We start from the raw sequence: 531951 nt of genomic DNA, 5'->3' as shown, positions 1-531951 counted from the left end.
GAGAGACAGGGAGAGAAAGAGAGAGAGGGTGCTTCAATGCCACCTAGTAACTGCATCCTAATTGCTAGAGAGAGACAGACAGAGAGAAAGAGAGGGAACTCCGATGCCATCTACTAGCTGAGCCCTAAGAACTTGCCGCTGAGCCACAGCAAATATCATTATCATTATTATGATTATCATCATCATTATTAATATTATTAAGAGCTTGCCAGGGAGAGACAGAGAAGGTGGGGAGCTCTGATGCCACCTAGTGGCAGTGCCCTAAACTACAGCCTAGATAGTATTTCATTCTTTCATAATAATTCATTCAATCGTATTTATTGAGCGCTTACTGTGTGCAGAGCACTGTACTAAGCGCTTGGGAAGTCCAAGTTGGCAACATATAGAGACGGTCCCTACCCAACAGGGTCCCTACCCAACAGGGGGCTCACAGTCTAGAAGATAATAATAATGGCATCTATTAAGCGCCTAGTACAGTGCTCTGCACACAGTAAGTGCTCAATAAATACAATTGAATGAATGAATGAATTAAGCGCTTACTATGTGCAAAGCACTGTTCTAAGCGCTGGGGAGGTTACAAGGTAATCAGGTTGTCCCATGGCGGGGGGCTCACAGTCTTCATCTCCATTTTACAGATGAGGGAACTGAGGCCAGAGAATAATAACAATAATAATAATGGAGCCCACTGTTGGGTAGGGACTGTCTCTCTATGTTGCCAGCTTGTACTTCCCAAGCGCTTAGTACAGTGCTTTGCACACAGTAAGTGCTCAATAAATACGATTGATTGATTGATTTGTCAAGTGCTTACTATGTGCAAAGCGCTGTTCTAAGTGCTGGGGAGGATATAAGGTGATCAGCTTGTCCCACGTGGGGCTCACAGTTCTTTAATCCCCATTTTACAAGTGAAGTAACTGAGGCCCAGCGAAGTGAAGTGACTTGCCCAAAGTCACACAGCGGACAAGTGGCAGAGCGGGGATTTGAACCCATGGCCTCTGACTCCAAAGCAAGGGCTCTTTCCACTGAGCCACGCTGCTTCTCTGCATTCATTCATTCATTCCATGCATTCATTCCATCGTATTTATTGAGCGCTTCCTGCGTGCAGAGCACTGTGCTAAGCGCTTGGGAAGTCCAAGTCGGCACCATGTAGAGACGGTCCCTACCCAACGACGGGCTCATAGTCTAGAAGGGGGAGAAGGACGACAAAACAAAAGAAGTGGACAGGTGTCAAAACCGTCAGAATAATCAATCAATCAATCGTATTTATTGAGCGCTTACTGTGTGCAGAGCACTGTACTAAGCGCTTGGGAAGTCCAAGTTGGCAACATATAGAGACGGTCCCTACCCAACAGTGGGCTCACAGTCTATAAGAATAGAATAGAATTATTCGTTTAATTATTTTATTTGTACATATTTATTCTATTTATTTTATTTTGTTAATATGTTTTGTTTTGTTGTGAAGCACAAGTTGGCACGTTGACCGTGTGGGGGAACCGTCAGTCAGCCCCTGCGCATGCGTAAAGGACGCACCGGGGGGGGGGGGGGGAATCGTCCGTCAGCCCCTGCGCATGCGTAGACGACGGTCTTCTGGACGGGGGGCGGGAAAAAAAGGTCCGTCAGCCCCGGCGCATGCGTAAACAACGGTCTTCTGAGGCGGGCGGGGGGGGAACCGTCAGTCAGCCTCGGCGCATGCGTAAACGAAGCTCTTCTGGACGGCGGGCGGGAAAAACCGTCCGTCAGCGCTTGCGCATGCGTGGACGACGCCCTTTTGGACGGGGGGCGGGAAAAGCCGTCCAGTCAGCCTCGGCGCATGCATAGACGACAGTTTTCTGGACAGGGGGGCGGGATAAACCGTCCGTCAGCCCCGGCGCATGCGTAAACAACGGTCTTCTGAGGTGGGCGGTGGGGGAACCGTCAGTCAGCCTCGGCGCATGGGTAAACGACGTTCTTCTGGACGGGAGGGCGGGAAAAACCGTCCGTCAGCGCTGGCGCATGCGTGGACGACGCCCTTCTGGACGGGGGGGGGGCGGGAAAAGCCGTCCAGTCAGCCTCGGCGCGTGCATAGACGACGCTCTTCTGGACGGGGTGGGGGGGCGGGGGAAACCGTCCGTCAGCCCCGGCGCATGCGTAAACGACGCCCTTTTGGATGGGGGCGGGAAAAACCGTCCGTCAGCCCCGACGCATGCGTAAACAACGGTTTTCTGCGGCGGGCGGAGAGGGAGAGCCGTCAGTCACTCCCGGCGCATGCGTAAACGACGCTCTTCTAGACGGGGGGGCGGGGAAAAAGTCCGTCAGCCCCGGCGCATGCGTAGACGACGCTCGGGGGGGGGGGGAGAAAAATCGTCCGTCAGCCCCAGCGCATGCGTAGACGACGGTCTTCTGAGGAGGACGGGGGGAACCGTCAGTCAGCCTCGGCGCATGCGTAAACGACGCTCTTCTGGACGGGGGGGCGGGAAAAAAGTCCGTCAGGCCCGGCGCATGCGTAGACCACGCGGGGGGGGGGGAAAAATCGTCCGTCAGCCCCAGCGCATGCGTAGAAGGCGGTCTTCTGAGGAGGGCGGGGGGGGAACCGTCAGTCAGCTTCGGCGCATGCGTAAACGATGCTCTTCTGGACGGAGGGCGGGAAAAAAGTCCGTCCGCGCCGGCGCATGCGTAAAGGCCGCCCTTGTGGAGCCGGCGGGGGAGTACTTCCGGGTCAGAGGTGGCGTGGCTGGGGCCATGTGGGAGCGGCGGTGAGGGGCCCACGAGGGGACCAGGTGAGAAGTCCGTCTTTCCTATGTACTACTACTACTATTAATAATAATAATAATAATAATGGCACTTATTAAGCACTTACCATGTGCAGAGCACTGTTCTAAGCGCTGGGGAGGTTACAAGGCGATCAAGTTGTCCCACAGGGGGCTCACAGTCTTAATCCCCATTTTGCAGGTGAGGTAACTGAGGCCCAGAGAATAATAATAATGACATTTGTTAAGCGCTCACTATGTGCAAAGCACTGTTCTAAGCGCTGGGAAGGTTACAAGGCGATCAGGTTGTCCCACGGGGGGCTCACAGTCTTAATCCCCATTTTGCAGATGAGGGAACTGAGGCCCAGAGAATAATAATAATAATAATAATAATAATGGCATTTGTTAAGCGCCTACTGTGTGCAAAGCACTGTTCTAAGCGCTGGGGAGGTTACAGGGCGATCAAGTTGTCCCACAGGGGGCTCACAGTCTTCATCCCCATTTTGCAGATGAGGTAACTGAGGCCCAGAGAATAATAATAATAGTAATAATGGCATTTGTTCAGCGCTTACTCTGTGCAAAGCACTGTTCTAAGCGCTGGGAAGGTTACAAGGTGATCTGGTTGTCTCACAGGGGCTCACTGCTTTAATCCCCGTTTTGCAGATGAGGTCACTGAGGTCCAGAGAATAATAATAATAATGGCATTTGTTAAGCGCTTATTAGGTGCAGAGCACTGTTCTAAGCGCTGGGGAGGTTACAAGGCGATCAGTTTGTCCCACGGGGGGCTCACAGTCTTCATCCCCATTTTACAGATGAGGGAACTGAGGCCCAGAGAAGCGAAGTGACTTGCCCAAAGTCACCCAGCTGACAAGCGGCGGAGCCGGGATTTGAACCCATATTATTACTCTATTTATTTATTTATTTTACTTGTACATATCTATTCTATTTATCTTATTTTGTTACTATGTTTGGTTTTGTTCTCTGTCTCCCCCTTCTAGACTGGGAGCCCACTGTCGGGTAGGGACTGTCTCTATATGTTTCCAACTTGGACTTCCCAAGCGCTTAGTACAGTGCTTAGCACACAGTAAGCGCTCAATAAATGCGATTGATTGATTGATTGACCTCTGACACCAAAGCCCGGGCTCTTTCCACTGAGCCACGCCGCACATGGGGCTCACAGCCTTCATCCCCACTTTACAGATGAGGTAACTGAGGCCCAGAGAAGGGAAGTGACTTGACCAAAGTCACCCAGCTGACAAGTGGCGGAGCCGGGATTTGAACCCACGACCTCTGACTCCAAAGCCCCTGCTCTTTCCACTAAGCCACGCTATTTCTCATGTACTGAGCGCCCACCGTGTGCAGGGCACTGGGCTAAGCGCTCGGGAGGCCCAAGGCAGCCCCACAACCTGTATATATGTATATCTGTTGGCACGTATTTATTACTCTATTTACTTATTTGTGCATATTTATTCTACTTATTTTATTTTGTTAATATGTTTGGTTTCGGCCGTCTCCCCCTTCTAGACTGTGAGCCCGTTGTTGGATAGGGACCGTCTCTATATGTTGCCAACTTGTGCTTCCCAAGTGCTTAGTACAGTGCTCTGCACACAGTAAGCGCTCAATAAATACGATTGAATGAATGGATATATGTTTGTACATATTTATTACTCGTGTATATTCTGTTTATTTTATTTTGTTAATATGCTTTGTTTTGCTGTCTGTCTCCCCTTTCTAGACTGTGAGCCCATTGTTGGGTAGGGACCGTCTCTAGATGTTGCCAACTTGTACTTCCCAAGCGCTTAGTCCAGTGCTCTGCACACAGTAAGCGCTCAATAAATACGATTGAATGAATGACTGTCTCTGTATGTTGCCAATTTGTACTTCCCAAGCGCTTAGTCCAGTGCTCTGCACACAGTAAGCGCTCAATAAATACGATTGAATGAATGAAAACAAGGTGATCAGGTTGTCCCATGTGGGGTTCACAGTCTTCACCCCCATTTTACAGATGAGGGAACTGAGGCCCAGAGAAGTGAAGTGACTTGCCCAAAGTCACACAGCTGACAAGTGGCGGAGGCAGGATTAGAACCCGTGACCCCTGACTCCCAAGCCCGGGCTCTTTCCACTGAGCCATGCTGCTGATTAGCTTGTATCTACCCCAGCGTTTAGAACAGTGCTCGGCACATAGAAAGCGCTTAACAAATACCATCATTACTGGGACAACCTGATGACCTTCTATCTCCTCCAGCGCTTAGAACAGTTCATGGCACATAGTAAGCGCTTAACAAATACCATCATTACTATTATTAAGACTGTGAGCTCCACGTGGGACAACCTGATTACCTTGTATCTTCCCCAGCGCTTAGAACAGTGCTCGGCACGTAGAAAGCGCTTATCAAATGCTATCATTATTATTATTATTATTAATTCTATTTATTATTATTCGCCGTAGTATTCTCCAAGTGTCTATCTAGGACCATCTTCCATACAGGTCCCAAAGTGACTTGACTTTGGGCAAGTCACTTCACTGGGCCTCAGTTTCCTCATCTGTAAAATGGGGATTAAGACTATGAGCCTCACGTGGGACAATCTGATTACCCTGTATCTACCCCAGCGCTTAGAACAGTGCTCAGCACATAGTAAGCGCTTAACAAATACCGTCATTAGGACAACCCGATTAGCTTGTATCTCCCCCAGGGATTAGAACAGTGCCCAGCACATAGTAAGCGCTGAGCAAATACCACCGTTATTATTATTAATTATGTTTATTATTATTCTCCAAGTGGCTGTCTAGGACCACCCTCCGCACAAGTCCCAAAGTGACTTGGCTTTGGGCAAGTCACTTCACTTCTCTGGGCCTCAGTTTCCTCATCTGTAAAAGGGGGATGAAGACCGAGCCCCACGCGGGACAACCTAAGCAGCGTGGCTCAATGGAAAGAGCCCGGGCTTTGGAGTCAGAGGTCATGGGTTCAAATCCCGGCTCCGCCAAGTGTCAGCTGAGTGACTTGGGGCATGTCACTTTGCTTCTCTGGGCCTCAGTGACCTCATCTGTAAAGTGGGGATTAAGACTGTGAGCCCCACGTGGGACAATCTGATCACCTTGTAACCTCCCCAGCGCTTAGAACAGTGCTTTGCACATAGTAAGCGCTTAATAAATGCCATCATTATTATCTACCCCAACACTTAGAATAGTGAGCGGCACATAGTAAGCGCTTAATAAGCACCACTAATATTATTATAAATTATATTAACAGCTATATTTGCTATTATTAGTTTCCTTGTAGTGTCCTTCTAGGACCACCCTCCGCACAAGTCCCAAATTGACTTGACAATGGGCAAGAAACTTCTCTGGGCCTCAGTTTCCTCATGTGGAAAGTGGGGGTTAAGATTGCAGCGTGGCTCAGTGGAAAAGAGCCCAGGCTTTGGAGTCAGAGGGCATGGGTTCAAACCCCGACTTCACCAATTGTCAGCTGTGTGACTTTGGGCGAGTCACTTCACTTCTCTGGGCCTCAGTTGCCTCCTCTGGAAAATGGGGATTAAGACTGTGAGCCTCCCATGGGACACCTGATCACCTTGTAACCTCCCCAGCGCTTAGAGCAGTGCTTTTGCACACAGTAAGCGCTTAATAAATGCCATCATTATTATTATTATTGTGAGCTCAACGTGGGTCCACCCCAATTAACCTTCTGTCTACCCCAGCGCAAAGTACAGTGCCTGGCGTGTCGTATGAGCTTAAATACCGTTATGATTATTATTATTGTGATCGGAGAGGGAGGTAGCAGTAAAGTGTGTCTGTAATCTCTCCTGGCTTCTGTGTTTGGTTTTTTGGGGTCAGGCGGTAGAAGAAGATGACGTCCTTAGCCCACCAGCTGAAGCGTCTCGCCGTCCCACAGAGCGATTCCAGCCTTTTTTCTCGACATGAAGTGGCCTCTCTGCTGTTCGAACCCAAGGAAGCCGCGGGCATCGACCGAGACACTTTCTTTGCCATCGGTAAGTAAGAGCCGCCGCCATTCCCGGTCTGACCAGCCCTTCTTCCCACCCGGGCTCATCTTCCCTGTCCGGCCGCGGCGACGGGATGGTTGCCGGGACCGGGTGGAAACCTCCCTCCTTGCCCGGCCTAAAATGGGGATTAAGGCCGTGAGCCCCTCCGTCGGATAACCGTGTAACCTCCCCAGCGCTTAGAACAGTGCTTTGCACATAGTGAGCGCTTAATAAATGCTATCATTATTATTATTATAGCTTGGATTCAGCTTGCAGGAGCGGTGGCTTCTTGGGGGGGGGGGAAAGGTTTCATTTTACACCGAAACATCCTTCCCCTCTGCCCCGACAGGCTGCAATGGCATAGAAGAGCTCGTCGGGATCGATTCTTCCTTTGAGCAGTTCGAGGCCACGCTGTTCAGCGAGGTGGCGAAGAGCTTGGAGCGCAGCGTTCAGACCCAGGCCGTGAACACCCAGCTGGATGAAACCATCGGCCTGTTCCTCATCCACCTGTCGCCTTATTTCATGCTAAAGCCGGCCCAGAAATGCCTGGAGTGGTTGATTCACAGGTAATAGCGCTCAGCGGCCCGATGCGAACTCCGGATTGCTCGATTTGTTTGCCCTAGGGAAGCCGCGCTCGCCCGGGGCGGCATGTGGATCTCGTCAGGGAGCGTCATCCTCGGTGGTATTTAGTGAGCGCTTGCTCTGTGCAGAGCACTGTACTGAGCGCTTGGGAGAGTCTAATACAACAGTGTCGGGAGACCCGGTCCCTGCCACACCGAGCTTACAGGGGCCTCAGTTACCTCATCTGCAAAACGGGTTGAGATCGTGAGCCCCAAGTGGGTCAGGGACTACATCCAACATCTACATCGAGTGCTCTGCACATAGTAAGCGCTCAATAAATACGATTGATGATGATCCAACTCGATTTGCTTGTATCCATCCCAGCGCTTAGTACAGTGCCTGCCACATAGTGAGCGCTTTACAAATGCCACAATTATTATTACAGTTCAGAGGGGGAGACAGGCATCAATATAAAGACATAATTCCAGCGCAGTCTAAGTAGGAGGGAGAACAGGGAGTGAATCCCCATTTTGCAAACTTCTAGACTGTGAGCCCACTGTTGGGTAGGGGCTGTCTCTATATGTTGCCAACTTGTACTTCCCAGGCACTTAGTACAGTGCTCTGCACACAGTAAGCGCTCAATAAATACGATCGATTGATTGATTTTTGCAGATGAGGGAACTGAGGCACAGAGAAGTGAAGGGACCTGCCTCGGGTTACACAGCAGAGCAGGGATTAAAAACCAGATCCTCTTAACTCCCGAGCCTGGGCTCTTTCCACTAGCCCTCAGTGCTGCTTCTCTTAACTGTGTGCAGAGCACTGTACTAGGCGCTTGGGAGAGTACAATGCAACCGAGTCGGTAGAGGCATCATCCCAGTGCTTGGCACATAGTAAGTGCTTAATAAATAATAAGAATAATAATGGTATTAAATGCTTACTACGTGCAAAGCACTGTTCTAAGCGCTGGGGAGGTTACAAGGTGATCAGGTGGTCCCATGTGGGGCTCACGGTCTTAATCCCCATTTTCCGGATGAGGTAACAGGCACAGAGAAGTGAAGTGACTTGCCCAAAGCCACACAGCTGGCAATTGGCGGAGCCGGCATTTGAACCCATGACCTCTGACTCCAAAGCCCGGGCTCTTTCCACTGAGCCGCGCTGCTTCTCATCATCATCATTGTCTCCCCCTTCTAGACTGTGAGCCCACTGTTGGGTAGGGGACCGTCTCTATATGTTGCCAGCTTGTACTTCCCAAGCGCTTAGTCCAGTGCTCTGCACATAGTAAGCGCTCAATAAATATGATTGAATGAATGAATCATAAATATCATTGTTGCAAAATAGGCCAGATCTTGCATTAATGGGGGCTGCAGAATTGCCCGCTGTTGGGTAGGGACCGTCTGTATGTGTTGCCAACTTGTACTTCCCGAGCGCTTAGTACAGTGCTCTGCACACAGTAAGCGCTCAGTAGATATGATTGAATGAATGAATTTAAAAAAAAAGAGTCATTGTAGCCAGATATGCCGCAGCTTTTCCCCTTTATTTTCTTGGTAGATTTCACATCCATCTTTACAACCAGGACAGCCTGATCGGCTGCGTTCTGCCCTACCACGAGACGAGAGTGTTTGTGCGGGTCATACAGCTCTTAAAAATCAGCAGCCCGACGCACAAATGGAACTGGATGGAGCCGGTCAAGGTAAGGTTATCAAGTCTTCCGCGCGAGCATCTGCGTGTAGCTCGTTGGGCAGAAGTTCTCTGAAGAAGAATAGCCTTTCCTTGGATCTCTGTTGCATTTTTGTGTGTTTTGTGTACATCTTTGTGCGGTCCTCACCGGCGTTTATAATGCAGGCAGCGGTATTTTAGGGGGGAAAGGAAATAGTTCGTGAACCTTTCCTCTCTCAACACCGTCGACTCTTCGTTTCCTCTTTGGCTCGGAGCCTGTCTTTGATGCCACCTCACGTCGTCGGGTGGGAGATGCGTATTTTGCCTGGGATGGTTTGATCCTGCGGAGACGCGATGATATTTATTCCTCCTCTTCTTCCATGGACAGAGTTCCGGAGTCCCCCTCGCCAAGGGGGCTTTAATTACCCACTGCTACAAAGATCTCGGGTTCATGGACTTCATCTGTAGCCTGGTGACCAAGTCTGTGAAGGTTCGTGCGTTATTTCGGGACGTTTCCGTGAGCGTCGGAGGGCTATTTTAAGGACGATATATGAAGTGATGGAGGGGGAGCTTTCTTTAAAGCCAGTTTCGGTAGGGTTTTGCCCCTTTTCTGGGAGATAAACAACTTTGATTTTGTTAATGATGCACATCTAGCTTTATTTCCATTTATTCTACCTATTTATTCTATTATTCTATATCTATTTATTCTGAAGACTTGACACCTGTCCACATAACAGTCGCATTTATTAAGCACTTACTATGTGCAAAGCACTGTTGTAAGCACTGGGGGGATACAGGGTGATGAGGTTGTCCCATGTGGGGCTCACAGTCTTCATCCCCATTTTACCGATGAGGTAACTGAGGCACAGAGAAGTGAAGTGACTTGCCCAAGGTCACACAGCTGACCTCTGACTGCAAAGCCCGGGCTCTTTCCACTGAGCCACGCTGCTTATCCACATTATCATGTATCCACATGAGTCCACATGTTTTGCTTTGTTGTCTGTCTCCTCCTCCTAGACTATTAGCCCGTTGTTGGGTAGGGACCGCCTGTATATGTGGCCAACTTGGACTTCCCAAGCGCTTAGTACAGTGCTCTGCACGCAGTAAGCGCTCAATAAATACGATTGAATGAATGAATGAAACACCCGATCTGTAAAAGTCAGCGTCAGGAAACAGATCTAAGCTGTAGTGAATCCGTTGGCTAGATCGGTCGTGGTGTTTGAGAAGAGAAAAAGGAAAGATGCAGAGGTGGGTGCCCACGGAAATCATCATCGTCACCATGAATCGTATTTATTGAGCGCTTACTATGTGCAGAGCACTGTACTAAGCGCTTGGGAAGTACAAGTTGGCAACATATAGGGACAGTCCCTACCAAACAGTGGGCTCACAGTCTAAAAGGGGGAGACAGAGAACAAAACCAAACATACTAACACAATAAAATAAATAGAATAGATATGTACAAGTAAAATAAATAAATAAATAGAGTAATAAATACGTACAAGCATATATACATATATACAGGTGCTGTGGGGAAGGGAAGGAGGTAAGATGGGGGGGATGGAGAGGGGGAGAGGATATGGAAATGGAGGGAACGCCTAAGCGACACCTCGTTACCGTGACAAGAAGGAGGCGGAAATGTTGGAACGTAACTTTGCTGCCCATAGAGTTTGTCGAGTTCGGAAATCGACGAACGGGGGGGCCCGCCAGCCCCGGATACGACCCCAGATTCAGAAACGGGTCAAGAGAACGGTTAAGCCCCAGCTCCGCCCCTTGTCTGCTGTGTGACCTCCAGGAAGTCACCCAACTTCTCTGGGCCTCAGTTACCTCGTCTGTAAAATGGGGCCGAAGACTGATCCTCACGCGGGACGTGGCCTGCGTTCAACCTGGTTATCCTGCGTCGACCCCACTCCCGTTCTAAATCTCCGTTTGACAGATGAGGTGACCGGGGCCCAGAGAATAATAATAATAATAATAATGGCATTTATTAAGCGCTTACTGTGTGCCAAGCACTGTTCTAAGCGCTGGGGAGGTTACAAGGTGATCAGGTTGTCCCACGGAGGGCTCACGGTCTTCATCCCCATTTTACAGATGAGGTAATTGAGGCCCAGTGAAGTGACTTGCCCAAAGCCACACAGCTGACAGTTGGCAGAGCCGGGATTTGAACCCACGACCTCTGACTCCAAAGCCCGGGCTCTTTCCAGTGAGCCACGCACTGACTTGCCCAAGATCACGTAGCGGACGAGCGGCGGAGCCGAGATTAGAACCCAGGCCCTCCTGACTCCCAGGCGTGGGATTCAATCAATCAATCAATCAATCGTATTTATTGAGCACTTACTGTGTGCAGAGCACTGTACTAAGCGCTTGAATCTACCCACTGAGCCACGCGACCACAAGCGAGAGGGAGAGCGCAAAAAGAGAGCGTCATGCGGAGCTGTGGGGAAGTTCCGGACCGGTTACGTATTTATTCCAATTAATGTCTATTTCAAGCGCTTAGTACAGTGCTCTGCAATCAATCAATCAATCAATCGTATTTATTGAGCGCTTACTATGTGCAGAGCACTGTACTAAGCGCTTGGGAAGTACAAATTGGCATCACATAGAGACAGTCCCTACCCAACAGTGGGCTCACAGTCTAAAAGGGGGAGACAGAGAACAGAACCAAACATACCAACAAAATCAAATAAGTAGGATAGAAATGTACAAGTAAAATAAATAAATAAATAAATAAATAGAGTAATAAATATGTACAACAGTAAGCGCTCAATAAATCCAGTTGAGTGATTGAATCTCCCCTCTAGATTCTCAGCTCCTCGTTGGCAGGGATTGTGTCTGCTAATTCTGTTGTATTGCCCTCTCCCAAGCGCTTAGTACAGTGCTCTGCACATAGGGATCAATAAATATGATTGATTTGGGCAGCGCCCTGCAGCGAGTTATTGTGGGCAGGGCTTGTGTTTATTATATGAAGAAAAGCAGCCTCGCCTGGGCTTCGGAGTCGAAAGGTAATGGGTTCTAATCCCGGCTCTGCCGCTTCATTCATTCATTCAGTCGTATTTATCGCCGTCATCATCAATCGTATTTATTGAGCCCTTACTGTGTGCAGAGCACTGGACTAAGCCGCTTGTCTGCTAGGTGACCTTGGGCAAGGTACCTCACTTCTGTGGGCCTCGGTTACCTCATCTGTGAAATGGGGATGGAAACTGTGAGCCCCATTTGTACATATTTATTACTCTATTTATTTTACTTGTACGTATCTATTCTATTTATTTTATTTTGTTAGTATGTTTGGTTTTCTTCTCTGTCTCCCCCTTTTAGACTGTGAGCCCACTGTTGGGTAGGGACCGTCTCTAGATGTTGCCAATTTGTACTTCCCAAGCGCTTAGTCCAGTGCTCTGCGCACAGTAAGCGCTCAATAAATACGATTGATGATATGGGCCAGGGACTGTGTCCAACTCGATTTGCTTGTATTCTATTTATTTTATTTTGTTAATATGTTTTGTTCTCTGTCTCCCCCTTCTAGCCTATGAGCCCACTGTTGGGTAGGGACCGCCTCTAGATGTTGCCAACTTGGACTTCCCAAGCGCTTAGTACAGTGCTCTGCACACAGTAAGCGCTCAATAAATGCGATTGAATGAATGAATGAATGGGCCTCAGTTACCTCATCTGTAAAATGGGGATGGAAACAGTGAGCCCCATGTGGGCCAGGGACTGTGTCCAACTCGATTGGCTTGTATTTATTCTATTTATTTTATTTTGTGAGTGTGTTTTGTTGTCTGTCTCCCCCTTCTAGACCGTGAGCCCGCTGTTGGGTAGGGACCGTCTCTAGATGTTGCCAACTTGGACTTCCCAAGCGCTTAGTACAGTGCTCTGCACACAGTAAGCGCTCAATAAATACGATTAAGTGAATGAATGAATGGGTCTGTTATCTGTAAAATGGGGATGGAAACAGTGAGCCCCATGTGGGCCAGAGACTGTGTCCAACTTGATTTGCTTGTATTTATTCTATTTATTTTGTTAATTTGTTTTGTTGCCTGTCTCCCCCTTCTAGACTGTGAGCCCACTGTTGGGTAGGGACCGTCTCTAGATGTTGCCAACTTGGGACTTCCCAAGCGCTTAGTACAGTGCTCTGCACACAGTAAGCGCTCAATAAATACTATTAAATGAATGAATGAATGGGCCTCAGTTACCTCATCTGTAAAATGGGGATGGAAACTGAGCCCCATGTGGGCCAGGGACCGTGTCCAACTCATCATCATCAATCGTATTTATTGAGCGCTTACTGTGTGCAGAGCACTGTACTAAGCGCTTGGGAAGTACAAATTGGCAACCTATAGGGACAGGCCCTACCCAACAGCGGGCTCAACTCGATTTGCTTGTGTCCACCGCAGCGCTTAGTACAGTGCCTGGCACGTAGTAAGTGCTCAACAAATACCATTATCATAAAGTAAAACGAAGTAAGCGCTCAGGAAATCCAGCTGACTGGCCGGCGCGCTCTGAATTTCAGGTGTTTGCGGGCGACCCCCGCCACGCGGCTCAGCTGCGGGTACTACTGGCCTTCTACGCGTCCACCATCGTGTCCGCCCTGGGGTCCGCCAGTTCGATATCCGACTCCACCGTCGCCAAGCTGCTCCCCTTCATCCAGAAGGTCGGCCTGGGGTTTCGAAATGACCCACCGCCGGGTTTTGAGGCGGCCTCCCTTACTTATCGAACGCCTACTTGGGGAGAGTGCCCAAGCGGAGCCGACCTAGTCGCCCGGGGGTGCGGGGAGGGGGTGGCCGCCCCGTCCTAAGCCCTCGGGTGGTCCGAGAGACGCGTGCCTTCGATTTGAGAAGCAGCGTGACTCAGTGGAAAGAGCCCGGGCTTCGGGGTCGCAGGTCATGGGTTCGAATCCCAGCTCCGCCCACTGTCAGCCCACTGTTGGGTAGGGACTGTCTCTATATGTTGCCAACTTGGACTTCCCAAGCGCTTAGTACAGTGCTCTGCACACAGTAAGCGCTCAATAAATACGATTGATGATTTGAGAAGCAGCGTGACTCAGTGGAAAGAGCCCGGGCTTTGGAGTTGCAGGTCATGGGTTCGAATCCTGTCTCCACCCACTGTGAGCCCACTGTTGGGTAGGGAGTGTCTCTATATGTTGCCAACTTGGACTTCCCAAGCGCATAGTACAGTGCTCTGCACACAGTAAGCGCTCAATAAATACGATTGATGATGATTTGAGAAGCAGCGTGACTCAGTGGAAAGAGCCCGGGCTTTGGAGTCGCAGGTCATGGGTTCGAATCCTGCCTCCGCCCACTGTCAGCCCACTGTTGGGTAGGGACTGTCTCTATATGTTGCCAACTTGGACTTCCCAAGCACATAGTACAGTGCTCTGCACACAGTAAGCGCTCAATAAATACGATTGATGATGATTTGAGAAGCAGCGTGACTCAGTGGAAAGAGCCCGGGCTTTGGAGTCGCAGGTCATGGGTTCAAATCCTGGCTCCGCCCACTGTTGGGTAGGGACTGTCTCTATATGTTGCCAACTTGTAGTTCCCAAGTGCTTAGTACAGTGCTGTGCACACAGTAAGCGCTCAATAAGTATGATTGATTGATTGATTTTCAGCTGTGTGACTTTGGGCAAGTAACTTCTCTGGGCATCAGTGACCTCATCTGGAAAATGGGGATGAAGACCGTGAGCCCCCCCTGGGACAACCTGATCACCTTGTAACCTCCCCAGCGCTTAGAGCAGTGCTTTGCACATAGTAAGCGCTTAATAAATGCCATCATTGTTATTATTATTTGGCTCAGCTTGGGCAAGTAGGTGAAGGCAGTCTCTAGACTAAGCTCACTGCGGTCATTGAACGTGTCTCCCAAGCACTTAGTACAGTGCTCTGCACACGGCGCTCAATAATAATAATAATAATTATGATGGCATTTGTTAAGTGCTTACTATGTGCAAAGCACTGTTCTAAGCGCCGGGGAGGTTACAAGGTGATCAGGTTGTCCCACGGGGGGCTCACAGTCATAATCCCCATTTTCCAGATGAGGTCACGGAGGCCCAGAGAATAATAATGGCATTTATTAAGCGCTTACTATGTGCAAAGCACTGTTCCAAGCACTGGGAAGGTTACAAGGTGATCAGGTTGTCCCACGGTGGGCTCACAGTCTTAATCCCCATTTGACAGATGAGGTAACAGGCACAGAGAAGTGAAGTGACTTGCCCAGAGTCACAGAGCTGGCAAGTGGCGGAGCCGGGATTTGAACCCACGACCTCCGACTCCAAAGCCCGGGCTCTTTTCCACTGAGCCACGCTGCTTCTCTAGAGAAGTGAGGTGACTTGCCCAAAGTCACCCAGCTGACCATTTGAACCCGTAGTCTTTCCACCGAGCCACGCTGCTTCTCCGCCGCTCAATAAATACGATCGGCTGGCGGTTTTGCCAACAAGTCCCGAAATGGGCCGGTAACCCGCCGGCGGGCCAGAGGCTCGGGCTGGGAAGGCGCCTTGCGTCCCGCCGTCCTCCTGCGCGGCGCGGAGACCGGGCGGCCCCGGGTGACGCGTTCGAATGCCGCCCGCCCCCTCCCTCCCGTCTCGCAGGGCTTGAAGTGGTCCGTCGCCGATTACAGAGCCGCCACCTACATGATCGTGTGCCAGCTGGCCGCCAAGGTGCCGATGGAGCCGGCCGTGGTGCAGTCCCTGGCCCTGCACGTCAGCAAGACCTTGGCCAAGATCCCCTCCCTCGTCAAGGACGGGCTCTGCTGCCTGGTGGTGTTGCTGCAGAGGCAGAGGACCCACGCGCTGGGGAAGAAGTGAGTACGGCCTCTCCCAGACCGGGAGCCCGCCGTCGGGCTCTGGGCGTTGCCAGCTTGTCCTGCCCGAGCGCTTAGTGCAGTGCTCTGCACGCAGGAAGCGCCCAATAAGTACGAATGAATGAGGAGGAGAAGCGGCGTGGCCTGCTGGTTAGAGCGCGGGCTCGGGAGTCGGAGGACTCTACTCCCGGCCCCGCCACTTGTCTGCTGTGTGGCAAGCCGCCTCATCATCAATCGTCAATCGTATTTATTGAGCGCTTACTGTGTGCAGAGCACTGTACTAAGCGCTTGGGAAGTCCAAATTGGCAACATCTAGAGACGGTCCCTACCCAACAGTGGGCTCACAGTCTAAAAGGGGGAGACAGAGAACAAAACGAAACATACTAACAAAATGAAATAAATAGAATAGATATGTACAAGTAAAATAAATAGAGTAACAAATCTGTACAAACATATATACATCTATACAGGTGCTGTGGGGAAGGGAAGGAGGTAAGATGGGGGGATGGAGAGGGGGACGAGGGGGAGAGGAAGGAAGGGGCTCAGTGTGGGAAGGCCTCCTGGAGGAGGTGAGCTCTCAGCAGGGCCTTGAAGGGAAGAAGAGAGCTAGCTTGGCGGATGGGCGGAGGGATTGGGGGCATTCCAGGCCTGGGGGATGACATGGGCCTCACTTCTGGGCCTCAGTTACCTCATCTGGAAAATGGGGATGAAGACTGTGAGCCCCAGTGGGACAACCTGATGATAATAATAATAATGACGGCATTTATTAAGCGCTTACTATGTGCAAAGCACTGTTCTAAGCGCTGGGGAGGTTACAAGGTGATCAGGTTGTCCCACGGGGGGCTCACAGTCTTCATCCCCGTTTTACAGTTGAGGAAACTGAGGCACAGAGAAGTGAAGGGACTTGCCCGAAGTCACACAGCTGACGAGTGGTGGAGCCGGGATTTGAATAATAATAATAATAATAATGACATTTATTAAGCACTTACTACGTGCAAAGCACTGTTCTAAGCGCTGGGGAGGTTACATGGTGATCAGGTTGTCCCATGGGGGGCTCACAGTCTTCATCCCCATTTTAAAGTTGAGGAAACTGAGGCACAGAGAAGTGAAGTGACTTGCCCAAAGTCACACAGATGACGAGTGGTGGAGCCGGGATTTTAATAATAATCATAATAATGACATTTATTAAGCACTTACTATGTGCAAAGCACTGTTCTAAGGGCTGGGGAGGTTACAAGGTGATCAGGTTGTCCCATGGGGGGCTCATAGTCTTCATCCCCATTTTACAGATGAGGTAACTGAGGCCCAGAGAAGTGAAGTGACTTGCCCAAAGTCACACTGCAGACGTGTGGCGGAGCCGGGATTTGAACCCATGACCTCTGACTCCAAAGCCTGGGCTCTTTCCACTGAGCCTAGAACAGTGCTCGGCACATAGTAAGCGCTTAACAAATACCATCGTTACCATTACTTCCTCAGTTCCCTCTGTTGACCTTGAGCAAGTCACCTCAGCTCCCTCGTGGGTAAAAGGAGACTGTGGGACAGGGACTCTAACCCGATGATCTTGTATCTGCCCCAGCGCTTAGAACAGTGCCTGGCACATAGTAAGCACTCAACAGATACCACAGTTGTTATTATTGCTAGCTTAGAGCAGCGCTTTGCACATAGTGAGCACTTAATAAATGCCATCATTATTACTATCACTAACAGCCCGTTGTTGGGTAGGGACCGTCTCTATATGTTGCCAACTTGGACTTCCCAAGCGCTTCGTTCAGTGCTCCTGTATATATGTATATATGTTTATCCTGTATATGTGTATATATGTTTGTACATATGTATTACTCTATTTATTTATATATTTTACTTGCACATATCTATTCTATATATTTTATTTTGTTAGTATGTTTGGTTTTGTTCTCTGTCTCCCCCTTTTAGACTGTGAGCCCACTGTTGGGTAGGGACTGTCTCTAGATATTGCCAACTTGGACTTCCCAAACGCTTAGTTCAGTGCTCCTGTATATATGTATATCCTGTATATATGTTTGTACATATTTATTACTCTATTTATTTATTTTACTTGTATATATCTATTCTATTTATTTTATTTAGTTAGTATGTTTGGTTTTGTTCTCTGTCTCCCCCTTCTAGACTCTGAGCCCACTGGTGGGTAGGGACCGTCTCTATATGTTGCCAACTTGGACTTCCCAAGCATTTAGTTCAGTGCTCCTGTATATATGTATATCCTGTATATATGTTTATCCTGTATATATGTGTGTACATATTACTCTATTTATTGATTTTACTTGTACATATCTATTCTATTTATTTTGTTAGTATGGTTGGTTTTGTTCTCTGTCTCCCCCTTTTAGACTGTGAGCCCACTGTTGGGTAGGGACTGTCTCTATATGTTCCAACTTGGACTTCCCAAGCGCTTAGTTCAGTGCTCCTGTATATATGTATATCCTGTATATATGTATATATGTTTATCCTGTATATATGTTTGTACATATTTATTACTCTATATATTTTACTTGTACATATCTATTCTATTTATTTTATTTTGTTAGTATGTTTGGTTTTGTTCTCTGTCTCCCCCTTTTAGACTGTGAGCCCACTGGTGGGTAGGGACTGTCTCTAGATGTTCCAACTTGGACTTCCCAAGCGCTTAGTTCAGTGCTCCTGTATATATGTATATCCTGTATATATGTATATATGTTTATCCTGTATATGTGTATATATGTTTGTACATATTTATTACTCTATATATTTTACTTGTACATATCTATTCTATTTATTTTATTTTGTTAGTATGTTTGGTTTTGTTCTCTGTCTCCCCCTTTTAGACTGTGAGCCCACTGGTGGGTAGGGACTGTCTCTAGATGTTGCCAACTTGGACTTCCCAAGCGCTTAGTTCAGTGCTCCTGTATATATGTATATCCTGTATATATGTTTGTACATATTTATTACTCTATTTATTTTACTTGTACATATCTATTCTATTTATTTTCTTTTGTTAGTATGTTTGGTTTTGTTCTCTGTCTCCCCCTTTTAGACTGTGAGCCCCCTGTTGGGTAGGGACTGTCTCTCTACGTTGCCAACTTGGACTTCCCAAGCGCTTAGTCCAGTGCTCTGCACACAGTAAGCGCTCAATAAATACGATTGATTGATTGATTGATCGCTCTGCGCACAGTAAGCGCTCAATAAATCCGAATGAATGACTGAGCAGTGCACTCTCTTCTTCCCGGCAGGCCTTTCAACTACCTGTGTGGCGTTCCCGACCTCATTCCCACCCTGCAGGAGATGGCGGCGACCTTCGACATCTCTCCTCTCCTGCGCTACACGCTGCCCCTCCTGATCGGCGCCGTCTACCGCCACGCTGCCGGTACGCCCCAACTTCCCCTAAGCCTCTTGGGCGGATCCCGAGCCCCCCTCGGGTGCCAAGCACTGCCCTTCGGGTAGGGACCGTCTCTCGATGTTGCCAACTTGGACTTCCCAAGCGCTTAGAGAAACAGCGTGGCTCAGTGGAAAGAGCGTGGGCTTTGGAGTCAGAGGTCATGGGTTCGAATCCCGACTCCGCCGCATATCAGCTGTGTGATCTTGGGCAAGTCGCTTAACTTCTCTGGGCCTCAGTTCCCTCATCTGTAAAATGGGGATTAAGACTGTGAGCCCCACGTGGGACAACCTGATCACCCTGTATCCTCCCCCAGCGCTTAGAACAGTGCTTTGCACATAGTAAGCGCTTAACAAATGCCCATTATTATTATCATTATTATTAGTACAGTGCTGTGCACACAGGAAGCGCTCAATAAATACGATTGAATGAATGAATGAATGGCCTTGGCCCTAGAGGGGCTCGCGATCCCCCGCCCGATTTATCCTCTGGTTTCCCCGTGAAGCACAACGCTGGGGTTTCAAAATAACCCGCCACGTGGGACTGGAAAGAAGGTGGCCTTCTGTTAATAGTAATAATGACGACGGCGTTTTACAGAGGAGGAAACTGAGGCTTTGGAGAGGTTGAGTGTGAGGTTTTAGACTGTGAGCCCACTGTTGGGTAGGGACCGTCTCTATATGTTGCCAGCTTGGACTTCCCAAGCGCTTAGTACAGTGCTCTGCACACAGTAAGCGCTCAATAAATACGATTGATCGATTGAGTGACTTTCCCGAGGTCGCAGAACCGGACGGCGTTTTACAGAGGAGGAAACTGAGGCTTTAGAGAGGTTGAGTGTGAGGTTTTAGACTGTGAGCCCACTGTTGGGTAGGGACCGTCTCTATATGTTGCCAACTTGGACTTCCCAAGCGCTTAGTACAGTGCTCTGCACACAGTAAGCGCTCAATAAATACGATTGATCGATTGAGTGACTTTCCCGAGGTCGCAGAACCGGACGGCGTTTTACAGAGGAGGAAACTGAGGCTTTAGAGAGGTTGAGTGTGAGGTTTTAGACTGTGAGCCCACTGTTGGGTAGGGACGGTCTCTATATGTTGCCAACTTGGACTTCCCAAGCGCTTAGTACAGTGCTCTGCACACAGTAAGCGCTCAATAAATACGATTGATTGAGTGAGTGACTTTCCTGAGGTTGCAGAACCAGATTCGAATCCAGGTCTGGGGGTTGGGAGTCTGGGGCCGGTGTTTTTTTCAGCCTGCCGTTTTGCACCACGATGCTACTGCGCTCTGACCTCTTCATTCATTCAGAGAAGCAGCGTGGCTCAGTGGAAAGAGCCCGGGCTTGGGAGTCAGAGGTCGTGGGTTCGAATCCCTGCTCCGCCACTTAATATAATATAATATAATGGCATTTATTCAGTGCTTACTACATGCAAAGCACTGTTCTAAGCACTGGGGAGGCTACAAGATCATCAGGTTGTCCCTCATGGGGCTCACAGTCTCAATCCCCATTTTACAGATGAGGGAACTGAGGCCCAGAGAAGTGAAGTGACTTGCCCAAAGTCACACAGCTGACAATTGGCGGAGCCGGGATTTGAACCCGTGACCTCTGACTCCAAAGCCCGGGCTCTTTCCTACTGAGCCACGCTGCTTCTCTCGTCACTTGTCAGCTGTGTGACCTTGGGCAAGCCACTTCACTTCTTTGTGCCTCAGTTCCCTCATCTGTAAAATGGGGATTAAGACTGTTGACTGTGAGCCCCATGCGGGACAACCTCATTACCTTATATTCCCCCCCAGCGCTTAGAACAGTGCTTTGCACATAGTAAGCGCTTAACAAATACCATTATTATTATCATCATTCATTCGGTCATATTTATTGAGCGCTTACTGTGCTTTCTTTTTAGACTGTGAGCCCACTGTTGGGTAGGGACTGTCTCTATGTGTTGCCAATTTGTACTTCCCGAGCGCTTAGTACAGTGCTCTGCACATAGTAAGCGCTCAATAAATACGATTGATTGATTCTTGGGTCAAAAACCAAAAAAACGACCCGCTTGGGTTTTCTTTCCATGTTCCGATTCGCTCCTTGTCACGCGGTTTGCAACTTTCTTAGGATGTGACATTTTCGAAGCGTGAGCACTTGAGCAGTAGCTGTTGGGGGGAGGTTCCCCACCCCCCCCAAAACTCACAATTGTGCGTTCTTGCGCGCTAAGGAGACGACTCCAAAGAGGCGGACGGCCAGAGGTACGCCCAGCATCTAGAAGCGGTACTGAAAGAAATCCCACTGGACAACAACTTGGACCGTTTATTAGCCAGGTAAGCTTCCCCGCGGGGTGAGCACTTTTCGGGACGTCCCGTGAGCGTGCCTTTGGACATCCAGTTCAGCCACCGGAGCCTTCGGGGGGGTAGGATGGGGCATTTTTTCCCCTTTTGCCCCTCAGCCACGACCCCGGCTTGACCTCGGTGGCCAACTTGGACTTCCCAAGCGCTTAGCACAGTGCTCTGCACACAGTAAGCGCTCAATAAGTACGATTGATCGATTGATTAGCACTGTTCGGGACGTCCCGTGAGCGTGCCTTCGGACATTCCAGTTCAGCCACCGGAGCCTTCGGGGGGGTAGGATGGGGCATTTTTTCCCCTTTTGCCCCTCAGCCACGACCCCGGCTTGACCTCGGTGGCCAACTTGGACTTCCCAAGCGCTTAGCACAGTGCTCTGCACACAGTAAGCGCTCAATAAGTACGATTGATCGATTGATTAGCACTGTTCGGGACGTCCCGTGAGCGTGCCTTCGGACATTCCAGTTCAGCCACCGGAGCCTTCAGGGGGGTAGGATGGGGCATTTTTTCCCCTTTTGCCCCTCAGCCACGACCCCGGCTTGACCTCGGTGGCCAACTTGGACTTCCCAAGCGCTTAGCACAGTGCTCTGCACACAGTAAGCGCTCAATAAGTACGATTGATTGATCGATTAGCACTGTTCGGGACGTCCCGTGAGCGTGCCTTCGGACATTCCAGTTCAGCCACCGGAGCCTTCGGGGGGGTAGGATGGGGCATTTTTTCCCCTTTTGCCCCTCAGCCACGACCCCGGCTTGACCTCGGTGGCCAACTTGGACTTCCCAAGCGCTTAGCACAGTGCTCTGCACACAGTAAGCGCTCAATAAGTACGATTGATCGATTGATTAGCACTGTTCGGGACGTCCCGTGAGCGTGCCTTCGGACATTCCAGTTCAGCCACCGGAGCCTTCGGGGGGTAGGATGGGGCATTTTTTCCCCTTTTGCCCCTCAGCCACGACCCCGGCTTGACCTCGGTGGCCAACTTGGACTTCCCAAGCGCTTAGCACAGTGCTCTGCACACAGTAGGCGCTCAGTAAGTACGATTGATTGATTGATTAAGACCTGGGTTCCCACCCCGGCTCCAGTGTGACCTCACGCGAGTCTCTTCACTTCTCTGGGCCTCAGTTCCCTCAGCTGGGAAATGGGGGTGCGAGACGGGGACTATATCCAGCCCCATTGCTCGTCTCCACCCTTGCGCGTTATACAGTGCCTGACATGTGGCATTACTCTGAATTATTTGACTTGTACCTATTTATTCTATTTATTTTATTCTGTTAATATGTTTCGCTTTGTTCCCTGATTCCCCCTTCTAGACTGTGAGCCCGCCGTTGGGTAGGGACCATCTCTAGATGTTGCCAACTTGGACTTCCCAAGCACTTAGTACAGTGCTCTGCACGCAGTAAGCGCTCAATAAATACGATTGAATGAATAAATGAAGTGGTAAGCGCCTAACAAATACCATTATTATCATCGTTACACGTGCAAGTAACAACGGGGGGCTCCAACGGGGTCACTTTGTACTTCCCAAGCGCTTAGTACAGTGCTCTGCACGCAGTAAGCGCTCAATAAATACGATTGAATGAATGAATGAACAGTAGGCACTCAATTAGTACGATTGATTGATTAAGACCTGGATTCCCACCCCGGCTCCCGTGTGACCTCACGCGAGTCTCTTCACTTCCCTGGGCCTCAGTTCCCTCAGCTGGAAAATGGGAGCTAAGACCGTGAGCCCCGTGCGAGACGGGGACTACATCCAGCCCGATTGCTCATCTCCACCCTTGCGCGTTATACAGTGCCTGACACGTACTATTACTCTGATTTATTTGACTTATACCTATTTATCCTATTTATTTTATTCTGTTAATATGTTTCGTTTTGTTCCCCGATCCCCCCTTCTAGACTGTGAGCCCGCCGTTGGGTAGGGACCGTCTCTAGATGTTGCCAACCTGTACTTCCCAAGCGCTTAGTACAGTGCTCTGCACGCAGTAAGCGCTCAATAAATACGATTGAATGAATGAATGAAGTGGTAAGCACCTAACAAATACCATTATTATCATCGTTACACGTGCAAGTAACAACTTCCCAAGCGCTTAGTACAGTGCTCTGCACGCAGTAAGCGCTCAATAAATGCGATTGAATGAATGAATGAAGTGGTAAGCGCCTAACAAATACCATTATTATCATCATTACACGTGCAAGTAACAACGGGGGAGCTCCAAAGGGGTCACTTTGTACTTCTCAAGCGCTTAGTACAGTGCTCTGCACGCAGTAAGCGCTCAATAAATACGATTGATTGAATGAATGAATGAAGTGGTAAGCGCCTAACAAATACCATTATTATCATCGTTACACGTGCAAGTAACAGCGGGGGAGCTCCAGCGGGGTCACTTTGTACTTCCCAAGCGCTTAGTACAGTGCTCTGCACACAGTAAGCGCTCAATAAATACGATTGATTGATTGATTATGTTCCAAATTCCCCGGAGAGACCCGGTGACCATGCAGAGAGTTTGGGGACCCAGTGGTCCGTCCCAGCAGGAGCCCATGGCGAGAGTCTCACGGTGCTGCGTTCTTTGAATTGTGTTTATTGAGCGCTTACTGTGTGCAAAGCACTGTACTAAGCACTTGGGAGAGTGCAATACAGCAACAGTCAGACCCATTCCCTGCCCGCAGCAAGCTCCCAGTCTAGAGCCGCATCCTAGCATTCCTTTCGGCTCCCGACCTCCCAAAGATGAGGCAGCAGTGAATTTTGGCCGTCCAGAGTTGGAGGTCCTGGTCAATCAATCAATCAATCGTATTTATTGAGCGCTTCCTGTGTGCAGAGCACTGCACTAAGCGCTTGGGAAGTACAAGTTGGCAACATTATAGAGATGGGCCCTACCCAACAGTGGGCTCACAGTCTAGAAGGGGGAGCCAGAAGTAATAATAATAATTGGGGTATTTATGAAACGCTTACTACGTGGCAGGCACTGTACTAAGCGCTGGGGTGGATACAAGCAAACCGGGTTGGAGGCCGTCCCTGTCCCACGTGGGGCTCACAGTTCAATCCCCGTTTTACAGATGAGGGAACTGAGGCCCAGAGAAGTGAAGCGACTTGCCCAAGGTCCCAAATCGGACAATAATAATAATAATGATGGCATTTATTAAGCGCTTACTATGTGCAAAGCACCGTTCTAAGCGCTGGGGAGGTTACAAGGTGATCAAGTTGTCCCACGGGGGGCTCACAGGCTTCATCCCCATTTTCCAGATGAGGTCACTGAGGCGCAGAGAAGTGAAGTGACTTGCCCAAAGTCACCCAGCTGACAAGTGGCAGAGCTGGGATTTGAACCCATGACCTCTGACTCCAAAGCCCGGGCTCCTTCCACCGAGCCACGCTGCTTCCCAAGCGGCGCGGCCGGGATTAGAACCCGTGACCTTCCGACTGCCGGGCCCGTGGGGGTTTTTCCTTTCCTCAAAGGAGTAAGGGGATTCGGTGGCTCGTCTCTAGACCAGAAGCTGGTTGCGGGCAGGGGACGCGGCTGCTATTTCTGCTGTAGTGTGCTCTCCCAAGAGCTTAGCGCAGTGCTCCGCGCGTAGTAGGCGTTCAGTCGATAGCATCGACGGAGGCCTTCCCAGACTGAGCCCCTTCCTTCCTCTCCCCCTCTCCATCCCCCCATCTTACCTCCTTCCCTTCCCCACAGCACCTGTATATATGTATATATGCTTGTACATATTTATTACTCTATTTATTTTACTTGTACCTATCTATTCTATTTATTTTATTTTGTGAGTATGTTTGGTTTTGTTGTCTGTCTCCCCCTTCTAGACTGTGAGCCCACCGTTGGGTAGGGACTGTCTCTATCATCAGCATCAGCATCAATCGTATTTATTGAGCGCTTACTGTGTGCAGAGCACTGGACTAAGCACTTGGGAAGTACAAATTGGCAACATAGACAGTCCCTACCCAACAGTGGGCTCACAGTCTAAAAGGGGGAGACAGAGAACAAAACCAAACATACTAACAAAATAAAATAAATAGAATAGCTATGTACAAGTAAAATAAATAAATAAAGTAATAAATATGTACAAACATATATGCATATATACAGGTGCTGTGGGGAAGGGAAGGAGGTAAGGTGGGGGGGATGGAGAGGGGGACGAGGGGGAGAGGAAGGAGTCCACCCCTCTCCCTATATGTTGCCAACTTGGACTTCCCAAGCGCTTAGTCCAGTGCTCTGCACACAGTAAGCGCTCAATAAATGCGATTGATGATGATGATGATCAGCGGCCAATGTCCTGATTTTTCTTTTGGCTTCTCCAGCACTCTTCTAGAAGAGTTCGTCTCCTACAGCTCCGAGAAAGTGAGGGGGGCAAAGAAAATAGCCTCGTTCGACCAACAACTTCTTCCTCTCGTCAGGCTCTTCGAAAGCAAGTAAGTTTCTTTCGCCCGACCTTTCTCTTCCTCCAGGGTGGGACCCCAACATCCCCCCCGGGTGTGGATCGCATGCTCTGGTCCTGCTCCCTCGGGGAAATCGAGGCAGCTCAGCCTAGAAGAGTCCAGACTTGGGAGTCCAAATAATAATAGTAATAACGTCGGTATCTGTAAAGCGCTTTCTAAATGCCAAGCACCGGGGTCAGCGTGGCTCAGTGGAAAGAGCCGGGGCTTAGGAGTCAGAGGTCGTGGGTTCAAATCCCGGCTCCGCCCCTTTGTCAGCTGGGTGGCTTCGGGCAAGTCACTTCACTTCTCTGGGCCTCAGTTCCCTCATCTGGAAAATGGGGATTAAGACTGTGAGCCCCACGTGGGACAACCCGATCACCTTGTATCCCCCCCCCCCCAGCGCTTAGAACGGTGCTTTGCATATAGTAAACACTTAATAAATACCATCGTTATTATCATGGGTTCAAATCCCAGCTCTGCCCTTGTCAGCTGTGTGACTTTGGGCAAGTCACTTCACTTCTCTGGGCCTCAGTTCCCTCATCTGGAAAATGGGGATTAAGACTGTGAGCCCCCCGTGGGACAACCCGATCACCTTGTATCCCCCCCAGCGCTTAGAACGGTGCTTTGCACATAGTAAGCGCTTAATAAATGCCATCGTTATTATTATGGGTTCAAATCCCAGCTCCGCCCCTTGTCAGCTGTGTGACTTCGGGCAAGTCACTTCTCTGTGCCTCTGTTACCTCATCTGTAAAAATGGGTATTGAATCCGTGAGCCCTCCATGGGACAACCTGATCACCTTGTGACCTCCCCAGCGCTTAGAATGGTGCTTGGCGCATAGTAAGCGCTTAATAAATGCCATCATGATTATTATTATTATTATAATACAAGGTGATCTTCTAGACTGTGAGCCCACCGTTGGGTCGGGCCCGTCTCTATATGTTGCCAACTTGGACTTCCCAAGCGCTTAGTCCAGCGCTCTGCGCACGGTAAGCGCTCAATAAATCCGATTGATTGATTGATTGAGGTCAGCGGCCTGGGACCGCGGCCGCAGAGAGCGCGGCGTGAGCGGCTTCTGGTTTCCGCAGGTACTCCGGGGCGCTGGACTGGGTCTTAGAGAAGCACCTGAAGGAGATGAGCGACGAGGCGAGCAAGCGCGTCCTCTTCCACCGCTTCATCTCGCTCTCCACCAGCGGCGGGAAATACCAGGTGAGGCCCGGGCGGGATCCGCGGCGTCCCCCGCGGCATCCTCCGGGCCGCTGACCTCGCGGGGAAACGGGCGTCCGGCGGGACGGCCCGCTGACCGGCGCTCCGCTCTCCAGATCCTGGCAGGCTCGGCCACCTCCCTGCTGCTCAGCCTGAACCATCCGTTGGCCACTGTGAGGCTGCTGGCCGTGCAGCATCTCCGGACCATCCCCAAGAAGTCCAAGGTCAGTGCCCGGCCGGACCCTCGGCGATCAATCAATCAATCATATTTATTGAGCGCTTACTGTGTGCAGAGCACTGGACTAAGCGCTTGGGAAGTCCAAGTTGGCAACATATAGGGACGGTCCCTACCCAACAGCGGGCTCCCTTGCGGGAGACTATAATCAATCATTCATTTGTTCAGTCGTATTTACTGAGCGCTTACTGTGTGCGGACACCGGACTAAGCGCTTGGGAAGTCCAAGTTGGCAACATATAGAGACGGTCCCTACCCAACAGTGGGCTCCCTTGCGGGAGACTATAATCAATCATTCATTCATTGTCGTATTTACTGAGCGCTTACTGTGTGCAGAGCACCGGACTAAGCACTTGGGAAGTCCAAGTTGGCAACATATAGAGACGGTCCCTACCCAACAGTGGGCTCCCTTGCGGGAGACTATAGTCAATCATTCATTCATTGTCGTATTTATTGAGCGCTTACTGTGTGCAGAGCACTGGACTAAGCGCTTGGGAAGTCCAAGTTGGCAATGTATAGAGACGGTCCGTACCCAACAGTGGGGTCCCTTGCGGGAGACTATAATCAATCATTCATTCATTGTCGTATTTATTGAGCTCTTACTGTGTGCGGAGCACTGGACTAAGCGCTTGGGAAGTCCAAGTTGGCAACATGTAGAGACGGTCCCTACCCAACGGTGGGCTCCCTTGCGGCAGACTATAATCAATCATTCATTCATTGTCGTATTTATTGAGCGCTTACTGTGTGCGGAGTACTGGACTAAGCGCTTGGGAAGTCCAAGTTGGCAACATATAGAGACGGTCCCTACCCAACAGCGGGCTCCCTTGCAGGAGACTATAATCAATCGTTCATTCATTGTCATATTTTTTGAGCACTTACTGTGTGCAGAGCACTGGACTAAGCGCTTGGGAAGTCCAAGTTGGCAACATATAGAGATGGTCCCTACCCAACAGTGGGCTCCCTTGCGGGAGACTATAATCAATCATTCATTCATTCAGTCGTATTTATTGAGCGCTTACTGTGTGCAGAGCACTGGACTAAGCGCTTGGGAAGTCCAAGTTGGCAACATATAGAGACAGTCCCTACCCAGCAGTGGGCTCCCTTGCGGGAGACTATAATCAATCATTCATTCATTGTCGTATTTATTGAGCGCTTACTGTGTGCAGAGCACTGGACTAAGCACTTGGGAAGTCCAAGTTGGCAACATATAGAGACGGTCCCTACCCAACAGCGGGCTCCCTTGCGGGAGACTATAATCAATCATTCATTCATTGTCATATTTATTGAGCGCTTACTGTGTGCAGAGCACTGGACTAAGCGCTTGGGAAGTCCAAGTTGGCAACATTGAGAGGCGGTCCCTACCCAACACAGGCTCACAGTCTAAAAGGGGGGGGACAGAGAACAAAACATATTAACAAAATAAAATAAATAGAATAAATATGTACAAATGAAGTAGAGTAATAAATACATACAAATAATAATAATGCCATTTATTAAGCGCTTATTACGTGCAAAGCACTGTTCTAAGCGCTGGGGGGATACAAGATGATCAGGCTGCCCCACTTGGGGCTCACAGTCTTAATAATAATGATACCATTTTATTAAGTGCTTACTATGTGCAAATCACTTTCCTAAGCGCTGGGAGGATACAAGGTGATCAGGCTGTCCCACTTGAAGCTCAAAGTCTTAGTAACAACAATAATAATAAGGATAGCATTTATTAAGCGCTTACTATGTGCAAAGCACTGTTCTAAGTGCTGGGGGGATACCGGCTGATCAGGCTGTCCCACTTGGGGCTCACAGTCTTAATAATAATAATGATGATAGCATTTATTAAGCGCTTACTATGTGCAAAGCACTGTTCTAAGCGCTGGGGGGATACAAGGTGATCAGGCTGTCCCACTTGGGGCTCACAGTTTTAATAATAATAATAATGATGGCATTTATTAAGCGCTTACTATGTGCAAAGCACTGTTCTAAGCGCTGGGGGGATACAAGGTGATCAGGCTGTCCCACTTGGGGCTCACAGTGTTAATAAGAATAATAATAATAATAATGGTAGCACTTATTAAGCGCTTACTCTGTGCAAAGCACTGTTCTAAGCACTGGGGAGGTTACAAGGTGATCAGGTTGTCCCACGGGGGGCTCACAGTCTTCATCCCCATTTTCCAGATGAGGGAACTGAGGCACAGAGAAGTGAAGTGACTTGCCCAGAGTCACACAGAAGTGGCATGGCCTAGTGGAGGCCTGGCGGAGGGGGGTGTCAGAAGGCCCTGGGTTCTAATTCCGGCTCTGCTGCTGGTCTGCTGGGTGACCTTGGGCAAGTCACTTCACTGCTCTGGGCCTCGGTTCCCTCCTCTGGAAAATAGGGATGAAGAATGAGCCTCGTTCATTCAATCGTACTGAGCGCTTACTGTGTGCAGAGCACTGTACTAAGCGCTTGGGAAGTACAGAGAAGCAGCGTGGCTCAGTGGAAAGAGCCCGGGCTTTGGAGTCAGAGGTCATGGGTTCAAATCCCGGCTCTGCCAATTGTCAGCTGGGTGACTTTGGGCAAGTCACTTCATTCATTCATTTATTTAATCATTGAGTGCTTACTGTGTGCAGAGCACTGTACTGAGCGCTTGGGAAGTACAGGTTGGCAACATATAGAGGCGGGCCTCAGTTTCCTCATCTGTAAAATGGGGATTAAGACTGTGAGCCCCATGTGGGACAACCCAATCACCTTGTAATCTCCCCAGCGCTTAGAACAGTGCTTTGCACATAGTAAGGGCTTAATAAATGCCATTATTATTATTATTACAAGGCGGCAACATACAGAGACGGTCTCTACCCAACAGCGGGCACTTGTATGTGCCTCAGCATTTAGTACAGTGCCTGGCACATAATAAGAACTTAACAGATACCGTATAAAAAACCAAAAACCTGGAGCAACTGTTCTCTCTTGCAACGATTTAAGTTGGCTCGGACTGATAGAAATGGAATCGCACTTTCCCCCCCCCATTTAATCATTCAATCAATCAATCGTATTTATTGAGTGCTTACTGTGTGCACAGCACTGTACTAAGCGCTTGGGAAGTACAAGTTGGCAACCTATAGAGACAGACTGTCAGTCCCTCGGGGGCAGGCAGTGTGTCTCCCCACTCCATCGTTTCGGACTCTCCCAAGCGCTTAGCACAGTGCTCCGCACCCAGTAAACAGCGTGGCTCAGCGGAAAGAGCCCGGGCTTTGGAGGCAGAGGTCATGGGTTCAAATCCCGGCCCCGCCAATTGTCCGCTGGGTGATTTGGGGCGAGTCACTTCACTTCTCCAGGCCTCAGTTCCCTCATCTGGAAAATGGGGATGAAGCCTGTGAGCCCCCCCGGGGGACAACCTTGTATCCCCCCCAGCGCTAAGAACGGTGCTTTGCACATAGTAAGCGCTTAATAAATGCCATTATTATTATTATAAACGCTGGACTGGAATGATCCATTCGCTTCCCGAGCGAGGGTGGGTGAAACTGCTGCCGTCGACGGAAGAGGGAACGTGTCCGTTGCTGGGCTGTACGCTCTGAAGCGCCTAGTACAGAGCTCAGTACACACAGAGTGCTCAGGAAACGCAACCGGCTGAAGAATCACCTTGTCCCCGGCCATTCAGGAGAGCATCGACGACTCCTTCATCAGAGAGGCCATCCTGGCCCGCCTCGGGGACGACAATTTAGAGGTGGTCCTGTCGGCTCTGAACGCCTTTAAGGTGAGCGAGCGGCTCGTCGGAAGGCGGGAGGTTGGGACTTCGGTCGTTTGTCGGGCCGGTGACGCGGTCAGAGCGAGTGAGTGGGGACCACGTAGCTGTAAACTGAGTCCTGAATCCTGGGATACAAGGTGATCAGGCTGTCCCACTTGAAGCTCACAGTCTTAGTAAGAATAATAATAATAATGATAGCATTTATTAAGCGCTTACTATGCGCAAGGCACTGTTCTAAGCGCTGGGGGGATACAAGGCGATCAGGCTGTCCCACTTGGGGCTCACGGTTTTAATAATAATAGTAATGATGGCATTTATTAAGCGCTTACTATGTGCAAAGCACTGTTCTAAGCGCTGGGGGGATACAAGGGGATCAGGCTGTCCCACTTGGGGCTCACGGTTTTAATAATAATAGTAATGATGGCATTTATTAAGCGCTTGCTATGTGCAAAGCACTGTTCTAAGCGCTGGGGGGATACAAGGTGATCAGGCTGTCCCACTTGGGGCTCACGGTTTTAATAATAATAGTAATGATGGCATTTATTAAGCGCTTGCTATGTGCAAGGCACTGTTCTAAGCGCTGGGGGGATACAAGGGGATCAGGCTGTCCCACTTGGGGCTCACGGTTTTAATAATAATAGTAATGATGGCATTTATTAAGCGCTTGCTATGTGCAAAGCACTGTTCTAAGCGCTGGGGGGGATACAAGGTGATCAGGCTGTCCCACTTGGGGCTCACGGTTTTAATAATAATAGTAATGATGGCATTTATTAAGCGCTTGCTATGTGCAAGGCACTGTTCTAAGCGCTGGGGGGATACAAGGGGATCAGGCTATCCCACTTGGGGCTCACAGTTTTAATAATAATAGTAATGATGGCATTTATTAAGCGCTTACTATGTGCAAGGCACTGTTCTAAGCGCTGGGGGGATACAAGGGGATCAGGCTGTCCCACTTGGGGCTCACAGTTTTAATAATAATAGTAATGATGGCATTTATTAAGCGCTTGCTATGTGCAAAGCACTGTTCTAAGCGCTCGGGGGATACAAGGTGATCAGGCTGTCCCACTTGGGGCTCACGGTTTTAATAATAATAGTAATGATGGCATTTATTAAGCGCTTCCTATGTGCAAAGCACTGTTCTAAGCACTGGGGGGATACAAGGTGATCAGGCTGTCCCACTTGGGGCTCACGGTTTTAATAATGATTGTAATGATGGCATTTATTAAGCGCTTGCTATGTGCAAAGCACTGTTCTAAGCGCTGGGGGGATACAAGGTGATCAGGCTGTCCCACTTGGGGCTCACGGTTTTAATAATAATTGTAATGATGGCATTTATTAAGCGCTTGCTATGTGCAAAGCACTGTTCTAAGCGCTGGGGGGATACAAGGTGATCAGGCTGTCCCACTTTGGGCTCACGGTTTTAATAATAATAGTAATGATGGCATTTATTAAGCGCTTGCTATGTGCAAGGCACTGTTCTAAGCGCTGGGGGGATACAAGGGGATCAGGCTGTCCCACTTTGGGCTCACGGTTTTAATAATAATAGTAATGATGGCATTTATTAAGCGCTTCCTATGTGCAAAGCACTGTTCTAAGCGCTGGGGGGATACAAGGTGATCAGGCTGTCCCACTTGGGGCTCACAGTTTTAATAATAATAATAATAATAATGGTAGCACTTATTAAGCGCTTACTCTGTGCAAAGCACTGTTCTAAGCGCTGGGGAGGTTACAAGGTGATCAGGCTGTCCCACGGGGGGCTCCCAGTTTAATCCCCATTTTCCAGATGAGGGAACTGAGGCACAGAGAAGTGAAGTGACTTGCCCAAAGTCACACAGAAGCGGCGCGGCGTAGTGGAGGGGCCACGACGACTCCCTCCCCTCACTTCAAAGCCTCATCGAAGACCCTTCTCCTCCAAGAGCCCTTCCTTTCCTCTTTTCCCACTCCCTTCCACGTCGCCCTGACTCTCTCTCCCTTTATTCATCCCCTCTCAGTCATTCATTCATTCAATCGTATTTATTGGGCGCTTACTGTGTGCAGAGCACTCAATCTGTCATTTATATCCACGTCTCTCGCCACCTCCAGACTGAGCATGTTGTGGGCCGGGAATGCGTTCGTTTATTGCTCTGTTGAACCCTCCCAAGCGCCCGGTGCGGTGCTGCGCACGTAGCAAGCGCTCAGTAAATACAACCGACGGGCAGAAGCGTCAGTTCTCGTGTGTTCTTTTCGGAAGCGGGCCGGCCGAGGCGGCTCTGCGATCGGGTGCGTTGAGCTTAGGTCCCGGGGAAAAGCGACCGAGGGGGGCGGGAAAGGCTTTGAAGCCGGCGCTGATTCTCCGCGGATCTTATTCGTAGGAATTTAAGGAGCTGTTCAGTCCGGAAGCCGCCGTCTCCAGCCTCCTGAGCCTCTTCCAGAGAGCGGAACAAGCGCCGGTCGGGGAATGGTATGTAGTCGCCGTTCATTTCCGCCCGCGGTCGGTCACGGCGTTTGTCGCGAGCTTCCTCCGGGCCGCCGGTGTCTTCCCCGCCCCGCGTGTGGTCCTGATCCCACTAGCAGCTCGGATCTTTCCCGTCCTCCGGGGCTCGACGTAAACCAGGATCCTCCCGCCTGAACCGGACTCTGTGTGAGGACGGAGTCCTGGCCGGGCTGATTCTGGGGCCTTTCTGCTCGGATGCTCTGTCGTGTGAGGGAGACGGATCGCGGGGGTAAGGGAGATAACCGCGGATCCGGCGGGCCGGGAAGCTTCCCAACCCCTGGACCCCGGAACTCCGCATCAGGTACGAGATCCTGGAGTTGGCCGGCAGCATTTTGGTCAAAGAGGAGATCCTGAGCAGAGACGCCCCGGCCCCCAACCTGGTGGCGGTCCGCCTGCTCCCGTTCATGATCCTCACCAGCGTGGACCCCGGCTCCCCGGAACGGAGGCTGGCCGTCCGGCTGGCCAAATCGGGCATCTGCTCCCTGCACCCCTTACTCAAAGGCTGGCAAGAAGGTCAGAAACCGAACCGCGTCATTCGTTCACTCAGTCGTATTTATTGAGCGCTTACTGTGTGCAGAGCACTGGACTAAGCGCTTGGGAAGTCCAAGTCGGCAGCGTCTAGAGACGGTCCCTACCCGACGGCGGGCTCACAGTCTAGAAGGGGGAGACAGACGACAAAACATATTAAAATAAATGGAATAAATATGTACAAGTAAAATAAATAAATAGAGTAATAAATACGTACCAACGTACATACAGGTGCTGCGGGGAGGGGAAGGAGGTAAGGCCCGGGGAATGGGCCGGAGAATAACCGAAGGCCTGATTCGACCTCAGATCCTAAACTGATCTGGGCAGAGGGGCAGAGACCGTGTTCTCAGCGTTTAATAATAATGATAGCATTTATTAAGCGCTCACTATGTGCAAAGCACTGTACTGAGCGCCGGGGAGGTTACAAGGTGATCAGGTTGTCCCACTGGGGGCTCACAGTCTTAATTCCCATTTTACAGATGAGGTAACTGAGGCCCAGAGAAGTGAAGTGACTTGCCCAAAGTCACACAGGGGGCAATTGGCAGAGCCGGGATTTGAACCCATGACCTCTGACTCCAAAGCCCGGGCTCTTTCCACTGAGCCACGCTGCTTCACGCTGTTTAGTACAGCGATGTGCCCCCACACTTAATAATCAATCATTAGTGGGTGTTGACCACGTGAGCAGCGCTGTACTAAATGCTTGGGAGAGTCCAGTACAACAGAGTCGGATAAGAGGCGTGGATAGAGCATAATAATAATAATAATGATGGCATTTATTAAGCGCTTATTATGTGCCAAGCACTGTTCTAAGCGCTGGGGAGGTTACAAGGTGATCAGGTTGTCCCACGGGGGACTCACAGTCTTAAGCGAGAGACAGCTCACAGAGAAGCAGCGTGGCTCAGCGGACAGAGCCCGGGCTTTGGAGTCAGAGGTCATGGGTTCAAATCCCGGCTCCGCCAATTGTCAGCTGTGTGACTTTGGGCAAGTCACTTCACTTCTCTAGGCCTCAGTTCCCTCATCTGTAAAATGGGGGTTAAGACTCAGCCCTCCGTGGGACAACCTGATCACCTTGTAACCTCCCCAGCGCTTAAAACAGTGCTTTACACATAGTAAGTGCTTAATAAATGCCATCATTATTATTATTATTATTAATCTCCATTTTACAGATGAGGTCACTGAGGCCCAGAGAAGCGAAGTGACACGCCCAGAGTCACCCAGCTGACAATTGGCGGAGCCGGGATTTGAACCCGTGACCTCTGACTCCCAAGCCCGGGCTCTTTCCACTGAGCCACGCTGCTTCCCAGCATGGGCCTGAGCGTCCAAAGGACCTGGGTTCTAATCCCTCCCCCTTGTCTGCTCTGATGTTGGGCAAGTCATTTCTGTGCCTCAATTACCACTTCCGTCCAATGACGATTAGGACTGTGAGCCCCGGACATGGGCTGTGTCCAACCTGATTAGCTTGGCTCTACCCCAGTGCTTAGTACAGTGCCTGGCACATAGTGAGCACTTAGTACCATCCAAAAAAAAAAAAGTTGGTAGACTCGAGCCCTGCCCATGAGGAGATTTCCGTCTGGAGGGGGAATAAATGCCGTTACTACCACCGCTTCCGGACGGTAACAGCAGGGTAGATGGGAGGCCCGGGATCGCTCCAACGTCCTTCCCTGAGGGGCTCTGACTCCCGAGAAGGGTCCCCGGCCATAACGGGAGAGTCCGCGAAAAAGCAAGAGGCCCGGAAATCCCCGGTGGCGTCTTTTTTGGCCTTTCCCCGCAGCTCTCGAGAATGTGATGAAGACCTCCAGGCCCACGGAATCAGTGGGTGCGGCCAACCAGAAAATGGTCCGGCTAATGGCCGGCAACATCAGCTCGGGAGACCCGTCTTGGATGCTGCAGCTGGTAAGTGCCCCTCCCTTCCCCTCCGTTTTCCGGAATGGGCGCTTCCCTCTGGGATCAATCAATCAGTCGTATTTATTGAGCGCTTACTGCGTGCAGAGCACTGTACTAAGCACTTGGGAAGTACAGAATCATTCATTCATAATAATAGCATTTATTAGGCAAGGGAAAGCAATGGCGTATGTGTTCCTTTCCCCCACCCCCTTCCCGAAAGCACCCCTCAGATGGAGGATGGATGTTGCCAACTTGTACTTCCCAAGCGCTTAGTACAGTGCTCTGCACACAGTAAGCGCTCAATAAACACGACTGAATGAATGAATGAAACTCATTTGGAAGCATCCTCTACGTGCTCGAAGATTTTGCGTTCAAAATCAAAGAGGAACAGTGCTTTGCACGTAGGAAGCGCTTAATAAATGCTGCCATTATTATTATTCTCTGGGCCTCAGTTCCCTCATCTGTCAAATGGGGAAGACTGTGAGCCCCCCAAGGGACAACGTGATCACCTGGTAACCTCCCCAGCGCCTTGCACATAGTAAGCGCTTAGTAAATGCCATCATCATTATTACTGTTATTATTCTCTGGGCCTCAGTTCCCTCATCTGTCAAATGGGGATGCAGACTGTGAGCCCCCCGTGGGACAGCCTGATCACCTTGTAACCTCCCCAGCGCTTTGCCCATAGTAAGCGCTTAGTAAATGCCGTCATCATTATTACTATTATTATTCTCTGGGCCTCCGTTCCCTCATCTGTCAAATGGGGATGAAGACTGAGCCCCCCGTGGGACAGCCTGATCACCTTGTAACCTCCCCAGCGCTTTGCCCATAGTAAGCGCTTAGTAAATGCCATCATCATTATTACTGTTATTGTTCTCTGGGCCTCAGTTCCCTCATCTGTCAAATGGGGATGAAGACTGTGAGCCCCCCGAGGGACAACCTGATCACCTTGTAACCTCCCCAGCGCTTTGCCCATAGTAAGCGCTTAGTAAATGCCATCATCATTATTACTATTATTATTCTCTGGGCCTCAGTTCCCTCATCTGCCAAATGGGGATGAAGACTGAGCCCCCCGTGGGACAGCCTGATCACCTTGTAACCTCCCCAGCGCTTTGCCCATAGTAAGCGCTTAGTAAATGCCATCATCATTATTACTGTTATTGTTCTCTGGGCCTCAGTTCCCTCATCTGTCAAATGGGGATGAAGACTGTGAGCCCCCCGAGGGACAACCTGATCACCTTGTAACCTCCCCAGCGCTTTGCCCATAGTAAGCGCTTAGTAAATGCCATCATCATTATTACTATTATTATTCTCTGGGCCTCAGTTCCCTCATCTGCCAAATGGGGATGAAGACTGAGCCCCCCGTGGGACAGCCTGATCACCTTGTAACCTCCCCAGCGCTTTGCCCATAGTAAGCGCTTAGTAAATGCCATCATCATTATTACTGTTATTATTCTCTGGGCCTCAGTTCCCTCATCTGTCAAATGGGGATGAAGACTGTGAGCCCCCCGAGGGACAACCTGATCACCTTGTAACCTCCCCAGCGCTTTGCCCATAGTAAGCGCTTAGTAAATGCCATCATCATTATTACTGTTATTATTCTCTGGGCCTCAGTTCCCTCATCTGTCAAATGGGGATGAAGACTGTGAGCCCCCCGAGGGACAACCTGATCACCTTGTAACCTCCCCAGTGCTTTGCACATAGTAAGCGCTTAATAAATGCCATCACGATTATTAACGAACGTACTTCCACCGTCTTCAGCTCAGGGACAGCGGGTCTTAGCGAGGCAGAGTGTGAACGGGCCCTTGTTTTGAAGGTGGAGGATTTAATCGGCGTCGGCGAGCAGGAGGTCTACACCGTGAAGCAGAAAATGACCTCAACCGTGGTCAGTTCGGTGCTGGTCAGCTGCTGCTGCTCTTCAAAAAAGGAAACCCACTTTCCCTTTGCCTGGAGAGTCTTCGGTCTGCTGGAGAGAAGAATGAGGCAGCTGGAAAACATAATGTCTACCCTGGTAAGTGCCGGGGACCCCGGAGGGCTCGGGATGTGCGTCTTTGGACACGTCGGGCTCTCCCAAGCGCTCAGTACCCAGTAAGAGCCCGGTAAATCCGGCGGCTCGCCACCCGCTCACGTTGCCGTTGCCTGAAATCCCGCCGGGGTCGGTTTCCGCTCCCGCCCGCGTCCGTCAGGAAATCCCCCACGAGTGGCACTCCGAGCTGACGTCCGACGGCCCGGTGCCGGCGGAGATATGGTCCGGCTACGTCGACAGGCTCCACGAGGGTCAGATGGTGGCGGTGGGAGACTCGGTGATGGTCCTGTTCATGCTGAGGAGCTTTGTGTTCGCCCTGAGGCCTCCGCTTTCGTTCCCCAGAGGTGAGGCGCGGGCGGCGGGGGCCGGGGGGAAGCGGGCCGTGCCCGGGGGAAGAGAGGGAGCGAAGAGGAGGGTGGGGAGAAAGCAGAGGGGTCTAGCGGGATGGCGCCCGGATCAGGGAGTGGGGAGACTGGGATCTAGACTGTAAGCCCGCTGTTGGGTAGGGACCGTCTCTATATGTTGCCAACTTGGACTTCCCAAGCGCTCGGTACAGTGCTCTGCACACAGTAAGCGCTCAATAAATACCATTGAATGAATGAGACGGTCCCTACCCAACAGCGGGCTCACAGTCTAGAAGGGGGAGACAGACAACAAAACAAAACATGGAGACAGGTGTCAAAATCATTCATTCAGTTGTATTTATTGAGCGCTTACTGTGTGCAGAGCACTGGACTAAGCACTTGGGAAGTCCAAGTTGGCAGCATCTAGAGACGGTCCCTACCCAACGGCGGGCTGAACAGTCTAGAAGGGGGAGACAGAGAACAAAACAAAACACGGAGACAGGTGTCAAAATCATTCATTCAGTTCATTCATTCAGTCGTATTTATTGAGCGCTTACTGGGTGCAGAGCTGGACTAAGCGCTTGGGAAGTCCAAGTTGGCAACATCTAGAGCTGGTCCCTACCCAACAGCGGGCGCTCAGTCTAGAAGGGGGAGACAGACAACAAAACAAAACACGGAGACAGGTGTCAAAATCATTCATTCAGTCGTATTTATTGAGCGCTTACTGTGTGCAGAGCACTGGACTAAGCGGTTGGGAAGTCCAAGTTGGCAACATCTAGAGACGGTCCCTACCCAGCAGCGGGCTCACAGTCTAGAAGGGGGAGACAGACAACAAAACCAAACACGGAGACAGGTGTCAAAATCATTCAGTTCATTCATTCGGTCGTATTTATTGAGCGCTTACTGTGTGCAGAGCACTGTACTAAGCGCTTGGGGAGTCCAAGTTGGCAACATCTAGAGACGGTCCCTACCCAGCAGCGGGCTCACAGTCTAGAATCCATCCCAGCGCTTAGTACAGTGCCTGGACTGTGAGCAGGCCGCCCCCAACTGTGACTATTCTAGACTGCGAGCCTGCCGTTGGGTAGGGACTGTCTCTAGATGTTGCCAGCTTGGACTTCCCAAGCGCTTAGTCCAGTGCTCTGCACCTAGTAAGCGCTCAATAAATACGATTGATTGATTAACAAATACCGTCATTATTAGAGGGGGAGACGGGCATTCATAGATATAGATATGGAGTCAGGGGGTTCCTCTCGCGTCCAATTCCCCCACCGAGACCTTTCCAGCGCTCGGCTTCTGGTGTTTCTCGACCGGGCCCCGTCCAGTCACGCCGTACCCCGTGCGTTTTCCCTTCTGTCCGGCGGGCATCGAAGCAGGCGAGCCGTGGTGGAATCCGGAGCGCCTGAGCGAAGACGGCCGAGACTACGTACGCCTGCTCGTGGGGCTGTTCGGAGTCCTGCTCGGAGGCGGCGACGCGTTCCACTTCCGACTTCTCATGCGCCTCTTCCTCCAGGTGATTGCCGGGCGACGGCTGTGGTGCCGAGCGGAGCCGGCCTCGGCGCCGCTTTATCCTGTCAATGACGCGCGTCTAGCTTCATTTCCATTTATTCTGACAATTTGACACCCGTCCACGGGTTTTGTTCTTTGGCCGTCTCCCCCTTCTAGACTGAGAGCCCGTTCAGTCATTGTCATATTTATTGAGCGCTTACGGTGTGCAGAGCACTGGGCTAAGCACTTGGGAAGTCCAAGTTGGCAACATCTAGAGACGGGCCCTACCCAACGGGGCTCACAGGCTAGAAGGGGGACACAGAGAACAAAACAGGACATGTTAACAAAATAAAATAAATAGAATAAATGTGTTCATTCATTCATTCAGTCATATTATTGAGCGCTTACTGTGTGCAGAGCACTGGACTAAGCACTTGGGAAGTCCAAGTTGACAACATATAGAGACGGTCCCTACCCAACAGCGGGCTCACAATCTAGAAGGGGGAGACGGAGAACTAAACAAGACATGTTGACAAAATACAATAAATAGAATAAATATGTTCATTCATTCATTTAATCGTATTTATTGAGCGCTTACTGTGTGCAGAGCACTGGGCTAAGCGCTTGGGAAGGCCAAGTTGGCAACATCTAGAGCCGGTCCCTACCCAACAGCGGGCTCACAGTCTAGAAGGGGGAGACAGAACAGAACAAGACATGTTAACAAAATAAAATAAATAGAATAAATATGTTCATTCATTCAGTCGTATTTATCGAGCGCTTACTGTGTTCAGAGCACTGTGCTAAGCACTTGGGAAGTCCAAGTTGGCAACATCTAGAGACGGTCCCTACCCAACAGTGGGCTCACAGTCCAGAAGAATAAATAAATTATAGTAGAAGCCCCTCCAGACCCCACCAGAACGCCCTATCCTTGAAGGCTGGGAACGAGGCTCTTGAGAGCTCGGTGCGAACGGTAATAACAATAGTAATAATAATCAATCAATCAGTCAATCAATCGTATTTATTGAGCGCTTACTGTGTGCAGAGCACTGGACTAAGCGCTTGGGAAGTACAAGTTGGCAGCATAGAGAGACAGTCCCTACCCAACAGTGGGCTCAGTGATATTTAAGGGATTACTTAAGGCGCCGTTCTGAGCGCTGGGGTATATACGAGATAATCGCATCTCGTAGAGAAGCAGCGTGGCTCAATGGAAAGAGCCCGGGCTTTGGAGTCGGAGGTCATGGGTTCAAATGCGGGCTCCGCCAACTGTCAGCTGTGTGGCTTTGCGCAAATCACTTCACTTCTCTGTGCCTCAGTTCCCTCATCTGTAAAATGGGGATGAAGACTGTGAGCCCCCCGTGGGACTAACTGATCACCTTGTAACCTCCCCAGCGCTTAGAACAGTGCTTTGCACGTAGTAAGTGCCTAGTAAATGCCATTATTATTATAATCGGGGGTTGGGCACGGTCCATTAGTCCCCCGGAAGCGCTCAATAAATACCACTTGTGGAGTCAGATTAGAGAGCTTAAAATATTGAATAAAAGAAGGCATGCATATGTGTGTGTCTGTCGAGGCTGGCGGTGTTCCGGTTTTTACGAGCCCGAAAAGGAGAAGCCTCACGGAAGGAGCACAACCCTGAAAATCAGGACTAGGGCCCTAATTCCGGTTCCGCTTGGCTGCTGTGTGACCTTAGGCGGGTCACTTCACTTCCAGGCCTCAGTTCCCCTGCCTGCAAAATGGGGGTTCAGTCCCCATTCTCCCTCCTACTGCGAGTCCCACACAGGCCCCAATGATCTAGTATCCCAGCGCTCAGCACAGTGCTTGGGTCAAAGGGCTTAACAAATACGGTTATTATAGTCACCTATCCGGGTTTCTGTCCGGCCTCTGTCGTCGAGCCACTCTGTCCGGGCGTCCTCCGCTCCCCCCGTCACCTTCTCTTTTCTTCGCAGGAGCACCTGGAGGACTCCGCCGAGCTGTTCAAGTTCTTCTCCGTCCTGTGGACCTACTGTTGCAGCGCCTCCGATCCTCTGCGCTGCTCCGTGAATGCGGTTCTACAGGTGCGGGCGCTGTACGTCGGGAGCGCCGTGCTGGCATCGCCGACGGCCCAGAGGAAAAAGCAGCTGGCGTCCGCCTCCTCTCCAGGTACCCCCTACCCCGACCCGTGGTTTCGGTCGGGGAACTTCTCCCGGAAGTTCTCCCGTTAGAGCGGCGGAAAAGAGAGCGGATTAAGCCGCGTGTTTTCATTCATTTCATTCATTCATATTTATTGAGCGTTTACTGTGTGCAGAGCACTGTACTAAGCGCTTGAAAAGCACAAGTTGGCAGCATCTAGAGACGGTCCCTACCCAACAGCGGGCTCACTGTCTAGAAGGGGGAGACAGACCACAAAACAAAACATGCGGACGGGTGTCAAGTTGTACAGTTATGGTTGTACTGTGTTCTCATTCATTCATTCATTCAATCGTATTGAGCGCTTACTGTGTGCAGAGCACTGTACGTCGGGAGCGCCGTGCTGGCATCGCCGACGGCCCAGAGGAAAAAGCAGCTGGCGTCCGCCTCCTCTCCAGGTACCCCCTACCCCGACCCGTGGTTTCGGTCGGGGAACTTCTCCCGGAAGTTCTCCCGTTAGAGCGGCGGAAAAGAGAGCGGATTAAGCCGCGTGTTTTCATTCATTTCATTCATTCATATTTATTGAGCGTTTACTGTGTGCAGAGCACTGTACTAAGCGCTTGAAAAGCACAAGTTGGCAGCATCTAGAGATGGTCCCTACCCAACAGCAGGCTCACTGTCTAGAAGGGGGAGACAGAGAACAAAACAAAACATGCGGACGGGTGTCAAGTTGTACAGTTATGGTTGTACTGTACTCTCCATTCAATCGTATTGAGCGCTTACTGCGTGCAGAGCACTGTACTAAGCGCTTGGGAAGTCCAAGTTGGCAACATCTAGAGACGGTCCCTACCCAACAGCGGGCTCACGGTCTAGAAGGGGGAGACAGAGAACAAAACAAAACATATTAACAAAATAGAATAAATAGAATAAATTGAGTCATACTTATTGAGTGCTCACTGTCCTAGGCACTTGGGAGAGTACAGTACAACCATAACCGTACAACTTGACACCCGTCCACATGTTTTGTTTTGTTGTCTGTCTCCCCCTTCTAGACTGTGAGCCCGCTGTCGGGTAGGGACCGTCTCTATATGTTTCCAGCTTGGACTTCCCAAGTGCTTAGTACAGTGCTCTGCACACAGTAAGCACTCAATAAATACAATTGAATGAATGAATGAGAATACAGTACAACCATAACCGTACAACTTGACACCCGTCCACATCTTTTGTTGTCTGTCTCCCCCTTCTAGACTGTGAGCCCACTGTCGGGTAGGGACCGTCTCCAGATGTTGCCGACTTGGACTTCCCAAGCGCTTAGTCCAGTGCTCTGCACACAGTAAGCGCTCAATAAATACGACTGAATGAATGAATGACGGTACAGTACAACCATAACTGCACAACTTGACACCCGTCCACATGTTTTGTTTTGTCGTCTGTCCCCCTTCTAGACTGTGAGCCCGCTGTCGGGTAGGGACCGGCTCTATAGGTTGCCAAGTTGGACTTCCCAAGCGCTTAGTACAGTGCTCTGCACACAGTAAGCGCTCAGTAATTACGATTGAGTGAATGAATGAATAAACAGACACATTCCCCGCCCCTAGAGAGGGGCCTTTTATGTCCGGCGCTTTCCTTTTGTCCGACGGCCAAACCTCAGGTATCTTCTTCTTTTCCCCTCAGCCTCCCTGCGAGGCAGGGAGGGTTCGGTCGTCTCAAACTGTTTCGTTTTCCAGGCGAGGGGCCCGAGGCCCAGAGCGGTGAAGAGACTCGGAGGCTTGGGATTAGAACCAAGGCCTTGGGATTCCCGGCTCCCTCCTTCGACCTCGCGATCCCGCTCTTCCCAGGACCCAGAGGGCGAGGAATCATCCCTCCCCTTTTGGGCCGGACGGGCTGCGGACAAGGCGCCCAGTGGGGATCCCTCCGGTTTGGGCCGGAGTGAAGGTTCCTCTCCCTCTGACTCTGTCTCTTTCTCCGTCAGTGGTAGTATCCTTGCTGATTAATTTGGGAAGCCCTATCAAAGAGGTGCGGAGGGCTGCCATCCGCTGCCTCGAGTCCCTCGATGGAGAGAAGGGGTTTCCATTGCACGCGGTCGTCCATCACGTGGTCCAGAAAGCGGAGGAGATCACCTCAGATGCCACCTACATCATCCAGGTCAACGCCGCGTCCTCCTCATGGCTTTCCTCCTCTTCCTCTCCGCCAACGGTCCCGGGCCTCTCTTATCGCGTCCAGTCATTTTGGCTAACACAGGGGTTTCCATTACGCGATTTCTAGCTAATAATAACAGTGATGGCATTTATTAAGCACTCACTACGTGCCAACCACTGTTCTAAGCACTGGGGAGGTCACAAGGTGATCAGGTGGTCCGACGGGGGGCTCGCAGTCTTCATCCCCGTTTTCCAGACGAGGGAACTGAGGCCCAGAGAAGTGAAGTGACTTGCCCGAAGTCACACAGCCGACAAGGGGCGGAGGCAGGATTGGAACCCACGACCTCTGACTCCAAAGCCCGGGCTCTTTCCACTGAGCCACGCTGCTTCTCTGGATAAGTCAGTAGAACTGCCGCCATCCCAGAGTTTTCAGTAGACAACTCGGATAGAAGATGAAGGAAGGATTTTTTTTTATTTAGTATTCCTTAAGCGCTTACTTAGTGCCAGACACCGTACTAAGCGCCGGGGTGGTTGGACATAATCCGTGTCATCTGTTCCACATGAAGATGACAGTCTAAGGAGAAGGGAGAACAGGTGTTATGTTTTTGGTAATGGTATTTTAAGTGCACAGAGAGTCTGCCCAGATCAAATATCTGTAGAAGCAGCATGGCTCTGGAGTCAGAGGTCGTGGGTTCAAGTCCCGCTCCGCCAACTGTCAGCTGTGTGACTTTGGGCAAGTCACTTCTCTGGGCCTCAGTTCCCTCATCTGGAAAATGGGGATGAAAACTGTGTGCTCCCCGTGGGACAACCTGATCACCTTGTAACCTCCCCAGCGCTTAGAACAGGGCTTTGCATATAGTAAGTGCTTAACAAGTACCATCATTATTATTATTATTAAATATCAGCCTTGGATCTATCCCAGCGCTTAGAACAGTGCGTGGCACATAGTGCTTAACAAACACCATCATATATCAATCTTGGATCTATCCCAGTGCTTAGAACAGTGCGTGGCATATAGTAAGTGCTTAACAAATACCATCATCATTCCTATTAAATATCAACCTTGGATCTATCCCAGCGCTTAGAACAGTGCGCGGCACATAGTAAGCACTTAACAAATACCATCATCATTCCTATTAAATATCAACCTTGGATCTATCCCAGCGCTTAGAACAGTGCGCGGCACATAGTAAGCGCTTAACAAATACCATCATCATTCCTATTAAATATCAACCTTGGATCTATCCCAGCGCTTAGAACAGTGCGCGGCACATAGTAAGCACTTAACAAATACCATCATCATTCCTATTAAATATCAACCTTGGATCTATCCCAGCGCTTAGAACAGTGCGCGGCACATAGTAAGCGCTTAACAAATACCATCATCATTCCTATTAAATATCAACCTTGGATCTATCCCAGCGCTTAGAACAGTGTGCGGCACATAGTAAGCGCTTAACAAATACCATCATCATTCCTATTAAATATCAACCTTGGATCTATCCCAGCGCTTAGAACAGTGCGCGGCACATAGTAAGCGCTTAACAAATACCATCATCATTACTATTAAATCTCAACCTTGGATCTATCCCAGCGCTTAGAACAGTGTGCGGCACATAGTAAGCGCTTAACAAATACCATCATCATTCCTATTAAATATCAACCTTGGATCTATCCCAGCGCTTAGAACAGTGCGCGGCACATAGTAAGCGCTTAACAAATACCATCATCATTCCTATTAAATATCAACCTTGGATCTATCCCAGCGCTTAGAACAGTGCGCGGCACATAGTAAGCGCTTAACAAATACCATCATCATTACTATTAAATATCAACCTTGGATCTATCCCAGCGCTTAGAACAGTGCGCGGCACATAGTAAGCGCTTAACAAATACCATCATCATTACTATTAAATCTCAACCTTGGATCTATCCCAGCGCTTAGAACAGTGTGCGGCACATAGTAAGCGCTTAACAAATACCATCATCATTCCTATTAAATATCAACCTTGGATCTATCCCAGCGCTTAGAACAGTGCGCGGCACATAGTAAGCGCTTAACAAATACCATCATCATTCCTATTAAATATCAACCTTGGATCTATCCCAGCGCTTAGAACAGTGCGCGGCACATAGTAAGCGCTTAACAAATACCATCATCATTCCTATTAAATCTCAACCTTGGATCTATCCCAGCGCTTAGAACAGTGCGCGGCACATAGTAAGCGCTTAACAAATACCATCATCATTCCTATTAAATATCAACCTTGGATCTATCCCAGCGCTTAGAACAGTGCGCGGCACATAGTAAGCGCTTAACAAATACCATCATCATTCCTATTAAATATCAACCTTGGATCTATCCCAGCGCTTAGAACAGTGCGCGGCACATAGTAAGCGCTTAACAAATACCATCATCATTCCTATTAAATATCAACCTTGGATCTATCCCAGCGCTTAGAACAGTGCGCGGCACATAGTAAGCGCTTAACAAATACCATCATCATTACTATTAAATCTCAACCTTGGATCTATCCCAGCGCTTAGAACAGTGTGCGGCACATAGTAAGCGCTTAACAAATACCATCATCATTACTATTAAATATCAACCTTGGATCTATCCCAGCGCTTAGAACAGTGCGCGGCACATAGTAAGCGCTTAACAAATACCATCATCATTCCTATTAAATATCAACCTTGGATCTATCCCAGCGCTTAGAACAGTGTGCGGCACATAGTAAGCGCTTAACAAATACCATCATCATTCCTATTAAATATCAACCTTGGATCTATCCCAGCGCTTAGAACAGTGCGCGGCACATAGTAAGCGCTTAACAAATACCATCATCATTACTATTAAATCTCAACCTTGGATCTATCCCAGCGCTTAGAACAGTGTGCGGCACATAGTAAGCGCTTAACAAATACCATCATCATTACTATTAAATATCAACCTTGGATCTATCCCAACGCTTAGAACAGCACGTGGCACACAGTAAGCGCTTAACAAATACCATCATCATTACTATTAAATATCAACCTTGGATCTATCCCAACGCTTAGAACAGCGCATGGCACATAGTAAGCGCTTAACAAATACCATCATCATTACTATTAAATATCAACCTTGGATCTATCCCAGCACTTAGAACAGTGCGTGGCACATAGTAAGTGCTTAACAAATGCTATCATTATTATTAAGTATCACCTTGGATCTGTCCCAGCACTTAGAACAGTGCGGATCCCCATAGATCCAGCGCTGGGATAGATTCAAGGTTGGTATTTAATAACAATAATAATAATAATGATGGTACTTGTTAAGCGCTTACTATGTGCGAAGCCCTGTTCTGAGCGCTGGGATAGATCCACATCCACAGTGCGCACATAGTAAGCGTTTAACAAATCCCCCCACCATCATCAAATACAAGGAAAGCTACGACAAAGGACCCGGAGATCAAGTCGGGTTGCGGTTTCGGTCGGTCCCGGAAATCACCCGGCGTCCGACCCTCGCGTCCCGAAAAAGCCTCCGGGCAACTGTCTTTTCTAACTTTTCGTCTCCTGGCTTTCCCAGGATCTGGACAGCTTCTTCGCAGAGCGGCCGGCGGAAAATCGGCAGAAATCTGCTCAGAAGGCGTCCGGGCCCCTCAGCCACCTGCTCTCCTGCGTCCACGCTCCCAGCTGTCCGTCCTACGTGGTCAAGAGTCTGTTGAAAGTCCTTCGGGGAGTCAACAGCGAGGTGCGTTGTGGACGATGATGTTGATGTTCATCCGTTCATTCATTCAATCGTATTTACTGAGCGCTTACTGGGTGCGGAGCGCTGGACTGAGCGCTTGGGAAGTCCAAGTTGGCAACATATAGAGACGGTCCCGACCCAACAGCGGGCTCACAGGCTAGAAGATGTTGTTGAGGCAGATGTTGATGCAGATGCTGATGTTGAGGCAGAGCGGCCCAACAGGTTTGCATTCATTCATTCAGTCGTATTTATTGAGCGCTTCCTGTGTGCCGAGCACTGTACTAAGCGCTTGGGGAGTCCAAGTTGGCACCATATAGAAACGGTCCCAACCCAACAGTGGGCTCACAGGCTAGAAGGTGTTGTTGAGGCAGATGTTGAGGCAGATGCTGATGTTGAGGCAGATGTTAATGCAGATGCTGATGTTGAGGCAGAGCGGCCCAACAGGTTTGTAGTCGTTCATTCATTCATTCATTCAATCGTATTTATTGAGCGCTTACTGTGTGCAGAGCACTGGACTAAGTGCTTGGGAAGTCCAAGTTGGCGACATCTAGAGATGGTCCCTACCCGACAGCGGGCTCACAGGCTAGAAGGGGAAGACAGACAACAAAACAAAACATGTGGACGGGTGTCAAGTTGTACAGTTATGGTTGTACTGTACTCTCGTTCATTCATTTGTTCAATCGTATTTATTGAGCGCTTACTGTGTGCAGAGCACTGGACTAAACTCTTGGGAAGTCCAAGTCGGCAACAAATAGAGACGGTCCTTACCCAACAGTGGGCTCACAGTCTAGAAGGGGGAGACAGACAACAAAACAAAACATGTGGACAGGTGTCAAGTTGTACGGTTATGGTTGTACTGTGCTCATTCATTCATTCAGTCGTATTTATTGAGCGCTTACTGTGTGCAGAGCTAGTCGGAGCAGTAGTGGGGAGTGACGTGGCCTAATGGATAGAGCCTGATCCTGGAAGTCATTAGGACCTGGGTTCTAATCCCGGCTCCGCCATTCATTCATTCATTCAATCGTATTTATTGAGCGCTTCCTGTGTGCAGAGCACTGGACTAAGCGCTTGGGACGTCCAAGTTGGCAGCATCTCGAGACGGTCCCTACCCAGCAGTGGGCTCACAGACTTGCCCAGAGTCACACAGCTGACCCGTGGCGGAGCCGGGCTTTGAACTCCAAAGCCCGGGCTCTTGGTCCAATGCTGTGCACCCAGTAGGTGCTCAACAAATCGGATTGACCGATGTTTGTGACCCCGGGCCCGCCCGCGGTCCCGGCCTTTCAGGCGATGCTGTGCCAACTGCTGCCCACCCTGGACCGGCTGCTGGAGAAGGCGCGGGCGGGGCCGGCCCCGATGCCGGCGGACGAGGCGGCCGTCCTGCAGCTGGCCCTGGCCCAGTTCAACGAGCACTCGGCCCCGCTGCTCCGCAAGGACCCGCGGAGCCTGGAGCTGTTCTTCAAGGCGGTGCAGACCCCCCAGGAGCCCCGCAAAGGGACGCCCGCCCCCCAGCTCGCCGCGCTGGCCCAGGTGGGTGCCGTCCCGCGCCCGGGGTCGGGGGGGTCTTCTCTACTCCCGGTTCTCTCTCACGGCGGGGGGGACGGTGGCCTTCTTCCACGCGGCGCTCCCCACCGCAGGTGACGAAGCCGTTCTTCGCCGCCGTGGCGGACGAGAGGATTCAGCAGAAGCTGTTGGGCCTCCTCTTCGATTTGCTGTTGAACTGCAAGAGCCCGGTGTGCGCGCAGACCATTGGCAACGTTTTCAAAGGGGTGAGTGCGGCCCGGGCGGGGGGCCTTCCCATCCCCGTTCCCCCCCATCGCCCGGGGGAGCGGCTGGGGGAGACGGTCACCCCCCCGAGAAGCAGCGTCTGCCGAGGGGCTGCGGCTTCTAATCCCGGCTTCTCCGCTGGGCCAGCCACACGACTTCTCTGGGCCTCGGTTGCCTCATCTGGCAAACGGGGATCAGTCAATCAATCAATCGTATTTATCGAGCGCTTACTGCGTGCAGAGCACTGTGCTGAGCACTTGCGAAATCCAAGTTGGCAACATATAGAGACAGTCGTCATCATCATCAATCGTATTTATTGAGCGCTAACTGCGTGCAGAGCACTGGACTGAGCGCTTGGGAAGTCCAAGTTGGCAACATATAGAGACAGTCATCATCATCATCAATCGTATTTATTGAGTGCTTACTGCGTGCAGAGCACTGGACTAAGCGCTTGGGAAGTCCAAGTTGGCAACATATACAGTCATCATCATCATCAGTCGTATTTATTGAGCGCTTACTGCGTGCAGAGCACTGGACCAAGCGCTGGGGAAGTCCAAGTTGGCAACATCTAGAGACAGTCATCATCATCATCAGTCGTATTTATTGAGCGCTTACTGCGTGCAGAGCACTGGACTAAGCACTTGGGAAGTACAAGTTGGCAACATATAGAGACAGTCCCTACCCAACAGTGGGCTCTGTCTAAAAGGTGGAGACAGAGAACAAAACCAAACATACTAACAAAATAAATAGAGTAATAAATCTGTACAAACATATATACATATATACAGGTGCTGTGGGGAAGGGAAGGAGGTAAGATGCGGGGGATGGAGAGGGTGACGAGGGGGAGAGGAAGGAAGGGGCTCAGTCTGGGAAGGCCTCCTGGAGGAGGTGAGCTCTCAGTAGGGCCTTGAAGGGAGGAAGAGAGCGAGCTTGGCGGATGGGCAGAGGGATTGGGGGCATTCCAGGCCTGGGGGATGAAGACTGAGCCCCAAATGGGATCACCTTGTGTCTCCCCCAGCGCTTCGACATTCATTCATTTAGTCGTATTTATTGAGCGCTTACTGTGTGCAGAGCACTGGGCTAGGCTCTTGGGAAGCACAAGTTGGCAACATCTGGAGATGGTCCCTACCCAAAAATGGGCTCACAGTCTAGAAGGGGGAGACAGACAACTAAACAAAGCATATTAACAAAATAAAATAAACAGAACATATACAACTAGAGTAATAGATATGTACAAACATATTCATTCATTCAATCATATTTATTGAGCGCTTACTGTGTGCAGAGCACTGGACTAAGCGCTTGGGAAGTCCAAGTTGGCAACATCTAGAGACGGTCCCTACCCAACAGCGGGCTCACGGTGTAGACGGGGGAGACAGACAACAAAACAAAGCATATTAACAAAATAAAATAAATAGAATAAATACGAACAGTGCTTGGCATGTAGTAAGCGCTTAACAAATACCGTCATTATTATCGTTATCTCCCTCGGGTCGACGCCCCGGAGGCCCCTTCTGACGACCCTGAGTCAGTCGCGTCATTGAGTGCTTACGGAGTGCTGAGCACTGTACTAAGCACTTGGGAGAGTGCACTGTAACGGACACATAATATTAACTGCCCTATCGGTTAAGCTCATAGCGCTTAACAAATGTCATAAAAATAAAAAAATAAATACGATTGAATGAGAGAATGAAAGTCACTTAACTTCACTGGGCCTCAGTGACCTCATCTGTAAAATGGAGATGAAGACTGTGAGCCCCCCGTGGGACAACCTGATCACCTTGTAACCTCCCCAGCGCATAGAACAGTGCTCTGCACACAGTAAGCGCTCAATAAATACGATTGAGTGAATGAATGATTGTGCCAGGCACTGTACTAAGCGCTGGGTTAGGTATAAGATAATCGGGTTGGACACAGTCCTTGTCCCACGTGGGGCTCACAGTCTCAGTCCCCATTTCCCAGATGAGGTAGCTGAGGCCCAGAGGAGTTAAGTGACTCGCCCATGGTCACACAGCAGACAAGGGCTGTCCATTAGGCCACGCTGCTTCGTTCCCATTCCCTGCCCACAGTGAGCTTGCAATCTAGGGGGGAAACAGACATTAATAGAACGTGGCTCAGTGGAAAGAGCCCGGGCTTGGGAGTCGGAGGTCATGGGTTCGAATCCTGACTCATCCACATGTCTGCTGTGTGACCTTGGGCAAGTCACTTCACTTCTCTGAGCCTCAGTTTCCTCATCTGCAAAATGGGGGTTAAGACTGTGAGCCCCACGTGGGGCAACATGATCACCTTGTATCCCCCCCAGCGCTTAGAACAGTGCTGCACATGGTAAGTGCTTAACAAATGCCATTATTATTATTCTTTGAGCCTCACTTTCCTCATCTGCAAAATGAGGATTAAGATTGTGAGCCCCACGTGGGGCAACGTGATCACCTTGTATCCCCCCCAGCGCTTAGAACAGTGCTGCACATAGCGCTTAACAAATGCCATCATTATTATTATTATTATTCTCTGAGCCTCAGTGACCTCATCTGTAAAAGTGGGGATTAAGACGTGGGACAACCTGATCACCTTGTATCCCTCCAGTGCTCGGAACAGTGCTTGGCACGTAGTAAGCGCTTAACAAATGCCATTTGTTATTATTATTATTATTATTATATGCAGATATGGACATAAGTGGTGTGGGGAGAAGGGAGATTGGGAGAAGAGGGCTTAGTCAAGGAAGACCTCTTGGAGGAGATGGGCCTTGAGTAAGGCTTCGAAGGAGGGGAGAGTCATTGTAATCGGGCGGGCCGGCTATTTTAACGAGGGACGGGGCCGTCTTTTCAGATTTCCGTCAACGCCAAGCAGATCCGGCTGGAGCTGGAGCTGCCGGAGAAGAGCAAGGCTCTGGGGACCGTCCAGCAGGCCAGGAGACAGAAGATGCAGCAAAAGTAAGAACTGGCCCAGTCCCCCGTATTTACTGAGCGCCTACCGCCTGCACGGCACCGTACTAAAAGCTCGGCAGAGTACGATAAAACCGCCGCATTCCCTGCCCACAACAAGCTTACGGTGTAGAAGGAACTCCCTGGCATTGCCTTATCCATCCATTCATTCATTCAGTCGTATTTATTGAGCGCTGACTGCGTGCAGAGCGCTGGACTAAGCGCTTGGGAAGTGCAAGTCGGCAACGTACAGGGACGGTCCCTACCCGACAACGGGCTCACAGCCTAGAAGGGGGCGACGGAGCAAAAAAAAAAATAGTAGACAGGTGTCCATACCGACAGAATAAATAGAATTATAGCTATATACACATCATTGATAAAACAGAGTAATAAGTCTGTACAAATAGACACAAGGGGGATGGGGGGCCGGAGGGGAGGGAAAAAAGGGGGCTCAGTGTGGGAAGGCCTCCTTGAGCAGCAGCGTAGCTCAGTGGAAAGAGCCCGGGCTTTGGAGTCAGAGGTCATGGGTTCAAATCCCGGCTCTGCCAATTGTCAGCTGGGTGACTTGGGGCAAGTCACTTCACTTCTCTGGACCTCAGTTACCTCATCTGGAAAATGGGGGTTAAGACTGTGAGCCCCCCATAGGACAACCTGATCACCTTGTAACCTCCCCAGTGCTTAGAACAGTGCTTTGCACATAGTAAGCGCTTAATAAATGCCGTCATTATTATTATTATTATTCTCTGGGCCTCAGTTACCTCATCGGGAAAATGGGGGTTAAGACTGTGAGCCCCCCGTGGGACAACCTGATCACCTCGTAACCTCCCCAGCGCTTAGAACAGTACTTTGCACATAGTAAGCGCTTAATAAATGCCATCATTATTATTATTCTCTGGGCCTCAGTTACCTCATCTGGAAAATGGGGGTTAAGACTGTGAGCCCCCCGCGGGACAACCTGATCACCTTGTAACCTCCCCAGCACTTAGAACAGTGCTTTGCACGTAGTAAGCGCTTAATAAATGCCATCATAATTATTATTCTCTGGGCCTCAGTTACCTCATCTGGAAAATGGGGGTTAAGACCGTGAGCCCCCCGTGGGACAACCTGAGAAGCAGCCTGGCTCAATGGAAAGAGCCCGGGCTTTGGAGTCAAAGGTCATGGGTTCGAATCCCGGCTCCACCACGTCAGCTGTGTGACCTTGGGCGAGTCACTTAACTTCTCTGAGCCCCAGTTCCCTCGTCTGTCAAATGGGGATGAAGACCGTGAGCCCCCCGTGGGACAACCTGATCACCTTGTATCCCCCCAGCACTTAGAACAGTGCTTTGCACATAGTAAGCGCTTAACAAATGTCTAAAAAAAAGGATCCGGGTTCTAATCCCGGCTCTGTCACTCACCTCCCGTGTGGGACCCTGGGCAAGTCGCTTCTCTGGGCCTCGGTTTCCTCATCTGTAAAACGGAGATTCCGTCCCCGTTCTCCCTCCTACGTAGACTGTGACTACTTAATCGGACCTAATTAACGGGTACCTACCCCGGCGCTTAGAGCGGCGTCTGACCCGTGGCAAGCGCTTGGGTCTCCGGCTACCGCGGAGAGGCTCTCACCCCTCTGCTCTGTGCGGCAGGAAGTCGCCGGACCCGGAGGGGGTCCAGGAGGTCGGCAGCGTCTCTTGGCAGAGGGTGACGCTGATCCTGGAGCTGCTGCAGCACAAGAAGAAGCTCCACAGTCCCCAGGCCCTGGTGCCGGCCCTCTTCAACCTCCTCTCCAGGTAACGGCCCCGCGGAGGCACGGTCGCGCCCGCGGGACGTCACGTCGGGAGCCCGTCCCCGCCCCCTCCACGCGGTCATCGCCCCCCATCATCATCAATCGTATTTATTGAGCGCTTACTGTGTGCAGAGCACTGGACTAAGCGCTTGGGAAGTACAAATTGGCAGCATATAGAGGCAGTCCCTGCCCAACAGTGCGCTCACAGTCGAAAAGGGGGAGACGGAGAACAAAACCAAACATACTAACAAAATAAAATAAATAGAATAGATATGTACAAGTAAAATAAATAAATAGAGTAATAAATATGTACAAACATATATACAGGTGCCGTGGGGAAGGGAAGGAGGTAAGATGGGGGGGATGGAGAAGGGGACGAGGGGGAGAGGAGGGAATGGGCTCAGTCTGTCGGGCCGGATCTCAGGCGGCGGTCAGCCCGGGGTGTGAGAAATCTCCTCTCCGTGGTGGCGGTGATTCATCTGTTGGGGTGGACGAGAGCAAATCCCACAGCTCTCTCAGTGGCACCTCGGACGGGTCACTTAATCCGCCCGGGCTTCGGTTTCCTCAGCTGTAAAACGGGGCTGTGAGCCGCAGGAGGGACAGGAGCTGTATCCCGGTTTCCTAACCTTCATCATCATCATCATCAGTCGTATTTATTGAGCGCTTACTGTGTGCAGAGCACTGTACTAAGCGCTTGGGAAGTCCAACTTGGCAACATATAGAGACAGTTCCTACCCAGCAGTGGGCCCACAGTCTAAAAGGGGGAGACAGAACAGAACCAAACATACTAACAAAATAAAATAAATAGAATAGATATGTACAAGTAAAATAAATAAGTAAATAAACAGAGTAACAAATATGTACAAATGTATATACAGGTGCAGTGGGGAAGGGAAGGAGGTAAGATGGGGGGGGATGGAGAGGGGGACAGGAAGGAAGGGGCTCAGTGATGATGAGGAGGTGAGCTCTCAGTAGGGCCTTGAATCGGCCCCCGGCGTTCAGCACATAGTGGCCCACGTGATATTCACGTGACCGTGTCCCGAGGGGCGCGTCCCTGGGCGGGCCAGCCAGGGCCGTTTCCCCACCCGGCCGGGCCGGCGGAAAGGCGGTGACAGAGGCCTTCTGCTCAGGTTGGCCCTGCTGAGAGCTCACCTCCTCCAGGAGGCCTTCCCAGACTGAGCCCCTTCCTTCCTCTCCCCCTCGTCCCCCTCTCCATCCCCCCATCTTACCTCCTTCCCTTCCCCACAGCACCTGTATATATGTATATAGGTTTGTACATATTCATTACTCTATTTTACTTGTACATATCTATCCTATTTATTTTATTTTGTGAGTATGTTTGGTTTTGTTCTCTGTCTCCCCCTTTTAGACTGTGAGCCCACTGTTGGGTAGGGACTGTCTCTATATGTTGCCAATTTGTACTTCCCAAGCGCTTAGTACAGTGCTCTGCACATAGTAAGCGCTCAATAAATACGATTGATGATGATGAAGTTCCCGCTTGCCTCATGTCTCTGACTTTGGCATCCATCAGCCAAGCCCTCATGCCCCCCAGGCTTCCCCGCCGAACCCCCCTAGAGAGCTCCCCCCCGAGAACCGGAGAGGAGGCGGGTGGACTTCAGCGGAAGCAGGAGAGCTTCTGGCCGTTCGTGAGGAAGAACTTTAGTTAAATGCATCAACAGGAGAAAATCCGGGCTGTCCGAGGGATGTGGTAGGGTAAGGGGAAGTGTGAGAGAACAGTCAGCGAGCGTCCTGGGAGATTATAAGCCTTTCCCCTGCATGGAGGCGGGGGACTGGCTCGCCTGACCTTTCCGATTCATTCATTTGTATTTATTGAGCGCCTACTGTGTACTGAGCACTTGGAGAGTCCAATTCGGCATAGATAGAGACCATCCCTACCCAACAACAGGCTCCGATTGGCTCCCAGGGCTGGACTCTAGGATTTTGAAATTATTTTCAGGCCCCTCGTGGGCGCTTCTTGCCTCAGACAAGAGCGGCGTTCTACATTAGGCCCTTCGGAGGACGGAGCCCGAGTTCCGAGTACACGCGGCGTGCCAGCTTTTTTTTTCTACTAGCTTAAAAGGCGTGTCGCCTGACCTCTCCGATTCATTCATTCATATTTATTGAGCGCCTACTGCGTACTGAGTGCTTGGAGAGTCCAATTCGGCAAACAGATAGAGACCATCCCTGCCCAACAACGGGCTCCGATTCTCTCCCAGGGCTGGACTTCAGGATTTTGAAATTATTTTCAGGCCCCTCGTGGGCGCTTCTTGCCTCAGACAAGAGCGGCGTTCTACATTAGGCCCTTCGGAGGACGGAGCCCGAGTTCTGAGTACACACGGCGTGCCAGGTTTTTTTTTTTCTACTAGCTTAAAAGGCGTGTCGCCTGACCTCTCCGATTCATTCCTTCATATTTATTGAGCGCCTGCTGCGTAGTGAGCGCTTGGAGAGTCCAATTCGGCAACAGATAGAGACCATCCCTACCCAACAACGGGCTCCGATTGGCTCCCAGGGCTGGACTCTGGGATTTTAAAATTATTTTCAGGCCCCTCGTGGGCGCTTCTTGCCTCAGACAAGAGCAGCGTTCTACATTAGGCCCTTCGGAGGACGGAGCCCGAGTTCCGAGTACACGTGGCGTGCCAGGTTTTTTTTTTTCTACTAGCTTAAAAGGCATGTGTCCCGTTCCCCCGTGGCCTAACACGAGGCTGTCCCGGCCCCACAGGTGCTTGGAACTCTTGCCGTCGGAGCAGAGAAACCTGGAGTACACGAAGCAGCTGATCCTGAGCTGCCTGCTGAGCATCTGTCAGAAGCTGTCCCCGGATGGGGCCCGGATCCCCAAAGGTAAAAGAGCCACGTCCGGCCCTTCGGCCGGGACCGGCGGACGGGGGGAACGGGAAGGGCCGTGCCTAGTAACCGGGGCCGGGGGGCCTCCCTCCCCTCAGACGTTCTCGACGAAGAGAAATTCAACGTGGAGCTGATTGTCCAGTGCGTGCGGCTGTCCGAGATGCCCCAGACGCACCACCACGCCCTCCTGCTCCTCGGGACCGCCGCCACCATTTTCCCCGTGAGTCCCGTCTCCGCAAGGGGGTCGCCGCCTCCGGGCCCGAGATCCCGGGAAGCGGCAGAAATACGGAATCTGCCACGGGGAGAACGAGAATGAGCTGCTTCATCTCAGGCTGTTCTGTCTCGCCGCGACGACCTCGTTCGTTCCCGGTTCAGAAATGGGCCGCCGTGGATCGGTCCTCCTTAAATTCACGCCCTCTGTTTCGGCTTTTTTTTCATTCATTCAGTCGTATTTATTGAGCGCTTACTGTGTGCAGAGCACTGGACTAAGCGCTTGGGAAGTACAAGTTGGCAGCATATAGAGACGGGCGGGCTCACAGTCTAGAAGCCTTTTTTTATTTTAATGGAACTCGTTAATCAATCGTATTTATTGAGCGCTTACTGTGTGCAGAGCACTGGACTAAGCGCTTGGGAAGTACAAGTTGGCAACATATAGAGACGGGCGGGGTCACAGTCTAGAAGCCTTTTTTTATTTTAATGGAACTTGTTAATCAATCAATCAGTCGTATTTATTGAGCGCTTACTGTGTGCAGAGCACTGGACTAAGCACTTGGGAAGTACAAGTTGGCAGCATATAGAGACGGGCAGGCTCACAGTCTAGAAGGCTTTTTTATTTTAATGGAACTCGTTAATCGTATTTATTGAGCGCTTACTGTGTGCAGAGCACTGGACTAAGCGCTTGGGAAGTACAAGTTGGCAGCATATAGAGTCGGGCGGGCTCACAGTCTAGAAGGCTTTTTTTATTTTAATGGTATTCATTAAGCCTTTACTATATGCCATACTATGCGCTGATGTGGGTAGAAAGGTAATTGGGTTGTCCTTGCGATGATGATGGTATCTGTTGAGCGCTTACTATGTGCCAAGCCTTGTTCTAATATGGGGCTTCACAGTCTTGATCCCCATTTTCCAGCCGTAGTAATTTAGGCCCAGAAAAGTGAAGCAACTTGACCGAGGTCACACGGCAGGCAAGCGGCAGAGCCGGGATTAGAAATAATAATAATAATAATGATGACTATGATAATAGCAGTATCATAATATTATATTATATATATGATAGTATATCATTATATTATAATGATGATAATAATGATTAATAATTTGTTACGCGCTTACTATGTGCCAAGCACTCTTCTAAGCACTGGGGTAGATACAAGGTCTCAGGTTGTCCCCTGTGGGGCTCACAGTCTTAATCCCCATTTTACAGATGAGGTAACTGAGACTCAGAGAAGTGACTTGCCCAAGGTCACACAGCAGGCATTATTATTATTAACCCAGGTCCTTTCGACTCCGAGGCCCTTCATCAATCGTATTTATTGAGCGCTTACTGTGTGCAGAGCACAGTACTAAGCGCTTAAGGCCCTTGCTCTTTCCATTACGCCACGCTGCTTCTCTAGAAGGAGGCGGCCGAGCTGGTGTAAGAACCCATGTCCCCCGTCTGTTCTGTCCACTAAATCGTACCGATCTGGAGACCGGTCTGCTACAGCAAACTCCCTACTCGTGTAGCTGTGGGTAATAATAATAACTGCGGTATTTGTTAAGCACTATGTGCCAAGCACTGCAGTAAATGCAAGGTAATCAGGTTGGACACAGTCCCTGTCCCACGCGGGGCTCACAGTCTTAATCCCCATTTTACAGCTGTCGTAACTGAGGCACAGAAAGAGAAGTGACCATTCATTCATTCATTCACCTTTATTGTTGATTGCACCCTGCCATTTGTTGACAATTAGGAATGTGGTTCAAGAAGATCGTAAGCTCGTCTTAGGCAGGGAACATGTCTAATCAATCAATCAATCGTATTTATTGTTGTCTTCCAACTCCATCATATCGTACTCTCCCACTCACTGCACACAGTAAACCTGGATTTTAATCCCGGCTCTGCCACTCGTCTGCCGTGCGACCTTGGGCAAGTCACTTCCACTGCTCTGGGCCTCGGTTACCGCGTCTAAAACAGGATTGAGAGCGTGAGCCCAAGTGTGCCAAGGTGCTGTCTCTATCCCAGTGCTAAGAACAGTGCCTGGCACATAGTAAGCGCTCAACAAATACCATTAAAAAAACCAATAATAATCCATCTGATTGAAGAAACTGGCGGTGGGACGAGATCCAGGTTGAACTGCCAAAAAGGGATGGTTTGGGGCCCAGAAGAGAGAATTGTCACGTCGCCCAGGGATTGAGCTGGAACAGAGGATTCAATCTCTTTTTTTTCCTACACTCACCTTTGGTTTACGTGCCAGAACCCTACGTTCACTTGTTCACTCATTCATTCAGTCGTATTTATTGAGCGCTTACTGTGTGCAGAGCACTGTACTAAGCGCTTTGGAAGTACAAATCGGCAATGTATAGAGACGGTCCCTACCCAACAGTGGGCTCACATCTAGAAGACTTATGTATCCCATGCGGAACAGGGACTGTGTCCAACCTAACTGACTTGCGTCTGTCCCAGTCTAGAAGGGGGAGACAGACAGCAGAACAGGTAGACAGGTGTCGGTACCATCAGAATAAATAGAATTATAGCTCTATACACGTCATTAATTAATTTAATAGAGTAATAAATATGCATAAATATTCCCAGGGTCACACGGCAGATAAGTGGCAGAGCCGGGATTAGAGCCCACGTCCTCCGACTCCAAAGCCCGTGTCCTTTCCCCTAGGCCACGGTGCTCATCTTAAGCCACATTTTCGCCTCTCTGTCTAATCGTGATACCTCCGTTCCTGGGATACCACGGGGAATTCCGGGCCCTGGATCTTGGCAAGGCCATTGCGGTGGAGGAAGAGATTCTAAGGGGAAATGACCAAAGGGAAGGGGCAGCTTCCGTACCGTGGTCTGTACAGAGACCATAATACAGTAAGCAGCATGGCCTGGGGAAGAGAGAACAGGCCTGGGAATCAGAGGACCTGGGTTCCAATCCCGACTTTTCTGAAGCTCTTACTATGTGCAAAACACTGTTCTAACTGCTGGGGAGGTTACAAGGTGATCAGGTTGTCCCACGGGGGGCTCGCACCCTTCATCCCCATCTTACAAATGAGGTAACTGAGGCAAAGAGAAGTTAAGTGGCTTGCCCAAAGTCACACAGCTGACGATTAGCAGAGTAGGGATGGCCTTGTATTCCCCCTAGCACTTAGGACAGGGCTTGGCACGTAGTAAGCGCTTAGCAAATGCCATCATTAGTATTATTCTAAGTGCTGGGACTGTGAGTCTGCTGTTGGGTAGGGACCGTCTCTGTAGTTGCCAACTCGTACTTCCCAAGTGCTTAGTACAGTGCTCTGCACACAGTAAGCGCTCAATAAATACGATTGAATGAATGAATGAAGCGGCGACTCAAACCCCAGTCGTGCCGTTGCCGTTGGGGTTTTTCCCCGTCCACCTCCGGATCCACACTGTGAACGGAAGCCCGAAACGGGGCCGGGTTTAGAAGTTTCCCCGTCCGTGACCCGCGAGCCAAAGCGCGGTCTTTGTGGTTTCTTCCAGGATAAAGTTCTGCACAACATCATGCCCATTTTCACCTTCATGGGAGCCAACGTCATGCGCCTCGACGATTCGTACAGCTTCCAGGTCATCAACAAAACGGTGCAGATGGTCATCCCGGCTCTCATTCAGGTAGGCCGGCTGGGCCGCGCGCCGTCTCCGAAGTGACGTAGGCGACGGGAAGCATCCCGACAGCCCCGGGAGCTCTCCACCCAGCCCGGCTGCTTTTCCGGGGCTGATTTCCCAACGGCGAGGCCATTCCAGGCTCCCGGCCTCAGGTTAGGGTGCGTGACGGGCATTGGCGGGCGGCTAGGCTGAGCTGCTGGGGGTGAAGAGATGAGAAAAGTCCACGGATTTCCGAGCCAGCCTTCTATTCCGGTCGTTTTGGAAAGTACTTTTTTTTAAAAAAATGGTAAGGAGGTAAAATTGGGTTCATGCTTGCGATTTATTCATTGTCGTATTTAATAATAATCATCATCATCAATCGTATTTATTGAGCGCTTACTGTGTGCAGAGCACTGTACTAAGCACTTGGGAAGTACAAGTTGGCAACAATAGTAATAATAATAATAATGGCATTTATTAAGTGCTTACTATGGGCAAAGCACTGTTCTAATAATAATAGTAATGTTGGTGTTTGTTAAGCGCTTACTATGTGCCAAGCACTGTTCTAAGCGCTGGGGTAGGTACAAGGTAATCAGTCTTCATCCCCATTTTACAGATGAGGTCACTGAGGCCCAGAGAAGTGAAGTGACTTGCCCAAGGTCACACAGCTGACAAGCGGCGGAGTCGGGATTAGAACCCGTGACCTCTGACTCCCAAGCCCGTGTTCTTTCCATTAAGCCACGCTGCTTCTAAGCGCTGGGGAGGTTACAAGGTGATCAGGTTGTCCCCCGAGGGGGCTCACAGTCTTAATTCCCATTTTACAGATGAGGGAACTGGGGCACAGAGAAGTGAAGTGACTTGCCCAAAGTCACACAGCTGACAATTGGCGGAGCCAAGATTCAAGCCCGTGACCTCTGACTCCAAAGCCCGGGCTCTTTCCACTGAGCCAACGCTGCTTCTCATTTAGTGAGTGCTTACTGTGTGCAGAGCACTGTCCTAAGCGCTTGGGAGAGTACACTACCACAATAAACAGTCACATTTCCTACCCACAACGAGATGTAGCACATAGACAGCTTGGAACAGAGCTTGAAGTATAATAATAATAATAATGGCATTTATTAAGCACTTACTATGTGCAAAGCTCTGTTCCAAGCGCCAGGGAGGTTACAAGGTGATGAGGTTGTCCCCCAGGGGGGCTCACAGTCTTAATCCCCATTTTACAGATGAGGGAACTGAGGCCCAGAGAAGTGAAGTGACTTGCCCCAAGTCACACAGCTGACAATTGATGGAGCCGGGATTCAAGCCCGTGACCTCTGACTCCAAAGCCCGGGCTCTTTCCACTGAGCCAACGCTGCTTCTCATTTAGTGAGTGCTTACTGTGTGCAGAGCACTGTCCTAAGCGCTTGGGAGAGTACACTACCACAATAAACAGTCACATTTCCTACCCACAATGAGATGTAGCACACAGACAGTTTGGAGCAGAGCTTGAAGTATAATAATAATAATAATATTGATGGCATTTATTAAGCACTTACTATGTGCAAAGCTCTGTTCCAAGCGCCAGGGAGGTTACAAGGTGATCAGGTGGTCCCACGGGGGAGCTCACAGTCTTAATCCCCATTTTCCAGATGAGGGAACTGAGGCCCAGAGAAGTGAAGTGACTTGCCCAAAGTCCCACAGCTGACAGTTGGCGGAACCGGGATTTGAACCTCTGACTCCAAAGCCTGGGCTCTTTCCACTGAGCCCCGCTGCTTCTCTTTGTTTAGAGGGTCCTACCATGGGAGGAGGCCCGTGGCCCAAACTGCTTGCAAAGGAGCCAACGTTTGGACCGAGTCCCGGCCCTCGGGGGGGCGGAGGGGGGACCAGGGGAGTGGGAGGTGTCTCCCAATTTAAGGAATTTAACCAAAAGTCACTGAGGTTGCTGTTTCCGGGGTGGAGACGCTTCTCCGATCCTCGAAGAGGCGGCAAGAGAGACGATTGTAGCAGGGCCCTCTATTGCAGCATTTTTCCCACAGTCCCAGGCCGGTGGCCCCTCACGTCCCCGGCCTCTCTCTCATTCATTCGTATTTAATTCATTCAGTCGTATTTATTGAGCGCTTACTGTGTGCAGAGCACTGTACTAAGCGCTTGGGAAGTCCAAGTTGGCAACATCTAGAGACGGTCCCTACCCAACAGCGGGCTCTCAGTCTAGAAGGGGGAGGCAGACCACAAAACAAAACATATTAACAAAAGAAAATAAATGTGGGCAAATAAAGTAGAGTAATAAATACGTACAAACATAAATACATATATACAGATGCTGTGGGGAGGGGGAGGAGGGATGGCTGGCTCGCTTTCCGCTCCCGACTCCTTTAACACGGTCGGAGACGCAGCGTGGGCGTAGGGGCTCGAGCCCGGGCCTCCGAGTCAGAGGACCTGGGTTCTAATCCCAGCTCCGCCTCGGACGAGTCGCCTCATTGTGCCTCAGTTCCCTCATCCGTAAAATGCGGATTAAGAGAAGCAGCGTGGCTCGGTGGAAAGAGCACGGGCTTGAGAGTCAGAGGCCATGGGTTCAGATGACCTCTCGGGGGGCCCCCGCCCCTAATAATACCGTCCTCGCCCAAGCCCTCAGCACAGTGCTGTGCACGTGGTAAGCCCTCAATAAATAAGAACGTGTGAATAATGGTTCCCCGTGGCCGCAGGCGGACAAGAGGGGCTCGGAAGCCGTCCAGGGGAACCTGGAGGAGATGGTGGTGAAGATCATGAACGTGTTTGTGGACGCCCTGCCCCACGTGCCCGAGCACCGACGCCTGCCCATCCTGGTGCAGCTGGTGAACACCCTGGGCGCGGACGACTTCCTCTGGGCCCTCCTCGGCCTGCTCTTCGAGCAGTACGTGACCAAGACCGTGCTGGTGGCCGCCGCCGGAGAGAAGGTGAGAGCCAGGACCAGCCCGGGAGCCGGAGGGCACGGCAGGATGTGTCCGTGGGGGGTTTTCCTCCCTCCGGGGAAAATGGCGGTCAAGGAGCCACCTGTTCCCCCTGTTCCCTTGGCCTTAAGCAGGACGCCGTCTTGGAGGCGGACACCGAATTCTGGATTTCGATCTGCTGTGAATTCGGGGCCCAGCAACAGTTCCGGAGTCTGCTGAAGATTCTCCAGTACCTCACGGGACTGCCCGAGAACAAAGAGGAAGGTAGGGAACCCAAACCGGGGGCCCGTGAGGAGAAGAGAAGGGAAGGAGAGGGGACAAGGGGGACGATTCGAGCAGAACCCGCCGCCCGAGTGCCGTCCATTCATTCATACGGTCGGCCAATCGTATTTATTGAGCGCTTACCATCATCATCATCATCAATCGTATTTATTGAGCGCTTACTATGTGCAGAGCACTGTACTAAGCGCTTGGGAAGTACAGATTGGCAACATATAGAGACAGTCCCTACGCAACAGTGGGCTCACAGTCTAAAAGGGGGAGACAGAGAACAAAACCAAACATACTAACAAAATAAAATGAATAGATATGTACAAGTAAAATCAATAGAGTAATAAATATGTACAAACATATATACAGGTGCTGTGGGGAAGGGAAGGAGGTAAGATGGTGGGGATGGAGGGGGGGCGAGGGGGAGAGGAAGGAAGGGGCTCAGTCTGGGAAGGCCTCCTGGAGGAGGTGAGCTCTCAGCAGGGCCTTGAAGGGAGGAAGAGAGCTAGCTTGGCGGAGGGGCAGAGGGATTGGGGGCATTCCGGGCCCTGGGAGTGACGTGGGCCGGGGGTCGACGGCGGGACAGGCGAGAACGAGGTACGGTGAGGAACGAGGTACCATGTGCAGAGCACTGTAATAAGCGCTTGGGAGAGGACAACCCGGCAATAAACAGAGACATTCCCTGCCCACAACGAGCTCACGGTCTAGGAGGAAGAGAAGATCGATCAAAACGAGGTTGTTGGCAGGAGGCCACTGGGAAGTCAAAGCACTAAACTGAGGCGGAGACAGGAAAGGGGCTGAAAATACCCCCAAATGCAACCTCCTGCCCGGGGACGAGGGCAGATCCAAACTGACTCATTCATTCAGTCGTATTTATTGAGCGCTTACTGTGTGCAGACTGGACTAAGCGCTTGGGAAGTCCAAGTTGGCAACATCTATAGAGCCGGTCCCTACCCAACAGCGGGCTCACAGGCTAGAAAGGGGAGACAGACGACAAAGCAAAACATGGACGGGTGTCAAGTTGTACAGTTATGCTTGTACTGTACTCTCATTCATTCATTCAGTCGCATTTATTGAGCGCTTACTGTGTGCAGAGCACTGTGCTAAGCATTCATCCAGTCGTATTTATTGAGCGCTTACTGTGTGCAGAGCACTGTATTAAGCGCTTGGGAAGTCCAGGTCGGCAACATCTAGAGACGGTCCCTACCAACGGGTTCACAGTCTAGAAGCGGGAGACGGGCAGCCAAACAAAACACGTAGACAGGTATCAAAACCGTCAGAATAAATAGAATTATAGCTATATCCGACATGTAAAAAAAGAAGAAAATCTCCACCGCCTTCAGAGCAGCAGCTCTGGACTTGGAGGAGGAAATGGAGAACAACCGTCTCTAGATGTTGCCAACTTGGACTTCCCAAGCGCTTAGTACAGTGCTCTGCACACAGTAAGCGCTCAATAAATACGATTGAATGAATGAATGAATATATGTTTGTACGTATTTATTACTCTATTTTACTTGTACATACTTTATTTTATTTTGTTAGTATGTTTTGTTTTGTTCTCTGTCTCCCCCTTCTAGACTGTGAGCCCACTGTTGGGTAGGGACTGTCTCTATATGTTGCCAACTTGGACTTCCCAAGCGCTTAGTACAGTGCTCTGCACCCAGTAAGCGCTCAATAAATACGATTGAATGAATGAATGAATATATGTTTGTACGTATTTATTACTCTATTTTACTTGTACATACTTTATTTTATTTTGTTAGTATGTTTTGTTTTGTTCTCTGTCTCCCCCTTCGAGACTGTGAGCCCACTGTTGGGTAGGGACCGTCTCTATATGTTGCCAACTTGGACTTCCCAAGCGCTTAGTACAGTGCTCTGCACCCAGTAAGCGCTCAATAAAGACGATTGAATGAATGAATGAATGAACATCTCACTGTATTTTTTTTTCCAGAGGAGCCCAAAAAGACAAGATTCCCCAAGGCCAAAAGTCAGACGCAGACGGTGCAGATCTTCGACGTGGGAACCCACACCAGCAAGCAGCTCCGCCACTTTAAATTCCTGTCGCTGTCCTTTATGACGCAGCTCCTCGCCTCCCGGGACTTCATCGCCAAGGTCCGAAGGATTTATTAATAATAATAATAATAATAATGACGATGGCATTTGTTAAGCGCTTACTATGTGTAAAGCACTCTTCTAAGCACTGGGGTGATACTAGGTGATCAGGTTGTCCCATGTGGGGCTCACAGTCTTAATCCCCATTTTACAGATGAAGTAACTGGGGCTCAGAGAAGTGAAGTGACTTGCCCGAGGTCACACAGCAGACGTGTGGCGGAGCTGGGATTCGAACCCATGACCTCTGACTCCAAAGCCGGGGCTCTTTCCACTGAGCCACGGCGTCGTGGTCTTCCCCAGAAGCCTCTCTGGAGAAGCAGCGGGCCCTAGCGGATAAAGCACGGACCCCCGGGACCCGAGTTCTAATCCTGGCCCCACCGCTTGCCTGCTGCACAGGGCTTGGGGCAGGTCGCTTCACTCCTCTGGGCCTCAGTTTCCCCAACTGCAAACAGGGGATTCGATGCCCGTCCTCCGTCCTGCTCAGTCTGTGAGTCCCAGGTGCGACAGGGACTTTTATCCCTGCTGATGTACTTACCTGCGTCCCAGCGCTCAGGACACTGCTTGACACATAGTAAGCGCTTAACGAATGCCACAGAAAATATAATAATATTAGTGGTATTTCTGGGGCCCACACACTGATGATAATAATAATAATAATGGTGGCATTTGTTTAGCGCTTACTATGGGCCAGGCACTCTTCTAACACTGGGGGAGATGAGATAATCAGGATGGACACAGTCCCTGTCCCACATAATAATAATAATAATAATGGCATTTATTAAGCACTTACTATGTGCAAAGCACTGTTCTAAGCGCTGGGGACGTTACAGGGTGATGAGGTTGCCCCGCGGGGGGCTCACAGTCTTCATCCCCATTTTACAGATGAGGTAACTGAGGGGCAGAGAAGTGAAGTGACTTGCCCAAGGTCACACAGCCGACAACCGGTGGAGCCGGGATTTGAACCCGTCTATGATGACATTTATTAAGCGCTTACTATGTGCCAAGCACTGTTCTAAGCGCTGGGGAGGTTACAAGGTGATGAGGTTGTCCCACGGGGGGCTCACAGTCTTCATCCCCATTTTACAGATGAGGGAACTGAGGGACATAGAAGTGAAGTGACTTGCCCAAAGTCACCCAGCTGACAATTGGCGGAGCCGGGATTTGAACCCATGACCTCTGGCTCCAAAGCCCGGGCTCTTTCCACTGAGCCACGCCGCACATGGGGCTCACGGTCTTAATCCCCATTTTACGGATGAGGGAACTGAGGCCCAGAGAAGCGAAGTGGCTCGCCCAGGGCCGCACAGCAGGCAGGTGGCAGAGCTGGGATTCGAACCCAGGTCCTGCTGACTCCCAGGCTCCATCTAATAAGCCAATATGTTGCCAATATGTTATATGTTGCCAACTTGTACTTCCCAAGCACTTAGTACAGTGCTCTGCACATAGTAAGCGCTCAGTAAATATGATTGATGATAATGAGCCACGAATAAGCGCCAAACGCTGTGCTGCACGCCAGCATGGCTCCCGGCGAGGTCGATCGGGCAGCCTTTTGTGGGTGGACGGTGGATGTTGAAAATAAAACCTCATTTGGGGACATGTGGGGTGGTGGGTCAACGGGCTGGATCTGGGGTCGTTCAGGTCGTTCCTGTATATATGTATGTATTTATTACTCTATTTTATTTGTACATATTTATTCCATTTATTTTATTTTGTTAATATGTTTTGTTCTCTGTCTCCCCCTTCTAGACTGTGAGCCCGTTGTTGGGTAGGGACCGTCTCTAGATGTTGCCACCTTGTACTTCCCAAGCGCTTAGTGCAGTGCTCTGCACCCAGTAAGCGCTCAATAAATACGATTGAATGAATGAATGAATGAATCTGAGGGGCAGGCGAGGACCCTCGTCTAGTTTAGCCCGCTGACCGGGCAATTTTCGTTCATTTTCTCCTCGAACCAGGTGGCCGAATCCAATAACACCAAACAATTAAAAAACCTCCAACAGAGGTAAGTCCGCTTTTCCCCGCTCTCCTTAACATCCTAAGTTTTCTCTCGGGCTCAAGGAAGAGGTTCCCTTGTGGGCGGGGATCGTCTCCATCTGTTGCCGAATTGAACTTTCCAAGCGCTTAGTACAGTGCTCTGCGCGCTGTAGCCGCTCAATAAATATGACGGAACGAATGAAAGGTCGAGGTGCTTTTTCTGGGCCTGGAGAAGCCAGCGTTGCTGTCCCGTGGAGTCGCGTGGGGAGAGGGGGTGTTTATTCCACCACCATCCCAACGGCCGAGCGTCTCCTCCCGGTTTCAGGTTCTTAGAAGAAGTCCTCTGTTACATCAACACGGTGGTCCGCTCCGTGGAGAACAACCAAGACAAGCTGACGGCCAAGTTTTGGCGGGCCCTGCTCAGCAAGGCCTACGACCTGTTGGACAAGGTGAGCCGCCTGCTTTTCCCCCCCCTCCCCCCCGCCTCCAGCCTTGGGAATCGCAAACATCCCAACCAAGGCACTCCGGAGCTGCCGCCGATCCCGGCGGGAACGGGCGTAACCCGGCCAGCTCCGCTCCGGGGAGGGAAATTTCCAGCTCACGGGCCGACAAACCAGCCCCCTCCGTACGTCCACTTACAGACCTCCCCTCTGCCCTCCGTCCTTCCCCTCCCCGCAGCACTCGTATGTATTTGTACAGATTTATTATTCTATTTTACCTGTATATATTTACTATTTTTATTTTATTAATGATGTGCATGCAGCTATAATTCTATTTATTCTGACGGTTTTGACACCTGTCCACATGCTTTGTTTTGTCGTCCGTCTCCCCCTTCTAGACCGTGAGCCCGCTGTTGGGTAGGAACTGTCTCTATATGTTATTTTATTTGGTTTATATGTTTTGTTCTCTGTCTCCCTCTTCTAGACTGTGAGCCCGCTGCTGGGTAGGGACTGTCTCTATATGTTATTTTATTTGGCTTATATGTCTTTTTGTCTGTCTCCCCCTTCTAGACTGTGAGGCCGCTGTTGGGTAGGGACTGTCTCTGTATGTTATTTTATTTGGTTTCTATGTTTTGTTGTCTCTCTCCCCCTTCTAGACTGTGAGCCCGCTGTTGGGTAGGGACTGTCTCTATATGTTATTTTATTTGGTTTAAATGTTTTGTTGTCTCCCCCTTCTAGACTGTGAGGTCACTGCTGGGTAGGGACTGTCTCTATATGTTATTTTATTTGGTTTATATGTTTTGTTGTCTGTCTCCCCCTTCTAGACTGTGAGGCCACTGTTGGGTAGGGACAGTCTCTATACGTTATTTTATTTGGTTTATATGTTTTGTTGTCTCTCTCCCCCTTCTATACTGTGAGGTCACTGTTGGGTAGGGATTGTCTCTATATGTTATTTTATTTGGTTTATATGTTTTGTTCTCTGTCTCCCCATTCTAGACTGTGAGCCCGCTGTTGGGTAGGGTCTGTCTCTCTATGTTATTTGGTTTATATGTTTTTCTGTCTGTCTCCCCCTTCTAGACTGCGAGCCCGCTGTTGGGTAGGGACTGTATCTATATGTTATTTTATCTGGTTTCTATGTTTTGTCGTCCGTCTCCCCCTTCTAGGCTGTGAGCCCGCTGTTTGGTAGGGACAGTCTCTATATGTTATTTTATTAGGTTTATATGTTTTGTTGTCTCTCTCCCCCTTCTAAACTGTGAGCCTGCTGTTGGGTTTGGGACCGTCTCTATATGTTATTTTATTTGGTTTATATGTTTTGTTGTCTGTCTCCCCCTTCTATACTGTGAGGTCACTGTTAGGTAGGGACTGTCTCTATATGTTATTTTATTTGGTTTATATGTTTTGTTGTCTGTCTCCCCCTTCTAGACTGTGAGCCTGCTGTTGGGTAGGGACTGTCTCTATATGTTATTTTATTTGGTTTATATGTTTTGTCATCCGTCTCCCCCTTCTAGGCTGTGAGCCCGCTGTTTGGTAGGGACAGTCTCTATATGTTATTTTATTAGGTTTATATGTTTTGTTGTCTCTCTCCCCCTTCTAAACTGTGAGCCTGCTGTTGGGTTTGGGACCGTCTCTATGTTATTTTATTTGGTTTATATGTTTTGTTGTCTGTCTCCCCCTTCTATACTGTGAGGTCACTGTTAGGTAGGGACTGTCTCTATATGTTATTTTATTTGGTTTATATGTTTTGTTGTCTGTCTCCCCCTTCTAGACTGTGAGCCTGCTGTTGGGTAGGGACTGTCTCTATATGTTATTTTATTTGGTTTATATGTTTTGTCGTCCGTCTCCCCCTTCTAGGCTGTGAGCCCGCTGTTTGGTAGGGACAGTCTCTATATGTTATTTTATTAGGTTTATATGTTTTGTTGTCTCTCTCCCCCTTCTAAACTGTGAGCCTGCTGTTGGGTTTGGGACCGTCTCTATATGTTATTTTATTTGGTTTATATGTTTTGTTGTCTGTCTCCCCCTTCTATACTGTGAGGTCACTGTTAGGTAGGGACTGTCTCTATATGTTATTTTATTTGGTTTATATGTTTTGTTGTCTGTCTCCCCCTTCTAGACTGTGAGCCCGCTGTTGGGTAGGGACTGTCTCTATATGTTATTTTATTTGGTTTATATGTTTTGTCATCCGTCTCCCCCTTCTAGGCTGTGAGCCCGCTGTTTGGTAGGGACAGTCTCTATATGTTATTTTATTAGGTTTATATGTTTTGTTGTCTCTCTCCCCCTTCTAAACTGTGAGCCTGCTGTTGGGTTTGGGACCGTCTCTATATGTTATTTTATTTGGTTTATATGTTTTGTTGTCTGTCTCCCCCTTCTATACTGTGAGGTCACTGTTAGGTAGGGACTGTCTCTATATGTTATTTTATTTGGTTTATATGTTTTGTTGTCTGTCTCCCCCTTCTAGACCGAGCCCGCTGTTGGGTAGGGACTGTCTCTATATGTTTTTTTATTTGGTTTATATGTTTTGTCGTCCATCTCCCCCTTCTAGACTGTGAGCCCGCTGTTGGGTAGGGGCTGTCTCTATATGTTATTTGGTTTATATGTTTTGTTGTCTCTCTCCCCCTTCTAGACTGTGAGGCCGCTGTTGGGTAGGGACTGTCTCTATATGTTATTTTATTTGGTTTATATGTTTTGTCGTCCATCTCCCCCTTCTAGACTGTGAGCCCGCTGTTGGGTAGGGACCGTCTCTATATGTTGCCAACTTGTACTTCCCAAGCGCTTAGTACAGTGCTCTGCACACAGTAAGGGCTCAATAAATACGATTGAATGAATGAATACGATTGAGTGAGTGAACCCTCCACCCTCCTCAGCCGGGCCGCGGGAGGACGACGGCTAACCCTGGTGGCCTTTCCCGCCCACAGGTCAACGCCCTGTTGCCGATGAAGACCTTCCTGCCCATGATCAAAGGGCTGATGGTCAACAAACTGCCTTCGGTGCGGCGAAAAGCGATGGAGCTCTTGAATAACCAGCTGCATCTGCGGCCCGAGTGGTCACGGGACCAGGTAATGCCGCGGGCGCTCCCCTTTCCGTCCCGCCCCGCGTCCGGTGGGAATCACGCGCGGCCCCCAGACCGGAGCCGTTATTTAAGAGCGGGCCGGCGGCGTTGTCCCCGCAAAGGTGGAGCTCCTGCTGAAAGTTGTCCCGGACCTCCTGGCCATCGCGGTGCGGAAGACCAAAGCGGAGGAGGAGGAGGAACAGGCCATCAACAGGCAGACGGCACTCTACAGCCTGAAGCTCCTCTGCCGGGGCCTCGGGCCCGAAAATCCCAAATCCTTCGTCCCCGTGCTGGCTGCCGTGGTCAGGCTGATCGCCCGGGAGGGGAAGGAAGAGAGGAACGTGCTGGGCAGCGCGCTGCTCTGCGCGGCCGAGGTCACCTGCGCCCTGGGCGCCCTGGCCATCCCGCAGCTCCCCAGGTACGCTCGCCGCAAGTCGCTCGGTTTGATTCCTTCATTCATTCAATCGTATTTATTGAGCGCTTACTGTGTGCAGAGCACTGGACTAAGCGCCTGGGAAGTCCAGTGGAGCGCTCACTGCGTGCAGAACGCTGGACCGATCGCTTGGGAGAGCACGGAAGAACAGACCCGCTCCCTGACCCCGGGGAGCTTTCAGTCAGGCGGTCGGATTGAGGGCTCACCGTGCGCAAAGCACCATACCAAAAGAAGCAGCGTGGCTCAGTGGAAAGAGCCCGGGCTTTGGAGTCGGAGGTCATGGGTTCAAATCCCGGCTCCACCAACCGTCAGCTGTGTGACTTGGGGCAAGTCACTTCACTTCTCTGGGCCTCAGTTACCCCATCTGGAAAATGGGGATTAAGACTGTGAGCCCCCAGTGGGACAACCTCATCACCTTGTAACCTCCCCAGCGCTTAGAGCAGTGCTTTGCGCATAGTAAGCGCTTAATAAATGCCATTATTACTATTACTGCAGTTGAGTGACAGAAAGAGACGTTCCCTGCCCACAACGAGCTTTCAGTCGTATTTATGGACAGAAAGACACATTCCCTGCCCACAACAAGTTTCAGTCGTATTTATGGACAGAAAAACACATTCCCTGCCCACAACAAGTTTCAGTCGTATTTATGGACAGAAAGGCACATTCCCTGCCCACAACGAGCTTTCAGTCGTATTTATGGACAGAGAGACACATTCCCTGCCCACAACGAGCTTTCAGTCGTATTTATGGACAGAGAGACACATTCCCTGCCCACAACGAGCTTTCAGTCGTATTTATGGACAGAAAGACACGTTCCCTGCCCACAACGAGCTTTCAGTGGTATTTATGGACAGAAAGACACATTCCCTGCCCACAACGAGCTTTCAGTCGTATTTATGGAGCGCCCGGTGTGTGGAAAGCACTGTACTAAGACCTTGGGAGAGGACAGTGGAACGGAAAACAGACGCGTTCCCTGCCCACAGTGAGCTTCCGATCTCAAGGGGAAGGCGGACATCAATAGAAATCAGTAAATGATTTAAGTATAGAACGGTAAACAGACGCTTTCCCTGCCCACACGAGCTCCCAATCTCAAGGGGGGAGGCGGACATCAATAGAAACCAATAAATGATTTAAGTAGGGGCTTCGGGATCATCATCATCATCATCAATCGTATTTATTGAGCGCTTACTATGTGCAGAGCACTGTACTAAGCTCTTGGGAAGTACAAATCATGGGTTCAAATCCCGGCTCTGCCAATTGTCAGCTGACATCAATAGAAATCAATAAATGATTTAAGTATAGAATGGTAAACAGATGCATTCCCTGCCCACAACGAGCTCCCAATCTCAAGGGGGAGGCGGACATCAATAGAAATCAATAAATGATTTAAGTAGGGGCTTCGGGATCATCGTCGTCATCAATCGTATTTATTGAGCGCTTACTATGTGCAGAGCACTGGACTAAGCGCTTGGGAAGTACAAATCATGGGTTCAAATCCCGGCTCTGCCAATTGTCAGCTGTGTGACTTTGGGCAAGTCACTTCACTTCTCCGTGCCTCAGTTACCTCATCTGTAAAATGGGGATGAAGACTGTGAGCCCCCCGTGGGACAAACCGATCACCTTGTAACCTTCCCAGCGCTTAGAACAGTGCTTTGCACAGAGTAAGCGCTTAATAAATGTCATTATTATTATTATTATTATTATTACAAATCGGCAACATATAGAGACAGTCCCTACCCAACAGTGGGCTCACGGTCTAAAAGGGGACGTGAGCCCGATGCCGGCGGGCACGGCCAGACTTGTTGCGGTTTCCCCAGCCTGATGCCCGCGCTGCTGAAGACCCTGGAGCGGTCCAAGGAGCTGGTCTCGAGCGAGGTGTACCTGCTGAGCGCCGTGACGGCCCTGCAGAAGGTCGTCGAGACCCTCCCGCACTTCCTCAGCCCCTACCTGCGCAGGATCCTCTTCCAGGTGAGCCTCCGGGAGCCGAGCCGGCCGGGGGGGAGGCCCGACCGTCACCGCTCCGGAGGGGGGTCGCGGGTGACGGGCGAGCAGGCCGCCGGTCCCGGCCCGGCGCCCGTGTGACGGCAGGAAGTTCTCTGCCGTCCCCACCCAGGTGGTGCGTGTGAAGAAGATCGCGGGGAGCCTGAGTCCGGCCTCCCAAGCCCACCAGCGCGTGCTGGCCCTGGAGGCGGCCCTGGCCACCACGCTGGCGCCCCGGGTCTTCCTGGCCGCCGTCACCGAGTGCTACGAGGAGCTGGAGCGGAAGCGCAAGGTTTGATCGGGGTGCCCCGTGGGGAGAGGGTATCGGGCCCCCGCGGCGCTCCTTAAACCCATCAACGCCCCGGCTCGAGCCGCCGGCCGGCAGGATTTGGACGGAGTGTCCGGCGGGTTGGTGGCTCGCCGTCCTGGGCCCATAAAGAAAGCCTTCCGGACTGTTAAGCTCATTCATTCATTCATTCATTCATTCATTCAATCCTCCTTCCCTTCCCCACAGCACCTGGATTTATTATGGATTTATTACTCTATTTTACGTGTACATAGCTATTCATTTTATTTGGTTGATGTGTTTTGTCCTCTGTCTCCCCCTCCTAGACTGTGTGAGCCCACCGTCGGGTAGGGACCGTCTCTAGATGTTGCCAACTGGGACTTCCCAAGCGCTTAGTACTGCCCACAGGAAGCGCTCAGTAAATGCGATTGATTGATTCAGTCGTATCTATTGAGCGCTTACTGTGTGCAGAGCCCTGTACTAAGCGCTTGGGAGGTACAAGTTGGCAACATCATAATAATGATGATGATGGTATTTTTTGGACTGTGAGCCCACTGTTGGGTAGGGACTGTCTCTGTATGTTGCCAATTTGGACTTCCCAAGCGCTTAGTACAGTGCTCTGCACATAGTAAGCGCTCAATAAATACAATTGATGATGATGATGATGATAAGCGCTGACTATGAGCCAAGCACTGGGGTAGATACAAGCTAATCAGATTGCCCCCCGTGGGGCTCACGGTCTTAATCCCCATTTTACAGGTGGGGTAGCTGAGGCCCAGAGAAGTGAAGTGGCTTGCCCGAGGTCACACAGCAGAGAAGTGGCAGAGCCAGGATTAGAACCCATGACCTCTGACTCCCACGGGCTCTTGCCACTAAGCCACGCTGCTTCGTTGTGGGCAGGGACTGTGTCTTTACATTGTATTCTTTCAAGCGCTCAGTACGTATGATTGAATGAAAATAATAATAATAAATAATGATGGTATTTGTTAAGTCCTTATTATGTGCCAAGCACTGCTCTAAGCACTGGGGGAGATACAAGGTAATCAGGTTGTCCCAAGTGGGGCTCACAGTCTTAATCCCCATTTTACAGATGAGGTCACTGAGGCCCAGGGAAGTGAAGTGGCTTGCCCGAAATCACCCAGCTGACAAGGTTCAGAGCCGGGATTAGAACCTGTGATTTTCCTCATCTGTAGAACGGGGATTAAAACTGTGAGCGCCCCGTGGGACAACCTGATCACCTTGTAACCTCCCCAGCGCTTAGAACAGTGCTTGGCACATAGTAAGCGCTTAACAAATACCATTATTATTATTCTGACTCCCAAGCCCGGGCTCTTTCCATTAAGCCACGCTGCTTCTCGACCCCCGCTCCCTGCCCTCGAGGGGCTCACGAAGCAGCGTGGCTCAGTGGAAAGAGCGGAAAGAGCCCGGGCTTTGGAGTCAGAGGTCGTGGGTTCAAATGCCAGCTCCGCCAGTTGCCAGCTGTGTGACTTGGGGCAAGTCACTTCACTTCTCTGGGCCTCAGTTACCTCATCTGTAAAAATGAGGATTAAGACTGTGAGCTCCCCCGTGGGACAACCTGATCACCGTGTAACCTCCCCAGCGCTTAGAACAGTGCTTCGCACATAGTAAGCGCTTAACAAATACCATCATTATTATTACTATTATTCTGACTCCCAAGCCCGCGCTCTTTCCATTAAGCCACGCTGCTTCTCGACCCCCGCTCCCTGCCCTCAAGGGGCTTACAAAGCAGCGTTGCACAGTGGAAAGAGCCCGGGCTTTGGAGTCAGAGGTCGTGGGTTCAAATCCCGGCTCTGCCAATTGCCAGCTGGGTGACTTTGGGCAAGTCACTTCACTTCTCTGGGCCTCAGTTCCCTCATCTGTAAAATGGGGATGAAGACTGTGAGCCCCCCCACCATGGGACAACCTGATCACCGTGTAACCTCCCGATTCATTCATTCAGTCATATTTATTGAGCGCTTACTGTGTGCAGAGCACTGTACTAAGCGCTTGGGAAGTCCAAGTTGGCAACATATAGAGACGGTCCCTACCCAACAGTGGGCTCCCCAGCACTTAGAACAGTGCTTTGCACATAGTAAGCGCTTGATAAATGCTATCGTTGTTATTGTTATTACGATCCGAGCGGGAAGATGGGCACGGACCACCCGCATAATCAATCGATCATATTTATTGAGCGCTTACTGTGTGCAGAGCACTGTACTAAGCGCTTGGGAAGTCCAAGTTGGCAACATATAGAGACGGTCCCTACCCAACAGTGGACTCCCCAGCGCTTAAAACAGTACTTTGCACGTAGTAAGCGCTTGATAAATGCTATCGTTGTTATTATTATTACGATCCGAGCGGGAAGATGGGCACGGACCACCCGCATAATCAATCATTCTTATTTATTGAGCGCTTACTGTGTGCAGAGCACTGTACTAAGCGCTTGGGAAGTCCAAGTTGGCAACATATAGAGTCAGTCCCTACCCAACAGTGGGCTCACAGTCTAGGCGGGACTGGCGAGGTGGACTGGTTTTGCGAGCCGGGCCGGGCCGGCCGCGGGCTTGTGTCTCCGCAGAGCGGCCTTGGCTCGCTGATGGGCACCCTGCAGGAGCACATCGCCGTCATGGAGAAGATCCAGCTCCATTCCCACCAGTCCCAGCTGACGGCCTTCTTCTTGAAAGCCCTGGACTTCCGCGCGGAGCACCCGGAGGTGGGGCGGCACGGCCGGGGGCTCGCTCTCGGGGGGCGGGCACCACCAACCTGTCTCGCTTGGGCAACGCTTGGGCGTTTCTCAGGCGGGGCACGGGGCTGGCACGGGAAGTGCGGCTCGGGCACCGCTCTCTCCCCCCGCCCCGGGCATCACGGCCTCTGTCGGTCGGCAGGATGACCTGGAGGAAGTGGGGAAAACGGAGGGGGAGATCATCAGCTGCCTCATCGCCATGGTCATCAAACTCTCCGAAGTCACCTTCCGGCCCCTCTTCTTCAAGGTAAGAACGTTGCTGCTTTGGTTAGTATTACTCTTAATTACTCTAATATTGTTACTCTATAATATTACATATTATTATTATTATTACTCTATTTTACTTGTACGTATTCTGTTTATTTTATTTTGTTAGTATGTTTTGTTTTGTTGTCTGTCTCCCCCTTCTAGACTGTGAGCCCACTGTCGGGTAGGGACCGTCTCTCTATGTTGCCAACTTGGACTTCCCAAGTGCATAGTACAGTGCTCTGCACACAGTGAGCGCTCAATAAATACAATTGAATGAATGAATGAATATATGTTTGTACATATTACTCTTATCTTACTTGTATATATTCTATTTATTTTGTTTTGTTGTCTGTCTCCCCCTTCTAGACTGTGAGCCCACTGTTGGGTAGGGACCGTCCCTAGATGTTGCCAACTTGGACTTCCCAAGCGCTTAGTACAGTGCTCTGCACACAGTAAGCGCTCAATAAATACGACTGAATGAGTGAATGAATATATGTTTGTACATATTACTCTATCTTGTATGTATTCTATTTATTTTATTTTGTTAGTATGTTTTGTTTTGTTGTCTGTCTCCCCCTTCTAGACTGTGAGCCCACTGTTGGGTAGGGACCATCTCTATATGTTGCCAACTTGGACTTCCCAAGTGCTTAGTACAGTGCTCTGCACGCAGTAAGCGCTCAATAAATACAATTGAATGAATGAATGAATATATATTTGTACATATTACTCTATTTTACTTGTATATATTCTATTTATTTTATTTTGTTAGTATGTTTTGTTGTCTGTCTCCCCCTTCTAGACTGTGAGCCCGCTGTTGGGTAGGGACCGTCTCTAGATGTTGCCAACTTGGACTTCCCAAGCGCTTAGTCCAGTGCTCTGCACACAGTCAGCGCTCAATAAATACGATTGAATGAGTGAATGAATATGTTGCCAACTTGTACTTCCCAAGCGCTTAGTACAGTGCTCTGCACACAGTAAGCACTCAATAAATATGAATGAATGAATGAATGAACCGTGTCTAAGTCTAAGAGGGAGGGAGAGCTGTGAGCCCGTTGTTGGGTAGGGACCATCTCTCTATGTTGCCGACTTGTCCTTCCCAAGCGCTTAGTCCAGCGCTCTGCACACAGTAAGCGCTCAGTAAATCAATCAATCAATCAATCAATCGATCAATCGTATTTATTGAGCGCTTACTATGTGCAGAGCACTGTACTAAGCGCTTGGGAAGTACAAATTGGCATCACATAGAGACAGTCCCTACCCAGCAGTGGGCTCACAGTCTAAATACGATCGAATGAATGAAAACACCCCGAAGACACCCACCCGGTCGCGTCCTCGTCCCCCGGGGCCGCCGTCCGGTCAGCAGCGTCCCCTCCGCCCGGCCCTGGCGGGTGAGGCCGGCTGCTAGTGGCGGAGGTGAACTGGACACCCCCCTCCCCGTCCCCCCCGTCTCTCGTCCAGCTGTTCGACTGGTCCAGGACGGCAGACGCCTCGAGGGAGCGGCTGCTGACCTTCTCGCGGCTGGCCGACTGCCTCGCCGACAGGCTCAAGGGGCTCTTCAACCTGTTCGCCGGCCACTTGGTCAAGCCGCTGGCCGACACGCTGAACCAAGTCAACCTCTCCAAGACAGGTGGGTTCGGCGCCCGGGATCGGGGCGAGGGGGGCCAGCCGCGCCGACGGGGAAGGGAACTCACGGCGGCCGCCTCTCCGCCCCGCTGCAGAGGAGGCGTTTTTTGACGGCCAGAACGAGCCCAAAAAGAGCTGCCTCTTGCTGCGGTACATCCTCGGCTGCCTGCACAAAATCTTCCTCTATGACACCCAGCACTTTGTGAGCAAAGAGCGGGCCGAGGCCCTGATGATGCCTCTCGTGGACCAGGTAAGCGCGAGGGCCCTCCGCCCTTCCTCCCACGCCCTCGCCCCCTTCTCATCCGGCCTCCCGCCCCGCGGGGAGAGGGTCCCGGACGTCCCGGGAATTGGGTGGGTCATCATCATCATCATCATCAATCGTATTTATTGAGCGCTTACTGTGTGCAGAGCACTGTACTAAGCACTTGGGAAGTACAAATTGGCAACGTACAGAGACAGTCCCTACATAACAGTGGGCTCACAGTCTAAAAGGGGGAGACAGAGAACAAAACTGTACTAAGCACTTGGGAAGTACAAATTGGCAACATATAGAGACAGTCCCTACATAACAGTGGGCTCACAGTCTAAAAGGGGGAGACGGAGAACAAAACTGTACTAAGCACTTGGGAAGTACAAATTGGCACCATATAGAGACAGTCAATCAATCAATCAATCAATCGTATTTATTGAGCGCTTACTATGTGCAGAGCACTGTACTAAGCGCTTGGGAAGTACAAATTGGCATCACATAGAGACAGTCCCTACCCAACAGTGGGCTCACAGTCTAAAAGGGGGAGACAGAGAACAGAACCAAACATACCAACAAAATAAAATAAGTAGGATAGAAATGTACAAGTAAAATAAATAAATAAATAGATAAATAGAGTAATAAATATGTACAACCATATATACATATATACAGGTGCTGTGGGGAAGGGAAGGAGGTAAGACGGGAGGATGGAGAGGGGGACGAGGGGGAGAGGAAAGAAGGGGCTCAGTCTGGGAAGGCCTCCTGGAGGAGGTGAGCTCTCAGCAGGGCCTTGAAGGGAGGAAGAGAGCGAGCTTGGCGGAGGGGCAGAGGGATTGGGGGCATTCCAGGCCCGGGGGATGACGTGGGCCGGGGGTCGACGGCGGGACAGGCGAGAACGAGGTACAGTGAGGAGATTAGTGGTGGAGGAGCGGAGGGTGCGGGCTGGGCAGTAGAAGGAGAGAAGGGAGGTGAGGTAGGAGGGGGCGAGGTGATGGACAGCCTTGAAGCCCAGGGTGAGGAGTTTCTGCTTGATGCGCAGATTGATCGGTAGCGATTGGAGGTTTTTGAGGAGGGGAGTAATATGTCCAGAGCGTTTCTGGACAAAGATAATCCGGGCAGCAGCATGAAGTATGGATTGAAGTGGAGAGAGACACGAGGATGGGAGATCAGAGAGAAGGCTAGTGCAGTAGTCCAGACGGGATAGGATGAGAGCTTGAATGAGCAGGGTAGCGGTTTGGATGGAGAGGAAAGGGCGGATCTTGGCAATGTTGCGGAGCTGAGACCGGCAGGTTTTGGTGACGGCTTGGATGTGAGGGGTGAATGAGAGAGCGGAGTCGAGGATGACACCAAGGTTGCGGGCTTGTGAGACGGGAAGGATGGTAGTGCCGTCAACAGAGATGGGAAAGTCAGGGAGAGGACAAGGTTTGGGAGGGAAGACAAGGAGCTCAGTCTTCGACATGTTGAGCTTTAGGTGGCGGGCGGACATCCAGATGGAGATGTCCTGAAGGCAGGAGGAGATGCGAGCCTGGAGGGAGGGGGAGAGAGCAGGGGCAGAGATGTAGATCTGGGTGTCATCAGCGTAGAGATGATAGTTGAAGCCGTGGGAGCGAATGAGGTCACCAAGGGAGTGAGTGTAGATTGAGAACAGAAGGGGACCAAGCACTGAACCTTGGGGAACCCCCACAGTAAGAGGATGGGAGGGGGAGGAGGAGCCTGCCAAAGAGACTGAGAAAGAACGACCGGAGAGATAAGAGGAGAACCAGGAGAACCAGTCCCTACATAACAGTGGGCTCACAGTCTAAAAGGGGGAGACGGAGAACAAAACTGTACTAAGCACATGGGAAGTACAAATTGGCACCATATAGAGACAGTCCCTACTTAACAGTGGGCTCACAGTCTAAAAGGGGGAGACGGAGAACAAAACTGTACTAAGCACTTGGGAAGTACAAATTGGCAACATATAGAGACAGTCCCTACATAACAGTGGGCTCACAGTCTAAAAGGGGGAGACGGAGAACAAAACTGTACTAAGCACTTGGGAAGTACAAATTGGCAACATATAGAGACAGTCCCTACATAACAGTGGGCTCACAGTCTAAGAGGGGAAGACAGAGAACAAAACTGTACTAAGCACTTGGGAAGTACAAATTGGCAACATATAGAGACAGTCTCTACATAACAGTGGGCTCACAGTCTAAAAGGGAGAGACAGAGAACAAAACCAAACATACTAACAAAATAAAATCAATAGAATAGATATGTACAAGTAAAATAGAGTAATAAGTATGTACAAACGTATAAACATATATACAGGTGCTGTGGGGAAGGGAAGGAGGTAAGATGGGGGGGATAGAGAGGGGGAGGAGGGGGAGAGGAAGGAAGGGGCTCAGTCTGGGAAGGCCTCCTGGAGTAGGTGAGCTCCCAGTAGGGCCCAGGTCTGTCTCTCCCACCAGCTCGAGAACCTGCTGGGAGGCGAAGAGGCGTTCCAGGAGAGGGTGACCACCCAGCTGATCCCCTGCCTCGCTCAGTTTGCCGTCGCCATGGCCGACGACTCGCTCTGGAAGCCCCTCAACTACCAGATCCTGCTGAAGATGCGGCACTCGGCCCCGAAGGTGAGCGCCGTCGGGGAGACGTCCCCCCCACCGGGCCGGCCGGCCGGTCCGTGACCTCCCCTCCCCCTTGACCGTAGGTGCGGTTTGCCGCCTTGTTGGCCGTCGTGGAGCTGGCCGAGAAGCTGCGGGAAAACTACGTGGTGCTGCTCCCCGAGTCCATCCCGTTCCTGGCCGAGCTCATGGAAGGTAACGGCCCCGGGCGCGGAGGGAGGGATGGCCATCCCTCTCCCCAGTCCCCGACTTCCTCCCTGCAGTCGGGGAGGGCGGTGAGGTGGCCCACACTAGCTCCCCTTCGCGTTCTCATTCGGTCATATTTATCGAGCGCTTACTGTGCGCGGAGCACTGGACTAGTGCTAATAATAATGATGGCATTTGTTAAGCGCTTACTATCATCATCAATCGTATTTATTGAGCGCTTACTATGTGCAGAGCACTGTACTAAGCGCTTGGGAAGTACAAATTGGCAACATATAGAGACAGTCCCTACCCAACAGTGGGCTCACAGTCTAAAAGCACTGTACTATGTGCAAAGCACTGTTCTAAGCGCTGAAGCACTCAACAGAGCCATCAGCAGACACATTCCCGTGCCCCCGGGGCCTAGCTTGGCCCACCACTGGCCGAAAGTGACGATGATCCAACCCTTTCCCACTCTGCTCCTCACACCCTTAGGCCCAACCTCTCTCGCCCTCCGACCTCGGTCCAACTGGTCGGGAAGGGGGCGGACCCTTCCCCGCTGCTTCAGCTGACCCATCAATTTTCCTCCCCCCACCCCGGGTAAACCGAGTTAATCGCTTTTTCCTCAGACGAGTGCGAAGAAGTAGAGCATCAGTGCCAGAAGACCATCCAGCAGTTGGAAATCATCTTGGGAGAGCCGCTGCAGAGCTACTTCTAGCCCCTGAAAGGCATCTTTAAAAAGCCCAGAAAACCAAAAAACACTTTCTCTGCTCGGGCTGGCGGCCTTGTCTTCCCCACCCGCGAAGGCCAGCGGGGAGGGAACGGCCCCGCGGAGCGGGACCGAGCGCGAGGGGACACCCGCCGTTTCCTCGAGTCGGCGGGAGGCTCGCCCGGCTGCGGCCAGGCCCTGGCACTCGCCCGCCGTCCGACGAGCGGGTCGCCGCGATGGGCCTGCCGGCCCCCTCGCTCCATCCGAGACCCTGGCCGCGTTGGCACGCAGAAGTTGGCTCCTTGGGAACGTGGTTCGGAGGGGTGGGGGATCACGTTTCCACCTGACGCCACATCGCGCCCCGTCCCCGGCAGACGTGAACGTTTCCCGGTTCCCTCCCGCGTCCCGGCCTCGCGGTACCCTACGGACTTGCGCTCTGGCAGGGCTCGGTCGGCCTTCAGGGATCTACGGGAAGACTGTGGCCGACACATAGGGCCTTCGCTAGAGGGTTGCCGTGTCTCCCATCCGCCCAAGACAGAGCTTTGCCCGATTTCAGGTCAGAGCGGCTTCGAAGGCAGGCCGAAAGCCCACCCCGTCCTGCAGTCTTTGCCGGGGCCGGGTTCCGGAAGAGGAGGAGAACTTTTCCCGACCGACAAGGCCACTACCGTCGAGACACCGTGCTCGCCCAGCCCTCTCCCCGTCCGCGATTCGAAGAACGGGTCCAAATGACAACCCTTAAGCAGACACTGCTTCCCTCCGCCTTTTAGCCTCGCTACTTTACATTCCTAAAGCCGGGTGTGGCGTTGAACCGACTGAGCCACCCCCTGAAGGAAGGACAATCGAGCCAATGCGATTTCTAGGAATTTATTTTTACAATAAGTGCTCCAGGAAGGGTTAGCGCTAGTACGTCTCCCTCGGACGGGATTCGTGGGATACTCAGCGTGCAAGCCAGCAGGGAGGGAGGAATAGGACAACGGAACGTGTCTGCACACGTCTTTTATACGGAAGGCCTCTGCTGTGCCGTTTTAGGCGCCGGCTTCTCGTCCTGCGGGGCCTCAGCGCCTGAACCCCTGCTTCCTCGACAAGCAAGCGGTTTTCTGCCGTCCCCAAGTGCGGGAGGCTGGGGGAGCTCAGCATCTTTGGGGGCATTAAAGAAAATTGTCACCGTCGACTGCTTCCCGTCTGGGTGAGCGGTGAAGGGCCGCCGTTCTCTCAGGCTGATCTTTTGGGGGCCTCCGCCGATTCCCCGACTCCGTCACAGGTCCGATCGGGCCCAGGGGTCCGGCCTCCACGCCTGGCTAGCAAGCGGAGGAGGCCCAGGCCGCCGTAGCCCCATCTCTGGCACGTGCGGCGGGCGGGATGGGGCGGGGAAGACTACCAGCTGGTGACGTCCCGCAGGCGGACGTCGCCCTGGACCTCGACGGTGTCGACCTTGGCGAGGTCCGTGAAGCGGTGCTTGTACTCCAGGATGTGCTCGCCGTTGATGGCCACCTTGTATTGCTGGGCCTCGCAGTAAATGAGCATCTACAGAGGGACGGGAGACGGCCCTTACCTTAGCCGGGGTCGCGGGGAGGGAGGCTCCCTCCCTGCCTGGCCCTCGGGGGCTCAACGACACTCCCGATGAATCGCTCGGGCCTTAGCGTTGGGGACGGAGACTGGGGGTCCGTCGGTCCCCAGGAGGGCCAGAGTTTGCCGTTCTGCGGGGGTGAATGGAGATGAGCCATCTCCAAGATGAGGGAAACCAAAGCCACCTCTGCCCGGAGGCTTGCCCTGATGACAGTAATAATGATGACGGTATTTGTTAAGCGCTTACTATGTGCAATGCACTGTTCTAAGCGCTTAGTATGTGCAATGCACTGTTCTAAGCGCTTACTATGTGCAATGCACTGTTCTAAGCACTTACTATGTGCAATGCACTGTTCTAAGCGCTTACTATGTGCAATGCACTGTTCTAAGCGCTTACTATGTGCAATGCACTGTTCTAAGCGCTGGGGAGGTCACAAGGCGATCCGGCTGTCCCACGGGGGGCTCAGAGTTTTTAATCCCCATTTTACAGATGAGGTGACAGGCACAGAGAAGTTAAGTGACTTGCCCCAAGGCGCAGAGCTGGCATTTGAACCCATGACCTTTGGACTCCAAAGCCCGGGCTCTTTCCACTGAGCCACACTGCTTCTCCATTTCCCCTTCTAATTAGAAGAATGATGGTATTTGTTAAGCTCTTACCACGTGCTAAGCACGGGGGTAGATACAGGGTAATGGGGTTGCCCCGCATGGGGCTGTCTTAATCCCCACTTTACAGGTGAGGTAATGGAGGCACAGATTTAAGTCGCACAGCTGACTTCTGCCTCTCTGCCCACCCCCGACCCTCCGCGGACTTGGCGTTTCCGGCCGGGCCTCCTCCCTCCCTGCCATCCGAGGTCCCGATGCCGCCCCACCTCAAAATACATCCCGGGGCTGAAGGGGAAGTCAGGGAGGCTCTTCTCCTCTTCTCCCCAGCTGTCACGGAGGAAGGAGTTCCTCACAAACGCGCTGCTCTTCAGGCGGGGGTTGAGGTGGAGGGCGATGTCTCGGGAGCCTCCGACTCTCAGGTTGACGCTGAAGCTCCTGCCACGGAGAGAGGGGAGAGGCGATCTCGCCGGGGCCGGGCACGGCGGGCAGGCACGAGGGGTGCCCGCGTTTCCCCACTCCTCAGGAACCTCCAGTAGTTGCCCGGCCACCTCCGCATCACATAGAAACTTCTCACCGTCAGCCTCGCCCTCTCCTCCAATCCAGCCCACAGCCTCTGCTCCTCTCATGCCAACCTCTCGCCCACATCCCTCCTCACATCCCACAGACAATTCCTCTCCTCCCACTTCAAAGCCTCATCGAAATCCCATCTCCGCCACGACCGCGCTCTCCTTTCCTCTTCCCCCCACTCCCTTCTACGACTTGCTCCCTTTATTAATAGTAATGGCATTTATTGAGCGCTTACTTTTAGACTGCGAACCCACTGTTGGGTAGGGACTGTCTCTATATGTTGCCAACTTGTACTTCCCGAGTGCTTAGTACAGTGCTTTGCACACAGTAAGCGCTCAATAAATACGATTGATTACTATGTGCAAAGCACTGTTCTAAGTGCTTTATTCATCCCCCCTCCCGGCCCCACGGCTCTTACGTCCGTATCCCATGTATTAATTGATGGAAACATCTGTCCCTCTAGACTGTAAGCTCGTTGGGAGCAGGGAATGTGTCTATTGTTGTATTGTGGTGTTGATGGCATTTATAAAGCGCTTACTCTGTGCAAAGCACTGTTCTAAGCGCTTAGTCCGGTGCCGATGAGGCGTGGACCCCCGGAGCCAGGCGGGTGGCTCTTCCGCATCCCTAAGCTCAGCCCCCTATGCCAGGCATGTGCTGGACACCGCCTCGCGGGTCGGGAGGAGGAAAGGGGCACCACTGGGATGCCCAAAAGCCCGTCGGAGACAGACGAGGGCGGGATGCTGCCGCTAACCCACCCTTTGGGATCTTTATCCACTTCTCCTCTGATGGCCACGGTCCGCCCGGGTGCCAGCGGCGAGCTCAAGCGGGCGTTGTAGGGAAGGACCTGGAACAAACACTGGGCCTCAGAGCCGGCGGGGCAGGAGAATGGCAGCTTTTCTCCGTCTCGCCCAACAATCGATGGCAGCGACCCCGTCACCCGTCGCTTTAGGTTTCCCGCGCCCCGGTGATCCGACGCGGTGCCAGTTTTGGGGGCACTCCGGGTGCCCGGCATTGCCTATCCGTACGGGATCACCAGGCGGAAGGCAGCCGCCGACCAACGTGGGGCTCCGAGTCTGAGGGAAGGCCCGAGCGGGGAATCTCGCACCCGTTTTACGGAGGAGGCGACTGAGGCTCGGCCGGGTGAAGGGGCGGAAGCCAGTCGAGGGCGGAGTTGGGCTGGAATCCGAAGTCGTGGCTCAGGATTCCTTCCCAAGCGCTCAATAAATACGATTGATGATGATGATGATGATCATCACCACCCAGCTTCCGGCCGGGATAATAATAATGGTATTTGTTGAGCACTTACTATGTGCTAGGCGCTCTTCTAAGCGCTGCGGTAGGTACGAGGTAATTGGGTTGTCCCATGTGAGGTTCACGGTCTTAACCCCCATTTCTCAGATGAGGCACAGAAAAGTGAAGTGCCCTGCCCAAGGTCACAGAGCGGAGAAGGGGCGGGGCGGAGATTAGAACCCACATCCTCTGATAATAATAATAATAATGGCATTTATTAAGCACTTACTATGTGCAAAGCACTTCTAAGCGCTGGGAAGGTTACAAGGTGATCAGGTTGTCCCACGGGGGGCTCACAGTCTTAATTCCCATTTTACAGATGAGGTAACTGGCACAGAGAAGTGAAGTGACTTGCCCAAAGTCACCCAGCTGACAATTGGCGGAGCTGGGGTTTGAACCCATGACTTCTGACTCCAAAGCCCAGGCTCTTTCCACTGGGCCACGCTGCTTCTCTAAAACGTTTGTCTGTGGGGTGTGATGAAACCAATCCAATAATCTGTTTTTAACGCCCAACTCCTCCTGTAAGTGCGAAGCGCTGTTCTAAGCGCTGGGGAGGTTAACAGGGTGATCAGGTTGTCCCACGGTGGGGGCTCACAGTCTTAATCCCCATTTTACAGATGAGGGAACTGAGGCCCAGAGAAGTGAAGTGACTTGCCCAAAGTCACACAGCTGGTCAGTGGCGGAGCTGGGATTTGAACCCATGACCTCCGACTCCAAAGCCCGGGCTCTTTTCCACTGAGCCACGCTGCTTCTCTGATCAAGCGCTTAGTCCAGTGCTCTGCAAAATGACCCACTGCTGGTTTTTGAGGCTGCCTCTCTTATATGTATATATGTATACACATACACATGTATATATATACATATATATATGTATATATGTTTGTACATATTTATTACTCTATTTTACTTGCACATATCTATTCTATTTATTTTATTTTGTTAGTATGTTTGGTTTTGTTCTCTGTCTCCCCCTTTTAGACTGAGCCCACTGTCGGGTAGGGACCGTCTCTATATGTTGCCAACTTGGACTTCCCAAGCGCTTAGTACAGCGCTCTGCACACAGTAAGCGCTCAATAAATACGAGTGAATGAATGAATGAGTTTATCGAACGCCTACTTGGGGAAAGTGCCCAAGTGGAGCCGACGTAGTCGCCCGGGGGTGCGCGGGGAGGGGATGGTCGCCCCGTCCTAAGCCCTCGGGTGGTCCTAGAGACTCGTGCCTTTGATTTGGGAAGCAGCGTGACTCAGTGGAAAGAGCCCGGGCTTTGGAGTCAGAGGTCATGGGTTCGAATTCCGGCTCCGCCAATTGTCAGCTGGGTGACTTTAGGCAAGTCACTTCAATCAGTCGTATTTATTGAGCGCTTACTGTGTGCAGAGCACTGTACTAAGCACTTGGGAAGTACAAGTTGGCAACATATAGAGACAGTCCCTACCCAACAGTGGGCTCACAGTCTAAAAGGGGGAGACAGAGAACAAAACCAAACATACTAACAAAATAAAATAAACAGAATAGATATGTACAAGTTAAATAAATAGAGTAATAAATCTGTACAAACATAGATACATATATACAGGTGCTGTGGGGAAGGGAAGGAGGTAAGGCGGGGGGGATGGAGAGGGGGACAAGGGGGAGAGGAAGGAAGGGGCTCAGTCTGGGAAGGCCTCCTGGAGGAGGTGAGCTCTCAGTGACCTCAGTCACTTCACTTCTCTGTGCCTCAGTGACCTCATCTGCAAAATGGGGATTAAGACTGTGATCCCCCCGTGGGACAACCCGATCACCTTGTAACCTCCCCAGCGCTTAGAACGGTGCTTGGCACATAGTAAGCGCTTAACAAATGCCATCCTTACTATTATTATTTTATGATTGTCTTCCCGCGGGGCCCGGGAAGGACGAGCGATGAGTTGTGATGCCCGCGTGGTGGGACACCGGCCTTGGGCGTCTCTCCTCCCCACTCCTCGCCTCCCGTTCTCTTCCCGGGGCGGGAAAATCAGGCGGCATCAGAGAGCCGAGGCGGCGGCCTTCCCTCGTTTCCCCGGGCCCGCGGACGCTGGGCGGACACCACGTGCCACCCCTACCCCCCGCGCTCCCAAATGAGGCTCAAACACTCACCAGCGGTGACGTGGCGGCCCTGGCATCCTGTCGGAGATGGGCAGAGATGAAAAGAAACACTTAGGACCCACCCTTCTTCCCCCACCGGCCCCCCGGCTACCATGGCGGGGGTCTTCTCCTGGTCCTCGGCCTCCCACCTCGATGGGAGGGACCGTCTCTATCTGTTGCCAACTTGTACTTCCCGAGCGCTTAGTACAGTGCTCTGCGCACAGTGAGCGCTCAATAAATACGATTGAATGAATGATGTGGGCAGGGCCCGTGTCTGCTACTTAATCATCATCATCATCATCATCAATCGTATTTATTGAGCGCTTACTGTGTGCACAGCACTGTACTAAGCGCTTGGGAAGTACAAGTTGGATATACAGGTGCTGTGGGGAAGGGAAGGAGGTAAGATAGGGGGATGGAGAGGGGGACGAGGGGGAAAGGAAGGAAGGGGCTCAGTCAGGGAAGGCCTCCTGGAGGAGGTGAGCTCTCAGTAGGGCCTTGAAGGGAGGAAGAGAGATAAATGCTATCATTATTATTATTATTATTATTATTTGTTTGCTAGGCACTTACCACGTGCCAGGCACCGTTCTAAGAGCCGGGGTGGAAGCCAGCAAATTGGGTTGGACCCTCTCCCTAGCCCATGGGGGCTCACAGTCTCCATCCCCATTCCGCAGGTGAGGGAACCGAGGCACAGAGGAGCTAAGTGACTCGCCCAAGGTCATGCAGCAGCCAAGTGGCAGCAATAATAATAATGGCATTTATTAAGTGCTTACTACGTGCAAAGCACTGTTCTGAGCGCTGGGGAGGTTACAAGGAGATCAGGCTGTCCCACGGGGGGCTCCCAGTCTTCATCCCCATTTTCCAGACGAGGGAACTGAGGCCCGGAGAATAATGATTAATAATAATAATAATAATGGCATTTGTTAAGCGCTTACTATGTGCAGAGCACTGTTCTAAGCGCTGGGGGGGATACAAGGTGATCAGGTTGTCCCACGTGGGGCTCACAGTCTTAATCCCCATTTTGCAGATGAGGTCACTGAGGCACGGAGAAGTGAAGATGACTTGCCCAAAGTCACACAGTTGATAACTGGTGGAGCCGGGATTAGAACCCGTGACCTCTGACTCCCAAGCCCGGGATCTTTCCATTGAGCCACGCTGCTTCTCATAATAATAATGGCATTTGTTAAGCGCTTACTATGTGCAGAGCACTGTTCTAAACGCTGGGAGGGGGGATACAAGGTGATCAAGTTGTCCCACGTGGGGCTCCCAGTCTTAATCCCCATTTTGCAGATGAGGGAACTGAGGCTCAGAGAAGTGACTTGCCCCAAGTCACCCAGCGGACTTGTGGCGGAGCCAGGATTCGAACCCCTGACCCTTGACTCCTAAGGCCGGGCTCTTTCCACTGAGCCACACTGCTTCTCTTACACGGGACTCTCCCAAGGTACGGTGCTCGCCGCACGGTAAGCGCTCCATAAATGCTGCGGATTGCTCGGGATCCCTACGGTGCCACCCGCGACCGCGGAGCGGATCCCGGGCGTCCCTCGCCTTTTCCCTCCCTCCACGGGCTCTCATTCCCGGCGTGCTCCCTGGCCAGGCGCAGGGATGGGGCAGAGGAGCCCTGCGGAGCGTGAAGCGCAGGGAGAGGAGGGAGTCAGGCCCCGCGACCCCCGCCGGGCACCCGGCTCGTGCCAACCCCATCCCCGGACGCCTACCGGATTGGGAAGGAAGCCGAAGGACTGGATGTGCACCTTGCCGGAGATGCCCACGGTGTCGACGAGCAGAGGATCCATCCTGTGGGCATACAGCAGGAAGTGCTTCCCGTTCACGGCCACCTGCGGGGCGGGAAGACCCCCATCAGCGCCCCCCGACCCCGGGCACGGCCTCCGACCTGGTGGGAAGACCGCTGGGGCGGCCCCGGCTTCCCCGGAAAACCGTCTCCGCGGGCAGCAGCGTGGCTCAGCGGAAAGAGCCCGGGCTTTGGAGTCGGGGGCCGTGGGTTCAAATCCCGCCTCCGCCACGTGTCACCTGGGTGACTTCCCTGGGCCTCAGTTCCCTCATCTGGAAAATGGGGGTGAAGACTGTGAGCCCCTCGTGGGACAACCTGATTACCTTGTATCTACCCCAGCACTTAGAACAGTGCTTTGCACATAGTAAGCGCTTAACAAATAGCAACATTATTATTATTATTATTATTAATCCCGGCTCGGCCACTTGTCCGCTGGGTGACCTTGGGCCAGTCACTTGGCTGCTCTGTGCCTCAGTTCCCTCATCTGTAAGCGCTTAGCACAGTGCTCTGCACATAGCGCTCAATAAATACGATTGATGATGATGTAAAATGGGGATGAAGGCCGGGACTGGGACCGTGTCCAGACTGACGACCTCATCTCTACCCCGGCGCTTGACACGGTGCCTGGTACACAGTGAGTGTTTAATAAATAGCACGATTATTATCATTATCCGTCAAGGGCCCAGGACGAGACGGGCTTCTGCGCCCGGCTCTCCGCCGGCTGGTCGGGGGCATCGGCGGAGGAATCCCGGGGCCGGTTTCCCGAGCGCGGGGGCCCCCCCCCGTCGTCGACGAGCCACGGGCCCGGCCAACCTGGAACTTGTCTTGGAGCACCATGACCACGATCCTGAAGGGCTTCCCCTTCTCGAAGGGCATCCGGTGGGTGACCTCCTCCCGGCCCCACTTCTCCCCGCGCAGGCTGTTGCAGACCACCCGGCCGGGCCGCCGGAAGCGCGGGTTGAAGTGGAAGGCGACGTCGGCCCGGGGCTTCACGCTGCTGCCGCACTGGAAGTCGATCTGAAACCTACTGGGCCCGCCCGGAACCCGGGGTCACTCCGCCTTCTCTCCGACCCCCAAAAATCAATCAATCGTATTTATTGAGCGCTTACCTCAAAAATCTCCAGTGGCTACCAATCAATCTGCGCATCAGGCAGAAACTCCTCACCCTGGGCTTCCAGGCTGTCCATCCATCCCCTCGCCCCCTCCTCCCTCACCTCCCTTCTGTCCTTCTCCAGCCCAGCCCGCACCCTCCGCTCCTCCGCCGCTAATCTCCTCACCGTTAGGCCTCGTTCTCGCCCGTCCCGCCATCGACCCCCGGCCCACGTCATCCCCCGGGCCCGGAATGCCCCCAATCCCTCTCCCCATCCGCCAAGCTCGCTCTCTTCCTCCCTTCAAGGCCCTACTGAGAGCTCACCTCCTCCAGGAGGCCTTCCCAGACTGAGCCCCTTCCTTCCTCTCCCCCTCATCCCCCTCTCCATCCCCCCATCTTACCTCCTTCCCTTCCCACAGCACCCGTATATATGGATATATGTTTGTACATATTTATTACTCTATTTATTATTTTACTTGTACATATCTATTCTATTTATTTTATTTTGTTAATATGTTTGGTTTTGTTCTCCGTCTCCCCCTTCTAGCCTGTGAGCCCGCTGTTGGGTAGGGACCGTCTCTAGATGTTGCCAACTTGGACTTCCCAAGCGCTCAGTCCAGTGCTCTGCACACAGTAAGTGCTCAATAAATACGATTGATTGATTGATTGATTGATTGATAACATTTAAAAGAAAAAAAACAAAGGCTTCCGTTCCCTCCCTGCTCCCCCATCCGGGTTTCTCCTCTCCCCCTCCCCCTCCCCCTTCCATCCCGCCAGCTCATTCACTCAAGTGTACTTATTGAGCGCTTACTGTGTACGGAGCACTGGACTAAGCGCTTGGGAAGTCCAAGTTGGCAACATATAGAGACGGTCCCGACCCAACGGCGGGCTCCCAGTCGAGGCTCGCCACCCGCGGGGCGCTTACCTGTCCGCGTCGTCGGGCACGTGCCCGTTCACAACCATCACCAGTCCCGGGACCAGCTCCTCGGCGAGCGTGCCGACGTACGGGATCACCTGCGGCCGGGGGGAGGCGAGGAGTAAGAACGTTGCTGCTTTGGTTATTATTACTCTTAATTACTCTAATAGTGTTACTCTATAATATATATTATTATTATTATTGGTTATTATTACTCTTAATTACTCTAATATTGTTCAAATTCCGGCTCCACCACCTATCAGCTGTGTGACCTTGGGCAAGTCACTTCACTTCTCTGGGCCTCAGTTCCCTCATCTGTAAAATGAGGATGAAGACTGTGAGCCCCTCGTGGGACAACCTGATCACCTTGTAAACTCCCCAGCACTTAGAACAGTGCTTTGCACATAGTAAGCGCTTAATAAATGCCATCATCATTATTATTATTATTATTATCAGTATTATTACCGGGTTGTGGACGGCGTTTTCTAGGCTGTCGGAGAACATCATCTTTCCCCTCTGTCGGACGAAGAGGGTCTCGCCCTGAGATCACCTGGGAGTCGAAAAAGGGTTAGTCTCTCCCTCCTCTCCTACCCAGAGTAAAGCGTGCTGGGCCCATAACCCTTCTTAATAATAATAATTATTATTATTATTATTATATATTATATAATAGAAGCAGCGTGACTCAGTGGAAAGAGCCCGGGCTTCGGAGTCAGAGTTCAAGCGTTCAAATCCCGGCTCCGCCAACTGTCAGCTGTGTGACTCTGGGCAAGTCACTTCACTTCCCTGTGCCTCAGTTCCCTCCTCTGTAAAATGTTGTTTTACATGTTTTCAATGTTGTTGCCAACTTGTACTTCCCAAGCGCTTAGTACAGTGCTCTATGAATGAATGAATGAATAAAATGGGGATGAAGACTGTGAGCCCCCCGTGGGACAACCTGATCACCTTGTAACCTTCCCAGCGCTTAGAACAGTGCTTTGCACATAGTAAGCGCTTAATGAAAATGCCATCATCATCATCAAAGCACTGTTCTAAGCGCTGGGGAGGTTACAAGGTAATAATAATAATAATAATTTTGGTATTTGTTAAGCGCTTACTATGTGCCAAGCACTGCTGTAAGCGCTGGGGAGGTTCCAAGGTGATCAGGTTGTCCCACGGGGGGCTCACAGTCTTAATCCCCATTTTCCAGATGAGGGAACTGAGGCCCAGAGAAGTGAAGTGACTTGCTCGAAGTCACACAGCTGACAAGTGGCAGAGCCGGGATTTGAACCCGTGACCTCTGACTCCCAAGGCCGGGCTCTTTCCACTGAGCCACGCGGCTCCAATTTAGAGCGCGAGCCAGCCGGGCAACCAGGCGGGCTCAGGGGCAACCAAGGCGACCCCCTTCCTCACCGTGAGCCCGTTGTTGGGTAGGGATTGTCTCTATCTGTTGGCGAACTATCCTTTCCAAGCGCTTAGTCCAGTGCTCTGCACACAGTACGCGCTCAATAAATACGATTGAATGAATGAAGGGAAATGAAGAGAAGCAGCGTGGCTCAGTGGAAAGAGCCCGGGCTTGGGAATCAGAGGTCGTGGGTTCAAATCCCAGCTCCGCCAACTGTCAGCTGGGTGACTTTGGGCAAGTCACTTCACTTCTCTGGGCCTCAGTTCCCTCATCTGTAAAATGGGGATTAGGACTGTGAAACCCCCGTGGGACAACCTGATCACCTTGTAACCTCCCCAGCGCTTAGAACAGTGCTTGGCACATAGTAAGTGCTTAATAAATGCCATTATTATTATTCTCTGGGCCTCAGTTCCCTCATCTGTAAAATGGGGATTAAGACTGTGAGCCCCACGTGGGACAACCTGATCATCCTGCATCTATCTCCCCCAGTGCTTAGAACAGTGCTTGGCATATAGCGCTTAACAAATACCATTATTATTATTATTATTATTATTAATCCCAGCTCTGCCATTTGTCAGCTGTGTGACCTTGGGCACGCCTCTTCACTTAGCGTGGCTCAGTGGAAAGAGCCCGGGCTTTGGAGTCAGAGGTCATGGGTTCAAATCCCGGCTCCGCCAACTGTCAGCTGTGGACTTGGGGCAAGTCACTTCACTGGGCCTCAGTTCCCTCACCTGTAAATTGGGGATTAAAACTGTGAGCCCTCCCTGGGACAACCTGATCACCATGTAAGCTCCCCAGCGTTTAGAACAGTGCTTTGCACATAGTAAGGGCTTAACAAATACCATCATTATCATGCTCTGGGCCTCAGTTCCCTCATCTGTCAAATGGGGATGAAGTCAGTGAGCCCCACAAGGGACAACCGATGACCTCGTATCTCCCCCAGCGCTTGGAACAAGCACTTAACAAATACCACAATAATAATAATAACCTTAATAAGCGACTTGCAAACTGGGCCGCACTTCCCGGTTTCCGGCTTTGCACTTCCCCCCGTTCTCCCCGGCATTCATTCACTCATTCAATCGTATTTATTGAGCGCTTACCGTGTGCAGGGCACTGTACTGAGCGCTTGGGAAGTCCAAGTCAGCAACATATGGAGTCGGTCCCTACCCAACAATGGGCTCCCGGTCTAGAAGAGGAAGACAGACGACAAAACAAAACATAGAGACAGGCGTCAAGTCGTCAGAACAAATAGAATTAAAGCTAGATAATAATAATAATAATAATAATAATAATAATAATAATAGCATTTATTAAGTACTTACTACGTGCAAAGCACTGCACATCCTAAACAAACTAAATAGAATAGTAAATACGGACAAGTAAAATAGAGTGGCGTCAAGTCATCAAAACAAATAGAATTAAAGCTAGATAATAATAATAATAATGGCATTTATTAAGCACTTACTATCAATCAATCAATCGTATTTATTGAGCGCTTACTGTGTGCAGAGCACTGTACTAAGCACTTGGGAATTACAAGTTGGCACGTAGTAAGCAACAAGCTGGCTTACTACGGGCAAAGCACTGCACATCCTTAACAAACTAAATAGAATAGTAAATACAGACAAGTAAAATAGAGTGGTGTCAAGTCGTCAGAACAAATAGAATTAAAGCTAGATAATAATAATAATATTAATAATGGCGTTTATTAAGCGCTTACTACGTGCAAAGCACTGCACATCCTTAACAAACTAAATAGAATAGTAAATACGGACAAGTAAAATAGAGTGGCGTCAAGTCGTCAGAACAAATAGAATTAAAGCTAGATAATAATAATAATAATAATAATAATGGCATTTATTAAGTGCTTACTACATGCAAAGCACTGCACATCCTTAACAAACTAAATCGAAGAATAGTAAATACGGAGAAGTAAAACAGAGTGACAGATGTGTATAAATGTAGATGACAGTGCAGTGGGGGGAGGATGGGGCGCTCACCTCCCGCTGCCCCCTGAAGGCCGCGCTCCCGACCCCCGGCACTCCCGCCAGCCGCCGCCAGGGCGCGCCCTGCAGCGTCGCCGCCGGGCCGGGGGGGCGGGCGGAGGACGGGGCGGGGAGAGCCCGGATTGGCGGAGCCGGGAAAAGGGGGCGGGGCCGGGGAGAAGGGCGGGGCCGTGGAGAGCCCGGATTGGCGGGGCCGGGAAAGGGGGCGGGGCCGGAGAGGGCGCCAGCCTGTGGGGGCGGGGCCGTCTCCGCTCCCATTTCCGGCTTTCTGGGCAGCGGGCTCGTGACGTCATCGCGCTCCTGCCCCGCCCGCGGCCTTCTGGCTCTCTCTCCCTCCTCCCCCTTCCTCTCTTTTCTCTCACTTCTCTCTTTCCACTCTTCTTTATCTCTCTCTTTTTTCTCTCTATTTTATAGCTTTTTCTCTCCTTCTCACTCTTTTCTCTCTCTCTCCTTTTCTCTATCTCTCTTTTTCTCTCTTTTGTCTCTCACTCTACCTTTCCCCCCTTTTCTCTGTCTCTCTTTTTCTCTTTCTCACCCTACTTTTCTCCTTCTTCTCTCTTCTCTTTCTCACTCTCCTTTATCTCTCTTTCTCTCTATTTATCTCTCTATATCTTTTTCTCTCTCTTTTTCTATTTCTCTCTATATATCTTTCTCTTTTTCTCTTTCTCACCCTACCTTTCTTCCTCCTTTCTTTTAGACTGTGAGCCCACTGTTGGGTAGGGACTGTCTCTATGTGTTGCCAATTTGTACTTCCCAAGCGCTTAGTACAGTGCTCTGCACATAGTAAGCGCTCAATAAATACGATTGATTGATTGATTGATTCTCTCTTCTCTCTTTCTCACTCTCCTTTATCTCTCTTTTTTCTCTCTATTTTATATCTTTTTCTCTCACTCAACCTTCCTCCCTCTTCACTCTCTCTCTCCTTTTCTCTATCTCTCTTTTACTCTTTTTTCTCTCACTACCTTTCTCCCCTTTTCTCTGTCTCTCACTCTTTTTTCTCTCCCTTTTTCTCTCTTTCTCACCCTACCTTTCTCTCTCTTTTCTCTCTTCTCTCTTTCTCACTCTCCTTTATCTCTCTCTCTCTCCATTTCTCTCTATATATCTTTCTTCTCTCTCTCTTTCTCACTCTACCTTCCTCCCTCTTTTCTCTCTCTCACTCTTTTCTCTATCTCTCTCTTTTTCTCTTTTTTCTCTCCACCTTCCCCCCTTTTCTCTCTTTCTCTCTCTCTCCTTTCCTCTCTTTCTCTCACTCTCCTTTTCTCTCTTTTTCTCTCTTTCTCACCCTACCTTTCTCCCTCATTTCTCTCTCTTCTCTCTTTCTCACACTCCTTTATCTCTCTTTTTCTCTCTATTTCTCTCTATATATCTTTTTTCTCTTTTTCTCTTTCTCACTCTACCTTCCTCCTGCTTTATTCTCTCTTCTCTCTTACTCTCCTTTATCTCTCTTTTTTCTCTCTATTTTATATCTTTTTCTCTCTTTCTCACTCTACCTTCCTCCCTCCTTTCTCTTCTCACTCTTCTTTTATCCATCTTTCTCTTTTCTTTCTCACTCTCCTTTTCTCTCTCTCTTTTCTCTTTTTTCCTCTTTCTTTCTCACTCTCCTTTTCTCTATCTCTGTTTTTCTCTCTTGTCTCTTTTTCTCTTTCTCACTCTCCTTTTCTCCTTTTCTCTCTCTCCTATTTCCCTCTGTGTCTCTCACTCTCCTTTTCTCTCTCCTTCTCTCTCTTTTCTCTTTTTTCCTCTTTGTCTTTCCCACTCTCCTTTTCACTATCTATTTTTCTCTTTCTCTTTCACTCTCCTTTTCTTTCTCTCTCCCTTTTTCTGTCTTCTCTGTCTCTCTCTCTCCTTTTCTCTTTTTCTCCTCTTTTTTCCTCTCTTTCTCTCTTTCATACTTTCTCTATCTCTCTTTTCTCTTTTTCTCCCTCTCTCTTTTCATCTCTTTCTCTCTTTATCTCTCTTTTTCTCTCTCTCTCTTTTTCTCTCTTTCTCACTCTTTTTCTCTCTCTCTTTTTCTTGCTTTTCTCTCTCTTTTTCTTTCTCTGTCTCTCACCCTCCTTTTTCTTTTCTTTTTTTTCTTTTTTTCCTCCCCCAAAGCTGCGGGAGAGTACACAGCCCACCAATATCTAACAGCCACATCCCCTGCCCACAGCGAGCTGGTTGGTGGCCAGAAAGATGAGCTCGAGATACAGTGAGTAGTTTGGCATTGGAGGAGCAAAGTGTGCCTGTCGGGTTGTATTCATTCATTCACTCATTCAATCATATTTATTGAGCACTTACTGTGTGCAGAACACTGTACTAAGCGCTTGGGTTGTAGTAATAATAAGAATGATGGTATTTTAAAGCCGAGGTAACTGAGGCCCAGAGGAGTGAAGTGACTCATCCAAGGTCACGCACCCCAGTAAGTGGCAGGGCCAGGATTAGAATAATAATAATCGTGGTATTTGTTAAGCGCTTACTACATATCAGGCACTGTACTAAGCGCTGGGGTGGGTACAAGCAAATCGGGCTGGACATAGTCTATGTCCCATGTGGGGCTCACAGTCTCAATCCCCGTTTTACGGATGAGGTCACTGAGGCCCAGAAAAGTGAAGTGACTTGCCCAAGGTCACCCAGCAGGCAAATGGCGGAGCTGAGATGTGAGCCCACTGTTGGGTAGGGACCGTGTCTATATGTTGCCAATTTGTACTTCCCAAGCACTTAGTACAGTGCTCTGCACACAGTAAGCGCCCAATAAATTAATTTATCTTAATGTAATTTCTTAGTTTAAGGCCAACGTTTGCTTGGTTCCTTCGTTCGTTCATTTATTGTCGTATTTACTAAGCACTTAACTGTGTGCAGAGCATTCTCGCCGCTTTTCCACGGGAGATGTGGAAGAAAGCCACGGCAAGAAAAGGTCCGGATTTAGGAGCCCCAGAGTGGGGAGATAATAATGATGGTATTTGTTAAGCGCTTACTCTGTGCCAAGCACTAATCTAAGCACTGGGGTAATAATAATAATAATAATGATGGCATTTATTAAGCACTTACTATGTGCAAAGCACTGTTCTAAGTGCTGGGGAAGTTACAGCGTGGTCCCACGGGAGGCTCACAGTCTTAATCCCCGTATTACAGATAAGGTAACTGAGGCCCAGAGAATAATAGTAATAATAATAATGATGGCATTTATTAAGCGCTAACTATGTGCAAAGCACTGTTCTAAGCGCTGGGGAGGTTACAAGGTGATCAGGTTGTCCCACGTGGGGCTCACAGACTTGATCGCCATTTTCCAGATGAGGTCACCGAGGCACAGAGAAGTGAAGTGACTTGCCCAGGGTCACACAGCTGATAAGGGGCGGAGCCGGGATTCGAACCCACACCCTCTGACTCCCAAACCATTCATTCATTCAATCGTATTTATCGAGTGCTTACTGTGTGCAGAGCACTGTACTAAGCGCTTGGGAAGTACAAGTTGGGGGTTCTTTAATAATAATCTTGGTATTTGTCAAGCACTGTTCTAAGCGCTGGGGTAGACACAAGGCAATCAGGTTGTCCCACGTGGGGCTTGCAAGTCTTCATCCCCACTTTACAGATGAGGGAACTGAGGCACAGAGAAGCCACAAAGCCGACAAGTGGCGGAGCCGGGATTTGAACCCACGACCTCTGACTCCAAAGCCCGGGCTCTTTCTGCTGAGGCCCAGGGACCAGCCCCTTCCCACAAAAGCTGGCAAGGATGTGTGTCATCCCAGGGCGTGACGGGGCCTCGTGAGGCGCTTGAGACATATGGTGGGATTGAGGAGTGACCGGTGATGAGCGGAGGGGCTTACGGGAGCCCCACTGTCGCCCGACGGATGGAGAAGGGAATGGGAAGAGGAGAGATTTAAAGGTGGAACTGGGCACCGTCAACACTCTTCCCACGGTACGGTGCCCTGCACACAGCGTGGGCAAGGCCCAGCGCCAGTTGGCACAGTAGGAGCTCTCTAAAGGCCTTTGAGGGCGACGTCCAGAGCGTTTACTTCTCCACCGTCAGCACGAGAATGGCTAAAAAAAAAATGCTCTTTATTCGTAAGTACAAAAAACCATGATCAGAGACCCCATACTAGGGCAGTAGAGCATACACCACAGAGGAAAAACAGCATAGAGACATACAGCGTCCGGGAGGGCCAAAGAGGGGACCCCGTCGTCAGCGGGAGGGGCGTCTCCGGGTGGGCTTGGGGATACCCACCCCCAAACTCGCGGAAAGCCAAGGAGGGAAAGGCAGCCCGCTCCGCGGCGACCGAATTCCCCGCCGAGTTCCACTCCGGGTCAGATGTCCGAGCTTCCGCTCCGGTGCCCACCGGCGAGGGGACGGGGAGAGAAGGGTCCTCGTATCTCCAGCCGACGCGGCCGCCAGGAATGAGCGCCCGGTGACCCGGAAGGGAAAGGAAAGGGTTCTCCCTGACGGGGGCCCACCCGCTCCGCTCATTCAACCCCAGCGCGGGGCTTCATCTCTGCCGCCAACTGACCCTCGATCCGCTCGGCGTCTACACCGACCCCAGTGGATCGTTTTCCCCCATCTGGCCCCTGGCCCGCCTGGCAGGAAGCGAAAACCGGACGAGACGGGAGCCGGGGTCAACCCAGGGCCCGGGAATCCCAGCGGGGACGGTAGCTTCCGAGCGGCCACACGCGGGAGACTCTGCCAACTGGGTTGGCGTCGATGCCAATGGGGGGGGAGAGAATCCAGACGTGCCTTGCTACGAAAAAGCATTGCCGACCTCTCCTGATGTCCCCAGACCTGAAGATCGAGTAGGGCGACAAGATGGAAGGGACTCTCGGGGTCATTTGGGGCATCCCCTTGCCTCCGGGACGGGGAAGCCCTCCACCACTCAGGGCAGGCGATTGCCTCTCCTTTCGGCGGGAAGGTCGCTCATTCCACAGTCCCCCTGGACTCCCATCCCTGAACCCCGTCGTCCTCACGGGGAAAACTCACGCACCCCGACAGTGGGATTCTCCAAGAGGCAGTAGCATACATGCAGGAAACCCCCAAACCGGGGCCGAGCTGTGGGGGCAAACGATGACCAGGAGGGAGAAGGGTGGGCAAGGACAATCAAAGGGAAAAGAAAGGCATTTTCTTCGGGACTGGGAGATTGGTTGCTGCCGAAATGGGTGAAAGACCCTGGTTTGCCTAGAGAGGGAAACAAGATTTTTTTTTTGTATTTAAGTGCTGACTATGGGCCAGGCCAGGGTAAGTACAGGCTAATCAGGTTGGACACAGTCCCTGTTCCCCACAGGGCTCACGGTCTTCATCCCCCAGTGGAAAGAGCCCGGGCTTTGGGGTCAGTGGTCATGGGTTCAAATCCCGGCTCCGCCACTTGTCAGCTGGGTGACTTCGGAGTTACCTCATCTGTCAAATGGGGATGAAGACTGTGAGCCCCCCGGGGGACAACCTGATCACCTTGTAGCCTCCCCGGCGCTTTGAACAGTGCTTTGCACATAGTAAGCGCTTAATAAATGCCATCATTACTATTATTATTTCCCGATGAGGTAACCGAGGCGCAGAGGCGACTGGAAGCGGGCGGGAGTAAGCCGTTCATTCAGGGGTCGTGGGAGGCGTTCTGGACGCGGGTCAGAGGGAAAGGGACGTGGTGGACGTTTGCCGTGGCAGGATAAAGGAGACTTTATCGCCTCGGTCACCACTGGGCTCCATCCATCGACCAATATGACGGTCAGAGGCGTAAAACGAACGGCAGAGACGGAGCCTTCTCCCCTCTACGTGGGCCCGGGGAGGAGGGGGGCTCTCCGGTCCCTCAGCGCTGACCCAAGTGGGAGGATTTCCCTTAGCTCTCTAGGATGACAGACTCCAGAGAGAAACTCAGAGGCAAAAGTGAATCTGTACTTCATCCTTCCAGGTGATAAGGGCGTAAATACACGATTCCCGACCCCGGGATGGACACAACGGCTGGGGAAATGAGCGTGCGCCGGGAGGGGGGCCGATGCTGGAAGATTCAACAGCTCTGGGCCTAGAAGGGCGTCTTAAGAACACACTTAGCGCTCTACACACCTTAAGTGCTCAATAAATATAATATGGCATTTGTTAAGCGCTTACTACAATAATAATAATAATAATGAGGGCATTTATTAAGCGCTTACTATGTGCCAAGCACTGTTCTAAGCGCTAGGGAGGTTACAAGGTGATCAGGTTGTCCCACGGGGGGGCTCACCATCTTCATCCCCATTTTCCAAATGAGGGAACTGAGGCACAGAGAAGTGAAGTGACTTGCCCAAAGTCACACAGCTAAGTGGCGAAGCCGGGATTTACTACGTGCAAAGCACTGTTCTAAGCGCCGGGCGGATGAAAGGACACATGGAAGAAAGCCATGTGGAGGCTCACAGAGTCGCCGAGCGTGTGGCTGGCGGCGGGGTGCCGACTCCTTTCTTCCCTGGCTCCGGGATTCCGCATCCCCGCCCCGGGCCTGGGGAATGTGGGCACCGCTTCCGAGCGGTGCCACCCTTGGAGGCATCCTCTGCCGGTTCTATACCAGACAGGGGTGGGACCGGCTGGACAACGGCCTGTCACCGGACGGATGACACCCTAGAGCAACCAAGGGCCATCGGGGCCCGAACGGCTGCAGATCTGAGAGAGGGCCTCAGCGTGGCCACTGTCTCCCGGCGAGCGACAGCCCCAGTAGCCAATGGGGCTGGCTCGGGGAAGCCTGTGGCCGACAGGATCTTTCCTCCCAGCGGGATCCGGCAACAGCCTGAATCCAGGCCAGAGTCCGGCGAGTGAGTGACCCCAACCTTGGCATTGTTGCAGAGTTGGTGGGAACGGGGGCGGGGAGAGGACGCCCACTCGAAAGATACCTGCCGCCGACCGGCGACGTGTCCGCGGGCAAGTCGCTTGGCCTCTCTGGGCCTCGGTTTCCTCGTCTGTAAGGTGGGGAGAAGACCCTGAGCCCCCTGTGGGACACGAATGCGTCCGCTCTGATGCCAATGGCCGGCACGTACTAAGCGCTCCATAAAGACCACGACAAAACCTACGGCGTTTCACCGTTTGACTCGATAACCCGCGTCCCTGAGACCCCAACCCTTCTTCGGGTCATTCCTAGCATCCTCGACGTCCTCCTCTGTGGGCACCGATGACTTCGGGAGAGTTTCTCGCCCCCTCAACTTCCAGGAGGACAGGTCAACTTTCCGCAGAGAAACTAGACGGCAGGGTTTAGTTAAGACTCCCAGAGACCATCTCTCTCTCTCTCTCCGTCTCTAACCGAGAGATTTCCCCCAATAAATACCAACCAGCTCTTCCTAAGTGCTTTATAGAACCAGCGACTATGCCAGCGAGACAAGAACTTTTTGTTCTGTTTCATTAGGCCCTTTGTAAACCCTTCTCCTGACGGAGCCAAACCCGGGTGACGGCTGGGGAGGGTTTTGTTTTTGGATCGGAGACCTTCCGCGTCCCCTCTGTGTTGTTTTCGGTTTATCTTTCCCTGTGCCCCTTGGCTGGCTGACCCTCGCCCACCAGCTATCTGGCCCCCATCCTTGGCTAAAGAGCCTCTAACTCCCGGCTAGCCATTCTCCACTCCTGGCTGGCCAACCCCGGCACCTAACTAGCCAGCCCCCACCCCTGGCTCGATAGCCTCCGCTCCTGGCTAGAGATAGCCTCCTCTCCCGGCTAGCCAACCCCACCTTCTAGCTTGCCAGCCCCCACTCCAGGCTACATAACCTCCTCCCCTGGCTAGCTGGCCCCCAGTCCTGACTAGCCATCCCCCACTTCTGGCTAGCCAATCCCAGCTCCTAATTAGCCAGGCCCCACTCCTGGCTAGCCATCCCCCGCTCCTAACTAGCCAGCTTCCACTCCTGGCTAGCCATCCCCCGCTCCTAACTAGCCAGCTTCCACTCCTGGCTAGCCATCTCCCACTCCTGGCTAGAAAGCTTCCTCTCCTAACTAGCCAGCTTCCACTCCCGGCTGGCCAAACCCCGCCACTAGCCGGACGGCCCCCGCTCCCAGCCTGGCATCCGTGTAACGTCGCGGGGCCTGGTTTAGGCAGCAGTTCGACAGGGGTACGGAGGGGTGGTCTCTGAATTCCCCTGGATTGGGGGAAGCGGGCCCACTCAAGTGCTCTGAAGCGGCAAGGCTGGACCACTTCCAGGTCATCCCGGGCCCCCTGGACGAGACCACCTACCCCCCAGCTTCTCCACAGCCCCCGAAACGACGGCGGTCAGGGAGGGGGCCCGGCTGAGCTCCGCAGCCTCCTTCTCTCACCGCACACTTCGAAAGGCGACAAAAGAAACGGGGAACAAAGGCCAGCGACCGACGTCGGGGTTCAGCCGGTCAGAGGCGGCATCGATGCTTGATAACAATAATAACGATGGCATTTGTTAAGCGCTTACTATGTACGAAGCACTGTTCTAAGCGCTGGGGGGGGGATACAAGGCGATCAGGTTGTCCCACATTGGGCTCACAGTCTTCTCCCCCATTTTACAGATGAGGTCACAGAGGCTCAGAGAAGTGAGTTAACCAAGGTCACCCCGCAGGCCCGTGGCGGAGCTGGGATTAGAACCCGCGACCTCTGACTCCCAAGCCCGGGATCTTTCCACTGAGGTCCGCCGCGCCGCCCACGCCCGGCGAGCAGAGCGGCGTTCACAGCGTGCGAGCTGAGCCGGGGCCTCCGACCGCGCCGTTCACCGTCACCGACGGGCCGGCCGGGGGTGCCGTGTTTCCCGGCACGCAGGGAACATGCCGTCGGAGCTGAGAAACAAGCGACCGTCCCAGCTTGGCGACGTCGGGGGCTCGCCGGGGATGAGGAGGGCGCCCGGCCAGGCTCTGGGGCTCCGTCCGACCCTCCCTCGGCCGCGGTGGCCCGGGTGACCTCTGACCCCGGCCCCCCGACGCCCGTTCCGTCGTCCCCAGGTGGTCCGGAGCGCCGGGGGTGAGGGACGGGGCGACGGGGCCGCCTAGAAGGGGAGCCTCTTGGGCCACTCGTCCTCCACCCACCTGAGCAGGACCTTCTCGACGTCGGCCCGGTGGTAGAGGCGGCAGAGGTCGACGAGCTGGCCCACGGTCCGCTGGCTGTTGCGGAGGAGGAACTCGAGCGTGGGGCTCTGCGGCCTCTGCTCCAGGAAGCACAGCTCGTCGTAGCCCATGCCCCACTTGCTGGCGAAGTTCCTCCAGTTCTTCACGGTCGGGTGGCACGGGTCCAGCTTGATGCGGATCACGTCCAGCAGGTCCTGGTCGTTCAGCAGGTCGCTGATGCGAGGGACGCGCGGGGAGCCGGGCGAGGGGTCCTTCCTGGGCTCTGCGGCGAGAGACCGGGGGCGTCGGAGGGGGCCGGACCCGCCAGAGCCCCGTCCCTCCCGCGGGGCCGCGCGTCAATCGTATTTAGTGAGCGCTTACTCTGGGCAGAACAACGAAATAATCATAATAATAACGATGGTATCCGCTAAGCACTGGGGGGATACAATAATAATAATAATAATGATAATGATGGCATTTGTTAAGCGCTTACTATGTGCAAAGCACTGTTCTAAGCGCTGGGGGAGATACAGTGTGATCAAGTTGTCCCACGTGGGGCTTACAGTCTTAATCCCCATTTTTACAGATGAGGTAACTGAGGCTCAGAGAAGTGAAGTGACTTGCCCAAGGTCACACAGCAGACTTGTGGTGGAGCCGGGATTCGAACCCGTGACCTCTGACTCCAAAGCCCGGGCTCTTTCCACTGAGCCACGCTGCTTCCCCTTACAGTCAATCAATACAATCAATCAGTCAATCGTGTTTATTGAGCGCTTACTGTGTGCAGAGCACTGGACTAAGCGCTTGGGAAGTACAAGTTGGCAACATGTAGAGACGGTCCCTACCCAACAGTGGGCTCACAGTCTAAAAGGATACGAGGTGATCAGCTTGTCCCACGGGGGGCTCACAGTCTTCATCCCCATTTCACAGATGAAGGAACTGAGGCCCAGAGAAGTGAAGTGACTCGCCCAGAGTCACACAGCTGACAACTGGCGGAGCCGGGATTTGAACCCCTGACCTCCGACTCCAAAGCCCGGGCTCTTTCCACTGAGCCACGCTGCTTCTCTGACGATGATAAGGATGGCATTTCTTAAGCGCTTACTACGTGCCGGGCACCGTGCTAAACGCTGGGGTAGATACAAGGGTCATGGGTTCAAATCCTGGCTCCGCCAACTGTCACCTGTGTGACTTTGGGCAAGCCACTTAACTTCTCTGTGCCTCAGTTACCTCATCTGTAAAATGGGGATTAAGACTGTGAGCCCCAAGTGGGACAACCTGATCACCTTGTAGCCCCCCCAGCGCTTAGAACAGTGCTTTGCACATAGTAAGCGCTTAACAAATACCACCATTATTATTATTATTATTATTATTAAATCCTGGCTCCGCCAACTGTCAGCTGTGTGACTTTGGGCAAGTCACTTAGCTTCTCTGTGCCTCAGTTACCTCATCTGTAAAATGGGGATTCAAACTGTGAGCCCCCCCGTGGGACAACCTGATCATCTTGTAACCTTCCCAGCACTTAGAACAGTGCTTTGCACATAGTAAGCGCTTAACAAATGCCATCATCATCATCATCATCATCATCGTTATTATTATACAGGCTAATCGGGTCGGACATGTAGAGCTCACGGTCTTCATCCCCGTTCGACGGATGAGGGGACCGAGGCCCAGAGGGGCAACAGCCCAGCCTTGGGAGTCAGAGGTCGTGGGTTCCAATCCCGCCTCCGCCACTCGTCAGCTGGGTGCCTTTGGGCAAGTCACTTCACCCCTCTGGGCCTCCGGGACCTCATCTGGGAAATGGGGATTGAAGGTGAGAGCCCCAAGTGGGACAACCTGATTGGGAAGCAGCGTGGCTCAGCGGAAAGAGCCCGGGCGTGGGAGTCGGAGGTTGTGGGTTCTAATCCCGGCTCCACCACATGTCTGCTGGGTGATCTTGGGCAAGTCACTTCTCTGTGCCTCAGTTATCTCGTCTGTAAAATGGGGGTGAAGACTGTGAGCCCCACATGGGACAACCTGATCACCTTGTATCCCCCCCAGCATTTAGAACGGTACTTCGCACATAGTAAGTGCTTAACAAATGCCATCATTATTATTACCCTGTATCTCCCCCAGTGCTTAGAATGGTGCTTGGCACATAAAAATAATAGTAATAATAATAATGGTATTTGTTAAGCGCTTACTATGAGCAAAGCACTGTTATAATAATAATAATGGCATTTATTAAGCACTTACTATGTGCAAAACACTGTTCTAAGCGCTGGGGAGGTTACAAGGTGATGAGGTTGTCCCATGGAGGGCTCACAGTCTTCAACCCCATTTTACAGATGAGGGAACTGAGGCCCAGAGAAGTGAAGTGACTCGCCCCAAGTCACCCAGCTGACAGTTGGCGGAGGTGGGATTTGATCCCATGACCTCTGACTCCAAAGCCCGTACTTTTTCCCCTGAGCCGCACTGCGCACTTAACCAATACCATCATCATCATCATTAGAGAAGCAGCGTGGCTCAGGGGAAAGAGCCCGGGCTTTGGAGCCAGAGGTCATGGGTTCAAATCCCGGCTCCGCCAAATGTCAGCTGTGTGACTTTGGGCAAGTCACTTCACTTCTCTGGGCCTCAGTTACCTCATCTGGAAAATGGGGATTAAGACTGTGAGCCCTCCATGGGACAAACTGATCACCTTGTAACCTCTCCAGCGCTTAGAATGGAACATGGCTCAGTGGGAAAGAGCCCGAGCTTTGGAGTCAGAGGTCATGGGTTCAAGTCCCGGCTCTGCCACTTGTCAGTTGTGTGACTTTGGGCAAGTCACTTCACTTCTCTGGGCCTCAGTTCCCTCATCTGTAAAATGGGGATGAAGACTGTGAGCCCCACGTGGGACAACCTGATCACCTTGTATTCCCCCCAGCGCTTAGAACAGTGCTTTGCACATAGTAAGCGCTTAATAAATGCCATCATTGTTATTATTATTAGAACAGTGCTTTGCACGTAGTAAGTGCTTAATAAATGCCATTATTATTATTATTATTATTATTATTATTATTATTATTATTATTATTATTATTATCATCCCCCGGAGGTCACAGCCGAGGCTCGGAGCCGACCCCGGGATGGGGACGTCCCGACCGACATTCCTCTGGGAGTTTCCTGGCTCCTTCCTCCCGCCGGGAGACGAAGCGGTTAATTGGGAGTTGGCACTGGAATTGAACCAGATTCAGAAATCCCAAAGGTCATTATTAGTTGCGCCTGGAGGACGGCTGTAGGCGGGAAGTTGGCCCGGGATCAGAGGGTGCGCTCGGATCGGAGAGGAACCTGCAGGTGAGGGGCCGTTTTATCTTGCACACGCTAGCGGCTGCAGAACCATTACCGCGGCTGGGTGTTGCCCAGAAATGTTGGGAGGCCTCAAACGTGAAACTCCGAGGGCTTAAAGGTGCCACTCTGGGCCACCAAATCCAAGGCCTAGGGAGACCCTTCCCCCCGGCAGCCTTCCGGGGTTGCTGGCGACAGGAAGACCCATCGGTTGCTTTTTCTAGACCGTGAGCCCGCTGTTGGGTAGGGACCGTCTCTCTATGTTGCCGACTTGGACTTCCCAAGCGCTTAGTCCAGTGCTCTGCACACAGGAAGCGCTCAATAAACATGATTGATTTAATAATAATACTAAGACTTTTTTTTTTAATGGCATTTGTTAAGCGCTTACTATGTGCGAAGCGCGGTTCTAAGCGCTGGGGAGGATACAAGGTGATTAAGTTGTCCCCCGTGGGGCTCACGGTCAATCCCCATTTTACAGATGAGGGAACTGAGGCTCGGAGAAGTTAAGTGACTTGCCCAAGGTCACACAGCAGACATTTGGCGGAGTCGGGGTTATTATGGTATTTGTTAAGCGCTTATTAGGTGCCAAGCACTGTTGTAGAGAAGCGGCATGGCTCAGTGGGAAGAGCCCGGGCTCTGGAGTCAGAGGTCAGGGGTTCAAATCCCGGCTCCGCCAACTGTCCGCTGGGTGACTTTGGGCAAGTCTCTGGGCCTCAATTCCCTCATCTGTAAAATGGGGATGAAAACTGTGAGCCCCCCGCGGGACAACCTGATCACCTTGTATCCTCCACAGCGCTTAGAACAGTGCTTTGCACATAGTAAGCACTTAGCAAATAACAAAATTATTATTATTATTATCACTTTGTATCCCCCCAGCACTTAGAACAGTGCTTTGTACATAGTAAGCACTTAATAAATGCCATCATCATTATTATTATTATTGTCACTTTGTATCCCCCCAGCACTTAGAACAGTGCTTTACACATAGTAAGCGCTTAAAAAATACCATTATTATTATTATTATTATTATTTTTCTAAGCACTGGGGTAAATACAAAGTAATCGGGTTGTCCCACGTGGGGCTCACAGTCTCAATCCCCATTTTACAGATGCGGTAACTGAGGTACAGAGAAGTTAAATGACTGGCCCGAGGTCACACAGCAGACACCCGCTGTCGGGTAGGGACTGTCTCTATCTGTTGCCGAATTGCAGTTTCCAAGCGCTTGATACAGTGCTCTGCACACAGTAAGCGCTCAATAAATACGATTGAAGGAATGAATGAATGACAAGTGACGGAGCGGGATTAGAACCCACAACCTCCGACTCCCAAGCCACTAGGCCACGCGATTTTCAAGCGATGGATGGTTTTCGCTGAGCGCCTACCATGTAGAGAGTGCTGTATTGAGCACCGGGGAGGACGCGTTCAAGTTAAGGGGGCCCATCCCTGACCTCGGCAGAATTTACAATCCAGTCCCAGATCTTCCATCGGGCAAGTCATTTCACCTCCGTGAGCCTCAGTTTCCCCACCTGTAAAATGGCTACTCTATCGAGACGTTTTGAGGTCAAAAGGCAGGTTGTTGATGTGAAAGCACTTGGGAAAAAATTCCAAATGCTGAAAAAGACGACCGCTACTACTACTAATCACCGTGGCGTCTGTTGAGGGGTTAATACGTGCCAAGCCCTGTGCTAAGCACCGGGGGGAAATAGACTACAATCAGTCTCTGTCTCTCATGGGGCTCTCAGTCTGGGTGGGAGAAGGAGGAAGGATTTTACGCCCATTTGCCGCTGAGAAAACTGAGGCTCAGAGAGGTTAATTAAGGAAGGTCACACAGCAGAGCAGAGGCCAGAGCTCTGGTCTTCTGTCTCCCCATCCCGGGTTCTTTCCACAAGACCCCGGCTTCCTCCCGAAATATAATCTGGAAACTTCAGGGCGCCCATCTTGTGAATCTCCTGCGTAAGAACGATTTTGGAGAATTGAGGCGGCCCCCTCAGTCGCCAGCTAAAAAGACGATTGTTTCCAGAAACTTCAGTCAGATGCTCTCGAGGGAAATTTTTCTCTAGGGCTATTTTCTGTGCGCCAGAGGGCTTCCAGTCATTGATCATTCCGCACCCCAAAAATAGAAAACAATAAACCCCTTCAGACGTAGAACGTTTTGGAAGAGAATCAGAATTGAGTTTCCATTAAGAAGACACCCAATCTCGGGCGTCTCCGCCGGGGGCCGGCGTCTCGGTTCGAGGCCGGACAGTGACCGTCCCCTTCCCGGACCGGGAACGCCTCTCCGTCGAGCTGCCCGGGCTCCGGCCGCTGGACAATTCGTCCAGAGCCCGGACGAGGCCTAGCCGTTGGGCCTCGCTTCGGAGAGGAGGAAGGGGAAGGGGGCACAACCACGGCCTGCACCGCGGCCCCTTTTTCGATGGGATCCGACTCTCGTGTTGGTTCTGGGGGTGGGGAGAGCCTGGGAAGAGCAGCAGAAGCAGCGTGGCTCAGTGGAAAGAGCCCGGGCTTTGGAGTCAGAGGTCATGGGTCCGAATCCTGGCTCCGCCACATGTCTGCTGTGTGACCTTGGGCAAGTTACTTAACTTCTCTGAGCCTCAGTTACCTCATCTGTAAAATGGGGATTAAGACTGTGAGCCCCACATGGGACAACCTGATCACTTTGTACCCCCCCAGCGCTTAGAACAGTGCTTTGCACATAGTAAGTGCTTAACAAATGCCAACATTATTATTATAGTTTGTGCTTTGCACATAGTAAGCACTTAATAAATGCTATCATTATTATTATTATTATAAGAGGGATGGGGAGGACGGGGGGACAGGGGCACCCCGCCTGCCACCCTCTGTGGGTTCCCGTCCGGCCCGGCCGAGGGAGAGCCCGCCGTCCAAGGCTGAGGGGCCATTTTTTAAGCCGCTCTTCCGTCTCCAGATCGGCCCTCCATGCGTTCCCCCTTCCTCTTCCTCCTGCGCTTGGTCCCCACCCTCCTTCCCTACCCCCTAACGAGGCCCGGGAGGGTCCCTGGCAAGAAGAAGCGATCTTTGGGGGGGTTTCCAGGCAAATATTCCGGGCCCTCTTCCCTCCATCCAGAGCGACACCGGTCACGGCCGCGGGCGAGGTCGGGACGACTTCGCGTGGGGAGCTTGAGGCGGGCGCTTGGGAAGTCGGGATTTGGGAGGGTAGAGAGCAAAGAGGGAGAAGGAGGAAAAAGGGGGCAGAGAAAGGAAAAGAGGGGAGGGGGCAGAGGAGAGGAAGGGGAAAGGGAGGAAATGAGACTGTGAGCCCACTGTTGGGTAGGGACCGTCTCTGTATGTTGCAAGCGCTTAGTACAGTGCTCTGCACACAGTAAGTGCTCAATAAATACGATTGAATGAAGGAATGAAATGGAGTCGGACTCCTAGGGAGAGGAATGATTTTATCACCTCCTCAGCCAGGCCCTTTCGAGGCTTTGCAGACAACTTCTGCCCTCATGGAGCTCCGGCAGGAAAGCCGGAGGCACGGAAGAGGGAGAACGTGTATACGGTGCTCTCCCAAACGCTTAGTCCAGTGCTCGGCATAGAGGAACCGCTCCGCACCCAGAAAGCGCTCAATAAACACCACGGACCGACTGAACGTTCAGCCGATTAAACAGTCATTACATCCCACGCTCTTTTTTTTTTATCAATGAACCCCAGCGGTGGGATCATTCCAGAGCTGAGAACAGCATCCAGCGCTGAGAATGTCGTCTGATAAACGGTAAGCGCTGGACAATACCGCAATAATAATAATCATTCGTGTTTTAGAGACCGTCGGAGTCTGTCGCTTACCTGAAAGGGGCTCTCCAGTACTATCAGGGTATCCATTTTCTTCCTGCTGCAAACAACAGCAACAACAAAATCCTTCATTAAAATCCCATCCCTCGTTTAGCCTGGCCCCTGCCCACCATGGCCAAGAGGCAGGAGTGAAGGGGCAGCAATCTCTCGAAAGTTTTTTGTTTGTTTGTTTGTTTAACGGCATTTGTTAAGTGCGTCCTATGTGACAGGCGGATAGCTGGGGTAGGAACAAGCTAATCGGGTTGGACACGGTCCCTGTCCCACACAGGGCTCACAGTCGTAATCCCTGTTTTACAGACGAGGAAACTGAGGCACAGAAAAGTGGAGCGACTTGCCCAAGGTCACCCGGCAGACATGTGGCCGAGCTGGAATTAGAACCCAGGTCCTCTGACCTGGTCCGTGCTCTGACAACTCGGCCACGCTGAGCGTGGGGCCCGACTTTATTTTTTAACTAGGCAAATATGTTATACTCTTATCCCTTTATCGGTAGCGCAATAAAAGTCCCAGGAGGGATGTTATTGCCTGTTTTATTTGCATCTTTGATCACTGCTTTTTTCGGGCCCCTTACCCTCTCACAAGGCTGATTGTCAGCTTGATCTTCGGTTGATTTATTTTAAAAGGATCCGCGGATCGAAGCAACGCGGCCCTGCGGAAAGACCCCAGTCCTGGGAGTCAGAGGAGTTGGGTTCTAATCCCGACTCTGCCATTTCCCTGCTTTATGGCCTCGGGCGAGTCGCTTAACTTCTCCGAGCCTCAGTTTCCTCAGCTGTAAAATGGGGATTTCAGTACCTGTTCGCCACCCTACTTAGATTGTGAGCCCCATGTGGGTCAGGGACTATGTCCTACCTGATTGTCTTGTATGTGTTTTGGGGCTCAGTACAGTGCTTGGCGCGTAGTAAGTAACAAATACCCCAGATACTACCCTGGACACATCTTCTAGCGGTACCCGACTCTCATCTCATCCCTCCCGCCTTCGTCCCTTTGTCACACTGTCTGTCCTTCTTTCGGGAACTCCCCACACCAAATCCACCAGTCTCCCCCTCTACAAAGCCCTCCTGAAATGCCACCTCCTCCAGGAAGCCTTCCCTAACGCCCCAAGTCGCACCTACTCACTTACTTGGCCCTTACGTATCTTATGTTGCCAACTTGTACTTCCCAAGCGCTTAATAAGTAACAGTAAGCACTCAATAAATGTGATTGAATATTCGTTCCCTAATCCTCCACACTTATGTAGTTGTTCAGCCAGCCGGTCGTATTTACTGAGCGCTTACTGTGTGCAGAGCGCAGCGTGGCTCGGTGGAAAGAGCCCGGGCTTGAGAGTCAGAGGCCCTGGGTTCAAATCCCAGCTCCGCCACTTGGCTGTGTGACTTTGGGCAAGTCACTTCACTTCTCTGGGCCTCAGCTTAGTACAGTGCTCTGCACACAGTAAGCGCTCAATAAATACGATTGATGATCTGTAAAATGGGGATTAAGATTGTAAGCCCCACATGGGACAACCTGATCACTTTGTATCCTCCCCAGTGCTTAGAACAGTGCTTCGCACATAGGAAGCGCTTAACAAATACCAAAATTATTATTATTATTATTACTAAGTGCTTGGGGAAGTACAATATAACAATAAACAGACCCGTTTCCTGCCCGCAACGAGCTTACAGGCTAGAGAAGCTGGAACTTGAACTCGGGTCCCAACCTTGGGCTCTTTCCATCAGTCTCCCCTGCATCCCCTGGTTTGCGGTCATCACGGCTCAAGGAAAACAGGGGAAGAAAGAAGCAGCGTGGCCTAGTGGCTAGAGCCCGGGCCTGGGACACAGAAGGACCCGGGTTCGAACTCCGGCTCCACCACTTGTGACCTCGGACAAGTCACTTAATGATAATAGTAATCATTTTGGTATTTATGAAGCACTTACTACGTGCAAAGCACTGTTGTAAGCGCCGGGGAGGTTACAAGGTGATCAGGTTGTCTCACGGGGGGCTCCCAGTCTTCATCCCCATTTTCCAGAAGAGGGAACTGAGGCCCAGAGAAGTGAAGTGCCTTGCCCAAAGTCACCCAGCTGACAATTTGAACCCACAACCCCCGACTCCAAAGCCCGCGTTCTTTCCACTGAGCCACGCTGCACTTCACCCCTCTGTGCCTCAGTTCCCCCATCTGTAAAGACTGGGAGCCCCATGTGGGGCAGGGACGGTGTCGAACCTTAGCTTGGCTCTACCCCGGTGCTTAGAACGGTGCTTGACGTATGATCAATCAATCAGTCGTATTTATTGAGCGCTCACTGTATGCAGAGCACTGGACTAAGCACTTGGGAAGTCAAAGCTGGCAACATGTAGAGACAGTCCCTACCCAACAGTGGGCTCACAGTCTAACAGACGAATGCTTGACGTATGATAAACGTTTCACAGATATTATGAAATAATAATATTTATTTAGAGCGTGTAATATTTATTTTAGACTGTGAGCCCACTGTTGGGTAGGGACTGTTTCTATATGTTGCCAGTTTGTACTTCCCAAGCGCTTAGTACAGTGCTCTGCACACAGTGAGTGCTCAATAAATACGATTGATTGATTGATCATACGTCAAGCACCGTTCTAAGCACCGGGGTAGAGCCAAGTACAGTGCTCTGCACATAGTAAGCGCTCAATACATACGATTGATGATGATGATATTATTTTGAGGGAGAAGAAAAGGCTTTCCCGTTGGACTTTTTCTTTTTGTGAACTGTGACACCCCACCCTCCGTATACACACACAACACTCCCCCACCCGTAGCTTCACGTTTGGGGGGACGCGATTCCACCAGGCCAAGTAGAGACCTGCCTTCTTCTCCCGGAGCCTCCAGACAGGACTGGGCAGGCAGGGAGGCAGTCAGAAAGGCGCTGGGCCTTCCTTCTCCTCCCATTAATAATAATAATAATGTTGGTATTTGTTAAGCGCTTACTATGTGCTAAGCACTTTCTCGGTCCCAACGTCACGCTCGCCGAGCGTGGCTTCACGCTCTTATTAATTAATTAATTGATGGCATTTATTAAGCGCACTTACTATGTGCAAAGCAATCAATCAATCAATCGTATTTATGGAGCGCTTACTATGTGCAAGCGCTTGGGAAGTACAAATTGGCAACACATAGAGACAGTCCCTACCCACCAGTGGGCTCACAGTCTAAAAGGGGGAGACAGAGAACAAAACCAAACGTACCAACAAAATAAAATAAATAGGATAGAAATGTACAAGTAAAATAAATAAATAAATAAATAGAGTAATAAATATGTAAATAAAGCACTGTTCTAAGCGCTGGGGAGGTTACAAGGTGATCAGGTTGTCCCACGGGGGGCTCAAAGTATTAATCCCCATTTTCCAGCTGAGGGAACTGAGGCCCAGAGAAGTGAAGTGATGGGTGGCTCGTGGAACTCGATGGGGACGTCAGGAAACCGAGGCCCGAGTCAGGCCCGAGCCGCCGATGGCCCGGGTTCGGGGGAGCATCCACGCAGGCGCTTAGTAAGTGGGAGGCAGCTCGGCTTAGGGGCAACAGCCCGGGCTTGGGAGTCAGAGGTGGTGGGTTCTAATCCCGGCTCCGCCACTCGTCAGCGGTGTGACTTTGGTCGAGCCGCTTCACTTCTCTGGCCTCAGTGACCTCATCTGGAAAATGGAGATTAAAAGTGGGAGCCCCACATGGGACAACCTGATTACCTTGTGTCCACCCCAGAGCTTGGAACAGCGCTTGGCACGGAGTAAGCGCTTAACAAATACCATGATTACCATTATTATTATTATTATTATTATTACCAAAACACTTCCTATACTTGGGAAGCGTTACGTTATTATTCCTATTCCCGTTGGTCTCCTGTCTGGACTGTAAACTCACTATGGGCAGGGACTGTGGCCACTGATTCTGTTGAACTGTACTCTCCCAAGCGCTTAGTACAGTGCTCTGCACAAAGTAAGTGCTCATTAGGTACAACTGATTGACACTTCCCTTTCTAGACTGTAAACTCACTGCGGGCAGGGAATGTGTCTGTTTATTGTTCTACTGTCCTCTCCCAAGCGCTTAGTACAGTGCTCTGCACAAAGTAAGTGCTCATTAAGTACGATTGATTGACACTTCCCTCTCTAGACTGTAAACTCACTGCGGGCAGGGAATGTGTTTATTGTTCTGCTGTCCTCTCCCAAGCGCTTAGTGCAGTGCTCTGCACAAAGTGCTCATTAAGTACGATTGATTGACACTTCCCTCTCTAGACTGTAAACTCACTGCGGGCAGGGAATGTGTCTGTTTATTGTTCTACTGTCCTCTCCCAAGCGCTTAGTACAGTGCTCTGCACAAAGTAAGTGCTCATTAAGTATGATTGATTGACACTTCCCTCTCTAGACTGTAAACTCATTGCGGGCAGGGAATGTGTCTGTTTATTGTTCTGTTGTCCTCTCCCAAGCGCTTAGTACAGTGCTCTGCACAAAGTGCTCATTAAATACGGTTGATTGACACTTCCCTCTGTAGACTATAAACTCACTGCGGGCAGGGAATGTGTCTGTTTATTGTTTTATTGTCCTCTCCCAAGCGCTTAGTACAGTGCTCTGCACAAACTAAGTGCTCATTAAATACAGTTGATTGACACTTCCCTCTCTATCAATCAATCAATCAATCGTATTTATTGAGCGCTTACTATGTGCAGAGCACTGTACTAAGCGCTTGGGAAGCACAAATTGGCATCACATAGAGACAGTCCCTACCCAACAGTGGGCTCACAGTCTAAAAGGGGGAGACAGAGAACAGAACCAAACATACCAACAAAATAAAATAAGTAGGATAGAAATGTACAAGTAAAATAAATAAATAAATAAATAGAGTAATAAATATGTTTATTTCTCTCTAGACTATAAACTCACTGTGGGCAGGGAATGTGTCTGTTTATTGTTCTGCTGTCCTCTCCCAAGCACTTAGTACAGTGCTCTGCACACCGTAAGGGCGCAATAGATACGACCGAATGAACGAATGAATCGATCGATCCGATCGATTGCTACTGTTCCAGCTTGGAAACTGGTGGGGTACTTGATTAGGAAATACCGGAAGTACTGTAATCCCGCCAATACCACAAATCCAGAAATCTGTCATAATAAAAATAATAATAATTGTGGAATTTGTTAAGCGCTCACTATGTGCCAGGCCACTGTACTAAACGCTGGGGTAGATGCAAGGTAATCAGGCTGGATAAAGTCTGTGTCCCACCTGGGGCTCACAGTCTTCATCCCCACTGTGCAACGGTCTGGGAATCAGAGGACCGAGGTTCTAATCCCGGCCCTGCCGCTCGTCTTCTGGATCCTCCTTGGGCAAGCCACTTCGCTTCTCCGTGCCTCAGTTCCCTCATCTGTAAGATGGGGCTTCAGTCCCCGTTATCCCTCTTACTTAGACTGGGAGCCCCACGTGGGACCCGGTGATCTTGATGAGGAGCAGCGGGGCTCAGTGGAAAGAGCCCGGGTTTTGGAGTCAGAGATCATGGGTTCAAATCCCGGCTCCGCCAGTTGTCAGCTATGTGACTTTGGGCAAGTCACTTCACTTCTCTGGCCCTCAGTTCCCTCATCTGTAAAATGGGGATTAAGACTGTGAGCCCCCCGTGGGACCACAAGATCACCTTGTAAGCTTCCCAGCGCTTAGAACAGTGCTTTGCACATAGTAAGCGCTTAATAAATGCCATCATTATTATTATCTTGTATCTAACCCCAGCGCTTAGTACGGGGCTTGGCACAGAGTAAGCGCTTAACAAATACAGAGAAGCAGCATGGCTCAGTGGAAAGAGCCCAGGCTTTGGAGTCAGAGGTCACGGGTTCAAATCCCGGCTCCGCCACTTGTCAGCTGGGTGACTTTGGGCAAGTCACTTCACTTCTCTGGGCCTCAGTTACCTCATCTATAAAATGGGGATTAAGACTGTGAGCCCCCCATGGGACAACCTGCTCACCTTGTAACCGCCCCAGTGCTTAGAACAGTGCTTTGTACATAGTAACCGCTTAATAAATGCCATCATTATTATTATTATTATCTTGTATCTAACCCCAGTGCTTAGTACAGGGTTTGGCACAGAGTAAGGGCTTAACAAATACAGAGAAGCAGCGTGGCTCAGTGGAAAGAGCCCGGGCTTTGGAGTCAGAGGTCACGGGTTCAAATCCCGACTCCGCCACTTGTCAGCTGGGTGACTTTGGGCAAGTCACTTCACTTCTCTGGCCCTCAGTTCCCTCATCTGGAAAATGGGGATTAAGACCGTGAGCCCCCCCGTGGGACAACCTGCTCACCTTGTAACCACCCCGGCACTTAGAACAGTGCTTTGTACATAGTAAGCGCTTAATAAATGCCATCATTATTATTATTATTATCTTTTATCTAACCCCAGCGCTTAGTATAGGGCTTGGCACCGTGTAAGCGCTTAACATATACCACAATTATTCTTCGTATCTCCCCCAGGCCCCATTGTGTCTCTCCTCATTCCCCGTCCCCCTCAACCAGGCCCTCACAAACGGGCATTTCTCTTTTCGTTTTCCTCGTCTCTATATGTTGCCGACTTGTACTTCCCACGCGCTTAGTACAGTGCTCTGCACACAGTAAGCGCTCAATAAATATGATTGATTGATTGATTGATTTCCACGCCACGCCAGACGGAGCTCGGCCGTGAGTGGACTGAGACCCCAACCCACCAAACGCAAACTCATGTCCGCGCCCCTCCTCCCGGCAGATGCCGTCATTATCATTATTATTATTATTATTCCCCCAACCCACCAAATGCCATCATTCTTATTATTATTCTTATATTATTATAGTCTTTTAGACTGTGAGCCCACTGTTGGGTAGGGACTGTCTCTATATGTTGCCAACTTGTACTTCCCAAGCGCTTAGTCCAGTGCTCTGCACCCAGTAAGCGCTCAATAAATACGATTGATTGATTGATTATTCCCCCAATCCGCCGGACGGCTGTGGCCGGATTCATTCTGGGAAAGATGGGGGGAGGCTCCTGAGGTCCTGCCAGAGGGCAGGGGGGTGGTGAGAGCTCACCTCCTCCAGGAGGCCTTCCCAGACTGAGCCCCTTCCTTCCTCTCCCCCTCATCCCCCTCTCCATCCCCCCCATCTTACCTCCTTCCCTTCCCCACAGCACCTGTATATATGTATAGATGTTTGTACATATTTTTTTACTCTATTTATTTATTTATTTATTTATTTTATTTGTACATGTCTATTCTATTTATTTTATTTTGTTAGTATGTTTGGTTTTGTTCTCTGTCTCCCCCTTTTAGACTGTGAGCCCACTGTTGGGTAGGGGCTGTCTCTATATGTTGCCAATTTGGACTTCCCAAGCGCTTAGTACAGTGCTCTGCACATAGTAAACGCGCAATAAATACGATTGATGATGAGGATGATGATGTTGGGTAGGGACTGTCTCTAAATGTTGCCAACTTGGACTTCTCAAGCGCTTAGTCCAGTGCCCTGCACACAGTAAGCGCTCAATAAATACGATTGATGATGGTGCCTCAGTCTAACCCAACTCCAGCCGAGCTCCTCAGGGCCCGGGGCTGGTGGGAGGTCAGGGGCCCCGGGCGCTGGGTGTAATTTCATAACTTTCCCTGCTGTTGCAAAGATGAAAGCAAGTGGGGCTTTCCCTCTTGGTAAATAATCTCGAAATTCAGTTTATTTTGGTTCCAAGGTACCCCAGATCACTTCACAGACGACTGCGGCCCGTACATGCCAGGGGGTGGGTGGGTATTACAGGGAAACAAGATACTCCATCTACAGTTTGCCCTGCTCCAAAAGGCTCTGGCAACATCTTATTAATTAATTAATTAATGATGGCATTGATTAAGCGCGCTTACTATGTGCAAAGCAATCAATCAATCAATCAATCGTATTTATTGAGCGCTTACTATGTGCAGAGCACTGTACCAAGCGCTTGGGAAGTACAAATTGGCAACACATAGAGACAGTCCCTACCCAACAGCGGGCTCACAGTCTAAAAGGGGGAGACGGAGAACAAAACCAAACATACCAACAAAATAAAATAAATAGGATAGAAATGTACAAGTAAAATAAATAAATAAATAAATAGAGTAATAAATATGTAAATAAAGCACTGTTCTAAGCGCTGGGGAGGTTACAAGGTGATCAGGTTGTCCCACGGGGGGCCCAAAGTATTAATCCCCATTTTCCAGCTGAGAGAACTGAGGCCCAGAGAAGTGAAGTGACTTGCCCAAAGTCACAAGCTGACAATTGGCAGAGCCGGGATTTGAACCCATGACCTCTGACTCCAAAGCCCGTGTTCTTTCCACTGAGCCATGCTATGGGCATTTTCTATAGTATAATAATAATAATGATGGCATTTCATGCCATTTAATATAAATGCCATCATTATTATTATTATTATTATTTATTAAGCGCTTACTACGTGCAGAGCACTGTTCTAAGCGCCGGGGGCGGGGGGGGATACAAGGTGATCAGGTTGTCCCACGGGGGGCTCACAGTCTTCACCCCCATTTTACAGATGAGGGAACTGAGGCTCAGAGAAGGGAAGTGACTTCACACAGCAGACGTGTGATGGAGCCGGGATTCGAACCCACGACCTCTGACTCCAAAGCCCGGGCTCTTTCCACTGTGTGTCTCTCTCTCACACACACAGATCTGCACACATCCGCAGTCACCCTCAGCCAGTCAAGCGGGCGCGGGTCTTCTAAAACGATCTCAAAAAAGTTGCCACCTCCAGGACGCCTTCCTTGATTGCCCCGACTAATAACTTCCCCTCCCCACTACCTTGGAAGCTCCTTGAAGGCAGTGACCGTGTCGCAGTCGCTTAGACTGTGAGCCCCGTTATTTTAGCTGTTTAAAAAAATGATATTTATTAATAATAATACTAATGCTAATGATGGTATTTGTTAAGGGCTTACTATGTGCGTTTTTTAGTTTTTAAATTGAGATTTATTCATCATAATAATGCTAATGATGGTATTTGTTAAGCGCTTACTATGTGCATTTTTTAGTTTTTTAAATGAGATGTATTCATCATAATAATGCTAAGGATGGTATTTGTTAAGCGCTTGCTATGTGCGTTTTTTAGTTTTTTAAATAAGATGTATTCATCATAATAATGCTAATGATGGTATTTGTTAAGCGCTTACTATGTGCGTTTTTTTGTTTTTTAACTTCCCCTCCCCACTACATTGGAAGCTCCTTGAAGGCAGTGACCGTGTCGCAGTCACTTAGACTGTGAGCCCTGTTATTTTAGCTTTTTTAAAAAATGATATTTATTAATAATAATACTAATGCTAATGATGGTATTTGTTAAGTGCTATGTGCATTTTTTAGTTTTTTAAATGAGATTTATTCATCATAATAATAATAATGATGGTATTTGTTAAGCGCTTACTATGTGCGTTTTTTAGTTTTTTAAATGAGATGTATTCTTCATAATAATCAATCAATCAATCGTATTGAGCACTTACTGTGTGCAGAGCACTGTACTAAGCGCTTGGGAAGTACAAATTGGCAGCATATAGAGACAGTCCTTACCCAACAGTGGGCTCACAATCGTGATAATGATGGTTCATCATAATAATGCTAATGATGGTATTTGTTAAGCGCTTACTATGTGCGTTTTTTAGTTTTTTAACTTCCCCTCCCCACTACATTGGAAGCTCCTTGAAGGCAGTGACCGTGTCACAGTCGCTTAGACGGTTTTTTCAGTTTTTTTTTTTTAAATGATATTTATTAATAATAATACGAATGATAATGATGGTATTTGTTAAACACTTACTAATGTGCTTTTTTTAAATGAGATTTATTCATCATAATAATGCTAATGATGGTATTTGTTAAGCGCTTACTATGTGCGTTTTTTAGTTTTTTAAATGAGATTTATTCATCATAATAATGCTAATGATGGTATTTGTTAAGCGCTTACTATGTGCGTTTTTTAGTTTTTTAACTTCCCCTCCCCACTACATTGGAAACTCCTTGAAGGCAGTGACCGTGTCGCAGTCGCTTGGACTGTGAGCTCCATTTTTTTAGTTTTTAAAGAAAATGATATTTATGAATAATAATACGAATGATAATGATGGTATTTGTTAAGCGCTTACTATGTGCACTTTTTAGTTTTTTTAATGATGTTTATTCATCATAATGCTAATGATGGTATTTGTTAAGCACTTACTATGTGCGTTTTTTAGTTTATTAAATGAGATTTATTCACCATAATAATGCTAATGATGGCATTTGTTAAGCGCTTACTATGTGCCCTTTTTAGTTTTTTAAATGATATTTATTCATCATAATAGACTAGACTACTAGACTGTGAGCCTGCTGTTGGGTAGGGGCCGTCTCTATATGTTGCCATCTTGAACTTCCCAAGCGCGTAGTCCAGTGCTCTGCACACAGTAAGCGCTCAATAAATACGACTGAATGAATGAATGAATGATGATAACGATGGTATTTGTTAAGCGCTTACTATGTGCATTTTTTTAGTTTTTTAAATGAGATTTATTCATAATAATAATGACAATGATGGTGTTTGGTAAGCGCTTACTATTCATTCAGTCGTATTTATTGAGCGCTTACTGTGTGCAGAGCACTGTACTAAGCGCTTGGGAAGTCCAAGTTGGCAACATATAGAGATGGGCCCTACCCAACTGCGGGCTCACAGTCTAGAAGGGGGAGACAGACAACGAAACAAGACATATTAACAAAATAAAATAAATAGAATAAATATGTACAAATAAAATTAATAAATAAATAGAGTAAAGTACTCATTCGTTAGTTCGCTCGCTCGCTCGTTCGTTCGGTTGTTCATTCATTCAATCGTATTTATTGAGCACTTACTGTGTGCAGAGCACTGTACTAAGCGCTTGGGAAGTACAAGTTGGCAACATATAGAGACGGGCCCTACCCAACAGTGGGCTTACAGTCTAGAAGCTTACTACATGTGAAGCACTGTTCTAAGCGCTGGGCGGGGATACAAGGTGATCAGGTTGCCCCACGTGGGGCTCACGCTCTTCATCCCCATTTTACAGATGAGGAAACTGAGGCACAGAGAAGGGAAGCGACCTGCCCAAGGGAAGCGGCGCGGCTTGACGAAAAGAGCACGGGCTTGGGAGTCGGGAGGACTTGGATTCTGATCTCCGGCTCCGCCACTCGCCTGCCGCGTGACCTTGGGCAAGTCGCTTCACTTCTCCAGGCCTCTGTTCCAGCATCTGCAAAAATGGGAATTCAATACCCGCGGGGTATTTTTATTTTTAATGGTATGCGTTCCGCCTTCACTATTTCCTGCACTCTTTAAGTAATAATGATGGTATCTGTTAAGCACTTACTATGTGCCAAGCACTGTTCTGAGCGTGCATTTCAACGCTTCGGGAAGGGCTGTGGGAGGAGAATGAATGAGAGAAGATGTGTTGGGAGAATGTATGGTAACAAGAAACCTTCTAGACTGTGAGCCCACTGGTGGGTAGGGACCGTCTCTATATGTTACCAACTTGTACTTCCCAAGCGCTTAGTACAGTGCTCTGCACACAGTAAGCGCTCAATAAATACGATTGATTGATTGATTGATTCTAGACTGTGAGCCCACTGTTGGGTAGGGACCGTCTCTAGATGTTGCCAACTTGGACTTCCCAAGCGCTCAGTACAGTGCTCTGCACGCAGTAAGCGCTCAATAAATACGATTGAATGAACGAATGTAAGGTCCCTGAAGGCAGGGATTGTGTGAATCTTTGCCATCGTACTCTCCCAAGCGCTTAATACAGTGCTCTGCGCACAGTAAATGCTCAGTATATACCACTGATTGACCGTAGGGTGAGCAGAATTTGGATAAACAAAAGCAAGGAGGACGGAGGAACTTGTTCAACAACACAGGAAATGAGCAAAAACTCATCAGACAACCTACTGAGTGCTTAATAAATGCCACAATAATGATGATAAGAATAATAACGATGATATTTGTTAAGTACTTACTACGTCCCGAGCACTGTCTAAGCACTGGGGTAGATACAAGCTACAGTCCCCGAAGCAGCGTGGCTCAGTGGAAAGAGCCCGGGCTTTGGAGCCAGAGGTCGTGGGTTCAAATCCTGGCTCTGCCACTTGTCAGCTTTGTGACCTTGGGCAAGTCACTTCACTTCTCTGGGCCTCAGTTCCGTCATCTGTAAAATGGGGATTCAGACTGTGAGCCCCCCGTGGGACAACCTGATCCCCTTGTAACCTCCCCAGCGCTTAGAACAGTGCTTTGCACGTAGTAAGCGCTTAATAAATGCCATCATCATCATCATCATCACATGGGGCTCACAGTCTTAATCCTCATTTTACAGATGAGGGAACTGAGGCCCAGAGAAGTGAAGCGACTCGCCCGCGGTCACACAGCGAGCAAGTGGCGGAGTCGGGATTAGAACCCAGGTCCATCCGACTCCCAGGCCCGGGCTCTATCCATTCATTCATTCATTCGATCGTATTTACTGAGCGTTTACTGTGTGCAGAGCACTGTCCTAAGCGCTTGGGAGAGTATAATCCAACAGAGTCGGTGGACACGATCGCTGCCCCCAACGAACTCGGAGTTTAGCCTTTCCGGCCGTTGCCTTCCCCAGCCCCTTTTCTAATACGCCCATCCTATTGCTGTCCCGTACTCTCCCAAGCGCTTAGTACAGTGCTCTGCACACCGTAAGCGCTCAATAAATATGATTGACTGAGACCCGGGTTTGGGGCCCAACTGTCGGCCGGGTCCCGGCGGGAATCGGCTGCCTGAGCCTCCGGCTACCCAGGAGAGGCCTCTTCTCCCTGGGTCGGGAGTAGGCCTCTGGGAACGCCGGGAACGCCGGGAACACGAGGCTTGAGGGACGCGGGTCTGGGCATGCCAGCGATCGCGCGGAAGAGATTCCCCGACCGCAAACAAGCGCCGGTTGACTCTGCCTCCCTATAATTACCCCTCCATAATTCCCCGTGGCCCGTCCACAGCCCCACCTCCCAGCGGGCCCCGGGGACCATCGGCCACTGGCCCTCCCCCCTCTCCCATCACCCCCCTCCACCTAATAATGACTAATTATGGTATTTATTAATAATAATAATAATAATTGGCATTTGTTAAGCGCTTACTATGTGCAAAGCACTGTTCTAAGCGCTGGGGAGGATACAGGGTGATCAGGTTGTCCCATGTGGGGCTCACAGTCTTAATCCCCATTTTACAGATGAGGTCACTGAGGCCCAGAGAAGTTAAGTGACTTGCCCAAGATCACACAGCAGACATGTGGTGGAGTCGGGATTCGAACCCATGACCTCTGACTCCAAAGCCCGTGCTCTTTCCACTGAGCCACGCTGCTATTAAGCGCTTACTATATGCCAGCCACTATACTAAGCGCTGGGTTGCATACGTGGCTCAGTGGAAAGAGCCCGGGCTTTGGAGTCAGAGGCCATGGGTTCAAATCCCGGCTCCGCCAATTGTCTGTGCCTCAGTTACCTCATCTGTAAAATGGGGATTAAGACTGTGAGCCCCCGGTGGGACAACCTGATCACCTTGGAACATCCCCAGTGCTTAGAACAGTGCTTTGCACATAGTAAGCGCTTAATAAAAACCATCATTATGAGCAAATTGGTTGGACACAGTCCTTGTCCCACGTGGGGCTCACGGCCTTAAGCGCCATTTTCAAGATGAGGTAACTGAGGCCCAGAGAGAATAATAATAATAATAATAATAATAATAATAATAATAATAATGGCATTTGTTAAGCACTTACTATGTGCAAAGCACTCTTCTAAGCGCTGGGGAGGTTACAAGGTGATCTAGTTGTCCCACTTGGGGCTCACAGTCTTAATCCCCATTTGACAGATGAGGGAACTGAGGCACAGAGGAGTTAAGTGACTTGCCCAAAGTCACACAGTTGACAAGAGGCGGAGCCGGGATTCGAACCCATGACCTCTGACTCCCAAGCCCGGGCTCTTTCCACTGAGCCACGCTGCTTCTCTACCAAGCACTGGGGTGGATACAAGCAAATGGGGTTGGACACAGTCCCCTGTCCCACGTGGGGCTCACAGTCTTAATCCCCATTTTACAGATGAGGGAACAGAAGCACAGAGGAGTTAAGTGACTTGCTCAGGGTCACACAGCAGACAACTGGCAGAGCCGGGATTAGAACCCAGATCCTTCTAACTCCCAGGCCCGGTTTCCTCTATGCCATGCTGCTTCTCACTAGCCTGGCCTGGTGGGATGGGATTTGGGAGAATCGGGCTCAAATTAGGAATTAGCGGCCCGGGAAGACTTCCTTGTTGTTCGTTTGTTTGTTGTATTTGCTAAAGCGCTTACTATGTGCCAGGCTCTGTTCTCAGCGCCGGGGTAGATACGAGCTAATCAGGTTGGAAACACTCCCCGTCTCCTCACGGTCTTCCTCCCCATTTGACAGATGAAGTAACCAAGGCGCATGAAGTTCACGCAGCAGATAAGTGCGCAATCAGGATTAGAACCCAGGTCTTTTGGACTCCTAGACATGCCGTTCTAACCTCTAGACACGTTGCTGCTTTGCCTAAAAGCCCCCCGAGTCCAGATTTTTGCACGATCCAGACTGTTTTCCTACGCCTTTAGGTAGTAAAACCCCCCTTTTAGACTGTGAGCCCACTGTTGGGTAGGGACTGTCTCTATATGTTGCCAATTTGTACTTCCCAAGCGCTTAGTACAGTGCTGTGCACACAGTAAGCGCTCAATAAATACGATTGATGATGATGATGATGACTATTTTAGCGGAACAACCGTCTGAGTTGAGGTTAACTTCATACCCAAAAGGGACCCAAGAAAATAATGGTTTTAGGACAGAAGCGTTGTTTTTCTTCTTTTTTTCCCTCTCACATTCCCCCCGGAGTGATTTTTTCTGTTCTAACTCCGTCACAATGGTGCTGCAGCTGTTGCCAAGATGGTTTCAAAGAATCTTTCTGGGAACCCAGCGATAAAACAAAACCCAACAAACTGTACTTTGTTCTCGCTCCGGAGGAGCCCGTTGGATTCCTGCTCGGACAACCGACTGGGATGTTTCACTGGATAAAAACGCCAGGAAGGCTTTACTCTTCTTACCAAGCCGACAGCGGAGTCTGTTTGCCGCCCTCCCTTCCGAGGGAAATTAACCGTTTCTCCAGCGCTGGGAGTCAGGAGAGCCGGGTTCTAATCCAACCTCTGCCCCCGGCCCGCTGCGTGACGTTGGGCGGTTCACCTCTCTGGGCCTCGATCTTCCCATCTGTATAATGTGATTCTTGCTCTTCCTCCCTCTTAGACTGTGAGCCCTTGGGTGACAGAGGGACTCCTTTAAAGCCCTCCCACCTCACCTCATTAGAGGCTTCGCTCCTCCATCGCCAACCTCCTCAATGTACTTTGATCTCCTCTATCTCTCCACCGACCTCTCGCCTTCCCTCTTCATATAATAATAATAATAAAGGCATTTATTAAGCGCTTACTATGTGCAAAGCACTGTTCTAAGCACTGGGGATATTACAAGGTTGTCCCACGGGGGGGCTCACCGTCTTAATCCCCATTTCACAGGTGAGGAGGCCCAGAGAAGTGAAGCGACTTGCCCAAAGTCACACAGCTGACAATTGGCAGAGTCGGGATTTGAACCCATGACCTCTGACTCCCAAGCGTGTGCTCTTTCCACTGAGCCACGCTGCTTCTCTGACAGACCATCACCCTCCCCCAACCTTCAAAGCCTCGTTGAAGTCACATCTCCTCCAGGAGGCCTTCCCTGACTAAGCACCGTAATAAATAATAATAATAATGATGACATTTATTAAGCGCTTACTATGTGCAAAGCACCGTTCTAAGCGCAGGGGAGGTCACAAGGTGATCAGGTTGTCCCACGGGGGGCTCAGAGCCTTCATCCCCATTTTACAGATGAGGGAACTGAGGCCCAGAGAAGTTAAGTGACTGAAGTCACACATCTGACAACTGGCAGAGCTGGGAATAAATGCTTGGGAGAGTACAACACAAAGAGTCGGGAGACACGTTCCCTGCCCACAAGGAGCTTACGGTCTAGAGGGGAAGACAGACATTAATATAAATAAACAAATTAAGAATGTGGACAAAAGCGCCGGGGGGCTGAGGGAGGGCGAAAGAAATGATTGCTGCACACAGTCTAATGGAGGAGTCAGACACAGAGTAATTTATGGTGAGAGAAAGAAGGGATGTAAGCAGCGTGGCTCAGTGGAAAGAGCACAGGCTTTGGAGTCAGAGGTCATGGGTTCGAATCCCAGCTCCACCACATGTCTGTTGTGTGACCTTGCGCAAGTCACTTAACTTCTCTGAGCCTCAATTACCTCATCTGTAAAATGGGGATTAAGACTGTGAGCCCCACGTGGGACAACTTAATCACCTTGTATCCCCCCCAGCGCTTAGAACAGTGCTTTGCACATAGTAAGCGCTTAACAAATGCCATTATTATTATTATTATTGTTCTAGTGTCATTCATTCATTCAATCGTATTTATTGAGCACTTACTGTGTGCAGAGCACTGGACTAAGCACTTGGGAAGTCCAAGTTGGCAACATCTAGAGACGGTCCCTACCCAACAGCAGGCTCACAGTCTAGCCGGAGGAGACAGAGAACAAAACCAAACATGTGGACAGGTGTCAAGTCAAACAGGAAAGTCAAGTTGTACGAAAGTACGCCGGAAGGTTGTACAAAAATCCTCCAAGAGATTGTAGTCATAATGATGGCATTTGTTAAGCGCTTACTATGTGCCGAGCACTGTTCAAAGTGCTGGGGGAGATCCAAAGTAATCAGGTTGCCCCACGCGGGGCTCACAGTCTTAATCCCCATTTTACAGATGAGGGAACTGAGGCACAGAGAAGTGAAGCGACTTGCCCAAAGTCGCACAGCTCTGGCTCAGTGGAAAAAGCCCGGGCTTTGGAGTCAGAGCTCATGGGTTCGAATCCCGGCTCCGCCACTCGTCAGCTGTGTGACTTTGGGCAAGTCACTTCACTTCTCTGTGCCTCAGTTACCTCCTCTGGAAAATGGGGATTAAGACTGGGAGCCCCACGTGGGACAACCTGATCACCTTGGTAACCTCCCCAGTGCTTAGAACAGTGCTTAGACTGTGAGCCCACTATTGGGTAGGGACTGTCTCTATATGTTGCCAACTTGTAATTCCCAAGCGCTTAGTACAGTGCTCTGCACACAGTAGGCGCTCAAAAAATACGATTGATGATGATAGTAAGCGCTTAATAAATGCCATCATCATCATAAGCGGCGGGGCTAGAATTAGAACCCATGACCTGTGACTCCCAAGCCCGGGATCTTGCCACTGAGCCACGCTGCTGTGAGATGGCGAGGGAATAATTGCGGAGATGGGAGTTTGATCAATCAATCATTGGTATTTGCGCACTTATACAGAGCGCTGTACTAAGCGCTTGGGAAAGAACAATATAACAGATTTAGTAGGCGTAGTCCCTTCCCACAAGGAGCTTACAGTCTAGAGGGGAATTGCAGGCTCGTTGTGGGCAGGGATTATGTCTGTTTATCATCATCATCAATCGTATTTATTGAGCGCTTACTGTGTGCAGAGCACTGTACTAAGCGCTTATCGTTTGTACTAAGCACTGTTTATCGTTACAGCGGACTCTCCCAAGCGCTTAGTACAGTGCTGTGCACACAGTAAATAAATACGACGACTGACTGAATTGAGTAGATGTGACTTGGGGGAAGAAAAATGGACTTGAAGGGGAAGGGAGAAGCAGAGTGGCCTAGTGGAAAGAACTTGGGTTTGGGAGTCAGAGGACCTGGATTCTAATGGATTATGGAGAAGCAGCGTGCACGGCTCAGTGGAAAGAGCCCGGGCTTTGGAGTCCAGGTCATGGGTTCAAATCCCACTCCGCCACTTGTCAGCTGCTTGACTTTGGGCAAGTCACTTCACTTCTCCGCGCCTCAGTGACCTCATCTGTCGAATGGGGATGAAGACTGTGAGCCCCCCGTGGAACAACCTGATCACCTTGTAACCTCCCCAGCACTTAGAACAGTGCTTTGCACATAGTAAGCGCTTAATAAATGCTATCATTATTATTATTATTAATCCCAGTTCCTCCCCTTGTGTGCTGTGAGACCTTGGGCAAGTCACTTCTCTGGGCCTCAGTTACCTCGCTTGTAAACTGGGCATTAAGATTCATTCATTCTTCAACCCTATTTACTGTGTGCAGAGCACTGTAGTAAGTGCTTGGAGAGTACAATACAACAATAAACAGTGATATTCCCTGCCCACAACAAGCTTAGAGCAGAGGGAGACAGCCATTAAAGCTTCCCCTTCCCTCCTCTCCCCCTCGTCCCCCTCTCCATCCCCCCATCTTACCTCCTTCCCTTCCCCACAGCACCTGTATATATGTATATATGTTTGTACATATTTATTACTCTATTTATTTATCTATTTATTTTACTTGTACATATCTATTCTATTTTATTTTGTTAGTATGTTTGGTTTTGTTCTCTGTCTCCCCCTTTTAGACTGTGAGCCCACTGTTGGGCAGGGACTGTCTCTATATGTTGCCAATTTGGACTTCCCAAGCGCTTAGTACAGTGCTCTGCACACAGTAAGCACTCAATAAATACGATTGATGATGATGATTAAAGCTGTAAGCCCCACATGGAGCAGAGATTGGATCCAACCTGATCCCAACTGTACCCCAGTGCTTAGTACAGTGCTGGCACACAGTAAGCGCTTAACAAATACCATTTAAAAAAAAAGAGAGAGATCCAGACAGGAGGAAGGGAGTGAGCAAGGAGTTAGAGACTACTAAAGAGATAAGTATTGTTACAACACTGAAAACTTGGTTATTTGCTCTACTGGACGAAAAGTCAAGCTATGCTCATTTAGGGAATGGTGTGACCTCAGGCGGGAATTTTTTTTTTTATGTTTTTTTTGAGCTTTTTAGCGATCCAGAAATGAACTGATCACCATCATATTCCATGTTCTTCAAACCAGGAGTACAGCAGTCAACGCCAGCAGAAACTCATTCAGCCGTAACTGCGGTGTCTTCTCCCCCACTATTGAAGTTAGGCATCTTGTCTACTACCTCTATTGTTCTCTCCCAAGAGCTTAGTACAGTGTTCTGCACACAGGAAGCGCTCAATCAATCCATCACTTGTATTTATTGAGCGCTTACTGTGTAGTAAGTGCTTGGGGGACATGTTTGTACATATTTATTACTCTTTTTATTTATATATTTATTTTACTTGTACATATCTATTCTATTTATTTTATTTTGTTAGTACGTTTGGTTTTGTTCTCTGTCTCCCCCCTTTTAGACTGGGAGCCCACTGTTGGGTAGGGACTGAGAAGCAGCGTGGCTCAGTGGAAAGAGCCCGGGCTTTGGAGTCAGAGGTCGTGGGTTCAAATCCCGGCTCCGCCACTTAGTTGTGTGGCTTTGGGCAAGTCACTTCACTTCTCTGGGCCTCAGTTACCTCTTCTGTAAAATGGGGATTAAGACTGTGAGCCCTCCGTGGGACAACCTGATCACCTTGTAACCATCCCAGCGCTTAGAACAGTGCTTTGCACATAGTAAGCACTTAATAAATGCCATTATTATCATTATTATTATATGTTGCCAACTTGTACTTTCCAAGCACTTAGTACAGTGCTCTGCACACAGTAAGTGCTCAATAAATACGATTGATTGATTGATTGACTGGGGAAGTACCGCACAATAGTACAACAGACACATTCCCTGCCCACATTGAGCTGACAGTCTAGAGGGGGAGACAGGCAATATTTAACTCCTCTTTGCCTCGGTTACCTATCTTAAAATGGGTATTAAGACTGTGAGCCCCATGCGGGACAACCTGATTACCTTCCATCTCCCCCCAGTGCTTAGAACAGTGTTTGGCACATAGCACTTAACAAATACTACCATTATTATTATAAACAAATAAATTACACCTATGGACGTAAGTGCTGTAAGGCTGAGGATAGTGGTGAATAAAGGGAGTAAATCAGGGCGACGCAGAAGGGGGTGGGAGATGAGGAAAAGTGGGGCTTAGTCTAGGAAGGCCTCTTGGAGGAGATGGGCCTTCGATAAGGCTTTGAAGGGGGGAGAGTAATTGTCAGTCAATCAATAAATACTGTCGATTGATTGATGATACACAGCCTCGTGGACCTTGGAAAATGAACTTGAGAAAAACCCCAAACAGATTCTCCCAGCTGAGAGATTTCCAGGGGCCACACTATCAGTAAGCTGAAATTTAAGGTCACCGGGTTTTATGGGTGTAATTTCTTATTTAACTAAACTCACACATCACCTGGTTTTATTACCAAACCGCCTTAGAATCTACCTGTTTTTAACAGGCAAGTTTTATTGCTTGTTAGCTCTTCCCAAAAATCAAGACTCAATAGAACAATAAATTTGTCTAGTTAGAAATTAATTTGGGGTTTACAGAAGGAGCAGGATGGACCAGCATCCTCTCAGGCAATGAATAGAGTTTCAGCGCTTGCAAGGCTTACCTAATTTCGCAAATGAGTTCTGAGTTGGGGAAAAGACATGGACGGCATGAATTACTAGCCCAAGCGCTTAGTACAGTGCTCCGCACACAGTAAGCACTCAGTAAATACCATTGATGACGATGATAATGAGTGGAACTGCAGTGCTGGGAGACCAAGGCCAATCTGGCCCAACCCCAATTCTCCCGGAATGCACTATGGTCGAACACAACGGTTGTTCATCTTCCCGAACCACCTCGACTTCCAAGCAGAGGAGCCTTTGGAGAACTTCTAAAACTAAGAACAGGAGAGGAAATTCTCCTTTAATGATGGGGCTGTGTTCCTGAAGAACCTCGAGTTGTGGGAAAATCATATTAAAGCACCTTTGGGGTTCAGTGGGAATCTGCGGGCTGAGGGGTAGAAGGTTTGAAGATAATCTCCCTGACTGACATTTTTGGATACAAATTCCTGCAGTGTTGTTCAGTCCACCATTGCGGAATGCTTTACCCCCTTGCCGCTCATTGCTATTTTACTGTATTAAATACTTTTAAGTTGAAACCATCACTCGATAACAATAATAATTATTATTATGTTATTTGTTACGTTGAAACCACCACACAATAGCAATAATAATTATTATTATGTTATTTGTTAAGCCCTCACTATGTGCCAAGAACTACTCTAAACGGCGGGCAGATACACATTAATCAGGATGGACACAGTCCCTGTCTCAAATGGGGCTCACATTCTTAACCCCATTTTACAGATGAGTTCACTGAGACCCAGAGAAGTGATTTACCCAAGGTCACACAGCACACAAATGAAGGAACAGGGATTAGAACCCAGGTCCTTCCGACTCCAAGGCCGGTGCTCTATCCACTAAGCCACACAAAGAAACACAAAGTTAGCTAACACAAAGTTAACATAGACACAGAGAAACAGTGTTGCCTAGTGGCTAGAGCCCGGGCCTGGGAATCAAGAGAAGCAGCGTGGCTCAGTGGAAAGAGCCCGGGCTTTGGAGTCAGCGGTCAGGGGTTCAAATCCCGGCTCCGCCAATTGTCAGCTGTGTGACTTTGGGCAAGTCACTTCACTTCTCTGGACCTCAGTTACCTCATCTGTAAAATGGGGATTGACTGTGAGCCCCCTGTGGGACAACCTGATGACCTTGTAACCTCCCTAGCACTTAGAACAGTGCTTTGCACATAGTAAGTGCTTAACAAATGCCATTACTATTATTATTATTATTATTATTATTATTATATACGCTACCCATCAGGCTGGAAAGCTCAGATGTGATAGGGTTTTTCCACTGGGACATATGCAGAGATCATTTCCAATCCCACAGCCCCAAAAGGCCGGGGGCTCTTGACAAGTTGGCGGAAAGCTTCTGTTGGGGGGAATCACTCATCATGTCGCTCAGTGACTTGTTCCAGGGGAATTAGGCAAATGTCAAAGTGGTTCATTTTGGCTAGGAGGAATCACCAAAGCTTTCCTTACCTGATGAATTATATCACTCGATGTTATACTTGGGGTTATCTTCAGGGTAATCTGGTCACAGTCGTGTACTAAAATAAACAAAACACATCCTTAAGTCCATGACCCTTAGGGACTCGCTTAGCTGAAATACATTCCCTCCTTTGGTATTTATTTATTTCTATTAATGTCTGTCTCCCCCTCTAGACTGTAAGCTTACTGTGGGCAGGGAATGTGTCTGGTTATGGTACTTGTTCCCAGACCTTAGTTCAGTGCTCCGCACATAGTAAGCGCTCGATAGACAGGACTGATTGACCGACTGACTGGCTTTGGTAAATTACTTTGAGGCAGCATGGTACATTGGAAAGAGCGTGGAATTAGAGGGCAGAAGACCTGGGTTCTAGTCCAGGCTCTGCCACTGGCCTGCTGTGTGACTCTGGGCGAGTCGCTGAACCTCTCTGGGCCTGTTTCCTCATCTATAAAATAGGGGTGAGATAGCAATTACATTGTGAGCCCCATGTGGGACAGGGACTGTGTCCATTCTGATTACTTTGCATCTGCCACAGGGTAATCAATCAATCACATGTATTGAGCGCTTACTCTGTGCACAGCACTGTACTAAGTGCTTGGGAGAGTACAATATAACAATAAATAGACACATTCCCTGCCCACAACAAGTGTACAGTCTAGAGCTGTATCTATCTCATCGCTGTGGCCATTCACTCTCAGTCTCCTTCGCGGCCTCCTCCTCTGCCTCCCTCCTCTTAACTGTGGGGGTCCCTCAAGGTTCAGTTCTGGGTCCCCTTCTAGTCTCATTCACTCATTCATTCAATCGTATTTATTGAGCGCTTACTGTATGCAGAGCACTGTACTAAGCGCTTGGGAAGTACAAGTTGGCAACATATAGAGACGGTCCCTACCCAACAGCGGGCTCACAGTCTAGAAGCCTCCAGTCTCCATCTCCACCCACTCCCTCGGAGAACTCATTCACTCCCACGGCTTCAACTATCATCTCTCTGTGGATGACACCTAAATGTACAACTCCGCCCTTGTACTTCCCAAGTGCTTAGTACAGTGCTGTGCACACAGTAAGCACTCAATAAATACGATTGATTGATTGATTGATTGGTCTCTCTCCCTCTCTGCAATCTCGCATTTCCTCTTGCCTTGAAGACGTCTCTGCTTGGATGTCCTCCCGGCAGCTCAAACTAAACACGTCCATATCAGAACGCCTTATCTTCCCACCCAAACCCTGTCCTCCCCTTGACTTTCCCATCACTGTAGACGCCACTACCATCCTTCCTGCCTCACAAGCCCATAACCTTGGTGTTGTCCTTGACTCCTCTCTCTCATTCAATCCACCTATTCAATCCATCATTAAATCCTGTCGGTCCCACCTTCACAATGTCAACAAGAACCGCCCTTTCCTCCCCATCCAAACTGCTACCATGTTAATAATAATAACAATGACACTTATTAAGCACTTACTAGGTGCAAAGCACCATTCTAAGCGCTGGGGAGGTTACAAGGTGATCAGGTTGTCCCACGGGGGGCTCACAGTCTTAATCCCCATTTTCCAGATGAGGTAAATGAGGGCCAGAGAAGTGAAGTGACTTGCCCAAAGTCACACAGCTGACAAGTGGCGGAGCCAGGATTGGAACCCGTGACCTCTAGACTCCCAAACCCGGGCTCTTTCCACTGAGCCATGCTGCTTCTCATTTGGGAGAGTCTAGTAGAGTCTGTCTCCCCGAGCTAACCCGTAAGCTCCTTGAAGGCAGGGATCATTTTTACTGACTCCTTTGAGCACTCCCAAGCTCCAAGAACAGTGCTTCGCACACGGTAGACACTCAATAAATACTCTGACCAAGTGACGGACTGTCGCAGCAGGACACGGCGTCTGAAGAAACGCAGCTTCGGACCTGGGGGTGAGGGCTGCAGAATGTGTTTTAACGCCCCCCTGTTCTAGAATTAGGGAGGAGGGGGTCTTCCCCCCGGTCCTTTAAACACCACTTACAGGGGTCAGGGCCTGAGTAGTCAAAGCCGCCTTGTTAATTACTTAACCGAACATAAGTTACCGGTGAAAGTTGGGCCTTACCTTTAGGGAGCTCTGTGTCTTGAACAGGGTACTTGTCTGACTGTAGGAAAACACAAGGGAAGGAGAGGGAGGTCATTGCCAAGGCATCAGAGTCCGATCGCAAGATTCGTTCAGTCAGTCGTATTTATTGAGCACTTACTGTGTGCAGAGCACTGTTCTAAGCGCTTGGGAAGTACAAGTCGGCGACACAAGATGAGACAGGCCCCGGAAACCCACAGGGCCTTGACGCTAAAACCCTCCGGGGTTTGGCCTGGGGAAGGCCTCCCCATTTGGACCTGGACCCCCGCCGACACATGGGCTCCATTGACGCCCATCCCCGGACGGTCCCAAGCCAGGGAATCCCGGTTCTGTAGGGGGCTGGCTAGTTACGCCACGGACTTGCCCTGGTTTCTCTGACTGTCAGAGCGATTAAAAGGTCCAGCACCCTACCCACCTCAACTTCCTGGCTGTGGGTAAGCGCTTAATAAATGCCATTATTAATGACTCAGACGTGACGTTGCCAATTTGTACTTCCCAAGCACTTAGTACAGTGCTCTGCACATAGTAAGCGCTCAATAAATACGATTGATAATGATGATGATGATGACGTCCATCCGTCGGTCAGTCAGTCGTATTTATTGAGCGCTTACTGGGGGCAGAGCACTGTACTAAGCGCTTGGGAGCACCATAATAGACACATCCCCTGCCCACAGCGAGCTTACGGACTTCATCACCGATCAATCGATAGTATTTATTGAGGGTTTACCCCACACGGACCACTGTATAATCGCTTGGGGAAGCGCAGCCGAATTAGCAGACACGATCCCGTGCATGCAAGGAGCGCTTACTATGTGCCAAGCGGTGTTCAAAGGACTGGGGTAGATATGAGTTACTTCTGTACATAGTGACCACTCTCTGGTGGCCCTTTCTAACCACTGACACCCACCTCCTGCCTCTGAGCTCCTTCTCCATTTCTTATTTCCCGTCCTTCACCAGTTCACACCTCACAGACGAACTCTTGTTCTCACGTCCAATTTTACTGATATATTTCTCTGCTATAAATATCAAGTGGTGGGCTCACTTATATGTACATATCCTGTATATATGTATATATGTTTGTACATATTTATTACTCTATTTATTTATTTATTTATTTTGCTTGTACATATCTATTCTATTTATTTTATTTTATGAATATGTTTGGTTTTGTTCTCTGTCTCCCCCTTCTAGACTGTGAGCCCACTGTTGGGTAGGCACTGTCTCTATATGTTGCCAACATGTACTTCCGAAGCACTTAGTACAGTGCTCCGCACACAGTAAGCGCTCAATAAATACGATTGATTGATTGATTGATTGATTATCCCTGCTTTTTTAAGGTTACCTCTGACTCAGAAAGGAAAGAGAGGGAAGGAAATGAAACGGGGAAAAATTAAATAGAGTGTGACATTAAAATCCCTAGTATTATTCAGTTGTATTTATTGAGCGCTTACTGTGTGCACAGCACTGTACTAAGCGCTTGGGAAGTACAAGTTGGCAACTTACAGAGACGGTCCCTACCCAACAGTGGGCTCACAGCCTAAAAGGGGGAGACAGAGAACAAAACCAAACATACTAACAAAATAAAATCAATAGAATAGATATGTACAAGTAAAATAAATAGAGTAATAAATATGTACAAACATATATCCATATATACAGGTGCTGTGGGGAAGGGAAGGAGGTAAGATGGGGGGGATGGAGAGGGGGACAAGGGGGAGAGGAAGGAAGGGGCTCAGTTTGGGAAGGGCTCCTGGAGGAGGTGAGCTCTCAGTAGGGCCTTGAAGGGAGGAAGAGAGATAAATGCTATCATTATTATTATTGTTATTATTTGTTTACTAGGCACTTACCACGTGCCAGGCACCATTCTAAGAGCTGGGGTGGAAACCAGCAAATTGGGTTGGACCCTCTCCCTAGCCCACGGGGGGCTCACACTCTCCATCCCCATTTTGCAGGTGAGGGAACTGAGGCACAGAGGAGTTGAGTGACTCGCCCAAGGTCATGCAGCAGACAAATGGCAGCAAACCTTGTGACTCCCAGGCCCGTGCCCTATCCCCATGCCATACTGCTTATCTATCGATGGTTATCGATTGATCTCTGGTATGTACTGAGCGCTCGCTTGCTTTGTGGAGAGCCCCGTACAAAATGCGCAAGAGTGTCCACTCCAACAGAGTTGGTAGATGGGACCCCTGCCCACAAGGAGTTCAGAGGAGGAGTTGGGCGTTAAAAACAGATTATTGGATTGGATTCATTACACCCCACAGACAAACGTCCCTAGGCAGCAGACAAATGGCAGCAAACCTCATGACGACTCCCAGGCCCGTGCCCTATCCCCATGCCATACTGCTTATCTATCGATGGTTATCGATTGATCTCTGGTACGTACTGAGCACTCGCTTGCTTTGTGGAGAGCCCCATACAAAACGCTCGGGAGGGTCCACTCCAACAGAGTTGGTAGATAGATGGGACCCCAGCCCACAAGGAGTTTAGAGGAGGAGTTGGGGGTTAAAAACAGATTATTGGATTGGTTTCATCACACCCCACAGACAAACGTCCCTATGCAGCAGACCAATGGCAGCAAACCTCGTGACTCCCAGGCCCGTGCCCTATCCCCATGCCATACTGCTTCTCTATCGATGGTTATCAATTGATCTCTGGTATGTACTGAGCGCTCGCTCGCTTTCTGGAGAGCCCCGTACAAAATGCTCGGGAGGGTGCACTCCAGCAGAGTCGGTAGATGGGACCCCTGCCCACAAGGAGTTTAGAGGAGGAGTTGGGCGTTCAAAACAGATTATTGCATTGGTTTCATCACACCCCACAAACAAAACGTCCCTATGCAGCAGACCAATGGCAGCAAACCTCGTGACTCCCAGGCCCGTGCCCTATCCCCATGCCATACTGCTTATCTAGCGATCGTTATCGATTGATCTCTGGTATGTACTGAGCGCTCGCTTGCTTCGTCGAGAGCCCCGTACAAAACACACAGGAGGGTACACTCCAACAGAGTTGGTAGATAGATGGGACCCCTGCCCACAAGGAGTTTAGAGGAGGAGTTGGGCATTAAAAACAGATTATTGGATTGGTTTCATCACACCCCACAGACAAACGTCCCTAGGCAGCAGACAAATGGCAGCAAACCTTGTGACTCCCAGGCCCGTGCCCCAACCCTATGCAGCAGACAAATGGCAGCAAACCTCGTGACTCCCAGGCCCCTGCCCTATCCCCATGCCATACTGCTTATCTATCCATGGTTATGGATTGATCTCTGGTATGTATTGAGGGCTCGCTTGCTTTGTGGAGAGCCCCGTACAAAACGCTTGGGAGGGTCCACTCCAACAGAGTCGGTAGATAGATGGGACCCCTGCCCACAAGGAGTTTAGAGGAGGAGTTGGGCATTAAAAACAGATTATTGGATTGGTTTTATCACACCCCACAGACAAACGTCCCTATGCAGCAGACAAATGGCAGCAAACCTCATGACTCCCAGGCCCGTACCCTATCCCCATGCCATACTGCTTATCTAGCGATGGTTATCGATTGATGCGCTCGCTTGCTTTGTGGAGAGCCCCGTGCAAAACGCTCGGGAGGGTACACTCCAACAGAGTCGGTAGATGGGACCACTGCCCACAAGGAGTTTAGAGGAGGAGTTGGGCGTTAAAAACAGATGATTGGATTGGTTTCATCACACCCCACAGACAAAACGTCCCTATGCAGCAGACCAATGGCAGCAAACCTCGTGACTCCCAGGCCCGTGTCCTATCCCCATGCCATACTGCTTCTCTATCGATGGTTATCGATTGATCTCTGGTATGTACTGAGCGCTCGCTTGCTTTGTGGAGAGCCCCGTGCAAAACGCGCAGGAGGGTACACTCCAACAGAGTTGGTAGATGGGACCTCTACCCATAAGGAGTTTAGAGGAGGAGTTGGGTGTTAAAAACAGATTATTGGATTGGTTTCATCACACCCCACAGACAAACGTCCCTATGCAGCAGACAAATGGCAGCAAACCTCGTGATTCCCAGGCCCGTGCCCTAACCCTATGCAGCAGCGGACAAATGGCAGCAAACCTTGTGAGTCCCAGGCCCGTGCCCTATCCCCGTGCCATACTGCTTATCTAGCGACGGTTACCGATTGATCTCTGGTATGTACTGAGCGTTCGCTTGCTTTGTGGAGAGCCCCGTGCAAAACGCTCAGGAGGGTCCACTCCACCAGAGTTGGTAGATGGGACCCCTGCCTACAAGGAGTTTAGAGGAGGAGTTGGGCGTTAAAACCGATGATTGGATTGGTTTCATCACAGCCCACAGACAAACGTCCCCATGCAGCAGACAAATGGCAGCAAACCTTGTGACTCCCAGGCCCCTGCCCTATCCCCATGCCATACTGCTTATCTATCGATGGTTATCGATTGATCTCTGGTATGTACTGAGCGCTCGCTTGCTTTGTGGAGAGCCCCATGCAAAACTCTCGGGAGGGTACACTCCAACAGAGTCAGTAGATGTGACCACTTACTACAAGGAGTTTAGAGGAGAAGTTGGGCTTTAAAAACAGATTATTGGACTGGTTTCATCACACCCCACAGACAAAACATCCCTATGCAGCAGACAAATGGCAGCAAAGCTTGTGACTCCCAGGCCCGTGCCCTATCCCCATGCCATACTGCTTATCTAGCGATGGTTATCGATTGATCTCTGGTATGTACTGAGCGCTCGCTTGCTTTGTGGAGAGCCCCGTACGAAACGCTCGGGAGGGTCCACTCCAACAGAGTTGGTAGATAGATGGGACCCCTGCCCACAAGGAGTTTAGAGGAGGAGTTGGGCGTTAAAAACAGATTATTGGGTTGGATCCATTACACCCCACAGACAAACGTCCCTATGCAGCAGACAAATGGCAGCAAACCTTGTGACTCCCAGGCCCAAGCTCTATCCCCATGCAATACTGCTTATCTATCGACAGTTATCAATTGATCTCTGGTGTGTACTGAGCGCTCGCTTGCTTTCTGGAGAGCCCCATACAAAACGCTCAGGAGGGTCCACTCCAACAGAGTTGGTAGATGGGACCCCTTCCCACAAGGAGTTTAGAGGAGGAGTTGGGCATTAAAAACAGATTATTGGATTGGTTTCATCACACCCCACAGACAAAACATCCCTATGCAGCAGACAAATGGCAGCAAAGCTCGTGACTCCCAGGCCTGTGCCCTATCCCCATGCCATACTGCTTATCTAGCGATGGTTATCGATTGATCTCTGGTATGTACTGAGCGCTCGCTTGCTTTGTGGAGAGCCCCGTACGAAACGCTCGGGAGGGTCCACTCCAACAGAGTTGGTAGATAGATGGGACCCCTGCCCACAAGGAGTTTAGAGGAGGAGTTGGGCGTTAAAAACAGATTATTGGGTTGGATTCATTACACCCCACAGACAAACGTCCCTATGCAGCAGACAAATGGCAGCAAACCTTGTGACTCCCAGGCCCAAGCTCTATCCCCATGCCATACTGCTTATCTATCGACAGTTATCAATTGATCTATGGTGTGTACTGAGCGCTCGCTTGCTTTCTGGAGAGCCCCATACAAAACGCTCAGGAGGGTCCACTCCAACAGAGTTGGTAGATGGGACCCCTTCCCACAAGGAGTTTAGAGGAGGAGTTGGGCATTAAAAACAGATTATTGGATTGGTTTCATCACATCCCACAGACAAACGTCCCTAGGCAGCAGACAAATGGCAGCAAACCTCGTGACTCCCAGGCCCGTGCCCTAACCCCATGCCATACTGCTTATCTATCCACGGTTATCGATTGATCTCTGGTATGTACTGAGCGCTCGCTCGCTTTGTGGAGAGCCCCGTACAAAATGCTCGGGAGGGTACACTCCAGCAGAGTCGGTAGATGGGACCCCTGCCCACAAGGAGTTTAGAGGAGGAGCTGGGCGTTCAAAACAGATTATTGGATTGGTTTCATCACACCCCACAGACAAACGTCCCTAGGCAGCAGACAAATGGCAGAAAACCTTGCGACTCCCAGGCCCGTGCCCTATCCCCATGCCATGCTGCTTATCTATCGATGGTTATCGATTGATCTCTGGTATGTACTTAGCGCTTGCGTGCTTTATGGAGAGCCCCGTGCAAAACGGTCGGGAGGGTACACTCCAACAGAGTCGGTAGATAGATGGGACCCCTGCCCACAAGGAGTTTAGAGGAGGATTTGGGCGTTCAAAACAGATTATTGGATTGGTTTCATCACACCCCACAGACAAACGTCCCTATGCAGCAGACAAATGGCAGCAAACCTTGTGACTCCCTGGCCCGTGCCCTAACACCATGCCATACTGCTTATCTAGCGATGGTTATCGATTGATCTCTGGTATGTACTGAGCGCTCGCTCGCTTTGTGGAGAGCCCCGTACAAAACGCTCAGGAGGGTCCACTCCAACAGAGTCGGTAGATAGATGGGACCCCTGCCCACAAAGAGTTTAGAGGAGGAGTTGGGCGTTAAAAACAGATTATTGGATTGGTTTCATCACACCCCACAGACAAAACGTCCCTATGCAGCAGACAAATGGCAGCAAAGCTTGTGACTCCCAGGCCCGTGCCCTATCCCCATGCCATACGGCTTATCTAGCGATGGTTATCGATTGATCTCTGGTATGTACTGAGCGCTCACTTGCTTTGTGGAGAGCCCCGTGCAAAACGCTAGGGAGGGTCCACTCCAACAGAGTCGGTAGATGGGACCCCTGCCCACAAGGAGTTTAGAGGAGGAGTTGGGTGTTAAAAACAGATTATTGGATTGGTTTCATCACACCCCACAGACAAACGTCCCTATGCAGCAGACAAATGGCAGCAAACCTCGTGATTCCCAGGCCCGTGCCCCAACCCCATGCAGCAGACAAATGGCAGCAAACCTTGTGACTCCCAGGCCCGTGCCCTCTCCCCATGCCACACTGCTTATCTAGCGATGGTTATCGATTGATCTCTGGTACGTACTGAGCGCTCGCTTGCTTTGTGGAGAGCCCCGCACAAAACGCTCGGGAGGGTACACTCCAACAGAGTCGATAGATGGGACCCCTGCCCACAAGGAGTTTAGAGGACGAGTTGGGCGTTAAAAACAGATGATTGGATTGGTTTCATCACACCCCACAGACAAACATCCCTATGCAGCAGACAAATGGCAGCAAACCTCGTGACTTCCAGACCCGTGTCCTATCCCCATGCCATACTGCTTATCTAGCAATGGTTATCGATTGATCTCTGGTATGTACTGAGCGCTCGCTTGCTTTGTGGAGAGCCCCGTGCAAAACGCTCGGGAGGGTCCACTCCAACAGAGTTGGTAGATAGATGGGACCCCTGCCCACAAGGAGTTTAGAGGAGGAGTTGAGTGTTAAAAACAGATTATTGGATTGGCTTCATCACACCCCACAGACAAACGTCCCTATGCAGCTGACAAATGGCAGCAAACCTTGTGACTCCCAGGCCCGTGCCCTATCCCCATGCCATACTGCTTATCTAGCGATGGTTATCAATTGATCTCTGGTATGTACTGAGCGATCGCTTGCTTTGTGGAGAGCCCCATGCAAAACGCTCGGGAGGGTACACTCCAACAGAGTCGGTAGATGGGACCCCTGCCCACAAGGAGTTTAGAGGAGGAGTTGGGCGTTAAAAACAGATTATTGGATTGGTTTCATCACACCCCGCAGACAAACGTCCCTAGGCAGCAGACAAATGGTAGCAAACCTCATGACTCCCCGTCCCGTGCCCTAACCCTATGCAGCAGACAAATGGCAGCAAACCTTGTGACTCCCAGGCCCGTGCCCTATCCCCATGCCATACTGCTTATCTAGCGATGGTTATTGATTGATCTCTGGTATGTACTGAGCGCTCGCTTGCTTCGTGGAGAGCCCCGTCCAAAATGCGCAGGAGGGTACGCTCCAACAGGGTTGGTAGATAGATGGGACCCCTGCCCACAAGAAGTTTAGAGGAGGAGTTGGGGGTTAAAAACAGATTATTGGATTGGTTTCATCACACCCCACAGACAAAACGTCCCTATGCAGCAGACAAATGGCAGCAAACCTTGTGCCTCCCAGGTCCGTGCCCTAACCCCATGCCATACTGCTTATCTGTCGATGGTTATCGATTGATCTCTGGTACGTACTGAGCGCTCGCTTGCTTTGTGGAGAGCCCCGTACAAAATGCTCGGGAGGGTCCACTCCAACAGAGTCGGTAGATAGATGGGACCCCTGCCCACAAGGAGTTTAGAGGACGAGTTGGGCGTTAAAAACAGATGATTGGATTGGTTTCATCACACCCCACAGACAAACGTCCCTATGCAGCAGACAAATGGCAGCAAACCTCGTGACTCCCAGGCCCGTGTCCTATCCCCATGCCATACTGCTTATCTAGCGATGGTTATCGATTGATCTCTGGTACGTACTGAGCGCTCGCTTGCTTTGTGGAGAGCCCCGTACAAAACGCTCGGGAGGGTACACTCCAACAGAGTTGGTAGATAGATGGGACCCCTGCCCACAAGGAGTTTAGAGGAGGAGTTGGGGGTTAAAAACAGATTATTGGATTGGTTTCATCACACCCCACTGACAAAACGTCCCTATGCAGCAGACAAATGGCAGCAAACTTGTGACTCCCAGGCCCGTGCCCTAAACCCATGCCATATTGCTTCTCTATCGATGGTTATCGATTGATCTCTGGTATGTACTGAGTGCTCGCTCGCTTTCTGGAGAGCCCCGTACAAAATGCTCGGGAGGGTGCACTCCAGCAGAGTCGGTAGATGGGACCCCTGCCCACAAGGAGTTTAGAGGAGGAGTTGGGCGTTCAAAACAGATTATTGCATTGGTTTCATCACACCCCACAGACAAAACGTCCCTATGCAGCAGACCAATGGCAGCAAACCTCGTGACTCCCAGGCCCGTGTCCTATCCCCATGCCATACTGCTTATCTGTCGATGGTTATCGATTGATCTCTGGTATGTACTGAGCGCTCGCTTGCTTTGTGGAGAGCCCCGTGCAAAACGCTTGGGAGGGTACACTCCAACAGAGTCGGTAGATGTGACCACTGCCCACAAGGAGTTTAGAGGAGGAGTTGGGTGTTAAAAACAGATTATTGGATTGGTTTCATCACACCCCACAGACAAACGTCCCTAGGCAGCAGACAAATGGCAGCAAACCTCATGACTCCCAGGCCCGTGCCCTAACCCCATGCCATACTGCTTATCTGTTGATGGTTATCAATTGATCTCTGGTACGTACTGAGCGCTCGCTTGCTTTCTGGAGAGCCCCGCACAAAACGCTCGGGAGGGTACACTCCAACAGAGTCGATAGATGGGACCCCTGCCCACAAGGAGTTTAGAGGACGAGTTGGGCGTTAAAAACAGATGATTGGATTGGTTTCATCACACCCCACAGACAAACGTCCCTATGCAGCAGACAAATGGCAGCAAACCTCGTGACTCCCAGGCCCGTGTCCTATCCCCATGCCATACTGCTTATCTAGCGATGGTTATCGATTGATCTCTGGTACGTACTGAGCGCTCGCTTGCTTTGTGGAGAGCCCCGTACAAAACGCTCGGAAGGGTACACTCCAACAGAGTTGGTAGATAGATGGGACCCCTGCCCACAAGGAGTTTAGAGGAGGAGTTGGGGGTTAAAAACAGATGATTGGATTGGTTTCATCACACCCCACAGACAAACGTCCCTATGCAGCAGACAAATGGCAGCAAACCTCGTGACTCCCAGGCCCGTGCCCTCTCCCCATGCCATACTGCTTATCTATCGATGGTTATCGATTGATCTCTGGTATGTACTGAGCGCTCGCTTGCTTTGTGGAGAGCCCCGTGCAAAACGCTCGGGAGGGTCCACTCCAGCAGAGTCGGTAGATAGATGGGACCCCTGCCCACAAGGAGTTTAGAGGAGGAGTTGAGTGTTAAAAACAGATTATTGGATTGGCTTCATCACACCCCACAGACAAACGTCCCTAGGCAGCTGACAAATGGCAGCAAACCTCGTGACTCCCAGGCCCGTGCCCTATCCCTATGCCATACTGCTTATCTAGCGATGGTTATCGATTGATCTCTGGTATGTACTGAGCGTTCGCTTGCTCTGTGGAGAGCCCCGTACCAAATGCTCGGGAGGGTACACTCCAACAGAGTCGGTAGATGGGACCCCTGCCCACAAGCAGTTTAGAGGAGGAGTTGGGAGTTAAAAACAGATTATTGGATTGGTTTCATCACACCCCACAGACAAACGTTTTTCAGTCAATGCCTGCCAATGACAAAGGAAGAAATCATCTTTAGGAGGCGTGAAGATGGAGCCGTCTAGTCTCGGCCTGCTACCGCTTCAGCAGAACCCTTTCATTTTGGCCTCATGCTGGCTTCTGCTTAGTTACTCCATTTTATGAAGAAAAATTGGAATTCGCACCGTTAGTATTAGGGAACCTCCAGCTCCTCAATTTTACTCGCTTTTGGCCCGCTACACATCCGCCATACACCCCCTGGCCTGGAATGCCCCCCCTCTGCCCATCCACCAAGCTAGCTCTCTTCCTCCCTTCAAGGCCCTACTGAGAGCTCACCTCCTCCAGGAGGCCTTCCCACACTCAGCCCCCTCCTTCCTCTCCCCCTACTCCCCCCTCTATCCCCCCATCTTACCTCCTTCCCTTCCCCACATCACCTGTATATGTTTGTACATATTTATTACTCTATTTATTTATTTTACTTGTACATATCTATTCTATTTATTTTATTTTGTTACTATGTTTGGTTTTGTTCCCTGTCACCCCCTTCTAGACTGTGAGCCCACTGTTGGGTAGGGACCGTCTCTATGTGTTGCCAACTTGGACTTCCCAAGCGCTTAGTACAGTGCTCTGCACACAGTAAGCGCTCAATAAATACGATTGATTGATTGGTTGATCTGGATAGGAGGCTTTGAAGAATTAGGACAACCTCTTCCCACAGGACCCATCTGATTAGAACACAGGCCAGTGAAGGAAGAATCAATCGATCGATCATATTTACTGAGTGCTTATTGTTTGCAGGGCACTGTACTAACCACTTGGGAGAGTCCAATTTTACAGAATGGGTACACACCTCCCCTGCCCACAATTTTCTGGGGTCCATCGTGCCTTAATTTCTCCTCAACAAGGGTTTCTTCAAGAACATGACTGCAATAACTGACTATTATTTACTCTTAAAGTTAAGGGTTTGGTTATTTCCTTTGGCTACCATTTTTCTCAGGTATAATGAGGTTATCCATCTGTGGGCTATTGATTCAGTTTAGCCCACAGACGATAATAAAAAAAAAATCTGCCACAAACTCTCAAAACAATGACCTCCAATGTATGCAAGGATGTGTAAGAAGCATGAATGTTAGGTTCTTATCTAAAATAAACATAGTCAGAGGTACATTGATGGTGTATCATGGAATATAGCATACTAAGAAGCCACCTTTATCACAAACGTATCATCTACGGGTTTTCTCATCCGCTTCACCTAGATGAGAAACGGAGTCAGTGATGAGTTTCTGTCCAGATGGAAAGTGAGGACGTACCATTTGAAAAGATAAAGTGCTTGGGTCTGTATCTTCGACCGGTTCTTTGGCAACGGGATCTGAAAGAAACAAATGGGAATTTAATTATTTTGCCTCTACCCCAAGACTTAGAATAGTGCGTGACGTAGGGTAGAGGGTAGACTCCTGGGAATCAGAAGGACCTGGGTTCTAATCCCGTCCCCACCACATGTCTGCTGTGTGGGCAAGTCACTCCACTTCTCTCGGCCTCAGTTACCTCATCTGGAATAGGGGGATTAAGACTAGGAGCCCGATGTGGAATAATAATAATAATGATGGTATTTTTTAAGCACTTACTATGTGCCAAGTACTGTTGTATAATAATAATAATAATGGCATTTATTAAGCACTTACTATGTGCAAAGCACTGTTCTAAGCACTGGGGAGGTTCCAAGGTGATCAGGTTGTCCCACGGGGGGCTCACAGTCTTCATCTCCCTTTTACAGATGAGGTAACTGAGGCTCAGAGAAGTGAAGTGACTTGCCCAAAATCACACAGCTGAGTGGGTCCAATCTGATTTGCTTGTATTCCCCCCCCCAGCGCTTAGTATAGTGCCTGTACTTAACAAATACCACCCTTATAATTATTATTATTAAAATGGGGATTAAGACCGCGAGGTCCCCGTGGGACAACCTGATCACCTTGTAACCTCCCCAGCGCTGAGAACAGTGCTTTGCACATAGTAAGTGCTTAATAAATGCTATTATCATTATTATTATTATTATTTATTAAGTGCTTACTATGTGCAAAGCACTGTTCTAAGCGCTGGGGAGGTTACAAGGTGATCAGGTTGTACCATGGGGGCTAACAGCCTGAATCCCCATTTTCCAGATGAGGGAACTGAGGCCCAGAGAAGTGAAGTGACTTGCCCAAAGGCACACAGCTGACAAGCGGCAGAGCCGGGATTTGAACCCATGACCTCTGACTCCAAAGCCCATGCTCTTTTCACTGAGCCACGCTGCTTCCCAAGAGTGGGAAGCGCTGGGGTATAAATAAGTTAATAATAATAATAATGATGATGGTATTTGTTAAGCGCTTACTATGTGCAAAGCACTGTTCTAAGCACTGGATAAGAATAATAATAACGGCATTTATTAAGCACTTACTATGTGCAAAGCACTGTTCTAAGCGCTGGGGAGGTTACAGGGTGATCAGGTTGTCCCACAGGGGGCTCACAGTCTTAATCCCCATTTAATAGATAATAATAATAATAATAATAATGGCATTTATTAAGCGCTTACTATGTGCCAAGCACTGTTCTAAGCACTGGGGAGGTTACAAGGTGATCAGGTTGTCCCACTGGGGGCTCACAGTCTTCATCCCCATTTTACAGATGAGGGAACTGAGGCACAGAGAAGTGAAGTGACTTGCCCACAGTCACACAGCTGACAATTGGCGGAGTCCGGATTTGAACCCATGACCTCTGACTCCAAAGCCCGGGCTCTTTTCCACTGAGCCACGCTGCTTCTCTAGCAGAGATGAGATAGATTCATTCATTCAATCGTATTTATTGAGCGCTTACTGTGTGCAGAGCATTGTACTAAGCGCTTGGGAAGTACAAGTTGGCGACAAAGTAACTAAGGCACAGAGAAGTTAAGTGACTTGCCCAAAGTCACACAAATGCTATCATTATTATCATTATTATTACCCCAGCACTTTTGTACGGTGCTTGGCCCTTAGGAAGCGCTTAAGAAATAGCATTAAATAAACCCAGTTTCCTCCTTATCTGTCTTGAACGCAAACAAAAGGAAACAAATTCGTGTGGACAAAACCACACGTCTGTTTCTGGGCTCCTGGTTTTACATCTGCCCTTCCCTCCGACTTCGCCTCGAGAGGCGAGCCAAGAGTGTTTCTTTTGCGAATCCGCAGGAGGACGCTTAGTCCATAGGGGCCTTCTCCATGCAGGGGACACTGGTTCTGATGGGATGGTGGGGTTGGGCGGACTTTGGGGTGGAGGCGGGAGGTGGGGAGGGGGCTCCACAAAGAGGGAAAGGTCTGAGAGCCTTGGAGGTAATCAATCAATCAATCAATCGTATTTATTGAGCGCTTACTGTGTGCAGAGCACTGTACTAGGCGCTTGGGAAGTCCAAGTCGGCAACATCTAGAGACGGTCCCTACCCAACAGTGGGCTCACAGTCTAGAAGGGGGAGACAGAGAACAAAACCAAACATATTAGAACAAAATGATGATTGTCCTCTAGACTGTGAGCTACGGGGGGCAGGAGATATGTCTGTTTATTGTTATATTGGACTCTCCCAAGCGCTTAGTACAGAGCTCTCCACACGGTGAGCTCTCAATAAAAATGACTGAGTGATTGACTGAATGAATGGAATTTGTTAAAGCGCTTACTAGGAGCCAAGCACTGTGCTAAGCTCTGGGGTTGACACGGGATCATCCTGGCCCCATATGGGGCTCACAGTCTAAGTAGGAAGGAGGAAGGGGATCGAATCCCCATTCTGTAAATGATGATGACGATGGTATTTGTTAAGAGCTTACTATGTGTCAAACACTGTTCTAAGCGCTTTTAGACCGTGAGCCCGCTGTTGGGTAGGGACTGTCTCTATATGTTGCCAACTTGGACTTCCCAAGCGCTTAGTACAGTGCTCTGCACACAGTAAGTGCTCAATAAATACGATTGAACGAATGAATGAATGAATGGCACGTAGTAAGCACTTAAAAAAACACCACAATTATTATTATTATCATCCTCAACAAGAGTCCCAAAAGAGCAAGCCGTCTTGGAGGTTGGGAGGGCGGGGGGATTAAGTGATAATTTGATTAATTAGCTGCAAGCACAAGACCCCAACGGCTCATCCTCTTGGAAGAAACCTCCACTAAGAGTTCGAGCCGAGAAACCCGGGCCCCGAGACAGCGAGCGTCCATTGGGTCACTAACACCGGCAGTAGTGACCCTGCATCCTTCCCCGAAACTCTTCCAAAGAGAAAACACAGCAGGGCACCTGGGCACAGGGTGGCATCGTCAGGCGGTTCCATTATCGCCGTTAGCCTAGATCGGAAGCTGGAAGCATCTGAAAGAAGCAAGACAGACGAGAAAAATGGACTCCTCGCAGCAGGTATCTGTCCTGCTAGCTCTCTTCCTCCCTTCAAGGCCCTACTGAGCGCTCACCTCCTCCAGGAGGCCTTCCCACACTGAGCCCCCTCCTTCCTCTCCCCCTACTCCCCCTCACCTTACCTCCTTCCCCTCCCCACAGCACCTGTGTATATGTTTGTACGGATTTATTACTCTATTTATTTGTACATATTTATTCTATTTATTTTCTTTTGTTAATATGTTTTGTTGTCTGTCTCCCCCTTCTAGACTGTGAGCCCACTGTTGGGTAGGGACCGTCTCTCTATGTTGCCAACTTGGACTTCCCAAGCGCTTAGTACAGTGCTCTGCACATAGTAAGTGCTCAATACATACGATTGAATGAATTAAGCATCTGGGGGAGTACAATTCAATAGAGCTGACAGACGTGATCCCTGCCCTCAAGGAGCTTAGAATCTAAGGCCATCTAACAATTCCAGTGCTCAGCGTTTAGAACAGTGCTCGGCACCTAGTAAGCGCTTAACAAGTATCGTCATTATTCTTAAGGATTATTGGTAGAAATTGGGCCACAGAGTTTCTGGAGCTGTGGAATTGGGCAGGGAGGTAGATAAATGATTCAGACACCTCTCCTTCCCCCCCAAACTCCTCTTTCCTAGCACATTCAAAGTTGAAATGTTATTAATGTCCATGCAGAACCAGTCAATGTCTACTAGCCGCCAGACACACGTCACATCCCGAATTATGCCAGACACACGATGTAATCTTACCTCCTTCCCTTCCCCACAGCACCTGTATATCTGTATATATGTTTGTACATATTTATTACTCTATTTATTTTACTTGTACATATCTATTCTATTTAATTTATTTTTTTAGTATGTTTGGTTTTGTTCTCTGTCTCCCCCTTTTAGACTGTGAGCCCACTGTTGGGTAGGGACTGTCTCTAGATGTTGCCAACTTGTACTTCCCAAGCACTTAGTACAGTGCTCTGCACACGGTAAGTGCTCAATAAATACGATTGATTGATTGATTGATTAATCCATACCCTAGACTGTCAGCTCGTTATGGGCAGGGACCACATCTCCTAAATCTGTTGTACTGTACAACAGAAGCAGCGTGGCTCAGTGGAAAGAGGACGGGCTTTGGAGTCAGAGGTCATGGGTTCAAATCCCGACTCCGCCCATTGTCAGCTGTGTGACTTTGGGCAGTCATTTCACTTCTCTGGGCCTCAATTACTTCATCTGTAAAATGGGGATTAAGACTGTGAGCCCCCTGTGGGACAACCTGATCACCTTGTATCCCTCCAGTGCTTAGAACAGTGCTTTGCACATAGTAAGTGCTTCACAAATACCATCATTATTATTATTACTCTCCGAAGAGCTTAGTACAGTGCTCTGCACGCAGTAAGTGCTCAATAAATGCAATTGATTGATTAGAAGAATTATAATTAATAACAGTCATGGTATTGGTTAAGCACTTACTATATGCCAGGGACTGTATTAAGCACTGGGGTGGATATAAGCAATTTGGGTTGGGGACAGTCCCTGTCCCACATGGGGCTCATAATAATAATAATAATAATAATAATAATAGTAGTATTTATTGAGTGCTTACTATGTGCAAAGCACTGTTCTAAGCGCTGGGGAGGTTACAAGGTGATCAGGTTGTCCCAAGGGGGCTCATAGTCTCAATCCGCATTCTACAGATGAGGGAACTGAGGCACAGAGAAGTGAAGTAATAATAATGATGATGATATTTGTTAAGTGCTTACTATGTGCAAAGCACTGTTCTAAGCAGGGGGTAGATACGAGGTTATCAGGCTGTCCCACGGGGGGCTCACAGTCTTCAACCCCATTTTACAGATGAGAGAACGGAGGCCCAGAGAACTGAAGTGACTTGCCCAAAATCACACAGCTGACAAGTGGTGGAGCTGGGATTAGAACCCACGACCTCTGACTCCAAAGCCCGGGCTCTTTCCACCGAGCCAAGCTGCTTGGTGGGGAAAGAGGGAAGGATGGGAATCAAGGAGGGGAAAGAGGGGAGCAAGGCAGGGAAAGAGGGAAGGAGGGGAGCAAAGTGGGGAAAGAGGGAAGGAAGGGATCAAGGTGGGGAAGGAGGGAAGGAGGGGAGCAAGGTGGGGAAAAAGGGAAGGAGGGTAATCAAGGCAGGGAAAGAGGGGAATCAAGGTGGGGAAAGAGGGAAGGAGGGGAGCAAGGTGGGGAAAGAGGGAAGGAGGGGAGCAAATCGGGGAAAGAGGGAAGGAGGGGAATCAAGGCAGGGAAAGAGGGGAATCAAGGTGGGGAAAGAGGGAGGGAGGGGAATCAAGGCAGGGAAAGAGGGGAATCAAGGGGGGGGAAAGAGGGAGGGAGGGGAGCAAGGTGGGGAAAGAGGGAAGGAGGGGAATCAAGGTAGGGAAAGAGGGGAATGAAGGAGGGGAAAGAGGGAGGGAGGGGAATCAAGGCAGGGAAAGAGGGAAGGAGGGGAATCAAGGTGGGGAAAGAGGGAAAGAGGATCAAGGTGGGGAAAGAGGGGAATCAGGGCAGAGAAAGAGGGAAGGAGAGGATCAAGGAGGAGAAGGAGGGAAAGAGAAGATCAAGGTGGGGAAAGGGGAATCAAGGAAGAGGGAAGGAGGGGAATCAAGGAGGGGAAAGAGGGAGGAAGGGGAATCAAGGCAGGGAAACAGGGAAGGAGGGGAATCAAGGTGGGGAAAGAGGGGAATCAGGGCAGAGAAAGAGGGAAGGAGGGGAATCAAGGTGGGGAAAGAGGGAAAGGGGATCAAGGTGGGGAAAGAGGGGAATCAGGGCAGGGGAAGAGGGAAGGAGAGGATCAAGGAGGAGAGGGAGGGAAAGAGAAGATCAAGGTGGGGAAAGAGGGGAATCAAGGCAGAGGGAGGAGAAGGGGGAGAGGGCGAGCAAGCCGTGGGGAGGAGGGGCACAAGGGGGGGTGATGAGGGCAATGGGTCCTGCCCCGGCCCAGAGGCCCTCGCAGGCCAGACAAAGCCTCCGGACCACAGGGTGGGGAGGGGGCAGGCCCAGGCCCAGGGGCTACCACCCCTACCCACCCACCCACCTCCAGCCCAGCCCCGGGGCCTTGGGAAAAAGGGCCAAGAGCCAGGCAAGGAGGGCATCAAGGTGGGAAGAGAGGGAAAGAGGGCGCGGGGGGGGCTTTGGGGCTCCACTCCGGCATGGGACCCCCTCTCCTTTCCCCTTCCCCTCCCAGGCCAGACCCGCTCCCCCCTCCTCCTCTCCCCTCTCCCCTTCCCAGGCCGGAGGGTCGGGCAGGTGGAGCCCCTGGGGAGGGGGAGATGGACCCCCCCAGTACCTGCAGGTGGAGGGTCCTCCGGAGAAGCCATGGGGCAGCGCAGGGGGCCAGAGACCCCAGGCCGGCACAGGAACCAAGGCCAGGGCCAGGGCCAGGGCCAGACCAAGGCCGGACCAGGGCCAGGGCCAGGGCCAGGTGTGTTGGGGAGGGGGGGGAAGAGGGAGAGGAGGGATGGAAACCCCTTCTTTTAACGATGCGATCAGCCGGGACCACCCCAACTCCAACCACCTCCTCCTCCTCCTCTCTTCCTTCCCTTCTTTCCCCCCTCCTCCTCCTCCTCCTCCTCCTCCTCACGGTGTCTTCTCTGGCTTCTTCCTTCTACTCACTTCCTGCTTGAGGGTTTAGCAAATTTAGCAAAGTGTGTGTGTGTGTGTGTGTGTGTGTGTGTGTGTGTGTTGTGTTTTCCTGCCCCAGCCCCCCCCCCCCACCACCCCCTTCCCGGTGGGGAGTTATTATCCTGGGTGTCTCAGGTAGCACTCAGAAGGGCAGCCAGGAGATTTCCCTATCTCTCTGGATGGTTAAAACCCCATGGGCTCATTTTGTGAGAAAGCATGACAAATCCCCCCACAACACACACACCCCACCACCAATTCAGCCCCCTATTTGGGCAGACACCAGCAATAAATGCACACACGCAAGCACACTCTCTTCCCTTGCTGTCTGTAGATGATTCAAACCCATGGGCTCATTTTGTGAGATAGCATGATTTGATCCCCCCCCCCCAAAAAAAATCATCCCCCTGTTTAGGCAGACACCAGCAGGAAATTCACACCCACCCCCCACCCCCCACCCCCCGTTGCCTTGTCCTAAGCCCCCTAACTCCCTGGCAGCCCACCCAACCATCTTACCTGCCTCCACATCATCGGTGATGCCAGTAATCTGATATTTCGGCAATTTCCTGATCTTCACGCAGGCATTATTCTGGTGCATGACGGGACACGCCGATCACTTCTATTTTGATTTTTCTTTCTCCGCTCATTAGTCATCTCAGGACCCCACCCTGTCCTCTCTGGCCCCTCTGCTCGCAAACGGGACAGCACAGAACATGTTAAAGAGAATTTCTCTTCAAGGGCCTGTAGCACACCTGCCCAGCTCAAGGCTTTACCAAGGCAGCTCAAAGAAGGGCTCCTGCAGACCTTGGATTCTGCAAGACTCTTGAGTGGGAGGAAGGTGGGAGAACAGAGGTTTTGAGGAACTGAGGTTGGGAATGAGGGTGCATTGGGGTCTGGGAGGGAAGAGTAAGCTCGTGGCTCATAGAGATCCCATTTGGGGGTCTTTGCGACCTTTCCGGAAGCTCTCAGCTCTTTTCAGAGACCTGTGACGGACAAGTCTCCGAGAATCGATAATTATAATAATTACGGTATTTGTTGGGTGCTTACTGTGTGCCAGGCACTGTGCACCAGATATACAAGCATATTGGATTGGACACAGTCCCCGTCCCACGCGGGGCTCACAATCTCAATCCCCATTTTACAGAAGAGGTATTCAGTTGTATTTCATTCATTCAATCGTATTTATTGAGCGCTTACTGTGTGCAGAGCACTGTACTAAGCGCTTGGGAAGTACAAGTTTGCAACGTATAGAGACAGTCCCTACCCAACAGCGGGCTCACAGTCTAGAAGGGGGAGACAGACAACAAAACAAACATATAAACCAAATAAAATAAATAGAATAAATATGTACAAGTGAAATAAATAGAGTAATAGATATGTACAAACATATATACATATATAAGGTGCTGTGGGGAGGGGAAGGAGGTAAGGCGGGGAGGATGGGGAGGGGGAGGAGGGCAAGAGGAAGGAGGCGGCTCAGTGTGGGAAGGCCTCCTGGAGGAGGTGAGCTCTCAGTAGGGCTTTGAAGGGAGGAAGAGAGCTAGCTTGGCGGATGGGCAGAGGGAAGGCATTCCAGGCCAGGGGGATGACATGGGCTGTGGGTTAATGGTGGGACAGGCGAGAATGAGGCACGGTGAGGAGATTGGCGGCAGAGGAGTGGAGGGTGCGGGCTGGGCCGGAGAAGGAGAGAAGGGAGGTGAGGTAGGAGGGGGCCAGGGGATGGACAGCCTTGAAGCCAAGGGTGAGGAGTTTTTGCCTGATGCATAGGTTGATTGGTAGCCACTGGAGATTTTTGAGGAGGGGAGTAACATGCCCAGAGTGTTTCTGCACAAAGACGATCCGGGCAGCAGCATGAAGTATGGATTGAAGTGGGGAGAGACAGGAGGATGGGAGAACGGAGAGGAGGCTGATGCAGTAATCCAGTCGGGATAAAATGAGAGATTGAACCAGCAGGGCAGCGGTTTGGATGGAGAGGAAAGGGCGGATCTTGGCGATGTTGCGGAGGTGAGATCGGCAGGATTTGTTGATGGATTGGATGTGAGGGGTGAACGAGAGAGCGGAGTCGAGGATGATACCAAGGTTGCGGGCCTGAGACGGGAAGGATGGTAGTGCCGTCAACAGTGATGGGAAAGTAAGGGAGAGAGCAGGGTTTGGGAGGGAAGACAAGGAGTTCAGTCTTGGACATGTTGAGTTTTAGATGGCGGGCAGACATCCAGATGGAGATGTCCTGAAGGCAGGAGGAGATACGAGCCTGGAGGGAGGGGGAGAGACCAGGGGCAGAGATGTAGATTTGGGTGTCATCAGCATAGAGATGATAGTTGAAGCCGTGGGGGCAAATGAGGTCACCAAGGGAGTGAGTGTAGATAGAGAACAGAAGGGGACCGAGAAGTGACCCTTGAAGAACGCCTACAGTAAGGGGGTGGGAGGGGGAGGAGGAGCCCGCAAAAGAAACTGAGAATGAATGGCCGGAGAGATAAGAGGAGAACCAGGAGAGGACGGAGTCTGTGAAGCCAAGGTATCTGAGAGGCGTAAAGTGACTTGCCGAAGGTCACACAGCAGACAAGTGGCAGAGCCGGGATCAGAACCCATGACCTTTTTACTCCCAGGCCTGTGCTGTAGCCACTACGCCGTGCCGCTTCTCAGCCATCTATCGATGGTATTTATTGAACGCTTACTCTGTGTCGGAGTAGCCATTCATTCATTTGATTGTATTTATTAAGTGCTCACCGTGTGCAAAGGACTGTAGTAAGCGCTTGGGAGAGTGCAATATAACAATAAACAGACATTTAGAACCCAGGTCGTTCTGCTTCCCAGGCCCACGCTCTCCACTGGGCCTCGCTGATTCTCTAGCAACTTGTTATATGTTGATGTCACAGGGTTTCTTTAAATGAATCCACATTCCATAATAATAATAATAATAATAATAATAATGGCATTTATTAAGTGCTTACTATGCGCAAAGCACTGTTCTAAGCACTGGGGAGGTTACAAGGTGATAAGGTTGTCTCCCAGGAGGCTCACGGTCTTAATTCCCACTTTACAGATGAGGTAACTGAGGCCCAGAGAAGTGAAGTGACTTGCCCAAAGTCACAAAGCTGAAAATTGGCGGAGCTGGGATTCAAGCCCATGACCTCTGACTCCAAAGCCAGGGCTCTTTCCACTGAGCCACGCTGCTTCTCTTTGGACATAAGTGTTGTGGGGCTGGGATGGGGGAATGAATAAAAGAGAAGCAGCATGGCTCAGTGGAAAAGAGCCCGGGCTTTGGAGTCAGAGGTCATGGGTTCAAATCCCGGATCACCAATTGTCAGCTGTGTGACTTTGGGCAAGTCACTTAACTTCTCTGGGCCTCAGATCCCTCACCTGTAAAATGGGGATGAAGACTGGGAGCCCCCCGTCAACCTGATCACCTTGTAACCTCCCCAGCGCTTAGAACAGTGCTTTGCACATAGTAAGCGCTTAATAAATGCCATCATTATTATTATTGTTATTAAAAGGAGCAAGTCAGGGCGACGCAGAAGGGAATGGGAGAAGAGGAAATGGGGGGCTTAGTCAGGGAAGGCTTCTTGGAGGAGATGGGCCTTCGATAAGGCTTTGAAGTGGGGGGACAGTCATGTCTATCGACTACGAGGACGAAGCTTCTTGTTTCCGCTTGTTGTATCGTACCCTCTCAAGCGCTTAGTACGGTGCTTTGCAAACAGGAAGCGCTCAGCAAATACGATTGAATGAATGAATGAGGGCATTCCAGAGGTTGGGCTGGGGAGACTAATTGTCCATTGGATTAGAAAATAACACCAGGCTCTGCAGGTGACCATCGCACCAGCGTAGCAAAGGTCAAGTTATTCGGGCAGATGGTTTGGGACAGACAGTGGAGCATACTGAGGTCTCGTCGGGGACACGGTCCCGCGTTCATTCATTCAATCGTATTTATTGAGCGCTTACTGTGTGCAGAGCACTGGACTAAGCCCTTGGAAAGTACAGTTTGGCAACAGAGAGAGACAATCCCTGCCCAACAACAGGCTCGTGAGCTTGCTGTTGGGTAGGGACCATCTCTATATGTTGCCAACTTGGACTTCCCAAGCGCTTAGTCCAGTACTCTGCACACAGTAAGCGCTCAATAAATACGATTGATTGATTGATTGATTGCACACAGTAAGCGCTCAATAAATACGATTGAATGAATGAACAGAAGGGGGAAGACAGACAACAAAACAAATAGGCATCAATAGCATCAAAATAAATAAATAGAATTATTCATTCATTCATTCAATCGCATTTATTGAGCGCTTACTGTGTGCAGAGCACTGTACTAAGCGCTTGGGAAGTCCAAGTAGGCAACATCTAGAGACGGGCCCTACCCAACAGTGGGCTTACAGTCTAGAAGAAGGGAGGTGAGGTAGGAGGGGGCGAGGGGATGGACGGCCTTGAAGCCGAGAGTGAGGAGTTTTTGCTTCCCGCGAAGGTTGATAGGCAAGGACTCGCTCTCCTCATCAGTCGCTTCATCGGAGCCAGCGGAAGGACGTCGTGGTAACGAAGAAAGAAAACTTTTGAGATTTTCACACCTGAGTAAATACACCAGAATCAGAGCCTCACAGGAACTGCCGCAGGAGGTTTTCCGTGGTATTTTGCCGACCTTACGGCCCGCCGCGGCTCTCATTTCTATTCTATTATTAGAATTATTATTATTATTCGATTCGATTCTTCTAGTAGAGAAGCAGCGTGGCTCAGTGGGGAGAGCCCGGGCTGGGGAGCCAGAGGTCGTGGGTTCTAATCCCGGCTCCGCCACTTGTCAGCTGTGTGACCTTGGACAAGTCACTTAGTCAATCAATCAATCAATCGTATTTATTGAGCGCTTACTGTGTGCAGAGCACTGTACTAAGTGCTTGGGAAGTACAAGTTGGCAACATAACTTCTCTGGGCCTCAGTTCCCTCATCTGTAAAATGGGGATTCATTCATTCATTCAATCGTATTTATTGAGCGCTTCCTGTGTGCAGAGCACTGTACTAAGTGCTTGGGAAGTACAAGTGGGCAACATAACAACTTCTCTGGGCCTCAGTTCCCTCATCCGTAAAATGGGAATTCATTCATTCATTCAATCGTATTTATTGAGCACTTCCTGTGTGCAGAGCACTGTACTAAGCGCTTGGAAAGTACAAGTGGGCAACATAACTTAACTTCTCTGGGCCTCAATTCCCTCATCCGTAAAATGGGGATTCATTCATTCATTCATTCAATCGTATTTATTGAGTGCTTCCTGTGTGCAGAGCACTGTACTAAGCGCTTGGGAAATACAAGTCACCAACATATAGAGACAGTCCCTATCCATGAAGACTGTGAGTCCCACGTGGGACAACCTGATTACCTTGCATCTACCCTAGTGCTTAGAACAGTGCTTGGCACATAGTAAGCGCTTAACAAGTCCAGCTTGTACTTCCCAAGCACTTAGTACAGTGCTCAATAAATACGATTGAATGAATGAACAAATACCAACATTATCAATCAATCAATCAATCATATTTATTGAGCGTTTATGCAGAACACTGTACTAAGCGCTTGGGAAGTACAAGTTGGCAACATATAGAGACAGTCCCTACCCAGCAGTGGGCTCACAGTCTAAAATAATAATAATAATAATTATTATTATTATTATTCCGTGCTTGCATCTGGATGGGATTTAATCACGGAGCGCAATCCAAAAGAGAACGAGCAATGAAACAGCTGCCCTAGAGGCTCGGGGGATTCAAAGAATGGGGCTCTGGTTCTTGTGAGAGGGGTCACAATTCCGTGGTTGGAGAGCTAAACACTTATGTGGCGCCTAAAAAGCCCCCAACCTCCATGTTCTTTCTTGGGGGAGAGGGGAGGGAAGAGGGGAGAGTGAGAGCTGTAAAAAAAAATACTTGCCCAAGGTCAGTGTGAGGTAAGTTCCAGGTCACCGCAATTTTTAAAAATCGAATAAATGGATAAATAAAATAAGCGTAGTGAGAAGTAGCATGGCGTAGTGAGAAGAAGCAAGGCATAGTCTCCCCCTTCTAGACCGTGAGCCCGTTGTTGGGTAGGGACTGTCTCTATATGTTGCCAATTTGGACTTCCCAAGCGGTTAGTACAGTGCTCTGCACACAGTAAGCGCTCACTAAATACGATTGAATGAATGACTGAATGAATGAATTCTAATCCTGCCTCCGCCACTTGTCCGTTGTGTGCCCTTGGACAAGTCACTTCACTTCTCTGTGCCTCAGTTGCCTCAGCTGGAAAATGAGGATTGAAGCTGTGAGCCCCACGTGGGGCAGGGACTGTGTCCAACCTGAATTACGTTTATCCACCCCCGTGTTTAGCACAGTGCCTGGCACATAGTAAGCGTTTATTAATAATAATAACAACAATAATAATAATGGCATTTATTAAGCGCTTACTAGGTGCAAAACACTGTTCTAAGCGCTGGGGAGGTTACAGGGTGATCAGGTTGTCCCACGGGGGGGGCTCACAGTCTTAATCCCCATTTTACAGATGAGGTCACAGCGTGGCTCAGTGGAAAGAGCCCGGGCTTTGGAGTCGCAGGTCGTGGGTTCGAATCCCTCTCTGCCAGTTGCCAGCTGCGTGACTTTGGACAAGCCACTTCACTTCTCTGGGCCTCAGTTCCCTCATCTGTAAAATGAGGATGAAGACTGTGAGCCCCCCGTGGGACAACCTGATCACCTGGTATTTATCCCAGCGCTTAGAACAGTGCTTGGCACATAGTAAGCGCTTAATAAATGCCATCATTACATAACCAAGCTTCAGAGGGAAGCCCAGTCCTTGTCTTCAGAGTAGCCCTTTCTATTTGATTTGATTTTTAATGGTATTTGTTAAGCGCTCACTGTGTGCCACGCACGGTACGAAGCACGGGGGTGGACACAAGACAGGTTGGACACGGTCCGTGTCCCACATGGGACTCACGGTTAATCCCCATTTTACAGATGAGGGAACTGAGGCACGGAGAAGTGAAGTGACTTGCCCAGGGTCACACAGCAGACAGGTGGCCGAGCCGGGATTAGAACCCAGGTCCTTCTGACTCCCGGGCTCCGGCTCTAGCCATTAGGCCACGCCGCCCTTGGGCTTCCTGCCTATCCTTTTCCCATCTGCAAACACAATAGTTTAAATACAATTTATTTCCCATTCCCAACTGGTTCATTAATCACGTTCAAAGGACTCTCAGAAGTCACAATCAACCGAGCTATTACATTTCTACCCAATTACCTCAACTTGTATAAAAACTGTAAATCATTGGTTTCTTATTTGATTAGAAGTGACAGGGCTACAAACCCGCAAAATTGGGGTGGGAAGACAATACCGTGCGCTTGATTGTATCGTGAAAATGTAAACACCAAGTGCAATTTTAGTCATTACTAAAATCAGGGAAGCAGTGTGGCTCAGTGGAAAGAGCCCAGGCTTCGGAGTCACGGGTCAGGGGTTCAAATCCCGGCTCCGCCGCTTGTCAGCTGGGTGACATGTATATATGTTTGTACATATTTATTACTCTATTTATTTATTTATTTTATTTGTACATATCTATTCTATTTATTTTATTTTGTTAGTATGTTTGGTTTTGTTCTCTGTCTCCCCCTTTTAGACTGTGAGCCCACTGTTGGGTAGGGACTGTCTCTATATGTTGCCAATTTGCACTTCCTAAGCGCTTAGTACAGTGCTCTGCACATAGTAAGCGCTCAATAAATACGATTGATGATGATGACTTTGGGCAAGTCACTTCACTTCTCTGGGCCTCAGTTCCCTCATCTGGAAAATGGGGATTAAGACCGCGAGCCCCCCCATGGGACAACCTGATCACCTTGTAACCTCCCCAGCGCTTAGAACGGTGCTTTGCACATAGTAAGCGCTTAATAAAGGCCATCGTTATTATTATTATTATTTGGAGTCAGAGATCATGGGTTCAAGTGCCGGCTCCGCCACTTGTCAGCTGGGTGACTTTGGGCAAGTCACTGCACTTCTCTGGGCCTCAGTTCCCTCATCTGGAAAATGGGGATTAAGACTGCGAGCCCCCCCATGGGACAACCTGATCACCTTGTAACCTCCCCAGCGCTTAGAGCGGTGCTTTGCATATAGTAAGCGCTTAATAAATGCCATTATTATTATTATTATTATTATTACCGCAGTGACTTAAGCAGTACTTTAGGTTAATCGAGGCCGTTTTCAGGCTAAAAAATAAGAGTAACAACCGCATGGTTGGCTACGGATTTCCTCGGTGGGCTACTAGTTCTGGTAATCTGCAGCAGAGCCAACCCCCAAAAGAAGCAGTGTGACTCAGTGGTTAGAGCCCGGGCTTGGGATTCGGAAGGACCTGGTTTCTAATCCCCTTGCCTGCCGCGTGACCTCGGGCGAGTCACTTCACTTCTCTGGGCCTCAGTCCCCTCATCTGTCAAATGGGGATGAAGACTGCGAGCCCCACGTGGGACGCGGATTGGGACCAGCCTGATGAGCTTATATCTACCCCGGCTCTTAGATTAGTGAAGGCTTAACAAATACCATTAAAAGAAAATGCTGACAGTTTAACAGTATTCTTATGTTTAAGAAGGTGTAATCCTTCTCCTTAATGAACACCTGCCAGCTTCATCCCTTTTATCTCCTTCCTTGCTTGAGGAAATGTTCTTCTCCAACCAGTCACGTCGCAACCCCGAAAAGAGGAATCTTTTGTAGGGCGTGGAGAGGGGGTTATAATGATAATAATAATAATAATGGCATTTATTAAGCGCTTACTATGAGCAAAGCGCCGTTCTAAGCTCTGGGGAGGTTACAAGGCAATCAGGTTGTCCCACGGGGGGGGGCTCACAGTCTTCATCCCCATTTTACAGATGAGGTCACTGAGGCGCAGAAGCAGCGTGGCTCAGTGGAAAAGAGCCCGGGCTTTGGAGTCAGGGGTCATGGGTTCGAATCCCGGCTCTGCCACTTGTCAGCTGGGTGACTTTGGGCAAGTCACCTCACTTCTCTGGGCCTCAGTTCCCTCATCTGTAAAATGGGGGTGAAGCCTGTGAGCCCCCAGAGGGACAACCTGATCACTTGTATCCCCCCAGCGCTTAGAACAGTGCTTTGCACAGAGTAAGGGCTTAACCAATACCAAAATTATTATTATTATTCTTTTAGACTGTGAGCCCACTGTTGGGTAGGGACTGTCTCTATATGTTGCCAACTTGTACTTCCCAAGCGCTTAGTACAGTGCTCTGCACACAGTAAGCGCTCAATAAATACGATTGATTGATTGATTGATTGATTGAAGTGACTTGCCCAGAGTCACCCAGCTGACAGAGCTGGGATTTGAACCCACGACCTCTGACTCCAAAGCCCGGGCTCTTTTCCACTGAGCCACGCTGCTTCTTAAATGGTTGGGGGAAACAGCCGACCAAGGTCAGAGTGTGATAGACACAGCCTTGCCCTAAGCTAGACTACTACTACTACTAATAATAATAATGGCATTTATTAAGCGCTTACTATGCACCAAGCACCGTTCTAAGCGCTGGGGAGGTTACAAGGTGATCAGGTTGTCCCACGTGGGGCTCACAGCCTCCATCCCCATTTGACAGATGAGGGAACCGAGGCCCAGAGAAGTGAAGTGACTTGCCCAAAGTCACCCAGCCGACAAGTGGTGGAGCCGGGATTTGAACCCGTGGCCTCCGACTCCAAATCCCGGGCTCTTTCCATTGAGCCACGCTGCTTCTCAGAGGGTAGATACAAGGTAATCAAGTTGTCCCACGTGGGGCTCACAGACATAGTAAGCACTTCCCCCTCGAGACTGTAAGCTTGTCGTGGGCAGGGAAATCGCTTATCGTTACATTGTACACTCCCAAGCGCTTAGTACAGTGCTCCGCACACAGTAAGCGCTCACTAAATACGATTGACTGAACGAATGAATGAATGTGTTCTGCACACAGTAAGCACTCAATACATACGATCGAGTGATTGACAGATACAGTAATTATTGATACGATCTTTTATATCTCAAAAAGAGAGCAGGGTGGTCAGCAGAGAAGCAGCATGGCTCAGTGGAAAGAGCCCGGGCTTTGGAGTCAGAAGTCGTGGGTTCAAATCCCGGCTCCGCCAATTGTCAGCTGGGTGACTTTGGGCAAGTCACTTCACTTCTCTGGGCCTCAGTTTCCTCATCTGCTAAATGGGGATGAAGACTGTGAGCCCCACGTGGGACAACCTGATCACCTTGTATCCAGCCCAGCGCTTAGAACAGTGCTTGGCGCATAGTAAGTGCTTAACAAATGCCATTATTACTAGAGAAGCAGCGTGGCTCAGTGGAAAGAGCATGAGCTGGGGAGCAAGAGATCATGGGTTCAAATCCCGGCTCTGCCACTTGTCTGTTGGGTGACCTTGGGCAAGTCACTTCACTTCTCTGGGCCTCAGTTTCCTCATCTGCTAAATGGGGATGAAGACTGTGAGCCCCACGTGGGGCAACCTGATCACCTTGTGTCTCCCCCAGCGCCTAGAACAGTGCCTTGCACATAGTAAGCGCTTAACAAATGCCATCATTGTTATTATTATTAACTTCTCTGCCTCAGTTATCATCTCATGAGCCAAATGGGGATGAAGTCTGTGAGCCCCCCCGTGGGACAACCTGATCACCTTGTGTGTCCCCCAGCGCTTAGAGCAGTGCTTGGCACATAGTAAGCGCTTAACAAATACCACCGGTATTATGATTATGATTATTAGTATGATGATGAGTATCACTAGCGCTTAGAACAGTGCCTGGCACATAGTAAGCGCTTAACAAATACCACCGGGATTATCATTATTAGTATGATGATGATTATCATTAGCAGTTAGAACAGTGTTGGCACATGGTAAGCGCTTAACCAATACCACCGGTATTATGATTATGATTATTAGTATGATGGTGATTATCACTAGTGCTTAGAACAGTGCTTGGCACACAGTAAGTGCTTAACAAATACCACCGGTATTATGATTATGATTATTAGTATGATGATTATCACTAGCGCTTAGAACAGTGCTTGGCACACAATAAGCACTTAACAAATACCACCGGTATTATGATTATGATTATTATTAGTATGATGATGATTATCACTAGCGGTTAGAACAGTGCTTGGCACATAGTAAGCGCTTAAATACCACCGGTATTATGATTATGATTATTATTAGTAGTATGATGATGATTATCACTAGCGCTTAGAACAGTGCTTGGCACATAGTAAGCACTTAACAAATACCACCGGTATTATGATTATTATTACTAGTATGATGATGATTATCACTAGCGCTTAGAACAGTGCTTGGCACATGGTAAGCTATTAATAAATGCCATTATGATGATGATGATGATGATTACTAGTAGAGCCCACCTCCTCCAGGAGGCCTTCCCACACTGAGCCCCTTCCTTCCTCTCCCCTTCGTCCCCCTCTCCGTCTCCCCATCTTACCTCCTTCCCTTCCCCACAGCACCTGTATATATGTCTATATGTTCGTACATATTTATCACTCTATTTATTTATTTTACTTGTACCTATTCTATTTATTTTATTTTGTTAGTATGTTTGGTTTTGTTCTCTGTCTCCCCCTTCTAGACTGTGAGCCCACTGTTGGGTAGGGACCGTCTCTAGATGTTGCCAGCTTGTACTTCCCAAGCGCTTAGTCCAGTGCTCTGCACGCAGTAAGCGCTCAATAAATACGATTGATTGATCGATTGATTGATTGATTAGTAGCCCCGCCCCTTGTTTTGGAGCCCCGCGTGGTGGCAGCTGATTGGCCGGCGCGGGGTCACGTGCCCCTGTGGGCGGCCCCGGCCCCGCCCCCTTCGAGGTCCGCGCGTCGCCGAGGCGGGAGCGGGGGAAACTACGGCTCCCGTGATGCCCCGCGCGGCGGCTCCCAAGCCCTGGGGACTACGACTCCCGTGATGCCCCGCGCGGCGGGCCGTTCAGAAGCCTCGGGGACCCCCCCACCCCCGGGGCTGGGGACTACAAGTCCCGTGATGCCTCGCCCGGCGGCTGGCTCCGAAGCCTTGGGCTTCGCCCCCCCCCGCCCTGGTTTGGGGGGGGACCAACCACGCCCCCCTCCCCCCTCGCTGGGGACTCCAAGTCCCATGATGCCCCGCGGCGCAGCGGGCGGGCCGCCCTGGGTGGGGACTCCAAGTCCCGTGATGCCCCGCGCGGCGGTTCCGAAGGCTCGGGGACCATCATCATCATCATCAATCGTATTTATTGAGCGCTTACTATGTGCAGAGCACTGTATTAAGCGCTTGGGAAGTCCAAGTTGGCAACATCTAGAGACGGTCCCTACCCAACAGTGGGCTCACAGTCTAAAAGGGGGAGACGGAACAAAACCAAACATACTAACAAAATAAAATAAATAGAATAGATAGGTACAAGTAAAATAAATAAATAAATAAATAGAGTACTCAATCAATCAATCAATCAATCGTATTTATTGAGCGCTTAAGCGCTTGGGAAGTACAAAGTGGCAACATCTAGAGACAGTCCCTACCCAACACTGGGCTCCCAGTCTAAAAGGACCAGCCACGCCCCCCTTTCCATCCCCGGCTGGGGACTCCAAGTCCCGTGATGCCCCGCGCGGCGGGCGGGCGGCCGTGGTGGCTGTGGACTCCAAGTCCCGTGATGCCCCGCGCGTCGGCGGGCGGTCCGAAGTGGCTGTGGACTCCAAGTCCCGTGGTGCCCCGCGGGTCGGCGGGCGGTCCGAAGTGGTTGTGGACTACGGGTCCCGTGATGCCCCGCGCGGCGGGGCGGGGCGGTGGCCGTGGGGGTGGCCGGTAGCCGGCCGGTTGCCCCGCGGGCTGACAGGTGCCGCGGAGGGGGGCTGTGCGAAGCGCTGCGCGCGGCCGGCATGGGCGGCACGGCCGGCCGACCGCCTCGGACCCTGCCCGTGCTGCTGCTGGCGGCGGCGGCGGCGCTCAGCTGCCTGGGTCCCGCGGGGGAGGCCCAGGTACGGGGGGGGATGGGATGGGATGGGGGGGGGGGGACCCCTCTTTGGGGGTGTGTGGGGGGGGGCACCACTGTTGTGGGGGGAGGTGGGGGGGGGTCTGACTCCTCCTGGGGGGGGGGATTGTGGGGGTCTGACCCCTCCTGGGGGGGGGGATTTTTGGGGTGTGTGACCCCTGCTGAGGGGGGATTGTAGGGGGGTGACCCCTGTTGGGGGGAGGGGGGGGATTGTGGGGGTCTGATCCCTCCTGGGGGGGGGGGCATGTGGGGGTCTGACCCCTCCTGGGGGGGGGAGGTGTGAGGGTCTGATCCCTTCCTAGGGGGGGATTTTTTGGGGTGTGTGACCCCTGCTGAGGGGGGATTGGGGGGGGTGACCCCTGTTGGGGGGGTGTGTGGGGGTGTGACCCCTTTTGGGGGGGGGGAGATGAGGGGTCTGACCTCTGCTGGGGGGGAGATGAGGGGTCCGACCTCTGCTGGGGGGGATTGTGGGGGGGGGGGGTGACCCCCTCCTGGGGAGGGGATTGTGGGGGGGAGTGACCCGTGTTGGGGGGGGGGTCTGATCCCTCCTGGGCGGGAGGTGTGGGGGTCTGACCCCTGTTGGGGGGGGGGGGAGATGAGGGGTCTGACCTCTGCTGGGGGGGATTGTGGGGGTGTGACCCCTGTTGGGGGGGATTGTGAGGGGGGGTGACCCCCTCCTGGGGAGGGGATTGTGGGGGGGAGTGACCCCTGTTGGGGGGGGGGGGTCTGATCCCTCCTGGGCGGGAGGTGTGGGGGTCTGACCCCTGTTGGGGGGGGGATTGTGGGGGCGTGACCCCTGTTGGGGGGGATTGTGGGGGGGGGTGACCCCCTCCTGGGGAGGGGATTGTGGGGGGGAGTGACCCCTGTTGGGGGGGGGGGGTCTGATCCCTCCTGGGCGGGGAGGTGTGGGGGTCTGACCCCTGTTGGGGGGGGGGGAGATGAGGGGTCTGACCTCTGCTGGTGGGGATTGTGGGGGCGTGACCCCTGTTGGGGGGGATTGTGGGGGGGGTGACCCCCTCCTGGGGAGGGGATTGTGGGGGGGAGTGACCCCTGTTGGGGGGGGGTCTGATCCCTCCTGGGCGGGAGGTGTGGGGGTCTGACCCCTGTTGGGGGGGGGGGAGATGAGGGGTCTGACCTCTGCTGGGGGGGATTGTGGGGGCGTGACCCCTGTTGGGGGGGATTGTGTGGGGGGTGACCCCCTCCTGGGGAGGGGATTGTGGGGGATGTGACCCCCCTGGGGGGGAGATGTGGGGGGTTTGACCCCTCCTGGGCGGGGGGGAGATGAGGGATCTGACTTCAGCTGGCGGGGGGGATGTGGGGGTCCGACCCCTGTTGGGGGCGGTGTGGGGGTCTGACCCCCTCCTGGGGGGGGGATTGTTTGTAGGGGATGTGACCCCTCCTGGGGGGGGAGGTGTGGGGGGGTCTGACCCCTGTTGGGGGGGGAGATGAGGGGTCTGACCTCTGCTGGGGGGGATGTGGGGGGGGTTGACCCCTCCTGGTGGGGGGGAGGGGGGATTGTGAGGGTGTGACCTCTGTTGGGGGGGGAGGTGTGGGGGTCTGACTCCTCCTGAGAGGGGGAGGTGGCTATCTGACCCTTCCGGGGGGGGGGTGTGACCCCTGTTTCAGTGGGAGATATGGGGGATGTGACCCCTGTTGAGGGGGGGAGATGTGGGGGGGCTGACCCCTCCGGGGGGGGGGGGGGGGGAGGAGGTGTGGGGTTCTGACCCCTCCTGGGGAGGGAGATGAGGGGTCTGATCTCTGCTGGGAGGGATGTGGGGCTGACCCCTCCTGGGGGTGGGGATTGTGGGGGTGTGACCCCTGTTGGGGTGTGTGTGGGGGTCTGACCCCTCTGGGGGGGGGAAAGGTGGGGGTCTGACCCCTCTTGGGGGGAAGGTTTGGGGGTCTGATCCTTCTGGGGGGGGGAAGGTGGGGGTCTGATCCCTTCTGGGGGAGGGGGAAGGTGGGGGTCTGACCCCTCCTGGGGGAGGTGGGGTCTTCTGACCTCTGCTGGAGGGGGGCACCGTGGGGTGTGACCCCAACTGGGGGGAGGCATGGGGGCTTCTGACCCCTGTTAGGGGACCGGGGCGGGGGGGGGAGATGTGGGGGTCTGACCCCGGCTGGGGGAGGGGGAGGGGGAGACGTGGGGCGTCTGATCCCTCCTGGGGGGGAAGGGAGGGACAGGGGGGCTTCTGACCCCTGCAGGGGGAGAGGGAGACTTGGGGGTCCGACTCCTGCTGGGGAGGAAGGACATGGAGGTCCCTCCCCCGAGGCGGGGGCTGAAGCTGTGGGAAAGGCCCGGGCCCCGCACCATTGGGGGGTAGCGGGGTGGGGGGGCGACACTTATAGGGGGTCAAATAAGGCCTGTCTCATGGTGGGGAGGGGGCTACATCTCTCCTGCAGGAGCCAGGCAGCCTGTTGTGGATTCCGTTTTGTGTGGCTGCAGGCCTTCGCCCTGGGGCCGAAACACAACTCCCTGGGTTGTGTGTGTGTGTTTGCGCACAGTGTCTGTGTATATGTTGTGGGATCTGTCAGGGAGGGGATGTTGGGATGCCCTTCCCTCCCCTCTCTCTCTTCCAGCTGCTGCCGGGCAAGAAGGACTCGAGCCAGGACTGTGATGACTACTATGAGAAGCAGCGTGGCTCAGTGGAAAGAGCCCGGGCTTTGGAGTCAGAGGTCATGGGTTCAAATCCCGGCTCCACCAACTGTCAGCTGTGTGACTTTGGGCGAGTCACTTCACTTCTCTGGGCCTCAGTTCCCTCATCTGTAAAATGGGGATTAAGACTGTGAGCCCCCCCGTGGGGCAACCTGATCACCTTGTATCCTCCCTGGCGCTTAGAACAGTGCTTTGCACAGAGTAAGCGCTTAATAAATGCCATTATTATTATTATTATTATTATTACTAATAATGATGGTGTTTGTTGAGCGCTCACTACTCGCCGAGCGCTTTTCCAAGCGCTGGGGTAGTTACAGAGTAGTCAGGTTGGCCCACGTGCGGCTTACGGTCTCCATTTCCATTTTCCAGATGAGGGAACTGAGGCCCAGAGAAGTGAAGCGGCTCGCCCAGGGTCACACAGCAGACAAGGCGGGGCGAGCCGGGACCCTCATCCTCTGATTTCTAGGCCCAGGCTGTTCCCACTAGGCCATGCTGCTTCTTTAGGGCTCCCCACCCGTACCCCTCAGTCGGTTGTCTTTATTGAGCGCTTACCGTCTGCAGGGAAGTGAAGTGACTTGCCCAAGGTCACACAGCAGGCGTGTGGCCGAGCTGGGATTCGAACCCGTGACCTCCGACTCCCAAGCCGGGGCTCTTTCCACCGAGCCACGCTGCTTAGTAGCGTGGGAAGGCTGTAATCAGAAACTCCTGCGTGTTTTCAAGAGTTTCCGACAGCCGGTGTTATTCCCCTCCATCCTGGGCCGGAGAGGGAGAATCCCGGGGCGAGGAGGAGAAGGAGAGGCGGAGAAATGGCTCTCTCCCTGACCCTCCCTCCTCCTCCTCACCCTTCAAGATGGATCTGGGCTTCTGCTTTCCTCTCCTGCAGGCCTAATCGCCACCCCCCTTTTTTATTTTCCTTGTGGTGCTTAGGCGCTCACTAGGTGTCAAGCACCGTTCCAAGCGTTGGGGTGGGTACAAGTGATTTTTTTGAAAAATCAAAAAATACTTTACTCGGTAAGCATCCCTAGAATATTCCTTCCCAGGCCCCAGCTCAACCGTCCCTGGATACCTTCGACACATTCCTTGGATACCCCGTACATATTTACTATTCTATTTATTTTGTTTTGTTAACATGTTTTGTTGTCTGTCTCCCCCTTCTAGACTGTGAGCCCGCTGTTGGGTAGGGACCGGCTCTAGATGTTGCCAACTTGGACTTCCCAAGCGTTTAGTACAGTGCTCTGCACACAGTAAGCGCTCAATAAATACGATTGAATGAATGATGGGATTCATTTATAACAGTAAATGTAGAGTGAGGACTTGTATACTCAATTTTCCTTTTTGGGGGCCTGTTTCTTAGTGGGGGTGAGGAGGTGTCACGGTTTCTTTTAAACAATACCACGTGTTCCATGTCCTCAACCCCGAAGCTTTGCTCGATCTCTTCGTATACCTGTGATCCGGCAGGGGAAACCGATGACCTCACGGACCGTTAATTAGCCGAGATCTAGACTTGAAGCTGGCTGTGGGCAGGGCTGTCGGAAACTCTTGAAAACACGCAGGAGTTTCAGATAACAGCCTTCCCGCGCTACTTAAATAGATAGAGAAAATTGTCAGAAGGAATAGATTTTTTTTTTCCTCTCTTTTGGGTGAACGTTTAGTTGCCCCACTCGCACCCATATCGCAGCAATAAAGTCACGCGGAGATCTAGACTTTAAGCTTGCTGCGGGCAGGGAATCTCTTTGTTGTATCGTTGTGTCACACCCAAGCGCTTCGCGCAGTGCTCTGCGCACGGTAGGCGCTCAGTAAATTGTTCAGGGATCCAACTGGGATGTGCTTGCGACCCGCCTTCAGAAGAATCGAAGCGGAGAGTTCAAAAAATTTCAAGAAGATGTAGAAACGCAGCTGAGCAACAAATACAGTGGCAAAGTGGGGCGTGAGAAAATAGAAAGTGAAACCAGTTAACCCAATTCCTTTTTTTTTCTGCGTTTCAGTTAATTTCTAGACCACAGCATTTTAAAAACCTTTTTAAAAAATATTCCCAGGTCCGATTAAGGGTAGAAAAATATTGCATAAACGATCTTCAAAATTTCCCTACCTCCCAGGGGATAGCAAACATCGAAAGCGCCTTCAGAGTCTTCCGTTCGTTTGCCGATCAATTAAACGTCGAAGCGCTCAAGCGGAATAAAGCAGCGTGGTTTTATGGTTCTGGTGGTCGTGGAAATAAACCAGCTTCTTAAACTTACCCCAAGAGTATCCCGGCTTGTAGGATACGGCTCAGACACCTCAAAAAAGAAATTCAACTGAAAAACTTCCTTGAAAAGAATGATATAATTTATCCTTCACCATTAAGCTTCCGGGGAGAAGGAAAGAAAACAGTGGAGGGGATACAACAGGTGGTTTTTTTTTTCTGGTGTTTTAAGATAAAGGCTTTTTTTAGGTGAGCAGTTATTAAACGTCATTCACTTCTGCTTTTTTTAGTAAGCTCCGTGGCTAACTTCCATGCGACGTTTTAGAGAGTGGAAAAACTAGCTGTCGATGTGAGGTGTCATGAGTTGCTCTTCCAATCAACCTGGGTATAAAAGACCCTTTTTTCACTTAGGTTGGTTAATGAATGGATCACTGAATTCAAAGAAAGCATTTCCTACTGATCTTCATTGTTGCTTAAACTAAACTGAAAGTGGATTTACTTTTCCCATTCCAGCTTTCGCGTTAGAGAACGAATTTGAGAGCGACCGTGCTGTCCACAGAAGAGTAATGGAAGCCACCTCTGGAGACAGGACAAACCCAATAATTAATAATAATGATAGTGGTATTGGTTAAGCGCTTACTATGTGCCAGGCACTTTACTCAGCGCTGGGGTGGATACCAGCAAATCGGGTTGGACACAATCCCTGTTCCACATGGGGCTCACAGTCTTAATCCCCCTTTTACAGATGAGGTCACTGAGGCCCAGAGAACTGAAGGGACTTGACCAAGGTCATACAGCAGATGAGCGGCGGAGCCGGGATTAGAACCCAGGTCCTTCTGGCTACCAGAGCTTGTGGAGTGAGGCCCACCCACGGAAGGGACCCCTCTGGGGCTTGTTTTGGCAGGAAAACCGGTGTCCCCACCCCGCCGGACCCCCAGTTCTCAGATAAAGCCACCAGCCAGGCAGTGGTGAATCGATCCGTCGCCCGTGTGAACCGATTACCCTCTTCCACCCACCCATTTTCCCGTGGTAATAAATTCCACGTGCTACTGCGTGGAATTGCTGGAATTGCTTTCTGTGGTTTGCTCTTGTTTCCTCTGAGCTTCTGTCGTTCAAGCTTCGGCGGGTGAATCCCGACGGGGCGAGGTTTGTTGAACAGCAATTCCGTGCTCGCCCTGTCCCCAGCCTATAGGAGCAACCCGGCTCTTCCCAGCAGTCACCTTCTCCACACTTTCCTAATCCTTTGGGATCGGAGAGGGCAGGTCCGGGAAGCTTCCCCTTTCTGGGAATCTCGTCCTGGGGTGGCACTGCCAGGTTTTGCCCGCCTCCCGGGCACCTTTCTGTGGGAGCTTTTTCAACCACCTCTCCTTCTCTTGGGGCGATCCCTCTATGCCTGGCTTCGGCCGGGGATCTCCGGTTGGAAAAAACGTGGGTGGCCGTGCAAACATCACGTCTACAGTCGACACCTGCGGTCCTGGGTTCTAATCCTGGCTCCGTCCCTTGTCTGCTGTGTGACCTTGTGCAAGTCACTTCTCTGGGCCTCATCTGTAAAATGGGGTTGGAGACTGTGAGCCCCACTTGGGACAACCTGATGACTTTGTATCCCCCCAGCGCTTAGAACAGTGCTTGGCACATAGAAAGCGCTTAACAAATATCATAACTATTATTATTATGATTATACGGGCAGGCACTGTTATTATTACTATACCAGCAGGAACCTGTGGGAATTTATCTGTCTTCATACCTGCCTGTCAGAGGAACTTTGCATTATCTCAGGTCTTCGTCCTCCCACCTGCTTTAGCTACGCAAAACAGAGCTACTTTCCATAGGGCTTGAGAAGCAGCGGGGCCCAGTGGCAAGAACCCGGGCTTTGGAGTCAGAGGTCATGGGTTCAAATCCCGGCTCCGCCAACTGTCAGCTGTGTGACTTTGGGCAAGTCACCTCCCTTCTCAGTGCCCCAAGTTCCCTCATCTGTAAAATGGAGATGAAGACTGTGAGCCCCCCGTGAGACAACCTGATCACCTCGTAATCTCCCCAGTGCTTAGAACAGTGCTTTGCCCATAGTAAGCGCTTAATAAATGCCATCATTTTAATATTATTATTAATATTAATTACTAGTTATTAATGCAATAATTAGTAGTTAATATTATTATGATTATCCGCCTTCTAGACGGTGAGCCCACTGTTGGGTAGGGACCGTCTCTATATGTTGCCAACTTGTATTTCCCAAGCGCTTAGTACAGTGCTCTACATACAGTAAGCGCTCAATAAATACTATTGAATGAATGAATTAATATTATAGGGCTTGGCCTGTCTTTTAAACTAGGAAATTACGCCCTCAAAACGAAGGTATGGTGGATCCCCTTGTGATCACAGGTTTTTTTAACTTAAACTGATTTTTAATCTTCACCCTCCTGGATAGACGCCCAACTGAAGAAGCCCCAGGGATCCCCGGGTCTGGTGCTCTGAACCTGGGAGCAGGTCTCCATTCTCCCATTCTATTTCTCCTCTAACCCTGGTTCTCCGAGGAGCCTTTGGGAAGTTATTTAACTTTCCCGGGTCTGACCGTAGCTGTATCTCCATTCCCCCACCAGAGAACGTTACGCGATCTGATCCGTGTGTGTAATCTTGCATGAAAGACACAACGGAAGCTCAAAATATGAGGACTGCCATTTCCTGAACCTTAGACCATCCCATCCGTCATTCCAGTGTTTTCTCCATATTGTTTTAGTCCTGTATTTCCCGGTTTTCCTTTTCATTCTTTTGCCCGTCAAGGAGTTTCTCCAAGCTCATCATTGCCATTGTCAGAGGCAGATGAGACGGGGTGGCCAGACCCCTGGCCTGTCCTATTAACGGTCGGCCCCCGATTCTTTTGAAAAACCAAGTGCCAGCGCTCAGACCAAATGCAAAGTCACCGGGCCGGCAAGATAATAGGGTTTGTGTCTTAAATTAAAGCCAGATAGGTCTGTTTTCCCCTTTCCGTAGGCAGGGCAAGAGACTCGTCATCTTCTTTAGCTGTCTAGCCTTCGAACGTAAAATCCACGGGCTACTCCAAAATCGCGTATCGATTGTGTCACTGTGGCAGATGACGTGAGTTGTGTCTGAGACGTCGCTGAACCTGTTGACTGTGTTATGTGCAAATGAGCAATTCCCAATCCGTTAGATGTAGCACAGAGCGTCTACATAACAAGTGCAGTCCTTGACCATATGGCCACTCATTTCAAAGCGGAAATGAGAAAGATATGGCTAATCCGGCTTTATTTTGTTTGTTTTTTGGGGGACCGAGTGGTGGTTTTTTGGTTTTTTTTTGAAATAGCGCAGTGAGAGGCTGGTGTGTGTGGATTGATTTTTAAATCCTCCTTCTTCCTCTATAAAGTTAAGCCGGTTGTTTGAGAAATGCCTCTGAGGTTTGACCCGTCGGAATCCTCACGAAGGTCCTAAACCGAAGCCGTCAGCTTTTTTGAGAAAAAAAGAAGCGTAACTGTCTCACTATCTCATTTTCAACTTAGGTTCAGTCAGAAAGAGACCAACAGATTCACCGTTCCTTTTCGTAGTTGGTGGTTTCAGTCCCTCCATCGTTCACGTACAGCCGAACGGCAACCAGGAGAAGCACAGTTAATAGTTAATCTCTGGAGCGTGGGGAGGGTCTGGCGGGCATATCTGATAGCAGTCCTTTTTTCCAGGTAGCTCACGAATCATTAACCTTTCCGGTATTAATTCTCCAAACAAGTGCCACCCGCTCCCGCTGTCTGTCGATCGCCGGGTTATGGGAACAAAGCGTTATCCGTGGTAGCCAGCTCCTCTTACTTCGTTGGGGTGAAACGTGGCCTTGTAGAAAGTGTTGTGTTGCAGGTTATTTGCGCTAGATCCCCAACTGGAGGAATGAGTGAAAAATGATGGTGGTCTGAAGGACGCCAATCTCTTTTTGGGGTCTGAGGTGGGCAGCCACCTCGGGCATTCCCAGAATGGCACCAGCTGATCTCTACAGCACTTAGTACAGTGCCCGGCACCTAGTAAGCACTTAAGTGCCACTAATTATTATTATTCTTGTTTTTATTCTGGGTCCAGAGGTGCAAAAAGTTACTTGTAGTAATAATCATAATAATAACTCTGATATATGTTTAGCGCTTACTGTGTCAAGCACTGTTCTACGCACTGGGGAAGCTACACAATCATCAGGTCAGACACAGTCCCTGTCCCAAACGGGGCTCACAGTCTAAGGAGGAGGGAGAACAGTTACAGATGCGGTAACTGAGGCCCAGAGAAGTGAAGTGACTTGCCCAGGGACACACGACAGACAAATGGCAGAGCCGGGATTAGAACTCATCTCATTACAACTCCCGGGCCCATGCTGTATCCATTGTGCCATGCCGCGTGGCCTCTGACGTTGAGTGAGGACACAACCTCCTATTAATCTTCCCTCTCTTTGTCCGTCCTGCCCTTCTGGGGGTCCAGGGGCAATTTATTTCTTGCCCCAGGGTAGCGGCAGTCCCTGTTTTCACTTCTGGAGTCAGGGGTGTCCTTTCCTTCCGTCTCTGACACTAAGAGAACTAAGACCTGCATCCTCACGGGGACAGCCCCGCAAGACCTGTTCCTCGGGCCCTGATTTTCCACTCCAGCAGGGCCATGCGAAGCGTGAAAGTCACCTACCACAATAGGAGCACCAGTAGAGTGTGAAAGAGAAGCAGCGGGTTCTTTCATCCTGCGCGTTCCTTGTGAGCAGGCTCAATGGGTGGATTCAAAAGGGTCTCAGAGGGATCCCGAGTGCTTAGTCCAGTGCTCTGCACCCAGTAAGCGCTCAATAAATACAATTGAATGAATAAGCCATTGATTGAATGAGTGAATGCCTGGCAAAAGCCCCCTCCCTCATCCAACCCGGGGAAAGATCCCCTTTTCCTCTCACAATTAAAGCTTCTAAAACGAGGAGAGGGGCTGGGGTCACCAGAGAGCTTTGGTTTGTTTTTCTTTTCTCTCCTTTTTCTTTAAAAAAAAAATCTGTCATCATTGGCAAAGTCAAGGAGAGCTCCCAGCGAGCCATTCATTCCCTCCTCTCCCAGACCTCATCCAGACCTCTGCCCCTGAACATCAGACTGTAGCAGTTCCCCTGACGGTCACCAGCGGCTTAGTTGAATGAACCAGACAAACTCCTGAGCCTTTTTTCCCTCCTGGCAGATGTGCCGCGCCTGTGATTCCATAGCTTTTCAATCCTCGAAAGGGGTTTTCGCGTCCGCCGTTATTAAGCCGTCTTACTTATTCTCTAGCTTGCTGGGGTCCTGGATGACTGCCTGTGCGATATAGAGAGCATCGACAGCTTCAATACCTACAAGATCTTTCCCAAGATGCAGAGGCTGCAAGAAAGAGACTATTTCCGCTATTACAAGGTAAGGAGGCCCTCCTCCAGGCAGTGGCCGAGAAGCGTGGAAAAGGATCTAATGGCCCGGATGGAGAGGATGTATAATTTATGCCTCTCCTGCCGAAACCCTCTCGGGTTCTCCCTGCGCAGTGCCCTTCATCCGTCTCTTTCCCTGGAGGTACAGCGTTAGGTAATAAGAGTAGCAGCAGCAGAAGTGATGCCCAGCTTGGTAGTTTTCGCTTGCATTATTAATTTTGGCCATGCCCCATAGACAGCCCGCAACCCTTAGCACTCCTGTGTATTTGGGGTTCTTTAGTCAATTTCGCAGCTCCTCACTTTTTCCCTTTTCTTTTTATTAGGTAGGTCCCTTCCTCTTTTCTTTCCGTTTGGCTACTGTTCGTTGCCCGTTTCCCATCTGAGATCGGAGGGTCCCCAAAGGAAATCGTGTTGTCAGTAACCTGTGATTTCCCCATGTTTCGCCCACAATAAGCTCTTAACAAGTACCACAAATATGAATAATGTCACCTTTAAAACAAAACAAAAAAACCCTCATTAGAAACATTAGGGTGAGGGCCTTCTCCGTGAGAAGGATCCGATCCTGGCTCAGGACACATCCCTCCCTCAGGAACCCACCGTTGTCAAGGAATCTGAAGCGATCCCTCTTTGACTCCAAGCCCATTTCTCTCCCTTCCTAGGCTGGGGAATATCACAGCTCTCCTTAAGTATGGAGTCTGCCTCTCGCAGTGGCCATCGCTGAAGGGTGCCCCTTCCGACTATCGATAAACTTCCTCCTGGAGGAAAACTCCCTTCCCAAGTGAATGGAAGTGTGTTCCACCTCAGCCGACTCGGAGTTGAAACTGGGCTCCTCAGTCTCGGTCATTGACTGTCAGTCAGTATGTGGAGGAGGTGTTAGGGTATCTGTGAGCCCCCCCGTGGGACAACCTGCTCACCTTGTAATCTCCCCAGCGCTTAGAACAGTGCTTTGCACATAGTAAGCGCTTAATAAATGTCATTATTATTATTATTCAACCAGAGGCAAGTGGCAGGCAAGCATCGCTGTGCATACAGTAAGTGCTCAATAAAAACAATTGATACCAAAGACACCTGAAAACGTTGGAAAATTGCCACTGAATATTGCCCGCAGACAATCCTCTGAGTCAAACGGGAAGACAGTTTCCTGGTTTTAGGAATCGGCCTGCAAGCGTTGAAGCAGTGGGCATTCAGCGAGCGCTAAGTGTGCTGGGCAGAACAATCGACGGGAGTCCGGAAGAACGTAAGCCATTTTTGGCCTCAGACCCACGGTCTTGTCCGATCACTGGTGAGGCCCCGACTGCTAGACTTCCCCGAGTCAGCTAGGCCGACCGTGAATCTGTGTGACAAAGCTCCTTAAGAGAAGCAGCGTGGCTCAGTGGAAAGAACCTGGGCTTTGGAGTCAAAGGTCATGGGTTCAAATCCTGGCTCCGCCAATTGTCAGCTGTGTGACTCTGGGCAAGTCACTTCACTTCTCCGGGCCTCAGTTACCTCATCTGGAAAGTGGGGATGAAGACTGTGAGCCCCACGTGGGACAACCTGATCACCTTGTAACCTCCTCAGCGCTTAGAACAGTGCTTTGCACATAGTAAGCGCTTAATAAATACCATTATTATTATTATTATTATGGGCTTAAATCCCAGCTCTGCCAGTTGTCAGCTGTGTGACTCTGGGCAAGTCACTTCACTTCTCTGGGCCTCAGTTACCTCATCTGTAAAATGGGGATGAAGACTGTGAGCCCCCCGTGGGACAACCTGATCACCTTGTAACCTCCCCAGCGCTTAGAACAGTGTGTTGCACATAGTAAGCGCTTAGTAAATACTATTATTATTATTATTATTAGGGAAGACAGGGTATCAAGAGGTATTTCCTTCTTCCAAGCCTGGGTGGAGGCCCTGCTGGCCAGCCCCTCTCATGCCCAAAGGGGAGAATTCAACTTCTCGCAAGAACTCTACTGTATGTGCCAACAAATCCATCCCGTCCCTAACAGTCCATTCCCCTTTTCATGCCCATCCTTGCCCTGCCAGCTCTAACCGAGGTAAATGCCCACTCTTTCGACAACATTTTTCACCACTTTTCAGTGTAGAATTCCTCCACCCTCACTGAGGGGACAGGTTTTCCATCCTTCTCCCGTCATCTTTGGCAAAGGGCTCCCAGCACGCATTTCCCTCCTCTTCCAGGTAACGGCTGGGCCTCAGACACCTTTCCCTCCCTACTGCCGTTACCAATTCTGGACCTTGCTAGTCCCAATTGTAACCAAAGGCCTTCGACAAGCGATATCTCCACGGTCCCTCGGAGAGCACCCTTCTCGGTAACTTTTAAAAAGCAGATTTTAGAAGCGTGTGAGATGAAATGGCTTCCGGGGGAAAAATCCCGCTGGGATTCCTTTTTGGATTCGAGTGACTCTCTTAATGCCCCGGGCTTCAGACTGGTCCCAAGGGAGCTATGATTTCAGAAGAGCTCAGAATCCGTAACCATGGGAGCTGGGGGATAGAGGAGGATTAAAATTCTGCAGTCTGAGAAAGGTCTAGCTGCCTATTTTCTCATGGATCGAACAGGCAGCTGAGGAAAAAGGATCAAAGGCAGGCGTGTAAAGCTTTGGCTCTTCTCCCTGGAAAGGGTCTTTCGAGTCCTATAACTCCCCTGCTAGACTGTAAGTTCCTTAAGGGCAGGAATAGTGTCTTCAAATTCTTCTCTCCTAAGTGCTTAATGCAGTGCTCTGTATACTGTGGGTACTCAGAAATTGACAGTAGATTGATAGTGTCCTTTGGGGGTGACTATGGAGAAAATTTCATTCACCTCTCTGTTCTTTAAACGTTAAATAACCTGTCTTCTGGACCACTTTCCTTACACACCTCCCTCCAGATAACGCCCCTAAGCCTAATTTAAAAAAATCAAAATTTTGTTTAATTGAGCCCTTTTGCCTCCCATTGCCATTGAAGGACAGTCATTAGCTTTGGGAGTTAGAGTAAGGGAAAGAAAAATAACCCCCTCACGGTAGAATAGATGCTCTAGGAAGTTAAGGCCCCGTGCTCATAGGAACAGCCTAAGGGCTGAAGATTGGCCAGGGGAGAAGGGTGTAACAGCAGTAGAAATGGTATTTATGAATGCCCGCTGACTTGAAAGTTCTCTGAGGACAAGAATCATGCCGACCCAACTGCATTGTCCTTTCCCGCGTGTGAAGTACAGTGTTATGCAAAAGGAAAGTGCTCAAGAGATACCCTTGAAAATACAAGACTCTGGCTAGTAGGGGGATAAGAAAACAAGAATAATGAAGTGCTTAATACACTGCTCTGCACACAGTAAGCCTTCAGTAAATATGATTGATTGAGTAATGGAGGCTTTGGCTGGCCACGTGTTGAAAGATCCATCCTGACCCAGTTTGACCAATGGTATTGAGCACTTTCTGTGTGCCGGGCACTGTAGTAAGCCCGCGGGAGAGTACAGTACAACAGAGTTAGTTGGTAGAGTCCCTGTTTCTCTTCCTTTAAGAAACTCACTCTGGGGTATGTGCCCAGTGTGCTTCTATCAATAACACTGTTCCTCGTGATCATCGTATTTATTTAAAGGCTCACCTGTTGGCACCAGCCCCTCTTTTTGCCTGCTACGTCCTTTTTGCTGGTTTTTTTCTTTTTAATCACTTGCTTTTTGCTCTCGCATTGCACTCTCCCAAGTGCTTAGTACAGTGCTGTGCACACAGTAAGCATTCAATAAATGCGATTGAGTGAATGAATGAATTCAGGTATTGCAGGACCGGCAAGGGAAATGAATCCCAGGTGAGTCCTGGTAGTTCATGATTTCCCCCTCCCGGGCTTGTTGGGAAACTCCAGGAAGGCTCCTATTCATGCATTAGGAGAACTGTTCCTCCTTTCTGCTTCGATTCCTGTACCCTGCTGAGGTGGCTGGCTAGTGAAATGCCATCCGTCTTTGGAAAAAGTTCCACTTTCACAGTTAAACCCACCTAGTTACCTGGAAACATACGTGTCTCGACATGGATCGGGTTTCAGTGATCTGATATTTTCATGCAGGGTTGTCGAGTTCAAAGGACTATAGCCATTTCACTCTTTGGATCAGATCAGCATCAGGGTTCATTTTGGTATTTTTGAGTTCAACGAATATTCACGTTCTCTGTATTCTTTTCCCCCCAAGGTTAATCTGAAGAGACCTTGTCCTTTCTGGGTAGATGATGGCCACTGTTCAATAAAAGACTGTCACGTGGAACCCTGCCCTGAGGTAAGAAGCAGGAGAGAAAGATTCTTTCCTATGAGAACAAATATTCTCTCCCTGGACTCTGTTCTTTGCATAAAACCACCTTTGTTTTCCCCAACTTCGAGCTGCCTATATCATCCTTGATACTACTCTCAAAGACCTGGGTTTTGTCTGTCTAGGCTTAACCACATATTGGAATTTCACGGACATCATTAGGCTTCAGTTATAAACAGCAGGGAGAGAGAGTCTTATCATAAAGTTATTGCCCTGATGTTACTAGCTATCGTTCTCCTCAACGATATCCCATTAGCGACCTATCTTGTGCAGAGCTTAGGCTCTAAGAGGGAGTCAGAGAGGGGAAAATACGGCTTTTTGCCCCTGAGGAGATTACAATCGGAGGGGAATACCAAAACACCTAAATTTAGATTCTCTCTCTCTCTCTGTCTCTCTCATTCACTCACTCACTCACTCACTCACTCTCTCTCACAAACTCCCTAAACCCTAGAAGGGTGCAATCAGCCTCTGTGAGTTTTTTGGCTTTAAGTTAGTTCGGTGTTCTTACTTGTTGGGGGGGGAAATGTTCTCAGCAGTCTTCACCAGCAGGTTTGATTGAATGCCTACAGTGTGGTGGGCTCTTGGGTGGTGAACAAGGTACTCCAGAAGAAGGATATATTGCCGTCTCCACCCTTGAGTTGTGTGGTGTGTGTGCTTGCCCTTGGGAGCATCTAATGCCAAGTGAAAATTTGCCGCTTAGTGTAGAAGAGTACCAAGTCCTCAAACGTCATGATTGGTGCATCTTAGATTCAGGGTTCATCTCATTTTGTGAAGCTTGTCTGATTCTAGATCGCTCATGCTAATGAATGATTGTGGTATTTCTTAAGCGCTTACTATGTGCCAGGCACTGTACTAGAAACAAGAAAATCATGTTGGATACAATCCCTCTCCCACAAGGGGCTCAGAGTCTCGATCCCCATTTTACAGATGAGGTAACCGAGGCCCAGAGAAGTGATGTGACTTACGCAAGATCACCCGGCTGACAAGTGGCCGAGCCAGGATTAGAACCCCTGACCTTCTGACTCCAGGCCCGTGGTCTATCCATTAAGCCACACTGCTTCTCACTGAGATTGGGAACACCACGTGTAAATTTTACATTCAGACATGTATCATTCAAAGATACTATAATCCACGCACATTATTATAGCCATTTTTCCGATTCCATTATCATAGCCATTATTCCAATGTTCACCTCTCTCAAGTCTTTGCAAGACTTGCTACCCATTAAACAACGCTTGACCGATTGGAGCCCGACAACTTTTCTCTTTGGCTTGACAGTCAGGAAAGCCTGAATGTCAGTTTGGGGATTGGTTCTACTAATGGTGACATTTGAACCAGAGGAAATAGCCATTTTAGAAGACACTGCAATCCATAATTCCCCAATCTCCTTTTCTCTTTTCAGAGCAAAGTTCCAGTTGGAATTAAAGCCGGGAGTTCTAATAAAGTGAGCACTATTGCCATTTTTCTTTCTGAATTTCTCATTTCTGACGTTGCAGGAGACGTTTGGCCAGTAGCCACCCCATTGTTATTTTTTATCAGGGTCTTTATTAAGCGCTTACTAGATTCCAAGCATCCTGAGAAGTGGAGTAGGTGCAAGAAAATCAGATCAGGCACAATCCCTGTCCTGCTTGGGACTCACAACCTAAGGAGGAAGGAGAGCAAGTATCTTATCCCACTTTTTTATGGGTTGAGGCCCAGAGAGGGTAAGTGACTTGCAGAAGGACACACAGCAAGCCAGAGAACCCAGGCCTCCTGACTTTTAGGCTCGCGGTCTTTCCTCGAGGTCAGTTCTCTTTCACAGAGTGAAGTTGCAATTTACCCGTCAGCCCCGGCGAGAGAAGCAGAGCCGTTCTGCTGCCCTTTCCTAAGCTCCAGCTCGGAGTTTAGAGGTGGAGGCGATATTCCCAGACCATCCAGGGCTGAATATGGAGGGGGCAGTTCAGGGCCTGGGATTCTCCCCACTCTCCTCCTGTCACCGCAGGCCTTAGATTTTATGGGAAGATCTGACCCGGCCAGCCTCTCGATCTGGCCCACTGACCAGCATAGATTTCCTGTAAGACTAGAAATCCCAGGAAAGGGGGATTAATGATTAGCGTTGGTAAATTTATCTGTGGATTCTTCCAGTATTCCAAAGCCGCAAATAACACCAAAGAAATGGAAGATTGTGAGCAGGCGAATAAGCTTGGAGCAGTTAACAGCACGTTAAGGCAAGTCATTTTTCAGTCATTTCAAGATGTGGTTCGTTTGCACCAGAAATGCCACTTTCTTCACGGTGTATTTATGCAAAAATCTGAAGCAAAAGCGTACAAACGGTTTTACAGCCACGTCTTTGAACCAGGGAACTGAAGAGAACCGAGACAGGAGGGAATGAAAGGCACTTAGTTGTTTACTTAGGAATCACCCAGTGCTTTTCCCCTTATTTATATTGGGACAGGTGTGTTTGTGAAGAAAAGTAACAATAAATGTGGTAATATAAATGGAAGGGTGTAGGCGGCAATGGAAGCAGACAAGCAATGCAGCTTGGGCAGGGGGTTCATTTTTACAGGAAATGAATTCCGTTTCTAGCCCCGACAGTAAGAACTCAGCTCTATAGCTTAATTTCCTTTTTTGTTTTTTTCTTATGGCATTTAAGCGCTTACTGCGTGCCAGGCACTGTACTAACCGCTAGAACAGATACATGCTTCTCAGGTTGAGACCAGTTCCTGTCCCACACGGGGCTCACAGTCTTCATCCCCATTTTACAGATGAGGGAACTGAGGCAGAGAGAAGTGAAGGGACTTACCCAAGGTCACACTGTAGACGTGCTTCTCGAGCATTTCAGTTAAAAACCAAATATATACAGATAAGTGGGTGTATAAATATATGTATTTATATATGTATGTCTGTGACCAATAAGTATGAATTTTTTTCTGTTTCTGAAGGCTTCCCTTACATTTGCCTTGTATATATGTATATATTAGCTCGGATTGGATAGTCAATGGAGCAAGTACTGAGAACTTGGCCCATAGTAAGTGCTTAACAAATACCGTCATCATCATGGAGCCCAGTCTGAAGGAACGGGGATTCCAAAGGTCCGGGTCTTCAGGCCTCCAGTGACCGCCAAGCCCCACGATCCTCTGCTGAAGACCTGTATGCCCTCCCCACGACCAAGTCCCTTCCCCTCCCATGTCGCCAGCGGCTCCTCTTGTGTGAGAGAAACCTCTAAAGTCCACAGAGTGCTACTGGAGTAACTATGGAGGCAGAAATAGACAGGAGTGTCCCAGGGATGGGCATCCCTTTTCCCATGATACTTCTCCCTGCCCGTGCCCTTCCACTCACTCTTCACCATGGGCCCCCCAGCTCCCCTGAAGTGACGCGAAACCCCCCGGGGCTACCCCTCGATCTGCCACCGTCCGTTTCCCATCGGGGCCGTGGTTGGACGGTGGCACTCGGACCCAGGCACCGCCCGGACACACTGGGAGAAGCCTTGCTTTATTTCCGGCTCCCACCAGCAATGCCCCTGGACCTTCCGAGAGAAACGTCCTTCCCAGCGACCATCTGTTGGGCTCCCGATTAAACGGATTATCGCTAGTAATCTTTTCGGCTTGTGTTTTTACCCGTTCACTACCTGAAGTGACTGCCCGCATAGCCCAGGATGGTGGTGGATTTTCATTTTCTGTAAGTTTTCCTCTGAATTCCAGGTTGCCGAAGGTAGCTGAGCTTTGGACCTCGTGACAGTAGGGGTTTCATAAACATTCTTGTTGGAGCAGGGGCCTAAAGGAAGAGTTTTGAATCATAAAAGAATGTTTTGCTGTGAAGGCAGTGATAGGGAAAACTGCAAATCCATTCCTAATTAAGTTATTTTTCCCATCCTCAGTAATCAGAGTAAAGAAGCCTTCATTGACTGGGCAAGATATGACGATTCCCAAGACCACTTCTGTGAACTGGACGGTAATGAAACAACTACGATATCATTTTTCAAAGTATAATTTTTGTTTTATGGGAGAGCATTGTTTTCAAAGCAGTGAGCAAAACCTTTTTTTGAAGAAGAACTTGAATCTTAAATGCTGGCCCTCCCACGGTGATGCTTAATTAATCCCCTTCAGGATATAAATGGGTCATTTATATCCAGCCAGGGAATCTGGATTTTGGGAAGACAGCTGAAGCGCCCCGTAAAGTGAGAGTCAGCGGTTTCAAGCCACAGGAGTGTGGTTGATGCTAAATGCCCTATTAACGATGGTGTTTGTTAAGCCACGCGCTGGGCTAAGTGATGGGGTAGATACAAGCTAAAATGCTCAGACCTCTACTGGAAATACAGTTAGTGTCAAGGGACTGGAGGAGAAATATGTAACTTATTCCTTCTGGACCTGTTGCCTAGGAACTGAGATTCCCCAGAAGCCAGTGGCCTACGTTTCCCTGGGTCCCTTGGGAATGGTAGCTAAGCAGCCTGTCAGGCACAGCCTTTAAATTCAGGAGAGGAAACCCTTGCTCTTCCAGCAGGAAGAGGGAAATTATCTGTTTGCAGAGCACTGTACTGAGCGCTTGGGATAGAATCGGTAGACAGGTTCCTTGCCCATAAAGAGCTTGCAGTCTAGGTAGCTAAGGCGATGGGGAAGCTTTTGGATCTGCCTTGGCTTTAATACAGATAATAGTTATTATCATGGTAGTTGTTAACTCTGTGCAAAGTGCTGCGGCAGGTAGAATGCACACATTAAATAAATAATAATAACCATGGTATTTGTTAGGCGCTTATTATGTGCCAAGCATTGTACTAACTGCTGGGAGAATACAAGCAAATTGAGTTGAACATAGTCCCTGTCCCATATCGGGCTCACAGTCTTAATCCCCATTTTACAAATTAGGTAACCGAGGCACAGAGAAGTGAAGTGGTTTGCCCATGACCACAGAGCAGACAAGTGGCAGAGCCAGGATCAGAACCCATGACCTTCTGATTCTCAGGCCCGGGCTCTATCCACTATGCCATGCTGCTTCTGTAAACAGCTGCAATCTGAGGGTTTTGAGAAAAGTCCTGAGGTCTCCAAGAATCTTTCCCCCGGCTCCTCCACCCTGTTAGGGCAGCTTAGACCGGTCGCGCTGTGGATAGCCATTGCGGTCTTGAGCCAAATCATATGAAATAACTTGGAATCCAATACCGAGGCAGATCTTAAGGCCGGCCTCTATCCACATTAGAGTTGGAGCCAAACCTAACTGGGACTCACCTGGGAGAGAGTGTGTCTGTTTCTCCTGGCAGCAGGATTCAGTCCCAAGATTGGGCAGATGTATTCCATGCCTCCGCTGTGGTTCAGGATGCCCCGGGGCCACCTGAGGCCTGCTAGAGACTGATCTGGACCCTTGAGGGCAACTTTGAGCAGGAACCCCTGCCTGGTGGAGGATTAAACTAGATGGGAGGACTCCAGGAGGCCCAGCCATATCAAATAATAATAGTAATTGTGGTATTTGTTAATAATAATAATAGTAATGGCATTTATTAAGTGCTTATTATGTGCAAGGCACTGTTCTAAGCTCTGTTAAGCGCTTACTATGTGCCAGGGACTGTGCCAAGCACTGGGGTAGATGCAAGCAAATCAGGTTAGACCCAGTCAGCCTATATGTCCGTCAGTTGTAATTTATTGAGCGCTCACCGTGTGCTGAGCAGTGTACTAAGCGCTGGGAGAGTGCAATAGAACAGACACATTCCCTGCCCACGGTGAGCCTACAATCTAGAGGGGGAGGCAGACATTAATAAAAATAAATTACAATTATGTACGTGTTGAGGGGATGAATGAAGGGAGCGAGTCCGGGCGACGCAGAAGGGAGAGGGAGAAGAGGAAAGGAGGGCCTAGGAAAGTCCTCTTGGAGGAAATGGGCCTTCAACAAGGCACATCAGAAGTTGGAAATAAGTGATTCCTAAATACTGTGAAAGATTGGAATCAATCCAGCCCGGGTCAGTGGAGGAAAGAACAGCATTTTAGTTTTGATCCTCCTATCAGGCTAGGGGGATCAGTCAGTGTCGATTTAATCCGAGGATTCTGATGAAGTGTCCAGTACATATAAACGTCAGACTATTTAAAATGTGGATGAAGTCGGGGCCCGGTGGATCTACTTGTTTCAATTAAAATTACTTTCTCATCCATCTCTCTTCAAGTGAGACACTGTTCTTTTCATCTGGGTATTCATGCGATGGGGAGAGTCAGGAAATCAAGTAGCACATATATTTGAAATATCGCTTTCCTAGTCCCATCTGGATTCAGGTTTGAATTGTTTGGCTATAAGATTGATCTATAAACTCAGGGAGTGAGTGACAGGAAGATTTATGATTTTTTTTTTCCAACTAACTCTTGTTCAGACCGGCACACGCTGAAGAGATAAAGTACACAAAACAGTGGAATGGAATTCTCTGTGACTTGAGGTGTTTTCAGTTCCATATCTTGCTGCTCAAATTTGGGAAATACATTTCTTGGCTCTCAAAAAAGTTTGGGAACAGTCCCCAATTAAGGGGAAGTTGTAAAGAGAGCCTTGAGGGCAGTGAGATTTTGTCCTCTTCTCATCCATATCAAGTTTCTTGACCAAACATAAAGAGATAACCATTCTACAGATTCTCATTTTGAATTCTGCCCAGTCTCAGCCTGGGCTTCTACACAGAGTTAGTCGGATATAAACGAGGTTGCAACTGGAATAATTTTAAATGCAGTTTTGGGGCCAGTGGCAAATCCGTCAATTGAGGGCATCATATTGAGTGCCGACAGCATAGGGCACTATACTGAGCACCTGGGAGAGGACAGAGTTAGCTTGGCACATGATATAATAATAGTAATGATTGTATTAAGCACTTACTATGTGCAAAGCACTGTTCTAAGCTCTGGGGGGGGAGGTTGCAGGGTGATCAGGTTGTCCCACGTGGGGCTCCCAGTCTTAATCCCTATTTTACAGATGAGGTAACTGAGTCCCAGAGAAGTTAAGTGACTTGCCCAAAGTCACACAGCCGATAAGTGGCGGAGCCGGGATTAGAACCCATGACCTCTAACTCTCAAGCCCACGCTCTGGCCACTGAGCCATGCTGCTTCTGTATGCACATAAGACTGTGAGCTCGTTGTGGGCAGGGAATTTGTCTGTTGTTATACTGTACTCTCCCAAGTGCTTAATACAGTTCTTTGCACACAATAAGCACTCAATAAATACGAGTGAAGAAGAACAAAGCACACCCCATTATTATTTGTAGTAGTAGTAGTAAGCATTCAATGAATAATATTGCTGGAATGGGTGTGTGCATATATATATATAGATAGATAGATAGATAGATAGATAGATATTTATATTCAACGCTTACATATATATGTATGTGTTTGTGTACTAATGAGGGATATAAATACATCTATGTATTTGCACGTATATACATAGGTATGTATAGATATGTAAGAGTGCTGAGGAGGGGTATAAATAAGTCCAAAAGTGGTAGAGCTGGCTGGGTGGGTTGAACACAGTTGAGTTTATTACAGCGCTCTGCACGCAGTAAGTGCTCAGTAAATACGACTGAGTGACTGAATGATTTGGGAGGCATGTTGGAATAGGTGGGATTTTAGGAGGGTTTTGAAGGTAGGCGATGGTTTGTCCTGTTGGACCCGGGGAAGGAGGGAGGAGGCTCTAGACTGTGGAAAGAGCGGGAGTGAGAAGGGGGAGGCGGGAGGGTCGAGGGAGAACCATACCAAGGTCGTCTCCCTTCCAGATGAAACGTCTCCGTCCGCCCAGTACGTAGACCTGCTGCTGAACCCCGAGCGCTATACTGGCTACAAAGGGTCCTCCGCCTGGAGAGTGTGGAACAGCATCTATGAGGAAAACTGTTTCAAGTAACTGGGGACGGGGAAGGGAAATGCTTTCCTACGGTCTGTGAAACACCAATCGCTCCTAAACCTATTTATCCCGATCGTCGTTTTCTAGGCCTCGGTCTGTCTATCGGCCTTTAAATCCACTGGCACCTAGCAGGGGTGAGTTTCTGCTTCATATGTGTACCTAAGACCTTGCTGAGACTTCTATAGAGTAATTTGGAGAGCTCACCAGAGTAGAGGCTCGCTTCAGATCCAAGATATTTATCGTTGCCCTTACAACGAGCTCTCTTCCAGAGTGGTTTGCGGGGCATTCAGTTCAGCATTGCCTCGCCCTGGACGAGAGCGTAAAACTGCGCAAATTCCCTCCCACCATCCAGTGAGAGTTGGGGAATAGAGGGGTCTTCAAGCTGGTGAGACAGACAGAAGTTGTTTACAAACACTGGCAAGCAGTGGCAAAGAGGCATGAACAGGAAATAGTGCGAATGTGTCAGGAGGAAATAGCTGATGAATAAATATACAAATAATTATACAGACACGTACAACATTAATTCTGGCTGTGGCTTAGTTGCTACGTAGTCAGGCATCAATTGTTGGGAGTCTTAACTCCCTGTCATATTATTTTTTTTCCCCTTGGCAACCCGTGGCAGTTTGTTCAGCTAAGAAGTAGGGCCATGTAAATATTTTATGCATCTGTGCTTCTGGTGAGCAGATAGGAGATCTTCAGTAACATAATGGCTGTTAGATGAGACTTAGATTTTACACCCAAATTTTCAGCATAACATAAAGATGTGCTCTCATTCTTGAACAGAAGTCTGTCAGATTGGAGAACTTGAAAGTGTCCCAACTGAATAATTTGTACCCTGTTTTCTCTTTCAGGGAAGGACGATGGTGAGTTGCTTTTGGTTTGTTTTATTTTTTGTTTTGTTTTGTTTTAATGGTACTTAAGCACTTACTACGTGCCTGGGACTATATTAAGCACTGGGGTAGATGCAAGATCATCAGATTGGACTCAGCCCCTGGTAGAGTGTTCTTATCCAATATTTTTCCTTTGATTCCATTTTCCCACATTAAAAATAAAGCAGTCGATAACTTGGTCAGGAGTTCATCATGGCAAGTGGAATGCAACCTAGCTCTTTTGGACTTCATTCCGTCGTGTTTACCGCTCGCTTACTGTGTGCAGAGCACTGTACTAAGCGCTTGGGAGAGTACAATACAATAATAAACAGGCACATTCTCTCCCCACGACGAGCTTTCAGTCTAGAGGGGGAGACAGACATTCGTAGAAATAAATAAATGACAGATACGGACGTGAGTGCTGTGGGGCTGGCGGCGGTTTGGGGGGATGAATGAAGCGAGCAAGTCAGGGCGATGTTGAAGGGAGTGGGAGAAGAGGAAAGGAGGGTTTAGTCCGGGAAGGTCTCTTGGACAGATTGGGGCCGGTCCCTGGGGGCCAATACTGATGTAGGAATAAACCCCCTCCGTTTTGGGAGACATGGGTCGATTCTGGGGCTCCCAGCCTGAGCCGCGTTTGCCGAACCGTAGCCCAGAGCCAGGGCCTCCAGTCCTCTCCCTGGAATTCAGAGGGGGCCGACAGGGGTAAGAAGGCTGAGGTAAGAAATGATTTATACCAGCCTGTCATAAATCTTGGTAAATAGTCTGTCAAAATATTAGGTCTGTTCACCCTGGGATATTTGTTGCTATCTCAAGGACTAAATTTCACTCATAAATTCCTGAATTCCCCAGCTCACGTGTCCCATCCCTAGAATTCCATTTTGGGGGTTGACTGGGGCAAGACTAAGCCTTTATTCTTAGAAAACATGAAGTCGTTCAATACGCTAATTGCTATTGAATGTACATATTCCTATTAAGTTATTTCTGGTGAATGAATCCTAATTGGACAGCTCTCTTTCCAAACATAGGCTACAATTATAATTTTGAATGCTAAGTTTGTGTTGCTGAAGTGAATAGTTCTCTCCAGAGATATTTGAACCATCTGGTTTTTCCCTTGAGCCCAGAAAAAAAAAAGATTTTGAAGATTTACAGCATATTTAGGCTAAATTAAATGTTTATTTCAAAATTGCCCATAAATTCCAAATGCCTCATTAACGTCCCCATTTTTGTATGCATCTAAATCATTTCTGGGCAAAGATATTTGTAAACTCTTTTTTTGTAATTCTCAAAAAAATATTCCCATCTGAAGAAAACCGACATCCTTAAATCTGTCTTACCCAGGGTCCCTGAAGACTTGAATTGGATTTGTGCAGTTGTACTTATTGTTCTAACTGATCTGTCTTTGTATTTTTAGGAGAATCCTTCTACACGTGGCTAGAAGGTAAATTTTGATTTTAATTCACCGGGTCTCCTGTTTATCACCTTCTGTTGAACACACTTTCACACTCATGTGGGAATGGACGTCATAAATGGGATTTTTCCCAGGTGGTGAGGAGTAGTTCTATGCCATCTCCCTGGTTCCCTGAGTCGATCCAGGAGGATAACGTTTTCCACGTCGTCATATCTAAATTCTTAAACTTGCGTCTTCAGGCACCGGATGAGATGGAGCCTGCATTTACCATAGGAAGCTCAGCAGTGCTGGCAAATTTGGGTCACGGTTCTAGTTGCCTCTAGCCAAACGGATGATTTTTATTGCATCTGGGGTAAATGCCTTATCTTGGGATTTGACAAGCATCAGAATCAAATGGCCCGAGTTACCATTTTAGCCCTACACGCACGCTCCTAGGTAAACTCCTTCTGGAAACACACCAGGTAGCATACTCAATTGGTTCCAAGACATGGAGTTCTACAAAAGAGCGCTAGTTGAAGTGTAATTTCCCGTAAAAGAGCACATAAATTCATCTGTTCAAAATGCAGAACAGTATAAATATGTTTCTCAAGTCATAAAAAAACCCACTTTACTGTTAGCACCATTTATTAACTTCCATTATCCAGTAGCAGTGTAAATATGTACCAGTAATAAAAGATTATGAATTTAAACAATCAAATGTTGACATAGGAACAGGCATAAAAAAAAACCCCCAAGAACTAATTATCCTTTCTGTTGACCCTATCGAATCAAAAGCTCTGTGTATATTGATTTGACTCACGTCAATCCAGCAGTTTGGAGAGTATTTAATTTGAAAATTGGTGGAGGATTCCTGGGCGAGATGAATATTTCCTTTCACTCGTCAGCAGCCAATCGCTCCACTTTTTGGAAGGGGAAGTGGACTGGATAATTAACCACGTCCCGTTTTGCGGCGCCAGTTTCAGAAGTCTGCCTCCTAGGAAACAGTGTCACAGCCCGGCGCTATCTCTTCCTGGAAAAAAATATTTGTATTAGTTCCCCTTTCTGTTACAGGCTTCTGTTGTTTGTATGGACTCACACCCCTCCCACCACTTGCTGAAAATATGTTTTCCTCTTGTGTCCTTCTTTTTGACTTGTCATTTGGGTGGCTTCTTTGGGCAATTTTTTGTGGAATATCTCCTATCTGGAGAACCCCGTGTGTCTTGCAGTTAAGCAGGACCCAACGTAATTTCTATAATGATTGCATTTTGTGATGAGCAGGTGATGTTTTCATTTTTTTAATGGCATTAGGAGTTTTTTGTTGTTAAGCGCTGGGGTAGATACTAGCTAATTGGTTTGGACACCGTCATTGTCCCACACGGGGCTCACCATCCTAATCCCCATTTTACAGATGAGGGAACTGTAAAAGAAAAATGTTGCCAATTTGTACTTCCCAAGCGCTTAGTACAGTGCCCTGCACATAGTAAGCGCTCAATAAATACGATTGATGAAAAGAAATGAGAAATGAATTCTCCAGAGAAATGAAAAGATTTGCCCAAGGTCACACGGCAGACAAGTGGTGGAGTGGGGATTAGAACCTAGGTCCTTCTGACTATCAGGCTGCTTCAAATTTCTTATTTTGTTGAGCAACTGGCTTTCAGGCATTTTGTTTGAATTGTGCCTTGAGCAAAAATGTAAATATCTTACACTAGTAAAGCCAGAACTGAACGATACTTTTTGGATATCCTTTTCATTAGTGAAGCCAGAACTGAACGATACTTTTCAGATATCCTCATCCGCCCCGCCACCCCCCCCCCCAAAAAAAAATAAAAGACAAGAGAGAAGCTCACGCATCTCTTTTCTTTCCAGTTTGCAGTCTGGCTACTAGTTTTGCCAATGAGGGTGACTCTGAGTTGTGTCTTTGAGACTATAATCAGTTTAGCCGCCTCCTACTCCGAAGCAAATGCTGCTATAATTCCACCAAGTCACAGTTTAAATGTCGAGTCAGTCAGATTGTGAGCCCCAAGCAGGACAAGGATTGCGTCTGACCTAATTAACTGATACCTACCATAGTGCTTAGAACAGTGTTTGACACATAGTAAGCGCTTAATAAATACCATAGAAAATCAATCAATTAATGGTTTCCATTGAGCACCTGCTGTGTGCTCTGCACCCGGGAGAGCACAATACAACAGAGGTGGTAGATATATTCCCTGCCCACAAGGAGCTTCCCATCTAGACGGAGAATTTCTCCATCTCCCCCAATCCTGAAGGCCTCGTGGATTCCCCTCTCACTGGAGTCTCCCCCCTTCCGCTCTCCCCCAGAGACACAGAGAAGAGCAGGCGTAATCACAAAATCACTTCAGAAGGGAATCCATTTGAGCGGGGTTCTTCTTTGACCTTGGGAGTCCAGCGGGGCAGATTGCGAACACCACGGATCGTGGCATTTTAAATTTAATTGAAAAACGCAATTTGGATGCTAAACCTCCTTTGCTCAGAATGTCGCTTTTCAACGTCTCTCCAAACAGGCTTGTGTCTCGAGAAAAGAGTCTTCTATAAACTCATCTCTGGACTTCATGCCAGCATTAATTTGCACCTGTGTGCAAATTACCTACTAGAAGGTAAAATAACAGCGTGGGGAGCGGGGTGGAAATGATATCTTGGGTCCCCATCGTGGGGAAAGGCAAGACTAGGGTCCCAAAATCTAATCCCATGTCTCTCTTATTCTCCCCATGCATGCCTTCCTCTACCCTCCTCTCTCTCTCTGTGTCTTTCCCCCTCGCTGTGTGTCTCTCCCTCTTTCTCGTTAGAAACCTGGGGAAAACCTAGCTGGGGACCAAACGTCAGAGAGTTTACGCGGCGCTTTGTGGACACGCAAGGGGAAGGTCCCAGGCGGCTGAAGAACCTCTACTTTCTGTACCTCATTGAGCTGCGCGCTCTGTCCAAGGTGGCCCCGTACTTCGAGCGATCGATCGTGGATCTGTACACAGGGAACGTGGAGGAGGACGCCCAAACGAAAACCCTCCTGCTGGATATCTTCCAAGACACCAAGTGAGCACCGAGCCCCACCAGTCTCATGGGGGGAGTTGGGCTCGAGATAACCGGGAGGTTAGCGTTGCGAGTCAGGAGGAAGGGGGTGGGAGGATAGAGGTAAGGGCAGAGAGGAGGGTGGAAAGATTCTAGGGCTCCCTGGTTGAAACGGTCTCTCCCTCTTCCTCGTCCTCCTCTTCCTCCTCTTCCTTGGGGTGGAGCGCTGGCACGTCAGTCAGTGGGTAATCAGGGCACCTCACCGGCCGAAGCGAAGACTCCGTCTCCTCGCGGGTTTCTCAGAGGAGAAGCCATTCCAGGAGCCTGCCCTGCCCTTACCCAAAAGAAAGCCTTGGGGAAAGGCTACTGATTGAGTACTTACTGTTGCAGAGCACTGTACTAAGCGCTTGTGAGAGTACAAAGGAACAGAGTTGGTAGACACGATCCCTGTCCACGGGAGCTGGCGATCTAGCTGGGGAGACAAACGTTACAAAATAAACAACAGATGGGGGAAGGGGCAGGATATAAGAACTCACCTCCTCCAGGAAGCCTTCCCAGACTGAGCCCCCTTTTTCCTCCCCTCCTCCCCATCCCCCCTTTTAGACTGTGAGCCCACTGTTGGGGAGGGACTGTCTCTATATGTTGCCAATTTGTACTTCCCAAGCGCTTAGTACAGTGCTCTGCACATAGTAAGCGCTCAATAAATACGATTGATGATGATGATGATGATGATCCCCCCCATCCTACCTCCTTCCCCTCCCCACAGCACCTGTATATATATTTGTACAGATTTATTATTATAATGATGGCATTTATTAAGCGCTTTCTATGTGCAAAGCACTGTTCTAAGCGCTGAGCACTGTTTTAAGTGCTGTTTATTACTCTATTACTTGTACATATTTACGATTTCTTTTGTTAATGATGTGCGTCTAGCTTTAATTCCTTTTGTTCTGATGATTTTGACACCTGTCCACATGTTTTGTTTTGTTGTCTGTCTCCCTCTTCTAGACTGTGAGCCCGTCATTGGGTAGGGACCGTCTCTAGATGTTACCGACTTGTACTTCCCAAGCGCATAGTACAGTGCTCTGCACACAGTAAGCGCTCAATAAATATGAATTAATGAATGAAGAAAGTGGATGTAAATATGCTGTGGGGCTGGGGCAGGGTGAGCATCAAAGTATTTGGGGGGTACAAGCCCCCAAGACCATGAGCTTTTATGGCAGGGTGGCTCAAAGGCAGAGGTCACGCATGCGTCCACCGCGTGTTGCATCCCTGCTCGGCCACCCGCCAGTTGCATCTGTGCCTCAGTGGGCACACGACGGGCAGGGGGGAGAGCTGGCAAGTGGCCCTGGATAATAATAATAATGGTGGCATTTGTTAAGCGCTTACTATGTGCCAGGCACTGTTCTAAGCGCTGGGGGAGATACAAGGGAATCAGGTTGTCCCACGTGGGGCTCACATTCTTAATCCCCGTTTTACAGATGAGGTAACTGAGGCACAGAGGAGTTGAGTGACTTGCCCAAAGTCACACAGCTGACAGGTGGCGGAGCTGGGATTAGAACCCACAGCCTCTGACTCCCAAGCCCGTGCTCTTTCCACTGAGCCACGCTGCTTCCCTGGATCAGACTCCAGCACTAATCTCAACTACCCAACGGGGTCCTCCCACCGAAGCCCCCCGTCTCCTTGCCCTTACGTTGGGCTTCGCACCCTTAATTCACCCCTTCTTCACCTCCACAGGACTTGGGTTTATTTCGGAGAAGCAGCGTGGCGTAGGGAATAGAGCCCAGGCCCAGGAGTTAGAAAGTCGTAGGTTCTAATCCCGGCTCCGCCACTTGTCTGCTGTGTGACCTTGGGCCAGTCACTTCACTTCTCTTCACTTAGAGAAGCAGCGTGGCTCAGTGGAAAGAGCCCGGGCTTTGGAGTCAGAGGTCATGGGTTCGAATCCCGGCTCCGCCACACGTCTGCTGGGTGACGTCGGGCAAGTCACTTAACTTCCCTGAGCCTCAGTTACCTCATCTGTAAAATGGGGATTGACTGTGAGCCCCCCATGGGACAATCTGATCACATTGTATCCCCCCCCAGCGCTTAGAACAGTGCTTTGCACATAGTAAGCGCTTAACAAATGCCATCATCATTATTATTATTCTCTGGGCCTCTGTGACCTCATCTGTAAAATGGGGATTGAGACTGGGAATCCCACTTGGGATAGGGACCGTGTCCAACCCGATTTCCTCATATCCACCCCAGGGCTTAGTACAGTGCCAGGCCCATAATAAGCACTTAACAAATACCACAGTTATCATATCTGTCATTTACTTATTTCTGTTCATTCATTCATTCATTCAGTTGTATTTATTGAGCGCTGTGTATTCATGTTCATTCGTTCATCCAGTCGTATTTATTGAGCGCTTGCTACTGTACTACCTGCTTGGGAAAGTACAGTGCAACAATAAACTGACATTCCCTGCCCATAACGAGCTTACAGTCTAGTCTGTCTTGCCTTCTCACTTTGGGCAGGGAACGTGTCTGTCAACTCTTTTATATTGTCCTCTCCCAAGTGCTCTTGGGGAAGCAGCGTGGCTCAGTGGAAAGAGCCCGGGCTTTGGAGTCAGAGGTCCTGGGTTCAAATCCCGTCTCCGCCACTTGTCAGCTGTGTGACTTTGGGCAAGTCACTTCACTTCTCTGGCCCTCAGTTCCCTCATCTGTAAAACGGGGATTAAGACTGTGAGCCGCCCGTGGGACAACCTGATCACCTTGTAAACTCCCCAGCGCTTAGAACAGTGCTTTGCACATAGTAAGCACTTAATAAATGCCATCATTATTATTATTATTATTAAGTGCTCTGCCCATAGTAAGCACTCACTAAATCTGATTGAGTCTTTGGTTTCTGCCCCCGGCTTCCAATTAATCTCCAATCAATCAATCAATCAGTTGAAGGCTTACTATGTGCAGAGCCCTGTACTAAGCACTTGGGAGAGCTAAACTCCATAAGGGTTGAGGAGGTACATTGGGGAGTGGCAGGGTATTTGGCATTTTTGCACATTTGATTACCTTTTTCTGAATCGAAGAGGACACATCATTACCCTCAGGTAATTGCAGACATTTTAAACACGTGCAGTTGCTACTGTTATGGTCACTGTTACTATCATCCTCATCAGCAGGAAGTATGTTTCACTCATGCAGGGAGTGTAAAACGCTCTTCCAGGCATCAGAACCCACTTCCCCAGAGCTCAGAGAGATTATAATCGAATAGGAAGGAAAGACAGATAAACAATCAACATAGAGGAGTATGCATGTGTACGTGTGCAAGCGTGTGTGAGTGCGAAGAAAATTACAAAAATGAGTTTAAGAGAGAGGAATGAGTCACTCCGGGGTGGAGGACGAAGGGTTAAAGGGTTATCATAGAATGCTTCCTGGAGGAGTACAGCCTTATATTGGCGGAAGAGGTCCAAGTCCCTGCCCACAAGCATTCAGCGCTTAGAACAGTGCTTTGCACATAGTAAGCGCTTAATAAATGCCATCATTATTATTATTATTATGAGTGCTTACTGTGTGCAGAGAACTGTATTAAGCGCTCGGGAGAGGGAAGCAGTGTGGCCTAGTGGCAGTGAGAACCTCGCCTGGGTTCTCATCCCGGCTCGGCCACATAACAATAATAATGATGGCATTTATTAAGCGCTTACTATGTGCAAAGCACTTTTCTAAGCACTGGGGAGGTTACAAGGTGATCAGGTTGTCCCCCTCTTAATCCCCATTTTACAGATGAGGGAACATGTCTGCTGTGTGACCTTGGGCAAGTCACTTCACTTCTCTGGGCCTCAGTTACCTCATCCATCAAATGGGGATTTTTGTTAATAATAATAATAATCGTGGTATTTGTTAAGCTCTTACTGTGTTCCAGACACTGGGCTAAGCACTGGGGTGGTTACAAGCAAGTTAGGTGGACACAGTCCCTGTCCCACACAGGGCTCACAGTCTCAATCCTCATTTTCCAGATGAGGTAACTGAGAAGTGAAGTGAATTTGCCCAAGTTCACACAGCAGACAAGTGGCGGAGCCGGGATTAGAACCCATGACCTTCCAACTCCCAGGCCCGGCCTCTAGCCACCACGCCTTGCTACTTCTCTTCAGAGTGTGAGCCCCGTGTGGGACAGGGACCGTGTCCGACCCGACTACCTCGTATCTATCCCAGTTTTTAGAAGAGCGCTTGGCACATAGTAAGCACATAAATAATTACAATTATTATTGCTTCTCAGCTCATTTCTGATGGGGAGATACCGGTGGGCTGCTAAGAGCAGGCCTGCCGGAGTCGGAGGAGTGAGCCTTGGCTGGGCTTTGCCACTGGCAGGGACAGGACCCTGCGGAAGGAGGATGGAGTAGGATGGGGGACGTGCGCAAAGAGGACTGTGGCAGTCCGGCCTGCAGAAGATTGGGTACCTGATAAAACAAGATAGAAATTTTCCCATTAATTCGCAAGAAAATTGTTCTTTTCCAGGTCCTTTCCTATGCACTTTGATGAAAAGTCCATGTTCGCCGGGGAGAAGAAAGGAGCCAAGTCCTTGAAGGTAAAGTCAGGAACGTTTCCCCAGGTTTTCAAATCCCGCTCGACGTAAAGAGGCTGAGACCTCTGGCGTCCCATAAGTGTAGCCCCCGTCCTCCCCCTCCCTGAGGGGCTCAGCACCAGTCTGGGCTCTGTAGGAAAGCAAGACAGGGGAAAGGAAGTCCCCTCCCCTGCCCGCCACCAGTTTACAGTGCCAATTGGAAGACATAAAGTCAAACGCTCCGTCCACGTGCAAGGGATTTTTTTTTAAATGACCCCTAGGCAGAGAGTAGCTAAGAGAGGTGCTTAATCTCAGAAAACATCCTTTACTCTTCACCTCCACACTCAGGAGGCTGCAGATGTGCAAGAGTTCCTCTGCCCCCCCCAAGAGAAGTCCCTTTTGTGGGGGACTCCGTGCGATTCGTCTGTCTCCCCCTTCTAGACTGTGAGCCCGCTGTAGGGTAGGGACCGTCTCTATATGTTGCCGACTTGGACTTCCCAAGCTCTTAGTACAGTGCTCGGCACATAGTAAGCGCTCAATAAATATGATTGAATGAATGAATGATTCACTCCGTGCCTCCAGGCTAGGAGTGGCTTCTGGGGTCCGAAAAGCGTGGGACTTGGGCTAGGGGTGCCTCACAGGGGCTGGGGATTATGGGGTTCAGGCTAAGAGTCGCTCAAGGGGGCTAGGGAGTTGGGGGGCTTAACCTTCGAAGTTTTGCCCCGAGTCCAGCTGGAGCAGGGGCCAAATGGTGACAGGCCCCAAACCGTCCTGTCCCCCAAGCACTGTCCTAAACGTTGGACTACATATAATACAGTCAGATCGGACACAGGCCGTGTCCCAAGCGGGGTGCAAAGTATGAACTCGTACTTAATCCCTATTTTATAGAGGAGGAAATTGAGGCACAGAGAAGTTAGGTGACTTGTCCAAGGTCCCCGAGCAGGAAAGTGGCAGAGCCAGGATTCAGAAAGGAGACTAACTTCTCCGCGCCTCAGTTCCCTCATCTGTAAAATGGAGAGAAACTGCGTACTCTCCCTTCCTCTTAGATTATCAGTCAAGCAGTGGTATTTACCGAGCTTACTGGGTGCGAGCATTTTGCTAAGTGCTCGGGAAAGTACAATACAGTAGAGTAATAATAATAATAACGATGGTGTTTAAGCACTTACTATGTGCAAAGCACTCTTCTAAGCGCCGGGGAGGTTACAAGGTGATCAGGTTGTCTCACGGGGGGCTCACAGTTTTAATCCCCATTTTACAGATGAGGTAACTGAGGCACAGAGAAGTTAAGTGACTTGCCCAAAGTCACACAGCTGACAGTTGGCGGAGCTGGGATTTGAACCCAGGACCTCTGACTCCAAAGCCCGGGCTCTTTCCACTGAGCCACTCTGATAGACACGGGTTAGTTTCAGGTTAAAAGATGAGATTCAGTTCCTGCCGATCCCTAAGCCTGAAAGGTTTGGAACCTGTCTAGATTCAGAGGCATTCCAGGTCGGAACTGTCTTTGAAAGACCTTTTTTGCCTCCCCTTTTGGAGTTGCCAACTTAGAAAACTCCTGCTGTTTATTTGGCAGCCAAGCGTGACCGATCGGAATTGTACAAAATGTGTCTTTCAGGAAGAGTTTCGGTTGCATTTCAAGAATATATCCCGTATAATGGACTGCGTGGGCTGTGACAAATGCAGGCTCTGGGGAAAATTGCAGGTACGTGCCATCTTGGATTCTGCCTCACTGCTCCTTTTCGATTCGTATCGTGCCTCTCTCCCAGTGGCTTCGGTAATAATTGTCGCAAAGGCGCTCGTTCGGCACTTACTATCATCGTCATCATCAATTGTATTTATTGAGCGCTTACTGTGTGCAGAGCACTGGACTAAGCGCTTGGGAAGTACAAGTTGGCAACATATAGAGACAGTCCCTACCCAACAGTGGGCTCACAGTCTAAAAGGCTTACTATATGCCAAGCTGGGGTAAATACAAGATAGATTGAACATATCTCCTGTTCCACACAGGGCTCTTAATCTCCGCCCTTGCCTCTCCGTCCAGACTGCTATCACATTAATACAATCACTCCTCCTCTCCCACCTTGACTACTGCATTCAGCCTCCTTGCTGACCTCCCTCCCTCTTGCTTCCCCTCTCCAGTCCAGACTTCGTTCCGCGGCCCTGATCGTTTTTCTACAAAAAGGTTCAGTCCACATCGCCCTAAGAGTTGTCCATCCACCTCCACGTCAAACAGGAACTCCTTACCAGTGGCTTGGAGACGCTAATCAGTTCTTTCCCTCCTACCTCATCTTGTTGAATACAACGGGGAAGCAGTGTGGCTCAGTGGAAAGAGCCCGGGCTTTGGAGTTAGATTTCATGGGTTCGAATCCCGGCTCTGCCAATTGTCAGCTGTGTGACTTTGAGCAAGTCACTTCACTTCTCTGGGCCTCAGTTACCTCATCTGTAAAATGGGGATTAAGATTGTGAGCCCCCCGTGGGACAACCTGATCACCTGGTAACCTCCCCAGCGCTTAGAACAGTGCCCTGCACATAATAAGCGCTTAATAAATGCTATTATTATTATTATTATTATTATTGACTCAGTGCGCACACGTCGCTCCTCTCATGCCAAACTACTCTCTGTATCTCATTTGTTCATTCATTCAATTGTATTTATTGAGCGCTAACTGTGCTCAGAGGAGTGTACCAAGCACTTAGGAAAGTGCAGTGCAACAGTAAACATTGATATTCCTTGCCCACAACAAGCTCACGGTCTAGAGAGGGGGAGACAGACATCAATACAAATAATTAAAATTACAGATCTATAACTAAGTGCTGTGGGGCTGGGAAAGGGGGGAAGAGCAAAGGGAGCAAGTGGATGACACAGATGGAAGTGGGAGATGAGGAAAAGCGGGGCTTAGTCTGGGAAGGCCTCGTGGAGGAAGGAGGGGAGAGTACCTCACTCTCGCCTATCTCACCTCCAATCCATCAGCCACATCTTCCCTCTGGCCTGGAACTCCCTCACCATAAGTGGTATTTATTGAGCACTTACTATATGCAGAGTACTGTAGTAAGTGCTTGGGAGATTACAGTGCAACAGTACACGGTCCCTGCCCACAACGAACTTACAGTTCCCGTCCAACTTCGTATCCCACAGATCATCACTCTCCCCACCTTCAAAACCCTTCTAAAATCACATCTCCTCCAAGAGACTTCCCCTGACTAAGCCCTCATTTCTTGTTCCCGTCCAACTTCGTATCCCACAGATCATCACTCTCCCCACCTTCCAAACCCTTCTAAAATCACATCTCCTCCAAGAGACTTCCCCTGACTAAGCCCTCATTTCTCCTACCTCCCCTCTGTATCGCCTGTGTACTTGGCTGTATACCCCTTAAACAATTTGATACTCACCTCTAGCACTTATGTACATATCCTTCTACTCCTCTCCACTATTCCCTCTCTGCAATTTGTTTTGCTGTCTGTCTTCCCTTGTAGACCACAGGCTCCTTGTGAGCAGGGACCGTATCTCCATTATATTGTACTTTCCCAAGCACTTAGCACAGTGCTCCACACACAGTAAATGCTCAGTAAATATCATCGATCGACTGATAATCTAAGAGGAAGGAAGAGCAGGCATTTTGTTTCCATTCTGTAGGTGAGGAAACCGAGGCATAGAGAAGTTGAGACTCATCTGAACTCACAAAACAAGCAAGCAGTAGAGCCATCCTTTTGCAAAGATAATCAATCAATCAATCAATCATATTTATTGAGTGCTTACTGTGTGCAGAGCACTGTACTAAGCGCTTGGGAAGTACAAGTTGATGATGATGATGATAGTATTTGTTAAGCATTTACTATGTGCCAAGCATTGTTCTAAGTTCCGGGGTAGATACAAGGTTATCAGGTTGTCCCACGTGGGGCTCACAGTCTTCATCCCCATTTTACAGTTGAAGTAACTGAGTTACAGAGAAGTTAAATGACTTTCCCAAAGTCACACAGCTGACAAGTGGTGGAGGCGGAATTAGAACTCATGACCTCTGTCTCCCAAGCTTGGGCACTCGCCACTAAACCACACTGCTTCAAAGATAATGGGATCTCTCTTCATGGTTCTCCTGTAAAATGCACAGGACTCTAGACTCCCCTCTAGACTGTAAGCTCGTTGTGGGCAGGGAACGTCTCCGTTATATTGTCGTTTTGTCCTCTACCAAGCGCTTAGTACAGTGCTCTGCACACAGCAAGCATTCAGTAAATGTGGCTGACTGACTGAACTCACCCATTTTGCAGGAGGTGAGTCTGCCAATGTTGAATATGCAGCATGGCCTAGTGGAAAGAGCACGGGCCTGGGAATCAGAGGGCCTGAGTTCTAATCCTGATTCCGCTAATTGTCTGCTCTGGGACCTTGAGCAACTCACTTCTCTGTGACTGTTATCTCTCTGTAAAATGGGATTAAGACTGTGAGGCCCATGGAGGTCATGGTCTGTGCCCAACCCAATTATCTTGTATCTCCCCCAGGGCTTAATACAATGCGTGGCACATAGTAAGCGCTTAACAAATACCATAGGAAAAAATAGCTTAGCTGTCAGTGGAAGTGGGGCAGGGGGGCGATCAACCTCCTTCTTATTAAAAGGACTCTTTTAAAGGACCCAGAAGACCCTCGCCCCAAATGCCGCCCGGAATATTGGACCCATCCCGGGAAGGCCGCCCCTTTATCTCCCCCAAGCTGGGAGCCCGGTCGCCTTCTCCACGGGCCCCAGTCCAGAGACAGCATCGGTCCGGATGGCTGCTGGGTTCACTCCTCCTGGAAAAAACGGAGAGGGGGGAGAAAAAAAAGTGAATAAAAATAGTTCCAAAAAGGGAACCAGAAACCTCCGTCCTCACCCGACCAGGGCCAGTAACCGCCCTGTTCACGTCACTTTCTAGAAGAGGCAAGAGTTGAGGACGCCCTTCCCAACCATCCAACCCGGAACTCCTGGAAAAGGGGGTTTCGGACGAGCTGGTCTTTTTTTTCCGTCCCCGTGAGAGGCTGTAGGGGAGAAGGGGGGCTTGACAGTGTACGAGGCTGGGCCTCATGGGTCCCCAAGCACCACTCCAGTGCCCCCTCCAAGCAGAGGAGGAGCACCAGACTCAGTAGTGAGGAGCATCCAGTGGCTGGCATCATCCCCAGGAAGGGAGCCGGCCCAGCGGACCTCTGCCACCGATTGGCCAAACACTTCAATCAGAGGGGCCTAATTGAGGTCTCAGATGCCAATTAGCCTGGAAATTCCCCTGCACTCCCTTGCAGGGCGGGAGTTAGCGAGTCTGTGTGGGTGGATGTGTGTGTGTGATGATGGGGAGGGAGGGGAGAACGTTCCTTCGACACAGATGGGAGAAGCAAAGTTAAAAATCTCTCTTCTCCTTGGCTCGGTTTCCTCGGTGCCGAGCTTCTGCGAAAGAACCGGCGTGTCCCTTCCCCCAGCCTCCGGCCCCTCCTTCCCTTCTCCTTCAGCCCTCCCCACCACCTGGCCTCACCCAGAGGGTCTCTGGGCTGTCCCACCCACCCCCAGCTCGGGGGTCAGGTTGGAAGTGCTGGCCCTGCCGAACTGCTCTATGGACAGGGGACTCCTTCCAGCTCGCCCGGGCCCCGGGCAGCAAAGCGAGAGCCGTATTGGGTTATGTTGGTTTCAGGGAATGCCAAGGCGTCACAGGCCCCACATGTGAGGAATTTCACCAGTGGGGGGGTTTTCATACCGGGATGACCATCCGGAGTTTGGCCGGCCAGTCCCGTGTCCAGGACAGACAGTGCACCCGAAGCCTTTATGCCCAATAATTGATTTTCATTGCCCAGCCTCCTGCCGCCGAGTCCCACGGCTCAGAATCAATCAATCAATCAATCAATCGTATTTATTGAGCGCTTACTGTGTGCAGAGCACTGTACTAAGCACTTGGGAAGTACAAGTTGGCAACATATAGAGACAGTCCCTACCCAACAGTGGGCTCACAGTCTAAAAGAAATGACACCTGGGTCCAGAGGGAGTCAGGAGGGCAACCCGACTCTTCTTTGTGGCCTTGAGTAAGTCGCTTAACTTCTCTGTGCCTCAGTCTCCTCATCTGTTAAATGGGGATTCATTACCTATTTTTCCTCCTGCTTAGATTGTGAGCCTCATATGGGACAGGGACTGTGTCTGATCTGATTATCTTGTAACTACCCCAGTGCTTAGGACAGTGCTTGGTACGTAGTAAACCCTGTCACAAACAACCGTTAGGATTATTAGAGCAAGTGGAGATTCTGGATTCTTTGGCCCCAGGCAGATGGCCACAAATTCTTCTCTATGCAGAGTAACACCCTTAACATCCCAGGCGTCTTGGTGTCCAGTACGTGTGAGGGCCCTCAGTGGACACCCTGTCTGAATCAGACTTGGAACCTCTTTGTCATCCAGCATGAGGCTGGTCTCTCTTTACAATTATACTTTTTTTATTTTCAAATTTAGCTCAAAAGATGCAGGCCATTTTTTAATGTTATTTGTTAAGAGCTTACCGGGTGCCAAACACTCTTCTAACCGCTGGGGCAGGTACAAGTTATTTAGGTCAGACACAGTCCTTCACCCTTAAGAGGCACACAGTCTAATTAAGAGGGAGGACAGGTATTTAATCCCCATTTTACAGTTGAAACCGAGGCACAGAGAAGTGAGGTGACTTGCCCAAGTTCACCCAGAAAGCAATCGGCAGAACCAGGATTAGAACCCAGGCCCTCTTACTCCCAGGCTCTAGCTCTTTGCACTGGGCCACGCTGCATCTCCATTATTACTGGGTGGGTTACATGGTTAAATTGAAATTAAAGCTTAATTTTCAAGGGCTCAGTTATCCCAGGCACTTGACATTTCTCCTCCTAAGAGTCCAGTCAGATGCCGTTCGGCGTTCACTAGGATGATCAGAATGCACTTGCGTTATTTCTTTTAGACCCAAGGCTTAGGAACGGCGCTAAAGATTTTGTTTTCTGAAAAAGAAATTCAGAAGCTTCCAGAGAACAGCCCGTCTAAAGGTTTCCAACTCACCCGACAAGAGATAGTCGCTCTCTTAAACGCATTTGGAAGGTAAGTGGTCTCCTGGTGGTGTCTCGTCTTTGTTTTTCCCTCCAAAGTGAATCTAATGAGAGAACCCAAACTATCCGAACAAGCACAGAGAGAACGGTTCCCTTTGCCTCGTTCAGGAGAGAGAAGAACAGTCCTTAAGCCGCTGCCTCCATCCATCAATCGGTGGGATTTATTGAGCGCTTACTATGTGCAGAGCACTGTACCAAGTGCTTGGGAGAGAACAGCAGACTAGCTCCCTGCCCATCACGACCTTCCAGTCTAGAGGGGAAAGATTGCTCGTGGACTGCTCCTAAGCTGTGCCAGTTTCTTTGTCATTTATAAAGGAGAACAGACGCAGACTTTCTTCTTCTTTTAGAGAAGACACTGTAGAGGAAACACCCCACCCCCCCAGCCGGCCCCGAAGTGGCAATTTCCTATTTCGGGAGTGCTGGTATTTTGAAATTGGATAATTGTCTTTTTGAAGCGACGAGCCAATTGTGGCTCATAAAACGACAAGGAAAAGTCATCTGAAATGCCAATGCCTCTCAGTCGCTGTACTAAAACCCATTGTTTTGTCTTCCAGACTCTCCACGAGCATAAGAGAACTGCAGAATTTTAAGGTTTTATTACAACACAGTAGGTAATAAAGACTCTCGCCCGCCTGGTTAGCGACGACCCTACAATGACTCCAGGAAGTCTTTGAACGTTCGGACATTCGGCAGGGAGAGACCAGTCTTCTAGGACTTGACTAACTTTGAACTCTTGCAGGGGAAATTCATGTTCCAACTTGAATATTTATGATCCTTACTAGAGGAAACGGATCCCGAGGAGAGGAGCTATTTATGAATGAAGTGTATAGTTTTTAAACCTGTAAACGACACCGTTCTGTTCAATTCCGTGCGCTTTCCCGCCTGTCCACCGCTCCGAATCAGTAGATTCTTCTTTTTCCTTGCTAATCTAAAATAACCCCATCTTCATCCCAGCACCGAGGCTCATCACCCGGAAAAGTAAGGTAGCTGCTTTCTGCTGGAAGGGCACAGAAACGACTTATCTACATGTTTCCTGGTGATGTCCCTCGACAGGGAATCCCGGTCGTAAAGGTCAGCTCGCACCCCTACTCCTGGATTGCAGAATGAAATGGGAAATCTGGCTGAGGCAAATGCTTGAGGGAGATCAGGAATCCATCATATTCGGCAGCCGTCCCGGGCTTGGTACCCGGGGTTACAACCCGAAAACCCTCTACCCACGACCCAGTGCCCAGACTCCTAAAATAGATGGTTTTCGTTCTCTCCCAGAACAGGCGGAGTCGTCCTCTGGAAGCAGCAGGATACGTCTTCCCAGGCAATTCATTTTTAACGAGCCTAAGATTTATGGCAAGAGAAAAAAAAAACACGCACAGAACTTGCATTCTTTAATTGAAACTAGGCCTTTTAAAGAAACGCTTGGTTCTTTTAAGACTTCTACCGTCTATGCAATCTCCACCCCTGCTAATACTTGCCCCCAAACCCTTAATCTTGCTTTCTTAGGTAGAATGTCGAGCGGGTAAATGAATTCAAGGGGTGCGGTTGGATCCTTCGTGGGGTCGGGGGGAATTCAGGACTGCCCACTGTGTTCAGTAAAGTAGCGGATGATGATTTTCTGAATTTCATACTGATTAACCTCCGACCAAGGAAAGCAGAAGCTGTACTCTTTTGATGATTGAAAAAGCCAGAGTGCTGGTCTTTAATGAGGGAGTTTGCCTCCGTTTGAGGAATAACAGGTAGAACCTACCAAAAAGTCTATATTTCGTAGCCACTTCAGTTTTTACAAAGCGAATGAAAAAGTGCTCTTAAACCATTGTTTCATCCTGTCAGAGTCCGAGCTGTGCTTGGAGTGGAGAGTTAAAAGGATCTGGTTCAACAAGTTTGAACATTAAAGGGCTCGTTCGACTCCTTGCAGGCTTTGGGCCAGCTTGTTCTGAAAAGTGACTAAGAAATCATTTTCCTGGTTTGTGTGCGTGTGTTTAGTTAGCACAATTAAGGTCTTGGTAAATCGCTATTTCAAGTCCACAATAGTTTGGAAATGATAGACAATTCGGGCTTACCCTTGCCGCCGATCATTTTTTAAATTCCGTTTTCTGTGGAAATTTTCTGTGCGTGCTTTCACGGTGCCCGTACTTTGACCATTTGAGGATTTAATGTACTAGGGGTGAGAACCATTGCTTCTTTCTGTTTGTTGCCCTGATTTCCGATGTGATTTTTTTCTTCCCCCTAACCTCGGAGAAAATAGTCCGCCAGAATGCTGTGGAGAAGGTGAGACAATTCAGAGTCCCTTATGTGTAAGACTGAATTGATTTGAACCAAAATGCTAATTTCCAAGAGAAGGGAAACCCAGTGTATCATTGGAGTGGGGACGGTTTTGAAGTGCAACTTGGTGACGCCTTCCTCGATCCCGGGTGCTGCGATATTTGGTGCATTTCCGAAATCAAGCCGCTCCCTCTGAGAGCTTCGGGGGCTCCTAGTGCATTGTTTCTGTCCACGCCGTTGTTTGGGTGTCAAGCGAGATCGGCAGAGCAGTTGGACCCCCGGAGGGTCCCTCTGGCCCCCTCCCTCATCGGCCTAAAATGACACAAATGATTGTAACAGCTGAGACGTAATAAAGACCTGCAGGGAAACCACTTCTCTTTCCTTCATTGACGTGAATTCCCTTTCCGAGCAACACCCTTATCGGGTCGTTGTGTGTTTCGGGTCCCGGGAGCGGGGGCCCTCTTTCTTGTCTCATCTCCAGAGGGGAGGTATTAATAGACCTTACCCAACGTCAAAGTCGAGTCATTTTGAGGGGCCGAGCACCGCCGTGACTCGTTCCCCCGTGTCCCGGTGGGATTAGTAGAGGAAGCACCGTGAAAATTTTTTCCCAACTTTGCTAGGGATAATTTATGGGAAGAGAAAAAAGGATTTCTATTACCCGGCCTCGAGGTCGAGAAAAGGGCTGGTTTTGAGAAACGCACTCTGCAGTGGTACGTCACCCGGTTACCGGCTCTGGGCCGTCCCTGGAATTATTTAGCAAGCTCAGGTCTCCGCCGCCGAACGGGCATTTCCGGCTATTCTCTGGAGTTGATGTCAATCGATATCATTGATTGATTTGGATTCTGAATGCGTCTTGGAACTACTTCTCTTTTGGCTCTGTTAAATGTGAATCGAAGCTCATGTTTTTGTAGCAAGATTGATTTCTTTGGTGTAGCATAAATGCTTTCTTTCATTAGGACTTCCCTCGCGTTGGAGATTCAATTGATTCAATATTTATTGGAGGCCAACTGTGGGCAAAACACAGTGCTAGACACCAGGTAAGAGTTGACGGTATGAGCGTTTGTTTCTGTTTTCCCTCTATTGTCCCCATATCTCTACTAGGCCCCAAAGAAGCCCTTATGTCCTCTTCTTGAGTAGCAACGTGGCCTAGCGGATAGAACACGGACCTGGGTTCTAATCCTGACTTCGCCACTTTTCTGCTGTACGACCTTGGGCAAGTCACTTCACTTCTCTGGACCTCGGCTATCTCACCTGTAAAATGGGGATGAAGACTATGAGTCTCATGAGGGACAGGGACTGTGTCCAACCCAGTTTGCTTGTATCCACCCCAGCGCTTAGTACAGCGCCTGGCACATGGCAAACGCTTAACAAATGCCACAGTTATTATCATTATTATCTTCCATTCCCTTCTGCACCACCTTTGCACTTGGAATTTCACCGTTTTCCACCCCTCCCTCAGCTCCACAGCGGCTTATGTATACTAGACTGTGAGCCCGTTATTGGGTAGGGACCGTCTCTATATGTTGCCAACTTGTACTTCCCAAGCGCTTAGTACAGTGCTCTGCACACAGTAAGCGCTCAATAAATACGATTGAACGAATGAATCCATAATTTATAATAATTCTGTCTTCCCCTCTAGCTCATTCTGGGCAGGGATTGTGTCTATCAACTCTCCCAAGCTCTTAATACAGTGCTCTGCGTACAATAAGTGTTCAGTAAATATGACTGATGGATCTCTAGGATGATATCCGTGTTTCCAGTGGCACGGGAAACTAATGGGGAGACGCTCTAAACTAGAGAGAGAAAGAGTAACCTCGGCCCCTCTGCTACATATCCCAAACAGCACCCAGGGACAGAATGAAGGGATTCCCGAGAGGATTTCTAGGAAGTGACATTCCAATACGGAAGATGGATTCTTAAGCAACTGCCTCCACCGTTTTTAAGTGTCCACTTCTCTGTGGAAAAATCAAGGCGTTTCCGAGTTCTGTCCCAAGGGTTGAGGCTAATCTTAGGAGCTTGGTAGGAACTGAGGTGTGCTTCCTGGGCATTGGTAATAATAATAATACTAATAATATTAAGCGCTTACTTATATATACTTAATTATTATACTTAATTATTATACTTAATTATATTAAGCGCTTACTATGTGCCAGGCACTGTACTAAGTGCTAGGGTAGAGACAAGTTAATCGGGTTGGACACAGTCCCAGCCCCATGTGGGGCTCCCAGTCTCAATCCGCATTTTACAGATGAGGTAACTGAGGCCCAGAGAAGTGAAGTGACTCACCCAAGGTCACAGCAGATGAGGGGAGGAGCAGAGATTCAAACCCATGACCCTCTGAGTCCCAGGCCTGTGTTCTGTTCACTACGCCACGCTGCTTCCAAGCACTTGGTAATATGGTAGGAAATGGAAAATCCACAAACATTCCCATGGTCCGGCACTGAAGAATAGTTTATATTTCTGCAGCTGGGGTAGGTTTGTTTTTTGAGGGGTTTTTTAATTTAATTTGGCTCGGGGCTGGCAGGGAGAGGTGCAGAGGGGCAGCTCTTTCCACTAGGCCATGCTGCTTACTATAATAATAATAATGATGGCATTTATTAAGCGCTTACCATGTGCAAAGCACTGTTCTAAGCGCTGATAATGGCATTTATTAAGCGCTTACTATGTGCAAAACACTGTTCTAAGCGCTGATAATAATGACATTTATTAAGCACTTACTGTGTGCAAAGCACTGTTCTAAGCGCTGGGGTGATTGCAAGGTGATCAGGTTGTCCCACGTGGGGCTCACAGTCTTCATCCCCATTTTACAGATGAGGGAACTGAGGCCCAGAGAAGTGAAGTGACTTGCCCAGAGTCACCCAGATGAGCCGGGATTCAAACCCATGACCTCTGACTCCAAAGCCCGGGCTCTTTCCACTGAGCCACGCTGCTTCATGGAGAACACTGCACCAAGCACTCAGGAAAGTAGTACAACAGAGTTGGTTGGGGCGACGCCTGCCAACGAGGAGCTTACAAATCTGCAAAATTCAAATTTCTCACACGGCATCATCTCAATGACTGAGGATTTTGATCCACTAAACCGATGCCCAAAATGCCAAGTCGTAGCCCCCAAATTCGACAGATCAGCCTTGTAGTCATTTTCTAGAACGAATACAGTACTCTGCACTCCACATGCGGTTCTGTACTTGTTGAGCAAGGTAAGAAAACGTTGGAAATACGATGCTTTCTAAATCAGCCAGGGGGATTTTAAAGGATAATTTGTGGTTTTAAGAGAAGCAGCGTGGCTCAGCGGGAAGAGCCCAGGCTTTGGAGTCGGAGGTCATGGGTTCAAATCCCGGCTCTGCCAATTGTCAGCTGGGTGACTTTGGGCAAGTCACTTCAGTTCTCGACCTCAGTGAACCTTCTAGACTGTGAGCCCCTTCTAGACTGTGAGCCCATTGTTGGGTAGGGGTCATCTCTATATGTTGCCAACTTGTACTTCCCAAGCGCTTAGTACAGTGCTCTGCACACAGTAAGCGCTCAATAAATACGATTGAATGAATGAATGAATGACCTTATCTGTAAAATGGGGATGAAGACTGTGAGCCCCCCATGGGACAACCTGATCACCTTGTAACCTCCCCAGCGCTTAGAACAGTGCTTTGCACAGAGTAAGCGCTTAATAAATATTATTATTATTTTTTAAAATTCCATGACTCGTATACTGAGATTCTCCATGTTCCTGCAAATAATGCAGGCAGGCACCTGGGCCCCCGCTTCAAAGCCTTATTGAAAGCCCATCTCCTCCAAGAGGCCTTCCCTGACTAAAACCCCCTTTCCTCTTCTCCCACTCCCTTCTGCCTTGCCCCGACTTGTTCCCTTTATTCATCCCGCATTCCCAGCCCCACACCACTTATGTCCATATCTGTCATTTATTTCTATTAATATCTGTCTCCCCCTCTGGACTGTGAGCTTGTCATGGGCAGGGAATGTGTCTGTTTATTGTCATATTGTATTCTTTGAAGCGCTTAGTATAGTACTCTGCACACAGTAAGCACTCTAAAAAAGAGACTGATTAGTACTTACTTAGCACTTAGTACAGTGCTCTGCACACAGTAAGTGCTCAATAAATACGATTGAATGAATGAATGAATGATTGCCCGACGACTATCCAGCGCTTAAAACAGTGCTTTGCACATAGTAAGCGCTTAACAAATACCATCATTATTATTATTATTATCTGTTGTTACGCAGTCTTTTGGGGATAAGGGTTAGTTTGTGATTTTCACTCAGATATGGTCAGCTGGATCCATGAGTTGGAAATCCTGCAAGCTTTCATTAAGATGATTATTCTTCTTATGGAAAAGCAATAGGTTTGGGATCTGAATATTTTTTCCAACCGCTAACAATGGAACCTGTAATTTCTGCTGGGGCTCCTTAGATTTCTAAGAACGAGTAGCTTTAATCAGTATAGCGAGGAGAGACTGCAGGATTTGGGTTGGAAGAAAAATTCAGCTTGCTTTTAGGTTAATCAATCAGGGACCCAAATGAAAATTGTGTTTTTCTTCCCACTCTTCTCCCCCACTCTCTCTGGAGAGGGAGGGAGGGATCATTTCCTAGTAGCCTGCCTTTTGTGTGCTTTCGCTGGGTGTTGCAAGCTTTAGGCTAATCTATTCATCAGCTGTGAATCTTATTTGCTTTTACTTGGAGAGTTTTGGAAACACAACTGAAACGGTCAGCGGGAATAAGGTTTTGTCCCCTCTCTAAACAAATAATTAATCCTAGTGAAATAGCCACATGTTGGGGAATGTTCTTTTGACAACACGCGCCTGACAAGATACGACACAATCATAGTGTTAAAAGCAGCGGAGTGTTGATGAGGATACACAGAGACCTTTCCCACCAGTTATTCAGTAGCAAAGAGAGCAAAGTATTGTTTTTCAAGGTTTAATCTTTAAAATCAGAGTAAACAAGTTTAAGGCAACATTCAGTGCAATCCTATTTCAGGGCACAAATGCCCTGAAAGATATAAAATTCTCTAAGTAAATCATCTTGAAGTGAATGCCCCAAAGTTAGTTATTTTGTTTCCCAAGTACAGTGAATTTAGCGGGGGTTATTTGAGATGCGAGTCTTCACTCTGGCTTTCATTCCTCGAAATCTTTGAAGGGAGTGGAGGGTAGACACCATGCCTTTGGTCCCAGAATGCTGCGTTGCGTTGGGATTTGCCTCTAAGATGAGCGCTGGCTTATCTTTGTTCACCTCTCGGCTAACCCTGTTGGCTAGAGAGCTGTGCGGCCCGTGGCCATGGCCGGGATGGATTGCTGGGCCGGGCAACCAGTCCAGTCCTTGGCAACTCTCTGAAAAAGGGGGCAGGCGGCTTGGGATCCGGGGTCGGTTCCGGGCCCTTTCCCGTGCCAAGGCCCGGGCAAGAAGGAGGATGAGGCTTTAACTTCCTGCTCCCATTTCGGACAAGCCGTGCCCTTGAAATTGCACTCACCCCCCGGCTCAGGTGGATGAACACCGGTCACAGGAATGTTGGGTCACACCTTTCCCGGCTCCGTTCTCTGGCTTCTCTGAGTTTCTGAGAGGCTTACGGGGGTCGGGCTGTAGGGTGGGCTCCGGCTTTCCAGCCCCGAAGGATGCCACACCAACCCAAGTCAGGGCTTGGTCAGTGAGGAGCCTCGTTAAAATCAGGTGCGATTGACACTGACCGATCAAGAAGCAGCAAAGCCACCCCTTCCAACTCCCTTTTGCGGGGGCTGGGGCTTTGCCCCGATTTGCTGCTCTTTGATCAGTGCAAAAATGGTGGCTTCCCCAGGGTACGTGCCCAGTGCAGAAGTAAATACAAGACAACCAACTTGGACCCAGTCTTGTCCCCCATGGGCCTCACTTGGGGGGCAGGGAGAAGCGATATTTTCCCCCCAGTTTACAGAAAAGGAAAGTGAGGCCCAGAGAGGCCGACTCACAAAATGTCACCCAGTAAGCAGAGGCAGAACTGGGCCAGGGCCGCATTCTCCCGCCTTCCACAGTCCTTTGCTCTCTCCACCTTGCTCCGTTGTCATCCCGTTGGAGGAAGCCTATTACTCTATTTATTTCACTTGTACATATTTATTCTATTTATTTTATTTTGTTAATATGTTTTGTTTTGTTGTCTGTCTCCCCATCTAGACTGTGAGCCCACTGTTGGGTAGGGACCGTCTCTAGATGTTGCCAACTTGGACTTCCCAAGCGCTTAGTCCAGTGTTCTGCACACAGTAAGTGCTCAATAAATACGATTGAATGAATGAAGCCAGAGCTTCTTGTCCTAGCTGAGGACCACCCTCACCGTATTTATTGAGCACTTACTGTGTGCAGAGCACTGGACTAAACGCTTGGGAAGTACAAGTTGGCAACATATGGAGACGATCCCTACCCAACAACGGGCTCCTGCTAATCACACATTCAGGGTCTCGCTGTGCAGGAAAAAGAAAAAAACATTTGGAAAGAGGGGATTTCCTTAGCAGAAATCCTGGAAATCTAAGCTGGAGACGAGGAGTTTTTTTTTTTTTAAGGGGCTGAGGAATGTCTGTCCCATGACCCTACGTGATTATATTAAACTGCATGACATAGAGTTTTAAAGTGAGTTATGCGTAAAAATTATTGTGCAAACTAAATACACAGCATCGACAAACCCTCGGAAAAGTAACGCTAGGCCCCTTTAGCACTATTATTACATTATTATGAAGTGTGCCCGTTTGTAAGGGTGCGTTTAAATTAGGCCCACTTGGAAGGTTGGCCTCGTCTCACCCTCCCGAGGCTGCAACCTTCAGTCTGAATTCGCATCTGATGCTCCCCGGAGCCGACGAGGTGGTGCGACGACGGGCCCGTCCTGGTGCCGGAGTCTCGTCGCTGCCCGCGGATCCGGAAACCTCCCTCCCCGGCCTCTCTTACGCGTGGCTCGGTTTCCCGGAATCCAAATCCGAGTCTTGCTGCAAAGACCCTATGTGCCCCGTGAAGCTGCTCGAAGGCTGACCCCAATCATAATAATCTGGAGCGAAGCTAAGGGAGGAAAAAAAAACCCGAGTCAATGAACCCAAAGCCTTTCGGACATCCTCCTCCCGCTTCTTCCATCTTCGGGTTTGATCGGGTGGCTGACGTCGTAACTGGAAGGGATGGTGAGGCCTACCAGTCTCCCGGACGATCCGACTAGTTATCGCTGCTGCAGCAGTATTGACTGGGCACCTACTGCTATTATTAATATTATTATGGCATTTGTTAAGCGCTTACTATGTGCAAAGCACTGTTCTAAGCGCTGAGCACTGAGCTGGGCCACCTGAGAGTATCGATGAATCAACGGCATTTCTTTTTTTTACATGGCATTTTTTTAAGTGCTTACTGTGTGCCATGTGTTTTTCTAAACTCTGGGGTCGATACAAGGTAATCCGGTTGGACACAGTCCCTGTCCCACGTGGGGCTCACGGTCTCACTCCCCATTTTCCAGATGAGGTAACTGAGGCACAAGGAAGTTAAGTGACTTGCCCAAGGTCATAAAGCAGACGGACGGCAGAGCCGGGATCAGAACCCAGGGCCTTCTGACTTGAACTCAATCTGCTTATAACCCATCAGTGTGGCTCAGTGGAAAGAGCCTGGGCTTTGGAGTCAGAGGTCATGGGTTCAAATCCCGGCCCCGCCGATTGTCAGCTGTGTGACTTTGGGCAAGTCACTTCACTTCTCTATGCCTCAGTTACCTCATCTGTGAAATGGGTATGAAGACTTCGAGCCACCCATGGGGCAACCCGATCACCTTGTAACCTCCCCAGTGCTTAGAACAGTGCTTTGCACATAGTAAGCGCTTAATAAATGTCATTATTATTGAGAAGCAGCGTGGCTCAGTGTAAAGAGCCCGGGCTTTGGAGTCAGATGTCATGGGTTCAAATCCCTGCTCCACCAATTGTCAGCCGTGTGACTTGGGGCAAGTCACTTCACTTCTCTGGGCCTCAGTTCCCTCATCTGTAAAATGGGGAAGAAGACTGTGAGCCCCCGTGGGACAACCTGATCATCTTGTAACCTCCCCAGCGCTTAGAACAGTGCTCTGCACATAGTAAGCGCTTAACAACTGCCATTATTACTGAGAAGCAGCGTGGCTCAGTGTAAAGAGCCCGGGCTTTGGAGTCAGAGGCCATGGGTTCAAATCCCCGCTCCGCCAATTGTCAGCTGGGTGACTTTGGGCAAGTCGCTTCACTTCTCTGTGCCCCAGTTCTATCATCTGTAAAATGGGGATGAAGACTGTGAGCCCCCGTGGGACAACCTGATCACCCTGTATCCTCCCCAGTGCTTAGAACAGTGCTCTGCACATAGTAAGCACTTAACAAATCCCATCATCATTATTATTATTGTATCCACCCCAGCACTTAGCACAGTGCCTGGCACACAGGAGGTGCTTACCAATTCAATTCAATCGTATTTATCGAGCGCTTACTGTGTGCAGAGCACTGTACTAAGCGCTTGGGAAGTCCAAGTTGGCAACATCTAGAGACGGTCCCTACCCAACAGCGGGCTCACAGTTTAGAAGAATACCAAATACCATTATTATTGCCCACCAACCCTCCCTCACCCCACCCCCTGCTTCCAGAAAACTGTGGGTCTCAGGAGCCGCGGTAACGCTCGGGAATAAACAGCCCTCCCGGGGGCTAGGGACTTTTCTCTCCCATCCACAGATCCTCCAAGGTCACGGGAAAGAGTGTCCATCTCATCTCACCTTCCCTGAAATCCCTGGGGGGCAACATTCCAGGCCAGGTTGTCATCGCTGTCGTACCTCCGAGGGTTGTCAAAGAAATAGGAGCGGGGGCTGAACGCGTGGCTGGGGACCCCTCTGGGGTTGCTCTGCAAGGATAGTGAGTGTCTTTAGACGTCTTACCCGAAGACGGCAGCCATCATCATCATCATCATCGTCAATCGTATTTATTGAGCGCTTACTGTGTGCAGAGCACTGTACTAAGCGCTTGGGAAGTACAAGTTGGCAACATATAAAGACAGTCCCTACCCAACAGTGGGCTCACAGTCTAAAAGGGGGAGACAAAACCAAACATACTAACAAAAGCCAGAACCCTCCCTCCGCCCACGGGGCCCGGGGTGGTGGGGAGAAGGTTCTGGTCCCCTGTTAGAACACTGCTTGGCACATAGTAAGTGCATAATAACAATAATAATAATAATAATAATAATAATAATAATGTCGGCATTTGTTAATTGCTTACTATGTGCAAAGCACTGTTCTAAGCGCTTGGGGGGATACAGAGTGATCAGGTTGTCCCACGTGGGGCTCACAGTCTTCATCCCCATTTTACAGATGAGGGAACTGAGGCTCAGAGAAGTGAAGTGACTTGCCCAAGGTCACACAGCAGACATGTGGCGGAGCCGGGATTCGAACCCATGACCTCGGACTCCAAAGCCCGGGCTCTTTCCACTGAGCCACGCTGCTTCTCTAATAAATGCCATTAAAAAAAAACTGAGGGGAAGGGAGTGGAGAATCCTCTGGGAATAGGAGGAAGCAGCATTGCCTAGTGGAGAGAGCACAGGCCTGGGTTCGAATCCCAGCTCCGCCACGTGTCTGCTGTGCAACCTTCAAAGCCCTACTGAGAGCTCACCTCCTCCAGGAGGCCTTCCCACACTGAGCCCCCTCCTTCCTCTCCCCCTACTCCCCCTCTCTTTACCTCCTTCCCCACAGCACCTGTATATATGTTTGTACAGATTTATTACTCTATTTTACTTGTACATATTTATTCTGTTTATTTCATTTGGTTTATATGTTTTGTTGTCTGTCTCCCCCTTCTAGACTGTGAGCCCGCTGTTGGGTAGGGACCGTCTCTCTATGTTGCCAACTTGGACTTCCCAAGTGCTTAGTCCAGTGCTCTGCACACAGTAAGCGCTCAATAAATACGACTGAATGAACGAATGAACCTTGGACAAGTCTCTGGGCCTCAATTCCCTCATCTGGAAAATGGGGATTGAGTCTGTGAGCCCCACGTGGGACAGGGACTAACTTGCAACGTGGGGCTCACGGTATTAATCCCCATTTTTCAGGTGAGGTAATTTCGGCCCAGAGAGGTGAAGTGACTTGCCCCAGGTCATACAGCCGACACGTGGCCGAGCAGAATTAGAACCCAGGTCCTTCCGACTCTCCAGCCTGTGCTCTATCCGCTAATTGGCCCCGAACTGTGACAGTCCAATCAATCAATCAATCAATCGTATTTATTGAGCGCTTACTGTGTGCAGAGCACTGTACTAAGCACTTGGGAAGTCCAAGTTGGCAACATATAGAGATGGTCCCTATCCAACAGTGGGCTCACAGTCTAAAAGGGGGAGACAAGACAACAAAACCAAACAGATTAACAAAATAAAATAAATAGAATAGATATGTACAAGTAAAATAAATAGAGTAATAAATCTGTACAAACATATATACATATATACAGGTGCTGGGGGGAAGGGAAGGAGGTAAGACGGGGGGGGATGGAGAGGGGGACGAGGGGGAGAGTCCAGGTCACAAAGTTAAGCCTGACCAGCTACTCTTCATTCAATCGTATTTACTGAGCGCTTACTGTGTGCAGAGCACTGTACTAAGCTCTTGAACTCTTGTTCTGAACTGTACTCTTGTTCCCTGCCAAAGCGTGGATGTCTGTTCCACGATGGAGCATGCTAAGTTTGTGATCAATGAAGATCCCAGAGCTCTGAGAGAGTTCTGGGACTCTTGGCCCCAACACGCTGCAGCACTCCGGGATGTGTAGCAGCATGGCTCAGTGGAAAGAGCCGGGCTTTGGAGTCACAGGTCATGGGTTCAAATCCCTGCTCCGCCAACTGTCAGCTGGGTGACTTTAGGCAAGTCACTTCGCTTCCCTGGGCCTCAGTTCCCTCATTTGTAAAATGGGAATTAAAACTGTGAGCCCCCCAGGGGACAACCTGATCCCCCTGTAATCTCCCCAGTGCTTAGAACAGTGCTCTGCACATAGAAAGCGCTTAATAAATGCCATTATTATTATTATTATTATTATTATTATTATTATTATTATTATTCTGTGGGCCTCAGTTCCCTCATTTGTAAAATGGGGATTAAAACTGTGAGCCCCCCGGGGGACAACCTGATCCCCCTGTAATCTCCCCAGCGCTTAGAACAGTGCTCTACACATAATAAGCGCTTAATAAATGCCATTATTATTACTATTATTATTATTATTCTCTGGGCCTCAGTTCCCTCATTTGTAAAATGGGGATTAAAACTGTGCAACCCCCCGGGGGACAACCTGATCCCCCTGTAATCTCCCCAGCGCTTAGAACAGTGCTCTGCACATAGTAAGCGCTTAATAAATGCCATTATTATTATTATTATTATTATTATTCTCTGGGCCTCAGTTCCCTCATTTGTAAAATGGGGATTAAAACTGTGAGCCCCCCGGGGGACAACCTGATCCCCCTGTAATCTCCCCAGCGCTTAGAACAGTGCTCTACACATAATAAGCGCTTAATAAATGCCATTATTATTACTATTATTATTATTATTCTCTGGGCCTCAGTTCCCTCATTTGTAAAATGGGGATTAAAACTGTGCAACCCCCCGGGGGACAACCTGATCCCCCTGTAATCTCCCCAGCGCTTAGAACAGTGCTCTGCACATAGTAAGCGCTTAATAAATGCCATTATTATTATTATTATTATTATTATTCTCTGGGCCTCAGTTCCCTCATTTGTAAAATGGGGATTAAAACTGTGAGCCCCCCGGGGGACAACCTGATCCCCCTGTAATCTCCCCAGCGCTTAGAACAGTGCTCTGCACATAGTAAGCGCTTAATAAATGCCATCATCATTATTATTATTATTCTTCTCTGGGCCTCAGTTCCCTCATTTGTAAAACGGGGATTAAAACTGTGAGCCCCCCCGGGGAACAACCTGATCCCCTTGTACTCTCCCCAGCGCTTAGAACAGTGCTCTGCACATAGTAAGCGCTTAATAAATGCCATCATCATTATTATTATTATTATTCTCTGGGCCTCAGTTCCCTCATTTGTAAAACGGGGATTAAAACTGTGAGCCCCCCGGGGGACAACCTGATCCCCCTGTAATCTCCCCAGCGCTTAGAACAGTGCTCTGCACATAGTAAGCGCTTAATAAATGCCATCATCATTATTATTATTATTATTCTCTGGGCCTCAGTTCCCTCATTTGTAAAACGGGGATTAAAACTGTGAGCCCCCCGGGGGACAACCTGATCCCCCTGTAATCTCCCCAGCGCTTAGAACAGTGCTCTGCACATAGTAAGCGCTTAACAAATATCACCATTATTATATTATTAGTGCCACAGCAGGCTGGGATCCTCTGACCCTCTCCTCCCTCCTGCTTCCTAGGAGAGGGGAAGGCGCGGGAGGCTGGGATCGTGTTGCGATGGCGGGATGGGACGGTGGTGGTGCGGCTTTCGACCACGACAGCGACGCACCCGCGTAGCGGGGAGCGACAAATCTCCCCCAGGTGCCGCCGCGTTCGCTCACCAGGTCCTTGATGGGGTTTCGCACCCGGAAGAAATAAACGACGAGGGAGGTGGGCAGGAGCTCCCACACGAAGAGGACCACCCCAAATACCACGTAACCGGCGTCCCCCAGCTGGCTCTTCAGATCGGCCTGTGGGGAGACGGAGGCGTGAGCGCTGAGCGGGAGGCAAGAGGAGGACCCCCCGTCCTCCCCGCAACACCGTTCATTCATTCAATCGTATTTACTGAGCACTTACTGTGGGCAGGGTATTGTACTAAGCGCTTGGAGGAGGACAATAGAACACAAACTGGAACAGAAAATCCCGGAGGGTCGGAGCCGCCTCCCAAGCTCGCAGGACAGACGATGACTCTCCCCGCCTTCAAAGCTTTATGAGGGCCCGTCTCCTCCAAGAAGCCTTCCCAGACTAAGCCCTTTCTTCCTCTTCTCCCACTCCCTTCTGCTTCGCCCTGACTTGCTCCCTTTGTTCATCCCCGCAGCACTTATATCCCGAACAGTGGAGCGTGGCTCAGTGGAAAGAGCCCGGGCTTTGGAGTCAGAAGTCATGGGCTCAAATCCCGGCTCCGCCGACTGTCAGCTGTGTGGCTTTGGGCAATAATAATAATAATATTAGCATTTATAAAGCGCTTACTATGTGCGAAGAACTGTTCTAAGCGCTGGGGGAGGTTACAAGGTGACCAGGTTGTCCCATGGGGGGCTCACAGTCTTAATCCCCATTTTACAGATGAGGGAACTGAGGCCCAGAGAAGTGAAGTGTAGAAGAGAAGTTTAGACTGTGAGCCCACTGTTGGGTAGGGACTGTCTCTATGTGTTGCCAATCTGTACTTCCCAAGCGCTTAGTACAGTGCTCTGCACATAGTAAGCGCTCAATAAATACGATTGATTGATTGATTGAAGTGACTTGCCCAATGTCACCCAGCTGACAATTGGCGGAGCCGGGATTTGAACCCATGAACTCTGACTCCAAAGCCCGGGCTCTTTCCACTGGGCCACGCTGCTTCCCCCAAGTCACTTCGCTTCTCTGCGCCTCAGTTCCCTCATCTGGAAAATGGGGATTAAGACTGTGAGCCTCCCGATATGGGACAACCTGATCACCTTGTAACCCCCTCAGCGCTTAGAACAGTGCTTTGCACATAGTAAGCACTTAATAAATGCCATTATTATTATTATTATCATTTATTTCTACTCAAGTCTGTCTCCCCGCCTCCTAGACTGTAAATTCCCTGTGGGCAAGGACTGTGTCTGTTTATTGCTGTATTGTACTCTCCCAAGCACTTGGTACAGTGTTCTGCACACAGTAAGCGCTCAATAAATATGACTGAATGAATCGTATAGGGCTCCGGGCTCAGTTTGGATGGAGTGATTGATGTAGGGGGGAGCCGGCTTCTCCCCCCCGGCTTTTGGGGGGTACCACTCGCCTGGTCCGACACATTGTACCAGTCGTAATCGAAGGAGCTTCCGTGCCGAGAGAAGGACAGCGTGAACAGGTTGTAGCAAGCCCTGGATGCGTACAGCAGGATCACCGTCACTCCGATGGCCGTCACCTGACACACGGAGGAGCCCTGAAAGGACAGCAGAAATAATAATAATAATGATAATGACGGTATTTGTTAAGCGCTTACTATGTGCAAAGCACTGTTTACTGAGTCTCAGTACTTAACTTCTCCTCAGAAATTCTGGAACAGGCCCGTCTGGTGGAGTGCGATCAGTCCCTGTGTGTTTTGTTTCTTCAAGCAACAGCCGCACCCACCCTGTGTTTAGTTTTGTGTTCATTGTTCTGCTGTGCTCTCCCCGGCGCTTAGTACAGCGCTCTGCACACAGTAAGTGATCGATAAATACGGTTGAATGACTAAGGAGGGCGGAGGATTTAATCCCTGTTTTACAGAGGGACAGAGAAGCGATTTGCCCGAGGTCACCGCAGCCATGTGGCGGATCTGGGGGATTCGAACCCAGCTCCTCTGCCCCCCAAGCCACGGCTGTTTCCACCGGGCAACACTGTTAGAAAGTGAGGTCACTCTATGAAACTGCTAGACTGTGAGCCCACTGTTGGGTAGGGACTGTCTCTAGATGTTGCCGGCTTGTGCTTCCCAAGCGCTTAGTACAGTGCTCTGCACACAGTAAGCGCTCAATTAATACGATTGAATGAATCCTCTAAAGGCTTGGGCCACTGGGCTTCCCAGGCAGGGAGCAGGACAGCAGAGAGACCACACTTGACCCTAGAGAAGCAGCAGGGCTTAGTGGCAAGAACCCGAGCTCGGGAGTCAGAGGTCGTGGGTTCTAATCCCGGCTCTGCCACTTGCCAGCTTCTCTTGTCACTTCTCGGCGCCTCAGTTCCCTCAGCTGGAAAATGGGGATGAAGACTGTGAGTCCCGTGTGGGACAACTGGATAATCTTGCGTCTCCCCCTGCGCCTCAGTTACCTCAGCTAGAAAATGGGGATGAAGCCTGTGAGCCCCGCGGGGGACAACCTGATCACCTTGTGTCTCCCCCGGCGCTTAGTAAGCACTTAAGAGAAGCAGTAAGCACCCTAGTAAGCACTTAGAGAAGCAGCGTGGCTCAGTGGAAAGAGCCCGGGCTTTGGAGTCAGAGGTCATGGGTTCGAATCCCAGCTCCGCCACATGTCTGCTGTGTGACCTTGGGCAAGTCACTTAACTTCTCTGAGCCTCAGTTCCCTCATCTGTAAAATGGGGATTAAGACCGTGAGTCTCACGTGGGACAACCTGATCACTTTGTATCCCCCCCAAGCGCTTAGAACACTGCTTTGTACATAGGAAGCGCTTAACAAATGCCAACATTATTATTATTACTTAAGAGAAGCAGTGTGGCTCAGTGGAAAGAGCCTGGGCTTTGGAGTCAGAGGTCATGGGTTCGAATCCCAGCTCCGCCACATGTCTGCTGTGTGACCTTGGGCAAGTCACTTAACTTCTCCGAGCCTGCTACCTCATCTGTAAAACGGGGATTGACTGTGAGCCCCCCGTGGGACAACCTGATCACCTTGTAACCCCCCCAGCGCTTAGAACAGTGCTTTGCACATAGTAAACGCTTAACAAATGCCATTATTATTATTATTACTTAACAAATACCACCATCAGCATTATTACCACTACTGTTACTACCTCAGGGAGAGACGCCTCCCCTTCCCTCAGACCCCTACCTTGGATTCCAAGTAGATGTTGGCCAGGGACATTTTGGAGATCTTGTAGAGGCAGACGGAGAGGGAGACGGCGCAGAGCACGAAGAGGGTGTCGTTGATGGCCACCCGCACCGAGACGACCACCTTCCTCTCCCAGGTCCCCGTCCTCACCAGCACGGCGCACGTCAGGTTGACCAGCAGGAAGAGGAGGCTGACAACCAGGGAGGCCAGGTACAGGGCCAGCCTGCGGCGACACGGGGAGACCGACCCGCACCTGAGGACGCCCCGGCGGGGCCTCTGGCCTCCGCTGGCCGGCGGGGGGTCGGGGGACGGCCCCTCACAGAGGCAGTGTCGCTAAGCAACTCTGTCCCCGGATCCCCCCACGAACTACAGACGAACGTCCAGCGGCTGACCGGCCTCGCCGAATCGGCCTGGCCTGGCGGGAACAGCCTGGGAGTTGGTGGGAAGCGGCTTATTATCATCATTATTTCCGACTGACATTAACCCGGCCGTCGCTCGGTGCGGGGACAGCGGGCGGGGGCGTCCCGGGAGACATCTTTTCAGCCCAATTCATTCACTCAATCGTATTTATCAATCAATCAATCAATCAATCAATCGTATTTATTGAGCGCTTACTATGTGCAGAGCACTGTACTAAGCGCTTGGGAAGTACAAATTGGCATCACATAGAGACAGTCCCTACCCAACAGTGGGCTCACAGTCTAAAAGGGGGAGGCAGAGAACAGAACCAAACATACCAACAAAATAAAATAAGTAGGATAGAAATGTACAGGTAAAATAAATAAATAAATAAATAAATAGAGTAATAAATATGTACAACCGTCATCATCATCATCAATCGTATTTATTGAGCGCTTACTGTGTGCAGAGCACTGTACTGAGCGCTTGGGAAGTATAAATTGGCAACATATAGAGACGGTCCCTACCCAACAGTGGGCTCACAGTCTAAAAGACTGCATTTATTTATTTATTTATTTATTTATTTATTTATTTATTTATCTATCTATTTATTTATTATTTATTTATTTATTTATTTATGTATTTATTGAGCGCTTACTGTGTGCAGGGCACTGTACTAAGCGCTTATGATTTCTGACCAGCGTGTTCAGGTGTTAAGTTTGGGGCTGAGGGAGGGAAAGGGTAATTGGATAGATGGGCCCATATGGGGCTTACAGTCAAACAGGGAGGGAGAAGGAGCATTCGGCTCCCATTTTACACAGGAGGAAATGGGCGCAGAGGGACGGTTTAATCAGTGACATCGGGGTGCTTACTGTGTACAGAGCCCGCATATAAGCCATACACAGAGAAGCAGCATCATCATCAATCGTATTTATTGAGCGCTTACTGTGTGCAGAGCACTGGACTAAGCGCTTGGGAAGTCCAAGTTGGCAACATATAGAGACAGTCCCTACCCACCAGTGGGCTCACAGTCTAAAAGGGGGAGACAGAGAACACAACCAAACATACTAACAAAATAAAATAAATAGAATAGATATGTACAAGTAAAATAAATAGAGTAACAAATATGTACAAACATATATACAGGTCATATATATATAGACAGCATTGTCTAGTGGTTAGAGCACAGGTCTGGACGTCGGAAGGACCTGGGTTCTAGGTGCCGGGCACCGTCCTAAGAGCTGGGGTGGATACAAGCAGATCGGGTCGGACACAATCCCTGTCTCACATGGGGCTCACCGTCTTAATCCCCGCTTTACAGATGAGGAAACTGAGGCACGGCAAAGTGAAGTGGCTTGCCCGAGGATCTCACAGCAGACGAGTGGCAGAGCTGGGATCAGAACCCAGGTAATTGTGGGGGAACACTGATCCCCACGGAGGGGGTTCCGCCGACCGGGGTCCGTCCGATTGATGAGTTTACCCCCAGCCTCACGAGACGCCCCCCACCACCCTGGGGACCCTTACCGGTATTTGAGCAGCTCAGGGGAGAACTTGGATTTGGCTTTGAAAATGACCTGTTAAAGAGAGGAGGAGAAAAGTTTAGGGGCGGGACTGACCGGCCTCAAGATAGTGCTGGCAGGATTAGGGCCGTTAAGTGGGAGCTTTTAGCCTCCAGCCTCTCTGGGCCCACTGAGGCAGCAAGGACCCTTTTCTGGGTCACTGGGCCTCTTACACAGCCAGTCAACAGGCGCAGTAGTGGTGACAGTCGGCACTGAACCATCCCCACCTCCCCACCCGGCCCTCTGTGTCTAGAGGCCTGCACCGCAAAGTGACTGGTGGGGTAGATTGTTTTTTAATGTTATCTGTTAAGCGCTTACTATATGAAAATAATAATGATAATGGCATTTATTAAGTGCTTACTATGTGCAAAGCACTGTTCTAAGCGCTGGGGAGGTTCTGTAAAGTCGGCTCAGGTATTACCGTGTCTGTTGTAGCCTAGGGGAAAGGGATGGAGCCCGGGAGACTGGCAGGCAGGAGTTCCACCTCTACCCCTGACCTGCTGTTCACTCTCGGGCAAATCGCTTACCCTCTCTGGGCCCTCAGTTTCCTCATCAGTGAAATGGGTGTAATGCACCTGCCTTCCCCGTAGGGTGATAAGTAATAATAATAATAATAATGATGGTGTTAAGCGCTTACTATGTGCCAAGCACTGCTCTAAGCTCTGGGGTAGATACAAGGTAATCAGGTTGTCCCATGTGGGGCTCACAGTCTTAATCCCCATTTTCCAGATGAGGTAACTGAGGCCCAGAGAAGTGAAGTGACTTGCCCAAGATCACCCAGGAGACAAGTGGTGGAGATGGGATTAATAATAATAATAATAATGGCATTTATTAAGCGCTTACTATGTGCAAAGCACCATTCTAAGCGATTAGAACCCATGACCTCTGTCCGATCTCTGACAAGGGGCTCACAGTCTTCATCCCCATTTCACAGATGAGGTAACCGAGGCCCAGAGAAGTGAAGTGACTGGCCCAAAGTCACCCAGCTGACAATTGGCGGAACCGGGATTGGAACCCATAACCTCTGACTCCAAAGCCCCTGCTCTTTCCACGGAGCCCCAGCAGACAAGTGGCAGAGCCAGGACCTTTCGACCGCCGGGCCCGTGCTCTATCCACTACACGCTGCTTCCCAAAGATTAATACTATGGCTTCATTGATGGGTCAGTCATTCAATCGTATTTACTGAGCGCTTATCGTGTGCAAAGCACTGTACTATGCGCTTGAGAGGGTACAGTCCCACACACTGCCGTTCCGAGCTGAATATCCTGGGGAGCCCCAGGAAGGATGGGGAAAGTTGTCCCTCCCAACCTGCCCTGTCCAGCCATGTGACCAGACTGTGAGCCCACTGTTGGGTAGGGACCGTCTCTATATGTTGCCAACCTGTACTTCCCAAGTGCTTAGTACAGTGCTCTGCACACAGTAAGCGCTCAATAAATACGATTGATTGATTGATTGATCCCGGGATTTCTCCCCACTGGTCCTCCCTCCTCGCACCCGCCGGTAGCCATTTGACCTCCGACACTCTTCCGGCCCAGCTGGGCCTTCGAGAGCTCAGGCCAATCGGGCGGAGATAATGATAATAATAATAATAATAATAATAATAATAATAATAATAATGATGGCATTTGTTAAGCGCTTACTATGTGCAAAGCACTGTTCTAAGCGCTGAGCACTGAGGGGCGAGGGTCCCGGACCCTGTCACAAGCCCCCGCCTCGCCCCCATTCATTTATTCATTCAATCGTATTTATTGAGCGCTTACTGTGCGCAGAGCACTGTAACCCCCGGCGACTCGCCCCGTCTCTTCCCCTTTCTGAGCTGCTTCTCTTACCGCAAGCTGAACCACAGAGGGTGGGTTCTCCAAACGCTCCTCACCGAGTTCCTCTATTAGCCACGTTGAAGGCACGCAAGTAGGACAGGGTCACTTCATCATCATCATCAATCGTATTTATTGAGCGCTTACTATGTGCACAGCACTGTACTAAGCGCTTGGGAAGTGCAAATTGGCAACATATAGAGACGGTCCCTACCCAACAGTGGGCTCGCAGTCACTTAAACCCTAACTCCAGAATCACGATCTTGGCTGCTTTTTATTTTCCCCCCAAGTGCTTAGTGGAAAGAGCCCGGGGTTGGGAGTCAGAGGTCATGGGTTCTAATTGCTTAGAACGGTGCTTTGCACATAGTAAGCGCTTAATAAATGCCATTATTATTATTATTATTATTATTATTATTATTAATCCCGTCTCCGCCACTTGTCTGCTGTCACTTTCCCTTCAAGGCCCTATTGAGAGCTCACCTCCTCCAGGAGGCCTTCCCAGACTGAGCCCCTTCCTTCCTCTCCCACTCGTCCCCCTCTCCATCCCCCCCTTCCCTTCCCCACAGCACCTGTATATATGTATATATGTTTGTACATATTTATTACTCTATTTATTTATTTTACTTGTACATATCTATTCTATTTATTTTATTTTGTTAGTATGTTTGGTTTTGTTCTCTGTCTCCCCCTTTTAGACTGTGAGCCCACTGTTGGGTAGGGACTGTCTCTAGATGTTGCCAATTTGTACTTCCCAAGCGCTTAGTACAGTGCTCTGCACATAGTAAGCGCTCAATAAATACGATTGATGATGATGATGATGATGATGATGCTGGGTGATCTTAGGCAAGTCACTTCACTTCTCTGGGCCTCAGTTCCCTCATCTGGAAAATGGGGATTAAGACTGTGAACCCCACGTGGGACAACCTGATTACCTTGTATCTACCCCAGAGCTTAGAGCAGTGCTTGGCACATAGTAAGCGCGTGGCTCAGTGGAAAGAGCATGGGCTTTGGAGTCAGAGGTCATGGGTTCAAATCCCGGCTCCGCCAACTGTCAGCTGGGTGACTTTGGGCATGTCACTTAACTTCTCTGTGCCTCGGTTACCACATCTGTAAAATGGGGATTGACTGTGAGCCCCAAGTGGGACAACCTGATCACCTTGTAACCTCCCCAGCGCTTAGAGCAGTGCTTTGCACATAGTAAGCGCTTGACAAATACCATCATTATTATTATTATTATTATTATTACTTATCTCCCTACGGGGAAGGCAGGTGCATTACACCCATTTCACTGATGAGGAAACTGAGGGCCCAGAGAGGGTAAGCGATTTGCACGAGGGTGAACAGCAGGTCAGGGGCAGAGGTGGAACTCCTGCCTGCCGGTCTCCCGGGCTCCATCCCTTTCTCCTAGGCTACAACAGACACGGTAATACCTGAGCCGACTTTACAGAAAAGGGAAGAAAAGTTCATCGTCCCTGGTCTAACCTTAAACTCTGCGGAAAAACAAGGCAAGAGTTTCAGAGCAAAAGCCTCTCTGAAAAAGCCAGAGCGGACGGAAGCCGCGTTCCCTCGGAAACGGACTCATATTTTCTAGAGCGGCGGGCTGGGGGAGACGCCAGGGGAAACTGGTGTCCATAGCGGCCTCCTCTCTAGCTGCAAAAGAAGAAATGTGGGTCACAAAGCGAAGTTTGGGCCCTCATATTAAAAAAAGCGCTCCGGCCGGCTTCTGCAAAAAATATCTTCCTTGAAATGAATCCCATTTCCTCCCTCTTCGACTTGGGATTTGAGGCCTCTCAGCCGTTTTAGGTCAAAAACTCACTGGAGCTTGAAGGGGGCAAGGTTGAAGTCAAACTGCGGGAAACCCGTCTCCCCTTAGACGGTGGGAAGCCCGGGGAATTTGTTCCCACAGGAAACTGGGAGAAAATGAACCTTGAGAAGAGTGTGGCCTAATGGATTCATTAATTCATTCAATCGTACTTATTGAGCGCTTACTGTGTGCAGGGCACTGGACTAAGCGCTTGGGAAGTACAAGCTGGCAACATCTAGGGACGGTCCCTACCCAACGGCGGGTTCACAGCCCTGGGAGTCAGAAGGACCTGGGTTCTAATCCCGGCTCCGCCACTTCTCTGCCGGGGGACCTTGGGCAAGTCACTTCACTTCTCTGGACCTCAGTTAGCTCATCTGTAGAATGGGGAAAGTGAACCCGATGTGGGACACGGACTGTGTCCAACCGGATTAGCTTGTACTTCCCCCGGCTTTTAGTATAGTGCTTGGCACATAGTAAGCGCCTACGAAATGCCACGTCTCTGGCTTCTCTGGACCTCAGTTACCTCATCTATAAAATGGGGCCAAGATGCCTGTTCTCCTTCCTTAGACGCCCTTGGACTCTGAGTCCCATGAGGGTCAGCAGCTGTTTCTGATCTGCTTATGTTGCATCAACCCCAGTGTTTAGTACAGTGCTTGGCACATAGAAAAAAATTAACGAGTACTACAATTATGATGATGATGTCTCTTTATTCGATTGTAGTCTTCCAAGCTCTCGGTACATAGTAATTACGACTGATGGACTCACGAGGCCAAAGCCCCGCATCCTTTCAGACAAAGTCTAGTGGCTAATTATCATTATTGCTAACAATAATAATAATAATTGTAGTATTTGTTAAGTGTTTACTGTGAACCAGGCACTGTACTAAACACTAGGGTAGATGCAAGCAAATCGGGTTGGACACAGTCCCTGCCCCAAGTGGGGCTCACAGTCTTCATCCCCATTGTCCAGATGAGGTAACTGAGGCCCAGAGAAGTGAAGTGACTCGCCCAAAGTCACACAGCAGACAAGTGGCAGAGCCGGGATTAGAACCCAGGTCCTTCGGACTCCCGGCCCGTGCGCTATCCACTAGGCCACGCTGCCTCTGCTCTGACTTGAAGACACCGGCCAAACAAACGCTCTGCCAATTCCCGCTGCGTCCGAGGGAACTCATTCATTCGTTCATTCATGCAACCGCATTTATTGAGCGCTTACTATGTGCAGAGCACTGGACTAAGCTCTTGGAAAGTACAATTCGGCAACAGAGACAATCCCTACCCAACAAAGGGCTCACAGTCTAGAAGGGGGGAGACAAACAACAAAACAAGTAAACAGGCATCAATACCATCAATATAAATAAATAGAAAGAATTATAAATATATACACATCATGAATAAAATCAATAGACTAATAAACATGTACACATATACACGAGTGCTTTGGAGCGGAGAGGGGGGTAGAGCAGAGGGAGCGAGTCGGGGCGATGGGGAGGGGAGGAGGAATAATAATAATAATAATAATAATGGCATTTATTAAGCGCTTACTGTGTGCAAAGCACTGTTCTAAGCGCTGGGGAGGTTACAAGGTGATCAGGTTGTCCCACGGGGGGCTCACAGTCTTCATCCCCATTTTCCACTTGAGGGAACTGAGGCGCAGAGAAGTGAAGTGATTTGCCCAAAGTCACACAGCCGGCAATTGGCGGAGGCAGGATTTGAACCCATGACCTCTGACTCCAAAGCCTGTGCTCTTTCCACTGAGCCACGCTGCAATCCGCAGTCAGGCATATAATAATAATGGTATTTGTTAAGTGCTTACAATGTGCAAAGCACTGTTCTAAGCGCTGGGGAGGTTACAAGGTGATCAGGTTGTCCCTTGGGGGGCTTACAGTTTTCATCCCCATTTTACAGATGAGGGAAAATTTCCCTCATCCTAAATTCCTAAAATTTCATCCCCTTTTTACAGATCATCATCATCATCATCAATCGTATTTACTGAGCGCTTACTATGTGCAGACCACTGTACTAAGCGCTTGGTAAGTACAAACTGGCAACATATAAAGACAGTCCCTACCCAACAGTGGGCTCACAGTCTAAAAGGGGGAGACAGAGAACAAAACCAAACATACTAACAAAATGAAATAAATAGGATAGATATGTACAAGTAAAATAGAGTAATAAATATGTACAACCATATATACAGATGCCCAGAGAAGTGAAATGACTTGCCCAAAGTCACCCAGCTGACAAGTGGCAGAGGCAGGATTTGAACCCATGACCTCTGACTCCAAAGCCTGGGCTCTTTCCACTGAGCCACGCTGCTCCTCCATCTACCCAACTAGGAAAATCACGGCCTCATTTACGGGTTTTCGTCTTTTTTAAATGAAGGAGAGAGAAAGAGGTCAACAAAGGCCTGGAGAATGAAGAGGAGAAGAAGGAGGAAGAGGAGCGGTGTCCATTCCACCTCAGGTGAGTCACCTGGCTCCAACCCCTCTACACCGAATTTTCCACCCCAAAGTGGCCCTGCCTCAGTTTCCTCAACGAGGAGGAGTTTGAGGCCGAGCGGGGACGGCTCTTCTTCTTGCACGTGACCGTTAGGAAGCAACGGTCCCGTGTTGCCTCTTCCTCATTTGTTTCCTCTTAAAAGACAAAGAAAAAAAGAAAAACCAGCGCTTAGTACAGTGCTCTTCTAGACTGTGAGCCCACTGTTGGGTAGGGACTGTCTCTCTACGTTGCCAACTTGTACTTCCCAAGCGCTTAGTACAGTGCTCTGCACACAGTAAGTGCTCAATAAATACGATTGAATGAATGAATGAACAGCACCATGGTAGTGAGTCACCTCATTTCTGCCACCACCAGCCACGACTCTGACGGGCTGTCAGTTAGTCAATCGTATCTACTGAGCACTTACTGTGTGCAGAGCACTGTACTAAGCGCTTGGGAGAGGGAGGCACCGAAGGGGGGCAGATTAATCCATCACTGGTATTTACAGAGTACGTATGGTGGGCAGGGGGCTAGATTGGGTTGCGCCCACCACAGGGGACGTGGCAGGGTATCAAAGGGGTAGAACCTGGGTTCTAATCCTGTCTCTGCCACTTATTTACAGTGTGACCTTGGACACAGTCTTCTAGGCTGTGAGCCCACTGTTGGGTAGGGACTGTCTCTGTATGTTGCCAACTTCTACTTCCCAAGCGCTTAGTACAGTGCTCTGCACACAGTAAGCGCTCAATAAATACGATTGAATGAATGAATGAATGAACAAATCTTTTTCCTCTCCTTTTCCCTCCCCATCCCCCCTGCCCTACCTCCTTCCCCTCCCCACAGCACCTGTATATATGTTTACACAGATTTATTACTCTATTTTACTTGTACATATTTACTATTGTATTTATTTTGTTAATGATGCGCATGTGAGCCCACTGTTGGGTAGGGACTGTCTGTATATGTTGCCAACTTGTACTTCCCAAGCGCTTAGTACAGTGCTCTGCACACAGTAAGCGCTCAATAAATACGATTGATTGATTTAGCTTTAATTCTATTTGTTCTGACGACTTGACGCCTGTCCACATGTTTTGTTTTGTTGTCCGTCTCCCCCTTCTAGACTGTGAGCCCGTTGTCGGGTAGGGACCATCTCTATATGTTGCCGACTTGTACTTCCCAAGCGCTTAGTACAGTGCTCTGCACACAGTAAGCCCTCAATAAATACGACTGAATGAATGAATGAAATCACTTCTCTTCTCTATGCCTCGGTTACCTCATCTGTAGAATGGGGATTCAGAGACAGTGAGCCCCATGTGGGATGGGGACTCCGTCCAACCTGATTAACTTTTATACTGCAGTGCATAGAATAGTGCTTGACACATAGCGAGCACTTCAGATTATTATTCTTTTTATTACTATTAATAATAAAGATTGTGGGCCCCATGTGGGACAGGGACTGGGCCCAACCCAATTTGTTTGTATCCGCCCTCGTCCTTAGTACGGTGCCTGGCGCTTCGTAAGTACATAAAAAATACCACAATTATTATTATTATTTACAAGACAATGAGATCAGACACAGATTCATTCATTCATTCATTCATTCAATCATATTTATTGAGCACTTACTGTGTGCAGAGCACTGTACTAAGCGCTTGGGAAGTCCAAGTTGGCAACATATAGAGACAGTCCCTACCCAACAGTGGGCTCACAGTCTAAAGGTGGGGGGAGACAGACATTAATATAAATAGATAAATTTAGAAGCAGCGGGGCTCAGTGGAAAGAGCACGGGCTTTGGAGTCAGAGGTCATAGGTTCAAATCCCGGCTCCGCCAATTGTCAGCTGTGTGACTTTGGGCAAGCCACTTCACTTCTCTGGGCCTCAGTTACCTCATCTGTAAAATGGGGATTAAATGTGAGCCCCGCAAGGGACAACCTAATCACCTTGTAACCTCCCCAGCGCTTTGAACGGTGCTTTGCACATAGTAAGCACTTAATAAATGCCCTTATTATTATTATTATTATTATTATTATAAATTATAGACATAGACAAAAAGGTCAGCCCGTCTCCCTGCCTTCCCAAGTGTCCCCTCCTTGCCTGTCTAACCTCCCTTCCTCCCCAGAAGTGGGCCCCGGGTTTTTCCCGACAGAAGACAGTTGCCATCAGGAGGGATTTAATGAGGAATGGGAGGGAGGAGGAGGGCTCCTCATAAATCTGAGCCCTCATTAAGCCTTTATAGAGCATCTCGCATCCGCAGACCATTTTACCACCCCTTTAACTAGCAAAAAGCAAGACTTTGGCCATTCCGGAATCCGGGCCGCCAAAGACCGTGCCCTGGACGGGTGGCCCCGGGGAGAGGGAGCCCATTAAAGCCTCTCGGGGAGGTTTTATGTCTGGGCCTCTCCCCAGAGCCTCCAGGATGGAGTTCGGAGATGCAAGGCCAAGGCCCTCCGGACAATCCCCGGGATCATCCTGCTCACTTTCCGGGAGTCAAAACTCCCCCCAGTCATGGTACTACCACCTCCCCGGGGGCCTGGGGCTCCCTGTCGGCTACCTTGGACAGCCAAGGTGGCCAGGAGGGGTTGAAGGGAAGGGAGCTGAAGTGGACAGGGTTGGTCTGGTCAGGAAGATCGGAAGCTCTCTGAGCACAGGGGCCGTCTTTTTACTTCTCTTGTACATTAACCGTGGTATTTGTCAAGCGCTTATTATGTGCCAAGCACTGACCGGGCAAGTCGCTTCACTTCTCCGGGCCTCAGTTCCCTCATCTGTAAAATGGGGACTAAGACTGTGAGCCCCAAGTGGGACAGAGACTGTGTCCAACCTGACTACTTGTACTTCCCAAGCGCTTAGTACAGTGCTCTGCACACAGTAAGCACTCAATAAATACGATTGATGATGATGATGATGATGATGACTAGCTTGTATCTACCCCAGTGCCTGACACTAAGTGCTTAACAAATGTCCCAATTATTATTATTAATATTTCTTCTAGACTGTGAGCCCGCTGCTGGGTAGGGACTGTCTCTATATGTTGCCAACTTGGACTTCCCAAGCGCTTAGTAAAGTGCTCTGCACACAGTAAGCGCTCAAGAAATACGATTGAATGAAGGAATGAATGAATATTACTATTACTCCTGTTAAGCATTGTGTCAGATACAAGAAACCTGGGGGCCAGTGTGCATTTCCTCTAGGCTTCATACAGTGACCTGTAGGCCACTGTGGGGCGCTCAGCACATTCATTTGATAGTAATAATAATAATAATGACGGCATTTATTAAGTGCTTACTATGTGCAAAGCACTGTTCTAAGCCCTGGGGAGGTTACAAGGTGATCAGCTTGTCCCATGGGGGGCTCACAGTCATAATCCCCATTTTCCAGATGAGGGAACTGAGGCCCAGAGAAGTGAAGTGACTTGCCCAAAGTCACCCACCTGACAAGTGGCAGAGCCAGGATTTGAACCCATGACCTCTGACTCCAAAGCCCATTCTCTTTCCACTGAGCCACGCTGCTTCTCAGCGTGTAGATGGTATTTATTGAGCACTTACTGTGTGCAGAGCATTGTACTAAGCGCTTGAGACTACAATATAACAATAAACAGACACATTCCCGACCCACAACGAGCAGACCACTCTGCCCACCGCCATAAAAAAAATATGGCATTTGTTAAACGCTTACTATGTGCTTGTTAATATGTTTTGTTTTATTCTCTGTCTCCCCCTTCTAGACTGTGAGCCCACTGTTGGGTAGGGACCGTCTCTCTATGTTGCCAACTTGGACTTCCCAAGCGCTTAGTACAGTGCTCTGCACACAGTAAGCGCTCAATAAATACGATTGAATGAATGAATGAATGAAATGCAAAGCACTGTTCTAAGCGCTGGGGAGGCTATAAGGTGATCAGGTTGTCCCATGGGGGGCTCACAGTCATAATCCCCATTTTACAGATGAGGGAACTGAGGCACAGAGAAGTAAAGTGACTTGCCCAAAGTCATAGTTAGTAATGCTCTGTGCTTACCACCGCAGTCAATGGGATTTATCGAGCATTAATGAGATGTGTTCTCAACGCTTAGGAGAGTTAGAAGGAATGATCTCAGCCCTCAAGGAGCTTACAATGTAGCAGTGCGGGACAGGGGAAGGGGGTCGCTCAGCACAGTGACCCTGCATGCCACGGCGAGGCACTCAGTATGATGCGGTCCCAAGATACAACCTAGGGAGGATGAATGAAGTAAGAGCTAAGGGAGAAACCTGAAATGTCCAAGTTTTGGCAGGTCCCAGAGCCAACATGCTGATTTTTCTCCTTCCTCAAACACCCAAACGCCATCCTCGTCCCCTCTTCCCACGCTCTGGTCCCCACCTAGGCCGGGCTGGGGTGGGAAGGTAACTGAATAATAATAATAGTATCTATTAATAACAATAATAATAATAATGATGGCATTTGTTAAGCACTTACTAGAATATTTTCCAAGAATATTCTCAAACATTTTAGCCAGAGCACAAAATTGTTTCTCAGGAACAACTTTAAAAGTCTTATTTTTTCAACCAATAATTTTAAAGCTTGGATTAATAACGGTATTAAGTGCTTACTGTCCGTTAAGCACTGTGCTAAAGTGCTAAGATTGAATAGACAAGGTATTTGATTCAGATACTATCCCTGGTCCACAAGGCATTTTATCCCCATTTTCCAGGGAAAGTGAGGCACAGGGAAGTGCTCAAGTATAGGTTCAGGAATATTTTCCAAGAATATTCTCAAACATTTTAGCCAGAGCACAAAATTGTTTCTCCAGAACAACTTTAAAAGTCTTATTTTTTTTAACCAATAATTTTAAAGCTTGGATTAATAACGGTGTTAAGTGCTTACTGTCCATTAAGCACTGTGCTAAAGTGCTAAGATTGAATAGACAAGGTATTTGATTCAGATACTATCCCTAGTCCACAAGGTATTTTTTCCCCATTTTCCAGGGAAAGTGAGGCACAGGGAAGTGCTCAAGTAGAGGTTCAGGAATGATTTCCAAGAATATTCTCAAACATTTTAGCCAGAGTACAAATTGTTTCTCCGGAACAACTTTAAGTCTTATTTTTTTTAACCAATAATTTTAAAGCTTGGATTAATAACGGTATTAAGTGCTTACTGTCTGTTAAGCACTGTGCTAAAGTGCTAAGTTTGAATAGACAAGGTATTACATTCAGATACTATCCCTAGTCCACAAGGTATTTTATCCCCATTTTCCAGGGAAAGTGAGGCACAGGGAAGTGCTTATTATTATCATTATTATTACTATTATTATAAGTCACTTCACTTCTCTGGGCCTCAGTGACCTCACCTGGAAAATGAGGATGAACAGTGAGGCATAGGGAAGTGCTCAAGTAGAGGTTCAGGAATATTTTCCAAGAATATTCTCAAACATTTTAGCCAGAGTACAAAATTGTTTCTCCGGAACAACTTTAAAAGTCTTATTTTTTTCAACCAATAATTTCAAAGCTTGGATTAATAACGGTATTAAGTGCTTACTGTCTGTTAAGCACTTTGCTAAAGTGCTAAGATTGAATAGACAAGGTATTTGATTCAGATACTATCCCTAGTCCACAAGGTATTTTATCCCCATTTTCCAGGGAAAGTGAGGCACAGGGAAGTGCTCAAGTAGAGGTTCAGGAATGATTTCCAAGAATATTCTCAAACATTTTAGCCAGAGTACAAAATTGTTTCTCCGGAACAACTTTAAAAGTCTTATTTTTTTTAACCAATAATTTTAAAGCTTGGATTAATAATGGTATTAAGTGCTTACTGTCTGTTAAGCACTGTGCTAAAGTGCTTAGATTGAATAGACAAGGTATTTGATTCAGATACTATCCCTAGTCCACAAGGTATTTTATCCCCATTTTCCAGGGAAAGTGAGGCACGGGGAAGTGCTCAAGTAGAGGTTCAGGAATGATTTCCAAGAATATTCTCAAACATTTTAGCCAGAGTACAAAATTGTTTCTCCGGAACAACTTTAAAAGTCCTATTTTTTTCAACCAATAATTTTAAAGCTTGGATTAATAACGGTATTAAGTGCTTACTGTCTGTTAAGCACTGTGCTAAAGTGTTAAGATTGAATAGACAAGGTATTTGATTCAGATACTATCCCTAGTCCACAAGGTATTTTATCCCCATTTTCCAGGGAAAGTGAGGCACAGGGAATTGCTCAAGTAGAGGTTCAGGAATGATTTCCAGGAATATTCTCAAACATTTTAGCCAGAGTACAAAATTGTTTCTCCGGAACAACTTTAAAAGTCTTATTTTTTTAACCAATAATTTTAAAGCTTGGATTAATAACGGTATTAAGTGCTTACTGTCTGTTAAACACTGTGTTAAAGTGCTAAGATTGAATAGACAAGGTATTTGATTCAGATACTATCCCTAGTCCACAAGCTATTTTATCCCCATTTACCAGGGAAAGTGAGGCACAGGGAAGTGCTCAAGTAGAGGTTCAGGAATATTTTCCAAGAATATTCTCAAACATTTTAGCCAGAGTACAAAATTGTTTCTCCGGAACAACTTTAAAAGTCTGATTTTTTCAACCAATAATTTTAAAGCTTGGATTAATAATGGTGTTAAGTGTTTACTGTCTGTTAAGCACTGTGCTAAAGTGCTAAGATTGAATAGACAAGGTATTTGATTCAGATACTATCCCTAGTCCACAAGGTATTTTATCCCCATTTTCCAGGGAAAGTGAGGCACAGGGAAGTGCTTACTATTATCATTATTATTACTATTATTATAAGTCACTTCACTTCTCTGGGCCTCAGTGACCTCACCTGGAAAACGGGGATGAAGACTGGGAGCCCACCGTGGGACACCTGAGCATCTTGTGACCTCCCCAGCGCTTAGAACAGTGCTTTGCACGTAGTAAGCTCTTAATAGATGTTATCATTATTATTATTATAAGTCACTTCACTTCTTTGGGTCTCAGTGACCTCACCTGGAAAACGGGGATGAATAATAATAGCAATTATTATTATTATTATCATTATAATTATTATTACTATTATTATAAGTCACTTCACTTCTCTGGCCCTCAGTGACCTCACCTGGAAAACGGGGATGAATAATAATAATTATTATTATTATCATTATCATTACTATTATTTATAGTCACTTCACTTCTCTGGGCCTCAGTAACCTCATCTGGAAAACGGGGATGAGTAATAATAATTATTATTATCATTATTATTACTATTATTATAAGCCACTTCACTCCTCTGGGCCTCAGTGACCTCACCTGGAAAACGTGGATGAAGACTTGGAACCACCCGTGGGACAACCTGAGCACTTTGTGACCTCCCCAGCAATTTGCACATAGTAAGTGCTTAATAAATGCTACCATTATTATTATTTATAGTCACTTCACTTCTCTGGGCCTTCAGTGACCTCACCTGGAAAACGGGGATGAAGACTGGGAGCCCCCGGTGGGACAACCTGATCACCTTGTATCCTCTCCAGCGCTTAGAACAGTACTTTGCACATAGTAAGCTCTTAATAAATGCTATTATTATTATTATAAGTCACTTCAAGTCACTTCACTTCTCTGGGCCTCAGTGACCTCACCTGGAAAACGGGGATGAAGACTGGGAGCCCCCCGTGGGACAACCTGAGCACCTTGTGACCTCCCCAGCGCTTTGCACATAGTAAGTGCTTAATAAATGCTACCATTATTATTATTTATAGTCACTTCACTTCTCTGGGCCTTCAGTGACCTCATCTGGAAAACGGGCATGAAGACTGGGAGCCCCCCATGGGACAACCTGAGCACCTTGTGACCTCCCCAGAGCTTTGCACATAGTAAGTGCTTAATAAATGCTATCATTATTATTATTTATAGTCACTTCACTTCTCTGGGCCTTAAGTGACCTCATCTGGAAAACGGGGATGAATAATAATAATTATCATCATCATCATCAATCGTATTTATTGAGCGCTTACTGTGTGCACAGCACTGTACTAAGCGCTTGGGAAGTACAAGTTGGCAACATCTAGAGACAGTCCCTACCCAACAGTGGGCTCACAGTCTAAAAGGGGGAGACAGAGAACAAAACCAAACCATACTAATAAAATAAATAGAATACATATGTACAAGTAAACTATTACTACTATTATTATAAGTCACTTCACTTCTCTGGGCCTCGGTGACCTCACCTGGAAAACGGGGATGAAGACTGGGAGCCCCCCGTGGGACAAACTGAGCACCTTGTCATCATCATCAATCGTATTTATTGCGCGCTTACTGTGTGCAGAGCACTGGACTGAGCGCTTGGGAAGTACAAATTGGCAGATTTGTGACCTCCCCGCGCTTAGAACAGTGCTAGTAAGTGCTTAATAATAATTCTTATTATTATCCCAGCCCCAGCATCCGTCTGAGACGGAGGTTTCAGGGCATCATCACCATCATCATCAATCGTACTTATTGAGCGCTTACTATGTGCAGAGCACTGTACTAAGCGCTTGGGAAGTCCAAATTGGCAAAATATAGAGACAGGGATGAATAATAATTATCATCACCATCAAGTCCAAGTTGGCAACATCGAGAAACAGTCCCTACCCAACATTGGGCTCACAGTCTAAAAGGGGGAGACAGAGACCAAAACCAAACATACTAACACAATAAAATAAACAGGTCCCAGCCCCCATATCTGGTTGAAGCAGGGGTCACAGGGGAGGGTGCCCTGCCCCTCTTGCCCCCCCTGGGCCCATCACCTGGCAGAAATAGAGGTTCATGAGGGTGAGAGTGAAGAACTGGAGGCAGACAGGGCAGCAGTAGAGCAGCCAGAAGGCGAAGGGCCCGAGCCTGTTGGCAGTGAGGAAGTCCCTGAAGTAGAAGGAGAAGAGGACGGTCCGGAGGGCGGCCCAGAGGAGGCAGAGGAAGAGGAAGACCGTCTGGTAGCTGAGCCGCTTGTGCCCGTGGTGGAGGACCAGCCAGAGCTGCGTGTAGACGAAGACGAACAGGAGCGAGTAGAAGCTGGTGTAGACCACGGTCAGCCCCAGCTTCACATAGGGGGGCACGGCCGGGGACAGAGTGGGGGACAGCGAGTCGTTGCCAAGGGGGATGCCCTCCACCAGCCGTTGCCAAGGGGGATGCCCTCCATGGGCAGAGGGGGGCACGGGGGTCCTCATGGGCTGCTGCGGCCCCCGCCGGCCTGGGCCATGGCAAGGGGGAGGGCAACCAGTCGCACCCCCTCGGTAGCCACGGGGATGGAGGAGGAGGAGGAGGAGGAAGAAGCCACATGATCCGGGCAGAGCAGGGTGACTCACTGGGGGGCTGGACCAGCCGGCGATTGGCCACCCCAATCGCCACCTCCTCATTCATTCAGTCCATCGGACTTAGTGAGCTCCGACTGTACGCAGAGCGCTGGACTAAGCGCCTGGGAAGCCCAAGTCGGCAGCATAATCGGGTGGTCATCATCATCAATCGTATTTATTGAGCGCTTACTAGGTGCAGAGCACTGGACTAAGCGCTTGGGAAGCCCAAATTGGCAACATCTAGAGACAGTCCCTACCCAACAGTGGGCTCACAGTCTAGAAGGGGGAGACAGAGAACAAAACCAAACATACAAACAAAATAAAATAAATAGAATAGATAGGTACAAGTAAAATAAATAGAGTAATAAATCTGTACAATCAATCAATCAATCGTATTTATTGAGCGCTTACTATGTGCAGAGCACTGGACTAAGCGCTTGGGAAGTCCAAATTGGCAACATCTAGAGACAGTCCCTACCCAACAGTGGGCTCCCAGTCTAAAAGGGGGAGACAGAGAACAAAACCAAACATACTAACAAAATAAAATAAAAGAATAGATAGGTACAAGTAAAATAAATAAATAAATAGATTAATAAATCTGTACAAACATATAGACATCTATACAGGTGCTGTGAGGAAGGGAAGGAGGTAAGATGGGGGGGATGGAGAGGGGGACGAGGGGGAGAGCAAGCAAGGGGCTCAGTGTGGGAAGGCCTCCTGGAGGAGGTGAGCTCTCAGCAGGGCCTTGAAGGGAGGAAGAGAACTAGCTTGGTGGATGGGCAGAGGGGTAGGGACTGTCTCTATATGTTGCCAATTTGTACTTCCCAAGCGCTTAGTACAGTGCTCTGCACATAGTAAGTGCTCAATAAATACGATTGATGATGATGATGATGATTGGGGGCATTCCAGGCCTGGGGGAGGACGTGGGCCGGGGGTCGATGGCGGGACAGGCGAGACAGGCGGGACAGGTCGGTTCTCCCCCCCCCCCCCCCCCCCCCCCCCCGGCCACACGATGCCACTCCCGGCAGTCGCATTGCATCAATCAATCAATCAATCAGTCGTGTTTATTGAGTGCTTCCTGCGTGCAGGGCACTGTACTAAGCGCTTGGGAAGTACAACACATAGAGACAGTCCCTACCCAACAGCGGGCTCACAGTCTAGAGTCATCATTGCACCGTCGTCACGTTTCACATTTCACAGTCACCATTTCATAGTGATAAGCGCTTTGTTAAGCGCTTACTAGGTGCCAATCAATCGTATTTATTGAGCGCTTACTGTGTGCAGAGCACTGTACTAAGCACTTGGGAAGTCCAAGTTGGCAACATATAGAGACAGTCCCTACCCAACAGTGGGCTCACAGTCTAAAAGAGGGAGAAAGAGAACAAAACCAACATACTAACAGAATAAAATAAATAGAATAGATATGTACAGGTAAAATAAATAAATAAATAAATAAATAGAGTAATAAATCTGTACAAACATATATCCATATATACAGGTGCTGTGGGGAAGAGAAAGAGGTAAGATGGGGGGATGGAGGGGGGATGAGGGGGAGAGGAAGGAAGGGGCTCAGTGTGGGAAGGCCTCCTGGAAGAGGTGAGCTCTCAGTAGGGCCTTGAAGGGAGGAAGAGAGCTAGCTTGGCAGATCTCTATGCAGCAGACAAATGGTAGCAAACCTTGTGACTCCCAGGCCCCTGCCCTATCAATCAATCAATCGTATTTATTGAGCGCTTACTGTGTGCGGAGCACTGTACTAAGCGCTTGGGAAGTACAAGTCGACAACATATAGAGACAGTCCCTACCCAACATATAGAGACAGTCCCTACCCAACAGTGGGCTTACAGTCTAAAAGGGGGAGACGGAGAACAAAACCAAACATACTAACAAAATAAAATAAATAAAATAGATATGTACAAGTAATAAATAAATAAATAGAATAATAAATATGTACAAACATATATACATATATACAGGTGCTGTGGGGAAGGGAAGGAGGTAAGATGGGGGATGGAGAGGGGGGCGAGGGGGAGAGGAAGGAAGGGGCTCAGTCTGGGAAGGCCTCCTGGAGGAGGTGAGCTCTCAGTAGGGCCTTGAAGGGAGGAAGAGAGCTAGCTTGGCGGATTCCTATGCAGCAGACAAATGGCAGCAAGTGACTCCCAGGCCCGTGCCCTATCAATCAATCAATCAATTAATCGTATTTATTGAGTGCTTACTGTGTGCAGAGCACTGTACTAAGCGCTTGGGAAGTACAAGTTGGCAACATATAGAGACAGTCATCATCATCATCATCAATCATATTTATTGAGCGCTTACTGTGTGCAGAGCACTGTACTAAGCGCTTGGGAAGTCCAAGTTGGCAACATCTAGAGACAGTCCCTACCCAACGGTGGGCTCACAGTCTAAAAGGGGGAGACAGAGAACAAAACCAAGCATACTAACAAAATAAAATAAATAGAATAGATATGTACAGGTAAAATAAACAGAGTAATAAATATGTACAAAGATATATACATATATACAGGTGCTGTGGGGAAGGGAAGGAGGTAAAATGGGGGGACAAGGGGGAGAGGAAGGAAGGGGCTCAGTCTGGGAAGGCCTCCTGGAGGAGGTGAGCTCTCAGTAGGGCTTTGAAGGGAGGAAGAGAGTGAGCTGGGCGGATCCCCATGCAGCCGACAAATGGCAGCAAAGCTTGTGACTCCCCATCCCGTGCCCTAATCAATCAATCAATCGTATTTATTGAGCGCTTACTGTGTGCAGAGCACTGTACTAAGCGCTTATGCAGCAGACAAATGGCAGCAAAGCTCGTGACTCCCAGGCCCGTGCCCTAACCCTATGCAGCAGGCAAATGGCAGCAAATCTCCTGACTCCCAGGCCCCTGCCCTAATCAATCAATCAATTGTATTTATTGAGCACTTACTGTGTGCAGAGCACTGTACTAAGCGCTTATGCAGCAGACAAATGGCAGCAAAGCTTGTGACTCCCAGGCCCGTGCCCTAACCCTATGCAGCAGGCAAATGGCAGCAAACCTCCTGACTCCCCGTCCCGTGCCCTAATCAATCAATCAATCGTATTTATTGAGCGCTTACTGTGTGCAGAGCACTGTACTAAGCGCTTATGCAGCAGACAAATGGCAGCAAACCTCCTGACTCCCAGACCCCTGCCCTAATCAATCAATCAATCGTATTTATTGAGCGCTGTTCTAAGCGCTGGGGGCCAAGTGATCAGGTTGTCCCTGCTCTCCTTAGACTGAAAGCCCCAAGTAACTTGTAATTATAAGAACACTAATGATGATGCACTTGTTAGGCGCTTACTATGTGCAAAGCCCTGTTCTAAGCACTAGGGGGGATACAAGGTGATCAGGTTGTCCCACATGGGGCTCACAGTCTTCGTCCCCATTTTACAGAAAAGGGAACTGAGGCCCGGAGAAGTTAAGTGACTTGCCTAAGGTCACACAGCTGACAAGTGGTGGAGCAGGGATTCGAACCCATGACCTCTGACTCCAAAGCCCGGGCTCTTTCCACTGAGCCACGCTGCTTCTCAAGCGCTTGTACTGCCCAAGCCCTTACTACATTCATTCATTCATTCAATCCTATTTATACATTCATTCATTCATTCATTCAATTGTATTTATTGAGCGCTTACTGTGTGCAGAGCACTGGACTAAGCGCTTGGGAAGTACAAGTTGGCAACATATAGAGACGGTCCCTACCCAACAGTGGGCTCATGTGTGCCCACACTAAGAGCTCAAGCAGCGTGGGTCAGTGGAAAGAGCCCGGGCTTGGGAGTCAGAGGTCATGGGTTCAAATCCCCGCTCCACCGCTTGTCAGCTGTATGACCTTGGGCAAGTCACTTAACTTCTCTGTGCCAAAGTTCCCTCATCTGTAAAATGGGATAAAGATTGTGAGTCCCACATGGGACAACCTGATCACCTTGTATCCTCCTCAGCGCTTAGAACAGCGCTTTGCACATAGTAAGCGCTTAACAAATACCAAAATTATTATTATTATTATTAATAATAAATACGCTTGCGTGAATGAATTAATGAACAGGGGCTATTCCCAATCAAATTATCTTCTATCTACCCCAGCACTTTATAAACACCGTCATTATTATTATTATTATTATGGTTATCGCTATTCTTCAAGACCCACCCCGTAATCGGTGTCCTTGCCCTCAAGAACGCCTTGTATTTGAGAGTCCTTTTATTTTTCTTAAGTGCTTTCACATCAATCATCTCATTTTCTCCCTGCGAGGCAAGAAGGGCAGGGATTGTGGTCCCCATTATTCAGATGGGAAACCAAGGCCCAGAGAGGTTAAGTGACTCACCCAAGGCCACCCAGCAGACTGGTGACCGAGCTGAAACTGGTTCCAGGGCCCAGACTGAGCCCCCACCTTACCTCCTTCCCATCCCCACAGCACCTGTATATATGTATATATGTTTGTACAGATTTATTACTCTATTTATTTATTTTACTTGTACATATTTATTCTATTTATTTTATTTTGTTAATATGTTTTGTTTTGTTGTCCGCCTCCCCCTTCTAGACTGTGAGCCCGCTGTTGGGTAGGGACCGTCTCTAGATGTTGCCAACTTGTACTTCCCAAGTGCTTAGTACAGTGCTCTGCATGCAGTAAGCGCTCAATAAATACGATTGAATGAATGCCCTGGTAAATTTTGGTTCAGGTAGATGAGAGCAACATGTGAGGGCAGGTTGGTGTCTGGAGCAGGGGAATTTTTAGGGAAAGGTGGGGCAGGAAGCCATCAGAGTAGAGGTCAGGAGGTGGGCGAAGCCAAAAGGAGTCTTTCCCAGAGATAATAAAAGGCTGCGCAATGGGTAGATTGAGAAGCAGCCAATCTTTCCTACCTCCTTCTGCTCCCAACCCTGCCCATCCAAAGATAATAATAATAATAATAATGTTGGCATCTGTTAAGCGCTTACTATGTGCAAAGCACTGTTCTAAGCGCTGGGGGGGATACAAAGTGATCAGGTTGTCCCATGTGGGGTTCACTGTCTTAATCCCCATTTTACAGATGAGGTAACTGAGGCTCAGAGAAGTTAAGTGACTTGCCCAAGGTCACACAGCAGACATGTGGTGGAGCTGGGATTCGAACCCATGACCTTTGACTCCAAAGCCCGGGCTCTTTCCACTGAGCCACACTGCTTCTCTCTGCTTCTCTTTCTCAAAGATCAGTCGAGATACTTCTTCGCTAAAGCAGAACAGAAGCAGCACCATGGCCTAGTGGATAGAAAATGACCCTGGGGGTCAGAAGGCCATAATAATAATAATTATGGCATTTATTAATAATAATAGTAATAGTAATGGCATGGATTAAGCGCTTACTATGTGCAAAGCACAGTTCTAAGCGCTGCGGGCGTTCCAAGGTGATCAGGTTGTCCCACGGGGGGCTCCCGATCTTCATCCCCATTTTCCAGATGAGGTCACTGAGGCCCAGAGAAGTGAAGTGACTTGCCCAAAGTCACCCAGCTGACAATTGGCGGAGCCGGGATTTGAACCCACGGCCTCTGACTCCAAAGGCCGGGCTCTTTCCAGTGTACTCTGTGCCGAGCACTGTTCTAAGCGCTGGAGTAGATAGAAGATAATCAGGTCGTGGGTTCTAATCCTGGCTCCGGCATTTGTCTGCTGTGGGACCTTGGGCAAGTCACTTTGCTTCTCTGAGCCTCCGTTACCTCATCTGTAAAATGGGGATCGAGGCTGTGAGCCCCACATGGGACAGGGACTGTGTTCAACTTGTTTTTCTTCTATCCACCCCAGTGCTTAGTACAGTGGCTTGCACGTAGTTAGCGCTTAACCCATACCACAATTATTATTATTAGTGGATAAAGCACCGGGCTGGGAATCAGAAGGACCTGGGTTCTAATCCTGCTCTGCCACTTGTCTGCTTGGATTTCATTCATTCATTCATTCATTCAGTCGTATTTATTGAGCGCTTACTGTGTGCAGAGGACTGTACTAAGCGCTGGGGAAGTACAAGTTGGCAACATATAGGATGGGGAGGGGGAGGAGGGGGCTCAGTCTGGGAAGGCCTCCTGGAGGAGGTGAGCTCTCAGGCTTTGAAGAGATGAGGTCACTGAGGCTCAGAGAAGTGAAGTGACTTGCCCAAGGTCACACAGCAGACAAGTGGCAGAAGCGGGATTAGAACCCATGACCTCCGACTCCCAAGCAAGGGCTTTTTCCACTGAGCCACTCTGCTTCTCAGGAGATCAGTGGTGTGAAAAGGCTAGGGAAAACTAAAGTTCTCGACGCTGTGAAGATTGTCTTGCGCACTCTGAAGAAGAACCGATTTGTGCTTAAATGGAAGATGAAATTCTCTCCTTGGGCTGAAAGATAAATGTGTTTTTTGGGAGAAAAATATAGGCTGTGGTGCCATCTTCTGGGCCTTAAAGTGGGGAGATAGCCACTATGATGTTCCCCCAAAAATCAAGACAGAAAATTCCCATTCAAATCTGCTGCCCGAGGGTTTGTCTCTTAAGGACTTCGATTCCCTTTCATTCCCCCATTTGGCTCCCAGGAATACCCAGAATCTGAGCCAATTTCACGTGAGGAAATAGTTATTATTAAACTGAGGCCCCAAGAGGTGGGGTCATTTGGGAGTCAGTTAATCACATTTATTGAGCGCTTTCTGTGTGCCCAGCACTTTACTAAGCGCTTGGGGGAGGACACTAGGATATTAAACAGACGCATTCCCTGCCCACAACAGTGCTTTGCACATAGTAAGCGCTTAATAAATGCCATCATTATTGTTATTAGAGAGAGCTGGGGCAGTACAGCTGAATGGAAAGAGCCCGGGAGACCTGGCTTTTCGTTCATTCATTCATTCAATCGTATTTATTGAGTGCTGAGCACTGTACTAAGCGCTTGGAAAGTACAGTTCCGCAACAGATAGAGACAATTCCTACCCAACAATAGGCTCACAATCTAGAAGGGGGAGACTGACAACAAAACAAAACAATAACATCAAAATAGAGAAATAGAATTATATACGCATCATTAATCAATCAATCAATCATATTTATTGAGCACTTACTGTGTGCAGAGCACTGTACTAAGCGCTTGGGAAGTACAAGTTGGCAACATATAGAGACAGTTCCTACCCAACAGTGGGCTCACAGTCTAGAAGGGGGAGATAGAGAACAAAACCAAACATACTAACAAAATAAAATAAATAGAATAGATATGTACAAGTAAGATAAATAAATAAATAAATAGAGTGATAAATATGTACAAACATATATACATATATACAAGTGCTGTGTAATCTCAACACTGGCACTGTCCCTCAGAAAACAAAACAAAAACAAAACCAAACATACTAACAAAATAAAATAAATAGAATAGATATGTACAAGTAAGATAAATAAATAAATAAATAGAGTGATAAATATGTACAAACATATATACATATATACAGGTGCTGTGTAATCTCAACACTGGCACTGTCCCTCAGAAAACAAAACAAAACAATAATATCAAAATAGATAAATAGGATTATATACACATCATTAATCTCACCTCTGGCACTGCCCCTCTCCCCTGCTGTGTGGTCTTGGCCAAATCACTTAACCTCTCTGAGAATCAATCAATCAGTTGTATTTATTGAGCACTTATGGTATACAGAGCACTTGGGAGAGTATAATACAACCTTGTCCTCTCTCGGATTATGAGCCGGATGAGTGACATGGATTGAGTCCGAGCCGATAAACCGGTTTCTACCTCAGCACTTAGCACAGTGCTTGGCACAGAGTGGAAGGAGCAAAACCCCCTTTATTTCCCCCTCATCGTGCCCCTCTTTTATCCAGCTCTGAGCAGTTCCTTATATGTTTTTTTGTCATTTTTCAGTGGTATTTGTCAAAGGCTTACTATGTGTCCATGTCCCACATAATAATAATAATATGGCATTTATTAAGCGCTTACTATGTGCCAAGCACTGTTCTAAGCGCTGAATCAATCAATCAATCAATCAATCATATTTATTGAGCGCTTACTGTGTGCAGAGCACTGTACTAAGCGCTTGGGAAGTCCAAGTTGGCAACATATAGAGACGGTCCCTACCCAACAGTGGGCTCACAGTCTAGAAGGGGGAGACAGAGAACCAAACCAAGCATATTAACAAAATGGGGCTCACAGTCTCAATCCTCTTTTTACAGTTGAGGCACAGAGAAGTTAAGTGAACCGCGAAACGTCACTCAGAAGACAAGTGGCGGAGCTGGGATTATTCATTCCTTCATTCGATCGTATTTATTGAGCGCTTACTGTGTGCAGAGCGCTGTACTAAGCGCTTGGGAAGTCCAAGTTGGCAACACAGAGAGACGGTCCCTACCCAAAAGCAGGCTCACAGTCTAGAAAGGGGAGACGGACAACAAAACAAAACATATAAACCAAATGAAATAAATAGAATAAATATGTACATGGAAAATAAATTAGGAGTAATAAATGTGTACAAACATATATAGACTGTGAGCCCACTGTTGGGTAGGGACTGTCTTTATATGTTGCCAATTTGTACTTCCCAAGCACTTAGTACAGTGCTCTGCACATAGTAAGCGCTCAATAAATACGATTGATGATGATATATACAGGATTAGAACCCAGGCTCTCCGATTCCCAGGCCCGGTCTCTTTCTACTAGGCCACGCTGCTTTTCCTAAGCTTGGAGTTTCCTCCGCTGCTCAAAAACCTCCCCGCTTCCTTCCGCTCCGGCTCACGGGACTTCCTGCTAAGAATTTCCAAGCCAGTCCATCCCTGATTCTCATTAGCGCCGTTAATTGTCTCAAGAGCACAAACGGCTGAATGAATCCCCAGCCTCGGCCGGTGGCGGAAATTGAGCTTTCCGAAAGCCGTCGTCGCTAAACGTGGCCAAAGCACCAGTCAAGGAACACGATCCCATACTAAGGAATGCCCTTTATTCATCACCAGAAGCAGGAAAGATCCTTGAAACTTTCCATTTTCTGACATCCTGCCTTCCAGGATATTGTACAATGGAGGGCGGCTATAAATATCCCCTGAAAAACACTAAGAAACTTTAGACGCGCAATCCAATTTTCATTAGCTGGACGAACCGAGGCGGGGCAGTGTTAGAAGCGACCTCTGAGGTTTGTCCAAATTAATTTGGATTTATTTAATGCTTTCCAAACCCCCGGGGCCTCCTCCGGCTAGAAAGATAGAATATCCTCGTTTACAGAAACTCAGAAATGGGGAATGAGTTGCAACTTTCCTACTGTAAGGGGATCCCTGAAAATCGGCATTAGGATTCATTCGTTCGTCCGATCGTATTTATTGAGCGCTCACTGGGTGCAGAGCACTGTACTAAGCGCTTGGGAGACGGGGCTAGAAGCGAGAGGCAGGGATCTCCCTATGTCAAATTTTCTTTTGTACTCAAAGACGTCAGTGATGGGTGGGTGGCGAGGGTTAAGGTGCTTAGAACAGTGCTTTGCACATAGTAAGCGCTTAATAAATGCCATCATTATTATTATTATTATTAAGGTATGTGGGGCAGAGAGGGCCAATGTTCATTCATTCATTCATTCAATCATATTTATTGAGCGCTTACTGTGTGCAGAGCACTGTACTAAGCGCTTGGGAAGAACAATTTGGCACATATAGAGACGGTCCCCACCCAACAATGGGCTCACAGTCTAGAACTGGGGAGACAGCCAACAGAACAAAACATATTAACGAAATAAAATAAATAGAAAGGCTCGTGATGGTGACCCTATAATCAATTGATCAGTCAATCAATTTATGGTAGTTACTGAGCACTAACTATCTGCAGAGCACTGTACTGGACTGTCCCAAGGGCTTAAATACAGTTCTTTGCACACAGTAAGCGCTCAATAAATACGATTGAATGAATGAATGAGTTAGTAGGTACGTTCCCTGCCAACAGTGAGCTTAGTCAGTCAGTCAGACGTATTTATTGAGTGCTTACCGTGTACAGAGCACTGTACTAAGCGCTTAGGAGAGTACAACAGAACAATAAACAGACACATCGATTCATTCAATCGTATTTATTGAGCGCTTACTGTGTGCAAAGAACTGTATTAAGCCCTTGGGGCAGTTCAGTACAGCAGAGTACTGCCCATAGTGAGCTTAGTCTGTCAGTCAAACGTATTTATTGAGCGCTTACTGTGTGGCGAGCACTGTACTAAGCGTTTGGAGAGTACAAAAGAACCATAAACAGACACATTCATTCATTCATTCATTCAATCATATTTATTGAGCGTTTACTGTGTCCAGAGCACTGTACTAAGTGCTTGGGAGAGTACAATAGAACCATAGACACATTCATTCCTTCATTCAATCATATTTATTGAGTGCTTACTGTGTGCAGAGCACTGTACTAAACGCTTGGGAGAGTACAGTCACCAGTGCTCTGCACACAGTAAGCGCTCAATAAAAAATAATAATAATGATGATGGCATTTGTTAAGCGCTTACTACGTGCCAAGCACTGTTCTAAGCCCTGGGGCGATACAAGGTGATTACCTTGGCACATAGTAGGCACTTAACAAATGCCATCATTATTATGATTATTTATTGAGCGCTTACTGTGTGCAGAGCACTGTTCTAAGCCCTGGGGAGATATAAGGTGATCAGGTTGTCCCACATGGGGCTCACAGTCTTCATCCCCATTTTCCAGATGAGGGAACTGAGGCCTAGAGAAGTGAAGTGACTTGCCCAATATCACACAGCAGACATAATAGGTGCTTAACAAATCAATCAATCAATCAGTCATATTTATTGAGCGCTTACTGTGTGCAGAGCACTGTACTTAGCGCTTGGGAAGTACAAGTTGGCAACATATAGAGACGGTCCTTACCCAACAGCAGGCTCACAGTCTAGAAGGGGGAGACAGAGAACAAAACAAAACATATTAACAAAATAAAATAAATAGAATAGCTATGTACAAGTAAAATAAATAAATAAATAAAGCCATCATCATTATTATTATTATATTTATTGAGCGCTTACTGTGTGCAGAGCACTGTTCTAAGCCATGGGGAGATACAAGGTGATCAGGTTGTCCCATGGGGGGCTCACAGTCGTCATCCCCATTTTACAGATGAGGTCACTGAGGCCTAGAGAAGTGCAGTGACTTCCCCAGTGTCACACAGCTGACACGTGGCGAAGCTGGGATTCAAACCCATGACCTCTGACTCCAAAGCCCGGGCTCTTTCCACTGAGCCACGCTACGAATGAATGAGCGAGTGAACGAATGAACGAGTATTTATTACTCTATTTGTTTATTTATTTTATTTGTACATATTTATTCTATTTATTTTATTTTGTTAATATGTCTTGTCTTGTTCTCTGTCTCCCCCTTCTAGACTGTGAGTCCGCTGTTGGGCAGGGACCGTCTCTATATGTTGCCAACTTGGACTTCCCAAGCGCTTAGTCCAGTGCTCTGCACACAGTAAGCGCTCAATAAATACGATTGAATGAATGAATGAATGAACATATTTTTTCTATTTATTTTATTTTGTGAATATGTCTTGTTTTGTTGTCTGTCTCCCCCTTCTAGCCTGTAAGCCCACTGTTGGGTAGGGACCGTCTCTATATGTTGCCAACTTGGACTTCCCAAGCGCTTAGTCCAGTGCTCTGCACACAGTAAGCGCTCAATAAATACGATTGAATGAATGAATGAACATATTTATTCTATTTATTTTATTTTGTTAATATGTCTTGTCTTCTTCTCTGTCTCCCCCTTTGAGACTGTGAGCCCGCTGTTGGGTAGGGACCGGCTCTAGATGTTGCCAACTTGGACTTCCCAAGCGCTTAGTACAGTGCTCTGCACCCAGTAAGCACTCAGTAGCCTTTTAGACTGTGAGCCCACTGTTGGGTAGGGACCGTCTCTATGTGTTGCCAACCTGTACTTCCCAAGCGCTTAGTCCAGTGCTCTGCACCCAGTAAGCGCTCAATAAATACGATTGATTGATTGATCGATTGATCAATAAATACGATTGAATGAATGAATGAATGAACATATTTATTCTATTTATTTTATTTTGGGTAGGGTTGGGTAGGGTAGGGACCGTCTCTAGATGTTGCCGACTTGTACTTCCCAAGCGCTTAGTCCAGTGCTCTGCACCCAGTAAGCGCTCAATAAATACGATTGATTGATTGATTGATTGATCAATAAATACAATGAATGAATGAATGAATGAATGGACATATTCATTCTATTTATTTTATTTTGGGTAGGGTTGGGTAGGGTAGGGACCGTCTCTAGATGTTGCCGACTTGTACTTCCCAAGCGCTTAGTCCAGTGCTCTGCACCCACTAAGCGCTCAGTAAATACGATTGATTGATTGATTGATCAATAAATACGATTGAATGAATGAATAAATGAACATATTTATTCTATTTATTTTATTTTGGGTAGGGTTGGGTAGGGTAGGGACCGTCTCTAGATGTTGCCGACTTGTACTTCCCAAGCGCTTAGTCCAGTGCTCTGCACCCAGTAAGCGCTCAATAAATACGATTGATTGATTGATCGATTGATCAATAAATACGATTAATGAATGAATGAATGAATGAACATATTCATTCTATTTATTTTATTTTGGGTAGGGTGGGGACCGTCTCTAGATGTTGCCGACTTGTACTTCCCAAGCGCTTAGTCCAGTGCTCTGCACCCAGGAAGCGCTCAATAAATACGATTGAATGAATGAACGAACGCGCGAACGAACGCACGAACGCACGAACGAACGAACGAACGAACGAACGAACGAACGAACGAACGAACGAACGAACGAACGAACGAACGAACGAACGAACGAACGAACGAACGAACGAACGAACGAACGAACGAACGAACGAACGAACGAACGAACGATCTCCCTCTGCTCCCTGCTGCCCCAGCAGCCCCCAGTGCCGGTCCCGGCCGCCAGGGGGCGCCGCTCCCCGCCCGCGCCTGGCCCCGCCCACTCCGCGCTGCCATTGGTCCGTCCCCTCCGGCGATGCCCGCTGATTGGCGGGGGCCTCCAGGCCACGCCCCCTCGGGAGTTTAAAGCCCGCGGCGTGGACGGGGAGAGCGGTCCTGCGGGGATGGAGGGGATGGGGATGGAGATGGAGAAGGGTCAGGGGTCACGGCCGCGGAGGCTTCTGGGACTCATGCTAGGGCTACTGCTGGACTTGTCCGGTCCGGGCCTGGGCCTCAGTCGGACTGGCCTCTTCCCCTACGGCCCCAACCAGGGCGACCTGCAGCTGCAGCCCGGCGACGACAGGGTGGCCCCACCTCTCCTACTCCGAAACCGACTCCACTTCTACCAACTGGACGCCCTGCACAACGTCTATGTGAGGGTCGGGGCCCGGGGAGAGGGACTGGCCCTCGGGGAGGGAGGCCCGAATGGACGGATCTTCGGCGGGGGGGAAAGGGCAACCCCTTCTATCAATCAATCAAGCGTATTTATTGAGCGCTTACTGTGTGCAGAGCACTGGACTAAGCGCTTGGGAAGTCCAAGTTGGCAACGTATAGACTGGGAGCCCGCTGTTGGGTAGGGACTGTCTCTAGATGTTGCCGACTTGAGCACACAGTAAGCGCTCAAGAAATACCATTGAATGAATGAGTGTTGCCGACTTGGACTTCCCAAGCGCTTAGTCCAGTGCTCTGCACGCAGTAAGCGCTCAGTAAATACCGTTGAATGAATGAATGTTGCCGACTTGGACTTCCCAAGCTCTTGGTCCAGTGCTCTGCACACAGTAAACGCTCAAGAAGTACCATTGAATGAATGAATGCTGCCGACTTGGACTTCCCAAGCTCTTAGTCCAGTGCTCTGCACGCAGTAGGCGCTCAATAAATACCGTTGAATGAATGAATGTTGCCGACTTGGACTTCCCAAGCGCTTAGTCCAGTGCTCTGCACGCAGTAAGCGCTCAAGAAATACCGTTGAATGAATGATTGTTGCCGATTTGGACTTCCCAAGCTCTTAGTCCAGTGCTCTGCACGCAGTAGGCGCTCAATAAATACCGTTGAATGAATGAATGTTGCCGACTTGGACTTCCCAAGCGCTTAGTCCAGTGCTCTGCACGCAGTAAGCGCTAAATAAATACCGTTGAATGAATGAATGTTGCCGACTTGGACTTCCCAAGCTCTTAGTACAGTGCTCTGCACACAGTAAGCGCTCAATAAATACCGTTGATTGAATGAATGTTGCCGACTTGGACTTCCCAAGCTCTCAGTACAGTGCTCTGCACGCAGTAAGCGCTCAAGAAATACCGTTGAATGAATGAATGTTGCCGACTTGGACTTCCCAAGCGCTTAGTCCAGTGCTCTGCACGCAGTAAGCGCTCAGTAAATACCGTTGAATGAATGAATGTTGCCGACTTGGACTTCCCAAGCTCTTAGTACAGTGCTCTGCACACAGTAAGCGCTCAATAAATACCGTTGATTGAATGAATGTTGCCGACTTGGACTTCCCAAGCTCTTAGTACAGTGCTCTGCACGCAGTAAGCGCTCAAGAAATACCGTTGAATGAATGAATGTTGCCGACTTGGACTTCCCAAGCGCTTAGTCCAGTGCTCTGCACGCAGTAAGCGCTCAGTAAATACCGTTGAATGAATGAATGTTGCCGACTTGGACTTCCCAAGCGCTTAGTCCAGTGCTCTGCACGCAGTAAGCGCTCAAGAAATACCGTTGAATGAATGATTGTTGCCGATTTGGACTTCCCAAGCGCTTAGTCCAGTGCTCTGCACACAGTAAGCGCTCGATTTTATTGTGTTAGTATGTTTGGTTTTGTTCTCTTGTCTCCCCCTTCTAGACTGTGAGCCCACCGTTGGGTAGGGACTGTCTCTATATGTTGCCAACTTGTACTTCCCAAGCGCTTGGTACAGTGCTCTGCACACAGTAAGCGCTCAATAAATACGATTGATTGATTGAATGAATGAATGAACCCCTCCACACCTCGGCCTCTTGGTCCCGAAATAATAATAATAATAATGGTATTTATTAAGCGCTTACTATGTGCAAAGCACTGTTCCAAGCGCTGGGGGGATACAAGGCGATCAGGTTGTCCTAGGGGGGGCTCACAGCCTTCATCCCCATTTTACAGATGAGGGAACTGAGGCCCAGAGAAGTGAAGTGACTTGCCCCAAGTCACACAGCTGACAATTGGCAGAGTCGGTATTTGAACCCCTGACCTCTGACTCCAAAGCCCGGGCTCTTTCCACGGAGCCGCGCTGCTTCTCCGTTGCTCCTGTTGCTTAACAAACACCAACGTTATTATTATTAATCCCGTCTCCGTCACGACTGCTGGGTGACCTGGGGCGAGTCGCTTCACTTCTCTGGGCCTCAGGTGGCTCATCTGGAAAATGGGGATGGAGGCCGTGAGCCCCACGTGGGGCAGCGTCCAATCCAATTTGCCTGTATCCGCCCCAGCGCTTAGTACAGTGCCTTATCAAATGCCGTCATTATTATTATTAGATTATTATTATTACTGTGGTATTTGTTAAGCGTGTACTCGGTGCCAGGCACTGTTCTAAGCACCGGGATAGATACAACTGTGAGCCCACTGTTGGGTAGGGACCGTCTCTATATGTTGCCAATTTGTACTTCCCAAGCACTTAGTACAGTGCTCTGGACACAGTAAGCGCTCAATAAATGCGATTGATGATGATGATGATGATGATATTATCGTTATTAATCCCACCTCTGCCACTTGTCTGCTGGGCGACCTTGGGGAAGTCGCTACTCTCAGCGTGGCTCGGTGGAAAGAGCCCAGGCTTGGGGGGTCAGAGGATGTGGGTTCTAATCCCGGCTCCACTACTTGTCTGCTGGGTGACCTTGGGCAAGCCCCTTAACCTCTCTGGGCCTCAGTTACCTCATCTGTAAAATGGGGATTGAGACTGTGAGCCCCACATGGGACAACCTTGTATTTCATTCATTCAATCGTATTTATTGAGCGCTTACTGTGTGCGTTGCACTGTACTAAGCGCTTGGGAAGTACAAACTGGCAACATATAGAGACGGTCCCTACCCAACAGCGGGCTCACAGTCGTATCTATCCCGGTGCTTAGAACAGTGCCTGGCACCGAGTACACGCTTAACAAATACCGCAATAATAATAATAATCTGATCCCGGGCCCCGGGTAGAAAACCAGTGTAAGCAGGGAATGTGTCCAGTTTGGTCGTCTCCCAAGCGCTTAGTGCAGTGCTGCACACCCAGTAAGCGCTCAATAAGTACGATTGGATGAGAAACCCCTTAAGGTGAGGGGTCGCTGGGCCCCGACCTCTGATTTGCGCAGCCCCCCAACCACCGGACAACTCTCCGGGAAGGGGAAGCAGGATTTGGCCTAGGACCAGCGGAACATGGGAACAGCTCCATGTCCTGTCCCGCTCCAGGCCCGGAGTTCAGCGCTGGAAGTGGGGGCTCTATTTTCCCCACCGATCTGGAATCCCTCCGTCAATCGATGGTATTTATTAAGCTCCTACTATGTGCAGAGAACTGTACTAAGCGCCGGGGAGACTCCAAAACATCAGAATTAGCCTTCCTATAATGAGGTGGAAGGAGGGATTCTAGCTTGGCTCAGTTTAGAGACCCCCCCCTCTTCCCCTGAACCTCCGTATCCCATTTCCTGTTGCATTGTTTTGTTCCCCCCCAGGACTTCCCAAAGCGGCCCGTTGTCCTCTGTCCTTTTCCGTTTTCCCGAGCCCGGAGTCCAGCCTGCCACTCAGCCGCTTCAGAGCGAGCCTTGCGTCGGAGAAAACCTTAAACTCCGCTGGCTTTTTTCCCATTTCCTCCCCCCCACGTTGAATAGTTAGCTTTGTCCCCCCCGAGGATTTTCCTTAGGACCCCATAAGTGGAAAACCCTCTTACCCTCAACAACAAGTTGTTGCCAACTTGTACTTCCCAAGCGCTTAGTACAGTGCTTTTAGACTGTGAGCCCACTGTTGGGTAGGGACTGTCTCTATATGTTGCCAATTTGTACTTCCCAAGCGCTTAGTACAGTGCTCTGCACATAGTAAGCGCTCAATAAATACGATTGATGATGATGATGAGTGCTCTGCACACAGTAAGTGCTCAATAAATACGATTGATTGATTGATTGCTTGAGAAGCAGCGTGGCTCAGTGGAAGGAGCCCGGGCTTTGGAGTCAGAGGCCGTGGGTTCAAATCCCGGCTCCACCAATTGTCGGCTGGGTGACTTTGGGCAAGTCGCTTCGCTTCTCTGTGCCTCAGTTACCTCATCTGTAAAATGGGGATGAAGATCGTGAGCCCCCCCCGGGGGACAACCTGATCACCTTGTAACCTCCCCAGCGCTTAGAACAGTGCTTTGCACATAGTAAGCGCTTAATAAATGCCATTATTATTATTGTTATTACTCCCCCCGGCCCCCCAAAAAGGCATTTGCAACTGAATTTTCTCCCACCCGGGGGCAGATTCCGCAGAGGACTCGAGGGAGAGCTGTTTGTGTCCACACTTCCTCCCTTCAAAGCCCTACTGAGTCTTCTAGACTGTGAGCCCACTGTTGGGTAGGGACCGTCTCTATACGTTGCCAACTTGTTCTTCCCAAGCGCTTAGTACAGTGCTCTGCACACAGTAAGCGTTCAATAAATACGATTGAATGAATGAATGAGTAGTGAGAGCTCGCCTCCTCCAAGAGGCCTTCCCATACTGAGCCCCCTTTTTCCTCTCCTCCTCATCACCCCCGCCCTACCTCCTTCCCCTCCCCACAGTACCTGTATATATGTTTGTACAGATTTATTACTCTATTTATTTTACTATTTACTGTTCTATTTTGTTAATGATGTGCATTCAGCTTTAATTTTTTTATGGCATTTATTAAGCGCTTACTATGTGCAGAGCACTGTTCTGAGCGCTGGGGAGGTTACAAGGCGATCAGGTCGTCCCACAGGGGCCTTTAATTCTATTTGTTCCGACGACTTGACACCCGTCCACATGTTTTGTTTTGTCGTCCGTCTCCCCCTTCTAGACTGTGAGCCCGTCGTCGGGTAGGGACCGTCTCTATATCAATCAATCAATCAATCGTATTTATTGAGCGCTTACTATGTGCAGAGCACTGTACTAAGCGCTTGGGAAGTACAAATTGGCAACACACAGAGACAGTCCCTACCCAACAGTGGGCTCACAGTCTAAAAGGGGGAGACAGAGAACAGAACCAAACATACCAACAAAATAGGTGGCGGGCGGACATCCAGATGGAACTCTATATGTTGCCAAGCGCTTAGTCCAGTGCTCTGCACACAGTAAGCGCTCAATAAATACGAATGAATGAATGAATGAATCAATCAATCAATCCATTCCTAGCAGAAGCCCAAGGGCCCAGGATCTTATATCCAGGAGCTTCTCCTCGTTGGCCAGGGAATGTGTCCGTGTGTTGTTGCAGTGGACTCTCCCAAGCGCTTAGCCCAGTGCTCTGCACCCGGTGAGTGCTCAATAAGCACACTTGAAGGGACGATTGAATGAAGTTTCTGCAAAGGAGAGAGGACTGCATCTCCCCCCGGTTGGACATCCTGTCCCCTCCTCCCACGGATCGAGCCGCAGTTGAGTTGTCCTGGCCTTCGCAGCTGTGTCCAGCTGTTGTCTGGACGCGGGCCAGCGGGCCGAGGGGAAGAGGTCACGTGCGGAGGAAAACCCTTTCGCCGCCAGATCGCATTCCGGGCCGGTCGGGCCCGGTGGGGGTGACCTTCCCCCCCTGGCCGGTTTCCTCCTGCCCAGAGGACCGGCTCAGAACGCCCCAAATGCTTGGGCCGCCATTCATTCAATCATATCAACGCTTTCTGTGTGCAGAACACTGTACTAAGCGCTTGGGAGAGTACAGTGCAACAGTAAACAGGCACAGTTCCTGCCCACAGCGAGCCCTACCTAGCCTCCTGGATAACAGGGAGGCGGTGTGGCTCAGTGGAAATAATAATAATAACAATAATGATGAGGGCATTTATTAAGCGCTTACTATGTGCAAAGCACCGTTCTAAGCGCTGGGGAGGTTACAAGGTGATCAGGTTGTCCCACGGGGAGCTCACATTTTACAGATGAGGGAACTGAGGCACAGTGAAGTGACTTGCCCAGAGTCACGCAGCTGACAGTCGGCGGAGCCGGGATTTGAACCCACGACCTCTGACTCCAAAGTCCGGGCTCTTTGTACCGAGCCACGCTGAAAGATAAATGACTTTGCCCGAAGTCTCCCTGCGGGCCAAGGGGCTGTGAGTTTTAACAATCAATCAATCGTTCGTATCTATTGAGCGCTTACTGTGTGCAGAGCACTGTACTAAGCGCTTGGGAAGTACAAGTTGGCAACATATAGAGACGGTCCCTACCCAACAGTGGGCTCACAGTCTAGAAGGGGGAGACAGAGAACAAAACAAAACATGTTAACAAAATAAAATAGAATAGATAGGTACAAATAAAATAAATAGAGTAATAAATAGAGTATCCCCCCGCCCCCTTAATCCTTAAATCCACCCAGATACTTCAACTGCTCTCCCTCTCTTTCCCCCAGCCCCTTCCCTAGTTCCCACCAACTCCCTGGAAAAGAGCAAATACAAAAAAAAAAAAAATGTCGTCCCAATGTCGTTAACCTCCCTGGGCCTCAGTTTCCTCATCCGTAAAATGGGAATGATGCTCGGGACCTCTTTCTGTCTCATGGGAGGCTACACCGAGGACACTGTGTGGCTGCGCTTTAGGAGAATAAAACCCCGGGGCAAAGTGGTTTTGGGCCCTTAGAATGACTGATCTCCTTGGCTTCTGTGTTTCAAAGAAGGGGGGTTTAATAGTGTTGGTATTTAAGCGCTTACTATGTGCAAAGCACTGTTCTAAGCGCCGCGGGGAACACAAGGAAATCAGGTTGTCCCACGTGGGGCTCACATGTTAAGCGCTTACTATGTGCAAAGCACTGTTCTAAGCGCCGGGGAGGTTACAAGGTGATCAGGTTGTCCCACTGGGGGCTCACAATTTTAATCCCCATTTTCCAGATGAGGGAACTGAGGCCCAGAGAAGTGAAGTGACTTGCCCAAAGCTGATGGTGGGGCCAGGATTTGAACCCATGACCTCTGACTCCAAAGCCCGGGCTCTTTCCACCGAGCCACCTGATTTCTTAGGAGGACAATGGAAAGAGATAAAGGAAAGGGTCATCTGTAAAAAAAAGAACTGGAATCAGCACTGATACCCATTGTTTACCCCCGGAGCGAAATCAATCAATCAATCGTATTTATTGAGCACTTACTGTGTGCAGAGCACTGTACTAAACGCCTGGGAAGTACAAGCTGGCAACATATAGAGACAGTGCCTACCCAACAGTGAGCTCACAGTCTAGAAGGGGGAGACAGAGAACAAAACAAAACATATTAACAAAATAGAATAGAAACATAGAATAGAAACACTGTACTGACCTCTTTTTTTTAATTTAATGGTATTCATTAAGCACTTACTCTGTCAAACACTGTTCTAAGCTTTGGGGTAGCTACAAGTGAATTAAGTTAGACATGGTCCCTGTCCCTCACGGGGCTCACAGTCTAAATAGGAGGGGCAACGGGGGGAACTGTGACTTGCCTAAGGTCACACAACAAGCATCTGGCGGAATTAGAACCCAGGTCCTCGGACTCCCAAGCCCACGCTCTTTGCACGAGGCCACGCTGCTTGAGAGCGTACACCGGCGGCTGGATGAGTGCTCCCTGCCCTCGGGAACCCACGTTCCAGAAGGCGTCCATAAAAGCGTTCTCATCATCATCATCATCATCAATCGTATTTATTGAGCGCTTACTATGTGCAGAGCACTGTACTAAGCGCTTGGGAAGTTCTGGATTCTGGGCTGGCTAGCCCGTGAGAGGGCATGGTACTGAGAGCCAAGTGGGCAAATCCCAGAAGAAGCCATGGGCAGCCGAATGACCAAGGGAGTCCACTACCACTCCCACCAGAGACGTGGGCGATGCCGTGGCCTGCTTATTCATTCATTCATTTATTGAGCGCTTACTGCTTATGCTTATTCATTCATTCAACCGCATTTATTGAGCGCTTACTGCTTATGCTTATTCATTCATTCACTCAACCGCATTTATTGAGCGCTTACTGCTTATGCTTATTCATTCATTCACTCACTCAACCGCATTTATTGAGCGCTTACTGCTTATGCTTATTCATTCATTCACTCAACCGCATTTATTGAGCGCTTACTGCTTATGCTTATTCATTCACTCAACCGCATTTATTGAGCGCTTACTGCTTATGCTTATTCATTCACTCAACCGCATTTATTGAGCGCTTACTGCTTATGCTTATTCATTCACTCACTCAACCGCATTTATTGAGCGCTTACTGCCTATGCTTATTCATTCATTCACTCAACCACATTTATTGAGCGCTTACTGCTTATGCTTATTCATTCACTCACTCAACCGCATTTATTGAGCACTTACTGCTTATGCTTATTCATCCATTCACTCACTCAACCGCATTTATTGAGCGCTTACTGCTTATGCTTATTCATTCATTCACTCAACCGCATTTATTGAGCGCTTACTGCTTCTGAGCAGCCACCAGAGCCGAGCCTCCATCGGTCGGTTTGGCGGGCGAACCGTCGTCCGATCGGGAAAGGAAAATTTTCCCCGGCCCCTTTGATTTCTCCCACAACTTTGGCTTCAGAAGAGACGGACGGACGGACGGAGCTCCCTGGGGTACCAGCTAATGAGCCACATCCTTTGAGTCCCCCGTGCCGCAAGGCTTAATTCTTTGGCATTTTGACAATTCGGGGGCCGGGCAGGGGGAGAGCCCCGTGGAGGCAGCCATGGAAGAGGGAACGGTGTTGGTTGGTTGAAGGAGTGCTGCTAAAAGGCCCCGGGCTTAGCGCTTTCTGCCCGTCCTTTCTTGGAAAGGGACTGTTAGGAAAGGTCTCCATCTGTGTTTCATTAGGATTTTTCAGTGCGGAGTCTTCTGGGGGAGGGGATGGAAGCCATCCTGTGTTTGTGTGTGAGAGAGGGAAAGAGATATGACCAGAAGCTTTGGCTTGAGGTGGGAGGTCAGAGTCCGTTGTTGCTGGAAAAACACCCCCTTTCCTACCCCTCTCAGCCAACACAGCCAGATTCCAGACTCTTGATCCCAACGGGACTCCCTTTTATCTCCAAAGGGGGTGGCCGGGTTGGGTGGGATTGTCCCGTAACTTGTTTCAAGCCTATCTGATGGAAAAAGATCCCCTGCCCCTACCGATCTGTCGTCCTATTTCTGTAAGACCGAACAGTATGTTTAATAATAATAACGATGGCATTTATTAAGTGCTTACTATTTGCAGAGCGCTCTTCTAAACCCTGGGGATTTTACAAGGTGATCAGGTTGGCCCACGGGGGGCTCACAGTCTTCAGCCCCATTTTACAGTTGAGGGAACTGAGGCCCAGAGAAGTGAAGTGCCCCAAGTCACCCAGCTGATGATTGGTGGAGCCGGGATTTGAACCCGTGACCTCTGACTCCAAAGCCCGGGCTCTTTCCACTGAGCCACGCTGCTTCTCCTATTTCCCAAAGCCAAGAGTCTGGGACAAAGCCAACAGATTTTTTAACCTTTCCCCAGGGCTTACTACAGTGCTGAGCTCCAACTAAGTAAGCATGCCCTCTCCATCCCCCCCATCTTACCTCCTTCCCTTCCCCACAACACCCGTATATATGTATATATGTTTATACATATTTATTACTCTATTTTAGTTGTACATATCTATTTTATTTTATTTTGTTAGTATGTTTGGTTTTGTTCTCTGTCTCCCCCTTTTAGACTGTGATCCCACTGTTGGGTAGGGACTGTCTCTAGATGTTGCCAACTTGTACTTCCCAAGCACTTAGTACAGTGCTCTGCACACAGTAAGCGCTCAATAAATACGATTGATTGATTGAGGCCCTAAATGTAATCAGTGATAACAGCTCAAAGCTAGTCCCACAATCAGCCTTGCGATTGTATGTAGGAACCCTGTCTTTGGGACCCAAATAAGATCCTTTTTGTGTCAGAGGGTTATCAGGGCTTTTAAAGTGTGGTTGGAAAAGCCAATTCCTTGGAGTTGGGCCCCACCCCCTGAAAAGTTTGATTCCTTGTTTTGACGTGGGCCCTTATTTAATCCAGTAATAATAATAATAATAATAATAATAATGACATTTGTTAAGCGCTTACTATGTGCAAAGCACTGTTCTAAGCGCTGGGGAGGATACACGTGGGGCTCCCAGTCTTCATCCCCATTTTACAGGTGAGGGAACTGAGGCGCAGAGAAGTGAAGCGACTCGCCCAAAGTCACACAGCTGATGAGTGGCAGAGCCGGGATTCGAACCCATGACCTCTGACTCCCAAGCCCGGGCTCTTTCCACTGAGCCACGTTCTGTTAATGTCTGTTTCCCCCCTAGATTGCAAGCTCACTGTGGGCAGGGAATGGGAACGAAGCAGCATGGCCTAATGGATAGCCCTTGTCTGCTGTGTGACCATGGGCAAGTCACTTAACTGCTCTGGGCCTCAGCTACCTCACCTGGGAAATGGGGATTAAGACTGTGAGCCCCATGTGGGACAAGGACTGTGTCCAACCCGATTATCTTATACCTAACCCAGCGCTTAGTACAGTGCCTGGCACATTCATTCATTCATTCAATCGTCTTTTTTGAGCGCTTACTGTGTGCAGAGCACTGTTCTAAGCACTGGGGAGGTTACAAGGTGATCAGGTTGTCCCTCGGGGGGCTCACACGTCTGGTGGCATGACAAAATGAAACGTTTCTCACACGCCCACGCACTCTCAATCAATCGTATTTATTGAGCGCTTACTGTGTGCAGAGCACTGTACTAAGCGCTTGGGAAGTACAAGTTGGCAACATATAGAGACAGTCCCTACCCAACAGTGGGCTCACAGTCTAAAAGTCTAAACTTTTAGACTTCTTAGTCTAAAAGTCTAAACTCTCGGGATATAATGCGACTCTGTGTATCGCCGGAAGGGATGCCAGCCTCAACTTCATCATCATCAATCATATTTATTGAGCGCTTACTGTGTGCAGAGCACTGTACTAAGCGCTTGGTAAGTACAAGTTGGCAACATATAACTTCCTCCCCCGGGGGTGCTCGCCGGAGCCGGGGTGCACTCGGGAAAGTCGTGGGGGCCGCTTGGATTGCAGTTGTGGCCTCCTCGCCTACGCCGGCTGAGAACGGACTGGTAAAATGGACCGGTTTTGAGTTTTCCTTCCTCCGTCCTGTTGTCTCCCCAACCCATCTTTGAGTGGGGGTGTCTAGCGGTGAGGCGGGGAGGAGAGAGGTGGCCAGCCCGGAACGATTCGGTCAGTCGTTCGTATTTTTCTGGGCGCCAGTTGTGGTATGTGGGAACGAACATTCTCCCATGGGAAGCAGCGTGGCTCAGTGGAAAGAGCCCGGGCTTTGGAGTCAGAGGCCGTGGGTTCAAATCAATCAATCAATCAATCGTATTTATTGAGCGCTTACTGTGTGCAGAGCACTGTACTAAGCACTTGGGAAGTCCAAGTTGGCAACATATAGAGACAGTCCCTACCCAACAGTGGGCTCACAGTCTAAAAGGGGGAGACGGAGAACAAAACCAAACGTACTAACAAAATAAAATAAATAGAATAGATATGTTCAAGTAAAATTAATAGAGTAATAAATATGTACAAACATATATGCACATATACAGGTGCTGTGGGGAAGGGAAGGAGGTAAGATGGGGGGGATGGAGAGGGGGACGAATCCCGGCCCCGCCCCTTGTCACCTGTGTGACTTCGGGCGAGTCACTTCACTTCTCTGGGCCTCAGTTCCCTCATCTGGAAAATGGGGTTGAAGACTGTGAGCCCCTCATGGGACAACCCGATTACCTTGTATCTACCCCAGCGCTTAGAACAGTGCTTTGCACATAGTAAGCGCTTAACAAATACCAACATTATTATTATTATTCACCGAGTATCATGAGCGTGGTCCTGCCCACGAAGAACATCCGATTTAATAGGGGGAGGCGGGCAGGTCCAGGGCGTTCATAAGCATCCACTTCGGTCTTCCGGCCGTACCCACGGGTAACAATCAATAAATCAATCGTATTGAGCGCTTACTGTGTGCAGAGCACTGTACTAAGCGCTTGGGAAGTCCAAGTTGGCAACATCTAGAGACGGTCCCTACCCAACAGCGGGCTCACAGTCTAGAAGGGGGAGACAGAGAACAAAACCAAACATAGTAACAAAATAAAATAAATAGAATAGATATGTACAAGTAAAATAAATAAATAAATAGGGCAATAAATAGGTACCAACATATATACATATATGCAGGTGCTGTGGGGAAGGGAAGGAGGTAAGGTGGGGGGGATGGAGAGGGGTAACAGGGTAAGGGAGAGAGAGTAACAGCCACGCCTGAGCAAAAATCGGGAAATCGATCAATAGTGGTGTTTATCAAGCACTTACAGCGTGCAGATCGCTGTGCTAATGGGGGACCCTTTCCCTGCTCATGGAATAAATTCATTCATTCATTCAATCGTATTTATTGAGTGCTTACTGTGTGCAGAGCACTGTACTACTACTACTAATAATAATAATAATGATGGCATTTGTTAAGCGCTTACTATGTGCAAAGCACTGTTCTAAGCACTGGAGGGGATAAAAGGTGATCAAGTTGTCCCACGTGGGGCTCACAGTCTTCATCCCCATTTTTACCGATGAGGTAACTGAGACTCAGAGAAGTTAAGTGACTTGGCCAAGGTCACACAGCAGGCTTGTGGTGGAGTCGGGATTTGAACCCATGACCCATGACCTCCGACTCCAAAACCCGTGCTCTTTCCACTGAGCCACGCTGCTTCTCTTTCTACTAACAAATAAGCGCTAAGGGTGACTGGGAAGGCCAGGGGAATGGGGATTCGGGAGGGCCTCCAGGAAAAGGGGGCTTGGAAGAAGGGGGATGGATGGGGTCTGGTGGACTGGAGGAGGGGGTGTTGTTCCCGGAGGAGAGGGAACAAAGAGTTCAAGCTGGGGTGCGGTGGGTGGAGGGAAGGAGCGGAAGAGGGGTGAAGTTCCGGGGAGCCTCCGCTTGCTCGGTCCATCGGCCCGAAGCATCCCGGCGGGAGAGAGCGAGACTTCACTCTTTCCGTCACCCCCGCCCGCCGGGCACCCAGGTCTCCACCAACGGGTACATCGCCACGAGCCAGCCGCCAGAAAAGGAAGTCCTTCCCGGGAAGTTCCCCCCGACGTTCGGCGCCATAGCCCCTTTCCTGGCGGACCTGGATACCACCGACGGCCGAGGGAAAGTGTTCTACCGGGAAGACTCCTCGCCCGCCGTCCTGCAGCTGGCTGCCGACTGCGTCCTCAGAGGGTTCCCCGACCTCCAGTTCCACCCCCTGAGCGCCGTGGTGGTCACCTGGGAATCCGTGGCCCCCCACCACGGGCCTGAGGGGATCGCGGCTCAGGAAGACAAGGTAAAACGCTCCCCTTCCCGCCGCCCCGGGGCCTGGTGGAGTCCTTTCGCTTTGGCTCCTCTTCCGGGGTGAGGGTGCCCCCGCGGAAGTCTGTCCGGATTTTTTGAGGTCCGGGGGGAAGCGGCACGGGATTCCCGGGTGAGTTCTCCTCGTTGGCTCCTTGGAACGGTCACGTGAAACTGTGCTCGGCCAAGTTGCAACTCCCAAAGGAAATTCTTGACAATTCCCTTAGGAAATTCTTGACAATTCCTTTGGGAAATTCTTGACAATTCCTTTAGGAAATTCCTGACAATTCCTTTAGGAAATTCCTGACAATTCCTTTAGGAAATTCTTGACAATTGCTTTAGGGAGTTCTTGACAATTGCTTTAGGGAGTTCTTGGCGATTCCTTTAGGGAGTTCTTGACGATTCCCTTAGGGAGTTCCTGACGATTCCTTTAGGGAGTTCCTGACGATTCCTTTAGGGAGTTCCTGACGATTCCTTTAGGGAGTTCCTGACGATTCCTTTAGGGAGTTCTTGACGATTCCTTTAGGGAGTTCTTGACGATTCCTTTAGGAAATTCTAAAGAACCCCAGAGAGCTCACTTTACCGAATCGCGGCCTCCGAGGCACGAACTTTGGGTGAAGCTCGCACCCATAGGTCAAGAAACAGCGTGGCATAGTAGATAGAGCATGGGCCTGGGTTCTAATTCCTGCTCCACTGTTTGTTTGCTGTGTGACCTTGGGCAAGTAATAATAATAATAATAATAATAATAATGATGCATTTATTAAGCACTTACTATGTGCAAAGCCCTGTTCTAAGCGCTGGGGAGGTTACAAGGTGATCAGGTTGTCCCACTGGGGGCTCACAATCTTAATCCCCATTTTACAGATGAGGGAACTGAGGCTCAGAGAAGTGAAGTGACTTGCCCAAAGTCACACAGCTGACAATGGTCACTTCACTTCTCTGTGCCTCAGCTACCTGAGCTGTAAAATGGGGATTGAGAAGGAGTCCCACATGGGACAGGGTCTGTGCCCGACCCGATTTGCTTGCATCCACCCCAGCACTTAGTACAGTGCCTGGCACACAGTAAGTGCTAAACAAATACCACAATGGTGATAATAATAATAATAATAATAATAATAATGGTTTTGTTAAGCACTTACTATACATGCCAAGCACTGTTCTACAAGGTAATCTGGTTGTCCCACTTGGGGCTCACAGTCTTAATCCCCGTTTGACAGATGAGGTAACCGAGGCCCAGAGCAGCTAAGTGACTTGCCCAAGGTCATACAGCTGACAAGTGGCGGAGCCGGAATTAGAACCCATGACCTCTGACTCTTTCATTCATTCATTCATTCAATCGTCTTTATTGAGCGCTTACCGTGTGCAGAGCACTGCACTAAGCTCTTGGGAAGTCCAAGTCGGCAACATCTAGAGACGGCCCCTACCCAACAACGGGCTCACGGTCTAGAAGGGGGAGACGGACGACAAAACGAAACACGTGGACAGGTGACAAAAGCTTGTAGACCCACTGAGCCACGCTGCTCCCGGCTCCAGCGGCTTCATCTTCGAACCAAAGGTGGCCACCACCTTTTCCGTTTAATCACCGTGACGTGAATCCGCTCTTTGTCACAGAGAAATACGTTCCAGGCGGTGCTGGCGTCCTCCGACTCCAGCTCCTATGCGGTGTTCCTCTATCCCGAAGACGGCCTGCAGTTCTACGGCACCCGCTCCAAGGACACCGGGGACCCGGTCTCCGCCACCGTCGGCTTCAGCCAGGGCTCTCAGGTTGGCCTCTTCTGGACCAGCGACGGCGCCTACAACATATTCGCCAACGACCGAGAGTCGCTCGAGAATTTGGCCAAGTACGCTCTGTCCCTTCTTGCCCCGGACCCGGTGATCGCCCTGGGTTTAAAGTCCGTTGGCGGCTTTGGGCGTGGGCAGCCATCTCAAATCCATCAATCAGTCGTATTTATTGAGCGCTTACTGTGTGCAGAGCACTGTACTAAGCGCTTGGGAAGTCCAAGTTGGCAACATCTAGAGACAATCCCTACCCAACAGTGGGATCACAGTCTAAAAGGGGGAGACAGAGAACAAAACCAAACATACTAACAAAATAAAATTGTCTGTGGAGGAAGGGAGCAGACCACCCAGCCTAGTCCATTGGCGCCTGCACGGAGCATTCTGGGTGAGATTTAGTAATAACGATGATAATTACGGTGGTATTCGGTAATAATAGTGCCATTTACTAAGCGCTTACTATGTGCAAAGCACTGTTCTAAGCGCTGGGGAGGTTACAAGTTTATTAGGTTGTCCCACGGGGGGCTCACAGTCTTCATCCCCGTTTTCCAGATGAGGTCACTGAGGCCCAGAGAAGTGAAGTGACTTGCCCAAAGCCACACGGCTGACAATTGGTGGAGCTGGGATTTGAACCCATGACCTCTGACTCCAAAGCCCGGGCTCTTTCCACTGAGCCACGCTGCTTCCCTGCGCTTACTATGTGTCGAGCGCTCTAGAGACAAGGGAATCATGTTGGACACTGTCCCTGCCCACACAGGGCTCACAATCTAAGTAGGAGGGAAGGCAGGTGTTCAGTCCCCATTTTACAGATGGGGAAACTGAGGCCCAGGGAATAATAATATTAATAACTGTGGTATTTAAGCGCCTAGTATGAGCCAGGCACTGCTATAAGAGCTGGGTTAGTTACAAGGTAATTGGGTTGGGCACAGTCCCTGTCCCACATGGGGCTCACGGTCTTAATCCCCATTTTACAGACGAGGGAACCGGGGCTCAGAGATGTGAAGTGACATGCCCAAGGTGCGGCGCCGGGATTAGAACCCAGGTCCTCCCGACTCCCAGGAGCAGGCTCTTTGTGCTAAGCGAAGCTGCTTCTCTGTGCCCCAGTTGCCTTTCCCAGCCATTCCCCGGTGTCGGGGAGGGAAATCGCGGTCGAGGGGGTCAGGTGGTTCGCCGGAATCAATCAATCGTATTTATTGAGCGCTTCCTGTGTGCAGAGCACTGTACTAAGCGCTTGGGAAGTCCAAGTTGGCAACATAGAGAGACAGTCCCTACCCAACAGTGGGCTCACGGTCGGAATCAATCAATCGTATTTATTGAGCGCTTCCTGTGTGCAGAGCACTGTACTAAGCACTTGGGAGGTCCAAGTTGGCAACATATAGAGACAGTCCCTACCCAACAGTGGGCTCACGGTCTAAAAGAAGAGGACTTCCCTTGGGGAGGGTCTCGCTGAGAGGACTGTCCCCTCCTCAGGAGCAGCAACTCCGGACAACAAGGCATCTGGGTGTTCGAGATCGGGAGCCCGGCCACGGCCAACGGCGTGGTGGCCGCCGACTTCGGCTCGGGGCCGGACGGCGCCGACTACGACGAGGACGACTTCGACTACGACGCGACGGTCGGGCCCCGGGCGGCCCCGGGCGGCGAGAGCCCCACCCGCGGCCCGGGTGAGGCCGCCACGGCCGGGGGGCCCCGGGGCCAGAGCCCGGCCCCGGCCGGTCCGGAGCGCCCCGAGGCCGAGGGCCCGTCCTCCTCCCCGGCCCCCGAGCTCTCCACCACCTGGACCCGGGCCTTCCGCTTCCGGGCCCGGAGCTTTCCTCAGCAGCCCCCGCAGGTCATCGACGTGGATGAAGTGGAAGAGACGGGGATCGGTAAGGTCCCTTGGCGACTGGGAGAGAGGAGGAGGAGGAGGAGGAGGAGAAGGCCCGGTGGACGGGTGGGACGGGCTCCCGGGCCGCTCACTCCCGGAGCTGGCCAAGAGCTTGGGTTGTTAACAACGATGGCACTCACCGATCATGATGGTATTTAAGCGCTTACTATGTGCAAAGCACTGTTCTAAGCGCTGGGGGGGATACAAGGCGCTTAGAACAGTGCTTTGCACATAGGAAGCGCTTAACAAATGCCATCATTATAAGGCGATAATAATAATGGCATTTGTTCAGCGCTTACTATGTGCAAATCAATCAATCAATCAATCGTATTTATTGAGCGCTTACTATGTGCAGAGCACTGTACTAAGCGCTTGGGAAGTACAAATTGGCATCACATAGAGACAGTCCCTACCCAACAGTGGGCTCACAGTCTAAAAGACTGTGCAAAGCACTGTTCTAAGTGCTGGGGGATGCAAGGCGCTTAGAACAGTGCTTTGCACATAGTAAGCGCTTAACAAATGCCACCATTATCATTATAAGGCAATAATAATAATAATAATAATGGCATTTGTTCAGCGCTTACTATGTGTAAAGCACGGTTCTAAGCGCTGGGGGATACAAGGCGCTTAGAACAGTGCTTTGCACATAGTAAGCACTTAACAAATGCCATCATTATAAGGCGATAATAATAATAATAATGGTACTTGTTCAGCGCTTACTATGTGCAAAGCACTGTTCTAAGCGCTGGGGGGGGATACAAGGCGCTTAGAACAGTGCTTTGCACATAGTAAGCGCTTAACAAATGCCATCATTATAAGGCGATAATAATAATAATAATGGCATTTGTTCAGCGCTTACTATGTGCAAAGCACTCTCCTAAGCGCTGGGGGGGATACAAGGCGCTTAGAACAGTGCTTTGCACATAGTAAGCGCTTAACAAATGCCATCATTATCATTATAAGGCGATAATAATAATAATAATAATGGCACTTGTTCAGCGCTTACTATGTGCAAAGCACTGTTCTAAGCGCTGGGGGGGATACAAGGCGCTTAGAACAGTGCTTTGCACATAGTAAGCGCTTAACAAATGCCACCATTATCGTTATAAGGCGATAATAATAATAATAATAATGGCATTTGTTCAGCGCTTACTATGTGCGAAGCACTGTTCTAAGCGCTGGGGGGATACAAGGCGCTTAGAACAGTGCTTTGCACATAGTAAGCGCTTAACAAATGCCATCATTATCATTATAAGGCGATAATAATAATAATGGCATTTGTTCAGCGCTTACTATGTGCAAAGCACTGTTCTAAGCGCTGGGGGGATACAAGGCACTTAGAACAGTGCTTTGCACATAGTAAGCGCTTAACAAATGCCATCATTATCATTATAAGGCGATAATAATAATAATAATAATAATGGCATTTGTTCAGCGCTTACTATGTGCAAAGCACTGTTCTAAGCGCTGGGGGGATACAAGGCGCTTAGAACAGTGCTTTGCACATAGTAAGCGCTTAACAAATGCCACCATTATCGTTATAAGGCGATAATAATAATAATGGCATTTGTTCAGCGCTTACTATGTGCAAAGCACTGTTCTAAGCACTGGGGGGATACAAGGTGCTTAGAACAGTGCTTTGCACATAGTAAGCGCTTAACAAATGCCATCATTATCATTATAAGGCGATAATTATAACAATAATGGCATTTGTTCAGCGCTTACTATGTGCAAAGCACTGTTCTAAGCGCTGGGGGGATACAAGGCACTTAGAACAGTGCTTTGCACATAGTAAGCGCTGAACAAATGCCATCATTATCATTATAAGGCGATAATAATAATAATAATAATAATGATGGCATTTGTTCAGCGCTTACTATGTGCAAAGCACTGTTCTAAGCGCTGGGGAGGATACAAGGTGATCAGGTTGTCCCACGGGGGTCTCACAGTCTTAATCCCCATTTTACAGATGAGGGAACTGAGGCCCAGAGAAGTTAAGTGACTTGCCCAAAGTCATACAGCTGACAAGTGGCAGAGCCGGGATTTGAACCCATGATCTCTGACTCCCAAGCCCGGGCTCTTTCTACTGAGCCACGCTGCGATCAGGTTGTCCCACATGGGGCTCACAATCCTAATCCCCATTTTACAGATGAGGTAACTGAGGCCTAGAGAAGCGAAGTGACTTGCCCAAAGTCACCCAGCTGACAATGGGCGGAGCCGGGATTTGAACCCATGACCTCTGACTCCAAAGCCCGGGCTCTTTCCACTGGGCCACGTTGCTTCGCTAGACATCCGGCACCGCAAAAGCACGGCGGAAGATGCCACTTCATTTGATCGTATTTATTGAGCACTTACTGTGTGCAGAGCACCGTACTAAGCGGTTGGAAAGTACAATTCGACAACAAAGACAATCCCAACAACAACGGGCTCCCAGTTTAGAAGCACTTAGTACAGTGCTCTGCACACAGTAAGCTGCTGTAGAGAAGCAGCGTGGCTCAGTGGAAAGAGCCCGGGCTTTGGAGGCAGAGGTCATGGGTTCAAATCCCGGCTCCACCCATGGTCAGCTGTGTGACTTTGGGCAAGTCACTTCAATTCTCTGGGCCGCAGTTACCTCATCTGTAAAGTGGGGATTAAGACTGTGGGACAACCTGATCGCCTTGTAACCTCCCCAGCGCTTAGAACAGTGCTCTGCACATAGTAAGTGCTTAAGAAATGCCATCATTATTATTATTATTATTATAAATGCGATTGAATGAATAGAAGATCGGATAAGACACGGTCCCTGGCCCACGACGGGACCTCTGTCCCAGAAGGAGGGAGACGCAGACAGCCTATCCCCATTCTACAGGAAACTGAGGCCCAGAGGGGTTGAACGACTTGTCCGAAGTCCCGTGGCGGGCCCGGGATTCAGACCCGGCATTCCCAAGTCCCGGCCCCCAGCTTTTTTCCACCAGGACGGGCTACATCCTCTTGGATTTCCCTGGGGATGGGCGAGCCTCCGCAAAGGTTCTTAGGCAAATGGCAGTCCGCTTCCCACATTTTTGTGCTCCAGCTTCTTCTTTCCCAGATGTTTGGGGCGAGCCCCCCTTCTCCGCCACCAGATGTATTAAGTTGCAGATGTCCCAGTTTGAGTCTTGTTCTCCTTCCAACCACTTAACGGGCCCTCTCCCCGACTCCGGCCCTCGAGTGGGAGGCCGTCGCCTCCCCGTCGCCTCGGCGGTTGGCACAGGTCCCCACCGTGGCGGAAGCTCGCTGAGAGAAGACCCCCGCTGACCCCCGGTTGGCTCTTTCCGCTCCCCGGGTTTCGGAAGCGGGAGGCGAGGGGGACTCACGGCGTCATCATCAATCATCATCAATCGTATTTATTGAGCGCTTACTATGCGCGGAGCACTGTACTAAGCGCTTGGGAAGTACAAATTGGCAACATATAGAGGCAGTCCCTACCCAACAGTGGGCTCACAGTCTAAAAGCTAGCTCCGCCAAGCTAGCTCTCTTCCTCCCTTCAAGGCCCTGCTGAGAGCTCACCACCTCCAGGAGGCCTTCCCAGACTGAGCCCCTTCCTTCCTCTCCCCCTCGTCCCCCTCTCCATCCCCCCATCTTACCTCCTTCCCCTCCCCACAGCACCTGTATATATGTTTGTACATAGTTTTTACTCTATTTATTTATTTATTTATTTTATTTGTACATATCTATTCTATTTATTTTATTTTGTTAGTATGTTTGGTTTTGTTCTCTGTCTCCCCCTTTTAGACTGTGAGCCCACTGTTGGGTAGGGACTGTCTCTATATGTTGCCAATTTGTACTTCCCAAGCGCTTAGTCCAGTGCTCTGCACATAGTAAGCGCTCAATAAATACGATTGATGATGATGTACATATTTATTACTCTATTTATTTATTTATTTATTCTGCTTGTACATTTCTATCCTATTTATTTTATTTTGTTGGTCTGTTTGGTTCTGTTCTCTGTCTCCCCCTTTTAGACTGTGAGCCCACTGTTGGGTAGGGACTGTCTCTGTGTGTTGCCAATTTGTACTTCCCAAGCGCTCAGTACAGTGCTCTGCACATAGTAAGCGCTCAAGAAATACGATTGATTGATTGATTGGTAAAAGGGGGAGACAGAGAACCAAACTAAACATACTAGCAAAATAAAATAAACAAAGTAAAGGTGTCCCCATCCCTTGTCCCTGTCCAGTTTTCAGCTACAACACCGACTCCCGGCAGACGTGTGCCAACAACCGCCACCAGTGCTCCGTCCACGCCGAGTGCCGGGACTACGCCACGGGTTTCTGCTGCAGCTGCGTGGCGGGCTACACGGGCAACGGCAGGCAGTGTGTCGCGGAAGGTAAACCCGGGGGGCCGCCCGAGCTTCTTCTCCGGCTGGGGGGGAGGCAACACTGACCCAAGCCCGCTGTTGGGTAGGGACCGTCTCTATATGTTGCCAACTTGTACTTCCTAAGCGCTTAGTCCAGTGCTGTGCACACAGTAAGCGCTCAATAAATACGATTGATTGAATGAATGAATGGTCTCGGTGGGCTCTCGCTTTGCCCCATCCCATTCCTTCTGCTTCCACTCAATCAGTTAATAATAATGATGATGATGATGATAGTATTTATGAAGCACTTACTATATGCCGGGCATGTGGGGCGGCGAGATGGGCGGAGGGGCGCTCCAATAATAATAATGGGAATAGTCAGCGTGGCTCAGTGGAAAGAGCCCGGGCTTTGGAGTCAGAGGTGATGGGTTCGAATCCCGGCTCCGCCACATGTCTGCTGTGTGACCTTGGGCAAGTCACTTCACTTCTCTGAGCCTCAGTTACCTCATCTGTAAAATGAGGATTAAGACTGTGAGGCCCACGTGGGACAACTTGATCCCATTGTGTTCTCCCAGCGCTTAGAACAGTGCTTTGAACGTAGTAAGCGCTTAACAAATGCCATCATTATTATTATTATTATTATTATTATTATTATTAATAGTGATATTTGTTAAGCGTTTACTCTGTGCCAAGCACTGTTCTAAGAACTGGGGTAGATACAAGGTAATCAGGTTGGACGCAGCCCCTGTCCCACAAGGGGCTCACAGTCTCAATCCCGAGTCTTCTAGACTGTGAGCCCACTGTTGGGTAGGGACCGTCTCTATATGTTGCCAACTTGGACTTCCCAAGCGCTTAGTACAGTGCTCTGCACACAGTAAGCGCTCAATAAATACGATTGATTGATTGATTGACTGTCTCTATATGTTGCCAACTTGTACTTCCCAAGCTCTTAGTCCAGTGCTCTGCACACAGTCAGCGCTCAATAAATACGATTGATTGATTGATTGACTGTCACTATATGTTGCCAACTTGTCCTTCCCAAGCGCTTAGTCCAGTGCTCTGCACACAGCAACACAATGGGCTCACAGTCTAAAAGGGGGAGACAGAGAACAAACCAAACATACTAACAAAATAAAATAAATAGAATAGATATGTACAAGGAAAATAAATAAATAGAGTAATAAATCTGTACAAACATATATACATATCTACAGGTGCTGTGGGGAAGGGAAGGAGGTAAGATGGGGGTAAGACAGTCCCTACCCAACAGTGGGCTCACAGTCTAAAAGGGGGAGACAGAAAACAAAACCGAACATACTAACAAAATAAAATAAATAGAATAGATATGAACAAATAGAACAAATCCCTCGTTGTGGTGGGAAGAGCCGTGCCCTCCCCGATCCCCGCTGTGGGTCCCACTTAGGTACAAATCCTTAGGCTCCGTCATTTCCCCTACCTTGTTTTATTTTAATAATAATAATAATGGCATTTATTAAGCGCTTACTATGTGCAAAGCACTGTCCTTAGCTCTGGGGAGGTTACAAGGCGATCAGGTTGTCCCATGGGGGGCTCACAGTCTTAACTCCCATTGTACAGATGAGGTAACTGAGGCACAGAGAAGCGAAGTGACTCGCCCGAAGTCACACAGCTGACAGTTGGCCGAGCCAGGATTTGAACCCCTGACCTCTGACTCCAAAGGCCGGGCTCTTTCCACTGAGCCACACTGCTTCTCAGTCAGTCAATCAATCAATCATATTTATTGAGCGCTTACTGTGTGCAGAGCACTGTACTAAGCGCTTGGGAAGTACAAGTTGGCAACATATAGAGACGGTCCCTACCCAACAGTGGGCTCACAGTCTCCATGTCTGTCTCTTGTGGCCTGGAGCTAGTGAGTGGGGATCCCGTCTCTTCTGCCTTGTTATTTTCCCCAAAACCCAGTACCCAGTGCTTAGTACAGTGCTCCAGCACTCGCTACAGTGCTTGGCACATAGTAAGCGCTTAACAAATACCATTATTATTATTATTATTATTATTATTATTACAGGGCTCTGTGATCAATAAAGACTGTTAAATGAGAGCTTGATTCATTCATTCATTCATTCAACCGTATTTATTGAGCGCTTACTGTGTGCAGAGCACTGTACTAAGCGCTTGCGAAGTCCAAGTCGGCAACAGAGACGGTCTCTACCCGACAACGGGCTCCCAGTCTAGAAGAGGGAGACAGACAACCAAACAAAACATGGAGACAGGTGTCAAAATCGTCAGAACAAATAGCATTAAAGCTGTTTGGGTCTTGAGCCCCTCCTCATCAATCGATTGTATTTATTGAGTGCTTACTATGTGCAGAGCACTGTACTAAGCACTTGGGAAGTACAAATTGGCAACATACAGAGACAGTCCCTGCCCAACAGCGGGCTCACAGTCTAAAACGGGGAGACAGAGAACAAAACCAAACATACTAACAAAATAAAATAAATAGAATAGATATGTACAAGTAAAATAAATAAATAAATAAATAGAGTAATAAATATGCTCTTCTGTGCAGAGCAATGTCCTGAGCCCGTTGTTGGGTAGGGACCGTCTCTATATGTTGCCGATTTGTACTTCCCAAGCGCTTAGTACAGTGTTCCGCATGCAGTAAGCGCTCAGTAAATACGATTGAGTGAATAATAATAATAATAATAATGGGATTTATTAAGCTCATACTATGTGCAAAGCACTGTTCCAAGCGCTGGGGAGGTTACAAGGTGATCAGGTTGTCCCACGGGGGGCTCACAGTCTTAATCCCCATTTTCCAGAAGAGGGAACTGAGGCCCAGAGAAGTGAAGCGCTTAGTCCAGTGCTCTGCACACAGTAAGCGCTCAATAAATACGATTGATGATGATGATGATGATGATGAAGCCACTGAGCCACGCTGCTTCTCTCTGAGTGAATGCGAGCCCCCCAAAAGTCAGACGCCGGGAGCTGGTCATCCGGCGGATTTCCGCTTCTTGGGCGGGCCGCGGCGCTGACCTCTTCTCCCTCCTGCCCCCGCTTTTCCTCTTCCCACTTGCGTTCCCCGGCCAGGCTCTCCGCAGCGGGTGAACGGCAAGGTGAGGGGGACCGTCTACGTGGGGGGCCGCCAGACCCCGTTCGTCTTGGACAGCACGGACCTGCACTCCTACGTGGTCATGAACCATGGCCGCTCTTACACGGCCATCAGCACCGTCTCCGAGGCCCTGGGCCCCTCCCTGCTCCCGCTGGCCCCCTTGGGCGGGATCATCGGCTGGATGTTTGCCGTGGAGCAGCAGGGCTTCAAGAACGGCTTCAGCATCACCGGTAACGTCCTCGGGGCCGCCGGCCGCTCGGACCGCGCCCCTGAATCATAATAACGGCATTTATTAAGCACTTACTATTTCCTAAGCGCTGGGGAGGTTACAAGGTGATCAGGTGGCCCCACGGCGGCGTTCATAGTCTTAATCCCCATTTTACACATGAGGTAACTGAGGCCCAGAGAATCAATCATATTTATTGAGCACTTACTATGTGCAGAGCACTGTACTAAGCACTTGGGAAGTACAAATTGGCAACACATAGAGACAGCAGAGAAGTGAAGCAACTTGTCCAAAGTCACAAAGCTGACAATTGGCGGAGCTGGGATTCGAACCCATGACCTCTGACTCCAAAGCCCGGGCTCTTTCCACTGAGCCACGGTGCCTCTGCCCCATCGCTTAGTATAGTGCCCGGCACATATTAAGCGCTCAAGAAATACCAGCGATATCGCTATTTGCTCAGCCAAGGCCCTGTCCCACCTGGGGCTCCCAATCTAGCGGGGCGGGCGGGAGAGCGAGCAGAGAGCTGATCCCCATTTCCCAGATGGGTACCACTGAATCCCGGCTCTGCCGCTTGTCAGCAGTGTGACTTTGGGTAAGTCACTTCACTTCTCTGTACCTCAGTTTCCTCATCAGTAAAATGGGGATTAAGACCGTGAGCCCCAGGTGGGACAACCTGATCACCTTGTATCCTCCCCAGCGCTTAGGACTGTACTTTGCATATAGTCAGAGCTTAACAAATGCCATTATTATTATTATTATTAGAGATTCAGAGATGGTAAGTGCCTTGCCCCAGGTTTCCCACAGCAGGGGACTGGAAAATAGGTCGCCGACCCCGGTCTGTGCTCTCTGCCTCTAACTTGGGTGGGCGGGGGCCCGAACGCTGGAGACCCCGAGGTCGGGAGCGGACGGGGGCAAGGAGGGGAGAGCCGTCTCCGGATATAGAGAGGGAAGACACCCCCCCACCTCCGTCCGGCCGTCCCGCCTAGGGGCCGAGGGGGACGCCCAGACCGATTTGGGTTCCCAGGGGGCGAGTTCACCCGGCACGCGGAAGTGACCTTCCTCGGGCAGGGGGAAAAGCTGCTGATCAAGCAGCAGCTGAAGGGCATCGACGAGCACGGCCACCTGACCATCAGCACGGAGCTGGAGGGCCGCGTGCCCGAGATCCCGTCCGGCTCCACCGTCCACATCGAGCCCTACACCGAGCTCTATCACTTCTCGGACTCCGGTGAGGGCTTGGGGGCATTCCGGGCCGGGGTGGGCCGGGCTCGGTCGGCCCCCGGCCCCTGACGGGTCCGCCCCGCCGCTCCCAGTGATCACGTCGTCCTCCACGCGGGAGTACACCGTGACGGAGCCGGAGCGGGACGGCGGCGACGCTCGGACTTCCACTTCCACGTACCAGTGGCGCCAGACCATCGCCTTCCAGCAGTGCAGCCACGAGGACTCTCAGCAGGCCCTGCCCTCCACGCAGCAGCTGGCCGTGGACAGCGTCTTCGTCCTGTACAACCGGGACGAGCAGATCCTGCGCTACGCGCTGAGCAACTCCATCGGGCCCATCCGCGGTACGTGGAGGCGAGAAAGGAAGTAGTGGCATCCCAACCTCCCCGGGGGAAGAAACTGAGGCCGAGAGAGGTTCTGTGACTCACCAGGGGCAGGTCTGCGGCCTCCTCTGGGCCACGTGGCCTTCCCGCTCTCTCCGTCGTTCGGCTCCGGGCCGGGGAGAAGGGGAGGAAGCTGAGGGACAGCACACGGCCCCCGGGGAGACGTGACCGTAGCCGACTGCGGTCTTGGGATCGAGGCCCGTCCGGCATTCAGGATGCCGACGGCCGGCCGCCAGGCCTGCCTGACCGTAGCGACCGAGGTCGGGGTTTGCGTGTGTGTCGTGGCTTTCCCCTCCATCGCCGCTCCTCCAATCAGTCGATCGTATTTATTGAGCACTTTGTGGAGAACTCTGTCCAGAGCGTTTAGAGAAGTACAATATAACAATATAACAGGCGCATTCTCTGCCCACAAAGAGCTTACAGCCCACTAAAGCTAGACTCTGAGCCCGCTGTTGGGAAGGGACTCTCTATGTGTTGCCGACTTGGACTTCCCAAGCGCTTAGTACAGTGCTCTTTACACAGTAAGCGCTCAATAAATGCGACTGATTGATCGATTAAAGCCCCTCGGGGCCCCTTGCGGTAGTCTCGCCTGGGGGGCACTTTCCTCGGCCCCCTTGCCCAGCTTTCCCGCCCCTCAAGAGAGGCTTGGACGGTGGTGGGTGTCCACAGCTGGGGGAACCCGGGTCCCTGATGACTTTATCTGCGTCTCTTCCCTCTCAGAGGGGCCCCCCGACTCTGGAGGGAACCCCTGCTACACAGGGACCCACGGCTGCGACACTAACGCGGCCTGCCGGCCCGGCCCGGACAACAGTTTCACCTGCGACTGCTCCGTGGGCTTCCGCGGCGACGGGCGCGTGTGCTACGGTAAGGCAGCAGCGACCCCCGGGGCCGGGCGGGGGCCCGGAGGCGATGCTTTCCCACTCCCAACCCTTTTCCAGAACCTTTTTCCCGGAGTTCAGTGCCCGAGGGCTCTGGGCTGGGTGGGACGTAGGCATTTTCCCCCGTCACAACGGCGCTCATTGTCTGAGCCGTGGAGCAGCGGGCATGGAGACAAGGCCCCCTTTGATCCGCTATGACCTCGGTCAGCGCGTGGGGCCATCCCACTCCGGCACGCTCACGGCGTGGGAAGCACGGAGAGGGACCGGGAAGAGCGGCAGTAAGCTGACCTCTGGGCCTCGGTGCCAGTTGAGCCGATGGTGGGGGCGGTGAGCCGGGCTGGGGGTGCCCGCTTTTTGGGGGACCTAAAGGGAGTCTAGGGGGCTCAGTGGGCAGCGCTCTGGTCTGGGACCGACTGACCGCCTCAGGGCGGGCCGAGGAGCAGCGCTCCGGAGGCCCACGGGAGGCTCAGTCCGCTCCCTGCCCTCCGAGCTCAACCTGGGAGGGAAGAAAGGTAATAATAATAATAATAATAATGGCATTTGTTGAGCACTTATTCTATGCCTGGCACTGTACTAAGCGCTGGGGTGGATGCAAGCAAATTACCTTGGACATAGTCCCTGTGTCTTGTGGGGCTCACAGTCTCAATCCTTATTTTACAGATGGGGCAAATGAGGCCCAGAGAAGGTGATCAGACAGTCAATAATAATAATCAGCGTGGCTCAGTGGAAGAAGCACGGGCTTTGGAGTCAGAGGTCATGGGTTTGAATCCCGACTCTGCCACATGTCTGCTGGGTGACCTTGGGCAAGTTACTTAACTTCTCTGAGCCTCAGTTACCTCATCTGTAAAATGGGGATGAAGACTGTGAGCCCCACATGGGACAACTTGATCACCTTGTATCCCACCCCCAGCACTTAGAACAGTGCTCTGCACATAGAAAGTGCTTAACAAATGCCATTATTATTATTATTATTATTATTATTAATAATAATAATAATAATAATAATAATCACAATAACTATGGTATTTGTTAAGCACTTACTGTGTGACAAGCAGTGTTCTAAGCACTGGGGTAGATCCAAATTAGGTTAAACATGGTCCCTGCCCCACATGGGGCTCAGTCTCAATCCCCATTTTGCAGATGAGGCCCAGATAAGTGAAGTGACTTGCCCAAGGTCACACAGCGGACACGTGAAGGAGCCGGGATTAGAACCCATGACCTCCTGACACCCGGGCTCTTTCCACTATTCCTTGTCCCTTCCCCCACCTCTGTCTCCCAAAAGGGGAATACCGGCCTGCTCCCCAAGCCAACCCTCACTCAACGGATTCCGTTCGTTTCTGCAAGGGTCCTTTCGATCGTACAGCCGTATCTATTGAGCGCTTACTGTGTGCAGAGCACTGTACTAAGCACCCGGGGGAGGACAGCACAACAATAAACAGACACATTCCCTGCCCACAAGGAGCGTACAGTGTAGAGGATTGCCACGGGTGCTCTCTCCTCCTTCAGACATTAACGAGCCTGCTGTTGGGTAGGGACCGTCTCTAGATGTTGCCGACTTGGTCTTCCCAAGCGCTTAGTACAGTGCTCTGCACACAGTAAGCGCTCAATAAATGCGATTGAATGAATGAACGAGCGAGTGAGCGAATGAACGAATGAGTATTTATTACTCTTATTTTATTTGTAATACTCTTTTATTTGTAATACTCTTTTAGACTGTGAGCCCACTGTTGGGTAGGGACTGTCTCTATATGTTGCCAATTTGTACTCCCCAAACACTTAGTACAGTGCTCTGCACACAGTAAGCGCTCAATAAATACGATTGATGACGATGATTTGTACATATTTATTCTATTTATTTTATCTTGTTAATATGTTTTATTTTGTTGTCTGTCTCCCCCTTCTAGACTGTGAGCCCGCTGTTGGGTAGGGACCGTCTCTAGATGTTGCCGACTTATACTTCCCAAGCGCTTAGTCCAGTGCTCTGCACACAGTAAGCGCTCAATAAATACGATTGAATGAATGAGCAAACGAACGAATGAACAAACGAGTATTTATTACTCTATTTTATTCGTACATATTTATTCTATTTATTTTCTTTTGTTAAAATGTTTTGTTGTCTGTCTCCCCCTTCTAGCCTGTGAGCCCGCTGTTGGGTAGGGACCGTCTCTAGATGTTGCCGACTTGGACTTCCCAAGCGCTTAGTCCAGTGCTCTGCACACAGTAAGCGCTCAATAAATACGGTTGAATGAATGAGTGCGTGGAGCAGAGCAAGCCAACCCTCGCTCAACGGATTCCGTTCGTTTCCGCAAGGGTCCTTTCGATCGTACAGTCGGATCTGTTGAGCACTTACTGTGTGCAGAGCACTGTACTAAGCACCCGGGGGAGGACAGCACAACAATAAACAGACACATTCCCTGCCCACAACGAGCGTACAGTGTAGAGGGTTGCCACGGGTGCTCTCTCCTCCTTCAGACATTAACGAGTGCGTGGAGCAGAGCGAGGCCTGTAGCAGTAATTCCGTCTGCCACAACTACCCGGGAACCTTCCGCTGCGAGTGCCTGGAGGGCTACCGCTTCGCCGAGGACGGCCGGACGTGTGTGGGTAAGTGTCCTGAGCTCCCTAAACGACTCCGTTCCCGGGGCCTTGGGCGATCAATCCATCAGGGAAAGCCCCCCCGAGCTGAATGGAAAGAGTAGAGGGCGAGAGTCGCACTGGGACCTGAGTCTCAGCGTGCTACAACAAACAGATAATAACAACAATTGCGGTGTTTGGTAAGTGCTGCTATGTGCCAAGCACTGTACTAAGCTCTAGGAGCACGGCCGTAATCCCCATTTGACGGATAAGGAAACTGAGGCCCAGAGATGGTCATTCAATCGTATTTATTGAGCGCTGACTGTGCTAAGCGCTTGGATGTGAAGCGACCCATCTAAGGTCACACCTTAGACGTCCGCCAACTGTCAGCTGTGTGACTTTGGGCAAGTTACTTCTCTGTGCCTCAGTTCCCTCATCTGTAAAATGGGGATTCAAACTCTGAGCCCCCTGTGGGACAACCTGATTACCTTGTAACCTCCCCGGCGCTTAGAACAGTGCTTTGCACATAGTAAGCGCTTAACAAATACCATCATTATTACTATTAAGTGACAGAGCCAGGATTAGAACCCAGATGATAATAATAATAATGATGGTATTTGTTAAGCATTTACTATGTGCCAGGCATTCATTCATTCATTGTCGTATTTATTGAGCACTGTACTAAGTAGTGTCAGGCATTCATTCATTCATTGTCATACTTATTGAGCACAGTCTTCTAGACTGTGAACCCACTGTTGGGTAGGGACCATCTCTATATGTTGCCAAATTGTACTTCCCAAGCGCCTAGTACAGTGCTCTGCACACAGTAAGCGCTCAATAAATACGATTGAATGAATGAACTTGTGCAGAGCACTGTACTAAGTAGTGTCAGGCATTCATTCATTCATTCATTGTCATATTTATTGAGCACAGCCTTCTAGACTGTGAGCCCACTGTTGGGTAGGGACTGTCTCTATATGTTGCCAAATTGTACTTCCCAAGCGCTTAGTACAGTGCTCTGCACACAGTAAGCACTCAATAAATACGATTGAATCAATGAACTTGTGCAGAGCACTGTACTAAGTAGTGCCAGGCATTCATACATTCATTGTCATATTTATCAAGCACTCGTGCAGAGCACTGTACTAAGAATTGGAAAGTACAACTCAGCAATAAATAGAGACAATCCCTACCCAACAACGGGCTCACAGTCTAGAAGCGGCGGGTTCTCAGCGTTGGGGTGGAACCAAGCAAATCAGGCTGGACGCAGTCCCTGTCCCACGTGGGGCTCACCGTCACCGTCCCCATTTGACGGGTGAGGTAACCGAGGCCCAGAGAAGTGAAGTCACTTGCCCGAGGTCACACAGCAGATAAGTGGCAGAGCCGGGATGAGAACCTTCTGACCCCGAGTCCCCCCTGCTCTATCCGTGACGCCAAACTGCTTCTCTAATCAATTGTATTTATTGAGCGCTTATTATGTGCAGAGCACTGTACTAAGCACTTGGGAAGTACAAATTGGCAACATCTAGAGACAGTCCCTACCCAGCAGTGGGCTCACAGTCTAAAAGGGGGAGACAGAGAACAAAACCAAACGAACTAACAAAATAAAATGGAATAGATATGTACAAGTAAAATAAATAAATAAATAAGAAAGAGAGAGAGAGAAAGAAAGAGAGAAAGAAAGAAAGAAAGAACCTTTTGACCCCGAGTTCCCCCTGCTCTATCCGTGACGCCAAACTGCTTCTCTAATCAATCATATTTATTGAGCGCTTACTATATGCAGAGCACTGTACTAAGCACTTGGGAAGTACAAATTGGCAACATATAGAGACAGTCCCTACCCAACAGTGGGCTCACAGTCTAAAAGGGGGAGACAGAGAACAAAACCAAACATACTAACAAAATAAAATAAATAGAATAGATATGTATAAGTAAAATAAATAAATAAATTAATGAGAGAGAGAGAGAGAGAGAGAGGAAGAAGGAAAGAAAGAAAGAAAGAAGGAAAGAAAGAAAGAAGGAAAGAAAGAATAGATATGTACAAGTAAAATAAGTAAATAAATTAATGAGAGAGAGAGAGAGAAAGAAAAAGAAAGAAAGAAGGAAAGAAAGAAAGAAGGAAAGAAAGAAAGAATAGATATGTACAAGTAAAATAAATAAATAAATAAATAAGAAAGAGAGAGAAAGAAGGAAAGAAAGAAGGGAAGAAAGAAGGAAAGAATAGATATGTACAAGTAAAATAAATAAATAAATAAATAAGAAAGAGAGAGAAAGAATGAAAGAGAGAGAGAGAAAGAGAGAGAGAGAAAGAGAGAGAGGGAGGAAGGAAAGAAAGAAAGAAAGAAAGAAAGAAAGAAGGAAAGAAGGAAAGAAAGAAAAGAGAAAGAAAGAAGACTTCTGACTCCGAAGCCCGGTCTCCTTCCAGTTAGGCCAGGCACCTGGGAAATATGAAACAAAGAAGTGATGCCCGGCGCTTCCATTCTCACAAGCAGGAGAGGGTCAGGAAAGAGAGCAGCAAGAGGATGCTCAGCTTCCTCTCTTGGAGCTGGTGGGTTTGGGCTCTCTGGCATCGGGAATTGAAGCGCAGAGTTTCAGGGGACCGGCGTGCATGAGGGCTAGCGAAGGGCAGGGATGGAACGAGGTCTCCACATCCCCCCTGGGGCTGGGGCTCCAGTCCGTTGCCCACTTCTGCCTCGTCTTCCTTGCTGTGCCGGGCAGTGAGTCCAAACATCTGTGGACTTTAGGAGGCCCCACCCCCTCGGCCTCAACTTCCACCTACCGGAAAGACTTCCAGGCTTCAATCCTGCCAAAGCCGCTTCCAACTTCCCAGGGAAGGGGGCCGGGGGTGGAGGAGGCCCTTATTCCCCAGTTGGGTTTCACTTCCCGCCCCTCTTTTGGAGAGACTGAGTAAGGGAAGGAGCGGAGCCGTGCTTGGTTGAAAGAATGAGCTCCGCCCAGCCCTCTGTCTGAAGCGAAATGTGACCGGTTGCTCCCGACGGGGGCAGGGAGCAGGGAATTCTGTAGTCGGACACAGATTGTTGTCCCGGAGGGAAGCCGCTCTGCCCCTCAGCCCAAGAGCAATGTCCTTTCAAGAGTTTGGATAAGAGACACGTGGCCTGAGGTCACGAGGCTTGGGCCCTTCCTGGTCCTGGGAGAATAAGTTTGGGATCGGCCGTCTCCCTGCCCCAGTCCCCTCTTGAAGGGTCCCGGGGATCGAGTGGGGGAGTCTCTGGTTCGTTCCACCCCTTTGAGCAACTTTGGTCCCGCTGCAGCCTGACTATCTCCTGAAGTCATTGGGCTGGAAGACTGTCCTCAGTTGCCCCCTCCCCACCACTCCCAAACCCCGTCTCTGCCTCAGTCTGAGGTCACAGTTCTGGCGGAGCGGTACGCAGAGTGGGATCATGAAGAAGGAAGCAAGGAAATTTGGGTCTTGGTCCCGGTCCGTGGCGGGAGAATTCCCCCCGCCGATGCCCATCGGGGCGGGTGTTATTTTTTTTTATGGTATTTGTTAAGCGCTTACTATGTTCCACTTAGCTACAAGCTAATCAGGCTGGACACTGTATATATGTATATATGTTTGTACATATTTATTACTCTATTTATTTTACTTGTACATAGCTATTCTATTTATTTTATTTTGTTAGTATGTTTGGTTTTGTTCTCTGTCTCCCCCTTTTAGACTGTGAGCCCACTGTTGGGTAGGGACTGTCTCTATATGTTGCCAATTTGTACTTCCCAAGTGCTTAGTACAGTGCTCTGCACATAGTAAGCGCTCAATAAATACGATTGATGATGATGATGATGATGATGATGACACAGTCCCTGTCCCACGTTGGGCTCACGGTCTTAATCCCCACTTTACAGATGAGGGGCCTGAGGCCCAGAGAAGTGAATGGACTTAGTCAAGGTCACACGGCAGACAAGTGGTGCAGCTGGGAGTAGAACCCAGGTCCTCTGCCCAGTGCTTTGCACATAGTAAGCGCTTAACAAATGCCATCATTATTATTATTATTCTCCAGGTTTGGTGGCTAGGCCGGGCTGAGTTTTCCGGCAGGACGGGCACCGTGCCCACTCTGCGATCCCTGCCCTCCGGCTGCGGATCGCCCAGCCAATTCCCGTCCAGCTCTCCGCTGGGCAGCGGGGAGGAATCCGCCACCTTTGCAGGGCTGCGCTGGGGGACATTTCGGTCAAGGGGGGTGACCTCGAGACACACACGGGGTCCCGATTCCGCTCCCCACCCCTCACCCGGCCCCCTCGCCGATACCCGCGGGTCAGGCAGGTGGGCCGCAGGTCTCCGAGGCCGGACCGCGGGAGACACCACTCGGCTCTCCGTCTTTCGGGCCGGGGTGGGGCTGACGGGAGGGCAGTGTGAAGGCGAGCGGGGCCGGGGCTCAGAGAGGGAACAACAATAAACAGCGTGGCTCAATGAAAATCAATCAATCAATCAATCGTATTTATTGAGCGCTTACTGTGTGCAGAGCACTGTACTAAGCTCTTGAGCGCTGTGCCCGGGCTTTGGAGTCAGAAGTCATGGGTTCAAATCCCGGCCCCGCCCCTCTATATGTTGCCAACTTGGACTTCCCAAGCGCTTAGTACAGTGCTCTGCACACAGTAAGCGCTCAATAAATATGATTGATGATGATGATGATGACAGATGAGGGAACCGAGGCCCAGTGAAGTGACTTGCCCAAAGTCACCCAGCTGCCAATTGGTACAGCCGGGATTTGAACCCATGACCTCTGACTCCAGAGTCCGTGCTCTTTTTTCCACTGAGCCACACTGGACAAGTCGTCGGCCCCGTGGGAGAAAGGGGATTCAGAAGGGGACCGCCCGCTTGGCGCTTCACCGATTTCCATCCGGAATATCGTTCCCTCCCGGACCCATTAGGCCTCTGAGCTGGACAGGGTTGGACGGGTCAGAGAGCAGGCCAGAGTCGGGGCAGAAGTGAGGTGAAAGATCTTAAGCGTGGCTCAGTGGAAAGAGCCCGGGCTTGGGAGTCAGAGGTCACGGGTTCAAATCCCAGCTCCCCCACTTGTCAGCTGTGTGACTTTGGGCAAGTCACTTCACTTCTCTGCGCCTGTTACCTCATCTGGAAAATGGGGGTTAAGATTGTGAGCCCCACAGGGGACAAACTGATCACCTTGTATCCTCCCCAGGGCTTAGAACAGTGCTCTGCGCATAGTAAGCGCTTAACAAATACCAAAATTATTATTATTATTATTATTAAGCCACAGATGACGAGCGCCCTACAAACTACTGTGAGAACGGCCTGCACGACTGCGATATCCCTCAGCGGGCCCAGTGCGTGTACACGGGTGGTTCCACGTACACCTGCTCCTGCCTGCGTGGCTTCTCTGGAGACGGACAAGCCTGTGAGGGTGTGTACTGCCCTTTCTCTTCCGTGCTGATGCACCATCAAATAAATAAATAATTATTAAGCGCCTACTGTGTGCAAAGCACTGTTCTAAGCTCTGGGGAGGTTACCAGGTGATCGGGAGGCTCACAGTCTTAATCCCCGTTTTGCATTGGAGGGAACTGAGGCCCAGAGAAGTGAAGTGACTTGCCCAAAGTCACACAGCTGACAAGTGGCGGAGCTGGGATTTGAACCCATGACCTCAGACTCCAAAGCCCAGGCTCTTTCCACTGAGCCATGCTGCCATTAACTGTTAATGGCCTTGTTCTCACCTGTCCCGCCATCGACCCCCGGCCCACGTCCTCCCCCGGTCCTGGAATGCCCCCAATCCCTCTGCCCATCCGCCAAACTAGCTCTCTTCCTCCCTTCAAGGCCCTACTGAGAGCTCACCTCCTCCAGGAGGCCTTCCCAGACTGAGCCCTTTCCTTCCTCTCCCCCTCGTCCCCCTCTCCATCCCCCCGTCTTACCTCCTTCCCTTCCCCACAGCACCTGTATATATGTATATACGTTTGTACATATTGATTACTCTATTTTACTTGTACATATCTATTCTATTTTATTTTGTTAGTATGTTTGGTTTTGTTCTCTGTCTCCCCCGTTTAGACTGTGAGCCCGTTGTTGTGTAGGGACCGTCTCTACATGTTGCCAACTTGTACTTCCCAAGCGCTTAGTACAGTGCTCTGCACACAGTAAGCGCTCAATAAATACGATTGATTGATGATTGATTGTTAACGGGTGACGCTGTGCCCTTGGGGACCGAGAGAGCCTCTCTGGCCCAGTCTCTGCCCACGAGAGTAAAGTCGGGCACCTTCTCTGATCCCTGGCCTCTGGGCGAGGGTGGCCCTCAGTGACTGTGAGCCCACTGTTGGGTAGGGACCGTCCCTATATGTTGCCAACTTGGACTTCCCAAGCGCTTAGTACAGTGCTCTACACACAGTAAGCACTCAATAAATATGATTGATTGATTGATTGATTAACCGTAACCCTTTCTCCCATGGGAGCCTGAGTTTTGATGGAGGTAGTGGTGACGGTTTGGGCCGAGCCATCCGCACTCCCCCACCATGCCCAGCGTCCGGCACCTTTGGGGGCGAACGGGTCCGATCTGAGGACAGGAAACAGACTAGCTCGGAGCCCTCGATAGCAGCGGATGCCACTGTGTCCTCACCATAGACACCAAGGAATTCATTCAGTCGTATTCATTCATTCAATCGTATTCATTCATACAATCGCATTTATTGATGATGATGATGATGATGGCATTTATCAAGCGCTTACTATGTGCAAAGCACTGTTCTAAGTGCTGGGGAGGTTACAAGGTGATCAGGTTGTCCCACAGAGGGCTCACAAGTCTTAATCCCCATTTTCCAGATGAGGTAACTGAGGCCCAGAGAAGTCAAGTGACTTGCCCCAAGTGGCAGAGCTGGGATTTGAACCCATGACCTCTGACTCCAAAGCCCGGGCTCTTTCCACTGAGCCACGCTGTGTGCAGAGCACTGTACTAATCAATCAATCAATCAATCGTATTTATTGAGCGCTTACTGTGTGCAGAGCACTGTACTAAAAACGCTCGGGAAGTCCAAGTTGGCAATATATAGGGACGGTCCCTACCCAACAGCGGGCTCACAGTCTGGAAAGGGGAGACAGAGAACAAAACAAAACATATGAACAAAATAAAATAAATAGAATACATATGCACCAATAAAATAAATAAATGAATAGACGCTCTCCCGTCCCGCTGCTGCCCAGCACAGGTGGGTTTTGACTTGTAGCAGATGGGCCCCTTTTTGACTGTGAGCCCACTGTTGGGTAGGGACTGTCTCTATGTGTTGCCAGTTTATACTTCCCAAGCGCTTAGTACAGTGCTCTGCACATAGTAAGCGCTCAATAAATACGATTGATTGATTGATTGATGGCCTTCCGCTTGCTAGCCACTGGCCAAGCTAGGAATGGAATGGGTAGGACTCTCCCTCCCGTAGCCGAGACTGGTAGAGGACTGGAAACTCTCCAGGTGTGACCCTGAGGGGAGGACTAACTCTGCTGTACTGTAAATGGCAGAATGCACACATTAATATAATAATAATAATAATAATAATAATAATGATTATAATAATGGCATTTATTAAGCGCTTACTATGTGCCAAGCACTGTTCTAAGCCCTGGGGAGGTTACAAGGTGATCAGGTTGATCGACGTGGCTCAGTGGAAAGAGCCCCGGCTTTGGAGTCAGAGGTCATGGGTTCAAATCCTGGCTCTGCCGCTTGTCAGCGGTGTGACTTTGGGCAAGTCACTTCACTTCTCTGTGCCTCAGTTACCTCATCTGTCAAATGGGGATTGATTGTGAGCCCCACATGGGACAACCTGATCACCTTGTATCCTCCCCAGCGCTTAAAACAGTGCTTGGCACATAGTAAGCGCTGAACAATTACCAAAATTATTATTATTATTATCAGGTTGTCCCTTGGGGGGCTCACAGTCCTAATCCCCATTTTACAGATGAGGTAACTGAGGCACAGAGAGTAATAATAATAATAATAATGATGACATTTATTATGCGCTTACTATGTGCCAAGCACTGTTCTAAGCCCTGGGGAGGTTACAAGGTGATCAGGTTGTCCCTCGGGGGGCTCACAGTCTTAATCCCCATTTTACAGATGAGGTAACTGTGGCACAGAGAGGAATAATAATAATAATGATGGCATTTATTAAGCGCTCACCTTGTGCCAAGCACTGTTCTAAGCCCTGGGGAGGTTACAAGGTGATCAGGTTGTCCCTCGGGGGGCTCACAGTCTTAACCCCCATTTTACAGATGAGGTGACTGCGGCACAGAGAGGAATAATAATAATAATAATGATGGCATTTATTCAGCGCTCACTATGTGCCAAGCACTGTTCTAAGCTCTGAGGAGGTTACAATGTGATCAGGTTGTCCCTCGTGGGGCTCACAGCCTTCATCTTATTAGTCTTTATATGTACAAAAGTGTTTCAGATAGCGGTGAGAACCCAAGTCCTCATGTACTGGGGATAATAATAATGATGGCATTTGTTGAGCGCTTACTATGTGCCAAACACTGTTCTAAGCGCTGGGGGGACACACAAGGTAATCAGGTTGTCCCACGTGGGGCTCACAGCCTTCTTTCAAAGATGTTAAGAAAATTAGGAAATCCCCCAGGGATGACTCACGGTGAAGTTTAGTCTGGCTTTGTCCTGAGATTTAGAAAATCAGAGTGTGTGACCCTTCTCCTTGAGGTCAGCAATGTCTCTTCCAGGAGGCCTTCCCAGACTGAGCCCCTTCCTTCCTCTCCCCCTCCTCCCCCTCTCCATCCCCCCATCTTACCTCCTTCCCTTCCCCACAGCACCTGTATATATGGATATATGTTTGTACAGATTTATTACTCTTTTTATTTATTTATTTATTTTACTTGTACATATCTATTCTGTTTATTTTATTTTGTTAGTATGTTTGGTTTTGTCTCCCCCTTTTAGACTGTGAGCCCACTGTTGGGTAGGGACTGTCTCTATATGTTGCCAATTTGTACTTCCCAAACGCTTAGTACAGTGCTCTGCACACAGTAAGCCCTCAATAAATACGATTGATGATGATGATGATGATGATGATGAGAAAACGGCTACTTTCTACATCCCTCCACACATCCGCCAAGCTAGCTCTCTTCCTCCCTTCAAAGCCCTACTGAGAGCTCACCTCCTCCGTGAGGCCTTCCCAGACTGAGCCCCCTTTGTCCTCTCCTCCTTCCCCTCCCCACAGCACCTGTATATATGTTTGTACAGATTTATTACTCTATTTATTTCACTTGTACATTATTTATTTTGTTAATGATGCACATTGAGCTTTAATTCTATTTGTTCTGATGACACCTGTCCACTTGTTTTATTTTGTTGTCCGTCTCCCCCTTCGAGACGGTGTTGCTAAAGGGGCTGAGGCCAATCTGCTTAACATGTCGTTTAGAACAGTGCCTGGAGCATAAGAAGCGCTTAGTAAGTGCTATAATTATTAGCACGGAGAAGCAGTGTGGCTTAGCGGAAGAAGCCGGGGCTTGGGAGTCTGAGGTCGTGGGTTCTACTGCCGACTCCGCCGCTCGTCAGCTGTGTGACTTTGGGCAAGTCGCTTCACTTCTCTGGGCCTCAGTTCCCTCATCTGTGAAATGGGGATTAAAAATGTGAGCCCCATGTGGGACAACCTGATTGCCTTGTATCTACCCCAGTGCTTAGAACAGTGCTTGGCACATAGTAAGTGCTTAGGAAATACCATTATGAATATATATATACACATATATATTTTTTACATATATATATACACATATACATATATATAACTAATGAATAACATTATCCCCGCACTTAGAACAGTGTTTGACACGTAGTAAGTGCTTAACAAATACCATTTGAAATATATGCGTATATATATAAAATGGTGTATATGTGTATGTATATTAATATTAAATGGCATTCGTTAATAATGATGGCATTTATTAAGCACTTATTATGTGCAAAGCACTGTTCTAAGCACTGGGGAGGTTACAAAGTGATCAGGTTGTCCCACGGGGAGCTCACAGTCTTAATCCCCATATTCATTCATTCATTCAATCGTATTTATTGAGCGCTTACTGTGTGCAGAGCACTGGACTAAGCGCTTGGGATGTCCAAGTTGGCAACGTATAGAGACGGTCCCTACCCAACAGTGGGCTCACAGTCTAGAGAGGGGAGACAGAGAACAAAACGAAACATACTAACAAAATAAAATAAATAGAATGAATATGCACAGAGTAATAAATTCATACAAATTCATTTTCCAGATGAGGTAACTAAGGCCCAGAGCTGTGAAGTGACTTGCCCAAAGTCACCCAGCTGACAATTGGCGGAGCCGGGATTTGAACCCATGACCTCTGACTCCAAAGCCCAGGCTCTTTCCACTGAGCCACGCTGCGATGCATATCAAACACGGTTAAATATGTAACGGTTGGTGATTCTAGATTTCCTCCCCAAGGGACCAATCGACCAAGATGGTCTATTCGTCCAGAGCGAGAATTGCTTATTGGAATGAGTCCGTTAAGGTGTTGGCTCCTGCAGTCACTGTCAATCAATCAATCAATCAATCGTATCTATTGAGCGCTTACTGTGTGCAGAGCACTGTACCAAGCGCTTGGGAAGTCCAAGTTGGCACCATATAGAGACGGTCCCTACCCAACAGTGGGCTTACAGTCTAAAAGGGAATTCAGAAAGGGACATCTGACCCAAGGGCAGGCTAATGAGCGCCTTCCAGTGCCCCCTCATCGTGCGATTAACGATCGATCGATCGATCGGTGGTATAACCTCAACGGTTCGCGACGGAGCCAAAAATCGCATCCCCGGCCCGGTGTGTCTTGCAGACGTGGACGAATGCCAGCAGCGCCCGTGCCATCCAGATGCGTCGTGCCACAACACTCCAGGCTCCTTCACCTGCCGATGCCAGGCCGGCTACGCCGGGGACGGCTTCCGCTGCGTGCCAGGAGGTAGGGCTTCGGGGGCCACCGGGTGGGAACGCCTGAACACGAGACTGTTCGTTCAATTCGTTCATTCAATCGTATTTATTGTTCAGTCGAATTGTTCAATCATTCAGTCGTGTTTATTGTTCAGTCGAATTGTTCAATCATTGTCGTGTTTATTGTTCAGTCGAATTGTTCAATCATTGTCACGTTTATTGTTCAGTCGAATTGTTCAATCATTCGGTCATATTTATTGTTCAGTCGAATTGTTCAATCATTCAGTTGTATTTATTGTTCAGTCAAACTGTTCAATCATTCAGTCGTGTTTATTGTTCAGCTGAATTGTTCAATCATTCAGTCGAGTTTATTGTTCAGTCGAATTGTTCAATCATTCAGTCGTGTTTATTGTTCAGTCGAATTGTTCATTCATTCATTCATTCAATCGTATTTATTGAGCGCTTACTGTGTGCAGAGCACTGTACTATCATTCAGTCGTGCTTATTGTTCAGTCGAATTGTTCAGTCATTCAGTCATGTTTATTGTTGTCGAATTCAATCATTCAGTCGTGTTTATTGTTCAGTCGAATTGTTCAATCATTCAGTCGCATTTATTGTTCAGTCGAATTGTTCAATCATTGTCGTGTTTATTGTTCAGTCGAATTGTTCAATCATTCAGTCATATTTATTGTTCAGTCATTGTCGTATTTATTGTTCAGTCGAATTGTTCATTCAGTCGTATTTATTGTTCAGTCAAATTGTTCATTCAGTCGTATTTATTGTTCAGTTGAATTGTTCAGTCATTCAGTCGTGTTTATTGTTCAGTCGAATTGGTCAATCATTCAGTCGCGTTTATTTTTCAGTCGAATTGGTCAATCATTCAGTCGTGTTTATTGTTCAGTCGAATTGTTCAGTCATTCAGTCGTGTTCATTGTTCAGTCGAATTGTTCAGTCATTCAGTCGTGTTTATTGTTGTCGAATTGTTCAGTCATTCAGTCGTGTTTATTGTTCAGTCGAATTGTTCAGTCATTCAGTCGCGTTTATTGTTCAGTCGAATTGTTCAGTCATTCAGTCGCGTTTATTGTTCAGTCGAATTGTTCAATCATTCAGTCGCGTTTATTGTTCAGCCGAATTGTTCAATCATTGTCGTGTTTATTGTTCAGTCGAATTGTTCAATCATTCAGTCGTGTTTATCGTTCAGTCGAATTGTTCAATCATTCAGTCGCGTTTATTGTTCAGTTGAATTGTTCAATCATTCAATCGAAGCAGCGTGGCTCAGTGGAAAGAGCCCGGGCTTTGGAGTCGGAGGTCATGCGTTCAAATCCCGGCTCTGCCAACTGTCAGCTGTGTGACTTTGGGCAAGTCACTTCACTTCTCTGGGCCTCCGTTCCCTCATCGGGAAAATGGGGATAAAGACTGTGAGCCCCCCGTGGGACAACCTGATCTCCTTGTATCTACCCCAGCGCTTAGAACTAAGTACATAGTACTAATCTGTTTCTCTAGTACAGTATAACAGAGTCGGTAAACATGTTCCCAGCCCACAGTGAGCTTTCAGGCTACAGGGAGAAATTTGATCTGATCACTCTGGATTTCCCGGGACATCTCATGTTGCCAATTTGTACTTCCCAAGCGCTTTGTACAGTGCTCTGCACATACTAAGCCCTCAATAAATACGATTGATGATGATGATGATGATCTCAGAGGAGAGAGGGCCCCCTCCAGCACATAATAATAGTAATAATGGCATTTAAGCGCTTACTATGTGTGAAGCACTGTTCTAAGTGCTGGGGGGGATACAAGGTGATCAGGTTGGCCCTTGTGGGGCTCACAGTCTTAATCCCCATTTTACAGATGAGGTAACTGAGGCCCAGAGAAGTGAAGTGACTTGCCCGAAGTCACACAGCTGACAATTGGCGGAGCCGGGATTAGAACCCATAATAATAATAATGATAATAATGATGGCATTCATTAAGCGCTTACTATGTGCAAAGCACCGTTCTAAGTGCTGGGGAGGTTACAAGGTGATCAAGTTGTCCCACGGGGGGCTCACAGTCTTCATCCCCATTTTACAGATGAGAGAACTGAGGCACAGAGAAGTTAAGTAACTTGCCCAAAGTCACACAGCTGACAGTTGGCGGAGCTGGGGCTTGAACCCATGACATCTGACTCCAAAGCCCGGGCTCTTTCCCCTGAGCCACGCTGGAACATAGTAATGGTTTAACAAATACCATAATATATACAGTCTGTTTGAGTCAGGCTGCTGGGGTCTTTGACCGGAGGGAGGGGGCTGGATAAAGGCAAGGTTTCGCCCAGGAAGGAGGGAATTTGGCATTTCTGCCATGCGGAGCCCCCTCCCCGGGCCGGGATGAGGTTTTAGGGATCAAAGAGCGTGACTCTATTTATTTACTTATTTTATTTGTACATATTTATTCTATTTATTTTATTTTGTTACTATGTTTTGTTTTGTTGGCCGTCTCCCCCTTCTAGCCTGTGAGCCCACTGTTGGGTAGGGACCGTCTCTAGATGTTACCAACTTGGACTTCCCAAGCGCTTAGTCCAGTGCTCCGCACACAGTAAGCCCTCAATAAATACGATTGAATGAATGAATGACAGAGGGAGGGGCTGGGACCACCAGGGCCAGGAGCCGAAGGATCCTCCCAATCAATCAATCAGTCGTATTTATCGAGCGCTTACGGTGTGCAGAGCACTGGACTAAGCGCTTGGGAAGTACAAGTTGGCAACATATAGAGACAGTCCCTACCCAACAGTGGGCTCACAGTCTAAAAGGGGGAGACAGAGAACAAAACCAAGCATACTAACAAAATAAAATAAATAGAATAGATAGGTACAAGTAAAATAAATAGAGTAATAAATATGTACAAACATATATACAGCTGCTGTGGGGAAGGGAAGGAGGTAAGATGGGGGGGATGGAGAGGGAGAGAGTGGAGAGGACAGGAAGTGGGTGGCCTTTCCGCAGAGGAGGAAAAGGGAGGAGCTAGCTGGGAGATTGGGAAATTGGAATGGAAAGGAGCCTGAAGGAGGAAAATTTGTTTGTTTGTGAAACAAGGGAAGGGAGCAAGAGAGAGAGGATGACTCCCAAAATGGAGGAATTGAGAGAGCGATCAGATAGGCTTCCATCTGATAGGATACAGACCACCGTCACGCCTTTTCCTCCCATATCTCTGCCCGTTCAGCAGCCCGGGCTTTGGAGTCAGAGGTCGTGGGTTCACACCCCGGCTCTGCCGATTGTCAGCTGTGGGACTTTGGGCAAGTCACTTCACTTCTCTGTTCCCTCATCCGGAAAATGGAGATGAAGACTGTGAGCCCCCCATGGGACAACCTGATCACCTTGTACGCTCCCCAGCGCTTAGAACAGTGCTTTGCACATAGTAAGCGCTTAATAAATGCCATTAGTATTATTATTACTGTCCCGTTTTCTACAGTCTGCCATTTCCCTCCCTTAGTGTGACTAAGCGACTGTGACTAGACTGTGAGCCCACTGTTGGGTAGGGACCGTCTCTATATGTTGCCAACCTGTACTTCCCAAGCGCTTAGTACAGTGCTCTGCACACAGTAAGCACTCAATAAATATGATTGATTGATTTCAATCAATCAATAGAGAAGTAGCGTGGCTCAGTGGAAAGAGCCCGGGCTTTGGAGTCAGAGGTCATGGGTTCAAATCCCGACTCCCCCACTTGTCAGTTGTGTGACTTTGGGCAAGTCACTTCACTTCTCTGTGCCTCTGTTACCTCATCTGTAAAATGGGGATTAAGACTGTGAGCCCCCTGTGGGACAACCTGATCACCTTGTAACCTCCCCAGTGCTTAGAACAGTGCTTTGCACATAGTAAGCGCTTAATAAGTGCCATTATTATTATTATTATTTCCCTCCCTTAGTGATTTATCCTTCCGAGGTCTTCCCCTCTCAAAGCACATTATTCTGCTCTCACAGACCTTCAGAGCAACTCAATCGATGTTATGTATTGAGCGCATACTGTGTGCAGAGCACTGGACTAAGCACCTCTATACGCGGCAAATTAGGCCGGGCTGGGCTTGGATCAACCAACAAGAGGAGCAGAAGAGAGGGTAAACCCAGCTAAAAAGAAAACAAGAGAGTGACTAAAAGGGTTGGCTAGTGGAATCAGAATGAGAAAGCAGCATTCCCTAATGGATAGAGCCCAATTTGGGGAATCAGAAAGACCTGAGTTCTAATCCCGGCTCCACCATTTGTCTGCTGTGGGACTGCGGGCAAGTCAGTTCACTTGTCCGGGCCTCAGTTACCTCATCTGTAAAAATGGGGATTAAGGTTGTGAGCCCCATCTGCACCATCGATTGTGTCCGACCTGATTAGTTCGTATCTACGCCACCGCTTAGTATAGTACCTGGCACATAGTAAGCACTTAACAAATGCTATTAAAAAAAATATTAGTCCAGTGAGGGGGGCTGATGGACAGCCTGAACCTCTGGAGGGCCAGATCTTCTAGCCCACAACTGTGGCCTTAGGTGGTGTCTACAGGAGGGTGAGTATAGCAGATGACGGAATCAGAAATCGGGGTTTATTATTATTATTAACAATAATCAATCAATCATATTTATTGAGTGCTTACTGTGTGCAGAGCACTGTACTAAGCGCTTGGGAAGTACAAGTTGGCGACATATAGAGACGGTCCCTACCCAACAGTGGGCTCACAGTCTAGAAGGGGGAGACAGAGAACAAAACATATTAACAAAATAAAATAAATAGGATATGTACAAGTAAAATAAATAAAGTAATAAATACGTACAAATATATACAAATAATAATGGTACTTGTTAAGCGCTATGTGCCAAGCACTGTTCTAAGACTGGGGTAGATTCAAGATCATCAGGTTGGACAAAGTCCTTGTCCCACGTGTGGCTCCCACTCGTAATTCCCAGTTTACAGATGAGGTAACCGAGGGCCGGAGAAGATGAGCCTTGCGCAAGGTCACAGAGCAGACATATGATGGAGCCGGGATTCGAACCCAGGTCCTTCCGGCGCCCAGGCTCTTTCCACTAAGAGCCTCAAAGCATGTTGACTCTGACCCCGCCGACTTCTCAGTTCCCCCAGCCTAACTCGGCGGCTGCTTTAGTGCTTGAATTATCCCTCCCTAAATTGGCCAGGGCGAGTTCCAGCTGGACGCCCAGGGAGGCCTGGATATTATTTGTGGTTAGCCGGGCATCACCGGTGGGCTTCTAAATACCAAGCGAAAATAAATTTTTTGACTTCTTCCCCTCCCCACTCCGTTTTACATCAGTTCAGCCTCGAGCTGACCGTTACACGGGCGTCGGAAGACGTTTTCACCGCGGCTCCGTAGTCTGTAATCCCTGACCCGGAAGGAAAGCCCGTTAATCGAAACAGGATTGAGAGCAGCGGGGAGTCTTGCCTGGAACCGAGGGTGTGGGCAGGGAGAGCGCAGAGTTATTGTTTGCCAGATCCCAGAACACCAAGCCGTTTGTTGGATGTCAGTGGTGGCGGATTCCAAACAATCCCAAAGAGACCGCTTCTCACCCGGCCGGTGGAAAACAGGCAGAATTGGGTTCCCACAGGGTTGTGCGTTCAAGAATGCTTGGACAAATCCGCAGATAAGCGGTCTGTAATGACTCACTGGAGGGGAAGTTAGGGATGTAGAGGGAAAACTCAGTGGTTTCCCTAACCGTAAGACGGCTTGTCCGGAAGGGCAGCCAGCACACGGCTTCTCTGAGGTCCTGGTGCCCGTTAGAGATGGAGTCAGGGTTTGGATTGGCTGTGGGTGGTTAAAAGTTTTATTACCGAACTTGCCTCCTTCTCCAAAATCCACCCCCGAGGCCAACTAGCTGATCCTCATTTGGGGTGAGCATTCTTTTGGTACTAATAGACTTATTCTGCTTGGACATCCTGTGCGTTTTGGGGTTTCTTTCGTTGGCATTTGTTGTTCTAAGCAATGGGGTCCATACAAGGCAATTGGGTCAGGCCCAGGAGTCGAGGAGATGAGAGGGGTCCCCGAGAATCATCATTTTCCCCCAAACTAAACTGGGCTCTCACACCCCCTTCATCTGATGAGCCTTTACCTCCGTGGTGCTACAAAAAGTCAAAGATCCATGTGGTCATAATCATGGTATTTATTAAGCGCTTCCTATGGGCCAGGCCTGTATTACTAAGCACCAGGGTGGAGCGAAGGTAATCGGATCAGACACAGTAGCTGGCCCACAGGGGATTCAGGCTAAGAGTCGGGGAGAAAGGTATCTTTAAAAAAAAAAAAATCTCATTTTTACAGATGAGGAAAGAGGCACAAAGAAGTTAGGTCCCTCAGCAAGCCAATATCAGGGCCGGGACTAGAACCCAGGACTCCTGAGGCCCAGCTTCACGCTCTTCATGGAAAACCCTGCTTGCCTTTATGGCCAAACATTGAAAATCCACTGAAAACAAGCGTCTCTGAGGATTCCAATATTCCAGAATAGGGAGGGGCGGAGGAATACCTCCTGTGCAAACTCTTCCTTAATCAAAACACGTCGTATAAAAGAAATCCCTTTACATCTATTTTTCTCTTGGCCCAATGTCGGTGCTTAGTAAATAATGGAACTCTGAACCGCAGCTGGTGGAGGCTACCTCATCGCCACCCAATTTTTAAAAAAAGCCGATACTGCGGGTGGGATATTCTGCTCCTTGTGCTGCTTTCTGAATTTAGGGCGGGTGGGATATTCTGCTCCTTGTGCTGCTTTCTGAATTTAGGGCGTTCCCTGCGTGGTTGGGCCTGGGATAGACTTAATTCCGGGAGCCCCGGGAGGGTTGTGGCTGAAGATTGTGGGGATTGTTAAAGTACGGGGCTCGTTCATGAAAGAGTTACTAATAACCTGACCGTTGAACTCGGGATTTCTTAATAGCTGCTGGAATGTCTCGATCCCTGCCTGCTTTTTTTCTGCCAGTTCAAAAAGAAACAGATGTTTGAACTGTTCGCTGTCTGTTTACTAAATAGACAGTGAGCTGGGCAGAGGGGCTGGGACAGGAAACGGGTGGGTGGGCGCCAGAAAAACTACACCCCGTGCCTCAGCGAGCACTTTGATGCTTTGCTCCCCACAGGGGTTGCTCAATAAATCCCCTTTCCCTAGAAACCTCCTGCCATAGGAGCGTGGGTGGACCGGGTCGCTGATAAAGAAGCGAAATTGAAATGGCGGCTGGGTGGGAGTGGAGGTTACTTAAAGGCCCCCCGAGCTGCTCTAACAGAAAAGCGAGAGGAGCAAGATGGAAGGACGAGTGATTCGAGTAACCGAAACATTCGCGATCGGGCCCGGCCTCCTGTGCTTGGGCCGCTCACGCGCGTGCTCTCAACGTGGAGGCGGTGGCTTGGGGAATGACTGCCATCCATCCCACGGGACGTCCACTTGGGCCATTTTGCTCCTTGACCGAGTCCTTTCCCGGGTAGAGCCGGAGAGAACTGAGACGTGGAAGCCTGTTTCTAGACTGTAATAATAATAATAATGGTATTTATTAAGTGCTTACTATGTGCAAAGTAGTACCCCCTTGTCCCCCTCTCCATCCCCTCCATCTTACCTCCTTCCCTTCCCCACAGCACCTGTATATATGTATATATGTTTGTACATATTTATTATTCTTTATTTTACTTGTACATATCTATTCTATTTATTTTATTTTGCTAGTATGTTTGGTTTTGTTCTCTGTCTCCCCCTTTTAGACTGTGAGCCCGCTGTTGGGTAGGGACTGTCTCTATATGTTGCCAACTTGTACTCCCAAGCTCTTAGTACAGTGCTGTGCACACAGTAAGCACTCAATAAATATGATTGATTGATTGATTGCAAAGCACTGTTCTAAGCCCTTGGGGGATACAGAGTAATCAGGTTGTTCATTCATTCATTCAATCGTTTTAATTGAGCGCTTTCTGTGTGCAGAGCACTGTAGTAAGCGCTTGGGAAGTACAAGTTGGCAACATATAGAGGCAACAGTGGGCTCACAGTCTAGAAGGGGGAGACAGAGAACAAAACAAAACATATTAACAAAATAAAATAAATAGAATAAACATGTACACATAAAATAAATAAATAAATAGAATAATAAGTCCATACAGACAGATATACATATATACAGGTGCTGTGGGGAGGGGAAGGAGGTAAGGCGAGGGGGATGGAGAGGGGGAGAAGAAGAGGGGGCTCAGGTTGTCCCACGTGGGGCTCACAGTCTTAACCCCCATTTTCCAGATGAGGGAACTGAGGCCAAGAGAAGCCCCCTCCATTCACTGGATCCCTTTAGAATTTGCCTCGCCCATATGTCCCCGAGCGCTTAGCGCAGTGCCCTGCACCCAGTGTATGCTCAGTAAATACCTTTGATTGATTATGTAGCCAAGACTTGGAGGGGCAGTTGTTCAGCAGACATTTTGTCCAGACGTCTCGGGAACTTAATCGCCCATAATAATAATAATGATGATGGCATTTATTAAGCGCTTACTATGTGCAAAGCACTGTTCTAAGCGCTGGGGAGGTTACAAGGTGATCAGGTTGTCCCACGGGGGGCTCACAGTCTTCATCCCCATTTTACAGATGAGGGAACTGAGGCACAGAGAATAATAATAACAATAATGAGGGCATTTGTTAAGTGCTTACTATGTGCAAAGCACCGTTCTAAGCACTGGGGAGGTTACAAGGTGATCAGGTTGTCCCACGGGGGGGCTCACCATCTTAATCCCCCTTTGACAGATGAGGGAACTGGGGCTCAGAGAAGTTAAGTGACTTAACCAAGGTCACCCAGCTGACATGTGGTGGAGCCGGGATTCGAACCCATGCCCTCTGACTCCAAAGCCCGGGCTCTTTCCATTGAGCCGCGCTGCTTCTCTCTTTGCTTGGGAGAGCTGAGGAAAGGCCACCCCCCTGACTTGTCCGCCCTGAACGTCTCAGGAGAGTTGGTCAATGTAGCTTGACAATTGTTCTTTGCAATTGTTTCCTTAAACCCTAATTGCTTTAATTGTTTCTTTAATCCCCTGTTGGCCCAAGGCCTCTTCCAACTGTGACATGCTACTCTCTCCCGCCTACTGGGATTTGTGAGCCCACTGTTGGGTAGGGACTGTCTCCATATGTTGCCAGCTTGTACTTCCCAAGCGCTTAGTACAGTGCTCTGCACACAGTAAGCGCTCAATAAATACGATTGATTGATTGATTGATTGATTATCCCCCTTTGTAAGGCTGAAACCCCCAGCTGGATGGCTAAAAACCACCCCCCACGGGGGACTCACAGTCTCACTTCCCTGGGCCTCAGTTCCCTCATCTGTGAGATGGGGATGAGGACCGTGAGCCCCCCGTGGGACGGCCTGGTCACCTTGTGACCTCCCCAGCGCTTGGAACAGTGCTTTGCACATGGTGAGCACTTAATAAACGCCATCATTATTATTATTATTATCGAGAGAGCGGCTTCCTCCCTCGGAGCCTCACCCCGAGCCCGGCCTGCCCCGCGCTCACTATATATATAGATATAGATTCCCCCATTTTACGGATGAGGTGACTGAGGCTCAGAGAAGTGAAGTGACTTCCCAAATCAATCAATCAATCAATCATATTAAGTGCTTTCTGTGTGCAGAGCACTGTACTAAACGCTTGGGAAGTACAAGTTGGCAACATATAGAGACAGTCCCTACCCAACAGTGGGCTCACAGTCTAAAAGGGGGAGACAGGGAACAAAAGTCAAAGTCACACAGCTGATCTCCTACCCCTCCCCACAGCACTTGTATATAGATTTGTACAGATTTATTACTCTATTTCTTTTACTTGTACATATTTACTATTCTATTTGTTTTGTTAATGATGTACCTATTTTGTTTTCTTGTCTGTCTCCCCCTTCTAGACTGTGAGCCCGCTGTTGGATAGAAACCGTCTCTCTATGTTGCCAACTTGTACTTCCCAAGCGCTTAGTGCAGTGCTCCGCACATAGTAAGCGCTCAATAAATACGATTGAATGAATGAATGACAGTCAGACATGATTCCCTACTTACCTTTTTCAGTGCGAGCATTTAAAAAGAAAAAAGTCCCTCGCTATAAGGTTCTGGATCCATCCCAGAATCAATCAGCCTGCAAGACTGAGTACTTACTTAGTAATATCAATCAATCAATCAATCGTATTTGTTGAGCGCTTACTGTGTGCAGAGCACTGGACTAAGCACTTGGGAAGTCCATAGAGACGGTCCCTACCCAACAGTGGGCTCACAGTCTAGAAGGGGGAGACAGAGAACAAAACATATTAACAAAATAAAATAAATAGAATAGATATGTACAAGTAAAATAAATAAGTAGAGTAATAAACACATACAAACATATACATTCATTCATTCAGTCAATCGTATTTATTGAGCGCTTACTGTGTGCAGAGCACTGTACTAAGCGCTTGGGAAGTCCAAGTTGGCAACATATAGAGACGGTCCCTACCCAACAGTGGGCTCACAATCTAGAGGACTTTGTGTGTATATATATATATACACACCCACACACATATATCTGTGTATATATATATTACTAGTACTATTATAGTACTTACTGTTAGCGGCTGAAGCAGTAGAAGCAGCGTGGCTCAGTGGAAAGAGCCCAGGCTTGGGAGTCAGAGGTCATGGGTTCAAATCCCAGCTCTGGCAACTGTCAGCTGTGTGACTTTGGGCAGGTCACTTTACTTCTCTGGGCCTCAGGTACCTTATCTGTAAAATGGGGATTAAAACTGCGAGCGCCCCGTGGGACCACCTGATCACTTTGTAACCTCCCCAGCGCTTAGAACAGTGCTTGGCACATAGCGCTTAACAAATGCCATCATCATTATTATTATTATTATTAAGGGGAGTGGGAGAAGGGGAAAGGAGGGTTTAGTCAGGGAAGGCCTCTTGGAGGAGTTCAGCATGGTTCCGTGGAAAGAGCCCGGGCTTTGGAGTCGGAGGTCATGGGTTCAAATCCCAGCTCCACCAATTGTCAGCTGTGTGACTTTGGGCAAGTCGTTTCACTTCTCTGTGCCTCAGTTACCTCAACTGTAAAATGGGGATTAAGACCATGAACCCCCCAGTGGGGCACCTGATCACCTTGTAACCTCCCCAGCGCTTAGAACAGTGCTTTGCACTTAGTAAGCGCTTAATAGATGCCATTATTATTATTATTATTATTATTAGCTTGTATATTCATTCATTCATTCAATCATATTTATTGAGCGCTTACTGTGTGCAGAGCACTGTACTAAGCGCTTGGGAAGTCCAAGTTGGCAACATCTAAAGACCGTCCCTACCCAACAGCGGGCTTACAGTCTAGAAGGGGGAGACCGAGAACAAAACAAAACAGATTAACAAAATAAAATAAATAGAATAAATATGCACAAATAAAATAAATATATATCCTCACCCGTAATTCAGTGCCCGGCACATAATAAGTGCTTAACAAATACCCTTAAAAAAAAACCGAACCCAGAACAGCACGGGGTGACTGAAGAGGGAATCCCATTTTACAGATGATGGAACTGCGACCCAAGGAAGCGAAGTGACTTGTTCAAGGTCACACAATTGGCAGAGGCTGGATTAGAACCCAGGTCCTTCTGATTCTCAGGCTGCCCTCCCTCTTTCCCCCTTCATCATCATCATCATCAATCGTATTTATTGAGCGCTTACTACGTGCAGAGCACTGTACTAAGCGCTTGGGAAGTACAAATTGGCAACATATAGAGACGGTCCCTACCCAACAGTGGGCTCACAGTCCCCGAAGCTGTCACGAGTTCTCTGCCCGTTAGGAGTCTACACTATAATGATTTGGGTGGGTGGGGGACACTGTCTAACCACCCCCTACTCCCTCTTTCCCCCTTCTCCCGACCCCGAAGCTGTCACGAGTTCGCTGCCCGTTAGGAGTCTACACTATAATGATTTGGGAGGGTGGGGGACACTGTCTAACCACCCCCTTATTTTCTCTTACAGAAAGCGAGAAGACGAGGTGCCAGCTAGAAAGGGAGCGTCTTTTAGGGGCCGCAGGGGCTCTGGACCCCCGGGGACCCCGCCCCGTGGGCATGTTCGTGCCTCAGTGTGACCAGCAAGGGAATTACCTGGCAACCCAATGCCACGGCGGTACCGGGGCCTGCTGGTGTGTGGATCGCCACGGAAGCGAGATAGCCGGCACGCGGACCGGCCCGGGAATGAGGCCTCCCTGTAAGTGGAGACTCCGGAAGCTCCGGATCTGATCCGGTGCTCCCTGTGTGCCCGCGCCAGGCGGAGAACCCCGGGCGGAGACAAGAGGCTCGGATAACTCACCGCCCCCCCACCCGGGGAATCATCATCATCATCATTAATCGTATTTATTGAGCGCTTACTGTGTGCAGAGCACTGGACTAAGCGCTTGGGAAGTACAAGTTGGCAACATCTAGAGACAGTCCCTACCCAACAGTGGGCTCACAGTCTAAAAGGGGGAGACGGAGAACAAAACCAAACATACTAACAAAATAAAATAAATAGAATAGATATGGACAAGTGAGATAAATAGAGTAACAAATATGTACAAACATATATCCATATATACAGGTGCTGTGGGGAAGGGAAGGAGGTAAGGCGGGGGGATGGAGAAGGGGACGAGGGGGAGAGGAAGGAAGGGGCTCAGTCTGGGAAGGCCTCCTGGAGGAGGTGAGCTCTCAGTAGGGCCTTGAAGGGAGGAAGAGAGCTAGCTTGGCGGATGGGCAGAGGGAGGGCAACGGGGTGGGATGATGATGATGATGATGGCATTTGTTAAGCGCTTACTATGTGCAAAGCACTGTTCTAAGCGCTGGGGGGGATACAAGGTGATCAAGTTGTCCCACGTGGGGCTCACCGTCTTAATCCCCATTTTACGGATGAGGGAACTGAGGCTTGGAGAAGTTAAGTGACTTGCCCAAGGTCCGCTTGTATCCTAAGATGTACCCTTTTATAGATGAAGAAACTGAGGCCTGGAGTACATATTTACCATTCCATTTATTTCATTTTGTTAATACGTTTTGTTCCGTCGTCCGTCTCCCGCTTCTAGACCGCGAGCCCGCTGTTGGGTCGGGAACGTCTCTAGATGTTGCCGACTTGGACTTCCCAAGCGCTTAGTACAGTGCTCTGCACACAGTAAGCGCTCAATAAATACAACTGAATGAATGAGAGGGGAGGGGACTCACCCACGGTCATGGGTTCTAATTCCGGCCTCGTCTGCTGTGTGATTTTTTTTTTTTTGATAGCATTTGTTAGCGCTTACTATGTGCAAAGCACTGTTCTAAGCGCTGGAGGGGGATACAAGGTGATCAGATTGTCCCACCTGGGGCTCACAGTTATCATCCCCATTTGACAGATGAGGTAACTGAGGCTCCGAGAAGTGAAGTGACTTGCCCAAGGTCACACGGCAGACACGTGGTGGAGCCGGGGTTCGAACCCTTGACCTCTGGCTCCAAAGCCCGGGCTCTTTCCACTGAGCCACGCTGCTTCTCTTGGGCAAGTCACTTCACTTCTCTGTGCCTCAGTTACCTCATCTGTAAAACTGTATTTGTCCAATTTATCCAATTTTCTTGTATTTATCCCGCCCGGCACGTAGTAAGCACTTAACAAACACCATTATTATTATTATTGTTATTATTATCACCCAGCAGGCCAGTGGTGGAGCCTGAATCGGCACCCAGGCCTTCCGAATTGGGGCTGTAATGGGCACCTCCGCCCGACGCCACACAGCTGCATACGGCCGTTTCTTCCCAACCCCATATGAGACTGTACTGGACCCTTTTTTTGCTGTAGCCAAACAAGTGCAACGCGTTGGATGAAAATTCCCGTCGTTCCCTGACAGTTTCTGAGCCCAAGGGCGCCCAGTACAGCATCTGCCTCTAGATGGCGGTCCGGTGCTACTGAATAGATGACTAAATTCATTCATAATAATAATAATAATAATGATGGCATTTATTAAGCGCTTACTATGTGCAAAGCACTGTACTAAGCGCTGGGGAGGTTACAAGGTGATCAGGTTGACCCATGGAGGGGCTCCCTAAGAAGCAGCGTGGCTCAGTGGAAAGAGCCCGGGCTTTGGGGTCAGAGGTCATGGGTTCAAATCCCGCCTCCGCCATTTGTCAGCTGTGTGACTTTGGGCAAGTCACTTCACATCTCTGAGCCTCAGTTCCCTCATCTGTAAAATGGGGGTTAAGACTGTGAGTCCCACTTGGGACAACCTGATCACCTTGTATCCTCCCCAGTGCTTAGAACAGTGCTCTGCACATAGTAAGTGCTTAACAAATGCCATCATTATTATTATTATTATTAATCCCCATTTGACAGATGAGGTCACTGAGGCCCAGAGAAGCGAAGTGCCTTGCCCAAAGTCACACAGCTGACAAGTGGCGGAGCCGGGATTTGAACCCACGACCTCTGACTCCAAAGCCCGGGCTCTTTCCACTGAGCCACGCTGCTTCTCACCATTCATTCATTCATTCAATGGTATTTATTGAGTGCTATTTGTACTAAGCGCTTGGGAAGTTCGCCTAGCACAGTTCCTTGCCACCTGCGTTTAGTAAGGGGGTGAGTGGGGGTCGTAGCTGAAGAACTGAACAATAATAATAATAATAATTGTGGTATTTGTTAAGCACTTACTATGTGCCGGGCACTGTTCTAAGCGCTGGAGGAGATACAAGCTAATCAGATTGGACACAGTCTCTGTCCCACATAGGGCTCACAATCATTTATCATTATAATTTATAATTCAATCATTTATTTAGCGCTTACTGTGTGCAGAGCACTGTACTAAGCGCTTGGGAAGAACATAGAGATGGTCCCCACCCAACAATGGGCTCACAGTCTAGAACGGGGGAGACAGCCAACAAAACAAAACATATTCACAGTCATTTATTAATTCATTCAATCAATCGTATTTATTGAGTGCTTACTGTGTGTGCAGAGCACTGTACTAAGTGCTTGGGAAGAACAAATCGGCAACATCTAGAGATGGTCCCCACCCAACAATGGGCTCACAATCTAGAACAGGGGAGACAGCCAACAAAACAAAACATATTCACAGTCATTTATGAATTCATTCAATCAATCGTATTTATTGAGCACTTACTGTGCGCAGAGCACTGTACTAAGCGCTTGGGAAGGACAATTTGGCACATACAGGGAACAGTCCCCACCCAATGACAGGCTCACAGTCTAGAACGGGGGAGACAGCCAACAAAACAAAACATATTCACAGTCATTTATTAATTCATTCATTCAATCGTATTTATTGAGCGCTTACTGCGCGCAGAGCACTGTACTAAGCGCTTGGGAAGAACAATTTGGCGCATATAGAGAACGGTCCCCACCCAACAACAGGCTCACAGTCTAGAACAGGGGAGACAGCCAACAAAACAAAACATATTAACAAAATAAAATAAATAGAAAGGCTCGCGATGGTGACCATATGATCAATCAATCAATTTATGGTATTTACTGAGCACTAACTATGTGCAGAGCACTGTACTAGGGGATTGAGGGAATCTCGGCACACAGTAAGTGCTCAATAAATACGATTGAATGAATGAATGAGTTAGTAGGTACGTTCCCTGCCCACGGTGAGCTTAGTCAGTCAGTCATCATCATCATCAATCGTATTTATTGAGCACTTACTGTGTGCAGAGCACTGTACTAAGCGCTTGGGAAGTACAAGTTGGCAACATATAGAGACAGTCCCTACCCAGCAGTGGGCTCACAGTCTAAAAGAGTGCTTACTATGTACCGAGCACTGTACTAAGTGCTTGGGAGAGTACAACAGAACAATAAACAGACACATTGATTCAGTCAATCGTATTTATTGAACTAAGCACTTGGGAGAGTACAACAGAACAATAAACATTCATTCAGTCGTATTTATTGAGCGCTTACAATGGGCCAAGCACCGTTCTAAGCGCTGGGAAGGTTCCACGTGGGGCTCCCAGTCTTCATCCCCATTTTACAGATGAGGGAGCTGAGGCCCAGAGAAGTGAAGTGACTTTCCCAAGGTCATCCAGCAGACAAGTGGCGGAGGCAGGATTAGAACCCAGGTCCTCCCAACTCCCGGCACGCTGCCTCCCGAGGACTGAGCTGGGCACTTCTGCGCTTTGGTGGACGACCCCGACCGAGGCTCAGTTTGTCCTCTGGTTTGTCTCCCAGGCCTGAGCACGGTGGCCCCCCCCAGTCCACGCCGGCCCGTCGGTGCCCCCGGCCGTCATCCCCCCGCCCCCGGGGACCCACCTGCTCTTCGCGCAGACGGGGAAGATCGAACGGCTCCCGCTGGAAGGGAACGGGATGAAGAAAGCCGAGGCCAAAGCTTTACTTCACATCCCGGTGAGTACTTACTTTCTGCCAACTTGGACTTCCCAAGCGCTCAGTACAGTGCTCTGCACATAGTAAGCGCTCAATAAGTACGACTGAATGAATGAATGAACGCCCCCAGAGACGGTGGACGGGGTGATGAGGATGGCAGGAGTGGGGAGAGAACCCTGGGGGTCTGGAAAGGCCGGAGGATCCCAGGGGGAAGACTTTGGCGTGGGAATATTCTGTCCCAGGCCCCACCTCAACCTTCCCTGGATACCTTGGACACATTCCTAGGATATCTTATACATATTTACTATTCTATTTATTTTATTTTGTTAATCTGTTTTGTTGTCTGTCTCCCCCTTCTAGACTGTGAGCCCGCTGTTGGGTAGGGACCGTCTCTATATGTTGCCAACTTGGACTTCCCAAGCGCTCAGTACAGTGCTCTGCACACAGTAAGCGCTCAATAAATGCGACTGAATGAATGAATGAATGAATGAATGCCCCCGGAGTCGGTGGGCGGGGTGACGAGGATGGCAGGAGTGGGGAGAGAACCCTGGGGGTCTGGAAAGGCCGGAGGATCCCGGGGAAAGACTTTGGTGTGGGAATATTCAGTCCCAGGCCCCACCTCAACCTTCCCTGGATACCTTGGACACATTCCTTGGATACCTTGCACATATTTACTATTCTATTTATTTTATTTTGTTAATCTGTTTTGTTTTGTTGTCTGTCTCCCCCTTCTAGACTGTGAGCCCGCTGTTGGGTAGGGACCGTCTCTATATGTTGCCAACTTGGACTTCCCAAGTGCTCAGTACAGTGCTCTGCACACAGTAAGCGCTCAATAAATGCGACTGAATGAATGAATGAATGAATGAATGAATGAATGAATGCCCCCGGAGTCGGTGGGCGGGGTGACGAGGATGGCAGGAGTGGGGAGAGAACCCTGGGGGTCTGGAAAGGCCGGAGGATCCCAGGGGGAAGACTTAGGCGTGGGAATATTCTGTCCCAGGCCCCACCTCAACCTTCCCTGGATACCTTGGACACATTCCTTGGATACCTTGTACATATTTACTATTCTATTGATTTTATTTTATTAATCTGTTTGGTTTTGTTGTCTGTCTCCCCCTTCTAGACTGGGAGCCCGCTGTTGGGTAGGGACCGTCTCTAGATGTTGCCAACTTGGACTTCCCAAGCGCTTAGTACAGTGCTCTGCACACAGCGCTCAATAAATACGATTGAATGAATGAATTCCTTGGATACCTTGTACATATTTACTATTCTATTTATTTTATTTTGCTAATCTGTTTGGTTTTGTTGTCTGTCTCCCACTTCTAGACTGTGAGCCCGCTGTTTGGTAGGGACCGTCTTTATATGTTGCCAACTTGGACTTGCCAAGCGCTTAGTACAGTGCTCTGCACACAGTAAGCGCTCAATAAATACGAGTGAATGAATGAATGAATATGTTGCCAACTTGTACTTCCCAAGCGCTTAGTCCAGTGCTCTGCACACAGTAAGCGCTCAATAAATACGATTGAATGAATGAATATGTTGCCAACCTGTACTTCCCAAGTGCTTAGTACAGTGCTCTGCAAACAGTAAGCGCTCAATAAATATGATTGAATGAATGAGTGAACTCCCCTGAGCCTCTGTTGCCCCAGTTGGGGAAGCAGCGTGGCTTACTGGAAAGAGCCCGGGCTTGGGAGTCAGAGGTTGTGAGTTCTAATCCCGGCTCCGCCACTTATCAGCTGTGTGACTTGGGGCAAGTCACTTCACTTCTCTGTGCCTCAGTTGCCTCATCTGGAAAATGAGGATTAAGACTGAGCCCCACCTGGGACAACCTGATCACCTTGTAACCTCCCCAGTGCTTAAAACACTGCTTTGCACATAGTAAGTGCTTAATAAATGCCATCATCATTATTATTATTATTACCCCAGTGCTTAAATCAGTGCTTGGCACATAGTAAGCGCTTAACAAATACCGCAATTATTATTATTGTTATTTTTAATGGGAATCATTGTCCCCATCCCCAACTCTCGGGACCAAACAGCTCCTCCCAACACTTCGTGCTTTGGGGGAGCTCGGTTGATGGAGATCTTGGTCAACCAGTGTCAATCGCATTTATTGAGCACTTACCGTGTGCAGAGCACTGTACTAAGCGCTTAGGAGAGCCCAATAGAACAGTCTACCAGACACATCCCCTGCCCACATCGAGCTTACAGTCCAGAGGAGGAGACAGACATTAAAACTGCGCCCGCTGAGGCTCTTGATGGACGGGGCTAGTGGAGCTTCCTGCGGTTGGCTCTCTTCTAATAATAATGCTGGTATTTGCTAAGCGCTTTCTAAGTGCCAAGCACTGTTCTAAGCGCTGCTGAGAAGCAGCATGGCCCAGTGGAAAGAACCCGGACTTTGGAGTCAGAGGTCATGGGTTCAAATCCCGGCTCCGGATTTGAGCGGTAGGGACCGTCTCCATATGTTGCCAACTTGTACTTCCCAAGCGCTTAGTCCAGTGCTCTGCACACAGTAAGCGCTCAATAAATACGATTGAATGAATGAATGAATGGCTCAATTCAACCCCAGAAGCCTGGCACAGAGTAAGCGCTTAGCTAATAACACTGAAAAAACCAAAGAGTTGTTTAATGTCAGCTGGAGCGCATCACTGTACACACCCTCAGGGAGGCAGTTTGGCCTAGTGGAGAGAGCCGGTTTCTAGCCTCAGCGCAGCCCGCTGTGTGACTCCTTGCCAGCCCCTAGACCTCTCTGGGCCTCAGTCTCCTCATCTGGAACACGGCGCGACGGTCCCCGTTCGCCCCACGGGGCGGTCTCTGATCTGACCTGTGAAGGCTGACCAGCCGGGGGGCCGGCCCCGAGGCCGGGCCGGGGGCTCACGGGCCCGTGTTGCTTTGCAGGAAAAAGTGATCGTCGGGCTGGCCTTCGACTGCGTGGACCAGGTGGTGTACTGGACGGACATCAGCGGGCCGTCCATCGGCAGAGCCAGCCTGCACGGCAGGGAGCCCGACACCATCATCGGACAAGGTGAGGCCGCGGCCCCGGCCAGTCGAAGCGGGGACGCCTCGTTTGCGTGGCTCCCCCCGCCCGTCAAACACCTGCAGAGCACTGTACTGAGCGCTTGGCAGCGTGGCCTAGCGGGTAGAGCTTGGGCTTGGGAGTCGAAAGCCGGCTGTGCGACCTTGGGCAAATCGCTTCACTTCTCTGGGCCTCAGTTCCCTCGTCTGTCAAATGGTGAGTGAGATGGTGAGCCCTACGTGGGACAGTGACTGGATCCAACCTGATGATCTTTATATCTACCCCAGCGCTTAGAACAGTGCGTGGCACATAGTAAGCGCTTAACAAATACCGTTGTTATCATACGGAAGAAGGTCGATGGGACTCGGCCTTAACAGGAGGGCACAGAACGAGAGCCAACCAGTTGGGAAGAAGGCGAGGGATCCATTTGGGGAAATAATAATAATAATAATGATTGTGGTGTTGGTAAGTGGTTACTGTGTGCCAGAGCGCTGGGGTGGATACAAGCAAATCAGGTCGCACACATGGGGCCCGCAGTCTCACTCCCCATTTTGCAGATGAGGAAACTGAGGCCCGGAGAAGCGAAGGGCAACTAACGGGTTGTCCCGGGCCCCGTCCCATTCCAGGTCTGGGGAGCCCGGAGGGGCTGGCCGTCGATCACCTGGGGCGCAACCTTTTCTGGACGGACTCTCAGCTGGACCGCATCGAAGTGGCCAAGCTGGACGGCACCCTGCGGCGGGTTTTGTTCGAGTCTGACCTGGTGAACCCCAGAGGCATCGTCGCCGACCCCGTTAGAGGGTAATGGAGCTTAATGGCCGCCTCCCCCGGAGACCGTGAGCTCCAACTCTGCTTTAGTGTACTCTCCCGAGCGGCACCCAATAAGTGCCCAATAGGTAGCATCGCTTAATTGTTAGGGTGCCCTTTTTGTGCCAAGCGCTTAGTACGGTGCTCGGCACGCGGTAAATGCTCAATAAATACCGTTGCTTGATCGTTACAGTGCCCTTTATACGGACGTAAACTTGTATGTTTATGTAGGTAGAGAAGCAACGTGGCCTAATCAATCAATCGTATTTATTGAGCGCTTACTGTGTGCACAGCACTGTACTAAGCGCTTGGGAAGTACAAGTTGGCAACATATAGAGACGGTCCCTACCCAACAGTGGGCTCACAGTCTAAAAGGGGGAGACAGAGAACAAAACCAAGCATACTAACAAAATAAAATAAATGAGCCCGTCTTCTAGACTGTGAGCCCATTGTTGGGTAGGGATCGTCTCTATATGTTGCCAACTTGTACTTCCCAAGTGCTCTGCACACGGTAAGTGCTCAATAAATACGATCGAATGAATAACGGTGAGAAGTCGGGCCTGGGAATCAAAAGGACCTGGGTTCTAATGCCGACTCCGCCACTTATCTGCTGGGTGACCTTGAGCAAGTCGCTTCCCCTCTCCGTCCCTCAGTTACCCCCTCTGTAAAACGGGGATTAAGACTGTGAGCCCCATGGGGGCCGTGAACCGTGTCCAACGTGATTGCTGATTATCTACTTCAGCGCTTAGCGGAAGGACGTTTTCTAATTCCCTAACCTCGCTCCGACCAAAGCGTGGCGTTGGGAAGACGCGCCTTGGCAGAGTTGAGGATCCTGTGGGCAGAGCTGGAAATCGGGCACTCGGGAACGCCCCTCCCCACCCGCCAAATCCGTGTCATCCCGGGCTGGGGTAATCCCGAACCCCCCTTGTGTGTGTTTGTGTATCCCACCCGTTACCCGTTCCGGGATTCTCCCGGGACCGTTGTCTCTCCTCTCTCCCAGAAACCTCTACTGGACCGACTGGAACAGGGAGAGCCCCAAAATCGAAACCTCCTACCTGGACGGCACGCACCGCCGGGTCCTCGTGAAGGATGACCTGGGCTTGCCCAACGGCCTGACCTTTGACCCTCACACTTCATTGCTCTGCTGGGTCGACGCGGGTGGGTCGGGGCTCCTCCGGGAGGCGGGTGGGCCGTGGTTGGGCCATCCGGGGGATGTGGCGGAAGGGAGCGGAGGTGGCCGTCCCCCCCGGGGTCCCCCCGGCCTTTCCCCGGGAACGCGGGCCGGACCGCTTCCTCCTCGCAGGCACCCACTGGGCGGAGTGTCTGAACCCCGCACAGCCGGATCGCCGCCGCGTCCTGGGGGGCCTGCAGTACCCCTTCGCCGTGACCGGCTTCGGCAAGGATCTGTACTACACCGACTGGAAGACGTACGGAATGATAATCGATAATAATCGGGGTATTCGTTAAGCGCTTTCTATGTGCCAGGCTCCGGGGGGGAGCACAAGCAAGTGGGGCTGGACAGAGTCGTCGTCCCACATCGGGCTCACAGTCTCAATCCCCGTTTTACAGATGAGAAAACCCCCATCCACATGGTGGGGGGGGGACGGCCCCACCCGCCTTCCCGGCTGCCTCAGGATGGGACCTGGGGGTGGCGGAGAGAAGGACGGAGGGTTTCTAGCAGGACCCCGGGGAGGCCTGATGAGACCCCCGGGGTGCTGCGGTGAGCGGCCTCCCGGCGCTTCTCTGGGGGCTGTCGTTATCCCACCCCCCCATCCCCGTCCCCCCAAGCTCACACTCCCTTTCCCGAGAAAGGAAGGCTGGACTCACTCTTGGCGTCAGCGTCATTGGCTGCTATCTGCTCTATTCTCCAGGCGGGGCTCTGTACTGAGCACCAGCTCTGGGGGCTACAGGATGTAATGGTAGCCACGGAGATGGGGGCGATGGGGGTAGCCAGGGAAGGCCTCCTGGAGGGAGGCTGTTAACAAGAGGAGGGATGGGGGGGGTTGGCGACCGAGTGGAGCGGGCACGGAAGGATCTCTGCTCCTGACTCTCTGCGGGCAATCAGACTTGCCCTCTGCAAGGCCAAATAGACTCCACTTGGTGGTGGGGACCCCCCCATCCCACCTCCCCCAAGGCGCATCCCCTCGCGAGGGCGAAGCTGAGACGCTAACACGGCTTTCCCCCTGCCTCCGATTCCCGGTAGGAACGCGGTGGTGGTCGTTGATCGCCACGCATCCAAGGAGACCGACACCTTCCACCCGCACAAACAGACGCGGCTCTATGGGATAACCACAGCCCTGGCCCAGTGCCCCCAAGGTAATAATAATAATAATGGCATTTGCTAAGCGCTTACTGTGTGCCAAGCACTGTTCTAAGCGCTGGGGTAGAGGCAAGGTAATCAGGTTGTCCCAGGTGGGGCTCACGGTCTTCATCCCCATTTTCCAGATGAGGGAACTGAGGCCCAGGAAGTCAAGTGACTTGCCCAGAGTCACACAGCTGACAAGTGGCGGAGCCGGGATTAGAACCCACGACCTCTGACTCCCAAGCCCGGGCTCTTTCCACTGAGCCACGCTGCTCCTCCGTTCTCCAGCCACAGTAATAATAATAATAATAATGGTATTTGTCAAGCGCTTACTATGTGCAAAGCACTGTTCTAAGCGCTGGGGAGGTTACAAGGTGATCAGGTTGTCCAACAGGGGGCTCACAGTTTTAATCCCCGTTTTCCAGATGAGGGAACTGAGGCCCAGGGATGTGAAGTGACTTGTCCAAAGTCACACAGCTGACAGGTGGCGGAGCCGGGATTCGAACCCATGACCTCGGACTCCAAAGCCCAGGCTCTGCAGTACTCGTGCTCCCCACGGGGACTGGAGTTGGAGGGGGAGGCTGGCGGGGACCCCGGGCTCTCGTCCTCCCGTCCCCGCGGCCCACCCGGGCTCATCGGGGTATCGAACCGGGGTTCCTCCCAGATTGGCCCCGCCGCCGACTTCCTCCCCCTCGCCTCCAGGCCTAATCAATCAGTCGTACTTCTTGAGCACTTACTGTGTGCAGAGCACTGCACTAAGCGCCTAAAACGAGAACGATCGTTCCGTCCGGTCCAGGCCACAGCTACTGCTCCGTGAACAACGGGGGCTGCACTCACCTGTGCCTGGCCACCCCGGGGAGCCGTTCCTGCCGCTGCCCGGACAACACCGCTCCCGTCAACTGCATCGAGAGGAAGTGACCGCCCGCCCGCCCGCTCCGGCTCCGTCCACGGCTCGGCTGGGATCGGACCAGCGCCCGCCTTCCCTGCCCACCCGGAGACCGGCGGCGGAGATGCCGTCTAAGCTGGAGTGACCGCTCCTTCCCTAGGTGACCTACCCCGGGAGAAGGCCGCCCGGCAGCCCCCTCCAGTCCCTCCCCCTGCCCCCTTCCAGTTTTCCCTCACTCCCGCGTGAAGCCCGGAGTGGATCCTGTCCCCCGACCCAGACGCTGCCTCTCTTAATCTCGGCCGCCTCTCCCCACCCCAGGCCCGAGTCAATCGGTGGTATTTATTGAGCGCTTACCGCGTGCAGAGCACTGTTCTGAGCTCTTGGGAGAGAAAAGTACAGTGGAGGGGGTAGACATCATCCCTGCCATCGAGAAGCTTGCAATCTAGCGTACGGCCTCGTCTGGGCCCTAGGCCGGCTTCGCTCCTCCGTCTTCTCATTCGGTCCGCCGCCCTGGACCGCGGTGGGCGCGCCAACTGCGGGGAGGTAAGGATGCTCTCAGCCGCGCGGTTTCCCTCCCGAGAAATCGAGCTTTCCCGTCCTGTGAGGCATAACCAGGTGGGCTTTGACCCTCCGCCAGCTCCTCCGGGACGCCCCGGCCCGGGGCCGGAAGGAACGCGGCCCTTTGGCTTTCTGGGCCTGACAGGAGAACCGAAGAGCAGGGACCCTGCTGCTCCCCTAGCTCTTCTGGGCCGCGTACCGCCGCCCCGCCGTGACAGCCACCGGCGATTCCTAGGACTCATCGGTGGAAGCCTGTCCGGCCCAATCCGTCCCCATTCCCCCCAGGTCTCCCCACCATCCCAACCGGGGGCCCTGCCTCACGTACACCCAAAGCTGTGGTATTTTCTGGTGCAAACTGCACCCCATCCCGGAGAACTCCGGGCGGGGGCAGACCCCTCCCCATCTGGGGCTGACTAGCCCCCGTCTTCCCTTTATATTTATCGTGACATATCAAACTCTCTCTGTAGCAAAACCTCTCCCTGAGGATTTTCCTTTTTTTCTTTTTTTTTCGGTGGGGGGGGAGGGGTATAGCTTTTGTAACTTCATTTTATTCCTATTTTATCCGCTACGTCTCCGGAGAATAAAAACCACGGAATTGCTCCAAATGTGCCGAAAAATGAAGGTGCTCCGTAACTGCCCGCCTCTGAATGATCCTGCCGGGTGAGGCAGTTACCGTTTACACCTGTACAGCGACGAGTGCAGGAACCAATAAAGTTTTCGTAAAAGAAAAAGGAAAAAGTGTCACCTCCTCCAAGGGTGGGCCTTGGGCCCGGTGGGAAGGATGGAGCCCGGCCCTTGGCCGCTTGTCAGGTTGAGGCCTGGAGGGGAGGTCGAGGCGACGGCGGGGAGAACCCCATTTGGCCGCGGTGGGGTCGGGGGGGGGGGGACCCTCTGGCACTGAAGGGCCAAGGCATCAGCTGTGCCTCCGTCCATCAATTAATCAATCAATTGTATTTATGGAGCACTTACTGCTGGGTAGAGTGGACCAGTAGCCTCCCTGCACTGGATGGCCAAGGCCTTAGCTATGCCCCCATCAATCGATCAATCAATCAGTTGTATTTATTGAGCATTTACTACTGGGTAGAATAGACCAGTAGCCTCCCCGCACTGAAGGGCCAAGGCATTAGCTGGGCCCCCATCAATCAATCAGTTGTATTTATTGAGCACTTACTGCTGGGTAGAACGGGCCAGTAACTTCCCATACTGAAGAGCCAAGATATTCGCTGTGCCTCCATCAATCAATTAATCAATCAATTGTGTTTATGGAGCACTTACTGCTTGGTAGAGTGGACCAGTAGCCTCCCTGAACTGAATGGCCAAGGCCTTAGCTATGCCACCATCAATCGATCAATCAATTAATTGTATTTATTGAGCATTTACTACTGGGTAGAATAGACCAGTAACCTCCCTGCACTGAAGGTCCAAGGCATTAGCTGTGCCCCCATCAATCAATCAATCAATTGTATTTATTGAGCACTTACGGCTGGGTAGAACGGGCCAGTAACTTCCCATACTGAAGAGCCAAGATATTCGCTGTACCTCCCTCAATCAATTGATCAATCAATTATATTTATTGAGCACTTACTGCTGGGTAGAACGGGCCAGTAACTTCCCATACTGAAGAGCCAAGATATTCGCTGTACCCCCGCCGCAATCAATTGATCAATTGATTGTATTTATTGAGCACTTACTTCTGGGTAGAACGGGCCAGTGATTTCCCATACTGAAGAGCCAAGATATTCGCTGTACCCCCCTCAATCGATCAATCGATTGTATTTATTGAGCACTTACTGCTGGGTAGAACGGGCCAGTAACTTCCCATACTGAAGAGCCAAAATATTCACTGCCCCCCCCCCCCCAATCAATTGATCAATCGACTGTATTTATTGAGCACTTACTGCTGGGTAGAACGGGCCAGTAACTTCCCATACTGAAGAGCCAAGATATTCGCTGTACTCCCCTCAATCAATTGATCAATCGATTGCATTTATTGAGCACTTACTGCTGGATAGAACGGGCCAGTAGCTCCCCACACTAAAGAACCAAGGTGTTAGCTGTGTCCTGCTCAATGGATTGATCAATCAGTTGTATTTATTGAGCACTTACTGCTGGGTAGAACGGGCCAGTAACTTCCCATGCTGAAGAGCCAAGATATTCGCTGTACCCCCCTCAATCAATTGATCAATCGATTGCATTTATTGAGCACTTACTGCTGGATAGAACGGGCCAGTAGCTCCCCACACTGAAGAACCAAGGTGTTAGCTGTGTCCTGCTCAATGGATTGATCAATCAGTTGTATTTATTGAGCACTTACTGCTGGGTAGAACGGGCCAGTAACTTCCCATACTGAAGAGCCAAGATATTCACTGTACCCCCCTCAATCGAGCAATCGATTGTATTTATTGAGCACTTACTGCTGGGTAGAACGGGCCAGTAACTTCCCATACTGAAGAGCCAAGATATTCGCTGTACCCCCCTCAATCAATTGATCAATCAATTGTATTTATTGAGCACTTACTGCTGAATAGAACGGGCCAGTAGCTCCCCACACTAAAGAACCAAGGTGTTAGCTGTGTCCTGCTCAATGGATTGATCAATCAGTTGTATTTATTGAGCACTTACTGCTGGGTAGAACGGGCCAGTAACTTCCCATGCTGAAGAGCCAAGATATTCGCTGTACCCCCCTCAATCAATTGATCAATCGATTGCATTTATTGAGCACTTACTGCTGGATAGAATGGGCCAGTAGCTCCCCACACTGAAGAACCAAGGTGTTAGCTGTGTCCTGCTCAGTGAATTGATCAATCATTCGTATTTATTGAGCACTTACCGCTGGGTAGAATGGGCCAGTAGCCTCCCCGCCTGCTGGGGGAAGAGGAAGTGGTCCCTTCTCCTAGTTTTCAGGGCAGGTTTAGAAGAACCACTGGCGTCCAATATGGTAAGGACCAGAAGGAAGAGGAAGAGATGTCGCCGGTGAGTCTTTCCCTCCCCTTCGTCCCCTCAGAACTCACCCTGCCATCTCCCTCTCCATGATCCATCCCCTGTTCCCTCAATTTTCCTCCGGCACAAAATGAAAAGTCAGCTCCGTATCACCAGTGGTACTTATTGGGCGTCTTCCGTAGGCGGAGCACTGCGCTAAGCGTGTGGGAAGTAATAATGACCTCTGTTAAGTGCTTACTATGTGCCAAGCACCGACCTAAGTGCTGAGGTAAATACCAGATAATCAGGTTGGACATAGTCTCTGTGCACATGAAGCTCACAGTCGACGTAGGAACAGTGATTTAATCTTCATTTTATAGGTGAGGTAACTGAGGCATAGAAAGTTAAGTGATTTGACCAAGTTAACACATGGGATAATATTATAATAATAATAATGACGGCATTTATTAAGCGCTTACTATGTGCAAAGCACTGTTCTAAGCGCTGGGGAGGTTCCAAGGTGATCAGGTTGTCCCACGAGTCAGAGGTCGTGGGTTCAAATCCCGGCTCTGCCAATTGTCAGCTGGGTGACTTTGGGCAAGTCACTTCACTTCTCAGTTCCCTCATCTGGAAAATGGGGATTAAAACTGTGAGTCCCCCGTGGGACAACCTCATCACCTTGTAACCTCCCCAGCGCTTAGAACAGTGCTTTGCACATAGTAAGTGCGTAATAAATGTTATCATTAGTATTATCAGTGCTTAGAACGATGCTTTGCAGTCAGACCCGGGCTTTGGAGTCAGAGGTCATGGGTTCAAACCCCGGCTCCACCACTTGTCAGCTGGGTGACTTTGGGCAAGTCACTTCACTTCTCTATGCCCCATTTCCCTCATCTGTAAAATGGGGATTAAGACTGTGAGCCCCACGTGGGACAACCTGATCACCTTGTAACCTCCCCAGCGCTTAGAACAGTGCTTTGCACATAGTAAGTGTGTAATAAATGTTATCATTATTATTATCAGTGCTTAGAACAGTGCTTTGCACATAGTAAGTGCTTAATAAATGCTATCATTATTATCAGCGCTTAGAACAGTGCTTTGCACATAGTAAGCGCTTAACAAATGCCATCATTCATTCATTCAATTGTATTTATTGAGCTCTTACTGTGTGCAGAGCACTGTACTAAGCGCTTGATCCCGGGCTTTGGAGTCAGAGGTCAGGGGCTCAAATCCCGGCTCCGCCAATTGTCAGCTGTGTGACTTTGGGCAAGTCACTTCACTTCCCTATGCCCCAGTTCCCTCATCTGTAAAATGGGGGTGAAGACTGTGAGCCCCCCGTGGGACAACCTGATCACCTTGTAACCTCCCCAGCGCTTAGAACAGTGCTTTGCATATAGTAAGTACTTAATACATGCTATCGTTATTATTATCCGCGCTTAGAACAGTGCTTTGCACATAGTGAGCGCTTAACAAATGCCATCATTCATTCATTCAATTGTATTTATTGAGTGCTTACTGTGGGCAGAGCACTGTACTAAGCGCTTGAGCCCAGGCTTTGGAGTCAGAGGTCAGGGGTTCAAATCCTGGCTCCACCAATTGTCAGCTGTGTGGCTTTGGGCAAGTCACTTCACTTCTCTTGGCCCCAGTTACCTCATCTGTAAAATGGGGATGAAGACTGTGAGCCCCATGGGGGACAACCTGATCACCTTGTAACCTCCCCAGTGCTTAGAACAGTGCTTTGCACATAGTAAGCACTTAATAAATGCTATTATTATTATTATTATTATAATTATTATTATTATTATTATTAGGAGCCAGACATCATGGGTTCTAATCCCGGCTCTGCCACTTGTCAGCTGTGTGACTTTGGGTAAGTCATTTCTCTTCTCTGGGCCTCAGTTACCTCATCTGTAAAATGGGGATTAAGACTGTGAGCCCCCCGTGGGACAACCTGATCACCTTGCAACCTCCCCAGCACTTAGAACAGTGCTTGGCACATAGTAAGCGCTTAACAAATGCCATAATTATTATTAATCCCCATTTTATAGATGAGGTAACTGACGCCCAGAGAAGTTAAGCGACTTGCCCAAAGTCACCCAGCTGACAATTGGCAGGGCCGGGATTTGAACCCATGACCTCTGACTCCAAAGCCCGGGCTCTTCCCGCTGAGCCACGCTACTTCCCTTCACTGTACTAAACCCCGGGCCTCTCACCGGCCAATGAGAAAATGAAGGTCACGATTGGGCTGAACCCCAGGACGCTGTGCAACATCCGACAGCGCTTCCTCAAAATTAAATATAGTCCAGGGTTTGGCTCTTAAAAACAAAACAAAAAAGGGAACCAAAACCGGCTCTGACTCTGGGCGAAACCCACAAAAAAGAGCATCAGCGCCTTGGGGACGCCTGGCAAGATCATCTGAGCCTCAGGGGGCCAAGTAATAATTATGGTACTTATTAAGCGCTTACTTTGTGCCAAGTGCTGTTCTAAGCGGTGGGGAGATACAAGTTAAGCAGGTTGGAAACCCTGTCCCACATAATAATAATAATTGTGGTAATTATTAAGTGGATACCTTCCCTGTCCCACAGATAATAATTGTGGTATTTCTTAAGCGCTTACTATGTGCCAGCCACTGTACTAAGTGCCGGGGTGATTACACTCAAATCGGGTTGGACCCAGTCCCTGCCCCATGTGGGGCTTACAGTCTCAACCCCCATTTTACAGATGAGGTAACTGAGGTAGATACACGTTAATCAGGGTGGAAAACGTCCCTGTCCCACATAATAATAATAATTGTGGTACTTATTAAGCACTTACTAAACGCCAGCCACTTACTAAGTGCCGGGGTGATTACACTCAAATCGGGTTGGATACAGTCCCTGCCCCATGTGGGGCGTACAGTCTCAACCCCCATTTTACAGATGAGGTAACTGAGGTAGATACAAGTTAATCAGGTTGGAAACCGTCCCTGTCCCACATAATAATAATAATTGTGGTATTTATTAAGCGCTTACTATGTGCCAGTCACCGTACTAAATGCCGGGGTGATTACACTCAAATCGGATTGGACCCAGTCCCTGCCCCATGTGGGGCTTACAGTCTCAACCCCCATTTTACAGATGAGGTAACTGAGTTTGATACAAGTTAGGTTGGAAACCATCCCTGTCCCACATAATAATAATAATTGTGGTATTTATTAAGCGCTTACTATGTGCCAGCCATTGTACTAAGTGCCAGGGTGATTACACTCAAATCGGGTTGGATACAGTCCCTGCCCCATGTGGGGCGTACAGTCTCAACCCCCATTTTACAGATGAGGTAACTGAGGTAGATACAAGTTAATCATGTTGGAAACCATACCTGTCCCACATAATAATAATAATTGTGGTATTTATTAAGCGCTTACTATGTGCCAGTCACCGTACTAAATGCCGGGGTGATTACACTCAAATCGGGTTGGATACAGTCCCTGCCCCATGTGGGGCTTACAGTCTCAACCCCCATTTTACAGATGAGGTGACTGAGGTAGATACAAGTTAATCAGGTTGGAAACCATCCCTGTCCCACATAATAATAATAATTGTGGTACTTATTAAGCACTTACTAAGTGTCAGCCATTGTACTAAGTGCCAGGGTGATTACACTCAAAGCGGGTTGGATACAGTCCCTGCCCCATGTGGGGCGTACAGTCTCAACCCCCATTTTACAGATGAGGTAACTGAGGTAGATACAAGTTAATCATGTTGGAAACCATACCTGTCCCACATAATAATAATAATTGTGGTATTTATTAAGCGCTTACTATGTGCCAGTCACCGTACTAAATGCCGGGGTGATTACACTCAAATCAGGTTGGATACAGTCCCTGCCCCATGTGGGGCTTACAGTCTCAACCCCCATTTTACAGATGAGGTGACTGAGGTAGATACAAGTTAATCAGGTTGGAAACCATCCCTGTCCCACATAATAATAATAATTGTGGTACTTATTAAGCACTTACTAAGTGCCAGCCATTGTACTAAGTGCCGGGGTGATTACACTCAAATCGGGTTGGATACAGTCCCTGCCCCATGTGGGGCTTACAGTCTCAACCCCCATTTTACAGATGAGGTAAGTGAGGCAGAAGGGCCTAGAGGCCCGGCCTAGTTTTCCGTGGGAGTGGGAATCTCTTCGATCCCCTTCAATCCCTCCAGGGCCGGGCAGCGCGGCCGGGGGGCGGAGGTGCCCACGGCTCTAATCGGCAGATGATGTACAGTCCTGTGCTTCTTAGCTTCTCAGAGCGCCCAGGGACGGGGCAAAGCTGCAGGGCGTCGGGGTTCTCAATCAATCAATCATATTTATTGATCGCTTACTGTGTGCAGAGCACTGTACTAAGTGCTTGGCAAGCGGGGCAAAGCTGCCAGGCTTCGGGGTTTTCCTCTCCTTCTGGGCTGGGCCGCTGCCCTTTCCCCTGTTCCTTCCCGTGCCCTTCCTCCTCCTCCCGATGCTGCTGCTGCTGCCAGTCCGGCTGCCACCGCAGCCTCGCCTTGGTCTGTGCCAAGAGCCCTGTACTACTACTACTAATAATAATGGCATTTATTCATTCAATCATATTTATTGAGCGCTTACTGTGTACAGAGCACTGTACTAAGCACTTGGGAAGTCCAAGTTGGCAACATACAGAGATGGTCCCTACCCAACAGCGGGGCTCACAGTCTAGAAGGGGGAGACAGACAACAAAACAAAACAGATCAATAAAATTAATAGAATAAATATCGATTGGAAGCGGCCGGTTCCCCAGCTGCAGAAGGGCCTAGGGGCCTGGCCTAGTTTTCCGGGGGAATGGGAATCCCTTTGATCCCCTTCAATCCCTCCAGGGCCGGGCAGCGCGGCCGGGGGGCGGAGGTGCCCACGGCTCTAATCGGCAGATGATGTACAGTCCTGTGCTTCTTACTCAGCTTCTCAGAGCGCCCAGGGACGGGGCAAAGCTGCAGGGCTTTGGGGTTTTCAATCAATCAACCATATTTATTGATCGCTTACTGTGTGCAGAGCACTGTACTAAGTGCTTGGCAAGCGGGGCAAAGCCGCAGGGCTTCGGGGTTTTCCTCTCCTTCTGGGCTGGGCCGCTGCCCTTTCCCCTGTTCCTTCCCATGCCCTTCCTCCTCCTCCTGACGCAGCTACCAGTCTGGCTGCCACCGCAGCCTTGCCTTGGTCTGTGCCAAGAGCCCTGTACTACTACTACTACTAATAATAATGGCATTTATTCATTCAATCATATTTATTGAGCACTTACTGTGTGCAGAGCACTGTACTAAATTACTCTATTTATATTACTCTATTTACATTACTCTATTTATGTTACTCTATTTATTTATTTATTTTACTTGTACATATCTATTCTATTTATTTTATTTTGTTAATATGTTTCGTTTTGTGGTCTGTCTCCCCCTTCTAGACTGCGAGCCCGCTGTTGGGTAGGGACCGGCTCTAGATGTTGCCAACTTGGACTTCCCGAGCGCTTAGTACAGGGCTGTATATATGTATATATACATATATATGTATATATGTACATATTTATTACTCTATTTATTTATTTATTTATTTTACTTGTACATATCTATTCTATTTATTTTATTTTGTTAATATGTTTCGTTTTGTTGTCTGTCTCCCCCTTCTAGACTACGAGCCCGCTGTTGGGTAGGGACCGTCTCTAGATGTTGCCAACTTGGACTTCCCGAGCGCTTGGTACAGGGCTGTATATATGTATATATACATATATATATAGATATGTTTGTACATATTTATTACTCTATTTTTTATTTATTTATTTATTTTACTTGTACATATCTATTCTATTTATTTTATTTTGTTAATATGTTTCGTTTTGTTGTCTGTCTCCCCCTTCTAGACTGCGAGCCCGCTGTTGGGTAGGGACCGGCTCTAGATGTTGCCAACTTGGACTTCCCGAGCGCTTGGTACAGGGCTGTATATATGTATATATGTTTGTACATATTTATTACTCTATTTATTTATTTATTTTACTTGTACATATCTATTCTATTTATTTTATTTTGTTAATATGTTTCGTTTTGTGGTCTGTCTCCCCCTCCTAGACTGCGAGCCCGCTGTTGGGTAGGGACCGTCTCTAGATGTTGCCAGCTTGTACTTCCTGAGCGCTTAGTACAGGGCTCTGCACACAGTAAGGGCTCAATAAATACGATTGATTGATTGATTGATTGACACACTCTCTCCTCCCCCTGGTTCCCCTCACCCCCTGCCTGGCAGCCTCTGCCCACCAAGACCTCCTCCGTCCCCCCGAAAACCCTTCCCACTCCGTCCCTCCCTGAGAGATCCCATGACCCAGCCCTGACTGAGTGGTTATAAATGCAGGAAACCACAGGCTCCACACGTACATTTGGTCATAACCACACACGCATGTGCAAATACACACACTCCAAATACACCAATCCACCAGTGGCATTTATTGAGCGCTTATTGTGTACCCAGCACTGTTCTAAGCGCTGGAGTAGAGACAGACTAATCAGGTTGGACGCAGTCCACGTCCCACTGACCGTCTTAATCCCCATTTTCCAGGTGAGGGAAGTTGAGGCCCAGAGAAGTGAATCAGTCAATCAATCAATCGTATTTATTGAGCGCTTACTGTGTGCAGAGCACTGTACTAAGCGCTTGGGAAGTACAAGTTGGCGACACATAGGGACAGTCCCTACCCAACAGTGGGCTCACAGTCTAGAAGATTGCCCTCCCTCTTTCGAGCCCACCCAGCCACCCACCTCAAGCCGTTTGAGTTTAAACACGCCATCCTTAATAATAATAATAATAATGATAACATTTATTAAGCGCTTACTATGCGCAAAGCACTGTTCTAAGCGCTGGGGAGATTACACGGTGATGAGGTTGTCCCGCGGGGGGCTCAATCCCCATTTTACAGATGAGGGCACTGAGGCCCAGAGAAGTCAAGTGACTTGCCCAAAGTCACACAGCTGATAAGGGCCGGAGCCGGGATTTGAACCCATGACCCCTGACTCCAAAACCCGGGCTCTTTCCACTGAGCCACGCTGCTTCTGCTTCGCTGCATCCTTAACTTCTCACCTGTAAAATGGGGATGAAGACTGCGAGCCCCCTTTGGGACAACCTAATCACCTTGGAACCTCCCCAGCGCTTAGAACAGTGCTTCGCACGTAGTAAGCGCTTAATAAATGCCGTCATTATTATTATTCTCGTTCTCAGTTCACAGGAACTGCTCCGTGTCACCCACTTGCAGGCGTTGGTGTGAGGACGTTATGGAGGAAATCGTAAGGAGGTGTTTGAGCGGTAACACTTCAAGACGTGAATTCTTCACACCGTTAAAAATACCAGGGTCGTTTAGCTGGGTCACGTAGTGGGATGTTGTGGGGAAGAAAATGGTGAAAATCACAATAACATCCCCCCCGCGTTACCCCCTTCCCCTCCCCACAGCACCTGTATATATGTATATACGTTCGTACGGATTTATTACCCTATTTGGGGCAAGCAGCGTGGCTCAGTGGAAAGAGCCCGGGTTTTGGAGTCCGAGGTCGTGGGTTCCAATCCCGGCCCCACCAATTGTCAGCTGGGTGACTTTGGGCAAGTCGCTTCACTCCCTTGGGCCTCAGTGACCTCATCTGTAAAATGGGGATGAAGACTGTGAGCCCCCCGTGGGACAACCTGATGACCTTGTAACCTCCCCAGTGCTTAGAACAGTGCTTTGCACGTAGTAAGTGCTTAATAAATGCCATCATGTTTGGCTTTTTTTACTTGTACATATCTATTCTATTTATTTTATTTTGTTAATATGTTTGGTTTTGTTCTCTGTCTCCCCCTTCTAGACTGTGAGCCCACTGGTGGGTAGGGACTGTCCTATATGTTGCCAACTTGGACTTCCCAAGCGCTTAGTCCAGTGCTCTGCACACAGTAAGCGCTCAATAAATACGATTGATTGATTGATTGAAATACTCGCAACCCTCATAGCACATATGTACATGTCTTATGCATGTTATTATATATAATAATAATTGTATTTCTTAAGCGCTTACTATGTGCAAAGCACTGTTCTAAGCGCTGGGGAGGTTACAAGGTGATCAGGTTGTCCCCTGGGGGGCTCACAGTCTTCATCCCCATTTTACAGATGAGGGAACTGAGGCCCAGAGAAGTGAAGTGAGTTGCCCGAAGTCACCCAGCTGACGTGGCGGAGCCGGAATTTGAACCCATGACCTCTGACTCCAAAGCCCTGGCTCTTTCCACTGAGCCACGCTGCTTCCCTAAGCACTGTACTAAGCACTGGTGTACTGAAATACTCGCAACCCTCATAGCACATACGTACATATCTTAGGCGTATTATATATGTGACATGCATATTATGATATGTAATATGTAAATTCAATTCAATTCAATCGTATTTATTGAGCACTTACTGTGTGCAGAGCACCGTACTAAGCGCTTGGGAAGTAGGAGAAGCAGCGTGGCTCAGTGGGAAGAGCCCGGGCTTTGGAGTCAGAGGTCATGGGTTCAAATCCCAGCTCTGCCAGTTGTCAGCTGTGTGACTTTGGGCAAGTCACTTAACTACTCTGGGCCTCAGTTACCTCATCTATAAAATGGGGATTAAGACTGTGAGCCCACCGTGGGACAACCTGATCACCTTGTAACCTCTCCAGTGCTTAGAGCAGTGCTTTGCACATAGTAAGCGCTTAATAAATACCATCATTATTATTATTATTACAAGTTGGCAACATATAGAGATGGTCCCTACCCAACAGTGGGCATACTGTACATAATATATATCATGAAATAACACGTTGAGAAGCAGCAGGGCTGGGAGTGAGAGGACCTGGGTTCTATTAATAATAATAATAATAATAATTGGCATTTGTTAAGCGCTTACTATGTGCAAAGCACTGTTCTAAGCGCTGGGGAGGATACAGGGTGATCAGGTTGTCCCACGTGGGGCTCACAGTCTTAATCCCCATTTTACAGATGAGGTAACTGAGGCCCAGAGAAGTTAAGTGACTTGCCCAAGATCACACAGCTGACATGTGGCGGAGTCGGGATTTGAACCCATGACCTCTGACTCCAAAGACCAGGCTCTTTTCACTGAGCCACACTGCTTCCCTGCTCAGCCACTTGTCTATTATGTGACCTTGAACAAATGGGTTGTTTTTGAGCGTCATTCTCTGCCGCGCTTTGAAAAAAAACAATTAAAACCCCACCATATGAAAGACACCATCTGGTCCTTGGAAAACAGCAAGATGAGGCTGACGGCTTTTTTTAAAACAGTGTTTGTTAAGCATCTACTACGTGCCAAGCACTGTACTAAGCGCTGGGGTCGATGCAAGATAAATGAGGTTGACACAGCGCTTGTTCCACACGGGGCTTACGGTTGTGACCCCCATTTTACAGATAAGGAAACCGAGGCCCAGAGAAGTGAAGCCCCCGCCCTGCCCTACCTCCTTCCCCTCCCCACAGCACCGGTACATATGTTTGTACAGATTTATTACTCTATTTTACTTGTACATATTTACTATTCTATTTATTTTATTTTGCTAATGATGTGCAGATTTATTACTCTATTTATTTTACTTAGAGAAGCAGCGTGGCTCAATGGAAAAGAGCCCGGGAGCCCGGGAGTCAGAGGTCATCGGTTCAAATCCCGCCTCCGCCAATTGTCAGCTGTGTGACTTTGGGCAAGTCACTTTACTTCTCTGCGCCTCAGTTACCTCATCTGTAAAATGGGGATTAAGACTGTGAGCCCCCCCGTGGGACAATCTGATCACGTTGTAACCTCCCCAGCGCTTAGGACAGTGCTTTGCACAGCATCATCATCATCATCAATCGTATTTATTGAGTGCTTACTATGTGCAGAGCACTGTACTAAGTGCTTGGGAAGTACAAATTGGCAACATCTAGAGACAGTCCCTACCCAACAGTGGGCTCACAGTCTAAAAGGGGGAGACAGAGAACAAAACCAAACCATACTAACAAAATAAAATAAATAGCATTTAATAAATGCCTTCGTTATTATTATTAGTATTTACTTGTACATATTTACTATTCTATTTATTTTATTTTGTTAACGATGCGCATCTAGCTTTACTTCTGTTTATTCCGATGACTTGACACCTGTTCATATGTTTTGCTTTGTTGTCTGTCTCCCCCTCCTAGCTTGTGAGCCCGATGTTGGGGAGGGACCGTCTCTTTATGTTGCCAACTTGGACTTCCCAAGCGCTTAGCGCAGTGCTGTGCACACAGTCAGCGCTCAATAAATACGATTGAATGAATGAATGAATGAAAGTGACCTGCCTGAGGCGATTCGATTAATAGGGAGATGACAGTCTCTTCCCTGTGTGGAACAAGCACTGTGTCAACCTCATTTACCTTGTATCAACCCCCGTGCTTAGTACAGTGCTTGGCACATAGTAGATGCTTAACAAACACTGTTTTTAAAAAAGCCGTCAGCCTCCTCTTGCTGTTTTCCAAGTACCAGACGGTGATGGATCCCGTGACTTCCATTGTCCAGGGTCTTGCTGCCTGTCTGACACTTCCGAGGAGGAAAAGGAGGACAGGAGGAGGTGATAATAATAATAATAATAATAATAATATTTATTAAGCGCTTACTATGTGCAAAGCACTGTTCTAAGCGCTGATCTAATGGAGCGAGCCCAGGCTTGGGAATCAGAGGATCTGAGTTCAAATCCGGCTCCACCACACAACCGCTGCGTGACCCGGGGCAAGTCTCTTATCCTCCCTGGGTCTCAGTTCCTTCTTCTTGGAAAAAAAAAGAGGATACTAATCCCTGGCCCCTCAGTTCTTTCTGTGAGGCCGCACTACCTCCCTTAAAGTTCCTTTGAGAGCTTCCCGACACGCTTTTGTGGGATTTCAAGGAATCTCTCCTTTTGACACAAATCCCTTACGGTAAAAGAGTGACTCGGTCAGGTGAGACAGTGGACTAAAAATAAGTTCGTGAATAATTAATGCTAAAACTGGGTGCAAAGCAAGCCAGCTCTCGGTCTCCGTTTTAAAGGAGAAAGCGTATATAGAGACATCACCACAGTATGACCACAGCACTGTTAAAATGCTTTTTTTAAAAAACAAAAAAATTCACCCTGCAGCCCCAAGGGCCTTTTATAAAATGACAGTACAGTGCTCTGCACACAGTAAGCGCTCAATAAATACGATTGATGATGATAAAACGAAGCACTGCAACTGTTTTGGCTGGTGGAAGGAGGGGCCGGGGGGAAAGACTGTAATGTCAGTCAATCGTATTTATTGAGCGCTTTCTGTGTGCATCCGTTCATTCATTCATTCAATCGTATTTATTGAGCGCTTACTGTATGCAGAGCACTGGACTAAGCGCTTGGGAAGGACAAGCTGGCAACATATAGAGACGGTCCCTACCCAGCAGTGGGCTCACAGTCTAGAAGGGGGTCCCTCAGGCCAGGAAGTTGGAATTCTGGGGGGTGTCCAAGGACCCGCCAGCTGCCATTATCATTATTATTATTATTATTAGAACAGTGCCTGGCACATAGTAAGTGCGTAACAAATGCCATTCAAAAAAAGAGATTGGAATCGAAGGAAAAGATCACTTGGCCGCTTGGAGGATGATAACTTTCATCTCCCCTCAGCCGTCCTGGCGATATGTAGCTTCACGCTAATGGAAGTCGAGCAGCCTTTTCATCTCACAAACAGTTGGCAAGTATTTATGAAGTGCCATATGTTCCCGGGCAAATGTGTGACTCCCATCAGCAGTCAGGGAGAAACTGAGACCGTGGGCACTAGAAAACGACTCGGATGTTTCAGGCTCAGGAGTCAGCGCGGGCCTCGGTTCCCCAGATTCATTCATTCAGTCAGCCGTATTTATTGAGCGCTTACTGTGTGCAGAGCGCTGTACTGAGCGCTTGGGATGTACAAGTTGGCAACATAGAGAGACGGCCCCTACCCAACAGTGGGCTCACAGTCTAGATATTTCAGGCATATTTCCCAGATATTTCAGGGAAAATATTTTTTTGGCTAAACGTGGGGTGATCAAGGTCCTCCCCGTAATTTATTTCAGCGTCTGACTTCTCTTGATAAATTGCAAAATTCTCGAGGGTGGAAATCATAATAATAATAATAATAATGATGATGGTATATAGTAAGCGCTTAACAAATACCATCATTATTATTTGTTCATTCATTCATTCATTCAATAGTATTTATTGAGCGCTTACTGTGTGCAGAGCACTGGACTAAGCGCTTGGGAAGTACAAATCGGCAACAGAGATGGTCCCTACCCAACAATGGGCTCACAGTCTAGAAGATAATCATGTTGTTATTTGTTAAGTGCTTATTATAATGATGGCATTTTTTTGATGGCATTTATTAAGCGCTTATTATGTGCAGAGCACTGTTCTAAGCGCTGGGGGGATACAAGGTGATCAGGCTGTCTCACGTGGGGCTCACAATCTTAACCCCCATTTTACAGATGAGGTAACTGAGGCACAGAGGAGTTAAGTGTCCTGCCACAGCTGATAAGTGGCGGAGCCAGAATTAGAACCCATGACCTCTGACTTCCAATAATAATAATAATAATTGTGATGGCATCTATTAAGCGCTTACTATGTGCAAAGCACTGTTCTAAGTCCCAAGCCCGTGTTCTTTCCACTGAACCACGCTGCTTCTCCCCAGAGCATAATACAGTCCTTGGCACACAGTAATCAATCACTGGTATTTCTTGAGTGTTTATCATGTGCCGAGCGCTGTACTAAGCGCTTGGGAGAATACAATACGGCAGAGCTGGAAGACACATACTCTGCCCACTGGGAGCTTACAGTCCAGAGGGGAAGACAGATATTAAAATAAATTCCAGATATGTACATAAGTGCTGTGGGGCTGGGAAGTGGGGGTGATGAATAAATCTGTAGGACGCTTACTTTTTTCCCAAGCATCTTCACCTCGGTGATCTCATTTTTGCCTCATCTCAGCCCTGCGAGAGAGGGAGAGCAGAATCATCACCCCCATTTTGCAGATAATAATAATGATGGCATTTATTAAGCACTTACTATGTGCAAAGCACTATCCTAAGCGCTGGGGAGGTTACAAGGTGATCAGGTTGTCCCACGGGGGGCTCACAGCCTTAATCCCCATTTTCCAGATGAGGTAACGGAGGCCCAGAGAAGTGAAGTGACTTGCCCAAAGTCACCCAGCTGACAATTGGCAGACCCGGGATTTGAACCCATGACCTGTGCCTCCAAAGCCCGGGCTCTTTCCACTGAGCCACGCTGCTTCTCCCCAGAGCATAATACAGTCCTTGGCACACAGTAATCAATCATTGGTATTTCAATCAATCAATCAATCAATTGTATTTATTGAGCGCTTACTGTGGGCAGAGCACTGTACTAAGCACTTGGGAAGTACAAGCTGGCAACATATAGAGACGGCCCCTACCCGACAGCGGGCTCACAGTCTAGAAGGGGGAGACAGAGAACAAAACCAAATATACTAACAAAATAAAATAAATAGAATAGATAGGTACAAGTACAATAAATAAATAAATAGAGCAATAAATCTGTACAAACATATATACATATACACAGGTGCTGTGGGGAAGGGAAGGAGGTAAGATGCGGGGGATAGAGAGGGGGACGAGGGGGAGAGGAAGGAAGGGGCTATTTCTTGAGTGTTTATCACGTGCCAAGCCCTGTACTAAGCGCTTGGGAGAATACAATACGGCAGAGCTGGAAGACACATACTCTGCCCACTGGGAGCTTACAGTCCAGAGGGGAAGACAGATATTAAAATAAATTCCAGATATGTACATAAGTGCTGTGGGGCTGGGAAGGGGGCGGGGGAATGAATAAATCTGTAGGACGCTTATTTTTTTCCCAAACATCTTCACCTCGGTGATCTCATTTTTGCCTCATCTCAGCCCTGCGAGAGAGGGAGAGCAGAATCATCATCCCCATTTTGCAGATGAGAACACCAGGCCTTTAAAATGGGTAAGTGACTTGCTTGGATTGACGCAATAGGCCAGAGAAGCATCTTCATCCTGAATCTTCTGACTCCGGGATCTGAGTTGTGTTTTTTTTCCATTCATTCAATCGCATTTATTCAGCGTCTACCGTGGGCAGAGCACTGTACGAAGCACCCAGCGTGGCTCAGTGCTGCTGAGAAGCAGCATGGCTCAGTGGAAAGAACACGGGCTTTGGAGTCAGAGGTCATGGGTTCAAATCCCTGCTCCGCCAAGTGTCAGCTGAGTGACTTTGGGCGAGTCACTTCACTTCTCTGGGCCTCAGTCCCTCATCTGGAAAATGGGGATTAAGACTGGGAGCCCACCCCGTGGGACAACCTGATCACCTTGTAACCTCCCCAGCGCTTAGAACGGGGAGCACTTAAGCACATAGTAAGCGCTTAATAAATGCCGTCATCATCATCATCATCACTCAGGACAGAACAATATAACGATAAACAGACATATACACTTCCACACTACCTCTCCACGTAGTTCCAGGGAAGTCCAGTCTAGCGGAAAGAAACGCAGAACGGAGAGTCTGGAGACCTGGATTTTATCCTGGTTCCATCCATTGTCTGTCATGTGACCTTGGATAAGTTACTAAGTTATTTATTTATTTATTTATCTTATTTATCTATCTATCTATCTATTTATTTAGCTATGTATTTATCTTTTTATTTATTTATTTATCAATTTATTTATTTATCTATCTATTATTTATTTATCCTATTTATTTATCTTATTTATTTATTTATCTATTTATTTATTTATCTATCTATTATTTATTTATCCTATTTATTTATCTTATTCATTTATTTAGTTATCTTATTTATGTACCTATTTATTTATTTAACTTATTTACTTATCTTATTTATTTATTTATTTATCTTACTTATACATATCTATTCTATTTATTTTATTTTGTCAGTATGTTTGGTTTTGTTCTCTGTCTCCCCCTTCTAGACTGTGAGCCCGCTGTTGGGTAGGGACTGTCGCTATGTGTTGCCGACTTGGACTTCCCAAGCGCTTAGTACAGTGCTCTGCACACAGTAAACGCTCAATAACTACGATTGATTGATTGATTGATTACCATGCTGTGCCTCAGATTCCCATATGTAAAATGGGGATAAAATACCTACTCCAGCTATTACTTAGAATGAGCCTCTAATCTAAACTCTATAAGGCTTGGCACATAAATGCATGATAAATACATGAGAAGCAGCATGGCTCAGTGGAAAGGCCACAGGCTTCGGAGTCAAAGGTCATGGGTTCTAATCCCAGCTCCGCCAATTAATAATAATAATAATAATAATGGCATTCATTAAGTGCTTATTATGTGCAAAGCACTGTTCTAAGCACTGGGGAGGTTACAAGGTTATCAGGTTGTCCCATGGGGGGCTCACAGTTTTAATCCCCATTTTACAGATGAGGTAACTGAGGCCCAGAGAAGTGAAGTGACTTGCCCAAAGTCACACAGCTGACAGTTGGTGGAGCTGGGATTTGAACCCATGACCTCTGACTCCAAAGCCCGGGCTCTTTCCACTGAGTCACGCTGCTTATAATAATAATATAATAATAATAATTATTAATAATCATAATAATGATGGTATTTGTTAAGTGGTTACTGGGGTAGATACAAGGTAATCAGGTTGTCCCACGTAGGGCTCACAGACTTCATCCCCATTTTCAGATGAGGTCACTGAGGCACAAAGCAAGACTTGCCCAAAGTCACACAGCTGACAAGTGGTGGGGGCAGGATTTGAACCCATGAACCCGGACTCCCAAGCCTGGTGTCAGCGCTCCATCCCAGACCTTAGTACAATGCCTGGCACCTAGTAAGCACTTAACAAATGTCATTATTGTTATTATTATTATTATTATTATTATTATTATTATTATTATTATTGTTACAGTGCCTGGCACCTAGTAAGTGCTTAACAAATACCATCATTCAATCAATCGTATTTATTGAGCACTTACTGTGTGCAGAGCACTGTACTAAGCGCTTGGAAAGTACAAGTTGGTGATATATAGAGACAGCCCCTACCCAACAGTGGGCTCATTATTATTTTAATTATTATTAACTATGAATCAATCAACGAGACTCAGTGGAAACAGCACGGGCCTAGGAGTCAGAAGTCATGGGTTCTAATCCTGGCTCTGCCACACGTCTGCTGTGTGACCTTGGGCAAGTCCCTTCACTTCTCTGGGCCTCAGTTCCCTCATCTGTAAAATGGGGATGAAGACTGTGAGCCCCACGTGGGACAACCTGATCACCTTGTATCTCCCCCAGCGCTCAGAACAGCGGTCGGCACCTAGTAAACGCTTAACAAATACCATCATTATTATTTTAATTATTATTAATTATGAATCAAGCGGCGTGACTCAGTGGAAAGAGCCCGGATTTGGGAGTCAGAGGTTGTGAGTTCTAATCCCGGCTCCACCACTTGTCAGCTGTGTGACTTTGGGCAAGTCACTTCTCTGGGCCTCAGTTCCCTCATCTGTAAAATGGGGATGAAGACTGTGAGTCCCCCGTGGGACAATCTGATCACCTTGTAACCTCCCCAGCGCTTAGAACAGTGCTTTGCACATAGTAAGCGCTTAATAAATGCCATTATTATTTATTATTTATTCTCTGGGCCTCAGTGACCTCATCTGTCAAACGGGGACGAAGACTGTGAGCCCCCCGTGGGACAATCTGATCACCTTGTAACCTCCCCAGCGCTTAGAATAGTGCTTTGCACATAGTAAGCGCTTAATAAATACCATTATTATTTATTATTTATTCTCTGGGCCTCAGTGACCTCATCTGTCAAACGGGGATGAAGACTGTGAGCCCCCCGTGGGACAGTCTGATCACCTTGTAACCTCCCCAGCGCTTAGAACAGTGCATTGCACGTAGTAAGCGCTTAATAAATGCCATCATTATTATTATTATGCAAGAATGAACTTCATTTTTTCATGTTTTGTCGTCTGTCTCCCCCTTCTAGACTGTGAGCCCGCTGTCGGGTAGGGACCGGCTCCATCTGTTGCCGACTTGGACTTTCCAAGCGCTTAGTACAGCGCTGTGCACGCAGTGAGCGCTCCATCAATCCGATGGAAATGAATGAATGAATGAATGAATGAATGAATGAATGAATGAATGAATGAATGAATGAATGGCTGGCCCGCCGGGCGCGCGCCGGGGGAATCCGGGCCGCCGGCCCCGCCCCCTCCGCTCGCCATTGGCCGGCTGTCCGTGACGTCACAGGAGGCTCCCGGGGGGCGGGGCGGAGGAGCGCGCTGCGCAGGCGCGGAGGCGGGGGCGGTGGGGAGGGGGCGGTGTCCCCCCGTTTCCTGGGTTACGGAGGGCGGAGAGGCCCGGGCCCATCAGCCTCCCCCTGCTGCTCCTGTTCCTCCTGCTCCCGCTCCCGCTCCTGCTCCTGCTCCTCCCGAGCGGTGGGGCCCAGGGACCAGCAGGTGAGAGCGGGGAGAGCCGCCCCCTGCCTCCCCTCCCCCCAACCCGGCGGAGTGTGGCGGCTGGGGGGAACAACTTCCTTGGGCGGGGGGCAGCCCACAACTAAGGGGGCTGAGGCAGGGCCTGCTCCTTCTCCTCCTGCTCCTCCTCCTCCTTCTCCTCCTTCTCCTCCTTCTCCTCCTCCTCCTCCTTCTCCTCCTCCTCCTCCTCCTCCTGCCCCTGGGCCCGGTTCTGGGCCTGCCCGGGCCTCCTGTCCTGCCCCTGTCCCTGGTCCTCCCCCTTGTCCTGCCCCTGCCCCTTGTCCTGCCCCTGCCCTGGCCTCCTGCCCTGGCCCTGGTCCTGCCCCTGGTCCTCCCCCTCTTCTTGGTCCTGCTCCTCGTCCTGCCCCTGGGCCCGGTTCTGGGCCTGCCCGGGCCTCCTGTCCTGCCCCTGTCCCTGGTCCTCCCCCTTGTCCTGCCCCTGCCCCTTGTCCTGCCCCTGCCCTGGCCTCCTGCCCTGGCCTCCTGCCCTGGCCCTGCCCCTGCCCCTGGTCCTCCCCCTCTTCTTGGTCCTGCTCCTCGTCCTGCCCCTGCCCCCCCCCCCCTCCTGGTTCTGGGCCTGCCCGGGCCTCCTGCCCTGCCCTTGGTCCTGGGCCTGCCCTTCCTCCTGCTCCTGGTCCTGCCCCTGGGCCCGGTTCTGGGCCTGCCCGGGCCTCCTGCTGTGCCCCTGGTCCTGGGCCTGCCCTTCCTCCTTCTCCTGCCCGTGGGCCCGGTTCTGGGCCTGTCCACGCCTCCTGCTCTGCCCCTGCCCCTGGTCTTGCCCCTCGCCCTGCCCCTGCCCGGGTCTCCTGCCCCTGGGCCTGGTTCTGGGCCTGCCCGGGCCTCCTGCCCTGCCCCTGGTCCTGGGCCTGCCCTTCCTCCTGCCCCTGCCCCACGTCCTGCCCCTGGGCCTGGTTCTGGGCCTGCCCCTCGTCTTTCCCCTGCCCCTCCTCCGGCCCCTGCCCCTCATCCTGCCCCAGGTCGTGCCCCCGGCCCCAGCGGACAGGGAGGCCGAGGGCTTGTTGGTGCCAGCCTCCTCCCCGCCGCAGGGATTTCGCCTTTCCCTGTCATCATCATCGCCTTTCCCTGTCATCGTCGCCGCCGCCGCCGCCTCCGCCCCCCTGCCCCGCCGGCACCACAGCCTGTCTCCTCACTACCTTCCTCTCCTTTCTCCCCCACTCCCCTCCTCTCCCTGCTGCTACTCGCCCTTCTCCTTCCCTCCCTGCTGCTGCTGCTACTCTCCCTTTTTCCCCTCCTTCCCACCCTGCTGCTGTCCTCTCTTCTCCTCCTTCCCTCCCTGCTGCTGCTGCTCTCCCTTCTTCTCTCCTTTCTGCTGCTCTCCCTTCTCTCCCTGCTGCTCTTCCTTCTTTTCTGGTGCTCTCCCTTCTCTCCTTTCTGCTGCTCTCCCTTCTTCTCCTCCCCTCCCTGCTGCTGCTCTCCCTTCTTCTCTCCTTTCTGCTTCTCTCCCTTCTCCTCTCCCTGCTGCTCTCCCTTCTTTTCTGCTGCTCTCCCTTCTCTCCTTTCTGCTGCTCTCCCTTCTTCTCCTCCCCTCCCTGCTGCTCTCCCTTCTTTTTTTCTGGTGCTCTCTTTCTGCTGGTCTCTCTTCTTCTCCTCCCCTCCCTTCTGCTCTCCCTTCTTCCCCTCTGCTCCCTTCTGCTCTCCCTTCTTCCCCTCCACTCCCTTCTGCTCTCCCTTCTTCCCCTCCCTTCTGCTCTCCCTTCTTCCCCTCCCTTCTGCTCTCCCTTCTTCCCCTCCCTTCTGCTCTCCCTTCTTCCCCTCTGCTCCCTTCTGCTCTCCCCTTTTTTCCCCTCCCTTCTGCACTCCCTTATCCTCCTCTGCTCCCTGGCACTCTCCCTTTTTCCCCTCCCTGCCACTCTCCCTTCTTCTCCTCCTCTCCCTTCTTCTCATCCCGTCCCCTCCGTTGCTGCTGTCTGCCTCTCCCCATCCTCACCATCGTCCATGGGCTGGCTTCCCAGACCCTCTTGGGCCTGGCAGGAGGAATGAAGCTCTCACCCTGGGCTGTCGTTTCGGGGAGAGCCGTTCCATCCTCGACAGGGGTTGTGGGGAAGCAGGCCTCGTGGCTGGGCGGTGAGGAAGGGTTAAAGGGACAGGGGAGATTAGACAGCTGGCAGTAGGAAACCCGAAGGACGGGAAAACCCGCCTTGAGATCCAGTTCCTATCCATAAGCTCGGGTCTTTAGCCAAAGAAGACCTGTGCGGGTTAGGACCTGTCAGGGGTGAGTTTTCCTCTAATGAGATTTTTGTGTTTTTGTGTGTTTGGGTTGGAGTAGGCCCGCTACGGTTCGGTCAAACCCGTGGCTTCCTTTTCTCGTTAGCATCAGTACCCGCTGCCCTGAAGGATGCTGTCTGTGTGGGGGCAACCAAGAATCGGGCACTAGTAGCCACTGCCCTGGGACCCAGCATCCCCAGGGACCTCCACTACAGTCATCAGAAGGCCCACTCTGGCCGCCGGCTCCTTCGCATGTCTGCTGTGTGACATTGGGCAAGTCACTTAACTTCTCTGAGCCTCAGTTACTCATCTGTAAACTGGGGATTAAGACTGTGAGCCCCACGTGGGACAACTTGATCACCTTGAATCCCCCCCCCCCCAGCGCTTAGAACAGTGCTTTGCACATAGTAAGCGCTTAACAAATGCCATTATTATTACCCACCTCATCCTATTACCCCTCCCTTCCCCTTCCGGCCACAGCTATGGGCTAGCGGAGGGCCTGGCCGTGTCACCAGGGATCTCGCGCTCAGAACCACGATTCCCCGAGGGCTTGGCATTGGGGAGGGTGAGGGGAGACTTTCACCTGCTTCTGTGCCCATCCATGCCCGTCTCTGGCCTCGACGACCTCCCGGAGAGCCGGGTTAGACTGATGACCCAAACCACGCCGCAGATGAAATTTTAGGCGTTGTGCCCACCATGCGGGGCGGCTGGCTTCGGCTCTGACTCCACAGTGAGATGAAACGTGAAAAGAAGGAAGTTAACCGGTAGCGACTTAATATTGATCGTAATCTCTTTCCAGTACAGCTGCAGCACGGCTTCTGTCATTCCAGAACTGACGGTTTATTTCTTAACCGTCTCTTTCTCCTCCAGAAGCTCTTGTGTTGATGGATGTATTTTTTTTTGGACAAACCAGTCCGTCTATTCCGGCTTTTAGCGTTTATTTGGTGCCATTAAGCATTATATCGATCAACAGACTCATGAAGAATGCTCTTTAGATGAATTCTGTCATGTCTCTAAAAAGGGCAAGCCAGCACTGTGCTGGTCCCCTACTGTACTTTCCCGACATCCCTATCTGAGACTATTTGAGGATTATTTTAAGCTGGAGAAATTATATATCGTGTCTCTGAGGGGGCTTCTGATATAACCCGGCAAGCCAGGCACCGTTCTGGTCCTTCACCGTACTTTACTAACATCCCTATCTGAGACTTATTTGAGGATTATTGAGGATAAGCCGCAGAAATTATACATCGTGTCTCGCTGTAGTAACAGCTGGGGAAAAGCCTTGGTCAAATGAGCGCTAGTATTTTGTGTTGCTTGTAGAAATCAAAAAGTTCAGGAATGTCTCAGGAATTACGTGCTCTCATCTTTCCTGTTGAAACAATAGCTGAGTGCGCATGGTTTTGAAGTGTAGCGTCGGAGTACAGTTTTTATTTGGCCATTCCCTGTTCTCCTCACCCACAGTTCCCCCCCCCCATCCGCAAAATAACTTCTTCACATCCGTTATTTGTCTTTTTGAACCTCTTCTGCCCTTTTTGCCCCACTTGGAAATGGTGAGCGTTATTTGCTAACTGCGGGGAAAGGCGAGGAAAAATCTTATTTTGTGACTTTGCGTAGAGAAGCCAAATTGTGAAACTTCAAGTTGCCCCAAGAGGAAACAAAAATGATTTGCTGGAAAAGGTGGACAGTGCGGTATTCAGATGAGGTTCTCGACTTTCGGAAATATTGGACAATTCAGGTCTTCTAAATGCATAGCTAACAAATGTCTGAAGTGTACATTTTCTCACTAAAAAGTTTGCTCCTGCTGTATTTTTTCCAAGTAATTCCGCTTTCACTCAGCGTGCTGGGAAGATCTGTGATTCATCTAGGGAATTCAGATTTATTCCATGTACTCTAGTCTGTTGCTTTCATCCTGTCCCAGTTTTCTGTCAGCGCTCAAGTTCTTTAGTTCAAAATGGTAAAAATATCGTCAGTTTTTGGGAAAGTGGCTTTTGGTGGTGGCGATATCTGCGGAAGAGTTGCACCCCCATTCCTTTGGTGGCTGAGAAATCATCATCATCATCATCAATCGTATTTATTGAGCGCTTACTATGTGCAGAGCACTGTACTAAGCACTTGGGAAGTACAAATTGGCAACATATAGAGACAGTCCCTACCCAACAGTGGGCTCACAGTCTAAAAGGGGGAGACAGAGAACAAAACCAAACATACTAACAAAATAAAATAAAAAGAAAAGATATGTACAAGTAAAATAAATAAATAAATAGAGTAATAAATATGTACAAACATATATACATATATACAGGTGCTGTGGGGAAGGGAAGGAGGTAAGATGGGGGGGATGGAGAGGGGGACGAGGGGGAGAGGAAGGAAGGGGCTCAGTCTGGGAAGGCCTCCTGGAGGAGGTGAGCTCTCAGCAGGGCCTTGAAGGGGGGAAGAGAGCTAGATAATAATCTATAATAATAATAATAATAATAATGGCATTTATTAAGCGCTTACTATGTCCAAAGCACTGTTCTAAGCACTGGGGAGGTTACAAGGTGATCAGGTGGTCCCACGGGGGGCTCCCAGTCTTCATCCCCATTTTCCAGATGAGGGAACTGAGGCCCGGAGTAGAAAAGCAATTGTGTTTATCGTATTGTAAATTGTGTTTATTACCCAGGTATTTAGCGTGCACTCTCAAGCGGCTTTGCCCAGAAGGATTATCTGGAGAGGGTCTGGGAATTCACTAAAAAAAAAATAAAATAATAATCACTTCCAGGAAATCTTTGGGTAGTTGCCTGTCTGTGGGCATGCTGTGTCAGTTGATTCTAGTCTGCCTGACTTCCTCTGTTTTTCAAAGCGCAACCCAGGGGGCTGCTGCTTCATGCTGCAACACAGGCAGAGCTGAGGCAGTCCTTCATTTAATCGTATTTATTAAGCACTTACTATGTGCAGAGCACTGTACTGAGTGCTTGGAAAAGTACAGTACAGCAATCAAGAGAGACAGTCCCTGCTTACAGCAAGCTTGCAGTCTGGGGGTGTGGGGGGAGACATGGCAATATAGGTAAATAGACAGTATAAATAAATAAAATTACAGATATTTACAGAAGTGCTGCGGGGCGAGGGGAGGAGGTAAGAGCAATGGAGCAAGTCAGTCTTGAAATTTTTCTGGGTGGCATTAATAATAATAATAATAATAACAATAGTGATTCATTCATTCAATCATATTTATTGAGCGCTTACTGTGTGCAGAGCATTGTACTAAGCGCTTTGGAATACAAGTTGGCAACATATTCATTAAATCGTATTGAGCGCTTAATATATGCAGAGCACTGTACTAAGCGCTTAGGAAGTACAAGTTGGCAACATATAGAGACGGTCCGTACCCAGCGGTGGGCTCACAGTCTAGAAGGGGGAGACAGAGAACAAAACATATTAACAAAATAAAATAAATAAAATAAATATGTACAGATAAAATAGAGACGGTCCCTACCCAACAATGGGCTCACAGTCTAGAGGATGTTAGGTGTGGCTCAGTGGAAAGAGCCCAGGCTTTGGAGTCAGAGGTCTTGGGTTCAAATCCCGGCTCTGCCAATTGTCAGCTGGGTGACTTTGGGCAAGTCACTTCACTTCTCTGGGCCTCAGTTCCCCCATCTGTAAAATGGGGATGAAGACTGTGAGCCCCCCGTGGGACAACCTGATCACCTTGTAACCTCCCCAGTGCTTAGAACAGTGCTTTGCACATAGTAAGCACTTAATAAATGCCATCATTATTATTATTACTGTATGTCAAGCACTGTATTAAGCGTTGGGGTAGATACAAGAGAATTAGGTCCCACGTGGGGCTTACAGTTTAAGAAGACGGGGACAACAGGTATTGAATCCCCATTTGGCAGATGAAGGAATTGAGGCACAGAGAAGTGAAGTAACTTGCCCAAGGTCACCCAGCAGACAAGTGGCAGAGCAAAGATCAGAACCCGGGCATCCTGACTTCCAGGTTTGTGGCCACAATAATAATAATAATAATGGCATTTATTAAGTGCTTACTATGTGCAAAGCACTGTTCTAAGCGCTGGGGAGATTACAAGGTGATCAGGTTGTCCCACGTGGGGCTCCCAGTCTTCATCCCCATTTGACAGATGAGGGAACTGAGGCTCAGATGTGCCCAAAGTCCCACAGCCGACAGTTGGCAGAGCCGGGATTTGAACCCATGACCTCTGACTCCAAAGCCCAGGCTCTTTCCACTGAGCCACACAAGTCCACGGGACTTCAAAAACAACCAGGGCCTATGGAGAAGGGTGTGGGGGGGTTGTTCTAGACTCCACCAGGTGGAAATTCTCACCAATTATTGGCCAATAAAGTCCATCTGTGTTGATTTAAGGGTGGGAATCAAGAAAGCCTGTTTGAAGAGACGCTTTCATTCTGAAGGTTTTATTGCTCATTTGGTCGACAGTCACTATAAGGTTTTACTTTTTAAAAAAAAGGTGCCGCTGATTTAGACCCACAGGTGATCTTGCACTGTACTGAATATACTGATATTTTTATTACGGAATTTAAGTGCTTAATAATAATAATGATGGTATTTGTTCAGCACTTACTATGTGCCAGGCACTGTACTAAACGTTGGGGTGGATAGAAGCAAATCGAGTCCCTATCCCACAGTGAGCTCACGCTCATAATCCCCATGTTTTACAGGTGAGGCAGCTGAGGCCCAGAGAAGTGAAGCGACTTGCCCACGGTCACACAGCAGACCAGTGGCGGAGGCGGGATTAGAACCCATGATCTTCCAACTTTCAGGCCCGGGCTCTAACCACGAGGTCACGCTGCTTACTGTGTGTCAAACACTGTACTAAGCGCTGGGGCAGATACAGGATATTCAGGTTGGACCCTGCCTGTCGTACACGGGAATCCCAGTCTAAGAAGAGGGCATAGCATTTAATCCCCATTTACAGATGAGGAAACTGAGGCCCAGGGAAGTGACTTGCCTGGAGGGCGCACAGCAGATGGCTGGTGGAACCGGGATTAGAACCCCGGTCCTCTGACCCCAGTCTTGGGCTCTAATAATAATAATGGCATTTATTAAGCGCTTACTATGTGCAAAGCACTGTTCTAAGTGCTGGGGAGGTTACAAGGTGATAATAATAATAATGACATTTATTAAGCACTTATTATGTGCAAAGCACTGTTCTAAGCGCTGGGGAGGTTACAAGGTGATCAGGTTGGCCCACGGGGGGCTCACAGTCTTAATCCCCATTTTACAGATGAGGTAACCGAGGCACAGAGAAGTGAAGTGACTTACCCAAAGTCACCCAGCTGACAATTGGCAGAGCTGGGATTTGAACCCACGACCTCTGACTCCAAAACCCGGGCTCTTTCCACTGAGCCACGCTGCTTCTCCCGCTTCTCTAACCACTGGGCCATTCTTCTTCCTAAACCACTACTACGCTACTACTTTAGTCTTGTTACTACTACTGCATAGAGGAATGGCAAAGCCGAGTGACCGGATTTGGTGGAACGCAGAATTGAAACGCTGGTAAAAATGATTCCTTTTGTTCTGACCATCACCCGGCTTGTTCGAGAGGGCGGAAGAAATTGAAATTTGCTCCCGGGTGTGAATGTAGTTGAATCCAGGGCAGTTGCTAAAGGAGGTTTCACCGGTGAAATTTGAAGTTCTGCCGGTCCGGTCCATCGCCTGGACCGTCCCCCGCAAACCCAGCCCCTTTCTCATACGCCTGCTTGCCTGGGCAGACCCAAGCCCATGGTATTACTTACCTCCTGAACTTTCCCGAACTCAAAACCCTTTGAAACCACTTGAAAACAGAATTTCCAATGACCCCCTTTCGGTTCACGTCCAAACGTCCCTTGGAATTAGCTCAGAGTTCCTCCTCAAGTTGACCTTTTAACTTTTAACTTTTTTCCGCTTTCTTCCTCCGCCATTTGGGCTAAAATGCGATCACTGGTTTGAACACCTCTGTTAGAGCATCTCGGATTGGGCCAGAATCCCATTTAAAATTCAACTTCATAGTTCGGCTGGGGTTTCTTGACTTAGGTTTCCAGCATTTTGGGCTGCGTCTTTGATGTACGTTTTATTAAAAACCTTAGCTAAATCCCCTGAAATTCAAGCCTTACTGTTCTCCTTGGGTTTGTTTTTTTTTAAGTTTGTCACTCACTCCAATCTCGGCCGTTTCCCACACACTCCCCTGAGGTGGGGTGATGGGAAATAGGTTGATGGAGGGAAAAGTTCAAGTTTAAAGAATGGGGAATTCACTTGTTCTTTGAAATCACCCTTTTCTGTTCCCGCTTCGGAATTTCTGCCCGTCGTGTGCCCCTCCTGCTCCTGCTTTTCCTGCCCCTCTCTTCTTCCTAACCTCCTCCTCTTCCTTCCTCCAACCCCTCAACCCCATTTACCCCCTCACCTCTCCCCTCCAACAGCTTCGCTCTGCTCGGTTCCTCCCAGCTGTGTGATAATCTGGCCAAGTAAGAGCCTCTTCTCTAATTGAGCAACAGGCTCTTGACCTGGAAATCAGTTTCCGTGTTGTGGTTCGATGTTTCTTTTTCCCGTTGTGAAATGTTTTGCGACATACGTGAGAGCTAACGCTCTTCCAAAGTCGGGCTAGAGGAGCCGGAGCCGTTTTTCCGTTGGAAGGGAGATTTTCAGAACCGTGAGAGGATGAGAGAATCCATCCGGTCTGAGCGCTTGGAGAGAGTCGAGGCTTACGTGGTAAGCGCTTAACAATTTCCACAGTTTAATGGCCACAAAAGGAACTCTCACCGGGTTCAGCTCGGAAGAGGGCATTTTTAATTTACCCCATCCCGCGTTGGCGGCGAGCGTGGCATCTATTTCTCCACGGTCCCTCCAGACCGTCGCCGTTCAGAGGTTTGCCAAGTAGAGCCCCATCCCGGGTATCCTTCTGGGCACCGGGGCGACCTTGCCTTATTCATCACCATCAGAGTTTCAGAACAAAGCGCCACAGCATTTTCGTCAGTAAGGCTGCGGGGGAATCGGAAAAAGACGGGCCTGATGTCAAGGAGAGGCGCCCGACATTGGAGCGTTCCCTCAATTTCAAAGAAACCCTTCAGTTAATCCGCTTTTTAAACGAGTTTATTAGCCCAGACGTAACACTGCCCACCCCGGTTTAATATCAACCGACGGACGCGCAGCGCCTGCGCCGTGGATGTATTTCCCCTCGAGCGGTTCTCTCTTAATCTCCCAGGAAGTGTCCCAATTTCACCTGATCCCTCAAGAGGGTTTTTCGATAAAACGACCACAGGCTCGCCTTTGCCAACGGTTGAAAAGCTCATATCCATCTCGGCATTTTTAATAGCCGACCGATTTGTCGACGTCTGAAGGAGAAAAGCACCGGGAGTTGCTCTAACGGGAATTATGGAGTTATGGGATACCAAACGTTCATGCGAATAGCCTCTCTCTGCACAGAGATGTGGGAAGGAAGCGGAGAGTGTCTTCCACTGGTGGGATGCCGTGGACTGATTCTCTCCGCGTCCGCCTTCTCGACCGTCTAAAAACGGTGCTCGGCAGTGCGTTTCTAGGCCTTCTGTTCGGGCTTGAGTCTTGTTCAGTCTGCCCCGGTGGTATTTTGGGGCTCAGTAGATATCAAAATTTCTCTACAATTTTTTTTTTGGTATTAATCAGTGTTGTATTGAGAGCTTACTACGGGCAGAACACTGTACTCGGCTTGGGAGAGTGTTGTCATATTTATAGAGTGCTTATTGTGTGCCGAGCTTTGCACTAAGGGCTTGGGGGAGAAAGCAGTCAATCGTATTTATCGAGCGCTTGGTTTGTGCAGAGCAATCAATCAATCAATCGTATTTATTGAGCGCTTACTGTGTGCAGAGCACTGTACGAAGCGCTTGGGAGAGTACAATATACCAATATAACCGTCGGTAGACGTGTTCTCTGCCCACAGCAAGCTTAAAATGTAGAAGACAGTACAGCAGAATTAGCGGGCACGTTCTCTGCCCACACCAGACTTACAGTCTAGAAGACAACACAACAGAATTAGCAGGCCCGTTCTCTGCTTACAATGAGTGTTAAGCACTTAGTATACATCAGGCAGTGTACTGAGTGCCGGCGTAGTACGAGCTAATCAGGTTGGATCCAGTCCATGTCCCACATAATAATAATAATAATGGCATTTATTAAGCGCTTACTAAGTGCAAAGCACTGTTCTAAGTGCTGGGGAGGTTACAAGGTGATCAGGTTGTCCCACGGGGGGCTCACAGTCTTAATCCCCATTTTCCAGATGAGGTAACTGAGGCCCAGAGAAGTGAAGTGACTTGCCCAAAGTCACCCAGCTGACAATTGGCAGAGCTGGGATTTGAACCCACGACCAATGACTCCAAAGCCCGGGCTCTTTCCACTGAACCACGGGCTCACGGTCTTAATTCTCATTTTCTAGACGAGGTAACGGAAGCCCAGAGAAGCCAAGTGATTTGCCCAAGGTTACACTTTCAGGCAAAGTTTCTACTCATTCAGTCATATTTATTGAGTTCTCACTGCGTGCCAAGCACTGTACTAAGTGCTTGGGAAAATCCAGTATAACAAACAGACACATTCCCTGCTCACACTGAGCTTTGGAACAATTTTTCCAACTGGTCAGCCGCCCTTTGCTTTCAGCCCCGGCCTTCTGAAATGTTAGCCGGCGTGGCTCAGTGGAAAGAGCCCGGGCTTTGGAGTCAGAGGTCGTGGGTTTAAATCCCAGCTCCGCCGATTGTCAGCTGGGTGACTTTGGGCACGTCGCTTCACTTCCCTGTGCCTCAGTTCCCTCATCTGTAAAATGGGAATTAAGACTGCGAGTCCCCCGTGGGACAACCTGATCACCTTGTACCCTCCCCAGTGCTTAGAACGGTGCTTTGCACATAGTAAGCGCTAAATAAATGCCATCATGATTATTAGCCACAGTTCAGGGCCTCTTGAAGACTTGACGGGCGCACTCGGAGTCCTTTGGAATCAGCCCCACTCTGGATCCCGTTCGGTCACTAGCTGCTCCAACACAATCCTCGAGGTCCCCGACCCCCCGGCCGGGACCCTCTGGCCAGCCGGACACCTTCCCGAAGGATCGACGGTCCCACCCCGTGCCATCCTGGGCAGCTACGCCGTTGTAGCCCAACGAGGAGACCACCCACCCACAAGGGGATGGACTCTGAAGATGCTGCCCACTGAGCCCCTTCCTTCCTGTCCCCCTCTCCATCCCCCCCATCTTACCTCCTTCCCTTCCCCACAGCACCTGTATATATGTATATATGTTTGTACAGATTTATTACTCTATTTATTTTACTTGTACATATCTATTCTATTTATTTTATTCTGTTAGTATGTTTGATTTGGTTCTCCGTCTCCCCCTTTTAGACCGTGAGCCCACTGTTGGGTAGGGACTGTCTCTATATGTTGCCAGTTTGGACTTCCCAAGCGCTTAGTACAGTGCTCTGCACATAGTAAGCACTCAATCAATACGATTGATGATGATGATGATGATGAAGGCGATCCGTCAAATCAAGCCGAGAGAGAGGGGTGTCCGGACAGACTGTAGAAGGGCCCCGATGGCCGTGTTTGCCACGGTAACGGTAGTGGTCTTTGGTGGACCTTGTTCCAATCAATGAGTCGTATTGATTAAGCGCTCAGTGGGTACAGAGTGCTGTAGTAAGCGCTTTCGGCGGCAGATACGGACGGCACAGCCGTGGGAGTTTATGGATGCTGTTGGAAACCCTGTTAATAACAGAAATAATAATAATGGTGATGGTAAGCGCTTACTATGTGCCAGGCACTCTGCTAGGCATTGGGGTACATACACAATTATCGGGATGGACACAGTCCCTGCCCCACACAGGGCTCACGGTCGTAATCCCCATTTTCCAGATGAGGGGACTGAGGCAGAGAAGTGAAGTGACTGGCCCAAGGTTACACAGCAGACAGTGTGTAACCCTTCTGGACTGTGAGCCCGCTGTTGGGTAGGGACCGTCTCTATATGTTGCCAGCTTGTACTTCCCAAGCGCTTAGTACAGTGCTGTGCACACAGTAAGCGCTCAATAAATACGATTGAATGAATGACAGATAGCGGAGGCAGAATTAGAACCCAGGTCCTTCCGACTCCCAAGCCCGTGCTGTATCCACTTAGCCGCGCTGCTTCTGTTTCCCTCCCTTCCCACTTTTCCTCTTTTTTACTTTCCATTACAAGCGGGTTTTACTCTAGTCAGCTGGCTACAGCTGAGCTTTGTGGTTAAGATCAAAGTGTAAAACAAAAAAAAAAAAAAAAAAGAAAAGAAAAGCCCTTACTCTTTTATAGCCACACTTTATCATGTTTCCCTGTCTGTCTTTGAGGGGCCATTTTCTTTCATCCTTCCCTTTGGCTCAGAATGCTTTAATAATGTTTTTTGGGGGAGGTTTGAGCCTTCTACCGCTTACGTCTCTTGTCTATTTTCAGCTTATCTTTTCCCCCTCGTAACTGATATTTCTTTCTATTCGTCTTTGCTGGATGAAGCCCAGTTTCCACTTCTGGTAACTTTCCTGTTTGCTCCGTAGGTCTCGGGCTAGTTTGGACGACAGCCAGGTTGGCACCGAGTTGCCCTTCTTGATCTTTCCTTGGCCCCGGTTTGTTTTGTTCCTGTGGCCACGTGTTGGATCGGCAGCCGACTTTCCGGGGCTTCTTTCCACTCAGACTTTCTCTCTCCGTCTTTTTATGGCGTTTATTAAGTGCTTACTAGGTGCCAGGCACTGTTCTGAGCGCTGAGGAAAACACAAGCTAATCAGTCTCTGTCCCACGTGGGGCTCACAGTCTTCATCCCCGTTTTACCGAAGCGGTAACTGAGGCTCAGGGAAGTGACTTGTCCAAGGTCCCACAGCGGGCAAGCGGCGGAGCCGGGATTAGAACCCGGGTCCTTCTGCCAGGCCCGTGCTCTATCCACTAAGCCATACTGCTTTTTCACTGGGCCTTTCTTGGCTGGGTCCTACAGTATCACTTGGGTGCTATTACATTACATATCTATTCTATTTATTTGCATATCTATTCTATTTATTTTATTTTGTTAGTATGTTTGGTTTTGTTCTCTGTCTTCCCCTTTTAGACCGTGAGCCCACTGTTGGGTAGGGACTGTCTCTCTATGTTGCCAATTTGTACTTCCCAAGCGCTTAGTCCAGTGCTCTGCACATAGTAAGCGCTCAATAAATACGATTGATGATGATGATGCTATTCTTCGCTTCCAAAGACAAGGGGAAATCCTGGGAAACAGAGTCAGCCCACGAGCATTGAAGGCAGCGTTACGGACAGAAGGAATGCCCGCAAGCTCAATGTGGGCTGGAAAATGAGCCGAAGTTAGGGGAAGCCTAACGAGGAGGGATGAAAAAATGGTTTGCCTGCCCAGGAAGCACCGCCCCAATGATGTGGCGTAGCCGTGGCCTTCCGGGAGACCGCAGCGGTAGTCATACCAGCGTGGCATGATTAAGGCATGAAAGAGGCGGTTCTCCTGGAGCAGAGCCCGGAGGAAAATTGCGACGCTCAAAGGCCGGATTGAAAATCCCAGAAAATTGCCACAGTTGTTCTCAGCGTTAACACATGCGTGGGAGAGGATCATCTTCCCGAGGCTACGGGGTGGGAAGACCCGTGTTGGTTTTGCAGTCTGTCTTCGCACCCAGGGGTAAAGTTAACCTTTACCCAGAGACATCACAGAACAGGAAGGAAGACTTATAATAGAGAAAGGGGTCTGGGCTTGTACAGAATTATCCTCTGGCTCTCTGGCGGTAAGTCTGCAGGGCCGATAGTAATAATTATAGTAATTAAGGTATTTGTTAAGCGTCTACGCCAGGAACTGTTCGAAGCGCTGGGGTGGATACAAGATAATCCACCCATCCGCTGGGGTGGAGAAGCAGCGTGGCTCAGTGGAAAGAGCGTGGGCTTTGGAGTCAGGGGTCATGGGTTCAAATCCCGGCTCCACCACAAGTCTGCTGTGTGACCTTGGGCAAGTCACTTCACTTCTCTGAGCCTCAGTTACCTCATCTGTAAAAATGGGGATTAAGACTGTGAGCCCCACGTGGGACAACTTGATCACATTGTATCTCCCCCAGCGCTTAGAACAGTGCTTTGCACATAGTAAGCGCTTAACAAATGCCATTATTATTATTATTATAATCAGGTTGGACACAGCCCCCGTCCCACCTGGGGCTCACAGTGTTAATCCCCATTTTACAGTTGAGGGAACTGAGATGCAGAGAAGTTAAATGACTTGCTCAAGGTCTCACAGCAGACAAGTGGTGGAGCTTAGATTAGAACTCACGAGCTTCCAACTCCCCTGGTCCGTGCTCTATCTACTAGGCCATATTGGTTCAGGTGTGCGATGCATTTATAGTCTTACTTCTCAAGCCTCTGGGTGTATATAGTGATATAACCCCACAAAGCAGCGTGGCTCCCTTCCTATTGGCTGTTCCTGGCCAAATCCTATAATAATAATAATAATAATAATGGTATTTATTAAGCACTTACTATGTGCAAAGCACTGTTCTAGTCTTTCCAGTTTAGGCCCCCCCCGCCCCCTTGTAAAATAGAGTAACGGTTCTCTCGTTGTCTCAGAGTTGTGGCACTTTCTGCCCCCAATCAGTCGTATTTATTGAGCGCTCACCATGGGCAGAGCAAGCACTGTACTAAGCACTTGGGAGAGTACAGTATGACAGTATAAGTTGGTAGACACATTCCCTGCCCACAGTGAACTTACAAGTGAGAGAAGGAGACAGACATTGCTATAAATAAATTACGGTTACGTACATAAGAGCCGTGGGGCTGACGTGAGCAGGCGGGGGAATAAAGGGAACAAATTAGGGGCGACGCAGAATGGAGTGGGAGGAGAGAAAACAAGGGCTTAGGGAAGGCCTCTTGGAGATGTGCCTCTAAGGTTTGGAAGTTGGGGAGAGTAATTGTGTGTCGGATATGATGAGGGAGGGCATTCCAGGGCAGGGGCAGGATGTGAGCGAGACTGAGGTAGAGTGAATAGGAGGTTGGCATTTAGAGGGGCGAAGTTTGTGGGCTGGGTTCATCATCATCAATCGTATTTATTGAGCGCTTACTATGTGCAGAGCACTGTACTAGGCGCTTGGGAAGTACAAATTGGCAACATATAGAGACAGTCCTTACCCAACAGTGGGCTCACAGTCTAAAAGGGGAAGACAGAGAACAAAACCAAACATACTAACAAAATAAAATAAATAGGATAGATATGTACAAGTAAAATAAATAAATAAATAGAGTAATAAATCTGTACAAACATATATCCATATATACAGGTGCTGTGGGGAAGGGAAGGAGGTAAGATGGGGGGATGGATAGGAGGACAAGGGGGAGAGGAAGGACGGGGCTCATTCTGGGAAGGCCTCCTGGAGGAGGTGAGCTCTCAGCAGGGCCTTGAAGGGAGGAAGAGAGCGAGCTTGGCGAAGGGGCAGAGGGAGCAGGGCATTCCAGGCCCGGGGGATGACGTGGGCCGGGGGTTGATGGCGGGACAGGCGAGAACGAGGTACGGTTGTAGGAGGAGAGCCGCGAAGTGAGGTAGGAGGGGACAAGGGGATGGACCGCTTTAAATCAATCAATCGTATTTATTGAGCGCTTACTGTGTGGAGAGCACTGTACTAAGCGCTTAAAGACTTCGGTAAGGAGTTTGTGTAACGTAGAGATGGACGGGCAACCACTGGAGGTTCTTGAGGAGTGGAGAAACACGTTCTGAATGTTTTTTGGAGAAAAATAATCGGGGTCACGCCAGCTAAGCTGAATTGCCCCCACCATTCCCATCCCCTCTCCTTCGCTCCCTCCTGTCCTGCCTCATCAGCCAGCCCGCATCCGCTTCCAAGGTGGGAGAAATGGCCTGCAGGCTTCATAGACTTCAAGACCGTGAGCCCACTTTTGAGTAGGGACCGTCTCTATATGTTGCCAACTTGTACTTCCCAAGCGCTTAGTCCAGTGCTGTGCACACAGTAAGCGCTCAATAAATACGATTGATTGGTTCCCTGGGCCACTCCAGAAGGTACAAATGGAACGCAGGCTATTTTTCACCTTCCATCCGCTCCGAGTGCTTCAGTCGCCGCGGCAGCCTGGATTTTGGGGACCACACAGGGTGGCTAAAGTCCGCTCCATCAAGCCCTTCCCTGTTGGGTGAGAACAAGTGCCTCGCCCGGGCGGAATCGATCAGTCAATCAATCAATCGTATTTATTGAGCGCTTACTGTGTGCAGAGCACTGTACTAAGCGCTTGGGAAGTACAAGTTGGCAACATATAGGGACAGTCCCTACGATCAGTAACTCAGTCACGGCGTCCGGCCTGATTGTCTTGTGTCTCCTCCAACGCTTGCCCCTCAGTGAGCGCTTAACAAATATCATAGCTGTGATTATTATTGCTATAGCTCTTAATAATAATAACAGTAATAATAATAATAATGATAATAATAATAATAACATAACTGTCTCCCCCTTCTAGACTGTGAGCCCACTGTTGGCTAGGGACCATCTCTATATGTTGCCAACTTGTACTTCCCAAGCGCTTAGTACAGTGCTGTGCACACAGTAAGCGCTCAATAAATATGATTGAATGAATGAATTTATTAAGCACTTACTATGTGCCAGGCACTGTTCTAAGCGCTGGGGAGGTTACAAGGCGATCAGGTCATCCCACGGGGGGCTCACAATCTTAATCCCCATTTTACAGATGAGGGAACTGAGGCACAGTGAAGTGAAGTGACTTGCCCAAAGCCACACAGCTGACAGTTGGCGGAGCCGGGATTTGAACCCGTGACCTCTGACTCCAAAGCCCGGGCTCTTTCCACTGAGCCATGCTGCTTCTCTAGTAGGCGCTCGGTCAATACTACTACTACTAATAATAATGGTATTTGTTAAGCGCTTACTATGTGCAAAGCACTGTTCTAAGCGCTGGGGGGATACACGGTGATCAGGTTGTCCCACGTGGGGCTCACAGTCTTAATCCCCATTTTACAGATGAGGGAACTGAGGCCTAGAGAAGTGAAGTGACTTGCCCAAAGTCACACAGCTGACAATTGGAGGAGATGGGATTTGAACCCGTGACCTCTGACTCCAAAGCCCGGGCTCTTTCCACTGAGCCACGCTGCTTCTCTAATAGGCGCTCGGTCAATACTACTGATAGATCCTCTGCACAGAGGTGGAAGATGACACCGTGGGGAGCGGATGAACACCCCCAGGGTTTGACCTTGGGGTGACTAGAGAAGGGGATCCAGTACAGAGGCTTGGGGGACAGCAGGAGGATATCGAAATGGGGGCCCAGGTGTGAGCTCACATAGGAAGCTGCTTGTTTCTGACCTACTTTCTGAATAACAGTAATAATAATGGCATTTCTTAAGCGCCTACTATGTGCAAAGCGCCGTTCTAAGCGCTGGGGAGGTTACAAGGTGATCAGGTTGTCCCACGGGGGGCTCACAGTCTTCATCCCCATTTGACAGATGAGGGAACTAAGGCCCAGAGAAGTGAAGTGACTTGCCCAAAGTCACCCAGCTGACACCTGGTGGAGCCGGGATTTGAACCCATGACCTCTGACTCCAAAGCCCGGGCTCTTCCACTGAGCCACGCTGCTTCTCTAACCCCATCCTGCCCTCTCCTTTGTGAAAGCAGGTCACCGCAGCACCCAGTGCCAATTACGTATATATGTATATATGTTTGTACATATTTATTACTCTATTTATTTATTTCACTTGTACATATCTATTCTATTTATTTTATTTTGTTAGTACGTTTGGTTTTGTTCTCTGTCTCCCCCTTTTAGACTGTGAGCCCACTGCTGGGTAGGGACTGTCTCTATATGTTACCAACTTGTACTTCCCAAGCGCTTAGTCCAGCGCTCTGCACACAGTAAGCGCTCAATAAATACGATTGATGATGATGATGATAATTAGGACCGTGTAAAAACCAAACCCAAAAGGGCACTTCCCCCAGAGGAACCGGTGAAAAACTTTCATTTTGCAAAGCGATTATGTGGAAGACCCAGTCTTCGTGTTCCTTGCTTCTCGCAGACAGCAGAGAGAGTGGAAGTCGAAGCATTTTTTTGTTTGTTTTTCCCCCCGCAGAGGGCCAGTCATTTTTCCAAAAATCCCCAAACAAATACGGATTGGTGGAGGGGAGGACTTTAGCCAGGGTTACGACATTTGAGGTAGGATCTCGATCCGAGCCCTCGCTGAAGTCAGAGAGAGAAATCAGTCTCCCTGATCAGCTTAATTTTAGAAGAAAGTTCAGTACCGTCATTTTTCCCGACTCCTGCGCCACATTTGACTTTTCCTCAGCCGCTGTGAGGAAGGGCAGGAGGGGAAGGTGGCGGGTGGTATATCGTCGCTCGCTCCCTCAGCCGCATCTGGCAATAACACGGTGCTTGCTGGAAGAAAACACGGCTTTTATCCTGCAAGCCCGGGCCAGAGATGGTGACTAAGCAGGCCAGGTGGGCCATTCATTCGTTCATTCATTCAGTTGTATTTATTGAGCGCTTACTGTGTGCAGAGCACTGGACTAAGCGCTTGGGAAGTCCAAGTTGGCAACATCTAGAGACGGTCCCGACCCAACAGTGGGCTCACAGTCTAGTCCAGAGGCCAGAGAGCAGCATGGCCCACGGGCTAGAGCCCGGGCCCGGGAGCATTTGTCTTCAATCAATCAATCAATCAATCAATCAATCGTATTTATTGAGCGCTTACTGTGTGCAGAGCACTGGACTAAGCGCTTGGGAAGTCCAAGTTGGCAACATCTAGAGACGGTCCCGACCCAACAGTGGGCTCACAGTCTAGTCCAGAGGCCAGAGAGCAGCATGGCCCACAGGCTAGAGCCCGGGCCCGGGAGCCACTTGTCTTCAATCAATCAATCAATCAATCAATCAATCGTATTTATTGAGTGCTTACTGTGTGCAGAGCACTGGACTAAGCGCTTGGGAAGTACAAGTTGGCAACATATAGAGATGGTCCCGACCCAACAGTGGGCTCACAGTCTAGTCCAGAGGCCAGAGAGCAGCATGGCCTATGGACTAGAGCCTGGGCCCGGAAGCCACTTGTCTTCAATCAATCAATCAATCGTATTTATTGAGCGCTTACTGTGTGCAGAGCATTGGACTAAGCGCTTGGGAAGTACAAGTTGGCAACATATAGAGACGGTCCCGACCCAACAGTGGGCTCACAGTCTAGTCCAGAGGCCAGAGAGCAGCATGGCCTATGGGCTAGAGCCCGGGCCCGGGAGCCACTTGTCTTCAATCAATCAATCAATCAATCAATCGTATTTATTGAGCGCTTACTGTGTGCAGAGCACTGGACTAAGCGCTTGGGAAGTACAAGTTGGCAACATATAGAGCCAGTCCCTACCCAAGCAGTGGGGCCTGCTGCCCAGCTGGTCCCGGCGGGGTAGGGACCATCTCTAGACGTTGCCAACTTGTACTTCCCAAGCACTTAGTACAGTGCTCTGCACTTAGCGCTCAATAAATGCAATTGAATGAATGACTCGTTCCCGAGCCCCGCCAGGCCCCGAGCGGGCTCTTCTGTGCCAGGGCTTGCATCATGTGAGCAATCCCTTTTCTCCCCATTGTTGAACGCCTGTGTCACCCCACCCGCAAGTCCTCATAATAATAATAATAATAATAATAATGATGGTATTTCTTAAGCGCTTACTATGTGCAAAGCACTGTTCCAAGTGCTGGGGAGATTACAAAGTGATCAGGTTGTCCCACGGGGGGGGCTCACAGTTTTTAATCCCCATTTTACAGATGAGGGAACTGAGGCCCAGAGAAGTGAAGTGACTTGCCCAAAGTCACACAGCTGACAAGTGGCGGAGCTGGGATTTGAACCCATGACCTCTGACTCCAAAGCCCGGGCTCTTTCCACTGAGCCACGCTGCTTCTCTAGTTTCAACGGCTCCCACTTCCCAGAGTTTCTGCTGGTGCCCTTCGAGTTAAGGGCATTTTTTTTAATGGCACTTATTAAGCTCTTACTATGTGCAAAGCACTGTTCTAAGCGCTGGGGAGATTACCAGGTGATCAGGTTGTCCCACGAGGGGCTCACGGTCTTAATCCCCATTTTACAGATGAGGTAACTGAGGCACAGAAAAGTTAAGTGTCTTGCCCAAAGTCACACAGCTGACAAGTGGCGGAGTCTGGATTTGAACCCATGACCAGACCCATGACACGGACTCCAAATCCTGTACTCTTTCCACTGAGCCACGCTGCATTCATTTGTATTTATTGAGCCCACTGTTGGGTAGGGACCGTCTCTATATGTTGCCAACTTGGACTTCCCAACTGCTTGGTACAGTGCTCTGCACACAGTAAGTGCTCAATAAATACGATTGAATGAATGAATATGTTTGTATGTATTTATTGCTCTATTTTATTTGTACATATTTATTCTATTTTATTTTGTTAATATGTTTTGTTGTCTGTCTCCCCCTTCTAGACTGTGAGCCCACTGTTGGGTAGGGACCGTCTCTATATGTTGCCAACTTGTACTTCCCAAGCACTTAGTACAGTGCTCTGCACACAGTAAGCGCTCGATAAGTACGATTGAATGAATGAATGAATATGTTTGTATGTATTTATTACTCTATTTTATTTGGTTAATATGTTTTGTTTTGTTGTCTGTCTCCCCCTTCTAGACTGTGAGCCCACTGTTGGGTAGGGACCGTCTCTATATATTGCCAACTTGGACTTCCCAAGCGCTTAGTACAGTGCTCTGCACACAGTAAGCGCTCGATAAATACGATTGAATGAATGAATGGATATGTTTGTATGTATTTATTACTCTATTTTATTTGTACATATTTATTCTATTTATTTTATTTTGTTAATATGTTTTGTTTTGTTCTCTGTCTCCCCCTTCTAGCCTGTGACCCCACTGTTGGGTAGGGACCGTCTCTAGATGTTGCCAACTTGGACTTCCCAAGCGCTTAGTCCAGTGCTCTGCACACAGTAAGCGCTCAAGAAATACGATTGAGTGAATGAATTTATCGAGCGCTTACTGTGTGCAGAGCGCCGTACTAAGCACTTGGGAGAGTACACTATAACAACAAACAGACGCGTTCCTACCCAAATTGTGAAGTAGGTCTGTTTGGGATGACCCTTGTACTTCAAACATTTTTTTTTTTCCTCCATGGTAGGTGAAGCTGGAATTCCAGGAACCGTCCCGCGGCCCGTCTCATGAGTCCAGCCCCGAAAGCAGCTAAATGTTACAGAGGTCGTGAGATTCTGGTAAGTGGGCCTTCACGGTTCACGTATTTATGTAACCCTCTCTTGAGTCTCTACATGAGACTCAACATGAGAAGCAGCGTGACTCAGTGGAAAGAGCCCGGGCTTTGGAGTCAGAGGTCATGGGTTCAAATCCCGGCTCCACCAGTTGTCAGCTGTGTGACTTTGGGCAAATCACTTCACTTCTCTGGGCCTCAGTTACCTCATCTGTAAAATGGGGATTGAGACTGTGAGCCCCCAGTGGGACAACCTGATCACCTTGTAACCTCCCCAGCGCTTAGAACAGTGCTTTGTACATAGTAAGCGCTTAATAAATGCCATTATCATCATCATTACATGTTGCCAACTTGCACTTCCCAAGCGCTTAGTCCAGTGCTCTGCACACAGTAAGCGCTCAATAAATACGATTGAATGAACGAACGAATGAGTCTGCATTGCGCCGCTGAGCTCGAAGAGTCCCGTGTTCCCCACAGGTGTTTCGCTGGGCTTCATTTCTCTCCTCTGCAAAATCAGGATTAAGGCCGCGAGCCCCACACGGGATACGGTCTGTGTCCAACCTGATGAACTTGTCCGTGGCTTGGTGGAAAGAGCCCGGGCTTTGGAGTCAGAGGTCAATCGATCAATCAATCGTATTGATTGAGCGTTTACTGTGTGCAGAGCACTGGACTAAGCGCTTGGGAAGTCCAAGTTGGCAACATATAGAGACGGTCCCTACTCAACAGTGGGCTCCCAGTCTAGAAGGGGGAGACAGAGAACGAAGCGAAACACATTAACAAAATAAAATGAATAGAATAGATATGTACAAGTAAAATAAATAAAGAAATTTATTTATAAATAAATATTAATTATTTAATAAATAAATAATAGAGTAATAAATCCGTACAAACATATAGACAGGTGCTGTGGGGAAGGGAAGGAGGTAGGGCGGGGGGGATGGAGAGGAAGACGAAGGGGAGAGGAAGGAGGGGGCTCAGTTTGGGAAGGCCTCCTGGAGGAGGTGAGCTCTCAGTAGGGCCTTGAAGGTCATGGGTTCAAATCCTGTCTCTGCCAGTTGTCAGCTGTGTGACTTGGGGCAAGTCACTTCACTTCTCTGTGCCTGTTACCTCACCCAGCGCTTAGAACAGTGCCTTGCACATAGTAAGCGCTTAATAAATGCCATTATTATTATTATTATTATCTGGAAAATGGGGATTGAGACGGTGAGCCCCCTGTGGGACAACCTGATCCCCTTGTAACCTCCCCAGCGCTTAGAACAGTGCTTTGCACATAGTCAGTGCTTAATAAGTGCCATCATTATTATTATTATTATCTTCCCCAGCACGCAGTACAGTGCTAGGCGCATAGCCAGGGCTATACAAATACCATACCATTTTGGAAATCATCATCATCGAGCATCAGTAGCATTTATTGAGTGCCTCTTGTGTGCAGAGCACTGAACTGAACACTTTGGGAGAATACAGTACGTCGGAAGTGGTAGACACGTTCCCTGCCCACAACAAGCGGACGGTCCAACAGCCATTTTACAGTCTAGAAATGGGCTGTTTTTCTTTGAGCGAGGGCTCTTCAAAAAGACTGTGACACAGAAAGTCCGGGAAAGGGAGATAAAGGTGAAAAGAGCACCGTGCTTGGCAGATGCTATTGTATTGTACTCGCCCGAGCGCGTAGTACAGAGCTTTGTGCACAGTAAGTGCTCAATAAATACGATTTCCATCCCCCCATCTTACCTCCTTCCCTTCCTCACAGCACCTGTATATATGTATATATGTTTGTACATATTTATTACTCTATCTATTTATTTATTTATTTATTTATCTTGTACATATCTATTCTATTTATTTTATTTTGTCAGTATGTTTGGTTTTGTTCTCTGTCTCCACCTTCTAGGCTGTGAGCCCGCTGTTGGGTAGGGACTGTCTCTATGTGTTGCCGACTTGTACTTCCCAAGCGCTTAGTACAGTGCTCTGCACACAGTAAGCGCTCAATAAATACGATTGATTGAATAAGTGAATGAAGTTGCCTTAACGTGACCAACGATAATCTGTATATGCACACAAGAGGAAGGGATTCGTGGTCACACATCTGTCTTATCAATCAGTCCTATTGATTGATTCTGTCAGTTCTATCAATTCTACTTATTCTGACGATTTTGACAGCTGTCTACATGATTTGTTTTGTTGTCTGTCTCCCCCTTCTAGACTGTGAGCCCGTTACTGGGTAGGGACCGTCTCTATCTGTTGCCGACTTGTACTTCCCAAGCACTTAGTACAGTACTCTGCACACAGGAAGCGCCCAATAAATACTATTGAATGAATGAATCACCCTTGTTTGCACTGGTAAAATCTGATCACAAACCGAAGCGACGGTTCTTTGGATCATTTAAGTTTTTCACTTCTTATTTTTCGCCTCAGTTTTACTTGATTGCATTTTTATTTCCCCCTTTCTCTTTGCATGCACTTCTTCGCTTTTCCTGTCCGAGAAATCCCCCCTCCATCCCCCTGTCTTACCTCCTTCCCTTCCCCACAGCACCTGTATATATGTATATATGTTTGTACGGATTTATTACTCTATTATTTATTTATTCAATAATTTATATTTATTTATAAATAAATTTATTTATTTATTTTACTTGTACATATCTATTCTATTCATTTTATTTTGTTAATGTGTTTTGCTTCGTTCTCCGGACTCTGAGGGACAGCTATATAAATAGAAAATAGAAAAAAAAAGAAATTTCAGCCCCAAAGTGAAAACCAATCAATTAGTCCTAATGGTTTTTTTCCCTTTCCTCCTTTTGGATCATTTAAGTTTTGCACTTCTTATTTTTCGCCTCAGTCGTACTTGATTGCATTTTTATTTCCCCCTTTCTCTTTGCATGCACACCTTTGCTTTTCCTGTCCGAGAATAAGGAAAGCCGTGTCTCGCCCAGGGTTATTTTTGACTCTGGCCCGGGGGCCATGCTGAGAGATGAAGTGTAGCTCAGACCTATTCTTGTTGGCTTTTTTTCCCCAACCCCGTCTGCCATGGGAGAATGAAGATAGCATCCCAGCTCCGCCAATTGTCAGCTGTGTGACTTTGGGCAAGTCACTTAACTTCTCTGTGCCTCAGTTACCTCATCTGTAAAATGGGGATTAAGACTGTGAGCCCCCACCTGGGGCAACCTGATCACCTTGTAACCTCCCCAGTGCTTAGACCAGTGCTTTGCACATAGTAAGCACTTAATAAATGCCATTATTATTATTATTATTATTCTGTGATTTTTTTGGTTCATTTGTTTGGCACTTTCAAGGGGCTCTTCTCTCTCGAAACCATTGTGGAATCGGTCTGGGTTCTCCTTCCTTCGCAGAGAGTGAGTGTTAAATGGATTCATGCCAGAATCCTAGAGCTGCAAGGAATTCAGGCAGGGCACCTGGGCCAGACTTTGCCTTCGGGAAAGTGGGAAAAACTCCTAAACGCAGTAGTCCTTCCGAGCCAGAATTTTGCTTCCTTTTTTAGCTTGGAAAAAACCCATGGGTTGTCGCACTCTTGGATGTTCATTCTGCTGGTCAGGGAGCCTTCACACCCCTAAATTTTCTCCCTAGCAACCCACTGGGGACTGCCAATCCATGAATTAAATGCTTAGTGCATTGCTTTGCACACAGTAAGCGCTCAATAAATGCAATTGAATGTATTTATCTAAAGCTGTCTTGAGTCCACCTTGCATTGCCGAGCCCAGCAGAGTGTGCGGTCTTCTCTGATCTGGCACATCTTCTCTGCCATCCTTCTATAATGCCAATCAGCTCCATTTTGTGTTTACAGAGCCTTTTCCCTTTCAGTAAGTGGATTATCTTATAATCACCCGTATTGAATGCCATCCTGTTGCTGATACTTGTTTCTTCTGCCGGTTCAGACCACCGAACGTTTTAAATCATTTTCCAGATTCCCCAGAAGCTTATACCGCAGCAGATGGATGGTGAGTCACGGGATGCTCTTCCCGTTAGCCGGGGACCAGATCGCCCAAATTTATCAATCAATGGTCTTTACTGAGCACTTACCATGTGCTGAGCACCAGGGAAAGTACAGTATAGTTGGTAGATGCGTCCTTTGCCCTTTTGGAGGCTTCCAAAGTAGAATCAATCTGCAGATTCCAGAAGGTTTTCAATCCCGCTTTCTAAGTCATCCCAAAAAATGTCAACTAGATCCAGGGTCATCATAATAATACTAATAATACTACTAATATTACTACTTACTACTACTACTAATACTACTACTATAAAGTAGAATCAATCCGCAGATTCCAGAAGGTTTTCAATCCCGCCTTCTAAGTCATCCCAAAAAATGTCAACTAGATCCAGGGTCGTCATAATAATACTAATAATAATTCTGTCTGTTAAGTGCATAGCATGTGCCGGGAATAAGCGCTGAGGTAGATGTGAGAAAATCGGGTTGGACACAGCCCCTGTCTCACATGGGGCTAACAGCCTTAATCCCCATTTTCCAGATGGGGTAACTGAGGCACAGGTGGATCACTCGATTTTATTTGTACATATTTATGCTATTTACTTTATTTTGTTAATATGTTCTGTTTTATTGTCTGTCTCCCCCTTCCAGATTGTGAGCCCGCTGTTGGGTAGGAAACGTCTCTATATGTTGCCAACTTGTACTTCCCAAGCGCTTAGTCCAGTGCTCTGCACACAGTAAGCGCTCAATAAATACGATTGAATGAATGAATGACCCTATGTTCTCCCTCCTCCCCCTCCCCATCCCCCCGCCGTACCTGCTTCCCATCCCCACAGCACCTGTATATATGTATACATGTTTGTACCTATTTATTACTCTATTTATTTATTTATTTATTTATACATATTTATTCTATTTATTTTGTTTTGTTAATATGTTTTGTTTTGTTCTCTGTCTCCCCCTTCCAGACTGTGAGCCCGCTGATGGGTAGGGACCGTCTCTATATGTTGCCAACTTGGACTTCCCAAGCGCTTAGTCCAGTGCTCTGCACACAGTAAGCGCTCAGTAAATACGACTGAATGAATGAATGAAAGATGGAGCAGACAAGTGGTGAACCCGGGATTAAACACTTTCAGGCTGTAGCATTGAAGTCAAGCGCACAGTCGTAAGTGCTCTGGAGAGTGAAAATCCTGATCCCGGCTGTACTTGGGAGCTGTTCACTCTCTTCCCCTGAAAGACCTAAACTTTTTATCGAAGGCGATCTTACCTGATTTTTCATTCTGACGATGAACACGTAATGCTTTTCCATCCGATCTTCATCCTGTCCTTGTGTTTGCAGCTCAGACATGAGCAGCGACAGCAATTCCCTGGCCCGGGAATTTCTGACCGACGTCAACCGCCTGTGCAATGCCGTGGTCCAGAGGGCGGAGGCCAGGGAAGAGGAAGAGGAGGAGACCCACATGGCGGCCCTCGGCCAGTACCTGGTCCAAGGTCGCGGGTTCCTGCTGCTCACCCAGTTGAATTCCATCATCGATCAGGTAACGGTTGCGAACTCTTTTGGCATCTTGCTTTTCTCCTCAAAAGAGGACTGTGCGGAACGGGGGGAATTCTGGCTTCGGAAGGAAGGGCGAATGTTTCAGGGTGCTTTCCGACGGGCTTTTCCCAGTTGTTCTGGTAATTATCCGTGCAGCTTCCTTTTTCAGTAGTGGGGCAGACTGTGCCGTGAATGCCTCTGAATTGGACAGAGATGATGTGTTTATTCCGAACGGCATTTTGGGGTTATTTGGTCTGTCTCTCTCTCATCTCCCTCTCCACCCACCTCCACCCCCAATCTACTTGACCAGGGAATTTTATGAGGATTTGTCTGTACGTTTTATTGTAATAAAAATGATGGGGTTGAAAGGCTTTGGGCCTAGCTTTCTCTCTTTGTCTTTCTCTGTCTTTGTGTCTTTCCTCTTTCTATCGTTTCTGTCTCTTTGTGTCTTTCCATCGTTTCTTTCTCTCTGTGTCTGTCTCTCTTTTCTATCTGTAGAGCAGGGGCTGATTTTTTCTTGTAGATCAGGCCCCGAGATCACGGCGGTCGGGAGACTGGGCTGAAGGATGGAAAACCCTGAATCCCTCCCTGTAATTCAGGTGGGCGTACTGACATCAAGAGCTCGTCATGATGCCAAGCCACGCCAGCGTGGGCCCTGTCTGCCTGGCACAGTCCCCACTACGATTGGCAGTCAGTCATTGGGCATTCGGCTCTGGGCACTCAGAGCGATTTGCAGCTGCAGAAAGATCCTGAAGCTTTTCCGGGAACCTGATGCTGTCTTTCCAAATAATCCCCCTCCCGATGGTGTTTACTTTTCATTTTCACCTACTGGACGCAGCCTGACGCTGGGGAGGAATTCTTTAAATGTGCAAGGCAGCTGGGGTATTTTTAGAAACCCTGGCAGGGGTGTGCCAGATGCTTCCGATTGGATGTGGCTTATAACGCCGACTTGCTTTTTGGGGGGAGCGATGTTTAAATCAGGTCCACCGTGACCGAAAGCAGAGGGAAGACCTCCCGTTCGAAAAGAAAGCCAGTCCTGTTACACTGCAGCAGAGAAACTGGGAAACGACTGAGTCCCCTGGCCGTTCTTGTCAAATCTGCGGACATTAAGCATTTTTCCGTCTCCCTCCCAGGCTCTGACGTGTCGAGAAGAGCTGCTCACTCTACTCCTGTCGCTGCTTCCCCTGGTGTGGAGAATTCCAGTCCAAGAGGAGAAGGCAGTGGGTAGGTTTTGTTGTCTTTATCAGAGGGGCAGAAAAGGCAGAGAGGATGGGAGCTAAAAACTTCCAAGTCAAAGGAGTTTTATTATGCCCAGACTAATTAGAAAAGATTTGAGTTTGCTTTTCGTTTTCTTTTGAGAGAGCATGGGTTTGACAGAAAATGAAACACTCTGTGTGGATTTCTGCTCATTTGTGAGCTTTTTCAGGGCAGGGATCATATCCGTGAACTTTTTTGCATTCTTCCAATCACTTAGTACTGTGCTCTGCAAAAAGTACTCCCATGATGAATCAGTTGCTCAACTGGTTTGAACTCAAGCAACCTGATGTTGGGAAGCGGAAGACTTACCCGATCAAAGGAGTAATTCTAGGTGTGTCCCCCGAGGGGAAAAAAAGCCACGAAGCTTTTGATGGAAACCATCCCAGTCCCTTGGGTGTTCCTTCAAGTGGGGTACTTTCCATTCAATAGACTTGTTTTGGGTTCCTGGGGTCCCAGAAAACATCTTCTGTTATTGCTCACGTAGTGCACTGTCACTTAACAGTTGGGTTTCCATTTTTAGCTTTGTTCCCAATCTTCCCCATCCCATGATCTGCTCTCTTGGATCCTGAATCACCAGTGTCTCTGCTGCCGTCAGCCGGCTCAACGTCTGGTCTGTCGGGGAATGTGTTATCCGGAAGTTCGATCGCTTTAAAATGCGTCAAAAATATTGGTTTTTTTCGAGGGGGTATTGCCCCTTCCCCTCGGAAAGGGATCTGGACTTCCCCCGGGTAACTGGCCCGCTGTGGCCAGTTTGCTTCGACTTTTGTGTGAGCGTTTCACTCATTCAATAAGTGGCATTTACTGAGTTTACAGAGGGCCATACTGAATGCTCAACAGAGTACGGCAGAGTCAGAAGTCGCGATCTCTGCCCATGTGGAATGTACAGTCTAGTAGGGATGACAGATCATTTGCAGACAGGAGGATGTGCGGACAAGTACCCGCTCCAGTACCCTCAAAACCAAGATTTGGACCAGGGGCGAGTTGTGGATGGACACTTGAGTCCGATTTCCCGAATCCCACCAGGGGCCGGAGAACCGCCAAGTGGGCCAGGAAGGAGCTGCCATGTCAGATATCGGTTTGGTCGTTCACACTGCCCACGTTAGCTAAAAAGGAGGAATATTTCCAAAGGAACAATGGCTCGGCAAATCTCTTTGTCGTGAGTTACTTAAAAGCTGAAAGAGCCCTGGCATCTTGGACATAGAACCAGATGTGAGCCCACTCTTTTAGACTGTGAGCCCACTGTTGGGTAGGGACTGTCTCTATATGTTGCCAATTTGTACTTCCCAAGCGCTTAGTACAGTGCTCTGCACATAGTAAGTGCTCAATAAATACGATTGATGATGATGATTGAAAAAAATCAATAAAACTCGATAATTACCCCCCAATTACTGACTTTTTAGCTGGAACCCCCCCCCCCCCACCCCATGGCTTTTGAAATGTACTGATGATTCTCTGAGGGTGTTTTACTGTTTCGCATTATCAGCGGAAGGCGCGAACCAAATTCCTTAGGAAGCTTCGAGGAATCGGCCAGTCGGTAGCGGCCCTCTGTTTTTAAACTGCCCCCAGCCCGTCAGAGAAGACTTGTTTCGGTTTTATGAAATTGTCTCTTTTCTCTCCGCCAGACTTTAATCTGCCCTTCTCGGCTGATGTTGTCCTGACCAAAGAAGCAAATTCAAGCCTGCTAAAATCTGCTCAGGAAAAACCGTCTCTGGACGGACGGGCCCCGTCCGCCCACGGCCCGGCCAGAGCCAGGGCCCCCCTCCAGAACAGACACCAGCGCAAGACCACCCACCGTTATTCCGTTCGGGACGCCCGCAAGAGCCAGCTCTCAACGTCCGACTCGGAAGCGAACTCCGACGAGAAGAGCCTAGCCCCGGGCAGGTATAGGCGGGCCCGCCTCACACCCCGCCTCGTCGTCCAAACCCCCAAGGAGGACCCCCCGCCGGCCCGAGCCGCCCCGGCCGCCGTGGCCGTCCCGGGCTGGGCCTCGGCCACGGCCGTCCCGAGCGAGCCGGCCGCCGCCTCGTTGGACCGCTCTCCCTTTGACCTCTGCCACGTCTTGCTGTCCCTTCTGGAGAAGGTCTGTCGGTTCGACAGTCACGCCCACCCCAAGTCGGCCCTGGCCGCCAACGTGGTGCCCACGCTGACGGAGTTCCTGGCGGGCTCCGGGGAGGCCGGCGGGCCGAGGGGCCCCGCGGAGAGCCGAGGGGTCTGCGCCGGCTGGACGGAGGAGCCCGTGGCTCTGGTGCAGAGGATGCTGTTCCGCACGGCGTTGCGCCTGGCGCCCGTCGAGGTCGGCCCCGCGGAGGCCGCGCCCGACGGCCTGAGGAAGAATCTGACGGAGGTCCTGCGGGCCGCCTCCAGGATCCGGGCCCGGTGGGCCGAGGGGGACCCCCGGGAGGAGCAGGAGGCCCCCGCGTTCTCCCGCCATCGCCACCGGGCCCTGCTGCTGCCGGAGCTGCTGCGGGGAGTTTTGCAGCTCCTGATCGGCTGCCTGCAGGGCGCCGCCTCTCATCCCTCCTCCTTCAGCCAGGCCATGGAGCTGGTCCGGGAATTCATCCAGCACCAGGGGTTCCAGCTGGTGGAGGCGGCCGTGCTCCGGCTGGAGGGGCTGGCGGCGGGCGAGGCGGCCGACCACCTCCGGGCGCTGCTCAGCTGGGTGCTGAGGCTCATCGGCGCCGTCAAGAAGGCCAAGGCCGAGCAGCTGCACCAGTCCGTGTGCCCGAGGAAGCGGCACAGGCGCTGCGAGTACTCGCGCTTCCTCCATCACCACCGGGACCTCTCGGGCCTCCTGGTCTCGGCCTTCAAGAGCCGGGTGTCGGAGCGCCCCTTCGAGGAGAGCGCCGACGGCGAGGTGCGCTACCCCGAGCGCTGCTGCTGCATCGCCGTCTGCGCGCACCAGTGCCTGCGGCTGCTGCGGCGAGCCACGCTGGGCTCCACCCGCGTGCAGATCCTGTCCGGGATCCACGGCGTGGGCGTCTGCTGCTGCATGGACCCCGAGTCCGTGATCGGCCCGCTGCTCCACGCCTTCGGCTCGCCGGGGCTGACGGCCTTCCAGCCGCACGTCCTCGGCGTCCTGGCCCAGCTGGTGCTGGACCAGCTGGGCGGGGCGGAGCCGGCCCCGCAGCCCAAGCCGGCCGCCTGCAACGTCTGCGCCGTGGACGGGGACCGGCTGGCCCCGCTGGAGGCGGCCCTGCGGGGGAGCCCGGCGGAGGGCGGCCCGGCCCCGGCCGCCCGCCGCCCGCCCGGGATCCTCCCCAGCGGCGGGGGCGAAGAGCTGCTGTGGAAGTGGGACGCCCTGGAGGCCTACCGCCCGCTGGTGCTCGGGGCCGAGCCGGGGCCCGGGGCGCAGCTCGCCGGCCACGTGTGCCACCTCATCCACAGGGGCAACGCCGTGCTCCGGTGGAAGCTCTATAGCTACGTCTTCCACCCGCTCCTCCAGAGGGGAGCGGAGCTGGCCCTGCGGTCCCGGCAGCCCGGCGGCCCGCGGCCGGCCGGCTCCGACGGCTGGTGGCCACCCCAGGAAGTCCTGCAGATCTACGTGCAGGCCCTTCCGGGACTGCTCAGATCCAGGTACGGGGGCACCGCTTCTCCGCCTCAGCACCGCGGTTGCCGGCGGGTGCGCGTGGTCGGGACGCCGGGCGGCCGGTCCGTCGGATTCAGGCGTTTTTATTGAGCGCCGACCGCGTGCGGAGCCAGGAGAGCCGATAGGGCGATAAAACAGACACGCACCCTGCCCACGACGACCAGCTGGCTCGGTGGCTTTGGAGTCAGACGGCAAGGGTTCAAATCCCGGTCCCGCCACTTGTCAGCTGGGTGACTTCGGGCCAGTCACTTGGCTTCTCTGGGCCGCAGCTGGAAAATGGGGATGAAGACTGTGAGCCCCCCGTGGGACAACCTGATCACCTTGGAACCTCCCCAGCGCTTAGAACGGTGCTTTGCACATAGTAAGCGCTTAATAAATGCTGCCATTAGTGTTACCTTTTAATCGGAAGAATCCAGTGATGTATTTTGAAAAGTAGAGCTTTTCTCTAGAAGGGTTAGCGCCCCGATGATAAACGTTGCCAGTCGTATGTGGTTAAAAATGTACAGAAGTCTGCTAACGCTCCACAGCGAGATAAATAAATAATAATAAATAATAATGGCATTTATTGAGAGCTCACTATGTGCCAAGCACTGTTCTAAGCGCCGGGGAGGTTGCAAGGTGATCAGGTTGTCCCACGCGGGGCTCACGGTCTTCATCCCCATTTTACAGATGAGGTAACTGAGGCCCAGAGAAGTGAAGTGACTTGCCCAAAGTCACACAGTTGACAATTGATGGGGCCGGGATTTGAACCCATGACCTCTGACTCCAAAGCCCGGGCTCTTTCCACTGAGCCACGCTGCTTCTCTAAGGTAGTCAGAGTGAATCCAGAGATTGCCTTGCTTTTTATTGTACTTGGGTTTTTTTGTCCTTTTGCCCCCTTTCTGTGGGTTATTAATAATAATAATAGTAATACTAATGATAGCATTTATTAAGCGCTTACTATGTGCAAAGCACTGTTCTAAGTGCTGGGGAGGTCACAAGGTCATGATGTTGTCCCACAGGGGGCTGACAGTCTTAACCCCCATCTTACAGATGAGGGAACTGAGGCCCAGAGAAGTGAAGTGACTTACCCAAAGTCGCACAGCTGACAAGTGGCAGAGCCGGGATTTGAACCCATGACCTCTGACTCCAAAGCCCAGGCTCTTTCCACTGAGCCACACTGCTTCTCTAAGGTAGTCAGGGTGAATCCAGAGATTACCTTGCTTTTTATAGTACTTGGTGAGGTTTTTTTTTCCTTTTGTCCCCCTTCTGTGGGTTATTAATAATAATAATAATAATAATGGTGAATCCAGAGATTGCGTTGCTTTTTATAGTACTTGGTGTGGTTTTTTTTTTCCTTTTGTCCCCCTTCTGTGGGTTATTAATAATAATAATGGCATTTGCTAAGCACTTACTATGTGCAAAGCACTGTTCTAAGCGCTGAGTTATTGTTTTTCGAGTCCTAGAACTAATTGACCGTAGGTTTTCTTTCTAAAACCCAAACTGTCGCTGACTTCACTTAATCCCGCGGCTCCTGTCAGGAGCAAATATCTTTAAGTCGGGAGGTGGGTCGGAGCGTGATCAGAGTTTGCCTTTCCCAAAGTTGCCACTTTTTAAATGATATTTGTCAAGCGCTTACTACGTGTCAGACATTGTCCTCAGCGCTGGGGTAGATACGGGGGACTTAGGGTGGACACCGCCCCGTCCTTCATAGGGCTCACAGTCCAGGGAGAACAGGAGAAGCGAGGCCCAGAGAAGTGAAGTGACTTGCCCGAGGTCACACAGCAAACGGCAGAACCGGCTTTAGAGTCCAAAGGCTCCGGCCCCCCGGTGCTTGCTCTTTCCAGTCGGCCGCACTGCTTCTCCGTTTCACCGGTGATGCTTCCTTGTTGCCGTAAGATTCCTTCCCAAATGCAGTGCTGCTCCCACAGGGAGCGTTAACAAATGCCATTATTATTATTAATAGCCCAGGAAGGGGGACAAAAGGAAAAAAAAAAACGTCACCAAGTACTATAAAAAGCAAGGCAATCTCTGGATTCACCATTATTATTATTAGTAATAACCCACAGAAGAGGGACAAAAGGAAAAAAAACCTCACCAAGTACTATAAAAAGCAAGGCAATCTCTGGATTCACCCTGACTACCTTAGAGAAGCAGTGTGGCTCAGTGGAAAGAGCCCTGGTTTTGGAGCCAGAGGTCATGGGTTCAAATCCCAGCTCTGCCACTTGTCAGCTGTGCGACTTTGGGCAAGTCACTTCACTTCTCTGGGCCTCAGTTCCCTCATCTGTAAAATGGGGGTTAAGACTGTCAGCCCCCTGTGGGACAACATCACAACATCACATCCCAAGCGTCTCCCACCCGGGCCGGCTCAACAACGCTCTCCCGGGGCACCCATCGTTCATAATTCATAAATACGATTGAATGAATGAGTGAATTCATCCAATCGTACTTACTGAGCGCTTACTGTGGGCAGAGCACTGCGCTAAGCGCTTGGGAAGTACAAGTTGGCAACATACAAAGACGGTCCCTACCCAACAATGGGCTCGCGGTCTAGAGGATGTCGGTTGGTTATCACCAGATGATCGGTTGGTTATTCAGTCGGCGGTATCTTTTGAGCACTGACTGCTCATTGTTCTAAGCAGTCGGGAGGGGACGTTGAATTTCTGAATTTCCTTCCGTCGAAGAATGCAGCGTGTGTGCCGAGACCCGGGTGATCTTTGCGTGTCTGACCCTTGTTTGGTTTGCCCTTTCTCCCCCCGCCTCAGGGTCCTACGAGACTTGTTTTTAAGTTGTAACGGAGTCAATCAGATGATCGAATTAAATTACCTGGATGGGATCCGGAGCCATTCCCTGAAGGCGTTGGAAACGCTCATCGTCTGCCTCGGGGAACAACAGGAAGACGCCCCGGTTCCGGAAGCCGGCGGCCCAGGCCGAGAGCAAGAGGGATTGCCTTTCCCCGCGCCCGACCGGCCGGCGAGTTCCGAGTCCCCCCAGAGCCTCAGCAGGTTTTACGCCGGCCTCCGAGAGAGCTGCCCGAGGAAGCGCAAGAGCGCGGATGAGGACGTCCACGTGAACACCGTCAACCTGTTCCTCTGCGTGGCCTTCCTGTGCGTGAGCCGGGAAGGGGACGGCGAGCGGGACCCGGCCAACGACTCGGAGGACACGTCGGGCTACGACAGTACCGCCAGCGAGCCTCTGCCTCAGACCCTCCCGGCCCTGGCCCCCGAGAGCCTGGCCCTGCCGCCCCCGGAGCAGACCCGCCGGGCGGCCGACACCTGGACCGCGGGGCGGGCCGTCTACATGGCCAGCCCCGTCTTCCAGAAGCAGTTTCACCGGCTGGGCGGCCTCGAGGTCTGCCGCCGGCTGATCACGATGCTCATCCAGGCGCTGGGCGGGAATGCCCGGGGCGAGGAGGCGGGAGAGCGGGGCCGTGACCCGGGGGCGGGCGGCCCGGGCCCTTCGGATTCACCGCCCGCCACCGCCGCCGCCCTCGGAGAAGCCAGCGCGGAGGACAGGAAGGAGAGGGAGTGTTCCCTTCAGAGGATCAGGCTCTTGGAAGCTCTCCTGGCCATCTGCCTTCACAGCGCGCGGAGCAGCCAGCAGAAAGTGGAGGTGGAGTTACCCAATCAGGTAAAAACCGGGCCTCCCTCAAGAAGGCGGTCGTCGGGTCGGGGAAGCGGTGGTCAGCCCCGCGTTTCCCTCGAGAGAGGCTGGCGGGGAGGCCGGGTCCACCCCCGCTCCCTCCACGCCCCCCGTCTCGGGTCTCGATGTCATCGTCAATCGTGTTTATTGAGCGCTTACTATGCGCAGAACACCGTACTAAGCGCTTGGGAAGTACAAATTGGCAACATAGAGAGACAGTCCCTACCCAGCAGTGGGCTCACAGTCTAAAAGATGTCCCAACTGGGTGGCTACCTCCTGTCCGAGGGCCGCTCGGGGAGGCAAAAACCGGGCCTCCCTCTGATTCTCAGGGGACCGCAGCGAACTCAAGAAGGCGGTCGTCGGGTCGGGGAAGCGGTGGTCAGCCCCGCGTTCCCCTCGAGAGAGGCCGGCGGGGAGGCCGGCTCCACCCCCGCTCCCTCCACGCCCCCCGTCTCGGGTCTCGCGACGGCGAGGGGGCTGCGATGTCATCGTCAATCGTGTTTATTGAGCGCTTACTGTGTGCAGAGCACCGTACTAAGCGCTTGGGAAGTACAAATTGGCAACATAGAGAGACAGTCCCTACCCAGCAGTGGGCTCACAGTCTAAAAGATGTCCCAACTGGGTGGCTACCTCCTGTCCGAGGGCCGCTCGGGGAGGCGCGTCGCTAGCTACATCCGATGTGGCTTCTGGTCCAGTTCATCCATCGGGGTGGGCCCGGGATGGGGCCTCTTGGGCTCCTGCTTCCTTGCCCCTTGGGAAGGAGGAAAGTTCCTGTCCAACAGCGGAAGACCCTAAAGATCTGGACTGTCCCAAGGGCACCAGTTGATCGGTTGGCTCTTCAATCAGTGGTATCTATTGAGCGCTTACTGTGTACAGAGCACTTTTCTAAGCAATCGGGAGAAGCAGCGTGGCTCAGTGGAAAGAGCCCGGGCTTTGGAGTCGGAGGTCATGGGTTCAAATCCCAGCTCCGCCAACTGTCAGCTGTGTGACTTTGGACATGTCACTTAACTTCTCTATGCCTCAGTTCCCTCATCGGTAAAATGTGGATTAAGACTGTGAGCTCCCCGTGGGACAGTCTGATCACCTTGTAGCCTCCCAAGTGCTTAGAACAGTGCTTGGCACATAGTAAGTGCTTAATAAATGCCATTATTATTATTATTGTTATTGAGAAGCAGCTGTGGCTTAGTGGAAAGATAATGGGCTTTGGAGTCAGAGGTCATGGGTTCGAATCCCAGCTCTGCCACTTGTCAGCTGTGTGACTTTGGGCAAGTCACTTAACTTCTCTGGACCTCAGTTCCCTCATCTGCAAAATGGGGACTAAGACTGTGAGCCCCATGTGGGACAACCTGATAACCTTGTGTCTTCCCCAGCGCTTAGAACAGTGCTTTGCACATAGTAAGCGCTTAACAAATACCATCATTATTATCATTACTATATAGTACAACAATAGTGCCTCCGTCGATCTTAGAGTCTAGAGGGGGGACAGAGACCTTAACCTCAATAAATAATTTAATATATACGATTTACCAACATGTGGGATTGCGTGCCGTCGGATGTTCTCGTTTGGCGTCCCGGACCGGATTTGAGTTGAACCGTTTATCTTCCTAGAATCTGTCGGTGGATGACGTCTTACTCGAAATGCGGGCCCACCTTTCCCGGTCTAAAGTGGTGGAGACGGCCTTAGCAGAGCCTTTGTTCGATTCGCTGCTTCGAGTCGCCTTGGGAGATTATCCGCCGGACGCGGACCGGTCCGAAGAGAAAGCCGAAAAGGTCCGTGCCTAATAACCCACCTCTAGGTTCGGGAAGAGAGCAAAGGCGGCGATGGCTGCGCTGTAAAAGCCTGTTAGGTGCACCATTCCCAAGCCATCTCCTTGGAGTGGAAAGAGCCCGGGCTTTGGAGTCAAGCGGTCGTGAGTTCAAATCCCGGCTCCGCCACTTGTCAGCTGTGTGACTTTGGGCAAGTCACTTCACTTCTCTGGGCCTCAGTTCCCTCATCTGTAAAATGGGGATGAAGACTGTGAGCCCCACGTGGGACAACCCGATTACCTTGTATCTCCCCCAGCGCTTAGAACAGTGCTTTGCACATAGTAAGCGCTTAACAAATGCCAACATTATTATTGTTATTATCTCCTCCTCCTTTTTTCTGCTAATGTGTCATAAACCTTTTCCCCCAGTGCCTGCCTGCTTCCTGAGAAGCAGCGTGGCTATGAGAAGCAGCTTAGAGCACGGACTTGGAAATCAGAGGTCATGGGTTCAAATCCCGACTCCGCCGCGTGCCTGCTGTGTGACTTGGGGCAAGTCGCTTAACTCCTCTGTGCCTCAGTTACCTCATCTGGAAAATGGGGTTTAAGACTGAGCCCCCCGTGGGACAACCTGATCACTTTGTACCCTCCCCAGCACTTAGAACAGTGCTTTGCACATAGTAAGCGCTTATAATGATGGCGTTTATTAAGCGCTTACGATGTGCAAAGTGCTGTTCTAAGCACTGAACAAATTCATTCAATTGTATTTATTGAGCGCTTACTGTGTGCAGAGCACTGTACTAAGCGCTTGGGAAGTCCAAGTTGGCAACATATAGAGACGGTCCCTACCCAACAGTGGGCTCACAGTCTAGAAGACTAGAACAAATGCCATTATTATTATTATTTTTACTATCCACCGTCCTGCTTTTTGAGAGATCGTCTCTTATCTCCTTGTCTTACCTGAGTTTCTCATACCTAGAGTTTCTTGGATTTCCCGGTCTTGCCCGGTGACGTGACTGTAACGTGTAACGTGGATAAACACGCCAACTATCATCATCATCATCAATCGTATTTATTGAGCACTTACTATGTGCAGAGCACTGTACTAAGCGCTTGGGAAGTCCAAATTGGCAACATATAGAGACAGTCCCTACCCAACAGTGGGCTCACAGTCGAAAAACTATCATGCTAAAAGTGAACTCGCTGCCCAAGTTCCAGGAAAATTTCCGAGTTTCTGACCAGACAGGGGCTCCGCTGTGGAATTAGGCCTTTCCGTAGAGCCGCCCGCCGCGTGGGGGTGAATCCCCCCAAGTCGGGGCCGAATGCCGCGGACCACCAGTTTTCAAAGTGAAAATGTTCCCTCCCCCAGAGCCATCAGGCCAAAGCGGAGACCGTGTCCCAGCCCGGCGACCTGTCCGAAGAAGCCGAGGAGTCCCAGGATTGTAACCTGAAGCTCTTCGGTGAGGAAGAAGGCTACGAAGCGGATAGCGAAAGCAACCCCGAAAGCAGCGAGAGCCAGGAGGAAGGTAAATAATAATAATAATGATGGCATTTATTAAGCGCTTACTATGTGCAAAGCACTGTCCTATGGGGGGGCTCACAGTCTTAATCCCCATTTTACAGATGAGGTCACTGAGGCCCAGAGAAGTGAAGTGACTTGCCCAAAGTCACACAGCTGACAGTTGTGTGAGGCCTTCCCAAACTGAGCCCCTTCCTTCCTCTCCCCCTCGTCCCCCTCTCCATCACCCCCCATCTTACCTCCTTCTCTTCCCCACAGCACCTGTATATATGTTTGTACATATTTATTACTCTATTTATTTATTTATTTTACTTGTACATAGCTATTCTATTTATTTTATTTTGTTAGTATGTTTGGTTTTATTCTCTGTCTCCCCCTTTTAGACTGTGAGCCCACTGTTGGTAGGGACTGTCTCTATATGTTGCCAGCTTGGACTTCCCAAGCGCTTAGTCCAGTGCTCTGCACACAGTAAGCGCTCAGTAAATACGATTGATTGATTGATTGAATTGGCGGAGCCCGGATTTGAACCCATGACCTCTGAGTCCAAAGCCCGGGCTCTTTCCACTGAGCCACGCTTTTAAGTAGCCGCCCGGGCAGCAGTGGGTTTGCTTGCACATCAGTCGGTTTTTTGCCCCCCAAACCTCTGAGAAGGTCTAGACGTGATCAGTGCCTTGGTTAGTAGAGAAAAGAAGCAGCGTGGCTCAGTGGAAAGAGCCCGGGCTTTGGAGTCAGAGGTCATGGGTTTGAATCCTGGCTCCGCCACATGCCTGCTGTGTGACCTTGGGCAAGCCATTTAACTTCTCTGAGCCTCAGTTCCCTCATCTGTCAAATGGGGATTAAGACTGTGAGCCCCACATGGGACAATCTGATCACCGTGTATCCCCCTCAGTGCTTAGAACAGTGCTTTGCACATAGTAAGCGCTTAACAAATGCCATTATTATTATTATTAATTCTCACACCATCTCCCTAAGCTTTAGAAATGGCTTTTGGGGGCACCCTCAGGTCTGCCGTGACCCGGGTGAGCGGTGCTTGGCACGTAGTAAGCGCTTAACAAAATCCATCATTCATCAATTAATTAATTTCCACAGCTAGAGCATGGGGAGGGGAACGAGGACTGTCCGTATGACACTGCGAGCCTGATAAACCTACTAATGGCCCCGTGGGAAAATGGGTACACTCTCATTGAGCGTGAAGTTAATTGGGTTTGCCATCCATCAAAGAAAAAGAAAATCTTTTTCTCTCTTTCTCAATCTGGGGAACCAGTCACTGATGTCTATTGAGCGCTTACTGTTGGGTAGGGACCGTCTCTATATGTTGCCAACTTGTACTTCCCAAGCGCTTAGTACAGTGCTCTGCACACAGTAAGCGCTCAATAAATATGATTGATTGATTGATTGATTACTGCGTGCAGAGCATTGTACTAAGCGCTTGGAAGAGACTCCCAAAGGGGTGGCATTCATCCTACAATAATAATAATAATGATGGTATTTGTTAAGCGCTTACTGTGTGCAAAGCACTGGGGAGGTTACAAGGTGATTAGGTTGTCCCACGGGGGGCTCACAGTTTTCATCCCCATTTTCCAGATGAGGTCACTGAGGCCAAGAGAAGTGAAGTGACTTGGCCAGAGTCACCCAGCTGACAGCTGGCAGAGCCGGGATTTGAACCCACGACCTCTGACTCCAAAGCCCGGCCTCTTTCCACTGAGCCACGCTGCTTCTCCGAGTGACTCTTCCATAGGAACAGAAATTCCAGGAAGATACACGCCGTCATTTTTAGCGGTCCTGGAAGTATCTAGGTCAGAAGCCTAAGAAGCAGCGCGGCTCAGTGGAAAAGAGCCCGGGCTTTGGAGTCAGAGGTCATGGGTTCAAATCCCGACTCCGCCAGTTGTCAGCTGTGTGACCTTGGGCAAGTCACTTCACTTCTCTGGGCCTCAGTTACCTCATCTGGAAAATGGGGATGAAGACTGTGAGCCCCCCGTGGGACACCTTGTAACCTCCCCAGCGCTTAGAACAGTGCGTTGCACATAGTAAGCGCTTAATAAATGCCGTCATTATTATTATTATTATAGTCGACAATTATTATTTTACGTTACCTGAATGGTGGTGTGAGTGATTTCTCCAAGCAAAATGTTCCTCTAATTTGAGTGGGTTTTTTGTTGTTGTTGTTGTTGTTGTTATTGTTTACTTTTCATAGCGTCCCTCGATATTTTTTTCTCTATATTTAAGGCCAGCGGGTGCCAAGTAAGTTCACCTGCCAGTTGTCTGTAATTCTTCCTACCAGCGGGTTTAGAGATGAAAAATTCTCACTGCTTTTTCCTTTCAGGCGGCGACTCCAAGGGAGAAGCAGAGCGCCGTCGTCTTTCATGCTCTCCCGGCGACCTAACCGAAAACCTCCCGACGGGCGAATTAATTTACCCCGAGATCTGTACGCTGGTGTTGAACCTGCTGTCGGCCGCTAAAACCAGAGTAGACGTGCTGGCCCACGTCTTCGGGAGCTTCCTGCGAGTCGTCCGGCAGAAGGAAAAAAACATCACTTTCCTCCTGCAGCAGGTAAGAGGGATCAGCAGGCAAGTCTGAAGACCGTTTTTATCGGAATATCGTGCCACGATGACCCGTCTCTGTGGATCAGCGTGGCTCAGTGGAAGGAGCGCGAGCCCTTCGAATCCCGGCCCTGCCACTTGTCAGCCGTGTGACCCTGGGCAAGCCACTTCACTTCTCTGTGCCTGTTACCTCATCTGTAAAATGAGGATTAAGACTGTGAGCCCCAAGTGGGACAACCTGATCACCTTGTATCCCCCCCAGCGCTTAGAACAGTGCTTTGCCCATAGTAAGCGCTTAACAAATACCACCATTATTATTATTATTACTATCATCAGGGCGTCCATCCTGGGAACAGATGAATGGGGTCGGTGGCTTCTTGGAGCCATGGGTGTCTCTGAAACTTTCACCTGTGGAATGCAGCAGGAGGGAGAGTTGTGGTGCGTGTACCGTGGACATCATTCATTCATTTATTCAATCGTATTTATTGAGCGCTTACTGTGTGCAGAGCACTGGACTAATATACTGTGGGCATCGATGGCTGCATGGTGAGATGTGAAGTATATACCAGGAGCATCGGTGTTGGCTTAGAGTGGCACCAGCGCACGAAAACCCATTGCTTCCTTTCCTCCACCTTCAATTAAGTGTTCTCTTAGTGCACGAAAACCCATTGCTTCCTTTCCTCCACCTTCCATTTAGTGTTCTCCTAGTCTAGTAAGCGCTTAACAAATACCACCATTATTATTATTATCAGGGCGTCCATCCTGGGAGCAGAGTAATGGGGTCGGTGGCTTCTTGGAGCCGTAGGTGTCTCTGAAACTTCAGAGGTCACCTGTGGAATGCAGCAGCAGGGAGAGATGTGGTGTGTGTACCATGGACATCCTTCATTCATTTATTCAATCGTATTTATTGAGCGCTTACTGTGTGCAGAGCACTGGACTAATATACTGTGGGCATCGATGGCTGCACGGTGAGGCGTGGAATATATACCAGGAGCATCGGTGTTGGCTTAGAGTGGCACCAGCGCACGAAAACCCATTGCTTCCTTTCCTCCACCTTCAATTTAGTGTTCTTCTAGTCTTGGCTTTTGAGCGTAATAACTTCGTGGGCTGCTTACTCTCGGGTCATTGCTTTTCTATTAAAACTGGCATCTGGGTGATCTCTGCCATAAATTCTAAAGATGGCCAGAATCAGCCCGGCCTAGCGGATGGAGGACCTGAGTTCTAATGCTGCCTCCACCCCTGGCCTGCTGTGTGTGAGCTTGAGCAAGTCACTTCGCTTCTCTGTGCCTCGGTTACGACTTCTGTGAAACAGAGACGAAGACTGCGAGCACTGTATGGGACAGGAACTGTGTCCAACCTGCTTTTCCAGTTAATTACCCCAGTGCTTAGTACAGTGCCTGGCGCTGAATAAGTGCTTACGAAGTACCGCGACCAAGCGTTTAACTCTTCTGGTGAGCACTGTCATCCCCTGGAAAAGAGAAGCTGTGACAAAGAAGTCAGAAATGATCCCTTGCTCTCCCTTAACGGCACTTTAAAGTGCCGTTTAAAGTGTAAAGTGTAGCCTACAGCAGGCTAAGCTCTAGAGTATAGTTGAGTTAGTAGACCAAGTCCCTGCCTTCAGGAGGTTTACCCTCTAATTGGGGAGATGGACGCCAATAATTTACAGGTGGGAGGAGGAAATAATTTATAGATGGGAGGAGGAAGAAAGCAGAGTGTAGAAGTCAGAATTTACAGCAGTGATACAGTTGGTGATGAGGTCATAAATTCATTCAATCATTCATTCATTCAGTCGTGTGCAGAGCACTGTACTAAGCGCTTGGGAAGTCCAAGTTGGCACTATATCATCGTCATCAATCGTATTTATTGAGCGCTTACTATGTGCAGAGCACTGTATTAAGCGCTTGGGAAGTACAAATTGGCAACATATAGAGACACAGTCTATCACAGTCTATATCCCAATATATCCCAAAAGTAGCAGGGAATATATGTGAGGTGACAGAGGAAGCTTAGAGAATCACACTGTGGTGAGCCGTAAGGACTTGATTTTTCCCTTGGAGCATAGAGAGTGCCATTTTCACAGATTTGCTATGAAGTAGAGTCTCCGCCCTGGAGAGCTATGTGCTGATTTAAAGTATTTGTTTTTTTAACGACTGTGTGATGTGTTGCAGGGGACTGTCAGAAATCTTCTAGGAGGCTTTCTAAGCATTCTGGCCCAAACTGATTCCAGCTTCCAGGGTGAGTGGACACACTTTTAAAAGCAGTTTTCCAGTTATTGCAGTCACAATTCGGCGCTTAGAGCAGTGCTTTGCACGTAGTAAGCGCTTAACAAATGCCATTATTATAATAGAAAAGTCATAGGGAGATGGAATGGAGATGGCCCTGCTGAGAGCTCACCTCCTCCAGGAGGCCTTCCCAGACTGAGCCCCTTCCTTCCTCTCCCCCTCGTCCCCCTCTCCATCCCCCACATCTTACCTCCTTCCCTTCCCCACAGCACCTGTATAAATGTATATATGTTTGTACATATTTATTACTCTATTTATTTTATTTGTACATATCTATTCTATTTATTTTATTTTGTTAGTATGTTTGGTTTTGTTCTCTGTCTCCCCCTTTCAGACTGTAAGCCCACTGTTGGGTAGGGACTGTCTCTATATGTTGCCAATTTGTACTTCCCAAGCGCTTAGTACAGTGCTCTGCACATAGTAAGCGCTCAATAAATACGATTGATGATGATGATGATGAATTAATGCCTAAAGGTGTTTTTTTTTTTATTTTTCCTCCCTCCGTCCCCCCAACTCTCACTTATTGGATTCTCCTTCTTTTGTTTCCATTGTGAATTCGCTTTCCTTGGGGGAAATCAAAATGGAACCCGGAGGAGAAGGATCCTGTGTTCGGGTCTTACCCCGGGCCCAGCTCGCAATGAAGCAAGCTTTCCCATCTGCGTAATGGGAACAGAGCCCCATGTGGGACAACCTGATCACCTTGTATCCCCCCCAGCGCTTAGAACAGTGCTTTGCACATAGTAAGCGCTTAACAAATGCCATTATTATTATTATTATTATAATTCCATTAGGTTGCAGTAATTCTAAGTATGGTGGGGCCAACTTAGAAAATTGCAATTACCCATAAAAGCGCTTAGAACAGTGCCTTGCACATAGTAAGCGCTTAATAAATATTATTATTATTATTATTATTATTATTATTATTATTATTATAATAAAAGTGACTTCTTTAATCAATCAATCAATTGTATTTATTGAGTGCTTACTGTGTGCAGAGCACTGGACTAAGCGCTTGGGAAGTCCAAGTTGGCAACATGTAGAAACGGTTCCTACCCAACAGTGGGCTCGCAGTCTAGAAGGGGGAGACAGAGAACAAAACAAAGCATATTAACAAAATAAAATAAATAGAATAGATAAGTACAAGTAAAAAAAATAAGCCACTGCCCCGTATCTGGTGGTCTAATCTTTCCCTTTAAAGCACTGTGAAATCAACCGGTGGTATTTACTGAGGGTTGGGCACTGTAGCAAGCGCTTGGGAAAGTATGGAGAGTTGGTAGACCTGATCCCTGCCCTCTAGGAGCTAATAATTTAGCGCGGGAGACAGAAATTAAAATAAATTATACCTAGGAAAGGCAGTATTTCTATGTCAAGTATATTTCATTCATTCAGTCATATTTATTGAGCGCTTCCGGTGTGCAGAGCACTGTGCTAAGCGCTTATTTGAGAAGCAGCTTGGCCTAGTGGAACAAGAATGTGTCTGGGCGCCACAGGACCTGGTTTCCAATCTCAGTTCTGCCACTTCCCTGCTGTGGGACTTGGGCAAGTCACTTAAATTCTCAGTGCCTCAGCGTGGCTCTGTGGAAAGAGCCCGGGCTTTGGAGTCAGAGGTCATGGGTTCAAATCCCGGCTCCATCAATTGTCAGCTGTGTGACTTCGGGCAAGTCACTTCACTTCTCTGGGCCTCAGTTACCTCATCTGTAAAATGGTTATTAAGACCATGAGCCCTCTGTGGGACAACCTCATCACCTTGTAACCTCCCCAGTGCTTAGAACAGTGCACATAGTAAGTGCTTAATAAATGCCATTATTATAATTATTCCACATCTGCAAAATGGGGATTCAGTGCTTGCTCTCCCTCCTAATTAGACTGTGAGCTGCATGTGCCACAGGGACTGCGTTTGACCTAACTCGTGTCTACCCCAGCGCTTAGTAAAGTGCTTGGCATCTAGTGTGTGCTTAACAAATTCATTCATTCATTCATTCAGTCGTATTTATTCAGCGCTAACTGTGTGCAGAGCACTGTATTAAGCGCTTGGGAAGTCCAAGTCGGCAACATATAGAGACAGTCCCTACCCAACAGCGGGCTCACAGTCTAAAGAACAAAACAAAACATATTAACAAAACAAAATAAATAGAATAAATATGTACAAATAAAATAGAGTAATAAATGCATACAAACATATATACATATATACAAATTCCACGATTATTATTATTATTATTTATCCGCGTTTATAGCCCGAGGGTAGGCTATGACTACATTCTTGAGCTGATTTGTGCAAATAATGAAACTTCATTTTGAACCTTTGATTGAATTTTGTCATGTCTCTCTTTCTCTCTCTTTCCCTCTCCCCTCCCAAATCAGCATGCCAGATCGTACTGATGGATCTGTTAGTGTCTCTGATGAGCTCAAGAACCTGTTCAGAAGAACTAACCCTTCTCTTGAGAACATTCCTGGAAAAATCTCCCTCAACTGTAAATATGCCCAAATTGGAAATCATTCTTTCACTCGGCAGTAAGGCGGCCTTTCAACCTGGTGCCCAAGCGATATTAAAATGGGCAACTTTGGAGAAGAAATCCGTGGCCCAAGTGGGCCTGAGGCCCGGGGGACCACTGGGAAGAGGATGTCAGATGGGGGAACTTGGGCTTGGGGCGACCAGACCGTAAAGAACGAATCTGAAATCAATCAGGAGTCATTTCGGAGCATCTACGGCAGGCTGAGCTCTACAGTATGGTTGAGTTAGTAGACAAAATCCCTGCCCTCAAGAAGTTTACCCTCTAGTTGGGGAGATGGACGCAAATAATTTACAGATGGGAGGAGGAAGAAAGGAATAAACAGGAATAATAAGCAGAGTGTAGAAGTCAGAATTTACCGCGGTGTTACAGTTGGTGATTTCACAAATTCATTCAATCATTCATTCAGTCGTATTTACTGAGCACTTACTGTGTGCAGAGCGCTGGACTAAGCGCTTGGGAAGTCCAAGTTGGTAACATATAGGGACGGTCCCTACCCACCAGCGGGCTCACAGTCTAGAAAGGGGAGGCAGACAACAAAACAACACATATTAACAAAATAAAATCAATAGAATAAATATGTACAAATAAAATAAAGTATTACTGTAGCACAAATTCATTCATTCATTCTTTCAGTCGTATTTATTGAGCGCTTACCGTGTGCAGAGCACTGGACTAAGCGCTTGGGAAGTCCAAGTTGGCAACATCTAGAGACGGTCCCTACCCAGCAATGGGCTCACAGTCTAGAAGGGGGAGACAGAGAACAAAACAAAACATATTAACAAAATAAAATAAATAGAATTAGTATGTACAAATAAAATAGAGTATTACTGTAGCACAAATTCATTCATTCAGTCGTATTTATTGAGCGCTTATGGTGTGCAAAGCACTGTACTAAGTGCTTGGGAAGTCCAAGTTGGCAACATATAGAGACTGTCCCTACCCAACTGTGGGCTCACAGTCTAGAAAGGGGAGGCAGAAAACAAAACAAAACATATTAACAAAATAAAATAAATAGAATAAATATGTACAAATAAAATAAGTAAATAGAGTATTACTGTAGCACAAATTCATTCATTCGTTCAATCGTATTTATTGAGCGCTTACCGTGTACAGAGCACTGTACTAAGCACTTGGGAAGTCCAAGTTGGCAACATATAGAGACGGTCCCTACCCAACAGCGGGCTCACAGTCTAGAAGGGGGAGACAGACAACAAAACAAAGCATATTAACAAAATAAAATAACAGTGGGCTCACAGTCTAGAAAATGCCAAATGCCTAATTGGCGCAGAGATGCGCTGACCACCTTGAAACTCTACCGCTCTAGGGATGGGTGGAAAGAAGCAGCGTGGCTCAGTGGAAAGAGCCCGGGCTTTGGAGTCAGAGGTCATGGGTTCAAATCCCGGCTCCGCCACTTGTCAGCTGTGTGACTTTGGGCAAGTCACTTCACTTCTCTGGGCCTCAGTTCCCTCATCTGGAAAATGGGGATTAAGACTGAGAGCCCCCCATGGGACAACCTGATCACCTCGTATCTCCCCAGTGCTGAGAACAGTGCTTTGCACATAGTAAGCGCTTAACAAATGCCATTATCATTATTATTATTATGGATGTAGAGTAGGACAGAGGACTGAATCAATGTCAATCAGTCGTATTTATTGAGCTCTTACTGTGTGCAGAGCACTGTACTAAGTGCTTGGGAAGTCCAAGTTGGCAACATCTAGAGACAGTCCCTACCCAACAGTGGGCTCACAGTCTAAAAGGGGGAGACAGAGAACAAAACCAAACATACTAACAAAATAAAATAAATAGAATAGATACGTACAAGTAAAATAAATAGAGTAATAAATATGTACAAACATATATACATATATACAGGTGCTGTGGGGAAGGGAAGGAGGGATGGAGGTAAGATGGGGGGGATGGAGAGGGCTCAGTCTGGGAAGGCCTCCAGGAGGAGGTGAGCTCTCAGTAGGGCCTTGAAGGGAGGAAGAGAGCCAGCTTGGCGGATGGGCAGAGGGAGGGCATTCCAGGCCCGGGGGAATTATTATTATTATGGGTGTAGGATGTAGAGTAGGAAAGGGGACTGAATCCCCCATTTGCGTTTTGTTTTCTGCTCAGGAAGTTCTTCTGAAAGGCATCCTGAAGATCGTGGAGAGCAACGCTGCTATGAGCCCCTTGCAATACATCGCCTTCCCCCTGCTGCAGATCCCCAATTTAAGCAGCAGCTCCTCGTCCCAAAAGGGCCTCGGCAGCAGCAAGGCCCCGGGACTTTGGAAACGGGCCAGGGTTTTGCAGGGCCGGAAGGAAACCGACGGCGGGGCCCATCAGCTCCTCTCCTCGTGGCACGTGGCCCCCGTCCACTTGGCCCTCGTCGGCCAGAACTGTTGGCCCCACATGTCCGAGGGCTTCAGCGTTTCCGTGTGGCTGAGCGCCGAGGGGCTCTACGAGGCCGGGAGCCCCCCAGACAGGGGGAAGAAGAGGAAACGGAGCAGGCCGGGTGGACAGGACGGCAGCCCGAGCGGCGCAGGTTTTGGTCCCCGTTCTTTTACTCCACCTGTCCTCTCTGCATGATGATAATAATAACAATAATGGCATTTACGAAGCGCTTACTATGTGCAAAGCACCGTCCTAAGCGCTGGGGAGGATACGAGGTGATCAGGTTGTCCCCCAGGGGACTCACAGTCTTCATCCCCGTTTTACAGATGAGGTAACAGGCACAGAGAATAATAATAATGGCATTTGTTCAGCGCTTACTATGAGATTTGTAGACCCTAGTGATTTGGACGGTGGCGTTGAGCCCATCCTTCAGCAGCGGGCGAGGGAGGGCACGGCCATGTGGGGAAACTGAGGCGGCATCCAGAAACTCGCTGTTCTGGAACCTGCCAGTCAGAGCGGGCCTGGGTGAGGAATGCCGGGAAATTTTGGACCCTGGAGGTTAGTTTGCTGCCCATCCATCAATCAATCAATTGTATTTATTGAGTGCTTACTGTGTGCAGAGCACTGTACTAAGCGCTTGGGAAGTCCAAGTTGGCAACATATAGAGACAGTCCCTATCCAACAGCGGGCTCACAGTCTAGAAGGGGGAGACAGAACAAAAGGAAACATATTAACAAAATAAAATGAATAGAATCAGTACGTACAAATAAAATAAATAAATAGAGTAATAAAGACATACAATCATATATACATATATTGAGGTGCTGTGGGGAGGGGAATTTGTACATATTTATGACTCTATTTATTTTACTTGTACCTATCGATTCCATTTATTTTATTTTGTTAGTATGTTTGGTTTTGTTCTCTGTCTCCCCCTTCTAGACTCTGAGCCCACTGTTGGGTAGGGACTGTCTCTATATGTTGCCAGCTTGTACTTCCCAAGCGCTTAGTACAGTGCTCTGCACACAGTAAGCGCTCAATAAGTACGATTGATTGATTGATTGAGGTAAGGCGGGGGGGATGGAGAGGGGAAGGAGGGGGCTCAGTCTGGGTCGGACACAGTCCTTGTCCCACATAGGACTCCCAGTCTTAATCCTCATTTTACAGATGAGGTAACTGAGGCACAGAGGAGTTAAGCGACTCGCCCAAGGTCACACAGCAGACCAGTGGCGGAGCCGGGATCAGGACCCAGGTCCTTCTGACTCTCAAGCCCGCTCTCTTTCCACTGGGCCCCGCTTCTTCTCACCTTGGTTCCCAGACGGCACATGGTTTAAACCGCAAAATTGCCATTAAAGGTTCGGCCGAGCCCAGTCGATCGAACGTGACAGTGTGTAGACCGAGGCCGACTCCCTCCCTGCAGATGTGTCTTCCGCGGGGTGGAGAATTGCTTCCGAACTTCACGCGGCGATCTATAATGTCCCAGTTTTGACGGTGCCGTTTTTGGTTTTCCGACTCTTTTCCATTGCAACCTCCGCACACGGACATCGGCCTCGTCGCGTAGAAGGAGGCAGGCGGGGAGGTGTGGCGAGCGTGAGCTCCGGGGAATCGCCTGCGGACGACGGCTGCGTTCACCTGCTCTCTCTCGGCTCCAAAGTGCTGATGATTCAAGTGTGGGCCGATTTGAGCACGGGCGCGCTCATCTTTCGGTAGTATTTCCCTTCCTCCCGTTTTTAAAACTAGAAAACTCAAATCGGGTTGCACGTGCGTTGGCTGGGGTCCTGAAGGGCATGAGTGCCAAGTTTCCTCACGGAGCGTGGGACGGAAGGAAGCAGTATTCCTAGAGAGAGAAGGCGCGGGTGTTCGTTTTGTTATTGATTTAAAGAAATCGATCCGGGTAGATTATAGTTTCAGTCCATTTCCTGAGCACCTCCTGTGCGCAGAGCACTGCGTGAAGTGCCGGAGAGGGTAAAGAAGAGGTGAAAGATAGAATCCGATCTCTGCCTTCAAGGGGTTTATAATCTAGTGGGGGAGGTAGACATTAAAGTAGCTCAGAGATTCATTCAGTCGTATTTATTGAGCGCTTACTGTCACCATCATCATCATCAATCGTATTTATTGAGCGCTTACTTTGTGCAGAGCACTGTACTAAGCACTTGGGAAGTACAAGTTGGCAACATATAGAGACAGTCCCTACCCAACGGTGGGCTCACAGTCTAAAAGGGGGAGACAGAGAACAATACCAAATATACTAACAAAATAAAATAAATAGAATAGATATGTACAAATAAAATAAATAAATAAATAGAGTAATAAATATGTACTGTGTGCGAGATGGACGAAGGAAAGGGGAATACATAGAGCAAACGATGGATGAAAATCTTAAGCTCTTCAGTGGGTTACTAAAATTCTGTTTACATCAGACTACACGTTCTCATTTGTTCTATTGTTCTATTAGGGCCGGTGAGCATTGATTCTCCCGTGCAGAGAAAGACAAACTGGGCATCATATTTGAGTGTGAGATGCAAACTAAGATAACCTTGTTGAGATCCTCAGATTTCTTCTTTTCTTCCCTATTATTCGGTGTTAGGTGAAACGTTTGTCTGTGGCGTGGATCCACTGAGACCAGTTAGCTTCTTAGGAAAGAAAATCTGTGCAAGAGAAATGAGTATCTTTGAATCCAATGAAATCTTTAAATATTTTTTGAATTCATCATCATCATCATCAATCGTATTTATTGAGCGCTTACTGTGTGCAGAGCACTGTACTAAGCGCTTGGGAAGTACAATTTGGCAACATATAGAGACAGTCCCCACCCAACAGTGGGCTCACAGTCTAAAAGAATTGAAATTCTTAAAGGTGAGGCCAACTGTACTGAAACTGCTTGTGGATTGGGGTGACTTGATAGTTCCACTAATTGGGAATAGAACATTTTTCCATGCTCTGTTTGGAAACCCGTCTGGCGTTTTCATTTTAACGCTTATACGAAAAGAAAGTGTTCAAAATCCTTTTTAAAGGTTTTAATCCTGTGCCTTTTCTCTCCTCTGTCCCGTTTTCCCGGAGAATGTGCATGGATCCAAACGATGACATGAAAGCCGGCTTGTTGGCACAAGTGGAATCTCAAGAGAACGTTTTCCTCCCGGGGAAATGGCAGCATTTGGCACTAACGTACTCGCAGCAGCCCGAGGGCAAAAAGAATATCCATGGAAAGCTGTCCATGTGGGTCTCAGGGCAGAGGTAATTGCTGCTTCTAGAAAATTCCAGTTTCCTTCACGAGACGTTAAGCCTCGTCCCCCAGCCGGGTCTTCTGAAAGGGACTGCAGAAGGAGTTCTGTATTCATCCGATTGACTGACCTCGTACAAATCGCAATCACTAGAAGCTCGAATAAAGTGACTGTGGAGTTGGTGGCAACCAACATACCCCTAGAGATGTGTTTCTTTGCCAGTGCTGAGGCTAGGAATGAAAGACTTCAGGTGCTAACTTAGGGGGTGGGTTGGGTTGGCGTGGCTAGGGAGTGTTGGGGGCTTTAGGAGGGGTTTGAAGAAGGGAAAAGTCATGTTTTAGCAGAACTAACACAACTACACAAATCCAGCTAGGTATTCCGGAGTCTGAATTTTGGAGCTTTTCTTGTTTGAGTTAGCGTCGATCTCTCAGGACAGGTCACTTTCTCGTCCTAGTCCTGTCCATTGATTTCTTTTTTTCCCCTCACCATCTATCCCTAATTTGGGAGCTCTCTCCGTGGATACAGTGCTCTGCACAGAGGAAGCGCTCAATAAATACGATTGAATGAATGAGTGAATCAGATTATTGATATACAAGAGACTGGAGAATCTTTAGCAGAGGGACAATAATAATAATAATGATAATGGCATTTGTTAATCGCTTACTATGTGCAAAGCACTGTTTAAGTGCTGTAGTCTGTTGGGTTCAGTTTGCCACTGCCCTTGTCATTTTCGAATAGAGTAATAATAATTATAATAGTAATGATGGTGTTTGTTAAGCGCTTACTATGTGCCAAGCACTGTGTAATCATTATCGTTATTGGGCGTTTCCTAGCTTATGAGAGGATATGACGTCAGAACGTTTGTATGTAAAACGTTGTAAAATTGTATGTAAAATCCATCCATTTAGGGATTTATACATTTTTAAACTTTAGTATCATCTAAACTGAGCACCGTATTAATAGTCTAAAGCCCCTGCATGTTAATAGTGAATGCCATTCACAAAATGAACCCGAATGCTTCAAGTCTGGCGTGCTTTTAATTTAAATCCTTAATCGCATGAAACACATGACGCTTTGCAGTGTTTCGTACTGTGTCCATTCGTTCGGTAGGATTTACCGAGTGCTTACTGTGCGCAAAGCACTGTACTGAGTGCTTGGGAGAGTTCAATATAACAACAAACCCGTTCCCGCCCACAACGAGCTCACAGTCTAGAGGTTTATTCTCTGCAGCCGGACCGATTGACTCAGCATTGCTTTTTCGATTTTTCAGGAAACCCGACGTCGCCCTAGATTATACCCTGCCAAGAAAAACCACTTTGTCGTCCGATAGCAATAAGACATTTTGCATGGTGGGCCACTGTCTGTCATCCCAGGAGGAGCTGCTGAGAGTGGCTGGAAGATGGGACCTGGGGAATCTACTCCTCTTCAATGGTACCTTTTTACGCTCTGCATTTCCAAAAGAATTCAGCCGTGAAGGCCCGTTCCATCCATTTTAGCCTGTAGCACTGATCCCACAGTTTCCTCCTCCTCCTCTGAAGCTGATAGGTGCGACCGTGGTTGTAAACTGCCATTTGATGTAGACTTCGAAAACATAGATCCTTTGCATTTAAAAAACCACACAAAAAACACCGGTCAGTTCATTTGGAAACCGTTCAGCGAAAGCCAGTATTTAGAGCTCAAAAGGCCCATTCAAACCTTGGGGTGGCATGCCTCTACTTACGCCGTTTGCAAACTCAAGAAAATAAACTAAGAAAAACGACAGGTTTTCGGGCCGCCACCATTTTCCATTCCTACGAGGCTCTCATTCATTCATTCAATCGTATTTATTGAGCGCTTACTGTGTGCAGAGCACTGTACTAAGCGCTTGGGAAGTACAAGTTGGCAACAGATAGAGACGGTCCCTACCCAAAAATGGGCTCACAGTCTAGATGGGGGAGACAGATGACAAAACAAAACATGTGGACAGGTGTCAAGTCATCAGAATAAATAGAGATAAAGCTAGATGCACATCATTAACAAAATAAATAGAATAGTGAATATGTACAAGTAAAATAAATAGAGTCTCCAGACTCTTACTTGCTTCCATTCATCCTCCAGGCTGTCTTGAGCGACCAGTTTTTTTCTCGGTAGTCAGACTGAGAAACTACTGCTTAAGATCATTATTTAGTGAGGACAAGTGAAAAGATTGTAGAATTTGGCCCACAGACTAGATTCTTCCCTCCTGTCCTCATGAAAAGACCACCCTACACCTCTCCTAGATCTAGGCTGTTCTGGGTTCCATTTTCTTCATCAATCAATTGTATTTATTGAGCGCTTACTGTGTGCAGAGTACTATACTACGTACATACGATTGAATGAATATACTAAGCACTTGGAAAAGTACAGTATAACAATGTAACGGACACGTTCCCTGCCCACAGTGAGCTTACGGGCTAGAAGAGGAGACAGACAATATAAATAAATAAATTTCGGATGCGTATGCAAGTGCTGCGGGGCTGGGAAGGGGGATGAATAAAGGGAGCGAGTCAGGGCGACGCCGAAGGGAGCGGAAGAAAAGGAAATGAGGTCTTAGTCAGGGAAGGCCTCTTGGAGAAGATGGGCCTTCGATAAGGCTTTGATGGTGGGAGAATCAGTGTCGGTCGGAACTTAACAAATACCATCTTCATTATTATTATTATATGAAGAGGGAGACACCAGGCCAGAGGCAGGACATGAGGAAGAGGTGACTTTATCCAAGTTGTTTGGCAAGATGGAAGTGTCCTGCTGCCTCTCATGGCAACTTGAGGGGAGCCAAACCTCCCCTGGCCTTGGCATCCATGGCAGGGCTATCCAAGAGTCGAAGGTGACTACGCAGCGTTCACCCATTAGCTCACGGGATGTGAATGTGGCACATCAGTGCTGTAGTGTGTCCAGTGACTGAGAAATTATCATCCACTACTTCAGGTACAGTAGAGTAGTTGGTTCATCGTTTGAACCAAAGGGATTCACTGCAAAAGCTTGCCATTGACCTTGAACTTCTCAGCCGCCTCTGGACCGTAAACTCATTGTGAGCAGGGAACGAGTCGACCAAGCGCTTAGTAAGGTGCTCTGCACACAGTAAGTGCCCTATAAATACAATTGATTGGTTGATTGCCAGTTGGGTCGGGATTAGAATAGTTGGTTTAACTTTTCAGACAAAATAATTCTCCTGGCCTCCCCTGCGATTTGTCTAAGGGCCCTTAGCCATGGTAGAAGCGAAATGTTGTCATTCTGGCCTTTTCCTGGCCTTTCTTCTTTGTGGTGGCATCCCCCCCTCCACTTCTTGGGGTTGCCCACTGTTGGCCCCTCCGAAGTGGTGGTAAGGTGACTTCCAGTGCCAAGAAGCCTGGAGGCCCGAGCTTGACTCCGGACCCGGCCCACGAGCTCCACGGGCTTCTTGACTGTGCCCTATAAATACAGTTGATTGGTTGATTGCCAGTTGGGTCGCGATTAGAATAGTTGGTTTGTTTATCTTTTCAGACAAAATAATTCTCCTGGCCTCCCCTGCGATTTGTCTAAGGGCCCTTAGCCACGGTAGAAGCGAAATGTTGTCATTCTGGCCTTTTCCTGGCCTTTCTTCTTTATGGTAGCATCCCCTCCGCTTCCTGGGGTTGCCCACTGTTGGCTCCTCCGAAGTAGTGCCAGGGTGCCAGGGTGACTTCCAGTGCCAAGAAGCCTGGAGGCCCGAGCTTGACTCCGGACCCGGCCCACGAGCTCCACTTGACTGTGTGCTTTTAGCCTCAAGGAACCCGGAGTGGAACTGAGGCGAGTGACGGTAAAACAAAAAAATGGATCCTTCTCTGGCTTCTGACCCAAGGAGAAATGCAGGGAGGGGAGAACAAGGCACCACCATTAGGCAGGATGGAGCTCATTTCCTTGCATGTGCTCAGAGGAGGTTTTGGTTTTTGTTTGTTTTGCATTGTTTTGTGTTTTAGGGTATTTGTTAAGCGCCAGTATATCTGTAATTTATCCATTTATTGTAATGTCTGTCTCTCCCTCTAGACTGTGAGCTCATTGTGGGCAGTAATGTGTCTGCTTATTGTTATATGGTACTCTCCCAAGCACTTAGTACAGTGCTTTGCACACAGTAAGCGCTCAATAAACGTGATCGAATGAATGAGTGAATGCCAGGCACTGTACTAAGCACTGGGGAAGATAGTGGAATGAAGCAAGATAATCAGGGTGGACACAGTCCCAGTCCCACATGGGGCTCCTAGACTCAATCCTCATTTCTTACAGATGAGATAACCGAGGCCCAGAGAAGCAGAGTGACTTGCCCAAGGTTGTCGTCAATCGTATTTATTGAGCGCTTACTGTGTGCAGAGCACTGTTCTAAGCGCTTGGAAAGTACAAATTGGCAACATATAGAGACAGTCCCTACCCAACAGTGGGCTCACAGTCTAAAAGGGGGAGACAGAGAACAAAACCAAACATACTAACAAAATAAAATAAATAGAATAGGTCACAGAGCAGGCAAGGGACCGAGCTGGGATTTGAACCCAGGTCCTTTTGATTACCAGGCCCGTGCTCTATCCTCTGGGCCGTACTGCTTCTCGGTTTTATCTTCCCAATTCTTAGCTGGTGGGTTAGCGTTGTAAGAGGTCATTCCAGCTAACCCTTCCTAAGCTAGAGGGGCTCTGTCCTGGCCACTTAAATCGTGCTCAGCTTTAAGGAATATTTGCATTGATTTTCTCAAAAGAATCTTCATATTTTTCTCCTATTTAGGGGCCAAGATTGGTCCTCAAGAAGCCTTCTATCTCTACGCCTGTGGCCCTGACTTTACCTCAGTAATGCCCTGTAAATACGGCAAGTCAGCAAATGATTTCTCGAAGTACATTAGTAAAGAAATCCTGCAGTGTGAACAAATCAGAGAGCTTTTTATGTCCAAGAAAGACGTGGACCTCAGCCCCTTAATCGTAAGTTTTTCAATAATGACTTCCATGGCTGGACATTTAATGTGGGTTTAAATTCTAAGGAGTAATTTAAGGGTCATTGTTCTTCCGGTGATGGGTAACCTCAACTGGAGGTCAAGGGCCAGGGACCGTTTCCGATTACCCTCTGCGTTGTCTTTCCCAGCGCTTAGCGCAGTGCTCTGCATACAGTAAGCGCTTAATAAATTTGATGGCTATCAAATGGGGAAGCAGCGTGGCTCAGTGGAAAGAGCACGGGCTTTGGAGTCAGAGGTCATGGGTTCGAATCCCGACTCCGCCACATGTCTGCTGTGTGACCTTGGGCAAGTCACTTAACTTCTCTGAGCCTCAGTTACCTCATCTGTAAAACGGGGGTTAAGACTGTGAGCCCCACGTGGGACAACTTGATCACCTTGTATTTCCCCACAGCAGCGCTTAGAACAGTGCTCTGCACATAGTAAGCGCTTAACAAATGCCATCATTATTATTATATTATATAGACGCCTTGACATCTTGACACCCCTGTGTTAATAAAAACTCACAATGTAATACACGTGACCTGAATCATGCCGAATACACGCGCCCCACCGTTTCTCCGGAAGCTGTATTGCGATCTATCCGGATAGATGCACGTCGACGGAGGACTTCCCCATAATTCCTCGCAGGGACCCATCCAAAACACGTGATGTGATCCCACTGAGAGCACCATTAAATGAGGAATCTTTCGCCCAGAAGACGGCGGGTGGGTTTGTTCGATTTCCTCTCGTAGTCCGGCCGCTTTGACGTACGTTGGCCCGGAGCTAGTAGACGGGGACGAAACCCATCGTCCCCGGTCTAGACGACATCACCCTTGACCACTGGTCCGGCACATTAAGGCGTCTCGGGACGGAGAAATTTTCAGGGCTGGTTAGAGATCGGTTATTCGTTTGTGTTCCAGGAAGGTCTTGCTGTTGTTTATTCGTCGCACCGTCCTGCCCAGTACACAATCTATGAGCCCGTTATAAGGCTTAAAGGTCAGGTGAAAACCACACTCTCTCAGAGACCGTTCAGCACGAAGGAGGTCCAGAGCATCTTACTGGAGCCTCACCTTCTAAAGAGCCTGCAGCCCGTGGAGCACAGAACGCTTCAGGGCGTCCTACATGAGATCGGAGGGGCCGGTGCGTTTGTCTTTCTCTTTGCTCGGGTAAGAACCGTCGATCGTCAAAGTGGCTCCTTCCAGCCGGAACGGGTCTTATTACCCTGTGTTAAATTGTATAGACCGTCTTGATGTGAAGAAACTTGCCCAGTGGTTCCGTTTCAGCTTTGTAAGCCAAAGAATGCAGGCCCCCTGAAGCATCAGTGGTCTCTTCTAGACTGTGAGCCCGTTGTTGGGTAGGGACCGTCTCATCATCATCATCAATCGTATTTATTGAGCGCTTACTATGTGCAGAGCACTGTACTAAGCGTTTGGGAAGTACAAATTGGCAACATATAGAGACAGTCCCTACCCAGCAGTGGGCTCACAGTCTAAAAGGGGGAGACAGAGAACAAAACCAAACATACTAACAAAATAAAATAAATAGGATAGATATGTACAAGTAAAATAAATAAATAAATAGAGTAATAAATATGTACAAACATATATACATATGTATATATGTGCCAACTTGTACTTCCCAAGCACTTAGTACGGTGCTCTGCACACAGTAAGCGCTCAATAAATACGATTGAATGAATGAATTTCCTGAGTGCTCACAGTGTGCAGAGCGCTGTGTTTAAGGGCTTGGGAGAGTGCATATATTACTACAGAGTTGGCAGGCACCCACAACAAACTTAGTCTAGAGACCGACATAAATAGAAATAAATGTGTTCTGTTGGCCCAAAATGTTCACTCAGTGAAAAATCGCTGTAGTGCCGAAAAATCAGGTCGCTGAAGGTATGCCCAGAAATCCTGAAGTACAAAAAAAGAAGTCCACAGCAGTGTCCCCACCTTGCCATCCCCTTAATGACACTCTTCATTTATTCGGCCTTCCTGTTAGCACTGCCAGCTCATTGCTAGTATCTTGAATTCTGTGACGATTCCAACATAACACACGCTTGGGAACACCACTGGCATTCTTCAGCCAACAATGGGAAACTCAGACCACGGTTGCTTTTGTGATTTGGTGTTCCCAAAGAAAAAGATAGCTTCACTCAAGTGTGAGCTGAGAGAGTAGCTTAATGTTCGAAATTGACCTCGGTATATTTCTACAGTCGGGAGAAGTTTTTGGTTGATTTTGTTCTTTAACCGCATCGTTTTGGGGTTTGCTATTTTTTAGGTGGTTGATATCAGCAGCTGCGAAGAAACTCAAGCCCTAGCACTTCACATTATCCTCTCTCTAACCAAATACAACCAACAGAGAATACAGGAGATGGAAAACTGTAATGGGTTTTCCATGATTCACCAGGTGTTGATCAAACAAAAATGTATCGTGGGCTTTCACTTTCTGAAGGTGAGGAGATGTAAGAGGTAATGTTGGACTGGCTGCTGTCGGGGCTAAAGTTGGAAAGATAGATCTATCTCGGGTTTTAAAAATCTTGTGTTCAGGTCATTGTTTTCCCAAAGCAAAGGCACTGTCTGTCTTTGGAGAGGTTTTCCCTCTTCAGGCTGATGGTTTTTAAGATGTTAGCATGGCAACTGACCAGTTTTGTTCATTTCTTTTTTACTAGCATTTCTTTTTTAACTATTTATTTAATTTTTTAGAGTGTGCCAGGCACCGTACTAAATGCTGGAGCAGATACAAGATAATCATGTTGGATACCAGTCCCTGCCCCCCGTTAATCCCTATTTTACAGATGAGTTAACCTAGGCACACAGAAGTGAAGTGACTTGCCAAGGGTGACACAGAAGACTATTGCAGCTCTGCAATAGTTTAGAAATGTCGATTTCTCCACCCACGAATCCCACCGACCCAACTCCCCCCACGAGCAAACATACAAACCTCTACCAACCGGCCAGTTCATTTTACGTCTCTTGTAGACCCTTCTCGAAGGTTGTTGTGGGGAGGAAATCCTCCACGTGAATGAAGACGGACAGTTCCAACTTGACGCCAACTCCTCAGCTGTAATTCGGGATGTTAAGTTACTGGAAGAGCTGCTGTTCGACTGGAAGATATGGTCGAAAGCAGAGGCATGTATATTTTTAACCATCCCCCTTCCTACAAGTAATGGATTTAGTGGCCATTTGCGTGCCTTGGTTATCCCGGGGATTTTAAAGAGCGCTTTGAACCTTATCGTTCTCATCAGCTCCTGCTGCAGCCCACCTTTGTTGAGCTTGTCTAGAACTTTATTTTAACGACCGCCTCCTCCTCTAGAGGGTAAGTTTGTTGCGGGCAAGCACTTAGCACAGCACTTTGCCCAAAGGTGCTCAGATACCGTTGGTTGAAGTTCGGCGTAATTCAAGCCCTCTGGGAGATTGTGTTGGGCCCTTTAGGACCTCAGCAGTGGAATTTAATTTAATTTAATTTAATAATGGCATTTATTAAGCGCTTACTGTGTGCAAAGCACTGTTCTAAGCGCTAAGCGAATTTACAGAGTGTCTACTGTGTGCAGAGCACTGAACTAAATGCCTGGAAGAGCACTGTCATGGTAAGCGCTTAGTACAGTGCTCTGCACACAGGAAGCGCTCAATAAATACGATTGATTGAATGAATGAATGGTAGAAGACACTATCTCTGTCATTAGCAGTAACACGAATTCTTCCATTTCTGCCAATCAGTCGTAGTTATTGAGTGCTTAGGGAGAACACAATAAACCAGAATTTGTAATCAATCGTATTGACTGAGCGTTTGCTAAGTGCAGAGCACTGCGCTAAGCACTTGGGAGAGTACAATACAAGAGAATGAGCAGATACGTTCCCTGCCCACAACGAGCTTACAGTCTTGAGAGAACCCTGCCCCCCGCCCCGCAGCCCACGAGGAGTCGTCCGTTTTCCGTGAGTTTCACACCTGCCAGGATCAGTTTACGCGGGGTGACTTTTCTCGCTGACATCGGGCCTTGCCCGTTCATTTTTCCAGCAAGGCGTCTGGGAAACTCTCTTAGCTGCCCTGGAAGTTCTCATCAGGGACAGTCACCACCAGCAGATGTTCAATATTAAGCAGTTGCTGAAAGCCCGAGTGGTACATCACTTCCTTCTGACTTGTCAAGTCCTGCAGGTACTGTCATTTTCCATGGATTTTTGTGCTTCCCTAATTAGGCACCGTTTTTCCTCTTGGTCTCCAGAGGGTTTGGGGCGGTAAAAGCGGGGCAGGATTTTTCTTTGTGTTCTTTCTTCTCCTCCTCCTCCCCGCTCCACCCTTTTTTCCTCTTCTCGTCTCTTGCTTTTAGAGACAACTGTACCAGTCTTCATTCCACGAGCTATAATATTGAGACAAATCAAATAAGAAGCAGCATAGCGTAAGGGAAAGAGCCCGGGACTGGGAATCAGAGGGCCTGAGTTCTAATTCAAGCTCTTCCACTTGTCTGCTCTGTGACCTCGGGCAAGTCACTTCTCTTCTCTGGGCCTCAGTTTCCCCTTCTTTAAAATGAAGATTCAATGCCCGTTCTCGAGCCCCAGGTGGATCAGATACCGTGTCTGACCCGACAATCTGGTGTCTACTCCAGTGCTCAGTACCAAGGAAGCGCTTAACAAACGTTACAATTATAATAATCGTAATACTGATTCACCCAGGCGAATAGTGATCATGGTGTGAACATCTACTTCCTCTACGCTCCTCGGAGAGCCTTTTGTGTTGAAACAGAAAGACACACTCCCCGGGTGCTCGAACGCCAGGGATGATAAAACCAAAGCCAGTGTTGTTTGTCTCTGACGAGCGAGTTTTGAACAGTCCGTGTCTCAGCCAACCTGTGCCCCATATTCAGAGCCACGTTTTATGGACTTAATTAGGATTCTGAAATGGGCCGTTTCCGTGTCGAGGAGCATCTAAAAGGCATTTGCGGTGACATCCGTGTGACCCACTGCCTCAGTCCAAGTTGTACGATGCCACAGGGTCTGTGGCTTCCAGTAGTTCCCTTCTCACGCTCCTCCGGTGACAGTTGTCGGGATGTGCCGCCGTTCTGGGAATGCCTGAAGGTCAGACTCATCCCGTCTTTAGAGATGAGGAGAGATAGCGAAATGAAACCGTCCCGTTTTCGTCCTAGGGGAATGAGCGTAGAGCGGTCTGTGTGGGGAAGAAAGAGGAATTTCCCTCTCAAATGAACAAATGGCCCTTGGGCTGGCTCAGTGGAAAGAGCCTGGGCTTTGGAGTCAGAGGTCACGGGTTCAAATCCCGGCTCCGCCACTTGTCAGCTGTGTGACTTTCGGGCAAGTCACTTCACTTCTCTGGGCCTCGGTTCCCTCATCCGTAAAATGGGGATTAAGATTGTGAACCCCACATGGGTCAACCTGATAACCTTGTACCCTCCCCAGCGCTTCGAACAGTGCTTTGCACATAGTAAGTGCTTAACAAATACCAAAATTATTATTATTAAAGTCATTCCTCCCAAAGCTGCAGCCCGTCACTCTGCCTGTATTTTCTTTCAGGAACACAAAGAGGGGCATCTCACGTCCATGCCTCGGGAGGTTTGTCGATCCTTCGTGAAAATCATCGAGGAGGTGCTCGGATCTCCGCCGGACTTGGAGTTACTGACCCTGATCTTCCATTTCCTCATCGCTGTCCACCCCCCGACTAATACGTATGTCTGTCATAACCCCATGAACTTCTACTTTTCCCTGCACATAGGTAAGTGAGCCCCACACCGCGTTTGGTGTCTCCCCCGCTTCTCCCGCCCCCCTAATTTCTCATCCTCTTTCCTCCCTCCCTCTATATCCCTGTCCCCCCGACACCACCCAACCCACCACAGAAGTGAAGGTTAGAAAGGAAGAGCCGCTAAATGCGTTAACCAAATGAGCGGCATCCTTGGAGGGTGTTTACTTTGCAAGAAAATTGTTCTAAGGACGGCACATTGCGCGTCGGACACTCTTAAGAAGAAACTGATCCGACCGAATACAAATCTAATGGATACGAGTTACCTAATTGCATTCATCGTAAAATATAGTCGTGATCTGTAGCCTTTAGTTATTGTCATTTTACTGTTCAATCTGGAATTTTCTACAGGTTTTCTCAAGGTTTTCTTTTTATATGATGGTCTTTTAAGAACAAAAAAAGCCCTAATTTTTCATTGGGCCCTAAGGCCTAAAGCCAATATTCCTTTCAGGCCTCTTTACTGATTTATCGATAAGTTACTCTCTGCACAGCACCGTAGTAAGCACTTGGGAGAGTAAAGTACAATAGAATCGGCAGACACGATCCCTGCCCCAAAGGAGCTTACAGTCTGCAGCGGGAGGCTGACATTAAAATAAATCCCCACCATTCGCGAAGTTGGTTTGAACCAACCACTTCCAGTAAACACCCTCTGCGTTCCAGAAAACACAGTAGGAATCACCCGATTCTGGGCTGGAATTCTGCGCTGAAGTTGAACGATGTTTATTGAACGTTGCGGTCCGAAAATACGTTATCTGTTCTCGATACCTCCAGAAATAAATTCAGTTCCTTCACCCCATACTCTGATAAAAACATGCCGTTATGGGGATCTAAGTCAGGCATCTAACAGCAGCTGTTTGTTTAAATAAGAAGCTGTTTTAGCACATTGCCATGTTTAGTAATTGTGGTCACAGACTTTATATTGTTCAGGCTCTCAGTTTATTGGAGGTTACTTTCTTGATCTGTTTACAGAGCAGTGTCGCTTAGCTCTCGTGCTAGTCGCCGTTAACTTTAGAGCCACCCACCAAATAGAAGTGGATCTCAGCACATTGCAGTCTTAATTGCAATGACAGAAAACCCATTTGCCCCATTCTTGTTTCAGGACAAGGCTTTGGGGGTGATGCCATTTTTGAATAGTGAATACTCGGATTCTATTTTTTTTTGAGCTCTACTCGGGGGTAAATGTTAGCAGGGATCCCGTAAGTTGAGAAGGGGATGAATCCTGAGGGTGGGAAAAAAATACCATGTGGACTGTGATGGTTGCCATCTGATAGGAAGGTGGGGTTCAATGGACTAGGTAAGAAAATGAGTTGTAACAGGAGTTTTGTCCGAAAAATAGAAAGTCTTTATTAGGGTTCTGGAAGTATTGAGCATTTACTCTGTGCAGAGTGTTGTGTAAGGTCCTTGGGAGGGTATGATAAAAAAAAAAAACAAGACATGGTGCCTTTCTTCTAGAAGTTAAGTCTTTTCTGTATTGTTACTCAAAGGAAAAAAAGTCTCAAGAATAAAGCTCCCATTTTTAAAATTCTAGATGGCAAGCTGTTTTTGGAAAAAGTGCAGTCGATCGTGTATATGAGACATTCCAGCAGTGGTGGAAAATCGATTGCTAGTCCTGGATTTGCAATTACAAGCCCATCTGGATTTACTGCCTCACCACCTGATGGTAAACAAACAAAACAAACAAACAAAACCCCGGAAAAAACCCTGACCACTTTTGGTATTAATTCTTGACCCATAGGGGTGGGGGTAGGTGGGGATTAATGAACATTTTGGGGATAACTCAATTAAACCATTTCAACCTTTCCGCCACCAGATATCTGTACAGTTCTTCCATTTCTGTGGCCCCTTCCTAGAAAGATCTGAGAAGCAGCGTTTCTCAGTGGAAAGAGTCCGGGTTTTGGAGTCAGAAGTCACGGGTTCAAATTCCGGCTCCACCAATTGTCATCTGTGTGACTTTGGGCAAGTCACTTTACTTCTCTGTGCCTCAGTTCCCTCATCTGTAAAATGGGGGTGAAGACCGTGAGCCCCCCGTGGGACAACCTGATCACCTTGTAACCTCCCCAGCGCTTAGAACGGTGCTTTGCACATAGTAAGCGCTTCATTCATTCATTCATTCAGTCTTATTTATTGAGCGCTTCCTGTGTGCAGAGCACTGTACTAAGCGCTTGGGGAGTACAAATCGGCAACATATAGAGACGGTCCCTACCCAACAACGGGTTCACAGTCTAGAAGGGGGTGACACAATGAAACAAAACAAGTAGACAGGTGTCAGTACCATCAGAATAGAGTTATAGCTATATACACATCATTAATAAAATATAGTAAATATGTACAAATAAAGAGAAGCATAATAAATGCCATCATTTATTTATTTTATCTATCTTTAAGCTGATGATTTGGTAATAATAATAATAATAATGGCATTTATTAAGCACTTACTATGTGCAAGGCACTGCTCTAAGCGCTGGGGAGGTTACAAGGTGATCAGACTGTCCCACAGGGGGCTCACAGTCAATCCCCCATTTTACAGATGAGGTAACTGAGGCACAGAGAAGTTAAGTGACCTGCCCAAAGTCACACAGCCGCCAATTGGCAGAAGAGGGATTTGAACCCCGGACCGCTGACTCCAAAGCCCGGGCTCTTTCCACTGAGCCACGCTGGTACCACTGAGCATCAGGGAGGGGGGTACCTCCCCCTTCTAGACTGTGAGCCCACTGTGGGGTAGGGACCGTCTCTATATGTTGCCAACTTGGACTTCCCAAGCGCTTAGTACAGTGCTCGGCACACAGTAAGCGCTCTATAAATACGATTGAATGAATGAGCAGAAATCGCTCGGGCGCGTACAATGGTACCGTCCCCTCAGAATAACACGTTTAAGCAGTCGAAGTGATACCAAAGCCTTTATGGTGGCAGGAATGGTTTTTCTGAGCAACCACCGACTGCAGTGCAACAGAGGCCCGAGATACGTCCCCTGCCCACCAAGCGCTTGCACTCTCTAACTTTGGACTTGCTGGTTGTTTGAGAACTTTTCCTTTCGTCGCTTCTCAGGAAATACTTCCTCCCACCGCAGTCCCTCGCAAGAGACCCCCTCCCCAGCCGCCCTGCTACGGTCAAGGAGCCTCCCGGCCTCTCCCACGGCCTCCCCCGACGCGCGCCCTCGGAGGCTGGCCGGGAGCTTGGGCCAGGGCATCGACGACCTCCAGGGCCTGGCGGAGAGCGACGTGGCCGGCCCGCCAGCGGGAAGAGGGAGCCTGGCCGCAAGTCAGGAGGATGCACTGGTCAGCAGCTGCGAGTCGGCCCAAGCCACCTGCGGACCAGAAGAGCCGGCTCCGGCCCGGGCCTCTGGGGCCGACGCGGCCGGGGCCGAGTCGGGGCCCCCGGAGATCAGGCTGGAGGGCGGAGAGGCGAGGTCGGACGACGACGGCGCCGCGGCCGACTCGCCCCCGCCCCGCCCGGACCACCTAAAGGGACTGTCCTCCTTCCAGAGGAGCCACGGCAACGTGGCCAGCTTGGGCCTGGCTTTCCCCGCCCAGAGCGCGGGCGCCTCCGCCATGGCTCGCTGGCCGAGTCTCGCCGAGAGGGCCACGGTTCCCGAAGACTGGGAGACGTTCGCCTTCTCTCCGGGTTACGGGCGAACCTGCGACCAAACCGCCGGCGCCGACGACAGGTATCATCCCCCGCCTCCCGTTTCTCGTTCTCCGCTCGGATCGTCTGCTGCCGAAACCGGATTTCCTCCTCTTGACTCCCCGGGCCCATTGTGCCGTTGTGTGTCAAGCAGGTTTTCTTCTTATCCAAGTTTTATAGTAACTTCCCTGAAGAAGGAAGTGAGAAACAGCGTGGCCTAATGGGCCGAGAATTGGCCCAGCTGTCAGAAGGACCTGGGTTAATAATAATAATAATAGCATTTATTAAGCGCTTACTATGTGCAGAGCACTGTTCTAAGCACTGAGCACTGTTCTAAGGGCTGGTTCTAATCTGGGCTCCTCCTCTTGCCTGCTTGGTGACCTTGGGCAATAATAATAATAATGATGGCATTTGTTAAGTGCTTACTATGTGCAAAGCACTGTTCTAAGCTCTGGGGGGATACAAGATGATCAGGTTGTCCCATGCGGGGTTCACAGTCTCATCCCCGTTTTACAGATGAGGTAACTGAGGCTCAGAGAAGTTAAGTGACTTGCCCAAGGTCACACCGCAGACATGTGGCGGAGCCGGGATTCGAACCCATGACCACCGACTCCAAAGCCCGGGCTCTTTCCACTGAGCCATGCTGCTTCTCAGTAAAGTGGGGATTAACGTATACATATATATGTATATATGTTTGTACGTATTTATTACTCTATTTTATCTGTACATATTTATTCTATTTATTTTATTTTGTTAATATGTTTTGTTCTCTGTCTCCCCCTTCTAGACTGTGAGCCCACTGTTGGGTAGGGACCGTCTCTATATGTTGCCAACTTGGACTTCCCAAGCGCTTAGTACAGTGCTCTGCACACAGTAAGCGCTCAGTAAATACGATTGAATGAACGAATGAACACTGTGGGACCCACAAGGGACGTTGACCGTGTCCAGCCTGAGACTAGCTCACATCCACCCCAGAGCTTAGGACCGTGCCTGGCCTTCATTTATTCATTCGGTCGTATTTACTGAGCGCTTACTGTGTGCAGAGCACTGTAGTAAGCACTTGGGAGAGAACAGTATAGTAAGTGCTTAAAAAAATACCATTAAAAAAAGAAGCGTCCTCTAATTTAGAGTGTTAAACTGGCTAAACGACAGGAAAGAGGCATCCGTTTCTCTGGACAAACAGTGGGCTCCCCTAGGGATCCGTGCCCGGGACAATCCTGGCGAAAAGTTTCCGGCAGGAGCTTCCGGAGGGAGTGATGGCGAAACTCCAGGTCATCATCATCAATCGTATTTATTGAGCGCTTACTATGTGCAGAGCACTGTACTAAGCGCTTGGGAAGTACAAATTGGCAGGAGACGCCAAGCTTTGCTAGGTGGAGGGGATGAGGTACGGAAAGATCTAGGGAAACCGAGGCGTGGGTTGGAGAGGCGGCAGGTGAGGTGGCAACCGGCCACCCCAACTGACAGCGGTGGGCTCGGAGCCATCGGGCATGGCTCGGGAAATAATAATACCAGTGGTATTTAAGCGCGTACCGTGTGCCGGACACCGTACTAAGCGTCGGGTTGGATGCAAGCAAATTGGGTTGGACACAGTCCCCGTCCCGCGTGGGGCTCACTATCTTAATCCCCATTTTACAGATGAGGTAACTGAGGCAAGTAAAGTGACTTGCCCAAGTCCACAGAGCAGACAAGTGACAGAGCCGGGATTAGAAAAGCAGCCTGGCTTTAGTGGACACAGCACGGGCCTGAGAATCAGAAGGTCATGGTAATGATGGCATTTGTTAAGCGCTTACTATGTGCAAAACACTGTTCTAAGCGCTGGGGGGATACAAGGTGATCAGGTTGTCCCACGGGGGGGCTCACGGTCTTAATCCCCATTTGACAGATGAGGGAACTGAGACCCAGAGAAGTGACTTGTCCAAAGTCACACAGCTGGTGGAAATATGATCCTCCTCTTTCTCTCCTCCTTCCTTTTAGGTCTTCAGAAGACTGTCTGGTGCTGATTTGCTGTGGCTTGTATGAGCTTTTGCGGGGCGTCCTTCTGATCCTGCCGGATCTCATGGTGGAGGATGTGTTGGACGGACTTATTCAAGCAGATACCCTTATAGTTCTCGTTAACCACCCTTCTCCACTCGTACAACAAGGAGTCATTAAAGTAAGACCACGTAGTTACTCTGTCGAAAAACCTGTGAGTCAAATTTTGAAAAAAAGTCTGGTATTTGTTAAGCGCTTACTCTATGTCAGACACTAAGTGCTGGGATAGGTACAGTTAATAATAATGATGATGGTATTTGTTAAGCGCTCACTCTGTGACAAGCAGTGTTCTGAGTCCTGGGGCAGGTACAAGCTAATCCCCGGTCACATCGGTCTTAATCCCCGTTTTACAGATAAGACGACTGAGGCGCAGAGAAGTGTCTTGTTAAGAAATTAGGTAGGGCACGTTCCCTGTCATACATGGGGCTCACAGTCTAAGTAGGAGGGAGAACGGATATCCCCATTTTACAGGCGATGAAACAGATCGGGAGAAGTGAAATGACTTGGCCATGGCCACACAGCGAGCCGTTGGCAGAACCGGGATTAGAACCCAGCTCTTAATGACGCATGCTTTTTCCACCAAGCCTAGCTGTTTCTCTGAGTACCGATCATAAAAAGCAGCCCCAGGACGCAGCTCAGTGGGTGGCGGATAAGTACGAGGTCGCCGAACCTCTCCCCCGTAACCTCGGTTCACGATAAGTCGATGAAAATCTAGTCCTTTGTCATTCAGTTTTGCTGTCGGTTGAGGTCCCAGGTAACGATTGAGTTGCCTAGGCGCTATCTGCTCGTTCCCATCCCAGATCTGGGAGGGAATGCGTAGCTAGGGTTAATCCACTCTCCTGTTGAAATGTGACAGGAAAGCTGTTCATTTTCACCCACCATTTTGCCCAGGTGTCCAGGGGATAGCGCAGTCTTAAAAAAAAGACTGGCTTTAGAGGGGACAAAACCCCATTTGTAAGCCTCCTGCCAACACCGAGACGGGATACGACTGCAAAACCGGGAGAACCACCCTTCCCGTTCCCAGCTTCATCGCCCGCGGGAGGTTTCCGAGGCCTTCGCAGGCCCATTGCCCACCAACCCGCATTTCCTTTCCAACAGCGGGGCCCCTGTTGGCCCCCTCTTTTAACGAAGCCTCCCACTCACCTCCCCTTAACACCAAATGACGAGGACGCTTTGCCAATCAAACAGCAGCTCCCCACGTCAACCCCCGGATTTGTGTTTTCCCACAGCTGCTGGATGCCTATTTTAACCGAGCTTCTAAGGAACAGAAAGACAAGTTCCTGAAGAACCGTGGCTTTTCCCTGCTGGCCAATCAGTTGTATCTTCACCAGGGAACTCAGGAGCTTTTGGAATGCTTCCTGGAGATGCTGGTCGGTCGTCCTATCGGCCTCGAAGAAGAGTGAGTGGGGTTTTTTTCAGGTTGAGCGGACGCTCCTCCTTAGCTAAGAAAGTTCAAGACAGGGCACTTGCTTTTCCTGGGGTTTTGGGGGTGGATTGTTCTAGAGGGGATGATGCCGTCTCTTCGAATCCGGTCGGCCGTTTGCACGGAGTAAGGATGGGGAGGAGCAATCTGGGCTGGGCCATGGGCTGCTAACAGGCAGGCACCAGAAACAGAAGTTGGGCCCAGGGGTGGGTGTTTTTGGCTGGGTTGAGCCCACCCCAATCAATCAATCAGTTGTATTTATTGAGCGCTTACTGTGTGCAGAGCACTGGACTAAGCGCTTGGGAAGTACAAGTTGGCAACATATAGAGACAGTCCCAATAGGGTGGCAACCCCCGTAAAGCGGCCCTAGCCGAACCCATCCGTTCATTCATTCATTCGGTCGTATTTATTGAGCGCTTACTGTGAACGTAGCGCTTGGGAAGTGCAGGTCGGCAACCTATAGAGACAGTCCCTACCTGACAGCGGACTCACAGTCTAGAAGGGGGAGACAGACAACAAAACATGTGGACTGATGTCAAGTCATCAGAACAAATAGAATTCAGGGTAGGTGCTCCGTCATTAACAAAATAAAGAGAATAGTAAGTATGGACAAGTAAAATAGAGTACCTCACCTCCCTTCTCTCCTTCTCCAGCCCAGCCCGCACCCTCCGCTCCTCTGCCGCTATTCTCCTCACCGGGGCTCGTTCTCGCCTGTCCCGCCGTCGACCCCCAGCCCACGTCCTCCCCCGGGCCTGGAATGCCCTCCCTCCCCACATCTGCCAAGCTAGCTCTCTTCCTCCCTTCAAGGCCCTACTGAGAGCTCACCTCCTCCAGGAGGCCTTCCCAGACTGAGCCCCTTCCTTCCTCTCCCCCTTGTCCCCCTCTCCATCCCCCCATCTTACCTCCTTCCCTTCCCCACAGCTCCTGTATATATGTATATATGTTTGTGCATATTTATTACTCTATTTATTTATTTTACATGTACATATCTGTTCTATTTATTTTATTTTGTTAATATGTTTGGTTTTGTTCTCTGTCTCCCCCTTCTAGACTGTGAGCCCACTGTTGGGTAGGGACCGTCTCTATGTGTTGCCAACTTGTACTTCCCAAGCGCTTAGTACAGTGCTCTGCACACAGTAAGCGCTAAATAAATACTATTGATTGATTGATTGATTAATAAATCTGTACAGACATATATACAGGGGCTGTGGGGAGGGGAAGGAGGAGAGGGAAAAGGGGGCTCAGTCTGGGAAGGCCTCTTGGAGGAGGTGAGCTCTCAGTAGGGCTTTGAAGGGGGGAAGAGAGCTAGCTTGGCAGATGTGTGGAGGGAGGGCATTCCGGGACAGGGGGAGGACGGGGGCCGGGGGTCGACGGCGGGACGGGCGAGAACGAGGCCTAACGGTGAGGAGGTTAATGGCAGAGGAGCGGAGGGCAACATCTCCAGGGCCCCAAGATCTCAAGGAAGCCATGCGGTGGCAATTTATTATCACAGGTGACCCTAGCAGAGCCACGGGGACTTCCAACCGGCGGGTCGCACCTTCTTGCTCCAAGGATCTGCCTGCTGCTGCTGCGGCTGCTGCTGATGATAGCATTTATTAAGCACTTACTATGTGCAAAGCACTGTTCTAAGCGCTGGGGAGGTTACAATCAATCAGTCGTATTTATTGAGCACTTACTGTGTGCAGAGCACTGTACTAATCAATCAATCAATCAATCATATCTATTGAGTGCTTACTGTGTGCAGAGCACTGGACCAAGCGCTTGGGAAGTCCAAGTTGGCAACATATAGAGACAGTCCCTACCCAGCAGCGGGCTCACAGTCTAGAAGGGGGAGACAGAGAACAAAACTAAACATATTAACAAAATAAGATAAATAGAATAGATATGTACAAGTAAAATAAATAAATAAATAAATGAAGGCATTTATTAAGCGCTTACTACATGCAAAGCACTGTTCTTAGCGCTGGGGAGGTTACAATCAATCAATCAATCGTATTTATTGAGCGCTTCCTGTGTGCAGAGCACTGTACCAAGCGCTTGGGAAGTCCAAGTTGGCAACATATAGAGACGGTCCCTACCCAACAGCGGGCTCACAGTCTAGAAGGGGGAGACAGAGAACAAAACCAAACATATTAACAAAATAAAATTAATAATAATAATAATAATAATGGCATTTGTTAAGCGCTTACTATGTGCAAAGCACTGTTCTAAGCGCTGGGGAGGATACAAGGTGATTAAGTTGTCCCACGTGGGGCTCACAGTCAATCCCCATTTTACAGATGAGGTAACTGAGGCTCAGAGAAGTTAAGTGACTTGCCCAAGGTCACACAGCAGACATGTGGTGGAGCTGGGATTCGAACCCCTGACCTCTGACTCCAAAAGCTGGGCTCTTTTCACTGAGCCTCACTGCTTCTAAATAGAATAGAAATAAATAGAATAGATATGTACAAGCAAAATAAATAAATAAATAATAAACAAATAGTAAATAAATAAATAAATGATAGCATTTATTAAGCGCTTACTATGTGCAAAGCACTGTTCTAAGCGCTGGGGAGGTTCCAAGGTGATCAGGTCGTCCCACGTGGGGCTCACAGTCTTCATCCCCATTTTCCAGATGAGGTCACGGAGGCCCAGAGAAGTGAAGCGACTTGCCCAAAGTCACACCGCTGACAGTTGGCGGAGCCGGGATTTGAACCCCTGAACTCTTGACTTACAGCATTACTAATGCTGCCGATTTTTTCCTAGCCCTAATACTCGTTGTGGGACTTTCTGTTTTCGGGTATTTTGTAGGATCGATCTGGAAGATGTGAAGAACGTGGGTCTGTTCCGGAAGTGGTCCGTCATCCCCGTTCTGGGACTCCTAGAGACCTCGCTGTACGACAGCATCCTCTTACACAACTCCCTCTTTCTCCTCCTGCAAATCTTGAATTCCTGTTCCAAAGTGGCCGACCTGCTTTTGGATAACGGACTCCTCTACGTGCTCTGCAACACCATAGCGACTCTGAACGGCCTCGAAACCAAGTAAGCGCCGCTTTCGCCGTGCGGCTGGTATCAATCAATCAATCAATCTTATTTATTGAGCGCTTACTATGTGCAGAGCACTGTACTAAGCGCTTAGCACTGTCATGAGGCTTTCAGGAAGTCCGTCGGTCGATCACTGTACTAAGCTCTTGGGAGAGTGCAAAATATAACAGATGCATTCCTTGCCCACAATAATAATAATAATAATAATATTGGTGTTGAGCGCTTACTATGTGCAAAGCGCTGTTCTAAGCACTGGGATAGATACAAGGTAATCAGGTTGTCCCGCTTGGGGCTCACAGTCTTCATCCCCATTTTCCAGATGAGGGAACTGAGGCCCAGAGAAGTGAAGTGGCTTGCCCAAAGTCACACAGCTGACAAGTGGCGGGGCCGGGATTTGAACCCGCGGCCTCTGACTCCAAAGCCCGGGCTCTCTCCACTGAGCCACGCAAGCTTGCAGTACAGTCTTCATCCCCATTTTACAGATGAGGGAACTGAGGCCCAGAGAAGTGAAGTGGCTTTCCCAAAGTCACCCAGCTGACAAGTGGTGGGGCTGGGATTTGAACCCGCGGCCTCTGACTCCAAAGCCCGGGCTCTTTCCACTGAGCCACGTGAGCTTATAATACAGTCTTCATCCCCATTTTCCAGATGAGGGAACTGAGGCCCAGAGAAGTGAAGTGGCTTGCCCAAAGTCACCCAGCTGACAAGTGGCGGGGCCGGGATTTGAACCCACGGCCTCTGACTCCAAAGCCCGGGCTCTTTCCACTGAGCCATGCGAGCTTCCAGTCTAGAGGGGGAGACAGACATTAATAGAAATAAATAAAATTACAACTATGTATCTAAGTGCTGTGGGGCTGGGAGCGGGGATAAATAAAGAAGCAGACTAGAGAAGCAGCGTGGCTCAGTGGAAAGAGCCCGGGCTTTGGACTCAGAGGTCATGGGTTCAAATCCCGGCTCTGCTACTTTGGGCAAGTCACTTGACTTCTCTGGGCCTCAGTTACCTCATCTGGAAAATGGGGATGAAGACTGTGAGCCCCACATGGGACAACCTGATCACCTTGTAACCTCCCCAGCGCTGAGAACAGTGCTTTGCACATAGTAAGTGCTTAACAAATGCCATCATCATTATTATTATTATTAAAGGGAGCAAGTCAAGGGTTGAATCCCCATTTAGCAGCTGAGGAAAGTGAGGCCCAGGGAAGTTGTGACTTGCTCAAGGTCACACAGCAAGAAATTGGCAGAGCTGGGATTAGGACAAAGGTCCTCTGATTCCCAGGCTCACGCTCTTTTCACCAGGCCATGCTGCTCCACTTCTTCTTCGTCAGGTGTCGTGGTCCGGGAGCGGGGAGGAGGAGGAGGGAAAATAGAACTCGGAAAGGGGAAGCAACTATCCCGGGCGGCCTTGATTGGGAAATTAACGTTTCCTCCGGTTTCCTAATAATTTTGGTATTTGTTAAGCCCTTACTATGTGCAAAGCACTGTTCTAAGCGCTGGGGAGGATACAAGGTGATCGGGTTGTCCCCCGTGGGGCTCACAGTCTTCACCCCCATTTTCCAGACGAGGTAACTGAGGCCCAGAGAAGTGAAGTGACTTGCCCAAAGTCACACAGCTGACAATGGGCGGGGCCGGGATTTGAACCCATGACCTCTGACTCCAAAGCCCGGGCTCTTTTCCACTGAGCCACACTGCTTCTCTGAAGCTTTGGGAGCTCCGGTAGCTCCCTCTGCCTTTGGGCTCACTCCTGATCGTGCGTCGTTTTCATCTAGACAAATACTATTATTATTATTATTATTATCATTATTATCATTATTATTATTATTTGCCAAGTACTGTTCTAAGTGCTGGGATAGAGGCAAGGTAATCGGCTTGTCCCACGTGGGGCTCACAGTTTTGATCCCCATTTTGCAGATGAGGTAACTGAGGCACAGAAGAAAAGGGGTATAGCCGGGATTATATATGTATATATGTTTGTACATATTTATTACTCTATTTATTTATTTTACTTGTACATATCTATTCTATTTATTTTATTTTGTTAGTATGTTTGGTTTTGTTCTCTGTCTCCCCCTTTTAGACTGTGAGCCCACTGGTGGGTAGGGACTGTCTCTATATGTTGCTGACTTGTACGTCCCAAGTGCTTAGTACAGTGCTCTGTACACAGTAAGTGCTCAATAAATATGATTGATTGATTGATCTAGGGAAAAATCAGTTAATTGGTGGTATTTATTGAGCACCTAATATGCGCAGAGCACGGTTCTAAGCGATCGAGAAGCAGCGTGGCTCAGTGGAAAGAGCCCGGGCTTTGGAGTCAGAGGTCAGCTCTGTGACTTTGGGCAAGTCACTTAACTTCCCTGGGCCTCAGTTCCCTCATCTGTAAAATGGGGATTGATAATAATAATAATGGCATTTTATTAAGCGCTTACTATGTGCAAAGCACTGTTCTAAGCGCTGGGGAGGTGCCTGGCTTTCTTTATCCATCCCCCCCTTCCCAGGCCCCCAGCACAGCACAGAGAAGCAGCGCGGCTCAATGGGAAAGAGCCCGGGCTTTGGAGTCAGAGGTCCTGGGTTCAAATCCCGGCTCCGCCAACTAGCTGTGTAACTTTGGGCAAGTCACTTCACTTCTGTGGGCCTCAGTGACCTCATCTGCAAAATGGGGATGAAGACTGTGAGCCCCCCCCGTGGGGAAACCTGATCACCCTGTAACCTCTCCAGCGCTTAGAACAGTGCTTTGCACGTAGTAAGCGCTTAATAAATGCCATTATTATTATTATTGTATAAGTATCCATAATTTGTTTAGCTTAGTACAGTGCTCTGCACACAGTAAGCGCTCAATAAATACGATTGATTGATTGATTGATCAATGCATTTCTCCCCCACTAAACTGTTAGTTTGCTGTGGGAAGAGAATGTGTCTGTTATATTGTACTCTCCCAAGCACTTAGTACAGTGCTCTGCACACGGTACGCGCTCAGTAAATACGACTGGCCGACCGACGGAGTGGAGCCAGGTAGCAGACCCAATTTGGGGGCTCCTTCACCCCCTGACGCGTGGCAGGATGCCCACCCTGGCGTATTCTTTCATGGGCTATAAACAGCCCCAAAACCCGATCCCGGTGTCAGCCCAGAGCGGGATGCCACGATCCCCCATCTTACCTCCTTCCCTTCCCCACAGCACCTGTATATATGTATATATGTTTGTACAGATTTATTACTCTACTTATTTATTTATTTTACTTGTACATATCTATTCTATTTTATTTTGTTAGTATGTTTGGTTTTGTTCTCTGTCTCCCCCTTTTAGACTGTGAGCCCACTGTTGGGTAGGGACTGTCTCTAGATGTTGCCAATTTGTACTTCCCAAGCGCTTAGTCCAGTGCTCTGCACACAGTAAGCGCTCAATAAATACGATTGATGATGATGATCCTCGTAACAGGTTTGAACCCTTTTCGACTCACGTTCATTCGTTCCGTCGGTCGTATTTACTGAGTGCTTCCGATGTACAGAGCCCCTTAGTAAGCAATAAACAGACACATTCCCTGCCCACCACGAGCCTCCAGTCGAGAGGCGGGGAGACAGATATTAATAGAAATAAATAAATGGCGGATATGTGCGTACGTGCCGGGGGGCTGGAACGGGGGAAGGTCTTCAGACGTTCTTCTAACCCAGGAGGGCGATCGGAAAATCAGTGAAATGGCTCCGGGCCAGAATGGCACCGGTAAGTAGCAACCCGGGCAGCGTCTGCCCAAGAGAGTCTTTTATCATCATCATCATCAATCATATTTATTGAGCGCTTACTATGTGCAGAGCACTGCACTAAGCACTTGGGAAGTACAAATTGGCAACATATAGAGACAGTCCCTACCCAACAGTGGGCTCACAGTCTAAAAGGGGGAGACAGAGAACAAAACCAAACATACTAACAAAATAAAATAAATAGAATAGATATGTCCAAGTTAAATAAATAAATAGAGTAGCCCACTGTTGGGTAGGGACCGTCTCTATATGTTGCCAACTTGGACTTCCCAAGCGCTTAGTACAGTGCTCTGCACACAGTAAGCGCTCAATAAGTACGATTGATTGATGGAAGAGAGCCGACTTTGGTCCAGCCCCACCCAGCAAGGGCCCCGGGCTCCCTTGGCATCCGGAACGAACGCCCTTCCGGCCTCCTCGGAACCGAGCACGCTGCCGCCAGGACCGTCGGGGCGAGGATCATTTTCCACGGTCCGGACCCTAGTGCGACGACTCGCTTTCCCTCCCCTGAGTGTTATTTCTCTCCCCACTAATAAATAATAATAACGATGGCATTTGTTAAGTGCTTACTATGTGCAAAGCACTGTTCTAAGCACTGAGGGGGGGACAAGGTGATCAGGTTGTCCCACGGGGGGGCTCACGGTCTTCATCCCATTTTCCAGATGAGGTCACTGAGGCTCAGAGAAGTGACTTGCCCAAGGTCACTCAGCAGATGTGTGGCGGAGCCGAGATTAGAACCCATGACCTCTGGCTCCCAAGCCCGGGCTCTTTCCACTGAGCCACGCTGCTTCTCCAACATCCGCTGCTTCTGTTCTAGACTGTGAGTCCACTGTTGGGTAGGGACCATCTCTATATGTTGTCATCTTGGACTTCCCAAGCGCTTAGCACAGTGCTCCGCACACAGTAAGTGCTCGATAAACGCTATTGATTGATTGGTTGATTGCTTGTTCGTAGCATTTCTCCGAACGACCACAAGTTACTCGCCTGCGACATCCAGCAGCTCCTCGTCGCCGTCACCATTCACGCGTGCAGCTCCTCAGGTCCACAGTATTTTCGGGTAATTGAGGACCTTATTATACTCCTTGGATATCTTCAAAGCAGTAAAAACCAAAAGACACAAAGTAAGAGTTTTTGGTTTTCTCTCAGCTCCATAGTAATCGCAAACGGCCTTGGAGAATTCTGTGCTTTTCCCTTTCTTCGTGGGGGGCTTTGCACCGAGGGTACTAATTCGAGTTTTCCCGGGCCCTGGAGAAACCTCTGTTGTCGGCCAAACCCCCAAGCCGATTCTCGTGTCAGCGCCTAAAGAGATTTCGGATTCCGGCCTCTTGATCAAGAAAATAATGAGCCTTTTTGCTCCCCCAGTAATTTGGCTCTCGGGTCCCGCCGTCCGACGATCGGCACCTCTGTGCGCTTTTATTTTACGTGACGTCACGTAGTCTAGAGAATAAAAATTGGCGTCAGTCACTGCTCACACCTTAAGCTAAAGATTAAAGCCCCTTTTCCTAAAACGATTTTATTCCAGCGGCAGGGGATTAAATGACGATGAAAGATCGTAATTCCTTAACGTCTCTCGGGGGTGTGCTTCTAATGTAACTTGGGGGATTGGCGAATTCCCAGCCTTAAAATCAGCGCTCTGCAGAGCGGGTGGAGTTTTTAGTGCCGCTTCGACCAGCTTTGTTGAATTGTCCTCTCCCGAGCGCTCAGTACAATGTTCCGCAGACGGTAAGCACGCGGTAGAAACCTTTGATTGACCGATGGATTCGTTGTTTTCAGACATGGCTGTTGCTCTTCAGTTTCGAGTCCTCCAGGCGGCTATCAATTTTATCAGGACCACTTCAACTCAGGACACCCAGAACTTGACCAATTCATTCCAGTTCCCTTCCACTCCCCATCATGCTATATTTCAAAAGCGGAAAAGCATCGCAGGTGAGTCATGAAGCCCCAGTGCCCCGTGATTAATTAAGGAAAAAAAAAAGAGCAGGTAGTGAAAAGGAATTTTTTTAATATTTGTGTTTGTTACCTATCAATCAATCAATCATATTGAGCGCTTACTATGTGCAGAACACTATACGAAGCGCTTGGGAAGTACAAGGTGGCAACATATAGAGACAGCCCCTACCCAACAGTGGGCTCACAGTCTAGAAGGAGGAGACAGAGAACAAAACAATCAATCAGTGGTATTTTTCTTTGAGCTCCTACTATGTGCAGAACACTATACTAAGTGCTTGGGAGAGGACAGTACAGCAGAATTATTCATTCATTCATTCAACCGTATTTATTGAGCGCTTGCTGTGTGCAGAGCACTGTACTAAGTGCTTAGGAAGTCCAAGTGGGCAACATCTAGAGACGGTCCCTACCCAACAGCGGGCTCACAGTCTAGAAGGGGGAGACAGACAACAAAACAAAACATATTAACAAAAGAGAATAAATAGAATAAATATGTACAAGTAAAATAAATAGAGTAATAAATCCGTACAAACATATATCTAGGTGCTGTGGGGCGGGGAAGGAGGTAAGGCCGGGGGGATGGGGAGGGTGGGGAGGGGGAAAGGAATTCATTCATTCATTCATTCAATTGTATTTATTAAGCGCTTACTGTGTGCAGAGCACTGTACTAAGCGCTTGGGAAGTCCAAGTGGGCAACATCTAGAGCCGGTCCCTACCCAACAGCGGGCTCACAGTCTAGAAGGGGGAGACAGACAACAAAACACAACATATTAACAAAATAAAATGAAAAGAATAAATATGTACAAGTAAAATAAATAAATAAATAGAGTAATAAATATGTACAAACATATATAGGTGCTGTGGGGAGGGGAAGGAAGTAAGGCGGGGGAGATGGGGACAGGGAGGAGGTGGAGAGGAATTAGCAGACACATTCCCTCCCCACAGCGAGCTTACAGTGTGAAAGGGGAGGCAGACATTAATATAATAATAATAATAATGGCATTTATTGAGCGCTAACTATGTGCAAAGCACTGTTCTAAGCGCTGGGGAGGTTACAAGGTGATCAGGTTGGCCCACGGGGGGCTCACAGTCTTCATCCCCATTTTACAGATGAGGTATGAATGCGAATAAAAGGCATTGATCCCGAAGCCGGAGTAGCTTCCCTGTTCCTGCTCCTTGCTTCCTCCAGGTCCTCGCTCTTTTCTCTGTATCTTGGGATGCCCGAAGTGTCCAAGGTTTTCCTAAACGAAGGCTTGGGGCCTTGAAGAGACCGTCAGCTTGTAGTTATAAAAGTGTAAAGACCCCTGCCTTTCCCTGACTTTGCTGACAGACAGCAAAAGAAAACAAGTAGACCGGTGTCAATACTGTCAAAATAAATAGAATTATAGCTATATACATATATATATGACTGTTAGCTCATCCTCCAACCCGCAAGCTGATTGTGGGCCGGGAATGCTTCTGTTTATTGTATTGTACCCTCCCGCGATTAGTACAGCGTTCGGCACATAGGCACTGTTCGGCATAGTGTTCGGCACTGTATATATGTTTGTACGTATTTATTACTCTTGTACATATTTATTCTACTTTTTTTATTTTGTGAATATGTTTTGTTTTGTTCTCTGTCTCCCCCTTCTAGACTGTGAGCCCGCTGTTGGGTAGGGACCGTCTCTAGATGTTGCCAGCTTGGACTTCCCAAGCGCTTAGTCCAGTGCTCTGCACACAGTAAGCGCTCAATAAATACGATTGAGTGAATAGGGAACGCTCAGTAAATACGACCGACAGACTGAGCTCCCTCTCAGCCGTTTACATTTCGGAAACCAGGGTCAGTCTGCTCAGAGAACCAATATTATCCAGAAAAGTCAGGGGGTCAAGTGCCCCCCAGGACCAATCAATCAATCAATCAATCAATCAATCAAGGACCAGCCTTGTGAGCCGGCAGTTTGGGTTGTAAAATATTCATTCATTCAGTCAGTCAGTCGTATTTATTGAGCGCTTACTGTGTGCAGAGCACTGTACTAAGCGCTTGGAAAGTACAGTTCGGCAACATATAGAGACGGTCCCTACCCAACAGTGGGCGCACAGTCTAGAAGGGGGAGACAGACAGCAAAACAAAACAAGTAGACAGGTGTCGATACCATCAAAATAAATGGAATTATAGCTATATACACCTCACTAATAGAGTAATAAATATGTATAAATATCCACAACTATTCCCGCGGCGAACTTGAGTTAAAGGGCGAAATAACACATGCAATCTCAGGCGTCCTGGGGTCGACCTCAGCGGTCGAGGCTGGGACGCCGCGGACATTTGAAAGCACTTTGATTCGTCTTCCAATGCTTCGCGATGAATTATTTAACCCTCCCTGCGTGCCCAGGCCATAAAGCACTCCCACCGTGCATTTAAAATCCAAGCTTACGGCCGTAGTTTGTGATCAAGGATGGCAGAATTCACAGCGGCCACGTTCCACGCGTGACTGCGGGGAACGACGCAAGACGAGCGGTCCTTCTGAAACCGCGCACGCAAAGACTTTTCGGTTTTCGGCCACGGCCGCGATTTCCGAGGTCTGTCGTCGTGGCGTGGGTAGTTCGCCCAAAATGAGCGGCCTTGTTTCTAGAAAGGTCCCCAATTATTATTAGAATAGTTATAATAATAATTGTGGTAGTCAGTCAGTTGTGCTTTTTGAGCGCGTATTGTGTGCTGAGTATTGTACTAAGCGCTTGGGAGACCACACAATAACAGACAAAGCATTTGCTACATACTAAGTATATGCACTAATTATGTAATAATAATAATAATGGTATTTATTAAGCATTGGGGAGGTTACAAGGTGATCAGGTTGTCCCATGGGGGGCTCGCAGTCTTCATCCCCGTTTTAGAGATGAGGGAACAGAGGCCCAGAGAAGTGAAGTGACTTGCCCAAAGTCACACAGCTGACAGTTGGCAGAGCCGGGATTTGAACCCACGACCTCTGACTCCAAAGCCCGGGCTCTTTCCACTGAGCTCACTGCTTCTCTATGTACTATGTACTATATATATATAAGTATGTACTATGTATAAGTAGATTAGACACAGGCCTGTTCCCCGTAGGGCTCAGTTTAAGGGCAAGGGAGAACAGTTTACTTCATTCATTCATTCATTCAGTCGTGTTTATTGAGCGCTTACTGTGTGCAGAGCACTATACTAAGTGCTTGAGAAGTACAAATCGGCAACATATAGAGACGGTCCCTACCCAACAGTGGGCTCACAGTCTAAAATATTATTATTATTACTTGGCGCATAGTAAGCACTTAACAAATACCATTATTATTATTATTATTATTTAAAGCACTCAATCAGCTTCCCCCCATCCTACCTCACCTCGCAACTCTTCTATTCTTCTTCTTCCATCACTTTGAACAGTGCTTTGCACATAGTAAGCGCTTAACACGTGGCTCAATGGAAAGAACCCGGGCTTGGGAGTCAGAGATCGTGGGTTCAAATCCCGGCTCGGCCAATTGTCAGCTGTGTGACTTTGGGCGAGTCACTTCACTTCTCTGGGCCTCAGTTCCCTCACCTGGAAAATGGGGCTGAAGACTGTGAGGCCCCCATGGGACAACCTGATCACCTTGTATCCTCCCCAGCTCTTAGAACAGTCTTTGCATGTAGTAAGTGCTTAACGAATGCCATTATTATTATTAACAAATACCATTATTATCATTATTATTACTGCAACCCAGCCCACACTTCGTTCCTCTAATACTAACCTTCTCACGGTACTTCCATCTCGCCAGCAATCTCTTGCCCACATCCTGCCTCTGGCCTGAAACGCCCTTCCTTCTCAAATAAAACAAATAATTGCTCTCCCCCCTGCAAAACCTTACTTAATATGCATAAATTACAGTGCTCTGCACACAGTAAGCGCTCAATAAATACGATTGATTGATTGATTGAAGGCCCATGTCCCCCAAGAAACCTTCCCTGACAAAGCCGTCCTCTCCTTTTCCCGCTCCCTCCTGCATCGCCCTGACTCGCTCCTTTCTTTCATCCTCCTTCCCATCCCCACAGTACACCTTTATATATCTGTAATTTATTCTGTTTATTTACGCATATTAATATTAATTAATTCACGCCTATTAATAATGTCCGTCTCCCCCTCTAGATCGTGAGCTAGACGTGGGCAGGGAATGTATCCGTTTATTGTTGTTCTCTCCCAAGTGCTTAGTACAGTGCTTTGCACACCATAAGCGCTCAGTAAATATGATTGAATGAATAATCTTTATAGAGACAGGTGAAGAAAAGTGATATCTGTTGTTTTTTTTTAAATAATGATTTAAAATGAAGGTTCAATTGCCATGAAAGGTTCCATTATTCCTCGCCTACCAAGATGCCATTTCTCTTCCTCCGGACAATTCGTGACGCCCCTTTCCTTCAGCGTGTTAAATCAGGACTCACCCCCTCCGTCCCCCGTCGGAGCCGCTTCATTTGCTCACCCTCCCGGATCAGGTGCAGTACCTGGGGCCGGGGGCTCCCGTAGACCCGTTGAATCCGAAGGAGCATTTCCCGGGAAATGCTCTCGAAGGATCGAATTCCACGGGCCCCAGGCTCGGAACCCACCCAGCCTCCCGTCACCTTTCTGATCGCCTCACTTTTTCGGGGACCGGTCTCTGGCTTTGTCACTAACGGCACGTCTTCTAATGAGTAATTCCTTGTGCTTGCACTATAAGGGTTCAAACAATAACGGTAGGCGTGGAGCACGTTGTGGTGATAATGGTGAGCGCATGGGAAGTGAAGCAGTAATGATATGTGACGCTTTCCAGGCCTTCCAGATATTGACAAAAATCGGCCAACTTTAGTGTTGAAAGAATCAGATTCCGAGAATAACCCTGGGCAGGCCTCACTATTTTTCATTCTTGAATTTTCACTTCAAAACACTGTTGCTCTTCCCCAAGAAGAGAGGAAATAGCACTCGCGTTAATGTTAAATAAATGATAATGTAATCAGGTGTTGGGTTTTATTTTTTTTCCTGTCCCGGTAAGTCTGAAAAGTTGCAGTAAAATTCTCTTCCCCCCCGTAACGGAATAGAAGCGGCCAATGTGGCGCCAGAATTCACGTTTTATGCTTTCTTTTATCTGCTTTCAGGTCCTCGGAGGTTTGCTCTCGTTCAGTCCGAGTCCCTGCTGATGAAAATGCGCTCGGTGGCCAGCGATGAGCTCAACCTGATGATGCAGCGGAAAATGAGTCAAGAGAACCCTATCCGGGCCACCGAAACGGAACTCGCCCAGAGGCTACAGAGGCTGGTGATTCTCGCAATTAACAGGCTTATTTACCAAGGTAGGACCCCCGAGTGTGAGTTCACCGTTTCATCATCCGGGACTACGTTAGGAGCAGCGGAGTTCGAGGACAGATCTGCATTCAAACCCAAAGCCATTTTAAAGTCTGAACCTCGGTCTTCGCTGAGACACTCTGGGCAAATAGTTGGTCTGGCCTGGAGGACGGCGGCAAAATACTCTGCCGAGGCGGTGGGTGTCATTTTTAGGGCAGTTCGAGGGGACTTGGTTTAATGGAGGCTCCGATTATTCTCATCGTTTAGTCATCAGTTTGTCAGAGGAAGCAAGCAGGAATGGGTGACGGTTGCAGAACGATAGCCATTTTGAAAGCCATCCCTTTTAGACTGTGAGCCCACTGTTGGGTAGGGACTGTCTCTATATGTTGACAATTTGTACTTCCCAAGCGCTTAGTACAGTGCTCTGCACATAGTAAGCGCTCAATAAATACGATTGATGATGATGATAGCCATCACACCCAGCATCAGTGGGAAACACGGCGGAGGATCTGAGGCCGAAACAGATAATTACTCATCTTGACAGTCTAAGGACAGGCCTGGAGTGACCAACCCATTTTTATGCCCACGAATCCTCCCGACAGATAGGCACGTAGGAGCGCAGCGCGTAAGGAACTCGAGGAAATGAGAGCTGAGAATATTTTTCAAATTCTGGAATTCAGCCTGTCCCGTGAATCGTAGCCTCGAGAGACTCGATCACCCGGTCGGATTCACGTTGTTTTTGGTGATTTGCTCGAGCCCGGAAGTCTCACCTCACATCTCTGAATTTGTTATCATCGAAGGCTTGCAAAAGTGACGCCTCCTAACAGCGGGTGGTGCGTGGTTGAGGGAACTTATTAAGTACATGGAGAGCCTAGATCTCTATCTTTGGTTTCTTTTAGGAGCCTAGGGTTTGAGCTTATCAGTTCCATTTCGGTGTAGGCTCATTTCTGAGAATTTCATTAGACTGTAAAATGAGCGGGTCTCTGGCAGCGTGGCCTGGAGGAAAGAGCGTGTAAGTGGGTCTCAGGAGCAGCCTGGGACCTCTCCCTCTGCTTCAGTTTCCTCATCCATTAAATGGTGGATTAGATCATTTTTTAGATCTTGAGTCCCATGGAGAACAGAAACTGGGTTGGATCTGACTGTCTTTTATCTGCCCCAGTGCTTAGCACAGACTTGTACTTCCTAAGCACTTAGTATCCCCCCTTATAGACTGTGAGCCCACTGTTGGGTAGGGACTGTCTCTATATGTTGCCAACTTGTACTTCCCAAGTGCTTAGTACAGTGCTCTGCACACATTAAGCGCTCAATAAATACGATTGACGATGATGATGATGATGATGATACAGTGCTCTGCACACAGTAAGCGCTCAATAAATACGATTGAATGAATGAATGAATGAACTTGGGCACTTAATGCCGTTTAAAAAAGAAATCGATAATTAGGACAGACCGTGATCTAATTTAACTGCATGTTTACGTTGTAGTTGGGTCTCAGTTCGTTTGGAACAACGGTACTTACCGGTCGGCGCTAAAATTCATTAGCCCAGGTTGCCTGTCAATCAGCTTGTCTATTTCTGTCCTTCATCTTTTCACTGAAAAGAGTTTAGCCCGGATTATATTGATATTCTGAGCACACCAGAGACCGCAACTCAGAGCAGACCTTCAGCAGCCCGGGCTGGAAAATCCGAAGAAGAAATTCATCCCGAGCAACCCGATGCGACAAATCCATTTCAGAAGGAAATGTTCAGAACCTTGGTGGAAGGAGTGAGGGTGTCCACTGTAAGTAGCTTTCGCATTTCTCCGGTTTGTTTTCTGAGCTGAGCCTTCCTTTACTCTTAACAATAATAATAATAATAATAATAATAATAATAATAATAATAATAATAATAACAATAATAATAATGGTGGTATTTGTTCAGCACTTACAATGTGTCCAGCACGATTCTAAGCACCGGGGTAGGTACAGGCTAATCGGGGTGGACTCAATTCCTGTCCCACGTGGGGCTCACAGTCTTAATCCCCGTTTTAAAGGTGAGAGAACGGGGGCACAGAGATGTGAAGTGACTTGCCCAGGGTCACACAGCAGACAGGTAGCGGAGCCGGGACTGAAACCCAGGTTCTTCAGACTCCCAGGCCTGTGAGCTCTATCCGCTAGGCCGTCCTGCTACTCTTCTGCTAGGGGGTCTCCGAATCTAAGCCCCTGACAGTGAACGTGGTGGTTCGGGGGTAAATGGGAAGTTTGGGTCACAGATTTTGTCCATTTTCCCAAGGGCTTGCCTGCCCGGGTGAAAGACCCACTGGGAAAATCTCCCAGCATCAGCTTTAAGCCCGACTCCTCCCTACATTCATTCAATCGTATTTATTGAGCGCTTACTGTGTGCAGAGCACTGTATTAAGCGCTTGAGCTAAGCTACAAAACCCAGAAAGTTGAAGCACCCACTTTTTTTCCTCTCCTCTCTCCCCTCATCCCACTCTGTGCCTCCGTACCCAGGAAGCGGTCTCTGCCCCTCTCCTCCATCCGCGGTGTTCCCTTAGAGGCGTATGTAATAATAATAATAATGATGGCATTTATTAAGCGCTTACTATGTGCAAAGCACCATTCTAAGCGCTGGGGAGGTTCCAAGGTGATCAGGTCGCCCCACGGGGGGCTCCCAGTCTTCATCCCCATTTTCCAGATGAGGTCGCTGAGGCCCAGAGAAGCGAAGTGACTTGCCCAAAGTCACACAGCTGATGGTGGGTTTGAACCCACGACCTCTGACTCCAAAGCCCGGGCTCTTTCCACTGAGCCGCGGTACCCCCAAGCAGACTCTTTTAATAATAATAATAATAATAATGGCATTTATTAAGCGCTTACTATGTGCAAAGCACTGTTCTAAGCGCTGGGGGGGATACAAGGTTATCAGGTTGTCCCACATGGGGCTCACAGTATTAATCCCCATTTTACAGATGAGGGAACTGAGGCCCAGAGAAGTGAAGTGACTTGCCCAAAGTCACACAGCTGACAAGTGGCGGAGCTGGGATTTGAACCCATGACCTCTGACTCCAAAGCCCAGGCTCTTTCCACTGAGCCACGCTGCTTCTCTGCTTCTCTCTTTTAGACTGTGAGCCCACTGTTGGGTAGGGGCTGTCTCTATATGTTGCCAACTTGTACTTCCCAAGCGCTTAGGACAGTGCTCTGCACACAGTAAGCGCTCAATCAATATGATTGATTGATTGATTGATTTCCACTGCCTCGCCCTCTCGTTCTTCGGTGAAAGGGGCAAAGTCACTTGTCCGACACCGAAGGGGGCAGTTTCGCAGTGTCGCCGTGAACCGTGGTCGGCAAAGCTGGGGAAAACCGTTTGCCTGGTAGCGACAGCGATATTTCTGAGGGAATGCAGGCCATTAAATGGATCGACTTTAATAAAAGGAGCTCGCCCATGCTGATGGCTGCCGCTGGACCTGGTATCAATATCAGGGCTTCTCCTTAAAGGGATTGTAGTCATCGAACTGATGTAAAGTGCACTTTTAGACTGTGAGCCCACTGTTGGGTAGGGACTGTCTCTATATGTTGCCAATTTGTACTTTCCAAGCGCTTAGTACAGTGCTCTGCACACAGTAAGCGCTCAGTAAATACGATTGATGATTGATGATGCACATGGCCGCCCAATTAGAACCATTCCAGTAAAGCCCAGTACGTGGTCGTTCTGTAGGAGTACTGCCCTGAAAATGTGGCTTTACTACTGTGGCCTGTGGATTTGCTTTCTCACCATCTATCTCGTTGTTTGGCCATTACGTCCCTTTCTTCAACACTTAAAAAATTGCACAGAACTTCCTTCCGTCTTCCCCTTACCAATACCCAGTTTCCCTCCACCGTTTTAAGTGCTCTGCACATAGGAAGCGCTCAAGAAATACGATTGAGTGAATAGACTGTGAGCCCATTCATTCATTCATGAATAGACTGTGAGCCCGTTCATTCATTCATTCAATCGTATTGAGCGCTTACTGTGTGCAGGGCGCTGTACTAAGCGCTTGGGAAGTACAAGTCGGCAACATCTAGAGACGGTCCCTCCCCAACAACGGGCTCACAGTCTAGAAGGGGGAGAGAGACAACAAAACAAAACATGTGGACAGGTGTCAAGTCGTCAGAACAAATAGAATTAAAGCTAAATGTACATCATTAACAAAATAAATAGAATAGTAAATATGTACAAGAGTTTACAGTCTAGAGAGGGCAGTAGACATTAATATAAATGGCAGGTATGCATTATATTTTATTTTATTAGTATGTTTGGTTTTGTTCTCTGTCTCCCCCTTTTAGACTGGGGGCCCACTGTTGGGTAGGGACTGTCTCTATATGTTGCCAATTTGTACTTCCCAAGCGCTTAGTACAGTGCTCTGCACATAGTAAGCGCTCAGTAAATATGATTGATGATGATGATGATTGATGGATCTATGAGCACAGAGTCAAAGGGAAAAGAGAAGAAATGGGTACTTTTTACCTTGATTCATTCATTCATTCAATCGTATTTATTGAGCGCTTACTGTGTGCGGAGCACTGTACTAAGCGCTTGGGAAGTCCAAGTTGGCAACATATAGAGATGGTCCCTACCCAACAACGGGCTAACAGTCTAGAAGGGGGAGACAGACAACAAAACAAAACATGTAGACAGGTGTCAAAATTGTCAGAATAAATAGAATTGATAGAATTGATAGAATCAATCAATAGGACTGATTGATAAGACAGATGTGTGACCACGATGAGAGGCTGAGGTGATGTTATGGACATTGTAATCCCTGGAGCTGCTGCAGCTGGCTGAGTGGCCGTAGCAGAAGCCCTGGACGCAGCCCTCTGGGTTTCCTGCATTCATTCATTCATTCATTCATTCATATTTATTGAGCGCTTACTGTGTGCGGAGCACTGTACTAAGCACTTGGGAAGTCCAAGTTGGCAACATCTAGAGCCGGTCCCTACCCAAGAGCGGGCTCACCGTCTAGAAGGGAGAGACAGACAACAAAACAAAACATATTAACAAAATAAAATAAATACAATAAATATGTGCAAGTAAAATAAATAAATGAGTAATAAATATGTACAAACATATATACATAGTGATTTGAATATAGATAGCACTCCCCTCTAAATGGTTATCACAACCAAAAATTTGGTAACCCAGTGTTCTGGATATGCATATGCTAGGTATCTGAGCATGGGGACTTTCCTTTTTTCAGAGCAGTAGTTGCCCAAAATCAATCAATCAATCAGTCAATCAATTGTATTTATTGAGCTCTTACTGTGTGCAGAGCACTGTACTAAGCGCTTGGGAAGTCCAAGTTGGCAACATATAGAGACGGTCCCTGTCCAACAGCGGGCTCACAGTCTAGAAGGGGGAGAAAGACAACAAAACAAAACATATTACCAAAATAAAATAAATAGAATAAATATGTACAAGTAAAATAAATAAATGAGTAATAAATATGTACAAACATATATACATAGTGATTTGAATATGGATAGCACACCCCTCTAAATGGTTATCACAACCAAAAATTTGGTAACCCAGTTTTCTGGATGTGCATATGCTAGTTATCTAAGCATGGGGACTTTCCTTTTTTCAGAGCAGTAGTTGCCCAAAATCAATCAATCAATCAATCAATTGTATTTATTGAGTGCTTACGGTGTGCAGAGCACTGTACTAAGCGCTTGGGAAGTACAAGTTGGCAACATATAGAGACGGTCCCTGCCCAACAGCGGGCTCACAGTCTAGAAGGGGGAGACAGACAACAAAACAAAACATATTACCAAAATAAAATAGAATAAATATGTACAAGTAAAATAAATAAATGAGTAATAAATATGTACAAACATATATTCATAGTGATTTGAATATAGATAGCACCCCCCTCTAAATGGTCATCACAACCAAAAATTGGGTAACCCAGTTTTCTGGATATGCATATGCTAGTTATCTAAGCATGGGGACTTTCCCTTTTTCAGAGCAGTAGTTGCCCCAAATCAATCAATTAATCAATGGTATTTATAGTAATAAGAATGGCATGTATTAAGCGGTTACTATGTGCCGAGCATGTGATTCTGGGAAGACTCTGAAGACATGGAGAGCTCAGTCTGCCACTTATCAGGGTGGAAAGAGTCCCAGGCCAGCCCCTTCTAGACTGTGAGCCCATGGTTGGGTAGGGACCATCTCTAGATGTTGCCAACTTGGACTTCCCAAGCGCTTAGTACAGTGCTCTGCACACAGTAAGCACTCAATAAATACGATTGATTGATTGATTGATAGTAGCCAGGCCAACACCTGTCACATCGCTCCCCTACAGCCGCAGCCTTGCAGACGCAGCGATCAGCGTCACACTGCCCCGGGCCACCAATTCTAGATGTTGCCAACTAGCACTTCCCAAGCGCTTAGTACAGTGCTCTGCACACAGTAAACGCTCAATAAATATGAATGAATGAATGAATTTTAATATAGAGTGACTGAGCCCTCGATTATTTTTTTTTTGTCTCTTCATGGTACTTCTTTAAGCACTTACTATGTGCCAGGGGACTGTACTAAGCGCTAGGGTGGATGCAAACTAATCAGTTTCCGTACCACATTGGGCTCAATCAATCAATCAGTCAATCGTATTTATTGAGCGCTTACTGTGTGCAGAGCACTGGCTCGCAGTCTGTCATTTCATTCATTCATTCATTCATTCATTCAATCGTATTTATTGAACGCTTACTGTGTGCAGAGCACTGTACTAAGCACTTGGGAAGTCCAAGTTGGCAACACATAGAGACGGTCCCTACCCGACAGCAGGCTCACAGTCTAGAAGGGGGAGACAGAGAACAAAACAGAAGAGATTAACAAAATAAAATAAATAGAATATGTACAAGTAAAATAAATGGCAGAGAGGAAAGGATTTGCCCAAGGTCATCCAGCAGACAGATGGCAGAACCGGGATTAAAACCAGGCGCTATCTACTAGGCCACACAGCTTCTCTACTTCTTTTTATAATAATAGTAATGATGATGATGGCATTTATTAAGCGCTTACTGTGTGCAAAGCACTGTTCTAAGCACTGGGGGGTTCTGGAGCCCACGATAGCTCATTCATTCAGTCGTATTTATTGAGCACTTACTGTGTGCAGAGCACTGTACTAAGCGCTAGGGAAGTCCAAGTTGGCAACACATAGAGACGGTCCCTACCCGAAAGCGGGCTCGCAGTCTCGAAGGGGGAGACAGAGAACAAAACAAACCATATTAACAAAATAAAATAAGTAGAATATGTACAACTAAAATAAATGGCAGAGAGGAAATGATTTGGCCAAGGTCATCCAGCAGACGGATGGCAGAACCGGGATTAAAACCAGGCTCTATCCACTAGCTTCTCTACTTCTTTTTATAATAATAATAATGATGATGATGGCGTTTATTAGGCGCTTACTATGTGCAAAGCACTGTTCTAAGCGCCCGGGGGTTCTGGAGCCCGCGGCGACTCACCAGACCGTCCCTCCCCATCCCCTCTTCTGATTCCAGGTTTCAAGTCGGACCAGCAGCCTCAAGCAGCAGTGGACTAAAATTCTCTGGACTTGTAAGGACACATTCCGGGTGCAGCTCGGAAGATTCCTGGTGCATCTTTCGTCGCCGGCCCGCTCCTTCCGGGAGAGGACACAGGTTCTGGAAATGGCGCGCGAGCCGAATCTTCAGGAAATCCTGCGGGAGTGCCTCAGTCCGACTCTGCAAGTGAGTAGCCTGATAGCGTCGCTACCATTTATCGGGCACCTACTAGACGCAGTGCACTGTACTGAAGGCTTGGAAAATGCCAAAGAAGCGACGCATTCGCTGCCCCGCAAGGGGCTCACGCTGTGGCAGTGGGGGCAGACGTAAAAAAATATTTATCGCAAACTAATCAAAATGAATAGCAGAGGGTGCAGTAGAATGAACACGCTCTGAGGATGGGTATACATTATAATAATAATAATAATGATGATGGCATTTATTAAGCACTTACTATGTGCAAAGCACTGTTCTAAGCGCTGGGGAGGATCCAAGGTGATCAGGTTGTCCCACGGGGGGCTCACCGTCTTAATCCCCATTTTACAGATGAGGTAACTGAGGCTCAGAGAAGTTAAGTGACTTGCCCAAGGTCACACAGACATGTGGCGGAGCCAGGATTTGAACCCATGACCTCTGACTCCAAAGCCCCGTCTTAATCCCCATTTTACAGATGAGGTAACTGAGGCTCAGAGAAGTTAAGTGACTTGCCCAAGGTCACACGGCAGACATGTGGCAGAGCCGAGATTTGAACCCATGACCTCTGACTCCAAAGCCCGGGCTCTTTTCCACTGAGCCACGCTGCTTCTCTGAGCAGCGTATATGTTAGTACAGTATTAATTCATTCAATCATATTTATTGAGCGCTTACTGTGTGAGGTAAGCGAAGCAGTGAACAGAAAGTATCCTGGGTGCCAAGGGACTGCTGTACTTTCATTCATTCAATCGTATTTATTGAGCGCTTACTGTGTGCCGAGCACTGTACTAAGCGCTTGGGAAGTCCAAGTTGGCAACATCTAGAGACGGTCCCTACCCAACAACGGGCTCACAGTCTAGAAGGGGGAGACAGACAACGAAACAAAACATGTGGACAGGTTTCAAGTCATCAGAATAAATAGAAATAAAGTCAGACGCACATCATTAACAAAATAGATAGAATAGTAAATATGTACGTATTTATTACTCTATTTTACTTGTACATATTCTATTTATTTTATTTTGTTAATATGTTTTGTTCTCTGTCTCCCCCTTCTAGACTGTGAGCCCACTCTTGGGTAGGGTTGAGAAGCAGCATGGCTCAGTGGAAAGAACATGGACTTTGGAGTCAGAGGTTGTGGGTTCAAATCCCGGCTCCGCCACTTGTCTGCTGTGTGACTTTGGGCAGGTCACTTCACTTCTCTGGGCCTCAGTTACCCCATCTGTAAAATGAGGATGAAGACTGTGAGCCCCACGTTGGACAACCTGATCACCTTGTATCTATCCCAGCGCTTAGAACAGTGCTCAGCACATAGTAAGCGCTTAACAAATGTCATTATCATTATTATAGGGACTGCCTCTATATGTTGCCAACTTGTACTTCCCAAGCGCTTAGTACAGTGCTCTGCACAGAGTAAGCGCTCAATAAATACGACTGAATGAATGAACGAAAGGAAGTACAGTAGTCCCTTGGCAGCCAGGATACTTTTTGTAAATTGCTTCGCTTACCCCACGGTCGGCCAGAGCCGTAATAATAATAATTATGGTATTTGTTAAGCTCTTACTATGTGCCAAGCACTATTCTAAACGTTGGGCTAGATACAAGGTAATCAGGTTGTTCCATGTGGGGCTCACACAGTCTTCATCCCCATTTTAGAGGGGGAGGTAGCCATTAATAGAAATAAATAAATTACAGATACACATATAAGCGCTGTGAGGCTGAAGGTGGGGGGGAGGGTAAAGGGAGCAAATTCATTCATTCATTCAATCGTATTTATTGAGCGCTTACTGTGTGCAGAGCACTGTACTAAGCGCTTGGGAAGTCCAAGTTGGCAACATCTAGAGACGGTCCCTACCCAACAGTGGGCTCACAGTCTAGAAGGGGGAGACGGAGAACAAAACAAAACATATTAACAAAATAAAATAAATAGAATAAATATGTACAAATAAAATAAATCAGGGTGATGCGGATGGAGTGGGAGAAGAGGAAAGGAGGGCTTAGCCAGGGAAGGACTGGAGGATAGGTTTCTTGGGGAACCCTCCTTCCTCTTCCCCTCCTCTCCCTCTCCATCCCACCCGCCTTACCTCCTTCCCTTCCCCACAGCACCTGTATATATGTATATATGTTTGTACATATTTATTACTCTATTTATTTTACTTGTACATATTCTATTTATTTTATTTTGTTAATATGTTTTGTTTTGTTCTCTGTCTCCCCCTTCTAGATGTGAGCCCACTGTTGGGTAGGGACCATCTCTAGATGTTGCCAACTTGGACTTCCCAAGCGCTTAGTACAGTGCTCTGCACACAGTAAGCGCTCAATAAATACGATTGAATGAGTAATTTTTGGAATTTCCTAAACTGGGAATTCACTGATTAGACCCGAATTGGAGAGGTACTTTCGGCTGTCAACTCTTTCCACATCAAATATGTCAAACGCACTTTCTCCATTGGGAAGCGGGAAGAATAATGGCAACCCATTATTGAAGCAGCGTGGCTCAGTGGAAAGGGCCCGGGCTTGGGTGTCACAGGGCATGGGTTCGAATCCCGGCTCTGCCACAGTCTGTTGTGTGACCTTGGGCACGTCATTTAACTTCTCTGAGCTTCAGCTACCTCATCTGTAAAATGGGGATTAAGATTGTGAGCTCCATATGGGACAGCTTGATCACCTTGTATCCCCCGGAGCACTTAGAACAATTGGCTTAACAAATGCCATCATTATTATTATTATTATTATTATTATTATTAACCCCCGCCTACCTCACGAGGCCATTAGAAGAATAATTGGCAGCGTGTGAAAGAGCTTTGGAAGAAAAAATAATATGAATGTGAAGTAGTAGTATTGGGAGCAATTCTCATCCAACGGAAGGCTCTCTGGAAACTTTTTTTTTAAAGGACTGGAGATTGGATTTCACTAAGCAGTGATTTAATGTTTCCAAGCTCGTGAAGCACACTGATTTCTTAGCTGAAAAACATCCCCGTCATTTGAGATCTTTCTCCGTTTGCCAATTTGGCAGGCATTCATCCTCCTCCTAGCGCTTCTGTCCCCGCATCTCGTCTGGCCGGAGAGCAGCTGGCTCTTACTTAATTTGTCGGGTTTCATTAAACATGGATGTTGCTGTTTTCTCCACTGCATATGTTCATCTTCTGCTCATTTGGGAAATGATGCAGTCCTTTTTAATACGTTTATGTCAACAAAAATGTAAAATGGTAAATAATATTCAACTCAGATTGCCTACATAGAGTAGGATTCACGTCTGAAATCCCCTTAACTGGTTTTATCATGGGAATGTCTGCAGCAAGCATTGAACAACCCTCCGGGACTGATTTCCAGAGATTTCTCAGAATCATTTCAATCAATCAATCAATCAATCGTATTTATTGAGCACTTACTGTGTGCAGAGCACTGTACTAAGCGCTTGGGAAGTACAAGTTGGCAACATATAGAGACAGTCCCTACCTTGCAGACTTTAAGATGCCCTTCCCAGAGGCAGGAAACTTAGAAGGACGTTCACCAACTGGAAATTGAAGCCCTTGAATTTTAAATGGCGTGAATTTCCAGGACAAATTCACCATGATTTTTCTTTTTTCTTATGATGGTGGGCAGTTAGCTCAAAGTAGATGTTTTGCCATCGTGGAAAACAACTTCTCATGATCTTCAGGGCATCAAAACAAACCCGAAGGCCGGGATGAGGAGAAGAAACCTCACATATCCTTATTTCAGACAGTTGTGGTCCTGGAGCTTTGCTCATTGGAGATTTCTGGCACTATTAGCCCGTTGTTGGGTAGGGACCGTCTCTATATGTTGCCAACTTGGACTTCCCAAGCGCTTAGTACAGTGCTCTGCACACAGTAAGCGCTCAATTAATACGATTGAATGACTATTATTGATATTATTGGTATTACTGACTTAGTCCCTGCTCAGAATATATAGGCCTCAGTTCCCTCATCTGTAAAATGGGGATTAAGACTGTGAGCCCCACGTGGGACAACCTGATAACCTCGTATTTATCCCTGCGCTTAGAACAGTGCTTGGCATAAAGTAAGCATTTAACAAACATTATGATTATTATTATTATTATTATTATATATTACCTGTGTTACAAGACCCACCAAAGTCTCACTGGACACTCCACTCCAGAACCGGGGGGGACAAAGCACTTGGGCACATCCCCTTCTTCTGAGAATGGTCAGGCTCCCCTGAAAACTCACTTGTGTTTTGGAACAGTTCATTCATTTATTCATTCATTCAATCATATTTATTGAGCGCTTACTGTGTGCAGAGCACTGTACTGAGCACTTAGAAAGTCCAAGTTGGCAACGTATAGAGACGGTCCCTACCTAACAGTGGGCTCACAGTCTAGAAGGGGGGAGACAGACAACAAGACAAAACATATTAACAAAATAAAATAAATAGAATTAATATGTACAAATAAAATAAATAAATAATAGAGTAATAGGGGCTTGTAATAGAGTAATAATAGGAGGGGCTCAATTTTTTTTTTTCTGCCTTCCACCTTCAAGGCAATAGGGAAGAGTTATTCGAAGACGGGATCAAGGTTGGCGCTAATTGAACAATAGTAGTAGCGATAGTATTGAGCGCTTACCATGTGCAAAGCATTGTACTAAACACTGGGGAAAAAATACGGGTGAGAATTAGACACAGTCCCTGACCCTCGAGGCGGGGGGTTATGGGGGTCACAGGCTAACATAGTCCCTCACCACGGACAGCAAATCGTTATTTCTGTTGAGAAGCAGCGTGGCTCAGTGGAAAGAGCCCGGGCTTTGGAGTCAAGGGTCATGGGTTCAAATGCCGGCCCCGCCAACTGTCAGCTGTGTGACTTTGAGCAAGTCACTTCACTTCTCTGGGCCTCAGTTACCTCATCTGGAAAAGTTACCTCATCTCCCCCTCCTCCCCCTCCCCATCCCCCCCACCTTACCTCCTTCCCCTCCCCACAGCACCTGTATATATGTATATATGTTGGTACGGATTTATTACTCTATTTTATTTGTACATGTTTATTCTGTTTATTTTATTTTGTTAATATGTTTTGTTTTGTTGTCTGTCTCCCCCTTCTAGACTGTGAGCCCACTGTTGGGTAGGGACCGTCTCTCTGTGTTGCCAACTTGGACTTCCTAAGTGCTTAGTACAGTGCTCTGCACACAGTGAGCGCTCAATAAATACGATTGATTGATTGAATAAATATGATTGATTGATTGATTGAATAAATACGATTGAATGAATGAATGAATGAAAGGAGGATGAAGACTGTGAGCCCCACGTGGCACAACCTGATTTCCCTGCATCTCCCCCTGCGCTTAGAACAGTGCTTTGCACATAGTAAACGCTTAATAAATGCCATTATTATTATTAGTATTGCAGGGAGGTGGGTAAAGAATAGCAGTAGCCCTTACTCTAATCCGTGCAGATTGCCTTCTGGCAACGACCAGCAGGTAAAACGATTTTGTGTGCAAGTGAACTATTTAGTTCTTAAGTTGCCATTCAGTGTCCCAAATTCCTACCAACCTCCGTCGTATCCCCTTCCCAGGTAAGGAAAGCCAGGGCTGCCAGGTGACTATTTCAGATAAAAAGCCGTAATTTTCGGCAGCAGGATCACCGCTCTGCCCTCCTCTTTCAGCACGGACCCAAGCTGGCCCTGTATTTATACGAGCTGATGCACGACCACCCGGACGAAGTGACCGAAGAGGAACTGGCCGCGGCAGAGTTGCTGTTGAGTGCTGTGAAAGGATGCGGTCCCAAATGCATTCCCCCGAAAGCAGACCTCACCAAGGTGGTTAAAGAGGTGGGTCCGAATAAATAAATTCTCAGAGGATCCCACGGGACGACCCAAAACGAACGGGACAATCGTCTATCCGTTTTTGGGTACGGTACACGGGCACGTACCTCGTTTTGAATGGTATTCCCAGACTGAGATGTCTGCGGAGTCACTGCCAAGTGTTCTAATTTTCTTTTATTGCTATTTGTTGAGCGCTTGCTCTGTGCCAGGCACAGTTCTAAGCGCTGGGGAGGATACGAGATAATCAGGGTGGATACAGGCACTGCCCCACAGGGAACTCACGGTCTTTTACAGACGAGGGAACCGAGGCACAGAGAAGTGAAGTGATTTGCCCACAAGTGGCAGAGCTGGGATTAGACCCGGGCTCTATCCACTAAGCCACACTCTCTTCCTCCCTTCAAGGCCCTACTGAGTAGTGCTTGAGAGAAGCAGCGTGGCTCAGTGGAAAGAGCCCGGGCTCTGGATTCAGAGGTCATGGGTTCAAATCCCTACTCCGCCAATTGTCAGCTGTGTAACTTCGGACAAGTCCCTTCACTTCTCTGAGCCTGAGTTCCCTCATCTGGAAAATGGGGATTAAGACTGTGAGCCCCCCGTGGGACAACCTTGTAACCTCCCTGGCGCTTAGAACAGTGCTTTGCACATAGTAAGCGCTTAATAAATGACATTATTATTACTGAGAGCTCACCTCCTCCAGGAGTCCTTCCCAGACTGAGCCCCCTCCTTCCTCTCCCCCTCCTCCCCCTCTCCATCAGCCCCCACCTTACCTCCTTCCCCTCCCCACAGCACCTGTATATATGTTTGTACGGATTTATTACTCTATTTTATTTGGACATATTTATTCTATTTATTTTATTCTGTTAATATGTTTTGTTTTGTTCTCTGTCTCTCCCTTCTAGACTGTGAGCCCGCTGTTGGGTAGGGACCGTCTCTATATGTTGGACTTCCCAAGCGCTTAGTACAGTGCTCTGCACACAGTAAGCGCTCAATAAATACGATTGAATGAATGAATGAATGAACCCGAGTACATTGGTCCTAGTGCCAGTGGGTGGTGGGTTAACAACTCGCTTTCTGTCCTCTCCCCTGTCTTCTTGGGAAGAGGATGAGGTGACACGCAGCAGCTGGCTAAATCAGCTGTGTCCCCTGGGTGACTACTGTCGGCTTCCAATCAGCGGCCTCTCCGGGCCTCCTGTCCCGATCTCAATCAATCAATCGTATTTATTGAGCGCTTACTGTGTGCAGAGCACTGGACTAAGCGCTTGGGAAGTACCAGTTGGCAACATATAGAGACGGTCCCTGCCCAACAGTGGGCTCACAGTCTAGAAGGGGGAGACAGAGAACAAAACCAAACATACTAACAAAATAAAATAAATAGAATAGATATGTGCAAGTAAAATAAATAAATAAATAGAGTAATAAATATGTACAAACACGTATACATATTCTGTCCTCTCCCCCATCCTCTTGGGAAGAGGATGAGGTGACACGCAGCAGCTGGCTAAATCAGCCGTGTCCCCTGGGTGACTACTGTCGGCTTCAAATCAGCGGCCTGTCCGGGCCTCCTGTCCCGCTCTCAATCAATCAATCAATCAATCAACCGTATTTATTGAGCGCTTACTGTGTGCAGAGCACCGTACTACGTGCTTGGGAAGTACAAGTTGGCAACATATAGAGACAGTCCCTACCCAACAGTGGGCTCACAGTCTAGAAGGGGGAGACAGAGAACAAAACCAAACATACTAACGAAATGAAATAAATAGAATAGATATGTACAAGTCAAATAAATAAATGCGTATAAACATATATACATATATACAGGTGCTGTGGGGAAGGGAAGGAGGTAAGGTGGGGGGGATGGAGAAGGGGAGGACGGGGAGAAGAAGGAGGGGGCTCAGTCTGGGAAGGCCAGGTTCCCCCCGTCAGAACCCCGGGATGTGCGAGGTAAGCAGAACATCCCCCTGACTTCCTCGGAAACCAAATGACCCGCTCCAAAATCGTTTCAGGAGCAGAAAAAGCTGGAAGCGGAGGAAGAAGTGAGCAAAGCCGCTTGGAAGAAGACGGTCGCCAACAACCAGCACAGGTGAGCCGGAAGAAAGCGGGCCGCCTCAGCCGGCCTCCCTCATTCCCTAATTTCATCAATCGTATTTATTGAGTGCTTACTATGTGAGAGCACTGTACTGAAAATTATTAAAAATTAATAATTTTTTTAATTTTAATTTTAATTAATTTTTCAAAATTTTAAATAAAATAAATTAAAATGAATTAAAAATGTATTAAATTAATGAATTAATTTAATTTCAAAGATTTGTCCTCCCAACTCCCGCCGCCGCCGTTTTTCCCCCCTCCCTCAGTCTCTTTCAGCGCCTGGAGGGCAAGTCAAAGGATATTTCCAAAGTAGCCGCGGACATCACGCAGGCGGTGTCTCTGTCGCAGGGGATCGAAAGGAAGAAAGTGATCCAGCATATCAGGGGGATGTATAAAGTTGATCTAAGCGCCAGCAGACACTGGCAAGAGATGATCCGGCAACTCACCCACGACAGGTCGGTGACCGATCCCTCAGCCGTATTCACTCCATTCTTTTCGTGGTATTCGTTAAGCACTTACTAATATCAATCAATCAATCGTATTGATTGAGCGCTTACTGTGTGCAGAGCACTGGACTAAGCACTTGGGAAGCCCAAGTTGGCAACATATAGAGACGGTATTATTATTACGAACCTCAGTTCCAGAGGTTCCCAAAGCTTTCTCGAGAAGCAGGGATCCCAACAGGCTTCAGGGCTTCATTATTTTGTGACTATGTTTTGTTGTCTGTCTCCCCCTTTGAGACTGTGAGCCCGCTGTTGGGTAGGGACCGTCTCTATATGTTGCCAACTTGGACTTCCCAAGCACTTAGTTTAATTTAATTTAATGGAACTATTTAATTTAAATTTAATTTAATGGAACTGTTCCATTTTATAGGATCCGGGTTTTTGTAGAATAAAATGGGAGAGAAGGAAAAGTTTGAATTTCAGCTGAGAAGAGGCAGGGTTTTTTTTAGGAAATGTTCTGAATCGGTTTGGGAATCCTCTTCTGAACACTACAGAGAAGCAGCGGGGCTCAGTGGAAAGAGCCCGGGCTTTGGAGTCAGAGGTCATGGGTTCCAATCTCGGCTCTGCCAATTGTCAGCTGTGTGACTTGGGGCAAGTCACTTAAATTCTCTGGACCTCAGTTACATCTGTAAAATGGGGACGAAGACTGTGAGCCCCCCCGTGGGACAACCTAATCACCTTGTAACCTCCCCAGTGCTTAGAACAGTGCTTTGCACATAGTAAGCGCTTAATAAATGCTATTATTATTATTATTATTGTTATTATACAGAACCAGAGTGTGTAATCCGAACTCGGGTACTTTAAAAAAATGGAGCCTATCAACGCTCAGAGCTGGAATGTAAAAGCAGAGTGATCGAATCTGAACTGGAGACCATCTCAAACATGGCTTTCCTGCTGTCAAGTCCTGTCAATCAATCAATCAATCAATCAATCGTATTTATTGAGCGCTCACTGCGTGCAGAGCACTGTACTAAGCGCTTGGGAAGTACAAGTTGGCAACATATAGAGACAGTCCCTACCCAACAGTGGGCTCACAGTCTAAAAGACTGTCCCTGCCCTACTATTAATTGAGAGGTACATGAGCACTAATCAGGAAATGCATTATTGCAGAGAGCATTCTCTCAGTGATTCAACCTCACCTAGAATTGATGCTGCTGCATAACAATAATAATAATAATAATAATGGCATTTATTAAGTGCTTACTATGTGCAAAGCACTGTTCTAAGCGCTGGGGAGGTTACAAGGTGATCAGGTTGTCCCACGGGGGGCTCACAGCCTTCATCCCCATTTTCCAGATGAGGTCACTGAGGCCCAGAGAAGTGAAGTGACTTGCCCAAAGTCACCCAGCTGGCAATTGGCAGAGCCGGGATTTGAACCCATGACCTCTGACTCCAAAGCCCGGGCTCTTTCCACTGAGCCACGCTGCTTCTCCAATAATACCAGTGAATGAATGAACCTACGGTTTAACTAAAACGGTGGCCTGAGGAGTGTTCCTGGTGTATTTACATTTCAGCTGTTCCATGAGCATTAGGTATCATTAGGAATTAGGTAGTGAAGCAGCATGGCTCAGTGGAAAGAGCCCGGGTTTTGGAGTCAGAGGTCATGGGTTCAAATCCCGGCTCTGCCACTTGTCAGCTGGGTGACTTTGGGCAAGTCACTTCACTTCTCTGCGCCTCAGTTACTCCATCTGTAACATGGGTATGAAGCCTGTGAGCCCCCAATGAGACAATCTGATTACGTTGTATCCTCCCCAGCGCTTAGAATAGTGCTTTGCACATAGTAAACGCTTAACAAGTACCATCATTATTATTATTATTATCATCAGCGGTCTCTGCTGAACACCTGCTGAGCGCAGTGAACTTTTTTTTTATAATGGCATTTATTAAGCGCTTACTATGTGCAGAGCACTGTTCTAAGCGCTGGGCTCTACTAAGCACTTGGAAAGAACGGTGAAAGTTTAAGGTGTGTTCACTCATTCATTCATTCAGTCATATTTATTGAGCGCTTACTGTGTGCAGAGCACGGTACTAAGCGCTTGGGAAGTCCAAGTTGGCAACATCTAGAGACGGTCCCTACCCAACAGTGGGCTCACAGTCTAGTCTAGGGGAAGCAGCGTGGCTCAGTGGAAAGAGCACAGGCTTTGGAGTCAGAAGTCATGGGTTCAAATCCCGGCTCCTCCAATTGTCAGCGGTGTGACTTTGGGCAAGTCACTTCACTTCTCTGGGCCTCGGTTGCCTCATCTGTAAAATGGGGATTAAAGCTGTGAGCCCCCTGTGGGACAACCTGATTGCCTTGTAACCTCCCCAGCGCTTAGAAGAGTGCTTTGCACATAGTAAGTGCTTAATAAACGCCGTCATTAGAAGACTGTGCGTTTTCCCTGAGACTCGCCCAACGGGTGGCCGAAGCAAAGCCCCCTCAAGGGCCGTATGGTCGGAGACAACCAGGGGCCGGTGGTGATAAAGTCTTCCCCGATGTCTCCGCCGCAGGGCCCTCTGGTACGACCCCGTCTACTACCCGACCTCCTGGCAGTTGGACCCCACGGAAGGCCCGAACCGAGAGAGGAGGCGCCTACAGAGGTGCTACCTGACGATCCCCAACAAATACCTGATCAGAGACCGGCAAAGAGCCGAAGGTAACGGCGGCCCCCGCCCGGGCGCCCACTGCGGCCGAGAGAAACCGTTGACCCTTCTCCCTTTCCTTCCTCCCCCCCCCAACAGATGTGATTAAACCGCCCCTGTCTTACCTGTTCGAGGACAAAACCCATTCCTCTTTCTCCTCTACCGTGAAAGACAAAGCGGCCAGCGAATCCATAAGGTGAGTGCTCGGCCCGTCGTAAGCGCTGAACGGATACCGTAATTATTATGGATCCCCGTTTTAGAGATGGGGGAACCGAGGCCCAGAGAAGCAGCGTAGCTCAGTGGGAAAGAGCCCGGGCTTTGGAGTCAGAGGTCATGGGTTCAAATCCCCCTCTGCCAATTGTCAGCTGTGGGCAAGTCACTTCACTTCTCTGGGCCTCAGTTCCCTCATCTGTAAAATGGGGATTAAGACTGGGAGCCCCTTGTGGGACAACTTGATCACCTTGTAACCTCCCCAGCGCTTAGAACAGTGCTTTGCACATAGTAAGCGCTTAATAAATGCCGTTATTATTATTACAGTGGTTTGCACATAGTAAGCGCTTAATAAATGCCATTATTATTATTATTATTATTATTATTATTATGAAGAGACTGGCCCCAGTCACATAGCAGACAAACGAGGGAGCCGGGCTCTCCGCCTGGGGCCCCTTTAAGTGGGAGATGAAAGAGCAAGGTGTCTGAAGGGGATGATCCCAACTGGGAAAGTTGGGATTCATCCCATAGTGCCCCACCGTATTAACAGGAAATCATTGGAAAATCCAGCTTAAGCAGAGCACAGGGAACCCCAGGAGCCTCCTCCCCGAGTGGAGGCTCAAGAGGAGCGGTCGCCCCCCGCCCCTCCACCGTGGTTTATTTTGGAGCCTCCCCCCTAACCACCGACATCCCCCTGGGGATTTTTGGGAAGGGTGCATAATCATCTCGAGCATTTAAGCCTCTTTCTCTCAACGGGAACGGCTTTTTTTTGGCAAAAGGACCTTTTTGGGTAGGAAAGAGAGGGGGAGGGAGAATGGGACATCGGGTCACAGAGGCCGAGCCACTGGAGAGCCAACGTCCTGTCGTCTTTTGGCCACGCGTGGGTTCCGCGGGCCCCCATTAGCCCGGCGGAGCGACATGTAGCCCCCAATTTTCTCTTTCCACGTTCCTTTTGTGAGGGAAAGAACCCGGCCACCCCCATTCAGGGAAGGGGAGAGTTGAGGCTGGGAAATCACGGGGGTAGAGAGAGTTAGAGAAGGGAATCATCATCATCATCGATCGTATTTATTGAGCACTTACTGTGTGCAGAGCACTGTACTAAGCGCTTGGGAAGTACAAGTTGGCAACATATAGAGACAGTCCCTACCCAACAGTGGGCTTTCCCACAGGACAGCACTAGCCTGCTCCGCTCCATGACCGCAGCGTCATTTATTCATTCAGTCGTATTTATTGAGCGCTCACTGCATGCAGAGCACTGTCCTAAGCGCTTGGGAGGGAGCAATAAACGGACACATTCCCTGCCCACGATGATTTGACCCAATCAAAGTGCCGTGCTCTTCAGGAACCGTGAGCCCGCTGTTGGATAGGGACCGTCTCTAGATGTTGCCAACTTGGACTTCCCAAGCGCTTAGTACAGTGCTCTGCACACAGTAAGCGCTCGATAAATACGACTGAATGAACGAATGAATGAACGAAAGCCATCCGAGGTGGGTAAGATGCCGATTGTGTGTTTGCAGAGTAAATCGACGCTGCATCAGCGTGGCTCCATCTAGAGAGACGGCTGGTGAATTATTACTGGGTAAGTAGAACTCAATATGTATTTGAGCATGGAAGTAAGTTGTTCTGGTATGTTTCATAGTAATTTCATATATATAAATATAAAGTACTTGCTATTCATTCATTCAATCGTCTTTATTGAGCGCTTACTGTGTGCAGAGCACTGTACTAAGCGCTTGGGAAGTACTATGAGAAGCAGCGTGGCTCAGTGGAAAAGAGCCCGGGCTTCGGAGTCAATCAATCAATCAATCAATCAATCATATTTATTGAGCACTTACTATGTGCAGAGCACTGTACTAAGCGCTTGGGAACTACAAATTGGCAACATATAGAGACAGTCCCTACCCAACAGTGGGCTCACAGTCTAAAAGGGGGAGACAGAGAACAAAACCAGAGGTCATGGGCTCAAACCCCAGCTCTGCCAATGGTCAGCTGGGTGACTTTGGGCAAGTCACTTCACTTCTCTGTGCCTCAGTTCCCTCATCTGTAAAATGGGGATTAAGACTGTGAGCCCCACGGGGGACAATCTGATCACCTTGTAACCTCCCCAGTGCTTAGAACAGTGCTTTGCACATAGGAAGCGCTTAATAAATGCCATTATTATTATTATTATTATTATTACTATGTGCCAAGCTTGGTGCTGAGCTGGGGGTAAGCAGAAGATGGTAGACTTCTTCCCAGAAAAGCGATAGGGAAACTCACACCCTTCTCCCCCTTTTGGAAAAACAAATTTTATGGCATTTGTTTAGCGCTCTCTGTGTGTCAAGCACTGTTCTAAGCACTGGGCTCGATGCAGTTAATCAGGTCGGACGCAGTTCCCTGTCCCACATGGGGCTCGCAGTCTCAACATCATCATCATCATCAACCGTATTTATTGAGCGCTTACTTTGTGCAGAGCACTATACTAAGCGCTTGGGAAGTACAAGTTGGCAACATATAGAGACAGTCCCTACCCAACAGTGGGCTCACAATCTAAAAGGGGGAGACAGAGAACAAAACCAAACATACTAACAAAATAAAATAAATAGAATAGATATGTACAAGTAAGATAAATAAATAAATAGAGTAACAAATATGTACAAGCATATATACATATACATATCCCTCAACAGAAGGGAGGGCAGGTATTCGATCCCCATTTTACAGTTAGGGAAGTGAAAAGACTTGCCCAAGGTCACACAGCAGGCCGGTGGCTAAGCCTGAGTGGAACCCGCAGGGTGAATAACTATTGAGTGAATAATAATAATGGCATTTGTTAAGCGCTTATTATGTGCAGAGCACTGTTCTAAGCCCAGGTGGGGATACAATCAATCAATCTATCGTATTTATTGAGTGCTTACTGTGTGCAGAGCACTGTAGTAAGCACTTGGGTAGTCCAAGTTGGCAACATATAGAGACAGTCCCTACCCAACAGTGGGCTCCCGGTCCAGAAGGTACAAGATACAAGGTGATCAAGTTGTCCCACAATCTTAATCCCCATTTTACAGGTGAGGGAACTGAGGCTCAGAGAAGTGAAGTGACTTGCCCAAGGTCACACAGCAGACATGTGGTGGAGTCGGGATTCGAACCCATGACCTCTGACTCCAAAGCCCGGGCTCTTTCCACCGAACCACGCTGCCCGCTGTTGGGTAGGGACCATATCTAGATGTTGCCAACTTGGACTTCCCAAGCGCTTAGTACAGTGCTGTGCACACAGTAAGTGCTCAATAGACACAACTGAATGAATCCAGTAGGCCCTGCTGCTTCCTTAATGAGGGAAACAGGAGAGAGTACAATCAATCAATCAATCAATCATATTTATTGAGCGCTTACTGTGTGCAGAGCACTGTACTAAGTGCTTAGGAAGTACAAGTTGGCAACATATAGAGACAGTCCCTACCCAACAATGGGCTCACAGTCTAAAAGTACAGGTATTGAATCCCTATTTAATGGCTGAAGAAACTGAAAAACGAAGTGACTTGGCCAAGGTCACCCAGCAAGCAGTTGGCAGAGCCAGAATTAGAAGGCAGGCCTTTATTTGTTTATTTTTTAAATGGTATTTGTTAAGCACTTACTATGTTGCCAGGCACTGTACTTAGCACTGGGGAAGATACAAGATAATCCTGTTAAACACAGAGAAGCAGCGTGGCTCAGTGGAAAGAGCCCGGGCTTTGGAGTCAGAGGTCATGGGTTCAAATCCCGGCTCCGCCGCTTGTCAGCTGGGTGACTGTGGGCAAGTCATTTCACTTCTCTGGGCCTCAGTTCCCTCATCTGGAAAATGGGGATGAAGACTGTGAGCCCCCCGTGGGACAACCCGATCACCTTGTAACCTCCCCAACGCTTAGGACGGTGCTTTGCACATAGTAAGCGCTTAATAAATGCCATCATCATCATCAACCTGATCACCTTGTAACCTCCCCAGTGCTTGGAAAGGTGCTTTACACATAGTAAGCGCTTAATAAATGCCATTATTATTATTATTATTATTATAAACACAGTCCATGTCCCAAATAGTCACTAGTCCTAATCCCCATTTTACAGGTGAGGTAACTGAGGCCCAGAGAAGTGAAATGACATGCCCAGGATCACACAGCAGACAAGTGGCAGACACAGGATTAGAACCTGATAATAATAATAATAATAATAATGGCATTTATTAAGTGCTTACTATGTGCAAAGCACTGTTCTAAGCGCTGGGGAAGTTACAAGGTAATCAAGGTGAATCAGTCACTTCTCTGTGCCTCAGTTACCTCCACTGTAAATGCATTCATTCATTCAGTTGTATTTATTGAGCGCTTCCTGTGTGCAGAGCACTGTACTGAGCACTTGGGAAGTCCAAGCTGGCAACATCTAGAGACGGTCCCTACGCAACAGCGGGCTCACAGGCTAGAAGGCAATAAAATCGTCCCTGGGTGGGCATGAACCCCCTTCTCCCCCTCCCCATCCCCTCACCTTCCCTCCTTCCCCTCCCCACAGCACCTGTATATATATATATATATATATATATATATATATATATATATATATATATATATATATATATATATATGTTTGTACGGATTTATTACTCTATTTGTACCTATTTATTCTATTGATTTTATTTTGTTAATATCTTTTGTTTTGTCGGCTGTCTCCCCCTTCTAGACTGTGAGCCCGCTGTTGGGTAGGGACCGTCTCTATATGTTGCTAACTTGGACTTCCCAGGCCCTTAGTCCAGTGCTCTGCACACAGTAAGTGCTCAATAAATACGAATGAATGAATGAATGAGCTTGTATCTACCCAGCGCTTAGTACAGTACCTGGCACATAGCGTTTAACAAATGCCATTTAAAAAAAAACTCAATCCCCTCTCAGCTAGATTGAGAGGAAATCCTGCACTCCAAATGCCCCAATTTAGACCCCTAAAGACCGCCACAGGGAAAAGCTGCCGCTTGTGTTTTCCTCCTCCGACAAGCATTTCTTTCGAACGGTTTTCTGCAGGCAAATGCGGGATGTATTTCGTCGAGGACAACGCTTCCGACACGATCGACAGCTCGGTAAGTACGGACTCTTCGCTGATTTCGTTGACCGAACTGGGGATCGAGCGGGCTGCCGGGAGCCATCTAACCCAGCCCGGTCCTTGGGCCGGGGCCACCCAGACCGACCGGCCCGGGACCGGCCCTGTCTCTCTTTTTTACAATCTCCAGAAGGCAGATCTGTCTCACCTCCCTTGGCAATCAATCAATCAATCAATCAATCGTATTTATTGAGCGCTTACTGTGTGCAGAGCACTGTATTAAGTGCTTGGGAAGTACAAGTTGGCAACATGTAGAGACTTGCCCTACCCAACAGTGGGCTCACAGTCTAAAAGGGGGAGACGGAGAACAAAACCAAACCTACTAACCAAATAAAATAATTAGAATAGATATGTACAAGTAAAATAAATTAAAAAATAGAGTAATAAATCTGTACAAACATATATACATATATACAGGTGCTGTGGGGAAGGGAAGGAGATAAGATGGGGGGATGGAGAGGGGGACGAGGGGGAGAGGAAGGAAGGGGCTCAGTCTGGGAAGGCCTCCTGGAGGAGGCAACTGATTCCAGTCCCATTGGGAAGAAGTTGCTCCTTAGGCCTAACGCACAGTCCTCCCGGGGAAATCCAGAGCTTAGAGCAGTGCTTTGCACATAGTAAGTGCTTAACAAATCCCACCATTATTATTATTATTATTATTAAATCTAAGCCCGCTCTTTCTCCTGTCTCCATCTACTCCCCCTCTCGCAGACAATAGCTTTTCTCCTGCTTGAAGGCTAAATGCCTCTTCAGCCTCTGGACCAAAGTCATCTGTATTAGCTTTTCCTCAGATGACTGGGATGCTTCATTTAAAACGATGCAGTGATTTTAATTTCTGTTAAAGTGCTCCCTGCTTTTCCCGCCTCTATCCCTCAAGGCTTCTCACTCGGGCCCTTCCCCACTTCTGCTCACCTCTTCTCCCCGGGCCCGTGGTGAAAACCCACTTTCTCTCCGCCCGGATTTTGCTACCTTTTCATTCATTCATTCAATCGTATTTAGTGAGCGCTTACCGTGTGCAGAGCACTGTACTAAGCGCTTGGGAAGTCCAAGCTGGCAACATATAGAGACGGTCCCTACCCAACAGCGGGGGTGGGCAAAGTGGGAGAGTTCTAGTGAGAGGCCCAGGCTCAGGTAAGTTCACCGTGGGGCCGGGAAAGTGTCTATCATACTGGTCTGTCGTCCTCTCCTAAGCGCTTAGTACAGTGCTCCACACGTAATAAGGGCTCAGTAAATACGACTGACGGATCGACTGACTCAGCTGGTCGCACGCTATCTTCCTTCCTCCCTCCCCAAAACTCAAATTTGGAGGAATCAGGCTCCGAGGATTGGAGTGGACGGGGGGGACGGCAAACACGTACATGTGTGCATGTACTGCCATTAAAATAATAAAAATATTAATAATAGTATTTGTTAAGCACATACTATGTGCCAGGCACTGTACTAAGCGCTGGGGTGGATAGGAGCAAACCGGGTTGGACTCAGTCCCTGTCCCGCATGGGGCTCACAGTCTCCATCCCCATTTTACAGATGAGGTAACTGAGGCACAGAGAAGTGAAGTGACTTGCCCAAGGCCACATAGCAGACAAGTGGCGGAGCAGGGATTAGAACCCATGATCTTCCGAATCCCAGGCCCGTGCCCTATCCACTACGCCATGTCACTTTGTATTGTACTTCATAGTAAGTGCTTAGTACAGTGTTCTGCACACAGTAAGCGCTCAATAAATATGATTAAATGAATGAAACTCACCGAGGAAAGATCTTGTCTTCTGCCGCCGTCATCTCTGACCCTTAGCGACACCGCGGACACATCTCTCCCAGAACATCCCACCTCCATCCGCAATCCTCCTGGGAGCAAGTGGATACAAATTATCTGACTCTTGGAAGCCAAAGTGCACTATGCCCTAACTACCCAATTTATTGTAAGAAAAATCCCTTCATCTTAAATCATCCAAATAACATGCGGGGATAGGCCCAGGCTACAACTAACCTTCCTCCCATTGAAGTGGCGTGGCTCAATGGGAAGAGCCTGGGCTTGGGGGTCCGAGGTCATGGGTTCGAATCCCAGCTCCGCCACTTGTCAGCTGTGTGACTTTAGGCAAGTCACTTGGCTTCTCTGGGCCTCAGTTCCCTCATCTGGAAAATGGGGATTAAGACTGTGAGCCCCCTGTGGGACAACATGATCACCTTGTATCCTCCCCAGCTTAGAACAGTGCTTTGCGCATAGTAAGCGTTTAACAAATAGCAACATTATTATTCACTGGAACACCTCTTGATCACACCGGTCATATATATGTATATATGTTTGTACATATTTATTCCTCTGTTAATTTATTTATTTATTTTACTTGTACATATCTATTCTATTTATTTTATTTTGTTAGTATGTTTGGTTTTGTTCTCTGTCTCCCCCTTTTAGACTGTGAGCCCACTATTGGGTAGGGACTGTCTCTATATGTTGCCAACTTGTACTTCCCAAGCGCTTAGTCCAGTGCTCTGCACACAGTAAGCGCTCAATAAATACGATTGATGATGATGATGATGCTGGTGTTTGAAAAGAATGTGGGATGGGTTTAGGATTTAAAGGATAGCGCTATGTAACTTTTTCCCCTTTTTCCTTTCCGATGTAACCTTAAGGTATAGCTCCACTGTAGATGAGGGCAACGTATCCTAATACAAATCGGTCTGAACTAAAAATAATTTGTGTATTGGTTTCGAGTGGTTAAAAAAAAAATGAAACCACCTGTCATCGGTTTCCCCTATCTCAGAGTCTTCAGGGAGAGACGGACCCCGCGTCATTTTCATGGACGTTTGAAGAAATTAAGGAAGTTCACAAACGGTGGTGGCAGCTCAGAGATAATGCCGTCGAAATATTTCTGACCAACGGCAGGACTCTCCTGTTGGCTTTTGATAACACCAAGGTACGTGGCTCGTTATTCGCGTGTCGCTTTTCCGTGGGAAAAGATTGCCGCTTGGGGACTTAAACATTGCCATGATTAAGGTAACGGTTGTGAAATCTTTAAATGGTGTATTAGAAAATAAGAACCCAGGTCCTCTGACTCTAAACCCCTTCTCCACTCAGTCATGCTGTTAATATTTAACATCATCAATCGTATTTATTGAGCGCTTACTGTGTGCAGAGCACTGTACTAAGCACTTGGGAAGTACAAGTTGGTAACATATAACATGCATATATGAACATGCATAAAGGAAAACAGAGCCGTGGACCAAGGCCTTTTGGAGAAGTTAGCGCCGGAGTTCTTGGGTTTGCCAATTTAAAATGGCATCGGGGGGACAAGGGGAAGAAAGCCCCAATTCACCTGTCCGTTGCCCTTGGACTGCTTTCCTGCCCTTCGAATCGATCCCACCGAGAAACCCGGGCTCCTACCTCAGTTCTGCTGAGGAACCGGGACCTTCCCTACCGTTGAACTGACAAGGAAACCGGTTGGAGGAAAAGGGCAGCGGGAACCGAAGAGAGAGGAATCCGCAGCATCTCTTCACTTCAGCATGTTTTGGTTGTGAGAGCTCGGCGTCGGAGGGACCGTGCCCTGGGCTTGTCTGAGGAACGGCACCGTATGAACCAAAAAAATAAAGAAAACCGTTTACTTGTCTCCTAGGTCCGCGATGACGTGTACCACAATATGCTCACCAACAACCTCCCAAATCTTTTGGAATACGGCAACATCACCGCCCTCACAAACCTCTGGTACTCGGGGCAGATCACCAACTTCGAATACCTGACTCATTTAAACAAACACGCGGGCCGTTCATTCAACGATCTCATGCAGTACCCGGTATTTCCCTTCATACTCGCCGACTACATCAGCGAAACCCTCGACTTGAATGAGCCGTCGGCCTACAGGTAAGCGGAACCGTTGTTCAATCAATCGATCAATCAATCAATCGTATTTATTTTATTTTGTTAGTATGTTTGGTTTTGTTCTCTGTTTCCCCCTTTTAGACTGTGAGCCCACTGTTGGGTAGGGACTGTCTCTAGACGTTGCCAATTTGTACTTCCCAAGCACTTAGTACAGTGCTCTGCACATAGTAAGCACTCAATAAATACGATTGATGATGATGATGATGATTTATTGAGTACTTACAGTGTGCAGAGCACTGTACTAAGCGCTTGGGAAGTACAGGTTCGAGAAGAAGCTTTCTCCCGGGTTCTCCCGAGCCCTGCTACAGTCGAGACAGCAGCCTTGGCCCCTAGAGAAGTTTTTCTGGGGTTTTTTTTTAATGGTGTTCATTAGCACTGGGGTAGATACAAGCTAATCAGATTGGGCATCGTCCAGGCTCACCGTCTTAATCCCCATTTTACAGGTGAGGTAACTGAGGCACAGAGAAGTGACTTGCTCGAGGTCACACAGAGCAGACCGGCGGTGGAGCGGGTTTCTAACCAAATCCTAGGCCTCGGGTTCTCTCCACTAGACCACGGTGCTTCTCACTAGACCGCACTGCTTCCCCTGGTTTCATGGCCAGGGGAATTGGGCATGCGCTTAGTACAGTGCTCTGCACACAGTAAGCGCTCAATAAATACGATTGATGATGATGATGGGCAGAGCCCACTTCCAACTTCTCGCCCCTCTGGGGCGGAGATAAATCATCATCATCATCATCAATCGTATTTATTGAGCGCTTACTGTGTGCAGAGCACTGTACTAAGCGCTTGGGAAGTCCAAGTTGGCAACATATAGAGACAGTCCCTACCCAACAGTGGGCTCACAGTCTAAAAGGGGGAGACAAAGAACAAAAAATAAACAATAAATCCACCGCCCCCCTTTCCTTCCGTTACCCTCTGTGCGTTGTGCCAGTCCCATGCAGCGCAAGGTAACGTCAGACAGTCGATCGTCTTTATTGAGCACTTAACTGTGTGCAGGGCACTGAACTAAGCACCTGGGAGAGAACCATATAACGGTTTAACAGACACATTCCCCGTCCATAATGAGCTTACAGTCTAGACCGGGAGACAGGCAGTAATATAAAAAAAATAAATTACGGATAAGTCCAGCGCTTCGAACTGCGCTGTGCACATAGTAAGTGCTTAATAAATGCATCATTATTATTATTATTAAGTACATATGCACTGGGGGGCTGGGAGGGGAGATGAATAAAGGGAGCAAATCAGGGAGATGCAGAAGGGAGAGAGGGAGAACAAGGAAAGGAGGGTTTAATGTCATGGGGAAGTCCTCCCAAATCCCCACCCCTTGAGTGTTTCTCTTGTGGGATTCCCTGCCTCTCCCCATCATTCATTCATTCAGTCGTATTTATTGAGCGCTTACTGTGTGCAGAGCACTGGACTAAGCGCTTGGGAAGTCCAAGTTGGCAACACATAGAGACGGTCCCTACCCAACAGCGGGCTCACACAGAGAAGCAGCGTGGCTCAATGGAAAGAGCCCGGGCTTTGGAGTCAGGGGTCAGGGGTTCAAATCCCGACTCCTCCAGTCGTCAGCTGGGTGACTTGGGGCAAGTCCACTTCACTTCTCCGGGCCTCAGTCACCTCATCTGGAAAATGGGGGTTGACTGTGAGCCCCCCGTGGGACAACCTGATCACCTTGTATCCCCCCCCCCACAGTGCATAGAACAGTGCTCTGCACATAGTAAGCACTTAATAAATGCCATTACTATTATTATTATTATTATTATTATTATTATTGTTATTATTATTATTATTAGAGCCAGTGAGTCCCCCAGTCAGGTTCCTGCCCACACAGATCCCAGGCCCGAGGCGGGCAGAGAGCCAGAGAGAGCCCCAGCTGCGGACATCCGCGTCTAAGCCTGCACCCTGAGTCGGCTGCCTCTCTCGCTCCGGCCCCCGAGGTCGGTTTATCGCCCCTCTCCCTCCTTCTCATTCATTCATTCATTCACTCATTCATTCAGTCGTATTTATTGAGCGCTTACTGTGTGCGGAGCACTGGACTAAGCGCTTGGGAAGTCCAAGTTGGCAACGTATAGAGACGGTCCCTACCCATCTCAGTGGGCTCACAGTCTAGAAGGGGGAGACAGGGAACAAAACAAAGCATATTAACAAAATAAAATAAATAGAATAAATATGTCCAAATAAAATAGAGTAATAAATCCGTACAAACATGTATACATATATACAGGTGCTGTGGGAAGGGGAAGGAGGTAAGGTGGGGGGGATGGGGAAATAGAGTAATAAATCCGTACAAACATGTATACATATATACAGGTGCTGTGGGGAGGGGAAGGGATGCCCCGTCCCCCCTCGGAACTCGTCCTTTAATATGTGTCAAGCTCTGTTCTAAGCGCTGGGGAGGATACAAAGTCATCAGGTTGTCCCATGTGGGGCTCACAATCAATCCCCATTTTACAGATGAGGTAACTGAGGCCCAGAGAAGTGAAGTGACTTGCCCAAAGTCACACGGCTGACAAGCGGCGGAGCCGGGATTTGAACCCATGACCTCTGACTCTAAAGCCTGGGCTCTTTCCATGGAGCCGCGCTGCTTGGCAGTCAGGAAGAGGCACGGCCATGAGCCTCACAGATGAAACAATAATTGTAATAGTAATTGGGGTATTGGTTAAGTGCTCACTATGTGCTTAAGTGCTCAACTGTTCTAAGCACTGAGAACGGGATGAGGTAAATCTGTCGGACTCAGCCCCTCTCACACATGGGGCTCCCGGTCTTGTTCCCCATATTACAGATGAGGGAACTGAGGCAGAAAGAAGTGCAGTGACTGGCCCAAGGTGCTATGGCAGATAGCGTGGCTCGGTGGAAAGAGCCCGGGCTTTGGAGTCAGAGGTCAGGGGTTCAAATCCCGGCTCCACCACTTGTCATCATCATCATCAATCGTATTTATTGAGCACTTACTGTGTGCAGAGCACTGTACTAAGCGCTTGGGAAGTACAAATTGGCAACATATAGAGACATTCCCTACCCAACAGTGGGCTCACAGTCTAAAAGTCAGCTGTGTGACTTTGGGCAAGCCACTTCACTTCTCTGGGCCTCGGTTCCCTCATCTGGAAAATGGGGATTAAGACTGTGAGCCCCCTGCGGGACAGCCTGATCACCTTGTAACCTCCCCAGTGCTTAGAACAGTGCTTTGCATATAGTAAGCGCTTAATAAATGCCATTATTATTATTATTATTACATGTGGCAGAGCCAGGATTAGAATCCAGACCCTCTGGCGCCCAAGCCCAGGCTCTTTCCACTAGGCCACGCTGCTTCCCAAACGTGAAAGATGCTTATTTTGAGGATAGCTGGTACTCATTGCGGGAAAGGATTGACCTTTTATCCTGTTTTTGATTGCAGAATTGGAAATTTTGATGCCGGGAGGAGGGTGGTTTACATGCTTAGATGCGGTTTTATCCTCTTCGTTAGAAATAGTGTGACGATTTGAAATTTGGAGGGTTCCATTCGTAAGGGAACCAAAGTCTCAAGTTTCTGTTCTTTCATTAGTCTTTTGGTGGATTTCGTTCATTCATTCAGTCGTATTTATTGAGCGCTTACTGCATGCAGAGCGCTGTACTAAGCGCTGGGTAAGCAGAGAGTTTAAAGACCTTAAATGTCCATCTGTCCATATTCCCCTCATTTCAGAAACCTGTCGAAACCCATCGCGGTTCAATCGAAAGAAAAGGAAGATCGTTATGTGGACACGTACAAGGTATTTTGAGCTGGTGATTCCAGGTTTCTTGATTTCGGTCATCAAGAAAGGAGATGCCTTCCCTCAGTTGAAGGAACGAGCCGTGTAATTCCTTTGGGAGCCTTGGTTTTTATCAGGCCTATCCCGATACAGACTATCCTATCGGTTGTGGTTAACGTAGCCCATTGTTGAGTTTAAATGCCCAGAAGAAACTAAAGCCAGGCCTATCCTGATACAGACTATCCTATCGGTTTTGGTTAATGTAGCCCATTGTTGCGTTTAAATGCCCAGAAGAAACTAAAGCCAGGCCTATCCTGATACAGACTATCCTATCTGTTGTGGTTAACGTAGCCCATTGTTGAGTTTAAATGCCCAGAAGAAACTAAAGCCAGGCCTATCCTGATACAGACTCAATACCTATCAGTTTTGGTTGACGTAGCCCATTGTTGAGTTTAAATGCCCAGATGAAACTAAAGCCAGGCCTATCCTGATACAGACTATCCTATCGGTTGTGGTTAACGTAGCCCATTGTTGAGTTTAAATGCCCAGAAGAAACTAAAGCCTGGCCTATCCCGATACAGACTATTCTGTCGGTTGTGGTTAACGTAGCCCATTGTTGAGTTTAAATGCCCAGAAGAAACTAAAGCCAGGCTTATCCTGATACAGACTGTCGTATCAGTTTTGGTTAACGTAGCCCATTGTTGAGTTTAAATGCCCAGAAGAAACTAAAGCCAGGCCTATCCTGATACAGATTATCCTATCGGTTTTGGTTAACGTAGCCCATTGTTGAGTTTAAATGCCTAGAAGAAACTAAAGCCAGGCCTATCCTGATACAGACTATCCTATCGGTTTTGGTTAACGTAGCCCATTGTTGAGTTTAAATACCCAGAAGAAACTAAAGCCAGGCCTATCCTGATACAGACTCAATACCTATCGGTTTTGGTTAACGTAGCCCATTGTTGAGTTTAAATGCCCAGAAGAAACTAAAGCCAGGCCTAACCTGATACAGACTATCGTATCAGTTTTGGTTAACGTAGCCCATTGTTGAGTTTAAATGCCCAGAAGAAACTAAAGCCAGGCCTATCCTGATACAGACTATCCTATCGGTTTTGGTTAACGTAGCCCATTGTTGAGTTTAAATGCCCAGAAGAAACTAAAGCCAGGCCTATCCTGATACAGACTATCCTATTGGTTTTGGTTAACGTAGCCCATTGTTGAGTTTAAATGCCCAGAAGAAACTAAAGCCAGGCCTATCCTGATTGATGATGACATGGTAGGGGCCTGGGAGTCACAAGGTTTGCTGCCATTTATCTGCTGCATGGGAACAGGGCACGGGCCTGGAAGTCACAAGGTTTGCTGCCATTTGGTTTTGTTCTCTGTCTCCCCCTTTTAGACTGTGAGCCCACTGTTGGGTAGGGACTGTCTCTATATGTTGCCAATTTGTACTTCCCAAGCGCTTAGTACAGTGCTGTGCACATAGTAAGCGCTCAAATACGATTGATGACAGGGCACGGGCCTGGAAGTCACAAGGTTTGCTGCCATTTGGTTTTGTTCTCTGTCTCCCCCTTTTAGACTGTGAGCCCACTGTTGGGTAGGGACTGTCTCTATATGTTGCCAATTTGTACTTCCCAAGCGCTTAGTACAGTGCTGTGCACATAGTAAGCGCTCAAATACGATTGATGACAGGGTAGGGGCCTGGGAGTCACAAGGCTTGCTGCCATTTGGTTTTGTTCTCTGTCTCCCCCTTTTAGACTGTGAGCCCACTGTTGGGTAGGGACTGTCTCTATATGTTGCCAATTTGTACTTCCCAAGCGCTTAGTACAGTGCTGTGCACATAGTAAGCGCTCAAATACGATTGATGATGACAGGGTAGGGGCCTGGGAGTCACAAGGTTTGCTGCCATTTGGTTTTGTTCTCTGTCTCCCCCTTTTAGACTGTGAGCCCACTGTTGGGTAGGGACTGTCTCTATATGTTGCCAATTTGTACTTCCCAAGCGCTTAGTGCAGTGCTCTGCACATAGTAAGTGCTCAATAAATACGATTGATGATGACAGGGTAGGTGATTGGGAGTCACAAGGTTTGCTTTCATTTATGTGCTGCATGGGGACAGGGTAGGGGCCTGGGAGTCACAAGGCTTGCTGCCATTTGGTTTCATTCTCTGTCTCCCCCTTTTAGACTGTGAGCCCACTGTTGGGTAGGGACTGTCTCTATATGTTGCCAATTTGTACTTCCCAAGCGCTTAGTACAGTGCTGTGCACATAGTAAGCGCTCAAATACGATTGATGATGACAGGGTAGGGGCCTGGGAGTCACAAGGCTTGCTGCCATTTGGTTTCGTTCTCTGTCTCCCCCTTTTAGACTGTGAGCCCACTGTTGGGTAGGGACTGTCTCTATATGTTGCCAATTTGTACTTCCCAAGCGCTTAGTACAGTGCTGTGCACATAGTAAGCGCTCAAATACGATTGATGATGACAGGGTAGGGGCCTGGGAGTCACAAGGTTTGCTGCCATTTGGTTTTGTTCTCTGTCTCCCCCTTTTAGACTGTGAGCCCACTGTTGGGTAGGGACTGTCTCTATATGTTGCCAATTTGGACTTCCCAAGCGCTTAGTGCAGTGCTCTGCACATAGTAAGCGCTCAATAAATACGATTGATGATGACAGGGTAGGGGCTTGGGAGTCACAAGGTTTGCTGCCATTTATGTGCTGCATGGGGACAGGGTGGGGGCCTGGGAGTCACAAGGCTTGCTGCCATTCGGTTTCGTTCTCTGTCTCCTCTTTTTAGACTGTGAGCCCACTGTTGGGTAGGGACTGTCTCTATATGTTGCCAATTTGTACTTCCCAAGCGCTTAGTACAGTGCTCTGCACATAGTAAGCGCTCAATAAATACGATCGATGATGATGATCGGTTGTGGTTAACGTAGTCCATTGTTGAGTTTAAATGCCCAGAAGAAACTAAAGCCAGGCCTATCCTGATACAAACTATCCTATCAGTTGTGGTTAACGTAGCCCATTGTTGAGTTTAAATGCCCAGAAGAAACTAAAGCCAGACGGCTGCACTTTGGGTTATTATATTTCTGATTATATTTATTGGATTCCAATAGCTGCATGAACCTAGATATGAATGACCGGAATCCTTATAAAATTCACCCGGTCAGTCAGTCAGTCGTATGTACCGTGAGCACTTACTGTGTACAGTATAACAGAAACTTTCCCTGGCCACAGTGAGCTTACAGAAAGAAAATTTGATCAGGTTGCTTTTCTAATGAGGATTCATTTTTCTTTGGTGGCTTAGATAGCGTAGTAGCAGTAGCATCAGTAGCTAGTAGCAGTATTGGCAGCATTCATTCATTCAGTCGTATTTATTGAGCGCTTACTGCGGGCAGAGCACTGTACTAAGCGCTTGGGAAGTACAAGTCGGCAACATATAGAGGCGGTTCCTACCCAACAACGGGCTCACAGTCTAGAAGTCTATGTTGCCAACTTGTACTTCCCAAGCGCTTAGTACAGTGCTCTGCACACAGTAAGCGCTCAATAAATACGATTGATTGATAGAAGGGGGAGACAGACAGCAAAACAAAACATGTAGACAGGTGTCAAAATCGTCAGAACAAATAGAATTAAAGCTATATGCACATCATTAACAAAATAAAAAGAATAGTAAATATTCATTCAGTCGTATTTATTGAGCGCTTACTGTGTGCAGAGCACTGTACTAAGCGCTTGGGAAGGACAAGTTGGCAACATACAGAGACCGTCCCTACCCAACAGCAGGCTCCCAGTCTAGAAGGGGGAAACAGACAGCAAAACAAAACATGTAGACAGGTGTCAAAATCGTCAGAACAAATAGAATTAAAGCTATATGCACATCATTAACAAAATAAAAAGAATTAGTAAATATTCACTCAGTCATATTTATTGAGCGCTTACTGGGTGCAGAGCACTGTACTAAGCGCTTGGGAAGTCCAAGTTGGCAACATATAGAGACGGTCCCTACCCAACAGCAGGCTCACAGTCTAGAAGGGGGAGACGGACAACAAAAGAAAACAGGTAGACAGGTGTCAAAATCGTCAGAACAAATAGAATTAAAGCCATATGCACATCATTAACGAAATTGAAAGAATAGTAAATATTCATTCAGTCGTATTTATTGAGCACTTACTGTGTGCAGAGCACTGTAGTAAGCGCTTGGGAAGGACAAGTTGGCAACATCTAGAGACGGTCCCTACCCAACAGTGGGCTCACAGTCTAGAAGGGGGAGACAGACAACAAAAGAAAACATGTAGACAGGTGTCAAAATCGTCAGAACAAATAGAATTAAAGCTATATGCACATCATTAACAAAATAAAAAGAATTAGTAAATATTCATTGTCGTATTTATTGAGCGCTTACTGTGTGCAGAGCAATGTACTAAGCACTTGGAAAGGACAAGTTGGCAACATCTAGAGATGGCCCCTACCCAACAGCGGGCTCACAGTCTAGAAGGGGGAGACAGACAACAAAAGAAAACATGTAGACAGGTGTCAAAATCATCAGATCAAATAGAATTAAATCAATCAATTGTATTTATTGAGCGCTCAACTGTGTGCAGAGCACACATCATTCAGAATTAAAGCTATATGCACATCATTAATAAAATAAAAAGAATAGTAAATATGTACTAAACCTTTTCCAATGGCTGTTAACACTGTCCAAATATTTCCTAGCATAGTGTTGTGATGACCCAGCCAAGAGTATTCATTCAGTCGTATTTATTGAGCGCTTAGTGTGGGCAGGGCACTGTACTAAGCGCTTGGGAAGTCCAAGTTGGCAACATATAGAGATGGTCCCTATCCAACAACGGGCAGCAGTAGCCTCAGTAGTAGCAGAAGCGTAGCTGGCAGCAGTAGTATTAGTAGTAGCTGTAGTCGTAAAAGTAATCATCATCATCATCAATCGTATTTATTGCGCGCTTACTGTGTGCAGAGCACTGTGCTAAGCGCTTGGGAAGTCCAAGTTGGCAACATATAGAGACAGTCCCTACCCAACAGTGGGCTCACAGTCTAGAAGGGGGAGACAGAGAACAAAACCAAGCATACTAACAAAATAAAATAAATAGATTTTATTTTAAAATCTATTTTAAAAATAAAATTTATTTTAATAAAATCAATAAATTTATTTTAAAAATACAATAATAAATAACCATAACAATCGTCGTCGTCCGGCTTTCCTCTGGCTCGACAGTGGCGTTGTTGACCGTGGGATAGCATCATCATCATCATCATCAATCGTATTTATTGAGCGCTTACTATGTGCAGAGCACTGTACTAAGCGCTTGGGAAGTACAAATTGGCAACACATAGAGACAGTCCCTACCCAACAGTGGGCTCACAGTCTAAAAGGGGGAGACAGAGAACAAAACCAAACATACCAACAAAATAAAATAAATAGGATAGATATGTACAAGTAAAATAAATAAATAAATCAATAGAGTAATAAATATGTACAACCATAGCAACGGGGAGTGAGTGTCTTTGAGAGGGTTTCTTTTCGTGACGATGCCCTCGGGCCCCTTTGCCCATCGGGAGAGCCCTGCCGAGCCACCCAAAGGTAGGAGCCACCGCCGGCAGGATTCAGACAGGAATATCGGCCGCGTCTGAGGGACTCACTGTCATCTTCAAAACCCGTTTTGTGGCTACTATTAAACCAGAGGATCCTCATGACCTGGAGCAACCCCATAAAATGTGCTTCAGAGTGAAAAGAAAGGAAAATGAGAGTTTCTCAGCTTTCAAGGTGGCCCCAGACTCATTCATCTAATTCATCTTTTAGACTGTGAGCCCACTGTTGGGTAGGGACTGTCTCTATATGTTGCCAATTTGTCCTTCCCAAGTGCTTAGTACAGTGCTCTGCACACAGTAAGCGCTCAATAAATACGATTGATGATGATGATGATGATGATGATGACTGTCTCTATATGTTGCCAATTTGTACTTCCCAAGCGCTTAGTACAGTGCTCTGCACACAGTAAGCGCTCAATAAATACGATTGATGATGATGATGACTGTCTCTATATGTTGCCAATTTGTACTTCCCAAGCGCTTAGTACAGTGCTCTGCACACAGTAAGCGCTCAATAAATACGATTGATGATGATGATGACTGTCTCTATATGTTGCCAATTTGTGCTTCCCAAGCGCTTAGTACAGTGCTCTGCACACAGTAAGCGCTCAATAAATGCGATTGATGATGATGATGATTCATCCGTTGATTCGGTCGTGTTTATTGAGCGCATACCGGGTGCGGAGCACTGCACTAAGTGCTGGGGAGAGTACAGTACAAGACTAAACGGACACATCCGCTGCCCACACGAGCTTACAGTCCGGAGGGGGAGATGGCCGGCAGTATAAAGGAAGAAATTTCTGCTATGGACGTAAGCGCCGTGGGCTGACAACTGGGCGGGGAGCAAAAAAGCCCGCGTCCTGATGTGTGTACTCCCTGTGCGCAGTATCTGGAAGAAGAGTTCAGGAAAGGATCCAGGGAAGACGACCCAATGCCTCCCGTGCAGCCCTATCACTACGGTTCCCACTATTCCAACAGCGGGACCGTGCTGCACTTTCTGGTCCGGATGCCGCCCTTCACCAAGATGTTTTTAGCCTATCAAGGTAAGCCCGGCAAAGGCCGGGAGCGAGGAGCTGCTGGGAATTCCTCGCTTGGAGGGGGAACTTGCTCCTCCAGAGCAGAGGTCGGTTATTCTATCTCTGCCGCCCGCTCCCAAGCGAGGGTGAGGACTTCCCTCTTGACGCGGAGGTGGATGGGCAACTCCTGAAGGCTCTCTGGGAGTGGGGAAAACACGGCCTGAATGTTTTCTTTGTAGAAAAACGATCTGGGCAGCAGAGAGAAGTATGGACTGAAGCCCTCTTTTTCCTCTCCTCCTCCCCATCCCCCCGCTCTACCTCCTTCCCCTCCCCACAGCACCTGTATATATGTTTGTACAGATTTAATAATAATAATAATGATGGCATTTATTAAGCGCTTACTATGTGCAAAGCACTATTCTATAAGCGCTGGGGAGGTTACAGGGTGATCAGGTTGTCCCACGGGGGGCTCACGGTCTTAATCCCCATTTGACAGATGAGGGAACTGAGGCCCAGAGAAGTGAAGTGACTTGCCAAAGTCACACGGCTGACAATTGGCGGAGCCAGGATTTGAACCCATAACCTCTGACTCCAAAGCCCAGGCTCTTTCCACTGAGCTACTCTGCTTCTCAATTACTTATTACTCCATTTATTTTACTTGTACATAGTTACTATTCTATTTATTCTGTTCTGTAGGGGGAAGCAGCGTGGCTCAGTGGAAAGAGCCCGGGCTTTGGAGTCTGAGGTCAGGGGTTCAAATCCCAGCTCTGCCACTTGTCAGCTGTGTGACTTTGGGCAAGTCACTGCACTTCTCTGGGCCTCAGTTCCCTCACCGGGAAAATGGGGATTAAGACTGTGAGCCCCCCGTGGGACAACCTGATCACCTTGTAACCTCCCCAGCGCTTAGAACGGTGCTTTGCACATAGTAAGCGCTTAATAAATGCCATTATTATTTATTTATTTATTTATTTCTGTATATATGTACATATTTATTACTCTATTTATTTATTTATTTATTTTACTTGTACATATCTACTCTTATTTTATTTTGTTAGTATGTTTGGTTTTGTTCTCTGTCTCCCCCTTCTAGACTGTGAGCCCACTGTTGGGTAGGGACTGTCTCTATATGTTGCCAGCTTGTACTTCCCAAGCGCTTAGTACAGTGCTCTGCACACAGTAAGCACTCAATAAATACAATTGATTGATTGTTTCTATATGTTGCCAACTTGTCTTCCCAAGCGCTTAGTCCAGTGCTCTGCACACAGTAAGCGCTCGATAAATACGATTGAATGAATTAATTTTGTTAACGATGTGCATCTAGCTTTAATTCTATTTGTTCTGATGACTTGACACCTGTCCACATTCATTCATTCATTCAGTCGTATTTATTGAGCGCTTACTGTGTGCAGAGCACTGGACTAAGCGCTTGGGAAGTCCAAGTCGGCAATGTATAGAGACGGTCCCTACCCAACAGCGGGTTCACAGTCTAGAAGGGGGAGACAGACAACAAAACAAGACATATGAACAAAATAAAATCACTCAAGCAATCAATCGTATTTATTGAGTGCTTACTGTGTGCAGAGCACTGTACTAAGCGAAGTTGGCAACATATAGAGACAGTCCCTACCCAACAGTGGGCTCACAGTCTAGAAGGGGGAGACAGAGAACAAAACTAAACATACTAACAAAATAAAATAAATAGAATAGATATGTACAAGTAAAATAAATAAATAGAGTAATAAATATGTACAAACATATATACATATATACAGGTGCTGTGGGGAAGGGAAGGAGGTAAGATGGGGGGATGGAGGGGGGAGAATAAATATGTCCAAATAAAATAAATAGAGTAATAAATATGGACAGACATATATACAAGGTCTGAGGAACAATCATTATATTCAACCTTGGGGCAGTCATCATCATCAATCGTATTTATTGAGCGCTTACTATGTGCAGAGCACTGTACTAAGCGCTTGGGAAGTACAAATTGGCAACATATAGAGACAGTCCCTACCCAACAGTGGGATCACAGTCTAAAAGGGGGAGACAGACAACAAAACCAAACATACTAACAAAATAAAATAAATAGAATAGATATGTACAAGTAAAATAAATAAATAAATAAATAGAGACATAATCCCTCTCCACAAGGAGCTTACAGTTTGTACGGGGAGGCAGATGTTGAAATCAGTTCCGGATGGGGGAAATATGCAGGAGTAGAAGTTGGAATGGTAATGTTATTTACTGGGGATCCATTGCGGGCAATGCAGTGACCTAAGCATGTGAGGAAGTACCGTGAGAGATACTTTCTGCCCTGGGCTATTCTCATTCTACCAGGATAATAGATCATTTTACACGAGAGCACCAGCTTTCTTACAAGTAAAACGAAGAGAAATCGCCTCCCACCTGGGGATTCCCATTTCGCCTCCATCCCCGGGGGTTTAGCTCGTGAAAACGCCCACAGACCCCAGAGGACGAATTTGCTCGGAGAGTCTGAAACGGCAATTAAACCCAAAAGTTTTTATTCTCAAAGATGCGTTCCGTCCCAGGGCCCCGGGGGATCCCCACTTCAATCCATACTTCATGCTGCTGCCCGGATTGTCTTTGTCCAGAACCGCTCCGGGCATGTTACTCCCCTCCTCAAAAATCTCCAGTGGCTACCAATCAATCTGCGCATCAGGCAGAAACTCCTCACCCTGGGCTTCAAGGCTGTCCATCCCCTCGCCCCCTCACACCTCACCTCCCTTCTGTCCTTCTCCAGCCCAGCCCGCACCCTCTGCTCCTCCGCCACTAATCTCCCCACCGTACCTCGCTCTCGCCTGTCCTGCCATCGACCTCCGGCCCACGTCCTCCCCCGGGCCCAGAATGCCCCCAATCCCTTTGCCCATCCGCCAACCTCGCTCTCTTCCTCCCTTCAAGGCCCTACTGAGAGCTCACCTCCTCCAGGAGGCCTTCCCAGACTGAGCCCCTTCCTTCCTCTCCCCCTCGTCCCCCTCTCCATCCCCCCCAATCTTACCTCCTTCCCTTCCCCACAGCACCTGTATATATGTATATATGTTTGTACAGATTTGTTACTCTATTTATTTTACTGTACATATCTATTCTATTTATTTTATTTCGTTAGTATGTTTGGTTTTGTTCTCTGTCTCCCCATTTTAGACTGTGAGCCCACTGTTGGGTAGGGACTGTATATGTTGCCAACTTGTACTTCCCAAGCGCTTAGTACAGTGCTCTGCACACAGTAAGCGCTCAATAAATACGATTGATGATGATGATGATGATGATCTTTTTTGAAAACCCACCGGCCGAACAAAATCAACTTAAGGGTCCGAAGGAGCCGAACCGCGGGCTCCGAGGGGCGAGCGGCGCCGACGGCGAGGCCCAGCAAATGACCGGCCTCCGATTTCCTTGGCAGATCAGAGCTTTGACATTCCAGACAGAACCTTCCATTCCACGAACACGACGTGGCGCCTCTCGTCCTACGAGTCCATGACCGACGTGAAGGAGCTGATCCCGGAGTTCTTCTACCTGCCCGAGTTCCTAGTTAACCGAGAAGGTAGGTCAGGAACGGGTACCCAGTTGGCGTTACCCCAGAAACGTTCCAGGCCGATGGTAAACGGGAAGCGGCCTGGCCTAGTGGAGAGCCCGGGCCCAAGAGTCAGAGGACGCGGGTTCAAATCCTACTCCCAGGCCTTTGCTCTATCCGCTAGGCCCTACTGAGAGCTCACCTCCTCCAGGAGGCCAGACTGAGCCCCTTCCTTCCTCTCCCCCTCATCCCTCTCTCCATCCATATTCTATTTATTTTCTTTTGTTAATATGTTTTGTTTTGTTGTCTGTCTCCGCCTTCTAGACTGTGAGCCCGCTGGCGGGTAGGGACCGTCTCTATATGTTGCCAACTTGGACTTCCCAAGCGCTTAGTCCTGTGCTCTGCACACAGTAAGCGCTCAATAAATACGATTGAGTGAATGAATGAATGAATGTTAGGTAGGGACCGTCTCTGTATGCTGCCAACTTGGACTTCCCAAGCGCTTAGTCCTGTGCTCTGCACACAGTAAGCGCTCAATAAATACGATTGAGTGAATGAATGAATGAATGTTAGGTAGGGACCGTCTCTGTATGCTGCCAACTTGGACTTCCCAAGCGCTTAGTACAGTGCTCTGCACACAGTAAGCGCTCAGTAAATACGATTGAATGAATGAATGAATGGTCCAGTGGATAGACTGCAGATCCTGGAGTCAGAAGGAACTGGGTTCTAATCCTGGCTCTTCCACTTCCCTGCTGGGAGACCATGGGAAAGTCACTTTGCTTCTCTGTGCCTCGGTTACCTCATTTAATAATAATAATAATAGCATTTATTAAGCGCTTACTATGTGCAAAGCACCGTTCTAAGCGCTGGGGAGGTTACAAGGTGATCAGGTTGTCCCACCGGGGGTGGGGGGGCTCACAGTCTTAATCCCCATTTTCCAGATGAGGGAACTGAGGCCCAGAGAAGTTGAGCGACCTGCCCAAAGTGGCGGAGCCAGGATTTTTGAACCCAAGACCTCTGACTCCAAAGCCCGGGCTCTTTCCACTGAGCCACGCCGCTTCTCCGCTTGTAAGATGGGGATTAAGAGTGTGAGCCCCATGTGGGGCAGAAACCACATCCAACACGATTGCCCGTTATCTCCCCGCCTGTCGCGCCTAATAAGAGCTTAACAAATATCACAATTCCGCCCTCGAAGGTTTCGATTTCGGCGTGCGGCAGAACGGCGAGCGAGTCAATCACGTCAACCTGCCCCCGTGGGCCCGGAACGACCCCCGGCTCTTCATCCTGATCCACCGGCAGGCCCTGGAGTCGGACCACGTGTCCCAGACCATCTGCCAGTGGATCGACCTGGTGTTCGGCTACAAGCAGAAGGGCAAGGCCTCCGTCCAGGCGATCAACGTCTTCCACCCCGCCGTGAGTGTCTGGGGGAAACGGATTTAATTTCCATTCACGTCCGTCTCCCCCTCTAGACCCTAAGGTCTTGGTAGGCAGGAAATGGGTCTGAGGCAGCGTGGCTCAGTGGAACGAGCCCGGGCTTAGAAGGCGGAGGTCATGGGTTCAAATCCTGCCTTCGCCACTGTCATTCATCCTTTTAGACTGTGAGCCCACTCCTTTATTCTGTTTATTTTATTTTGTTAGTATGTTTGGTTTTGTTCTCTGTCTCCCCCTTTTAGACTGTGAGCCCACTGTTGGGGAGGGACTGTCTCTATATGTTGCCAATTTGGACTACCCAAGCGCTTAGTACAGTGCTCTGCACATAGTAAGTGCTCAATAAATGCGATTGATGATGAAGATGATGATGAGCCCACTGCTGGGTAGGGACTGTCTCTATATGTGACCAACTTGTACTTCCCAAGCGCTTAGTCCAGTGCTCTGCACACAGTAAGCGCTCAATAAATGTGATTGATGATGATGATGATGAGCCCACTGCTGGGTAGCAACTGTCTCTATATGTGACCAACTTGTACTTCCCAAGTGCTTAGTCCAGTGCTCTGCACACAGTAAGCGCTCAATAAATGTGATTGATGATGATTCATTCATTCAGTCAGTCATATGTCAGCTGTGTGACTTTGGGCAAGTCGCTTCTCTGGGCCTCAGGCTCCTTGAATGCTAGGCACCTGCTTTTTTTGCATTTAATGTTTCCTACGCATCATCAGCATCATCAATCGTATTTATTGAGTGCTTACTGTGTGCAGAGCACTGGACTAAGCGCTTGGGAAGTACAAGTTGGCAACATATAGAGACAGTCCCTACCCAACAGTGGGCTCACAGTCTGGCTGCAGAGGAAAGGTTCTTGGCATTTTGAGTGTGCGCGGGGGTTTCTTCTGGCCGAGGCACTGATTTCTGCCCCGGTGGGCCATCGGGCTGGCAGCTGGAGGAAATGTGGACTCAGGTGCATCCTTCCCCGCATATACTGAATTCCCAATGCCAAAGCGGTCCACACCCTCAGAAGCAGCGTGGCTCAGTGGAAAGAGCCCGGGCTTTGGATTCAGAGGTCAAGGGTTCAAATCCCGGCTCTGCCACTTGTCAGCTCTGTGACTCTGGGCAAGTCACTTCACTTCTCTGTGTCTGTTCCCTCATCTGTCAAATGGGGTTGAAGACTGCGAGCCCCCCGTGGGACAACCTGATCACCCTGTAACCTCCCCAGCGCTTAGAACAGTGCTTTGCACATAGTAAGCGCTTAATAAATGCCATCATTGTTATTATCTGTCAAATGGGGATTAAGACTGTGAGCCTCCCCGTGAGACAACCTGATCACTTTGTAACCTCCCCAGTGCTTAGAACAGTGCTTTGCACATAGTAAGCGCTTAATAAATGCCATCATTATTATTATCTGTCAAATGGGGATTAAGACTGTGAGCTCCCCGGTGGGACAACCTGATCACCTTGTAACCTCCCCAGCGCTTAGAACAGTGCTTTGCACATAGTAAGCGCTTAATAAATGCCATCATTATTATTATCTGTCAAATGGGGATTAAGACTGTGAGCTCCCCGGTGGGACAACCTGATCACTTGGTAACCTCCCCAGCGCTTAGAACAGTGCTTTGTGCATAGTAAGCGCTTAATAAATGCCGGCATTATTATTATTATTGATTGAGCGCTTACTGTGTGCAGAGCACTGTGCTAAGCGCTTGGGAAGTCCAAGTTGGCAACATACAGAGCCGGTCCCTACCCGACAGCAGGCTCACAGTCTAGAAGGGGGAGACAGACTACAAAACAAAACCTGTGGACGGGTGTCAAGTCATCAGAATAAATAGAAGTAAAGCTCGATGCGCATCATTAACAAAATAAATAGAATAGTAAATATGTACAAGCAAAATAAATAGAGTAATACATCTGGACAGACATATATACAGGTGCATGTCAGCTGTGTGACTTTGGGCAAGTCAGTTCACTTCTCTGTGCCTCAATTCCATCATCTGTAAAATGAGGATTAAGACTGTGAGCCTTCCCATGGGACAACCTGATCACTTGGTAACTTCCCCAGCGCTTAGAACAGTGCTTTGCACATAGTAAGTGCTTAATAAATGCCATCATTATTATTATTATTGATTGAGCGCTTACTGTGTGCAGAGCACTGTGCTAAGCGCTTGGGAAGTCCAAGTTGGCAACATACAGAGACGGTCCCTACCCGACGGTGGGCTCACAGTCTAGAAGGGGGAGACAGACAACAAAACAAAACCTGTGGACGGGTGTCAAGTCATCAGAATAAATAGAAGTAAAGCTAGATGCACATCATTAACAAAATAAATAGAATAGTAAATATGTACAAGTAAAATAGAGTAATAAATCTGTGCAGACATATATACAGGTGCATGTCAGCTGTGTGACTTTGGGCAAGTCACTTCACTTCTCTGTGCCTCAGTACCCTCATCTGTACAATGGGGGTGAAGACTGTGAGCCCCCCATGGGACAACCTGATCACCTTGTATCCCTCCCCAGTGCTTAACAAATGCCATCATCATTATTATTATTATTATTATTATTCTATTGCCAAATGCCAAATGCCAGTACAATAGTAAGCACTTAACAAATGCCATCATCATCATTATTATTATTATTGGCACATAATAAGTGCTTTGCAAGTGCTATCATTATTATTATTATTATTGTTATTATATTGGACTCTCCCAAGTGCTTAGTATAGTGCTCTGCATACAGTAAGTACTCAATAAATTCAATTGACTGACTGACCGACTGACTGGAAAGTATCGGTTTCTGCGGCAGCACCAGGGCACCCCAACTGCCTCACAAACAAAAAAACGTTGCCACGCTGCGAGTCTGAAAATGCTAAGCGATAAAGCAGAAAGCGATAAGACAGATCCCGACATCCGATAGAGGGTTTGCAGGCCTAGTGAAAAATTCCCATTTCAATCAGTGGTATTTATTGAGTGCTTACTCAATTTATTTATTATTTTACTTGTACAAGAAGCAGCGTGGCTCAGTGGAAAGAGCACGGGCTTTGGAGTCAGAGGTCATCGGTTCGAATCCCGGCTCTTCCACATGTCTGCTGTGTGACCTTGGGCAAGTCACTTAGCTTCTCTGAGCCTCAGTTACCCCATCTATAAAATGGGGATTAAGGCTGTGAGCCCCCCTTGTATCCCCCCCAGCGCTTAGAACAGTGCTTTGCACATAGTAAGCGCTTAACAAATGCCATTATTATTATTTTATTTTGTTAATATCAATCAATCAATCGTATTTATTGAGCGCTTACTGTGTGCAGAGCACTGTACTAAGCGCTTGGGAAGTCCAAGTTGGCAGCATATAGAGACGGTCCCTCCCCAACCGTGGGCTCACAGTCTAGAAGGGGGAGACAGAGAATGAAACCAAACATATTAACAAAATAAAATAAATAGAATAGATATGTACAAGTAAAATAAATAAATAGAGTAATAAGTCTGTTCAAACATACATATATACAGGTGCTGTGGGGAAGGGAAGGAGGTAAAACGGGTGGGATGGAGAGGGGGACAAGGGGGAGAGGAAGGAGGGGGCTCAATCAATCAATCGTATTTATTGAGCGCTTACTGTGTGCAGAGCACTGTACTAAGAGCTTGGGAAGTACAAGTTGGCAACATATAGTTGGCTCAGTCCGGGAAGGCCTCCTGGAGGAGGTGAGCTCTCAGTAGGGCGGGGTAGGGCGCCAGTCTAGAAGGGGGAGACAGAGAACAAAACAAAACATATTAACAAAATAAAATAAATAGAATAGGTACAAGTAAAATAAATAAATTTATTTATGTACTATACGTTCCCAACTTGTACTTCCCAAGTGCTTAGTACAGTGCTCTGCACACAGTAAGCGCTCAACAAATACGATTGAACGGATGAATGACAACCTGATCACCTTGTATCCCCCCCAGCGCTTAGAACAGTGCTTTGCACATAGTAAGCGCTTAACAGATGCCATTGTCGTTATTATTATTATTATAGTCATCATCATCATCATCATCCATCGTATTTATTGAGCGCTTACTACGTGCAGAGCACTGGACTAAGAGCTTGGGAAGTCCAAGTTGGCAACATCTAGAGACGGTCCCTACCCAACAGTGGGCTCACAGTCTAAAAGGGGGAGACAGAGAACAAAACCAAACATACTAACCAAATAAAATAAATAGAATAGATATGTACAAGTAAAATAAATAAATCAATAGTCGGATGTTCAGTTTCCCCCGACTTGAGCGCGCCACTCAGGGTTGTCACCGGCCCATCCCAACAGGGAGCTGAGCCTTTTTCGTTCCAATCCCCAGGGATTTTAGTACGCAAAAGGCCGGAGGCGACAACGGTCAACCAGCCGGGGAGACCTCGCTCTCTGGGTCGGACTGATTTTTCAAGCTTAGTCTTTTAGACCGTGAGCCCACTGTTGGGTAGGGACCGTCTCTAGATGTTGCCAACTTGGACTTCTTCTTTTTTTTTTTATAGCATTTATTAAGCGCTTACTATGTGCAAAGCACTGTTCTAAGCGCTGGGGAGGGTACAAGGTGATAAAGCTGTCCCACGGGGGGCTCACAGTCTTCACCCCCATTTTACAGATGCGGAAACTGGGGCCCAGAGAAGTGAAGTGACTTGCCCAAAGTCACACAGCTGACAAGTGGCAGAGCCGGGATTCGAACCCATGTCCTCTGACTCCAAAGCCCGGGCTCTTTCCACTGAGCCATGCTGCTTCTAAGCAGCCTAGTCCAGTGCTCTGCACCCAGTAAGCGCTCAATCCATACGATAGATTGATTGATTGATTGATTGATCCCTGTGCCTTTCGTTTCCTTATCAATCAATCAATCAATCGTATTTATTGAGCGCTATGTGCAGAGCACTGTACTAAGCGCTTGGGAAGTACAAAATGGCAACATATAGAGACAGTCCCTACCCAACAGTGGGCTCACAGTCTAAAAGGGGGAGACAGAGAACAAAACCAAACATACTAACAAAAAAGAAATAAAATAAATAGAATAGATATGCACAAGTAAAATAAATAGAGTAATAAATACGTACAAACATATATACATATATAAGAATAAACAGATCCATTCCCTGCCCACAACGAGCTTCCAGGCTAGAGGACACCCAGAATTTCCTCCAGTCTGGAGGGCAGCAGCCCCCTCCCCACTCCCAGGACCACCTTATCCCATCCCCTGCGGCTGGCAGGAAGAGGCCGGGGGTGAGTGTCCTCCCCTCCCCCCGCAGACCTATTTCGGGATGGACGTGTCTGCCGTCGAGGACCCGGTCCAGAGGCGAGCGCTGGAGACCATGATCAAGACGTACGGGCAGACGCCGCGCCAGTTGTTCCACACCGCCCACGCCAGCAGGCCCGGGGCCAAGGTCACCATCGAAGGCGAGCTGCCGGCGGCCATGGGCTTATTGGTGCAGTTCGCCTTCCGGGAGACCCGCGAGCACGCCAGGGATGTAATCCATCCGGTAAGTCGCCGGGGAGCCGCCCCTCAATCAATCAATCAATCAATCAATTGTATTTATTGAGCGCTTACTGTGTGCAGAGCGCTGGACTAAGCGCTTGGGAAGTCCAAGTTGGCAACATATAGAGACGGTCCGTACCCAACAGCGGGCTCACAGTCTAGAAGGGGGAGACAGACAACAAAACAAGACATATTAACAAAATAAAATAAAGGGAATAGATATGCACAAGTAAAATAAAAAAATAAGGAGTAATAAATATGTACAAACATATATACATATATACAAACATATATACATACACAAACCCATCATTGTCTCCTGGGGCTGTGAGCCCGTTGTGGGCAGGGATTGTCTCTCTTTATTGCTGTACTGTGCTTTCCAAGCACTTCCCAAGCGCTTAGTACAGTGCTCTGAACACAGTAAGCGCTCAATAAATACGGTTGAATGAATGAAAGCACTTAGTACAGTGCTCTGCATACAGGCATGAAATAATAACGCAGGCCATGCGTTTAAACCCCGGCTCCGCCAGCTGTCAGCTGGGTGACTTTGGGCCAGTCACTTCACTTCTCCGGGCCTCAGTTCCCTCATCTGGAAAATGGGGATGAAGGCCGTGAGCCCACCTGATCACCTTGTATCCTCCCCAGCGCTTAGGACAGCGCTTTGCACATAGGAAGCGCTTAACAAATGCCAAAAAAAAAAAGGAGCACTGCCATCGACACTTCTTTCCAACTGGATGGGGGGAAAGGACCTTGTCTGTGGCTAGATAGCGATCGAGCGATTTGCCTGCTGTCTGACGTGAGGAACAGCCAGATTTGGATGTCGAAACCAGGAATCCTAATTTACCACTACACCCCGAATATCAAACGACTGCCAATAATCCGTAACAGGGATACCTTTTTCCCCCTTTTTCGGGTGAAATGTTTTTCCACAGGGGATCGTCCCCGCTTTCCCTTCCAGACCCACAGTATCCGTAACCGGGATACCTTTTTCCCCCTTTCTCGGGTGAAGTGTTTTTCCACTGGGGATCGTCCCCGCTTTCCCTTCCAGACCCACGGTATCTGTAACCGGGATACCTTTTTCCCCCTTTCTCGGGTGAAATAGTTTTCCACTGGGGATCGTCCCCGCTTTCCCTTCCAGACCCACAGTATCCGTAACCGGGATATCTCTTTCCCCCTTTCTCGGGCGAAGTGTTTTTCCACTGGGGATCGTCCCCGCTTTCCCTTCCAGACCCACAGTATCCGTAACCGGGATACCTTTTTCCCCCTTTCTCGGGTGAAGTGTTTTTCCACTGGGGATCGTCCCCGCTTTCCCTTCCAGACCCACAGTATCCGTAACCGGGATACCTTTTTCCCCCTTTCTCGAGTGAAGTGTTTTTCCACTGGGGATCGTCCCCGCTTTCCCTTCCAGACCCACAGTATCGGTAACTGGGATACCTTTTTCCCCCTTTCTCGGGTGAAATGTTTTTCCACTGGGGATTGTCCCCGCTTTCCCTTCCAGACTCACGGTATCTGTAACCGGGATACCTTTTTCCCCCTTTCTCGGGTGAAATATTTTTCCACTGGGGATCGTCCCCGCTTTCCCTTCCAGACCCACAGTATCCATAACCGGGATACCTTTTTCCCCCTTTCTCGGGTGAAGTGTTTTTCCACTGGGGATCGTCACCGCTTTCCCTTCCAGACCCACAGTATCCGTAACCGGGATACCTTTTTCCCCCTTTCTCGGGTGAAGTGTTTTTCCACTGGGGATCATCCCCGCTTTCCCTTCCAGACCCACAGTATTTCCCCAGGGGCGGGTGAAATGGTTTTCCACTGGGGATCATCCCCGCTTTCCCTTCCAGACCCACAGTATTTCCCCAGGGGCACAGAGAGTGTTCGCGGGAGATGCTCGGGAGCCGGAGGGGAAAAAATCAATTCCTGTGGGGTGTGATTTTTTTTTTTAATTCCCAAGCGCTTAGTACAGTGCTCTGCACATAGTAAGCGCTCAATAAATACGATTGATTGATTGATTGATTGATTTTTAGCCGGGGGGGCAGTGCTGCCATTTTTAATGCCACTGTTTTTCTCCCATCCGCCGGCCTGCTTCCCTTCCAGAGTCCTCTGTCCTGGATAAAAGGCTTAAAGTGGGGGGACTATGTGGGGTCCCCAAGTGCCCCGGTCCCCGTCGTCTGCTTCAGCCAACCGCACGGAGAGAGATTTGGGTCCCTGCAAGCCCTGCCGACCCGGGCCATCTGTGGACTGGCCCGAAAATTCTGCCTCCTGATGATCTACAGCAAAGAGCAAGGTAACGGAGCGGCGCCGGTCCGGCCGCCCGCCCTGGGTGGACGTTCTCCCCGGAGACGGGCCGCCGCAGGCTCAGCGTGGCCTAGAGCCCGGACCTGGGAATCACAAGGTCCTGTGTTCTAATCCCGGCTCTGCCACTTAATAATAATAATAGCATTTATTAAGCGCTTACTATATACTATACGATAGAAAGCTATACTATATCTAATAATAATAATTATAATAATAATGACATTTATTGAGCACTTACTATATACCATACTATAGTAAGCTACACTATATAGTATACTATGTACTATAATAATAATAATGGCATTTATTAAGCGCTTACTATACACTATACTATAGTAAGCTATACTATACTACAGTAGTATACTATATACTATAATTATAATAATGGCATTTATTAAGCACTTGCTATATACTATACTGTAGTAAGCTATACTATATTACTATAGTATACTATGTACTATAATAATAATAATGATGGCATTTATTAAGCACTTACCATATACTATACTATAGTAAGCTATACTATACTACAATAGTATACTATATACTATAATAATAATAATAATAATGGCATTTATTAAGCACTTACTATATACTATACTATAGTAAGCTCTGCTATACTACTATAGTATACTATGTACTATAATAATAATAATGATGGCATTTATTAAGCGCTTACTATCTACTATACTATAGTAAGCTATACTATACTACAATAGTATACTATATACTATAATAATAATAATAATGGCATTTATTAAGCACTTACTATATACTATACTGTAGTAAGCTATACTATACTACTATAGTATACTATGTACCATAATAATAATAATAATAATAATGGCATTTATTAAGCGCTTACTATATACTATACTATAGTAAGCTATACTATACTATAGTATACTATATACTATAATAATGATAATACTGGCATTTATTAAGCACTTACTATATACTATACTGTAGTAAGGTATACTATACTATTATAGTATACTATATACTATATCTAATAATAATAATAATAATGGCATTTATTAAGCACTTACTATGTACTATACTGTAGTAAGCTATACTATACTACTATAGTATACTATATCGAATAATAATAATAATGACATTTATTAAGCGCTTACTATGTGTAAAGCACTGTTCTAAGCACTGGGGAGATTACAAGGTGATCAGGTTGTCCCACGTGGGGCTCACAGTCTTAATTCCCATTTTACAGATGAGGGAACTGAGGCCCAGAGAAGAGAAGTAACTTGCCCAAAGTCACAAAGCTGACAATTGGCGGAGCCGGGATTTGAACCCATGACCTCTGCCTCCAAAGCCCGGGCTCTTTCCATTAAGCCACGCTGCTTCTCTAAATAATAATGGCATTTATTAAGCGCTTACTATGGACTGTTCTAAGCGCTGGGGACATTACAAGGTGATCAGGTTGTCCCACGGGGGGCTCACGGTCTATCCCCATTTTACAGGTGAGGTAACTGAGGCACAGAGAAGTGAAGTGACTTGCCCAAAGTCACACAGCTGATAACTGGCTGCTGTGTGACCTTGGACAAGTCACTTCACTTCTCCGGGCCTCAGTTACCTCGGCTGGGGACTGAGGCTGTGAGCCCGACTTGGGACAGGGACCGTGTCCAACTCCATTTGCTTGTAACCACCCCAGAGCGTAGTAAAGTGCCTGGCACACAGTAAGTGCTTAACAAATACCACAATTATTAGTATTATTCTCTGGGCCTCAGTGACCTCATCTGGAAAATGGGGATGAAGGCTTTGAGCCCTGTGTGGGCCAGGGACGGTGTCCAACTCAATTACCTTGTATCTATCCCAGCGCTTAGTACGGTGCCTGGCACACAGTAAGTGCTCGACAAATACCAGTTATTACTACTACTACTACTACTACTAATAATGCTGGCATTTGTTAAGCGCTTACTATGTGCAAAGCACTCTTCTAAGCACTGGGGGGGTACAAAGTGATCAGGTTGTCCCACGGGGGACTTACTATCATTATAATGGTATTATTATCATGTCCAGACGTCCGGGGGCCTGGCCGTGGCCGCTCAATGCCGAGAGGGAATTAGGAGAGACATCAATCAATCAATCGTATTTATTGAGCACTTACTGTGTGCAGAGCACTGTACTGAGCGCTTGAGAGAAAAGCGGATGATGACACCGGGGAGCCCATCAGCATCACCCCATGGAAGGCAGAAGGGTGAAAGAGATTCCCGGGTAACCTCCGGGTCCGCCAGGGCAATCAATCAATCATATTTATTGAGCGCTTACTATGTGCTGCTTACTAGAAGCGGCGTGGCTCAGTGGAAAGAGCCCGGGCTTTGGAGTCCGAGGTCATGGGTTTGAATCCCGGCTCCGCCACGTCTGCTATGCGACCTTGGGCAAGTCACTTGACTTCTCTGAGCCTCAGTGACCTCATCTGTAAAATGAGGATTAAGACTGTGAGCCCCACGTGGGACACCTTGATCCCATTGTATCCCCCCAGCACTTAGAACAGTGCTTTGCACATAGTAAGCGCTTAATAAATGCCATTATTATTATTATTATTATTATGTATTGAATAGCAAATCAGCATTGACTATCGAGTGTCCAGTCAGTAGCTGAAGTCCATTTTGAGCACTCTCTGGATGCAGTGCACAGTATTTATCAAGAGAAGCAGCGTGGCTCAGTGGGAAGAGCCCCGGCTTGGGAGTCAGAGGTCATAATAATAATAATAATAATGGCATTTATTAAGCACTTACTATGTGCAAAGCACTGTTCTAAGCGCTCTATTTATTGTAGTTGTACATATTTATTCTATTTATTTTATTTTGTTAATATGTTTGGTTTTGTTCTCCGTCTCCCCCTTCTAGACTGTGAGCCCACTGTTGGGTAGGGACCGGCTCTATATGTTGCTGACTTATAATTCCCAAGCGCTTAGTACAGTGCTCTGCACATAGTAAGCACTCAATAAATACAATTGAATGAAGGAATGAATCAGGTTGTCCTATGGGGGGGCTCACAGTTTTGATCCCCATTTTCCAGATGAGGGAACTGAGGCCCAGAGAAGCGAAGTGACGTGCCCAAAGCCACCCAGCTGACAAGTGGCGGAGCCGGGATTAGAACCCATGACCTCGGACTCCAAAGCCCAGGGCTCTTTCCACTGAGCCACGCTGCTTCCTCAGTAGGTCATGGGTTCTAATCCCAGCTCCGCTGCATGTCTGCTGTGTGACCTTGGGCAAGTCACTTCAGGTCTCTGAGCCTCTGTTCCCTCATCTGTCAAATGGGGAGGAAGACTGTGAGCCCCCCGGGGGACAACCTGATCACCTTGTATCCCCCCCAGCGCTTAGAACAGTGCTTGGCACATAGTAAGCTCTTAACAAATGCCATCATTATTATTATTATTATGTGTACGGGGAGAAAATGAAGATGTTCTCTGCCCACAAGGGGCTGCCATTCGAATGGAGGAGACAGTTCTCATGAAAAGGGCAACTCAGGAGGAACTTTAATAATGATCTGAGGAGCAGGGAAGGGGTGCATCTTCAGGCATTCATTCATTCAATCGTATTTATTGAGCGCTTACTGTGTGCAGAGCACTGGACTAAGCGCTTGGGAAGGACAAGTCGGCAACATATAAGCAGCGTGGAAGCAGCGTGGCTCAGTGGAAAGAGCCCGGGCTTTGGAGTCAGAGGGCATCGGTTCAAATCATCATCATCATCATCAATCGTATTTGTTGAGCGCTTACTATGTGCAGAGCACTGTACTAAGCGCTTGGGAAGTACAAATTGGCAACATATAGAGACAGTCCCTACCCAACAGTGGGCTCACAGTCTAAAATCCCGGCTCCGCCACTTGCCAGCTGTGGGACTCTGGGCAAGTCGCTTCACTTCTCTGGGCCTCAGTTCCCTCATCTGTAAAGTGGGGATGAAGACTGGGAGCCCCCCGTGGGACAACCTGATCACCTTGTAAACTCCCCAGCGCTTAGAGCAGTGCTTTGCACATAGTAAGCGCTTAATAAATGCCATGATTATTATTATTATATGGAGACGGTCCCTACCCAACAGCGGGCTCACAGTCTAGAAGTCCTTAACGTAACCGCCGGCTGCCAGTCCAGCACAGCGACTTCACCCGCTCCGCGTGTCTCCCTTATTTCAGGCGTGCGAAGCATGAACAACACGGACATCCAGTGGTCCGCCATTCTGAGCTGGGGATACTCCGACAACATTTTACGGTTGAAAAGCAAGCAGAGCGAGCCTCCTGTGAACTTCATCCAAAGTTCCCAGCTCCATCAGGTAAAAACCCCGGGATTTATCTTGTAAACAGAGTCTGGGGAAAGAGGGGTCCATTACAGAAGAGTCACTCATCCACAGTATTTATCGAGGGCCAGGGCGTTGTACCAAGAGCTCGGGAGAGAGCGTTAGATGAAGAGGATGTGGGTCGTCATCCGTAGTATTTATCGAGGGCCTGCAGGGCGTTGTACTGAGAGCTTGGGAAAGCGCTTAGTACGGTGCTCTGCACACAGTAAGCGCTCAATAAATACGATTGATTGAGAGAGCATTAGATGAAGAGGATGGGGGTCGTCATCCATAGTATTTATCGAGCGCCTGCAGGGCGTTGTACTGAGAGCTTGGGAAAGCGCTTAGTACGGTGCTCTGCACACAGTAAGCGCTCAATAAATGCGATTGATTGAGAGAGCGTTAGATGAAGAGGATGGGGGTCGTCACCCGTAGCATTCATCGAGGGCCTTCAGGGTGCAGGGCGTTGTACTGCGAGCTTGGGAAAGCGCTTAGTACGGTGCTCTGCACACAGTAAGCGCTCAATAAATGCGATTGATTGAGAGAGCGTTAGATGAAGAGGATGGGGGTCGTTACCTGTAGCATTTATCGAGGGCCTTCAGGGTGCAGGGCGTTGTACTGAGAGCTTGGGAAAGCACTTAGAACGGTGCTCTGCACACAGTAAGCGCTCAATAAATATGATTGATTGAGAGAGCATTAGATGAAGAGGATGGGGGTCGTCACCCGTAGCATTTATCGAGGGCCTTCGGGGTGCAGAACGTTGTACTGAGAGCTTGGGAGAGTGAGCCCCGTTGTTGGGAAGGGACCGTCTTTATATGTTGCCGACTTGGACTTCCCAAGCGCTTAGTACAGTGCTCTGCACACAGTAAGCGCTCAGTAAAGACGATTGAATGAATGAATGAGAGAGCGTTAGATGAAGAGGATGGCCTTCCCAGACTGAGCCCCCTCCTTCCTCTTCCCCTCCTCTCCCTCTCCATCCCCCCCGCCTTACCTCCTTCCCCTCCCCACAGCACCTGTATAGATGTATATATGTTTGTACGGATTTATTACTCTATTTATTCATTTATTTTACTTGTACATATTTATTCTATTTATTTTATTCTGTTAATATGTCTTGTTAATATGTTTTGTTCTCTGTCTCTGTCTCCCCCTTCTAGACTGTGAGCCCACTGTTGGGTAGGGACTGGCTCTAGATGTTGCCAACTTGGACTTCCCAAGCGCTTAGTCCAGTGCTCTGCACACAGTAAGCGCTCAATAAATATGATTGAATGGATGAATGAATGAATGAACCCTGCCCAGCGAACTTCAGTTCATCCAGTTTTGGAAACTGACATGGGATTCAGTACTGGGGGATGTTTCGTTTTCCTCTTCTCCTTCAAGGCCCTACTGAGAGCTCACCTCCTCCAGGAGGCCTTCCCAGACTGAGCCCCTTCCTTCCTCTCCCCCTCTCCCTCTCTCCATCCCCCCCATCTTACCTCCTTCCCCTCCCCACAGCACCTGTATATCTGTATATATGTTTGTACATATTTATTACTCTATTTATTTTACTTGTACATATCTATTCTATTTATTTTATTTTGTTAGTATGTTTGGTTTTGTTCTCCGTCTCCCCCTTTTAGACTGTGAACCCACTGTTGGGTAGGGACCGTCTCTATATGTTGCCAACTTGTGCTTCCCAAGCGCTTAGTCCAGTGCTCTGCACACAGTAAGCGCTCAATAAATATGATTGATTGATTGGTGCTTATTGAGCACTTACTGAGTGCGGAGCACTGTACGAAATGCTTTGGAGACTACAATAGAAGGACAAACAGACACATTCCCTGCCCACAGGCCCGGGTGACCCACTGGCTCCCATTCGACGTCTCCCCCGACTCCACTCCGGAGCCGCTTGCGGCTCCTCCGGGGTGGGTCGCGACACTGGGACGTAAATTCATTCAGTGGTGCTTGTTGAGCGCTTACTGAGTGCGGAGCACTGTACGAAACGCTTTGGAGACTACAATAGAAGGACAAACAGACACATTCCCTGCCCACAGGCCTGGGGGACCCACTGGCTCCCATTCAACGTCTCCCCCGACCCCACTCCGGAGCCGCTTGCGGCTCCTCCGGGGTGGGTCGCGACACTGGGACGTAAATTCATTCAGTGGTGCTTATTGAGCGCTTACTGAGTGCGGAGCACTGTACGAAACGCTTTGGAGACTACAATAGAAGGACAAACAGACACATTCCCTGCCCCCAGGCCCGGGTGACCCACTGGCTCCCATTCGACTTCTCCCCCGACCCCACTCCGGAGCCGCTTGCGGCTCCTCCGGGGTGGGTCGCGACAGTTGGACGTAAATTCATTCAGTGGTGCTTAGTGAGCGCTTACTGAGTGCGGAGCACTGTACAAAACGCTTTAGAGACTACAATAGAACGACAAACAGACACATTTCCTGCCCACAGGCCCGGGGGACCCACTGGCTCCCATTCGACTTCTCCCCCAGCCCCATTCTGGAGCTGCTTGCGACTCCTCCGGGGTGGGTCGCGACACTGGGACGTAAATTCATTCAGTGGTGCTTAGTGAGCGCTTACTGAGTGCGGAGCACTGTACGAAACGCTTTGGAGACTACAGTAGAAGGACAAACAGACACATTCCCTGCCCCCAGGCCTGGTTGACCCACTGGCTCCCGTTCGACTTCTCCCGCGGCTCCTCCGGGGTGGGTCACGACACTGGGACGTAAATTCATTCAGTGGTGCTTATTGAGCGCTCACTGAGTGCGGAGCACTGTACGAAACGCTTTGGAGACTGCAATAGAAGGACAAACAGACACATTCCCTGCCCACATGCCTGGGTGACCCACTGGCTCCCGTTCGACTTCTCCCCCGACCCCACTCCGGAGCCGCTTGCGGCTCCTCCGGGGTGGGCCGCGACACTGGGACGTAAAGAATCCTTAAAAGATCTGAGGCCACCCCCGCCCTCCAGCTCCGATATTTTACATTCCTGCGGGAAATGAACGTTCCCGGGAGGAAAAGCCACGGACGGGGGACGGCGGGGCGTGTTTAAAATTTTCTGATTTGTCCCTTCTCAAGGTAACCAGCTGCGCGTGGGTGCCAGACAGCTGCCAGCTGTTTACCGGGAGCAAGTGCGGTGTCATCACGGCCTACGCAAACAGGTTCACGAGCAGCATGGTGAGCGGCTCCGCCGATTCCGACTCTTGGGTCTTCGACTTATCTTGTTATTTATCATCATCATCAATCCTATTTATTGAGCGCTTACTACGTGCAGAGCACTGTACTAAGCGCTTGGGAAGTACAAATTGGCAACCTATAGAGACAGTCCCTACCCAACAGTGGGCTCACAGTCTAAAAGGTGGGCTCACAGTCTAAAAGACTATTTACTTAGTATTATTTATTTATTCTCTTATTTGTTCATCTTGTTTATTTATTATTATTTCTTCTCTTCTCTTATTTGTTTATCTTATTTATTTATTATGATTATTTATTTATTCCCTTATTCATTTATCTTGTACATATCTGTTCTATTTAGTTTATTTTGTTAGTACGTTTGGTTTTGTTCTCTGCCTCCCCCTTCTAGACTGTGAGCCCACTGTTGGGCAGGGACCGTCTCTAAAAGGTGGGCTCACAGTCTAAAAGACTATTTACTTATTATTATTTATTTATTCTCTTATTTGTTCATCTTGTTTATTTATTATTATTTCTTCTCTTCTCTTATTTGTTTATCTTATTTATTTGTTATTATTATTTATTTATTCTCTTATTCATTTATCTTGTACATATCTGTTCTATTTAGTTTATTTTGTTAGTATGTTTGGTTTTGTTCTCTGCCTCCCCCTTCTAGACTGTTGGATAGGGACTGTCTCTAGATGTTGCCAACTTGGACTTCCCAAGCGCTTAGTACAGTGCTCTGCACACAGTAAGCGCTTAATAAATACGATTGATTGATTGATTGACTGGGAGGAGCCGGGGGACGGGAGGGACAACCGCTCCACGACACGCGCCCGTTGCCCCGCCGGGTTAAACTCCCAGAAGGGTGGCCGGAATCCTTCATCATTAGGCCTTTTGAGACCTTCTCTCTCATCCCGGCTCCGCCGCACGTCTGCTGTGTGACCTGGGGCAAGTCACTTCACTTCTCTGAGCCTCAGTTCCCTCACCTGTAAAATGGGGATGAAGACTGAGAGCTCCACGTGGGACAACCTGATCACCTTGGGTCCTCCCCGGTGCTTAGAACAGTGCTTTGCACATAGTAAGTGCTTAACAAATGCCATTATTATTATTATTATTAGCCATTCAGAAGCAGCCTAGTGGAGAGACCGTGGGTCTGGGCGTTAGCGGGGCTTCATCATCATCATCAATTGTATTTATTGAGCGCTTACTATGTGCAGAGCACTGTACTAAGCGCTTGGGAAGTACAAATTGGCAACATCTAGAGACAGTCCCTACCCAACAGTGGGCTCACAGTCTAAAAGGGGGAGACAGAGAACAAAACCAAACATACTAACAAAATAAAATAAATAGAATAGATATGTACAAGTAAGATAAATAAATAAATAGAGTAATAAATATGTACAAACACATATACATATATACAGGTGCTGTGGGGAGGAGGAGATGCGTAAGGACGTAATCTGCAGAGATACTTAAATGATGGCAGAGTAGGGCACTGGAGGATGCCAACATTTTATTCTCTACTTCAAAGATTACCTATATGAACCCAAATTTACTTACAGTGTTCTAATCCCAACCCACCCTTGTCAGCTGTGTGACTTTGGGCAATAATAATAATAATAATAATGGCTTTTATTAAGCGCTTACTATGTGCCGAGCACTGTTCTAAGCGCTGGAATAATAATAATAATGATGGCATTTAAAAAGCGCTTACTATGTGCCGAGCACGGTTCTAAGCGCTGGGGAGGGAACAAGGTGATCAGGTTGTCCCACGGGGGGCGGTTCACGGTCTTCATCCCCATTTTACAGGTGAGGGAACTGAGGCACAGAGAAGTGACTTCATTCAATCGTATTTATTGAGCGCTTACTGTGTGCAGGGCACTGTACTAAGTGCTTGGGAAGTCCAAGATGGCAACATATAGAGATGGTCCAATAATAATGGCATTTATTAAGTGCTTACTATGTGGAAAGCACTGTTCTAAGCGCTGGGGAGGCTACAAGGTGATCAGGTTGTCCCACATGGGACAGTATTACTCTATTTTATTTGTACATATTCTATTTATTTTATTTTTTTAATATGTTTTGTTTTGTTCTCTGTCTCCCCCTACTAGACTGTGAGCCTGCTGTTGGGTAGGGACCGTCTCTAGATGTTGCCAACTTGGACTTCCCAAGCGCTTAGTCCAGTGCTCTGCACACAGTAAGCGCTCAATAAATGATTGAATGAATGAATGAACGTGGGGCTCATAGTCTAAATCCCCATTTTCCAGATGAGGCACTTCACTTAGAACAGTGCTTTGCACATAGTAGGCGCTTAACAAATGCCATCAATATTATTATTATTATTCACTGCTGTGGACCTTAGTTCCCTCATCTGGAAAATGGGGATTGACCCAGGGAGCCCTGTGTGCGACAGGGACTGGACCTAACCCGATTATCTTGAATCTCCCCCAGCACTTAGAACAGTGCCTGGCACATAGTAAGCGCTTAACAAATACATCAGTCGGTATTATTATTGTGCCTTGGTTTTAGGACATCCCCCAACGTGGGAAAAGGCCACCACTGCCTCGGCTTTATTTCCACTTCATTTCATTTCATTGAATCGGACTTATCGAGCGCTTACTGTGGGCAGAGCACTGTACTAAACGCTTGGGAAGTCCAAGTTGGCAACCTCTAGAGACAGTCCCTACCCAACAGCGGGCTCACAGTCTAGAAGGGGGAGACAGACAACAAAACAAATTAACAAAATAAAATAAATAGAATAGAAAACGACACCTGTTCTCCCTCTCACTTGGGCGGGGAGTCTCATGTGAGGTGGGCACTGTGTCCACCTGATTATCTTCCCCAGTGCTTCGCACAGTGTTTGATATCTTAGATACAGCGCTTAGAACAGTGCTTTGCATCATCATCATCATCATCAATCATATTTATTGGGCGCTATGTGCAGAGCACTGTACTAAGCGCTTGGGAAATACAAATTGGCAACAAATAGAGACAGTCCCTACCCAACAGTGGGCTCACAGTCTAAAAGGGGGGGACAGAGAACAAAACCAAACATACCAACAAAACAAAATAAATAGAATAGATATGTACAAGTAAAATAAATAAATAAATTAATAGAGTAATAAATAAATAAATAGAGAAATAAATAAATAAATAAATAAATAGGGTGATAAATACATGAATAAATAGAGCAATAAATAAAATAGAGCAATAATAAATAAATAAATAAATAAATAAATAGAGTGATAAATAAATAAATAGAGCAATAAATAAATAAATAAATAGAGTAATAAATAAATGAATAAATAGAGCAATAAATAAAATAGAGTAATAATAAATAAATAAATAAATAAATAGAGTAATATTTGCACATAGTAAGCGCTTAATAAATGCCATCATCATCATTACCTAAAAAGCACATAACAAGGACCATATCCCAAGGGCTTGGTACTGCTTAATTATTGCGCCTTATTAAGGTCAAACCACCTCTGAGACCTTCCCCAATTAACCCTCTTTCCCCCTGCTCCCTCTCCCTTCTGCATCACTCGGATCGGTGATCCCCAGAGACGTGATAGACGCCCCCACCCTCAACGCCACACCACTTCCAAGCGCACCTTAAAATTATACACCATAAATATAAAATAGCCTAGTGGAAAGAGCCCGGGCCTGGAAGACCTGGGTTCTAATGCCGGCTCCACCGACTGTTGGCTGTGTGACCTTGGGCAAGTCACAGCGTGGCTCAGTGGAAAGAGCCCGGGCTTTGGAGTCAGAGGTCATGGGTTCAAATCCAGGCGCCACCAACTTTGGGCAAGTCACTTAACTTCTCTGTGCCTCAGTTACCTCATCTGTAAAATGGGGATTAAAGCTGTGAGCCCCCGTGGGACAACCTGATTACCTTGTAACCTCCTCAGGGCTTAGAACAGTGCTTTGCACATAGTAAGCGCTTAATAAATGCCATTATTATTATTATTATTATTCTCTGTGCATCAGTTTCCTCAGCTGTAAAATGGGGGTTCAGTACCTGTTCTCTCTCCTCTTTAAGACTGTGAGCCCCATAATAGTAATGATGGCATTCATTAAGTGCTTACTATGTGCAAAGCACCGTTCTAAGCACTGGGGAGTTTACGAGGTGATCAGGTTGTCCCACGGGGGGCTCACAGTCTTAATCCCCATTTGACAGATGAGGGAACTGAGGCCCAGAGAAGCAAAGTGACTTGCCCAAAGCCACCCAGCTGACTTCTAGACTGTGAGCCCACTGTTGGGTAGGGACCGTCTCTATATGTTGCCGACTTGGACTTCCCAAGCGCTTAGTCCAGCGCTCTGCACACAGTAAGCGCTCAATAAATATGATTGATTGATTGATTGATTGCAAAGCACTGTTCTAAGCGCTGAGGTGATCAGGTTGCCCCACGGGGGGCTCACAGTCTTACTCCCCATTTGACAGATGAGGGAACTGAGGCCCAGAGAAGTGAAGTGACTTGCCCAAAGTCACCCAGCTGACAAGCGTTTTAGACTTTTAGACTGCGAGCCCACTGTCGGGTAGGGACCGTCTCTATATGTTGCCAATTTGTACTTCCCAAGCGCTTAGTACAGTGCTCTGCACATAGTAAGCGCTCAATAAATACGATCGATGATGATGAAGTGGCGGAGCCGGGATTTGAACCGCCGACCTCTGACTCCAAAGCCCGGGCTCTTTCCACTGAGCCACGCTGCTTCCCCAGACGGGACAGGGTTTGTAAATTAACTGGTATCTATCCCAGCACTTAGAAAGGCTTTTGAGAAATACCAAGCACTTGACGAGAACCGTCAAATGAACGAACAAATATCGCGGCTTCCAGGCTAGACGCCTCCGTTCCGGATGATTTCTGGACCCCGCAAGTGGGGAGCCCCCGATCCGCGGCCAAAGCCTTGCTCCTCCTCTGTTTCAGCCGTCAGAGATAGACATGGAGTCTCAGGTCCACCTGTACGGCCACACCGAAGAGATCACCGGCCTGTTCGTCTGTAAACCCTACAGCATAATGGTCAGCGTAAGCCGGGACGGCACCTGCATCATCTGGGACTTGAACAGGTGAGCGGGAATTCCTCCTGGCTCGGAAAGCCGCTCTTCCGGAATCAGCCTACCGAGGGAAGATCATCATCATCATCATCAATCGTATTTATTGAGCGCTTACTGTGTGCAGAGCACTGTACTAAGCACTTGGGAAGTACAAGTTGGCAACATATAGAGACAGTCCCTACCCAAGATAGTTAAGAATTCCAGAATCGAAAGGATGGACAGGACCGAGAAGGGGGTCCCTCCTGCTACGGGCCTCGGCCTTTGCTTCCGAACCACCTAAGCCGCGTGGGTTTCTAAGCGTTGGGAAGATCAGCCCGGTGCGGGGGACAGAGGCTGGACTCTGGCGAGGGAGCTCCGCTGTTTCCAGCCCCAGCTCCAGGCAGGGAAAAAGCTCCGGAAGAGGAACCGCGTTTCAATCAATCAATCAATCAATCAATCGTATTTATTGAGCACTTACTGTGTGCAGAGCACTGGACTAAGCACTTGGGAAGTCCAAGTTGGCAACATCTACAGACAGGCCCTACCCAGCAGTGGGCTCACAGTCTAAAAAGGGGGAGACAGAGAACAAAACCAAACGTACTAATCAATCAATCAATCAATCGTATTTATTGAGTGCTTACCGTGTGCAGAGCGCTGGACTAAGCACTTGAGAAGTCCAAGTTGGCAGCATCTAGAGACAGGCCCTACCCAGCAGTGGGCTCACAGTCTAAAAAGGGGGAGGCAGAGAACAAAACCAAACGTACTAATAAAATAAATAGAATAGATATGTACAAGCAAAATAAATAAATAAATAAATAGAGTAATAAATATGTACAAACATATATACATATATACAGGTGCTGTGGGGAAGGGAAGGAGGTAAGATGGGTAAGTTTCCTACTGAAGAGAATCAATCAATCAATCAGTCAATCGTATTTATTGAGTGCTTACTGTGTGCAGAGCACTGTACTAAGCGCTTGGGAAGTCCAAGTTGGCAACATCTAGAGACGGTCCCTACCCAACAGTGGGCTCACAGTCTAAAAAGGGGGAGACAGAGAACAAAACCAAACATACTAACAAAATAAAATAAATAGAATAGATATGTACAAGTAAAATAAATAAATAAATAGAGTAATAAATATGTACAAACATATATACATATATACAGGTGCTGTGGGGAAGGGAAGGAGATAAGATGGGTAAGTTTCCTACTGAAGAGAATCAATCAATCAGTCAATCGTATTTATTGAGTGCCTACTGTGTGCAGAGCACTGTACTAAGCGCTTGGGAAGTCCAAGTTGGCAACATCTAGAGATGGTCCCTACCCAACAGTGGGCTCACAGTCTAAAAGCTAAAAACTATTATTAACTATTAATAATAGTTAATAACTATTAATAAACTATTATTAGTGTATTAAAAACTAATAAAATAAATAGAATAGATATGTACAAGTAAAATAAATAGAGTAACAAATATGTACAAACATATATACATATATACAGGTGCTGTGGGGAAGGGAAGGAGGTAAGATGGGTGAGTTTCCTACTGAAGAGAAGGAGACTTTGCTGGGAATTCTGCGGGAGAGCGGAGAATGGCCGGATTTGAATTCTGGGAGGGCTGGCCACTTCGAGCCCGTCGCGGCCACATTCAGACCATCCAAAATGTTTCCCTTTCAGGCTGTGCTACGTGCAGAGTCTTGCCGGCCACAAGAGCCCGGTCACGGCCGTCTCCGCGAGTGAAACCACGGGCGACATCGCTACTGTTTGTGACTCAGGTGAGCGCGGGTTCGGTGGGAATGAGAGGGCCCCGCTCGCTTCCAATCAATCAATCAATCAATCAGTCGTATTTATTGAGCACTTACTGTGTGCAGGGCACTGGACTAAGCGCTTGGGAAGTCCAAGTTGGCAACATATAGACACGGTCCCTACCCAACAGTGGGCTCACAGTCTAGAACGGGGAGATGGAGAACAAAACCAAACCTATTAACAAAATAAAATAAATAGAACAGATATGTACAAGTAAAATAAATAAATAAATAAATATGTACAAACATATATACATATATCAGTACATAAACATCATCATCATCATCATCATCAATCGTATTTATTGAGCGCTTACTATGTGCAGAGCACTGTACTAAGCACTTGGGAAGTACAAATTGGCAACATATAGAGACAGTCCCTACCCAACAGTGGGCTCACAGTCTAAAAGGGGAAGACGGAGAACAAAACCAAACATACTAACAAAATAAAATAAATAGAATAGATATGGACAAGTAAAATAAATAAATAGAGTAATAAATATGTACAAACATATATACATATAGACAGGTGCTGTGGGGAAGGGAAGGAGGTGAGATGGGGGGGATGGAGAGGGGGCCGAGGGGGAGAGGAAGGAAGGGGCTCAGTCTGGGAAGGCCTCCTGGAGAAGGTGAGCTCTCAGTAGGGCCTTGAAGGGAGGAAGAGAGCTAGCTTGGCGGATGGGCAGAGGGATTGGGGGCATTCCAGGCCCGGGGGATGACGTGGGCCGGGGGTCGATGGTGGGATGGGCGAGAACGAGGTACGGTGAGGAGATTAGCGGTGGCAGAGGAGCGGAGGGTGCGGGCTGGGCCGGAGAAGGAGAGAAGGGAGGTGAGGTAGGAGGGGGCGAGGGGATGGACAGCCTGGAAGCCCAGGGTGAGGAGTTTCTGCCTCTCTGATAGCTGTGGAAAGGTTTTTACCGAACATTGTTCCGCGTCCCGATGGGGAGCCCCGAAGGTTCCTTGACCCTAGTAGCTGGCCGCATTCCTGAGAGCATGGGTTACGGGGAGGCAGGGCCAGAGAGCGGGGATGGTTCAGCCGAACCCGTCACTACCGCAAAAACCACGCTGACACGTATCCGGTTGGCGGGCGGCATATCATTGTCCTTCTCAGCACTGGGGTCTGGACAAAGCTCACCCGAATGGGAAGGGGCCAGAGAAGGACGCTCTCCCTCCCTTTGACGTCTGAATCGTGGATGGGCACCGCACGCAAGGGCGCGACTCTGGTACCCATGGATGCCACCGCGCCGTTCAGCCGCGGAGACCCCAGAGCGAACAACTCCGGGCCTCAGTGACGTTAGGAATTGTTTCGCTCTTTCAGTTGGAGGCGGCAGCGACCTGAGACTTTGGACGGTAAACGGTGACCTGGTTGGACACGTCCACTGCCGAGAAATCATTTGCTCCGTGGCCTTCTCAAATCAGCCGGAGGGAGTGTCCATCAATGTGATTGCCGGGGGTTTGGAAAATGGAATTGTAAGGTAAGGGAATGTTCATCTTGGCCCGTTTCTCAGCTTTAGACTGTGAGCCCACTGTTGGGTAGGGACCGTCTCTATATGTTGCCAACTTGTACTTCCCAAGCGCTTAGTCCAGTGCTCTGCACACAGTAAGCGCTCAATAAATACGATTGATGATGATGGTGGTGGTTTGACGTCCAAGGGTATTCGTCTGTGTTTTTTTGTTTTGTTTCCTCTCCTTTTCTTTGCTTCATTCCCATCTGGAGTAAATTCTTCAGATGGGGATTCGATATCTGCCCTTCCGACCTCTTAGATTACTATTACTCACTTTTAGACTGTGAGCCCACTGTTGGGTAGGGACTGTCTCTATATGTTGCCAACTTGTACTTCCCAAGCGCTTAGTACAGTGCTCTGCACACAGTAAGCGCTCAATAAATACGACTGATTATTACTATTACTCTATTTCTTTATTTCTTTATTTATTTTACTTGTACATACCTCTTCTGTTTATTTTCTTTTGTTAATATATTTAGTTTTGTTGTCTGTAATACAATTGATTATTACTATTACTCTGTTTATTTTACTTGTACATATCTATTCTATTTATTTTATTCTGTTAATATGTTTTGTTTTGTTCTCTGTCTCCCCCTTCTAGACTGTGAACCCACTGTTGGGTAGGGACTGTCTCTATATGTTGCCAACTTGTATTTCCCAAGCGCTTAGTACAGTGCTCTGCACATAGTAAGCGCTCAATAAATACGACTGATTATTACTATTACTCTATTTCTTTTACTTGTACATTTCTATTCTATTTATTTTCTTTTGTTAATATGTTTAGTTTTGTTGTCTGTAATACGATTGATTATTACTATTACTCTATTTCTTTATTTCTTTATTTTACTTGTACATATCTATTCTGTTTATTTTCTTTTGTTAATATGTTTTGTTCTCTGTCTCCCCCTTCTAGACTGTGAGCCCACTGTTGGGTAGGGACCATCTCTGTGTGTTGCCAACTTGGACTTCCCAAGCGCTTAGTCCAGTGCTGTGCACACAGTAAGCGCTCAATAAATACGATTGAATGAATGAATCTAGTCCCTGCCGACGACGAGCTTACGAACCAGAGGCGGGGAGACAGACATCAGTACCAATAAATAAATTACAGATGTGTACATAAGTGCTGTGGGGGCTGGGAGAGGCCAACTTGTACTTCCCAAGTGCTTAGTACAGTGCTCTGCACACGGTAAGCGCTCAATAAATACGATTGAATGAAGAGGGGAAGAACAACGGGAGCAAATCATGGAGAGACCAGGGCTCCGTGCAGAATACTTAATACCATCATCATTCAGTTAGTACTTGGTTTCTGGGATTGGGGGCTCTATGTAGGTCAGGGACTGAGTCCAACCTAATTATCTTGTATCTACCGCAGTGCTTAGTATAGTGCTTGGCACCTAGTAAACGCTAAACGAGTACCATATTTTTTAAAAAAACAAGACTGATTTGATTGTGGAGTGGTGATTTCATGATGTTTTTCCCTCAGGTTATGGAGCACCTGGGACCTGAAACCTGTGCGGGAAATTACGTTCCCTAAATCCAATAAACCCATCGTCAGGTAAAAAAAAACCCTTACTTTTTTTGGACTCATCCCTCTCGGTGCTTTTGCCGCAGCCTTAATTTATGAACCTCGACGGGCAGATTTGGTGGGAAGAGAGGTGTTCCACACAGGTATATCTAAGAGCAATCGATGGAATTTTTGTGTTTCATCCCTGAGATGAAATAAACCCCGTGCTCGGGCGGCTGGTTCACTCAAAAATCCGTCTCGCCCGAACCAAGATGCCAAATCAGATTGTTAAACTACCTCAACTCTGATATTGAATATTTAACTAGAAGCGATTTGTATTTTCTACTGCTTTCCCCCAGCTCGGCCTCTTGGCAGCTGTGTGACTCTGGGCAAGTCACTTCACTTCTCTGGGCCTCAGTTACCTCATCTGTAAAATGGGGATTAAGACTGTTAGCCCCCCATGGAACAACCTGATCAACTTGTATCCTCCCCAGCTTTTAGAACAGGGCTTTGCACATAATAATAATAATAATAATAATGGCATTTGTTAAGCGCTTACTATGTGCAAAGCCCTGTTCTAAGCGCTGGGGAGATACAAGGTGATCAGGTTGTCCCACGGGGGGCTCACAGTCATCATCCCCATTTTACAGATGAGGGAACTGAGGCTCCAAGAAGTTAAGTGGCTTGCCTAAGGTCACACAGCAGACATGTGATGGAGCCGGAATTCGAACCCACGACCTCTGATTCCAAAGCCCGGGCTCTTTCCACTGAGCCACGCTGTTTCTCATAGTAAGCGCTTAATAAATGCCATTATTATTATTATTATTATTATTATTGTCTCCCGGACAAGGGTGAAAGCAGTATTTTGTATGATTTCTAAGAGGAAAAATGGGAACTTTTTGGTGTTTTCCATCAGTCAAACTTTACGATTTGGGAATTAATGATATGCACGTGGCTGGAGGGGGACGGGGGCCCTCCGTGATGTTTTCCTGGATTTTGGGGAAACCATTCCGTGAAAGAGGGGGGAGTTAACAGGGAATTATCCTGGTGCCATCCACAATTGTGATCAGTGCAACTCCAGCGAGGGGATCTCTTCAACCCCGGAGTTCGGGAGAAAAATATTCCCGTGCCAATCTCCCGCCCTTCAGCTCGGACCTCTCCGCTGACCCGACAGGGGACTCCGGCGCAGGCGGGAACGCCAGGAGACCCGTGGAGAGGCGCGGTACGGTCAGGGCAACGTCAGCAAGAACGTGGGTGTCGATCTTGGTTTTTCCAGCCTCACCTTTTCCTGCGACGGCCAACACCTCTACACGGCCAACAGCGACGGGACGGTCATCGCCTGGTGCCGGAAGGACCGGCAGCACCTGAAGCAGCCCATGTTCTACTCGTTCTTGAGCAGTTACGCGGCCGGGTGAAGGGACCCCGGAGAAACCACCGGCGTCCTCTCCGCCTCGGCCCCAAGGACCCGCTTCCGCCGCCCTCCCCCGTCCCCGGAACAACCGGGCCTCCACCCCCGGCCGGGGACCGGGAAGCCTTCGACAGGACCCACATCCGGCGTATCCCGCTCCTGCTCGGAACCCGGAAGGGGGAGAGAGGGAAAACGTGTCCTCCGCAACCCCGTCCTCTCAGGAGAGGCTTGGCCGTGTGCCATTACCAACATTTTCCATGCTGCACCGTAAACTGTAGTATTTTTAACCGGTTTTGGTTTTTTTGCGACAGGGGACAGGGGGAGGAATCCGGCGGGGGGGGTCTCTCGGACCCCCGGAATTCCTTCCTATTCCAAAAACGCCGTTCGCATTTAAAACAGCTTAATATTGACAAGGTACTCGCGTCTGGTGTAAGAACGTCCGATCACCTCGGGGGGCTTCCCCAAATGCCGAAACTTCAGGCGTCAATCAATGCTTTCTTTGCGAAGCAGGTTATTCAGTAGGTGCCTTCTGCACCAAGCATTTGAAGGAGGGTCCGGCTATTGCGATCGGACCCCTTCACGAATGGCGAGGTTTTTCGGGCCGGGGACTTCAGATGTAGGTAGGACTGGACCCTTTCCGGCGGGTTCTGGCCCTTTGGGAACCCGGAAAACACGTTCAGAATCAGTAACACTAGTTGCTCCGTAGCTTTTCGCCTTGCGTTGGTGTCGTAGGTTTAGGGGAGGTTTAAAAAGCGGCCCCGTCCCTTGATAGATCCGACTTAGAGAGAGGTGGGAGACGCCCGCCCCCGGAAGAATGATTTTTATAGATTCCCATTACCCCCGTGGAATACCGTTCATGGCACTTATCCCAGCGTACGTTGACTCGTTCAGCCCGGCGGACGGCACAACGAACCGTATTTGTTTCTGAAGGCCGCGGGGAGTAGGCCCCACGTTCATTCCACCCCTGCAAACATTCCTCACGGCTTCACGGTGGCACAAAGGTCCGACGTTCTGGCCCCGGGCCAACCCGCTTTTTTTGTTTTTTGTTTTGTTTTTCCCCGGAGAGAAGAGTTCAACTGTATCCTCTCCTCCAGAGCAAAAAAAACCCACTCCGGTCCGATTGCGCCGGAGCAACCTTTAAGGCCGAGTTCCCTAGATGGTTGAAATCCCCCATCCCGGTTGTCCAGATCACTGCTGTATTTTCTGTTTTTCCTTCCTCGATGTCATCTGGTCCATTTTGGAACCGTTTCCCGGTAAAATTGGCCGTCAGTCCCCTCTAGATCCTTGGCCGCCTAGGAAGAACCTACGTGTCTGTCGGGGGGGAAAAGAAAGAATCGGTCTGTATGCATTTGCAGAGTTCCTAATGGCTTGCTCAGAGCTTCTCGCTTTCCACGTGGAAAATCCGTAATTCCCTAGTCTCTGCCCTGGAGAGAGAGCTCTGGGCTGCGGATTCTCGAAAGGTGAGCGCGTGGAAAATCCGTCGACCGCGTGCCGGCCTGGGCCGCGGGCTGGTTCGCCTCGCCCGGATTGGGACCGGGAAGACGACGTGAGCCGCAGAGATCATTCCGTTCACGTTGGAGCGAGGGGCTCGGTTTCCCGTCCGTCTCCACCGATAGACTGGCTTTCTTTCTCAACTTGGGGAATTTCCCCCTGCCCCTCTATTTGGAATAGGGGGTGGGACCTTCTCAGGCTGATATTCCTTTGTTTCGTTTTGTTATTTTTCCAACGGCCTAAATTCCTGGTTTAACTCAAAAGGATGCAGAGCAGCCGGCCTCGGTAAGAGTGCAATATATTTTTATGTAAACGGACACACGAATCTTTGTGGGAGGGAATATTTATTTAGCGTGAAATGTGTTCCGGAGCTGTTTCAAAACACTTCCTAATGTACGTGCATGTCAGTGCTCTGCAAATGGTCACCTGCTCGATTGTCTTTGTATACCCTGCCACCTTATATTGGGGAATAAAATTTCATACGAATCCGTCGCTTCCGTTCCGAGAGGGGGATGGCTTAGGTTTCGGGAAAAATCGGAGGTTTTTGGGACCTGTTCGCTGCCCCGACTGCCGAGGAAGGCGCGGGGTCTTTCATTTCCTCGTCTCCAACTCCAGATGATGGCTGGCAGAGAGGAGAAGAGGAGCTGAGCATCTTGACGGAAATTCCCGCCCGCGTTTCGCCGGGGAGAACAGATCCAGCGCTGGAGGGAGAAGGAGGCCCAGCTTCCCATGGTAGCAAATTCCCATCTGTTCCCGCCCACGGGCGAAGAAATGTTTCCTCTTGTTTGCCTTCAATCCACCGCCCTCTCGCTCCATTAAGAGGCCGTCACCGGCTTTGAGGAACAACAGCTCGGCGTTCCCTCTTTTGTCCTAAAATGAACGGATTCCTCCCCCGGGGAGCACTGGAAGACATGGTGGCGGGGGTGGGAGGGGAGCGAAACAGAGAAGAAGAGGTAAGGAGGAGCAGCGGGGCTCAGTGGAAAGAGCCCGGGCTTTGGAGTCGGAGGTCATGGGTTCGAATCCCGACTCCACCCCACGTCTGCTGTGTGACCCGGGGCAGGTCACTTTGCTTCTCTGAGCCCCGGTTACCTCGTCTGTCAAATGGGGATTAAGGCTGTGAGCCCCACGTGGGACAACCTGATCACTTTGTATCCCCCCCCAGCGCTTGGAACAGTGCTTTGCACATAGTAAGCGCTTAACAAATGCCAACATTATTATTATTGTGTCTGCTGTGTGACCTTGGGCAAGTCACTTCACTTCTCTGAGCCCCAGTTCCCTCATCTGTAAAATGGGGATGAAGACTGGGAGCCCCCCGTGGGACAACCTGATCACCTTGTAACCCCCCCAGCGCTTAGAACAGTGCTCTGCATGTAGTAAGCACTTAACAAATACCATTATTATTATTATTATTATAACTGGGGAGGGACGAATCAGGGGCGGGAAAAGGGAGAGGCGGGAGGACTAAAGCAGGGGCTGTGTGTCACTGCCATCTGGGCCCACGGCAGCCCAGAGAAGCAGCGTGGCTCAGCGGAAAGAGCCCGGGCTTTGGAGTCAGAGGTCATGGGTTCAAATCCCACCTCTGCCACTTGTCAGCTGGGTGACTTTGGGCCAGTCACTTCACTCCTCTGGGCCTCAGTGGCCTCATCTGTAAAATGGGGATGAAGAGTCGTGGGTTCAAATCCCAGCTCTGCCACTTGTCAGCTGGGTGACTTTGGGCCAGTCACTTCACTCCTCTGGGCCTCAGTGGCCTCATCTGTAAAATGGGGATGAAGAGTCGTGGGTTCAAATCCCGGCTCTGCCACTTGTCAGCTGGGTGACTTTGGGCCAGTCACTTCACTCCTCTGGGCCTCAGTGGCCTCATCTGTAAAATGGGGATGAAGAGTCGTGGGTTCAAATTCCGGCTCTGCCACTTGTCAGCTGGGTGACTTTGGGCAAGTCACTTCACTTCTCTGGGCCTCAGTGGCCTCATCTGTAAAATGGGGATGAAGACTGTGAGCCCCACATGGGACAACCTGATCACCTTGGAACCTCCAAGCGCTTAGAACAGTGCTTTGCCCATAGTAAGCGCTTAATAAATGCCATTATCATCATCATCATCATTTGTGCCAGTAAAGGCACGAATGTGCTGGGGCCAAGTCTCTCTACCACCAGTCAGTCAATTTTATGTGTTGAGCGCTTACTGTGTGCAGCACTCTGTACTAAGCACTTGGGAGAGGACGATACAGTAACAGACACTATTGGAGAAGCAGCGTGGCTCGGTGGAAAGAGCCCGGGCTTTGGAGTCGGAGGTCATGGGTTCAAATCCCAGCTCCGCCAATTGTCAGCTGTGTGACTTTGGGCAAGTTACTTCTCTGGGCCTCAGTTCCCTCATCTGTAAAATGGGGATTAAAACTGTGAGCTCCACGTGGGACAACCTGATCACTTTGTATCCCCCCCACAGCGCTTAGAACAGTGCTTTGCACATAATAATAATAATGCATTTATTAAGCGCTTACTATGTGCAAAGCACTGTTCTAAGTGCTGTAAGCGCATAGTAAGGCGCTTAACAAATGCCAACATTATTATTAGTAGTAGTAATAGTACAGTGCTCTGCCAACTTTATTATTATTTATTATTAGTAGTAGTAGTATTCATTCATTCATTCAATCGTATTTATTGAGCGCTAACTGTGTGCAGAGCACTGCACTAAGCACTTGGAAAGTCCAAGTTGGCAACATATAGAGACAGTCCCTACCCAACATTCATTCATTCATTCAGTGGTATTTATTGAGCGCTTACTGTGTGCAGAGCACTGTACTAAGCGCTTGGGAAGTCCAAGTTGGCAACATATAGAGACTGTCCCTACCCAACAGTGGGCTCACAGTCTAGAAGGGGGAGTAGTAGTAGTACAGTGCTCTGCACACATTGTTATTATTAGTAGTAATAATAATAATAATGGCATTTATTAAGCACTTACTATGTGCCAAGCACTGTTCTAAGCACTGGAGCACTGTTCTAAGTAGTAGTACAGCGTTCTGCACACAGTGTTATTATTAGTAGTAGTAGTACAGTGCTCTGTACACAGTGTTATTATTATTAGTAGTAGTAGTCCAGTGCTGTGCACACAGTAAGTGCCCAGTAAATACGATGGAATGAATGAAGTGGAGGAGTCAGGATTCGAACCCATGACCTCTGACTCTGAAGCCCGGGCTCTTTCCACTGAGCCACGCCGTGGGTGGGTGGGTGGGGGGATGGATGGATGGATAGAGAAGCAGCCTGGCTCAGAGGAAAGAGCATGGGCTTTGGAGTCAGAGGTCATGGGTTCAAATCCCAGCTCCGCCACTTGTCAGCTGCGTGACTTCAGGAAAGTCACTTAACTTCTCTGGGCCTCAGTTACCTCATCTGTAAAAGGGGGATAAAGACCGTGAGCCCCATGTGGGACAACCTCATCACCTTTTTTTTAGGGAAGCAGCGTGGCTCAGCGGAAAGAGCCCGGGCTTTGGAGTCGGGGGTCTGCCAATTGCCAGCTGTGTGACCTTGGGCAAGTCACTTGACTTTTCTGTGCCTCCATTCCCTCATCTGTAAAACGGGGGTGAAGACTGTGAGCCCCCCGTGGGACAACTTGATCACCTTGGAACCTCCCCAGCGCTTAGAACAGGGCTTTGCACACAGTAAGCATTTAATAAATGCTATTATTATTATGAGGGAGGATGGATGGATGGATGGATAGAGAAGCAGCATGGCTCAGTGGAAAGAGCATGGGCTTTGGAGTCAGAGGTCATGGGTTCAAATCCCAGCTCTGCCACTTGTCAGCTGCGTGACTTTGGGAAAGTCACTTAACTTCTCTGGGCCTCAGTTACCTCATCTGTAAAAGGGGGATAAAGACTGTGAGCCCCACGTGGGACAACCTGATCACCTTTTTTTTTAGGGAAGCAGCGTGGCTCAGCGGAAAGAGCCCGGGCTTTGGAGTCGGAGGTCATGGGTTCGAATCCCAGCTCTGCCACTTGCCAGCTGTGTGACCTTGGGCAAGTCTCTTCTCTGGGCCTCCGTTCCCTCATCTGTAAAATGGGGATGAAGACTGTAAGCCCCCCGTGGGGCAACCTGATCACCTTGGAACCTCCCCAGCGCTTAGAACAGGGCTTTGCACGTTTAATAAATGCTATTATTATTATGAGGATGGATGGATGGATGGATGGATGGATGGATGGATGGATGGATGGATGGATGGATGGATGGATGGATGGATGGATGGATGGATGGATGGATGGATGGATGGATGGATGGATGGATGGCCGTCCTCCCCTCCTATTGGCTGTTGAGGGGCGCGAGACGTCACGTGACGCCCAGGGCTCGCGCCCCCCCTTGGGGCCCGGGTCACGTGCGCGCCGTCCGGCGGCCCCGGCGCGCGGCGGGAGCCCCCGATGACGCACCACGTGACGTCGGCGCAGCAGGCGGGGATTCCCCCCCTCCGCCCTCCCCTCCCCCCTCGCCCAGGCCGCAGCGCCGGACGCGACCACCCGCTCCGGCCCGAAGGGGGGGGGACGGGCGGAGGTAGGAGAGCAGCGCCCTCGGACGCCCCCAACCCGCCAAGGGGAGGTAGTCCCGAGGCGGCCAGCCCCACCACCGCGGAGGGATACAGACGACGCCCCCCCCCGCCCTGTCAAGTGGGCTCTCCCGCGCGCGCGGGGGCCCCCTCTTGCCTGAGGGGCGCGTTGCCGTGGTGACGGGGCGGGGTCCCGCGCGTGCGCCCCGCCCCGAGCGCGCGCGCCTCGGGTTCCCGCCGTCGTCGTCGCCTCACGTGAGGGAAGAAGGAGGGAAGGAGGGCGAGGCCGCTGAGGCGCCGACGCCCAGACGGAGCCGGCGCCTGGAGGGGTGAGTGGCCCGGGGCTGCCCGCCATGCCCACCACCATCCTCTTCTCCTTCCCCTCCTTTCCTTCCCCTCACAGCCCCCCCCCCCCGCCTCAGCGCTTACAGCAGTGCTTGGCACCTCGACAGCCCTTCCCCATTGCCCTCCTTCTCACCCCCCCCAGGACCCCAAAAGAGGAAGGGGAGCCCCCCCAAAACCCACTTCCGGTGCCCCCTTGAGCACCCAAGGGGAAGGGGAGCCCCCCCCAAACCCACTTGGTGCCCCATTGAGCACCAGAGGGGAAGGGGAGCCCCCCAAAACCCATTTGGTGCCCCCTTGAGCACCCAAGAGGAAGGGGAGCCCCCCCAAACCCACTTCCGGTGCCCCCTTGAGCACCCAAGAGGAAGGGGAGCCCCCCCCAAAACCCACTTCCGGTGGCGTTTGGGGGGGGGAGGTGTGGGGGTCGCCCAAGCGCTTAGGCCAGTGTGCAGCACCCGGGAATTGCCCAGTAAGTACGATGGAATTCATTCATTCATTCAGTCTTTTAGACTGTGAGCCCACTGTTGGGTAGGGACCGTCTCTATATGTTCCCAACTTGGACTTCCCAAGCGCTTAGTACAGTGCTCTGCACACAGCAAGCGCTCAATAAATATGATTGATTGATTCATTCATTCAGTCGTATTTACTGAGCGCCTACTGTGTGAGAGCTCACCTCCTCCAGGAGGCCTTCCCAGACTGAGCCCCTTCCTTCCTCCTCCGCTCGCCTCCCTCTCCATCCCCCCCATCTTACCTCCTTCCCTTCCCCACAGCACCTGTATATATGTATAGATGTTTGTACATATTTATTACACTATTTATTTTACTTGTACCTATCTATTCTATTTATTTTATTTTGTTAGTATGTTTGGTTTTGTTCTCCGTCTCCCCCTTCTAGACTGTGAGCCCACTGTTGGGTAGGGACCGTCTCTATATGCTGCCAACTTGGACTTCCCAAGCGCTTAGTCCAGTGCTCTGCACACAGAAGCGCTCAAGAAATACGATTGATTGATTCATTCATTCAATCGTATTTACTGAGCGCCTACCGTGTGAGAGCTCACCTCCCCCAGGAGGCCTTCCCAGACTGAGCCCCTTCCTTCCTCTCCGGCTCGCCCACCTCTCCATCCCCCCATCTTACCTCCTTCCCTTCCCCTCCCCACAGCACCTGTATATATGTTGTACATATTTATTACTCTATTTATTTATTTATTTATTTTACTGTACCTATCTATTCTATTTATTTTATTGTGTTAGTATGTTTGATTTTGTTGTCTGGCTCCCCCTTCTAGACTGTGAGCCCACTGTTGGGTAGGGACTGTCTCTATATGCTGCCAACTTGGACTTCCCAAGCGCTTAGTACAGTACTCTGCACACAGGAAATGCTCAATAAATACGATTGATTGATTGATTCATTCATTCAGTCGTATTTACTGAGCGCCTACTGTGTGCAGAGCACTGGATTCCCCCCCGCCTTACCTGCTTCCCTTCCCCACAGCACCTGTATATATGTATATATGTTTGTACGTATTTATTACTCTATTTATTTTGCTTGTACCTATCTATTCTATTTATTTTATTTTGTTAGTATGTTTGGTTTTGTTGTCTGTCTCCCCCTTCTAGACTGTGAGCCCGCTGTTGGGTAGGGACCGTCTCGATATGTTGCCAGCTTGGACTTCCCAAGCGCTTAGTCCAGTGCTCTGCACACAGTAAGCGCTCAATAAATACGATTGATTGATTGATTCATTCATTCAGTCGTATTTACTGAGCACCTACTGTGTGCGGAGCACTGGATTCCCCCCCATCTTACCTCCTTCCCTTCCCCACAGCACCTGTATATATGTATATATGTTTGTACGTATTTATTACTCTATTTATTTTGCTTGTACCTATCTATTCTATTTATTTTATTTTGTTAGTATGTTTGATTTTGTTGTCTGTCTCCCCCTTCTAGACTGTGAGCCCGCTGTTGGGTAGGGACCGTCTCGATATGTTGCCAGCTTGGACTTCCCAAGCGCTTAGTCCAGTGCTCTGCACACAGTAAGCGCTCAATAAATACGATTGATTGATGGAATTCATTCATTCGTTCAATCGTATTTACTGAGCGCTTACTGTGTGCAGAGCACTGGACTAAGCGCCTGGGAAATACAAGCTGGCAACATCTAGAGACGGTCCCTACCCAACAGCGGGCTCACAGTCTAGAAGACGGCTTGGACGCCCTCCCCCCCTCCCCCCCGACCCGGGCGCTTAGTACAGCGCCCCGTCCCGGGGATGGAGCGATTGATTCGCCCCAGGAGGCGCCCAGTAAATAGCCCCGAGGGACCTGCTGGACGGGAGAGTTCCAGGTTTGGCCTGACCTGCCCCCGGGCCCAGTGGGGAAGGGGGGGGGGTGCCCAATAAATAGCCTCGAGGGACCGGCGTGGACAGGAGAATTCCGGGTTTGGCCTGACCTTCCCCCGGGCCCGGTGGGAAAGGGGTGAGGTGCCCAATAAATAGCCTCGAGGGACCGGCGTGGACAGGAGAATTCCGGGTTTGGCCCTGCTTGTCCCTGGGCCGGGTGGGAAAGGGGGGAGGTGCCCAATAAATAGTCTCCAGGGACGGACTGGACAGGAGAATTCCGGGTTTGGCCGTACTTGTCCCTTGCCTGGGTGGAAAGTGGGGGAGGCACCCAGTGAATAGCCTCGAATGATGGACTGGACAGGAGAATTCCGGATTTGGCCGTACTTGTCCCTGGGCTGGGTGGGAAAGGGAGGAGGTGCCCAATAAGTTGCCTCGAGTGACCGACTGGACAGGAGAATTCCGGGTTTGGCTGTATTTGCCCCTGAGCCGGGTGTAAAAGGGGGGAAGCGCCCAATAAATAGCCTCGAGGGACTGACTGACGACAGGAGAATTCCGGGTTTGGTCATACTTGCCCCTTGCCTGGGTGGAAAGTGGGGGAAGTGCCCAGTGAATAGCCTCAAGTGACTGACTGGTTAGGAGAATTCCGGGTTTGGCCATACTTGCCTCTGGGCCGGGTGGGAAAGTGAGGAGGTGCCCAATAAATAGCCTCGAGTGACCGCTGAACAGGAGAATTCCGGGTTTGGCCATACTTGCCTCTGGGCCGGGTGGGAAAGTGAGGAGGTGCCCAATAAATAGCCTCGAGTGACCGCTGAACAGGAGAATTCCGGGTTTGGCCCTACTTGCCCCCGGGCCGGGTGGGGAAGGGGGGAGGCGCCCAATAAATACCCTCACGTGGTCAACTGGGCAGAATTCCAGGTTTGTCCATACTTTCCCCTTGGCGCGGTGGGAAAGGGGGTGGATGTCCAACCCTGGGAATTCCTGGAATTTGCTCTTGGCCATCAAAGCGGTGGTAGGGAAAGGGGGAATGGGGGCGTCCATTACAGAATCACCGCTTGAAATGTCAGTGTCCGGCGGTGGAGAACGGCGGGGACGGACAAAGCCCAGGGCCCTGCCCGCAAGGAGCTTACACCATCAATTGTCAATTGTATTTATTGAGCGCTTACTGTGTGCAGAGCACTGTACTAAGCGCTTACAGTCTGCGGGGGCAAGACAAGCCGACCACAGTGGCCAAATACACAACAGAGGGCAAGGAACTTGGCCACCAGCTCTCTTGCATGGGACTCTCCCAAGCGCTCAGTACAGTGCCCTGCCCGCAGCCCTCCCTAAGCACCCTGGGTTGACTGGGAGAGACAATAGTAAGAGCCGATTTACAGATGATTTTTAAAAAGCCTGCGATTTAAATAGCCAAGCAGCAGACAGCAGTACGCTCACCCCTTGGGAAAATCCCGAAGGAGGAAAAGACCAGTTGAGGGTATTTATTGAGCGCTTACTGTGTGCAGAGCACTGTACTAAGCGCCTGGGAGAGGACAGTACAGCGGATTTGGTGGGCACGGTCCCTGCCCACAGGGAATTTACAGAATTTATAGCCTGGATTTGTATCGATCAAATCAATCGAATGCTTAAACGGATCCAGTTGCATAGGTGATACAGAAGGGGCGCTTAGTCCAGTGCTGTGCACACAGTAAGCGCTCAATAAATACGATTGAATGAATGAACCCTGATGGGGTAGGGACCGTCTCTATATGTTGCCGACTTGTACTTCCCAAGCGCTTAGTGCAGTGCTCTGCACACAGTAAGCGCTCAATAAATACGACTGAATGAATGAACCCTGCTAACAATAACCGTGTTGAGCGCTTACTACGTGCCAGGCACTGTACTAAGCTCCGGGGTGGGCGCAAGCAAATCGGGTTGGACACAGTCCCAGCCCCACGTGGAGCTCACAGTCTCAGTCCCCGTTTTCCAGATGAGGTAACTGAGGCCCGGAGAATTCATTCATTGGTTCCGTCGTATTGATTGAGCGCTTACTGTGCGCCGAGCACTGTAGTAGGCGCCTGGAAAGTCCAGTTTGGCAGCAGAGCCAATCTTTTTAGACTGTGAGCCCACTGTTGGGTAGGGACTGTCTCTAGATGTTGCCAATTTGTACTTCCCAAGTGCTTAGTACAGTGCTCTGCACATAGTAAGCGCTCAATAAATATGATTGATGATGATGATCCCTACCCAACAACGGGCTCACAGTCTAGAAGGGGGAGACAGCCAGCAAAACAAAACAAGTAGGCGGGCTTAGTACAGTGCTCTGCACACAGTCAGCGCTCAATAAATACGATTGAATGAATGAGTACCATCAGAGAAGTGAAGTGACTTATCCAAGGTCACCCAGCAGGCAAGCCGGGCTGCCCTCAAGGAGCCTACAAAGCCACTTTCCCCGGATTCCCAAAATGGGGATTAAGACTGGTGGGACAACCTGATCACCTTGTAGCCTCCCCAGCGCTTCGAACAGTGCTTTGCACATAGTAAGCGCTTAATTAATGCCATTATTATTATTATTACGGCTACTAGCTGCTAGCCTTCTCCCAAGGATGATGGTAATCATCGGGCCATTTTTTAAGCGTGTCCTATGTGCCGAGCTCGGTGCTAATCACAGAAGAACGACTGAAATAATAAGCGGGAACTCTGGGAGTAATTGTCTGTTTTAAGATATGTATTATTCATTTAGGAGGGGCGTAATGAGTAGCCATCAAATAATATGGATGCCATTTAATGAACGCCAAGGGGGGGGATAGGGTGCATTTTGATGACCGGCTATTTGACAGTAACTTGGCAGTGGATTTGGGACTTTGAACTCCTGCCTTTAAGTCCTTTCATTTGAAAGGAGCGACAGTCGGGTGCTTAATTAACCCTGCCAGTTTCAAATCAGGTGTGTGTGTGTGTGTTCAATTAAATCGTATTTATTGAGCACCTACTGTGCGCAGAGCACTGTGCTTAGAGAAGCAGCGTGGCTCAGTGGAAAGAGCCCCGGGCTTTGGAGTCAGAGGTCATGGGTTCAAATGCCCACTCCGCCAACTGTCAGCTGGGTGACTTTGGGCAGTACCTGTATATTCATTCATTCAATCGTATTTATTGAGCGCTTACTGTGCGCAGAGCACTGTACTGAGCGCTTGGGAAGTCCAAGTCGGTAACGTATAGAGCCGGGCCCTACCCAACAACGGGCTCACAGTCTAGAAGGGGGAGACAGACAACAAAACGAAACAGGGAGACGGGTGTCGAAATCGTCAGAACAAATAGAATTAAAGCTATATGATGATGATGATGGCATTTATTAAGCGCTTATTATGTGCAAAGCACTGTTCCAACCGCTGGGGAGGTGTATATATGTTTGTACATATTTATTACCCTATTTATTTTACTTGTACATATTCTGTTTTGGCAACATATTATGTTGCCAACTTGTACTTCCCAAGCGCTTAGTACAGTGCTCTGCACACAGTAAGCACTCAGTAAATACGATTGAATGAACGAATGGATATTTATTTTATCTTGTTAATATGTTTTGTTTTGTTGTCCGTCTCCCCCTTCTAGACTGTGAGCCCGCTGTTGGGTAGGAACCATCCCTTTATGTTGCCGTCTTGGACTTCCCAAGCGCTTAGTACAGTGCTCTGCACACAGTAAGCACTCAGTAAATACGATTGAATGAATGAATGGATATTTATTTTATCTTGCTAATATGTTTTCTTTTGTTGTCTGTCTCCCCCTTCTAGACTGTGAGCCCGCTGTTGGGTAGGAACCGTCTCTTTATGTTGTCATCTTGGACTTCCCAAGCGCTTAGTACAGTGCTCTGCACACAGTAAGCGCTCAGTAAATATGATTGAATGAATGGATATTTATTTTATCTTGTTAATATGTTTTGTTTTGTTGTCCGTCTCCCCCTTCTAGACTGTGAGCCCGCTGTTGGGTAGGGACCGTCTCTATATGTTGCCGTCTTGGACTTCCCAAGCGCTTAGTACAGTGTTCTGCACACAGCGCTCAGTAAATACGATTGAATGAATGAAGTCACTTCACTTCTCTGTGCCTCAGTTCCCTCATCTGTAAAATGGGGATTAAGACTGGGAGCCGCCCGCCGTGGGACAACCTGATCACCTTGTTACCTCCCCAGCGCTTAGAACAGTGCTCGGCACATAGTAAGCGCTTAATAAATGCCATCGTTATTATTATTATTATTAGTGTGCATATCGTTGTGGGCAGGGAGTCTGCTAATTCTGTGGTATTGTAAAAAAAAAGTATGGTAAACATTATTGTGTTTGTTCAGCGCTTACTCTGTACTTTCTAGGCCACGCTGCTTCTCTTCCAAGCGCTTAGTACAGTGCTGTGCACATAGTAAGTGCTCCATAGATACCATTGATCGATGTGTATATTGAGTACCTGCCGGGTGCAGGGCACTGGGCTGGGTGCTCTGCACCGACGGGGCCATCAGAAAATATCATCGATTAGCTGCTGTGCGGCCTTGGGCGAGTCACTTCATGGTTTAGCGGCAAGAGCCCGGACTTGGGAGACAAGAGGTCCTGGGTTCTAATCCCACCTCCGCCACCTGTCTGCTGTGTGACCCTGGGCAAGCCACTTAACTTCTCTGAGCCTCAGTTCCCTCATCTGGAAAGTGGGGATGAAGACTGTGAGCCCCACGTGGGACAACCTGATTACCTTGTATCCCCCCACCCCCCGAGCGCTTAGAACAGTGCTTAACAAATACCATACTTATTATTATTATTATTATTATTATTATATTATTATTATTATATTATTATTATTATTGGGGAAGCAGCGTGGCTCATTGAAAAGAGCACGGGCTTTGGAGTCAGAGGTCGTGGGTTCAAATCCCGGCTCCGCCAACTGTCAGCTGTGTGACTTTGGGCAAGTCACTTCACTTCTCCAGGCCTCAGTTACCTCATCTGTAAAATGGGGATGAAGACTGTGAGCCCCAAGTGGGACAACCTGATCCCCTTGTATCCTCCCCAGCGCTTAGAACAGTGCTTTGCACATAGTAAGCACTTAACAAATGCCATTATTATTATTATCCTTTGGGCCTCAGTTACCTCATCTGTAAAATAGGGATTGACACTGTGAGCCCCCTGTGGGCCCGGCCCGATTTCCTTGTATCCACCCCAGCGCTTAGTACAGTGCCCACTACCCAGTAAGCGCGTAACAAATACCACAATTAAGACTTGTAACCTGGGAGAATCTGTACATTGTCCCTCGTCCGCGGACTTCCTTACCGAGGGCCCCGGATGAGGACGCCAGGGCCCAAAGTTTTCCCCTTCAGTGTTTCCTCTTCCTATCAATCAGCGCTATTAATTGAGCGCTTACTTTGTGCAGAGCACCGTACTAAGTGCTTATCAATCAGTGGTATTTACTGAGCGCTTAGTAGGTGGCGGGGCACTGTACCGAGTGCTTAGGCGAGTATCGTACATCAGACGTAGCAGGCCCGGTCCCCGGCCACAACTGCGGTCCCAAACCGGCCAGTTTTCCTCATCTATTTCCAGGCAGTCCTGACCCTAATCCACCATCCCCTTTGCCTCCGTCGCCACGGGGTGCTTGTTCCAGGATTTTTCTCTTCGGCTGGAGCCCGGATAATAATAGTCATTGTGATTGTCTTGGGATTTGTTAAGCGCTTATTTTGTGCCAAGCGCCGGGACAGATGCCGTACAATCGGTTGAGGCCCGGCCCCCGGCCCCCATGGGGCGCGCCGTGTATGGGGGAGGGAGAGCAAGCATTTTTCATCCCCATTTTGAGGACGAGGAAGCCGAGGCGCGGTGGAGGTGAGTGATTTATCCAAGACTGGGATGAGAACCCAGGTCTCCCGACTCCCAGCCCGGAGCTCTTCCCACTCGGCCACGCCGATTCTCCTGCTTTCTTCCTGCCGTAACACGGAAAGTAGTAGGTTTCCTTTGTCAGGGTGAGGGCGGGGGTGGAACTGAAGGTCTCGACCCACGGAAGAGGACACCGGATGATATTTTTCCTCATTTTAACCCCCTGGAAAGCTACCATCCACGGCTGTACTCAATCAATCAATCAATCGTATTTATTGAGCACTTACTGTGTGCAGAGTACTGGACTAAGCGCTTGGGAAGTACAAATTGGCAACATCTAGAGACAGTCCCTACCCAACAGTGGGCACGCAGTCTAGAAGGGGGAGACAGAGAACAAAACCAAACATATTAACAAAATAAAATAAATAGAATAGATATGTACAAGTAAAATAAATAAATAGAGTAATAAATATGTACAAACAGATATACAGAAGGTGGTAAGACGGGGGGGGGACTCTCCCGAGTGCCCCGCACACAATAAGCGCTCAGTATTTACTTGCCCCTGTTTTGTTGTCTGTCTCCCCACTTCTAGCCTGTGAGCCCGTTTTTGGGTAAGGATTGGCTCTATTTGTTGCTGAATGTACTTTCCAAGCGCTCAGTACAGTGCTCTGCTCCCAGTAAGCACTCAATAAAAACGATTGAATGAATAAATCCAACCCATTGAGAAGCGACCTGGCCTAGTGGATAGAGCCCGGGCCTAGGAGTTGGAAGGACCCGGGTTCTAGTTATAATAATAATAATAATGGCATTTATTAAGCGCTTACTATGTGCAGAGCACTGTTCTAAGCGCTGGGGAGGTTACAAGGTGATCAGTTTGTGCGCTTACTATGTGCAGAGCACTGTTCTAAGAGAAGCAGCATGGCTCAGTGGAAAGAGCACGGGCTTTGGAGTCAGTGGTCATGGGTTCAAATCCTGGCTCCGCCAGTTGTCAGCTGTGTGACTTTGGGCAAGTCACTTAACTTCTCAGTGCCTCAGTTACCTCATCTGTAAAATGGGGATTGATTGTGAGCCCCCTATGCGGCAGCCTGATCACCTTGTAACCTCCCCAGTGCTTAGAACAGTGCTTTGCACATAGTAAGCGCTTAATAAATGCCATTATTACTATTATTATTCTAAGCGCTGGGGAGGTTACAAGGTGATCAGTTTGCCCCACAGGGGGCTCACAGTCTTCATCCCCGTTTTCCAGATGAGGGAACTGAGGCACAGAGAAGTGAAGTGACTCGCCCAGAGCCACACAGCTGACAATTGGCCGAGCCGGGATTTGAACCCATGACCTCTGACTCCAAAGCCCGGGCTCTTTCCGACTCCGCCGTTTATCTGCTGTGCGGTCTTGGGCGAGCGACTTCACTTCTCTGTGCATCCGTTTCCTCTGCCGTAAAATGGGCACGCCTGTTCTACCTCCTACATAGACCGTGAGCCCCATGCGGGATGGGGGCTGTGCTGACCTAATTAATTTGTACCTCCGCCATAGTGTTGGACGCATAGTAAGTGCTTAAAAAAAATCATTAAAAAAAGAAGGATTGATTGATAGGAGAGAGGGAAATGAATGTGTCCGGACACCCGAGAGGGAGGACCCAAAGTGATTCCCAACTTTTCCGATGCCAAGCACTCGACCCGTCTCTAGATGTTGCGGTGGGGATGGATATTGAAGCTGGCAATCCCTCCCGCCGCCCTTTCCCCTCCCAGCAGGCTCCTCTAAGCAAAATCACCCCCCCGTTTTTCCCCAACTTTTCCCCCTAGCACCCATTTTGACCCTTTTAGTCGTTTTCCTCGCTCTTCCCTGCCCCCCAATTCCTCTTGGCCACGTTTATAGGGCGGCGGCAGCGTCTCCGAGTGGTCAGCGTGCGGATCTCTCCCCGCGGGCCGGCCGCCCGTCCTGCCCGTCCAAGCGCTTAGTACAGTGCTCTGCACACAGTAAGCGCTCAATAAATACGATTGATTGCCCCACGTCTCCTTCGGGAGCGGCTTCGGGAGCAGCACGGCGCTGCTGACTCTCATCCTCGGCCTCGGCCCGACGCTAATTCCCAGCTCCTGCTCTTCCTCGCTTCGGGCGGCCACCGGAACCGGGAAGGGCCCAAAGATGTCCCCGGGAGGGACCGGTGTCCTCCCGACTTCCCAATTGGACCGATTCCGCGCACGCCGCTCCTGCTCCCAGGTGCTTTCCCATCAGTGATCTCCTCCTGGCTCCCAACCTCTCCTATTCTCTCCCCGCCTATTGCCATCCTCTGCGATTTAATAATAATAATGATGATGGCATTTATTAAGCGCTTACTACGTGCAAAGTTGCGATTTAATAATAACGATGGCATTTATTAAGCGCTTACCACATGCAAAGCACTGTTCTAAGCACCGGGGAGGTTACAAGGTGATGAGGTTGTCCCACGGGGGGCTCCCAGTCTTCATCCCCGTTTTCCAGATGAGGGAACTGAGGCCCAGGGAAGTGAAGCCACTCGCCCAAAGTCACCCAGCTGACAAGCGGCGGAGCCGGGATTTGAACCCATGACTTCTGACTCCAAAGCCCGGGCTCTTCCCACTGAGCCCCGCTGCTTCTCTGCTCTGTAATAGCACTCGTCAGCATCCCCCCGGGAGGCAGTTAGTCGGTGCCCAGCACTGTGCTAAGGGCTGGGTCCGAGCTAGGAGGATCCGATCGGATACAGTCCCCGTCCCACATTTAACTCATCATCTAGGACATGAAGAAAACGGGAATCTTCAGCCCATCATTCAGTCAGTTGTGCTTACCGTCGGCCGAGCACTGTACTAAACACTTGGGAGAGTCGACACAGTCCCAGCCATTTTACAGATGAGGATGCCAAGGCCCAAAGGTTTCGCCTTCAGTGTGTTTCTTCTTCCTATCAATCAGCGGTATTGATTGAGTGCTTTAGTGCAGAGCACCGTAATAATAAGTGGTATTTACTGAGCGCTTACTGGGAGGCAGGGCACCATACCAAGTGCCTAGGCGAGTATCGTACATCAGATTTAGCAGGCCCGGTCCCCGGCCACAACGAGGGATCGGTTTCTGTATAAATTCCTTTCTGTCTTTTGCCCCCTTTGGATTGTGAATGCCTGGTGATCAGAGATGTCGTCCTCCTCCTTTATCGTGCTCTCCCAGGCGCCCACGACCGCTATCGGTAAATACTGTGGTTTGATCCCTGACTCATCGCTGTCTTTCAACTGTTAACATTGTCTTGGGTAAATCCCGTCCATTTCCCCTCCCCGGCATTTACTGGATAATAAATAATAACGATGGTATTGGTTAATCAATCAATCAGTCGTATTTATTGAGCGCTTCCTGTGTGCAGAGCACTGGACTAAGCGCTTGGGAAGTACAAGTTGGCAACACATAGAGACGGTCCCTACCCAACAGCGGGCTCACAGTCTAGAAGGGGGAGACAGAGAACAAAACCAAATATACTAACAAAATAAAATAAATAGAATAGATGTGTACAAGTAAGATAAGTCATCATCAATCGTATTTATTGAGCGCTTACTGTGTGCAGAGCACTGGACTAAGCGCTTGGGAAGTACAAGTCGGCAACACATAGAGACGGTCCCTACCCGACAGCGGGCTCGCAGTCTAGAAGGGGGAGACAGAGAACAAAACCAAATATACTAACAAAATAAAATAAATAGAATAGATATGTACAAGTAAGATAAATACATAGAGTAATAAATATGTAAAATAAAACATATATACATATATACAGGTGCTGTGGGGAAGGGAAGGAGGTAAGAGGTTAAGTGCTTACTCTTAGAACAGTGCTTTGCACCTAGTAAGCGCTTAACAAATACTATTATTATTATTATTATTATGTGCCAAGTACTGTTCTAAGCGCCGGGATAGGTACAAGGTAATCAGTTTGTCCCACGTGGGGCTCACAGTGTTAATCCCCATTTTGCAGATGAGGTAACTGAGGCACAGAGAAATTAAGTAGCTCGCCCAAGGTCACACAGCAGAAAAGAGGTGTAGCTGGGATTATATGTGTATATATGTTTGTACATATTTATTACTCTATTTATTTTACTTGTACATATCTATTCTATTTATTTATTTATTTTATTTAGTTAGTATGTTTAGTTTTGTTCTCTGTCTCCCCCTTTTAGACTGTGAGCCCACTGTTGGGTAGGGACTGTCTCTAGATGTTGCCAACTTGTACTTCCCAAGCGCTTAGTACAGTGCTCTGCACACAGTAAGCGCTCAATAAATATGATTGATTGATTGATTGATTAGAATCCCAAGCTCACGCTCTTTCCACTAAGCCAAGCTGCTTGCCTGGACCCATCTTCACCTATATGGCCTCACCCTGATCCAGACAATCTTGTTTGTTTTTTCATGGTATTTGTTAAGCCCTTTCTATATGCCGGGCACTGTACTAAGCGCTGGGGTAATCTCAAGACAATTAGATCAGACATGGTCCCTGTCCTCTTAGGGCTCACAGTGTAAGAAGGAGGGAGAGCGGTTATCTGGTTCCCGGTTGAGGAAAAGAGAGGTTGGGCGCCTTTCCCAAGGTTGCACAGCAAGGCAGGGGCAGAGCCAGGTCTCAAATCCAGGTGACAGACTCCTATCCCTGCTTCTCTCCACTAGCCCCCCGCCTTTGCCTCAGTGTCCCCGCTTTGTGTGCCAAACTTGGGGTTGTGTTGGAAGAGCGGAGCCGGATACGTATATATGTTTGTACATATTTATTACTCTATTTATTCTACTTGTTCATATCTATTCTATTTATTTTATTTTGTTAGTATGTTTGGTTTTGTTCTCCGTCTCCCCCTTTTAGACTGTGAGCCCACTGTTGGGTAGGGACCGTCTCTAGATGTTGCCAACTTGGACTTCCCAAGCGCTTAGCCCAGTGCTCTGCACACAGTAAGCGCTCGATAAATACGATGGATTGATTGATTGACGGTGTTCCACGCAGGACGTGGGGCACGTCAGCATTCATTCAATTGTATTTATCGAGCGCTTACAGGGTGCAGAGCAGCAGTGACGGCCTTGCGCCCTCACATTCCCCTTCCTCGCTTTCCCTTTCAGGTGAATCCCGGTCCAGAAGGCCCTTCCAGCCCATTCCTGCTCCTTGACAGGGGCGAACCCTCGGACCCTCCCTGAGCCCCTAGGGCGGTCCCGGCCCCCTCTCCCCCAGGTAAGGCAGCTCCCACTTTGGGATTCAATTCCGGAGAGCTGGAGGGTGGGTGAGGGGGTCCAAGCGCTTAGTACAGTGCTCTGCACATAGTAAGCGCTCAATAAATGCGATTGATGATGATGAGGGGGTGGGGGCACCCTGTGGGCCCTGGCCGGCATTCCCTCCCCTCAACCCTCTCCCCCCCGGGCATTCCAGGACGAGCAGAATGAAGGACATCATGGCGAACAGCAGCACCACCAGCGTCTCCCAGGCCCGGAAAGCCGTGGAGCAGCTCAAGATGGAAGCCTGCATGGACAGGATAAAGGTGAGCTCGGCTCCCCTCCCCGGGGATGCAGAAACGCGGGGCTCGGTGGAAACTAGGAGAAGCAGCGGGGCTCAGTGGAAAGAGCCCGGGCTTTGGAGCCAGGGGTCGTGGGTTCAAATCGCGGATCCGCCACTTCTCAGCTGTGTGACTTTGGGCAAGTCACCTGACTTCTCTGGGCCTCAGGTCCCTCATCTGTAAAATGGGGGTGAAGAGTGTGAGCCCCCCCGTGGGACAGCCTGATCGCCTTGTAACCTCCCCAGCGCTTAGAAGCGTGCTTTGCACATAGTAAGCGCTTAATAAATGCCATTATAAAAAAACTTGACTCCAGCCTTTTCTCCCGGGGTACAGTTCAGTCACCACTCCCCCCGAGGGGGAGTATTCCCCAACCCCTACTGAATGCTGAGCATTATGGGAACAATAATAATAATAATAATAATGGTATTTGTTAAGCGCTTACTATGTGCGAAGCGCTGTTCTAAGCACTGGGGAGTTACAAATGCTGTCGGGTTTCCAGCCGCCCCGGGCGGGTTATCCCGAGCCAAGCAGGGGCAGCCTCTCGGAGACGCCCTCGGGGGCCGAATGCCAGCGGAGAGTCCCCAGAGATGGGTACGCTTTCTGGCTCCGTTGTCACATTAGTGAGCCTCCGGGACACCGGGGCCATTTTCCAGCCCGGCACCACGTCCTCCTTCGTGGTTCGGCCACATTTGCCCTCCGGTGGGGCCCCGGCGTGGGCGAAGCACTGAGGCCGCCCACGGCTTTATCGGAAATTTCTCCGAGGATGTGAGCCAAGGCGGACGTGGAACCTCTTCCGACGGGCAGGCCGGGGAGGATGGGACTGGCCCTTGCGGAATCATCATCACCTTCTAGACTGTGAGCCCACTGTTGGGTAGGGACCTTCTCTATATCATCATCATCATCATCAATCGTATTTATTGAGCGCTTACTGTGTGCAGAGCACTGTGCTAAGCGCTTGGGAAGTACAAGTTGGCAACATATAGAGACAGTCATCATCATCATCATCATCAATCGTATTTATTGAGCGCTTACTGTGTGCAGAGCACTGTGCTAAGCGCTTGGGAAGTACAAGTTGGCAACATATAGAGACAGTCCCTACCCAACAGTGGGCTCACAGTCGAAAAGGGCTCACAGTCTAAAAGTTGCCAAATTGTACTTCCCAAGCGCTTAGTACAGTGCTCTGCACACAGTGCTTTGCACATAGTAAGCGCTTAATAAATGCTACCATCACAGTAAGCACTCAATAAATACGATTGAATGAATGAATCATCATCATCATCGTCACTGGTATTCCCCAACCCCTACTGAATGCTGAGCATTATGGGAGCAATAATAATAATAATGGTATTAAGCTCTTACTATGTGCGAAGCGCTGTTTTAAGCACTGAGGGGATACACGTGGGGCTCACAGTCTTCATCCCCACTTTCCAGATGAGGGAACTGAGGCACAGAGAAGTGAAGTGACTTGCCTAAAGTCACACAGCTGACAGTTGGCAGAGCCGGGATTTGAACCCATGACTTCTGACTCCCAAGCCCGGGATGTTTCCATTGAGCCACTCTGTTGAACTTCCCAAGCGCTTAGTACAGTGCTCTGCACACAGTAAGTGCTCAGTAAATACGACTGAATGAATGAATGAATGACCTAATGGATAGAGCGCAGGCCTGGGAGTCCGAAGGGCCTGAGTTCTAATCCCGGCCCCGCCAGTTGGCTGCTGCGTGACCCTGGGCGAGTCACTTCACTTCTCCGGGCCTCAGTTCCCTCATCTGGAAAATGGGGATGAAGACCGTGAGCCCCACGCGAGACAGGGGCTGTGTCCAACCCAATTACCTTGTATCTACCCAATCAATCAATCAATCAGTCGTATTTGTTGAGCGCTTACTGTGTGCAGAACACTGTACTATGCACTTGGGAAGTACAAGTCGGCAACAAATAGAGACGATCCCTATCCAACAGCGGGCTCACAGTCTAGAAGGGGGAGACAGACAACAAAACGTATTAACAAAATAAGATAAATAGATCAATCAATCAATCAATCGTATTTATTGAGCGCTTACTGTGTCTAGCACAGAGTAAATGCTTAACAAATGCTACTATTATTGTTATTATCGTGCTAATAGTTTGAGAGAGCACACAAGGAGCCAAGCCCCTAGGGATGAGGTAATAATAATAATAATAATGATGGCATTTATTAAGCGCTTACTATGTGCAAAGCACCGTTCTAAACGCTGGGGAGGTTACAAGGTGATCAGGTTGTCCCACGGGGGGCTCACAGGCTTCATCCCCATTTTCCAGATGAGGCAACTGAGGCACAGAGAAGTGAAGTAACTCGCTTCTGACTTTATGCTCAGAAGCTCTCATTAAACGCTCTCAGCGAGCTCTTAGACAAACACTGTAAACAAGCGCTCATGCAAACGGCCTTTAGAGCACAATTTACGGCCTTCCGAAAAGAAGGCGGGGTAGGAAAATAAAAAAATAAAGAAGAAAGCGAAAAACCCAGCCCTTTTGATTAAAAAGGTGGACTCCCTGATCTACGAGATGAGGAAGTGGAACTATTTTGAAAACAGAATTGATTTTTCTCTGTGATTTTAGTCTTTTGAAAATAGGCCTAGGTCGGGCGTCCATCACGCCGGTCCGGTCGACTCCTTAATTGGGGTTCCTCCTTAATTGGGGGACAGTTCCCTGTCCCACCCGGAGCTGCCAATCCAAGGAGGAGGGAGAACGGGTATTGGACCCCCGTTTTACAGATGAGAGAACTGAGGCACAGAAGGGTGAAGCAACCTGCCCAAGGCCGCAGCCGGCTGGTTGCGGAGCCGAGGCAAGAAGCCAGATCTCCCGACTCCCTAGGCCGGTGTTGTCCCCACCATCATCATCATCAATCGTATTTATTGAGCGCTTACTATGTGCAGAGCACTGTACTGAGCGCTTGGGAAGTACAAATTGGCAACATATAGAGGCAGTCCCTACCCAACAGTGGGCTCACAGTCTAAAAGGGGGAGACAGAGAACAAAACCAAACATACTAACAAAATAAAATAAATAGAATAGATATGTACAAGTAAAATAAATAAATAAATAGAGTAATAAATATGTACAAATATATATACATATATACAGGTGCTGTGGGGAAGGGAAGGAGGTAAGATGGGGGGGGGTGGAGAGGGGGACGAAGGGGAGAGGAAGGAAGGGGCTCACCAGGCCACCCCGCGCTCATTCCTCCTCTTTTCCGCCGTCACGGCAGCCTGCAGACTCCTCCGAATCCCAGCCCGTAGACGTGTCGCCGAATGAGCGGGGAAGAAGGTCGGGTGGTTTAACACTCCCCGTCTCTGCCCCAAACTCTGCCAAGATAAAGGTATCGCAATCAATCAATCAGTCAATCGTATTTATTGAGCGCTTACTGTGTGCGGAGCACTGGACTAAGCGCTGGGGAAGTCCATAGAGACGGTCCCTTACCCAACAGCGGGCTCGCGGTCTAGAAGGGGGAGACGGAGAACGAAACAAAACATATTAACAAAATAAAATAAATAGAATAGATATGAACGAGTAAAATAAGCCAGGCTCATCGCGACACACACAGAAAGAGCCGCGGTAATTAGGTGGTAGGAGAGGAGACGGGAGAGGGGGATAATAATAATAATAATGACGGCATTTGTTCATTCAATTGTATTTATTGAGCGCTTACTGTGTGCAGAGCACTGTACTAAGCGCTGGGGGGATACAAGGTAATCAAGGTTGTCCCACAAGCCCTTACTATGTGCAAAGCACTGTTCTAAGCGCTGGGGGGATACAGGGTAATCAAGGTTGTCCCACATGTGGGGCTCACAGTCTTCATCCCCATTTTACAGATGAGGGAACTGAGGCTAGAGAAGTGAAGTGACTTGCCCCAGGTCACCCAGCAGACATGTGGCGGAGCCGGGATTCGAACCCGTGACCCCCCCCGACTCCCAAGCCCGGGCTCTTTCCACCGAGCCAAGCTGTTTCTCCACCAAGCTAGCTGTCTTCCTCAGAAGAAGACTCGCATACAGAGGAGGCTCAGAGGAGGTAGGGATATCACCGAACACGGGGCTGAGCGGTTCATTCATTCCATCGTATTTATTGAGCGCTCACTGTGTGCAGAGCACTGCGCTAAGCGCTTGGGAAGGACAAGTTGGCAACATCCAGAGACGGTCCCTTCCCAGCTCACAGTCTAGAAGGGGGAGACAGAGAACAAAACAAAACAGATTAACCAAAGAAAATAGAATAAAATAGGACGGTTCGTGGTTGATGGATGATTAATTGTTGGAGCCTTGCTTCCCAACCCTAGAGAGTTTGTTGGAAGACGGGAGAGGGAGGGAAAAGCCAGATCGAGGGGAAATGCGACCTTTTGGATCGTGGAGGGGCGGAGGGGCGGGCGTTCCTCAAACCGCTCAACGGGCAAGGTGGCAATTAACGTTAGAAAGGCAGGAAGGGCGCACAGGGAGCGTGGGCGTGGAGGGAATTTTGTCTGCGAAAGGAGGAAAGGCGGCGAGGGGGATAATGACGGGGTAGCGAGTCCGGAGGTGCCAGGGAAGAAGAGAAAAGGAGACAACGCCGGAGAGAGGGAACCGCCGGGTAGGGGAGCAAAGCTCGACGGTGAGCCCACTCTGTGTTGCCGACTTGGACTGCCCGAGCGCTCAGTCCGGCGCCCTGCGCACAGTAAGCGCCCAATAAATACGGATGGATGAAGCCGCGTCGTGAGGAGAGCGGTGGCCCGCATCGTTGTCTCTGGGGAAGGGCCGAGGGAGAGGAGGCGGCGGCGGCCGCAGGTGGGAGAGAGCCCGGCTGCGCTGACAGGCCTCAGCATCCATCCCGGGACGCGAGCCGGCGCCTGGGTTGGCATTTGGGCGGACCCACGTGTGCGGCGCGCCGCCGGTTCCACCCCTGCACCGTCCCCTCCTCCTGACGCCAAGGCCCGCAAGGCGATAATAATAACAATAATAATCAATCAATCATATTTATTGAGCGCTTACTGTGTGCAGAGCACTGTACTTGGGAAGTACAAGTCGGCAACACATAGGGACAGTCCCTACCCAACAGCGGGCTCACAGTCTCGAAGAATAATAATAAAAACTGTTATATTTATAGCACTTACCGTGTGCCAGGCGCTGTACTAAGTGCTGGATTAGATAAACCTATAGTAATTGTGGTATTTGTTAAGCGCTTACTATGTGCCAGGCACTGTACTAAGGGCTGGGATAGATAATCCTATAGTAATTGTGGTATTTGTTCGCCTTGTATCCCCCCAGCGCTTAGAGCAGTGCTTTGCACATAGTAAGTGCTTAACAAATACCATTATTATTATTATGTGCCAGGCACTGTACTAAGTGCTGGGATAGATAATCTTAATAATTATGATATTTGTTAAGTGCTTACTATGTGCCAGGCACTGTACCAAGTGCTGGGATAGATAATCATATAGTAATTGTGGTATTTGTTAAGCGCTTACAATATGCCAAGCACTGTACTAAGTGCTGGGATAGATAATCATATGGTAATTGTGGTATTTGTTAAGCGCTACGTGCCAGGCACTGTACTAAGTGCTGGGGTAGATAATCATATGGTAATTGTGGTATTTGTTAAGTGCTTACTATGTTCCAGGCACTGTACTAAGTGCTGGGATAGATAATCGCATAGTAATTGTGTTATTTGTTAAGCGCTTATTATGTGCCAGGCACTGTACTAAGTGCTGGGATAGATAATCGTAATAATTGTGGTATTTATTAAGCACTTACTATGTGCCAGGCACTGTACTAAGTGCTGGGTTAGATAATCATATAGTAATTGTAGTATTTGTTAAGCGCTTACTATGTGCCAGGCACTGTACTAAGTGCTGGGATAGATAATCATAATAATTGTGGTATTTGTTAAGTGCTTACTATGTGCCAGGCACTGTACTAAGTGCTGGGATAGATAATCATATAGTAATTGTGGTATTTGTTAAGCACTTACTATGTGCCAGGCACTGTACTAAGTGCTGGGATAGATAATCATAATAATTGTGGTATTTGTTAAGTACTTACTATGTGCCAGGCACTGTACTAAGTGCTGGGGTAGATAATCATATAGTAATTGTGGTATTTGTTGAGCGCTTACTATGTGCCACATACTATACTAAGCACTGGGATAGATACAAGGTAATCGAGTCCTTATCCCACTTGGGGCTCACGGTCTTTATCCCGGTTTTCCAGATGTGATTGTAATAAGGCTTTCGAGGTGGGGAGCACGCTGGTCTGTCATTCATTCATTCAGTCGTATTTATTGAGCGCTTACTGTGTGCAGAGCACTGTACTAAGCGCTTAGGAAGTCCAAGTTGGCAGCATCTAGAGACGGTCCCTACCCAACAGCGGGCTCACAGTGTCAGGTGGGAAGGGGGAGTGAGTTGGAAGCCGGAGGAAGGCCAATTGTCAGCTGGGTGACTTTGGGCAAGTCACTTCATTTCCCTGGGCCTCAGTGACCTCATCTGGAAAATGGGGATTAAGGCGGAGAGCCCCCCGTGGGACAACCTGATCACTTTGTAACCTCTCCAGCGCTTAGAACAGTGCTTTGCACATAGTAAGTGCTTAATAAATGCCATTATTATTATTATTATTATTATTATTATAAGGGGAGGATAGGGTGCATTTTGATGACCAGCTATTTGACAATAACTTGGCAGTGGATTTGGGACTTTGAACTCCTGCCTTAAGGTCCTTTCATTTTAAAGGAGCCTTATTTTAAATTAAATTAAATTTCATTTTAAATTACCCGGCCAGTTTCAAATCGGGTGTGTGTGTGTGTGTGTTCAATTAAATCGTATTTATTGAGCACTTACTGTGTGCAGAGCACTGTGCTTAGTGCTTCGAGAAGCAGCGTGGCTCAGTGGAAAGAGCCTGGGCTTTGGAGTCAGAGGTCATGGGTTCAAATCCCGGCTCCTCCAATTATCAGCTGTGTGACCCTGGGCAATACCTGTGTATGTTTGTACATATTTATTACTCTATTTATTTATTTTACTTGTACATATTTATTCTATTTATTTTATCTTGTTAATATGTTTTGTTTTGTTGTCTGTCTCCCCTTTCTAGACTGTGAGCCTGCTGTCAGGTAGGGACCGTCTCTATATGTTGCCAACTTGGACTTTCCAAGTGCTTAGTACAGTGCTCTGCACACAGTAAGCGCTCAATATATACGAATGAATGAATGAATGAATATTTATTTTATCTTGTTAATATGTTTTGTTTTGTTGTCCGCCTCCCCCTTCTAGACTGTGAGCCCGCTGTTGGGTAGGGACCGTCTCTATATGTTGCCGACTTGGACTTCCCAAGCGCTTAGTGCGGTGCTCTGCACACAGTAAGCGCTCAATAAATGCAGTTGAATGAATGAATTCCTTGGATATCTTGTACGTAGTTACTGTTCTATTTATTTTATTTTGTTAATCTGTTTTGTTTTGTTGTCTGTCTCCCCCTTCTAGACTGTGAGCCCGCTGCTGGGTAGGGACTGTCTCTATACGTTGCCAACTTGGACTTCCCAAGCGCTTAGTCCAGTGCTCTGCACGCAGTAAGCGCTCAATAAATACGATTGAGTGAATGATTGAATAAATACGATTGAATGAATGAATGAAGGGGATTGAATGAACGAATGAATCAATCAATCGTATTTATTGAGCGCTTACTGCGTGCAGAGCACTGGACTAAGCGCTTGGGAAGTACAAGTTGGCAACATACGAATGAATGATTGAATAAATACGATTGAATGAGTGAATGAAGGTGAGGTACCTGAGGAAGTGACTTGCCCGAGGTCACACAATAGACCCGCGGTGGAGCTGGGATTCGAACCCAGGTCCCCCAGACTCCCAGGCCCGTTAGGCCACGTGGCTTCTCGTGGTCTGTCGTCCTGGAACGAGTGATCGGAGGGGCCGGGGATGGAGCCGGGAAGTTCTTCCGCCAAATGTCGGTCCATTTAAGCCGGGGGTTCCCAGATCCCACGTGCGGGGACTCGGTGGGCTCGCTTTGAGACCCCCCGGAGTTTGATTTCTTCCTCCCGCCCCCCTCCTCAGCCCCTCCCGGAGCAGCGGCCCTAATGGAGGCCCCTCTGGTCTTGTCTCCCCCCGCCACCGCAGGTGTCCAAGGCCGCGGCGGACCTGCTGGCCTACTGCGACGCCCACCTCCGGGAGGACCCCCTGATCATCCCGGTGCCCGCCTCCGAAAACCCCTTCCGAGAGAAGAAGTTCTTCTGTACCATCCTCTGAGCCCGGCGGGGACGAAAACGACTCCGTCGCCCGCCCGGGGAGAGCCGGCGGGGCCCGTGCATGCTTGTAGCCTTAGAGGACCGGGTCCTCCTCCCCTTCCCCCTCCTCCGCACGCCCCGGCCCGGGCGCGGCCGAGCCGCCGGTGTTGGCACAGCCCCGGGCCCATGGGTCCGGCGGGCGGGGGGCGGGGGGCCGCCCGGGGAGTAGGCCCGGCCGCCGGCGGAGGCCTCCCTCCCTTAGCCGCGGTCGGCGAGCGGGGTGGAGGGCCGGAGAGTCCGGGCGATGGACGGTCCCTGCCCGGTGTCAAGCCAAAAGCTGTGGGGGGCCGCTTCCGTCCGGCCTCCCACGACGGCTGGCCGGTGGGGCAGGGGTGCCGGGCCCTCCCCGCCCCGGGCGTCCCCGAGGCCCTGACGCGTTTCGGGGGGTCGTCGTCGTCGTGCCGTTCTCCCGCCCCCCTGGATGTGAGTGAGTGTTGTAGTAAATTTGACTAGAAACTCCAGCGGTGACTCCGGCCTGCTTCCCAGCGCGGGGCCGCCGACCCGCCCGCCGGGCTTGGGCACCCGCCCCCTCCTCGGGCCGCCCGCTTCCAGGCTGGCCCCGGAGGAGGTCGGAGGTCAGGGGTCAGCAGCGGGGGGAGAAGGTGCCCCCGTCCAGGTGGCTTCAACCGGGTGCCCTACCGTTATGGAGTCAGAGGTCAGGGGTTCGAATCCTGACTCGTATTTATTGAGCGCTTACTGTGTGCAGAGCGCTGGACTAAGCGCTTGGGAAGTCCAAACTGGCAACATCTAGAGACAGTCCCGACCCAACAGTGGGCTCACAGTCTAAAAGGGGGAGACAAAACCGAACATACTAACAAAATAAAATAAATAGAATAGATTTGTACAAGTAAAATAAATAAATTTGTCTGCTGTGTGACCTTGGGCAAGTCAGTTAACTTCTCTAAGCCTCGGTTACGTCATCTGTAAAATGGGGATTAAGACGGTGAGCCCCACGTGGGACAACTTGATTCCGTTGTATCCCCCCAGCGCTTAGAACAGTGGTTTGCACATAGTAAGCCCTTAACAAATGCCATTATTATTATTATTATTATTATTAATATTTCGGGAGCACCCTTGGGGCATGGAGCGCTGTACTAAGGCACCCCCATTCCTGCCTCGGTTAGATGTTTCCGGTTCTCCTGGGATGGTGGAGTCTTGGATGTTTGGCCAAAGCGGTGGGTGAGACTGATAATAACAATAATAATAATAATGATGGCATTTATTAAGCGCTTACCATGTGCAAAGCACTGTTCTAAGCGCTGGGGAGGTTACAGAGTGATCAGGTTGTCCCACGGGGGGCTCCCAGTCTTCATCCCCGTTTTACAGATGAGGGAACTGAGGCCCAGAGAAGTGAAGTGACTTGCCCAAAGTCCCACAGATGACAAGCGGCGGAGCCGGGATTTGAACCCATGACCTCTGACTCCAAAGCCCAGCGACCTCCTAACCCGGAGGCTCTCCGGAGACGCTACAGGAGGGGATCTCGGGGACGGGGGGACTCTGGGAATCTGGGCAGCACAGCAGATGGAGGAGAAGGAGGAGGGGGGCAGACGGCAAGCGGCGCCCAGGGCCTCAGTTTCCCTAGGTCTAAGTGGCAGAGCCCTCACCCCCCAAGGGTAAGGCAAATTTGGGCAAATACCCTGAGCCCCAAGAATTTTAGGGGGTGGGGCCTGTTCCTTCCCCCCTGACTCTCCGACATTCAGTCTACCCCCTGAACCCACTGTGAGCCCACAGTGAGCCCACTGTTGGGTAGGGACTGTCTCTAGATGTTGCCAATTTTGTACTTCCCAAGCGCTTAGTACAGTGCTCTGCACATAGTAAGCGCTCAATAAATACGATTGATGATGATGATGATGAACCACAAGCTCATAGGCTTAGCCCAGGGGGGGAAAGGAAGCGTCAAAGAGGTTCACAGAGAACAGGTCTTTTGATATGAAATAATAATAATAATGGCATTTATTAAGCGCTTCTATGTGCCAAGCACTGTTGTAAGCACTGGGGCGGTTACAAGGTGATCAGGTTGTCCCATGGGGGGCTCACAGTTTTCATCCCCATCTGACAGATGAGGTCACTGAGGCCCAGAGAAGTGAAGTGACTTGCCCAGAGTCACACAGCTGACAAGTGGCGGGGCCGGGATTTGAACCCGTGACCTCTGACTCCAAAGCCGCTTCTCTGAGTTTGAGAGATTTGAGAGGTCTGAGTTTCCGAGACAGGAAGAGATGGCGAGACAACCAAATAGGAGCCCGCGTAGAGGACCCCTGGATTCTTGTAGTAGTCGTGCTCTTTATTGAGCCTCTACTGAGTGCGGTACACTGTGCTTAGCACTCACGAGGCTTTCTCTGCCTTCAGGGAGCTTACAGTCTACCGGAAGCCAACTCGTGGAAACTTGCTTCCACGCATGGATCGTAGCCTTCTCCGCTGGCCTGTCGCGGGAATCAATCGATCAATCAATCGTATTTATTGAGCGCTTACTGTGTGCAGAGCACTGTACTAAGCACTTGGGAAGTACAAGTTGGCAACATATAGAGAACAAAATAAAATAAATAGGATATGTACAAGTAAAATAAATAGAGTAATAAATGTGTACAAACATATTGAACATCTCAATAATAATAATAATAATGATGGCATTTATTAAGCGCTTACTGTGTGCAAAGCACCGTTCTAAGCGCTGGGGAGGTTACAAGGTGATCAGGTTGTCCCACAGGGGGCTCACGGTCTTAATCCCCATTTTACAGATGAGGGAACTGAGGCCCAGAGAAGTGAAGTGACTCGCCCAAAGTCACAGCTGACAACTGGCGGAGTCGGGATTTGAACCCATGCCCTCTGACTCCAAAGCCCGGGCTCTTTCCACTGAGCCACGCTGCTTCTCAAGCTCCCTGCCCTAAATTCCTCCTCTGTGAAGACGGGCTTTCGGCGGCCCTCCCGGGAAGTTAGGCGAAGCAGATAACGGGTGCGAAGGTGTCCGTTAGCAGCGTGGCTCAGTGGAAAGAGCCCGGGCTTTGGAGTCAGAGGTCCTGGGTTCAAATCCCAGCTCCGCCAATCGTCGGCTGTGTGACTTTGGGTAAGTCACTTCTCTGCGCCTCAGTTATCTGTAAAATGGGGATGAAGCAGGGAAGCAGCGTGGCTCAGTGGGAAAGAGCCCGGGCTTTGGAGTCAGAGGTCATGGGTTTGAATCTCGGCTCCGCCACTTGTCAGCTGTGTGACTTTGAGCAAGTCACTTAACTTCTCTGTGCCTCAGTTCCCTCATCTGTAAAATGGGGATGAAGACTGTGAGCCCCATGTGGGACAACCTCATCACCTTGTATCCCCTCAGCACTTAGAACAGTACTTTGCACATAGTAAGCGCTTAATAAATGCCATTATTATTATGAAGACTGTGAGCCCCCCGTGGGACAACCTCATCACCTTGTAACCTCCCCAGCGCTTAGAACGGTGCTTGGCACATAGTAAGCGCTTAATAAATGCTATTATTATTATTATTACCAGTATTCTTGGTCTTCACTGGGGCTTGGTACAGCACATGGTAATAATAATAATAATGATAATGGCATTTATTAAGCGCTTACTATGTGCAAAGCACTGTTCTAAGCGCTGGGGAGGTTACAAGTGATCAGGTTGTCCCTCGTGGGGCTCACAGATTTAATCCCCATTTTCCAGATGAACCAGTAACCAGTGGCACCTCAAAAAATACCCCTTGGCTTGTAGTTACGTACTCTCACTGTGGGCAGGGAACTTGTCTGCTGTCTCTGTTGTAGTATAGTCTCCCAAGCGCATATTCTGGTGCCCTGCACAGAATAAGCGCTCAGAAAATACCCCTGATTGTTGTGTATCAAGCCAACTCATGGAAACTTGCTTCCCCGTTGTGGTAATGGATCGTAGCCTTCTCCGCTGGCCTGCCGTGGGAACTGGAGAACATGTCAATAATAATAATAATAATGATGATGATGATGGCATTTATTAAGCGCTTACCATGTGCAAAGCACCGTTCTAAGCGCTGTTGTGGGTGTTGTTGTGTGTGTGGTCAGTAATCGAGCGATTACTGACCACCAAACCCGCCTTTACCACTAGCCGGGGAAGATCATCATCATCAATCGTATTTATTGAGCGCTTACTAGGTGCAGAGCACTGTACTAAGCGCTTGGGAAGTACAAATTGGCAACATATAGAGACAGTCCCTACCCAACGGCGGGCTCACAGTCTAAAAAGATCATCGTGCCGTCCATCGAGCCCCACGTGGGACAATCTGATCACCTTGTATCCCCCCCCCCGGCGCTTAGAACAGTGCTTTGTACATAGTAAGCGCTTAACAAATGCCATCGTCATTATTATTATTATCCAGTTTAAAGCTCCGGGGAAAGCCGTATTTCAGAGGACGGTACGGAAAGGCTTAAATCTGTCGGCACTGTTGGAGGGGGATCCCTTTCGTCGCTCTGCCCAGAGATCCGGGACCTGCTAGCCCAGAGCGCGAAATACGGCACATCCGATCCCTAATTCCGTGCCGGAATGGCCCTTTTTTTCCCTTCCTTAAATCAAAACGGCGCCTCGTCCTGATTCCCGTTCCAGCGTGGGCGAGCTGTGCCGGGAGAGAAATGATGCCAGTCGGGGAAGCTGAGCCTCGCCTCTCTTCTGGCCCGACGTGACACGAATCCTCAGTAGACCGTGCCCGCAGTCTAAGGACGAGACGTCTCCCTAACGAAGAAGGGCAATCCAGAGATTAAATGGAACACCCGGGAATTACAGTATTCCCTACAGAGCAGAGAAGCAGGATGGCGAAGCGCATGGAGCGGCCTGGATTCGAATCCCGGCTCTGCCACTTGTCTGCCGAGTGACCCTGGGCGAGCGACTTCACTTCTTTGGGCCTCATCTGTGAAATGGGGATTAAGGCCGTGAGCCCCACATGGGACAAGGACGGCGTCCACCCAATTACCTGGTATCTAGTACGGTGCCAGGCACACACTAAGCGCTTAACAAGCACCGCCATTATTATTAGAAACAATCGGGTGGGAGGAAGGGGAGAGAAACTTCATTTCAAAAGCTCCAACGAACCTCCTTTTGTTCGTCTTTAGGGGAATCTCCCCGCAGCCCCCCAAACGATCCAGCTGCCGAGGTAAAGAACTCTGAAGGTCGCTCAGTCAGGTCATAATAATAATAATAATGGCATTTATTAAGCACTTACTATGTGCAAAGCACTGTTCTAAGCACTGGGGAGGTTACAAGGTGATCAGGTTGTCCCATGGGGGGGCTCACAGTCTTAATCCCCATTTTACAGAGGAGGTAACTGAGGCACAGAGAAGTTGTGACTTGCCCAAAGTCACCCAGCTGGCAGAGCTGGGATTTGAACCCATGACCTCTGACTCCAAAGCCTGCGCTCTTTCCACTGAGCCACACGGCCCGTCCCGTAGGAACCTCCCCGCTCTGTTCCAAAATATTTTATCCAAGTAGCGTGGCTGAAGTGGAGAGAATGTGGGCCTGGGAATCGGGAGACCCCAGTCCCAGCTCAGAAGACACTGAACGTGCCGTGGGCAAGTCGCTTAACCCCTCTGGGCCTCAGTTTCCCCAACTGTAAAACGGGAATAATGCCCCCCCCCCCCGCCCCCTTGCCTCTCCTGACTTCTTAAATCGCGAGCCCTGAGCAGGGCAAGCCACGTGGCTTAGTGGAAAGCGCACGGACTTGGGACTTAGAGGATGTGGGTTCTAATCCCGGATCCGCCACTTGTCCACTGTGTGGGCAAGCCGCTTCTCTGGGCCTCAGTTACCTCCTCTGGAAAATGGGGATGAAGACTCTGAGCCCCACGGGGGACAACCTGATTACCTAGCATCGACCCCAGCGCTTAGAACAGTGCTCAGCATATAGTAAGCGCTTAACAAATACCATAATTATTATTATTACATCTGCTCTGATTCTCTTGTATCTACTGCAGTGCTTAGCGATCAATCAGTAGTGTTTATCGAGTGCTCAGTAAATGCCATAATAATTATATCTTTGACCGTGCAATCCTCCCCCGTGTTTTCCAGATAGCAATCTCACGACAGTTTTCCCGAATGAGAAACTGTGGAAGCAACATAACTTATCCCTGCCATCTGCTGTTGAGAGAAAAATCTAAATCATTGGAATTCCACAGTTCCGCACATTTTTTACAGAAAAATTTCAACACCAACAAGAGAATGAAAAGCAAAATGCCATAATTATTATTATTATATCTGCTCTGATTCTCTTGTATCTACTGCAGTGCTTAGCAATCAATCAGTAGTTATTGACTGCTCAGTAAATGCCATAATAATTATATCTTTGACCGTGCAATCTCCCCCGTGTTTTCCAGATAGCAATCTCACGACAGTTTTCCCGAATGGGAAACTGTGGAAGCAACATAACTTACCCCTGCCATCTGCTGTTGACGGAAAAATCTAAATCATTGGAATTCCACAGTTCCGCACATTTTTTACAAAAAAAATTTCAACACCAACAAGAGAACGAAAAGCAAAATACCATAATTATTATTATTATTACATCTGCTCTGATTCTCTTGTATCTACTACAGTGCTTAGCGATCAATCAGTAGTGTTTATCGAGTGCTCAGTAAATGCCATAATAATTATATCTTTGACCGTGCAATCTCCCCCGTGTTTTCCAGATAGCAATCTCACGACAGTTTTCCCGAATGGGAAACTGTGGAAGCAACATAACTTACCCCTGCCATCTGCTGTTGAGAGAAAAATCTAAATCATTGGAATTCCACAGTTCCACACATTTTTTACAAAAAAATGTCAACACCAACAGAGAATGAAAAGCAAAATACCATAATTATTATTATTATATCTGTTCTGATTCTCTTGTATCTACTGCAGTGCTTATCAATCAATCAGTAGTTATTGACTGCTCAGTAAATGCCATAATAATTATATCTTTGACCGTGCAATCTCCCCCGTGTTTTCCAGATAGCAATCTCACGACAGTTTTCCCGAATGAGAAACTGTGGAAGCAACATAACTTACCCCTACCATCTGCTGTTGAGAGAAAAATCTAAATCATTGGAATTCCACAGTTCCGCACATTTTTTACAAAAAAAATTTCAACACCAACAGAGAACGAAAAGCAAGGGACCACGCTGATTCTCGCCACTCTTTTCTGCCGTCAGTTTTTCGGTATTTCCATCTTCTCATTGCTTAATTCAGATGATGATGATGATAATAGCAAACATTAAGAGCTTACTATGTGCCAGGCACTGCACTAAGCACTGGAACATGATGAGAAAATCACAGAATGCTCTTCCTAAAACATGGGTCTCTTCTGGGAAACGTTTGAACACGCGTGTGGCCAAGGGATTGCTAATAAAATAATGATGATGATAATAATAATAATTATTACTAAGTTCCCTAGACTTAATATTTAGTTCCTGAGAATACTGATGTTACTGAATAATCCTATACATCCATCTCACAATGCTATTATTAACGTCTATGCATTCCAAGGGCAAGGGCTATGTCTTATCCTCTTTTCTAAAAGTAAACAGTGTCACAGTCATAAAAGTGAGGTTGGTCTCTGTTAAGTGCTTACTATGTGCCAAGCACTGTTCTAAGCGCTGGGGTAGATACAAGGTTATCAAGTTGTCCCATTCGGGGCTCCCAGTCTTGATCCCCATTTTCCAGACGAGGTAACTGAGGCCCAGAGAAGTGAAGTGACTTGCCCAGGGTCACACAGCAGACGAGTGGAGGAGCCGGGATTAGAACCCAGGTCCTTCAGACTCGTAGCCTGGTGGAATATCTGCAAGGCCACGCTGCTTCTCGTTCATTCAGTTGTATTTATCAAGTGCCTACTGTATGCGGAGCACTGTACTAAGCTTGTTTGAGGGACACAGAATTATAATAATGATAATGATGGCATTTATTAAGCGCTTACTATGTGCAGAGCACTGTTCTAAGCACTGGGGAGGTTACAAGGTGATGAGGTTGTCCCACGTGGGGCTCACAGTCTTAGTCCCCATTTTACAGATGAGGGAACTGGGGCCCAGAGAAGTGAAGTGACTTATTATTATTGTTATTATTATTATTGCACTTATTAAGTGCTTACTATGTGCAAAGCACTGTTCTAAGCACTGGGGAGGTTACACGGTGATGAGGTTGTCCCACAGGGGGCTCACAGTCTTAGTCCCCATTTTACAGATGAGGGAACTGGGGCCCAGAGAAGTGAAGTGACTTGCCCAAAGTCACCCAGCTGACAACTGGCAGAGCCGGGATTCGAACCCATGACCTCCGACTCCAAAGCCCGGGCTCTTTCCACTGAGCCACGCTCCACCCTGGCTAATTGGGGCAGATCCGGACCTAAACTTTCCACTCACTGGTGGAATAGGGCGAGCGGAAGACTTGTCCTGGGCCCAGCTGGAAAAAAGGATCCCAGAGGAGCAGTGGGGCCTAGTGGACAGGTCACTCAGTCAGTCGGATTTATTGAGCGCCTACGAGGGGCAGAACACTGTACTAAACGTTTGGGAGAATTCAACAGCACCGCTCCGGGAGGCAGAGGGCCCAGCCTCTAATCTCAACTCCAACCCCTCCCCTTCCTCCGCCTTTCCATCCCCTCCGCCTTACCTCCTTCCCTTCCCCACAGCACCTGTATAGATGTATATATGTTTGTACGGATTTATTACTCTATTTATCGATTTATTTTACTTGTACATTTTTATTCTACTTATTTTATTTTGTTAATATGTTTGGTTTTGTTGTCTGTCTCCCCCTTCTAGACTGTGAGCCCACTGTTGGGTAGGGACCGTCTCTAGATGTTGCCAACTTGGACTTCCCAAGCGCTTAGTACAGTGCTCTGCACACAGTAAGCGCTCAATAAATTTGATTGATTCCCCACAACACTTGTATATATGTTTGTACGGGTTTATTACTCTTATTTTACTTGTACATTTTTATTCTACTTATTTTATTTTGTTAATATGTTTGGTTTTGTTCTCTGTCTCTCCCTTCTAGACTGTGAGCCCACTGTTGGGTAGGGACCGTCTCTATATTTTGCCAACTTGGACTTCCCAAGCGCTTAGTACAGTGCTCTGCACACAGTAAGCGCTCAATAAATGTGATTGATTCCCCACAACACTTGTATATATGTTAGTACGGATTTATTACTCTGTTTTACTTGTACATTTTTATTCTACTTGTTTTATTTTGTTAATATGTTTTGTTTTGTTCTCTGTCTTCCCCTTCTAGACTGTGAGCCCACTGTTGGGTAGGGACCGGCTCTAGATGTTGCCGACTTGGACTTCCCAAGCGCTTAGTACAGTGCTCTGCACACAGTAAGCGCTCAATAAATTTGATTGCCCACAACACTTGTATATATGAATATGTTTGTACAGATTTATTACTCTATTTTACTTGTACATTTTTATTCTACTTATTTTATTTTGTTAATATGTTTTGTTTTGTTCTCTGTCTCCCCCTTCTAGACTGTGAGCCCACTGGTGGGTAGGGACCGTCTCTATATGTTGCCAACTTGGACTTCCCAAGCGCTTAGTGCAGTGCTCTGCACACAGTAAGCGCTGAATAAATACGATTGATTGATTGACTGATTCCCCACAGCACTTGTAGATATGTATATATGTTTGTATGGATTTATTACTCTATTTATTGATTTATTTTACTTGTATATTTTCATTCTACTTATTTTATTTTGTTAATATGTTTTGTTTTGTTCTCTGTCTCCCCCTTCTAGACTGTGAGCCCACTGTTGGGTAGGGACCGTCTCTAGATGTTGCCGACTTGGACTTCCCAAGCGCTTAGTCCAGTGCTCTGCACACAGTAAGCGCTCAATAAATACGATTGATTGATTGATTGATTGATTGTGAGCCCACTGTTGGGTAGGGGCCGTCTCTAGGTGTTGCCGACTTGGACTTCCCAAGCGCTTAGTCCAGTGCTCTGCACACAGGAAGCGCTCAATAAATACGGTTGAATGAAGGAATACAGCATGGCTTAATGGAAAGAGCCTGGGCTTTGGAGTCAATCAATCAATCAATCGTATTTATTGAGCGCTTCCTGTGTGCAGAGCACTGGACTAAGCGCTTGGGAAGTCCAAGTTGGCAACATCTAGAGATGGCCCCTACCCAACAGTGGGCTCACAGTCTAAAAGGGGGAGACGGAGAACAAAACCAAACATACTAACAAAATAAAATAAATAGAATAGGTACAAGTAAAATAAATAAATGATCACCTTGTAACCTCCCCGGCGCTTAGAACGGTGCTTTGCACGTAGTAAGCGCTTAACAAATGCCATCATCATTATTATTATTATTATTATACAGTGATCCAAATCCTCCAAGAAATCCTGCTGCTGAGCTGAAGTTTCCCAACCAACCTCGGAGCGCCATTCCTGCTAGAATGGATTTTTCCCTGTTTTGCCGCCCAAATCCAGGAGACCGGTAATTAAGGGGAGGGGGCCACGGACCCCTTGAGACCGACCCCGGGTCTCGTGGCCCTGGACACCATTTGAGTGGGAGGGGGTGAGGCTTTTATGGCGAGAGAGCAAGTGGGACAGTTGTAATATGTAATAGTATCAGTTTTTTTGGAATGGTGCTTATTGTTATCATTATTAGTAATAATGATAATAATAATGACATTTATTAAGCGCTTACTATGTGCAAAGCACCGTTCTAAGCGCTGGGGAGGCTACAAGGTGATCAGGTTGTCCCCCGTGGGGCTCACATAGGAAGTGCTTAACAAATATCATTATTATTATTATTACTATTATTATTATTATTCCACATGCCCCCTACACACATACACACAGACAACAGTACTTGGCACATAGTAAGCGCTTAACAAATCCCATCATTATTATTATTATTATTATTATTCGACACACCCCTACACACATACACACACCACAGTGCTTGGCACATAGTAAGCGCTTAACAAATACCATTATTATTATTATTATTATTGATTATTATTTATTATTATTATTATTCGACATGCCCCTACACACACACAGCAGTGCTTGGTACATAGTAAGCACTTAACAAATGCTATCATTATTATTATTATTATTCTTCAATACACCCCTACACACACACACGCACAACAGTGCTTTGCACATAGTAAGCGCTTAACAAATATCATCATTATAATTATTCCACATGCCCCTACACCCCCCCCCACCCCACCCCCAGTGCTTGGCACATAGTAAGCGCTGAACAAATACCATCATTATTATAATTATTTGACACGCCCCTACACACACAAACACACACACACACCAGTGCTTGGCACATAGTAAGCGCTTAACATACCATCATTATTA

At 48.9% G+C, this 531951-nt stretch overlaps 8 protein-coding genes across 10 annotated transcripts; 5 read left to right on the top strand and 3 right to left on the bottom strand.

Moving 5' to 3' along the window:
* Positions 1 to 2673: 2673 nt before the first annotated feature.
* On the top strand, positions 2674 to 83726 carry HEATR1 (HEAT repeat containing 1). Its single transcript, XM_038760952.1, has 45 exons — positions 2674 to 2753; positions 6556 to 6710; positions 7051 to 7267; positions 8811 to 8952; positions 9307 to 9408; positions 13420 to 13560; positions 15490 to 15701; positions 18947 to 19080; positions 21288 to 21390; positions 25704 to 25814; positions 26907 to 27027; positions 27141 to 27248; positions 30891 to 30986; positions 33329 to 33417; positions 33752 to 33963; positions 35750 to 35871; positions 37676 to 37870; positions 38046 to 38229; positions 39603 to 39739; positions 41661 to 41853; positions 43790 to 43962; positions 47527 to 47691; positions 48973 to 49215; positions 49323 to 49454; positions 52279 to 52382; positions 53993 to 54136; positions 56852 to 56970; positions 57072 to 57193; positions 60659 to 60787; positions 63442 to 63672; positions 63801 to 63930; positions 65888 to 66048; positions 67998 to 68044; positions 68342 to 68465; positions 71369 to 71509; positions 71625 to 71920; positions 73753 to 73903; positions 74049 to 74207; positions 76777 to 76911; positions 77084 to 77188; positions 78649 to 78817; positions 78909 to 79063; positions 81516 to 81674; positions 81752 to 81860; positions 82478 to 83726. The coding sequence occupies exons 2-45, from the start codon at positions 6569 to 6571 to the stop codon at positions 82564 to 82566; spliced, it is 6453 nt and encodes a 2150-aa protein (XP_038616880.1). The 5' UTR covers positions 2674 to 2753; positions 6556 to 6568; the 3' UTR covers positions 82567 to 83726.
* Positions 83408 to 94994, bottom strand: LGALS8 (galectin 8). Of its 2 annotated transcripts, XM_038760950.1 has the most exons (9): positions 94954 to 94994; positions 92938 to 93022; positions 92482 to 92570; positions 91280 to 91490; positions 90393 to 90512; positions 88693 to 88719; positions 86049 to 86137; positions 84993 to 85161; positions 83408 to 84081 (listed from the first exon to the last, which is right to left on the bottom strand). In XM_038760950.1, exons 2-9 carry the CDS (start codon positions 92977 to 92979, stop codon positions 83932 to 83934), a joined length of 897 nt encoding a protein of 298 aa, XP_038616878.1. In that variant the 5' UTR covers positions 92980 to 93022; positions 94954 to 94994; the 3' UTR covers positions 83408 to 83931. The 2 variants fall into 2 exon arrangements, with proteins under 2 accessions (XP_038616878.1, XP_038616879.1); XM_038760951.1 differs by lacking the exon at positions 88693 to 88719.
* Positions 94995 to 104358: 9364 nt separating this feature from the next.
* EDARADD (EDAR associated death domain) lies at positions 104359 to 154789 on the bottom strand. Its single transcript, XM_038761404.1, has 8 exons — positions 154708 to 154789; positions 150450 to 150518; positions 147473 to 147531; positions 135919 to 135958; positions 135688 to 135742; positions 110314 to 110473; positions 110013 to 110190; positions 104359 to 105107 (listed from the first exon to the last, which is right to left on the bottom strand). Exons 1-8 carry the CDS (start codon positions 154787 to 154789, stop codon positions 104767 to 104769), a joined length of 984 nt encoding a protein of 327 aa, XP_038617332.1. The 3' UTR covers positions 104359 to 104766.
* A 12191-nt stretch (positions 154790 to 166980) lies between these two features.
* Positions 166981 to 208959, top strand: ERO1B (endoplasmic reticulum oxidoreductase 1 beta). The gene is made up of 16 exons (XM_038760983.1): positions 166981 to 167136; positions 177247 to 177366; positions 181518 to 181601; positions 183034 to 183075; positions 183756 to 183838; positions 185488 to 185561; positions 189334 to 189454; positions 189546 to 189592; positions 190310 to 190321; positions 191739 to 191765; positions 194240 to 194332; positions 194522 to 194762; positions 199233 to 199302; positions 200891 to 200977; positions 206191 to 206324; positions 206887 to 208959. The coding sequence occupies exons 1-16, from the start codon at positions 167038 to 167040 to the stop codon at positions 206945 to 206947; spliced, it is 1395 nt and encodes a 464-aa protein (XP_038616911.1). The 5' UTR covers positions 166981 to 167037; the 3' UTR covers positions 206948 to 208959.
* A 5885-nt stretch (positions 208960 to 214844) lies between these two features.
* On the bottom strand, positions 214845 to 241492 carry GPR137B (G protein-coupled receptor 137B). The gene is made up of 7 exons (XM_038761399.1): positions 241008 to 241492; positions 226156 to 226205; positions 224233 to 224455; positions 222498 to 222641; positions 221083 to 221211; positions 217305 to 217429; positions 214845 to 215605 (listed from the first exon to the last, which is right to left on the bottom strand). Exons 1-7 carry the CDS (start codon positions 241422 to 241424, stop codon positions 215494 to 215496), a joined length of 1200 nt encoding a protein of 399 aa, XP_038617327.1. The 5' UTR covers positions 241425 to 241492; the 3' UTR covers positions 214845 to 215493.
* A 13160-nt stretch (positions 241493 to 254652) lies between these two features.
* On the top strand, positions 254653 to 318810 carry NID1 (nidogen 1). Its single transcript, XM_038761084.1, is given in 21 exon segments — positions 254653 to 254865; positions 267637 to 267936; positions 269554 to 269783; positions 271189 to 271583; positions 275775 to 275924; positions 278961 to 279212; positions 280233 to 280433; positions 280519 to 280767; positions 281527 to 281670; positions 284157 to 284285; positions 289484 to 289633; positions 295051 to 295173; positions 307078 to 307305; positions 311272 to 311288; positions 311290 to 311445; positions 314323 to 314449; positions 315067 to 315238; positions 316245 to 316402; positions 316548 to 316671; positions 317448 to 317560; positions 318343 to 318810. Coding segments are annotated over 21 exon segments (3723 nt in total). The 5' UTR covers positions 254653 to 254682; the 3' UTR covers positions 318465 to 318810.
* A 20498-nt stretch (positions 318811 to 339308) lies between these two features.
* On the top strand, positions 339309 to 494366 carry LYST (lysosomal trafficking regulator). 2 transcript variants are annotated; one of them, XM_038760742.1, is made up of 53 exons: positions 339309 to 339361; positions 360717 to 360807; positions 366080 to 366278; positions 367408 to 367498; positions 369154 to 371104; positions 373862 to 374726; positions 376347 to 376508; positions 377850 to 377940; positions 380323 to 380549; positions 382708 to 382774; positions 385186 to 385295; positions 387453 to 387861; positions 389272 to 389416; positions 390771 to 390944; positions 392202 to 392362; positions 395675 to 395865; positions 396797 to 397042; positions 398157 to 398330; positions 398858 to 399007; positions 399894 to 400031; positions 401399 to 401597; positions 403150 to 403281; positions 404667 to 405285; positions 407220 to 407397; positions 408506 to 408675; positions 411490 to 411720; positions 416423 to 416589; positions 417242 to 417394; positions 422535 to 422726; positions 424319 to 424497; positions 430235 to 430441; positions 436086 to 436250; positions 438245 to 438321; positions 438593 to 438781; positions 441317 to 441462; positions 441548 to 441644; positions 443176 to 443237; positions 446674 to 446729; positions 449512 to 449664; positions 450361 to 450605; positions 454303 to 454369; positions 460827 to 460983; positions 464375 to 464515; positions 465681 to 465898; positions 471164 to 471394; positions 473482 to 473671; positions 477832 to 477968; positions 481038 to 481136; positions 486062 to 486201; positions 487845 to 487942; positions 489291 to 489447; positions 490961 to 491032; positions 492258 to 494366. In XM_038760742.1, exons 3-53 carry the CDS (start codon positions 366087 to 366089, stop codon positions 492394 to 492396), a joined length of 11007 nt encoding a protein of 3668 aa, XP_038616670.1. In that variant the 5' UTR covers positions 339309 to 339361; positions 360717 to 360807; positions 366080 to 366086; the 3' UTR covers positions 492397 to 494366. The 2 variants fall into 2 exon arrangements, with proteins under 2 accessions (XP_038616670.1, XP_038616669.1); XM_038760741.1 differs by having other exon boundaries at positions 377850 to 378006.
* Positions 494367 to 512251: 17885 nt separating this feature from the next.
* GNG4 (G protein subunit gamma 4) lies at positions 512252 to 520829 on the top strand. Its single transcript, XM_038761317.1, has 2 exons — positions 512252 to 512369; positions 520495 to 520829. Exons 1-2 carry the CDS (start codon positions 512271 to 512273, stop codon positions 520621 to 520623), a joined length of 228 nt encoding a protein of 75 aa, XP_038617245.1. The 5' UTR covers positions 512252 to 512270; the 3' UTR covers positions 520624 to 520829.
* The last annotated feature ends 11122 nt before the right edge of the window (positions 520830 to 531951 follow it).

This window comes from Tachyglossus aculeatus, chromosome 19 (assembly GCF_015852505.1).
Source record: "Tachyglossus aculeatus isolate mTacAcu1 chromosome 19, mTacAcu1.pri, whole genome shotgun sequence".
NCBI classification, from domain to species: Eukaryota; Metazoa; Chordata; class Mammalia; order Monotremata; family Tachyglossidae; genus Tachyglossus; species Tachyglossus aculeatus.
The sequence above is the reverse complement of the archived record's forward strand: the minus strand, read 5'-3'. Positions and strand labels throughout refer to the sequence as shown.

Coding starts and splice junctions, on each gene's coding strand:
- HEATR1 (XM_038760952.1), top strand. CDS start 6,569: ATGACGTCCTTAGCCCACCAGCTGAAGCGTCTCGCCGTCCCACAGAGC. Junction 71,921..73,752: donor GCCATCCCGCAGCTCCCCAG/GTACGCTCGCCG, acceptor CGGTTTCCCCAG/CCTGATGCCCGCGCTGCTGA. Junction 77,189..78,648: donor TCCGGCCCCTCTTCTTCAAG/GTAAGAACGTTG, acceptor TCTCTCGTCCAG/CTGTTCGACTGGTCCAGGAC.
- LGALS8 (XM_038760950.1), bottom strand. CDS start 92,979: ATGATGTTCTCCGACAGCCTAGAAAACGCCGTCCACAACCCG. Junction 91,491..92,481: donor GTGCCCGACGACGCGGACAG/GTAAGCGCCCCG, acceptor CGGGCCCAGTAG/GTTTCAGATCGACTTCCAGT. Junction 90,513..91,279: donor TGCTCCAAGACAAGTTCCAG/GTTGGCCGGGCC, acceptor CCCGCCCCGCAG/GTGGCCGTGAACGGGAAGCA.
- EDARADD (XM_038761404.1), bottom strand. CDS start 154,789: ATGCACCAGAATAATGCCTGCGTGAAGATCAGGAAATTGCCGAAATAT. Junction 135,743..135,918: donor AGACACAGAGCTCCCTAAAG/GTAAGGCCCAAC, acceptor CCTCACCCCCAG/GTCCGAAGCTGCGTTTCTTC. Junction 105,108..110,012: donor TATTTCGGGAGGAAGCCGGG/GTCTTGTGGAAA, acceptor CTCTCGCCGCAG/AGCCCAGGAAGGACCCCTCG.
- ERO1B (XM_038760983.1), top strand. CDS start 167,038: ATGGGCGGCACGGCCGGCCGACCGCCTCGGACCCTGCCCGTGCTGCTG. Junction 167,137..177,246: donor GTCCCGCGGGGGAGGCCCAG/GTACGGGGGGGG, acceptor CTTATTCTCTAG/CTTGCTGGGGTCCTGGATGA. Junction 185,562..189,333: donor CCACTTCTGTGAACTGGACG/GTAATGAAACAA, acceptor TCTCCCTTCCAG/ATGAAACGTCTCCGTCCGCC.
- GPR137B (XM_038761399.1), bottom strand. CDS start 241,424: ATGAGGACCCCCGTGCCCCCCTCTGCCCATGGAGGGCATCCCCCTTGG. Junction 224,456..226,155: donor CCTGAGCTGCTCAAATACCG/GTAAGGGTCCCC, acceptor GTGTCGCCGCAG/GCTGGCCCTGTACCTGGCCT. Junction 221,212..222,497: donor GGTACAATGTGTCGGACCAG/GCGAGTGGTACC, acceptor GTCTCCCCACAG/GCCGATCTGAAGAGCCAGCT.
- LYST (XM_038760741.1), top strand. CDS start 366,087: ATGAGCAGCGACAGCAATTCCCTGGCCCGGGAATTTCTGACCGACGTC. Junction 380,550..382,707: donor TCACTTTCCTCCTGCAGCAG/GTAAGAGGGATC, acceptor GATGTGTTGCAG/GGGACTGTCAGAAATCTTCT. Junction 441,645..443,175: donor GCGGCCAGCGAATCCATAAG/GTGAGTGCTCGG, acceptor GTGTGTTTGCAG/AGTAAATCGACGCTGCATCA.
- GNG4 (XM_038761317.1), top strand. CDS start 512,271: ATGAAGGACATCATGGCGAACAGCAGCACCACCAGCGTCTCCCAGGCC. Junction 512,370..520,494: donor CCTGCATGGACAGGATAAAG/GTGAGCTCGGCT, acceptor CCGCCACCGCAG/GTGTCCAAGGCCGCGGCGGA.